The 576,716-nt window shown below is 43.7% G+C and overlaps 2 protein-coding genes across 9 annotated transcripts; both read right to left on the bottom strand.

Annotated features, from left to right (window-relative positions):
* Positions 1-153,715: 153,715 nt before the first annotated feature.
* On the bottom strand, positions 153,716-415,994 carry MYO6 (myosin VI). Of its 5 annotated transcripts, XM_040428669.1 has the most exons (36): positions 415,869-415,994; positions 348,338-348,480; positions 347,474-347,543; positions 338,689-338,762; positions 331,822-331,951; positions 330,673-330,778; positions 330,447-330,502; positions 327,613-327,710; positions 323,619-323,783; positions 320,391-320,471; positions 313,118-313,298; positions 305,714-305,858; positions 279,726-279,883; positions 271,404-271,495; positions 256,691-256,763; positions 255,109-255,236; positions 252,218-252,313; positions 247,348-247,518; positions 245,201-245,239; positions 241,234-241,327; positions 233,073-233,203; positions 232,828-232,905; positions 230,806-230,935; positions 224,254-224,344; positions 221,235-221,385; positions 198,835-199,043; positions 198,211-198,289; positions 187,393-187,553; positions 182,279-182,320; positions 181,831-181,860; positions 177,657-177,695; positions 171,562-171,665; positions 164,580-164,711; positions 160,454-160,480; positions 156,353-156,571; positions 153,716-155,255 (listed from the first exon to the last, which is right to left on the bottom strand). In XM_040428669.1, the coding sequence occupies exons 2-36, from the start codon at positions 348,452-348,454 to the stop codon at positions 155,056-155,058; spliced, it is 3,897 nt and encodes a 1,298-aa protein (XP_040284603.1). In that variant the 5' UTR covers positions 348,455-348,480; positions 415,869-415,994; the 3' UTR covers positions 153,716-155,055. The 5 variants fall into 5 exon arrangements, with proteins under 5 accessions (XP_040284603.1, XP_040284604.1, XP_040284605.1 ...); XM_040428670.1 differs by lacking the exon at positions 160,454-160,480; XM_040428671.1 differs by lacking the exon at positions 177,657-177,695.
* Positions 415,995-467,477: 51,483 nt separating this feature from the next.
* On the bottom strand, positions 467,478-561,519 carry SENP6 (SUMO specific peptidase 6). 4 transcript variants are annotated; one of them, XM_040428665.1, is made up of 24 exons: positions 561,338-561,519; positions 552,107-552,200; positions 547,316-547,379; positions 545,536-545,678; positions 543,515-543,619; positions 539,178-539,198; positions 538,955-539,019; positions 529,335-529,474; positions 526,475-526,859; positions 514,853-515,079; positions 514,532-514,708; positions 513,308-513,341; positions 504,083-504,274; positions 502,554-502,771; positions 500,787-500,893; positions 498,400-498,516; positions 497,195-497,314; positions 494,822-494,914; positions 484,336-484,763; positions 482,505-482,605; positions 481,011-481,099; positions 469,875-469,943; positions 469,630-469,780; positions 467,478-469,020 (listed from the first exon to the last, which is right to left on the bottom strand). In XM_040428665.1, exons 1-24 carry the CDS (start codon positions 561,369-561,371, stop codon positions 468,808-468,810), a joined length of 3,387 nt encoding a protein of 1,128 aa, XP_040284599.1. In that variant the 5' UTR covers positions 561,372-561,519; the 3' UTR covers positions 467,478-468,807. The 4 variants fall into 4 exon arrangements, with proteins under 4 accessions (XP_040284599.1, XP_040284601.1, XP_040284600.1 ...); XM_040428667.1 differs by having other exon boundaries at positions 529,413-529,474; XM_040428666.1 differs by lacking the exon at positions 539,178-539,198.
* Positions 561,520-576,716: the final 15,197 nt, after the last annotated feature.

Here is a 576,716-nt window from a genome sequence, read left to right as displayed (position 1 = left end):
TTGTCGGCCTATCCTGAGAATACGTTATCAACATCAGATCAGCAGGGATCACACTTCCGGCACCCCCACTGAATGGCTGTATGAAAAGACCGCAGCATTCCATGGGTGCTTATGCCTTTTCCTAGGCCATGTGACATCATTTTATTTTATTTTTCTGATATGTAAAATTGAGAGATGGGAGTGATTGGAATTTTTAAAGAGGTTATCCTAGACTAAACTTTTTTAATAGACCTCTTCAGACTGGCTGGACCCGCAGTTGGGTTGTGGGTTCATACTTACCTAGTTACCACTGGATTCCGACTTTATCACTCCATGGCCACCTTGGCAGGTGCAGGATCTCTGGGAATCAACATCCTGTTGATGGGCATCATGTGACTGCTACAGCCAATTACTAGCTGGAGTGGTGACCTGTCACCTGTACAGCACATGACCCAGTGACAGGTTACCACTGCAGCCAATATCAACAGGATGTTGATTTCCAGAGACCCCGGACTTGCCAAGATGACCATGGAGTGATTTAGAGGTAATCCAGAGTCGGGGACCAGGTAGATATGAACAGCACAGTGGGTTCAGCCACTCTAAAGAGTACTGTTAAAAAAAAGTTTTAGTTTAGTTTTGGATAGGCTCTTTAATTACTTGGGTTTTTTAATATTTTTGGAAGCTTTTTTTTTTCCACTTTGTTTTTGAGTCCCCCTAGGGGAATTTTTGCGCAGGGACCCATGAGCCTTTAGCTATGCCTAAAGGGATTTAAAATTTTTGTAGATTATTATTTTATTTCTTGTTTTGTGGTATAAAACAACTTGTGCATAACGCTGTATTTGGTCAGTTAAAAGAATATTGCTGAGGTGGGCTGATTGTTTACGAGTGTACCATGCACTAGCTAGCCTAGGAGAACACAATCGCATTGCTCAATGTTGTTTTAATAAGAATATATGTGTTGTGCATTACATATATGACATACAGACTTGAAACACTTTCTCTGTTGCACAGCTTGCTGCATACCGTTATTATTGATTTCCATATACACACAGTATGGTGTGAGCTCCTATCCTTCTTCTAGGATATTAATCCTTTGATTTAGAGGTCACTAATCTTCTGAGGTCATGAGTCACACTCAAATATGACAGGTTGTATTGAGCCACACTATTTATTAAAAGAGACCTAATGATATCGCCCTTTCTATAGTGTTCACTGCCAGTCATTTGGTAGTGACCCTGGAACCTAGTTCCATGTTGACACTTCCCTGTTGCCACTAGTGCAAAATATTAAAGATATCCATTGAGCTATTCAATAAAATCTATCTTAATTTTTTAATTATATGCAATTACAAAAGTATTTAGATCCAGGAGGTAGGTTGGAAAATGTAGAATATTTTTGTGGGACAACCCCTTTTAAGATAGAATACTCTCAGGGATGAATCTATATCCAATGATACCCTTTTCTGAACAGCAAGTATGACCGAAATTAGCAAAAAATTTTAGTTTTTCTAAAATGTACACAGTATTAATAATCAGAAGTCCCAGCTTTATTCTGGGGAAATACAATCATTACAAGATTCTTGAATACATTTAGTTAGTACTTGCGCTACACACTGCTTTATTCACTTTCTGAATTAAAAAAAGGAGGTGCTGGTCAGGTACTCATGCCACTGTTTGTACAGTGTTGGTGTCTTCAGCAGTAGACTGCTGAGTATAGTGACTGGCTGCAGCAGTCACATGCCATATCCAGACATGATACCACTGCTGTTTGTAGCGCCGCAGAGAATGGTGCTGGAGAAATGGGTGAGTATATGATGTTTTTGTATTTTAAGACATTGTAGCTGTACGAGATTTTTAATTATCTCAGACAACCTTTTAAGGCTATGTTCACATTGAAAAACACGCTGCAAAAAAATCTGTGGCAGATCAGAAGGCAAGTCCACCTCTGAGAACAGGCCATTCACCTGTTCACATTTTTGCCAACATATCCTATTCATCAATGTATTTACCCCTTTCCCATTGACAACAATGGAGAAAGCGGCCTAAAAAAAATAGAGAAAAATGCCACATCTGAAGTGTTTTAAAACAGCGGCGTAAAAATACACGTTCATGTGCATGATGACGTATATTTCATGTTGAAATCAATGGGAATCTGTTTTTGAGAGCATGTATTATGCAACATAAAACGCTCATTTTGCATGTCCTAATGCACAACCTTTTTTGGCGGTGCAAACATAGCCTTAAGATTATGTACAGAATCTCTTTTTTATTAGATGCTTCCCTGTGTCACATTTAATCAGTTTAAAATTACAAACTGTACGGGAACCAGTACTTTGGTCGTGCACTGCAATTCAGCTGCGTGTGTTGCCAGGGGCCTTTTATAACATAATTTTTAGCAAGTTCTGCTAGGAGTGGATAATCTGTAGACAGGCTCATGTCTTCAGCAGAAGCAGTGAATTGGATTCTGACCATGCTGTGATTATTCAACACGATATGAGAGAGTTCACTGCACATCTGGAAGGAACAAATGATGTGTCAGGAAAACGGGCACTCCATCTCATTGTTTGCATGTAAGACAGTAATTTCCATCTCTTCACTTTCTCTTTGCATATATTATCATTTTAGACGATCTGTCTTTCCAAGCTGCAGAAGCTTGGAGGAACTGCATTGATTCCAGAAACCACTGTTACTCAAGACCTTATTATTCGTATAAATGAAGCGATGGATCCAGCATCGAAGTTAGAAAATATTGTGGGTTCCTTTATTCAGTATAGTACAAATCCATACAGTGACAGCATCACCTCAGTGTTCCAAAGTAGCATTCAGTAGTGGGTCACGACTAAGAACATGTTTGTTCGAATTGCGTAGACGTTCATTTGGAACACTGAGGTGATGCTGTGACTGTATGGATTTGTACTATACTGAATAAAGGAACCCACGATATTTTCTAACTTCGATGCTGGATCCATCGCTTCATTTCTACTATTTCACGGTCTTACCAAGGTTTCCGTGCATCCAGGAAGTTGATACAAGGGATAGAGACAGCAGGTGAGCTGGACATTGTTTACAACATTATTATTCGTATATAGAAATATAGAACTGACATCTTGATGGGCTTTTAAATTAAATCATTCTTGTCCAGAATGGTAAACATATGGCGACAGAAGATTCATTGAACGGTCATGACGGGGTTAAACTTTTTAACTTTTTATCCTTTTTTAGCAGATTTTTTTCTTTTTCTTTTTTTCATAATTTGATTTTCATGAATTCAAGAAGTATATAACTTCTTTTATAGTGGTTTATCCTGTGTCAGACTGGCACACCAAAGTAACAGAGGATCCTCTGGTGGGCCCAGGCTCTGATACCATAGTGGGCTCCAAAGGTCCAGGAGAAAAAAATATATACCTATATATATTTCGAGCTGCCTTTGAAGCCAATAACTTATCACTAGGGTTTATTTCTTTGAATCAAAACTTATAAGACTTTATTGATGATATGGGGGTTAAAGCTCTGATAATAATTTCCTTTGGTGGGCCCAAGGAACCCCAGTCAGAGCTAATGTCCGAAATCGGCGGTAATGCAGATTGTGGACATTTAACCACTCAGATGCCGTGGTCAGATGTGACCACAGCACCTCAGAGTGTTAGAAACCGGAAGCGCACCCTGTTCTAATAATGATCCAGAGTCTGTACTAGGCTTCCAGGTTCATTATTAGTATATCCCAGTTCAGGCCACTAGGTGGCAGCACTGAATTTTGATATAGTAATTTCTATACAGAATAATGTAGCAATTTCCATTATTCTCTATAAGCTGCAATTTGATGCAACTTGGGGACCTAACAAAAAGTTAAAAAAAAAAAAAAAAGATTTCGAGAATATAAAAAGAATAAAAATATATAAAAATTCTAATCACCCTCGCAAAAAAACAAGCCCTCATATGTTAACGGAAATTTTTTTAATGTATGGCTCTCGGAAGGCAGGGAGGAAAAAACGAATAAGCAAAAACGGAAAATTGTTACATCAGGAGAGGGTGAATAAAAAAAAATTGAAAAATGAGAGACAATAGAAAGTCCAAGGAGATTTCATACAGTGTCATACACAAGTTTTCAGGAAAATTGGAGCACTTTAGATTTGGGTAGAATTATTTGGGACCCAAATCAAAACAGTTGACCAATTCAGCCAAACGGAATCTGAATCCAATTTTGAGTGATTTGTTTATCTCTAGTTTTCAGTGTTTTATATCTAAAGTGACTTTTCCAAGGAATGTTATGAGAATTTCCAATACTGTGCAGGCGATTTAGTCAAGATCGACCAAAGCAGTAATGGTAAAAGATCCTGCCGGACTACTCGACCAATTCAGTATACTGCTCAGTAGCATTCAGTTCCCTGAAACGTTGTTTCTGGAATGCTGGTGTAATATGTGCATAAGTGTAAGCATTTATCTTTCTCTTGGCATATATACTATAGCTGTCCTACTGAGCCCGAGGAAAAAGTTTGCAGTTTCTATTGTCATTGAGTATCATAGTGTCTTAATAAAAAAACAAAGTAATATACCATAACGCACTTCTGGCACATCTGATGATATGATGATTTTCTGGATTTTATTCTTTTTTCATGGTCCACTTATTTCTTAATCAGCTTACTTTCCTGATTTTACACTACTTTTTCCACATTTTTTAATAACAAACTTTACCCAGAAGGTCAAATTGCCTCATAATATTTCATCTATGATAGTATACAATATATATATATATATATATATATATATATTAGATATATATTATATCTAATATAATAAAATCCCTGTGTAAGTGCGCTGTGTCCATATGTGTGTCACCAGTTTTGCACTAGGCATGCGCGGTGTGGCGTCCAATCAGGACACAGTGCTCCACACGGATACAGCGCTACACACAAGTTTCCCTGCAGCCTGACTGCGCAGCACCCCCCCCCTTACCCCTTTCAAGATGGCAGAGCGGCAGCGGGCACAGTGTTAGCTGTAATGTCCAGCTAACACTCTGCTTAAAACGGCCGACATCGGTGCACAGATGTCTGTCGTTTAACCCCTTCCATGCCGTGGTTCTTAGGGTCCGCTGTATGGAGCGGCTAAGCATCGGGCCGCTCTTCTGATGTGGCAGCTGCCTGATGCTTGAAGGGTAAACTGAGGGAGGGAGCTCCCTCCCTCATCAGGACGCTGAGCGAAGGAGATGCAGAGCACGCAGCAACCCCCCCTACCCCCACCCCCCTTCCCTTTCAGTATGGCAGAGCGACAGCGGATAGAGTGTTAGCTGTAATGTCTAGCTAACACTCTGCTTGAAACATGATGCTTGAAGGGTTAATGCCCCCCGCACTGAACACCCCCGCCCCCCTTTCAAGATGCAGAGCACGCAGCACCCCCCCCCCCCCCCCCTTTCAAGATGGCAGAGCACGCAGCACCCCCCCCCCCCTTCCCCCTTACCCCTTTCAGGATGGCAGAGCGGCAGCAGGCAGAGTGTTAGCTGTAATGTCCAGCTAACACTCTGATTGAAACAGCCGACATCGGTGCTGGCAACGATGTCAGCCGTTTAACCCCTTCTGTGCTGCGGTCCTTAGGGATTGCTGTCTGGAAGGGGCTAACCAGCGCAGCGGCCCAATGTTTGAAGGGTTAATGCCCCCCGCTTACAACACCCCCGCCCCCTCCTTTCAATATGCAGACCGCTCAGCACCCCCCTCACCCCCTTTCAAGACTGCAGAGCGTGCAGCACCCCCCTCCCTTCCCCCTTTCAGGATGGCAGAGCGGCAGTGGGCAGAGTGTTAGCTGTAATGTCCAACTAACACTCTGCTTAAAACGGCCCACATCGATGCTGGCAACGATGTCGGCCGTTTAACCGCTTACATGCCGCAGTAATTAGGGACCGCTGTCTGGTAGGGGCTAACCATCGGGCCACTGCTCTGCCCTGGCAGCAGCCCAATGCTTGAAGGGTTAATGCCCCCTGCACACAACACCCCTGCCCCCTCCTTTCAAGACTGCAGAGCGCGCAGCACCACCCTCCCTTCCCCCTTTCAGGAAGGCAGAGCGGCAGCAGGCAGAGTGTTAGCTGTAATGTCCAGCTAACACTCTGCTTGAAACGGCCAACATCGGTGCTGGCAACAATGTTAGTCATTTAACCCCTTCCATGCCATGGACCTTAGGGACTGCTGTATGGAGGGACTAAGCTGCTCTGCTGTGGCAGCGGCCCGATGCTTGAAGGGTAAACTGAGGGGGGAGCTCCCTCCCCCATCGGGCCGCTGCGCTGTAGCAACATCCTGATGGTTACCATAGCAACTAGATGCCTTCACAGGCAGGAGCCTGATCAGGCATAGTGTGAGTTCAATACACTGCAGTACACTATACAGTATACTGCAGTGTACTGTAAGCCATCAGACCCACTGGATCTTCAAGAACCAAGTGGGTCTGGCTCCAAAAAATGTAAAAAAACAAATAACAAAAAATAAACTTCCTACATCCACACATAATTGGTTAAAAATGTAAAAAATTAAAAACACTAAGCATGTTTGGTATTTCCGCGTCCATAAGGACCTGATCTATAGAAGGATTATGTTACTTTTACCGCATGGTGAGCACCATAAAAACAAATAAGAAAAATTATCATGGGATTGCAATTTTGCCCACCGCACTTCCCAAAAAATGGTATTAAAAGTGATCAAAAAAGTCATTTGTATCCTAAATTAGCACCAATCAAACCGGGACCTCATCCCACAAAAGATGAGCCCCTACATAATCGTACAAAAAAATAAAAAATATGGCCTTCAGAAAATGGAGACAAGAAAAAGTTTTTTTTTTTCAAACATGCTTTTATTGAAAAAAATAAAGTAAACAAAATGCACATATTAGGTATCGTCATGTCCGTAACGACCTGCTCTATAAAAAATAGCATGTGATCCAACCTATCTGGTGAACACCATAAAAAAAAATGTGCCAAAAATCCATTGATCTATTTTTGTCAGGCAGATCACATGTGCTGTCTAGTTTCCTCCTGAAACAGGACAATCCCTTTAATACTTTTTGTGACAGATCCTCTTGGCTCCCACTAAACACTGTTTCCTTGATACACCTCCGTTTATCACTGCAGGCCAGTTACTGAGACGCCCAGCAAAATCAGCTCTATTCTACTTTGCCAGCAGCTGCTTATATCCCGTGCGAGAGTTACTACAAGTGATGTATAGTATTACACGTGGCTGTTGAATGGCTGCCCATGAACAACATGGACAGAGTAGGTCCAGCAGAGTGAGGGCTGCTGCTTATTATTGCTAGCCGATCTAGAGATGCTGAGCAATAGAATGTGTCGTTTTCTTTGACTTTATTCAGCAATTTCATATAATAAAACTATTAAATCCTGCATGAACTCTTTGAAAACGCCTGTGAGTCTTGATCCATAACGAGTGATTGACAGCTTTTCTTGAATAGGTTTTTACATGGGGAAATCAGTCCTACCAGCAGTTAGAACTCTTTTCACATTAAAATTATGAATCAAATCATGAAAATCTATATACAGTATATCCAGAAGTACAGCATTTCCCATTTTTATGCTGGCCTCACATAGCATACTGCAAGAGACCTGACAGATTTGCTTTAAATGCACATATTACCCACAGGAGTTCTACAGGGTGGCCCGCAAAAAAGTATCCCACCTCCAATATCGCCAAATCGAAATGCCTAGTAGTAAATCTGTCTTAGTTGTCCATAGCAACCAATCAGAGCGCAGCTTTAATTTTTTTTTGAGTCCTGTAGGAACTGAAAGCTGAACTCTGATTGGTTGCTATGGACAACTAAGACAGATTTACTTGTCACGGATGTAGTAGGGGAGAACACCAAAAGACAACAAGACGGAAGGGAAAAGACACTAGGCCTCACCGCTAGGGAAGGAAAAGGGTCACCACCTATGAAACCCTGCTCCTTGCCCTAACTCCTATCCGTATGGGCACCTCTCGATGGTAGAGATGCCCATACACAGGAACCTAGAAAACCCTGGTGGCCCTCAGATGCCCTAGACTTAATGACAGGGCAGAGACAACCCGCTCCTTCCCTGATGAAGGAACCAGCGTCTCACTGAGGCCTAGTAAACAACAGAGGGGAGGGGGAGATACAAAACACAACAAACGGAACACTTAACTTCTAAGGATGATGGATGATCAGGACTTCAACTAGAACCACACTCCAGCTCTTCCAACACCAAATGAAGCTATCCAGAGCAAGGAGTGATGAGTGAAGTCAAACTAAATAGGGGGAGGTAAAGGTCACATGATCCACACCTGAACAGGAGGTGTGGACATACAAGCAACACACAGACAAAGTGAAACCAAAAGATGCTGTCAGATCACTAATGAGCAGATAATCTTTCAGACCTTCTCAAACCTGTCACCGGTGTGACAGTACCCCCCCCTTCTACGGGTGACCTCCGGGCACCCAGGACCAACCTTATCAGAATGAGCTCTGTGGAATGCTCTCACCAGACGACTAGCATTAACATCGGTCGCTGGAACCCACATCCTCTCCTCTGGTCCGTACCCTCTCCAATGAACAAGATACTGGAGGGATCTCCAGAGAACTCGGGAGTCCACAATACTGCTGATCTGAAATTCCAAATTGCCATCCACCATGACCGGAGAGGGAGGCAAGGAGGACGACTCAACAGGTTCAACACATTTCTTTAACAACGATTTATAAAATACGTTATGGATTTTTAATGCCTGAGGAAGTTCAAGACGGAAGGCTACAGGGTTAACAATGGCAGTGATCTTATATGGACCAATAAATCTTGGTCCCAACTTCCACGAAGGTACCTTAAGTTTAATGTTTCTTGTAGACAGCCACACAGAATCACCCACTCTCAGGTCCGATCCACTCATACGTATCCTGTCAGCCGCACGCTTATACCTGTTGCCCATCTTTTCCAGGTTATTTTGGATTTTCCGCCAAATAGAAGATAAAGAAGAGGAAAATCGTTCCTCCTCAGGAATGCCGGAATTATGAGCACCAGAAAATGTACCAAACTGTGGATGGAATCCATATGCCCCAAAAAACTACGACTTATCAGTGGATTCCTGTCTACGGTTATTTATAGCAAACTCAGCTAACGACAAAAATGAAGACCACTCTTACTGATTCTCTGAAACAAAACATCTCAAGTAAGTCTCCAGATTCTGATTAGTGCGCTCCGTCTGTCCGTTCGACTGAGGATGAAAAGCCGAAGAGAAGGACAATTGTACACCCAGACGAGTACAGAACGCTCTCCAGAATCTGGAAACAAACTGAGTCCCTCTATCAGACACCACATCAGAGGGAATGCCATGTAGTTTCACGATGTTGTCGACAAACACCTGCGCAAGAGTTTTAGCATTGGGTAGACTAGGTAATGCAATAAAGTGTGCCATTTTACTAAAACGATCGACAACCACCAGAATCACTGGTCTTTCCTGAAGAATTCGGTAAATCTGTGATAAAATCCATGGACAAATGGGTCCAAGGTCTGGACGGGATAAGCAATGGAAGCAGAGATCCGGAAGGCCGAGTATGTGTCACCTTAGCATGTGCACAGGTACCACAGGCTGACACATAGTCCTCAATACACTTTAGCAACCCCAGCCACTAGAATCTGCGAGAGATGAGATTGATAGTCGATCTGCTCCAAGGGTGCCCAGCAAGCACCGTACAGTGATGTTCCTCGAACACCTTGTGACGTAATTCGGGGGGAACAAACAATTTCCCCTGAGGACAAGAGTCCGGAGCATCCTCCTGTGCCTCCAACACCCTGGCCTCGAGATCAGGATAAAGAGCGGAAATAACTACCCCTTCAGATAAAATGGGACTAGGGTCATTAGACTCACCCCCCCCCCCAGGAAAGCTACGTGACAAAGCATCCGCCCTGACGTTCTTAACCCCAGGGCGGTAAGTGACGATGAAGTTAAATCTGGTGAAAAACAATGACCATCTGGCCTGCCTTGGGTTCAGTCGCTTAGCCGACTCCAAGTAGGCCAGATTCTTGTGATCCGTAATTACCGTAATAAATTGCTCCTTCCAACCAATGCCGCCATTCCTCGAACGCCAACTTAATGGCCAGCAATTCCCTATTCCCCACATCACAATTCCTTTCAGCAGTCGAAAGTTTTTTAGAGAAAAATGCACATGCACGCCATTTACTAGGTGAAGGACCCTGCGACAATATTGCTCCTACCCCAACCTCTGACGCGTCAACCTCAACAATAAATGGCTGAGACACGTCCGGTTGCACCAGAATAGGGGCCGAAGCAAAACATCCTTTCACAGCAGAAAAGGCCTGTAATGCCGCATCAGACCAGATAGAAATATCAGCACCCTTCCTAGTCATGTCTGTTAAAGGTTTAACCACCGATGAATAGTTCAAGATAAATTTACGGTAGTAGTTGGTAAACCCCAAAAACCGCATAAGCGCTTTCAGATTTTCAGGTCGATTCTTAGGCCAACACGGCACGGACCTTCTCGGGATCCATACGAAAACCTGAGGATGAGAGCAGGTAACCCAGAAATTGCACTTCCTGTACAGCAAATACACACTTTTCCATCTTAGCATACAACTTATTCTCTCTTAGGATCTGTAACACCTATTTCACATGATCCTGATGAGTCTCCATATTAGGCGAATAAATTAGTATGTCATCACGACAAACCTCTCCACCAGATGATGAAAGATGTCATTGACAAAGTGTTGAAAAACCGCAGGAGCATTGGTTAACCCAAAGGGCATGACCAGGTTTTCAAAATGACCCTCAGGGGTATTAAATGCGGTCTTCCACTCATCCCCCTCCCTGATCCTTACCAGATTATATGCCCCCCTCAGATCCAATTTAGAGAGCACCTTGGCACTAACAATCTGACTAAACAAATCCGGAATCAAAGGAAGGGGGTAAGGATCACGGGCGGTAATACGATTGAGCTCACGGAAGTCCAGACATGGTCTCAGGGTACCATCCTTTTTCTTTACCATGAAAAATCCAGCAGCCACTTGGGGACTTGGATGGTTTAATATGTCCCTTTGCCAAACTCTCGGTGATATACTCTCACATAGCCTTTCTTTCGGGTTCCGAAAGATTATACAACCGAGATTTGGGCAATTTAGCTCCGGGAATAAGATTGACGGGACAGTCCTACTCGCGGTGCGGAGGCAACTCCTGATTACCACTCTCAGAAAACACATCAGAAAATTCAGAAATGAACGAGGGTACAGTTTTAGTGGTCACCATAGAGAACAATGCATTAAGTTGTCCATGCAAAAATCACTCGACTCGAGAATCTGTCTCGCTTGCCAATCGATGTTAGGGTTATGTTTGCTTAACCATGGTAAGCCCAACACCAACAGAGCAGGCAGACCCTCCAACACATAACAGGAGATAGATTCCTGATGCAAATCACCGACTCTTAAATGAATGTCATTCACTACCTGCGACAGGCATTTTTGGGCGAGAGGTGCTGAGTCAATTGCAAAGACAGAAATACTATTCTCTAATGCATTAGTAGTCAACCCGTGAATGCGTACAAACTGTCCATCAATCAAGTTACTTCTGCGCCACTGTCGACAAAAGCTTTGATTTTCACAGTTTTGGACTCTAGCGCCACCTCGGCTGACAGGAGAAAACGGGTACTACCAGTAAAAGACAAAAGTAGGTTTTCTTACTGCCCACCCACACTACCAATAGTAATTTGGGGATTAAACTTTTTTTTCCTTTGGTTTACACCTTGATGCTGCAAGTAAGGACAAATATTCACAAAATGTCCCTTCTTGCCACAACAAAAGCAGACTCCTTTCACATGACCCAAGCTTTTGCCAGTAGTTCCAGGAGTAGCTCCTCCTAACTGCATAGGCTCATCACAAGGCACAACCACCCGAGTCTCTCCACCATAAGTGTCAAAGGAAGTAGTACCCTTATTGGACAGTACGTTCTGAAGGTAAGGACCCCTAAATCTCTCCCTCAGGCATCTATCAAGACGTACAGAAAGGGACATAGCTGCTTCCAATGACTCAGGATGTTCATGAAAAGCCAATGCGTCCTGCAGTCTCTCAGAGAGACCCTGGCAGAATTGGCTACGGAGAGCAGAATCGTTTCACTCTGTATCCGTAGCCCATCTCCTAAATTCTGAGCAAAAGGTCTCCGCAGAACGTTCTCCCTGCCGCGAACCCCGTAACTTGGTCTCGGCCTGAGAGATCCGATCCGGGTCATCATAGATAAGACCCAAGGCTCTAAAAAATTAATCTACCGACCGGAGGGACGGTGATCCGGTTGGCAGAGAAAAAGCCCAAGATTGGGCGTCCTCTTTAAGTAATGAAATAATCATACCCACACGTTGACACTCATTACCAGAAGAGTATGGACGAAGCCTAAAGTATAATTTACATGACTCCCTGAACCGGATGAAATTGTCACTACCCCCGGAAAACCTGTCCGGGAGAGCTTCCTTCGGTTCAGGGCAGGCCTGGAACCCACCACCGGAACCAGCAGCCTGTGGGCTCTGAATCTGCAAAACCATCGCACGGAGGTCTGCTACCTCCAAAGTCAGATTCTGCATCTGTTCGACCAGTGCAGTCATAGCATCCATAGCTGCACAGATCAGAACAAAAAATGGCGGTATGGGCTCTGGATAATGTTACGGATGTAGTAGGGGAAAACACCAAAAGACAACAAGACGGAAGGGAAAAGACACTAGGCCTCACCGCTAGGGAAGGAAAAGGGTCACCACCTATTAAACCCTGCTCCTGGCCCTAACTCCTATCCGTATGGGCACCTCTCGATGGTAGAGATGCCCATACACAGGAACCTAGAAAACCCTGGTGGCCCTCAGATGCCCTAGACTTAATGACAGGGCAGAGACAACCCACTCCTTCCCTGGTGAAGGAACCAGCGTCTCACTGAGGCCTAGTAAACAACAGAGGGGGGGGGGATACAAAACACAACAAGCAGAACACTTAACTTCTAAGGATATTGGATGATCAGGACTTCAACTAGAACCACACTCCAGCTCTTCCAACACCAAATGAAGCTATCCAGAGCAAAGAGTGATGGGTGAAGTCAAACTAAATAGGGGGAGGTAAAGGTCACATGATCCACACCTGAACAGGAGGTGTGGACATACAAGCAACACACAGACAAAGTGAAACCAAAAGATGCTGTCAGATCACTAATGAGCAGATAATCTTTCAGACCTTCTCAAACCTGTCACCGGTATGACATTACTATTAGGCAGTTTGATTTGGAGATATTGGAGGTGGGCAACTTTTTCATGGGCCACCGTGTATAATGATATATATGGATCACTGGAGGAGATCAGGTAGATCTGCTTGCCGTAAATGAACAACCTTGCATAAGAATCTGTGTTTGAACACTTGTACATTTTGCATTTCTTTTTTGTTGTCTATAATATATAATGCTTATGATGTGTAGCAAAACTTAAACGGGCAGATTTACCATAGCCCGACAGCATATTTCATGCTATGATAACCAGGTGCACTGCCGGATGCTGCGCCTGATTTATGGCGAGGCATATATGACATTTGGCAGTACATGCCCCTGGTTAGTGTAGATTTAACTGGCCCCAGCCCCTCTCTGCCCTCATCATACCCCCTTTTTGAGAAAGTGGAGAGGAGAAAACTTTTTGCACAAGTGCTGTTGAAAACGTTGCAGAGTGCAGTTTGAGACTTTTTCACGACACAAAACTTGTGTATTTGTGTATTTTCCAGGACAATATACAGATATTGATGATCTAGATATCCTTGGTATCCTCATAATAGCTCATGAATATCAGATCGGTTGGATTGTAACATCCGGCATCCCCACAGATGAGCTGTTTTAGGCAGCTGCTGGTGCTGGAAACTATACAGTATACAGAGCTGGAAGCAAACTGCTCTGTACATTGTGTAGTAGCCATACAGAAGTATTGCAGCTCAGCTAAGTGAATGGGAACTGAGCTGCAGTTTGTTGGCACAGGAAACAACACAGTGTACAGAGCATACTGCTCTATAGTAATCATCCCCAAGGCTGCCTAAAACAGCTGGGTGTCAGACCCTCACCAATATGATATTGATGACCTATCTTTAGGAGAGGTCATCACTATCTGTAGCCCAGGGAACCCCTTAATTATATTCACATAAAAATATCCAATATATCTAATACTGCACAAAACATATAATAAAAACTATAAACGGAAACAAATACAAATGGGTTAAGGCACAGTACTTTACAAGTGTTTTAACCAATTACTGTTATGTGTAATGCAAACAATACTTCTCCAACTGTTCATTGTTGTTGTAAATCATGCATTCCCTATATACATGAAATAGACTGTTACTTTCACACATCGCTAAGTGTTTGCAGCTTTATGAGCTCAGCAGCTTTCCTTTGTCTTCCTGATTCCCATGAGACAGCTGGTGTTTTGTCTCCAGTGTTTAAACAGTGCATATCAATTACCAGCAACAAAGTATATTTGTCCCATCCTGCAATTTAAGCTTAGGAAATCAAAAATTTCATAAAAATATCTTATTTCTTGGGGATAAAATTGCTAGTTTGTTTCTCTTTAACATTTTTTTTATAACAAAAATTAGGTAAATCCCATTAACTGGTAACAGAATGCTATCTTAAAGGGAACCTGTTGTGTTGTACATACAGACCTATCTGCAAGCATGTTATAGAGCAGAAGAAGCTGAGCAGATTGATATATAAGTTTGTGGACAAAGATTTTGTATTACTTATATTAAATTCACAGAAATCCCTGCTCTTTCTATGCCTAGGAGTCAAGTGAGCGGTTCTATCAGTGATGGACAGCTATCTCTGTATACACAGTTATACAGGGAACACAGAGGGGAATTTATCAAAACCAATTATGAATAGTTTTTGGGACTTTTTTCATGAAAATGAAGACCTTTGTGACTCCAGGGCTGTGTATTGTGATATGGGTATATAGAAAGATTTTATTATGTGGTTTAAAGAAAAACTGCCCCCTCTCTCTTTCCACTGACCCTTGTCAATGCAACAGTTTTCTGGAGTCAAAATTTCACACATTTTGGCAAATGCTACATTTGCAATGTTTGACTTTTTGTGCTTTCTTCGCCACTTTTAAAAAAATGACAAGGGTCAGAAGAAAGAGATAGGGGCGCAGTTTTTCTTTAACCACCTCCGGACCGCCGAACGCAGCGACGCGTCCTGGAGGTGGTTGATTTATTCCTCCTGGACGCATATACGCATCCTCTCGCGAGACGCGAGATTTCCTGTGAACGCGCGCACAAAGGCGCGCGCGTTCACAGGATCGGAAGGTAAGCGAGTGGATCTCCAGCCTGCCAGCGGCGATCGTTCGCTGGCAGGCTGGAGATGCGATTTTTTTTAACCCCTAACAGGTATATTAGATGCTGTTTTGATAACAGCATCTAATATACCTGCTACCTGGTCCTCTGGTGGTCCCTTTTGCTTGGATCGACCACCAGAGGACACAGGTAGCTCAGTAATAAGTAGCACCAAGCACCACACTACACTACACCCCCCCTGTCATTGATCACCCCCCTGTCATTGATCACCCCCCTGTAAGGCTCCATTCAGACGTCCATATGATTTTTACGGATCCACTGATACATGGATCGGATCCGCAAAACACATACGGACATCTGAATGCAGCCTTATAGGGGGGTGATCAATGACAGGGGGGTGATCACCCCATATAGACTCCCTGATCACCCCCCTGTCATTGATCACCCCCTGTCATTGATCACCCCCCTGTAAGGCTCCATTCAGACGTCCGTATGATTTTTACGGATCCACTAAAACATGGATCGGATCCGCAAAACACATACGGACATCTGAATGGAGCCTTACAGGGGGGTGATCAATGATGGGGGTGATCACCCCATATAGACTCCCTGATCACCCCCCTGTCATTGATCACCCCCCTGTAAGGCTCCATTCAAACGTCCGTATGTTTTTTACGGATCCACGGATACATGGATCGGATCCGCAAAACACATACGGACATCTGAATGGAGCCTTATAGGGGGGTGATCAATGACAGGGGGGTGATCACCCCATATAGACTCCCTGATCACCCCCCTGTCATTGATCACCCCCTGTAAGGCTCTATTCAAACGTCCATATGTTTTTTACGGATACATGGATCAGATCCGCAAAACACATACGGACATCTGAATGGAGCCTTATAGGGGGGTGATCAATGACAGGGGGGTGATCACCCCATATAGACTCCCTGATCACCCCCCTGTCATTGATCCCCCCCCCTGTCATTGCTCACCCCCCTGTAAGGCTGCATTCAGATGTCCGTATGTTTTTTACGGATCCACGAATACATGGATTGGATCCGCAAAACACATACGGACATCTGAATGCAGCCTTACAGGGGGGTGATCAATGACAGGGGGGTGATCACCCCATATAGACTCCCTGATCACCCCCCTGTCATTGATCACCCCCCTGTCATTGATCACCCCCCTGTAAGGCTGCATTCAGATGTCCGTATGTTTTTTACGGATCCACGGATACATGGATCGGATCCGCAAAACACATACGGACATCTGAATGCAGTCTTATAGGGGGGTGATCAATGACAGGGGGGTGATCACCCCATATAGACTCCCTGATCACCCCCCTGTCATTGATCACCCCCCTGTCATTGATCACCCCCCTGTAAGGCTCCATTCAGACATTTTTTTGGCCCAAGTTAGCGGAAATATTTTTTTTTTTTCTTACAAAGTCTCATATTCCACTAACTTGTGTCAAAAAATAAAATCTCACATGAACTCACCATACCCCTCATGGAATCCAAATGCGTAAATTTTTTTTGACATTTATATTCCAGACTTCTTCTCACGCTTTAGGGCCCCTAGAATGTCAGGGCAGTATAAATACCCCACATGTGACCCCCTTTCGGAAAGAAGACACCCCAAGGTATTCCGTGAGGGGCATATTGAGTCCATGAAAGATTGACATTTTTGTCCCAAGTTAGCGGAAAGGGAGACTTTGTGAGAAAAAATAAAAATTAATCAATTTCCGCTAACTTGTGCCAAAAAAATTAAAATTCTATGAACTCGCCATGCCCCTCATTGAATACCTTGGGGTGTCTTCTTTCCAAAATGGGGTCACATGTGGGGTATTTATACTGCCCTGGCATTTTAGGGGCCCTAAAGCGTGAGAAGAAGTCTGGGATCCAAATGTCTAAAAATGCCCTCATAAAAGGAATGTGGGCCCCTTTGCACATCTAGGCTGCAAAAAAGTGTCACACATCTGATATCGCCGTACTCAGGAGAAGTTGGGCAATGTGTTTTGGGCTGTCATTTTACATATACCCATGCTGGGTGAGATAAATATCTTGGTCAAATGCCAACTTTGTATAAAAAATGGGAAAAGTTGTCTTTTGCCGAGATATTTCTCTCACCCAGCATGAGTATATGTAAAAAGACACCCCAAAACACATTGCCCAACTTCTCCTGAATACGGCTATACCACATGTGTGACACTTTTTTGCAGCCTAGGTGGGCAAAGGGGCCCACATTCCAAAGAGCACCTTTCGGATTTCACAGGTCATTTACCTACTTACCACACATTAGGGCCCCTAGAATGCCAGGGCAGTATAACTACCCCACAAGTGACCCCATTTTGGAAAGAAGACACCCCAAGGTATTCCGTGAGGGGCATGGCGAGTTCCTAGAATTTTTATTTTTTTTGTCACAAGTTAGCGGAAAATGATGATTTTTTTTTTTTTCTTACAAAGTCTCATATTCCACTAACTTGTGACAAAAAATAAAAACTTCCATGAACTCACTATGCCCATCACGAAATACCTTGGGGTGTCTTCTTTCCAAAATGGGGTCACTTGTGGGGTAGTTATACTGTCCTGGCATTTTAGGGGCCCGAATGCGTGAGAAGTGGTTTGAAATCAAAATCTGTAAAAAATGGCCGGTGAAATCCGAAAGGTGCTCTTTGGAATGTGGGCCCCTTTGCCCACCTAGGCTGCAAAAAAGTGTCACACATCTGGTATCATCGTACTCAGGAGAAGTTGGGCAATGTGTTTTGGGTGTCTTTTTACATATACCCATGCTGGGTGAGAGAAATATCTTGGCAAAAGACAACTTTTCCCATTTTTTTATACAAAGTTGGCATTTGACCGAGATATTTATCTCACCCAGCATGGGTATATGTAAAATAACACCCCAAAACACATTGCCCAACTTCTCCTGAGTACGGTGATACCAGATGTGTGACACTTTTTTGCAGCCTAGGTGGGCAAAGGGGCCCACATTCCAAAGAGCACCTTTCGGATTTCACCGGCCATTTTTTACAGATTTTGATTTCAAACTACTTCTCACGCATTTGGGCCCCTAAAATGCAAGGGCAGTATAACTACCCCACAAGTGACACCATTTTGGAAAGAAGACACCCCCAGGTATTTCGTGATGGGCATAGTGAATTCATGGAAGTTTTTATTTTTTGTCACAAGTTAGTGGAATATGAGACTTTGTAAGAAAAAAATAAATAAAAAATAAATCATCATTTTCCGCTAACTTGTGACAAAAAATAAAAAATTCTAGGAACTCGGCATGCCCCTCACGGAATACCTTGGGGTGTCTTCTTTCCAAAATGGGGTCACTTGTGGGGTAGTTATACTGCCCTGGCATTCTAGGGGCCCTAATGTGTGGTAAGTAGTTTGAAATCAAAATCTGTAAAAAATGACCTGTGAAATCCTAAAGGTGCTCTTTGGAATGTGGGCCCCTTTGCCCACCTAGGCTGCAAAAAAGGGTCACACATGTGGTATCGCCGTACTCAGGAGAAGTTGGGCAATGTGTTTTGGGGTGTCATTTTACATATACCCATGCTGGGTGAGATAAATATCTTGGTCAAATGCCAACTTTGTATAAAAAAATGGGAAAAGTTGTCTTTTGCCAAGATATTTCTCTCACCCAGCATGGGTATATGTAAAATGACACCCCAAAACACATTGCCCAACTTCTCCTGAGTACGGCAATACCAGATGTGTGACACTTTTTTGCAGCCTAGGTGGGCAAAGGGGCCCACATTCCAAAGAGCACCTTTCGGATTTCACCGGCCATTTTTTACAGATTTTGATTTCAAACTACTTCGCACGCATTTGGGCCCCTAAAATGCCAGGGCAGTATAACTACCCCACAAGTGACCCCATTTTGGAAAGAAGACACCCCAAGGTATTTCGTGATGGGCATAGTGAGTTCATGGAAGTTTTTATTTTTTGTCACAAGTTAGTGGAATATAAGACTTTGTAAGGAAAAAAAAAAAATCATCTATTTCCGCTAACTTGTGACAAAAAATAAAAAGTTCTATGAACTCACTATGCCCATCAGCGAATACCTTAGGGTGTCTACTTTCCGAAATGGGGTCATTTGTGGGGTTTTTCTACTGTCTGGGCATTGTAGAACCTCAGGAAACATGACAGGTGCTCAGAAAGTCAGAGCTGCTTCAAAAAGCGGAAATTCACATTTTTGTACCATAGTTTGTAAACGCTATAACTTTTACCCAAACCATTTTTTTTTTTTTACCCAAACATTTTCTTTTATCAAAGACATGTAGAACAATAAATTTAGAGAAAAATTTATATATGGATGTCGTTTTGTTTGCAAAATTTTACAACTGAAAGTGAAAAATGTCATTTTTTCGCAAAAAAATCGTTAAATTTCGATTAATAACAAAAAAAGTTAAAATGTCAGCAGCAATGAAATACCACCAAATGAAAGCTCTATTAGTGAGAAGAAAAGGAGGTAAAATTCATTTGGGTGGTAAGTTGCATGACCGAGCAATAAATGATGAAAGTAGTAAAGGTCAGAAGTGTAAAAAGTGGCCTGGTCATTAAGGGTGTTTAAGCTAGGGGGGCTGAGGTGGTTAAACCACATAAATGAAATTTTTCTATATACCAATATCACGTTAAACAGCCTTGGAGTCACAAAGTTCTTGATTTTCATGAAAAAGGTCCCCAAAAACTATTCACAATTATATTGATGTCCAAAAAAAAATAATAATACAAAATTGCTGTTTATTGCTCATTCCACTCTCAAAAAATGCAATAGGATGTGAACAAAAAATTAAATGTAACCTAAATGGTACAAACAATGTGCAGGTCGTGCCACAAAAACAAGTTCCCATGCAGTTCTGTGAATAGAAAAGCAAAAATGTTATGGGTCTTTAAAGGAGTTGTCCATACCCACATTTTCACCCAGGCAGCCTCCCTAATATTTCAAAAGGCTTTTTTAGGAGATCCGGTGATGTACCGGGCTCCCCAAAGGGACTGCTAGGTGGAGGCTTCTGCCCATCAGTGAGCCGGCACTAATGGGCAGGATTTAGCACTGCCCTAGCCTGTAAAGCGGCTAGGGCAGCTCTAAAGCCTGCCCATCAAAGCTGGTGACGTCACGAATACACTGCTGGGAAGAAGCCTCCATCTAGCAGTGTAAAAACATAAACAAAAAATTCCTCTGGCAAGGGAGAGGTGCTAATATCAGGGGTAGAGTTGAGCGAACACCTGGATGTTCGGGTTCGAGACGTTCGGCCGAACTTCCCGGAAATGTTCGGGTTCGGGATCCGAACCCGACCCGAACTTCGTCCCGAACCCGAACCCCATTGAAGTCAATGGGGACCCAAACTTTTCGGCACTAAAAAGGCTGTAAAACAGCCCAGGAAAGAGCTAGAGGGCTGCAAAAGGCAGCAACATGTAGGTAAATCCTCTGCAAACAAATGTGGATAGGGAAATGAATTAAAATAAAAATAAAATATATAAAAATAAACCAATATCAATTGGAGAGAGGTCCCATAGCAGAGAATCTGGCTTCACGTCACCCACCACTGTAACAGTCCATTGTCATATATTTAGGCCCCGGCACCGAGGCAGAGGAGAGAGGTCCCGTAACAGAGAATCTGGCTTCATGTCAGCACAGAATCAGTCTTCATGTCATAGCAGAGAATCAGGCTTCACGTCACCCACCACTGGAACAGGCCACTGTCACATATTTAGGCCCAGGCACCCAGGCAGAGGAGAGAGGTCCCATAACAGAGATTCAGGCTTCATGTCAGCAGAGAATCAGTCTTCATGTCATAGCAGAGAATCAGGCTTCACGTCACCCACCACTGGAACAGGCCACTGTCACATATTTAGGCCCAGGCACCCAGACAGAGGAGAGAGGTCCCGTAACAGAGAATCTGGCTTCATGTCAGCACAGAATCAGTCTTCATGTCATAGCAGAGAATCAGGCTTCACGTCACCCACCACTGGAACAGGCCACTGTCACATATTTAGGCCCAGGCACCCAGGCAGAGGAGAGAGGTCCCATAACAGAGATTCAGGCTTCATGTCAGCACAGAATCAGTCTTCATGTCATAGCAGAGAATCAGGCTTCACGTCACCCACCACTAGAACAGGCCACTGTCACATATTTAGGCCCAGGCACCCAGACAGAGGAGAGAGGTCCCGTAACAGAGAATCTGGCTTCATGTCAGCACAGAATCAGTCTTCATGTCATAGCAGAGAATCAGGCTTCACGTCACCCACCACTGGAACAGGCCACTGTCACATATTTAGGCCCAGGCACCCAGGCAGAGGAGAGAGGTCCCATAACAGAGATTCAGGCTTCATGTCAGCAGAGAATCAGTCTTCATGTCATAGCAGAGAATCAGGCTTCACGTCACCCACCACTGGAACAGGCCACTGTCACATATTTAGGCCCAGGCACCCAGACAGAGGAGAGAGGTCCCGTAACAGAGAATCTGGCTTCATGTCAGCACAGAATCAGTCTTCATGTCATAGCAGAGAATCAGGCTTCACGTCACCCACCACTGGAACAGGCCACTGTCACATATTTAGGCCCAGGCACCCAGGCAGAGGAGAGAGGTCCCATAACAGAGATTCAGGCTTCATGTCAGCACAGAATCAGTCTTCATGTCATAGCAGAGAATCAGGCTTCACGTCACCCACCACTAGAACAGGCCACTGTCACATATTTAGGCCCAGGCACCCAGACAGAGGAGAGAGGTCCCGTAACAGAGAATCTGGCTTCATGTCAGCACAGAATCAGTCTTCATGTCATAGCAGAGAATCAGGCTTCACGTCACCCACCACTGGAACTGGCCACTGTCACACATTTAGACCCTGGCACCCAGACAGAGGAGAGAGGTCCCGTAACAGAGAATCTGGCTTCATGTCAGCACAGAATCAGTCTTCATGTCATAGCAGAGAATCAGGCTTCACGTCACCCACCACTGGAACTGGCCACTGTCACATATTTAGGCCCGGGCACCCAGGCAGAGGAGAGAGGTCCCATAACAGAGATTCAGGCTTCATGTCAGCAGAGAATCAGTCTTCATGTCATAGCAGAGAATCAGGCTTTACGTCACCCACCACTGGAACAGGCCACTGTCACATATTTAGGCCCAGGCACCCAGGCAGAGGAGAGAGGTCCCATATCAGAGATTCAGGCTTCATGTCAGCACAGAATCAGTCTTCATGTCATAGCAGAGAATCAGGCTTCACGTCACCCACCACTGGAACAGGCCACTGTCACACATTTAGGCCCTGGCACCCAGACAGAGGAGAGAGGTCCCGTAACAGAGAATCTGGCTTCATGTCAGCACAGAATCAGTCTTCATGTCATAGCAGAGAATCAGGCTTCACGTCACCCACCACTGGAACTGGCCACTGTCACATATTTAGGCCCAGGCACCCAGGCAGAGGAGAGAGGTCCCATAACAGAGATTCAGGCTTCATGTCAGCAGAGAATCAGTCTTCATGTCATAGCAGAGAATCAGGCTTTACGTCACCCACCACTGGAACAGGCCACTGTCACATATTTAGGCCCAGGCACCCAGGCAGAGGAGAGAGGTCCCATATCAGAGATTCAGGCTTCATGTCAGCAGAGAATCAGTCTTCATGTCATAGCAGAGAATCAGGCTTCACGTCACCCACCACTGGAACAGGCCACTGTCACATATTTAGGCACAGGCACCCAGGCAGAGGAGAGAGGTCCCATAACAGAGATTCAGGCTTCATGTCAGCAGAGAATCAGGCTTCATGTCATAGCAGAGAATCAGGCTTCACGTCACCCACCACTGGAACAGGCCACTGTCACATATTTAGGCCCAGGCATCCAGGCAGAGGAGAGAGGTCCCATAACAGAGATTCAGGCTTCATGTCAGCAGAGAATCAGTCTTCATGTCATAGCAGAGAATCAGGCTTCACGTCACCCACCACTGGAACAGGCCACTGTCACATATTTAGGCCCAGGCACCCAGGCAGAGGAGAGAGGTCCCGTAACAGAGAATCTGGCTTCATGTCAGCACAGAATCAGTCTTCATGTCAAAGCAGAGAATCAGGCTTCACGTCACCCACCACTGGAACAGGCCACTGTCACACATTTAGGCCCTGGCACCCAGACAGAGGAGAGAGGTCCCATAACAGAGAATCTGGCTTCATGTCAGCACAGAATCAGTCTTCATGTCATAGCAGAGAATCAGGATTCATGTCACCCACCACTGGAACTGGCCACTGTCACATATTTAGGCACAGGCACCCAGGCAGAGGAGAGAGGTCCCATAACAGAGATTCAGGCTTCATGTCAGCAGAGAATCAGGCTTCATGTCATAGCAGAGAATCAGGCTTCACGTCACCCACCACTGGAACAGGCCACTGTCACATATTTAGGCTCAGGCATCCAGGCAGAGGAGAGAGGTCCCATAACAGAGATTCAGGCTTCATGTCAGCAGAGAATCAGTCTTCATGTCATAGCAGAGAATCAGGCTTCACGTCACCCACCACTGGAACAGGCCACTGTCACATATTTAGGCCCAGGCACCCAGGCAGAGGAGAGAGGTCCCATAACAGAGATTCAGGCTTCATGTCAGCAGAGAATCAGTCTTCATGTCATAGCAGAGAATCAGGCTTCACGTCACCCACCATTGGAACAGGCCACTGTCACATATTTAGGCCCAGGCACCCAGAGGAGAGAGGTCCCGTAACAGAGAATCTGGCTTCATGTCAGCACAGAATCAGTCTTCATGTCATAGCAGAGAATCAGGCTTCACGTCACCCACCACTGGAACAGGCCACTGTCACATATTTAGGCCCCGGCACCCAGACAGAGGAGAGAGGTCCCGTAACAGAGAATCTGGCTTCATGTCAGCACAGAATCAGTCTTCATGTCATAGCAGAGAATCAGGCTTCACGTCACCCACCACTGGAACAGGCCACTGTCACATATTTAGGCCCAGGCACCCAGGCAGAGGAGAGAGGTCGCGTAACAGAGAATCTGGCTTCATGTCGGCACAGAATCAGTCTTCATGTCATAGCAGAGAATCAGGCTTCACGTCACCCACCACTGGAACAGGCCACTGTCACACATTTAGGCCCCGGCACCCAGACAGAGGAGAGGTTCATTCAACTTTGGGTTGCCCCGCAATATAATGGTAAAATGAAAATGAAAATAGGATTGAATGAGGAAGTGCCCTGGAGTACAATAATATATTGTTAAGGGGAGGTAGTTAATGTCTAATCTGCACAAGGGATGAACAGGTCCTGTGGGATCCATGCCTGGTTCATTTTTATGAACGTCAGCTTGTCCACATTGGCTGTAGACAGGCGGCTGCGTTTGTCTGTAATGACGCCCCCTGCCGTGCTGAATACACGTTCAGACAAAATGCTGGCCGCCGGGCAGGCCAGCACCTCCAAGGCATAAAAGGCTAGCATAAAAGGCTAGCTCTGGCCACGTGGACAATTTGGAGACCCAGAAGTTGAATGGGGCCGAACCATCAGTCAGTACGTGGAGGGGTGTGCACAGGTACTGTTCCACCATGTTAGTGAAATGATGCCTCCTGCTAACACGTTCCGTATCAGGTGGTGGTACAGTTAGCTGTGGCGTGGTGACAAAACTTTTCCACATCTCTGCCATGCTAACCCTGCCCTCAGAGGAGCTGGCCGTGACACAGCTGCGTTGGCGACCTCTTGGTCCTCCTCTGCCTTGGGCTTCCACTGGTTCCCCTGTGACATTTGGGAATGCTCTCAGTAGCGCGTCTACCAACGTGCGCTTGTACTCGCGCATCTTCCTATCACGCTCCAGTGTAGGAAGTAAGGTGGGCACATTGTCTTTGTACCGGGGATCCAGCAAGGTGGCAACCCAGTAGTCCGCACACGTTAAAATGTGGGCAACTCTGCAGCATGTAGTCGCTCATGTGTGCCAGGCTGCCCAGAGGTAAGGACAAGCTGTCCTCTGTGGGAGGCGTATCGTCATCGTCCTGTGTTTTCCCCCAGCCACGCACCAGTGATGGGCCCGAGCTGCTTTGGGTGCCACCCCGCTGTGAACATGCTTCATCCTCATCCTCCTCCACCTCCTCCTCATCCTCGTCCTCCTCGTCCTCCAGTAGTGGGCCCTGTCTGGCCACATTTGTACCTGGCCTCTGGTGTTGCAAAAAACCTCCCTCTGAGTCACTTCGAAGAGACTGGCCTGAAAGTGCTAAAAATTACCCCTCTTCCTCCTCTTCCTCCTGGGCCACCTCCTCTTCCATCATCGCCCTAAGTGTTTTCTCAAGGAGACATAGAAGTGGTATTGTAACGCTGATAACGGCGTCATCGCCACTGGCCATGTTGGTGGAGTACTCGAAACAGCGCAACAGGGCACACAGGTCTCGCATGGAGGCCCAGTCATTGGTGGTGAAGTGGTGCTGTTCCGCAGTGCGACTGACCCGTGCGTGCTGCAGCTGAAACTCCACTATGGCCTGCTGCTGCTCGCACAGTCTGTCCAGCATGTGCAAGGTGGAGTTCCACCTGGTGGGCACATCGCATATGAGGCGGTGAGCGGGAAGGCCGAAGTTACGCTGTAGCGCAGACAGGCGTGCAGCAGCAGGGTGTGAACGCCGGAAGCGCGAACAGACTTTATGCAGCAGCTCTGACATGTCAGGGTAGTTGCGAATGAACTTCTGCACCACCAAATTCAGCACATGCGCCAGGCAAGGGATGTGCGTCAAACCGGCTAGTCCCAGAGCTGCAACGAGATTTCGCCCATTATCGCACACCACCAGGCCGGGCTTGAGGATCACCGGCAGCAACCACTCGTCGGTCTGTTGTTCTATACCCCGCCACAACTCCTGTGCGGTGTGGGGCCTGTCCCCCAAACATATGAGTTTCAGAACGGCCTGCTGACGTTTACCCCGGGCTGTGCTGAAGTTGGTGGTGAAGGTGTGTGGCTGACTGGATGAGCAGGTGGAAGAAGAGGAGGAGGAAGCTGAGTAGGAGGAGGAGGAGACAGGAGGCAAAGAATGTTGCCCTGCGATCCTTGGCGGCAGAAGGACGTGCGCCAAACAGCTCTCCGCCTGGGGCCCAGCCGCCACTACATTTATCCAGTGTGCAGTTAGGGAGATATAGCGTCCCTGGCCGTGCTTACTGGTCCACGTATCTGTGGTTAGGTGGACCTTGCCACAGATGGCGTTGCGCAGTGCACACTTGATTTTATCGGACACTTGGTTGTGCAGGGAAGGCACGGCTCTCTTGGAGAAGTAGTGCCGGCTGGGAACAACATACTGTGGGACAGCAAGCGACATGAGCTGTTTGAAGCTGTGTGTGTCCACCAGCATTTCATAGGCCAGTAGTTTAGAAATGCTGGCATTCAGGGCCAGGGATCGAGGGTGGCTAGGTGGGAATTTACGCTTTCTCTCAAATGTTTGTGAGATGGAGAGCTGAACGCTGCCATGTGACATAGTTGAGATGCTTGGTGACGCAGGTGGTGGTGTTGGTGGTACATCCCATGTTTGCTGGGCGGCAGGTGCCAACGTTCCTCCAGAGGCTGAGGAAGAGGCCGAGGCTGCAGCAGCAGAAGAGGCCGGGGCGGCAGCAGCAGAAGAGGTAGCAGGGGGAGCCTGAGTGACTTCCTTGTTTTTAAGGTGTTTACTCCACTGCAGTTCATGTTTTGCATGCAGGTGCCTGGTCATGCAGGTTGTGCTAAGGTTCAGAACGTTAATGCCTCGCTTCAGGCTCTGATGGCACAGCGTGCAAACCACTCGGGTCTTGTCGTCAGCACATTTTTTGAAGAAGTGCCATGCCAGGGAACTCCTTGAAGCTGCCTTTGGGGTGCTCGGTCCCAGATGGCGGCGGTCAGTAGCAGGCGGAGTCTCTTGGCGGCGGGTGTTCTGATTTTGCCCACTGCTCCCTCTTTTGCTACGCTGTTGGCTCGGTCTCACCACTGCCTCTTCCTCCGAACTCTGAAAGTCAGTGGCACGACCTTCATTCCATGTGGGGTCTAGGACCTCATCGTCCCCTGCATCGTCTTCCACCCAGTCTTGATCCCTGACCTCCTGTTCAGTCTGCACACTGCAGAAAGACGCAGCAGTTGGCACCTGTGTTTCGTCATCATCAGAGACGTGCTGAGGTGGTATTCCCATGTCCTCATCATCAGGAAACATAAGTGGTTGTGCGTTAGTGCATTCTATCTCTTCCACCCCTGGGGAAGGGCTAGGTGGATGCCCTTGGGAAACCCTGGCAGCAGAGTCTTCAAACAGCATAAGAGACTGCTGCATAACTTGAGGCTCAGACAGTTTCCCTGATATGCAAGGGGGTGGTGTGACAGACTGATGGGCTTGGTTTTCATGCGCCATCTGTGCGCTTTCTGCAGAAGACTGGGTGGGAGATAATGTGAACGTGCTGGATGCACTGTCGGCCACCCAATTGACTAATGCCTGTACCTGCTCAGGCCTTACCATCCTTAGACCGGCATTGGGCCCCACGAAATATTGCTGTAAATTCTGCTGGCTACTGGGACCTGAGGTAGTTGGTTCACTAGGACGTGTGGCTGTGGCAGAACGGCCACGTCCTCTCCCAGCACCAGAGGGTCCACTAACACCACCACGACCATGTCCACGTCCGCGTCCGCGTCCCTTATTAGATGTTTTCCTCATTGTTCCCGTTCACCACAATTTTGAAAATGGCAAATTTGGGAATACTTTTTCAACCCAGAACAACTGTGCTTTTACGGTCACTACAAATAATTTGACCAGCTAAAACAGTACTGATTTGGAGGAATATAAATGTCAGGGCTATTTTTTAGGCGCTGGGTGACAGGCTCAACTTGCCCCTGATGTAGTATATTGCCAAAAAATAACCACACTATTGATGGTTAAATGCACTTGGGTGACACAGGCTCAGCCTGCACCTGATGTAGTATATGGCCAAAAAATAACCACACTGTTGATGGTTAAATGCACTTGGGTGACACAGGCTCAGCCTGCACCTGATGTAGTATATGGCCAAATAATAACCACACTGTTGATGGTTAAATGCACTTGGGTGACACAGGCTCAGCCTGCACCTGATGTAGTATATGGCCAAAAAATAACCACACTGTTGATGGTTAAATGCACTTGGGTGACACAGGCTCAGCCTGCAGCTGATGTAGGATATAGCAAAAAATAACCACACTATTGATGGTTAAATGCACTTGGTGGTAGCTTGTGCCGGCGCACCACAAGCCACAAAATGGCCGCCGATCACCCCAGAAAAAAGTGATATAAAAACGCTCTGGGCAGCCTAAAAAAAGTGAGCAATTCAATATCAGCACTTCAATGATCCACAGCTGGAGATCGATCACTGAATTAAGTCTTTTGGAGGAGTTAATCTGCCTAATCTCACCCTAACGTCGCAGCAGCAACCTCTCCCTACGCTTGTATCAGCAGAGTGACATGCAGCGCTACGTGACCCAAGCTTATATAGAGGCTGGGTCACATGCTGCACTGGCCAATCACAGCCATGCCAATAGTAGGCAAGGCTGTGATGGCCTCTTGGGGCAAGTAGTATGACGCTTGTTGATTGGCTGCTTTGCAGCCTTTCAAAAAGCGCCAAGAAAGCGCCGAACACCGAACCCGAACTTTTACAAAATTCGGTACGAACCCGAACTATACAGTTCTTCTAAAAGGACACAACTAGGTTTGAAGACATTATTCTTAAATGCAATTCCTAAACTTTGAGATAACTTTTTAGTATAATCTGCCATTTGTATACACGAGTGACAGCACTAGATCTGATCATTATATAACTTGTATCTGGCACTTATCATTTATCTTTTTTGGGGGGCTGCTTCTCTAATTCTCAGTTACCTCTGAACTGGTGGTTAAAAACCTGCTGCTCATGATGTCTGCGCAATGTATTTTGTAACATTAATAAATATGGTGGTTGCTCAACCAACCTACGGTATAGGTGCACACTGCAGGAGATAGTCAATAACTCATGTATCATCTGGACCTCTCATACTAAGAGGGTATACCCAATACTGAGTTGCTCTATCATATAACTTTATGAGAGACTTTGAACATTACATAAATTCTATTGGACAACCGAGTTGTGATTTATGCATAATCATATATCAGATTAACAATCACATTGATCTGTTGCCATGTATTTATGAAGAGTATGATGCTCATTTAAAGTGTCTCCTAACTACAGGCAAAAATCTATGAATTGGGAGTCTTCAGATGCAATATAGGGGCAGAAGCTGATCGCAATACTACTACAATACTACGCTGGTGTGTGAATAATTGTTGCAAGCAGATCGACATTCAACACCAGTGCCCCATATATTGCATCAGATCCATTCTGATTTGTTCAACTTTTTTATAGCTTTTAATATTATTTTTATGTGGTAAAAAAGTGATATGTGCTGACTTTTAACTCTATGGGAAATCCAGATATTGATACAATTAGTAGACTATGATTTTTGGTAATTACTAGTTTTGTATGCCTTGATCTATCTGTATATAATTTTATTAATAAACTATTGTCTGTTAACCATAAATTTTGTACTTCTGTGCAACACCGGATAATTGAGTGCCCTCCAACATTTTTACTTTATTATTTTGTAACACCCTTAATATAATGACTTCAGCTTTCAAAGAGCACTGGCGTATAACTTGATTGCAAACTTTCAAACCGATTAATGTGACATGTATTATATTACTCACCAATCTAGAATATAATTGAAATATTCAGCAGCATCCCTAATTTCTCTTACATAATCTAGCATTTCATATTTGCGTGGCTAAGGTCTCACAGATATCAGAATAATGTATTTCTAAAGGGCATTATTGTAATTATGATCATCTCAGTATTCTACTTTTTTTTGTGTTTTACCGCACAAAAATAAAATCTGAAAGACTATGAGTATTAGAAAAGAAAAGCTAAAAACACTGGAAAGCGCAGTCCATTCTGTTATCTGTAAAGCGTTCATAAATATTCTCTTTATCCTAGTCTTTAACATATGGCACATTGCATAAGTAATTCAAACCGATGCTGCAAGTAGAATTAGTTTTCTAAGCCTTCCTGGGTTGAAATGGGATTCGACAGGCACTGGTGTTTTATGTTGTTGAGTGTATTGCAATTTTGTTAGGCTCACTGCTGCTGCAGATATATATTGGATCATTTCTGCCAGAGAGCTGCACTACTTATTTATGGTGTATTACTTTTCATGGCACCAGAATCACAAAGTGATTGTGAGGCAATATGTTTTGCAATGTTGTTAACGGATTGCTGCGATGGTTGTAGAAAGGAAAACATAATGCATGGATATACTTTTGGGTTATATAGTTAGTTTCAAGAGATGAATCTTTAGAAAGAGTACATAGCCTTGGCGTAGAACTAAACATTTCAACAAAGCATGCCTAGCTGTCCTCAAAGGTTATCATCGCCAAAGGCAAAAATGGCTGGGTTCAGTTAATATAAAAATATTTCTTCCACTTCACTAATCCTTTTTTCTGACTGACTCTTTTAAAGAATCACTGGAACTTGAGAAGCGGACACAGAGATGATCTTGCTTTAATCATTGTTGAAATGTAGGCACAGTAGAAGTTGGAGCATTCATTAGAACTGCCTGTGTAATTTTGTTTACAAATGTCATGTTTTTCTTTGCACCTTTAATGGTGCTTTTATATATTTTTGGCCAAAACACTGCAGCCAAATGTTACAATAAAGGGAGTCTGTCAGCAACTTCAGTCATAGCCACATACACAAATAATACATGGTACCTTATTTTGCCATTTCTGTGGCTGCAGTTTTCCAAAATGAAGTTTGAAGGCATATGCAAATTAGATTTCAAGTGCCCAGGGGCAAGCTCTATTGCTCCAAGCCCTCCCCATGCCTCCCCATGTTACTCTACTCAAATTCCTCCCCTGTATAGAAGTTACCCAACCCAGTATCCTCCTGATGTTACTCTCTTCTGTGTCTGAAATCCCGCAGACATCACCGCCAGGCCAGGGCATGCGCGACCTACTGTGGGCAGCGTCTTTGTTTAACATAATACACATCCATCGCTTACCGGTCTGGCAGTGATGTGTGCAGGGCTGAGCTGCTCCTAGGCCATGTGATCAATGAATGTGTCGTAGCTCGGCCTAGGAGCGAGTACTTGTAATAACACTACGCTGCTCGACGGGAGACGATGCGTAATATACTGATGAGCTGATGAGAAAGCGGCGCTCACATGGGCCACCACCTCCTCTTCAAACAGCTGATCGGCAGGGGTCCCGGGTGTCGGAACCCCACCAATCAGATACTGATTTCCTATCCAGAGGATAGGTCATCAGTAAACAAAAAATGGAAAACCCCTTTAAAGAAGGCTGGACAATTGTTCAAAACAAGTACTTTATACCTTTTGTGCTAACCCTACTTCCTCGAGCCGGGCCCTCTCTCCTGTTGATTGAATTGTTGTAGTTTCTCACAACAGTATGTAAATGTCAGATTTTGTTTGTACATTTACCCTCTGATTATAAAGTACTGCAGAATATTCTGGTGTGCTATAAAAGATTATTGTTGTTAGGTTCGTGATCACATCTATTAGTATGAGGTTAATGTACTGTATACAAACCGGATTCCCAAAAAGTTGGGACACTAAACAAATTGTGAATAAAAACTGAATGCAATGATGTGGAGATGGCAAATGTCAATATTTTATTTGTAATAGAACGTAGATGACAGATCAAACGTTTAATCCAAGTAAATGTATCATTTTAAAGGAAAAATACGTTGATTCCAATTTTCACGGTGTCAACAAATCCCAAAAAAGTTGGGACAAGTAGCAATAAGAGGCTGGAAAAAGTAAATTTGAGCATAACGAAGAGCTGGAAGACCAATTAACACTAATTAGGTCAATTGGCAACATGATTGGGTATAAAAAGAGCTTCTCAGAGTGGCAGTGTCTCTCAGAAGCCAAGATGGGTAGAGGATCACCAATTCCCACAATGTTGCGCAGAAAAATAGTGGAGCAATATCAGAAAGGTGTTACCCAGCGAAAAATTGCAAAGACTTTGCATCTATCATCATCAACTGTGCATAACAACATCCGAAGATTCAGAGAATCTGGAACAATCTCTGTGCGTAAGGGTCAAGGCCGTAAAACCATACTACATGCCCGTGATCTCTGGGCCCTTAAACGACACTGCACCACAAACAGGAATGCTACTGTAAAGGAAATCACAGAATGGGCTCAGGAATACTTCCAGAAACCATTGTCAGTGAACACAATCGTGCCATCCGCCGTTGCCAGCTGAAACTCTACAGTGCAAAGAAGAAGACATTTCTAAGCAAGATCCACAAGCTCAGGCGTTTTCACTGGGCCAGGGATCATTTAAAATGGAGTGTGGCAAAATGGAAGACTGTTCTGTGGTCAGACGAGTCACGATTCGAAGTTCTTTTTGGAAATCTGGGACGCCATGTCATCCGGACCAAAGAGGAGAAGGACAACCCAAGTTGTTATCAACGCTCAGTTCAGAAGCCTGCATCTCTGATGGTATGGGGTTGCATGAGTGCGTGTGGCATGGGCAGCTTGCATGTCTGGAAAGGCACCATCAATGCAGAAAAATATATTCAGGTTCCAGAACAACATATGCTCCCATCCAGACATCATCTTTTTCAGGGAAGACCCTGCATTTTTCAACAAGATAATGCCAGACCACATTCTGCATCAATCACAACATCATGGCTGCGTAGGAGAAGGATCCCGGTACTGAAATGGCCAGTCTGCAGTCCAGATCTTTCACCTATAGAGAACATTTGGCGCATCATAAAGAGGAAGGTGCAACAAAGAAGGCCCAAGACGATTGAACAGTTAGAGGCCTGTATTAGACAAGAATGGGAGAGCATTCCTATTTCTAAACTTGAGAAACTGGTCTCCTCGGTCCCCAGACGTCTGTTGAGTGTTGTAAGAAGAAGGGGAGATGCCACACAGTGGTGAAAATGGCCTTGTCCCAACTCTTTGGGGATTTGTTGACACCATGAAATTCTGATTCAACATATTTTTCCCTTAAAATGGTACATTTTCTCAGTTGAAACTTTTGTTCCGTGATTTATGTTCTATTCTGAATAAAATATTAGAAGTTGACACCTCCACATCATTGCATTCAGTTTTTATTCACGATTTGTATAGTGTCCCAACTTTTTTGGAATCCGGTTTGTAGTTTTGCCAGTGTTGAAAAGGGTCCATGCATGTTGTGAGGAAAATTGCTTGATATGCTCAATAAATAACCTTATACATGTCCATCTTAGAATGTCCATCTATATTATTTGGGGCAAAAAATATACTATAAACAGCATACATCCAGCTTGGGCAGACGTACAATACGTGCAGCTGAGCAGGCTCTGTAAGTAAAGGACCCATCACTACTTATAAAGGGGTTTTCCCATGATACATACTTATTACTAGAGATGAGCGAATTTCTAAAAAATTCGATTTGGCCTATTCAAAATATTAAATTTGATCCAAATTTATTTGCAGCGAATCGCGTTAAAAAAGCAGCTATTTCCTGCAGAGAGCCTGTATAGTGGTTTAGAACACTGTGCCTTGCAGTAACATGCATAAGGAGTCTGCTGTGGTAGTTAAACAATACTGTGAGTCAGTATGCGTATCGCACATGACAGGCGTTACTCTTATAATCACTGCACACCTCACTTATTTGGGCAGTCTCTGGGTCATAACTGACCAAATAACTCAAGTGTGAACTCAGCCTTACAGGGCAGTGTTAGAGCCAGGTAAAAAGAACAGTGCAGAGGCCCAAGATCCTACTGTAGCGTGAAAAAGTGCACTCCTTTAACACCGTCGTCAGCTGATTCCACATAGATGAGTTAGGTAGATCATCTTTACTTACCTCATCTATGATCCCCTGATGAACCAGCTTTTACTGACAGGGGAAACGCGTCGGGACGAGGGACCAATATACTGTGGAGGAGTACATCTCTACTTAGTTGCAGGGCTAAACCAGGTGACAGTTGAGGGTTTAGCCACCGAGAAGTGGGGTTGCTCCTTTCGGGGCGGGTGCTCCGCTTGTAGGCAGGGGTATTGTGAGCGTTAATTTAGGGTGAGTGCCCCCCTCCACTACTGCCCTGACCTTACTTCTCTATTATCTGGTGTGCCAATCAGCTGTCTTCAAAACTGTAAGTTACAATATTTGCTTTATGTATTTGGGATCATCATATCCAGTATAAAGTAAGGCTTTATATATGTTGCATATATTTGGCACAAGCCTAATTATTATTATTTTTTTTATATGGGGCTATTTTCTAATCAATACTAGTAAAAGTTATGTTTTAAAAAGAATTCATTAATTATGTGATAGTTATTGTTATGTGATTTTCGTACCTCATCTAATATTTCAGCGATAATAGTGTGGAGGTGGCAGCAGAAGCAGCATGAGGAGGCCACAGATTGGCCCAGTGACAGTGTTTATTTAGCAGCAGCATGAGGAGACCACAGAGTGGCAAGGTGACATAGTGTGGAGGTGACAGCAGCATGAGGAGGCCACAGACTAGCAAGGTGATATAGTGTGGAGGTGGTAGCAGCTGCAGCATGAGGAGGCCACAGAGTGGAAAGGTAACATAGTGCTGTGTTAGCAGCAGCATGAGGAGGCCACAGAGTGGCAAGGTGACATAGTGTGGAGGTGGCAGCATCAGCAGCATGAGGAGGCCACAGATTGGCCCAGTGACATAGTGTTGAGTTAGCGGCAGTATGAGGATGCCACAGAGTGGCCCAGTAACACAGTGTTTATTTATCAGCAGCATGAGGAGACCACAGAGTGGCAAGGTGACATAGTGTGGAGGTGGCAGCAGCAGCAGCAGAATGAGGAGGCCACAGAGTGGCCCAATGACATAGTGTTGAGTTAGCAGCAGTATGAGGATGCCACAGAGTGGCCCAGTAACACAGTGTCGATTTAGTAGCAGCATGAGGAGACCACAGAGTCGCAAGGTGACATAGTGTGGAGGTGGCAGCAGAAGCAGCAGCATGATGAAGCCACAGAGTGGCCCATTTACATACTGTTGAAGTAGCAGCAGCATAAAAAAGGCCACACACTGACAAGGTGACATTGTGTGGAGGTGGTAGCAGCAGCAGCATGAGGAGGCCACATAGTGGAAAGGTGACATTGAGTTGAGTTAGCAGCAGCATGAGAAGGCCACAGAGTGGCCCAGTGACATACTGTTGAGTTAGCAGCAGCATGAAAAGGCCACAGAATGGCAAGGTGACATAGTGTGGAGGTGGTAGCAGCAGCAGCAGCATAAGGAGGTCACAGAGTGGAAAGGAGACATAGTGTTGAAATATCAGCAGCATGAGAAGGCCACAGAGTGGCAAGGTGACAGTGTGAAGGTGGCAGCAGAAGCAGCATGAGGCCATAGAATGGCAAGGTGACATAGTGTTGAGTTAGCAGCAGCATGAGGGGGCCACAGATTGGCCCAGTGACATAGTGTTGAATTAGTAGGAGCATAAGGAGGCCATATAGCAGAAAGGTGACATACTGTAGTGTTGAGTTAGCAGCAGCATGAGGAGGCCACAGATTGGCAAGGTGACATTGTGTGGATGTGGCAGCATCAGCAGCATGAGGAGGCCATAGATTGGCCCAGTGACATAGTGTTGATTTAGCAGCAGCATTAGGAGACCATAGAGTGGAAAAGTGACATAGTGTGGAGGTGGCAGTAGCATGAGTAAGCCACAGAGTGGCCCAGTGACATACTGTTGAGTTAGCTGCAGCATGAAAAGGCCACAGACTGGCAAGGTGACATAGTGTGGATGTGGTAGCAGCTGCAGCATGAGGAGGCCACAGAGTGGAAAGGTGACATAGTGTGGAGGTAGCAGCAGAAGCAGCATGAGGAGGTCATAGATTGGCCCAGTGACATACTATTGATTTAGCAGCAGCATGAGGAGACCACAGAGTAGCAAGGTGACATAGTGTGGAGGTGGCAGCAGCATGAGGAAGCCACATAGTGGCCCAGTGACATACTGTTGAGTTAGCAGCAGCATAAAAAGGCCACAGACTGGCAAGGTGACTGTTAAAGGGGACATTAATTATTGATATTTATTCAAATATCAATAATTAATATTCATAAATAGGCGTGATTTATGCCTAAATTATACCTAATTATGTTAACTAGCTAACTACCTCTGTTACCTGTACACTCCACTGAACTACACTACGTGCGACTTACTACTATACTACGGCGGCGACTACTAAAAACACTATATGCTGTATATAAATAATAAAGTATTTATTATACAATACAATAATACAAGTCTAATTATACGCTATATCTATATATTTATAGATCAATGGTTATAAATATATATACATATAGACGCACACACCATAGTACAGCAATAACACTACAGTAAATACAATACAAACCTAACTACACTAGACAATACACAATTCCCAATTCTACCCCACACACTATCTATACAATACACTTACATACATTCATTAGCAGCAACCAACCCGCCTGGCTACTCACTGTCCCTACGGGGTAGAAAGAGTAAATGGTGGCACTGCAATGGTTAATACTTGCAGGCCAGGGATGTAGCCATGAGTACAGGTTCAGGGAATACAGGGTCAATACAGCCCAGCAATGCAAGGGTTAAAGCGGTGCTGTAAACCACACAATCACTGCAATGTAGGGATAATCACAGTGCAGAGGATGATGGACATAAAGGGGTAAAAAGGGGTAGGAAACCCAGGGTTTGACACCAGGGGTTACCTGGGTCAGGGTTATTGCAGGGGACCAGGATATCAAGGGTTAATACAGCCCAGCAAGGGTATGCTGGGGCTGCACACAGGGAATGCAGGAGTTAAGGATATGGGCAGAGGCAGACAGGGCTGAGGTTGATGCTGCAGGAGGTCAGCAGCAGGGGTAAATACTGACTGCAGGAGTTCAGCAGCCGGGGTTAGGGGATGGTTGGTGGAGCAGGGGTTAATGCAGGGGTTATGCAGCAGGGGTTATCAGTGGTATAAATAGGGGTAAATCAGGGCAGGGGTATTAGGGGTCTGGAGGAAAAGGGTTACGCAGCCATCTCCAGGGGCATGTGGGGCTCTGCCTCTCTTCCTTCAGGGAGCTGTTCCCATGTGTCTCTGTTTGTAGTCCAGTTCCAAGAGACCTCGTGTTCCTGGCTTGGGGCTCATATATCAGCCTCAGAAACAGCTCACCTCGCCCCTCCTCAGGAATGTGACATCATAGTGTGACTGTGACGTATGCCTGCACTCAGGACTGCCAGTTGGCCCCCTGAGGCTAGCAGCACCACAGGCCCAGCCATGTCACAAACACAAGGTGGGGGAGAACATAGTAACTAGGCTGATAAGCTGGGGAAACTCAACAAAAGGCCTCAGATCTATTGATCCCTTAGACTTTGAAGTCACCAGCCACCTGGAGACATATCCACCCCTGCAGGAACTGGCATGCAGGAGGGGGCTGGTTAGGAAATTTGGCCACATTTAAGTATATATATGTATATAGATACTTGGGGCGCATCTATATACACATATATACTCATTATAAACCTGGGGCATACATGGGCAGTTATAGGCCCATATATATACATACACACACATATTTACATATACATATATATATATATATATATATATAGAGAGAAAAATGGCGGCACTGGCTCCAAAGGGAAAAGGCGGGTGCACGTCCCAAAGGGAATGGATTAGTTTCCCTGATAGATAAATTCAGAAAAATGAGCGGCACTCCAAAGGATAAAAGCAGTGAACCCTTTATTCACACCGGTGGTGCAACGTTTCGGCTCTAGTCACGAGCCTTCCTCAAGCAAAGATACAACTCAAATAACAGTGATTATATAGGGAATACAGATCATGTGATCACAAACCAATGGGTGTGTTCAACAAATAATAACAATACATAAAAATAGTTTGCAGTGAATACACATAATACCTTATAGTGTAGATAATTATGCTGGTCATCATTAATAAACAGTGATGTGTACTAAGCAAAAAACATGTGTACAGATCGGGTACATAGACACGATCAAATAATGTGACAACATATGATATATTCATTATACATAAGTGTATGCAGGGGGAGGAGCAACGGGGTAATAACGCAGGACATACCCATCCAGCAAGGAGGCTCATTCAGCGCCGTGGAGTCGGCGTTGTGGATATCATTCTGCGCAGGCGTGGCAGCGCACCAATAGCGAGTACTCAGCAGACCAGGAGTGTCACACGTCATCACAGTGGGCCGACCTCCCTGCGTCACTGCAGACATCCTCCCAGAAGGGCACAGTGTATAATCCTATGCGCATGCTCGGTGGTGAATCGAGCTGGACGCGCCATCTTTGTTACTGGAGAGCTGCCCTTAAGGGGCCACTATGCAAATCGCATCCAACCAAAGACAAAAACGGGCATAGGAGGTTGGAGAAGGGCAAAAGGAAACCCATTTGTTAGGGTGCCTATATGCCCCACCATGGCAGAAAATCCACCGCAGTCACGGGGACCGCAGTGCCTGCAGGGATAACGCCAGGGATACCAACCTCTCATCCTGCCCGAGAGGGATCTCCTCAAGCTGGCCAACAGATGCTGCAAAAGCGTATAAAGTTCAGCTCCCAATAACAAACAACAAAAAAAATGTATAAGACAAAAAAAAGGATTTAATAGACTGTCAATGAAAATACATGTGTGTCATTTCACGGTGCCTGCCATGCCTGTCAACAACAGAACTAAACCAAATGTAATTGTAAATACAATAGAATGAACCCCTTCTGTGGTATGCTGCGAATACTCCAGCCGTATGTTCCATACCCCAAAGTGCAGGATATAAGTGATCTAAAGAAAGAAAAAGAGAAAAACATTAGGATAGGAATAGTGTGAGTTGTATAACTCTCTGAGTATGTACACAATAAGACGAGACAGTATCCAGAAATGCAAAGGGGGCAAACCAACCCTCACAAAACATCCCCAAAATTGTAATCAGCGTTCAAGCCCTTCGGCTTCAAGCTGTCCATCTTGTGGATCCAGCTCAACTCTCTGCGTTTAAGTATCCTGGATCTATCCCCACCTCGACGAGGCTGGGGTATATGATCCAGGATCCAGCACCTCAAATCACTTTCTTTGTGTGTGGCCTCAGTAAAATGTTTTGCTACTGGCAAATCCAGCCGTTTTTTACGTATACTGAGGCGGTGATTATTGAGGCGGGTCTTCAATTCAGTTGTTGTCTCACCCACATAAAGCAAATTACATGGGCAAGACAACACATAGATGACATGGTTAGAATCACAAGTCAGATGGAATAAAATGCTGTAGGACACACCGGTATTGGGGTGTACAAAATACCTTCCCTTGCGGATATATCTGCAGTTAACGCAGTTTAGGCAGGGAAAACAACCTAAGCCAGACTGAGTCAATTTGGTTTGCTTCAAAGATCCCCTGGAGCCAATATCTGCCTTGACCAACTGGTCACGCAGGTTCCGGGATCGGCGATATGATGACAATGGTGGGCATGAGAACTCAGGGATATCTTTGAAGCATGTACCCAACAGACCCCAATGCTTGTTCAGTATCCTATTTATTGAAGGACTGAGTTCAGTGTATACTGAAACAAACGGAATCCTGGCCTTTTTCTGGACAGTGCCCCGTTTCGTCAGTAACTCAGTCCTATCAAGCGTGCGCACTCTGTCCATGTGTTCGTTCAGTAGTGGTTTAGGATAACCCCTATCTTGGAACTTGACAGCCATGGAATTCAGAGTCGCATCAAGTTTGTTCTCATCCGACACAACACGCTTGACGCGGAGAAATTGGGAGAAGGGCAGCGACCGGATCATTCTCCGAGGGTGTGAGCTGTTGTAGCACAAAAACGTGTTGGTATCAGTAGGTTTTGTGTACAACTCAGTTTGCAACACACCCTCGTTGAACACTACTCGTGTATCCAAGAACTGGATCTCAGTTCGAGAATGGATGAGGGTGAACTGTAGATCGGGATCATGGCTATTGAGAAAGCCATGAAAGTCGGCCAAGTCAGTCTCAGAGCCTGTCCATATGAGGAAGATGTCGTCGATATATCGCCACCACCTCAGCACATGGCTGAAGTGGTGGGACAGATAGACGACATCCTCCTCATAGCACCGCATAAAAATATTAGCGTACGTGGGGGCCACGTGAGACCCCATGGCCACACCACGTTCTTGCAAATAGAATACATCCCTGAAAAGAAAGTAATTGTACTGTAACACAATTTTCAGTAAATCAATGATGAATTCAGAGGCATGAGGAGTGTAGGCTGATGTCCTCAGCATTTTCTCCACCGCCCTGAGGCCCCTGTCATGTACAATTGACGTGTATAGCGAAGTCACATCAAATGATGCGAGTAACACTGAAGACACCTGGGTTAAATCAACACTTTGTAATTTGTTCAAAAAATCTGATGTGTCTTGTATGTAGGATGATCCCCCTATGGAAAATTCCCGCAAAACTTTGTCTAGGAATACAGCTATGCCGCTGAAGATGGAGTCGGAACCCGAGACGATAGGTCGTCCCGGAGGATCGATGAGGGTCTTGTGAATCTTGGGCAGCACATAAATCACAGGAGTGACCGGATGTGCTACCTCAAGAAAATCACTAAGACCCCCATCGATAATGCCTGCGGACAAGGCCTCCCTGAGACATCGGCGGATGATGTCCGCTATCATGAATTTAGGGTCAGAATCTAAAATCCTATACACCTGTGGGTCATTCAGTTGTCGCATGATTTCATGTACATATTTGGTGGTATCCATCACCACGACCGCACCCCCCTTGTACTCGCTATTGGTGCGCTGCCACGCCTGCGCAGAATGATATCCACAACGCCGACTCCACGGCGCTGAATGAGCCTCCTTGCTGGATGGGTATGTCCTGCGTTATTACCCCGTTGCTCCTCCCCCTGCATACACTTATGTATAATGAATATATCATATGTTGTCACATTATTTGATCGTGTCTATGTACCCGATCTGTACACATGTTTTTTGCTTAGTACACATCACTGTTTATTAATGATGACCAGCATAATTATCTACACTATAAGGTATTATGTGTATTCACTGCAAACTATTTTTATGTATTGTTATTATTTGTTGAACACACCCATTGGTTTGTGATCACATGATCTGTATTCCCTATATAATCACTGTTATTTGAGTTGTATCTTTGCTTGAGGAAGGCTCGTGACTAGAGCCGAAACGTTGCACCACCGGTGTGAATAAAGGGTTCACTGCTTTTATCCTTTGGAGTGCCGCTCATTTTTCTGAATTTATCTATCAGGGAAACTAATCCATTCCCTTTGGGACGTGCACCCGCCTTTTCCCTTTGGAGCCAGTGCCGCCATTTTTCTCTCTACATTTTGGCTTATTGGCTGAGCACGGCCTATTTCAACATTGTTTTGCATTCATCATCAATATATATTGTTTTTCATGATGTCTTCATCTGAACCCGCTTCCACCAGTGGTTGTGTGTACACAACGGAAGATGCTGAACGTATCCTGCGTGGCATAGGGGGAGATACCACCTTCCTCAACACCCCATCTGCAAAAGAGCTTAAGCGCAAGTATGAAAATCTCTCAAAACGTATTATCTCTCTGCGTCTTCACATGATGACCCTGGGCGAATACCATAGAACACAAAAAATTCCCCGAGGGATGCGGTCTAACATTCGACCTAATTTGTTTTTTGACAATCCTGTGTTTTGCAAAAAGTTTGAATCCTTATCAAATCGCTACTCTTTAGACTTTATTTTGCTCAACATTGAGTATTTGCAACATGAATTGTCTACTCTGCAGTGTGAAAAAGGCGACATTGAAGCTGGTCTGCAGTCTCTTTTATCTTCTGAAGACCTCACTAAATATATGGAGGATATGTCCTCCCATATGAAATGTTTTCAAACTGATTCTGAAGAAAATAAAAGGGTGAAATGGTGCAGGGATACAGATGACTACAGGAAAGGGAACATCTACAATTGGCAGACTGACAGACAACTCAACACGCAACAGCGAGACAACAGGAGACGGAGAAAGACAACCCAGGCCTCCTCTAATGTGGAGCAGTCTTTTTTAGAGAAGGGTTTACAGCCACCGGAGAGACGCGGCGACGCATTAGGAGAGGTGGTCGTGGACACAAGAGAGCCAGGCGGAGTACGCAGCAGCAAGACCAGGTCAATGGCAACAAAGTCAACCTCAGGGAGGAAGAAGTGACTGTGGTCAATTTATCTTCCAAGGAACTGACTGCTACTCAAGTGAGTGTCCTGTCCAAGGGATTTTCATTTTGTCCCAGTGCACCAGTTGATTGGTTCGATATAGAATCTAACCTGTTTTCTTTTTTTCGGCGCATTAAGCTGAAAGTATGGTTCCATAAGAAAAGTGCGGCTGCGAGACCCCAGATGAGTGATTTCACCCTGGGTTCTCTCAACCTATTTTCAAAAAGTAATTTTGTACCGGTTATCAATGAGCCATCTGTCGATGCTTATATCAGCGCTGTCAGACAGGGAATTTCTGAGCTCAGGTTATCCTCTACGGGGAAGCCGGATTTCAGATACCCCAATCTGACTACCGCTGAGATAGAAGCCTTGGAGTCCCTCAGATCCGACCCCACCCTCACTCTTAAACCGGCTGACAAGGGGGGTGCGGTCGTGGTGATGGATACCACCAAATATGTACATGAAATCATGCGACAACTGAATGACCCACAGGTGTATAGGATTTTAGATTCTGACCCTAAATTCATGATAGCGGACATCATCCGCCGATGTCTCAGGGAGGCCTTGTCCGCAGGCATTATCGATGGGGGTCTTAGTGATTTTCTTGAGGTAGCACATCCGGTCACTCCTGTGATTTATGTGCTGCCCAAGATTCACAAGACCCTCATCGATCCTCCGGGACGACCTATCGTCTCGGGTTCCGACTCCATCTTCAGCGGCATAGCTGTATTCCTAGACAAAGTTTTGCGGGAATTTTCCATAGGGGGATCATCCTACATACAAGACACATCAGATTTTTTGAACAAATTACAAAGTGTTGATTTAACCCAGGTGTCTTCAGTGTTACTCGCATCATTTGATGTGACTTCGCTATACACGTCAATTGTACATGACAGGGGCCTCAGGGCGGTGGAGAAAATGCTGAGGACATCAGCCTACACTCCTCATGCCTCTGAATTCATCATTGATTTACTGAAAATTGTGTTACAGTACAATTACTTTCTTTTCAGGGATGTATTCTATTTGCAAGAACGTGGTGTGGCCATGGGGTCTCACGTGGCCCCCACGTACGCTAATATTTTTATGCGGTGCTATGAGGAGGATGTCGTCTATCTGTCCCACCACTTCAGCCATGTGCTGAGGTGGTGGCGATATATCGACGACATCTTCCTCATATGGACAGGCTCTGAGACTGACTTGGCCGACTTTCATGGCTTTCTCAATAGCCATGATCCCGATCTACAGTTCACCCTCATCCATTCTCGAACTGAGATCCAGTTCTTGGATACACGAGTAGTGTTCAACGAGGGTGTGTTGCAAACTGAGTTGTACACAAAACCTACTGATACCAACACGTTTTTGTGCTACAACAGCTCACACCCTCGGAGAATGATCCGGTCGCTGCCCTTCTCCCAATTTCTCCGCGTCAAGCGTGTTGTGTCGGATGAGAACAAACTTGATGCGACTCTGAATTCCATGGCTGTCAAGTTCCAAGATAGGGGTTATCCTAAACCACTACTGAACGAACACATGGACAGAGTGCGCACGCTTGATAGGACTGAGTTACTGACGAAACGGGGCACTGTCCAGAAAAAGGCCAGGATTCCGTTTGTTTCAGTATACACTGAACTCAGTCCTTCAATAAATAGGATACTGAACAAGCATTGGGGTCTGTTGGGTACATGCTTCAAAGATATCCCTGAGTTCTCATGCCCACCATTGTCATCATATCGCCGATCCCGGAACCTGCGTGACCAGTTGGTCAAGGCAGATATTGGCTCCAGGGGATCTTTGAAGCAAACCAAATTGACTCAGTCTGGCTTAGGTTGTTTTCCCTGCCTAAACTGCGTTAACTGCAGATATATCCGCAAGGGAAGGTATTTTGTACACCCCAATACCGGTGTGTCCTACAGCATTTTATTCCATCTGACTTGTGATTCTAACCATGTCATCTATGTGTTGTCTTGCCCATGTAATTTGCTTTATGTGGGTGAGACAACAACTGAATTGAAGACCCGCCTCAATAATCACCGCCTCAGTATACGTAAAAAACGGCTGGATTTGCCAGTAGCAAAACATTTTACTGAGGCCACACACAAAGAAAGTGATTTGAGGTGCTGGATCCTGGATCATATACCCCAGCCTCGTCGAGGTGGGGATAGATCCAGGATACTTAAACGCAGAGAGTTGAGCTGGATCCACAAGATGGACAGCTTGAAGCCGAAGGGCTTGAACGCTGATTACAATTTTGGGGATGTTTTGTGAGGGTTGGTTTGCCCCCTTTGCATTTCTGGATACTGTCTCGTCTTATTGTGTACATACTCAGAGAGTTATACAACTCACACTATTCCTATCCTAATGTTTTTCTCTTTTTCTTTCTTTAGATCACTTATATCCTGCACTTTGGGGTATGGAACATACGGCTGGAGTATTCGCAGCATACCACAGAAGGGGTTCATTCTATTGTATTTACAATTACATTTGGTTTAGTTCTGTTGTTGACAGGCATGGCAGGCACCGTGAAATGACACACATGTATTTTCATTGACAGTCTATTAAATCCTTTTTTTTGTCTTATACATTTTTTTTGTTGTTTGTTATTGGGAGCTGAACTTTATACGCTTTTGCAGCATCTGTTGGCCAGCTTGAGGAGATCCCTCTCGGGCAGGATGAGAGGTTGGTATCCCTGGCGTTATCCCTGCAGGCACTGCGGTCCCCGTGACTGCGGTGGATTTTCTGCCATGGTGGGGCATATAGGCACCCTAACAAATGGGTTTCCTTTTGCCCTTCTCCAACCTCCTATGCCCGTTTTTGTCTTTGGTTGGATGCGATTTGCATAGTGGCCCCTTAAGGGCAGCTCTCCAGTAACAAAGATGGCGCGTCCAGCTCGATTCACCACCGAGCATGCGCATAGGATTATACACTGTGCCCTTCTGGGAGGATGTCTGCAGTGACGCAGGGAGGTCGGCCCACTGTGATGACGTGTGACACTCCTGGTCTGCTGAGTACTCGCTATTGGTGCGCTGCCACGCCTGCGCAGAATGATATCCACAACGCCGACTCCACGGCGCTGAATGAGCCTCCTTGCTGGATGGGTATGTCCTGCGTTATTACCCCGTTGCTCCTCCCCCTGCATACACTTATGTATAATGAATATATCATATGTTGTCACATTATTTGATCGTGTCTATGTACCCGATCTGTACACATGTTTTTTGCTTAGTACACATCACTGTTTATTAATGATGACCAGCATAATTATCTACACTATAAGGTATTATGTGTATTCACTGCAAACTATTTTTATGTATTGTTATTATTTGTTGAACACACCCATTGGTTTGTGATCACATGATCTGTATTCCCTATATAATCACTGTTATTTGAGTTGTATCTTTGCTTGAGGAAGGCTCGTGACTAGAGCCGAAACGTTGCACCACCGGTGTGAATAAAGGGTTCACTGCTTTTATCCTTTGGAGTGCCGCTCATTTTTCTGAATTTATATATATATATATATATATACAGTACAGACCAAAAGTTTGGACACACCTTCTCATTCAAAGAGTTTTCTTTATTTTCATGACTATGAAAATTGTAGATTCACACTGAAGGCATCAAAACTATGAATTAACACATGTGGAATTATATACATAACAAACAAGTGTGAAACAACTGAAAATATGTCATATTCTAGGTTCTTCAAAGTAGCCACCTTTTGCTTTGATTACTGCTTTGCACACTCTTGGCATTCTCTTGATGAGCTTCAAGAGGTAGTCCCCTGAAATGGTTTTCACTTCACAGGTGTGCCCTGTCAGGTTTAATAAGTGGGATTTCTTGCCTTATAAATGGGGTTAGGACCATCAGTTGCGTTGAGGAGAAGTCAGGTGGATACACAGCTGATAGTCCTACTGAATAGACTGTTAGAATTTGTATTATGGCAAGAAAAAAGCAACTAAGTAAAGAAAAACGAGTGGCCATCATTACTTTAAGAAATGAAGGTCAGTCAGTCAGCCGAAAAATTGGGAAAACTTTGAAAGTAAGGGCTATTTGACCATGAAGGAGAGTGATGGGGTGCTGCGCCAGATGACCTGGCCTCCACAGTCACCGGATCTGAACCCAATCGAGATGGTTTGGGGTGAGCTGGACCGCAGAGTGAAGGAAAAAGGGCCAACAAGTGCTAAGCATCTCTGGGAACTCCTTCAAGACTGTGGAAGACCATTTCAGGGGACTACCTCTTGAAGCTCATCAAGAGAATGCCAAGAGTGTGCAAAGCAGTAATCAAAGCAAAAGGTGGCTACTTTGAAGAACCTAGAATATGACATATTTTCAGTTGTTTCACACTTGTTTGTTATGTATATAATTCCACATGTGTTAATTCATAGTTTTGATGCCTTCATAGTCATGAAAATAAAGAAAACTCTTTGAATGAGAAGGTGTGTCCAAACTTTTGGTCTGTACTGTATATTTACCTGGGGGAGAGCCATGGCAGATACACATATACAGATGTATGCACTGCATACACACATCTCCATATATACATGTACATAAGAGGGAATATATACACGGCCATACAGGGAATATATATCCCTATTGGCCATATAAGGGGGCCCATATACATACATACACATATCAATGAAGGGGCAGATACATATATATATATCCATATACATACTGTACGCCCACCTGACTTCCCTCTACAATTCCCCTGTTGTCGAATTACACGACAATAACTTGAGGGAAGGGTTAGGATGTATTTGGCCCCTTAACCCCCTCTTGGAGACAGTTCATGAAGAACTGGAGTACACTTTGGTCCTTAGGTACATAGACATCACCTATCCCGACCTACTTCCTCTGACCTGCTCTTCACCGTAACCAGCCTCCCCAATCCACAGGATATACCGTCGTCTTCTTCTTTTCGCAGGAACTTTCTGGACGTCTTTTGCTTCCATCTTCCGGTATCAGCCCCTCCTACTGTCGTCTTTTCCTGACTTCCGGAGCGGCTTGACCCTCACAGAACAGGCCTTTCTTTCAGGGAACCATCTTCCAGTGTCGGCCACCCCCAATGAGTTTGGAGTGACCACACCCCCACAGTCTCTCGGTATTAATGCCGATCTTCAGGTGTCTTCCATCCCAAGGAACCTGGAGTGGGTTCACCCTCACAGTCTCAATTTTCCATCTGTGCCAACTTTCTTTAAGCAAGACTTTCGTCCGACATCCCTTGTTCCGTCTTGATTGAAGGATGAGTGCATTTCTCCCATGGACAGATGAGTAGGTCTTTACAAGGCTTGTCAGATTTTTCATTAAGTGAGGTGATGTCATGGTATCTAAATTCTACCTGCGGGAAATAACTCCGCCACACTACCCATCCAGTCCTTCCCTTATGAACTTCACCGTTCCTGGGTTCAAGGTGCCAAATGGTGAACAGAGGGGGCCTGTCCCTAGTGTGCACTACTCTTGTCCCCATTCGCACAAAACACATACACAGTTCCCCTCCCCCTCCCCCTCCCCCAACCCACCTAAACCCAAGGACATTTGTAAACAATACTATGAGGTCTCAAGATGGCATATTTACATCCCAAAACCTCATCGGAAAATTTTCCACTCCATGGGGTCTCAGGATAATTTGAGAGTTTTCATCCTGGACCCCCACACGAACTGTCATGTCTCTTGGATTTTTGGCTCCAGGACTTTGGTGAGATTAAGTCCTGAGCCTCCGGCGGTTGAGTTCGTGAAGTTCTGTCTGGTTCTGGTTTGATCGGTCCGCAAGTCTCTTGACCCTCCGGTACATTAGAGACAGTCCCAAGTGGATGATGTTGACCAGAACCAGAAGAAACCGTACTGTAATCACTCTTGCACCCGAACACAATCAAATCTTTCTCCAGTGCAATGAGAATGCTCCCGCTGGATTGTGGCACAGTTCTCTGTCTCCTGTACAAGGGTCGCTAAACTGCCAAAATCCAGTGGGATCCTCTGGAGCCTCACAAGAATGTCAGGGCAGATAGCAGTCATCTGGGTATTTTTCCTCTGCTCGGTAGCAAACACCTGGAATAGAAGAAAATACCAGGTGCTCCTGGGGGATTTCCCCCTCACAGTGCAGTTAATTGTCCTACCCAGCTCCAATACCTTTGATCCATGAGTAGAGAAAGGTATTGGGCTGACCTCCATCTCACAGGATCCCTTGTTATCCCAACACTGGTGTGAGAACACCCTAGCGCGTCTCCCCATCCCTCTGCACCATCTGAGTGCCTCAATTTTCGTTATATATATACTGGCTGTTCGCAGCCCTTGATTGGCACCCGAGACATTTGAATTGAGTGCGGTTCTTCATTCTATTACTCACAGAGTGAGTAATACACGACAATAACTTGAGGGAAGGGTTAGGGTGTATTTGGCCCCTTAACCCCCTCTTGGTGACAGTTCATGAAGAACTGGAGTACGCTTTGGTCCTTAGGTACATAGACATCACCTATCCCGACCTACTTCCTCTGACCTGCTCTTCACCGTAACCAGCCTCCCCAATCCACAGGATATACCATCGTCTTCTTCTTTTCGCAGGAACTTTCTGGACGTCTTTTGCTTCCATCTTCTCCACACTGGTGTGAGAACACCCTACCGTGTCTCCCCATCCCTCTGCACCATCTGAGTGCCTCAATTTTCGTTATATATATACTGGCTGTTCGCAGCCCTTGATTGGCACCCGAGACATTTGAATTGAGTGCGGTTCTTCATTCTATTACTCACAGAGTGGCACAATGACAGAGTGTGGAGGTGGCAGCAGCAGCATGAGATGGCCACAGACTGGCAAGGTGACATAGTGTGGAGGTGGCAGCAGCAGCATGAGGAGACCTGAGTGGTGAGGTGGCAGCAGCATCAGGAGACCACAGAGTGACCCGGTGACAGAGTGGGGATGTGGGTGGCAATAACAGTACCCGCTGACGATGGTGGGTGTAAGAAGGAGCACTTGGCGTCAGATGTGTGGCATCAGGCAGGTGGCAGCATCAGAATAGTAGCTGAGGCAGGTAGCCAGAAGAAACCGGTTTCTTTTGTCAAGGTATGGGTGAGACATTCAGGCTGGTGGGTGGAAATTCTGGCTGATCCATGCCTGATTCATCTTGACAAAAGACAGTCTCTCCACATTTTGGGTGGATGCCACACTACTGGCCAGGCAGGACAGCTTTTCCAGGGCAAAGTCGGCCAGTTGCGGCCACAAATTTATTTTGGCTGCCCAGTAGTCCAGCGGATCTTTAATGTGGGGTGGCAGGGTGCTGTCCAAGTATGTCACCACCTGGTGGTTCAAGTTCTGCTCTATGTATAGCTGCAGCTGCTGGTGAGTAGTTTCTTCACTAGACGGTTAAGAAAGCTGCTCATAATGGACTCTAGACTCAAGCTGCTGCTGATGGAGCTGGTACTGCTCCTACCCCCCTCACCCTGCCACAGCAGCCATAGCAGTGGAACGAGAGCGCAGAGGACCCCCCGGTCAGACCTGCGAGAGGATGTACGATGGTGCAGATAGGGAGGGGGCAACTGACTACATAGGATGTCTCTATAGTAGTTCAGTTTGTCCTCCCTCTCAGCGGGTGTAAAATAGGCCCCCATTTTGGACCGGTAGCGAGAATCCAACAAGGTGGAGAGCCAGAAGTCATTCCTCTGCCGAATGGTGACATTTCGGCTGTCACTACCCAAGCAAGTGAGCATGTAATGGGCTATTTGCACAAGTGACTCGGAGTGACTCCCTGCCTCCATCTCCACTGCATACTGCCACGGTGTGCCTGGGTCATCTGCCTCGTCTTCCTCATCTCCCTCATGCTCCTCCGGCTGCTCCTGCTCTTCTTCTCCTGTCACCGGTGTAGAAAAACCACCCATTTCGCTACACATTGCTTGTGCTCCAGTGTCCTCCTCCTCCAGTTCAGCCCACACAGGGCTCATGTGGCTGTGAGATGTAGGAACCACATCTCCAGTCCCCTGACCAGCCAGATTTACCAGCATCTGTTCCAGGACATGAAGCAGTGGAATGAAGGTGTTCATCCCGTAGTCCTGGTGACTGAAAAGTAACGTGGCATCCTCAAAGGTCCTGAGCAAACGGCACGTGTCACACATAAGCTGCCACTGGCTGCCATCAAAGTTACACAGGGGAGTACTCATGTCCGCTTGGATCATCAAAAAATCGTTTATGGCCTTTCACTGTTTTATTATAGTTAGTCCAACATATGGAGGGTGGAATTCCAACAGTTGGAAACGTTGCATATCACCCTATGTTGGGGGACGCTGTTCTGACGCTGCAGCTCAAGGAGGGTGTGCTTGGCTGTGTACGAGTGGCTGAAGTGCATGCTAAGTGTCCTGGTCATTTTTAATATGTCTTGCAGATGGGTGGAAGACTTCAGGAACTATAATAATAATATAGGCTGGCTCACAGTATTTTCGCATATATATTTATTAATACACTTAATAAAACAAAAACCAACTTAGTGTCGACATATCAGCATAGATACATTAGATAGGTAAATAAAGTGCGGAGCACACGCACAAAACCTAAACAGCTGGAGTACTCCAAAAAGATAAGACCTTATGGCTAAAGTGTAACTGCAAGAGTCATTCAATTATACCACTTAAATATCCGTAAAATTGCATGCCGGTTTACCAGTTTGTTTGAACCGGAGAGGTTCAGAAGGTGTCCTTGCTGCAGTCTCCTGCAGAGCAAACTCTATCCTCAGGTGCCGTTTAGCAATAGTAATTGCACCGCTTCCGATCAATGGCACTCCACTTGGGTTGACAGTAGCTCCACTCCCCTGAAGAAGCCGCGTAGCGGTGAAACATGTTGGGGGAGCTGTGTTTCTAACGTCTTTTTAATAAATATGGAAGGGCTAAAAAGGTCTAGGGATAGGTGACCTGCAGGCTCCGAACCCATTGAGTGTCAGTTAAATAGGATAGTACCGGTAGGACCAAGATAGAGAGATTACTATCAAAGATATATATATATATTATTTAGGGAATTTCTAGGAAAACGATTAGCCAACAAAGGTGCGGCTTTGTCACGGATGGTGTACAGGAAACAAGATGATACAAATAACAAATGATGACTCACTGGATCCACAACTAAGGAACATAAAGGGAGACCCCTGCAATCGACCTGCCGCTCTCCCTTAATGCTCAGCCTATGCGACCACTCTAAAGGTGAATGGGCGCATATCCACGTACCTCGGCTATCTTAACCTGAAGGCCCTACAATAGTGAGGGGACACGACCACCGGCTCCCTACACAGACACGGAGGGAGTCAGGGTCACCTGGATCCAGACAACAGAAAATCATAAATACAAAACAGCACTTATCTGAAGACGACTGTGAACTGAGAGCTGGGAGCTGGGAGCTGGGAGCTGAAGTCAGCATGCACACTCATTCCAGGAAGTAGTATCAGCCACACCCAACTACCTTATGGGGGAGAATATAAAGGGAGGTAATGAGTCTGACTGCATGACAGCTGAGATAGCCTAACGAGGTGAGGAACAGAAACCAAAACAAAGAAACTCAAGGGGGAGGATCTGAACGGCTCCTGTCAGAGCCTCTCAGCTGTCTGCTTGTGACAGTACCCCTCCCTCTAGGAGTGGACTCCGGACACTCAGGGCCCACCTTCTCAGGATGGGACCTATGGAAAGCCCTGATGAGGCGAGAGGCCTTAATGTCCGTCACTGGGAGCCACATCCTCTCCTCAGGACCATAACCCTCCCAATGAACGAGGTACTGGAGGGAACCGCGGACAAGACGAGAATCCACAATCCTAGAGACCTGAAATTCAAGATTCCCATCAACCATAATCGGAGGAGGAGGCAAAGGAGAAGGTACAATAGGTTGAACATAAGGTTTCAATAAGGACTTATGGAAAACATTATGGATCTTCCAAGTCTGAGGAAGATCAAGACGGTAGGCAACAGGATTGATGACAGACAGGATCTTGTAAGGCCCAATAAACCTAGGACCCAACTTCCAGGAGGGAACCTTCAATTTGATATTCTTGGTAGACAGCCACACCAAATCACCAACATTCAGGTCCGGACCAGGCATACGTCTCTTATCCGCCACACGCTTATATCTCTCACTCATATTCTTTAGATTATCCTGAATATTTTGCCAAATAGATGACAAAGACGAGGAGAATCTGTCCTCATCAGGCAAACCAGAAGAGCCCTCTCCAGAGAAAGTCCCAAACTGCGGATGAAACCCATATGCACCAAAAAATGGTGACTTATCAGAGGACTCCTGACGACGGTTATTTAAAGCAAACTCAGCAAGGGACAAAAACGAACACCAATCCTCCTGATTCTCCGCCACAAAACAGCGCAGATATGTCTCCAGATTCTGATTGACACGCTCTGTCTGGCCATTCGACTGCGGATGGAAAGCAGAAGAGAATGACAAGCGAACCCCCAAGCGAGAACAGAAAGCCTTCCAGAATCTGGAAACAAACTGCGTGCCCCTATCAGAGACTATGTCAGAAGGAATCCCATGCAATTTGACAATGTGGTCAACAAATGCCTGCGCCAGCGTCTTAGCATTGGGCAAACCGGGAAAAGGGGTAAAGTGCACCATTTTGCTAAAACGGTCCACCACCACCAGAATCACAGACTTCCCCGAGGAACGAGGCAAGTCCGTTATGAAGTCCATGGACAGATGTGTCCAAGGACGGGAAGGAATGGGCAAAGGAAGGAGAGGACCTGATGGCCGTGAGTGAGGGACCTTGGCACGAGCGCAAGTCTCGCAAGCTGCCACAAAACCCTCAACTGACTTACGAAGCGCAGGCCACCAGAATCTCCGAGCAATGAGATCCAGTGTGGCTCTTGTCCCCGGGTGCCCAGCAAGGACCGTATCATGGTGTTCTTTAAAAATCTTGTGTCTCAAAGCGAGAGGCACAAACAACCTCCCAGGAGGACAAAGATCAGGAGCTTCTGACTGGGCTGCCTGCACCTCTGCCTCCAATTCAGGAAAAAGAGCAGAGACCACCACACCTTCAGCCAAAATGGGACCCGGGTCTTCAAAATTCCCACCTCCCGGGAAACAACGCGACAGGGCATCTGCCTTCACATTCTTAACCCCAGGGCGGAACGTAACAACAAAATTAAACCTTGAAAAGAACAAAGACCATCTGGCCTGTCTCGGGTTCAGACGCTTGGCTGACTCCAAGTAGGCCAGATTTTTATGGTCAGTAAACACGGTAATAGGGTGTCTGGCTCCCTCTAGCCAATGGCGCCATTCCTCAAAAGCCAACTTGATGGCCAACAATTCCCTATCTCCCACATCATAATTTCTCTCTGCGGAGGAGAGCTTCTTTGAGAAAAAGGCACACGGTTGCCATTTGGCAGGAGAGGAACCCTGAGACAAGACCGCCCCCACCCCCACCTCAGAAGCATCAACCTCAACTATGAAGGGTAAGGAAACATCAGGTTGTACTAGGATGGGAGCGGAAGCAAAACTCTCCTTGATATCAGAAAAGGCCTTACGCGCCTCTACCGACCAGGAAGAAAAATCTACCCCCTTTCTGGTCATATCCGTGAGTGGTTTAACAACAGAGGAATAATTCAAAATAAATTTCCTGTAATAATTAGCAAAGCCCAAAAAACGCATCAGCGCCTTCTGATTCTCAGGAAGCTCCCACTCAAGCACAGCGCGGACCTTCTCGGGGTCCATGCGAAAACCAGAAGCGGAGACAAGAAACCCCAGAAATTGGATCTCTGGAACCGCAAACACACATTTTTCCAGTTTCGCGTATAATTTATTCTCCCGCAGGATGAGTAAGACCTGACATAAGTGTTCCTTATGAGTTTTGAAATCAGGAGAAAAAATCAAAATGTCATCCAAATACACTAATACAAATTTTCCCATTAAATGATAAAAATGCTGTTGACGAAATGCTGAAAAACGGCTGGGGCATTCATCAAACCAAAAGGCATAACTAAATTCTCAAAATGGCCCTCAGGGGTATTGAAAGCCGTCTTCCATTCGTCTCCTTCTCTGACCCTAACCAGGTTGTATGCCCCTCTTAGGTCTAATTTGGAAAAGACTTTCGCCCCAACAACCTGGTTAAACAAATCTGGGATTAAAGGAAGCGGATACGGATCACGAATAGTGATACTGTTCAGCTCCCTGAAATCCAGACAAGGTCTTAAAGAACCATCTTTTTTCTTAACAAAGAAAAAACCAGCAGCAACAGGTGACTTTGAGGGTCGTATGTGTCCTTTTCTCAGACTCTCAGAGATATAAGCACGCATCGCGACCCTCTCAGGTTGGGAAAGATTGTATAAACGAGATTTAGGCAGCTTGGCACCTGGGATGAGATCAATAGGGCAATCATACTCCCTGTGCGGAGGCAAATCCTGAACTCTACTCTCAGAGAAAACATCCAAAAATTCAGAGAGGAAAGGTGGTACAGTTTTAGTAGAAACCTCAGAAATAGATGTTATGAGGCAATTCTCTCTGCAAAAGTCACTCCAACCATTTATTTGCCTCGCTGGCCAATCAATGGTGGGGTTATGTTTAGAGAGCCAGGGTAGCCCCAACACTAGAGGAGTAGGCAAACCGCTAAGGACGAAACATGACACATCCTCAACATGAGTATCATTCACAATTAAACGGATATTGTGAACTATGCCCTTTAATGATTTCTGAGAAAGTGGAGCTGAATCAATAGAAAAAACAGGAATATTTTTTCGCAAAGTGCAAACCTGGAAACCATGAGTTATTGCAAATTGGTTATCAATGAGGTTGACAGCTGCTCCACTATCCACAAAAATCTCACAAAAAATGCTCTTGCTCTCTAGCGCCACCCTAGCAGGCAGGACAAAACGGGAACTACAAGCAAAAGACAATTCTTCAATTTCCGCCTCAACCCTGCCAATAGTAACAGACGGAATATTCTTAAAAGATTTCCTCCTTTTTGTCTCTTTATTACTCCCAGAAAACTGCCTGAATCTCCTAGAGGGACAAACATTTGCCAGATGATTTATACCTCCACAACAAAAGCAAACCCTCCCATGCGAGCTGAATCTTCTATTGTCAGAGGCAATCAACCCCAGCTGCATGGGCTCCTGCTCAGAAGGGGCTGACAGCGACTGAGACCCCTGTGCACAGAATGACACCGGTGCACTGTCCCGGGACTGAGCATGACAAGAAGGAGAAATCTCTCCTCTTTCTCTAAGACGCCTGTCAATACGAACAGCCTGAGACATAGCAGAATTCAAGGAGGTAGGTCTTTCATGAAAGGCAAATGCATCTTTCAATCCCTCAGAAAGACCATAGCAAAATTGACTTCGGAGTGCAGCATCATTCCAACCCGTATCTGCTGCCCATCTCCGAAATTCTGAGCAGTATATCTCTGCGGATTGTTTACCCTGGCATAACAGACGTAGTCTAGACTCAGCCAGAGCAATACGATCCGGATCATCATATATCTGACCCAGGGCTAAAAAGAATTCATCCACTGAACGGAGGGGTTGTGCCCCCTCCGGCAGGGAAAAGGCCCAGGACTGAGCATTACCCCTGAGCAGCGATATAATGATCCCCACCCTCCGTTCTTCATCACCGGAAGAATGGGGAAGAAGGCGAAAATGGAGTTTGCAAGCCTCTCTAAAACGTACAAAATTCTCACTACCCCCGGAAAACGTATCCGGGAGCGAAATCTTAGGCTCAGCACAAACTCCATGAACGCAAGCTGAACCGGTCACTTGAAACTGAGAAAAAGTCTTACGGAGATCAGCTACCTCCAATGAAAGACCCTGGAAGCGTTCAGCCAAAAGTGAAACCGGATCCATGCTTGAGACGGTTTTGGTGGCTGATAATGTCACGGATGGTGTACAGGAAACAAGATGATACAAATAACAAATGATGACTCACTGGATCCACAACTAAGGAACATAAAGGGAGACCCCTGCAATCGACCTGCCGCTCTCCCTTAATGCTCAGCCTATGCGACCACTCTAAAGGTGAATGGGCGCATATCCACGTACCTCGGCTATCTTAACCTGAAGGCCCTACAATAGTGAGGGGACACGACCACCGGCTCCCTACACAGACACGGAGGGAGTCAGGGTCACCTGGATCCAGACAACAGAAAATCATAAATACAAAACAGCACTTATCTGAAGACGACTGTGAACTGAGAGCTGGGAGCTGGGAGCTGGGAGCTGAAGTCAGCATGCACACTCATTCCAGGAAGTAGTATCAGCCACACCCAACTACCTTATGGGGGAGAATATAAAGGGAGGTAATGAGTCTGACTGCATGACAGCTGAGATAGCCTAACGAGGTGAGGAACAGAAACCAAAACAAAGAAACTCAAGGGGGAGGATCTGAACGGCTCCTGTCAGAGCCTCTCAGCTGTCTGCTTGTGACAGGCTTAGACGAATAAAGTCCAGTGTCGGCTGACACTAGGAACTAAAGGTGTATTAACACAGGGTAGACACAGGTCTATCAATATAGATGGATACAAATAGCCTGCACTTGGCCTCTAGTGAAACATAGTTTCCCTTTTCCCTAATTAGTAGAACTGCCTCTCAAAGACCAGCCCTCCATATGTATTTTTAATAACACATTTATGTTTTTGTGGTATATTGTTTATTAAAGATAGAAATAAAAGTTATATTTTAATCACAATACCAGAAACAGGAATTATAGTCATCTGACTATTGAAATATTCTATTTGAACTCCTGGGTTAGTGGGTCATTTGAAATCAGTACATCTGTATAACTGCACCGCTGAACGGCAAATAATAAAAAATAAATTGCCACTAATACACAACAAAGAAGGCTTTAAAACATAAAACTGCACCGCTGAATGGCAAATAATACTTTTTTTTGCCACTAATACACGCTAAAAAGGGCTGTAATTTTCTCACTTCACCACACAATGGCTAATAGGCCCTTTTTCCCACTAATACATGCCAAAAAAGGCTTTAGAACATATAACTGCACCGCTGAATGGCAAATAATACATTTTTTTTGCCTCTAATACACGCCAAAAAGGGCTGTAATTTTCTCACTTCACCACACAACAGCTAATAAGCCCTTTTTTCCCCCACTAATACACGCCAAAAAAGGCTTAAGAACATAACCGCACCGCTGAATTGCAAATAATACCTTTTTTTGCCATTAATACATGACAAAAAAGGCTTTAGAACATATAACTGCACCGTTGAATGGCAAATAATACTTTTTTTGCCACTAATAAACACCAAAAAGGCTCTAATTTTCTCACTTCACCACACAACAGCTAATAAGCCTTTTTTCTTCCCACTAATACACGCCAAAAAAGGCTTTAGAACATGTAACGGCACCGCTGAACGACAAATAATACTTTTGTTTTGCCACTAATACACGCCAAAAGAGCTTTAGAAAATATAACTGCACCGCACAATGGCAAAAAATACTTTTTTTTGCCACTAATACACGCCAAAAAGGGCTGTAATTTTCTCACTTCACCACACAACGGCTAATAAGCCTTTTTTTCCCACTTATACACGCTAAAAAAGGCTTTAGAACATATAACTGCACCTGCACCCCAATAAAGAGAAAGGTTTAATGGAATTACAGAGTTATCATCTATTCCAAACCTTAAAGCAGCAGTATAATTGCAATTTGGATCCCCCGTCCATGCAGCAAGGTGTAATAGGATTGTTCCTATTACCCACGCTGTAAACTCCCCTATTAAACCCTGTTCTGCTTCTGTGTAGTACTTCCTCCCTATCCTTTCCCTACACCTCTAATGCTCTTTCCCTGAACTTCTATTCAGCAAAATAAAAGTTTTCAAGTCTTTTCTAGCACTTTCCCTCGCGCCTGCTAAAGTCTCTCCCTGCACTAAGTACACTGGAAAATGGCTGAATCCACGATGGCTGAGGCTATTTATAGGGCTGTGACATCACAGTGCTGGCTGGCTGCTGATTGGCTGCATGCATGGCATTGTGGGTGATCGCTCGTTCGCAGAGTTTTTTGCTCCATGTCCTAACACGTGCAGCAGCAATTTTAGGGAAAATTTTGATTCGTTACCACGAAGCGTGAGGAATCTAATTTTTCCTGAAATTCGGATCGAATTCCACTTTGTCAATATATAATTCTAGCACGAGTTATAAATTTGGGGGGTATTATCTCTCCTTGGGGAGAGTACCTTAATTGCGTGAGGAGACTTATAGGCCAGGCAACGCTCCTCTGGAATTCTGGGAAGAAAGGGATGCAAATGAGCTCTTAGCACGCTCTTTCTCTAATGCCACCAGATGTAAGGCAGCTATCCTATAAGTCAATGTTTGAACCTTTAAATAGGCCTTGAGACATGACTCGGATATTAAATAAGCCAGCACCTCATCGGCAGACAGCTGTTTCAGGGTGATTGTCCCTCATCAGTGCAGAGCAAAGAGTACTGGCTTAACTCGGTGCGAGGCCTAAGTCAGGATTTGGGGGGTACTATCTCTCCTTGGGGAGAGCGCCTTAACTGGGAAGAAGTGTATGCAAATTAGCTCTTAGCTAGCTCTGCCTCCAATACCACCAGATGTAAGGCATGCACAGATTTCATTGCTCATTTAATTTCTGATAATTTTTAGCATTAATATCTTACCTCTTCAAAAAAATCTAATGGTTTACAGCAGTTACATGTATAGCACCCAAATTATCTTGTGCAAATACTTAACATTTTAATACAAGAAAGCTATCTGAAAAATCTGAACACTTAGCTATTTAACTAAAAACTGGAACTGATTATGCCCTTAGCCTGCACACTTGATTAAATAAATATTGTATGATTTCTAAAGATAAACTGTATTAACGGCATGTTAAATATTCATGAGATTGATTTGGTGTTTACATTTTTTTTTTTTTTTGGAAAAAAGAAAACTTTTGGAAGAAATTCTACTGGCAAGAACATCTTTAAAAAATAGCTTTGATGTAGTTGTGCTTAGTGGTTAAGAATGGTAAAGACACAAAAGGAACAACAGTCTTCAATATGAGCAGATGTCTTTTTATTTGCGTAACAAAATATAGTAAAATGGTTAAAAAGCTTTATTTAAAACATTTTTATTACTGAAGCAGCCTACGAAACACTTTTTAAAAATTATAAAAAATGTCAACATACAAACACATAGATACAGTGCACCATATTTACTGCATGCTGTAAAGGAAGATGTTCTGTTGTGCCGACACCTGGAGGTCAATGAGAATAAAAGTGTCACGGCTGAGGATGGGGGAAATCCTCAGCCGTGCGCTGCCATGTGATGTAGTCCCACTCGGCCAGGAGAACAGGATAGGGAGCAGGTCACCTCCTACAGCGTCCCTACCCTGACCCTAACTCCTAACTGCATGGGCCGACCTTAAAATGTAGGAGGACCCATGCGCAGGAACCTCGGATCCCTAACTCACCCTCCGTCCGGTCCCTGCGCTAGGAGTCAGGGTAAGACGACCTACTCCTCCTAGGCACGGAGGAGCAGGAGTCTCAATGGCCAAGCTGTTGGGAAAAGGGGAACTCATACAGCCTTACGGGAATGACAGGCGAACTATTAGTTCCACCAACCTGTCACAGCCTTGCTGACTGGATCCCTGCGCAAACAGGAATCCAGAACCGTAAGCTGCACCAAACACATAGAAAGGTCCCAACAGAACATAACATACAACATCAACACACAGCAGACATAAACATAAGGACAATATCTTTATGACCACAGGGGTGGCTCTCACTGGCAGATAGTAACACAGGAGGCTGCTCCAGCAAGCATGGCTGAAACAACCCACAGAGCCATGCTAACAGTGAGGCTATATAGGCCAGGAAGCCACACCCCACAGTCGGACACACCCAGTGACACACACACACACTGGGAAGGAAGTTAACCCTTCCAACACCCGGGAAGGGAAAACACAAGATTAAAGGGAAAGTGTCCAACAGTAGCAACCCACTGTGGTTGTTGCCGCTGGCCACGACATGGGTGGCAACCGTGTCCTGGGGAATAGCCCAGAGGCCGGGACACTGCCACCACATGTACAGACAGCCAAACGTTGCCACAGGCAACCACAGTGCAGGAGAAGTGTCAGTGCACACAGACAAACAACACAGTGAACACAATACACACACACCTAACATAGGGGTTGCTAGGTGCAACCGCATGCACAGCAGGAAAGCTGCCACAAGCAAGTGTTGTCAGCGGCAACCACAGGTGAGGCAAATACCACTGCCCTCACCTGTGATCGACAACAAAACCAAACCGCTGACAATCGCATGCGGTTGAAGAGTCACGGTCATAGCCATGGCCGTGACACTCCCACCCCTCAAAGCCCCCCCACCGGAAAAAAAACTAAACTGATAAGGAACTTACACAAGGGGATGGGAGAAGGAGACGTCCACTCTCAGGACATGGTTCCCAGGAAGTCGCTGGCAGCTGCATCCTCTCCCAGCACTCACTCAGCCAGTCCAGCGAGGCCTGCAGCCCGACACAGCGACAGGGAATGGAACCACTGAGAGTGGACGAGGGGACTCTCCACTCACGTCCCCACTCCAGTCGCTGCCAGCAGACACTCCTAACCAGCACGCAGCCGGACCACTTACGGAGTGCTGCCAGCAAACGACCAGAGATGGGAACATGGAGAGGGACGAGGGATCACCAACACGGACACGGAAGGTAAGGTGGCGGGGAATAAGCCACCAACCGTGCCGTTAACTGTGATCCCTCCGGAACGCTCTCCCTCCGGAGAACGCGCATGCAGGCCACAAGGGGATGGCACTGCATGCTGCACCCTCTTTCGAAGGTGTGACACTCGCACACCAAACAAACACCACAGTGAGGGGATAAAAATATCAGGGGACGCCAGACGAACACGGTGAGGAAGTGGCGGGGAAAAAGCCACTCACCGCGCCGTCAGCGGCGAAACCCCCATAACGCTCTCCCTCCGAAGAGCGCGCATGTACCCCTTCCGCAGACGGCGGTACATGCTTCACCCTCTTTCGAGGGAAGGGTACTCCCACCCCTCAAAGCCCCTCCCAACAACAAAAGGGGAAGGTTGGTGAGGCACAAAAAACAATGGGAGGGGGGGAGGGGAAAGACAAACAAAAGGGGACACCAACACGGACAACGGTGAGCAAGGAATGGCGGGGAATGCCACTCACCGCGCCGTAAACGGTGAATAACGCTCTCCATAACGCTCTCCCTCCGGAGAACGCGCATGCACCCCATCCGTAGATAGCGGTGCATGCTTTACCCTCTTTCGAGGGAGCGCCACGCGAGAAGCCTCTGTGGTCATACTGTCACGGCTGAGGATGGGGGGAATCCTCAGCCGTGCGATACCATGTGCTGTAGGCCTACTCGGCCAGGAGAACAGGATAGGGAGCAGGTCACCTCCTACAGCGTCCCTACCCTGACCCTAACTCCTAACTGCATGGGCCGACCTTAAAGGTAGGAGGACCCATGCGCAGGAACCTCGGATCCCTAACTCACCCTCCGTCCGGTCCCTGCGCTAGGAGTCAGAGTAAGACGACCTACTCCTCCTAGGCACGGAGGAGCAGGAGTCTCAATGGCCAAGCTGTTGGGAAAAGAGGTACACATACAGCCTTACAGGAATGACAGGCAAACTATTAGTTCCACCAACCTGTCACAGCCTTGCTGACTGGATCCCTGCGCAAACAGGAATCCAGAACCGTAAGCTGCACCAAACACATAGAAAGGTCCCAACAGAACATAACATACAACATCAACACACAGCAGACATAAACATAAGGACAATATCTTTATGACCACAGGGGGTGGCTCTCACTGGCAGATAGTAACACAGGAGGCTGCTCCAGCAAGCATGGCTGAAACAACCCACAGAGCCATGCTAACAGTGAGGCTATATAGGCCAGGAAGCCACACCCCACAGTCGGACACACCCAGTGACACACACACACACTGGGAAGGAAGTTAACCTTTCCAACACCCGGGAAGGGAAAACACAAGATTAAAGGGAAAGTGTCCAACAGTAGCAACCCACTGTGGTTGTTGCCGCTGGCCACGACATGGGTGGCAACCGTGTCCTGGGGAATAGCCCAGAGGCCGGGACACTGCCACCACATGTACAGACAGCCAAACGTTGCCACGGGCAACCACAGTGCAGGAAAAGTGTCAGTGCACACAGACAAACAACACAGTGAACACAATACACACACACCTAACATAGGGGTTGCTAGGTGCAACCGCATGCACAGCAGGAAAGCTGCCACAAGCAAGCGTTGTCAGCGGCAACCACAGGTGAGGCAAATACCACTGCCCTCACCTGTGATTGACAACAAAACCAAACCGCTGACAATCGCATGCGATTGAAGAGTCACGGTCATAGCCATGGCCGTGACATAAAGAATAGTAGCATTCCAAAGTAGAATAAATGGTCCTTCATATACCAGTTGCAGCAAAGTTTCAAATCCAATTAGGGGTTATTAAATTCTTCAGCTGGAATTAAAAAAAATTGCTACAATGGGTTAACACTTATTTTTGTGTGCTGCTGTTCTTCAATTCTTTGAATACTTGGTGGGACTGCATGGTTGAGGTCTTTAGGGCGAGCATCCTTTATTTTGCTCTGTATTACATATTGCTGCTTTTGCTTCTCTTCTCAGTGGTCAATCTGATGCTACACTATCTCATGGATTTTCCATGCATGCTTGTGACTAAATCTAAAATGTTTCTGACTGGCTAGCCTGTAATTTTAGCTGGGTAACCCTTCCAGCCATCACTGTTTTAGTCTCCTTAGGCCTGACACTGAAGGCTAAATATCAATATTTCCTCTCTATTAAAGTTTTGCTGCCAGAAAGCAAATGTTTCCACTTGGAAAGATCATTAATATTTTAATTAGTTTCTATTACAAGTAGAGATGAGCGAATCGAAGCTGACAAAGTCGAATTTGTTCCAAATTTCAGGAAAAATTAGATTCTGAATGAATGCGAATTTCCTTGCGCTTCTTGGTAACGAATCGCAATTTTTCCTAACATGGCTGCTAGACGGCCACAATGGCGGCTAAAATGGAGGCTACACATGTGAGGACATGGGGCAAGGAACTCTGGGAAGGCGGGATGACCCATAATGTCATGCATGCAGCCAATCAGCAGCCAGTCAGCCCGGTGATGTCACAGCCTAATAAATACAGCGGCCATCTTAGAGTCTGCCATTCACTATTGTACTTTGTTCAGGGACAGACGTGTATGCAGGCGCTAGGGAGAATGAAAGAAAAACTAATTGTTAAAAGAAAAAGGAAAGAAGCGATTTACTAGTGTAGGGAAAGGATAGTGAGAGGAATCATTTCACAGGCAGGGAGAGACTTGTGCAGATGCAAGGGAGAATCAGGAAAATCCTCATTGTGAAAAGAAAGCGATTTACAAGTGCAGGGAAACATTACTTGAGGATCCAGATAGTCTCATAATACAGCTCTGTCATTCCAGCAATTAGTTATTGGGGTGCAAGGGCTATGTTGAAAAGCCTTTAGTGGCTTTTATCTGTGGAAAAAGATAAATACACAGGTCACTTTTGCTGTTAACTGCGCTAATATCATTTAGTTGCCTATTTCAATACAATATGAGAAATATTTACGCAGGTCACTTTTGTTGTTATTTGCGCTAAAAGAGTTTATTGCCATATTTCTAGAGAAAAAGAGAAAAATAGACACAGTTCACATTTGATGTTATTTGCGCTGAAAACATTTCTTGTCATATTTCTAGAGAAAAATAGACAGTTCATATTTGCTTTTATTTCCCCTAAAATCGTTTATTATCATATTTCACTACAATACGAGAAAAATAGACGCAGTTCACACTTGGTGTTATTTGCGCTGAAAACGTTTCTTGTCATATTTCACTACAATACGAGAAAAATAGACGCAGTTCACATTTGGTGTTATTCGCGCTAAAAGCATTTATTGTCATATTTCACTACAATACGAGAAAAATAGACGCAGTTCACATTTGGTGTTATTCGCGCTAAAAGCGTTTATTTCCATATTTCTAGAGAAAAAGAGAAAAATAGACTTAGTTCATATTTGCTTTTATTTGCCCTAAAAGCATTTATTGTCATAATTCACTACAATACGAAAAAAATAGCCGCAGTTCAAATTTGGTGTTATTTGTGCTAAAAGCATTTATTGTCATATTTCTAGAGAAAAATATTCGCAGTTCCCTTTTTCTGTTATTTACTTAGAAATCGTTTAGTGGCCTATTTTAGTCCAATACGATAAATATATACGCAGTTCACTTTTGCTGTTATTTACGCTGAAATTGTTTCATTGCCAATTTCAAATCCTTAAGGGTACTTTCACACTAGCGTTTTTCTTTTCCGGCGCTGAGTTCCGTCCTAGGGGCTCAAATCAGTTTTATCCTAATGCATTCTGAATAGAGAGTAATCCGTTCAGGATGCATCAGGATGTCTTCAGTTCAGTCTTTTTGACTGATCAGACTTTTCAGAAAACCGTAGCATGTTGTATTTTTACCTCCGGCCAAAAATCCTGAACACTTTGACTGAACGCCGGATCCGGTCTTTTTCCCATTGACTTGCATTAACGCCGTGTGTTCAGTCAAACCGGATCCGGCTTTTGCATGTTAAACCCCAAAAATTTTAAAAAAAGTTAAAGTCCATAAATGGCGGATCCGTTTTTTCCAATGTATTTTTTCATTGTGATCAAAATCCTTATCAGGATTCAAATGCAATCCGTTTTTACACGTTTTTCTGGATCCGGCGGGCAGTTCCGGTGTCGGAATTGAATGCCGGATTTAAACAACGCTAGTGTGAAAGTAGCCTTAGTTGCCTATCTCAGTAAAAAAAAGATAAATATATATGGCGCTTTTATGGGTGTTTTAATTTGCTTTTAATTTATTTAGTTCAGCTAAAAGTATGTCAGACAGAGAAATGCCAGGCCCTGCACAGGGGAGTGTCAGAGGCGTAAATTATTCTGGCGCAGGCACAGGTCGCAGCAGAGTAAGGGAGCGTATTCGTGATTGGCTGACTGGATCTTCGACTTCGTCGCAAGTGACAGCAGCACCAATAGCCTGAGTCTAGAGTCGCTGATGAGCAGCTTTCTTCACCCGCATAGTGAAGAAACTACTCACCAGCAGCAGAAGGTAGACCTGGAGCAGGACCTGAACCAGCAGGTGGTGGCATACTTTGACAGCACCCTGCCAGCCGTCATAGAAGAGCCGCTGGACTACTGGGCAGCCAAACTGGATTTGTGGCCGCAACTGGCCGAGTTTGCCCTGGAAAAGCTGTCCTGCCTGGCCAGTAGTGTGGCATCAGAGAGGGTGTTTAGTGCGGTGGGGGCATAGTTACCCCAAGAAGAACTCGCCTGTCCACCCAAAATGTGTAGAGACTTACTTTTGTCAAGATGAATCAGGCATGGATCAGCCAGGATTTCCACCCACCAATGCCTGATGCACCAGATTAGATCATCCATCTCCACACTATGTCACAGTGCCACTCTGTGGTATCATGCTGCTGCTGCTGCCATTTCCACACTATGTCACCGTGCCACTTTGTGGCCTCCTGATGCAGTTATGTCCACACTATGTCGCCTGGCCAACTCTGTGGTATCATGCTGCTGTTGCTGCTATCTCCACACTATGTCACCTTGCCACTCTGTGGCCTCCTAATGCTGCCATGTCCACACAATGTCACCTTGCCACTCTGTGTTATCATGCTGCTGCTGTTGCTGCCATCTCCACACTATGTCACCTAGCCACTCTGTGGCCTCCTGATGCTGCCACCTCGCCACTGTGTAGCCTAATCATACTGCTGCTGTCACCTCCACACTTTGTCATTGTGCCACTCTGTGGCCTCCTGACGCTGCCGCCACCTCCAGACCCTGTAATTTATGTCATAGGGCTACTCTGTGGACTTCTCATGCTATTACCACCCTCCCCACTCTATGACGAGGTCGCTATTGTCCTTGTTTGGCCTTATTGAAATCACCATTTATTTGACCCTTCTTCTGATCTTTCAGAAGGAAGGAAAAATGAGACGCACAACGGATCCTGTCTGTGTAGCATCTGTAAGGCCTGTATGGTCGCATCAGAATTGGCTTATGATTTGGTAGTCAGAGGCAGGAGTGGGTACAAAACACAGAAGACATGCAAATATTACCTTTACGTGTCATCTCTGTTTTGGATCCACTCCTGTTTTTCTTTGGCATTACCAATACTGATAGATTACTGACCAAATGCTGACCGAGTGAAGGCAGATGCTCAACAGACAAGATCAGTTTTTTGTGGGTTATTGTTCTGATGGATCAGAGGAAGGGCAAAATAATCAGTGACTTCAACACAAACTTACTGCTGACACCCACTCCACTCTGTCGAGGGTTCTCTACTTGTATAAGCATTTAATAAAACAGGTTCTGTTGTAGACATCTATGTGGAATCAGCTGACGAGGATGTAAAAGGAGTGCGCTTCTTCTTGATGCTAACATCGACCTGTAAGGCTGAGTAAATACTATAGTTATTTGGTCAGTTTTGGCCCCGTGGCTGCCCAAATAAGTGAAGTGTGCAGTGATTCTAAGAGCGACACCTGTCATCTGCATGTCATACTGACTCACAATATTATTTCACTACCCCAGCAGACTCCCTATGTGTGTTACTGCAAGGTACAGTGTTCTACACCCATATAAAGGCCCTATGCAACCCGGAAATAGACGTTTTTTATCAGGATTCGTCGTAAATATATTCGTATCGAAGCTAATTTTTTCTGAAAATTTGGCAAAAAGTCAGAATAGAATTTTTTAGAAATTCACTCATCTCTAATTATAAGCTTTCTGATGTATAGAATGCATTGTAGATGTACAGAATAACATGCGTATGCATAGATGGCACTGTATATTTGTAAGTGACACCAGCCTGTATGTCTATTGTCTTTAACATTCAAAGTTATGACCTTTTATATGAAATATGAAATACAAAATAATTAGAAGAAAGGTCCACTGGTTTACTTGAAAATTTGTGAACTGGAAACCGTCATATATGGTTGAAACTGTACTAATTGTAAATCCTCAGAGCAATAATATCCTGATCTTGCGTTGTGTTTCTTTGCATCCCAATGACCAGCCCCGTCAATGTCCACATGATAGTGAGCATACGTATGTACATTGATAATCGCTGTGGATGGTGATTTGGGTCCACAAAATGTTAAGCTAACAAAGAACAAAAAGTACTAGTGACGTGAGTAGTGAAACTATGGAAACTATTAGAACTGATTAGTCAGCAAAGAAATAAGTTATTATAGAGTAGAATTAAAAATTCAATATACTACTGGTATTTCTTGGAAAATCTTATCATGCTTATGTTTTGTATTTTCTCATTGCAGATGAGTTTCATGTACAAGATTCCCACACTTTGGATACAATCACCTCAGACAACATTAATGTCATTTTGTCAGAAGATAAGACCTCAACAAAAGAGCCAGCTTCCATCACCACTGTTAAAAGATTGCCTGCTTACATAGATTCAAATGCAGTTTTGGTTTCCCCAACTGAAGAACTGCAGCCAGATATTGTGGCTATATCACATTCTGAAGCTCCTCATGTCTATGAGTACAGTAGTCCTGTCTCAAGTATCAAACCACCTGAAGATACCTCTCAAGATGTATTGGGGTTACCCGAAGAAGTAACTAATTCGGTAACACAAGAAACGACTCCAGAATCATTAGAATTGTTTGACAAATCTACTCAAAACTTTGAAACATTCAGAGAAACTACTCTCGGAGAAGTAGGAATGGTGGACAAACCTACTCCTAATGTAGCAGAATTGTTTGAAGAAGCAGGATCAGCCTCTGAACAAACAACGTTGGGATTAGTAGGAGTAACTGAAAGCACATCCCCTCAAATTACTCAAGATATGATTCCAGTGGTTGAAGGAACAACGCCAATGTCAACTGGCTCAGGCACTACTGACAGTATTAGTCAGTATGATTACAACAGTATGATGACAACTTCTAGGACTACTGTCCTAGAATCAAGTTTGACAGCAAGCAGTACACATAGCACTGATAAAGAGAATGAGTATGAAGTTGTAGACAGCACAAATAAAATGGAAGATATAACCTCAAATTTGGACATTGTCACACGCAATTTATTAGATAATTTAACGTCTATCACAGAGTCTCCTGCTGACAAGGGAAAAGAACTTGTTGTGTTCTTTAGCCTACGGGTGACTAATATGCCATTTTCTGATGACCTATTCAATAAAAGTTCCCCAGAATACAGAGCACTTGAACAGCAATTCCTTCACCTGGTGGGTAAACATTTTTTACTGGGAAGAAAAACATATTTACATAGCAGGGTTATGATTCTCTATATCTAGTCTACAATTTAGTGGGGGTTTTTGTTTTTTGGAGGAGGGGTTCAACAAAGAAGGTCAAGATTTTTTGACTTTTATATAGAATTCCTGCCAAGAGGCGATAACAAGTTCTGCTATTGTAGAAAGATCAAAATGAAGTAACATTAAAAGTCATTTACAAAACCACACACAGGAATAATCATAACTCAAGAGTGTCACTTTTGTGAGTTTTTTAATATTTAGATCTGTAGAAGAGAACTGCACTTTTAATGTTTTATTAATTTTTAGAAAATTCCCCTGTGGACCCAAATTAGAGTTACACCCTTGATGTACTGTCTGTATATTGGTCAGAAAATAATCCATAAACTTATGCAGTTGACATGAAAGGATGGCGTACAGGCCCCCTAGAGACCTAGGAGTGGAAAGGAAGCTGCATATAAAGTCTTATTTGTGTATGTAGTGTGTAGTTTTACTGTGCTGTCTTATCTATGCTTTCAGCAGTATAATACAGCTGTCAACTATCATTAACTCCCCTGCCCTGTAATGTTAATGAGATGACTTTTATGACCCAGTCTACACAGCAAAGCTAAAAAGTGAGCTGCAGAAAACAGGAAATGCAGGTGTTTTTTATTTATAGTAAATTGTGTGAAAACCGGAATATTTCAGGATTTGCATTGTCACATAAAAATGCTTCCATCCTATGCTACCTTATAAGAAAAATTTTCTTTAAAAAGTTAAATATGCATAGGAGAATGAATTATTAAACTAAAATGTCTGTAGATTAAAGTATTTCTCAGTGAGGTGCCTTTACAGAAAGCATCACTGCCTTCAATTTCTGGAACCATGAAAGCTGTGCTTTAAATTGCCCCATTTCCATACATTATTTACAAATGACCATTGATTGTACATTTTATATATGGCATGGGTGGAATTTCTCTGTAGGTTTTTCATTATATGTAGCTTCGCTTTACAAAAGCATGAAAGGGGCAAAGGAAGATTATAGTACACTTAGGTACAGGAGCGTAACAAATATTCATAGGACCTCATAGTACAACTTGGAATGGGGCCCCTTTCAACCATGACCACTTTCAGAAGTGAGTTCAGAAAAGTTCAAGATTATTGTCCCTAATGCACACACTAATGTCACAGTACATTGATAATGCACATAGTGATGTAATAATAGTGGAACAATGCACGCAGTGATGGCATAATACTGTAATAATGCACACAGTGATGTCATAGTACAGAGATAATGCACACAGTGATGTCATAGTACAGAGATAATGCACACAGTGATGTCATAGTACAGAGATAATGCACACAGTGATTTCATAGTACAGAGATAAGTATAGGGATAACAAACACTGTACAGGGACAATAAAAACACTGATGTCACGGTAAAACAATAATAAATACAGTGGCATCACAATATTGGGATAATGCACACAGTGATATTACAGTACAGAGATAATTGAATCATGTTACAAGACATGAGTTATACACATAGCCATGCAGGTAAAATGCACAAAGTGATATGAGAACAGTAGGATAATGCCTACAGCAGGGATAACCATGGGAATGGGGACACATTCAGTTTTCTATGCCACCTTAGGGCTCTTTCACACTTGCGTTGTCCGGATCCGTCGTGCACTCCATTTGCCGGAGGTGCCCGCCTGATCCGGAAAAACACAAGTGAACTGAAAGCATTTGAAGACGGATCCGTCTTCAAAATGCGTTCAGTGTTACTATGGCAGCCAGGACGCTATTAAAGTCCTGGCTGCCATTCAGAAAAAGCTAAACGTCGGATCCGGCAACGCGCCGAAACGACTTTTAGCTTAAGGCCGGATCCGGATTAATGCCTTTCAATGGGCATTAATTCCGGATCCGGCCTTGCGGCAAGTGTTCAGGATTTTTGGCCGGAGCAAAAAGCGCATTCAGAATGCATTAGGATAAAACTGATCAGGATTCTTCCGGCATAGAGCCCCGACGACGGAACTCTATGCCGGAAGAAAAGAACGCAAGTGTGAAAGAGCCCTTAAATGCATTTCGCTACTAACTGCACCTTTTGAGCAGAGATGGGCTCCCTTCATTGTTGGGCCCTACAGCAGCTGCTATGCCTGCTATTCTGGTAGTTATGCTCATGTTTAGGTAGCTATAATGCAATGACACGCCACTACAATGGTAACTCAGTGGCATAACTGTAGAGCAAAGTGTCCTGCACACTTTAGGATATCAATTTTAGGAATGTAACAGAAAACTACAGGGAGTATGTGGAACAGAGAGTTATAGCAACAGCACCAAAGCTTCTTAAATATATTTTTCACTTTGACAATTGTCTTGTTCTAACCTCAAAATGAATGCGTGTTACTCCAATAAGAAACATTGTCCATTTAGCTAAATCACACATGGTAAAGCTGAGCACTATGGGCCGTCTTCATAAAACCGCTTTAAAGTGCCTATGTTAAACAATGAAGACCAAATAGGTTGCAGCTTTAAAGGAAACCTGTTACCAGGATTTTGTGCATAGAGCTGAGGACATGGGCTGCTAGATGGCCGCTAGCACATCTGCAATACCCAGTCCCCATAGCTCTGTGTGCTTTTATTGTGTTAAAAAAACGTTTTCATCCATACGCAAATGAACCTGATATGAGTCCTGTGTCCGGAGATGAGTCCAGCGGAAAGGAGCCCAGCACCGCCCCGCGTCCTCTGAATCTCCTCCTTGCTGGCTGACGTCACAGAACTGGAGCGCCGAAATCTCGCGATGCGCGAGCTAGCGCATGCGTAGTTCGTTCCCTGTGCTGATGCCAGCAAGGAGGAGGTTCGGAGGACGCGGGGCGGTGCTGGGCTCCTTTCCGCTGGACTCATCTCCGGACACAGGACACATATCAGGTTAATTTGCGTATGGATCAAAACAGTTTTTTAACACAATAAAAGCACACAGAGCTATGGGGACTGGTTATTGCGGATGTGCTAGCGGCCATCTAGTAACCCATGTCCTCAGCTCTATACACAAAATCCAGGTGACAGGTTCCCTTTAATTTACTGAGAGAAGGAAAACTGAAGTGACTTAACTGTTTGTATCACTAACACTTTTTCTTAGGACATACTCTATAAAGAGGCATTTGTATTGTTAGCACGCTAGGTCTATGTGGGTGGTCATGTGGCTATTCTTACTTCAGTATAGGGTTGTTTTTCCCTTGTGAACACTAGTCTACATAGGCACAAAAGGGACAGGAAGGTGACTTTAGAAAGAAAAGGGCGAGGAGCATGGAGAGAGCATGGAACAACCTTTTAGATTTAGATTTATGCTGTAGGATCATGTGTTCTCCAAAATCAGGCCACTGTGAACGCATGTCCTCAGGTGTAATAGAAACTGCTGTACCATAAAATGTGTCTACTACTATTGCCATACAGTATCTCATGAACAATCTCAGGTCTAAGCAATGAGGTAGCGGAGGGAAGTTTAACATGTCTAAAGCTGGCCATACGCATTAGATAAATGTCAACCAAACCCACCAGTGGGTGCTCCACTCTCCATTCATAGCTATGGAACTTCTATAGCAGAGAACGGAAAGCACACCACCCATGTGCTCCTCTTTATTTTGGGGCCCCCATTCTGGAGATAGGAGTGGGTCTCAAAGGTGGGACCTGGGCCTGTGTAATATAAGTGATCAAAATTTCAGATAGACTCCCAGACATAGCAAATTGCAGGAAATTTACCTTGCTACCTTCACCATTTTCATAATTTTGGTGCAGTTTCTGCCATTTTTTGTCACCTTCTAAGTAATGTATTTTACTAATCATAAATCTCGCTTTACTTTGATAAATCATTTCTCACAACACTTTTTCCCATTTCTATGTTCTTAATGAACATATTTCATAGAACTGCATTTATCTATGTGTACAAGGACTATATTACAGAAAATGGACTGGCATTTCATACAGTACAGACCGTGGAAGTAATGCAAGCGTTTCTTTCTTGCAGCTGCTTCCATATCTTCAAACAAATCTCACAGGATTTAAGCACCTTGAAATTCTTAACTTCAGGAAAGGGAGTGTGATTGTGAACAGCAAGCTGAAATTTGCCAAGCCTGTGCCGTATAATGTCACTGAGGCTGTCCATTGTGTTTTAGAAGATTTTTGCAATGCTGCAGCCGAACTCCTGAATTTACAGATTGACAGTTATTCACTTGACATTGAACCAGGTAAGAATACACAATCACCTAAAGTGTGCTAAATTTTGTGTTGTCTTGTCAATGTTACCTTTAAAATAAGCAAATAAAAGATTTATAAGCTGAAAATAACTTCACTATGAAAGACTGGATTGAGAACCTGCTGTTCTACCCAAGACTCAACAATGGTTTATTTTAACGCTATAATGTCTGACTTTCTGGTCTCTGTGTGTTGCAGATTTGATGGATGTTCCCTTAAGAGTTAGGCTCTCAATTAAAAACATAGTGCAGTCTAGAATATAGTACATGCTGTAATTATCTGTGAGAAGTCAACCTTACGCTTGAAATAGGGGTTTGCCAAAAGTGCCTAAACTACCTCTCATGACATGTCCTGTCAATAGAGAGAGGAAAGTAAGGCTACATTCACACATGCATGAAAGAAATCAGGCGGACTGTTCTGGAACAGAACAGCCTGACAGAATTCTCCAGATCCAGCATAGCCGGATAGTGCTGTGCCCCACCGGACCCCATTGGCTAGAATAGTGCAGGTTCTGTAATCCCAAGATTCACTTAATGGGTTAAAGGCAGTGTTATGTTAATAAAGGCCAGTCACTGTAATTCTGCAACTTTCTAATATACTTTGTGTTTCCATTCCTTATCATCAAGATCTCTGCTTGCTGTCAATAAATAGAATTTTCATTCATTTACATCTGAAGGCTTGCAATGCGTCCTGACCTTATCCTGCTCACACCAGGCACAGCTCATCTATCACTTTCCCTATCACAATGAAAAATAATTCTTTCCTATTGTAAGGCCGCTTTTTTACAGTTGTTTAACCCCTTAAGGACCCTGAGATTTTCCATTTTTGCGTTTTCCCATAGTCCTAACTTTTTTATTTTTCCATTCACATAGCCTTATAAGGGCTTATTTTTTGCAGGACAAGATGTACAGTACAGACCAAAAATTTGGACACACCTTCTCATTCAAAGAGTTTTCTTTATTTTCATGACTATGAAGGCATCAAAACTATGAATTAACACATGTGGAATTATATACATAACAAACAAGTGTGAAACAACTGAAAATATGTCATATTCTAGGTTCTTCAAAGTAGCCACCTTTTGCTTTGATTACTGCTTTGCACACTCTTGGCATTCTCTTGATGAGCTTCAAGAGGTAGTCCCTGAAATGGTCTTCCAACAGTCTTGAAGGAGTTCCCAGAGATGCTTAGCACTTGTTGGCCCTTTTGCCTTCACTCTGCGGTCCAGCTCACCCCAAACCATCTCGATTGGGTTCAGGTCCGGTGACTGTGGAGGCCAGGTCATCTGGCGCAGCACCCCATCACTCTCCTTCATGGTCAAATAGCCCTTACTTTCAAAGTTTTCCCAATTTTTCGGCTGACTGACTGACCTTCATTTCTTAAAGTAATGATGGCCACTCATTTTTCTTTACTTAGCTGCTTTTTTCTTGCCATAATACAAATTCTAACAGTCTATTCAGTAGGACTATCAGCTGTGTATCCACCTGACTTCTCCTCAACGCAACTGATGGTCCCAACCCCATTTATAAGGCAAGAAATCCCACTTATTAAACCTGACAGGGCACACCTGTGAAGTGAAAACCATTTCAGGGGACTACCTCTTGAAGCTCATCAAGAGAATGCCAAGAGTGTGCAAAGCAGTAATCAAAGCAAAAAGTGGCTACTTTGAAGAACCTAGAATATGACATATTTTCAGTTGTTTCACACTTGTGTGTTATGTATATAATTGTGTTAATTCATAGTTTTGATGCCTTCAGTGTGAATCTACAATTTTCATAGTCATGAAAATAAAGAAAACTCTTTGAATGAGAAGGTGTGTCCAAACTTTTGGTCTGTACTGTACTTTCTAATGGCACCATTTACGGTTGCATACCACGTAGAAGGAAGCGGGAAACAAATTCCAAATGGGGTAGAATTTGGAAAAACACAATTCTGATAAAGGTTTTTATAAAAAAAAAAATTTTACACTGTACACTATGCAGTAAAATTGACCTGTTTTCTTCTTTCTCCAGGTCAGTACGGTTACAACGATACCACACGTGTATAATTTTTCTTGCGCTTTAATACTGAAAAAAAAATTTAAACCTTTTGAGGAAAAAAATAATAAATTCTGACCCCTATAACTTTTTTGTAGGTATGTGTACGTGGCTGTGCGAGGGCTCATTTTTTTGCGGGATGATCTGTTCTTTTCAGTGATACCAATTTGAAGTGTGGCGACTTCAGGATCACTTTAAAAAAAAAATTATTGGGTAGTTGAAGTGACAACAAATGGCAAATTGCCTGTTTTTAGTTTTTCCCTGTTATGCCATTTGCCATATGCCATTAATATTGTTATATTTTAATTGTATGGGCATTTTCACATGCGGCGATGCCTATGATGTTTATTTTTTTTTATTGGTTAAGTATTTTTTTTTCAAGGAAAGGGGGGTGATTTGAACTTTTTTTTACATTTTTTAAGTCACTTTGGGTGACAATAACTGGCATTAGATTGCCCATTGTGTTCATTGATGGCTATATAGCCATTATTGAAGAATTCATTTGCACTATACCAATACAATGCTGCCACCTAGTGGCCTGTATTGTTATATTCTTGAAATAAGCTCCAAAGCGTGCTTGAGGCTTCGGACTATTTCAGAGATATAACGGGTTCCCCAATCGGGGAACGCTGTTACCGGAGCGGAAGCGTGTGACTTCCGCTTCCGGACTGATCAAATGTGACCATGGCATCTGAAGGGGAAAATGTATGTGATCAGCCTTATTGCTGATCACATACATGTGCCGCAGGTCTCTGCTATTTAAAATAGCAGAAACCCTGCGGCATTGGTGCCCGCTGCAAATGCGGGTGCCATGTTTGGGGACCGGACTTCCGTCGTACGCATACGGCAGAGGTCCTTAAGGGGTTAATATCCACACCTGTACTGATCGAAGTCCACTTTAGTTGAAGCAAAGGAGGAGCGACAGTCAAAATGCGGCCATGTTTTGGTAGCCAAAGAAAAAAATTGTGTACTGTTTTATAAAAAGTCTACTTTAGCTTAATACCAATATTCAGATAAAGATCTGAAAGAATAATGTACACGTTCTCATAGATGGAGGTTGACGTGATCTAGAATACCAGTCCTTTTTTACAAAATGCCATTTGAACAATGAACCGTTTTCTGTTCTAACATACAACCAGACTAATACAAATGCAATATTCGTCTAGAGAAATAATCATGCCTCCTCATATGCAAATGTGGATTTATTGTGTTGGTTTCTTCTAGAGATTTCAGTACTATAGTATTCATTGGAAAATGGAGTAGGAGGACAGTATTTCTTAGAGATGTCCAAGGCATCAATGTTTGAACATTGAGATAAAGCTTATGATGACCAAGAAAAACTATAGTAGCAGTGCCACATATATTGTATCACTATACAAAATAATAAATAAAGTACAAATTACAGCAGATTTTAATTTCACATGAAATATAAGACCTGGGTAGCTACAGCAGAGGAACATAAATACGGTCGCCAATATAAATGGATACTTCCAACTGCAGTGTTAAAATATGAAAATGGATTCTTTCATGTATATATAGGATTTGTTTGATGATCTTTTCTTTGGAAGCAAAGCTGAACATCACAGTACGATTCATCATTATAATAGTGCTTGTCTATGTACCTTGTTTCTTCCGGCAAATTGGCCGCTTAATAGCATTTTTTTATTATGTTGCTCATAACAATACTATCATTCTAAATATCATTTCAAATTATATTAAATAATCATGCATAAAGTATTAGGCCTTGACTGTGTATGCAGGATTGCATTCCTATGTGCAAATATAAGTGGAGCTAAAATAACTTTTATATTTTGAAAGTGTTCTACATTTATTAAACAGGTTTATACTTTTATTACTTTATATTTTAATCATCTTATGTATAATTTTTAAAGGGCGTTTCCTTGAAAACACTATGGGCCAGATTTATCATTACTTTGACAGCTCACTCCACTTTCACATATGGCTAAAGTCAGTTTTAGCTAAGTCAGATTTATGATCGGCCCTTTAAGACTGTGATAAATGTGGTTTGACGGAAGCAGTTTATCCGTCAGTAAGCAGCTTTACAAAAGTCTCGCATCTTTACGAAAAAGTCGCACGTCTTTACAAAAAAGTTGCACGTCTTTACAAAAAAGTCGCATGTTCTATTAAAAAGTCTCATAAAATAAGCATGGTCCTCACTGGAGTGAAATTGCGCATTTTTTAGCGACTGTTTTGCGACTTTTTAAATAGTCGCAATAGTAAATCTGTCTAGAGATTAATTTACATAAGAAAACATGCCCATTTTCAGAAAACTGGCGACCATAGTGCAGAGCAGAAAAAAGTTGCAAATTTTTGCGCAGTTTAAGCGATTGCGCAAAAATTTGCGACTTTTTCACTCCCTTATCCTTACTTGAACTAATGATAAATCTGGCCCATTGTCTTTCTGAGCATCTATACAAAATCTAAAACAAGACCCAAACCTACCATATCAAATTATTACATTTATGATTTTGGTGTTTCCTTCTGTGGCAATGGTGTCCCCTCAGGGTCTAGGTTCTTGGTGTGACATCTACTGTTCTGGTTCTGATCAATAGTCAGGTAGGTTGATACACTGCTCCAAATTAGATAGATAGATACGTGCATGCACTGCGAGAGAAAAAACACTGACACTCTATATAAGGTCAAAGCATAACTCTAATTTATTAGGTGGGGGCTTCACATTATATACCCTCCATATTAGTGGGAGGAGTGGGCTCACATGATTGGTCCTTTAGCAAGAAGGAATGTAAACAGGAAATAAGTTTAAGGCATATGTATGATAGACTCAGAGGAATTCCTGACAGTTTCAAGTCTTTGCTGCAAAAAGTTTCAATCATAGAATGCATACTGGGGATTGTCTCTCAGACAAGCAAGTGTCCATTATATTCCATAACACTATATCTCTGCTAGGAAAAACGCTTCAGTGTGCAATCATTGTGAATTTGAAACCCCAGACTTCTACCATTCAAAAGGTGCTGAGCCACCATTCAAATGGATGGGGTTGGCTGCAGTACCAGGTGCTAGCTGCTACATAAAGATGAGATGCTACACTTGAATAAAAATATTGGAGCAGTGCAGCCCCCTCTTTCAGACCACCATTGATCAAACATTGATGAACTTTACTCATTCATATGTTTCTCATTTTTTGCCATATATATATATATAATAGTATACCTCCCCTACACATCTAAAGGACCTAGGACGGTGGTTGTCAACCTGTGGCTCTTGCAAAACAAAAACACCCCCCATGAACTAACTGCCAATTGCAAAACCAAAAAGAAAAAATGTTATGAAAATTATAATTAGTAATTGCCTCTCAGAATGTTCTCTTCATGCGTCCAGTGCTGGTGGTCAATAGGAAGGGGAGTGATTCCTGCTATTGTGCAGAGCATTCTAGAAGAGATACATGTACATTCCCATAAAGCCTCTAAAATTATGCCATCCGGTCATTGGCATAAATGTGGAACCAACCAGCATGATAGAGAGAATATACAATGAGAGGGATTTATCATGAGGGGAATTATTAAAGTCAGGTTAGCAGAAGCTTGTGCTGCCAGAATTTTCACCAAATCTATCAAATGTAGGATGTTTGATACATTTGGTGCTTCTTTAAGTCTACTACTTCTATTGTGAAATGTTAGATTACTTTCTATGCTACAACTTTACTAGAGTAAGATTGCCACTATTTTTTTTTTTACTTTTTACATTCTAAACTGCTGACAGCACTAGGTAAGAGTTTGGGATAACAAATACAAGCATACCTGTTGTGGAGCTTTTATCATCAGGAGTAGTGAGAATATGAACTTTAATTCTGCTGGAGGTGAAGCTTCACTGAGAACAGCTTTCTGCATCGAGCTGCTTCATAGTGCCCCCTCTGCCTCTGTTATAAATGACAGCTGTAGTGGATAGATGCTATAGCTGTCACTCAGGGTGTAGGGGAACATAAGGGAGGGGCTGTGAAGCAATTCAATGTGGGGAGCGGAGTGCACTTCACAGTGAAGCTCTTCCCCCAGTGCAATTAAGGAGTAGAATAAAAAAAATCATATTCTCACTACTGATGGAAGAAACTCCACAAAAAGGATGTGTGTGCTTCTCCCCCTAGCCCCCTACCTAATGCTGACAGGAGTTTAGCATGATCAGACTGCTGACAGACTCCATTTAAAAAGTTGCAGTTGATAATTATGGCTTAAAGCATCTGCTAACCACACCATGTACTCTCTGGCTGTCAACAATAAAATTAAAAAAAGTTGTGAATGAAAGGTTGTCAGGCAGTGTGCATTTAACCAAGTCATATATTATCACAGCAATTTGATAGTGTGAAGTAATGTAAATGTTTCATGTGTCTTTCCAGCTGACCAGGCTGACCCATGCAAGTTTATGGCATGCGATGAGTATTCAGAATGCATAACGAACTCCTATACAAAAGAAGCATCCTGTGTATGTAAACCAGGATTCATGAGTATCGATGGCCTGCCATGCCAAAGTATTTGTGAGCTGGAACCCAATTATTGTTCGGAGGGTGAAAAATGTAAAATTGAGGCTGGAAAAGGGGCTGTTTGCAGGTAACACCTAAGCTGGATAGATAAGGAGTAGTGAATATTCCGTGCTCTATGTGTACTACAGTGCATGCTTTGTACAATGTATTTTAAATAATTTATTCTGTATCGTCAGTATAGGATATGAAATTCAAGAGCGTAATTGTCTGTAAATTGATTAGTATGATTACTATGTACAGCAACGTGAATGTCACTACTAGCCAAATGTAGAATACAAAAAATAACATACAACAAACATATGGAAATCAAACATAGGAAAGATGGGAGTCTTCTGTATTAATCATGGCATTTATTGTATGGAAGTAAAGGAAGGGAATTCCCTTTATTAGTCCCCCACCTTGCAATCTCCAGGGCTACCAGTTTTGCAAAGACAACCTGGAGCCTAACCAACGAGAATATACAGTACAGACCAAAAGTTTGGACACACCTTCTCATTCAAAGAGTTTTCTTTATTTTCATGACTATGAAAATTGTAGATTCACACTGAAGGCATCAAAACTATGAATTAACACATGTGGAATTATATACATAACAAACAAGTGTGAAACAACTGAAAATATGTCATATTCTAGGTTCTTCAAAGAAGCCACCTTTTGCTTTGATTACTGCTTTGCACACTCTTGGCATTCTCTTGATGAGCTTCAAGAGGTAGTCCCCTGAAATGGTTTTCACTTCACAGGTGTGCCCTGTCAGGTTTAATAAGTGGGATTTCTTGCCTTATAAATGGGGTTGGAGCCATCAGTTGCGTTGAGGAGAAGTCAGGTGGATACACAGCTGATAGTCCTACTGAATAGACTGTTAGAATTTGTATTATGGCAAGAAAAAAGCAGCTAAGTAAAGAAAAACGAGTGGCCATCATTACTTTAAGAAATGAAGGTCAGTCAGCCAGCCGAAAAATTGGGAAAACTTTGAAAGTAAGGGCTATTTGACCATGAAGGAGAGTGATGGGGTGCAAAGCCAGATGACCTGGCCTCCACAGTCACTGGACCTGAACCCAATCGAGATGGTTTGGGGTGAGCTGGACCGCAGAGTGAAGGCAAAAGGGCCAACAAGTGCTAAGCATCTCTGGGAACTCCTTCAAGACTGTTGGAAGACCATTTCAGGGGACTACCTCTTGAAGCTCATCAAGAGAATGCCAAGAGTGTAAAGCAGTAATCAAAGCAAAAGGTGGCTACTTTTAAGAACCTAGAATATGACATATTTTCAGTTGTTTCACACTTGTTTGTTATGTATATAATTCCACATGTGTTAATTCATAGTTTTGATGCCTTCATAGTCATGAAAATAAAGAAAACTCTTTGAATGAGAAGGTGTGTCCAAACTTTTGGTCTGTACTGTATATTATACCTTACCAGATGGCTGTGCGTTTTCTATGCACATGCAATATTGTATTGATGGTCTATCCTAGGTATAGGTCATCAATGTAAGATCAGCAGGGCTCCGACTCCCAGCACTCCTGCAAATCAGCTGTATTTCACTAATTTATAACCGGAATTACACAGCTCCATTCACTGTGTAGTGGATGGAGCTAAGTAAATCAGCACTGCTTCTATTGACTTATATGGGAACAGTACTGCAGTAGCCAGCTCGGTCCAGTGGTGCTGGGAGTCAGACCCCCCTCTGATATGATATTGATGACTAGGGGTGAGTGAATCACGCTTCATATCCAAGATCCGAAGTCGATTAATTCCTAAACTGACCAGAGTTGTGTTCCTGGGGCCAGATTATAGCTCCTATCATCTGGCCCTATATCAGATGTGCGTTTTGCCCCTATATCAATACGCTGTTAGTCCATTAAGAGGCCGCACACTTTTTCTGTATTGACCCATTTAGGTATTGTCCCCTGATGAACCCTCTGTTGCATTAAGAGAGGGAAACGCGTTGGAACCTGTGAAATTGGGATACATCTTGAAATTTCATCTTGTAATAGGGTCTTTTCAAGGACAGTTCAGTCCTAGGTACGCGGACAGAGTACACCTACCATTAAGGTGTACAGTCATGTGAAAAAATTAGGACACCCTTTGAAAGCATGTGGTTTTTTGTAACATTTTTAATAAATGGTTATTTCATCTCCGTTTCAACAATACAGAGAGATTAAAGTAATCCGACTAAACAAAGAAAACTGAAGAAAAGTCTTTTCAAGATCTTCTGTAAATGTCATTCTACAAAAATGCCTATTCTAACTGAGGAAAAAGATAGGACACCCTTGCCCCTAATAGCGAGTGTTACCTCCTTTGGCTGAAATAACTGCAGTGAGACGGTTCTTGTAGCCATCTACCAGTCTTCGACATCGGTCTGAGGAAATTTTACCCCACTCCTCAATGCAGAACTTTTTCAGCTGTGAGATGTTTGAGGGGTTTCTTGCACGTACAGCCCTTTTCAAGTCACCCCACAGCATCTCAATGGGATTCAAATCTGGACTTTGACTTGGCCATTCCAGGACTCTCCATTTCTTCTTTTTCAGCCAATCTTTGGTTGATTTACTAGTATGTTTTGGGTCATTGTCATGTTGCATGGTCCAGTTCCGCTTCAGCTTTAATTTTCTAACTGATGGTCTCACATGTTCTTCAAGCACCTTCTGATACACAGTAGAATTCATCGTGGATTCTATGATGGTGAGCTGACCAGGTCCTGCTGCAGCAAAGCAGCCCCAAACCATGACACTTCCACCTCCATGCTTCACAGTTGGTATGAGGTTCTTTTCTTGGAATGCTGTGTTTGGTTTACGCCAAACATGTCCTCTGCTGTTGTGTCCAAATAATTCAATTTTGGACTCATCTGTCCAAAGAACATTATTCCAGAAGTCCTGGTCTTTGTCAACTTTATCGCTGGCAAATGTCAGTCTGGCCTCGATGTTTCTCTTGGAAAGCAAAGGTTTCCTCCTTGCACACCTCCCATGCAAGTTAAACTTGTACAGTCTCTTTCTGATTGTAGAGGCATGTACTTCTACATCAACAGTAGCCAGAGCCTGCTGTAGTTCTTGAGATGACACTTTAGGGTTTTTGGATACCTCTTTTAGCATCTTGCGGTCTGCTCTTGGGGTGAACTTGCTGGGGCGACCAGTCCTGGGCATGTTGGCAGTTGTTTTGAAAGCCCTCCACTTGTAGACTATCTTCCGGACAGTGGAATGGCTGATTTCAAAATCTTTTGAGATCTTTTTAAATCCCTTCCCAGACTCATAGGCTGCTACAATCTTTTTTCTGAAGTCCTCTGACAGCTCTTTTGCTCTCACCATGGTGCTCACTCTCACTTCAACAGTCAGGAGCACACCAAACTAAATGTCTGAGGTTTAAATAGGGCAAGCCTCATTCAACATGCAGAGTAACGATCTACTAATTATGTGCACCTGGTGTGATATACCTGTGTGAGATCTGAGCCAATTTAAGAGGGAATACATGTGAGGGTGTCCTATCTTTTTCCTCAGTTAGAATAGGCATTTTTGTAGAATGACATTTACAGAAGATCTTGAAAAGACTTTTCTTCAGTTTTCTTTGTTTAGTTGGATTACTTTAATCTCTCTGTATTGTTGAAACGGAGATGAAATAACCATTTATTAAAAATGTTACAAAAAACCACATGCTTTCAAAGGGTGTCCTAATTTTTTCACATGACTGTATCTCTGGGCTGAGCAGCTGTGGAGGGAAAGTTTAGGGATAGTTATACCCTGTATCCCAGTTTCTCAGCCTTTTACCGCCCCTCATTTACCATTGATAGCTTTCTACGCACCAATTAAGATGCTTTATCCAAGTTCTAATTTTATTTTATTGTGATTATAAATAAAAGTTACGTTTTAGGTCCTTGCCCTCAGTAAGGTCAAAATTGGCTCCATCTCTACAAGAGTTAAATAATAGAGAATACATTTCTAATATACTCAAACTCCTAAATAGGCAGGCGCCCATCAGTGAATTCAGTACTGCATATCAGGCACTATTTCTTCAGCATTTGTAGTTTTGTTGAAGTACAGTATCCTGTAATGATCATACAGTCACATTGGCATCATACTGTTTTTTTGGCTCCATCTTTACATCAACATAATTATTGCGGAATTATGTTGAGCATGCAGAGAGCTCTTGGCAGGCGTTGTAAGTTGCATCTGGGGTGAGTTAATGATTGTGCTTCTTTTAGACTTTGACCCCAACTGATTTGCTTCATTTGTTGCCTCTAACATAAGAATAGCCTTATTTGTATGTATGGGTAATTCGCAACAAAATATTCACATAAATCTCTATAAAAACATAGCTTTTTGTAGCTGGGAACTGTGCCGATAAATCTATAACCTATTCATTGCCTTTTAATCATTCGCTGCCATACCAAGGAATCCTAAAACAAAAGGTCAAACATTTTCATGTTGTAAGTGACCATTATATGCAAAAAAATGGTCATATTATATACTAACCAATTACACAACTTTATCGGTACAGTATTGCTAATGGAGTGAAGTCTAGGTGACATTTACACAGATTCTTGCTGTTTAGTAATATGAAGCTAAACTGTTGCTAAACACATTGCTTCTAGTAGTAAAAAAGTTTTTTACATTCTGGTACCACTTTTCTGAGGGATTTTGATATAGAGAATCTAGTTTACAGAATAAGAAAACAAACCAGTACCTATTTACAGTATCCACAGTAGATCATTCGGGTTCTAATTTAGTATGAAGACAGTGTTCGTGTCATAAAAGGTTAATCCTTATGATTTCTGTCCCTGCCGCTGAACAATTTTTATATGGCCAGTTATACACATTATTGTTCTTCCAACCACAGGCCATTGGCATGGTATTTCACAATAGATGTTTGTTCTTTTTTATCAATATTCTAGAGACATTTGTAGCACATTGAACAAGTTCTCCTTTTGATCTAGAGATCTATCACCTGTTTTTCAGTCTACCTGTCTTTTTGTCTGTCTTTTGCCATTATGCTGTTCCTCAACTTTTGATGTTCTTGTATTACAACTTTGCTCATTGGAATATTACTGCTGTATATACAGTCTTTTTCATGCTATCATTTTTCCTATATTTCCATTTTTGCTATATTGTCTAATAATTAATAATCATTTGAATAACTATAAAGTAATAGAAATTGGCACTTGGTGGTGCTGGTGGCATATATGGTAATGTATCAACATATTTTTTATTATAAATTCCAGATTATAATCTGGAATTATTTTTCATGCGACCGTCCAGTTCAAAAACACTACTAAGCTACTAAGTCTACTAAAGGCACAGTCTGCATTAGATAGTCTAGAAGTGGTATGGCCATCTTGGATGACGGAAGAGAAGCCCAGAAATCCATGAATCTGCAGCTGAAAGGATAAAAGGGAGGTCACCATGTAACTGTTCTGTTTGTTCTGCAGTTTATTTAGTTTTCTTGAACGGGAGGATCGTATTAAAATACCGTTCATTTAGCACCTTCAGACAAAAAATATTTGCTATATATCTGTATATAACTTAAGCCAGACATACAAATGAGATTAATTATGTCTAAATGTTTGTTATCAGCTACTGTATCTCTCCTGATCCCCCCCATACAAATATATGCTCGGCCCAAACATCTCTGGTGAGCGGCTTATCTTCCCAAGAATAATTGGGCATGTTGAAATCCAACTGCCCTACCCTTTTCTTTCCCTGACATTTGCCATCAGGAGAAATTTGGGAGGCCCCTATTTACATTGGATACGCAAGTCATCGATGGGAAATTAAGGTAGGGTCAAAACATATAATACAGCAGCAGAGCAGCAGGTGTAGGTAAAAAAGGACAAGGCGGGACTGTATTCAGGACGTGGCCAATATGTAACAGGGGTCAGGGAGTAGAAGTACACAGAATAGCACTAAGGACAAAAACACGCAAACCTGAAGTTCAGACAAAATTATTTAAGGCAGTACTACTCAATCCATACAATACAGTGTCCACATGCATTCTTTGTATATGTGAAGGCTGCAAGCAAGTTCTGATCACCACTGTTCAAGGATCCAGTACAGCTCCAGTCACATCAAAGATGATGCTGTTCTTATTAACAGATGACAAACATCATACAGTATGGTTAAACAATAATAGTAATGCAATACATAATTTGTAGATGCACTTAGTATAGAGAAACATAACACATTCACCAAGATTTCTGGAAGAAAGGGCACCACGATTTCTAGGATGGGGTAATCCACAATTGAAATTAACCCAGAACTATTACAAACTGAAATTAATAGACTGCATTAGTCCTAGAAAGCACCCTTGTGGTAGTCCGTGGTGGACACAGACAAAAGAGGCTGCAAGAACAGTATACCCCCTTACTATCCAACAAATAATTTGTGCTAGGACTTCAACATAGATCTCTTTTAGGTTTGATATATCACAAACCATTAGTCATTTTTAAAGTGGTATATTGGCGCCTTAATTTGTGCTAGGTCTTCATCATAAATGTTCAGTCTCATGTCTGGTATATTGCAATCCACTAGAAATTTTAATTGATATTATTATAAAAATGGTCTCTTCCATGCAGTATGGCAGAGATTAAGAGGAAATGTTTTTTGCAGTGGACTTTTTTGACTTTAATGCCCCTGTATAGCTTGTACTGGCCATAAAATGCTTGCCTAAACCCTTCTTGTTCCATCCTCCTAAAAATAAGATGGAATTATGCTTTGTGTAAGGCCTCATGCACATGGCCGTGGCCGTATTGCGGCCCGCTACAAAAAATGGCGTGGTATCAAAAGACAGGAAGTTCTCAACCCCATATGCAGTTGTGCATCTATACCCAGGGGAGCAGATCCTGCACTTGTGGCCCGTTGCTTATGGCGATCCCCAGCAAAAATGCATACAGTGGAGGATGCCCACAGCAGACCACAAGTACCACAAAAAGACATCCTACACAAGATAGAAAAATGTGTGGATGTAAATAGCTATAGGAAATAAACATTAAGGAAGGTGCAAACAACAAAGTCTGACTAAACCTTCAAACTGGTGTTAAAATTGAGAATTTAGCCAATATATCCTTATATGAAGGTCATATCTGAGCCCAAGCACCGCGCCAAGGTATTTCAAGTAGCTTGGGACCTAACGCTAACCTACCTGTGCCGTATGGGCAATACCAGGTGCCAGTGGGTGAATTACAGGAGCGTGGTCCGACTCACAGCAAACTCCCAGTTACCTCCAGCATGCAGCCATGCTTGCAATGGGAGGAGGGAGGAGGCTGTGAGTCCCATCCAAGACTGACTGATAAGGCCTAGGCCTCACAGGTGCACCTAAATGTTGCCTGTGGATGAAAATCAGGCACATTTAAATATGGAGTTTATATACCTCCAAACATATCTATATACAAACTACAAAAACTGGCGTGGTGTCAAAAGGCAGGAAGTGCTCAACCCCATATGCAGTTGTGCATCTATACCCAGGGGAGCAGATCCTGCACTTGTGGCCCGTTGCTAATGGCGATCCCCAGCAAAAATGCAAACAGTGGAGGATGCCCGCAGCGGACCACAAGTACCACAAAAAAACATTCTACAGAAGATAAAAAAAAGTGTGGATGTAAATAGCTATATGAAATAAACATTAATAAGGAAGGTGCACTACTGTGGATGTAAACAACCAAGTCTGACTAAACCCTCAAACAGCAGGTCCGCAATATATGTGCACCAGCCGTGTGCTCCCCCACATCACGGATGCGGACCCATTCACTTCCCATTTTTTTATGTTGCGGACGGATCACAAACTCATTCAAGTTGAATGGGTCTCGATCCGTCCAGGCCTCCGCACGGATGTTGCCCGTGCATTGGGGACCGCAAATTGCGGTCCCCAATGCACGGATCGGCTGCATAGTAGCCGTGTGCATGAGGCCTAAAGGATAAAGTCCTAGGTTGAAGAAAAAAGGATTCAGTATCATCCATAAGGATTTTTTTTAAAGTGGTTGTGCCAATTAACTGACCACTTCTGCATAGTTTTTGCAAAAAAGTAACAAAGCAGGTGTCATAGATGAGAAGTATGCTCCTGGTCTCCTATTTTCATTACCAGACTAATTGGCAGTTTGTACGCTCTTCTAGATTACTTCTTTCCCATTAATGCTTTAAAGATTTCATAATAATAAAGCACAATGTAAGAGAGGATGTGCTCATTTCTCAGCTTAACTGCAGCAGGCAGAAAATATCGATAAGCACCTACGGCACAATCATTAGTATGCCACAACCATTTTATTTGATTAAAATAAAATGATTTCTATTGGCTTTCTATGATATAGAAAGAACAAGCAAATCCTCATATCTAGCATTATATCATTTATTTACACAGTGGCTCCTCTCCTGACCTTTCTGCATAGCTGTCCTTTTCATTTCAAAATCTCCAGTAATCTCCGTAATAAAAATACAACAAATGACATATACAGCTCTTTAAATATTAATTGCAATGACTGCCACTAGTAAGCAGGCTTGATTTAGTGTGAACCGTCTATCGAAAATACCAGAACAATAAGTCTCAGAGACTCCTGGTCTTTTATTTCTTTTTCAACTGCTTACGTGAGTTAAGAAAATAAAAATAAATAAAATAAAAACCTTTCATTATTTTAACTCTACGTATATGATTATTGTGACTTAAAGTAGCGCTTTCACGAAAAAATTCTCACCAGTGACTGTATTTTTAAGTTATAACATCCCTTCTGATCCTTAGTGGTGTCATGTGACCAACACTCTTCTTTCCAACTGACACAGGACAGGAAGTCAGTTACTTCTCTATTCATTTCTATGAGACTGACATTCGGGCTCCCATAGAAATACATAGAAAAATTGGCTTCCTGTCAACATATAAGATGTGTTATTTGTAGAGTCAGATTGTTGGTCACATGACACAGCTGAGGATCAGAAAGGAGGTTATAACTCACAAATACAGCCACTGGTAAGAAAATTACCTTCACAATAATTTACAACATGTACCATTCTAATGCTTCTTTAAGAAAATACACCCCCCACCCCCACCCCCATTAATTTTGGACCGTCATTCTAATGGGTATGCTTATTGTTGACAAAGATAAGCAGTTCCCAAAATCATTCAGAATTGCTGCAATCTTGGACAATTGTACATCATTGTTTTTTTTATGATCTCTATTATTTGGTGCTAGTACAGATCTACAAAAGCAAATTATGATTCAAAAACAATGGTGAATTTTGGTGCATGTATTTAAAGGGTTAAAGGGGTAATCCCATCTCAGATATTGGTGGCATATCACTAGGATGTGCCACCCATGTCAGATAGGTGAATTCCACCTCTGTGACCTACTCCTATCTCCGAAACAGGCCCTACACAGTGAAGGAGAGCGCACTGCACAATCGCGAGCACCTTCCATTCACGGCTATGGGAGTTCCGAAAATAGTCAAGCACCAGCTATTTCTGATAGTCCCATAGCAGTGAATGGAGAGGTGGACATGCATACGCAGTGCACTCTGTATTCACTTCTATTGGACTTCCGAAAATAGCTGAGTGCTTTTGCTCGGCTATTTTCGGAACTCCCATAGAAGTGACTGGAGAGCATGTGTGCATGCATGGTGCTCTCTGCTTCACTTTGGGGGCTTTATTATGGAGATAGGAGCAAGACCTAGAGGTGAGACCCGCACCTGATATTGGTGGCATATCCTAGAGATATGCCATCATTGTATGAGATGGGTATAACCCTTCAACTTATGAAGACCATGTACTATTAGGATATATGGACATCATACTGTGGAGTTAACCCCCTCAATCACCCAAAACAGCATGCCCGTGTGTAAAGACAGATCCTATATTGTCAGGCCCAGCCTATCCAAGTATTAAGTGGACAGCCATTCATTTCAGCCAGGGGAAATTTTTGCCCCGGTAAGGCTTCTCCCCAGTGACTGAAAGGGGTGTCCTCATGAGGCAATAAAATGCTACTTTCCCCTGATTTAAAGAGTAACTAAACTTTTGATGAAATGTTTGTTAAAATGTCCGTAATGCCATAATATTACTTTTTTGTAATATACTTTATTAATGCATTTTGAATTTTGAATAGACTTTTCCTCCCTAAAGTGCGCTTAAAATTGACTTCTCAGCTGTGTATGGAGTATGGAGTTGACAGTTTCTCAATTGGGCTGCAGCGCAGGGAGTACGGGCAGGAGCACACATTGCTTCTGCCCGTGCCCTTGGAGGTTTACTAACTCCTGGCATAGTACATAGGTACCCTATAACAATGTGCTATGCCAGGATTAGCTGTGCGGAGCGGGCTCCTACTTCTGCCTGTTTCACTAAGCTAAAGGTCCTGCATGTCAGCTCTTAGCTTAGCGAAACAGGCACAGTCAAGAGCCTGCTCCGCTCAGCTAATTAGTAAACCTCTGGGGGGCAGGAGCAACAATGTGCGCTCCTGCCCGTACTCACTGCGCTGCAGCCCCATTCGTAAAATGTAAAGTAAAGTCAAATGTAAGTCAGCCGCGTACAGAAAAGTCAATTTTAAGTGCACAGGGAAAGGTGCATTTTAGGGAGGGAAAACTCTATTAAAAATAACTTCAGTAAGCGATTTTTAAAGTGGAAAATCACTTTAAAGCTTGAAACCAAATTCGACTTCGTTTCTGAGGTACTAGACCTATGGCGAGCGTGATGATGTCACCGCACGCCCAGCGTGATCACGTGGTGATGTCATCAAGCTCGCCGCAGGTCTTTGGCAGGTTTTCTTCAATCAAGACTGGAGTGGACAGCTTCTCCGCGAGCAAGTGGATGAGGTTTTTTTTCAGCCACCATTTTAGGAAAAATTGACGAAGAACGAGGAAATTTGGCTTTGTGACAAATCAAATTTTTCCTGAAATTCGAATTCCACTTCAAATACTTCGATTCGCTCAACACTATTGATGACATATGCTCAAGATAGGTCACCAATATCAGATTGGCGGGGGTCCGAGGAGGTGGTTGTCCATGCGAGTATGGATAGGTGTAGAGTAATTACAAGTACTCGCTCCCTTCAAGTGTATGGAGCAAGTACCTGTCATTACACTGCACTTCTGAAACAACAAGCAGTACAATAAACAGGAAGCAGCGCCTCCTCTTCAAACAGCACATCAGCGGGGGTGCCGGACCCCCAACGATCTGATATTGATGACCTATTCAGGGGATAGGTCATCAATATAAACTGATGAACAACCCCTTTAAGTTCTAGACTGGACCAAGGTAAGTCGTTGGATGTCATATATCTTAACTTCTCCAAAGCATTTAATACTGTGCCACATAAAAGGTTAGTACATAAAATGAGAATGCTTGGACTGGGGGGAAATGTCTGTATTTAGGTAAGTAACTGCCTCAGTGATAGAAAACATAGGGTGGTTATTAATGGTACACACACAGATTGGGTCACTGTCACTGGTGGGGTACCTCAGGAGTCAGTATATGGCCCTGTTCTCTTTAATATATTTATTAACCCTTTAGTGACCACCAATATGCCTTTTTACAGTGGTCACTAAGGGCCCTTAGGCTGGGCAGCCACTTTTTCATTGTGGCATGTTCTAAGCTCTGCACGGAGAGCAAGGGCTCAGCTCTCATATGAGAGTCACGCTCCTACTCTAACAGCCCGGACTAGTTAGTCCCTTACATGCCGCAGGCAATGGTGCCTGACGCATGTAAGCGGTGATAGAGGTAGCGGACTCCCTCTGTCTCCCATCGGCACCTCGCAAATGCGATCATGGGGTGCTGATGTGTGTATAGGTAGGCTAGGACCTGGTGTAGGCCACAAGCCTGCCTTGAGTTACCCAGCAGGCTGCGCATCTGTGCAGCCTGCTGGTCAAAGTCAGTATAGCACTGACATTGAAATGCATTGCACTAGAGGGATATTGCATTGTATTTTAGAACCAATCAAAAGATTGCCTGTTATAGTCCCCTTGTGGGACTATTAAGTGGTAAAAAAAAAAAAACATTTATAAAAATTCCAATAAAAAATATGCTTTTTCCCCATTAGGGTCCATTCACACGTCCGTTTTTTCTTTCCTGATCTGTTCCGTTTTTTCTGGAACAGATCTGGACCCATTCATTTTCAATGGGTCCTGGAAAAAAACGGACAGCACAATGTGTGCTGTCCGTTTCCGTTGTTCCGTTCCGCATGTCCGTTTAAATATAAAACATGTCCTATTCTTTTCCTGAAAAATCGGATCCTGGTACAATACAAAGTCAATGGATCCGCAAAAAACGGATGACATATGGATGTCATTCCGTATGTCATCCTTTTTTATACGGAATCCGTTCCTGGAAATTACATTTTAATTTTTTTTTAATTTTTTTTTAAAGAAATACAAACAACTTTATTTGCTTATTGAAATTTATACATGTTTCCGTTTTTTGCGGATCCGCAAAAAACGGATGACAATCGGATGACATACGGAAACATTTTCAGGAACAACGGATCCGCAAAAAACGGACAGAAAATCGGATTATAGAAAAATACTGACGTGTGAATGTAGCCTTAAAAATAGGCTTTTCAATGAAAAAAAATTGCAAAAATAAACTCTCCCCGAAGTTTGGTATTGCCATATCCGTAAGACCAATAGTATACAAATATCATATAAACTATCCCATATGATGAACGCTGTAAAAAAAAAATAAAATAATGCCAGAATTGCACATTTATTCTTAGAGGTCACTGAAAAAATGTAATAACAAGTGATCAAAAAGTGTTATTTACCCTAAAATGATACAAATGAAAACTGGGTCTTGGGATGTGGTGATGCAAAAAGATTTTATTTTTATAAAATGGGTTTTATTCCACAAAAGTAGTAAAACATAGAAAAAACTATATGTATTTGGTATCGCTGCAATCGTACTGACCAAGAGAATAAAGATATCATGTTATTTATGCTGAAAAATAAACACTGCAAAATTAATAACATAAAAACTCAGTGGTAGTATTGTTTTTTCTCCCATCTCCCTCCCAGAAAGAGTTAATAAAAGTTAATCAAAAAGCTATGTGTACCACAAAAAGGCACTATTAAAAACTACAAGCCCTTATACAGCTACATAGATGGAAAAATAAAAAAGTTATTGCTTTTGGAAAGCGACGACAAAAAAAGGAAGAATAACACTTAGGCTAAGTTCACACGAACGTGCGTGACCCGTGGCCGTATTGCGGCCCGCAAATCGCGGGCCGCAATACACGGCCACAGTTCCGTGTGAATTCCGCATCACGGATGCGGACCCATTCACTTCAATGGGTCCGCTAATCCGGAATCGCGGAACGGCCGCACGGGACGGGACCCCTCGGAAGCACTACGGAGTGCCTCCTGGGGTTACGTCCCGTTGTTCCGTTCCGCTAAAAGATAGAACAAGTCCTATCTTTTCGCGGAACGGCCGGATCGCGGACCCATTAAAGTGAATGGGTCCGCGATCCGATGCGGCTGACCTACGGCCGGCGAACAAGCATTGCGGCCCGCTATTTGCGGGCCGCTTCACAGGCACGGGTCACACACGTTCGTGTGAACCCGGCGTTAGTAAGGCCCAAAACAGACTGGTCACTAAGGGGTTAATGATCTTATAGAAGGGTTGGACACTAAAATATCAATTTTAGCAGATTTCACAAAAGTGTGTAAAGTAATACAGCTATACTGTAGATGTATCTGGATAGATTGGAGGCTTGGGCAGACAGATGAGGTTTAACACCGATAAATGTAAGATTATGCACATGGGAAGGAATAATACAAGTCACCTGTACATACTAAATGGTAAAACACTGAGTAACACTGACATGGAAAAATTATTTTACTTGACAATAAACTTAATTATAGAAACCAGTGCCAGGCAGCTGCGGGCTGGAGAATGAGCGTAGAACATAGTCCTGTCACTAGTCAGATCACACATGGAGTATTGTGTACAGTTCTGGGCTCCTGTGAACAAGACAGCCATCGAAGAGCTGGAATTGGTGGACTACAGTACCCTGAAAGATTATCAAAATTAGATTTATTTCGTTTAGAAAAAACACAACTGAGGTGAGATCTAATATATTAAGGGTCAGTGCAGAGATCTCTCCCATGATCTATTTATACCCAGGACTGTGACTGTGACTGTGACAAAGGGACATCCATTACGACTAGAGAAAAGAAACTTTCTACATCAATATAGATGAGGATTCTTTACTGTAAGAGTAGTAAGACTATGGAACTCTGCCTGAGGATGTGGTGATGGTGAACTCACTAAAAGAGTTCAGGAGGGATCTGGAGGGATTTCTGGAGTTACTATGCTGGAGTCCTCCCCTGCATAATGGAAATCGGACGGATCCGTTATGCAGGCCATAGACTTCTATTATGACAGAATGAATAACGGAATGCCTCTAAAGGCATTCTGTTATGCATTCAGTCATGGAATTGCGTTATGGTCCATGGTAACGGAATCCATAACGCAATTCAGTAAACACCACAACACGAACCGAAAACGAGTTTAAAAATATGAAATTCGCTCATCCCTAGTACAGAGGTATTCTCCAATACATATAACACCCAGAGGAGCCTCTATAGTAGTGCACAGAGGCTATGAGGGTCCATACTAAGGAGCCGTATGGTCTCCATACCAGTGTGAATAAGCCCTAAATCAGAGCCTAAAAAAAAAAAACAGTTGACCATAAAATCAGAACCAAAACACTAGGGTCTGTTCACGTCTCTCTTAAACACAAGCTTTTTTTTCCAACATATAATATTACGAAACACATAAAAATACACCCTAGACAATGTTGTGTTGTTTTCAAATCACATAAAAGACATAAATAAGAAAAAGCTAAACAATGTTTGCATTCAGTAAAAGAAAACTTAAAATTCAAAGACTATTCTGACACATACAGTAAAACAGGCATTATAGAGAAGATTTGGTGCTGAACAAGCTTTATCAATGACAGCCATTGTCCGTTTCAGTTGTCTTAAAGGTAAATCCTGGTTTCACAGTGGAAGGCATTATACAAAAGCTGCTCTTCAGAATATAGGCCTTTTTATTGTAGCTGTGTCATCCGGTGCCATATTCCTTGCCCTTACTGTCCTCAAACTTGCTGGGACAATGTATGGAGGATCCAACCACAAGACACAGTTGGAGTAAGCCTGCCCGATTGTTTTTCACTTCACATATTAAGTAAGTGTGCCTGGGTTGCATATGCCATACATACTCATCAAGTGTGAACTATTTTGTTGTAGAGTTAATGTGAACCGCTTCAGTCTACACAGTTCTGGAAAAATTAACCCTTACCATGATGTCAGTCAGAACAGTCCTAACAGTCATACTGACCACAGAGGAGGGAACGCACCTCAACACGCACAGCTCAGTGCGCAGAGGTAAAAGCGTCTAGAACTTAGGCCTCTTACCAGAATTTTCTTCTTCTACAGTCATGTGAAAAAATTAGGACACCCTTTGAAAGCATGTGGTTTTTTGTAACATTTTTAATAAATGGTTATTTCATCTCCGTTTCAACAATACAGAGAGATTAAAGTAATCCAACTAAACAAAGAAAACTGAAGAAAAGTCTTTTCAAGATCTTCTGTAAATGTCATTCTACAAAAATGCCTATTCTAACTGAGGAAAAAGATAGGACACCCTCACATGTATTCCCTCTTAAATTGGCTCAGATCTCACACAGGTATATCACACCAGGTGCACATAATTAGTAGATCGTTACTCTGCATGTTGAATGAGGCTTGCCCTATTTAAACCTCAGACATTTAGTTTGGTGTGCTCCTGACTGTTGAAGTGAGAGTGAGCACCATGGTGAGAGCAAAAGAGCTGTCAGAGGACTTCAGAAAAAAGATTGTAGCAGCCTATGAGTCTGGGAAGGGATTTAAAAAGATCTCAAAAGATTTTGAAATCAGCCATTCCACTGTCCGGAAGATAGTCTACAAGTGGAGGGCTTTCAAAACAACTGCCAACATGCCCAGGACTGGTCGCCCCAGCAAGTTCACCCCAAGAGCAGACCGCAAGATGCTAAAAGAGGTATCCAAAAACCCTAAAGTGTCATCTCGAGAACTACAGCAGGCTCTGGCTACTGTTGATGTAGAAGTACATGCCTCTACAATCAGAAAGAGACTGTACAAGTTTAACTTGCATGGGAGGTGTGCAAGGAGGAAACCTTTGCTTTCCAAGAGAAACATCGAGGCCAGACTGACATTTGCCACCGATAAAGTTGACAAAGACCAGGACTTCTGGAATAATGTTCTTTGGACAGATGAGTCCAAAATTGAATTATTTGGACACAACAGCAGAGGACATGTTTGGCGTAAACCAAACACAGCATTCCAAGAAAAGAACCTCATACCAACTGTGAAGCATGGAGGTGGAAGTGTCATGGTTTGAGGCTGCTTTGCTGCAGCAGGACCTGGTCAGCTCACCATCATAGAATCCACGATGAATTCTACTGTGTATCAGAAGGTGCTTGAAGAACATGTGAGACCATCAGTTAGAAAATTAAAGCTGAAGCGGAACTGGACCATGCAACATGACAATGACCCAAAACATACTAGTAAATCAACCAAAGATTGGCTGAAAAAGAAGAAATGGAGAGTCCTGGAATGGCCAAGTCAAAGTCCAGATTTGAATCCCATTGAGATGCTGTGGGGTGACTTGAAAAGGGCTGTACGTGCAAGAAACCCCTCAAACATCTCACAGCTGAAAAAGTTCTGCATTGAGGAGTGGGGTAAAATTTCCTCAGACCGATGTCGAAGACTGGTAGATGGCTACAAGAACCGTCTCACTGCAGTTATTTCAGCCAAAGGAGGTAACACTCGCTATTAGGGGCAAGGGTGTCCTATCTTTTTCCTCAGTTAGAATAGGCATTTTTGTAGAATGACATTTACAGAAGATCTTGAAAAGACTTTTCTTCAGTTTTCTTTGTTTAGTCGGATTACTTTAATCTCTCTGTATTGTTGAAACTGAGATGAAATAACCATTTATTAAAAATGTTACAAAAAACCACATGCTTTCAAAGGGTGTCCTAATTTTTTCACAAGACTGTATATTCTAATAACACAAAGTAGCTTAGCCACCATCGCTGCTATTTTCCCCTCCATTCTAAAATGGATATAGCACAATGATAATTTGCCTGTAATGTATCCTACATGTGTGCTATCAGAAAGGTTTCCTTACAGGAATTCTGCAGCTTTCTATGTTTGACAGATTCTTTTTTTCATAACTGCTTTCTCTGTTTGGAACTGCTGTTACAATTTTCTCTCCTTTTGCTATTTATTATATTTTGCAGATTGCCAGTGGCAACAATGATTTTAATACTGAGAGAAAAACATGTGATTTATACTAAAATGAGCGCACTGATCCCAAATATGAACTCAGAATTTTCCTGACACATCTAGATTTGAACCCCTTAAGGATTTTCCATTTTTGCGTTTTTGTTTTTCACTCTCCACCTTCCCATAGTCCTAACTTTTTTATTTTTCCATTCACATAGTCTTATGAGGGCTTATTTTTTGCGGGACAAAATGTACTTTCTAATGGTACCATTTACAGTTGCATACCATGTAGTAGGAAGCTGGGAAAAAAATTCCAAATGGTGTAGAATTGGTAAAAAGAGCAATTCTGATAAAGGTTTTTATTTTTTATTTTTTACACTGTACACTATGTGGTAAAATTGACCTGTTATCTTCATTCTCCAGGTCAGTATGGTTACAACGATACCACACATATAATTTTTCTTGCATTTTAATACAAAACATTTTTTTTAACCTTTTAGGAAAAAAAATTTTTTATAGCCATATTCTGACTCCTAGAACTTTTTTGTAGTTATGTGTACGGGTCTGGGTGAGGGCTCATGTTACGCCACTTGCTGTATGCCATTAATATTGTTATATTTTAATAGTATGGACATTTCCGCACATGGCGATGCCCATGATATTTATTTTTTTATTGTTTAAGTATTTTTATTTTAAGGAAAGGAAGGTGATTTGAACTTTTAGGTTTTTTTATATTTTTTTATATTTGCAAAAACTTTTATTTTATTTTTTTAACTTTGGGTGACCTTGAGTGATAATAACTGGCAATCATTAGATTGCCTATTGTGTTCATTGATGTCTATATAGACACCATTGAACACTTCATTTGTACTATACCAATACAATGCTGCCACCTAGTGGCCTGTATTGGTATAGTCATCTAATAGGCACCGAAGCCTGCTTGAGGCTTCAGCCTATTAGATCAATGTAACAGGTTCCCCGATCTCCGCCAGAGAACGATCAGGTAATTGTTGTACTAAAACTCGTTCTGTTCAAAATTATTCAATTCTTTCCAAGTGTTTAATTCATTTAGGCATACTTATACATAGCAAAATTTTGTGACGTGTTACAACAATTCTGACTTCGGATTTGTAATCAGCACACTCGATTTAGTATAGGACAAATTTTTGCCCAGTAGCAGACTAAAAGTTTAGTTTTTTTGTTGCGTGGTGTAATTAATCATTTTTACACATTTTGCATGCAGATTATTGCTTGCCTGGTCCTAAGCTTTATGATGATAATATTTTTCGGCTTTCCCTGGATAATACACTAACTGCATTTGTTTTGCAGGTGTACATATTAATGATGAGACTTTTTATGTTAGCAAGTCATTTATATTGTTCATTGACATACTCTTTATGCATGAGTTAGCTAAAATGTGCACATCAATCCCTACATCTAGCTAATAACTATATTATACATAATGAATACATAGCCATCCTGCATTCGGTTTTGATCTCTGATCAAAATAGTAACGAGAAAGATTGATCACACTTTAAACAAAATAATCCAGTCTATCTCCAAGAATACAAGCACAATTAAACCCCAAATAGAGAAGTCCTCAATTTTCTGTCCTTAGTCTGTCTTCTAAAAAGTAGAATTTATATAGACTCTGCTTTCATTGTTAAAACTGTAGATCATCGTCCTCGGATTTATCATGGAACATTGTTAAATCGTCACTGTCGTTTCACTGTATACTGTATAAAAAAACTTTATAATATACAATATCAAAGAAAGATGCCTTGTTCTAGATTAGGTTTCAGCTGGCACTCCATTTGCTGTGAAAGTACAACTCCCAGCATGCACACTTGGCTGGGCGTTGTTGTAACTCCTATAGAAGTGAAAGGAAGATTCTGGGAGTTGTAGTTTCAGAATAGTTGGAGTGCCAGAGGTTGCTGATCCCTGTTTTGTTCCATTCCCCACCTATTCTAAACTAACTTTCTCATCTGACATTTTTGAGAAATCCATCTTGTTAAAACTAAAGTGGGATGCCTGCTCACTGAAAGATCAGATTACATCATCCTATAGAAGTCTACAGGGAGAGAGGGGGGGGGCAAGTAAAGGGCAGTGAGAGATAAACAGAGGCCGACAGGATTGAGGAGCTAATAGTGTTATATGTAATAGCAAGTGCTTTATTCACATCTATACTGCTCAGTAACTATCCATGATGCCCTATATTGTGCTTCTAATTGATTCTGAGTGAGTAAGAGAGAGTTAAGAAGCAGTATCTGATGTCTATATGTACAATTTATGGGCATATATCATTACAGCTAGTCCCTAGTCACCAGCTCAGAAACAATGAAGAATTAGTGATGCAGTATGCAAAGGAGAAAACTGCTAAAATATGTCAGATAAAAGTCATATAATGATCAGATACAGTGCTATCATTTATGCATACACATATGGGCAGTTTATTCAGAAAAGATATACCAACTTATTCACGCCTTTTTCACATATCAGTGTTTCAGTCAGTGATTTGCATCAGTGATTGTGAGCCAAAACTAGGATTGGAGCCTCCAAAGACATAAGGTATAAGGAAAAGACCCTGCACTTGTTCTTAGTTTAGAGCTACATCTAGTTTTGGCTCAAAATCTCTGATGACTAACCGAACACTATGTGAATAAGGCATAAGGCCTCTTTCACACTTCAATGACTTGATCAGTGATTTCCATCAGTGATGGTGATCCAAAAACCAGGTGCTGGTCCAGAACACAGAACAGGTGTAAATCTTTCCATCATACTTTGTGTAGTCTCTAGTGTTGGGCGAGCATGCTAGGCCGAACACCTTTTTCACTCTAGCATCGCGATGCTCGGCACATCGTTGTGTTCAGCCGAACACCGCATGTGCTCGAGCGCAATGCTCGAGTCTCCTCCCCGCACGTTTGTTGGCTGCTACACAGCCAATAAACATGCAGGGAAGTAGTGCCACTCACTGTAATGCCGTAGCCATGTTGGTTACTGGCATTATAGTGATTGGCTGGCCGGAACACGTCATTGGGTGCTATATAGCAACCGAGGACACGTGGTTCAGCTCAGACTTAGCCAGGGTGAGCTGCAGCAGAAGGGACATATAGTGTAGGGAGAGGAATTGTGTTTTTTTTTAGGGTGTTTTGGGTGTTGAAAGGTGACCCAACAGTCCTTTTAAGGGCTATTCTGTTATCTGGCTGCAAAATATATTAGCGCAACGTGCGCTAAATTGCGTACAATTGTTTGGCTGCTGGTGACAGCAGCGAAATTACCTGCACTACATCTTCTGTATAACGTTAGCTGCTGGTGACAGCAGCGCAATTACCTGCTTTACATCTCCTGTATAACGTTAGCCGCTGGTGACAGCAGCGACATTACCTGTGCTACATCTCCTGTATAACATTAGCCGCTGGTGACCGCAGCTACATTACCTTCGCTATATCTTCTGTATAACGTTAGCCGCTGGTGACAGCAGCGACATTACCTGCGCTACATCTCCTGTATAACGTTAGCCGCTGGTGACAGCAGCGAAATTACCTTCGCTATATCTTCTGTATAACGTTAGCCGCTGGTGACAGCAGCGACATTACCTGCGCTACATCTCCTGTATAACGTTAGCCGCTGGTGACAGCAGCGAAATTACCTGCACTACATCTTCTGTATAACGTTAGCCGCTGGTGACAGCAGCGCAATTACCTGCTTTACATCTCCTGTATAACGTTAGCCGCTGGTGACCGCAGTGACATTACCTTCGCTATATCTTCTGTATAACGTTAGCCGCTGGTGACAGCAGCGACATTACCTGTGCTACATCTCCTGTGTAACATTAGCCGCTGGTGACAGCAGCGACATTACCTGCGCTACATCTCCTGTATAACATTAGCCGCTGGTGACCGCAGCGACATTACCTTCGCTATATCTTCTGTATAACGTTAGCCGCTGGTGACAGCGACATTACCTGTGATACATCTCCTGTATAACGTTTGAGCTTCCTAAATATCTGTGACATTCAGTTTAATATATTTGCGCATACACTTACAAAACCTGAGCTACTGTACATGTTACATACTTGCAAGCATATATACCGTTTAATATGCTCAAGGCGAGCAGTAAGGGACAGGGAAGTGGCGGTGCTGCTGATGGCGCACACAGAGGCCGTGGCCCTGAGCGCGGTGAAACTGTGCCTACTGCCAGAGCACAAAAAACACACTCATCCACAATACCTAGCTTAGTAGGACACCACTCTCTAAGGCACAGCAGTGCGCCCAGGTGGTCGGTTGGATTGCAGCAGATAATGCTTCCAGTCGGTTAAGCACCACCCTGTCTTCCACAAAGTCCAGTCTCAGTAGCCAAGAGTCTGGTCAACAGAATCCTCACCCTGATCCTCCTTCCTCCCACCATGGAGATTCTTACCAAACAAGTGATCCCACACTCGGATATTCCGAGGAGCTCTTTTCATCGCCATTCTTTGATTTGGCCCTCTTGCCAAGCCCGCTTAAAGAGGGATATGAGGAGATCTTGTGCACTGATTCCCAAACTCTTGAGCATCTACATTAAGAAAAAGATGATGGTGGGGAACGGCAATTAGTGTTTCATGAGGTGGATGATGATGATGAGACACAGTTGCCAATAAGTCAATCGCAATTAGTGTCTCAAGAGGTTCATGATGAGGATGAGACACAGTTGTCAATCAGTGAGGTTCTTGTTACTTCAACAAGTCAGGAGGATGACCAGAGTGAGGAAGTGGAAGAGGAGGTGGTGGACGATGAAATCACTGACCCAACCTGGGAAGGTGGCAAGGCGAGTGAGGACAGCAGTACAGAGGGGGAGGGATCCGCAGCACCTCAACAGGCTGGAAGAGGCAATGGGGTGGCAAAAGGGAGAAGGCAGGCCACACCAAACAGGCCCGCAACTGTTACCTGGAGCACCCCCTGCGGCAATCTCCCTTGCCAAGGGCTAGGTGTTCCGCAGTCTGGCTCTTTTTTGAGGAAAGTGCGGCCGATAAAAGAATTGTAATTTGCAACTTGTGCCGTACCAAAATGAGCAGTGGTGTGAACACTAGCAACCTCACCACCACCAGCATGATCCACCACATGGCATCAAAGCACCCTAATAGGTGGGCTGAATGCCTGGGTCCACAATCAGTGTCTGCGGGTCACACCACTACCTCCTCTTCCCCTGTGTTATGTGCTGTGGCAGGTTATAAGGGACCAGACTGAGCTGTGGCCCTCGCCACTCAACCTACAACCAGGCATGGTTGTGTCAGATAATGGCTGTAACTTGGTGGCGGATTTGGAGCTCAGAAAGCTCACACACATCCCATGCCTAGCCCAAGTGTTCAACTTAGTGGTTCAGCGGTTTCTCAAAACCTACCCCAATTTTCCTGAGCTACTGGTGAAGGTGCACCGTGTGTGTGCCCATTTCTGAAAGTCATCTACAGCTGCTGCCGGTCTGGCAACGCTGCAGCAGCACTTGCAATTGCCAGCTCACCGACTGTTGTGCGACGTGAGCACGCGCTGGAACTCCACGTTCCACATGTTGGCCACGGTTTGTAAGCAGCAGAGGGCAGTTTTGGAATACCACCTGCAACATGATCGTCACCTTTCTAGTCAGGTTCCGCTCTTCACAAGCGAAGAGTGGGCATGGATGTCTGACCTCTGTGAAGTTTTACGCAACTTTGAGGAAACACCATCCCACTTCTGTGTCTACTGAAACGCTCGCTGCTCACAATGAAGGCGGACGCTTTGCATGTGGAAGAGGTGGAAATGGGGGAAGACAGTACACAGGGTGATAGCCAGACCACCCTCAGTTCGTCTTCTCAGCGTGAATTGGATGATGATGAGGAGGAGGAGCTGGAGACGGTTGCAGGTAGTACCCATAGCAGGTTTATTCCATCTGTTCAGTGTGGATGGGCCTAAGAGGAGGAAGAGGATGAGGAGATTGAGAGTCATCCTCTTGACGAGGACAGCGAAGTCTTGTCTTTTGGGACTCTTGCACACATGGCTGACTTTATGTTATGCTGCCTTTCCCGTGACCCTCGCATTATACGCATTTTGGCCAACACCGTCCTTGTGGAAAAATTGCTCCAAAAATTTCCAGCTGACAGCAGAGTACGTAGTGCCTTGGGCAACCGAGGAGGGGAGACAAGGGGAACACACAGAAGTTCCAACAGAGGCAGGGCAACACTCTCCAAGGCCTGGGACAGTTTCATAACACCCCGCCAGCACCCTCACCCTGATGCGCTGCCTACTGTCACAAGGAGGGAAACGTTTTGGAAGATGGTGAAGGAGTATGTAGCAGACCATGTCAGCGTCCTCAATGATCCCTCTGTGCCTTACAACTATTGGGTGTCCAAGCTGGACACGTCTTCAAAACACAGGCATATCTATATTCCACTCGATAACGAGTGGAATAAAGACAAAAGGAGGGGTAGGGGGCACACAATAGGATAGTACTTCCAACACAAATATAAATTGATTGGAAGATCAAGGTGCTCACCTTTTAGGGTTGTGCTACTGATAGGCACAACACTATTGTATGATTATAGACCCTTTTTCCAGGACTGCAGCCGCAGAAAGAGTTTCTTTGGGATCAGATGCCCAATCCCCCAAAGGATACTTGAAGGAAAGGAAGTTCTGGTCAGGCGCAAAATCACTGGTGGAGAATGTCTTTAGAGATCAAATCTTCTTTATTTCATAGATAGAGTATATACAGTACATACGCTATCTATGAAATAAAGAAGATTTGATCACCAGTGATTTTGCGCCTGACCAGAACTTCCTTTCCTACAAGCTGGACACGTGGCACGAACTGGAGCTCTATGTCTTGGAGGGGCTGGCCTGCCCTGCTGCCAGCATTTTGTCAGAGCAGGTATTTAGTGCTGCTGGGGGCATAATAACTGATAAGCGCATCCGCCTGTCCACTGAAAATGCTGACAGGTTGACTCTTATCAAAATGAACAAGGCCTGGATTGCCCCTGACTTCTCTACTCCACCAGAGGAAAGTGGCTGAACATAAAGGCACTTTAAATGTGGCTTTTATGGTGTATTGAATACACTGTATTCCCATGCACACCTTCAACCACTAAAAAGGGTATATGGTTCAATCTTCCTCTTCTCGTCGTCCTCCTCCTCCTCCATCATATCATCATGCTTATTAGACTGCCCTCCCTCCTAATGTTTTAGAGGGTCAGCTCAGCAGCAGGCCCTCGCTCCTAATGTTTTAGAGGGTCAGCTCAGCAGCAGACCCTCACCCCTAATATTTTAGAGGATCAGCAGCAAGCCCTCGCCCCAAATGTTTTAGATGGTTAGATCAGCAGCAGACTCTGAACCCTAATTTTTTAGATGGTCAGATCATCAGCAGGCCCTCACCCCTAATGTTTTAGAGGATCAGCTCAGCAGCAGACCCTAACCCCTAATTTTTTAAATGGTCAGATCAGCAGCAGGCTCTTGCCCCCAATGTTTTAGAGGGTCACCAGCAGGCCCTTGCTCCAAATGTTTTTGAGGGTCACCAGCAGGCCATCAATCATCATTTTTCAAGGGTGTGTATGATGCCATCCTTTATGTGTAATAAAGGGTGTATTGGAGTGCCGGTTCCTTGTAATTTTTGGCAGCCTTTTCATGTGAATGAGTCCCTTCTTTATGTGATATACAGGTTGTGTCGGAGTTCCTTTTCCTTGAAATTTTTGGCAGCACTGGCACTTTATATACAAGTACATATACAGGAAAGAAAGTTTCCTAACAATTTTTCCTCTAAAATCGATTTTATCTTCAGTTTAGTGCATATGATTGTCAGTCTGTAAAAGTGGCGTACTACTCGGACAACATCATTCCCAGCAGCGACCTGGGAGTCCAAGATGCATCCAGACATCCTCCCCATGCTGTTCCCGAACCATTTCAGTGGTGTTTCCATCAATGTCTGACCTTTTCCTATGAACCAGACACCCTCCCCTCTTCAGAGCAGGGGGTGCCTCCTGGTTTAATGCTCAGGTTCTTCCATTGACTTCCATTGTGCTCGGGTGCTCTGTAGAGCACCCGAGCATCCCAAAGTGTTCTACTCGAGCACCCGAGCACTTTGGTGCTCGATCAACACTTGTAGTCTCTACTTCTGGATTTGGCTCACAATCACGGATAGAAATCACTGTCAAAATCAGTGAAGTGTGAACTAGGCCTAACACTGCTGTTATCAGCACTTCAATATTACGGTCCAAAACGCCTAATTGTGGGACATCTATGTCCTCTGTAACTAATTCACATATACAGTACAGACCAAAAGTTTGGACACACCTTCTCATTCAAAGAGTTTTCTTTATTTTCATGACTATGAAGGCATCAAAACTATTAATTAACACATGTGGAATTATATACATAACAAACAAGTGTGAAACAACTGAAAATATGTCATATTCTAGGTTCTTCAAAGTAGCCACCTTTTGCTTTGATTACTGCTTTGCACACTCTTGGCATTCTCTTGATGAGCTTCAAGAGGTAGTCCCCTGAAATGGTCTTCCAACAGTATTGAAGGAGTTCCCAGAGATGCTTAGCACTTGTTGGCCCTTTTGCCTTCACTCTGCGGTCCAGCTCACCCCAAACCATCTCGATTGGGTTCAGGTCCGGTGACTGTGGAGGCCAGGTCATCTGGCGCAGAACCCCATCACTCTCCTTCATGGTCAAATAGCCCTTACTTTCAAAGTTTTCCCAATTTTTTGGCTGACTGACTGGCCTTCATTTCTTAAAGTAATGATGCCCACTCGTTTTTCTTTACTTAGCTGCTTTTTTCTTGCCATAATACAAATTCTAACAGTCTATTCAGTAGGACTATCAGCTGTGTATTCACCTGACTTCTCCTCAACGCAACTGATGGTCCCAACCCCATTTATAAGGCAAGAAATCCCACTTATTAAACCTGACAGGGCACACCTGTGAAGTGAAAACCATTTCAGGGGACTACCTCTTGAAGCTCATCAAGAGAATGCCAAGAGTGTGCAAAGCAGTAATCAAAGCAAAAGGTGGCTACTTTGAAGAACCTAGAATATTACATATTTTCAGTTGTTTCACACTTGTTTGTTATGTATATAATTCCACATGTGTTAATTCATAGTTTTGATGCCTTCAGTGTGAATCTACAATTTTCATAGTCATGAAAATAAAGAAAACTCTTTGAATGAGAAGGTGTGTCCAAACTTTTGGTCTGTACTGTAGTTATTCTAATACAGATAAAGGTTTACTTTTTTCTCTTTTTCAGGCTTGGCCTGAAAATTATCCAGATTCGCAGAGAGAGCATGTTTAGAGCATAATCAATATTTCTCCTATATTTCTTATCAGTTAACCACATTATCACAACCATAATTGGCTATGATACATGAAAAGGGAACTTTATAAAACCCAAAAGTTATACATTAATTCTACCAATGAGTGTACAAAGCAGAAAGACCTGCCTGTACTAACATCCTTAAAGTATGTTAACTTTTTCTACAACTTTATTTAAAACTATTCTAAATGCTATGTAATTATTTTTTTGCAATATACCTTTTTTTTGACAGTTTTACATGCAAACCAGGCACCTGAACTTTAGGGTGTCTATAGCACTTTGGAGTCTATGCAATTATACACTGCTGACATTTTAGTGATGTACGGATTCCACTGTACTGCAATGATACAGGCTGCAATGAGCGCTGTACTGGCAGAAACATGTATCGATGATTGTGCTTGTGCCCACTCCTCTCAGCTGAAGCCTGCCAAAGCGCATTGGTGCAGGGTCTCCTGCACCGATGTGTCATGCAGAGCTTTTAGCAGAATAGGCACAGGCAGGAGCAGTGATGTGTGTTCCTGCCAGTACAGCACCCATTGCAGCCCCTATTCCTGCAGCACATTGGAATCCGTATACCACTAACATGATAGCAGGGTATGATTGTATAGATTCCAAAATGCTATAGACACCCTGACCTTCACGTGACTATTTGGTATGTAAAACTGTAAATAAATAAAAAATATTACAAAAAATAATATATGGCATTTAGAATAGTTTTAAATAAAGTTGTAGAAAAGGTTAGTTACTATTGAAGTCCCCTATATCATCTTTGTACCTATACAATGCTTGTAAGGTCAAACGGACGTCAAGTTTCTATGCCACACCATACTCTGAGGTAGTTCTACTAATGACAGACACAACATGCTGACTAAGTCCTAACTAGAGATAAGTGAAGTTTTGAAAAATTCGATTTGGCTGATTCATCACACTTGGTGGCCTAATCTCAGTTTGAAGGCTTGGAACTTAAACTGAAGGGAGATTGCAAGGACAGTATATAGCCATGTGCACTGTTATGCATATGCATATGAATGTTCTAGTGCACCCACATTCATAGTTAATTTGTTATGTAGGTACTGTGCTGTCAGGCAGGTGTAATTTACCACCATCTACATCACTGTGCAGTGCACCAAGATTCATAGCTAATCTCATCTGTTAAAAAGAAAAGCATACAGCACCCTTCAGTAAAGCCAAAAACCTGTGTGCGCCGCTGCAGTAGCTGTGTCCAAATGGCTCCTTAGTGGAACATAATAAAGAAATGGAGCTGGTGCTGCTCCTGAACCCCCCTCTCAATTTATGGCAGTAGAGTGTGAGCGCAGAGGGTCCCCCCGGTCAGACCTTCCTGAGGATGGGCGATGGTGCTTGTAGGCAGCAACCAACTGACTACACAGCATGTCTCTATAGTAGTCCATTTTTGCATCCCTCTCAGGTGGTCTAAAAATGCCCCTATTATCATGACAATGCGGCTGTCACTACACAAACACGACAGCATGCATCTGGCCATTTGCGCAAGGGACACAGAGGGCCTCCCTGCCTCCACCTCAACTGCATACTGTCACGGTCTGTTGTGGTCATCTGGATCGTCTTTGTTGTTGTCGTCCTCTAGCTCCTCATGCTTCTCCTGTCACTTGGCGAATCTAAATTCCCCTCGGTCACGAGGGGAATATAGAGACAAAAAGAGAGAGGGGTGGGGGGCGCACAATAGGGTAGTACGTTCAACACAAACTAAATTGTTTGACAAATAGAGGTGCTCACCTTTAGGGGTTGTGCAAGTATAGACACAACTCTATTGTAGATATGTAGGTAGTTTATAGACCTTTAGGATCCGTGAGTGCAGCCGCAGAAGGAATGTCTTTGGGATCGGATGCCCAATCCCCCAAAGGATGCTTGCAGTAGGAGAAAATTCTGATCAGGCGCAAAATCACTGGTTCCAATGAGTCTCTGTTGGTGAATCTTCTTTATTTACATAATAAGTAATTATGCATAGAACAACGCATTTCGGGGCTCAAACTGTCCCCTTCATCAGGTTAGCATATGGTGACCAGTGATTTTGCGCCTGATCAGAATTTTCTTCTCCTGTCACTTGGACAGATAAACCACCTAGTGGCATAAACTTCCTAGGCGTTTATGTCCTCCTCATCTACCCGTTCATCCTCCTCGGGCTCAGGTGGAAATTAAATGGAGGTGCCACATCTTCTATCCCCTTGCCAATCAGATCTGTCAGCATCTCCTCCAGGGCATGAAGGAGTGGAATGACATCATTCATCCCGTAGTTCTGCAGACTAACAAATAAAGTGGCCTCCTCAAAGTGGCCTCCTGAGCAAACGGCCTGTGTGACGCATGAGCTGCCACTAGCTAACATAGCAGCTACACCAGGGAGTAGACCTGTCCGTCTGCAGCATTAAGAAATTATTGACCTTCTTCCTCTGTTCGTACAGGCAGTTTAACATATGGAGCATGGAGTTCCAACGGGTGGAAATATTGCATATCAGGTGATGTTGGGGAAGAGCATTTTGTCTTTGCAGCTCAAGGAGGGCATGTTTGGCATAGCAGCTACACCAGGGAGTAGACCTGTCCGTCTGCAGCATTAAGAAATTATTGACCTTCTTCCTCTGCTCATACAGGCGGTTTAACATATGGAGCATGGAGTTCCAACGGATAGAAACATTGCATATCAGGCGATGTTGGGGAAGAGCATTTGGTCTTTGCAGCTCAAGGAGGGCATGTTTGGCATGGTAAGAGTGGCTGAAGTGCATGCACAGTTTCCTGGACATTTTTAACAGCTCTTGCAGTTCAGTGGAAGACTTCAGGAACCAGGTGACAATGAGATTAAAGACGTGCGGCATGCAGGGCACATGGGCCAGCCTTCCTTGATGCAGCACAGACAAAATGTTCTTCCCATTATCAATAACTATGGTTTCTATCTCAGTTGACAAGGAGACAGCCAGTGTTCGATTTCTTTATCGATGATGCCGAGCAGTTTCTCTGTTCACCAAGGCTGACCAGGTGCAGAACCGTGTGTCAACACCTAGCTTTACATAGGTGATATGCTGGAGGACCACTGTGAACTGTGTCTAGAGGGGAGGGTGAGGAGGCAGAGGAGGACATTGGCGTAGAAATCCCAGCATTACAACACGGATGCGGCATTGCTATCATCTGGCCAAGTTGCTGGTGTGCCTGGTCCAGAACGACATTAACCCAGTGGGCTGTGACCGACATACATTGTCCTTGACCATAATTACAACTCCATACGTCAGCGCTAGCGGGAACTCTACCAGACACCGATAGGCCGAAGGACTGGCCCACTTTCTGCTCAACGTATGTGTGCAGGGCTGGTACAGCTTTTTTGGAAAAGTAATGTCGGCTTGGGATTCTCCACTTTGGCTGGGCACAAGCCATCAGTTCTCTGAAATGTGCAGAGTCAACACATGGAAAGGGAGGGCCTGTAGTACCAGCAACTTGGCCAGGTGCACATTCATCTTCTGCATTGTTGGATTATTGCACACATACTGTTTTCTTTTTTTAATTCATTTATACTGTTAATTGAAACAAGTCGATATCATGATACTACAAAGATATAGCATTCAAGAGAGAGTATGCAATGCAATCTCATAGCAATCACAATGAAGTTGACTCATTTCCATTAATGAAAAAACAATTTCTGCGAGAACATAACAACAATGCAATGTTATAATTTCAATAAACATTTTGGGGGTAGGGAAGGCGGAAGGAAAGGTCGTAATGGGGTAAGCAGAGTTATACTTGAAGAGCACCTATGGTGCCTCTAAGAGAGGAGGTGAGATACCAGGAGGTATATTGAAATGGTTTATCTAACTCAGATATGTCAGCAGGACTAAAATGTGTTAGAAGGAAAGTTTTCCATTTTCTGAAAAATTTGGAGACGGAGCTTTCTTTATGCTTCTCTGCCTCAATCCTATCATATCTCAATAATAGCTTCAGCTCCGAAACCACTGAGCCAGTAGTGAAGTAAAACTCTCTTGGCTACCAGTAATATGAAATGAAGAAAGAGAGGAACCTTTGTCTGGCAAGCAGATTGGTCTGTTGGTAAACAAATATAATGAAATAGCAATGATAGAGGTTCCAAAGCAAGGTCTAATGATCAATGTGTTTTAATGTACAATAGTAAAGTTTCCCAAAAGTTTGATACCTAAGGACATGTCCATATGCCATGCCAGAAATCCGTGGCCAGTGTGCTACATTTGGGACATCGAGTGATGCGATTCGGAAACTTGGGAGAAGCTGGGAACTGGAAACCATAAATAGCGTTGTGCATCATTTTGAAGTATCTTTCATTTATAACACAATGACAGACCTTAGTCCAGCCCTCCAAGATTGTGTCTACAATCTTAGCATACATTGTGATATTTTCCCATTTCTTAAAAAGTGCAGATGACTTCGCTTTTGTGAAATTTCCTGACAGCGCTCTATAAAGACCTAAGAGCATTACCATTCGTGGAGAATGTCCTATTATGTCATCAAAGGAGTTTATAGTTGCTTCCTTTGACAAATCCCGTACCTTATGTTTACAAAATCCCAATACCTGCATAATATGTAAAAAGTGGTAATCTGGTAATTTATATCTTTCCTTCAATTCTCTGGGAGACAGCCAGCGCTTTTCCTCCATGTGCATCAGATGCTCCACCCTAACTATTCCTCTAGATTCCCAATCTCTAGGAAATCTCATTTGCTTCCTTTGGGGAAACTCAGGATGGTTCCACAGACAGCGGCATCCTTTTGGACAACGAGTGAGACAGACCAAAAGTTTTTCTGATCACCTTCCAAGCCACTATCGTGTCTCTTACTAATATTGAGTTCTTAATTTCTGGGGGGAGCCCTGCTAGGTTAGATTTTAGGCAAGACACTAGATCCCAAGGATCCATTAGATTCTGTTACAACCCTCTGTTGGAGAAGTGACCGTGTTGTGTATCAAATCAAAAATGTGCCTCATGACAGGTGAGGTTGTACCCTCTGATGGCTCTAAGGCTAAATCAAACAGCAGCGGGAATAACGGGCACTCCTGCCTGGTGCCCTTTTGGAGAGGGAAAATGGGGGACAGAAAGCCTCCCATGCATATTCTCGTCATTGGATTTGTGTAGAGGCCTTTTAAGAAGATACGTATATCTCCAAAAATCTGAAACTTATCTAGCACCGCCCCCAGCCAGTCACATCTGACAGTATCAAAGGCTTTTTCCGCATCCAAGGCCAGCAAAATGGGGGTCGTTGCTGGCCGAGAGCAGTGCCGGACCCAATCCAAGGTAGCCAGAACCTTCCTAATGTTGGCCACTGCCGATCGACCTTTTATAAATCCCACCTGGGAAGGACCTACCAGTGACGGCATCAACAAACCCAATCTATCAGTCAAAATCTTTGTTAAGATCTTTATGTCCTGGTTGATTAGCGAAATTGGGAGGTAGGAGCTAGGATCCTGAGGATCCTTGTTTGGTTTCAATAGCAATTTTATGTAAGCTACATTTGTGTGGTTGGGGAAGCATCCTGTCTGCAGTAGATGGTTATAGTAATCAACTAGGGTAGGGGTTAGCCGATCCTGTAATAATTTGTAGAACTCCCCCGTAAACCAATCTCGGCCTGGGACCTTGCCATTGTGAAGCGATTTTTCCGTGGTTAAGACCTCTCCCTCTGTGATTTTTGCACTCAAGGTTTCTTGTTGATGTGCGGTTAGAGTTGGTAATTTGAGTGCTGACAGAAACCTAGTGCTCTCCTCGCTATCCCTTTCGGTGTCCTTGTATACATGAGCATAATAATCTCCCAGGATTCTTATTATCAGTTTAGTGTTGGTGTGACCATCCTTCAGCTTTTGCCATTTCCCAATAAGTCAAAACATCTGATGCACAAGGGGGATTATCCCCCTGGAACTCAAACCACCAACCTTGTAGAATATCTTAGAAATTTTCGTCTTTGGCCAGGAATGAAGGAAAGCGCCAGATGAAGTCTGTTCCCCTTGGATAGTTATTCTGTAAACATATAGAGATGGGTGAGTGATCAGAGATAACTAGCTCATGAACCTCAGCAGTGAGAACCCTACCTGATGTACTTGTACATGTAAGTAGGTAGTCAATTTGAGACCATGCCTGATGGGTGTGGAAAAAGTGGGTGTATTCCCTATCATCTGGGTGCAATAAGCAGCAGATATCCTGCAGACCAGTAAAGGTCATAAAAGGTTGCAGAACCTTGTCCAAGATTCTCTGGTCGCCCACTGTCCCATCTGCTCTTCTGCGATCTTCCTGGAAGGAAGCTACCGTGTTAAGATCACCCCCCAAGATCTTATTGGGGGCCCCATCTAAGTCTATTAAATTCTCTAGGAGGGCATAGAATGACTTGTTGTCTCCATTTGGAGCATACACATTATGAATACTGTACTGAGAACCCTCATATTCTAACAGCCTGTGCCATTTGCCATCATCATGATGAGCCTCGGTTAGTTCCTGGGAAATTCTTATGAAGCAATGTAATTACTCCTGCTTTGTGATCTCTGGGTGACGAACCATATACCTGTCCAACCGAGAGCTTCTGCAGTCGGAAGAAATCTTTTTTCTCCAGGTGAGTTTCCTGCAGTAGGAGTATGTCAGGTTTCAGATGTTTTAGGTGTTGAACGTTTCTGTGGAGAGCGCATCCCCTTTACATTCCAAGAAAGTACCTGCATTATGGCTCTGGGTTGTCACCAATCCTCACACAAAGATCACAGATGGGTATACAGGGAAGGGAAAAAAGGGAAGGGTATGAACAGAAACGGGGGAAAACATGTAACCAACAACACCCTAACCGGAGCGAAGCTCAGGTTGTGACTTCTGTTGTGAAGACATGGTATAATATGTCTTCCCTGAGTTTAGTTAAGGACTTCTCTTTTTTTCTACCATGGTGAGCTACCCGGCGCACCACTAAATGATAGGTTACAACGCTAAACATCGTGGCCCGGGTCTAACCAAACTTCTCAACCTTGAAAATTAAACATCACCTTCATCTTGCCTGGCCATGTCCCCGATCGCCCCTACCTACAAGCCAACATGATTTCCCCTGAAATTTTAGAGGAGAGCAGTTCATCTATAAAAGGATCTATCCTGTGAATCCGGATCTCTTCCTCTGACGCTCCTGGATCTTCCAGATCTTCTCAGCGAGCGACCCCTCCGTTGACGGCCAGTGAATTTCCTCTGTGAACTAGGAGGAGACCTCCGTGGAGAAGGGATGGATTCAGGTACTACAAGTTCAGGGGCAGATAGGAGTGCCTCTTCCGCCACAGCAGGGCAGTCATAGGTAGAGGGGCCCCCCTGGACATGATATATCTTGAGTACAGCCGGCAAGAGGAGCTGAAAACGAATATTATTGTGGTATAGTTTGGTGCAGATAAGGCTGAACGCCTTGCATTCCTCACCACCTCCACAGAGAAATCCTCAAATATCATGACTATGTGACCCCTTAGTAGAATTGGGTGTTGTCTCCTGCGGAAGTAGCGTAGCATCGCCACCTTGTCATTAAAGTCCAGTAACTTAAAGATAATTTGACGTGGCTGTCCACAGTGGGTGGGAGAGGCCACCATTGTGGTGAGACCGCTCTGCGTAGTGGGGTCTGGGCCCACTCTATGTGCTCGTTCAATTCTGCAGAAACAATTCTGACCCAAGCCTTACAGCAATTCCCACTCACAGAGATCTAATAACTCTGATTGTTAGAAGGATTCGGGCAGGCCCACCACTCTCAAATTGTTACGGTGGGACCTATTCTATAGGTCCTCTACTTTTCTGCGCAAGTGTTCGAGGACCTGATGTTGGGCTTAGAGAGTAGATTCTATGTCCATAGAGTGGGACCGGAGGGAACATACCTCCTGTTTTAGGTTGCCTACTTGGAGGCTGTTGTGGCTTACCTCCTCTCATAGCGAGTTAAGCGAGGCTAGTATGGTGTTCTCCAAGGTCTTTTGTATATCCGGCATGGTGCGCAGTGCCATCTCGATGGCGAGTTTCTTATAGTCTAATGAATCAGAATCCCCTGGTAATATTGTGAGTTCCTGTGAGCCATCATCCTGGAACAGCAGTGGTTGACTGTCCACCATCTTGGCCGGACCCGACGAAGAGGATGCCTGAGATCCCGTAGATTTGTGTCCACTCCGCAGCAAGTATCGTCCATATGACCATGGTGTGCTATTCTGGAGTCGTTCCCACGTCGCTAAAGAGGGTTTTAGCCATACTGTCGCTCTTTAATAGCGCTTGTTGTGCCGCTGTTACCGCGGAGCTCCACGTACTGCGTCCTCACATGGTAGCGCCGGAATCAGATGTCTACTGTTTTATTTTTGCAATTTCCTCGGTGATTGATTGCTGTCGAAACAAGTGACAAGGAGTAGTAGGAGAAGAAGCATCAAGAGCAATAGACGACACTGAAGTCGATGAGAAGGAATGACAGCTTCCTTTTACTGATGTTGTCAAGCCCAGACTGCTGGAGAGGGGATGTGGGCCGGTGAGAGATGCACCGGTTCCTGCATTAGGCTGTAACATTAAATGAGTGGCACTGTTTTCACACACCACTTTATGGTGATGTTCCATGTGTTAACTCAGGGCCATCGTGCCAACATTATCATCCTAGCTGTGCCTCACCTTCTGCCCACATATCCTGCATACCATCACCCTAACGACCCCCAGCAACTTGGTGAAAAATTCCAACACTGCAGAGTATGGCATTTTCCCTCTACCACTACGTGATGCCTGCCTGCCACTGCTGTTATGAACCCGTGCACTGCTAGTGTGTTACTCACAAGTAGTCTCCAGAGTAGAAGATGGTGGACCCCTCCTGCTTTTGGCTGCAGATCTCCCACCGCTGTCTCACAGGCACACTTCCACCATGCTGTCTCACGGGCATGCTGCCACCCTGATGATGACGATGCCCCCTTTTCACCCAGCTGGTAAAGATTCCTGTTGTCACTTGAGATGATGTTGAAGTCAACCATTCCAGTACAGCTGGATTTTTGGTCAAAACACGACTGCTGGATGACAGTGGCAGCTCTGGTCTGTTGCTGCGGCTGCTGCTACCACCACCCCTTCTTCTGCTGCTACTTGTGCCAGCTATAGCAACAGTTTTGCTACTGCCCATTCCTTTGGAGAGCCCAAGCAACTGTCATTTGCCATAGAGTACAGTAACTGTATCAATAATGTAACGGATTAACTAAGAAAGTGGCAGCAGTTCAACAAGATGTACGCAGTGATATATTAGACTGCCCTTTCATACTCAGCCCACAGTGAAATGGTGGAGACTGGGCAGATTGAGGCTTTTATAGGGTCTTGACATCACAAAGGATGGCTGTCTGCTGATTGGCTGGCTACATGGCATTATGGGTCATATCGCATTCCTCGGTTTCTTTCACTTTGTAACATGTTCAACAGCCATTTTAGAGAAAAAAATATATTCATTACCACAAAGAAATTTACATTCGTGGCGAATTCAATTTTTCCTAAACTTCGAATTCCACTTTAGATGCTTCGATTTGCGCAACGCTAGTCCTAACCTAACAAATGGTTAGTTAATACCAGATTAAGTAGTTAAATGGCAATCTTATAATAAAATATGAACTTACAGTGTCATGCATTTGATGCTGAAATTGCTCCTTCATGAAATCTACTCTGCTTGCACTAGTAACTTTGAGTAGTAAGGTGTGTCGCATGGAAATCAAGTCAACTAAGAAGTATCAGTTTTGCAATAGTCATCCTTTTACATGTAATTCTCAAGCTGTTCTTATTTGTATGTGCGAAAATAATAGAATAGAATGAATACATTTATGAATAACCCCGCTGCGAGTAAATTTCCCATTTAGCAGAAGAGATTGAACACCAAGATAATGAGGGAAAAGAGTAATGCAAGTCCTCCATGTGAATGGCCTAAAATATTGCAGCATTTTGTTGACAACGTGCCATTAATGTTCTATTACTGTTAGAAGAATGTAAACCACTTGTTCACCACTATGAAGAAAGTGTTCCCTAATATAGATCATATCAGTCCATTTGCTGCATTTATTATAGGAATGAAAATATGTTGGTTTATATGATCCAGATAAATATGATGCACTCTTACAAAATGCAGAAATTCAATTTAAGACTGTTGCTACTACGTGGCTTAATATTAAAGGGGATTTTATACTAAAGGGAAAAAAAAAGTTTAATACTGCTTAGAATGTTCTAAACGTAAAAAAAAAAAACAATACTCACAGATTTCCCAGCGCTCCTGGACTAATGCTGCTCACTTCAGCGGCTTTCTCCTTCCTGTTACAAAGATGATGTCCTGACACAGGGGCATACGACCACTGCAGCTAGTGAAACCAGAAAGCAGTGGAGATCAGGCAGCATTGGTGTGGGAATAATGGGGGACCCAAGAGGAGAATATGTTTTTATTTCTTTCGGATAAGTACTCTGATTAGTTTTAAACATATTTTTTGGCAGGCAACTCCTACACATTTTGGATCTACATAGTAACATAGTAACATAGTACATAAGGCAGAAAAAAGACATTTGTCTATCCAGTTCGGCCTGTTATCCTGCAAGTTGATCCAGAGGAAGGCAAAAAAAAAAAAACCCTGTTTAGGGGAATAAAAAATTCCTTCCCGACTCCAATCAGGCAATCAGAATAACTCCCTGGATCAACGACCCCTCTCTAGTAGCTATAGCCTGTAATATTATTACGCTCCAGAAATACATCCAGGCCCCTCTTGAATTCCTTTATTGTACTCACTATCACCACCTCCTCAGGCAGAGAGTTCCATAGTCTCACTGCTCTTACCGTAAAGAATCCTCTTCTATGTTTGTGTACAAACCTTCTTTCCTCCAGACGCAGAGGATGTCCCCTCGTCACAGTCACAGTCCTGGGGATAAATAGATGATGGGAGAGATCTCTGTACTGTCCCCTGATATATTTATACATAGTAATTAGATCTCCCCTCAATTGTCTTTTTTCTAAAGTGAATAACCCTAATTTTGATAATCTTTCAGGGTACTGTAGTTGCCCCATTCCAATTATTACTTTAAGAGAATGAGTATAGATGGGTATGACAGGCACACTCTCATACGTCACTGCATGGAATAAATACAAAGACAATGATGGGGTTTAAAATTGTGTGTTTATTTGAATCTAAATATTAAAAGTTGTTTTATATAAAAACTGTTTTTATAAAAGCAATTTTTGGCAGATTTGCTGTTGGGGATGGGGAGTCTTCTTTCTTGAGTGGCTGTTCAGTTGGGATGTGTAAAGATGTGGTGTTTATTTGTGTTTATTTGTTGTAAAGGTTGGCTGGGGTGTAAGGTGTGTGGGTACTTGTGCCGGATGGTTCTTGGTTAGGTATTAGGTGTGGTATAACTTCAGTGCGGTGTGTGAACTTCAGTGAGGATATGTGCATATAAACACAAAAAAAAGGGGGTTAGGCTTCCAATGTTTCCTCAGGATATTTGTCCTGGTAGAGCAATTCGTATGGCAGTCTTGTAATAATCATAAAAAGTCATGAAAGTGGTTCCATGTGTGGGAAAAAACTTGCAATGTGAAAAGTGAAAATAAAAATAAAAATACAATAAAAATAGAAAAATTTTATTGGGAGTGATGTATACTTTCACTTTGAGTCGGTTAAAAAAAATGTTAAGTAGATCGTACTTTACCAATTTGCCGTGTTTTGTTCCGCTCGTCTGATCACTTTCTTTGCCCGGCAAGGACCTACGAGGCGTCCCACGTGGTCCGTTGCGGGTGTGTTGTGGCGTCTCACGTGACAGGGCGGGGTAACACGTCACTCCTGGCGGTGGTTGCTATTGGTCCCTAAGTTTCGGGTGGGATTTCGCTTTTGGAGTGTAGAATCGCAATTGGTTATCCGCTTTCTGGTTCTTTCTGATTGGTTTTAAGGTTTTCGAAAGATAATTCGAACGATTTCCAAAAAACGGATGTGGAAATTATATAAGAAAAAAAGTTGGAAATAGGAATAAATGTATATGACCCTTGAGTTCCTTTACCAGATGCGTTTCAGAGTTTTTTAATCTGCTCCTTCATCAGTGGCTTGTAGTGATGTACTGGAACTTGTGAGGGTATTTTAAGCACTTTTCCTGAAAGTGGGCATTGCGATTGTCTGATTGGGTGATCTCGAAGATCCGGATTGGATTTAGTCGAATTTGGTATTCGTTTGTGTTGTTGGATAAATCGCAGTGATAATCGCATGAATGGGGGTGTTTGGAAGTGTTGTTCTATTCCAGAACATTTAGGGTTGATCTCTTCGAAAGCAGTATTGTATTTGCCTTGATGTCTCGATTTAGTTTTCTTTAAGTCGTGGGTCTTTGGAATCTTTGAATGGAGATTATTTAGTCATTTGTTCAATATTTGTGTTTGCGATTTTTTTGTGAATTGGTTATCTCATAAGAGACGTGAATTGGTTTCCAGTGCGTTTTTTGGGGGGTTTGTGTGTATTGGTTTCTTAATAGTTTCTTGTTTTGTATTTGGTGGGGTATGTGGTACTTGAATGTTGATCATAAGACGCATATGCGTTTTTACTGCGTTTTGTTTGCGGTTTTTAATATTTTTTGTTCTTTTCTATTGGATATGTGTTGTGTGTGGTTTTGATGTGTTTATTTGTGTTTTTTCGTGTTTTTCGTATTTACGATGTAGATCTATACTCTTGTGGTGATTTTTTGATCTTTTTCTTGATGATGAGATTGTTGATGAGATGTGTAGTGGCTGACTGTTAGTCATAAAAACGCACATGCATTTTATTTGCGTTTTGTTTGCGTTTTTTGTTTTTCTTGTGTTTTTTGTTTGTGTTATTTTTAGGAGGTTATTTTTGTCTTTATGTGTTTGAAATGTTTTTGTTGTCTTGTAGTGGCTTCATGTGTTCCTTCGGTGGTCTGTGTTCTAATATTTAGGATTTGTCTGTAGTGTTGGTAGGTGGGAGGGGAGAAGGAGCCCCCCAGGGAGAGGAGATAGAGGTGCTGGTAACACAGCCGGACCTCATTCTCTTTCAACTCACAGCCTCTGGGTGTGCCGATGACAGAGCACCTCAATCTATATTGCTAAATTGGTGAGCCACTGTACAACATACCAGTTATTACTTTAGTTGCCCTCCTCTGGACCCTCTCCAGCTCTGCTATGTCTGCCTTGTTCACAGGATCCCAGAACTGTACACAGTACTCCATGTGTGGTCTGACTAGCGATTTGTAAAGTGGTAGGACTATGTTCTTATCTTTTGATGCAACCCATTATCTTATTGGCCTTGGCAGCAGCTGCCTGACACTGTTTTTTGCAGCTTAGTTTGCTGTTTATTAAAATTCCTAGATCCTTTTCCATGTCAGTGTTACTGAGTGTTTTACTATTTAGTATGTACGGGTGACTTGCATTATTCCTTCCCATGTGCATAACTTTACATTTGTCAGTGTTAAACCTCATCTGCCACTTTTCTGTCCAAGCCTCCAATGTATCCAGATCCATCTGTAGCAGTATATTGTCCTCTTCAGTGTTAATTACTTTACATAGTTTATTGTCATCTGCAAACATTTATATTTTACTATGCAAGCCTTCTACAAGATCATTAATAAAAATATTGAAGAGAATAGGGCCCAATACTGACCCCTGAGGTACCCCACTAGTGACAGTGACCCAATCTGAGTGTGTACCGTTAATAACCACCCTCTGTTTTCTATCACTGAGCCAGTTACTTACCCACATAAAGACGTTTTCTCCCAGTCCGAGCATTCTCATTTTATATACTAACCTTTTATGTGGTACAGTGTCAAATGCTCGGAGAAGTCCAGATATATGACATCCATTGATTCGCCGCTGTCAAGTCTAGAAATTACCTCCTCATAGAAATTGATTAAATTAGTTTGGCATGATCGATCCCTCTTGAAACCATGCTGATATGGCGTTATTTGCTTATTTCCATTGAGATGCTCTAAGATAGCATCTCTTAGAAAACCTTCAAACAGTTTACCCACAACAGATGTTAAACTTACCGGCCTATAGTTTCCAGGCTCTGTTCTTGGACCCTTTTTAAATATTGGCACCACATTTGCTATGTGCCAATCCTGTGGAACACTCCCTGTCAGTATAGAGTCTGCAAATATCAGAAATAAGGGTCTGGCTATGACATTACTTAATTCCCTTAGGATACGCGGGTGTATGCCATCCGGTCCTGGCGATTTGTCTATTTTAATCTTTTTAAGTCGCTATTGTACTTCTTCCTGGGTCAGACAGGACACTTTTAATGGGGAATTTATTTTTACATTCAGCATTTCATCTGACAGTTTTTTTTCCTCAGTGAATACATTGGAGAGAAAAAATATTTAACAGCTTTGCTTTCTCCTCGTCGCTCCCTGCAACTCCCCCCTCATTACTTTTTAAAGGGCCGACACCTTCAGATTTATACTTTTTAACATTTATATAATTGAAGAACATTTTAGGGTTAGTGTTACTCTCTTTGGTAATTAATCTCTTGGTCTCTAGTTTGTCCGCTTTTATTTGTTTTTTACATGTTCTATTTTTTTCTTATAGTTTTTCAGAGCTTCCGTGCTACCCTCCTGTTTTAGTGATTTATATGCTTTCTTTTTGTCATTTATTGCTTTATTTACAGTTCTATTTATCCACATTGGTTTCTTTTTGTTCCTTAACCTTTTATTCCCATACGGTATGTACCTCTCACAATGAGATTTTAAGATGCTTTTAAAGATATCCCATTTTGTGGCTGTATTTTTATTTTTGAGGACTTTGTCCCAGTTAGTTAGACCTATGGCCTCTCTTAGTTGGCTAAATTTTGCTTTTTTGAAGTTTGGTATTTTTGTTTCTCCCTGTAGAAACACTCTTTTGAATGATAATTGGAAGGTTATTACTTTATGGTCACTATTTCCCAGGTGTCCCCCAACCTGCACGTCTGTTGTTCTGTCAGGCTTATTGGTTAATACTAAGTCCAGCATGGCCGTCCCTCTAGTCGAGTCCTGAACCAGTTGGGAGAGGTAATTGTCTTTGGTTATTGCCAAGAACCTGTTTCCTTTATGAGATATACAAGTTTCAGTTTCCCAGTCTATATCTGGGTAGTTGAAGTCCCCCATAATAACCACCTCATTATGATTTGCCGCTTTGTCTATCTCGTTTAGTAGTAGATTTTCTGTGGACTCTGGTATATTAGGTGGTCTATAGTAAACTCCTATTAGTAATTTATTATTATTTTTAGCTCCATGTATCTCTACCCACAGTGACTCCACATGTTCATGTCCCTTACTTATATCTTCCCGGAGTGTGGGCTTTAGACAGGACTTTACATAAAGGCATCCCCCCTCCGGTTTTGACAATCCTTTCTATTCTTTTGATCTATATAGAAAGATCCCTTCAATACTGTAGCATATGAGTTGCACTCATACAGGTGACAGAGGCCCATAGTTTACAGTGTTGTGTGAAAGTATTCACTACCTTTGTATTTTTTTCCTGTTTTGTTGCCTTACAACCTGGTATTAAAGAGGATCTTCATTGGTTTTTGCTTTGGAAACTGGTATGCTTACCAGATAGGTGGCCCGTGTAGATGCAAACTTCAAATATACCCCTCTGCTCTGCCCCTGCTGTTTTTGGTGCTCTATATGCAAATTCAGACCATCAGTACATGGAGGAGGAGACATCTGGTTTCCCCAGTGGGCTTCTCCTTCTCCCTGGCTGTGACGCCGTCCAATCACAGCAGAGCGCGTCACAGCCAGGGAGAAGGTGAGCTGTTTTTCTCACAAGAATAGCCTATTTAAGCGAGTTCAGTACTTAACAACCAAAAATAAATTAATTGTCTGTTGGACTCAAACCTTGCATACTATGAAATGGTGTTCTTTTCATTAACACATACATTAATACTTTATATAAAATTGGGGGTGCACTTTAAACTTTCATGGCCCTTATTGCAGCAGCTGTCCATTCAGTGCTTTATCTGCACCCAGAACTGACATGGCAGCTGCCCAGTAATGACTGTCATAACTTTGCAATTTGCTCTGCATGCTTGCAAGCAATTATTATTCCTGAATTTATGATGCTCATGTCAGAAGCATCTTTTTCTAAAATAAAACAAAAGAAAAACCACATGGCACAGGATCATGATACCACAAATCAAAATGTAATCTATAAGAAGGAAAGGCATAATAACATCGCTTCTCAGCACAAAGCACCTTACGGATAAGAAAATAAACAGATTAATCAAAAGATGAAGTGATGAGAAAAGCTTATATGTATCCACTTATAGTGCTTCTATCTAACTATCTACAGTGAGGAACAGAAGTATTTGAACTACCTGCGATTTTGCAAGTTCTCCCACTTAGAAATTATGGAGGAGTCTGAAATTTACAGTGTAGGTGCATTCCCACTCTGAGAGACAGAATATAATAAAAAAAATCTGTGTTAATATTTGGTACAGAAGCCTTTGTTTGCAATTACAGAGGTTAAACGTTTCCTGTAGTTCTTGACTAGGTTTGCACACACTGCAACAGGTATTTTGGCCCACTCCTCCACACACATCTCCTCTAGATATGTCAGGTTTCGGAGCTGTCGCTGAGCAACACAGAGTTTTTGCTCCCTCCAAAGATGTTCTATTGGATTTTGGTCTGGAGACTGGCTAGGCCACTCCAGAACCTTGATATGCTTCTTACGGAGCCACTCCTTGGTTATCCTGGCTGTGTGCTTCGGGTCGTTGTCATGTTGGAAGACCCAGCCACGACCTATCTTCAATGCTCTGACTGAGGGAAGGAGGTTGTTGCTCAAAGTCTCACAATAAATGGCCGCATTCATCCTCTCCTTAATACAGTGCAGTCATCCTATCCCCTTTGCAGAAAAGCACTCCCAAAGCATGATGTTACCACCCCCATGCTTTCCAGTAGGGATGGTGTTCTTGGGATGCAACTCATCCTTCTTTTTCCTCCAAACACGACGAGTGAAGTTTAGACCAAAAAGTTCTACTTTGGTCTCATCTGACCACATGACTTTCTCCCATGCCTCCCCTGGATCATCCAGATGGTCATTGGCAAACTTTAGACAGGCCTGGACATGTGATTACTTGAGCAGGACAACCTTCCGTGCAATGCATGATTTAAAACCATGACGGCATAGTGTTCTACCGACAGTGACCTTTGAAACTGTGGTCCGAGCTCTCTTTGTCATTGACCAGCTCCTCCCTTGTAGTTCTGGGCTGATTCCTCACCTTTCTTATCATCAGTGATACCCCACGAGGTGAGATCTTGCATGGAGCCCCAGTCCGAGGGAGACTGACAATCGTCTTTAGCCTCTTCCATTTTCTAACAATTGCTCCAACAGTTTATCAATTTTCACCAAGCTGCTTGGCAATTGTCCCGTAGCCCTTTCCAGCCTTGTGAAGGTCCACAATTTTGTCTCTGGTGTCTTTTGACAGTTCTTTGGTCTTGCCATGGTAGTAGTTGGCATCTGACTGACTGTGGGGTGGACAGGTGTCTTTAAAGAGCTCAGACAGGTGCTACTAAGTTAGATAATGAGTGTAGTAGAGGTGGACTTTTTAAAGGCACAGTAACAGGTCTTTGAGAGCCAGAATTCTTGTTGTTTCTCAGGTGTTCAAATACTTATGTTCAGCAGAGCAAGACAAATAAATTCTTTAAAAATCATACAATGTGATTTCCTGATTTTGAATCTTTTTTTATTCTGTCTCTCAGAGTGGGAATGCACCTACAATGTGAATTTCAGACCCCTCCATGATTTCTAAGTGGGAGAACTTGCAAAATTGCAGGGAGTTCAAATACTTCTGTTCCTCACTGTATCTATCAGATCTAGTTCTCATATAAAGAATAGAAAAATGCTTATGAGGAATATGTTAAATCTATAAGTACACGTTCAGTATTCAGCACTTGATGCGAGCATGTGAAGTATCATAGGGGTATATAGTAATAATTGACTAATTTCAGTTAATTCCGTATCCATCAACAGTAAATTCTCACAGGACATACCAGAAGAAAAGAGAATATAATTACACCTGAAGCATAGCCTACAGCAGAAGTAGCCAACCATTTCTAAAGCCTAACTTTTTTAGATCAATTTAAGCAGAAGTGACAATTCAAAGAGGAAACGTCTATTATAGGTTAAAGTGATCTGTATCTTACTAATAGTGCATAAGGGCAACTGATAACCCCTTTTAATAGCAGTCACCATCAGCTGGGGAGCTACAACCACTAGTAACAGAACACTGGCCTATGGTCTGCTTGGGGTGAATACAATTGTTTTCCCTAACGTGGTTCACATTCTCGGGGCTTGCCAAAGAGATGCGATCACCAAGAATCCCCTATTGATCTCTTGTCACGTGCCACAACCCTTTCACTACAGTGTCCATCACAGCTGAGTCCATGTCTATTGCCTGCATCTAGCATTGCAGCCCAGGCCCAGGCCGTAGTTCTTAATTTTTTTTTTTCATTGTTCATTTTTTTTAAATAAAAAAATAAGAACCTATAATTTTTTTGTCTAGGTAATGTAAAAAAAATAAATGAGTATAGAAAAAGTATGACAGACACACTCTCATTTGGTGTTATGCGGAACAAAAATATACATTTGTATTATTCTTCAAGTCAATTTTAATTACTAGCAAATGATTCTAGAAAATTAAAATTGAAATAAACAGTATATAACACAATGTCGCTGATAGGAGAAAGGTAAAACGATATAAAGAAAGGTAAAAAATATATATAATGCAATGTCGCAGATAGCAGCTCTCTCAATATACACTGTATCACCTATTAATATCTAAATATCCTTAGGGTATTTGCCCATAGTCAGTTGTTCCTTTGTATTATGGAATTGGGAAATTGTTGCGGTCTGGTAGAATTCTTTCTATAACTTAGGCTACATTCACACTAGCGGCACGGACCTCCGGCAGGCTGTTCCGTCAGGAGAACAGCCTGTTGGATCTGTCCTGCCGCTAGTGACCATGTGCCCCCGGACTGCCTCTCCGTCCCCATTGAATATAATGGCGGCGGAGTTTCGGCGGAGGCACGGCAGGATTATAAATACATATATATTTGTATATGATAGGTACTTTACCACTCCGACGGTGTAGATGACTTTATGAGAGCAGTCTGTCAGGCTGATAGGAGTGTCTTATTCAGTATCTCCTGCGGTCGTAGCCTGACAGACTGCTCTCATAAAGTCACCTACACCGTCGGAGTGGTAAAGTACCTATCATATACAAATATATATGTAACCACTAATATCAGTGACTGTACAATACTACCAGCAGTATATTGTCTCACCGATTATATCTAGTCCAATGATGATTGGTGACATCTGCGAGACATCTGCAATATATGTCCTATAATTGTTTTATACATCACCAACAGGACATCATTTTGGATACCAAACAAATAGAACAATTTGCCTCTATATATAAAATCAATAAGATCTGTGCATCAACAACTAATAACAACTATCTTAGGCTACTTTCGTACTAGCGGCACGGGCCTCCGGCAGGCTGTTCCGGCGGGTGAACAGCCTGTCGGATCTGTGCTGCCGCTAGTGACTGTGTGCCCCCGGACTGCCGCTCCGTCCCCATTGACTATAATGCTGCTGTGCCTCCGCCAGAACTCCACCCCTATTATAGTCAATGGGGACGGAGAGGCAGTCCGGGGGCATACGGTCACTAGCGGCAGGACGGATCCGACAGACTGTTCACCCAATGGAACAGCCTGCCGGAGGTCCGTGCCACTAGTGTGAAAGTAGCCTAAGTTATAGAAAGAATTCTACCAGACCACAACAATTTCCCAATTCCATAATACAAAGGAACAACTGACTATGGGCAAATACCCTAAGGATGTTTAGATATTAATAGGTGATACAGTATATATTAGGAGAAAGGTAAAACAATATGTAATGCAATAACGAAAGGTAAAAGATATATATAATGCAATGTCGCAAATAGCAGTTCTCTCATCAGGGACATTGCATTATATACTGTTTATTTAAATTTAAATTTTATAGAATAGTTTGCTTGTAATTAAAATTTACTTGAAGAATGATACAAATGTATATTTTTGTTCCGCATAACACCAAATGAGAGTGTGCCTGTCATACTTTTTCTATACTCCTTTAATTTCATACAGTTTCTGGGTGTACCATTGACAGTGCACCCCTTGCCCACAATATCAAACTGGTGAGCCACTGTAACTATATACTTATTTAAAAAAAAAAAAAAAAATCTTATTCATTGCCGCCAGTACTTAAAGTATATCTCCACTGAAATAATTTATATATCAAATATGTGTTTGCCTGCCTTTAACCGGATTAAGTATTATATCCTTTCATTAAAGGGGTATTCCCATCTTAGACAATGGGATAGGATATTCCCCCATTGTCTGATAGGTGCGGGTCCCACTGCTGGGAGCCGCACCTATATCTAGAACGGAGCAGGGAGCGCTGTGGCTGGAGGACCCCAGATTTCCTGGGGTCCGTCCACCACCAAGCGCTAATCTCCGCCTCTCCCATAGAAGTGAATAGGAGCGTGCCGCACATGCGCAGCCCATGCTCCCATTCATTTCTATGGGGCAAACGGCGGCCCCAAAGAAATGAATGGAGGGCAGCTGCACATCTCCTTCACTTTCGGGGCTCCGTTCTCAATATAGGTGCGGGTCCCAGCGGTGGGACACGCACCTATAAGACAATGGGGGCATATCCTAGCGATATGCCCCCATTGTCTGAGATAAGAAAACCCCTTTAGGTCGCTCCCTTACAGCTTGACAGTTATTTGCAACCCCCCATTACAATATGTATCTACTGTTTTTTATCTTCCAATAAAGTCAGTGCTTTGAACCTAAGTGGTCACTGCAATTTATTTTATTCCCTTTTGTCAACAAAATGATTAATGCACATGAGGCAAGCATAGAAGAATTCTATATATAAAACCATAATCATATTTTTGAAATACAGTAAATGGAAGCACTAAAAGTAGATTTTAAAAAATAGACATAAACCCTCATTCAAACAGCAGTATTTTGGTCAATATGTTGTATCAATATTTGCAAGCCAAAACCAGAAATGTATGCTACAGAGAAAATATATGGAAAGATTTGTAACTTTTCTGTGTTTTAGCCCCACTTCCGGGTATGGCTTACAAATACTGAATGAGGTTTAACTCATACTATGCATAACATATTTCATTCCAGGAAAGATCAGATTGAATATCATTTCATGTTTATTCTCCGAAGTGATACAGCTATTTATGCTTAGTAACTTCAATTATAGAATCAAGTCCACAGTAATTGTAAAGAGCCTTTAGGCTGGTTTCACACGGGCCTTGCGGAAAAAGATGCGGGTGCGTTGCGGTAACATGCACGTTTTTTTTGCGCGAGTGCAAAACATTGTAATGAGTTTTGCACGCGCGTGAGAAAAATCAGCATGTTTGGTACCCAAACCCGAACTTCTTCACAGAAGTTCGGGTTTGGGTTAGGTGTTGTGTAGATGGTATTATTTTCCCTTATAAGATGGTTATAAGGGAAAATAATAGCATTCTTAATACAGAATGCATAGTACAATAGGGCTGGAGGGGTTAAAAAAAATATATATAATTTAACTCACCTTAATCCACTTGTTCGCTCAGCCCGGCTTCTCTTCTGTCTTCTTATTTGAGGAATAGGACCTTTGATGACGTCACTGCGCTCATCACATGGTCCATCACATGATCCATCACCATGGTGATGGATCATGTGATGGACCATGTGATGAGCAGAGTTACGTCATCAAAGGTCCTTTTCCTGTGCACAGCAAAAATGAAGACAGAAGAGAAGCCGGGCTGCACGAACAAGTGGATTAAGGTGAGTTAAAATTATCATTTATTTATTTTTTAACCCCTCCAGCCCTATTGTACTATGCATTCTGTATTAACAATGTTAATATTTTCCCTTATAACCATGTTATAAGGGAAAATAATAATGATCGGGTCTCCATCCCGATCATCTCCTAGCAACCGTGCGTGAAAATCGCACTGCATCCGCACTTGCTTGCGGATGCTTGCGATTTTCACGCAGCCCCATTCACTTCTATGGGGCCTGTGTTGCGTGGAAAACGCACAATATAGAGCATGAAAATCACCGCTCATCTGCACAGCCCCATTGAAGTGAATGGGTCCGGATTCAGTGCGGGTGCAATGCGTTAACGTCACGCATTGCACCCGCGCGGAAATCTCGCCCGTGTGAAAGGGGCCTTAGGGATCCTTCACAGACAGTTTGGTCCTGGTGGGGTTTTATTGGCCCAAAAAAACTGCCAATGATCAACATTTTTGGTAAGTTTTTTATTTTTTATTTTTTAAATTTTTTCCCATATAATGTATTACAGCACACAAGAAATATGCGCTCTTATACAAGAGTAATAGTGGTAATGTAATCAGTAAATTAGCAGCTTTTTAATAAACTATACTATATAGAATATACAATGCATTCAGAAAGTCTTCAGACCCTTTCACTTTTTTCACATTATACATTGCGGCCTTGTGCTAAAATAAAATAAATAAATAAATTACGTGTTCCCCATCAATCTGCACTCAATACCTCAGAATGAGAAAGTGAAAACCGAATTTTAGAAATTTTAGCAAATTTATTAAAAAGGAAAAACTAAGAAAATTTAGATCTGGGGGCTTTCGATTTCTCTTGATCATCCTTGACTGGAGTCCACCTGTGATAAATTCAGTCGACTGGACAAACACCCCACCCCTCCTTGTCTATATAAGGTCTCACAGCTGACAATGCATATCAGAGAAAAATAACGAGCCATGTAGAGGAAAGAACTGCTAGTAGAGCTCAGAGACAGGATTGTGTAGAGGGACAGATCTGGAGAAGGCTACAAAAAGTTTCTGCTGCACTGAAAGCTCCTAAAAGCATGGTGGCCTCCAGAGTTCTTAAATGGCAGAGGTCTGGAACAACTAGGACTCTTCCTAGAGCTAGCCACCCCAACAGACTAAGTAATCAGGGGAGAAGGGCCTTGGTAAGAGATAACCAAGCACCCAATGGGCACTGGCTGAGCTTCAAAGATCCTGTGTGCAGATGGGAGAAACTTTCAGAAGATCAATGCAGCGCTTCACCAATTTGGGCTTTATGGCAGAGTGGCCAGAAAGAAGTCTCTCCTCAGTAAAAGACAGGAAACAGCCCCCCTGGAGTAAAAAAAAAACGCACCTAAAGGACTCTCAGACTGTAAGGAAAAAAGATTAAAATCAAGATTAAACATTTTGGCCTCAGTCCTAAGCCTTATGTCTAGAGGAAACCAGTCCCTGCTCATGGCCTCTCCAATGCCCTTCCTTATACCTCACAGCGCCTTTCTCTGGATCAACTTGCATAACAGGCTGAACTGGATGGACAAATGTCTTTTTTCGGCCTTATATACTATGTTACTATGTATGTTACATTGAAGAATGGTACTGTCAGCATCATGTTGTGGGGGCATTTTTCATCAGCTGGGACAGGAAAACTGGTTAGGATTGAGGAAAAGCTGAATGGAGCACAGTACGGAGATATTCTTAATAAAAACCTGATCCAATGTGCTCTGGAACTCAGGCTGGGCCACAGGTCATCTTTCAAGAAGACAATGACTAAGCACACAATCAAGACAACACAGTAGTGGCTTAGGGACAAGTCTGTAAATGTCCTTCAGTGGTCTACCCAGAGCCCTGACTTGAACCTAATCGAACATACCTGGAGAGACTTGAAAATAGCTGCCCAACGATGGTTCCCATCCAACCTGACAGAGCTTGTAAAGATCTGGAGAGAAGAATGGCAGAAAATCCACAAATGTGTGCAAACCTTGTGGCATCATACCCAAGAAGACTGGAGGCTGTAATCGCTGTCAAAGGTGCTTGAACTAAGCCCTGAGTAAAGAGTCTGAATACTTATGTCAATGCAAGATTTTAGTTTTTCCTTTTCCAGAAATTTAGCAGATATTTCGAACACTCTTTTCACTTTCTCATTATGGGGTATTGAGTGCAGAATGCTGGGGAAAAGCTAGATTTATTTTATTTTTTTAACGCAAAAAGGCATTTATTTTTTATTTATTTTTCAACTCCGCTTCGGTTCTGAGGTACCATTCGGAAACGAATCCGAGTTCAGTTCCAAGTTTTAAACTTCTTTTCCACTTTAAAAATAAAGCACCGAAGTTATTCAACAAAGTCTTGCATGACTTTGCAAATAACTAAATTTGCCTTATCAGAAGCAGTACATTTTAAAGGGATTCTGTCATCAAGAATTTCGATATAGAGCTGTTCATATCATCCTTTCAGTCTCCATTATCTAATTAAAAATATACTAGTTTTACCCCCACCTGTCCTTTCATTTTGGATAAAAATCGGTTTTATTAATATGCTAATTACCTTACTAACATGCCCAAGGGGCTGTCCCTCCGGCCGTTTGTGCCCAGCCACGCCCCTTACCTCGTAGCCCAGTGCCGCCCCACTGCTAATTATGCACTCCTCTCATCGCCGATGGTGCGACATAATCTCGCGCATGCGCCCTAAATCCACTGGTCTGCGCCCGCGGGCGAAGTGCGCAGACAGCTGGTGCATGCGCGCTTCGTTTGCTGAGGCTGCTGCCAGGACACCGCGCGGGCGCTGACCAGTGGATTTAGGGCGCATGTGCGAGATTACGGCGCACCATCGGCGATGAGAGGAGTGCATAATTACCAGTGGGGCAGCGCTGGGCTATGAGATAAGGGGCGCAGCTGGGCACAAACGGCCAGAGGGACAGCCCCTTGGGCACGCTAGTAAGGTAATTAGCATATTAATAAAACCGATTTTTATCCAAAATGAAAGGACAGGTGGGAGTAAAACTAGTATATTTTTAATTAGATAATGGAGACTGAGAGGATGATATGAACAGCTCCATATCAAAATTCTTGATAACAGAATCCCTTTAATGCTTAACGAAGCTATCGTGAAATTACAAGCTCCAGCATGCTGCTTCCACTTTTGTGGGAGTTCAGAGAACAGCCAAGCAAGTGTGCATGATGGGAGATGAAGTTTTACAACACCTGGAGTGCCGGCGGTTGCTGAACCCTGATCTACTGTTTTTATATACTGTGTATGCTCTGAAGAGTTTGACTCATTAAAGGAAACCTGTGAGAATTTAGGCACCAAAACTGCCAAAGGTTTACAATGATGTTCTTCTATATTGTCAGATTAAGCATAATGCAGAAAAAGAATTTTGAACGTTGTATTCAAATCATCTGCAAGGGGTCATGGAGGTGGAGACACAACTTTATCTGCATACTGCACACGCCCTGGATGCTAATGGATGTGATGGTATTCCTGGCTGTGGGATGTCAATTAAGCCAGGATGAGAACAGGCCACACGATTCCTTGGAGGAGCAGCTCCACTACCATGACTCCTTTTCTATGTTATGCCAAATCTTTCAAAATATACAAAAGGAAATTTTTCTGGACCTGTCACGGTCCTGGATAACATAGTATTGACATCATTATGTACTCTAAGTAAGGGTACTTTCACACTAGCATTAAAGTTTTCCAGTATTGAGTTCTGTCATAGGGGCTTAATACCGGAAAAAAACGCTTTAGTTTTGTCCTAATGCATTCTGAATGCAAAGCATTCCGTTCAGTATGCATCAGGATGTCTTCAGTTCAGTCCCTTTTACGGTATTTGGCCAGAGAAAATACTGCAGCATGCTGCAGTATTTTATCCAGCCAAAATTCCGGAACACTTGCCAGAATGCCGGATCCGGCATTAATTTCCATTAGTTTACAAGTTTTCCGGAAAAACTGAATTGGTTTCCCGGTCTGCACATGCGCAGACCTCCTTTAAATCTGTGAAAAAATAAATACCGGATCCGGTATTGCAATGTATTTGTTAGACTGATCGGCATCCGGATCCAGAAACAAATGATATCTGTTTGTATACGGATTTCCAGATCCGGCAGGCATTTCCGGCAACGTAACTGCCTGCCGGATTCTTCGAACGCTAGTGTGAAAGTACCCTAATAGATAGAAAAATATAACAAAATTAAAAGATTTGTCAACAGCAATTGTAAATGTGGTAAATCTAAATTTCTTCCCCAAAAATAGTTATGAGGATAACCAAAATGGTGATGAAGGTACATTACAAGTATGCTAGATTTTACATTTGCTACCGTATATAAAAAAGCCACAGAAGCTACAGTATTATATGTAATAATCTGATATTATAATACAAAGTTAAGAATTATTTTAACTAATTCTGTGATAAATTGAGGTTTTACATAAAAGCCAAGATGATTATGTTCTAAAGCAGAAATGCAGCTGAATAGATTCTTTTTCTGTCATGTATGCCATTACTTTTTATTATCCTCTCATATATAGAAATAATGTGTCAGTGCTTCCTATATAAATTCTAATGAATTTCTAATCCCACTGTCACTCACCCACAAAGCTCAGAAGGTGCCTCCTATTGTTGTCTTAGTCAACAATATTGCATTAAGTGACTTCAGGAAGAAGCATACTGACAATCTCATGGCTTCATTTACTGAGCTCCTATGACAGTAATTGAACAGAGGGATGTCGCTGACTAATTTGTAGCTACAGTACAATCGATTACCGGCCAGACCACTTAACAAGCTGTCAACTAGAAAAGAGAGCATTCTGTATTTCAGAAAGTAATACATTTAGAATATGTCATACCATTAATGTTGTCTTGTAGTCATGTTTTGGAAAAATCAAGTAATAATCTTTATTAAAGAAAAACCTGAATATTTATTTATAATTAAGGATTGCTTCTGCTTAGGTCATTCAGCTGAAATCCACAAAGAGATGAACAATGTGACTATGACAGTGCCAAGTATGCTGTATTATGTCAGTGTCTATCACCATGATTCAAAGCGTTCTCTGCAGCCTGATATCAGGGAATTATAACTGCAGAACATGATTAATTACTCATGCAGTGTATCTACTTGTTCCCTCTGCCTTGAAAAAAATTGCATAAAATTCTATGTCCAGCCTATAAAAAATAGAAGAATCATGTATGAGCCCTTAAAGGGATTGTCCAGAGCCACTAAACCTAATAAAATAAAAAATAATTTATGATGACCAGTCAAACTCCTGCTGTTTCCACTGCCACCAACAGTGATGCAGCCGGATATACCACGTGACTGCTGCAAATCACTGGCCTCGTTGGTCTTGTGCCGTATACTGCTATTGAGGCCATGGACTGGCAGCAGTGGTCTGGTAAGGTACATTCTACAGTACAACTCATAACCGATGCAGCCTTGCAAACAAATACTAGCAGGGAGGACAAGATCTTTGGTGCTGGAAATGTTGGGGGTTACTGGTTAGCATAGCTTAATTTTTTTTTATTAGAAAAAGTGACTTTGGGCAGTTTTTATTTATTTATTTATTTTATTATTTTTTTACTTCATACAAACAAGTTATAACAATATTTTAATTACATATCATTGTATTTACCCTCCCCTCCTACTCCCCCTCCCCCCTATTCGTTGTCTGCTCCCTCTCGACAAGAAGAAAAGGAAAAAAAAACGTCTTCATACCTCTTGCCCCCCTCTCCCGCCTACACCCCGCGGTCCAACTCATACCACCCATCTTCTCCCCGGGGGTCACTATATTAACCATTTCTGCCATGTTCTAACAAATCTATGTTTTTTTCTTAGTGTTTGCCAGGTGGAATTCCTCTCTGGCAAGTGAGGTTCTTGTAAACTTCTTCCACTCCCTAACCGTGGGAACCGAACTACCTCCCCAATGCCCAAAAATGCACTTCCTAGCTTGAAAAAGGAGTTTGGCAGAAATTTCGCGATGTACTGAATTATCCGTTTTATCCATTACCCCCAGAATACATATCTCAAATTGGCTGGGGACTTTAAAGCAATGATATTGCTCTATTCTATCATTGACCTTATCCCAGAACTCTTGAATCTTTATACATGTCCAGAGTATATGAACATCGTCCACCCCTTCCTCCCCACATTTTAAACAGCTAAAAACTTTAGTTTTATAACATTTCATTAATATCTTCGGGGAGTAGTAAAGGCGGTATAGTATATTGAATTGGGTAAGCCTATGGGAAAAGTTTCTAGAAACCCTATTTTTTTTTATTTATGGCCAATTCCCAAAACTCTTCTTGTTGGGGGTTTATAGCATCTCTCCATTTATACATTAAGCTATTGACTGCTTTTTTCTTGGTTTTTTGATGTACCAGACATTCATATATTTTAGAATTTCCCCCCTGCTATTGCCTTGGAGATGTTCATTTATGGCTGCGGGAGGGTATCAATTTGTGTGCCTTTTCCTAACGACGTTCTGAGGGCTTGTTTTAATTGCAAGTAAAAGAGCCTTAGCTCTATATTGCCCAGGCCATACTCCTTTTTTAGATCTGCATATACTACAGTCCTGATCAAAAGTTTAAGACCACTTGAAAAATGGCAAAAAATCATATTTAGCATGGCTGGATCTTAACAATTCAATTTAATGAAAACATGTCGATTTTTGTAAACTTCCCTCGCTATCCATCCCCAAAGGTTCTCAATTGGATTTAGATCAGGGGAACACGCAGGATGGGCCAAAAGAGTGATGTTATTCTCCTGGAAGAGAATTTCTGTATATATCAGTCTTACTCATGATATAAATTTGTCACCAAAGCCCATCTTCTTCAATGTTTTAATCAGGAAGGGCCATTCTATAGTATCAAACGCCTTTGAGGCATCTATGGTAACAATCAATCGTTCGCCGCAATTTGTGGGTTCAAGCTGGGTGTTGACATAATAGCGCATAATATTATCGGTTGTAGTTTTGCCTGCCATAAATCCCGTCTGATCCTCATGAACAAGCGCCGAGACCACGCCTCTAAGTCTAGTTGCCAAGATCTTAGCCAATATTTTGTGATCAGTATTGATTAACGAGATGGGGCGATTCTGGGTAAAAACATGCTAGATGCGGGTCACTGCACAGCAATCCAAGACAACAGCCGTTTTCGCACAAGCCTTGACAAAGCACTGTTTAGTGCGAAACGGCTGTTGCCTTGGATTGCTGTGCAGTGACCCGCATCTAGCATGTTTTTACCCAAAATAAAAGCTACTATCAATACAACAAATGGTGAGTGCCGCTTTTTCTTCATCATCTTATTTTTATGACTGAATTCAATACTTTCAATAGCAGAGCACCACTATAGTATTGCATGAGCAGCCGCGGCAAGTGTGAATCCGGTCAGAAGTTATAAGAAACCGCACGGTGCAGTGCCGACTGTGTTTCTCTTTCTTTGAACACTAATATGTCTGGCTTAATTAGGTTGATCATGCTGAAAAGTGCTTTTTAAGGGACAGGTACCAGTTAAGAGAATGAAGGGTCCACCACACTTGGTGAAGAGCTGTGGCCATTTGGCTTTTAGTAGACACAGTGCTACCCTTGCACAGTATTTCTAATATTGCATTTCATCTCTCTGATCGTATCAGCTTTAGACACTCAGCAATCACATACCAATGGCATATAGCAGTGCATCACCATCCATCACCAGCACAGAACACCATTGGTGGCATATGACTGGGATATGCCATCAATGTCCAACTGGTCATGGTCTGTCTGCTTTGACCATCACTAAGTGATAAAACTAGTTTGTGGCAATAGAAATGGGAAACTAGTAGATTCACACATCTGAATAAATAACAGACTCAAATGAACACTGTCCCTATTTATTCTTACAGCAATCATAATACAACTCCAGCCTGTCATTTTACTCTAATTCCTAACAAACCTGTTTTCTCTGTTTCTAATTGTATTCTCAGATATCAGTTTCTGAAATGAAAAGCCTGAAGAGCATTTCTGTGCCGTGATGAAAAGAAGTTACACAAACAGAAGACCTTCTTATATTTCCAAGTGTAGAATAAATCCTTAGATTTATGTGTCTATTAATTAGATGATAGATGTGTGAAATTTATAATGAAATGTTTATTCCTGCTCAAATGACACCCTGAGCCTGCTTTAATATTTGTTGAAAATGAGAGCTTTATAAATATATATATATATATATATATATATAAAACCAGAGAATGTCATCCCGTCTTTTGCTTGTTTATCTGTTAAAAAGTAGGTCCTTTCGGGTGACTGTGCATCGTGCCACTGAACTGTAGTAACTGCATGCAGTTTAGTGCTCCTTGCCATGCTTTCTCTGCAAGTACAGATGAAGGCGTGTGGTTACCAAAGTTTGCCCATACTGTGTACACCCACCCACATACAGTTCTGCAGCTTTTTTTTATTCCACCAATAGCTGTTAGTACAGTAGAATAAAAATATATATTTAAGATCAGAATTAGAGAAAGTTGTATATGATATATGTTACTTATATATAGTGACGCTGGAAAGGTTGTGAAGCCTTCATAATTTTCTGCATAAATTTGACCTAAAACTACATCAGATTTTCATGCAGTCCTAAAAGTAGACAAAGATAACCAAATCAAACAAATTGGTCAAAAATATTAGACTTGGTAATTTATTTATTGAGGAAAAAGAGCCAATATCACATGACTGAGTGGCAAAAGTATGTGAACCTTTGCTTTCAGTATCTGGTGTGACCCCCCTTGTGCAACAATAACTGCAACTAAATATTTCTGGTAATTGTTGATTAGTCCTGCACATTGGCTTGGAGGAATTTTAGCCCATTCCTAAAACATTCCAGATCTTCAGCTTTGTTATGTTGGTGGTTTTCTTTCCATGAACTGCTTGCTTCAGGTCCTTTGACAACATTTCTATATTGCATTAGTCAGGTCAGTGGCTTGACCATTCCAAAACTTTATTCTCTAACCATTCTTTGGTAGAACGACTTGTATGCTTAAGGTCACTGTCTTGCTTCATGACCAATATTCTCTAGAGAAGGGGTACTCAAGTACTTTTTGTAAAGTTCCACATACCTTAGTCTGCTGTAGGACGAAGCTCCTATTGTCCCTAAGAAATATATAAGAAGGGACAATACCATTGGCCCGTAGCACTGCATATATTTTTTTTTTTACAATAATCCACACCTCCAAGCCCACCTAATATCCTTTCTGCAGACCAAACAGTAAGAATGTTCTTTCAGTGCCCCCTAACAATAATGATGCCACTTTAATGCCCCTCAGACAGTATATCATCCCTTTAGTGCTCCACAGAGTATGATACTCCTAAGTGCACCCTCACAGCAAGGTGATCCCTTGGTGCCCCCACACATTATGATGCTCCTTAGTGCCCCTGACATTGCGATGCCTTCTTAGTTCCTCCCCACAGAGTATGAATACCCTAAGTGCCCCTCACAGTAGTAATGCCCTCTCTGTGCCCCCTTTACAGTAATAATGCCCATTGTACCACCTTCAAAGTAATAATGCCTATTGTGCCCCCTTAATAGTAGTAATGCCCATTGTGCCCCTTCACAGTAATAATGCCCTCTGGGCCCCCTTCATAGTAGTAATGCCCTCTGTGCACTGTGCCCCCTTCAGAGTAGTAATGCTCACTGTGCCCCTTCCAGAGTAGAAATGCCCACTGTGCCCCCTCTGGAGTAGAAATGCCCACTGTGCCCCCTCCAGAGTAGAAATGCCCATTGTGCCCCCTCCAGAGTAGAAATGCCCATTGTGCCACCTCCGTGTTAAAAAACAAACAAAAAACACAGTAACTATTCACCTTGTCCCGTTACTGAAGCTCACAGTCTTCTCTCCCCTGCAGACACAGATCGCTCTGCAGCACTGTGTGGGCAGAGCTTATGAAGATTTCCAGGCTGCATGCTCTGCCAACACATGCCAGCAGCGCAATCTGTGCCTGCAGGCTGACTGGTGAAGCACGGAGAAATCTCCCTGCTTCACCATTTTGTGCGCTGCCGGCCTTAAGGAGAGGAGAAGCGCGGGGAGCCGCTTGAGAGGACTGGGCTCTCTGCGCTCCAGCATGTATTGATGGAAGTGATCATTGCTTCTGAACTCTGGCACCCCCTGAGAGCTGCACCCGGGTGCATGCAGGGGTCTGGACAGCTGTCCGGATTTGGACTGCAGTCTGCCAGTTGAGTACCCCTGCTCTAGAGATTCAACATGGACAGATGTCTTGACATTTTCCTTTAGAATTTGCTGGCATGATTCAGAATTCATTGTTTCATCAATGATGGATAGCTCTCCTGACCTAGATGCAGCAAAACAAGCCCAAACTATGATATTATCACCACCATGTTTAACATTTAAACCAAAAAGTTCTATTTTGGTCTTATCTGTCCACAAAACAGTCTCATCTGTCCACTTGTGGATAGGATGCGGACCCATTCATTTCAATGGGTCCGCAAAAAATGCGGACAGCACACCGTGTGCTGTCCACATCAGTATGTCCTTTCCTTGGCCCCACAAAAAAAAAAAATAGAACATGTCCTATTCTTGTCCGTTTTAGGCATTGGCATAGTTACAATGGATCCGCAAAAAAAAAAAACGGATGGCATACGGATGTCATTTTTTTTGCGGATCTGCAATTTGTGGACCGCAAAACACATACGGTCGTGTGCATGTAGCCTTATACTGCAATACACACCATTGTGGTTCACTGTCCTCCTGATGGTGAGCTCATGAAAATTAACATTAGGTAAGAAAAAACTTTAGTTGTTTAGAGGTTACCTTTGTGACCTCGTGGACTATTACATGCCTTGCTCTTGGTGTGATCTTTGTTCGTTGCCTACTTCTGGTGAGGGTAATAACAGTCTTGAATTTCTTTTATTTCTTTTTTTTAAACTGTAAATTTTTATTAGCACTGAATGTGAAAGTTTTTAATGGTACAGAAAAGAAAAAAAGGAGAACCATAAATGGATACAACATAGCTTGTACAGAGTCATTAAGCGAACCATCAAAATGGGAAAAAGCACAGAAAGTACAATAGTGCCAGACCTAGAGTTGTACCTAAAGATATAACACATAAAACTCAAGACAAGGAAGAGGACAACTGACAAAACATGAAGGGAGAGAGACGGATATGAGAAAATAAGAGCAGGAGGGGCAGGGTAGGGGGAGAGACCCTTAGGGGGATGCGAAGTGTGTATCCCAAGGTAACCATATAGCTTGAAATTGTTCCACTGTGTTATTAAGGGATGCTGTGAGACCGTCCATGGACCTGAATTTACGGACCCTGGCTAGGAGCATGGACTTGGTAGGGGGAGTGGTCATCTTCCAGGATTTAGCGATCATGGATTTGGCTGCAGTACATAGTGAGAGGAACAGCTTGGAGGAGTGCTTGTTCAACCTCGGAGGTGGAAGTTTAAGTAAGTAGACCTTCGGGTCTAGCGGTATGGGAAGTCCAAAGAGGGAGTGAGGCACATCTCTCACCTCCACCTAAAATGGTGTAATATTGGGGCACGTCCAGAAAATATGGTACAAAGATCCCACGTCGTTCAAGCACCGCCAGCAGACAGTTTATACTGCGCTAGCAGTTTATACTGTGTTTCCTTATACGTGGTGCAGATAGATGACTGACCCGCCCTATTCCATACAGTCTGCCAGGCTCCGCAAGAAAGAGGCGATCCCAGGACGGTAGCCCATTTGTCCATATATGCATGATGTGGGGTCTTACCCTCCGCGGATGTGGCCAGAAGGCGATAAATAAGAGAGATCAGACCTCTTGTCTCTGTGCCTAGTCTACACAGATGTTCAAATGGGGTAGAGAGTGACACCATAAGCGAACCAAAAGTAGAGCTCACATAGTGGCGAACCTGGAGGTAGTGAAGCCACTCCTCCGCCGCCGGCAGTTTTGATTGGTCCTGGAGCTGCGCAAAAGACTTCAGCGTTAGAGTTGAAGCATCCACAATGTCAGCCAGGTGGAAGAGACCCAGCGACGACCAAACCCGGACCAAAGGGGTGGTTAAGCTGGAGGGAATAGCTAAATTGTAAAGAAAAGAGATCATAGAGGAGTGCTGAGAGGCTAAAGTAAATCGGCTGTGGCAGGCATCCCATATGTGCTTGGTAAAGGCCATAGGCCCCAGGAGGGGGGTGTGAGGGGCTACTGGGGTCTGCTGCCATAGCAGGGTATTCGGGGGAAATCCAGTTTTTCGATTTCCACCCATTTGGAGTATGGCAATTTGGATGCCCAGAAGGGGACAACACGCAAATGAGAAGCCCAGTAATAGTGCAAGATATTAGGGACCGATAGGCCACCTCTATCTGTGGCCGCGAGCATAACCTTGTGGGGGATCCGGTGACATTTACCTTGCCATATGAAGTTGAAAATGGCTTGTTGGAGGAGGCAGCATTCGGACATGGGGATTTGCACTGGAAGGGTCTCAAAGTAATATAGCAGTTTTGGGAGGAGGGACATTTTCACCACTGCTATGCGACCTAGCAATGATATGTATAGGGGTTTCCATTTTTCGAGGAGGGACTTAAGCTCACGGAACAGGGGCGAGAAATTACTGGAGTACAGTGAAGCATATATGGGGGTAATATAAACCCCCAAGTACTTCAGCATGGTATCCGACCATCAATAAGGGAAATTGCTCTGGAGTAGCGTTAGGTCACGGGCGGGTATAAGGACAGGCAGGGCCTCCGTCTTAGAAGCATTGATCTTGTATCCCGAAAGCGCACCGTAGTGGGATATAGCCGTATGTAAGTTTGGTAGTGTAATGTGGGGGTTGGTCAGGGTGAGGAGGACATCGACTGCGTAAAGGGAGATCTTAAATTCCTTATCGCATACCTTAAGTCCCTGGATATCAGGGTCCAATCATTTGTGAGCCGCAAAGGGTTCTATGGATAATGCAAAAAGAAGCGGTAAGAGTGGGCAGCCTTGACGCGTACCGTTAGAGATGTCAAACGGAGTGGAGGAGCTGAAGGGCAGTTTGATAAGCACTGAAGGGGCAGAGTAGAGGCTGAGAATGGCTTGTAAGAAGGGCCCTGCGATGCCGAAGGTTCAGAGGGTTTTGAAGAGGAAAGACCAGCTGAGCAGGTCAAAGGCCTTTTCTGCGTCAAGGCTCAGGACAACTGTGGGGGTCGAGGGGCGTGTCGCTACATCAATCAGATTGACAGCCCGGCGAGTGTTATCTTCGCCCTGTCGATAGGGGATAAACCCCACTTGGTCCTTATGGACCATGGTGGGGAGCCATACATTCAGGCGGGCAGCAAGGATACGGGTGAAAATCTTAAGGTCCGCGTTGAGAAGGGCGATCAGTCTATAGCAAGAGCAATCCTGAGGGTCTTTACGGGTCTTGTAAATGACTACAATATGAGATGACAGCATAGATTGCGGGATTGGGGAGCCCTGTAGAAATGAGTTGAGTAAGGACAAGAGGTGAGGGGAGAGTTCTGATTGGAACGTTTTGTAGTACAGGTCCGTGAACCCGTCAGGTCCCAGTGATTTGCCTAGGCGGAGAGCTTTAATCACATCCCTGAGTTCTTTGGCCGATATAGGGTTGTTCAGGGAAGCAACTGCTTCTGGGGAGAGCCTGGGCAGTTTACAAGAGGATAAGTAATTCCGTAAGCGGAGTATTGGGGGTGTGTGCGAGGGTTTATCGATCAGGTTATAAAGTTTGGAGTAGTAATCACGAAAGTATCGAGCGATCACCTTGGGGGGGGTATTAGGGGCAGCCGGTTTAATCTTTTACCACCTGTGGGGCACGTTTAGAGGCAGCTCCCGTAACTGACAAGTCAAAATGGTGTGGGCTTTATTTACCTTCTCGTAGTATCTCTGCTTGGAGTAAAGCAGCATGCCCTCCACATTATGCATAGAGGCAGCCTTTAGTTTCGTGTGGGTTTCTACTAGTTCCCGGAGAAGAGAGAAGTTCGGCCTGAGGCTTAGTCAGGATTGTAGCGAAGTAATTTATACTGTGAGCTCTGGAACCCAGAGCGTTCTGTTTTTTTTAAGCCGCGAGGCCAGTGCAATACACTGGCCCCGGACTATAGCCTTATGGGCTTCCCAGAGCACAGCCTGAGACGAGACCGAGCCAGTATTTCCCCCAAAAAACATATGGATGTACCCCGCAATGTCCACGCGGGTAGCCAGTGATTTCATTAGGGAGTTATTTAATTGCCAATGACAAGTGCATTGCGGTACAGGTTGAGAGGAAAGGGTGAGGGTGACGGGGGCCTGATCTGACCAGGAGATAAGTCAGATGGAAACATCGCACATCATCTTCAGAGTCAGAGTGTTGCCAAAAAAGTCATCTATCCTGGTATGTAGTTTATGGGGGGGCAGATAGAAGGTAAACATTCTACACGAAGAGTTGTCCACCCTCCATAGATCATAAAGGGCAGAACGTCTGATCACGCTGCAGAAATTCCTAGCCAGGCGCCACTGGGTCGAGGGTGGAGAAGGGACAACCGATCTGCATTCTCAGAAAAAATTATGTTAAAATCCCCACCTAGGATCCACGCAGCCGATGGTAGGTCCTGGAGTTAGTTGAGGACCTGACGCATGAATAGAAGCTGGGAGGTATTAGGGGCATACACATTACAAAGTACGATGGGGCGACCCTGATAGGACCCTTCTAGAATAACATAGCTGCCAGCGGGATCTATATGGGAGGAAGCTATTTAAATAGGGCAGGAGGCCAATAGTAATATGGCAACACCTGCCTTTCAGCGACTGAGTAGCTAGGAAAGCGTGCGGGTAGTGGTGCTTGGCAAAAGCAAAGGATCCTGTCTGGTCAAAGTGGGTCTCCTGGAGAAAGGCCACATCTGCTCTTAGATTGCGGAGCTCCCAAAGCACCAAACGTCTCTTAGCATTAGAACCCTTGACATTCAAGGTGACACACCTAACCATTGTGGTAGAGTAGGGTAACAAGGTGTCTTATCAGCTATGAAGGCAAAGGCAGTGGAGCGGGAGATGACCTCTCGGAGGGGGGGGGGGGGGGGAGTAAAAAGGAGAGAGCGACAAAAAGGCACAAAGGAGGGGGGAGGATAGGAAACAATGGGGAGCAAGGGGAGACGCTGACACTACAAAGTTACACAAAAAACATACAAACTATATCTGTAGAATGAACAGACTAATCAGGAAGATAAGTCTGAGAAGGGACCAACCCTGCTGGGCCAATAGTCCGCAGGGTGGACTCACTAAACCCCACTGTCTGGGGACCGAACCAGTCACGTCCGAAGATGGGGGGATAACCTAAGCAGAACCGATTGATCAAGAACAATAAAAAGAAAACCAACGTGAGCAACACACGGGAACCACGCCACCATTATATCTTCTTATGCCTTGAGCGGGCTATAATAATGAGGTCCCCAGTATCTAAGGCAAGGCACACAGAGAATTTCCAAGTGCGATGGTAAGTCCATCAGCGATTGGGAGTAGCTCCTCTGGATTCGGGGAACGCAATTCTAGTAGAAGATGCTCCTCCGGAGTCAGCAGACCTCACTTTGGGTGAGGGCAGACGACGCCTCTTGTGTCTTCTCATCTACTGCCAAGCAAGCGGGGCGGGCGGGAATGTGGCGGTAATCTTCCAGTTCGAGAGGTCAGGTACTGGCAGGTACAGGGCGGCACAGAATGGGCAGAGGTCAGCGTAAGTGTGCAAGACCACGGTGCAGCTATTGATCCGGGTGCTTAGAGCAAAGGGGAACCCCCAACCGTACGGAATTTGATGGTCACTCAAGGTGTCTAGGAGGGGGCGAAGATGATGATGTTTCTGCAATGTGAACCATGAAAAATCCTGAAAAAGCTGGACCTGGGCTCCCTAGAAATCGGGAGTCCCTGGTTTTCATCATATTTGCCACTTTCCGGGTAAAATCATAGACGCAGCATATAATGTCCCTGGGTTGGGGGTGGATCCTTTGGGACAGAGAGCTCTATGAGCCCTATCCAGCTTAGTGGTATGAGACGAGGGGTTCCCCATAATTTTGTTGAAGAGCATGTCCAGGGTTCCCTGTATGTCCTCCTCTCCTGGGGGCTCAGGGAGGCCACGGATTTGGATGTTACTCCTCCTCCCACGATTATCTAAGTCCTCTATATGACGCTGCAACTCACGGAGCCCAGCGACCTGTGAGGACACCGAGGTGTGGAGTTGAGTGACACAGGACCGTGTAGTTCCGTGTTCTTTCTTTAGGGTCTCCACCCGGGTGGCGATAGAGTGTAGGTCGTGTCTAACCGCGGAAATTTCAGAACTACATGTTGCAGTAAATTCTGTAACCAGAGCCTGAAAGTCCCCTTTAGTGGGCGGCTGAGCGAAAATGGAAGCCCAGTCCGTGGGTGGGGACTGCTGTAGGTGCTGTGGTCAGAGTATGGGGAGTGTGCGGGGGTAGGGGCAGCATACCGCTGCATGGAAGGGGTAGCCCCTATATCATCCTCAAGAGGGGAGGGGGCAGAGGGCACTGCCCCTGTGGTGTGTAGATCTGGGGGTCCCCTTCTGCAGGGAGAAAGAGCAGGGGGAGAAGAAGACTGTGGGGGATCAGGGTAGTTCGGCTGAACACGGATGTGAGGGGGGTCTCCCCCACCACTGGCAGCTCGGCGCGATCATGGATTCAAGGTGTTCTAGCTGGTCTCAAGTCCAGGGTAGTGATAGAGAGGCTGGAGGCAGACAGGCCTCCGCAGCCACGGCGGGCAGCACTTGGTGTGCTTGATCAGCCGGGGGATCCACTGCTTCACGTTCCCGCATCTCCCTGCAGCGCAGGAGGAGCGCCTCAGCCGGAGCAATCAGGTCTAATGGAGGAGACGCGTCGCGCTCTGTCCTGATTGCAGGACGAAGTCCTGGAGGGTGCCTCGTTGCGGGAGGTCCACAGAAGGTAGGGTCCCCTGGAAAGGCTTTTTAGGCAGCTTTTTGCCCATATGGGGAATCGGTGCTGTGGGATCAGAGCCCCTAGTGTAGTGACTTGGTGGTGGAGCTGGGCACTCACGCGTCCTGCTCCATGCGCTGCTAGGCCACGCCCCCTAAAATTTCCTTTACTTCTACAATATGTCTGACTGTGGATTGGTGCGAACTCTTTAGAGATGGTTTTGTAACCTGTATTTATGAGCATCAAAAACTCTTCTTCTGAGGTCCTCAGGAGTCCCTTTGTTCGTGTCATGATACTCTTCTACAAACATGTAAATGAATCAGGTCATCCTGATGGTCATCCTATTGATTGAAAACACGAGGTTCACATACTATTACCACTCACAGAAATGTGTAATTTTCCTCAATAAATAAAGTCGAATATTTGTGCCTTGTTTGTTTGATTTGGATATCTCTATCTATTTTTTAGGACTTGTGTGAAAATCTGATGTAGTTTGAGGTCACATTTACACAGAAATATAGAGAATTCTGAAGGATACACTAAATTTCAAGCACATTGTGAGTGCATAGGCAAGTCTTGGTCACAAAAATAATTTTTTGAAGAAGTAAACAAAAAGACAAACTGACCATGTATATAAGATATAGAATTGTTTCTTAAATGGAAAAACGATGAGTCATCATCTGTCCTCAGGTGAGAGAGACTCATACAACACTTTTGCTTCACAAAGTGGTATCTTAATGCAGATTTAAGTGGAACATCGGATAGGTTGAAAGTGGTTATTACAACTATAATGTGCTCAATTAAAGAGGGAGAGGCGCTGCCTAGACATCCAGATGGAGGGTTAGGGGTTTTGTTGGGATAATGGGGAAATTTAGGCTACTTTCACACTCGCGTTTTGGCTTTCCGTGTGTGAGATCCGTCATGGGCTCTCACAAGCGGTCCATAACGGATCAGTTTTGCCCTAATGCATTCTGAATGGAAAAGGATCCGCTCAGAATGCATCAGTTTGCCTCCGATCAGTCTCCATTCCGCTCTGGAGGCAGACATCAAAACGCTGCCTGCAGCGTTTTTCTGTCCGCCTGACGAAGCTGAGCCAAACGGATCCGTCCTGGCACACAATGTAAGTCAATGGGGATGGATCAGTTTTCTCTGGCACAATAGAAAACTGATCCGTCTTCCATTGACTTTCAATGGAGTTCATGACTGATCCGTCTTGGCTATTGCACAGATAATATAAACGGATCCGTTCATGACGGATGCATGTGGTTGTATTATTGTAACGGATTCGTTTTTGCAGATCCATGATGGATGTGCCCAAAACGCGAGTGTGAAAGTAGCCTTAATGTTTCTCCTGTTTAATTTGTACTATCTGGAAAATTGTGAAAATGGTCCACTGTATATTTAACAGCATGACGTGTCAATTCTATTTGTATGTTGGTGACCAATAAAAACTGTTAATAAAAAAAAATGAATTGTAGTATGTATATTAAATGTACTAACTGTTAGGGAGATTTATTAAAGCTTCTACACCAGATTTACTGAAGTAGAAAAGTTACTGAATTTGTGCAAAAATGTTGACTTTTTGTTCATTTATGTTGTGCTCGGCAACTCACTAAAATGTGGGCATGGTTTGGGCAAAAGCGGACAAAACGAGATATTAGGCTTTATTTATACCAAAAAACTGGAGTAAATTTCTGCAGAAGTCGGGGTAGGTTTCAGTTTCTGTTGCACTGACATCCCAAGATAGATGCACCAGAATTATTTAGAGCCTTAGCCCATAATCGTGAATTGTGTCAAAAGGCAAGCATTTGGATAATCTACTTCTTAACATGTTCAGCCATTGTCCATTATAGACATATCACAGCCAGAATTACATTAAAAAAATGAATAATGTATGTGTTTTCTGAAGTATTGCTATGCTGCAAGAATAAGGCATAACTAAAGAAATATGTTTTATAGCCTAAATCCCTTCCAAATGTAAGCCGAGTCCAGCCAGTTGTACTTCAGCCAAACGCAAAAGTATCAGCTCATGGGATGCACAAAGAAGTTTTCTTTCTATACAGTACATTTCTCAGTTTTAGCAGCTACTTGCATTAAAAATTCTGGAGCATCTATTCTTATGGCTCTAGACCAGGGCTGGCCAACTCCCACCATGCCCTACTGTAGGCTGATAGCTGTAGGCAGATTAGGCATGTTGGGAGTTGTAGTTTTGCAACAGCTGGAGTACCGCAGGTTGGCTATCCCTGCATCTGTTATTCATCACTCCTAGCAGTGAATGGATAGTGTGAGACTGTGCAGCGATAACCATCCAACTGGTAACATCCAATTGCAAATTCAATCATAAACTTCATGGAGGAATAATGGAGGCACCACTACTGAGTTACACAGTCCTGATCAAAAGTTTAAGACCACTGGAAAAATGGCAAAAAATCATATTTAGCAAGGTTCCAAGTAGAGCTTCAACATGCAACAAGAAGAAATGGGAGCGAGACATAACATTTTTTGAGCATTCAATTTAATGAAAACAACGAATAAACTGAAACAGGCTGTTTATTGTTTATCACTTAAAAAATTCGTTTCGGCATGCTTGATGCAAGCGTTTCCATGAGGTGAGTGGGAACATTTCTCCAAGTGGTGAAGACGGCCACACGAAGGCCATCTACTGTCTGGAACTGTTGTCAATTTTTGTAAACTTTCCTTGCCATCCATCCCCAAAGGTTCTCAATTGGATTTAGATCAGGGGAACACGCAGGATGGGCCAAAAGAGTGATGTTATTCTCCTGGAAGAAGTCCCTTGTCCTGCGGGCATTGTGTACTGTAGCGTTGTCCTGTTGAAAAACCCAGTCGTTACCACACAGACGAGGGCCCTCAGTCATGAGGAATGCTCTCTGCAACATCTGGACATAGCCAGCGGCCGTTTGACGCTCCTGCACTTCCCGAAGCTCCATTGTTCCACTGAAGGAAAAAGCACCCCAGACCATTATGGAGCCCCACAGTGGCGCCCCATTATGGCGCCCCACAGTGGCGCGTAGAAAAAAATCTCAGGTGGGATCTGCTTGTCATGCCAGTAACGTTGGAAACCATCAGGACCATCAAGGTAAAAAAAATTCTCATCAGAGAATAAAACTTTCTTCCACCTTTGAATGTCCCATGTTTGGTGCTCTCTTGCAAAGTCCAAACGAGCAGTTCTGTGGCGTTCAAGGAGACGAGGTCTTTGAAGACGTTTTTTGTTTTTGAAGCCGTTCAGTCTCAGATGCCGTCTGATGGTTATGGGGCTGCAGTCAGCACCAGTAAGGGCCTTAATTTGGATCGAGGATCGTCAAGTGTCTTGACGGACAGCCAATTGGATCCTCCGGCTCAGTGCTGAGTCTTCCACTTGACTTTTTTGTTCCATAACCCTCAGGATCATTTAAGAAATCCCAAATTACTGTCTTACTGCGTCCCACCTCAGCAGCGATGGCGCACTGTGAGAGACCCTGCTTATGCAGTTCAACAACCCGACCATGTTCAAAAAGGGAGAGTTTTTTTGCCTTTGCCATTACAACGTGTGACTACCTGACAGAAAATGACAATGAATCCACATCTTTGCACAGATTTGGCCTTTTAAAGGCATGTGGTCCTAAAATTTGGATCAGCTAAAAAACAGGCTGTTTCAGTTTAATCGTTATTTTCAATTAATTGAATGCTCAAAAAATGTTTTGTCTCACTCTCATTTCTTCTTGTTGCATGTTGAAGCTCCACTTGGAACCTTGCTAAGATCCAACAATGTAAAATATGATTTTTTGCCATTTTTCAAGTGGTCTTAAACTTTTGATCAGGACTGTATGAAAAGACTAGCTGAAGTCCTAATCTATTTCATTTAATGTTTGTGTGTGTCGTTAAAAGATATCAACACTATCCACTGTAACAGTGACATCTACAGCACCCGCCCCCTTAACAGTGACCTCCACAGCCCCCCACCCGTTAACAATGACACCCCCCCACAGTGCCCCATCCCTTAAAACTGGACCTGCACAGCAGCCCACCCCCTTAACTTTGACCTTTACAGCAGCCTTCCCCTTTAACAGTGAGTTTCACAGCACACCACCCCCTTGACAGTGACCTCCACAGGGTCAGCCCCCTTAACAGTGGCCTTTACAACCATCTACCCCTTAACACTGATTTCCATAGTGGATCATCCCCTTAACTGTGACCTCCACAGCAGCCTGCCCCTAGGGTGGCCAGAGGTCCAGTTTTAGGTCGGACAGTCCGGATTTCAGACTCCCTGTCCTCAGTCTGGCGCAGGGCCTGGATGGACACAAGGATGTTTTTTTGAACAGCTCACTCTCAGACAGCAGCACTGTGCTGTCTGAGTGTGAGCTGCAGGGAGAAAGTCACAATCCCTCCCACCTCTGCAGCTGACAGAAGTAGATTTTTACCTTCATTTTTTCAATCCCTGTGGGCTGAGTGGGAGGGAGCGTGGCTTAACCAGATTGGGGCGTGGCTTACCAGGACCTAGAAGTTGATTTTTAACTTCATTTTTTTAATCTCTGTCGGCTGAGGTGGGGGGCGTTGCCTAACCGAATCAGGGGCATGGCTTAGCGGGGCCTGGGTTTTAGATTCAACTTTTGAGGGTGGACACATTGTGGCAGGGGGCGTGTCTGGGCTCCTTCCTGCCGCCCCTCTGGGCACCTTACTGGCTCATTTGCATACCAAATAAACAGGATTTTCACAGGATAAAAGCATCTATTGCTGGAACAAAGGCATATCTAGAAATAAGGTACTAAGTGCTATTAGGCCATGGCTTTACTTCAATAGCAATTATCCTGGTGACAGATTTCCTTTAAAGCTCACCTACAGCAGTGAAGAAAAATGGCTGGGTTATGGAAACCTGGAGTAAAACTGTATGTGGAGGCTAACGCCCTGCGAGCGTCTATTGGCTGATAAGGGTCATGTGACCAAACTTCTATTGGCTAATGCATTTTTTTGGGGGGATATCTCAAGAACGGTAAGTCCTAGAGAGCTGAGACGTGGTCTAAAGCCTTCCCGGACACCTGATGTACACGTGTGCCAAATTTCGTTATTGTAAATGCGATGGTGCGGATTCCTTTAACGGACATACATACACACACACATACACTCAGCTTTATATATTAGATGTTCCTGAATTGTTATTACATGGGGAATACAAGTAGTTACTAAAATGGACATGCCAGGAGAGGTTACAGGTCCTCTTTAATTGCAAGAAACCTGGTTTACCATAATCTATTTCAAGTCATTTAAGTATTTAGAAGGAAAAACTTACCCTCAAGATCTGCTTGAGCGTTTGATTAATGTTTTTACATAATATATTTCTTACATAATTTTTTACATAATATATTTTTCAGGCAAATTGACAAATATATGGGCCTAGTGTCTCCCCACACACCTAGTCTATTCCATTAATCCTTTTCGTTTATACACTGACCAAAAACATAAACGCAACACTTTTGGTTGTTCTCCCATTTTGCATGAGCTGAACTCAAAGATCTGAAACATTTTCTACATGCACAAAAGACCCATTACTCTCAAATATTGTTTACAAATCTGTCTAATTCTGTGTTAGTGAGCACTTCTTTGCAGTAAGGAAAAACTGTGCACATTTCAGAGTGGCTTTTTATTGTGGGAAGTCTAAGGCACACCTGTGCAATATTCATGCTGTCTAATGGATTATCTCAGCAAAGGAGAAGTGCTCACTAACACAGATTTAGACAGATTTGTGAACAATATTTGAGAGTAATGGGTCTTTTGTGTATGTAGAAAATGTTTCAGATCTTTGAGTTCAGCTCATGCAAAATAGGAGCAAAACCGAAAGTGTTGCGTTTATATATTTGGTCAGTGTATTTGTGATTGTAGATAATGCCTATATAATATACTATGGTACATCACCATTTGTCCTCAAATAAACAATGTTAAAAGGAATCCAGACTATTGAACAATTCCAGATTAACATATGTGGGACTATTTGTCAAATAGGGGAGCTTTATCATAGAGTGGTGTTTGAAGCCAGTCTTCGAAATCTTTTGCGCTGCGAGAAGATGAATCTAACAGCCCCATCAAAAATTAGGTGGATCCTCTGGCAGTCCGTGCCAGAATGAAATCTATGGCAGCTATGTCTTCAATTGCGCCAGTTTTCTGATAAATGTGTCGAGCCCGCTGGCCATGTCCCCATCGTTATTTCAGAAAGTAGTGAGTAAACAACATTTAAAAAGTCCCAACGTATGGTTTGCAACTTTTTTTTTAAGCCACTAAACTGGGGCAGTGAGATCTATACTAACTGAATTTTATTTTTAAGAACACAAATCATTTTGGATATTAGCCAATTTACAATGCCTTTATATAGGGAACAATGGATTACAGGCACAGCACATATTTTGGATGAATTCATTGTCATTTCCAAAAATATTTTGCCGGCATTACTATAACCCTCTGTAATAGCATTGTGTTCATTTTCTCCGTACATTTATGACGCTAGCATTTCAATTTAAATACAAAAATACACAAAGGTGATCCGCTTGTGAAGATGTATACTCAAGGTCAGGCTAACATTAGGGGATGAAAGACTCGCTATTTCAATAAGGATGTTTAGATTTATTCCAAAATACAGAGGATAAAACATTCTTAAAAATGATAAGGGTTATAAAAGGTTTTAATATTCCATTCTCCCTTAACGTTAATGGAAATGTCTTTTATGAAGGAGCAATTTAATTAGTGCTTCAACGTCTTGATAACAGTGTTGGTCATCTAAAAAGTCATCTACATTTTTTTCTAAACAGTTTCTAAATGTTCCTGCTTTCACTCATATGACATATAAATGAAAAAGGCCCTTAAAAGAGTACCTGTGAACTACATGCAAGAAGGCAGCCATTTTATGATCTGAAACAACATTTGTGAGAACATTCTGTTCTAAACATTTAAACTCAGTACCCCATGGATACCACTTGCTAGCAGGTTGGGTGCCTTTTTTTTTATTTTTTTTTTAATGTATATTAAAAGAAAGGTAAAGGGGATCTCCTGAATTTACATATTGATGTCCTCTTCTCGGGCCAGATTATTAATAGGAGATCTTTAAAAATATCACGGCACTCCAATAGATTTGATGCAATTAATTCATGAGTTCATTGTGATCAATATGAGATCAGTGGAGGTCCAACTCCCTGCCGATAAGCTGTTTGAGGAAGCTGCGGCACTCATTGGAGCTCCGCAGCCTTCTCGCACAGCGCCGTTCATTTGATAGCGGCTGTGCTTGGTATCTCAGTTCAACCCTATCCACTTGAATTGGGTTGAGCTGCACCTAGGTCATGTTAGCGATGAATGTGACGTCACATGGATTTTACTTACTGAGCTAATAACATCACCACATCAGTCTCCAGGATTTACATTAAAATATACTAGTATTACTGCTCTGTGTCTTTTATTTTGTCTATAAAATCAGTTTTATTAATATGCAAAGTACCTCAATAAGGAGCCCAACGGGACATCCCTCGGGCAGTTGGAGCCCAGCCGCACCCATTACTTCGGAGCCCAGCACCGCCCCACTGCTAATTTATTTACTCCTTCGCCTACGTAATGTTAGTGCAGCGCCCGTAATCCTGCGCATGCGCCCTGATTACATATGTCAGCGCCTGCGCGGTATCCAGGCATCAGCCTCACAGAAGTCATTGCGCATGCGCCAGCTTCGCTCTACCCGGAAAGGAAGAGCGGAGTGGCGCGACTTGCCGGGTGGGCGGAGGAGCAGGAACGGCAAAGCTGGCGCATGCGCAATGACTTCCTGGAGGCTGAGGCCAGGACACCACGAGGGCACTGACATGTGTATCCAGGGCGCATGCGTAGGATTACGGGCGCTGCACAAACATTACGTCGGCGAAGAGGAGTGAATAAATTAGCAGTGGGGCGGTGCTGGGCTCCAACTGCCAGAGGGACGTCCCCTTTGGCTCCTTATTGAGGTACTTTGCATATTAATAACACCGATTTTATAGACAAAATAAAAGACACAGGGCAGTAATACTAGTATATTTTAATGTAAATCGTGGAGACTGATGTGGTGAGGTTATTAGCTCAGTAAGTAAAATCCAGGTGACGATGTCCCTTTAAGCGCTTACAGAGCACCGTGGCCTCTTTGTACAGCTGGGACCCCTGCCAATATCATATTGAGGACCTATCCTGAGGATAAAATTAGACCTTATTGGCAGTCTGCTGTATCAAAAGCTTTACATGCAGTTTCTAAAGATAAAGTATTATTTTACGCTTTTATAAAGTACTGGTGCAGGCGCATGTTGAATATGCAGTCCAGTTTTGGCCATATAGTCCTAAGATATGAGAAAGCTAAAGAAAATACAAGTCCTATTTCGTTTCACTTGGCCAAATTGGTCTATCCTTGGTGTTCTTGCCTTCCATTGGATCTACTGGGAATTTGTAAGTACCATATAAAAACACTGAACTTGACAGACTTAAAGGGGTTGTCTGTGTGTTTAATACCAATGACCTTTCCTCAGGATAGGTCATCAGTATCCGATCGTGGGGGCAACTGCCAGGACTCCTGCCGATAAGCTGTATTTGAAGAGGCTGCCACACCTTATTACGTCAGTGATGTCACAATTATCCATCACAGGGCCTAGGCGCAGCTCATCCCCATAGCACAGCCGTTGTTCATTGGATGGCACCTTACTCGGTAAGCAGCGAGGAAGCTGCGGCGCTCACTGGAGCTCCATAACCTTTTCAAACAGCTAATTGCCAATGGGTGCCAGGTATTGGACCCCCATCACCAATCACATACTGATGATCTATCCTGAGGATAGATCATCAGTATTACACACTCAGACTACCCCTTTAATGTTTTTTTGTAAAACTCACTATGTAGCATAATCTTGTAATATGTTTTGCCAAATGTGAACAGCACATCAGGTACATGAACTCAAGTAAAATAAATAAATACTCTGCAGAGATTGACAACCGTATGAAATAACTATATAATTTATTAGTTGACCAGGTTGTGTTAACATCCTTTCGGAGATGACAGGAAAAAACAGAGGGTTTCAATCCAAAGTATCTTTGTCACAGCACATGGAACACAAAAATGAACTTCAGTGATACATTTCAAGTCACAAGAATATATGGGGTAATTTATCAAACTGGTGTAAAGTAGAACTGGCTTAGTTGCCTATAGCAACCAATCAGATTCCACCTTTCATTTTCCAAAGGATCTGTGAAAAATGAAAGGTGGAATCTGATTGATATGGGCAAGTAGGAAAGTTTTACTTTACACCAGTTTGATAAATGACCCCAACAATTTTTATTCCTTTTATCGGATAGGGCACTAAAACAATGGTATTAAACCTTTATAAATAGACAGTCATATCATGGCCGCTATACGGCAATATCTAGACCTCAGCATAGCAACTGAGAAAATAGAATGTCTATAGGCTGGTAAAGAATGTACAATATTATAGACAAAGATGTCAGACTATATTTTATAAACCTATACGGAGAAGGTTCAATTCAGGACAAGTAAATGTGCATTATAATGATTAATAATAATTGTAATATTTAATCTTAAATATTTAGCGGCCAAACTACCTTTGAATCTCAGTGCAGTAAAACATACACATATGCATTGATGCATATCGCATCAATCCTATATGATCTCCATTCATTGCATTCAAGTCATAAACAGTAAGTCAAATCCAAATGTCTTATTAAAATTATGCTGGAATGTCAAATGTTCCTCTACTTTAAAGGAGAATAAACGGAAGCATAGGCAACAGACTTAAAGGCCATACATTTTCATATAAGAGAAAAAGTGTTTAAAAAAAAAAGTTCAAACAGTTACAGTCCATGGAATAGTATTTCTAAAACCAAAGATGTTCTACAATTACACGTTGACCCTTTTAATTAAATCCCCATTATACTTTGAAGGGTTCTCCAGCATTTAGCAACGTGATGCCATCGAATTGGCTTGCTCAGTGTATTGTGGTTTCTCTTCCATGTTCAAGATGAGACAATAAACAACTATCCAAGGTAAGGCCTCACAAATCAAGATGCATGATAAATAAAACGGAAACATAAAACTACTAGGGCCACAGACCACATAACTATAAAAGATACTAGATCAAAACCTCAAAAAGTATGAATTAATAAAACCCGCAATTAATAAAACGTGTTCACTTTATATTAAGACTTTTCTATTACACGATTATGGAATGCCTAGTTCCTCTCTGTCAGAGGTTGGTTTCCCTTTGCTTTAGCCCATATGTACTAATCTCTTAGTGCAACAGTAAATTCACTGGACAGCTACTTAAGAAGGTTTTGCAGCATTGCCGTAGCATACGTTGGCCGGGCTTGTCTACTTTCAATCGCATTACTCAAGTATTGAATTCCACCACAGCGCTCCCAAATCTCTTCAAACTGTCTGGGCAAAATTTCTGCTCCACGTTTTCTTGTTAAACCGGTTTCTTCTAAACTTAATTCGCACATCTCCATGTCATCTTTGCCTGAAATCAGTACATTTTTAAGATTATTAATACTTTAGTAATTTTTTTTAACAACGTATGCCCACCAAAATTCCAGCAGATTAGCTTTCATGTACTTTAAAACAATTAAGACACATTTTTAGATAGGACAACCTCTTGAATTCATCAAAGCTCACAACATCCTATGGTAGAGATATTCAGTTAAGTCTTACAGTAAAGAAATTCATTGCATGCCCTTTTGAAGTATGGAATGCTCACCTGCGGTAGTACTGAAGTTGTCCTGTCCAATATGCCCAATGTAAGACAAGTGGGCATATAAGAATGAAGAGAAAGATCTTTAGGACTCATGCACACGTTGGTGTTCTGTCGTCCGTGGCTCCCCTGACCATAAATGACTGCAGCATAGTAATTTATAAATCACTATGATACCTTCAGCTTGGGTCAGGGGAGATGCGGCCAACACACAGACCATGTTTACTGGGCCAATCATGGTCATGTGCATGAGCCCTTAGGTTAAGGTTGGCTTTAAGATCTAGCCCTGTGGCACAAAAACTAAGGTATCCAAACCATGTCACTTGGGTATAAAAATACTAAAACATATACGGTACTCACCTCCACCACCTTGCAGCTGACTATGCAGCCTTACTAGCCACAGCAGCATCAAATTAACTAACTTGCTCCACATTGTTTATTTGGTCTTCATTGTTAATGGCCGCATGGTTTTGCAGATTCCCGCCTGGCCGTTAACAATGAAGAATGAATAAACAATGTGATTCTAATTGGTTATGATGATGCTGCCGTGGTAGTTGACGTAAAGGGGCCACAGCACAGCTGATTTGTTTGGCCGCATCCTACAGACTGCAGGTCCCACACTTGACATGCTGAACCAATTTATTTACGAACAACACATAAAGTTCAAAGTATGAGCATTCCCAACATGTGATGTAACTCTATAAAGCAATTAGATGTAAAGAGGTCTTCCTATATATAATTTATAAATGGGATTGGGACATTTCCGGTCATCAATCGACAAAATCAGGGTAGAGAAAAGGGAAAGAAGAATAAAAATACAGAATAGACAATAAATCAAAACGTAGTGCGGTGATTAGAACACATACCAGCTACCAGCATGATTGGTGGCTTATCTGGATGGAGTTCCATTTGACGGGCAATCCATGGTCCATCAAAATGCGCATACCACCATCCTTTCTTCTTGTTCTGAGGCTCCTTGTACTGGTCAGCTGGGCGAATAAATGGAATGCGGAAGTAGCGTTGCTGCCGGTTCACTTCAATTTCCTGTTGTCTGGCAGGCAGCTGCACCACTGGGTTCTGCTGGGCTGTGCACACATAATACATGTCACAATTCACATAAGGAACTGCTCGGTTATGACAAACTCTGCCAACAGTCCAGTGGATATTTACTCTGTAATGAACAGTCTAGAATCCAAGATACATTTATTCAGCACGGCTAATGGCTCTATTTGAAATGACCACCATTATAGTATAGGAAAGGCAGAGAGATAGGATAATAAGCCTGTGCTGCACTATTGGCCTTTCACTGGTATTACTGCCTGAAGCAGGGCAAGTCATATTACAGAGTGCGTGCAATGATACTTTTATTGCAGTGCCAGCCTTTCAAGTCTGAATATGAAAAATGGTGTACTTTAAAAATGGTTGAAATTACATTACATGGCTCAGTACTTCCTCACAATATTGGCTGGAATCATATGAAGCTCAATTAGACCTTTAAGAATTTGTAAAATAGATTTATGCTTCTGCAAAAGAAGTAAAACTGCTAGTGCTTCTTCTTAAAGGTACAGTAAAAGTCTTGTTTTATCTACGTTTGCTGCTTATAAGAAGCTAAGTAAAGGGCGGCTGTAATACTCTTCATGATAGGACACCCAGAAAACACTTCACTGAATTCTGGGAACCAAACATTTACATACATGTACGAATTATATTAGCAGCAGCTGTTAGGGTTAGTGTCCCTTTATGACAAATGTGTGTCTATACAGCAAAACTTGGGTTATATCATGTGAATATTTGTTTCAGCTACATAAAAGGAAACTAAAGTGGTTGTGCAGCCAATACAAATCAGAATAGGTCACCAATATCTGCACCCCTGCCGATCAGCTGTTTGAAGAGGAGGTGGTGCTCATATGGAAGTAGCGCTTGCACAAGTGCCTATTCCTCTTCTTAGGATAGGGCATCAATATTTACTGGCTGCACACACCCTTTAAATATTCATATCATAACTGGTAAAGTATTTTTCAATTATTTGCCTAATTAGGGGATTCCGAATATTTATTAAAAAGTTTACAAAAACTTTGCACGTTTCATGGATGCAGCATGGTGGCTCGGGTGTACAGTTCCCATGCAGCACTGTGGTAGTGGGTTCAAATCCGAACAAGGGCGACATCTACATGGAGTGTGCATGTTTGCGTTGCCTCCGGATGCTCCGGTTTCTTCCCACACCGATACGTTAAGTTGGAATTCAGATTGCAAGCGCCAAGCTGGACAGGGATCAACATGAGAGATGACAGTCTTTGTTCAGCATTGTGGAATATGTTGGTGGGGAGCAGTTGAATTTTTGGATTAAAATGATTCATTTCAATCAAAAAGAACATAAAAACCGCACAGTATGCTTGTTACCTTTAATGTATGTTACATGATGTAACTTTTTTCAGCCTTCTACTCTCAAGGATCTTCCACACTCTAGCGGTCTGCGGCTTGCATGGTACTGTATATGCTTAGACTTGTAGATTTACAGGTTTCAGACCCGCCACCCTTACCCAACTCAAGTAAGAGCAGAGCTCATACATAATAAAATACCGCTTCTTCACCTCCAGTAGAAATTCACAGCAGCTGACGGGATATAGTGTCAGGAATAGAGAACTTTGTTGACAAGAGTTGTAATGAATGCGACTACCGAGTCATTACATTTTCTTTGATGATTCAGCGAGTTCCACTTTCAAAAAACTTCACTTTTCAATCTGCAGATCCAATATAAGCTGACAATCTTCCCATAGCATATGACAAACACACTGTATGTGCATGTCAGCTTCTTTCCAACTTTGAAAACTTATCTTTGTTTCCATAGAGATAAAGTGCACGGCTGCGTGGGTTCCAGCACAATTCAGTAATGTTCATGGAGGCCTGATGCTGGCCATCATGAGTCTTTCCAGGAAGTCCAACTAATGTACCAAGGTCAGCATTCTGCAATAAGCACCTCAATGACAGGGAAGTTAATTCCCCACGACCAACAGGCTTACCAAAATTTCTCCATTGCAATTCTAATGTTAGGAACGGTCTCGTCATTTTTATAATGAGTACATCAGAACAGTGTATTTCGGTTACAGAAAATGTTTCAGTTACTGCAGCCGTCTCTGTCTAGCCTAACAGTGGCGTTAAAAAGGATCTTGTTCATGTGTTCAGTTGGACATAGATTGGCATGAAGAATGTACCCGTCATGATTGTACACCTTTCTAAGCAGTTTCCAAGTATTTCAATTTATTTGCACAATGAAAAGTTTCACCAGAGACATGTGATCGATATGATACATCATGGCAGAGACAAACCATGCCCAAGCTCTGGGAAAGAAAAAAGTATTTGTAGAAAAGAAAGCAACCATCGCCCATAAGCTCTGCTGACCAATCTCCATGACGACTGCAGAGGAGACCCCAAGGAGTCGATGATGTGACCCTTTTATGCTGATTGTTATAGGCGGATATCAGTGCAAATGGCCATGTGATCATGATGTAAGAAAACATTCTGCAGCTGTCCACATCCTGTAGTTATAGGTTTAAATGGCTGGAAATATTTGACTTTTAGTAATGCCCAGACTGTGTGGGTCATTTATCAAGACTGGCATTTCCATGCCGATCTTGATATCCCCCTGCATCGTTGCAATTATTTTATGACGAGAAGCAGGCCTCGTCATAAATTATGCACATCCTCAGACAGTCTTTGCGCCTTAAGTGAAACGAACTCCAGCTTGTGGCGGGAGTAGATTTCAAATCATCATTTAGGCACAATGATGGCATATGTAGTGAAGCCGATGGCCCCGACCACACCACACCTCTTTTTTTTTTTTAAAGGGGCAAGTGTGGCGCAGAAACGTCACTTGTGCCTAGGTGCAATGGCATTTAAAAAATTGCAAACCCACGGTTGGTGACTTTTACTCCAGAAAACTGGCATGGGGCATAGTAGGTGTATATAGGCTTGAGGTAGCCCCAGCAGCAATGTTTTCTATGCATGTCACATGGCAGCTGATATACTGCAGACAAAAACCCACCACACCATCTGAGACCGTTAGCGCCACCTTATGGTTACCTTTATTTTATGAAAGCTGTTTGCTACAGTTATGTCTCTCAACACTTAACCTTTAGCTAGAGATATTACAATGGACTTTTTTTGTAGGCATCAATCTCTAAATCAATGACTAAGGTCTTAACCAAAAAACTTACTTCGGTCTTGTGTTCGTTATGGTTTTATAATTTTACTGGAAATTAATACAACAAGTACATACTGTATGTAAAATGGCACTAGCTAGTTCTTTTTCAAAGATTTATCAGAACCTTACTCGGTACAATATTCTCCTGAATGGAGTCATTAGCATTTTAAAGGATGCTTCAAAATGTCTACTCAGCGTTGTCCCCAGACCTCACATTCTAAATTATAACTGCTGATAAGAATGAGGATACAGTAGTGGATTGGGATATGTATGTACAAACTTTCCTCATGAAAATGACTAATGAGTGCACAAAGCAGAAGTGTAGGCAAAGTGAAACAGTGCTGACGGTGTGAGAAGGCAGATGATCTGCAGTACTACTCATGTATTACTGGAGATAATAGTCCAAGGTCGTGGTGACCGAGTCCCTTTAAAGATCCTGTACAGTGCCACACTTGGGCCCTGGTAACAGTGATGAATTCCCTCAAGTGAGATCACTCCACTGATTGTTATTGTAATATTGTTGCCCCATTTTTCTCATGCCAGGTTATGGTGCCACTGTTCTTATTTGCCTATAGCACCCCCCCCCCCCCGCCCCCCCCCCAAAAAAGATATGATGCCATGGTTATGACTATGAACCTACTAACTAAGTTGTTGAGGCTTCATTGACTTCCACAACTGTAGCAAACAACCCGTTGGTTAGTAGCAGAAAGCATGAACACCTTTCCCTCTGATCTCAGGTTAGTGGTTTTACCATCTGGGCACTTACTTGTGTTGTTCATAAATGGAGCAAAATCTGTAAATAAATATCATTTGGAATTGAAAACATGCAATGTATCCGACATCGATTAATGGGGGAAACATTACTAATTCAAGCATGCAATTTCTTATTCAGACTCAAAGTATGGGAGCTCTGATTATACATTATAATGATGAGCTAATGCAGGGGTGCATAGGTCCAATTGTGGACTTTTGTCCGTACTAGTAAGTAACAGTATTTCTTATGGAGACATTAATCAGAAACTGTTTTTCTCCACCAGTTCTCTACTCACAACCGTTTTTAATTCAAGGTTTTTTCAGTTTTTAAGGAACACTAAATCTAGACATGACGACAAAGTGTAAACCGGAGATACAATGCTTGCTTCAGGAACATTCAGAAAACCCTAAGGCCTCTTTCACTACATGTTTTTAATTTTCCATTAAACATATCCACAGGTTTCTTTAGAAATAACATAAGCCAAAAGAGCTTAGGTTCTCTCTTTTTTTTTGCATTCCTGTCCATTTTTTAACTGGGTAAGCAATAGAAGGATCTGTTAAATGGATTGCATACAATAGGATCCATTTTTTAACACATTTCAAAGCCTCCAATTGACACACCGCTGGTCTAAAAACACAGGTCAAACAATCAGAGCTCCTTTGTTAAGTTTACCAACGGCTAAGCTGCCATAAAAATCAACATCAGTTAGCATCAGTTTTTGGAACGGATCAAGTTTCTCTAAAAAAACGGATTGGCTGCCAGAAATAAAAAAAATGTGGTCTTGTATAAACCTTGCAAGGAGCAGGGGCTAATTTCCAGCTGGCAGACAGCTGATGGGGTAGGGTTCCTTCTGCAGTGGCTGAGAAGGAAGAAGGGGTCGGCTGATCTCCTGGGCATCCAGAGAAGACTCCTTTATATATTCCTTAGGACTCTTGCACACAAACGTGGTTTGGTTCCGCATCCGAGCAGCATTTTTTGCAGCTCGGATGCGGACCTATTCACTGCAATGGGGCCGCAAAAGATGCAGACAGCACTCCGTGTGCTGTCTGCATCCGTTGCTCCGTTCTGTGGCTCCGCAAAAATTATAGATCATGTCCTATTCTTGTCCGTTCCGTGGACAAGAATAGGCCTTTTTATAATGGGCAGTTTGTTCCGTTCCGCAAATTGCAGAAGGCACACGGGCGGCATCCGTGTTTTGGGACTGCAAAACACGGCATGTTCGTGTGCAAGAGGCCTTATAGGAATAGCCTCCTCTACAGTAATCAATCTTTAAAGGGGCTGTTTAACTTAGAAGCTGACCGACGCAATCCTTGAAAACAGTGGGCAATTACAGAAAAAAAAACTAACCAGCAAGCAGTCCTGCCACTCCTATGACTCGGCCCATGGCGGGTTTGAGGACATGTGAGTGGTGTTTTTTAATTGGGCTTTGAGTTGGTTGGCTCCTAGGTCGGACAAGCCCTTCAAGTAAGGGGATTGGTTTTACAATTTATGTGTATTTCTATATGTAGTGCTTATTCTTGAATCACTATCATTCTAACATTCTCTATTATACTCCGTATCAAATCATTATCATTTCCAAGATGTCTGTTGCCGACAGTGACCTGAAACACTCCCTTTTACGTCCAGCAACTGAAATCCCAGAAAGACTTTTCTCAGCTGAAGGTGTGTGGCAGGTCTATGCTCAGTCTGATATATTTTACCTACACTGATATACTGTAGCAAACATGGTACACGAGTGTGCTTTAGATCAAGAGAATTGTCTGGGCCGAGATCTGTGCTGCTGAAAGGTTTAGCTCATAAAGTATTGCTAGACTACAAGAAAACTTCAACTAGTGATAAATATTAGGCCAATAGTGGTTTTGAGACTATATACTTCAAAATTAACCCCCTCCTCCTGTATGGATATTGGGCCTTAGTAACCAAGCATTTTCATTTGATTGTTTCATTCCAAGAGCTATAACTTTATTTTTTTTCTCAACGATGTATCCGTATGAGGGCTTGCTTTTTGAAGGACAATTTGTAATTTTATAATGGCATCGTTTTGGGGTACATAAAATCATTGTTAAACTTTTAACTCTTTCTGGGGAGGAATGGAAAAACAGAGACAGTAATACCGCCATTGTTTTTTTTTACATTGTAAATTTTGTGATATTCACTTTGCAGCATAAATAACATGATGCATCATGCAGGATAAATTACACGATAATTATATCGTTCGGGTCATTATGGATGCAGCAATACCAAATATATGGAGGGGATTTTTTATTTTATTTTTCCATTGGCAAAAGGTGTATTTTTTAACATCAATATATTTTTCAAATCAAAGTATTATTTAAGTCTTGATTTTACACTTATTAGTCCTATAAGGGATCTCTGACAGGTGATCCTTTGATCTCTCACATAGTAGGTTGCACTACTTATGTGGTACCATGTACTATGCAGTCAGTAGAAACTGACAGGCAACATAGTAGGCGCAGCCTAATAGATATACACACAGAGGACAGACCTGGAGGCTTCCTCGGACCCCCGGCTGCCATGTGTAGTCATCGGCACCCTGCAATTTCATTTGCTATGGTGTCAATGGCTGACACAGAGAGCCCCCTTCCTCTAAAACTACTTAAATGCTGTGGTCGCTATTGACTGCAGCATCTAAGGGGTTAAACGGACAGGATCAACCCCCCCTGTCCATCCAGGCCATTAGAGAAGGAGACTCTGTGTCATACGGAAGACTCAATGGTAGAAATTAAACTCCTGTACTCCACTGCATTGCTTGAAGTGTTAAGTTTTTTAAACAAGCGGATATTCAGTTTAAGATTACTTTGCCTTCTTCAGAGAACTGGATGAGCCGCACTAGGTAGGGGAGAGGTGGAGGGCTGGAGCCCAGAAGAAGAAAAGTTTGTGGGTAACACCCTTGGTAGCGCTTTGTGAGTGTGCACTGTGGCCCCAGATAGGCGCAGTATGCAGATGGGCAAATGCCCTAAGGAGATGGCGCCATACGGAAGACTCACACAGTACTTAGACTTGCCTGCCGTAAAAGGGTATCTGCCTAGAGTACAGCATCTTAAACAAGTTCTCTGGGAAAAATGAGATTTTCTCAAGCGTTTCATATTTACTTGTCCCCGCCGTTCCAGTCCTCTTCACTACTTCTAGAGTCTCTATGTTCTAGTCTCCAGAGTGTTGACATCCGGCGCAGCATGGCCACGGCCACAAACTCACTGACTGCGTCAGAGCATGTGACCATGACCATGCTGTACCGGATGTCAACGCTCCGGGGACCGGAAGATGGAGACATAAGAAGGCAGGCTGCTGGCACTTGTGAAAATCTTATTATTCCCAGAGAATCCCTTTAATGACCGTAATGACAGATATTTTTAAAAATTAAAGTGCCATTAAAGAATACATCTCATGAAACAAGCCCTCATACAGCCATGTTGATGGAAGAATAAAATACGTTAGGGTCGTGGGAGGCAAGGAGAAAAAAAAAATTTATGTCATCAACAAAATCAATTTGATCCTCATATTACACAGTGAGAAACCTTCCCCAACATCTATGCCAGGCATCCTCAAACTGCGGCCCTCCAGCTGTTGAAAAACTACAACTCCCAGCATGCCCGAACAGCCAACAGGTATCAGCCTACAGCAGGGCATTGTGGGAGTTGTAGTTTTACAACAGCTGGAGGGCCGCACTTTGAGGATGCCTGATCTATGCTATCACAAGTGTTCAATGCCTTTCTGAACATGGCGCACAGCAATTAATGTGCCCATAAGATGTAAATCACTCTTACATATGGTTATCTATACACATTAACCTGGTCCTTTAAATAAGGATTAAAGTCTTCATTCTGGGAATTTAACCTCGAAAAACCTATCTTCCAGCAGTTGCAGGTACTTCTATGGGAAGCGCAAACTATTTGAAGTAGTGTATAAAGGAAATGAGAAGTATTATCCTCAAGGATTATGTATTTAGAATAAAAATTGACTCAGGCTTTTCATAAGTGGAACAAAACAATTAAGAAAACACTTATTCGAAGCCAAAGCCTAATTCCGTGACCTAGTGAATGTAAATAAAGTAAGAAGAATTGCTGCACTGATATATATTAATATGTACACGGACTATAATTACTAAGCCCAGGCTTACCATAATCTGTAACTGACTTGGGGGCACGCTGGTCAGTTTCTGTATTGCGCTTCTTGTTCTTTGACTTCCAGGCATGATAAACTTTGAGCCGCCTATGAAATTCTTCTCTGCATGCTGCCAGCAACTCGATATCTGTTCAGATTTATGGAGGAAAAAAAAAGATACTCTGGTTACTGCAACCATGTGATATAAGATGTACGTCCAATAAGACTGACTATACCCCTAACCCCTTATAGGTAGCTAATATGTATACGTTTTCAATCATTTGTGCTCTAGGCTAATCTGCCTTCATTTTCTGAGACAAGAAGGAGCTATGCTAGTCGTCATTGCACGTGAAGTTTTTCATTTTTACCAAGGTCCTCTCTTAAATTACCCTGCTGGTCAATTATATAGACAGAACCTACCCTTATCCCTCTTAAGGTAAATAACTAGTTTCAATGTGATAACTTTAAGAAAAGAAATAGGCTTTTTAAAGAGTCCTTCAGACTTTTCCTAATGTCCACTGAGATAGGGATCAGGCATGCTGGATTCCAACTATCCAATCCTTTCCCACGGATATAAGCCACTGCCTGGTGGCTCGTTTCCCTCTTCCTACTAAGAACACATGCATTTTCAGCCCAGTCAAGGATGAATTTGTATGAGAGGATCTGGAGTTCACAACCCTACTTTGTAGCGGATCGAGCTCATCGCTGCTCCAATTGACTTCTGCAGTGAAAAGCACGGTCTACTAGAAATCTGATCTGAAAACTTTTTTCAAGCTGCAGTTTTTGGTAATATTTATAAAGTTGCTCATGCTAAAAAATAGACTTGCATCCTATCAACAGAAGCTAGATCACAGATCAAGACAGAAACCCAAGTGGTCGATCGGTCTCTTTAACTTATGATCTTGGTGCTCTGGTCTCCGCTGGGCTCCATTTCTTGTTCCCGGCTCCTGGAAATACCATGAAAGGCACACTCATTGGGGGAGATTTACCAAACTGATCTAAAGGAAAACTGGCTTAGTTACCCATATCAACCAATCAGATTCCACCTTTCATTTTCCATAGGAGCTCTGAAAAATGAAAGGCGGAATACGATTAATTTCTATGGGCAACTAAGCCAGTTTTCCTTTACACCAGTTTGATAAATTTCCTCCCATATTGAGTGATTGGATGAGCAGTCCTTTCCTGGTGTTTTTGGGGCACCAAGCAGGCAACAGGAAGTGAAGAGCAGAGGGAACCAGACCAGCCTGTGAGGAGCAGCAGTGGGGGATCAGTAAGCGTGAGTACTGCTTATTTTTTTAACCCCTTGTGGCCCTTTTTATTTTAAATTGAAAATAGAAAAAAATATTTCCCAGGAAAAACCCCTTTAAAAGGCTACAGGCACCTTTGGGGTATTTATCATATAATTGCATTCTACTTATTTTGGGCCAAAAATATTTTCCAGTTGGTCTTTATTTTTAAAAAAAATTACAGTTTTTCCTCTACAGCTTTCATTTTCACTGCATATACAGACTGTTGCTTCTCCTTCTCGGTGAAGTTGTCAGAGCTCTGATGGCTTTATCTGTAGATCTTATCTTTCATTTCCTAACAGCTTATAAACATTTCTATAAACTAAAGTCTTATAAGTTTGACAAGAGTTTAGCTTAAAGGTGTTGTTTTCCCATATTTTCACCCAGGCAGCCCCCCTGATGTTAGCATCGAAGCATCTCATGCTCCGATGCGCTCCCTTGCCCTGTGCTATATTGTGCAGGGCACGGGCTCTTTTGTTTACAATAACACACTGCCGGGCGGAAGCTTCTGTCCGGCAGTGTGTTCGGTGACATCACCGGCTCTAATGGGCGTGCTTTAGTGTTGCCCTAGCAGTTTTACTGGCTTGGGCAGCGCTAAAGCCCGCCCATCAGTGCCGGTGACATCATCGGGCTTCCTGGTAGCCCCATGGAGAGCCCGGTTCGTCACTTGAATTCCTGAAAATGCCTTTACCCTGCGCGATTTAGCGCAGGGCAAAGGAGAGCATCGGAGTATGAACTGCTCCGATGCTCAAGTCAGGGGGCTGCCTGGGTGAAAATGGAGGTATGTCCGGGTTCAGCTCTGAACCCAGACAACCCCTTTAAATGAGGGTTCAGGAGTTTTTAGGGAACTAGAGATAAGGGCAACAGATCGAACCGTTAGTGCAGCTCTAGGTAGTATTCATTGAGGAGAAGCAATAGTCTGCAAATGCAGTGAAAATGAAAGCTGTAGAGAAAAAAAACTGTTGGATTTATCTCACAGGGGTCCATGGCCTTTAACTAGTGAAATCATTTACAGAGTCAGTATTCCCTAAATGCAGAAATCAAACTGGAATACCTGTAATAAACCAGCAAAGACTGATATATAATACATACAAGACTCATGTTTTTGCACATGGTAAATCACTGTCAAATATTTGCCCAAAGAAAGAAAAAACAGCAGAAAACTTAGAACAACACTGACTTCAAGGGAAGAGAGACAACTTCCACTAGAGATTGGGAATTCACAATATATTTATATGCATGTCAGTGTTCCCAGCTGTTTAGTACAACTGCATTGTAAATTATTCATTGCATCATGACATACGATTCAAAAGAATTCTCATTAAAAAGGGAAAAAATATATTTACTCATTTAACAAGTTGCGCAACACTGGAGTTTAGGGGGATGAGACCAATATTCTGAGATTTAAGGGAGTGCATGTATTTATGTTAATCTTCTGAGAGTCAAAAAACAACACAGGACAAGCGTGTTTTTTGTAATGGCGCTTTTTGGGTCAATGGCATTGATTTGGAATCACAGCATGCACTGGGTGTGGTGTTTTTTCCCTCATTTCTGGGGGGTTTGTCACAAACAACTTTTTTTGCAATCAGATACCCTTTTTTTTAGCAACTGAAAACCCAGGACAAGAACTATGTATGTCAGCACCCTTAGGCTACTTTCACACTAGCAGCAGCCTTCTCCGGCGGGTCAACAGCCTGCCGGATCCGCTCCGGCCCCATTGACTATAATGGGAGCAGGCCAGAGTTCCGGCGGCAGAACGGCAAACATGCCGAGAGGCCGCCAGAATAAAACTACGAGAAGGTTGCCGCTAGTGTGAAAGTAGCCTTACTCAAGCTTTCTCAGCAGCTATATTTTTAGCACCTACAATATTATTTTCTTGCCAGATAATTCTTTTTTTTTACCTGAACATATTACACCCTCCCTATCATACTTTTTGCAGTCTCCCAGGTCACCACCATCACGTTTGCAGATTTTTTTTTAATTCTATTTCTAACAATCAATTTTAATTTATTTTCTATAAGTGGTCTTTAACAGCATTTAGAGAGATGCTTTACAGCAGCCACCATGGGCCACAGGACAGGAGGGGACCTCACTGACTTCTATGGGAGAGTTCTCTTGGTATGCTGTGCGAGCTGTGCAGACCAAGTAGTGGTGTCTATTATAAGGCTGGGTTCACACTTGAGCGTTTTACAGCGCGTTCAAAAGCGCTGTAAAACGCTCAACACATGAAAACCAATGCTTCCCTATGGCCCTGGTTCTCACTTGAGCGTTTTACAGCGCTGAAAAACGCGCTGTAAAACGCCCTACGCTCAAACAAGTACTTGAGCTTCTTTGGGGCGTTTTGACGCGTGTTTGTGGCCATAGGACATTGCAGTCAATCACACAAACGCGCTTCAAACGCGCGTTTACTATTGCAAAAAACGCTCGTCAAAAACGCGCGTCAAAAACGCGCGTTAAACGCGCATATCAAAGACGCTCAGGTCTGAACCCAGCCTTAAGCTTCGTAGCCAGTGCTGATGGGCAGGGTGCTGGGAGTCAGGTCCTCACCGATCAGGTATTGGTGACCTATCCTCAGCATAGGCCACAATATGAAATCCAGGACAACCAATTTAATGGTCAAGAATTTAAATAAAACATTTGTAAGGCCTACTGCACAAGACTCTAGGTGTCCCGTGCCCGTGCTGCGGACCGCATATGCGTATCCGTAATACACGGGCGCTGTTCCGTGGGAATTTCGCATCACGGATGCGGACCCATTCAGTTTAATGGGTCCGCAAATCCGGAGATGCAGAATGGTGCGGAACGGAAGCATGGAACGGAACCCTACAGAAGCACTACAGAGTGTTTCCGTGGGGTTTCGTCCTGTACTTCCGTTCCGCAAAAAGATAGAACATGTCCTATCTTTTTGCAGAACGGGCGGATCGTGGACCTATTAAAGTGAATGGGTCCGCGATCCGCTACGGCTGCCCCACGGTCGGTGTTCGTGCATTGCAGCCCGCAGCACAGTCACGGAGCGCACATGTTCGTGTGCAGGAGGCCTAATGGCTTCAAAATAAAGAAAGTTCTTCAGACACAAAATCCTTTACCTACATGCAAATCATGTTTCCAGCGAATTAATATCTAATGTATCAGTAGGCATCTAGGCATCAAAGCCACAAAAATAGTAGTTACTAGCCATTTTTTACCTGTGTGCTGTGTAAGGTGTCAATTATTTTTATTTCTCTATTACAGCCCCAGCTGTCTTCTTTGTAGACGTAAGATGCAGTATAAGGGCTCTTTCACACAAGCGGATCCCCTGCGTGGAATCCACTGCGTGAAAGAGAGCCGAGCCCCGTTCCGTGCTTCCGTGATCTTTTTACTACAAAATCATAGTGAGATAAAGTTGTCATTGTGGTTTTGTAGTAAAAAGATCACAGAGAGGCAAAGAGCATTATTAATCATGTTAATGCTCCGTGTCTCTGCTGTCCGGAGCGGGGCTTGGCTGTCATTCACACAGCGGATGACACGCACAGGATCCCCTTGTGTGAAACAGCCATTAATTCTTTATTTTAAATCTATTTTTACCTTTCAAGAACCACAGGGCAGCCATCTTGGCTGAACTGCAGCTCTGCTTTTACAATAGGCGTCAGGACATCACAAACAACTTATTGACTTCTATGGGAAAATGCTGTGCACATGCTCTGTGACATGTGCAGAGATTATTGTTCAGGGAGGTGGGGGGTGAATTGTGATGTCCGCATTATAAAAGATGTGTTAGCTTTCATGGTAATCCTGCCTGTGATAATAATGAGAGGACTGCTGACAAATGATCTCTACAGAGCAGGAAATGCCTATTATACGGCTCAGAGGCCAGAGTGAAATTTAAATGATTTCAATTTTGGTTGGGATAGAGACTTGATTTAAATAATAGGTAATTTTGTGACAATACATTATGTGGACTAGGGATCGACCGATTATCGGTTTTACCGATATTATCGGCCGATATTCAGGATTTTGAACGTTATCGCATCTATTTTGCCGATATTCCGATAACGTATGGGGAACAAGTATCGCGCTGCTGTCAGCGCTCTCCATGTTCGATCAGCAGCACAGGGGAGAAGGAAGCAGTGTCTCCCTCCCCCTGTGCTGCTGCTGCCACCAATGAGAGGAGGGAGGACAAGAGGAGGGGAGGGGCTGTGGCCACTGCACCACCAATGAAGATACCTCTCTCATGAATTCATATACAGGAGGCGGGAGCTGGCTGCAGAATCACATAGCCGGCTCCGGACCTCTATGAGCGGTAGCTGCAATCCGCGGTAGTTAACCCCTCAGGTGCCGCGGATCGCAGCTACCGTTTATAGAGGTCGGGAGCCGGCTATGTGATTCTGCAGCCAGCTCCCGCCTCCTGAATATGAATTCATGAGAGAGGTATCTTCATTGGTGGCGCAGTGCGCGCCTCCCCCCCCCCAACCCCAGTATTAGACATTGGTGGAGCAGTGCACCCCCCCAACCGAGTATTAATCATTGGTGGCACAGTGAGCCCCCGCAACCACTCCCCCCAAAGTAGTATTATAATTGGTGGCAGAGGTCCCCTCCGCTCCTTCTCATTGCATTAGTGGTGCAGTGGCAGTTCCGATCGGAGCCCCAGCAGTGTAAGCCTGGGGCTCTGATCGGTTACCATGGCAGCCAGGACGCTACTGAAGCCCTGGCTGCCATGGTAAGCTCCATGCTGCTGTGTGCACTATGCACAGAGCAGCAGGGACAGTGTGAGGTCCTATTCACCCTGATAGAGATAATAGGAGAAGGGTTCTAGTCCCTAAGGGGGCTAATAGTAAAAACAAACAAAAAAAAAAAGAAAACAACACCAAAATATTAATTATAAATGAAAAAGAAAGATTTACAAAAAAATAACTACACGTTAACAATAAACATTCATTTTCAGCAGATTTGAGTAGGAATACATTTTTTTTTTTTTTTCAAAGATGAAAATTCACAGAATATCGGTATAAATTATCGGCTGGAAAGTTCACAGATTATCGGTATCGGCCCTAAAAAAATCTATATCGGTCGATCCCTAATGTGGACTACCATGTTCAGAAGTACATAAATCACTCATTTGGCATGGTAGAACAACCTAATTAGAGACACTAATCAAGAAGTCAGTGTTATGCTTAGGAGTCTAGCATATTCATGTGGAGTGTGCTCTTCTCACCTATACTAGCTGCCTCTGTACACTGCAAAACATGGCAAACAGCACACTGCTGCAGTCCTCCACCATAACCATGGTCCAGGTCCTCCTTATTCAGTCTTTATTCACAGATTTAGTAGCATCTCAGACATGAATAATTTACAAAATTGTTCGCATGAGTTGTTAAAGGGGTATCAAATATGTGTAATACTCTGTACTAAACTGTAGCTGTTAAATTTAAAAATTGCGTCTATTGTATTTTTGCAACTTTATATTTTATTTAGTGCTTTCATTTTCATTTTATGTTTTAATTAGGTAAATATTGTTATGAAGTGTAAAGTTTACACAATAAATGAAAACAATCTACAGAAGGTAGCAAAGTTGTAAACTTCCAGCAACACAACTGGGTCAGTTGTCTTCTCCTGCAGGATTATAGAAATTAAGAGCTACACTCTCCCCGCAGCAGCCGTCACTTCTGTCTACTTAATGTGCACGCTCTTAATTACACACGTCTTGCTCTTTAATAGCTTGTTTTGTCGACTTACCACACGAAGTATTGATTGCATCTCTGAGCTCTGCATATTTCCACTTGCTTAAGTCATACTTCTTGACACTGGCAGCAGATTTTGTAGCCTGGACTTGCACCCCCCTGTAACAGCACCACACACACAAGTCATTTTATGCAATAAATGACACTAAATACCAACTACAGGCTAAACAATAAAAGGCTTTTTGAAATTGAGGGAGAATAGAAGTCTCCAGGATGGCGGATGCAGCACGTCGACAAATATTTGGTTTCTGCTCCAAAAGGTATATTTTAGATTTCACTTTTGACAAAATAATAAAAAGTGTGAAGCACTAGCGGATTTTTGCGTAGGAATACAGAACAGTAAAGACCTTCAATGATCTACAGCATTAAGGAAAACATTCACAGCAGAAGTACTCTGATGATACATCTATATTACCAGCAGTTAGTCAATTGTTCACTTTTATGGCACAAGGCTTGGGCACAAAGGCCTGCATTGAATTAAGTGTCACAATATATTTAAAGAACTTCTAAATAATATAAGGGACTTGGTAGAAGCATGGAAGCCTTTAAGTGAACATATCTGTGGGTGAAGAACAATGCTGCAGATCTCAGAGCTGTGTTCTAGAGCAATGATCTTTTCATTGGTGATCTTTGACCTGCATTTCCCGAAAGAATAGCTGATGGGTATAGAAAGTAAAGGCTGTTATGTATTATGTGCATACAGAGAAGCCTACACAGTAAATCGACTTCTAGTTTATGGTGACTACCTTCGTGCTCCTTGACCCAATAAAAGGCTCCACTGACTAATGTTTTTTTTCAAACTGAAGGTTACAGAAACCTGAGGACGAGGGGTCCTAAAGTCCCCACTCTGAATGGAGAGGCAATGCGCATGTTGCTTCCTCACTCGATTCACTTTGATGCGACTGACATGGACAGTGCTCTGTCAGTCTCATAGAAGTGAATGGAGCTGTGGCCAACCTACCCCTCCATTCAGGGATAACCAAAACAGCCGCTATAGAACGTACAGCACTGTGTTTGGTAAGCAGGGAGAAGGCCATGGTGCTCACCAAAGCGCCAATGCCTTCTCAAGAAGCTGACCGGCGGGGGTCCCAGGTGTGCGGTTGGACCCCCACGATCAGATACTGATGATCTATCCTGAGGATAGGTCATCAGTTGTAAAGTCTTGGAAAAGATTTTTAAGCTACCCATTAAAAATTAAACTGCATTTCTCGCAAAACTAGGTAATAGAATACCATTGCTCAAGTTCAATGAACCAAAGACTAGACATCAATGAGACTGTGCTTCCAATAAAAGTATAGCAGGTAATGTGGAAGTCTTCTTTATAGGTAGGTATACCCTCTAAACAGATACAAGATTGCACCTTGGTCATCTCTATCATATCTGAAGAAGGGACCAAGCTCAGTTCTAAGTGCTGTTACATTTTTAACTTGATTCATTGCACATACTGGAATCCTGACTGCCTATAGGAGTTACCAATGACGTCTGGACCTGGAGCATCAGTTCGTTTAAAGCATACACAGCCATCAGCTATTGCCTTGCCGTTATCAGAAGTTTTACCACAAACATAACGGCCTATAACTGCTCCTGCTTGCTTCTTTCATAATCCAACATAATCTTTCAAACTGAGGCACCTATTCAAAACATCAAGCAAATCTACTTAAAATTTCTGCTTGTTTTTGGTCTGTAATTCACATTTTGGAGTGTTATTACATAATTTTATGCCTATCACAGCTATCGTATTCCTGGCTAATATCAATGGCTTAGATAAAATATGCTAAAATGATTATCCAGCTATCAGTTTGCCCTCAATCTTTCCTTTTACAACAGATACAATGGAATGCACTCATTAAAATTAAGAATGTCCACGCACAAACTGGTAAATAGTGCTTTGTGAATATAGCTTTGCCATAGGGGTTGCACTTCAAAGGGAATCGGTCACCAGCGACCTACATTTTGTTGATTCGAGTTATGAAACTTTTTCTTAATATGCCAATTTGGCATTCAATGAGGGCGTCATCATTGATCTTGTTGCACCCAAGTTCCAGTCCTTTCCGTGGCCAACCCCTCCCTCGCTGCTTTGCCACTGCCTGGCCCTGTCAATCAAAGCAGCAGGGATGGGGCTGGCCACAGAAATGAGCAATCAGAGAAAATGTGGCGCCCTCATTACACCAAAGGCCTAATTTACATAAAGTATCATAACTCATGAATGAAACCTCAGATCAGAAGAAGAAAAACAGCAGATATTTCATGGCCATGTCATGTCCTTGTGCACAACACAAAAGCTCTACCAAACACTACTTAATGGGCACTGTAAATCCTGCTATACTATTACTAGCCCAAACAACCGCTCCGTTCTGTATGTCACAGTGTGACACTGAAATGGGAATACAGACATAATTAAATTAGCATACATAGCACAATGTCTTTAGGAGGAACTGTATGGCACAACATTTTACTAAATTATACCAATCCACAATAAAGCAAGGGTTTTATAACAACTGCAAACATAAAAAAGATTGCTTAAACATCATACAAACACATTTAATCAGTAGTGCACACAGAGATGTCATAAGCAGTTTAGGAGAGATCTCGCAGACAAAGCACTTAGCCTTTCTCCTAGTTATCCCCCATCTTCGGCTACAGAACGGCTGAGCGAACGTGCCTGACATAACACAGACACTCTGAACAGGAAGTTCAAGAGAGGGGCAGGGCTTAACAAGACACATTGAAATGGCAGCAGATGGATGTGACTGCACCACTATAGGCGTCCCTGACCTTGGTTCCTCACAGCCATTTTCTCTCCCACTCCCCTGGGATCTATCATCTGCCTTTCCCATTTCATTCAATTACATTTGCCCTCATTTACCCACTAAGACACAGCTCAGCAGTGCAGAGAAGTGGTAAAGGACCTGAGTAATGTCCTATGTTGTGTGTCTGTGAGAGGCTAGCATTTCTTTCTAGAAGTTGTCAAATACTAGGAGCTGTAGTCCTTTCCTTATACTCATTCCCTGTAACGTCCACCAATAGCCCATAATTACACTCTAGAAATGCTGAGAGTTGTAGTTATCACCTATTATATACCTCTCCATGTAATGGCCCCTGATGACTCATAGTAAGGGTCTGGACATGCTGGGTATTATAGTTCTCTCCTCAAACCCCTCTCCCTATATTTTCTACTGATGCCCCATAATAACTGTCTGGTCATGCTAGGAATTGTAGTTCTGTCGTCATATCCCTCTCTATGTAAAGGCGCTGGTGTCCCATAACAGTCTGGACATATTTTTTTTTTTTTTTTTTTTTAAGACCATGCATCCGAACTCTACATCTCCAGCAGCATCTGAACAGAGTCCATTTTTGTTACCATCTTCAGTGTATGCCCCTGTATGACATCCGTCTGAAACAGTCATTTAAAGTATGTCATGTGACAAAACGTTGTGATGTGTACATAGCTTTACATGCTTAAGTAATAACGACTATCACTAGAGAGGAAGGTCTGATAGATTTCTGATAGACGGGGAAGGTTTCAGACAGAACAGGTATTTTCTCTCACAGACTGTCGCAACAACCCATTGTCTAGATTATACTTATATATATTTAAGTGGGAAGAGTGATATATCTTGGTAGATTTAGCATTCTGTAGTCTATTACAGCTCTACATGGTGGTAACCCAGCTTTTGCAGGAACCTGAAAGGCAAATCTGCCTAGCTGTGGCACTATTTAGGAGAGAGGAGTGGGATTTATCTTGGTAGATTTAGTATTCTGTAGTGTAATTACGGCTACATCTGGTGGTAATCAAATCTATCTGTACTATTTGTAACTAGGAGATTCCTTCCAACAAAACAGTCACACTCATTGTACAGAGAATGTATCCACACTAAACCCAGCCCCCTCCTCCTAAACTTCCTGCCTTACATGCACCAGCATGAAAGGGGGGACAGAGAGGGGGAGAACAAATGGCTGGAGCCCGAGAGAACAATAGATTGCTTTTCTAGTTTATTTTTCATGGTCTGCAATTGTGATATCTGGTGAAAACAAGAGCAAATAACAAAGACACATAAGGAGATTATGTTGTTGTTGGTTCTCTCTTTCAGTGTTTGCTTTCTGAGTTTAGTTCCCCTTTAATGCTGACAATACACATAAGAGTGTGGCCAGAATGCTGCTCATCAGCCATCCATCAGATCATTCGTGCAAATGGCCACAGCAGCTATGGACCTGAATTAACTGGCAGAGCAAACCGTCATTTAAAAAAATGTTTATCGCAGTGAGCTTGTAAAAAAGGGTGAATGATAGGACAGTATAGACCGATCATGCCATACACATGTCGTTTCAGCAGACCATGGATGAAATTTGCCAAACTGATAGATCACAGTTTGGGCATATGTAAGTCTGCCATGAGGCACTGCAAACATTCACTTAAAGTTATCTAATGATGGTCAGCCGAAATGGCCAAAATCATCCGACGTTCATCTTATGTGTATGTGCAGCTAAAAATACAACTAACTTTTCAAAAAACTATTGATATGTCATACGGATTCCATAGAAGTCTATGGGCCCCTCCCTCAGCAGCTAGGAGAAAGATCATGATCAGCACACACTTCTCTCCCTTCATTCTAGAGATTGGTGGCGATCTCAGCACTCAGACCTCCACAGATCAATACTTTTAATATGTCTCTGACAAATGAAAAGTTTTGGGAGTTAATGGTGCTGTAAGATTTAACAGAAACATTCAGAAATGCGACAATTATCACATATGCAAAAACAAAATTGCAGATATACATTGATTATTTAAAATAAATAAAAAAATTATTATATATATATATATATATATATACACACACACACACACACACACACACATATACACACTATATATAAATATATAAAAAAATATATCTATAATAATAGATAGAGATAGATATATATATCTCTATCATGTTCTCTTAATGATGCTTGATATGAATTCCTTCATTTAAAGGGAATATGTCAGAAATCACTAAATGACCTATTGTTTAAATCATGTTTTTATGTTAAACACATAAAAAATCTTAAAACCATGCAGTTCTCTCACTGGCCACTAGGGATAATGTGGCAAGACTTTCTGTTTAAAGATAACCTGTCACCACAAATTACAGAGCAATCTGTAAGCAACATGTTGAAGAGCAGCAGAAGCTGAGCAGATTGATACTGCGCCTGACCAGTTTTAACATAAAAACACGATAACAGGAAATTCAAGTGCACAGTCCACGTGCAAGATTATGGAGCCAGGCAAGAGCAGTATACAGATACTTGATCCTATCATTCAACTGGGGTAAGGAAGGGCTTACTGTGGAAAGAGATGGAACTTGGCACACTGAGGACCTAGGGCCCACTCGGTGCATTGAACTTTTTGTGTCTATTTGAAATAACGTGTTTCATCCGCTAATTGTGGTAACACATTTTAGAAGGAAATGTAATGATTTAATTAGCTCTGCAAGCCCTATATGCGCCTTTACCTAGTTTGATATCACAAAACAAGATGACAATTTCCCTTTGAAGGAGTAGTCCCAGGGGATAACTATTCGATTGGTTGGGGTCTTACTGCTGGGACCCCCACCAATCATGAGAACCGTGAACCTATAGGTCTCAGAACCGCCTGCAATTAATGGAGCACAGGTTGGGCATGTGCACTGCCGTTTCATAAATCTCTACTGGAGTTCTGGAGACAGCAGATTATCGCACCCAGCTATTTCTGGACCTCCCATAAACATGAATGGAGTGTCAGTGCATAGATGTAACCTGCCGCTCCTTTCGTTTTGTGGGGGGGAGAGAAGGGGGGGGGGGTTCTCCTGTTCGGTGGTGGCCCCAGTGGTAAGATCCCGTGGATGGGGGATAAGTTGTAAAAAACAGAATACCCCTTTAAAATCACAATGTATTATGTGCATGCGATTAATTAAAGCAACAGATCAAAACATATTTACACATAATTTCAATGATAAATACATTTTCCTCATTTAAATCAAGAAACTGTGAATTCAACGACAATTAAGTTGCACTAAAATAATAAATTAATAAATACAAAATTCATATGTCCACACTGATTATCTCACCAACCTAGAAAGAATGTCAGACATTTCTTTGGCCATTTCATCCCTGAACAAAAAGGTTAATAAAAAGTGAACAAAAGATACATGTATCAGAAACACACAAAAAAATATGGCATATATACTCAAGATCATACATCAAAAACAGGGGCAAAACACATCAAACACTACAACGAGCACTTATTTCTAGTTACTTGGGGGTATGAGTTAGGTTCAGTTCAGACAGAGATCATGGGGACTTGCTCCCATTAAAGAAGCACTCCCTCAAAATCCTTTACTGTCTGGCCCATCAGAAATGGATATATTGTAAATTGTAGTGAAGGTAATCTTCTCACCAGTTTCTGAATTTGTGAGTTATAACCTCCCTTCTGAACCTCAGCTGTGTCATGTGGCCAACACTCTGATTTCCAACTGACACAGGACAGGAAGTCAGTTATTGTCTTGTCATTCCTACGAGACTGACATTGAGGATCCCATAGGAATACATAGAGAAACTGACTTCCTGTCCAGACATAAGATGCTGTGTTATTTGGAAAGTCAGAGTGTTGGTCACATGACACGGCTGAGGATCAGGAGGTTATAACTCACAAATACACAGTCATTGCTAAGAAAATTACCTTTGCTACAGTTTACATCATGTACCTTTCTAACAGGTCAGAGAATAAAACTATTTGTGGGAGTGCTTCTTTAAAGGACAATGTGTAATTATTTTCATTCCTAGTGCTTTTATTTAACATCTCACTGCTGAAACTAGTCCTACATAAGTAAGGGGGCAGAGTCCCCCAAAACGACATGTGGCAGGGAGGAGGCCGAAGTGATGTTAGATTCGGCGTCCCTCCTATTTTGTAATACTTCAATGTGAACGTGGAAATGTTCCATTAAATAATAAATGGTAATTCCTCCATAATCTGTGAGTATAAGATTAATTGCTCAATGGAGAAAACTGAAAAACATGAGGTAATTCTTTTATGAGTCTACACATACTGTAGTGGAGTTCTTCTCCACTCACATTTTGCATGTCTCTGTATATAATAATCTTCCTTTTGAAAATTAACATGACCCTAATTTACTAACTTGATCTTGTCACTTTAAAGGCTACAGACATCTTTAAACTTGCATTTAATATAAAAAAAAAAAATAATTGGCCTAACTTTTAGAATGTACTCTTAAAGGGTTTGTGTAGGCAAGATATATAACGGGCCTATCCATACGAGCACTATCTCCTCTTCATGACACTGCCCATCATCTCGGAAGTCTCAGGGGTGCAGTGTAGATACAAGTACTCACTCCATTCACATGAATGGAACGAGTACTTGGAATTACACTTTGCCACTGCTATAAGGGAGACAACGGCAGTATAATGAGGAAACAGCGCTCACATGGAGCGCCGCCTCCTCTTCAAATAGCTGATCAGCAGGGGTGTCGGGTGTCAACCTCCGTCGATCAAAAATCACAACTCACAAAAAGTTAGGGATATTTGGCTTTCAGGTGAAATTAATGGAAAATGCAGCAGTGATATCATATCATGAAAGTAGAGCATTTAAGTAGAAGCCAACAACAGTGGTGGGTATAACCCCACAAAAAATGTCTGTCTCAATAACTTGTCATGTGGCCGTGAGCATCAATTACAGCTTGACAACGACGTCTCATACTGTTCACAGGTCGATTTATTGTCTGCTGAGCCATGGCATCCCACTCTTCTTGAAGGGCGGGCCTCAGGTCATTGAGGTTCTGGGGTGCAGGATTGCTTAGCCTCTACACAGCAACTCAGCTGATCCCATAGGTTTTCAATGGGATTCAGGTCTGGAGAGAGTTCAGGCCACTCTATTTGAGGTACCCCAGTCTCCAGCACCCGTTTCCTAATGATGCGACCTCGATGAGCTGGCGCATTGTTGTCCATGAAGATGAAAATAGGCCTGTGTTGTTCATGCAGAGGCACAATGACTGGATTAATGATGTTATTCAAGTAGTATTGGCTTTTTACTGTACCATTCACAAAGAGTAGGGCAGTTTTGTATTGACTAGACACACCAGCCCACACTAACACCACCACCAAAGGCTAACAGTGGCTGAGGCATAGCGCTCTCCTCAACATCTCCAACATCGTTGGCCTTCATTTCTGCTTAGCGTGAACCGACTTTATCAGTGAACAGCACTGAGGCCCATTGGTCCTTCGTTCAGCGTAGATGCTTCCTGACCCATGCAAGACGATTATGTATGTGGTCAGGTACCCTTGTTGGTGGTCTAGCATGCAGACCACACTGATGTAAACGGTTTCAAATGGTCTGATGTGAGACCTGGGTGCATCTCACCTCCCTTAAATGTGCATGGAGTTGTAAGGCACTCATCATCCGGTCCCGCGGGGCATTGTTCACAATAAAGCGGTCATCAGTGTGGGATGTGGCCAAGGGACGTCCACTTCTTTGCCTTTCTGTGACTCTTTGTCTCTCTGTATCTCTGTTGCAACCTGTTGATTACACTGACACTCTAAGCTCAGTGGCCACTTCCGTCTGAGAACATCCTGCATGAAGGAAGCCTCGCAATGGCAAGGCACTGTTGATCAATTGTTAGATGTCGTCTTGGTCTCATGATGTCAAAATGTGAACAGCATGATGAGGAGGACTGTTTAAATACCAATTCTAATTGAACCAGTACATTTATTGGGTGATTCATGGATCAAACACCTGTTGTTAATTTTTACAACAGGTGTTTTTGTACAGCAAGTTGTGCAAAAAGAACTAAAGCATTTAACAGTTGGACATGTGCATTCAAAAGTTTAGAGAAGGTCACACTAAGTTCAGCTGTAAAAGGTTAGAGCGCATTTTACCCACAAGCCAAATATCCTTAACTTTTTGGGAGTAGTGTATATTGCCTGCACAACCCCTTTAATTTTAATCATTGTCAGATCCTCCTGATAATCAATTTGCAAACTGAAAGTAGTTTTAGACTTTTGTCATGTGGGCATGTAATACATATTGAATGTGAAAGCTAGAGTATGTGCCCAGGATGCTGCCACCCTGACTAGCTGTCATTAACTAGTATGGCCTCATTCCTGCACTTCCTTACTGTTCCACAGCTCTTAAGGGATCTCTTCTCCCTTGTGCTAATAGACACTGATGCTGAGAAGTGCAAAAAGTTCCCACTCCCCCGTGCAGAGGCTGCTGCGGTCTCATTTCTATGTACACTGAAACCCAGCATGTACGCTTCTCTACAGGCTGCCATGTGTTTGCTCTCCTGTCTATATTTACTGTAACACAGTACAGCCTGTGAGAGAATGAGAAGGGATGGGAGGAGCAGGGAGACTCCAAATAGGTCAGATCTATATAGTCAGCAGCAGCAGTTATGCCAAGATGTTGCATCAATTCTACAGGGGTAAAACAGCAGGAGTTTTTATTTTTTATTTTTTTAAGACTACTACTTAGAAGAACTAAAAAGTGTGAAAGAGTCCATAGGCTTTAAATATTTGCATTATCCATGCTTTGTCCATTCACTTATGGTATTAAAAATCTAGGTGATTCCCCTGACTACAAAGCCGGTAGGTAGCCAATTGTAATGATACTGTACACCAGTGGTCTACAACAACAATCTACCTATATATTAAAGTCTTTCTGTCAGCAGATTTGTACCAATGAAAGTGACAGACCTGTTGCATGTGCGCTAGGCAGCTGAAGGCATCTGTGCTGGTCCCATGTTCATATGTGCCTGCATAAAGTTTTAATATATGCAAATGAGCCTCTAGGAGCAACGGGGGCGTTGCCATTGACCTAGAGGCTCTGCTTTCTCTGCAACTGCCAAGCCCTGTCCACTGTGATTGACAGAGCTAGGTGTGATGACATTTACACTGCCTGGCCCTGCTAATGAAAGTGGAAAGGGCGCGGTAGTTGCAGAGAGAGCTGAGCCTCTAGGTGTAACAGCAACGCCCCCATTGCTCCTAGAGACTCATTTGCATATGCTAAATCTTCATTTTTCTCAGCAATGCGGACACATATGAATATGGGACCAACACAGAAGCCTTCAGCTGCCAAGCGCACATGTAACAGGTCAGCCAGTGTCATAGATACAAATCTGCTGACAGATGCCCTTTAAATCTAAATGGATAGACAGACAGAACATATACAGTGTACATACAATATATGAAAAGCTTTCGACCAAAGTAATACATAAGGGTCAAATGAAGAACATACATTGTCATTTTGGTCTTTCCAGCACCAGCCCTGAAAACAGAAGACAAGCTGCATTAAGTTAAACGCTTCATTGACCAGATTTGGCAATCTCATATTTGATAATTCCTTTCATGCGCTGTCTCTACTTTGATTCAATATATAATGATCTCTGCTGGAACCCGGCAAAGGATTATATTTTCCCGTTCGCTTTAATCTTTTCAAGTCTTTTACAGGATAACATGATTAGCAAAAATAAAATTTGCAATAATTAAAAAAACCTTTCTTTAATAATTATTTTCAGAACCCCCCACAAAGCCTTTAATGGGAAAGGAACTTTCTGAATTCTCTAATTGCCTATTCATCTGAATTGATTTTGGATTTCTTTAAAAATTTCCATTATATGTTGAAATCACACATGCAGGTCTCAGACGATTAAAAAAAATGTACGTGCGTATGAGAGATCTCTTACTTGGCGTTGGTCGCACAGGGCGCAGAGACCTCTGGTTTTATGCTGCAGAAATAAAGATAAGGTTGTACAGCTTTCCAACAGACTTACAAAAAATAAAAAAGGCTGATACATAGTTATGGAAATTAATGCCGTAATGCAGATGCCAACATCAGCCTCATGAAGAGGGTCATCGGGGGTACCCATGATGTTTTTACAAAGTACCCACTAAAACTAAACATATGAATATTCAGATATTTTTGCAAGGGTGTAAAGTACATAGCAGACCAGATAGTATAGTTATTAACGTCTGGGATGTAGTCACATGCAGCATATTTGTTGCAGAAATTTGTGTGATTGGATTTCTGAAAGCAAGGTTTGGAGGAGAAAATCTGTATGTAAAATGGTGTGAGAAGGAAAGAATGCAGAGGTATGGCCGATATATATATATTACTGATCCAATCATCAGGGACTCCTAATATGGCCCTTGTTTTACAACAGTACAAGAAAAACGTATAAAATGGCATCTCTATAGTCTCCAACTAATGTATATACAAGAGCGTGTGACAGGCTCGGCTGAGAGTTCTCCTGTTCCCACATTTAATCAAGGACAGCAAGATGGAACAGAAGGAATTAAAGGTGTATTCTAAGTAAAAAAAAAATATATATGTTTACCCCCTTTATGAAAATAACAAGTTTTCAATGGATTATTATAAAAAGTTGCCTACCAGGCCAGCACTGCACTCCCCGGTCAAATGATGCTCCTGTTGCTTTGTGGATCACATGCACATGATCCTAGCCCAGTTACAACCCACAATGAACATGTCGGTCAACACTGACGACACGTTCATGGCCCCCCCCCCCCACCCCCCATCACATGCATGAGAATTAATCTCTCGCTAGCGCTGTCAGGACATAGAATACCATCCCACTCCACAACCGGGCCAGCTGCACCTACAGTCAGGCAGCCTCGGGTGCTGACCTGCAGGATATCAGCAGGTGCAGCTGGCAGGGGGCAGGATAGTATTCTATGCTCTGACTGCATAAAGATACTTTCACACTAGCGTTTTTCTTTTCTGGCACAGAGTTCCGTCCTAGGGGCTCAATACCGAAAAATACCTGATCAGTTTCTTCCCCATGCATTCTGAATGGAGAGAAATCTGTTCAGGATGCATCAGGATGTCTTCAGTTCAGTCACTGAACTGCCTTTTGGACGGAGGAAATACCGCAGCATGCTGCGGAATTCTCTCCGTCCCAAATTCCGGATCAGTTGCCGGAATGCTGGATCCGGCATTAATTTACATTGAAATGTATTAGTGCCGGATATGGCATTAAAAATACCGGAATGCCGGATCCGTCCTTCCGGTCTGCGCATGCGCAGACTGGTAAAAATGTGAAAAAAAAATTGAAACGGATCAGTTTGTCCATATGACAAACGGAGAGACGGTTCCGTTCTTGCAATGCATTTATGAGGCGGATCTGCATCTGGATCTGTCTACAAATGCTGTCCGTTTGCATGCAGATTGCCTGATCCGGCAGGCAGTTCCGGCGATGGAACTGCTTGCCTGATCACTCTGCCGCAAGTGTGAAAGTAGCCTAAGCGAGAGATTCATTTTCACGCATGCGCTGTGGTGATGGAGCACAGGGGGCAGACCATCAACATGAAGTAAATTACCGTGGGTTGTAAGTGGGCTAGTAGCTCATGCACAATATATACAGCACATGAACCAGGAAGTGCCCGGAGCACCATTTGACCGGGGAGCACAGCGCAGGTCCAGTAGGGAACGCTTAAAAATTATCAATGGAAAAGTTATTCTCATCAAGAGGAGGACGGCATTAAATACCCCCTTTAAGTACCTAATGAACATATGGCACAGATGGCTTATTTATAGGTGTAGTGAAACATAGCAGAAAACAATGTATAGAATACACAGACATCTTCTCATTACACAGCTGTATTCTGTATGTTGGCCGGATCTCATCCATGACCTAAGTTCCTGACTTATAATATGGAAAAAATGTGCTAGTTTTACATGATAAAGGCTCTCTTTTTAGAATTTTACACAATCCGTGTGGCAGCAAATCACCGTTAGGAACCGGTTATGTATATGTTGCCATTCTCCAGGAAAAAGCAACAGGAGGTAACTGCTGAAACATGGCTGAACAGAGAAACGGTTAAAATGAATACGGTTTACGTCTTTGGCTTTGCACAGCTCTGTTATCTCTGAAGGGCAGATATTTGCTTTCCAAATGGCTAGTGTTTTAGCTTAAAATATGCATGCCACAAATTAGGATAAGCGCTGAAAATGAGTTTATAGAGGAATAATATTTATAAATGGTCGGAAACTTGTAAAAGGATTCGGACCTTGTTCTCTGCAATTTCAGTGACCTTGTTTTAAGTTAAAGCTGCATCTGCCAACATGTATTTCTTTCAGGTCTTCTATCCTCTGGGAAGAGATTAGCTCTCTCACACATGAAACGCATTTAATAAACCACCATCTCTATAGGAAATGTACGTCACAGTACAGAATGCAGCAGAAGAAGTTTGCAAGCTGCACAGAACACACATCACTCTCACAAAGACGTGATGCACAGCAGATCTGTTAATTCAGAAACATTGCTAATGAGGTGCCGGGAAATTTAGAACTATAAATATTAATGGCTTACTAATCGACTTTCGCCTTGCAGCATTATCAGTGTGCCGTAAACAAGGCAAATTAATATGCACATGGTTCTTCCTGCCACGATCGGTTTTATGGAATTGATTTACAAAACAGATAAGTTGATCTTCGAGAATTGCTCTAAATAATAAGCTTCGGCCTTGTAGACACGGTCAACGTGGGCATTACTGTCTAAAGTATATAGCGCTAAGCCTCCTACCAATAAACTTGGCACCTATTTTGGATTTAATGGACATTCAACAGATGCCTGTAAAGAAGAAGCAGGATAAAGTTTTCAATGATAAACCCTTAAAAAAAAAAAAAAAAAGAAAGTGTATACTTTGGGGAAAAAGTGGCGATACAATCTGTCACACAGTCTTGCTCAGCTCCAGCCTTAATTAAAAAAACTGAGAAATGATAAAGAAAACGCAAAAAACAGCGAGTAATTAAAGGCAACATAACACAACGCAAGAGCAGAACCAGATTACAGTTATCAAATCTCGGCCCAATGAATCCTGAAGTGTTCTCCCTCACCCACCTACAAACAGCGATGACAATCTATTTGTCAGATTGTGCGTGTGCCATCATGAGTTACTGCACCATCACCCCGGCAAAGACCAATGTGGCACAGTAAATTAATCAAACACAAACATACAGGCCTGAAAACACTCATCACAGTTCACTACCCAATCTTAGAGAAATGTATATATTGCAGGGACAACGCCGCAGCCGTAACAGATAAATCACGTCAAAAGTTAACAGGGGGAAAAACATGAATCTTTCTAAACTAGATTCCACTTAAATGAATCCCTTTGGTGCACGGAAGCTTACATATACCTTCTGTGCTTTCATCAAGACTAGCAGGGGGTTAAGGAGTGCAGAGATTAAATCATCTTTGCTTTGTACTGGGAGATCTAGAGTAGATGATGCTATAAGGTTAATATATTCACCAAAAACTGGCTCCAGGCTCTGTATAATGGAAATGAAATGATTTCAAACAGAACTGCTGGAACTTTCAGTGATTGTTAAAGTCACTTTCAAAAGTAAAGAGGCAGACTCCAATTTGTAGGACAATTAGGGATATCATAAAGATGTGGCATGCGTTACTGATATCTACATACCCATCAAAAATATGATGACTGGTGACAGCCTCCCGCTGAACATTAGGGGTGGGATCCTGAAAGATCTACAGCTAGCAACTATACATTTTCCTTGTGTAGAATGCTGGAGGGGAGTAAAGGGGACCATACACAATACGTAAATGTCAGCCAAATCCACTGATTTAGCAGGACTAGCCAACTACCTAATGGCAGATGTCGAGGGAAAGAAGGACTGGGTGTGTTCAATGTGGGGTCTGGAAGCTACATATTCCTCTTTGAAAAAAATCATGCATGACTGATGCCTACATGTTTATGGTGGAGTGAGGAGGGAGAGCTGGTCAATGAAGTGGATATCCACCCTTAGGGTTTACAACACAAGAGATGTGAAATGATATAGGGAAAAGGAAAATATGAGCAAAAACATTGGAGAGTCGGATATTTGAGCAACAAGTGGGTAAGAAAGCTTAGTCAATGGAGTGTTAGGAGTGGGGAAAGTGGAAATATACAAAGACTACTGCAAAGAGGACCTGGAGCAGATGTCCATCATGACCAGTCAATTCTTAAAAAAAAAAAAATAATTACAGCTAGCTTTTCCATTGTTCTGGTTCCAAATGGACACTACTGTCAACATTTTTTTGTTTCACATATTAACAGCCTAAATGTGAATTTGCTATGTGATTTTTATTTTTTTTTACAAAATAAACAACAAATGGTTTTCTGGATCTATTGTGAAGTCACTCCATGTATTTTACTTCCTGCCCTGACTCTTAACTTCCTCCTTTGTTTAGGCTTTCAGCACGGCAAAGGGCCTTGCTTGATTTTTTCACTCAGACCATTCATTAAGACTAGTGAGGAAAGGGGGATTATTGATTCAATTAGATCACCACTCAGAGGCAACAAAGCTGTCATACTATTATCCAAATTATACAATCTATTATTAAGCTAGCAGATTACATTTCCCTCACAGGAGCAGTAAAGCGACAATGGGTTATCTGTATGAGTTTTAACTCTCTGTGCTGACTGCTGTAGAGGGACAATATTGTATATTTCATTTTCAATGGCATTGTACTCCTTAAATGAAAAAGAAAAACTGTAAAAAAAAAAATAATTTCTATGAATACGGAGTTAAAAAAGTACCCAATTTTTATGGAAGTGTCCCTTTAAGAACTTTTTGTGAAGATTCTAAAAAGGACAAAAAGGTGTACAACTTTACACTGCTCGCATGGACAAATAATTAGAAACTTTTTGTTTAACAGAAAGTAGATTTTAGTATAAAACAGCACAAACTGCAGGGTTAAAAAAAAAAAAAAAAAAAAAAAAAAACAACAACATGTCAACATAAAACAGAAGAGAGGCTGTGACAGTTCGAAACGAGTACCTGCGCAGTGCAGAGTCTGGACCAAAATCTTCATTGATGAGCTCAGACTCACTCTGAGCTATCCTCATGGCAAGCTCGCGATCTCTACGCTCTTGTTCAAGAATAGCTTGCTGCTGGGATTCCTCCTCACGTTCTCTGGCTAGCTGCACCTCCACCTCTGCCTGTATGTAAGTTAATGAGACAATTGTAAGGCAACTTTCACTGTAGTGCCAGCCCAAAAAATCATGAAGGGAAAATGACATCACTAATGGAGCACCACAATCCCTGGGAAAACTGGTAATCGGTGCACTCACAGCATGAGAAACGCTGAACAATATGAACACAATCCATATTGCTTATGCCCTTGCAAAGACAAGAACACCACTGCTGTTTTAATCAAGACATACTCTGCAGTAAGGAATGGCTTCTGTCCCATACATGAACAGAAGAGACTTTTTAACTTATGATGGTCCTGATGGACAGAAATGTATAGTGCTCAAACTACTGTGCTCTGATTCTTACCACCATCATTATCAATTTAAATACTTCACCTAGTATAAAATGTTCTAAAATGAATGTTTTATGCTGATGTGTTATCTTTTCAAACAGGTTAAAGGTATTGTTCAGGATTTTTATATTAATGGCCTTTCCTCAGATACGCCATCAATATTGAAGTGGCGGAGGTCAAACACCCCAAAGCCATCAACTCTTCCCGAGTAGCTCAGGTGCCGCAACTACTCCGCTCCATCCACTGGGTAGTAGACGGAGATAGTTACTGCAGTGCTGCTTTCACTTAAGAGAATGGGGGCAGTGCTGCAGAAACCAGCTCCATTGATTACACAGTGAATGGAGCAGAGTAGTTACAGCACCATAGCTACTCAGGAACAGCTGATTGGTGGGTGTACAGGTGTCACGGACGTTCCCGTGGCAGGTACCAGGAGATTGGAGAGACTGGCAATTCGTGGGTTAAATTGACAAGTTCACTGTGGATCATATTGTGGCTGTGTTTTGGTGAATGCCACACCCCTTGCTTTAGGTGTTGCTTGTTGGTAATTTACTTTTCTATCAGGAATATGATTGCCCTGTCAATCTTATTCCCGGGGCTAAATTGCCTAAATCTAGGTTGTATAATCTTTCTGAACCTGAAAGGCAGGCCATGAGAGAATATATTGCCGAGAGTTTGAAGAAAGGGAACATAAAACATTCCAAGTCTCCAGTGGCTGCAGTGTTCTTTTTTGTAAAAAAGAAAAAAGAAAAAGAAAAAAAAGATGGAGGTCTTCGACCATGTCTGGATTTTCGTGAACTCAATCAGATTACTACTCCTTACCCTCTTCCTTTGATTCCCGATTTTTTTTAACCAGATTATTGGTGCCAAGGTGTTCTCCAAGTTAGAATTAAGCTGGGCATATAATCTGGTTAGGATCAAGATAGGGGATGAATGGAAGACTGCTTTTAATACTCCTGAGGGGCACTTTGAGAACCTGGTCATGCCTTTCGGGTTGACCAATGCCCCGGCGGTCTTCCAACAGTTTGTGAATGACATCTTTCATCACCTGGTGGGGAGGTTTGTGATCGTGTATTTGGATGACATTCTTATTTATTCTCCTGACATGGAAACACGTCAGAATCATGTGAGACAGGTGTTACAGATTCTAAGGGATAATAAATTGTTTGCAAAATTAGAGAAATGTGTTTTTGCAGTACACTAGGTGCAGTTCTTAGGCTACCTGCTGTCATCTTCGGGTTTTCATCCACAGTCGAACGGACAGACGGAGCGCACTAATCAGAGTCTGGAGACTTAGGCTCAGTTCACACCTGAGCGTTTTACAGCGCGTTCCTACGCGCTGTAAAACGCTCAACAAGGAGAAACCAATGCTTCCCTATGGGAATGGTTCTCACCTGGGCGTTTTACAGCGCGTACGATCGCGCTGTAAAACGCCCGACGCTCACACAAGTACAGGAGCGTTTTTTTGGGCTTGTCGCGCGTTCCCGTACATAGACTTTCGGGAACGCGCGACACTGTGTGCACACTTGTCTCTGTATGCGCGCTTGTAAACGTCCGTACAATCGCGCATACAATCGCGCATACAGAGCGCTCCTTTCAGAATGCTCAGGTGTGAACTGAGCCTTAGGCCGAATGCACACGGCCGAGAGCGGTCCGTGGTATGCCGGGCTGCATTCCTGTTCCGAGCAGGAGCGCACGGCGTCATTGGTTGCTATGACGCTGTGCGCTTCATGCCGCCGCTGCTGTACAGTAATACACTCGTATAGTGTATTACTGTACAGCAGCGACGGCATGAAGCGCACGGCGTCATAGCAACCAATGACGCCGTACGCTCCTGCTCTGAACAGGAATCCTGCCCGGCATACCACGGACCGCTCTTGGCCGCGGAACACGGCCGTGTGCATTCGGCCTTACTTGAGATGTTTTGTATCTGAGAATCAGGAGGAGTGGTCTTCCTTTTTGTCTTTGGCAGAGTTTTCCATAAACAATCGTAGTCAGGAGTCCACTGGTGAGTCGCAGTTTTTTGGGGCCTATGGATTTCACCCGCAGTTTGGCACATTTTCTGGTTCTAATACTTCTGGTATCCCTGAGGAACGTTTTTCGTCATCATTGTCATCAATATGGCGAAAAATTCAAAATAACTTGAAAAATATAGGCAACAAATATAAGGGATGTGGTTGACAGGAAACGTATGGATGGTCCGGACCTAAGAGTGGGTGATTCTGTGTGGCTGTCCACAAGAAACATTAAGTTGAAGGTACCGTCCTGGAAGTTGGGCCCAAGGTTTATCGGCCCATATAAGATCACGGCCATTATTAATCCTGTAGCTTTTCGTCTTTAACTTCCTCAGGCCCTGAAAATTCATAATGTGTTCGATAGGTCTTTGTTGAAAAAATATGTGGAACCTTTACAGCCATCTTCCTTGCCACCCGCACCGGTCATGGTGGACGGTAATTTTGAATTAGAGATTGCGAAAATAGTTGACTTTCGAGTTCTCTGTGGATCCCTTCAATATCTTGTCCACTGGAAAGGTTATGGACAGGAGTGGAGGATGTGGGTGCCGGCATTTGATGTTAATGCCAATCTTTTAGTGAAAGCCTTTCATAGATCTCACCCGGATAAGGTCGGTCCTGGGTGCCTGGAGGTCACCCGTAGAAAGGGGGGTACTGTCACGGACGTTCCCGTGGCAGGTACCAGGAGATCAGAGAGACTGGCAACTCGTGAGTTAAATTGACAAGTTCACTGTGGACCTTATTGTGTCTGTGTTTTGGTGAATGCCACACCCCTTGCTTCAGGTGTTGCTTGTTGGTAATTTACTATTCCCATAAGTAGCTTCTTCTTACTCTTGGATGTGCGGTTTATAGATTTTCTTCCTGCCTTCTAACTAGCTGGTCGGTCGGTTGTACTCTGTGGTGCTTCTGGAGTTGCCAATATTCTACTTTCAGATAAGCCTGGTCTTTTCTTATTGTTTTGTGTTTGTTATATTCACTTTTGTTTGTATCTGGGCCTGAGACCGAGACTTCCATTCGTCCATCTGGGGAGGAATGGGTTGTCTATGGTCCTAACCTCATTCCAGGGCCTTTTAGGGATATAAGGGCCTAGGTATTCAGCATATGAATATTCCTACCTTCAAAGTCTATTCATACTGAAAGGTAGTTAGGGCCCGTATTAGGGTCGTTTAGGAGGTGACCTGTTCCTTCCCTAGTTTCCAGGCCCAGTTACTATTCCCCTTCCCTCCTGAGTTTAGTGTGGAGTTTTTTCCCCACACTGATCGTGACAACAGGTTGTCAGATCCCTGCTGATCAGATTGAGATGGTCTCTCCCAAGGACAGGTCATCAATATAAAAATCCTTTAATCTGACCATGGGAAAGAAAAGCAGGTAGTGTTATATATAAAAAAAAAAAAAAAAAAAGCTGTAGTGGTGCCCCAGTCTTATGCCAAACACATCAATAAACTCTTATTTACCCAATGGAAGCCAAAAGAGTGTCCTTTGTGCCTCCATCAGGCTGGTCTATATCAGTATAGCCTTCTTTCTGCTGTACAATGGGATATGCTGGAGGAATATGTAGAAAAATCCTTTGTGAACTGACTCTAAGGCAGGGGTGCACAACCTTTTCTGGTTGGGGGCTACATTGTCAGCCTGAACCAATTCCAAGGGCCGAAAATAAAACATAAAGGGGTATTACCAACTGAAATACTATATTTTTGGCATATTGAACATACAGTATATATTATAAATGTCTAGTTACACTTCTAGTACGCCCAATACATGAAAGATACATGTGAGCAGCCACAAGACATAGACATACATGTCTGGTTGGGGGCCGTACAGAATAGTATCGAGGGCCGCATGTGGCCCCCAGGCTGCAGGATATGCACCCCTACTCTAAGGCAACTGCCTGAGCACCAGATGACAGAGGAGGTGTTTTCCAGGCTACCAGAGATAGCCTAAGACTACAATGCAGCTTAGTTGGGGTACCTAATGTTAGCTAAGCCCTAAATGAGCAATACTGAAAATTAACCAAGCAGCTACTATGGAGGAAAATAAGAATCAGCCACAGGAAAGTGGTTTAAATAGCTTTCTGTAGACCTCAACTGGATTTTGGCCTGAAAGTTACTAAGTGATTTCAGGCTTACATTATCGGCTTCTAAACCATATTATGATAGCTGCCGTAAACGTAAATAAAATAAAATAAAAAAACGAGGTTTGCAATTTAGCTTTCAATATCTGTAATAGAATTCTTAAGATAATATCAGATATATTTACTTGGCTTGGTAACGGAATACAAACTCAAAATGTGAAGAATACTGCTCCATTGCTGCAGTTTATAGGAACATTAACCACTGAATCCAACTAAAGTAATTGTGTATCATTCTGCTTAATACAGTAAGACACAGACAGCAAATTGGCCGTTTTACGTACACCATTATCCTTATCAAATGCCTTAAATCTCACATTTCACAAATATTTATTCTACCAAGATTACACTTGAAGAAAAATTATTGTGTCAATTCTAAGCTATATCATTAATGACAAAATTTTATACCCAATGAATCTTTGTCACTGACTGGTGTAAGTAAAGCACCATAGTAAGGCAACTATCAAAGCAAGACGAATGAATTCCTGCATGTTATGAAACACACAGCATTAAATGTGAGTGCCGCTGCTGACTGACAATGCTTGAATTTAGATCACAGTCCTAGCACATTATACGCAGAAAGCGCATGGCAGAGATTATGTGCCTTAATATACAGGATATCTATATATAGCAGTGTCTTATCATGTCTGCCAGTCTATATACAGCAGCGTCTCATCATCATGTCTGTGAGTCTATATACAGCAGCGTCTCATCATCATGTCTGTCAGTCTATAGACAGCAGCATCTCATCATCAGGTCTGTCTATAGAAAGCACCATCTCATCTGTCTGCCAGTCTATATACAGCAGCGTCTCATATGTCTGCCAGTCTATATACAGCAGCGTCTCATCATCATGTCTGTCAATCTATATACAGTCGTGGCCAAAAGTTTTGAGAATTACATAAATATTGGAAATTGGAAAAGTTGCTGCTTAAGTTTTTATAACAGCAATTTGCATATACTCCAGAATGTTATGAAGAGTGATCAGATGAATTGCATAGTCCTTCTTTGCCATGAAAATTAACTTAATCCCCAAAAAAACTTTCCACTGCATTTCATTGCTGTCATTAAAGGACCTGCTGTGATCATTTCAGTAATCGTCTTGCTAACTCAGGTGAGAATGTTGACAAGCACAAGGCTGGAGATCATTATGTCAGGCTGATTTGGTTAAAATGGCAGACTTGACATGTTAAAAGGAGGGTGATGCTTGAAATCATTGTTCTTCCATTGTTAACCATGGTGACCTGCAAAGTTGCATAAAAATGACTTTGTCCAGTTATCGCCCCATATCACTGCTTCCGTATGCCTCAAAGCTACTTGAACAACATGTCCATTCTGAACTGTCCTCTCACCTTTCCTCCTGCTCCCTCTTTGACCGCCTACAATCTGGCTTCCGACCCCACCATTCGACTGAGACTGCCCTCACCAAAGTCATCAATGACCTACTGACAGCCAAAACCAAGAAACAATACTCTGTCCTCCTTCTCCTTGACCTGTCCTCTGCCTTCGACACTGTTGACCACTCCCTTCTGTTGCAAACTCTCTTAACTCTTGGCATCACGGACCTGGCCCTCTCCTGGATCACATCATACCTCACAGACCGGACGTTTAGCGTCTCCAACTCCCGCACCACCTCCTCGTCTCATTCCCTCTCTGTTAGTGTCCCGCAAGGCTCTGTCCTAGGACCCCTGCTCTTCTCCATCTACAGTCGTGGCCAAAAGTTTTGAGAATTACATAAATATTGGAAAAGTTGCTGCTTAAAGTTTTTATAATAGCAATTTGCATATACTCCAGAATGTTATGAAGAGTGATCAGATGAATTGCATAGTCCTTCTTTGCCATGAAAATTAACTTAATCTCAAAAAAAAACTTTCCACTGTATTTCATTGCTGTCATTAAAGGACCTGCTGAGATCATTTCAGTAATCGTCTTGTTAACTTAGGTGAGAATGTTGACTAGCACAAGGCTGGAGATCATTATGTCAGGCTGATTGGGTTAAAATGGCAGACTTGACATGTTAAAAGGAGGGTGATGCTTGAAATCATTGTTCTTCCATTGTTAACCATGGTGACATGCAAAGAAACGCGTGCAGCCATCATTGCGTTGCATAAAAATGGCTTCACAGGCAAGGATATTGTGGCTACTAAGATTGCACCTCAATCAACAATTTATAGGATCATCAAGAACTTCAAGGAAAGAGGTTCAATTCTTGTTAAGAAGGCTTCAGGGCGTACAAGAAAGTCCAGCAAGCGCCAGGATCGTCTCCTAAAGAGGATTCAGCTGCGGGATCGGAGTGCCACCATTGCAGAGCTTGCTCAGGAATGGCAGCAGGCAGGTGTGAGCGCATCTGCACGCACAGTGAGGCGAAGACTTTTGGAAGATGGCCTAGTGTCAAGAAGGCCAGCAAAGAAGCCACTTCTCTCCAAAAAAAACATCAGAGACAGATTGATCTTCTGCAGAAAGTATGGTGAATGGACTGCTGAGGACTGGGGCAAAGTCATATTCTCTGATGAAGCCTTTTTCCGATTGTTTGGGGCATCTGGAAAAAGGCTTGTCCGGAGAAGAAAAGGTGAGCGCTACCATCAGTCCTGTGTCATGCCAACAGTAAAGCATCCTGAGACCATTCATGTGTGGGGTTGCTTCTCATCCAAGGGAGTGGGCTCACTCACAATTTTGCCCAAAAACACAGCCATGAATAAAGAATGGTACCAAAACACCCTCCAACAGCAACTTCTTCCAACAATCCAACAGTAGTTTGGTGAAGAACAATGCATTTTCCAGCACGATGGAGCACCGTGCCATAAGGCAAAAGTGATAACTAAGTGGCTCGGGGACCAAAACATTGACATTTTGGGTCTATGGCCTGGAAACTCCCCAGATCTTAATCCCATTGAGAACTTGTGGTCAATCCTCAAGAGGCGGGTGGACAAACAAAAACACACTAATTCTGACAAACTGACAAAGTGATTATGAAAGAATGGGTTGCTATCATTCAGGAATTGGCCCAGAAGTTGATTGAGAGCATGCCCAATCGAATTGCAGAGGTCCTGAAAAAGAAGACTGCAAATACTGACTCTTGGCATAAATGTCATTTAATTGTCGATAAAAGCCTTTGAAACGTATGAAGTGCGTGTAATTATATTTCACTACATCACAGAAACAACTGAAACAAAAATCTAAAAGCAGTTTAGCAGCAAACTTTGTGAAAACTAATATTTTTGTCATTCTCAAAACTTTTGGCCACGACTGTACAGCAGCGTCTCATCATCATGTCTGTCAATCTATATACAGCAGCGTCTCATCATCATGTCGATCGTACATGATTACATTATACATACATTATAGCTATGGTCACGCTGAGAAAGGACATGTCCCGTCTAAACGTGGCCGCGGCATTAAGCCACCGCTCCGCAATCGCCAGCGCTGCCTCCCATTGATAAAAATGGGAGGCAGAAAGGATGCGGCTGCTCCTTTAATAATCTTTCAATTGGAGGAGAGACTTGATTCAACTACAGAAGGCTTGGCCTCTATAGTCAGGAAATTATTAACACCTATGAATTAGTTTTGGTTAGGAGTAAGTGCAATACATAACTATCTTAGGATGCAACTATGATGAAATAGCATGAAAGGCAGAAAATATAGGCACACAAACATGATAAAAGTATGGCAAACCAATCAACAATTAACCAACAATCTCATCTAGGAGGAGAGTCTGATCCAAGCGAGCAGTTCATGTCAATGTTGGGGGAGGTAGCTGTCGACCAAACAGGTGTTTAAACCAAAAGCTATAGTATGGTCTGTTAAAAGCTAAAAAATGTCATTAGAAAATACTGATTTACACAGGATAAGGTGACAAGTAGTGGTCACTAACACAGTACATGATGAAGGTCAAAACTTTAGTGGGTAAGTGTGATGAGTCTGAAATACAGTAGCAGACATTTTGTCATGAACTTTGGTTAATGTGGCTCTCTTATGACAATGTATTTTACTCTGCCCAGGGTACCCAAACACTGCACATATTTGGTCCACATGCCCGTTATGCATGTCAACACTTCCCTTTCCCTTTCCACTGCATCCTGGCAGGATGTTTACATGCAGAACTTCCTGTTTCCATCAGCCTCCAGCTGGGTTTGCTAACCAAGCCCAGCATACTTTGCTCTTTATTGTTTCTCAGGGCTTCCATTTTCTGCCACACTTTTGCCCCTACAGTAATCATGCCCCCTAAACCTCTCCTCTTCATGTTAGTCAGGCAGAGCAAGCCCTGTGAAAGATTACAGAGAAAAAGCATGCTAGGTTTGGTTAACAAACCCAGCAGGAAGCCGATGGAAACAAGAAGTAAGCCAAGTAAACATTCTGCCAGGATGTATTGATGCTGACATGAAAAAAGGTATATGGCACAAAAATATGGAGCATTTTGGGTACTCTGTTATGGTACCAGAGAACCTCTTTAAACCATCAGGGAAAGTGGCAATTTGCTCCTTCCAGAACAGGATCCATGTCCTATGCTGGAACTTGACAGTAATGACTAAAGACTGAATCATGATGACTGAAAGAGTAAAGAACTCAGTCAGCAAGAGGGCTTGAGATGTCTGGAATGCAGTTAGAGTAGATGATGAAATAATGTATGAGAGAACACAAGGTGAAGGAGATGAATGCGCTTAGAATTTTTTTTTCTGATTTTGCTTTCGGGAAGAAACATGACTGTTTTAACAGTTGTAATGTTGACCTTCTCCAAGTAATTGCAGCATCCGCTATACAGCAAACAGTGGGAGATAAAGTCAGAATTTTTTTGGAGAAAGGATTTCAGAAGATCCAACCAGTTCTCTTGATAAATTGCTAGAAATAAATAATTAAAGCACAGAGTATACCAAACAAGAGGGGGGTTGGTATGGACCACAAAGATCCAATTTGGCTGGTTGATTTAGAAGAGTAAAGGATTGCTTTATACCTGAGGCAATCTACAGAAGACATTGAGGAACACATCATGACAAAGGCTTGGACTGAGGAAAACTACTGAATGACTATAGGCACACTGGAAGTAGGAGGAAGTACAGTCTTCTCTAAAATAAGCTACTGACCAAAAATCTCTCAATAATGTGACCCAAGTTGGATAAAGGAGAGCAGTATGTGGGTTGCAGTGGGGATCTCGGATATATCTAATTACTCAATAACATTACATTACTTGACATACAACATGACAGGGCATGGAACTGGGCATGATACCACACAGTGCACTACTTGACATAACTTGGAAAGAAGAGAACGTGTTACACAACTCAAAATCCATAAATCACATCATGGCGTGATCAAATGAGGCATGACACAATGGGTAAAAGACTAATGCACAAGTTATGTATTTTGGCTAAAGTAATTATGGAGAAGCTTCATAACCCATATGTATATACATCTGACCTGGTCAAACCATGTCAAATCAGATATTTTATCAGACGTATAAGAAGTGTCTGAATACCTACCCAATTTAATCAGTTTCTATCCATTTTTAGACACACGTACTGCTACACAGATATGATCGAGCCTTTGCCCACACTCTTTCAATGCAGGTAAAACAGCAAGAAGCGCCGTCAGTAAGGTTAATGGAGGGGGGCGTTAAAGAAGCAGAGGGAGAGAACAATTGACTTGTGCAAAGCAAAAGAAGAAGGAAAAGGAGAGGAGAATGAATAAAGAACAGACACCTGAATTTGACATAATGATGGGGAATATTTGAAAATCAGAGCTGAATTCAGGCTGTATCTGACAGCTAAAACACCGGTTCTGACTAAGTCTCTCTTCAGCAAGTTGAAACTAGAGATGGGAAAGGGAAGCAATGACTACATAAACAATGTGTTTAAAAGAAAAAGGAAAAAATGTACGTTATAGAACACAAATTGCTGACTCAGGCGTCTCCCTCCATTACAGGACTAATGACCCCTTATAAAAGAAAAATCACAGCAAATAAAGCACTAACACATTAGATGCAAACATTATATACGGACTAAGCCCTCATTCCGATATGATAAAATCTGAGACTCTCAGCCAATATATTTTGACCTAAACACATCGGTGATTATTATTTTATAACTGTAGCCATGCACATCCGCATATTCATTTATCACATTGTGCAGGATGTTTTGTATCTTTTTCTGTGATTTTTGACTAATGACCCCTTCAATTACGATGACTGGTTTTCTACTAACCTGGATTCTCCTTTCTTCCTCTTCCCTCTTTTTCCGGTTTTCTTCATCTTGTTTCCTTTTTGCTTCAATCTCAGATTTTCTACAGACATTTTGACAAATCAACATGAGATGGAGCAATATCAGGACTATATTTAGAGTATACTGTAGAAGTGCAACTTTAAAGGGGTTGTCTCACTTTAGTAAGTTGCATTTATCATGTAGAGAAAGTTAATACAAGGCACTTACTAATGTATTGTTATTATCCATATTGCTTCCTTTACTGTCTGGATTCATTTTTCTATCACATTATACACTGCTCGTTTCCATGGTTACAGACCACCCTGCAATCCATCAGTGGTGACCTTACTTGCACACTATAGGAAAAAGCGCCAGCCTCTCTGGTGGCCAGGACCATGCAAGCACGACCACCACTGATAGATTGCAGGGTGGTCTGTAACCATGGAAACGAGCAGTATATAATGTGATGGAAAAATGAATCCAGCCAGCAAAGGAAGCAATATGGATAATAACAATACATTAGTAAGTGTCTTGTATTAACTTTCTCTACATGATAAATGCCACTTACTGAAGTGAGACAACCCCTTTAACAAGCCAATAATCCATTCCGTCTAATGTATAACTCACTGTCTCCTCTCATTTTCCTCTTTTCTCCGCAGCTCCTCTTCAGCCTCACGCCTTTTCCTCTCCCGTTCCATCTCCTCCTGAATACGACGCAAGCGTTCAGCTTCTTCCTCTTCTTTCTTCCTCTTCTGTAAGGCATCGAGGAGTTGGCCTGAGCTCTTCACAAGAGAGTCATATTCTCTTTCAATCTGGTCACGGGTCATTATGGTGTTCTAAGAAGAAATAAAAAGAAAAAACATTTAGACTGTCAGGATCTGCACTCAGGGAGGGATCGGCAATGACAGACTTAAGCAGAGACAGCAGATTAAAAAGTCCAAACTGTTTATTTTCGGGTATGCAGCATAAGAAAAACAGCTTCCAAGTTATCACTTCACTTGGTGGGGGTGAAGCTGTGGCACCAACATCACATAAACAATAAAATAAACTCCTGCCCATCTGGGAACTACCTAGACAGTTTGTTTCGATCTCCAGGGCCATCTTTAATGTGGGGCAAAAGGGGCAGCTGCCCCGCACCCAGTTGCTCCTGGGGGGCCCAAGGCAGCTCCCTCTTGAGCCCCGCTGGCCACTGCCCACAAATTTAATTACATCGTCCGGAGGACCAGGAAACGGTGCAGGCTTTGTACACACTGCTTCCTGGTCCTCGGCTGTCGGCTGTGCAGGGCTGCGCACAGCGTGAGGCGCTCTGTGAAGTCACGCTGTGCGCAGCCTTCACAGCACAGCCGACAGCAGGAGGATGCACGTCTCGCTGGAGGAGAGGATCGGCGGCGTCCAGGAGCATGAGAGTTAAGTGTTTTATTTTTATTTTATGAGGCTGATGGACACTTCTGGGGGCTGGTGAGAGGCTACTGGGGGCTGATGAGAGGCTTCTGGGGGCTGCTATGAGGCTTCTAGGGGCTGCTATGAGGCTTCTGGGGGCTGCTATGAGGCTTCTGGGGGCTGCTATGAGGCTTCTGGGGGCTGCTATGAGGCTTCTGGGGGCTGCTATGAGGCTTCTGGGGGCTGCTATGAGGCTTCTGGGGGCTGCTATGAGGCTTCTGGAGGCTGCTATGAGGCTTCTGGGGGCTGCTATGAGGCTTCTGGGGGCTGCTATGAGGCTACTGGGGGCTGCTATGAGGCTACTGGGGGCGGATATGAGGCTACTGGGGGCGGATATGAGGCATTGGGCTCCTATTTGAGGTCTGATTGGGGGTCATTCATATTGGGGTCTGAGCTGAGGTCTGATTGGGGGTCTGATCTGAGGTCTTAGTGGGGTCTTATTAACATTGGGGATCTTATTGGGGCTGTTAGCTGAGGTTTGATTAACATTAGGGGTCTGATTGGTGGTCTGACCTGAGGTATAATGAAAAATATTTTTTTTCTTATTGTCCCCCTCTAAAACCTAGCTGCATCTTATTGGCGAAAAATACTGTACTTGCTTGCTCCTCATCCCGACCTCCCTTGCCCTTTTATGTACGCCACGCACTGTGACATCACTCGGAGGCACTGCAACGTTAGGGTGAGCCGAGCCCCGTCTCCTTCCTGCAGAGCGATGCCCACTTCCAGCCCTGAGCCCAGCTGCCCAGAGCACTGATCATGAGCCTGCTGGAGTCTTCAGAACTGTAAGTATTTACAGTAATTCACTGTAAGATATACAGTGCAGACCAAATGTTTGGACACACCTTCTCATTCAAAGAGTTTTCTTTATTTTCATGACTATGAAAATTGGAGATTCACACTGAAGGCATCAAAACTATGAATTAACACATGTGGAATTATATACATAACAAACAAGTGTGAAACAACTGAAAATATGTCATATTCTAGGTTCTTCAAAATAGCCACCTTTTGCTTTGATTACTGCTTTGCACACTCTTGGCATTCTCTTGATGAGCTTCAAGAGGTAATCCCCTGAAATGGTTTTCACTTCACAGGTGTGCCCTGTCAGGTTTAATAAGTGGGATTTCTTGCCTTGTAAATGGGGTTGGGACCATCAGTTGCGTTGAGGAGAAGTCAGGTGGATACACAGCTGATAGTCCTACTGAATAGACTGTTAGAATTTGTATTATGGCAAGAAAAAAGCAGCTAAGTAAAGAAAAACGAGTGGCCAACATTACTTTAAGAAATTAAGGTCAGCCAGTCAGCTGAAAAATTGGGAAAACTGAAAGTAAGGGCTATTTGACCATGAAGGAGAGTGATGGGGTGCTGCGCCAGATGACCTGGCCTCCACAGTCACCGGACCTGAACCCAATCGAGATGGTTTGGGGTGAGCTGGACCGCAGAGTGAAGGCAAAAGGGCCAACAAGTGCTGAGCATCTCTGGGAACTCTTTCAAGACTGTTGGAAGACCATTTCTGGGGACTACCTCTTGAAGCTCATCAAGAGAATGCCAAGAGTGTGCAAGCAGTAATCAAAGCAAAAGGTGGCTACTTTGAAGAACCTAGAATATGACATATTTTCAGTTGTTTCACACTTGTTTGTTATGTATATAATTCCACATGTGTTAATTCATAGTTTTGATGCCTTCATAGTCATGAAAATAAAGAAAACTCTTTGAATGAGAAGGTGTGTCCAAACTTTTGGTCTGTACGGTGTGTGTATGTATATATATATATATATATATATATATATATATATATATATATATATATACATATACATATACACACACACACACACACACACATACACTGCTCAAAAAAATAAAGGGAACACTTAAACAACACAATGTAACTCCAAGTCAATCACACTTCTGTGAAATCAAACTGTCCACTTAGGAAGCAACACTGAGTGACAATCAATTTCACATGCTGTTGTGAAAATGGGATAGACAACAGGTGGAAATTATAAGCAATTAGCAAGACACCCCCAATAAAGGAGTGGTTCTGCAGGTGGTGACTACAGACCACTTCTCAGTTCCTATGCTTCCTGGCTGATGTTTAGGTCACTTTTGAATGCTGGCGGTGCTTTCACTCTAGTGGTAGCATGAGTGAAAGTCTACAACCCACACAAGTGTCTCAGGTAGTGCAGCTTATCCAGGATGGCACATCAATGCTAGCTGTGGCAAGAATGTTTGCTGTGTCTGTCAGCGTAGTGTCCAGAGCATGGAGGCGCTACCAGGAGACAGGCCAGTACATCAGGAGACGTGGAGGAGGCCGTAGGAGGGCAACAACCCAGCAGCAGGACCGCTACCTCCGCCTTTGTGCAAGGAGGAACAGGAGGAGCACTGCCAGAGCCCTGCAAAATGACCTCCAGCAGGCCACAAATGTGCATGTGTCTGCTCAAACGGTCAGAAACAGACTCCATGAGGGTGATATGAGGGCCCGACGTCCACAGGTGGGGGTTGTGCTTACAGCCCAACACCGTGCAGGACGTTTGCCATTTGCCAGAGAACACCAAGATTGCCAAATTCGCCACTGGCGCCCTGTGCTCTTCACAGATCAAAGCAGTTTCACACTGAGCACATGTGACAGACGTGACAGAGTCTGGAGACGCCGTGGAGAACGTTCTGCTGCCTGCAACATCCTCCAGCATGACCGGTTTGGCATTGGGTCAGTAATGGTGTGGGGTGGCATTTCTTTGGAGGGCCGCACAGCCCTCCATGTGCTCGCCAGAGGTAGCCTGACTGCCATTAGGTACCGAGATGAGATCCTCAGACCCCTTGTGAGACCATATGCTGGTGCGGTTGGCCCTGGGTTCCTCCTAATGCAAGACAATGCTAGACCTCATGTGGCTGGAGTGTGTCAGCAGTTCCTGCAAGACGAAGGCATTGATGCTATGGACTGGCCCGCCCGTTCCCCAGACCTGAATCCAATTGAGCACATCTGGGACATCACGTCTCGCTCTATCCACCAACGTCACGTTGCACCACAGACTGTCCAGGAGTTGGCAGATGTTTTAGTCCAGGTCTGGGAGGAGATCCCTCAGGAGACCGTTCGCCACCTCATCAGGAGCATGCACAGGCGTTGTAGGGAGGTCATACAGGCACGTGGAGGCCACACACACTACTGAGCCTCATTTTGACTTGTTTTAAGGACATTACATCAAAGTTGGATCAGCCTGTAGTGTGTTTTTCCACTTTAATTTTGAGTGTGACTCCAAATCCAGACCTCCATGGGTTGAAAAATTTGATTTCCATTTTTTTTATTTTTGTGTGATTTTATTGTCAGCACATTTACCTATGTAAAGAACAAAGTATTTCAGAAGAATATTTAATTAATTCAGATCTAGGATGTGTTATTTTTGTGTTCCCTTTATTTTTTTGAGCAGTGTATATATATACACACTGCTCAAAAAAATAAAGGGAACACAAAAATAACACATCCTAGATCTGAATGAATTAAATATTCTTCTGAAATACTTTGTTCTTTACATAGTTGAATGTGCTGACAACAAAATCAAACAAAAAAAAATGTATCTTGCTAATTGCCTATAATTTCCACCTGTTGTCTATACCATTTGCACAACAGCATGTGAAATTGATTGTCACTCAGTGTTGCTTCCTAAGTGGACAGTTTGATTTCACAGAAGTGTGATTGACTTGGAGTTACATTGTGTTGTTTAAGTGTTCCCTTTATTTTTTTGAGCAGTGTATATATATATTTATTAATTTAGGGGTGGGCGATATGGCCTAAAATCTATGTTGCGATATAATTTTAAGCATGTGCGATATATTCAATAATTGGGGGGGGGGGGGACTTTTTTTTTTTTTACTTTTTATTTAATAACTATTAGCCTCCTTAGGGGCTAGAACCCTTGTCCTATTCACCCTAATGATCTCTATTAGGTTGAATAGGACTTCACACTCTCCCTGTTGCCCTGTGCATAGTGCACACAGCAGCAGGGAGCTGACTATGGCAGCCAGGGCTTGAGTAGCGTCCTGGCTGCCTTGGTAACCGATCGAAGCCCTGCGATTCAACTGCTTGGGCTCCAATCAGAAGCTGCCACCCTGGGGCCACTGCCACCAATGATTTAATAGTGTGGAGGGGGGGCCGCAATTAATATAATACTTAGAAGAGGGGGAGTGGAAGGGAGGGGCTGTGGCCACTGCGCCACCAATGAATATAGTTAATATGCCTGAATACAACTGAGGGGTTAACTGTGGTGGATCACAGCGTGCAGTCATAGAGGCCGGGTATGGGATATGGCCGGCACATGCAGGCTACGTTTGTATTCAGGCATATTAACTATTTTCATTGGTGGCGCAGTGGCCACAGTCCCTCCCCTCCTCCTACTCTCTGTTCTCATTGGTGGCGCAGTGGCCACAGTCCCTCCTCCTCCTACTCTCTGTTCTCATTGGTGGCGGAGTGGCCACAGTCCCTCCCCTCCTCCTCTGTTCTCATTGGTGGTCAGCGGAAGCCGCACACAGTGGGGAGGGACTCCCTCCTTTTCCACTGTGCCGTCTCATGAGAACATGGTGCGTGCCGAGAGCGGCGCATGCCATGTTCTACCGCAATATGGCAATATAAACAAAATCTCTATCGTTGGCCAAATTGATATCGTTTATATTGCATATACTTGTTTTCTGTGCGTAAGGGTGCTGGGTGGTTGAAGAAGGGGGGGTGGAGAAGGGGGAGGGAGGGGTTAGTAGTACAGTACTATCTGCACATTGTAAAAAAAAAAAAAAAAAAAAAGTAATCTGCAAAATACTATGTATTTCTGTTAATTTTTAGAATAATGATAGCCATTTTATTTGATACTTTTGTGCTGATTCTATTTTCTCTATATTAAGGGACACTATAGTCACCAGAACCACAACAGCTAAACATAGTAGTTCTTGTGTCTATAGCATGTCTCTGCAAGCTTTTTAATGTAAACACTGCCTTTTCAGAAAAAAAGGCAGTATTTACATTACTGCCAAGGAACACCTCTAGTGGCCACATGTTAGGGTGTAGGAAGGTGGGATCCAGGGGGCCCAAGTAAATTCTTGAGAAAACGAAAATAGGGGACGGCTCACCTCTGGTTTCAGGATGGCACGGTGCTCCAAACAGATGTTGTACCCAATCACCAGAAAACAATAGTAATGAAAATAGAATGGGCACTCATATACCTGGTACACTAGGTAGGCAATGCGACTCAAACAATATTATATTAATATATTAATTTATTAATTTATTGATGATAGCAGTTGTAAGCAAGTGTATATAAATATACAATTATTACCCTAATAGTTAGACCCTCTAAATAAACCTAAATGGTTAAAATACACATAAAACTAATTGATAAAATATGCATATGTCTCTCCACTGGTATAGCTAATGAAAGTCGGTCCAGCGTTGATAGAAGGCACACACTGGTAGATCTTCCGTTATCTACAACAGTGGCTGACAGCAAATCTGACTTCAGAGATAAATATATATGTGAATAAATGTAAATAAAATTCAGGAGTGAAAATACGTGATATAGCAAAGTGACTTGAAATGTCCAATAGATAAAAAATAGCAAATTTACTGGATCAACATACTAAAGTGCAAATGGATAATAAAATAGTGAATATATAAATATAAATGTGTAAATATCTCTAAAAAATCAATACAATCGCTGTCTCCCACTGGTAGTTCTATTCCTCAAATAGTCCTTCTTAATATTAGAACGTGTAGCCTGGATTACGGCTTCATCCACATAATTCTCCGCAGGTGCTCAGTTTGAGCTGATAGATTGTGTAATAGAGCAGCCGCAACAAGCACGGCAGGGTGCTTGCACAATGGTATTGAAATGTCCAGTAGTGTTACAATGCGGTCAAGCAATAATACCAGTATAACAAACTGTTAAGCAGCCATGAACATAAGTCCAGCAAAATTAGACCGCTTCACATATATCGGAGCTGTAGCTTTTACTTACATGTACTCTCACCGTGGCGTCCCACGTGGTGTAAGTTTCAAGCAAACTTGCCTTTCTGTAGCGCAGCTGAGCTGTCTGCTCCGATGCTGTGTCCTCCCGACTGTGAACTGGAATGCTGGCTGTGTCACGCTGCAGGTGCACGTCCGGTTTCTTTTGGATAATCCACCTGTTTGGGTCAGTACTGATAGTGAAATCTTTAACCCATCAGTCTCTGTATTGTATCCGAGGAGACCCGCAGTTCGATAGTCCTTAGAACCGCAATTTTTGGCGTCCTTTAGAAATCCTTTAGAAAGCGCTTTCTCAATCCAATAGTAGAGAGTTATTGCCGGTATATTGTCAGATCCAATTATTCCTCACCAGACGCGTTTCAAAGGCTACCTGCCTTCTTCCTCAGTGGCTAATTTGGAACTGACTGTGCCGGCTTTTTATCCTCCATAGGGCTCTTAATTAAACCTGAAATGGACCTAAGAAATCTGGATTTCATAGATACAATTGTTTTATATTGCGGTAATATTGCGGTATATTTGCGGTTTTACTATATACCCATGCGTTTTTCTATATTATATATTCCTAGGTCCATCAGAATCCTTATGCGTGTAAAATTTGTTATACCTGATAAAAAATCTGATAAAAAATCCAAACCTATATGGATAATATCATCCTGTCTCATAGATTGTTAAAAACACATTGTTCTTACTAAAATGCTAATAAGACTTTATTATATTAAAAACATATTAAATAGTAGAGAGCTTCTATATTGGGGCTAAAATATATATATAAAAAAAAAATCTAAAAATATAAATATAAAAATAAAATAAAAATATTATTTTGGTAATATATGCATGATAAATATAAATATTCATATTCATTAATACACAGCTGACTGTATCTGATAGGGCTCATCCCCTCAATGGTTCGGGCAAAGTATATATTCATTAATACACAGCAGACTGTATTGACTGTAGTCTATACCCTATACACTCTGCCTGAACCATTGAGGGGATGAGCCCCAATACAGTCTGCTGTGTATTAATGAATATATACTTTGCCCGAACCATTGAGGGGATGAGCCCTATCAGATACAGTCAGCTGTGTATTAATGAATATGAATATTTATATTTATCATGCATATATTACCAAAATAATATTTTTATTTTATTTTTATATTTATATTTTTAGATTTTTTTTTATATATATATTTTAGCCCCAATATAGAAGCTCTCTACTATTTAATATGTTTTTAATATAATAAAGTCTTATTAGCATTTTAGTAAGAACAATGTGTTTTTAACAATCTATGAGACAGGATGATATTATCCATATAGGTTTGGATTTTTTATCAGATTTTTTATCAGGTATAACAAATTTTACACGCATAAGGATTCTGATGGACCTAGGAATATATAATATAGAAAAACGCATGGGTATATAGTAAAACCGCAAATATACCGCAATATTACCGCAATATAAAACAATTGTATCTATGAAATCCAGATTTCTTAGGTCCATTTCAGGTTTAATTAAGAGCCCTATGGAGGATAAAAAGCCGGCACAGTCAGTTCCAAATTAGCCACTGAGGAAGAAGGCAGGTAGCCTTTGAAACGCGTCTGGTGAGGAATAATTGGATCTGACAATATACCGGCAATAACTCTCTACTATTGGATTGAGAAAGCGCTTTCTAAAGGATTTCTAAAGGACGCCAAAAATTGCGGTTCTAAGGACTATCGAACTGCGGGTCTCCTCGGATACAATACAGAGACTGATGGGTTAAAGATTTCACTATCAGTACTGACCCAAACAGGTGGATTATCCAAAAGAAACCGGACGTGCACCTGCAGCGTGACACAGCCAGCATTCCAGTTCACAGTCGGGAGGACACAGCATCGGAGCAGACAGCTCAGCTGCGCTACAGAAAGGCAAGTTTGCTTGAAACTTACACCACGTGGGACGCCACGGTGAGAGTACATGTAAGTAAAAGCTACAGCTCCGATATATGTGAAGCGGTCTAATTTTGCTGGACTTATGTTCATGGCTGCTTAACAGTTTGTTATACTGGTATTATTGCTTGACCGCATTGTAACACTACTGGACATTTCAATACCATTGTGCAAGCACCCTGCCGTGCTTGTTGCGGCTGCTCTATTACACAATCTATCAGCTCAAACTGAGCACCTGCGGAGAATTATGTGGATGAAGCCGTAATCCAGGCTACACGTTCTAATATTAAGAAGGACTATTTGAGGAATAGAACTACCAGTGGGAGACAGCGATTGTATTGATTTTTTAGAGATATTTACACATTTATATTTATATATTCACTATTTTATTATCCATTTGCACTTTAGTATGTTGATCCAGTAAATTTGCTATTTTTTATCTATTGGACATTTCAAGTCACTTTGCTATATCACGTATTTTCACTCCTGAATTTTATTTACATTTATTCACATATATATTTATCTCTGAAGTCAGATTTGCTGTCAGCCACTGTTGTAGATAACGGAAGATCTACCAGTGTGTGCCTTCTATCAACGCTGGACCGACTTTCATTAGCTATACCAGTGGAGAGACATATGCATATTTTATCAATTAGTTTTATGTGTATTTTAACCATTTAGGTTTATTTAGAGGGTCTAACTATTAGGGTAATAATTGTATATTTATATACACTTGCTTACAACTGCTATCATCAATAAATTAATAAATTAATATATTAATATAATATTGTTTGAGTCGCATTGCCTACCTAGTGTACCAGGTATATGAGTGCCCATTCTATTTTCATTACCAAGTAAATTCTTGCCCAGGGTCCAATCAATCAATCAATAGGTCTATCTCACCTATAGAGTGCAATTAACACACAAGGGGAATCAAGCTTCAACAGCTAGCAGGTCAGCTTGCTTCCCAGGTTTTCTGAGGTCTCTCTTTTCCCCAGTACTGATCCCAGCTGTCACACCTGGGATCGCCTCAGGCTAGGGGAAATAGCTGTACTGGAAGGGTCGAGACTGGTAGGTCCCAATGTCAAACCTACCCACCAGTCCAGAGAAATCCAGCCCAGGACAGAATCTAAACAAATCTGTCTCAGCAAACTAGATTTTGCTGAAACCACTGCAGCTTTCTGGATTTCATTTATCTCATCCAGATAAGGATTCTGGGTGAAATATACACGCATTCAAGAACTTTACCGTACACCTAGGGTTGGGCGATATACCACTATTAATGATATACTGCGGTATTAAGAAACTGCGATATGGCTGTTTCTTAATCACTGCTGTATTTTTAGTGACGTCATAGGGGCAGTCGAACTTGAGTGCTGACTGCCTCTAAAAAGTCTGGGGCACATTACAGCTGGCACAGTGGAGAAGGAGAGAGTCCCTCCCTCCCCACTGTGATGCGGCTGCCGCTGCACCACAATTGAGCAGTGAAGAGAGGAGTAGGGGAGGGATTGTGGCCGCTGCGCCACCAATGAGCAGTGAAGAGAGGAGTAGGGGAGGGGCTGTGGCCGCTGCGCCACCAATGAGACGTACCTTCTTAATACAAAAATAGACTGCGGTTGCAGGCCACATAACATACCAATAACAGGAAGCAGCGATCCCACGAACGGTGGAAATTAACTTAATTGGCACGGTTCGGCGGGATCCCGGTCATTGAGGCTGGGTGCCGTTTGGGTGATAAGGCCGGCACCCGCCGTCTATATTTGTATTAAGAGGCTAATTAAATTCATTGGTGGTGCAATGCGCACCCCCCCTACATTGTTATAAATTATAATCATTGGTGGCGCAGTGGCCACCACGGGAGCACTACCCCCCCTCATTGTTATATTTATTGGTGGCCCTGTGACCAGGGTCCCCTCCCCTCCCCTCCTCATTGGTGGTGCAGTGGTAGCTTCTGATCGGAGCCCCAGCAGTGAAATCGCGGGGCTCCGATCAGTTATCATGGCAGCCTTCCATAGCTGCCATGGTAAGCTCCCTGCTGCGGTGTGCACAAAGCCCAGGGCAGTAAGAAAAGAGTAAAGTCCTATTCACTCTAATAGAGCTCTATTACGGTGAATAGGACAAGGGTTCTAGCTCATAAGGGGGCTAATAATTATTAAATAAAAAGTAAAAAAAAAAAAAAAAAAAATTAACATTTTAAATCATCCCCAATTTTACATATAAAAATATATAAACAGTAGAAAAACAACATATTATGTATTCCCACATCCGAAAAAGTACAAACTATTAAAGTATTGAAAAATATCTCTTGCGGGGAACGCTGCAACATAAAAGTTTTTTTTTAAAAACCACGCAGTTCGACATTTTTTTTGTCACTTGTCCCCTCACAAGAAGGATATGACTGTTCTATTATGGGCCGGACGTTCCATGAAATGCGGAATGCACACGGCTTTCTTGGCTTTTATTTTTCTTTTGCGTGGTATCGAGTATTGCAATACTTTTTTATGGGACCGAAATTGAATAAAAATTTTGATAGTGACAACCCTAGTCACACGGGCATAACGTCATCTCAAATCCATTAGGTGACAAAGAAATGATATCTAGCGGATGTAAACCCCTGGAGCCAGGAGACCGCCGCTGGATAACAGTCGCTGCGCTAGTGGCTGCTGCGCGGAGAGGCCGGGGCAGGGGCTGAGATAAAAGGCACTGCGCTCTGGGTTGCGGTAATATGGCTGTAGTGTGTAGGGGCTAAGACCCATGGAGCACTGGTCTTTAGTAAATGGCTCCCAATGTTTTATTTTTTTGAAAGACACGTTTATGATGCATGTGCCCTTTCTGACAATGTGAACCTATGATGGGTGCACTCTGAACAACCCACTTATCAGGGTTTTCTGCTAGCATGTCCCATTGTCTATGAAAGTGCCAGAGATAGCTGATCGTTTTCTCCAGCACTCCGATAGAAAATGAATGGAGCAGCAGGGCGCACGTCCAACCGGCCACTACATCAGATTGGAAGGGGGAACTGTGACCCTGTTGTTGGTGGGGCAACTAACAGATATTACTGTATGGGGGCATCAAGGAGACATACTGTATGAGGGCAATAAGGAAACACCAGTACATGTTTTGAGTGTTTTTTTTTTAATTCCAAATGGGCATTTGTCTCGATATATATCGTTATCGCGATAAATTTCTTAATATCGTTATCGTGGGAATATATTTGATATCGCCCAACTCTACGTGCACCTTAACACAACTGGTTAAAAGATGCATGTGACAATTATGTGACAATTACCACACAACAGTATCACAGCATCTTCAAACTTCTTGAGGCTAAGAGTCACAAGAAAGCCCAGGCTATATTAACATTTTCCCAGGGAGACCCAGTTAGTGCCTCCATTGCAAATTCCATAAAAATTCACAGAATGTGCTGCATGTGCTGTGGAACCAAATTAGGTCTTTAAAGGGGTTGTCTCATCATGGACAATGGGGGCATATCACTAGAATATGCCCCCATTGTCTTATAGGTGTGGGTCCCACAGCTGGGACCCCCACCTATATCAAGAACAGAGCCCCACAAGGTGGTGGCTGGAGGACTCCGGTCCGGCCACCACCAAGCTGGCTCCCCATAGAAGTGAATGGGAGCGTACCGTGCATGCGTGGCCCCCGCTCCCATTCATTTCTATGGGGCCGACGGAAATAGCTGAGCCAGCGCTCTATATAGGTGCTACTCCCAGTGGAGGGACCCGCACCTATCAGACAATGGGGGCATATCCTAGCGATATGCCCCCATTGTCCATGATAAGACAACCCCTTTAAGACATACAGCCAGGTCCATAAATATTGGGACATCGACACAATTCTAACATTTTTGGCTCTATACACCAACACAATGGATTTGAAATGAAACGAACAAGATGTGCTTTAACTGCAGACTGTCAGCTTTAATTTGAGGGCATTTACATCCAAATCAGGTGAACGGTGTAGGAATTACAACAGTTTGCATATGTGCCTCCCACTTGTTAAGGGACCAAAAGTAATGGGACAGAATAATAATCATAAATCAAACTTTCACTTTTTAATACTTGGTTGCAAATCCTTTGCAGTCAATTACAGCCTGAAGTCTGGAACGCATAGACATCACCAGACGCTGGGTTTCATCCCTGGTGATGCTCTGCCAGGCCTCTACTACAACTGTCTTCAGTTCCTGCATGTTCTTGGGACATTTTCCCTTCAGTTTTGTCTTCAGCAAGTGAAATGCATGCTCAATCGGATTCAGGTCAGGTGATTGACTTGGCCATTGCATAACATTCCACTTCTTTCCCTTAAAAAACTCTTTGGTTGCTTTTGCAGTATGCTTTTGGTCATTGTCCATCTGCACTGTGAAGCACCGTCCAATGAGTTCTGAAGCATTTGGCTGAATATGAGCAGATCATATTGCCTGAAACACTTCAGAATTCATCCTGCTGCTTTTGTCAGCAGTCACATCATCAATAAATACAAGAGAACCAGTTCCATTGGCAGCCATACATGCCCACACCATGACAATACCACCACCATGCTTCACTGATGAGGTGGTATGCTTATGATCATGAGCAGTTCCTTTCCTTCTACATAGTATTCTCTTCCCATTACCTCTCATCTGTCCATAGAATGTTGGTCTAGAACTGTGAAGGCTTTTTTAGATGTCGTTTGGCAAACTCAAATTTGGCCTTCCTGTTTTTGAGGCTCACCAATGGTTTACATCTTGTGGTGAACCCTCTGTATTCACTCTGGTGAAGTCTTCTCTTGATTGTTGACTTTGATACACATACACCTACCTCCTGGAGAGTGTTCTTGATCTGGCCAACTTTTTCACCAGGGAACGAATTCTTCGGTCATCCACCACAGTTTTTTTCCATGGTCTTCCGTGTCTTTTGGTGTTGCTGAGCTCACCGGTGCGTTCCTTCTTTTTAAGAATGTTCCAAACAGTCGTTTTGGCCACGCCTAATATTTTTGCTATCTCTATGATGGGTTTGTTTTGTTTTTTCAGCCTAATGATGGCTTGCTTCACTGATAGTGACAGCTCTTTGGATCTCATCTTGAGAGTTGACAGCAACAGGTTCCAAATGCAAATAGCACACTTGAAATGAACTCTGGACCTTTTATCTGCTCATTGTAATTGGGATAATGAGGGAATAACACACACCTGGCCATGGAACAGCTGAGAAGCCAATTGTCCCATTACTTTTGGTCCCTTAACAAGTGGGAGGCACATATGCAAACTGTTGTAATTCCTACACCGTTGACCTGATTTGGATGTAAATACCCTCAAATTAAAGCTGACAGTCTGCAGTTAAAGCACATCGTGTTTGTTTCATTTCAAATCCATTGTGGTAGTGTAAAGAGCCAATAATGTTAGAATTGTGTTGATGTCCCAATATGTATGGACCTGACTGTATAATGTATAAATGACCAAAATTAAATGCCTTAATAAAAAAATTTATGAGAACAAATTAAATGACCACATGATACTTAGGCCTCTTGCACAACCGTTTTAGTGGTCCGTTTTATCCGTCTGGTATCCGTTTTTTGTCGGTCGTAAACAGAAACTGAAGCATGACAGATACAGTATACAGTAATTACATAGAAAAATTGGGCTGGGCATAACATTTTCAATAGATAGTTCCGCAAAAACGGAACGGATACGGAAGACATATGGATGCATTTCATATCCGTTTTTTTTCCACAGCCCCATTGACTTGAATAGAGCCACGGAACGTGATTTGCGGGCAATAATAGGACATGTTCTATCTTTGAACGGAACGGAAAAACAGAAACGGAATGCATACAGAGTACATTCAGTTTTTTGGACGGACCCATTGAAATGGTTCCGTATACGGAACGCAAAAAACGGAAAGAAAAAAAAAGGCCTTATACTGTGCTGAAGCAAGCTCAATTAATCAATTCTGGTTGTGGTGACTAGCACCTGTTATCTGATCACATGACCCAGAATTCACGTAACGGTGTCTTTAAGTCTCCTGTCCTCTGCCAGTGCCTAGTTCTAATACTGGTGATACAATTCTGTAATGACAACCCCAACATCATTGGTTCACAATTCTATCAGCATGTGTTGTAAGAGTATTTTTAAAGTACTCATTGGTTCTATCCCTTTAATTCTGTTCCTTTTTATTATTACCATTCTGTGTAATGATGTGCTGATAAGACCACATTCCTGAGTGATCTCAGAGGTTTATACATTCTCCGCCTAGAACTTCATCCTAGGTAAAATGTAAGTATTGATTTGTCCTATCCCTGGGGTGTTGGCCATGTGTTATAACGTGGTAGACAGCCATGTGTTATAGCATGACCGACAGAGTCTCACCCCATATTGCATATTTAGGCTAGTGATGTATTTACTTTTTATTATTCAATATGTGATTTGTCTGTGTTATCTTATATTTAATCACACTTAGTAAATATATTTATTCACTTAGCCTGCGTAAGTTTAATCACTGTCAAATCTTCTAAATTCACGTTTTTAAATACAGCAAAATAGTAATCCATAAGCAGGGAAGCAGAGGGTCACATGTGGCTCCGGACACACTCTACGGGGAAAAGTTGTAAAATGCAATAATCTCTTTTGTACTGCATTATGGGAGATATTATTTCTCTACAGTTTACTTCATAGATCCAACTGGAAAAACTACAAAACTGAACAGAAATCATCATGGCAAGCCTGGTCCAGAAACTGAACAAAAATGAAGTACTTAGAGATGTGAGCTCAGCGACCTTCTGAAATAGAAGTGTAAAGGTTGACAAGACAGCACTAGAAGCTTTAGCTAAGGTTCAATCAAAGGCAAGTATATATCAAGGAAGAACATAGACCTTAAACTCTTCACTAACTGCCGATTATGTTTTTTTCTTTTGCAAAACTGACAATTTTATGACATTGTGAAGGATTTTTATGATACAGAAAAACAGATTTAAGCAGCCTTTTTTTCTGATAGGAGAAATCTATTTTTAAGCCTCTGACAAGAATGTTGTATTGCCAGCCATGTTCAATCCATAGTAGCTGCAGTGACAGCAATTAGTATAAGGAAAACACATTGCATCAATTATTTTCTTTAATATTGGGTTCTTTCACCAAACATAATGAAAATCACATTAATTCAATTAAATAATATAAGTTAAAGAGGAGCTTTCATTTGTTTGTAGTAAGTATGATAAGGTTTTTTCTCCCTGGCTGTGACGCTCTGCGCTACGATTGGACAGCGCTACAGCCAGAGAGAAGGAGACGGCCACAGAGAAAGACTGCGTCTCATCCCCATTGCTCCGATGCTCAGTGTTAGCATACTGAGCGGGCCATAACGGGGCGCAGGAGCGCTATTTAAAAAAAAACAGGCAGAGTGGCAGCATCAGCAGGGGGTACCTCGAAGGTAGAGATATTTATCTCACTTACTACAAACCAATGAAAGGTCCTCTTTAATGAACAATACAAATCTGGGCTGTGAAAATGACTGATATTAGTATCCCTTCATCAATAACAGACACATTGTGGAAAATATGAGACGCTTAAAGCTCACACACCTAGTAACCTTGGAAATTAAATCTACTAAACAGAGACTAAATGTTGGAGATGGAGATCTTAAACATTTCATCTCTAAGAAGAGTAAACCTTCTGTGTGCTGCAAATTCCTACCAGTGATATTGATCACATCTTGCTATCTGAGCACTAACTAGAATAGATATATAACAATAGTTATTACTGGCAACTTTCTCCTGGATTTGTTGAAAGTTTGGCTAGATGATGTCATGAATGTGGACATCCTGTACATAATATCTAAGTTGGCTTTACTTGGAAGCAAGCTTCATTTTCTAAAAGAAACACACTGAAGGGGTTGAGCCATCAGGACAACCCTCCTCAGAAGACAGACCACTGGTGATTAGCTGATCTCCACATGTCTGGTTGTTGAAACTAGTGGCAATGAACAGATATCACATAGCCAATCATGTCAAACAAATGGTTGCCGTGTAATGTATGGTTGTGCAGAGTCATCGAGAATGACCAGTTGTTGTTACCAGCACTTACTATGACTAATAGATGAAGATGCCATCTACAGCAGTTATCCTGAAGTGAAAAGCCCTTTAGCAAACCTTTACAAACTAAACCCGTCTTTTCCCTGTAACTGATTCCTTAAAGGGATTTCCCCATGAAAAATATTCTGCAGTTTTCAAACCAGCAAATGGATCTGAACGCTTTTGTAATTGCAAGTAATTAAAAATTTAGTATTGCCACTGAGTTATTCAATAAAATTTATCTGTATAGCGCCACCTGCGGTTTGTTCTTTTTGTTATTTCTTTGTCCCCTTTCCTGAGGTGGACGCACATGCTCAGTTCCATCCTTCAACTGCTTTTGAGATGTGACAGGGCGAGAGCTGCAGCAGAAAAGACATGCCCCTGAGCTGCCAGCTTGATAGAAATCTAGCAGAGCAATTGGACCAATGAATGTGAGGTACAGGGCTGGTTCTAGCATTGTTAGAAAGAGTTTGTCATGTTCTATATGAAGACTGATTTTCAATTTTTACATTAATCATAGGATAACCCCTTTAATACAGATGGTTTTTGCCTGTAACCGTATAGTAAACCGTCAATGTGTAAATTACAGTCCAGAGGCGCTCTGCAGGTCTGTGATTACATTATTGTGTGTCACATGCTGAATCCTGTTAATGTGATCAAAGTGCACCTGCGCTGCTAAGGGACCACCTCCAAGGGCAGCCAAAATCACAAGCCAGCCAGCAAGTCAGCCAAATGGATTGGTTTCAAAACGGGAGCAGGAGCATGAAGAATGCCGCTACTAACCTCAGTCTGCTGAACAGAGACAATTTAAAAGCCTTACACCTCGTAAAGGAACTCAAAGTATAGAAAATACAAAAAATAATCAAACTAAATCCAACAAATCCTCCTTTCCTCTTATGTAATTTATGCTCTGAATTCAATCTCATTACACTGAAAACTGTCATCCCGTGTTAGGCAACCAGGTGCAACCAGATGCTCTTCCAAACTGCCATGCAGAGCGAGACCCAACACTTAATAAAGCTCCACCTCAACCGTTCTCAGTTTACTTTCAACAGTTTTGAATTTCTTTTTAAAGGGACACTAACAGGCCCAATAAGCATATTTAGGTATATATATGACAGTACAGGTCTTATAAAGTGTATTAGAATCATCTAAGTATCCCCCCTGTCCACCTTATAAATACAGTAAAATGAAGTTTTATAACCTGCTTGAATCGTCTTCAATCTGCCCAAGGGGCGGCGTTTCATCTCCACTTGCGCCCAGCCAGCCTCGCCCCAACTGCCGTTTTGAAGCACCGCCCAGCTCATCAATATTCACTTCGCTGGGCGGCTACTCGGAAGCGCTGCTCTAAACTGTGACCGGAGCATGCGCATAAAGCAGAGGCTGCATCGGCCTCTAAGATGCAGACTGTGCGATGTGATCCCGGCCAGTGAGGGTACCAGGCGCATGCGCTGAAGATGAGCCGGAGGCCGATGCCCATAGGATTGTATTGGGCATGCGCCGGATCTTGCGTCGGGGACAGTAGTAGCCGGCCCGGCGAAGTGAATATTGATGAGCTGGGCGGTGCTTCAAAACGGCAGTTGGGGGCGGCTGGCTGGGCAGAAGTGGAGATGAAACGCCGCCCCTTGGGCAGAATGAAGACAATTCAACCAGGTTATAAAACTTCAGTTTACTGTATTTATAAGGTGGACAGGGGGGATACTTAGATGATTCTAATACACTTTATAAGACCTGTACTGTCATATATACCTAAATATGCTTATTTGGCCTGTCAGTGTACCTTTAAGGACCACAAACATAACTGAGAATTACCATAAATTAAATTAATGATGGAGAAAATATACTGACATTTGGGAATTTTTTTTTTTCGAGGCGCTATAAAATAGTAAGTGTCATAGACATTAAAGAAAAAAAACAAAAAAGGTTTCGGGCTCCTGGGATCCTGGGATCTGTCGAGCCCTTTCAAAATCAATCAATCAAAAGCAGCTCTACCTCATCAGTAATTCAACACTGGAGGTCATAAAGCTGCGTGATAAATATTAGGGTAATATTAGGCTATAAGACGTTAGGGTAGTAGCCCAATTTTGTCACCAATTTGTTTTACTATGGCAATCTATTTAGTTGCAATAGCCATTAGGAAGGTTTTATATTGGTTGTCACTTCTGAATTAGCTTCTCTGCATTTGATGGTAAATGCACCACTTAACTGAACATCTTGACAAACTAACAGTCAATCATCAGTTTCTGAGAGCTCCAACGTTCATATAACTATTAGGCCCCTTTCACACGGGCGAGTATTCCGCGCAGATGTGATGCGTGAGGTGAACGCATTGCACCCGCACTGAATACTGACCCATTCATTTCTATTGGGCTGTTCAGATGAGCGGTGATTTTCACGCATCACTTATGCGTTGCGTGAAAATAGCAGCATGCTCTATATTCTGCGTTTTTCACGCAACGCAGGCCCCATAGAAGTGAATGGGGTTGCGTGAAAATCGCAAGCATCCGCAAGCAAGTGCGGATGCGGTGCGATTTTCACGCACGGTTGCTAGGAGACGATCGGGATGGAGACCCGATCATTATTATTTTCCCTTATAACATGGTTATAAGGGAAAATAATAGCATTCTGAATACAGAATGCAAAGTAAAATAGGGCTGGAGGGGTTAAAAAAATATAATAATTTAACTCACCTTAGTCCACTTGATCGCGTAGCCGGCATCTCCTTCTGTCTCCTTTGTTGAATAGGACCTGTGGTGAGCATTAAGTACAGTTACAGGACCTTTGATGACGTCACTCCGGTCATCACATGGTACGTCACATGATCTTTTACCATGGTGATGGATCATGTGATGACCGGAGTGACGTCATCAAAGGTCCTGTAACTGTACTTAATGCTCACCATAGGTCCTATTCAACAAAGGAGACAGAAAGAGATGCCGGCTACGCGATCAAGTGGACTAAGGTGCGTTAAATTATTATTTATTTATTTTTAACCCCTCCAGCGCTGTTTTACTTTGCATTCTGTATTCAGAATGCTATTATTTTCCCATATAACCATGTTATAAGGGAAAATAATACAATCTACAGAACACCGATCCCAAGCCCGAACTTCTGTGAAGAAGTTCGAGTTTGGGTACCAAACATGCGCGATTTTTCTCACGCGCGTGCAAAACGCATTACAATGTTTTGCACTTGCGCGGAAAAATCGCGGGTGTTCCCGCAACGCACCCGCACATTTTCCCGCAACGCCCGTGTGATACCAGCCTTAGGGATGATAAATATAATACAGGTGGCTCAACCAGCAAATAGCCAAAGAACTAGGTGCACTCTCCAATGGCGACACCCCCGCCAGTGATGGTAGCAAAAGATAAATTATATAAAAAGGAGGGCACTCTCATATCTGGTATTTTATCTGATAAACGTATTAATTTATTCAAAAACAAAACAAAATAAATTGTTTGTGGGTCAAGAATAAGAATAGGGATAAATATGATATTTGTATAACTTATCGGTTTTTATAAAAGAGTTTTTAAATATCACGTTTATTATAATCTGTTTTTGAATAAATTAATGCGTTTATCAGATAAAACACCAACTATTAGGGATGAGCAAATCAACTTCGGATGAAACATCCAAAGTCAATTCACATAAAACTTAGTTTCAATACTCTGGTTCGGTTCCATGAGCCGAAGTTATTGCTTCGCGAAGTCTCACGAGACTTCGGGTAATAACTTCATACATGAATTTGTACTGTAAAAGACCATTTTCCGAACTCTGGTTCGGTTCCAAGTGGTACCTTGGAACCGAACCAGAGTTCGGGAAATGGTTTTTCACAGTACAAATTAATTTATGAAGTTATTACCCAAAGTCTCGCGAGACTTCGCGAAGCAATAACTTCGGCTCATCGGAGCCAATACATTCTAATACTGTATGGAGCTCCTGCTCCGTACAGTATTCAAACAAAGTTTTATGCTCATCTCTAATAACTATGTTGTGCCATTCACCTATTATTCCTACTAAAAGGTTGTGAATGAATTGCCATCAGTTGGCAATATAGGTCCATGTGGGTGTTACCAGTTGGGAGGGGGGTCCCTGCACAGCCTGTCACTGGCATAACTGACTGTATAATGTATGATTGTGCAGGGACTCATCCCTATCTGGTAACACCCAGATGGAACCTCATTACATCTGCTGGCAATTCATTCACAGCCTTTTAGCCGGAATAATAGAGAAATGGGGACTGCAAATAGTTAGTCAGGAGAGCTGATAATGTATGGCCAAGTTTAGATTTTGGGTGGAAGGCTTCTAACATTTGTATCAAAATCTAAATTCATAGGTGGATTTGAAAAAGGCTTCTATTCTTTTATAAAAGGCAAGATGACTAGGCAAGCAGTGCAGGTGGAGGGAGAAGTAGAAGTCGATCAGCTTCCTTTTACACTGATGATGGTTCACAAATGGGATTAGGCTGATTAGCAATTAGAATCCTGCATTATGTCAAATTACATGTATGCAGTCAGTTTCGGTGTTAACGTTGCCTCATTGAAAACAAGCACAGCTGTTCTCGAGATATGCCAGCAGCTTCACGTTCAGCTGTGTGAGCGATGGCTGTGTCTTATATTCCGTAAATCCTCATCTGGCACACTAGACGCATCTAAGCAATGCATTACCCCAATCCAACAGTATAGAAGTGAAATTATGCCTACTCATCCATCTCGTAACAAAGAAAAAAAAAATAAAAGAACAAACTGATAAATCCCCATCCACTGATTACGAACCTGTATCTCATTATCTGCGATCATAGGCCCGACAGACTAATGATGATCTATGCTTTTCATTTTTTATGGCAAACCCTCATGAGTGTTAGATATTTAAGTCGTGATAGGCTTGAAAGGGAAGAAATGCAATACAACAGTCTAGCACGTACCATGCCTGCTGAATTGTGGCTGGATTAGACACTTTTACGGATCATGGACCCTCGATTAGAAACTATCAACCTTTACTAAATACCAGGAGAGTCAAGACTAATGTAGACATGGTGTCAAGATCTACTAAAGCAAGTGGTGGGAAGACATAGAAAACTAAATAGCTCATGTTGGCCAGCAAAATTGTTCAGGAGATGGAAATACCTTTACTGTGAAACAGTTAAAATCAAAGCAAATCTTTACAATTTCCTCAAAAAATGCATTAAATCATAAGCGTGTAAAACTGAGCTCCCACGTGAAGACCACAAACCAAAGGAACATGTTATACCTATACAAAATAAACTTCTAGAATCCTTGATTAGTCAAAATCTACTTTTTGCAATGGAAAGTGACAGCACGTCAAATTTTTCTAGGCACCCTCGCCAACATGAATCAACCCAGGCAAGGTAGTATTATTATCTGTGATGAGGCTTTTTTACGAGCATCATTGAAATTTACATCTTCTTTACACAATTACAGGCTACAAGTAGACTGCCAAAGAATCTGAGGCAGGAAGTGTGAAAAATACTCATTTATTTCCTTCCTCATGCAAGTCTATTTTGCATAATGACATTTTTAGCATACTGAACGTGATTCTTTGGGAGATGAGAATAGATCGACTAATGCTGTCAGCTCACCTTTATCTTAGACATAAGAGCATCGATGGACGACTCCAGGTCCTTCACCTGCTTGTTCATCTCTGCCTTCCCTTCCTTCAGAGCACTGACAACTTCATTGAATTTGATAAGCCTAGATTTCAGAGTTCGCACCTTTTTCATGCCATCAATTCTTTAAAAGAAAAAGAAAATGATATTTTAAAGGTATAGAGTATGTTACAAGAGCATATATATGCCAAAGCACACACTGTATCTAAGTAAATATTTCCACCTCTCGATATCTATACCTATATGCCATAACATTTTAATTACCTGTAGGACCTTCTCATGGCACCAAAACAGCTCAGACCTTCAAAAGCATGGATCCCACAGGACTTCTGAAGGTGCCCTGTCTGGCACAAACATATTAGAAGCAGATCCTGTAAGTTTTGAGCTGGGGCCTCCATGGAACAGAATTGTTTTCCCAGCACATCACACAGATGATTGATCAGACTGAGATATGAGGAAATTGGAGGCCAAGTCAACAGCTCTTTGTCATGTACCTCAAAACCATTCCTCAACAATTTCTGAAGGAGGCTACTTTTATTAGGGAATACAGTTGTCATGAAAGAGTAACTGGTCTCCAACAATGTTTAGTTAAAGGACATATTTAAATGTAGCATCCCCATGAATGGCAGGATCCAAGGTTCACAGCAGAATATGTAAAGATGATCACACAGCCTTTGTTGGATTGCCCTCTTCCCACATGCACTTATAATTTATAGGATGTAAAAGAGAAGGTGATTCACCAAATCAGGACCGCTTCTTACACAGCTCATTGGTCTAGTCTGATGCTCATGTGCCCGATGCAGGCACTTTCAGAAGTGGAAAGAGGTTAGAATGGGCACTCTGCAGCTACAAAGTTCCATATGCAGCAAGCTGCAATGGCATGTTTAACTAATGTGTCTGTACTAAAAAGCTGTCTAAAAAGTGGTGCAAATTGGTACAATGTTGTGTATCTAGGTTTTCTATACTTTTCTTTCAACATATTCGACAAGGGTACAGGGCTTAGTAGAAAAGGGCAGGGGTTCTTGGGAAAAGGGCAGCGCCTAAGATGCAGCATTTTGCACCAAAATTGCATCCCAATTCTGGCATAAAAATCTGTCTCAAAGTAAGCCAACCAATAGTTGGTATACAGTCAGAGACAAAAATGTCTATCCCTGCACCAGGTTCATCATCATCCACTTTGATAATCCTGGTGCAGGTCTAAACAGCCTAAGTTTATTCCATCTTTAGGATTAGTAAATCTGGGCCTATTCTGAAACATTCCTCTCATGGTATCATTCGGTAGTTTAACAATCTGTGCCAGAATATTTTTTCTGAGGGATCAGACAAAACAGGCTAGCCTTTATTTCCTACAAACATCAATGCAAAATTTAAAATATCCAGCAGGAAATCAGCTCCCATTGATCTGTTTCCCACCCACATCTCCCCTGGCTCACTCTCCGCATTCAACCGAGTCACAGAACAAGTAGTCTCCAGGGTCCTCTCTTATTCTCGTCCTACCACATGCACTAGTGACCCTATTCCTTCACACCTCCTCCAGTCTCTCTCCCAGGCTGTCCCCACTCACCTAACCAAAATCTTCAATCTCTCTCTTCTGCTATCTTCCCCTCTTCTTTAAAACATTGTCATAACCCCATTATTTAAAAAAATAATACATTCTCTTGACCTGTCTCTAATCTGCTCTTCACCTCTAAACTCCTGGAGCGACTGGTCTTCTCTCACTTCATCCACTATCTCTTCGCTAACTTTGTCCTTGATCTGCTACAATCTGGTTTGCACACCCTACATTCTACAGAAACTGCCCTCACCAAAATAACCAATGACCTCCGGACAACTAAATTCAACTGTGACTACCCTTCACTAATTCTCCTTGATCTCTCTGCAGCATTTGACACTGTAGACCACCATCTACTCCTCACCATGCTCCAATCTATCAACCTTATGGACTCCGTTCTCTCTTGGTTTTCTTCTCTCTCTCGCTGCTCTTTCAGTGTGTCATTTGCTAGCTCTACCTCCCCTCCTCTTCTTCTTGGGGTTCCTCAGGGTTCCATTTTAGGTCCTCTCCTCTTTGCTCTCTACACAGCCCCTACTGGACAGACTATCAGCAGGTTTGGACTCCAGTAGCACCTATATGCTGACGACACCCAACTATATAGATCTTCCCGTGATATCACCTCTGCTGTACTACAGAATACCAGAGACGGTCTGTCCGCTGTCTCTAACATCATGTCCTCTCTTTAGAGGCTGGCACCTCTACATTACTTCGATGGATTCACAGCAAGCGCAAGGTGTTATTAACATGGGGATTACTGGCCATTGGCAAATCTACATTTGGATTAAACATGCCAGGATGACTACATTGCTAAGTATCGGTGAGTGCCGTGATTGATCTTATGTTGGGACTTTGTAATAATTACTTTTATTGCACTGAGCACCACTGTGAACGTGTCTGTGGAAGTCTCAGGATGGGGGTTCACAACTGGTAGCAAGGTAGTGGCAGCATTGCTCTGACTTTGGACTATTGGCAGCTTTGAAATAACACGGAAAACAGATTAATATAAAATACTGAAAGGATGACAAATGTCTAGCACTTCCTTATCATGGTTAATTTTAGGAATCACAATAGACGTAATGCAGGCAGAAATGTATCCGGTGGCTGCTCCGCAAAAGGAATGACATCTGTGCCAATAAAAGTAGTTGTTAAAATGTAAAAACAAGATGATGGCAGCGTGGGGTTTATCTTGTTTCCAAAAGGAAACAGATCATTCAATCTGCCAACTGATTGGGATGAATTGCTCAATCTACAAGTCCGTAATGGGCGTCTCATTACACATAGGTATTGAACACCTGTTGAGGATAACAGTTCTACGTGTCTGAAAATCAATCTGTGATTGTGAGTACAGTCTAAGAGTAAAAAGGAAGAACACAAACTAGGAATTGTGTGATCGGTGAAGAAGAAAATGGATTTGATTATGTATGCAGTCTTCATTCTTACCGTGGTTTGTGCTTCTTTCTGCAGAGCCACATCCGAATGGTCTTTTGCATTTTAATGCAGGCAGAGGCCCGATATTTAATTTTATTTTTCACTTCAAAAGAAAAACAGAAAAGTAGTTATTTGCAATAAGTGTATTATAATTGAATTCATAAGTACATGTTATAGTAAAGACTATTTGTAAAGAGGTTATCCCACTGCAAACATATCAACTATCCAGAAAACAGGTGATAAATGTATGACTGGTTGGATTCCGACCACTGGGACCCACCGATCACTAGAACAGGGGACTTGAGTGCTCTACAAAGGCATTGGAATGGAGCAGTCAACGTGCATGCACCCTACTGCTCCATTCAAAGTTGATCAAACTGAGAGACAGCAGATTACAGCATACTACTATCTCTGTCTGTCCCATAGACATTGAGGCTGGGTGGATGTTTGAGGATCAAAAGGGGGCTTGGGATCCCTGTTCTAGTACTCATGGGGATCCCAGTGATCATACATTTATCCTGTGGATAGGTGATCATTTTTTGATGTGAGGTAACACCTTCTACGTAGGTCATACCTATAAACAAACTGATAGAGTATTCCATAAGTATATGTCCGCTTTTAATATATAAATGCATTTTCCATATTAAAGTGACACTAAACATTGAAAAAATACACAAACATTTTTAAAAAATTCTTGCAGTTTCTCCCTTAAAGAGGTTATCCAAGACCATCAGAGGCCGACCCTAGGTGGTCTTACCTGCTCCCGGCTGTCGAGTTTGGTCTCAGTTCTGAAATTAACATCAGCTGACAGTGGTGGTGATGTGTGGGTGGAGCCGTTACGTGACCACTGCAGCCAATCACAGGCTGCAGCAGTGACCTGCTCTCAATGACAACTGGTCACATGACGCAAGGGGAGCAGAGCACCGCTGCGGCCTGTGATTGGCTGTAGTAGTCACGTGCCCCCACATTGATGGATGATGATTCAATTGCTGCAGGGAGAGGATGAGCCGTTCCAGCCGGTAAGTACCATGATCACTGTGGGTCGGCAACTCATGGAAGTCTATATTAGTTTTGGATAACCCTTTTAATCACTTTTTTGTTTCCATCTTGTTTCATATTGCAAATCTAGAATAAATAAATATTTCCACATTGACAAACAATACATAGCTTTTTTTTTATTTAACCCTGAAAAAATGCTGAACACATGTACTGGAGTCCTTGAACTACAGGTGTTTATTCACACAGGGAGATTCATACAGAACACACTAAATATAGTCCACAGATATACGCATTAAGTGCTGCGCTGTATGGGTGTGTGCGCTGGGACAGAAAATAAAATAAATGGAAATTAAAACCATTCAGCACTTTTAAAGCGGAATAAAATAACAGCTTTTATTAGTTCTCAGGAATCCATAATAAATTTTTTTTTTAAAAAAGCTGAGGCGCAGAATTGCCTTTTTCTGTGCAGAACATTTGCGTGGAAATGTTCTTATTTCAGTCATTAGTTTACAAGTTCTCATCTAGTATAACCAAATGATTACTTTAGAATCTTTGAGATCTAAAAATGACTTAATGAGGCAAAAATAACACAAGCACATAGGAAACCATGGCCAGCACAGACAGTCTGGAGAACATAAAGGACAATGCCAGCAGCTCCGTTCTTTTGCAGCTGTAAGGGAAGAGCACCAAGGTGCTTCCAATTCCTGCATATCAATACACCGCAAAGGCCCAAGGCACTCTAATCATATTTAGTGGTTGGCTAAGGTATTAGTGACTGCTGGCTGCAGAAGTACAGGAGGATTTTAGCATGGAAAATGCAGATGACAAGAACATTCCCAATATTAAGTAATATTCAGTTCAGAATAACGAAACTGTATTCTGCTAAATATGTGAGGCACATGTATCATCTTCCAGCCTGGCACCCATCCTACAACTGGGTAACTACAGGGAGTGGAGAGGTTGCAGCTGGGTCCAAAAAGGTCCCTCTTCCCTGTATGTCTTTGTTTTCACCAGCACTATGCCCAATGACTATAATGGGGGGCTTCATAAGCTTTCCTTCAGGCAGTCGGGTATTTTACCAGTGCAGCATGCTGTGCAATTTTATTTGGATTTTTATAGCCTAAAAATGATGCGGGTAAGGCTACTTTCACACCTGCATTAGGTGCGGATCCGTGTGGTATCTGCACAGACGGATCCGCACCTATAATGCAAACGCTTGTATCCGTTCAGAACGGATCCGTTTGCATTACCATGAAAAAAATAAATAAAAAAAATGTTTTTACTTATCCAAGCCATTCAGAGATTGTTTTCTCGTGACACATTGTACTTCATGATAGTCATAAATTTGAGTCAATATATTTCACCTTTATTTATGAAAGAATCCCAAATTCACCAAAAATGTTTAAAAAAAATTGAAATTTTCGAAATTTCTAATTTCTTTGCTTTTAAAACAGATAGTGATACCTCATAAAATATTTATTACTTAACATTCCCCATATGTCTACTTTACGTTGGCATTATTTTGGAAATGTCATTTTATTTTTTTAGGACGTTAGAAGGCTTAGAAGTTTTGAAGGAATTCTTAAAAATTTTAAAGAAAATTGCCAAAAGGACCAGTTTAGGTCTGAAGTCACTTTGTGGGGCTTACATAGTGGATACCCCCATAAATGACCCCATTGTAGAAACTACACCCCTCAAGTTACTTAAAACTGATTTTACAAACTTTGTTAACCCTTTAGGCGTTCCACAAGAATTAAAGGAAAATGGAGATCAACTTTTTAAATTTCCCTTTTTTGGCAGATTTTCCATTTTAATCCATTTTTTTCTTTCACACATCGAGGGTTAACAGCCAAACAAAACTCAATATTTATTACCCTGATTGTGCGATTTACAGAAACACCCCACGTGGTCGTAAACTGATGTAAGGGCGTACGGCAGGGAGCAGAAGAAAAGGAGCGCTGCATGGTTTTTGGGAGGCAGATTTTGCTGAACTGGTTTTTAGATGCCATGTCCCATTTGAAGCCCTCCTGATGCACCCTTAGGCCTCTTTCACACGGGCGAGTATTCCGCGCGGATGCGATGCGTGAGTTGAACGCATTGCACCCGCACTGAATCCTGACCCATTCATTTCTATGGGGCTGTGCACACGAGCAGTGATTTTCACGCATCACTTGTGCGTTACATGAAAAACGCACAAAGAGGAGCATGCTGCAATTTTCACGCAACGCGGGCCCCATAGAAATGAATGGGGTTGCGTGAAAATCGCAAGCATCCGAAGCAAGTGCGGATGCGGTGCGATTTTCACGCACGGTTGCTAGGAGACGATCGGGATGGAGACCCGATCATTATTATTTCCCCTTATAACATGGTTATAATGGAAAATATTAGCATTCTGAATACAGAATGCATAGTAAAATGGCGCTGGAGGGGTTAAAAAAATAAAATAAAAATTTAACTCACCTTAATCCACTTGCTCGCGCAGCCCGGCATCTCCTTCTGTCTTCATCTTAGCTGTGTGGAGCAACAGGACCTGTGGTGACGTCACTCCGGTCATCACATGGTCCATCACCATGGTAAAAGATCATGTGATGGATCATGTGATGACCGGAGTGACGTCACCACAGGTCCTGTTCCTCCACATAGCTAAGATGAAGACAGAAGGAGATGCCGGCTCCGCGATCAAGTGGATTAAGGAGAGTTAAATTTTGTATTAATTTTTTTAACCCCTCCAGCGCTATTTTACTATGCATTCTGTATTCAGAATGCTATTATTTTTCCTTATAACCATGTTATAAGGGGAAATAATACAATCTACAGAACACCGATCCCAAGCATTACAATGTTTTGCACTGGCGCTGAAAAATCGCGCGTGTTCCCGCAACGCACCCGCACATTTTCCCGCAACGCCTATGTGAAAGAGGCCTTAGAGTAGAAACTCCCAAAAAGTGACCCCATTTTGGTAACTAGGGGATAAGGTGCCAGTTTTATTGGTACTATTTTTGGGTACATATGATTTTTTAATCATTCATTATGGGGCAAGGTGACCAAAAAACTGGTTGTTTTAGCACAGTTTTTATTTATTTATTTTTACAGCGTTCACCTGAGGGGTTAGGTCATTTTTATAGAGCAGATCGTTACGAACGTGGCGATAGCTAATATGTATACTTTTACTTATTTATTTAAGTTTTACACAATAATAGCATTTTTGAAACAAAAAAAAATTATGTTTTAATGTGTCCATGTTTTTATTTTTTGAGCGATTTTCTTATGTAGGGGCTTATTTTTTTGCGGGATGAGGTGACAGTTTTATTGGTACCATTTTGTGGGACATACGCCTTTTTGATCACTTGGTGTTGCACTTTTTGTGATGTAAGGTGACAAAAATATCTTTTTTTTTTTACACAGTTTTTTTTTTTTTACGGTGTTCACCCGAGGGGATAGGTCATGTGATATTTTTATCACCCTTACCTGTGCCACGAGCCGGTCTGAAACAAATGCGGTCACCGGGAGCAGGCAGTTCAAAGGCCCCCGGCGGCTTTTCTCGGAGAAGGATTAATAGTGATCCACCATTTTGATGTTTCAAACACACGGTGTGCTGGGCATGTGTGAAGAGAAGGATCAATAGTAATCCACTATTTTGAGGTTTCAAACACACTGTGGGTTGGGCATGTGTGAGAAGAAGGATCAATAGTAACCAACCATTTTGATGGGGGGGGGGGGCGGTCATTGATAAATAGAGGAAAGGGGCCCAAGTTCAGGAAACAGCACCGGGCCTATGATGCACATAATCCACCCCTGCCAACAAGTGATGATGCGGGCACAGGTCTGCATTAGAATGGAAGCTCGCAGGAACTATCTTCCTGCCATGACACACTAATATGGTACAGTGGGGGAAGGAGTTAAAAATACCTACTGTAACCAATACACTATATATCCTACATGAATACTCCTGTCCTCTACATACTGTCATGCAGTATATGCCAGTAGCAGAGTTGGTCATTCAACTGCAAAATCTTTACAGTTGTCTTCTGCATCCAAAATCTGCTATAATTATCAATTATTTTAATTAATCTTTTCAGATGTCCTCCTGATTGCAGTGTAAAAGCCATGGCCATACAGTACTACACTAATCTGACCGAGAGAAAATCACACCCATTAGTGGGAAGAATGGGTTACCTTCTTTTTCACCATTTAAATAGAGAGAGACTGGCTGAGCTGGTATTTCCTGGCATTTCTTGGGGGTCACGAGGGACCAGGAAGTAGAGGCTAGCAGGGAATCGGTGTGTTGGAATGGCAGGGACGGGGGATCTTTGAGTGGAGGATCAATGCTTTTTTTTTTTTTTTATCCCACTCCAAGTCCTTTCCAAACTTTTTCCCGCTAGAGAATCCCTTTAAATAACATGATCTTAAAGAGTAACTACAATTTTTTTTCAATTTTTGATATGTCATAGGGACATATCAGAAGTGTTGATCGGTGGGGGTTCCAGCTCTGAGACCCCCATCGATCGTTAGAACTAGGATCAGAAGCGCTCAGCCGAACGCAGCTTCTCCTCCCTGCTGAGCGCGAGACTGTAGAAAAACTCAATAGATTTTCTGCCGATCAATACTTCTGATATGTCCCTATGACATATCAAAAATTGGAAAAAAGTGTAGGTACTCTTTAAAGAGGTTGAAAAAAGGTAATAGGTCCGCTTAAACTGTGTTTTGCATTGCACTACATGAAATAAAATATTTTCACAGAGGGAGATTTATCATCCCCATAAGCCAAAAAACTGGCGTAAAAAAAAGTCTAGCATAAAAAACTGGGTTTTTACCTTTTAAATGGCATCTGCACTACATTGTGAGGCAAATGCCATCTCCACATTGCCCTCGCCACTTTCTTAATAATGGGAGTGGTGTAGGCAGGGTGATCTATCATCATTTATGCCAGTTTTCTGCCATATATGATGACTGACCCCTACACCAGCTATCAGTTGGCATAGATTTCATCCTAGTCACACGGCATGTATAGACCGGCATAGAAAATGTGTGTCTTAATAAATCTCTGCCATGAACTCCATATGTCATATTTTTTATTTAAACAAATGCAGATTGGATGCAGACTGAAAATACGGTCATGAGCATAGGGCCTAATAGAGGATGGTGTTCAGGACCTTAATCATTTGGCCAGAGGAGATAAAGGATATGATTGCGGCAGAGACAACAGACATCACACATTGTAATTCTAGCCTATTATGCCCCTTTAATAAGGTAAAAAGTTTTCCGTGTGGCTACAAATGTACAAGTCTGTGCATAGTTACTGCATCAAAAATGGGAAACCTTCAACTTTGCTTAACATACAAAACTCAAACATTCATTTCTGCAATAAAAAAAATTAGTGTGCACTTATACATTATGTACTGGCATGAGTATAAGCACAAAGGGCACCGCTCAAGACTTCACACAATCTAGTAAGGATTAGGAAATAAAATACTGTTTCAACATTTCCATGACTCTGAATACAAATGGAAAAAGTTAACCTTATGAATGCACATTTTATGCCTCACCACACAATAATCCACTTACATTTTATGACGGAAAGTGCACACCACTGGACCTTCTTCCAGCGGCTGCAGATAAGCCAGTGATTGACACGCTTTATCAGTTCGGCTAAATGATCTGGATCAGACTTCATGATCTGATCAAATTCGGCAAACTAAAATAAAAATAAAAAGGCACAGAAAACTCTCAGTACAAGGAAAGAATAAAAGAGGAGAGTTAATGAAGATGATAATTTCCCATCATATTTATCGGTTTGTAGTTAGTACAGTATGCATTTTCGGACCCTGTGAATAAGAAAAAAAAAAAAACTGCTCTGGTCATCCCAGATGCCTTTGGCCAGAAGCGGGATGACGTGTTGACACTCTGCACATCACCGCTTCAAGCCAATTAGTACCTCAGCAGTCATGTGCCATGCCATCCCTACCAAAGCCACCAATTGGCCAGCAACAGTGATATATAGGGAGTCAGAATGTTATACTTCCAGCAAAGTGGGGATGGAGATGAACAAGGCCAACCAGAGAACATTAAAGTTTTTTTTTTTGTTTTGTTTTTTAACTGCATACAATGTGACTGGCCATTCCCCTTATTCAGGCCCCTGACAACCCTTTTAATGATGTAATAAGCTGTAATTACCTAAAACAGCAATGTCATATACATACATTTACCATATTCCATTCTGTCCCTTATAAAATGTGGCAGGCTCTAAGTGGCCGAAGTATAGCTAAAACTGCACCAACATACAAATCAGTGCAGTTCCCAAATGTATTGCAAGCACAAGCAGTTAATGGCCAAGCGGTTCACAAGCTAAACAGCAGTTGGTCATGTGTTCATTAAAGAGTCACTATACTTTCACACAATTTTATTGAATGGTTTAACTACATCCATCCGTAGCAAATTTCTAAATCACTTCATTTAAAAAAATCTGCCTGAATCCACCTGAAAAAAAAAAGCTGTAAAGGCATACCCACTAGTGGTCTCACTTCCACCTTAGTTTGAGTCCACTGCCTATTGTCAGACAAGAGTCATCCCTGGAAACAGAGACACAGAAGATGGCTGAGAGGAAGTGGGGGAATGTCAGACCTAGTTGAGATTGCAAGTCTGATAAAACAACTTCTTCTGAACAACACAGGAGCCTCCTGCCTTTCTCCAAGTGTGACTTATCCCCCTTTATCTGTTCTGTGAGCTCCCTAGAAGAAAACTAACATAGTCGGAAGTAAGGGAAAGGACGTCACAGCAGTACAGTGCTGGCATAAGCCCCCTGCTGCTCAGTGAAATGCATCTAGCTGTGCAGCCAAAACAGGGAATAATGGCTGAATAAAACATCAGGAATGCCCAAAAATAACTGTTCCTTCACAGTTATGGTTGTATAAAGAAGCACAGCCATTATGCAAACTTGGTACGCTTTAATAGTCAAAATAATGTTAATTTTGAGACCCAATCCAACCCACATGATGACGGGGTTTCAGCTGCATGTGGGTCCTAATCATACTAAAGCTACGTTCCTTGGCTGCTGGCTAGCTTGCTACCTGCAGATGTTTTTATCTTTGGCCTCATTTGAACAGAGAGGACGCTGATTAGTAATTGAATACCGCCTCACAAATAAACAAGGGTGTAACCCGAACCCACTACTGCAGAATATCCTACTTTTGAATTGCAGTAACCAGAACTTGTAAAATGTCTTCCTTCCTTTCAGCACAAAAACGCTTGCATTTTGCAAGTTACACTATATGTAGAGCTACTGTGCATTTTGCATATTTGTTAGTTGTTATATCTTTCTGATTATAGAACTAAGGTTGGGAAACCTTCACTATAGCAGATTTTTTTTTTTAAATCCACTCTCGCAGGTATGTAAAGTGGCTTGGTGTGTCAATGTATAGAAGATCTCCATGCACCTTCATAAAGAGCGATGATGTTCCACACACATCAACAAGCACACTGATATTCAAGGGTAAAAGGAAAGAAAGGTTAATAATAGGAGCTGAATAATACATCATATGATTGCAAGTCTCACCCTGTTATCATTCTATTCAGACAGTAGACACTTACCTTGCCAGGCCTGAAAAACACCTTAGTTAATCCAAATTTGTAATCATTTTCATTTAAGCCCAAGGCTTTAAACAGAGCCTGTAACATAAAAGAAGCACATTAATAGGCTTGAATTTATAACCCTTAAAATAGTCTTCAAAGCGAACAATACATTATTAAAACATGAGCAGTTTTAGCAGATGATTTTACACAGCATGAAAAGAATTATTCTTACAATTAAAAAGGCTCTGCCATAAGAGATATACCTTGCAGAAAAGTCTGGGGTCTAGACGAGACATCTTCTCTGGCATATACTTCTTGTACATGTTATAGAGTTCATGGAAGGAGGCCCGGGATGGGAAGCCCCCCTGCATTAGGTCCAGGACAGATACCATTCCTGGGGGGGAAAAATACACATATTTATTTCATGGACTTGAGTTTGTATTATGAGCAACCTGCAAAATAGAAAAAAAATAAAAACAAATTTAAAAGCCACTTCCCAGGTAACAGTAATATCCATAAATGTACATTTTGATGGATTCACTTTCAAAACTATGAGAGCACATTGGTGCAATTCCTAACAGATCTGGCGTCCAAACACCTGCTAATATAGGAGGCAGCCACGAGATGTGCTCCAATATGATGCACTGGTAGTAGGTCAAGTATGTGCCGAGCGGTGGCTAGAATGGTTACATCTGGCCACAACCAGAAGGGGGCAGCTCTCAAAAAACAAATAGAAATAAAAGGTTTGGAACAAAATATACTATATTACAAAGTTGGTAGATTCTTCATGACCTGACCACTTATGGGCCCATTGGAGATGTGAGAATCCCTGTGGCTGTACTGACATCATGGGTCTGTACCAAATCCATGCACTCCACAACCAGCCACAGAGTAGCTCTCAAATAAAGGGAACCAAAGGTTTGGGACAAATATATTACAAAGTTGATTTATTTTCTGTGGCGTGACCACTTCTGGCCCCCAGTGGTCCCTGTGACATCATGGGTATGTACTGGATGCAAAGGCTATGTGTTACCTCCTGTATAGTAGGCGGATTGTCTCTATCCTTTCATGAAACGGTAAACAGGCATGCTGCACTTTACCATCTTACAAAGCCAAGTTGCTACGGCCTGGCAGTTATATATACCAGTTGTTGTGTATTGCACCCACTTCGATGAACTATTATTTGCAGAATTTTTATTACTTTGGGCTTATATCACATTTTCATCATAGGTTTTGCTCCAGTCAAACCACATCATATATTGTAGTGACTTCCATCTTTATTATGTACTGTGTGCCCTGATGTTGAACTTGCCACCTTACCACGTGACCCACTTTTCATCCCTTTTGTAATTTTGTTTTATTTTATTGCGTTTAATAAACATTATTACATTGTTTTGCCTTGTTGGCTATACAGACTCAGTTTGTTGATAGAACATGTGTGTTTATGGAGTCTACCCGTCCATTTTGCATGCACAATAAATATGCACCAATAATTCTTACTACTGACATATATTTGTTGTATTACTTTCTAGGTGCATTTACCGGTTTGTCGATATTGGATACTTACGGCCCACAGTAAAAAGAAGATCCTGACCACCCATTTGTGCAGACCTCTACACTAGCATCTAGTAGCAAAGTTATATTTCAGATACGGGATACATTATTGCTTAAAAGGATTCTCCAGGACTGCAAACAGATAGCTCAACAGTATGTTTGCAATGGACTTAAAGGGGTTTTCCAGAACTACAAAAAGATGGCTACTTTCTCCCAAAACAGCACCACACCTGTCCACAGGTTGTGTGTGGTATTGCAGCTCAGCACCATTCACTTCAAAGGAGCAGAGTTGCAATACCACACACAACCTGTGGACGGCTGTGGTGCTGTTTTTGGGGACAAAGCAGCTATCTTTTTGTAGTCCTGGAAAACCCCTTTAAGTCCAACGCAAACATAATCTTCATTGAAGAACAAAGGATATGTTTTTTTCCCACAAAGTCAAGTCAATAAGACTAGAACACAGCACATTCTGCTACAGATAGCCCTAGAGAGCAACGGCATAGGCTGCACAAGTTGCCAATGCTTCAGGTTGTCTCATATTTAATTGCTGGCTGAAAGTGAAGCAAGCTGCTTCCCCATCTGACAGGGTTGGGTTTTGGCAGTCTAACAGGTGCTTAGGTGAACTGCATGACAGGGAACACTCCAACACCGACGTCTAAATGTTCCTGGTGTAAGCTCCTGGTTTGACAAAAAGAATCAGTTTATCATATTAGTTAGCCACAATGATATATACCAGAGAAGCAAAGTGCACTTCCAAAATTCTACTTTACTCAACAAGTTAGGAAAATATCATGTAGAAATTGTTCTGTGCGCACTATCATGTGGCCTACATCTCATAGGAACTGATGCATGATCAATAAGTCAAATGCCCTGCTGACAGCCATGAGTGCAGCCGCAGCAGTTTTCCTTGCCTTGCTTACATATGCTTTTTGAAAAGTTAAGATGTCAAAGATGTCACAGAAATTTCTTTGGTACAAGCAAAAGCCATCCACCCTGAGACATGAAATCTATGTGGATTTTTTTGCTTCGTCACATAAGGACAATTACAGTTAGACTATAAGCAGGTGTCTGCATGTCAGTTTATGGTAGAGGCCTCAAACCTGCGGCTCTCGAACACAAATTATTTATTTTACACATATAGCCAACATATTCTCATATTCTGCAACGTTTACATTATTGTACAAGCAACTACAGACCAGTGTCCAATCTTCCCGTCATCTCTAAACTCCTGGAGTGTCTGGTCTACTCTCCCCTCATCGACTATCTCTCTGTTCACTCTCTCCTTGATCCCTTACAATCTGGTTTCCGCACCCTACATTTTACAGAATCTTCCCTCACCAAAGTGACAAATGACTTCCTGACAGCAAAATGCAATGGTGACTACTCTGCAGCTTTCGACACCGTAGACCACCATCTCCTACTCACCATTCTCCTATCTATCGGCCTAAAGGACACTGCTGTCTCCTGGTTTCTTCATGTCTCTCTGACTGCTCTCTCAGTGTATCATTCGCTGGATCCACTTCTCCTCTCCCTCTTGCTGTTGGGGTTCCTCGGGGTTCAGTCTTGGGTCCTCTCCTCTTCTCTCTCTACACAGCCCCAATTGGACAGACCATCAGCAGATTTGGTTTCCAGTACCATCTCTACGCTGATGACACACAACTATAGCGGCTGGTGACAGGCTCATGCAGCTTTAGATCTACTCCCCTATTTTCCCAAGATGGCCAGACAAGCACTTTTACCTTTTGTGTTACCCCTCTCTCCTCACAGATTGTAAGCTCTTGCGAGCAGGGTCCTCATTCCTCTTGTTGTAATTATTGACTTGTCTGTTGCTATGTTATGTACATGAACCCCTGAATGGTAAAGCGCTGCAGAATATGTTGGTGCTATATAAATAAAGATTATTATTATTGTCGTCACACTCTTTGGGTTGTAACACACCAACAGATTATCTGACCAATTTCTGTCCAATCAGACCAATATTTGGTGTGTATAACAAAAGATGTGTGTGTGTGTGTAGTAGGTCAGAAAATCTGTCAGTATGTCTTTGGAGTTGGGGAAAAAAAAACACATGCAGATGCCCTTGGTCAGATTTGAAGTTGACCAAGGACCAATGCTAACCAATCAGCCCCCATGTTGCTCCAAGCAAGATGGAAGTTGTACTTCTGCAACACCCAATGAGCTGCAGGTTGGAGACCACTGGCCTTCTGCATTGTTCAAAAGATTGGGTGTGACCAGCATCATTTATAGCTCATTGACATGGCAGTTTTTGTGTGTGGGTTCCCATTATGAAAACCATGTGGAAACCACCTAGCATAATTGTCAATGGGATTCGGTAACGCCATCCATACTGCCGAGGGTTATTTTCATGTGGATTATCGGACTGTGTAAACAAGGGACATGTTCCCTCTTGGTGTAGTTTCTGCACAGAGACAACCATTAATCACTATGGGTATCTGAAAGTGGATTAATTGCATTGAGTAGGGCTAAAGCTATTGGTAGGCCTGTGGCCTGCAAAATACATAGCTGTGGTAAAATCCCAAGGGTCAGCCACTGCCATGGGGGATTTTTCCCAGTGGTGAAATCTGTCTTCTGAACATATACTTTTCCTTGCTGCTGCAGCCAACTATAACGAATCAGGGTCAGGGATCAAGGAATTAGCATCTGCTGATTTCAGCCCTCATCTTGGCGGAGCCTGTATGTTCACTAGTTGCAGAACCACCAAGAAGAAGGTACACAGGGGCAGGGTGCGTGACAGTCCATGGAGTGCAGAGGGGAGCTAATTTCATAAAAAGAGACTAGAATCAGTTATAAAGTGCACTCAGATTAATTCAATGCATAGTGATGGATCACCAAAGGCTCTAGTGACTAGATTATAACTGTGTGCATTATAAACGGAGCCAGTGCTTGTGCTTTGCAGGGTATATACCAAGACAAAGAATTTAAAGTGGTTGTCCAGGATTAGAAAACCATGGCTGTTCTCTTCCGAAAACAGGGTAACACCTATCTACACATTTATTTCCAACAGAGACGAGAAGGAAAACCAGACATAACTCATGGTAAGGTAATACTGGCCAGTCAGTCACATAAAAATAGTGTTGAAGATGAGGGAATGGTCCGTTTATAGAGAATAGAATAAATGACACTACAGTGCATTTGCTAGAAGTCTGCCTCCGTTACATTTCATGTGCAATATTCTGCGAAGCACTGTGGTGATCTACTGTGAGGACCCAACAAAACACCCAAAGTCTACAAAGGTTAGATGTACTGCAGTCCCTATGGAGAGAAGGTAGGAAGGGTTGCCACAGAAGAGGACCAAGGCTACTGTCCATGGCTGGCTTATGTGGGCTGCTGCCAGGGGCAGATTGGCCATAGACCTTACAGGGACATTTCCCAGTGGGCCACCTGAGCCCTCCTCATGGCCGGCCAGTGGAAGTTTTTGGGGATGTATTTTGTGCTGCTGGCAGTATTTTGTGATGGGCTGTGGTATTTGGCTCTGTTGGGGTGGTATAATGTGCCACAATATGGTATTTCTGGCCCTGCCTTCCATCAATTTGGACCGACTACAAAACAGGGCCACTTTTAGTATTTTTTCCAGGGCCACTTTAAGTTCCCAGTGCACCCCTAGTTGCTGCAGTGTAGAAGGAGACTCCAAAGCAAATATCAATCTAATAAAAGCAGCTTAATAAAATACTACTACTGTAATTTTCAGTATCACCCTGGAGCTCAGTAACAAGCAAAGAAGACCTTCATAATGTCTCAGATGGTAAAAGGGGCAAGCGAGCGTAATACTGTAATGCAAACAAGTGAATAAAAGAAAATTGGCATTTCAGACACTGATCAATAGAAAGTCTATACCAGGTGATTTCTCTCTTCTGTGACCCCTGAATCTGGCAGTACCAACAGGCTTTTGATTGTCTTCCATCTGAAGCTCTTTACTCTGAGGGCTGTATTATATTGGCCGATAATCGTTAACGAGTGTTCCCATGAACACTCATTAGCGGTCATCTTGCGGTGTAATACTGGCGCCGACTGCCAGATGAATGAGCAAAAGCCCGTTCATCGGATAGTTCTGATTTTTAAAAATCTGTGCTTGTTGGTGGTAGATGGTGCTGTCTAATAGCGATCTGCCGCTGGCAAACCCCTAGACAGTATGGGGACGAGCGATGGCATAATGATCGCTCCTCCCCAGGATGCGAAGGAAATCGCTGCATGTAACAGCAGCAGTCTCCTCCGCTAGCTAGCACCGATTGCAGGGAGGGAACACTTCCCTCTTGACAATCGCTTGCTCAATCGGCCTGTGTAATACAGACATAAATGACTTTTCACACCACTGATTACGAACCATTGTCATAAGACCTAGGCAGCAATGTATTATTATACACGGATACTGCGCCAGGAGAGGCATTTCCTTTTCTCAATCTTGTTCCCAATAATGATTTTTGTGGCCCAATATTCGCAGAGCATCAACGATAAACAGTAGTTTCAAGGTTTATCTCCTTCATTCACACGGGGTCCATTGTTACGATCACCATTGTTCCCGTCATCACTACTTTCCCTTCTTAGACAAGCTTTTAACTAACCTCGTAAACATGTCAAACAAAACCGCGAAGAGAACTTGTACATTTTGTAGCTTTTCCTGGCATGGGCCCAGATACATAAGACTAAAAGCAGCAATAAAAAGGTAAAATACCTATTTGTACCAAGTACAATTCAGACTTCAAATGAAAAGGCACATTACATGCTGACGTTTTGGGATTAGGGGTGGCCCCCTTGATCAAACTAGCAAGAAGAAATCAGAACAACATATCACCGAAAAATTTCATTTTAATTAAAGCGCCTCGGAGAGTCTAATTAGTGAAGGTGATCGGGACACCTAAAGAATACTCCCCGCAAGCCTAAAATTGTGAAAATCAACAGAAATGACTTTGCTATGAAGCTGGAATTCAAATGCAGGTGAGCGGTATGGAAATAAATTGCTTGGTGCCCGAGTATTATTCCTTTTGATGTCATCCCTCATCTGCAGCTTAACTAAAGTGAAACAAATCCTGTAGAGGGAATGCGACAGTGAGGCATGATGCAGCCCACGGACAGTGACTGCAATGCCAAGCAGCTTTCCTCGGGAAAAGGTATTATTTCATTCCGCAGCGCGTAGAAGAGAATGTTAACCATGAATCAATTTACTCAGAGAGGGACGCCCTGAAATTAATCACATTCCGTCCATTGCCAACCTTCACAGCTAAATCTAAGGCATCAAAGGGCTTAAAGTTGCCATTGGAGAAGATAAAAGAAAATCAGAGCTAAAATGATGTAAAATGTACAAATAATATGGAGAGATGAACATAATGTTAACAGTTTAAGGCTACTTTTCACATTCTTCAATTGAGATCTGTCATAGGATGTCAATAGCGGAGGAAAACGCTTCCGTTTGTCCCCATTCATGGTCAATGGGGTCAAAACTGAACTGAAGGGAACGGAGTGCCCCAGAATGCATTCTGTTACGCTTCATTGCGTTCCCATGACGCACACAAAAGCGATGCAAGCAGCGTTTTTCAGTGCGTCCTGGTTTGAGGAGCAAGACAGATCCGTCATGACTCACAATGTAAGTCAATGGTGACGGATCTGTTTTTCAGACACAGAATATATTATGGCAGAAGACTGCCCTGTTTCTCAATGGGCGTCTCCTTCTCCCTGGCTGTAGCTCGGTCCAATCACAGCGGAGAGCGTCACAGCCAGGGAGAAGGTCAGCTTTTTTTTTCTCCCTGGCTGTGACGCACCCCACTGCGATTGGACCGGGAGAAGGAGACGCCCATTGAGAAACAGGGCAGTCTCCTCCTCCCTGTACCGATACTATTCATTAGCATACCAGGCGGGAGAAGTGAACAGGGGCACAGCGGGCGAACGGAGTGGCGCCCAGACAAACTAGTAAGCGCTATTACGATGCCCTACATATCCTGCGTTATTTCATAATGTCTGGACCCATGAAAGGTCCTCTTTAATGATACATATCGATGGGCACTCGATACTGCATTTACATGCAGCAATCATTGTGCTATATGGGAACAAACGATCGGTACTACGATTGTTCTTTCCCCTACCATGTTCATTTGTGAGCAGAAAATCCAGACAAAGATTTTTAGTACTGCATAAAAGATGTGATCATTCATCGAATGAACATTTGCTTGTTTGTCGGGTGATGGGTGGCACATTTACGCGGGGCACTGATTTGGAACAAGTGCTATATATTCCCGTCATTGAGGCTACTTTCACACTAGCGGCACGGACCTCAGGCAGGCTGTTCCATTGGGTGAACAGCCTGTCGGATCCGTCCTGCTGCTAGTGACCGTGTGCCTCTGGACTGCCGTTCCGTCCCCAAGTTCCGGCGAGGCACGGCGAGAGGCTGCCGGAAGAAATGTCGTACATGTCGTAGTTTTATTCCGGCAGCCTCTCGCCGTGCGCTGCTGTGCCTCGCCGGAACTCCGCCCCCATCCCCATTATAGTCAATTGGGACGGAGCGGCAGGACGGATCTGACAGGCTGTTCACCCGATGGAACAGCCTGCCGGAGGTCCGTGCCGCTAGTGTGAAAGTAGCCTGACCCGTGTATAAGGCCCTAAGTCACTGTTATCTCTTTCATCATCTGAATAGATTTACAAAAGCTCGCTTTATGCTCCTCTCTGTTCCCATAGGATAAAATGACTTTGCCTACTGCTATATTATGGTCTTGTATTATGTATGGTACAGCGCGTTCGTAGGCGCCATATGTTTTCTACGCATCTGCATTTATGTATGCATTTTACTTCTGGCTATTGTGCTGTTCTTGTAGGTTCCAAAAATAAAATCTTAAGATAATAATGAATGAAACGAATCATTACCTGAACACTGAAGCTGAGACAGAATTTGCGCTCCTTCAAACTGATGACTTGTCATTTTCAAATTGGGCTTGATACAACGGATGAAGCTGGATCCCTGTGGGAAATCCAGTAGGTAATGTTGTATAACTACACAGTTATTTTATGGCCGCAGCAAGCAATAAACAAAGTAAGAACTGGGTCATCACACTGCAAAATGAACAGTCACCAAAACCAAAAGTGATTACTAAACTGCTTAGCATAGTGCAGTAATGCAAGTCTTCAGCTTTCTTCTCAGCTCCCATTGATAATGATCTTCGGAGCGCCAGTTCAGAGATAGGAAAGATACAAGACCATTGTACTAATGCATACTGGTACCACCAAGAGTGAATGGATGTCCTTCACATGTCTTTATTGATCATCTTACTTGGCAAAGAGTTACCAATGTAAGAAGATGGCACATGTCCTTGGACAGAATACAAGGGGTCACTCACACTTTGAATATTATAGAACTCTAAAACTTTTCTCTGGATGCTTTGGTATGGTAGGAAAAAAGAAAAAGCTATATTTCTTCAAAGCTTGATTCAAGAAAATCCTCTGTAGAGGATGGAAAAAGCATAAAAGCCGGGGTGTTTTTGTATTTAGTAAGTGGGACTGAAATGATCATTGAACTGGATTTATTGAACTGCGATGAAAGTATTTAAGCATCGCTCTTGCTGAAAAGTAATCCCTACTATGCCAGTATCCTGCCGCTTATAGCTTCCCCCATACATTTCAGGACTTCAAGTGTTTGTTTACTACATGGTGTGCCAACACAAGAGCTTTTAAAGGGGTTCTCTGGGCTTTTAATATTGATGACCTAACCTCGGAATAGTTCATCAATATCAGATCGACGGGGATCCGGCACCCCCGACGATCAGCTGTATGAAGGGAAGGCCCGCGCAGTGCGCACATGCCCTCTCCCTTATCTTTTCCTGCTTGCCACAGACATAGCAGCAGCGAGCAGGAAGAGAGACAGGACATGTGCAGGGCGATCATACAGCTGATCGGCTGGGGTGGCGGACCCCCGCTGATCTGATATTGATGACCTATCCTGAGGATAGGTCATCAATATTAAAAGCCCGGAGAACCCCTTTAAGGCTGATATCCCTTCTGAAACCCCCTACATCTCTGTACATGACAATACATCTGTGCTATGTGAAGGGCGTATATGATGTTATTCACTTAAAGAGGACCTTTCACCGATCCTGACATTGTGAACTAAGTATCATGACATATAGAGCGGCGCCCAGGGATCTCACTGCACTTACTATTATCCCTGGGCGTCGCTCCATTCTCCCGTTATGTCCTCTGGTACCTTCGGTCACTGGGTTATAGTAGGCGGAGACTTAGGGGACTTGGTTATAGTAGGCGGAGACTTAGGGGACTTGGTTATAGTAGGCGGAGACTTAGGGGACTTGGTTATAGTAGGCGGTGTATGCCCTTGTTCTGTGGGAGGTTTTTTCTCCCAGGCTGTGAGCTCTGCGCTGCAATTGGCCAGCGCTACAGCCTAGGAGAAGGAGACGCCCAGCAGAACAAGGGCAGTCTCCTCCTACTATAACCAAGTCAAGAACATACCGGAGGACATAACGGGAGAACGGAGCGGCGCCCAGGGATAATAGTAAGTGCAGGGAGATCCCTGGGCACCGCTGTATATGTCATGATACTTAGTTCACAATGTCAGGATCAGTGAAAGGTCCTCTTTAAGCTGACTTTAAAGAGGACCTGTAATGTCTTCTGACATGTCTGATTTAGTGATCACTTCCAATAACAAATCCTGAGAATCTATTCTTATTAGCCTATGATGTGTCTTCCCTTAATTATTCTTTCTAGAAGCTATGAACAAATTGCAAAAAGTTTGCAATGAAGGTCTCGATGGGTGTTACCAGTTGGGCGATGTCCGTGCACAGTCTGACACTGGTGACTCTGATTGGATAATATCACCCCCTACTGGTAACACCCATCTGGACCTTTAATGCAAACGGCTAGCAATACTTTAATAACTTGTAGAAGGAATAATAAAGGAATAGTGGAGCAGAGCCATAAGAATAGATGCTTCAGAATTGCCATTACAAGTAGAATGCAAATAGTTGCTAAAACAGACATATCAGGGGAAGTCACAGGTCCTCTTTAAATAGGCACTGAGGGCAGCATAGTATAGTGACAGGCACGCTGATTTCAGTGGTTTGTCACTTTTGAGCTGGCAGTAAGTAGTTTTATAGTACTGACATGTTGAACCCCGCAGCACTGCAAGGGAGATGAGTCAGATGAGACTCTTTGACTCCCCCCACCTGACCATGACTGGGCCAGTAAGTGTCATCTGACTCATCTCTCTCGCAGAGCTGGCACTCGCTGTGAGGTTCGGCAGGTCAGTACTAAAAGAAAATACTGACTGCCAGCTCAAAAGTGACAGAACGCTGAAACCAGTGGGTCTGTACAGGTGACAGGTTCTCTTTACGCCTTTCATCCATCCATGAACCACTGCACCAGTTTAAATTAAAGCACAAATAACCAAATTATAGGGGAACATAGGTCCTAAAATGTATATTTTAAAGTAGCATTTATTGCTTACATGAAACAAAATGTACATAACTATGTCCCTGAGTTTGTCCTATTCTGTTATTAAAAATCTTAGGCTGTGTTTGGCAGGCTCATCAGATGTGACAGAAAGAATATATTGCAAGCAGTGCTATTCTTCAAGTCAAAGTGAAGAACACCAAGATGGAACTCAATGGGCGTCTATTGAGCACTGCTGGTATTTGTTCTACGTCAGAATGATACTACGTACAGATACAGAGAGTGCTGTAGCTTCCATTATAAACCAAAGCCACAATGTTAGTGCGAACTCAGCCATATTCAGTCATTTCCACCAGTTCTTCCAAACTATAGGCGTGTTTGCTCCTGAAAAATGCAAATCTACCCTCATTCCCATCCCAACACTTTTACAAAACTGGGCAGATTTCCCACTCAATACCTCTAGAAAAGAACTATGGAAATAATAGGATATACATATAAAAGTAGATTTCATATCTTGAGAGACCATTTTCTTCTGGGAGAGAACCGAATTGTGATCTCTTGTAGTGAAATACGTCTCTGACTTTACTACACAAGTTAAAGGGGTTATCCAGGTTAAGATAATGATGACCTATCCTCAGGATAGCTCATCATTATCACATCGGCAGTGGTCCAAGTCCTGCAACCCGCCGATCGGCTGTTTCAGGGAGCTTTGGCGAGCGCAGCCGGCTCTCGCCAGCTTTCCAAGCTAAGCACCGTACATTGTCTAGTGGCTGTGCTTGGTACTGCAGCTCTGCCCCATTCACTGCCATTTAGGCCATGTGACCGATGACATCACATGGCCTAGGACAGGGATCAGCAACCTTCGGCACTCCAATTGCTGTGAAACTACAACTACCAGCATGCACACTTTCTTGGCTGTTCTTGTAACTCCCACAAAAGTGAAAGGAGGATTCTGGGAGTTGTAGTTTTAGAACGGCTGGAGTGCCGGAGGTTGCTGATCCCTGGCCTAGGAAGAGGCTGCAGCGGTCACAGTGCGCTGGTCTTTTATAACACCTGGAGTCCCAAGTGTCAAACACCCGCCGATCTGATCCAGAGGATAGGTCATCAATATACATTATCAGCTAGCCCCTTTAACAAATATATGGAGGAATATGGCTTCAACATTCTGCATAGGCTGATGGTCACACTGTACTGCACAGCACACACTTTAAGCTTATGCGGTGGAGCCGCTTATCAGCGTTACTAGTGTATTCATAGAGACATTGCTGGCAGATTATCAAGCTTCTAAAGACATTATAAAATCATGTTAGCAGGGCACAGTAACACTTGGCAGGCGGAAATGTGGTTGTGAGCAGGAAAAGCGAGAAAATGTATAATTTCACCAGCGCAGAAAATGGTGCTGTTAGAATATACGGAAAAGACGACATTTTCTTACCGTGCTTCGAAGTTTTTCAAGTAACAGATTCAGCTGGGTCTGTAAGAAACAGACAAAACATATTACATACAGCACCGGGGGCTGCAGGGGGGTACACGATACACGCATGCAGCATGGTGACAAAGTGCATGCAATAACAGTCCGCAGTGCATCTTTTTTAGATGGCGTTAAACATACGGGTGAGCAGTCAAAAAACGAGATTACAAAAGCTGGCGATAAAGAAACGGTGACGTAGAATGCAGGTTGTGCTACTCACTATTTAAGGGCTGAATAGCTGAACTTACAACTATCCTCTGGAAAGAAAGCATAGAATCACTACACAGAAGACAGACACAGATAGGGAGAATTGTAACAATGAAACCCAACGCTCCGGAGGAAACAAGGACATAGCAGTGCTCACAATGTGCCAGGGAAATGGGAATGGCTAAGAAGTCATTAGGATTTGTCACACTGGAGAGTAAATAGGGTCTGAACACATCTGCACAGTGTACTGTTACTCTGTAGAGGCTGCTGTAGTACTGGTACACTCGTGGTAAGATCTGATAAAGCAATCCCCATAGATCACCGTTACAGGGGAAGCGCCGTTTCCTGATGATGCCCATTTATCTTACCATTAGTATCTGGCTTGTCACAACACCATATGCTGCAGCGCGCCGCTAAATGTGAGGGACCTATAGTGCTGGCTTCCTGATACATGAATATAATGCCAGGATGACCAATTTGATAGGACAATTATGATCCTTATACAAGAAGAGCCAAAGAAGAACGAGAAAGCGTATATATATATGTGCATACTATGGTAGATTTTTTACAAACTGGTGTAAAGTAGAACGGGCTTAGTTGCCCATAGCACCCAATCGGATTCCTCCTTTCATTTTTGACAGCACCTTTGGAAAATGAAAAGTGGAATCTGATTGGTTGCTATGGGCAACTAGCCAGGTTGATAAATCTTTCCCTTGGTGTCTAACTTATTACAAACACCCATTTAAGGGTATTTTTGGGGAACAATTTAAAATGGTCACCAGCAACCTGTACTGGAATGTGAGGACCACCTCTGCGCAGAAACTCAATGCTCTAGCAGACCTGATTTGTCACGGGCAGGCACTCGTTTGAATGGCCAGCATGTAAATTAACACAAATGTATGGCCAGATTTGGTGTCCCCAGCAATGACCGCTGATCTCCTGGTGTTACCAGGAAGTCAAACCAGAAGCAATCAAGTGATCGCTGGGCAGCTTCTGTTTATAAAGGTGTGCAGTTCTTCTCTTGAAGGACCATTATTAGACTTGCCTTCCATTGTTGGGACAGGAATTATCCATCTAACAGCTACAAGTTCCATCCATACAAGCTATCAATGAAGATGCTTTTTCTGTAACCCCATCACCCAGAGGTTCCTGCTTGCCTACTACATACCTTCCAGTAGAAAAAAAATAAAACCAGGTTACAGGATCTGCTCATTCTTTGAGACGCAGTGATAAAAATCTGCCACCGAGAAAGGCTTGCAAATGAATACAAGGGGATCATCTGTGCAAGCTGCTGCATAGAGTCCTAGCAAAATGGTAGCCTACTGGAGCTCACCGGATCCAGCCTAGACAGATACTGCCGTACACCACTGCATTGCATTTTCTACAATGAGAACTGGCTGGTTAATGGCACAAGTGCCAGGTTTCAACCAGATAAAAATGGGGCAAGCACCAGTTTTTGTTAGGCTGAAACCAGGCACTCATGCCAGAAACTATCCGGATGCCCGCCAGATCCAATTATAGAAAATGGGGTCTGGCAGTAAAGCCGGATCTGGTGAACTCTTACAAGCTGTTGCTCTCCCGGAACAGTTAAACACAGATGTGAAACTAGGCGAACAACTAGCTCTGAGCATTGAGATTGCCCAACCAGAGACAAAGTACGTCAAGTATATCAAACGTTGAGAGGTGAAGAAAAGAGGTGACGTGGTTCCTGCAACAGCTTATTTTTGGTAAAGAAGATATGTACAAGAGATAAAATTATTATTATTTTTTTTTTTCTTAATTCACCTAGAGAACTGAACACAGCTACACTTAGCATCACAGAGCTGCTGGAACCATTTTCATAGGACTTCTGATGCAATAAATACTGGGAGAAGCCCTTAGAAAACACAACAGATATATCATACCTTGAATTTGTTCCCCACACTAATGAAACCGAGTTTTCCCGTCTTCTGCTTTGAATCCTTGTGATTATTGGCAGATTCAAACAGTTCCCGTACAAATTTATCTTTGGACTCGCAAATGAGGGACTCCAGTGACATGTGCAGTGCATCATTATTCTTCTCCACAAATTGTCTCTAAAGGGAAACGAGAACATATTTAAACAAGTGACCTTCAGCCTATAGTTCAATCCAAGATACTACAAGATGCCATAAAAATGTATATACATGATGTATAGCCATAGATAATGCCTCTAGTGCAGTGAAGCGACATATGAGCACGGTCCCACCAATTATGTTATACAAGGAGTATAAGGAACAGCTTTACTACTACCTGGTTCTGACATGGAAATTATTCATTTTATTTGGATTATAGTAAGCAATGGAATGAGAGATAAATATATTTAAACACATATACACCAATTAGCCATAACTTTCAAACCACCTGCCTAATATTGTATAGGTCCCCTTGTGTGTGGCAAACACTCTTCTGACTCGAAGAGGTATGGATTCCAGAAAACCTCTAAAGATGTCCTGTGGTAACTGACCCCAAGATATTAGCAGCAGATCCTTTAAAGGGGTTGTACAGGTTCAGAACTGAACCCGGACATATCCCTATTTTCACCCAGGCAGCCCCCGACTTGAGCATCGGAGCAGTTCATGCTCCGATGCTCTCCTTTGCGCTAAATCGCGCAGGGCAAAGGCATTTTCTGGAATTCTGGTGACAAACTGGGCTCTCCTTAGGGCTGCCAGGCGGAGGCCTATAAAACGGCTAGGGCAGCGCTAAAGCCCGCCCATCAGAGCCGGTGACGTCACTGAACACACTGCTGGGCGGAAGCCTCCGCCCGGCAGTGTGTTATTGTAAATAAAAGATCCCTTGCCCTGCACGATCCAGCGCAGGGCAAAGGAGAGCATCAGAGCATTAAATGCTCCGTTGCCAACATCAGGGGGGCTGCCTGGGTGAAATTATAGGTATGTCCGGGTTCAGCTCTGAACCCGGAAAACCCCTTTAAGTTGTGAGGTGGGGCAATAGCATGGATTGGACTTACTCTTCCAGCACATCGTATAGATGCTCAATCATATTGAGATCTGGAGAACTTGAAGGCCAACACCTTGAACAATTTTTCCACTGTGACAGGGTGCATTATCCTGCTGAGAGAGGCCCAGTGCCAAAAGGTAATAACATTAGCATGGAAGTGTGTACTTGGTATGCAACAATGTTTAGGTAGGTAGTATGTTCATAAGAAATATGAACATGAATTCCAGGACTCAAGGTTTTCCAGCAGAACATTGCCCAAAGTATCACAATGCCTGCATTAACTTGTCTTCTTCCCATACTATATATTGGTAGCATGGAAGCAATGTACACACCCCCTGCAGTCTACATGATGTAAAAGAAAACCAGGCTACTCCCGTCCATTGCTCCACTGTCCAGTTCTGATGCTTACACGCCCATTGTAAGCACTTTTGGAGGGGGATGGGGATCAGTATGGGTTCTCTGATTGGTCTGTTGCTATGAAGTCCCAAACACAAACAGCTGTAATGCACTTTGTGTTTTAACACCTTTCTATAATAGCCAGAATTATTATTTTCAGCAAATATGATACAGTAGCTCTTTTGTGGGATTAGACTAGACTTTGCTACCTGCATGCATCAACGAGCCTTGAGCACCCACAAACCTGTCATGAGATTATAACTTGTCCTTCCTTGGACCACATTTGGAAAGTTCTAACCACAGCAAACTAGGCACACCACACAACATTTGCTGTTTTGGAGATGCTCTGACCCAGCTGCCTAGCCATTACAATTTAGCGCAAAGTTCCTCAGATCCTTACACTTATCTATTTTTCCTCCTTCTAGCACATCAACTTCCAAAACTGACTGTTCACTTGCTTTTACCAAGACATGCTATTTTATTCATTTTGTTTGTTCTTTAATAAGTCAGTCCTTGAGTGAATAGATATGCTTGATCTGTGTATAGTCCTGGCACACCTGCCAATCAGTGGTTTGAAGAGGCTGAAGTCCACTAGTGAGTGCTTCGACTTCTTCATAAGTCAGTGACGTCATGTTAATTGGGGACATGGCCTATTTGCACCTCAGTACCATTCAAGTGAATGGGTCTGGGCAGCAATACCAAGCACAGCCGCTATACAGTGTTCAGTGCCATGCTTGTTTTCTTGTGAGGAGGCCACACTGCTTAATGGTGCGCCATGGCCTCTTCAAACAGCTGATTGCAAGGGGGGCCAGGTAATGGACCCCCACCGATCAGATATTTATAACTTATCCTGAGAATAAGCCATGAATATTGTGCTCCTGGAAACCCCCTTTAAATAAAGAAATAAAAATACAGTGAAGCCTCTGATGTGGTCAAATAAACCTGTTGTGAAATATGGACTTCTAGAAGGGTGGTCCTCTTAAAGAGGGCCAATATACATAGGATATGAGGGCATGAAAAATCTGGTCTAAATCCAATGTGGACTTCTTTGCCGTTGTTTTTAGATCATGGCACACACCCTGTAGATGAAAGTTTCGGATACAGATACTTGAAGCCCCAAACACATATGGGGCGCCACTATTAATATATTTTGAGCTTAGATAAGTCAGTCTTTGAGGGCATGACTATGCCAATTTCCATGCAGAACATTCAGGATGGAGAACATTTTACAATATCAGTCCATTGGAAGAGCCATTAGAAAGCTGGTTATACTATGGGGACAAGAAGGAATAAGAGCACTATGGCAATACTTTGAAAGATATTATCAAGTAGCAATGGAATCATGTTTGCACTAGGCTTTTTGCTATTTAGATTTGAAAATGTGCAATCTGAATGAGGAACACATAATAAACAATTCTTACAATATACTGGTGGTAGATGAAAGGTTCATTAGGTTGCAAAAAACTGAGTTACAATTATGTTCTTTGCTGTCATTCTCTTTGCAGAGTGCGATTCCTTCAACTATGACAATATTTCTTATGACTGCTGTACGTGCTCCTCTGCAAGGCACACAGTTTCTGTCTGGAATCATTCAGGTCTGAGACGTGACAAGCATGCTGCCTGCTTAGGTTCATGTCCCGACCCTATTCTCCAGTAGATTATATCCTGAACCTGGTTCCTATACCAAGCATCACAGTTTTACATCTGCACTTCAAACAGAAGTTCAAAACAGGGGAGGAGGTAAAGGGGGTTGGAGAAGAAAGGCAAGCAAAGACTACCTAATATTCCACTTATATTTGGATTTAGCAGATAAGTGTAGACTTGAAATAAGTAAATGTGACCCATTTGTGACATGCTGTTTTTCAATGAACATGATCACTTTGGTGTTAATCATTATACTACATTCAGAGGGCCCTCAAATTTGATCCATGAAGATAAACATTTACTTTTTACTGAAGCCCTCCATATTATTATGGTCTTTGAATACCTGTGAACGGCATCTAAAAAATAGGGGATCACCAATACACAGTTGTCTAATCTTGAGATAAAAAAAATTCAGGTAATGAAATCAACATTTTGCTAAGGTCATATCATGGAGGATGCTGACAGCAAAGGGTCCTCATGCACGAAGTGTGCCAGACTCATTGCCTTCAAGGGAAAAGCTAGACAAAGGAAAACATACATAGACATACATGGTGCACACATGCTGCATAAACATCATAAACAAGACACTACTCATATATAAAACACATTGTGTGCTCACACATGACCATGGCGCATACACCTCAGTTTCACATAGGACAAATGCCACACACCACTCACATATAGGACACCTGGCACACACACTGCTCACATGTAGGACACATAGTGCGTGCACACACACTCACACATTGAATACACAATGTACACATACCACTCACACATAGGACACATGCCGCACACACTCAACTTGGGGTATATGATCTTGGACATGGAGCTTGCATACATTCTTCAATCATTATAGGGGAAAAAATAAAATCTGGCTGCAGAATAGGAGTAAAAATCTCATAACAAGCGCTAACCTGTTAAATCCAATGTCACCCCAGTATCAATGATCCTGATGATCCCTGTTTACATGGCAGCAGCGATGACATGATTGTTACAACACGTGACCGCTGCAGCCAATCACTGACCACAATGAACACGTCATCCATACTGGTATCACCGCTGTAGCCAGTGATGTCATTGCTTCCGCCATGTAAATACAGACTGGAGGAGGACCACAGGAGCATTGAGGCTGGAGTGCAAGAGGATTTAATAGGTGGGCAATGTCTATTTTGTTAGTTTAATACTTATTCTGCAGCCATTTTGTTGCGCCTGGACAACCTCTTTAAACAATGTCCCTAACACAAGTTCCTGCACATCTATCCTCAATTTGAATGCATAAAAAAATACTTGAATACAGGTTGTGATTTAGTTACTTGCAGTTAAGGTCCACAAACAGCTGAGCCTGCTGAAACTGGCTGGCCCAACCGACTATCTAATGTGTAGGGGGCCCCACAACTCTCTCACAACAGATGCCAAGGGATGGAAGAACTGGTTATGATGAATCTAATTCCCAAACCTTTGTGAGAAGCAAATGGGAGTCTATTAGCCTACAACTTCAGACGTACCTTGGTGGCAAATATTTTGCTTCCACCCCCCTCCCAACAGGACCAAAAGGTTCAATAAAACGTTGAATGTAATAACATGAACGTTCCAGCTGCAGGTCCACACCAGCAAGATTGACCAGCTAAACACCGATCCTCTACATCCATACCATCATGACTACATATTCACTAACTACATACATGATTAATATCCTGAAGAAATAACACACGCAGGTAATAAAAAAAATTATAATAAGCACAAAATACATCTTACTGTTTCATAGCACACAGCTCCTGCAAAATGACGGATGATAAAGCCCTCATCATCTCGGATATTTCGATGGACAGTTAGCTTCGATTTTCTGGGGATCTGCAATAAAAAGGAATAAATTGAATTGGGTCATTTTATTTCATCACATCCATGATGTAGACATTTGTAACTTTATGCTCATGAATTGTATGTGACAGTGTTGCTACCTGCATGCGCAAATCATAAAAAATGAAAGACTGCTGATAGATGGTATCAGCTCAAGCATTCATCTCTGGCAAAACAACAAAGCACTGATGCATATTTATCAGTCTGCTGAGCCAGGCCTAAAACGCATCTTTATGGTCAGGGAAAAATGTGTGCCAGGCAGATATTAACATGACGAGAGTACAATTTCTCACTGTCTGGACTCGGGTTAAAATCACCTGTGCTTTTCCTGAACGTGCTTCCCGAGAAGACTTCATTAGTAAGAGAACAGCGTCTTAGGCTGCAGCCATAAAATGATTCTTTATTGATGCTGAAAATCAAGGATGTCGTGTGTTTTGCATACATAAAATGGTAACACAACAATGTCCGCTCACCATGTTGGCGGATCATACAGTATAGTGCTTAAATCTCTAGATGAGGCTCACGGGAGGCGTAAAAAGAAAATCTATATATAACAGTTTATCATAAACACAGGAACTGGAACATTTTAAGGACAAACCGCTCACAATTAAATTACCAAATAGTCAGAGCCGCTCCGGCTCACCCACGCACAAAACTTTTCAGATTTATGAGCACAGCTTGGCTTTCCTATACAAAGAATGTGAATTTCCGGGAAAATCATTCGTCTGACTGCTCCCTGAAGCTAAGTAGCAACGATTAAATATGGATTGAACAGGTAAGTGCAGGAAAGGTGAATGTAGGTGCATATTTCTTATATACCACCCAAAAAATTACAAAAGAAACTAAAAGCTGTAAACATAAAAATTATTTGAATATTTGTGCAGATCACAGTCTGATCATTTTAATGATATTCACATTTTAACACTGTGTATGGGAAAGTACTGGAGGGGGTGTATATCTTACCAGACTGCTGAGATGGGTGAGGTTTAAAAAATCCAGAAAGGAGGTTTGCTTTAGCAATGGAAGATTGCTGAGGCAGTCTGTCTTTTTCAAAGTTGTGTTTGGACTGGATTTTTTTCAGAATGGTGAGTAGGTTGGTAGGAGGACCGGCCATTCCACCTCACTCCAGTACTACTTTTTTCCTAGCCTAAGGTAATCCCAGGTATAGCTACCAGGATAATTACTGGGGAGAATAAACACCAGCATAAAATGCTCATTCTGGGTCAGAGAGAATGGGAAGCTAGATGACCTGATGGCTGTGCGAGTCTAATCTCCTGTTATCCATTGCTAAGCAAAGTGAGGAGAACCTTGTTTAGTTAGTGCCCAGACGGGCACGGAATTTATTTAGCCTTTTGTGACAGTTTAACTTGTGTTCGAGGAAAAATAAACGTTACTTTGGACTTTTAAACCTGCTGTCTTCAGTGAAGTCTGTCATTGCCGACCCTACCACACATACAGATCCTGAAAACATGTATTGGGTACCCAAAGATTTCCCAGTTGAGGCACCCCTGTTCAAGGTGCCATTACGAAATGTGGATCTAGGGACGACAGGGTCACATTAGGTCCTCTGTCTACCACTGGCTTAGCAAACATAGAGAATGCTTTCCACCATCACCTTCAGCCCCACAAGCCTATTGTGCCCTGACATCTGGGTTACAAATGCAACCTGATAGTCAGAAGCATTCCAAACCTGCTAGATTTTAACATGACCAAATTCACTATTAATGTGTGACTTTGCAAACTTAAAGGGGTTGTGTCACTTCAGCAAATGGCATTTATCATGAAGACAAAGTTAATAAAATCACCTACTAATGTACTGTGATTGTCCATATTGCTTCATTTGTTGGCTTGACTCGTTTTTTCCATCACATTATATACTGCTTGTATCCAGGGGTTACGACCACCCTGCAATAGAGCAGTGGTGGTCGTGCTTATACACTATAGGAAAAAGTGCTGGCCTCTTGGGTGGCTGGGACCGTGGAAAAGCGCGTAGGACGGTGCTTCTTCCTATAGTGTGCAAGCATGGCCACTGCTACTGGATTGCAGGGTGGTCGTACTCGTAACCCCTGGATATTGTAACCCCAGTGTATAATGTGATGGAAAAATGAATCAAGCCAGCAAAGGAAGCAATATGGACAATCACAATACATTAGTAAGTGTCTTGTATTAACTTTATCTACAGAATAAAAGTAATTTGCTGAAGGGAGACAACCCCTTTAATGTCACTTGGACAAAGCCTAAAAGTACAGTATGTAGGCAATACTATTAAGACTAGAGATGAGCAAATTTCATATTTTGAAATTCGTTCACGCTTCGTTTACTGGTAAAAGATGAATTGAGTTATGGATTCCGTTACCACGGACCATAAGGCAATTCTATGACAGAATGCATAACTGAATGTCTATGGGCTGCAAAACGGATCAGTTCCGTTTCAGTTATGCAGGGGAGTCCTCTCCTGCATAACGGAAACGGGACAAATTTCAAAATATTAAATTTTCTCATCTCTAACTGAGACCACATGGTTGTGAATTATGAAATTTTGATGGGTAACTTTCATGCAGCATGTTGGATCTCAAACATCAGATCATACTGCACAGCAAGCCCCTACAGAACAGTAACAAACAAGACTGAGTATTGCAGGTTAAGATGACAGTATCTATGAGTGTCTTATTTTGTGCAATGCTTGTTACAAGAGGATATCAATTACAAGAAACAGGCTTCATCATGTTTACATACTACTTATTTGCACGTCTTAGTAACTGCCACTGAGACACATATGAATGTCTTACCGTAAGGCGGAAGTGGTCCTTATGTTTCTGGTGAACCACAGAGGTAAAGTGTTGGTCGCTTGACTGAGGAAGTCTGTTCTCTTCATCCAGTATATCCAGGACGCCCACTAATTTTGACTCAATTAGATCTGTAGTAGAAAATGCACCAGTTTTGTATTTTACATTTAAAAAAAACACATTCTCCACATAACACTGCGGCAAAGTTCCTGTGCTCCTGGCTTTCACAATGTTAAAAGAACACTTTAAGATTCTAACAATTCTTCCAGCAGATAATTATCTCTGGAAAGAGAATTGCACATCTGTCTCAGGAACCGAGAGAGGAAATTAAAACCAAGGCAGCATTTAACTATTCCCGTCAGTACCCTGACTATACTAGCAATGAGCCTCTGCACAAAATGTGAAACAAGTCGGCCAACTTGATGCTTGAGTCACACCCTAATAGTGCAAACTGAAAAAGTGTAGCCAAAACGGCGTGAAAATGTGTCATGGATAGCGCTACAGGGGTGGGATGCATGTACCTGGGAAGTTCTGTACAATGGGAGCTGTGAGTTCTAGTCCCTGTACACATCTACATGGAGAACATGCTTGAGAGATCATGATACACTATTTGATCCACTGTAGATGGAAACATATTTTTACCTTGTTGCTACACATTTAATTTCTGATGCGTCACAACCAAATCTAAATATGGTCTCCTGATGAACCACTGACACTGGGGAAAAATAATTTGGTAATGTTTACAGGCATCGTCCCTGGATTGAGACTTGTCCCTACCCATATCCACAGGGTTACTTTGGGTATACCAGGAGGAACCAGGACAGGGCCACCCTTATCCGGGCAACCACTCTATCCACACGATGGCTTGGGACTAGGGTGCATTAGAGTCAGTGTCATCAATCACAGTTGGGCAAGGTGGTGATAGGCACATGTGGGGTCATTTATCAAATTGGTGTAAAGTAGAACTGGCTTAGTTCGGCATAGCAACCAATCAGATTCCACCTTTTATTTTTGACAGCTCCTTTGGAAAATGAAAGGAGGAATCTGATTGGTTGCTATGGGCAACTAAGCCAGTTCTACTTTACACCAGTTTGATGAACCCCAATACTGTTTTAAAGATTTTTATGGCCCACGTAAATACAAGTGTGCTTTTATAACCCCAGATTGTACTAACGTATCATCGTTCTCATGACTTAGCTATTGTTAGAAGCTTTGCTGGTAGGCTTTATGTATTAAAATAAAACCTATGTTTTAAAGGGGTTCTTCAGGATTTAACAATTGAAAACCTACCCCCTAGGACAGGCTATCAATATCTGATCAGCAGGGTTTGACATCCCGCACGCCTGCCGATCAGCTGCTTTGCAGTAACTCCAGTGCTAGAAATAGGCGCCAAGACTAGACAATGTAGCGGACAGAGATGGCTACTGCAGTGCTGCTCCCATCACAGTCTATGGTAGCAGTGCTGTAGTAAGAAGCTCCATGCACGACACAATGGATGGTGCAGCGTAAGTCCGGTGATGAAGAGCTGATCTCATATTTTATAATAATTGGTCATAAACTTAGTATAGGGTCTGTATGCACTCACCTATACAATCTTGGTTATCCACATAATGCACTTCGTTCACACCAAGGCCTTCCTTCTGATACAATTCCTGCTCCTAAATCCAGAAGCACATAAAACTGTATTACTCTCTATTCATTAAAGAATAAAGAAGATTCAAAAGTTGAAATATAATGTTAACAGCATCTTTCTCAACTGGTATTCAAGTTTTCTGATTGATAACAATATAATTGAAAACGCAAACCCAAGAGTCTTGATACCTCCACAGAAAGCGAAGGCTGGTAGCAGCTGGAACATCTGTACACTTCAAGAAAAGATTCGCATAGGCTTTTGATCACGGACGTTACAAGAGACCAAGTAGCGCAAAAAGCCTTGAGCCTGTGAGGCACTTTAATCTGATCAAAGCGGATTTTCCCTCAAATAGTGGTGTAAAGATTCATCTACTCTGCCTGACAATAAGGGGAACAAATGCATTACCAGCTCTGCTGCTTTTTGTACCGTAGTTCCCGATACAAATGAACACTCATCAGCAGGAATTCAGCACAAACATCACCACTGGTTTAACTATGTAAAGCGTGCTAATAATACTGGGCACCTGTCAAGTTTGAAGGTAAATGGGGCAATAAGGGTAGCATTTATGGAGCGGGACAACTTAACACAGCGGGAATCAAAATCTACAGACAAGAAAGCAAATGCGTAAGTAGGAGGGCTGGAGCGCTTGTGGTACCAGCACATCAAGTGCCTGTGATCTCAGTAATGAGATAATACTCATGTTTATCAATGACCTAGTCTAGTTGTCTCTGCCATTTAGCTGGTATGGCAGCAGCTGGTATGAACGTTCATGATCCAGACAGTAAGGACGTGCACAGTAGGTTCAAGTAGTGTCATACTTCCCTTACAGGACTGAACATGCCAATATTCTAAGGCCCCTTGCGCACGATCGTATCCATTTTGCAGTTCGCAAAAAAATGGATGTGGTCCATGTGCCAAACCATGTGCAGACCCACTGGTTTTCAATGGGTCCGGAGTTCACATTTTGCAAACATGTGGAATGAACATATATACGGATGCGGAAAGCACACAGATGATAAGCATGCTTTCCGCATCTGTATGTCCGTTCCTCAAAAAAGATAGTACACATCTTATACTTGTCGGCAAAATTCAGACCGCAGACCCATGGAAGTCATTGGGTCTGCAAAAAATACAGATGCAACATGGACAGCATCCATATTTCGTGGATCCACGATTTGCTGACGGCAAAACAGATACGGTTGTGTGCATGCGGTCTAAAATAATGACACCTTTGATAATCTGGCAAATGAGAACAACTGTAGAAATTTAAGAACCACCCTTAAATGGGTTGTCTAGTAAATTCTTTCATTTTGGTAAAGGCAGGGATCTGTTGTACAATATTAAAGGGCTTGTGTCATCTCAGACAATGGAGGTATATCGCTAGGATATGACCCCATTGTCGGATAGGTGCAGGTCTCGCCTCGTAAACGGAGCCAGCAAAGTCCCAGAGGGCGCACCGCGCATGCACAGCTGTCCTCCATTCCTTTCTATGGGGCTGCTGAAAAGAGCTGAGCGCTGGTTCGGCTATTTCGATCAGCCCCATAGAAATGAATGGAAGTAGTGCGCTCCCATTCATTTCTATGGGGATTCCAAAAACAACCGAACACGCCACTATGCCTAGGCAAGACCTGGCACGGCCAGCCACCATTTTGCAGGCCTCGTGTTAGGTTGCCATTTTAGAGATGGGTGGGACCCTAGCAATATGTCCCCATTGTCGGAGATGGGAATACCCCTTTAAATTACCCAAAAATCACCCAGTTAATCCCCCCACTGCTCAATCGTTTACTTCTGGACAGCGGAAACTATGCCATCTAACCATGTGACTGCTCTGCCCAATCGCTGCAAATTTTACTAGAACACCCCATTAAGATTTCAAAGGTTGCAGACTATATTATATAAAACCGTTTTGCTGTTTACGCAGCTTAAGATTTCGGATTTCTTCCATTACCTTCCATAGAGATCAAATCCACAACTGACAAGTGTTACGGATTTGTGTGTGGACTTTATTCACTACATATCAGCGATGTGCGGCATTAACCTTGTAATGCTGTTTATGTTCTGAGAGTCACTAAATGCTTCTATGTTACATTTCTAGCTCTCACTAAGATCCATCAATACCAGCACTGAAATGTTCTAATAGCTACAGGATATCCTGCCACAGGTAGCACTAGAGAAACTGTTTCTCCTCTTCTTGTGGAGAACTATCTTGTACAATTTTAGCCCAAGGTGCATTGTCTGAGAGTCCGTAACAGCTGGGCATCTACGAGGAGAGGCAGAAGCTTCCAAGCTTTATTCTACGGACTAATCCATAAATAATGTACTTTACAGAGACTGTTCTTGTCCACTAGAACTTTTTGATGATATATATTTTTTTTTATTTCCTTTGACAATTCCTATGTCAAATAGCAAAATGCTAACTAGTTCAAAAGCAAATAAACACCAAACATATTACTACTAAAATTTCCTTGTGCTAAATATGAAAATAATATTGGGGTCATTTATCAAACTGGTGTAAAGTAGAACTGGCTTAGTTGCCCATAGCAACCAATCAGATTCCACTTTTCATTTTCCAAAGGTGCTGTCAAAATGAAAGGTGGAATCTGATTGGTTGCTATGGGCAACTAAGCCAGTTCTACTTTACACCAGTTTGATAAATGACCCCATATGTGTTTAATAAATAAAAGGGTAGGACAAAGCCTCTTTATCTCTGTAGAAAAGAAAATAGAGTTCATGGCTGAGAACCCTCAATACATCTTTAATAATCTGTTTTGCACAACAGCTTCTTTCGGCTAAAACACAGTCAATTTCGTACATTTTTAAAATGAAAATACATATTCTATAGTATATGAATCATATAAAAGAAAGTGATAACCATAAGAATAAAGTGACAATACTAAATATAATTTTACATCCCCCACATAGTTCAACTGTTTTCATTTTGTGATACCATGTTATTTTTTAATAAGCACCCATGTTAAGATAGCATAATAGGACAACTTTGAAGTATAACTGTCGTTTTTTTAATTTTTGTAATGCACTTTAATTACTTAAATTGTACATTTCTATTCCAAAAATAGCTACAATGGCCCATTTTATGCCTTAGCAACTCTTCCTGTCTTCTGTTTAGTTAACTGTGGAGACGCACTCCACACTGAGCGCTGCCTTCACTGCCTGTCTGCTATATTTACATAGCTCACAGGCGAGATACTGTTGATTAATTGTTAGATGTTGTGTTGGTCTCATGATGTCAAAATTTGAACAGCATGATGAGAAGGACTGTTTAAATACCAATTCTAATAGAACCAGGAAATAGATTGGGTGATTCATAGATCAAACACCTGCTGTGAATTTTGCCGTTTTGCTTGTCAGAGAACAGCAAGTTGTGCAAAAAGTACTGAAACATTGAACAGTGGGACATGTGCATTCAAAAGTTTAGAGAAGGTCACATTAACTTCACCTATAGAAGTTAGAGTGCATTTTTGGTTCATCCTGAAATTTCACCCTCAAGCCAAATGTCCCTAACTTTTATGAGTAGTGTATATATAGGAGAGAGGCAGCAGCAGTTAGGCCAGTGTGGAGCACGTCTAAGTAAAGTTAACAAGAAGACAGGGAGCATTGTTAAGGCACAAAATGGGCCAGTTTAGAGCTATTTTTCTAATAGAAATGTACAATTTCAGTAATTAAAATATATTACAAAAATAGTCACTATCACTATAAATTATTTAAAAAAAAATTAAAAAAATTATGAAAGTTACACTTTAAAACTCATTTGGCCTGAGATACAGACGAACACTCCACATGAAGAAGCTTATAATATACTATTAAATATTTGCGCTAAAATTTGAGCCACACATCTTTGAAAGATTAGTGAAATGTGGAGCTGTTAGACTAGGATTTAGACACATTTATAGAGGTTTTCCCATGACAAACACTTATACTCAAAGTGTAACTGCCATTCTATTTTTATTTGTGTAATGTATAGGGGCAGTGATACTGACCATTTTTGTAATATACTTTAATTACTGAAATCATACATTTCTATTAGAAAAATAGCTCTAAAGTGGCCCATTTTGAGCTTTAGCAACATCTACCTGTCTTCGGTTTACATAACAGTCAATGTGGAGCAGGTCTCCACTGTTATGTAAACCGAAGACAGGGAGATGTTGCTAAGGCTCAAAATGGGCCACTTTAGAGCTATTTTTGTAATAGAAATGTATGATTTCAGTAATTAAAGTATACTACAAAAATGGTCAGTATCACTGCCCCTATACATTACATAAATAAAAATAGGATGGCAGTTACACTTTAAGATAAGTGTCTGTTTGGCAGGGATACAACCGCTGGGATAACCGCCGCTAATCACAGAGGCCCAAGTTCTCCTGTTTGACTGGTGCAGCAGTCAGTTTTTCAGAATCCCGCCAAGGAGGTAGGAGATAATTCTTTTTAATGGGGTAACCCATTTAAGAAAAAAAAATTTTTTTTTTATTATTTTACAAAAAAAATGTAAAAATAAACCTAGCCCTGGCATCGAAGTGCCATTATTTTAGACTGTGTGAAAGTTAGAGATTTTCCGGAACGTAATGATTAATGTAAAAAAAATGAAAAACAGACATCATATAGCACATGAAAATCTGTTTCTAACAAAGCTAGAACCAGCCCTGTACCTCACATGGATCCAGAGATCTCCCCATTCATTGCTCTGCTAGATTTATATCAAGCTGGCAGCTCAGCGTCTTTTCTCCTGCAGCTCTATCCCTATCACAACTCAGCAGGCAGTTGAACGATGAAACTGAGCATGTGTGGCCTTCTCAGTGAGCAGGTCAAAGAAATAAGAACACCGTAGGGTTTCTGGTTCTTATAAACCAAACTAACAGCATAAGGATCTATGATGCTGTTAATCTGGGAGTATTGGCCCAACCTCTGGTTGGAACAAGACTTGCCTTTGGTGGTAAAATGTGGTCCCATTATGCCCGTTTGAATGAGGCTTTAGTCATTATGTAATGGCTCACATTTATGAAAAGTGGCATTATTTTAGCCATGTTCATTACTCCCTTTAACCTTCTCTGAACCAAAATGATGAGGGAGATTTATCAAAACTGGTGTCAAGGAAAAGTGACTGATCCACAGGAGACTTGATTGCTGGTCGATTCTCTTATCGAACGGAGAAACAAAATGTAATGTCACCTTACTCACATTGCGGGACTAGGCATTCATGTGGTTTAGTTAATATCTTGCCATGGATGGTTGTAAGGAAACCGCAGCACTTACTTGTCTTCTGTTTTGAGAAAGACCATACAGTTCGAAACGTCGCATTACGTTGGTGATAAAATTTTGAAAAACAGAAGACAAGTAAGTGCTGCGGTTTCCTTACAAGTATTACGTGTTGATAGGGGAGCTTCGGACTGGCATCCAACACTGCTGGCACCACCACTAGCAAGGTTTTTTAATTTCCTATTTTTTTCGTTGTGCTGCTACATATTCCTTTTTTCTATTACCATGGATGGTGGTGGCAGTGTCCTGAAAACGTTGCAATGTCTTGCAAATAGCCAATGTAAAGAATGTAAGGTTTTAGATTGTTCTCTTTTCAAAGGGTCATTAGGAAACAAGACCACATTGAACCAAATAATGATAACCAAAATTATCTAAATGGTGAATGGGAAAACAGGGACGAGGTGCACTGAAAGCTGCCCGTCTAGTGGCATCCAATCAAAGCAGAGAGATGTTGGCTACACAAATGGATTGTGGGAGGTAATTCTAATGCTAATTTTTATTTTATCTGATTTAATGGTTTAAAAAAAACGGTATGTGCGGTTCTGCCTTAATTCTGTTCGTCATCCACAGTATTTCATAAACACATACAATTCTATCATTTGCCCTCCTCTCCTCTTTGGAAGACACATTTGAATACCACAGCATTCATATGAAATTTTAATACTGTCATATAATACAAGCTCCTGAAATAAAATCATTTCAAGTCTTCCGTTCTTGAAATGCTGCTCTCCATGTATTGTCATTTTAATAATTTACGTATTATTCTTGCCCTAAGCTGAACGGTCACAGAACAGATTGTTTCGTTCCTACAGCGCAGGAAGGTTCTGTCTAACTACATTTGTGTCTCCATCCAGCTTCCAGGCATTGTGCAGTGGCCAAATGCTTTTCAATAACCAAGCCCCTGCACAATGCATAGAGCGAAAAAGAAGCTGTGCATGCAAGCACAAGGTACAAGGAAGGTAATGGAAGAAGAAAAATGCACCTAATACAGTGGCTCTCTTAAATGGGCCATATTTCAGTATCGGCTTTGTTGCTTCGTTTTTTATTCCTATGGCCATTTAGATTTGACAGAATGGGTTTTGGATGTTTGTAAAATGACTGCCGCACCCCATGATTTCATGCAAATAAAGATCATTTATCACGAGCGGTTACAAATGAAACATCAGCCCGAGACATCATGCTAATTGCACGCATAGCATGAAATGAACAATATTTGCCTTCCTGGTAGATGGATATGCCTTGAAGTGATAAAATTAATGTAGCAGCTATTAAGTATGAATGACACAGAGATAGTGTTAACATTTTATGGTGTACTGGCGTACTGAGCGCATACTAAATCACAAGGAAAATGTTCTTTTATAGCTAAATATAGGACACGTCATTAATAAACATGATACACTGGGTGAAACTGCAATCTCGTCATCTTCACAACTATACTCTGCTGGAGATGCAGTAGGTCAGGGGATGGCAACCCCCCAACACGCAGCCATATTTTCTGGCACACCGCTGCGCTGCACCTTTATTAAGAAAAAAACTTGTGCCTTTAATAAAGGAACTTTAGACACTCCGCATAAGGCCCATCCCTTGCACTTCCCACCGTGCCAGTCTCCAAACTCTGCTACCTCGCTGGCTGGTCGCCTACGTACAGCTGCTCCTCTGTACAGAATAAGAAAGGTAAGTCATGGGCTGGGGGGAGGATGGTGAACTTGTGGGGATAGTGCAAATGAGCACTGTGACAAATTTTAGGTGTAGGGAGGATTATGAGAGTGTATGCGATTGCTGGGGGAGGATGGGGAGCAAGTTTCTACTTTAGGGGTGGGAGAGGATGGTGAACCTACATGTCATTGCTGAAGGAGGATGGAGGGACGATGTAGAGCAAGCTTCTGACTACTTTGGGGGAATGGATGGTGAGGCAGAATGAAATTACTCTGTGTGGGGGATTGAGATATGGATGTGATTGGTGTTTGAGGGGTGAGCTCTGATTGTTATTACTGGGGGGGATGACCAGTGTATAGGCCACCATGATGTAAACTGTAGTGAAGGTAATTGTCTTATAACCTCCTTTCTGATCCTCAGCTGTATCATGTGATCAACACTCTGACTTTCCAAATAAAACAGTATCTTATGTGTGGACATAAAGTCAGTTTCTCTCTATATTCCTATGGGAGCCTTGCTCTTAGTCTCATAGGAATGACTAGAGAAGTCACTGACTGCCTGTCCTGTGTCAGTCAGATGACACAGCTGAGGATCAGAAGGCAGGTTATAACTCACAAATACAGTCACAGGTGAGGACAGGTCAGAGAATAAATATTTTCTTTAGAGTGCTTCTAAAAAGTTCATAAACAGAAAAATGTTTTTTTTTTTTCCTCCAGTAACCCTGCCATGTCTGCCCACAGGATGCATCTGATATTATAGTTCAGCCCCATTTACTTGAACAGGAAGGAGACAAATCCCATGGATAGATATGGCGTGATTTATGGAGAAAACAGTCAAAGCTCTATATAACTTTTGCCAAAATACAATATGGGTTAATAGGAACTTTTCTCTTAAAGGGGTTGCGTCTCAAAACATAGTCTACATTTTTCAAATCAGCACCTGGATCTGAATACTTTTGAAATTGCTTGTAATTAAAAATTTAGCATAGCTATTAGCTACTGAGTTATTCAATAAAATATCTGTATAGCGCCACCTACTGTTTGTTCTTTTCCTTATTTTCGGTCGAGCCATGAATGTGGAAATCTCTGGACCCATGTGTGGTATAGGGCCAGCTCTAGCTTTGGTAGAAAGGCACTAATATATGATGTCTGATTTTAATTTTTTTTACATCAATCATGGCATAACCGTTTTGAGGCTCATTCAAATGAGGAAGCTCTAGAAAGAAATAGTTTTTTTTTTTCTATTTATGACAGCCGCATTTTTTTTATTTTTGCTTACCTCTCCACTAAAATAGGGAAGTCTTCCAGGAAAATTGGATTGAAGTGGTGCGCGCTGCGATTTTCTCCTCACGCACCCATGGCTCATTCCTTGACTATAATGGGTCAGTTTATGATCTGTTCTTATTCATGCTTTTCCCTATGTTTCCTCCATACTTGTATGATATTACTTTAGTTAGCCCCACCTGCTAGCTCCCGTCAGCATCTCTATATTTGTATAATATATATATATATAAATATATATATATACACACTCACTCATATATGTAGCGCTTCCCTCTTTCTGTCTACTTGGGTTTAGTTTGCCCTATGACTCTCATTGCTTTGTTTTCCCTTCTCCCCTACCCCCTTCTTTGTTTTTACTTCGTACTCATGTGTTCTCCTTGCGGCAAAGATGATTAAGGTCCGTGATGACCAAAACGTCCGCCATTTCCTATATATTATGTCTGTTTCTTTAACTGTGGGAATAAAAACAGGTTTTTCACTTTTGCATCAAATTGCTGGAGTGCTGGATTCCTTCTATATAATGGGTCAGTGTTCAGCCCAGATGTTGTCCATTCTACACTAGTAGAGCAAACATGAACACTCGACTGAATTAACCCTAAGGTTTAAAGCCCAAATCCATTCTCTACGTATCTCCCTCGGGACTCCCTTTCAGTCACAGAACTGTGTTGCACAGTACTGTACAGTAGATGTAATTTTTGCATGATTGCTTCAGATATGCTAAAATAGTAGTCACCCAGTCCAGGAAGTTCAGCGGTTGCTAGGCAACGTGAACTGTCAAAGTAATGCTATAATCACTAATTACATTAAGTTACTGCAGTGGAGTTGGGCTCTGCAGCATGAAGAATAAGTAAATGCAGTTAAAATACGGGCAGAATTCTGAATTCATATTTAATTTATACTTCAGTCATCAGCAAGGCTGTCATATTCACTAGAGAGCAGAAGCTTCAGCATCAGACTCCTACCACACCGGCATTTATATCCATCAGCAGTGACTAAGTGAATGAATTCATGAAAGCCTAACATGACATTTGTCTGATTTATCAGTTAAGGCAACTGTATAATGTGTCAGTGCCTCACCGAGGATGTTTACAGCAAGGTATCAAAATCGAAGTCCATTCCCCAAGTTATACAACGCCTTGAAGACAGCTTTTTGATAGACAGTCATGACAGCAGAGATTCTGTTCCTCCAATTCTCAAACCGTCAGGTTCTAGTACAACACTGTCCAGGATGTGAAACTTACAAAGTGCTGAGTAACCCACAGAGTAATAATACTTCTGCCTTATGCATAATAACCATGCTCCATTGTGAGTGATGATTGGCAGGAGGCAGAAGAGGGTGAGATGCTAGGGGAGTGTGTGGGAGGAAAAGACGGCAACTCAATGATGGAGAGAGGCGAGCACGAGCAAGAGGAAATCAGGAACGCTAATGAAGAGTATATCAAAGAGCGAGCAGGAAAAAGAAGGTCCATAAAAAGGAAGGGGGTGAACAAGTGACGAGAAGCAAGAAGGAACAAGCACAGGAGTGGGCCAAAACAAACAGAAGAGGGGGATTTAGTAACTAAGATACACCTGACTTCTCGTGCAAATTGTGCCACAAAACTGAAATACGTTTTAGGCACTTAAAGAGGACCTTTCACCGATTCTTACCCTATGAACTAACTATACAGACATGTGGAGCGGCGCCCGGGGATCTCACTGCACTTACTATTATCCCCGGGCGCCGCTCCATTCTCCTGCTATGCCCTCCGGTATCTCCGCTCACTAAGTTATAGTAGGCGGAGATACCAGTCCCTAAGTTATGGTAGGCGGAGTCTGCCCTAGCGCTGGCCAATCGCAGCGCAGAGCTCACAGCCTGGGAGGTTATTTTCTCCCAGGCTGTGAGCTCTGCAATGCGATTGGCCAGCGCTAGGGCAGACTCCACCTACCATAACTTAGGGAACGGAGATACCGGAGGGCATAGCAGGAGAACGGAGCGGCGCCCGGGGATAATAGTAAGTGCAGAGAGATCCCCGGGCGCCGCTCCACATGTCTGTATACTTAGTTCATAGGGTAAGAATCGGTAAAGGTCCTCTTTAAGTCGCCCTGAGAGTTTTGGAAAATTGAAGAAACAGACCAAGAGGAGTTTATGAGGGTCACCACTGATTGAAAGGCCAATGTGAGCACTATGCAGGAACCTGGCCCTGCCAGTCAGGAAGGAGAGGGAGAGGCTGGCAGAGAAAGGAAGAGGAGCAAGGGTGCACAGAGCGGCTTGGGCCCGTCTTCACTGCCCATTTCCATAGGGAATAAAAGTACTTTTTCTCAAGAATGAAGTTACAGATCACTAAATAAAACGGATCATTACATTTAGCTCAGCTAGCACTACGGAGGCACAGACCGAAAACCCATGGAAGCACTCCATAGTGCTTCAAATCCGTGCCTACGTTCCACACCGCATCTCCCACATTGCGGGCTGCAATACGGCCATGGTCGGCACGCGGTCATGTGCATGAGGCCTTAATGTAACTTTGAATACTCAAGGTAACCACTAACATAAGTGTTTACATGAGAAATGTGTCCATAGTCTTTATGCTGCAATCCCCTTCTGAGAAAATTTAAATAAAATGATAATAAATACTCAAGGTAACCACTAACATAAGTGTTTACATGAGAAATGTGTCCATAGTCTTTATGCTGCAATCCCCTTCTGAGAAAATTTAAATAAAATGATAATAAACGCTGAGCAATGCCAAAATGATCCCAATACTTTAGAATTTGACTTGAATCCCAATGTGAAAGTGTAGGTTCACCTCTTACCCATTTAGAGCAATCGGAATACTCTAAAGCAGGCAAGCTCAACCTGCGGCCCTCCAGCTGTTGTAAAACTACAACTCCCACCATGCCCTGCTGTAGGCTGATAGCTGTAGGCTGTTCGGGCATGCTGGGAGTTGTAGTTTTGCAACAGCTGGAGGGCTGCAGGTTGAGCATGCCTGGTCTAAATGGAGGAAGGAGTGAATCTGCTGCAATATGGCAAGATACAGGCTCTGTAAACTGACAGCTGTGGGAAATCCTAATCTCAAGGCTTCTATTGCTAACTAAAGTATTCCACAGTCTTATACGTAGAAAAAACGTATAGCCTTCATAAATCGCATTAAAGGGGTTGTTTCACTATGGCAAATGGCATTTACCATGTAGACACTTACTAATGTATTGTGATTGTCCATATTGCATTTTTCCATTGCATTATATATTGCTCGTTTCCAGGGGTTATTGCCACCGCTACTGCACAGATACAAGGTGAACAGGATTGGAGCTCCTCCACATGCCTGCTTATGCGCACTCCCAAGGTCCCGGCCACCAGAGAGGCTAGTGCTTTTTTTTCCCTATAGTGTGCAAACACGACCACCACTGCTGGACCGCAGGGTGGCCATAACCCCTTGATATGAGCAGTATATAATATGATGGGGAAAAAAATCAAGCCAGCAAAGGACGCAATATGGAAAATCACATGTTGTGCCTTGTGTTAACTTTGTCTTCATTATAAATGCCATTTGCTGAGACAGCCCCTAGGTATCCCATTTCCGAACCACACTCGCCATAATTTCTAAAGCTCTACCCATTAGTCAATTGTAGCAGCCCATACCTTATCAAACATATTGTGAAAAGTTCCTGTACCATATGCAAAATAACTCTGGGGATATCAAACCATCTAAGTGTATTAGTCATTGTACACAAGTCTACCTCCGATCTGTTAAAGGGAACCTGTCGGCTCCGAAACACCCCACAAACTAGACTAAGCGGTGTATAGTATAAGTGGCGCTGAGTCCGGTTAGGTCGTTTTTATCCTCATAGTCACTTGCATTCTGACGCTGTGCTCCCACAAACCAGCAGTAACCAGTGCACTGAGAGGACTCCTCTCTGAGTCCTCTCCATTATGTGTGTGAGCTCAGGAGTCCTCTCAGTGCACTGGTTACTGCTGGTTTGTGGGAGCACAGCGTCAGAATGCAAGTATGAAGATAAATACTACAACACCGGACTCTACACCACTTATACTATACACCGCTTAGTCTAGTTTGTGGGGTGTTTCAGAGCTGACAGGTGCCCTTTAACTGATGTGGATGATACAGATATCATTCACGGGCTGCATGAAATCTGCCGCTTGTATGGTATGCCTGAACTTTGATGTATGTGCAGAGCATTTATCCTTCTGGGAGCACAGTGATCAATCCTGTTCTGCCCATGAATCTGTCCTGAGCTCACTCCTGGGTAATCACGACCCTTGAATGAACAGCTCTACATTAATCAACGAATCAGGAGTGGAGTTCCTTAAGATTGAAAAGAACCAGCGCCGGATTGGCCATAGACTAGGGCTGCAGTAAACGATTATTTCAGTAATCGAGTATTCTATCGATTAATCGAGTAATCTAATAAGAAAAAATTAATTAATAGACTGTTTTCCTTTATAAAAACTCATCAGACTCCTCCAGTGCCATCAGCCCCTCCATGCCACCCATTGCCATGTCCCCCACTCCCCCAGTGCCATCAGATCAGCCCCTCCATGTCCCCCAGTGCCATCAGATCAGCCCCTCCATGTCCCACGGAGCGGTGAGTAATAGCCCAAAATTTGCATTGAGGAATTTTTTTGTGTCTAATTACTTCAATCGAGTAATTGTTTCAGCCCTACCATAGACCTTACAGGGAAATTTCTTGTGGGTTGATGCTGAGGAGGTCGCCTAAGCCCTCTTCTCTGCCGCTAGCCGGGTACATAATGAGCTCTTGGCGGTAATTAACGCTGTGAGAATCAGATACTTAGGTAATCAGGGTTCAAAATAGAGATCTAGAGGGCTCTGGGTCAGCAATAATAGAAGCCACCTTTCTGCTGACTTCTGTTTAAAATTGGAAAGTTAGGCAAATGCCAATCCTCTGGAAACATTTGCATAATTTAGTCATAAGGCGATAGAGAAATATACTAGCACCATGTTATGCAGACACTGTAGGCCTATCCTTATAAGTAACAGGAAGCGTCTTCACTACAGTATCAGGTGTTTCACAAAATGCTCAAGGGCATTTATAACAAATGAAAAATGTTTTATAAAGGAGTATAAATCATGTGCTTCAAATTTGTGGTGTTCAAATGTATGGTAGTTCTTTAGCCTTGGGCTACAAGAGATGTTTATTGTGCGATTCCTATTCTTGTCTATGCTGGGAGTGATGGAGACATGGGTCATGTTGCAGGAAAAATGCAGTGAACAGAAACTTTTCAGGGATCAATTTTCACAGACACAAATTGTCTATTACTTTTCAGACTACAGACACAATTATAATTTTTTTCTTTAGCAAGAAAACGTATTTCTGCGCTATAATCGGTTGTTATGGTGGGCCTGGTGGCTCCAGACACCCTGACAGGTTCCCTCATAAGTGTTCTGGTCAATCATTAAAAGGGGAGTATGGCTCATCCATGGTCACACAGTCTTCTTGCTGCCTATGGAGGCATTGATATGTTAAATCGGTGCAGGGCAAGAAGCGAAGCAGAACCTGATGACCATATTGCATTCAGCTTCCTGTTGGAGACTTGGGAGGTAATTAAATCACTAGATCTACCTTCTTCTACTCTAGACCACCAGCTGGCCATTTTCTGGTTATTGTGAGATGATTATATGAGACTTACTAATATAGCCTTTGTTGAAATTCTGCACCATTTTCTATATTTCATAAGGTATACTCTTGCATACAGAGTTTTTTATGCTGTCCACACAGAGGTCCTGTCCTTAAGATGGTCACTGATGGACGGTCATGTGACGAGGCAAACCAACTCCATGTGATGCCTCATCCATTCAAATACACCACACCTCCACAAAACTCCAAACAGAACAAGTGCAGATGACAGGTGCAGAGTATTTAAATGGAGGAGACATCACATAGAGGCGATTCGCCTGGTCACATGGCTCTTCATCAGTGGCCATCTTACGGACAGGACCTCTGTGTGGACAGCACAAAAGACTTTGTAAACAAGGGAGAATACCTTATGAAATATGGAAAATGGTGCAGAATTTCAACAAAGACTACATTAGTAAGTGTCATATAATCATCTTATATACACATTGGTCAACAATAACCAGAAAATAGCCAACCCCTTAAATCTCCACTAACTTAGACCAAGCAGGAAGTCTTAATTAGCCTGAAATATTTTTCTTATTTTCTGTTGTCTACACTTGGGTGTGTCTTATAGTCTGAAAAATGTGGTAATAAAAATGTACTAATGCGATTTAAAAAAGCTGTCATACTTCTAATAAACTATCTCCATCAATCAGCTAGGCCAACATTGATGAATTTAATATGCTAATAATCAAATACTAAAGTATCTATCGCTAGAGAAGACAGCTGTCCCAAATCCTAAAAATTTATTTATGCGAAGAATCTGACACAAAGCTTCCTGTTTTTCAGTTTGACAGATAACATTTCAAGCAATATTCACTTACCTCTTTTAGGATTCTTTCATTAAAGAACTGCTGCAGCTTCTCATTACAGTAGTTGATGCAAAACTGTTCAAAACTGTTGTGTTCAAAGTATTCTGAAAACAGGGAACAGCGACCATTAGTTTTATAATTTTTTTCCATTATAAGAAAAAAAACGAGTCAAATAACCGATGATATCACTACGTTAGTTCCATGTTTGCATTTCACTTTTAATTTATGCAACATAAACACCACAGTAGTCAGATGTATGGGAATTGGGTTTGTGTAATCTCATTAATATTTAGTATCCAGAAAAAATAAATAAAAAAAAACGTTGCACCACATTCCGTCATATTCTAGGGTTGAACTGGGTATCAAACTTTCCATTCCCAGACAATTCTTTTGCACCGGGATTGATACGATACCGAGATTTACTATTTTCCGATAGTAGGCTACTGCGTGGCTTAGTATCTTTCAGAGAACATGGCTCCCTCCTCACTGACGGGGCCACCACTGCCACCAATAAAGGATTAAGGGGAGGGGCTGTGAAGCTGCTGCTGGCCACCAATGAATAGTAAATCGGGGGGAGGCTGTTGGCCACTGTGCCACTAATGAATATAATTAACACAAAGATATGTAACAGGGTTGATGTTCCTGGAGGGAAACGCCAAATGGAAAAGGATTTAGGAAAACTAGAAGAATGGTCAGAACTCTGGAAACTGAAATTTAATGTGGATAAGTGCAAGATAATGCACCTGGGGCGTAAAAACCCAAGGGCAGAATATAGAATATTTGACACAGTCCTGACCTCAGTATCTGAGGAAAGGGATTTAGGAGTAATTATTTCAGAAGACTTAAAGGTGGGAAGACAATGTAATAGAGCAGCACGAAATGCCAGCAGAATGCTTGGATGTATAGGGAGAGGTATAAGCAGTAGAAAGAGTGAAGTGCTTATGCCGCTGTACAGAACACTGGTGAGACCTCACTTGGAGTATTGTGCGCAGTACTGGAGGCCATATCTCCAGAAGGATATAGATACTCTAGAGAGAGTTCAGAGAAGAGCTACTAAACTAGTACATGGATTGCAGGATAAAACTTACCAGGAAAGGTTAAAGGAACTGTAATGTAATGTATAGCTTGGAAGAAAGAAGAGACAGAGGGGATATGATAGAAACTTTTAAATACATAAAGGGAATCAACTCGGTAAAGGAAGAGAGCATATTTAAAAGAAGAAAAACTACCACAAGAGGACACAGTTTTAAATTAGAGGGGCAAAGGTTTAAAAGTAATATAAGGAAGTATTACTTTACTGAGAGAGTAGTGGATGCATGGAATAGCCTTCCTGCAGAAGTGGTAGCTGCAAATACAGTGAAGGGGTTTAAGCATGCATGGGATAGGCATAAGGCCATCCTTCATATAAGATAGGGCCGGGGGCTATCCATAGTATTCAGTATATTGGGCAGACTAGATGGGCCAAATGGTTCTTATCTGCCGACACATTCTATGATTCTATGATTCTATGAATACAAATGTACACATCAGGTGTCACACAGCCGGCAACTGGACTCCATGGCAGGGTACGTCAATACTGCTGAACCCAGTTAATGATCCCCTCACGTGCTGCACATACAGCTTTGATGCATTGAGCTCAATATTTGAAAGTAGCATCAATAAGGGCAACGAACAGTTGGTTGAACATTGAAGGAATACTCCAAATAAAACTTATACACTGTGTATCGTTTTCCTTAAACCCCAGTAATTTAATGTACGTTATTAAAGGATTTGATGATGTCACCAAACGTCTCAAAGTCATTATAAAAAGTACTGCGTACAATATTCTACATCTTTTATTTTCTAATACCTCAATGGTATGGGTTGCGTGACAAAAAAAAAAAATATAAATCTGTTAAAATATGTCTGTTACTAAGTATACCCAAAATAGTAATTTTCCCTCAAAATATTAAAAGCTGCAACAATGTTCTGTAAAGTAACGTTCCGTATTTAAAAATCAGTTTTGAAAATTAAATCAAAAAACACTAGACGTGAAATTCTCATGATAAAAGGATGATTTGTTAAACAGGGTAATAGAGGCAAATACAATTCTGGTGGCACTACATGAAATTGAAACTATAAATAAAGATACTGAAAAATGCAACAGAAACCATGACATGAATGGGAAAACAGCAACATAATATTTGAACAGGAATGAGAGCTGGAAGAGAATGCACATGGGGAAATAAAGCATGGACTGCTGAGTGAGCTCCACTCCAGGGAAGCCATCTGAGCAACACTGGTGGAGAAATCAAAAGCCTTCCTGATGAAAGTCATTGGTCTGAAAGGGTGTTTAACCGAGGGTGGTTACTAGACTTCTTTCAAAACTAGCAAATAATACTAAATATACAGTATCTCACAAAAGGGAGTACACCCCCTCACATTTTTGTAAATATTGTATTATATCTTTTCATGGGACAACACTGAAGATATGACCCTTTGATACAATGTAATGTAGTCAGTGTACAGCTTGTATAAACAGTGTACATTTGGTGTGCCCTCAAAATAACTCAACACACAGCCATTAAAGGGGTTGTCTCACTTCAGTAAGTGGCATTTATCATGTAGAGAAAGTAAATACAAGTCACTTACTAATGTATTGTTATTGTCCATATTGCTTCCTTTGTTGGCTGGATTCATCACATTATACACTGCTCGTTTCCATGGTTAAAGACCACCCTGCAATCCATCAGTGGTGGTCGTGCTTGAACAATATAGGAAAAAACACTAGCCTATCTGTGCTCCTATGGTCCCAGCCACCAGAGAGGCGGACACTTTTTCCTATAGTGTTCAAGCACAGCCACCGCTGATGGATTGCAGGGTGGTTGTAACTACGGAAACAAGCAGTGTATAATGTGATAAAAAAATGAATCCAGCCATCAAAGGGAGCAATATGGACAACCACAATACATTAGTAAGTGGCTTGTATTAACTTTATCTACATGATAAATCCCACTCACCGAAGTGAGACAACCCCTTTAAAGTCTAAAACACTGGCAACAAAAGTGAGTACACCCCTAAGTGAAAATGGCCAAATTGTGCCAAATTGTGCCCAATTAGCCATTTTCCCTTCCGGGTGTCATGTGACTCGTTACAAGTTTACTTTACTTTACTGAGAGAGTAGTGGATGCATGGAATAGCCTTCCTGCAGAAGTGGTAGCTGCAAATGCAGTGAAGGAGTTTAAGCATGCATGGGATAGGCATAAGGCCATCCTTCATATAAGATAGGGCCAGGGGCTATCCATAGTATTTAGTATATTGGGCAGATTAGATGGGCCAAATGGTTCTTATCTGCCGACACATTCTATGTTTCTATGTGTTACAACGTCTCAGGTGTGAATGTGGAGCAGATGTGTTAAATTTGGTGTTATCGCTCTCACACTCTCATACTGGTCACTAAAAGTTCAACATGGCAACTCAAGGCAAAGAACTCTGAGGATCTGAAAAAAAGAATTGCTGCTCCACATAAAGATGGCCTAGGCTATAAGAAGATTTCCAACACCCTGAAAACGAGCTGCAGCACGGTGGTCATGACCATACAGCTGTTTAACAAGACAGGTTGCACTCAGAACAAGCCTTGCCATGGTTGACCAAAGAAGTTGAGTGCACATGCTCAGCGTCAGATCCAGAGGCTTTATTTTTAAAATAGATGTACAAGTGATGCCATCATTGCTGCAGAGGTTAAAGGGGTGGGGAGTCACCCTGTCAGTGCTCAGACCATACGACGACACTTTATGTTAAAGTTAAATAAGTTAAACATAAAGCAATTCTATAATGGAATGCCTTTAGAGGCATTCCGTTATTCATTCCATCATAATAGAAGTCTATGGGCTGAAAAACTGATCCGTTCCGTTTCCGTTATGCAGGGAAGGTCTCTCTTGCATAACGTCATAGAATTGCGTTATGGTCCATGGTAACAGAATCCATAACGCAATTCACCTTTTACCAGTAAACAAAGCGTGAATGAATTTCAAAATATGAAATTCGCTCATCTCTACTATTAATGTCTAAACCGCTGGTAGCAAAAGTGAGTACACCCCTAAGTGGAAATGCCCAAAGTGCCAATATTTTGTGTGGCCACCATTATTTTCCAGCACTGCTTTAACTCTCTTGGGCATGGAGCTCACTAGAGCTTTACAGGTTTCCACTGGAATTCTCTTCAACTCTGTTTCTGTTTAATTGGTTTGATGTGTGTCATGCTGTTATTAAGTCAGAGTTATGTATGCTTTTCCTCAATGCGGCCAAGATATTAATACCAAGGAAGTGGCTGCAGAAAGAACCCCCAACGCTAAAGGAATGGTTTCTAGAGGTCAAGAAAATACAGAGCTTTGAAAAAATGAGGTGGACTTTAGCCCATAACAGGCAAAGATTTGAGGACACTTGGGAAAAATGGACTGCATATCTGACACCAGAAAAAACTAATTTGATGTTAGGTGACTGTGTTTAATTGATTATCTATTAGAGTTGAATTAACATACCAAGAGGACTGTACATAGACCATTTTCTAAAAGTTTCACTAAAATGTTATCTTGACTGGTAACCTGTATTTTTCCCTTTATCTGTTCTTTCCTTTCCCCCCTCCCTCCCTCCCTCCTTCCTTTCCATGTTTGTCATATTTTATCTTTTCATGTATCAACGACTTTATTTTCTTGATATGGATATATGTATATTATTTTTCAAATATGTAAAGAAATGTTTACATTTATTCATTTGGAGTGATGCAACTCCACAGTATAAATCTTCGAAATACCTTTAAAATAAAAAAAATTACATATAGAATTGCTTTATGGTCCGTGGTAACGGACTCCATAACGCAATTCACGAAGCGTGAATGAATTTCAAAATATGAAATTCGCTCATCTCTAATTAATAGCTGTGTGTTGAGTTATTCTGAGGACACACCAAATTTATATACTGTTATACAAGCTGTACACTGACTACTTTACATTGTATCAAATCTTTAGTGTTCTCCCATGAAAAGATATAATAAAATATTTACAAAAAAGTGAGGGGTGTACTCATTTTTATGAGATACTGTAAATACTATGATTAAAGATGTTACAGACAGTCGGCGTGGCCAACTAACCAGTCTGACTTAGGGCTAAACCTAAGGGAGTTGTCCTGGCGGTTCCCTGGTTTTCGCGCTTTAACCCATAGACAGGCATTTGGCATTTGCTGCAGGGAACCAACCAGGCTACTACCTTCGCTACGAATTAATGATTTTGATAACGTGCTGTGGCCTATATGTATACAGGGTGGGCCATTTATATGGATACACCTTAATAAAATGGGAATGGTTGGTGATATTAACTTCCTGTTTGTGGCACATTAGTATATGTGAGGGGGGAAACTTTTCAAGATGGGTGGTGACCATGGCGGCTACTTTGAATCCAACTTTTGTTTTTTCAATAGGAAGAGGGTCATGTGACACGTGAAACTTATTGGAATTGTCACAAGAAAAACAATGGTGTGCTTGGTTTTAACGTAACTTTATTCTTTCATGAGTTATTTACAAGTTTCTGACCACTTATAAAATGTGTTCAATGTGCTGCCCATTGTGTTGGATTGTCAGTGCAACCCTCTTCTCCCACTCTTCACACACTGATAGCAACACCGCAGGAGAAATGCTAGCACAGGCTTCCAGTATCCGTAGTTTCAGGTGCTGCACATCTCGTATCTTCACAGCATAGACGATTGCCTTCAGATGATACGAGATGTGCAGCACCTGAAATTACGGATACTGGAAGCCTGTGCTAGCATTTCTCCTGTGGTGTTGCTATCAGTGTGTGAAGAGTGGGAGAAGAGGGTTGCACTGACAATCCAACACAATGGGCAGCACATTGAACACATTTTGTAAGAGGGCAGAAACTTGTAAATGACTCATGAAAAAATAAAGTTACATTAAAACCAAGCACACCATTGTTTTTCTTGTGAAATTCTCAATAAGTTTGATGTGTCACATGACCCTTTTCCTATTGAAAAAACAAAAGTTGGATTCAAAATGGCCGACTTCAAAATGGCCGCCATGGTCACCACCCATCTTGAAAAGTTTCCCCCCTCACATATACTAATGTGCCACAAACAGGAAGTTAATATCACCAACCATTCCCATTTTATTAAGGTGTATCCATATAAATGGCCCACCCTGTACAATCATTAGCGGCAGCGAAGCCTCTGCAGAAGGAAGCGGGCATTGTGCAGGAGGGGGGAGAATACTTAAAAGGGATTCTGTCACCAGATTTAACCCTATTAAGCTAGCGGACATTAGCGATGTGCTAATGTCAGCTAAACCTAACTAGCCTATTCCTACTTTTATCTATGCCCCGTAACGCCAGAAATCTAACTTTTATCATATGTTAATTAGCCTCTAGTAGCATGGGGGCGTTGTTCCTGCTCTTATAGGCTCCGTTCTCCCACCAAGTCCTGATTGACAGGGCCAGGCAACGCTCGCATCTGTCTGCCAGCACTGTGCTCTGGTGAAATCTCACGCTGTTCAGTATTCGGCGCAGGCGCGGTGAGGGAAAGACGCTCGCAGGCTGCCAGCTTCCTCACCGCGCCTGTGCCGAATACTGAACGGCGTGAGATTTCACCAGAGCACGGGGCTGGCAGACAGATGCGAGCGTTGCCTGGCCCTGTCAATCAGGACTTGGTGGGAGAACGGAGCCTCTAGGAGCAGAAACAATGCCCCCCCCCACCCCCCTCCCCCGCTCCTAAAGGCTAATTAGCATATTATACAAGTTAGATTTCTGGCCTAACGGGGGCATAGATAAAAGTAGGAATAGGCTAGTTAGGTTTAGCTGACATTAGCACATCGCTAAGCTTAATGCCAGCTAGCTTAATAGGGTTAAATCTGGTGACAGAAACCCTTTAACTTTCCATCCTGCCAGGAGCTGCGCTCCTCCACTGTCTGAAGCCGCTGAGACTTCCAGGTGGAATGACACACCGATTTAGCGCATTACAACGAAAGATGCAGTCTTTCTTGCAGTTCTCACTGGAACCTATTAAGGGATGTAATTTGCCATGTATTGTGGGTAGTGCTGCGATCTTAAAGAGGACCTTTCACTAGAATAAAAAATCAAAACTAAAGTGGCGCCCAGGATCTCCCTGCACTTACTATTATCCCTGGGCGCCGCTCCGTTCGCCCGGTATAGCCTCCGGTATCTTCACATGTTAGGCTCCACCCAGTGGAACCTGCCGGCGTCTCTTTCTCCCAGGCTGTAGTGCTGGCCAATAGCAGAGCTCAAAAAAAGCCACTCAGGCTATGAGCTGAGTGCTGCGATTGGCCAGCGCTACAGCCTGGGAGAAAGACACCGGCAGGTTCCCCTGGGTGGAGCCTAACTATGAAGATACCGGAGGCTATACCGGGCGAACGGCGCGGCGCCCAGGTATAACAGTAAGTGCAGGGGGATCCCTGGGCGCCGCTCTACATGTCTGTATAGTTAGTTTAAAATTCTAGTGAAAGGTCCTCTTTAAGGCTTAGATTGGCCCAATCACAGCCTAAGATATACTCCTCAGAAGTGGACACCCTTCTGCAGTCACACAGCCGTGAACAGTGTTCATTCAAAACAGTATTGTCTCTTCCTGCTGGAAATAACACATTCAAGATGATCAGCAAGGAATTTAAAGGGCAGACTTGTACCTATGAACCTGGCTGACTTGTTGCATGTGCACTTCAGTTTTAGGTTACTTTCACACTAGCGTTTTTGCTGGATCCAGCAAGGTTCAGCAAAAACGCTTCCGTTAATGATAATACAACCATCTGCATCCGTTATGAACGGATCCGGTTGTATTATCTTTAACATGGCCGAGACGGATCCGTCATGAACTCCATTGAAAGTCAATGGGGGACGGATCCATTTTCTATTGTGTCAGATTGTTTTAAGAGAAAACGGATCCGTCCCCATGGACTTGGATTGTGGGTCATGCTGTCTTGCTCTGCATCCCAGGACAGAAAAAAAAAACGCAGCATGCTGCGGTTTGCTTTCCGATATGGGATTGCAACCAAACGGAACGGAATGCATTTTGGAGCATTCCGTTCTGTTCATTTACGTTTGGTCCCCCATTGACAATGAATGGGGACAGAACGGTAGTGTTTTTTTCTGGTATTGAGACCAGATGATGGATTTCAATACCAGAAAATAAAAACGCTAGTCTGAAAGTAGCCTTACTTGGAGCACACACCGATCTGATACTGATAATCTATCCTTAGGATAGGTCATCAATATCATGATACTGGACAGCCCTTTAATAATGCAATTCATACAAAAATAGATTACAGAACACATGGTCACTTACCAAAGCCAGCAATGTCCAAAACGCCAATAAAGTAGGAGGACCTCTCAAATGGGAAGCACTGGTTCACTCTGTTAACCACATGGTCGAAGAGCCGGCTGTACACTGCCTTTGCCAGGGCATCTCGGGCATTGTTTGCCTGCTCCACTTTTAGTGGCACCCTAAAACGTAAAGAAAAGTTTCACTTGGAATTTCCTTACAAATGGTCATCATAAATCATCATTTGGTTTAAAAAAAATTGGCCTATACAGAAGAAGCGCTATATTTATCCGGGATTTACTGAGAGAACTGGAGATATAAGCTCTTTGACTTTCTGGGAAAATATAGCATATTCCTGCCTGGTCTATTAACAATTAAAGGGACTTTTAATCCCCAATATCCTGACGTAATCACAACAGTTACTGCACATTGCAGAGACACTTAGGGGAAATTACTTAAAAAAGAAAAATCTAACCGCTCACCCTCTTGTGGCTCTGGATATGGTGCTCTTGTCAATGTGACTCACCCCGTCAAAGCAATTCATTTATTGTATGTAACTCGGACAGGCTCTCTTCACTTGAAACCACCCAGAGAGGATATATCCTTAGATGAGCAGTTAATATTTCACAACTACATTCACAATAGATAAAACCAGCGCAAGAACATAACTAGAAACGAATGGCTTGAGTGCATATAACAGCTCATCCCCTTGTCACTTTGGAAATGGTGCTCTGTTAGACTGGCTCACCCTGTCTAGTATAACCGCTATCTGGATGGAGCGAGGACAGGCGCTCTGCATTTGCAACCATCCAAGGAGGATATATATCTTTTATCTAGAGATTGATTGTAACACAATTACATTAACAATTAGCATAAAATCCGTTCAGAGACATAATAAAAAAAACGTAAAAGTAGATCAGCTGAAAGCATAAAATGAAAAAATAAATAAAACAAAATATATCACATTCAGCAGCAATATTACGCTATAGGTTGTATGAGCGATAGGTGCATTGGACACTTACTGAACAGCAGAGAATAGTGCAGTAGCCGTCTGATACGTATATCGTTAGTATCTATTGCGTATACAGCCACGATGAAGTCCCCTAGTGCATATCATCACATTTGCATATTATTATAATAGAATGCAGGTAATAGCTTTGCTTCTTTCAAGTTCCTCCCACAAGTGGTGTGCGGGGATTTTATTTGGTGAATGGATAACCCGCGCTACTCGTGCTTAATAATTCTGTTAGTTTGTTCAGTGCAGCAGAATGGTAAAGCGATACATCAGAATGCTTCTGGTTTTGTATTGTATCCACCTTACACTCAGGCCCCTTTCACACGAGCGAGTTTTCCGTGCGGGTGCAATGAGTGACGTGAATGCATAGCACCCACACTGAATCCTGACCCATTCATTTCAATGGGTCTGTGTACATGAGCGTTTTTTTTCACGGATCAGTTCTGCGTTGCGTGAAAAACGCAGCATGTTCTATATTCTGCGCCTTTTACGCAGCCCTGGCCCCATAGAAGTGAATGGGGCTCCAGTGAAAAAACGCATTGCATCTGGAAGCAGGTGCGGATGCGATGCTTTTTTCACTGATGGTTGCTAAGAGATGTGGTTTGTAAACCTTCAGGTTTTATCACGCATGTGAAAAACGCATCAAAACAGATTGCACTCGTGCGGAAAAAACTGAACAACTAAACGCAATTGCAGACAAAACTGACTGAACTTGTTTGCAAAATGGTGCGAGTTTCACTGAACGCATCCGGACCTAATCCGTCACGCTTGTGTGAAAGAGCCCTTATAGTTTCATTTGATTGCTTTTTCACTCGCCTATATTGGCGCTGAGTGTTTGTATCAATATAATTCCAACAGTGATCAATATTGATAACTCACTTTTAGTAGTTGGTATCCACAGACCGTGGCGTCCCACGTGGTGCTTTGCGGACTCGCCTTGGCCTCCAAATCTATTTATTTAGTGCAGGTAATCTTACCTTTCTCGCGGTAGAGGTCTTACGGGCTCTGTGGCTTGTGCGATGCTTGGCGTCCCACGTGTCTCAACATGCCAACCTCGAACTGCCGGGTTCATTTCAAAGATGGAAAGTCACAAGAAGAAAATTATAGTATCTGTGGAGTTCTCCACACCGCTTTCAATTTCCATAGGTGTTTAGTAAGTGGGTCCCAGATCCTATATGTATGCTTCTTCACGACAGACGCGTTTCGGAGTTTAAACTAACTCCTTCCTCAGTGGCTGCATACACTTGAACAGCCTACCTACTTTTATATCCATCTTTTTAGTGATCATAAAGACCCGAACTGGATTCTTTGTTTTTCTAATTTTTTACCAACTTTGTTTCTTCAAGTTTTCAAAGTGGATCTTATGTGTATTTGCTTCTACCTACTCAGATATTTCGTTTTTCTTCTTATTTATTAACATGTTATTGTATCACCCTCAAAAAACGCACTGCGATTGCTGTATGTTTTCAATGCTTTCTTTGCATACTCATGCGTTTTTTTTTATACAGTTGCCTTTTGTCATCAGTTATGACCATTCCTAATTATTTTTTGATATGAGTTTGCAAAGTCATAAAAAACATAAAAACATATAAACATGAATTTAATTTAATTAACATAACAGTTGCATCAACAGACTGGAGTTGATGTCCAGTTTCATATACATATAGAAGTATTAAGGATGGTATATTATTATTTTACCATCCGAAATTGCTTATTCTCTTTTTGTATTACCGGTAAATACCACCTATATTGCTGTGATACAGTCGCTAATACATAGTTATTTCATTATTTTATAATTTATGTTTTTTAATTATTTTTCTTTCTTTGAAGATTATACTTTTTTGTAGGTCATGTTTTCAGTAGAGTTCTTGTTACAAAATTTTATTTTCTAGATTACTCTTCCTACTGGGCTTTGAGAAGTGTGACGGATGGACGGATGGGATGGGGGCCTTTCGCCAAGGGGAGATCGGAGTGCTGGTAACACAGCCTAACTCCGATTTTCCGTCAGCGAACGGCACCCACCCTTGGTTCTTCAAAAAGCCGAACAATTCCAATTCAGTGTTGAGGCCCCCAAGCGAAAGTGTATTAAAAAAACTAATAAAAAAATGAAGTAACTATAAAATAGCGACTGTATAGAAACATAGAATGTGTCGGCAGATAAGAACCATTTGGCCCATCTAGTCTGCCCAATATATCTGAATACTATGAATAGCCCCTGGCCCTATCTTATATGAAGGATAGCCATATGCCTATCCCATGCACGCTTAAACCCCTTCACTGTATTTGCAGCTACCACTTCTGCAGGAAGGCTATTCCATGCATCCACTACTCTCTCAGTCAGGGCCGGTTCTAGGTGAAATGGGGCCCTGGGGCGGAAAACAATAAGGGCCCCCCCCACATGACACTTTCTGACTTTAACGTCCCGTATTGTAAACAAATGCGGGCTAGTACACTGGCACTGGGACGGGTGAGATGGTGCCTTGGATGGATCCGATTCAGTTTAATCAACCAACCTACCAGTAACTGGCCCCCTCTTCCCCCCCAAATGCACATTTCTCCAGTCCAACTGTCCAAACAGAACCAGGGCGGGCTAGTACACTGGCACAGGTGAGATGGTGCCTGGGATGGACCCCGATCCAGTTTAATCAACCAACCAGTTACTGGTAGGTTGGTTGATTAAACTGGATCGGATCCATCCCAGGCACCATCTCACCCGTGCCAGTGTACTAGCCCGCCCTGGTTCTGTTTGGACAGTTGGACTGGAGAAATGTGCATTTGGGGGGTGTGAGGGGGCCAATTACTGGTAGGTTGGTTGATTAAACTGGGTCGGATCCATCCCAGGCACCATCTCACCCGTCCCAGTGCCAGTATACTAGCCCGCCCTGGTTCTGTTTGGACAGTTGGACTGGAGAAATGTGCATGGGGGGGGGGGGGGGGGCAGTTACTGTTAGTACCAGTAACCGCCCCCCCCCCCCCCCCCGCCCCCCAAAAAGCACATTTCTCCAGTCCAACTGACTCCAAACACAAACAGAACCAGGGCCGCAGCCCGCAGGGCGGGCTAGTAGTACACTGGGACGGCCCGGACGGGTGAGATGGTGCCGGACTAAGTAAGTCATTGAGTGGGAAACACTGGGAATGTTGTGGGCTGGCTGCCTTCTGTCTGTGGGCGGCGGGCCTTCCCTGGCGCTGCTGGCAGAGTCAGACTGGGGACTGGGCTGTGGGCTGTGGCTGTCTGGCTGCCAAATGCCAATGGCGCTTGCTTGCTTAATTGCTGCTTGCTCCTTGCCTCAATGCCTCCTTAAGTTCAATCCAGGGCGGGGGGGGCGGAGCCTGTGACAACGTACGTCAGCCAGACGCTAGACGTGCCTGCCTGTGTCGTGCATGCCGCTGCTCCAGTCTCGAATCTCTTAAAGAGACAAGCAGCGGCAGCGCAGCGCAGGCACAGTCAGGTGAGTCAGCGGCCGCCGGCGCCCGGCGGGGGGGCCCCTCCACTTGACTCCAGTCCAGACTCCGGACCAGCCCAGTTAGTTTTAATTTATTAATTACATTACTGCGGCGGCGCGGTGTCTCTCCAGACACAGGCACACAAATTCACTATAGAATTATTCAATTAGTAGTTGCGGCCGGGCCGGCGCTGGGGGCCCCTAAGGAGTCGGGGGCCCGGGGGCAATTGCCCCCCTTGCCTCTATGGTAGCGCCGGCCCTGCTCTCAGTAAAGTAATACTTCCTTATATTACTTTTAAACCTTTGCCCCTCTAATTTAAAACTGTGTCCTCTTGTGGTTGTTTTTCTTCTTTTAAATATGCTCTCCTCCTTTACCGAGTTGATTCCCTTTATGTATTTAAAAGTTTCTATCATATCCCCTCTGTCTCTTCTTTCTTCCAAGCTATACATATTAAGGTCCTTTAACCTTTCCTGGTAAGTTTTATCCTGCAATCCATGTACTAGTTTAGTAGCTCTTCTCTGAACTCTCTCTAGAGTATCTATATCCTTCTGGAGATATGGCCTCCAGTACTGCGCACAATACTCCAAGTGAGGTCTCACCAGTGTTCTGTACAGCGGCATAAGCACTTCACTCTTTCTACTGCTTATACCTCTCCCTATACATCCAAGCATTCTGCTGGCATTTCGTGCTGCCCTATTACATTGTCTTCCCACCTTTAAGTCTTCTGAAATAATTACTCCTAAATCCCTTTCCTCAGATACTGAGGTCAGGACTGTGTCAAATATTCTATATTCTGCCCTTGGGTTTTTACGCCCCAGGTGCATTATCTTGCACTTATCCACATTAAATTTCAGTTGTATCACATTAATATAGGTGGTATTTAATACAAAAAGAGAATACGCAATTTTGGATGGTAAAATAATAATATACCATCCCTAATACAATGGTCTTCTATATGTATATGAAACTGGACATCAACTCCAGTCTGTTGATGCAACTGTTATGTTCATTTAATTCATGTTTACAGGTGAAACTCGAAAAATTTGAATATCGTGCAAAGTTCAATTATTTCAGTAATGCAAATTAAAAGGTGAAACTAACATATGAGATAGACTCATTACATGCAAAGTGAGATATTTCAAGCCTTTATTTGGTATAATTTGGATGATTATGGCTTATAGCTTATGAAACCCCAAAGTCACAATTTTGAGGTACCCTTTGCTCAGGGGGTATGGATCAATTTGCTGACTAGAGTGTGACACTTTGAGCCTAGAATATTGAACCTTTTCACAAAATTCAAATTTTAAGCTGCATTAATGCAATTCCTTTTCATTTGCATTACGGAAATAAATGGACTTTTGCACGATATTCTAATTTTTCGAGTTTCACCTGTATGTATATGTTTTTTATGACTTTGCAAACTCATATCAAAAAATTGAAAGCGGTGTGGAGAACTCCACAGATAATAAAATTTTCTTCTTGTAACTTTCCATCTTTGAAATGAACCGGGCAGTTTGAGGTTGGCGTGTTGAGACACGTGGGACGCCAAGCATCGCACAAGCCACAGAGCCCGTAAGACCTCTACCGCGAGAAAGGTAAGATTACATGCACTAAATAGATAGATTTGGAGGCAGAGGCGAGTCCGCAAAGCACCACGTGGGACGCCACGGTATGTGGATACCAACTACTAAAAGTGAGTTATCAATATTGATCACTGTTGGAATTATATTGATACAAACACTCAGCGCCAATATAGGCGAGTGAAAAAGCAATCAAATGAAACTATAAGGGCTCTTTCACACAAGCGTGACGGATTAGGTCTGGATGCGTTCAGTGAAACTCGCACCATTTTGCAAGCAAGTTCAGTCAGTTTTGTCTGCAATTGCGTTCAGTTGTTCAGTTTTTTTCAGCGCGAGTGCAATCCACTTTATTGCGTTTTTTCACGCGCGTGATAAAACCTGAAGGTTTACAAACCACATCTCCTGGCAACCATCAGTGAAAAAAGCATCGCATCCGCACCTGCTTCCGAATGCAATGCGTTTTTTCACTGAAGCCCCATTCACTTCTATAGGGCCAGGGCTGTGTGAAAGACGCAAAATATAGAACATGCTGCGTTTTTCACGCAACGCAGAACCGCTCATGTACACAGACCCATTGAAATGAATGGGTCAGGATTCAGTGCGGGTGCTATGCATTCACGTCACTCATTGCACCCGCACGGAAAACTCGCTCGTGTGAAAGGGGCCTGAGTGTAAGGTGGATACAATACAAAACCAGAAGCATTCTGATGTATCGCTTTACCATTCTGCTGCACTGAACAAACTAACAGAATTATTAAGCACAAGTAGCGCGGGTTATCCATTCACCAAATAAAATCCCCGCACACCACTTGTGGGAGGAACTTGAAAGAAGCAAAGCTATTACCTGCATTCTATTATAATAATATGCAAATGTGATATGCACTAGGGGACTTCATCGTGGCTTTATGCGCAATAGATACTAACGATATACGTATCAGACGGCTACTGCACTATTCTCTGCTGTTCAGTAAGTGTCCAATGCACCCATCGCTCATACAACCTATAGCGTAATATTGCTGCTGAATGTGATATATTTTGTTTTATTTATTTTTTCATTTTATGCTTTCAGCTGATCTACTTTTACGTTTTTTTTATTATGTCTCTGAACGGATTTTATGCTAATTGTTAATGTAATTGTGTTACAATCAATCTCTAGATAAAAGATATATATCCTCCTTGGATGGTTGCAAATGCAGAGCGCCTGTCCTCGCTCCATCCAGATAGCGGTTATACTAGACAGGGTGAGCCAGTCTAACAGAGCACCATTTCCAAAGTGACAAGGGGATGAGCTGTTATATGCACTCAAGCCATTTATATCCACTCAAGCCATTTGTTTCTAGTTATGTTCTTGCGCTGGTTTTATCTATCTGAATGTAGTTTTGAAATATTAACTACTCATCTAAGGATATATCCTCTCTGGGTGATTTCAAGTAAAGAGAGCCTGTCCGAATTACATACTTGTGAAAATAGGATGTGGGAGAGGACCTCAGTGACCAGCGGCTGCCAATTTTAAAGGTAAGTATTCAAGAAAAATTGTCCATTAGATGCCAATGTATTCTTATAATACCTTCCATACATAAGGATAGAGGAATAATCTGTGGACCGAGCAGATAGTGGGATGAAAAAAAATCTGCAGCCGCTACAAATTGTCAAACTATCAATCTTTTAAAATCTTTTACTTTTAGTATATTTTTAATTGTGTTAAGCAGCACCAAAAAATTTGCACAATTTGGCACATCTTGGTTTAGAGAAAGTTTCTGCGCCTAGTCTGAAAAAGGGATGAGGTTTAAAGGTGCTATCTGGGAATAGATATTGATGACCTATCCTCAGGATAAGTCATCACCATCAGATTGGTCGGGGTCCGCTACCCGGCACACCCGCCGATCAGCTGTTAGAAGAGGTCAGGTGCTCGATGAGCACCACAGCCTATTCCTAGGCCATATGACATCATCGTACATCGGTCACATGGTCTAGTTGCAGCTCAGCCCCATAGAACTAAATGGGGCTGAGTTGCAATACCAAGCACAGCTGCTGTGCTATGTACAGTGTTGTACTTAGAAAGCTGCTCTCCCCTGAGCTACGGGGAGCATGGTGGCTCCCTGAAACAGCTGATCAGCGGAGGTGCTTTTATTCGGATCTGCACCGATCTGATAGAGGACCTATCCTGAGGATAGGTCATCATTATCATTTACTGGATAACCCCTTTAACAAAAAAGAGGTATGGCTTCACAGAAAAGGGGGTGTGGCCTAAGAAGGGATGTTGAGCCAAACTGCTCCATAATCCTGGCTTAAAATTCTAAATGAAGCCAACCAATAGTTGGCATAACGTTAGACAAAATTTATAATCCAGCGTGAGCCACTGTGATAAATTTGGTGCAGGTCTAGACTGCTGTTCAAGATATCCGATACAGACAATCCATGAAAATATCCACAAATATGAAAAGATGAGAAATCTGTTTGTAAACCTACAGCTGTAATAGGCTGGGTTTCTTCAGAGAGACCAAGGCTATTACATCGAATGAACGGTTTCCCCAATCTCAGCACGGGGAAAAGCAGCCTCAGATGCCATGGTCACAATTGACCACAGCATCTGAAGGGTTAAAAGTCTGCAATTGGCATGATCACCAATCGCAGACATTAACCTTGGCTCTCTGCTGTTTGAAACAGCAGAAACCTAGCAGCTATGGCAAGCAGGCACCATTTTTAAACCTTGCACTTCCGTAGTACATGTATGACAGTGCGGAAGAGGTTAATACTAGGGATGAGAAAATAGACTTAGGATGAAACATCTGAAGTCGATTTGCATAAAACTTTGTTTCAATACTGTACGGAGTGAGCGCTCCGTACAGTATTAGAATGTATTGGCTCAGATGAGCCAAAGTTTTAATTCGCGAAGTCTCGCGAGACTTCGCATAATACTTCAGAAATTGATATATACTGTAAAAAAACATTTCCCAAACCAGAGTTTAGGAAATGGTGTTTTACAGTAGAAATCTATTTCTGAAGTTATTATGCGAAGTCTCGCGAGACTTCACAAAGTAGTAACTTCAGCTCATCGGAGCCAATACATTCTAATACTGTACGGAGCACTCGCACCTTACAGTATTGAAACTAAGTTTTATGCGAATTCATTCTGGATATGAATATCCCCATATTCCGACATCTATAACAAATGGCACAGCTCTGGGTCATGGAGTTCTGTGAATTATTGAGATTAATAGATCCTGTTTCTTTATGATTTGTTTCTTGTCACACAGAATGAAATATTTTTCTTTAACAATTATTTCTATTTGGATGCTCATTAAGTTAGTGATCGATCTGTTTACTTTCTTTCAGAACATTTCATGCATTTCTTTAATAATACATTTGTTCCGTGAATATACAGATACATTTTTGTGCAACATACTTAATATACAAGCTGTATGATGCTCCCCAGGGATATACTGAAGCAATATTGCTTCTACATGCATAAATTTGGGACTACTAACGAGCTCATTTCGAAAAGGAACCCCAATCCATCTAAATTGGGATGTTCTGGAGAGTGAAGTATATGGGGAACATGATACATTGAGGTCAGTCTCAATGTAATACTGTATGCAATTACATGCCATTTCTACTAAATAAGCCCCGTACGGTGTGGGCCTCATGTAGTTAATGTAATACATCCACAAACGTCACAAAGTCACAGGCACAATTTACATGTGGTTTATATTCAACTTTGTGGTGTTTTCTATAGCTGCATTAAAATAGATGCTTTCCGCAGCAACTTCGGTTAACTGTCATGTCACATATATTAGTTTCAATAGATAACAGGTCGGCACTACCTATTTGAAGTTGCGGTGCACGTGTCAATGGATTGGCGCCCGATGAAACAATATAGCAAAAAGACCGGCACTTCGCAGAATTTCAATCAGGAATTCGGTTTATTGGTCACATATTTTTTCATAGTGACGCGTTTCAGCACCAGTGTGCTTTCTTCAGACTATATACAAACATCTCACATGCAATCTTTAAATAGGCAAATGAAATACAGAGGAACCGACATCAGCAAAACTCCTCCCCATCATTGACGATAATGGCCGTATAATGAAAAGTATATAGTAGGATGTTATCCAATTCATTTGGTAATCAATTCCGCTAGGAAAAAAGGAAAGTACATTTATAAACTATAAACAAGCAGGATACATCAAAGGAAGCAAGACGCATTGTATTCACGATTGAGGCCCCTGGGCTCCATCGTTTGTAAATGATGGATCCAGTAGGCCTCTCTCTTTAGTAACAATTTATTTCTGTCACCTCCTCGACGGGGTAACGAAACACCCTCAATAATTTGATACCGTAGTTGTGCAATATTATGCTTTTTTTTGTGAAAATGAAGGGGTATTGGAAGCAATAAATTACCTTTTCTGATAGTAGATTTGTGCTTACTCAGTCTGTCCTTCATTCTCATTGAGGTTTCCCCCGCATATAATAATCTGCATGGACACTTAAGAATGTAAATCACAAATCTGCTATCACATGTAAATGTACCCCTTATCGAAATCCTTTCACCTGAATGTGGATGAGAAAAACATGGACCCTTAATGACACTAGAGCAATTCACACAGTTGAGACAGGGAAACGTACCTTGTCTAGGCGTTGGGTCCATGGGTTGTATTTAACCACTAAAGGGATCCTTGTCTCCTTTTTATTTTTAGCCACCTGTGTAATATCAGCCTTATCTCGCTGTGCCTTCAATACGTTTCAAACGTATTGTTAGTAACACAGACACATGTCAAAAAAAGATTAGATGACATGACTCATAAGTTTGGAGAGAGAGGCTACCCCCTGGAGTTATTGAAGGCACAGCGAGATAAGGCTGATATTACACAGGTGGCTAAAAATAAAAAGGAGACAAGGATCCCTTTAGTGGTTAAATACCACCCATGGACCCAACGCCTGAGGACTATTGTTAATCAACATTGGCACATTTTATGTAAATCCTACCCACAGATAGGAGAGTTTCAGAGACCACCTATGATGTGTTACAAACGTGCCGATAATATCAGAGCTAAAATAGTTCGGGCGGATGTGGGAAGTAATAGAATAGAAAAAAGACAAAGCACCTTGTCTTCCCCTAGACAAGGTACGTTTCCCTGTCTCAACTGTGTGAATTGCTCTAGTGTCATTAAGGGTCCATGTTTTTCTCATCCACATTCAGGTGAAAGGATTTCGATAAGGGGTACATTTACATGTGATAGCAGATTTGTGATTTACATTCTTAAGTGTCCATGCAGATTATTATGTGGGGGAAACCTCAATGAGAATGAAGGACAGACTGAGTAAGCACAAATCTACTATCAGAAAAGGTAATTTATTGCTTCCAATACCCCTTCTTTTTCACGAAAAAAAGCATAATATTGCACAACTACGGTATCAAATTATTGAGGGTGTTTCGTTACTCCGTCGAGGAGGTGACAGAAATAAATTGTTACTAAAGAGAGAGGCCTACTGGATCCATGGTTTACAAACGATGGAGCCCAGGGGCCTCAATCGTGAATACAATGTGTCTTGCTTCCTTTGATGTATCCTGCTTGTTTATAGTTTATAAATGTACTTTCCTTTTTTCCTAGCGGAATTGATTACCAAATGAATTGGATAACATCCTACTATATACTTTTCATTATACGGCCATTATCGTCAATGATGGGGAGGAGTTTTGCTGATGTCGGTTCCTCTGTATTTCATTTGCCTATTTAAAGCTTGCATGTGAGATGTTTGTATATAGTCTGAAGAAAGCACACTGGTGCTGAAACGCGTCACTATGAAAAAATATTTGACCAATAAACCGAATTCCTGATTGAAATTCTGCGAAGTGCCGGTCTTAATTATTCTATACTAAAAAAAGAACCTATTGCTGTCCGGGTATAAAGCGTCAGTCTGTCTGTGTGTTTAATGGATTTGCTCCAAGAGGCCAATGGATTTTGCTCATACCCTTGTAAGCCCTATGGTGACTGATAACAGAAACGTGATGTGATTTGGAAAGACTATTGAATAAAAATATAGAGAGATTTATCAAAACTGGTGTAAAGTAGAACTGCCTTAGTTGCCCATAGCAACCTATCAGGTTCCACCTTTCATTTTTTAGAGTTCCTTTGGAATATAAAAAGGAGCAATCTGATTGGTTGCTTTGGGCAACTAAGCCAGTTTTTCTTTGCAACAGTTTTGATAAATCCCCCTCATAGACTGAGTGGAAGACTACTAATGAGGAATAAATGGTCAGTTCACATGTTGATGAGGCATATGGGTGAGCCAATATGGTTGCCTATGATAAGATACTGGAAGGTAGATGGAGAAGACATTGTAACAATTGCTGGACATAGAGCACTTTTTTCGCTCCTACCAGAGGCGGCAAGGTCGAAACCTTTATAAAAACCTTCCCGGACACCTGATTTACCAATGTGTCAAATTTGGGGTCAAATGGCTCAGACATTTGGATGCCTATAGAGAACAGACAGACATGCACTTTTAAAGTATAGACGGCCCACTGGTATCTGTAAAGTTCTCTCTCGCCATGCAACTGCTGTCACCGTGTAGCCCTAGCCTTGCAATGTAAGAATCAGATAGGTCTCCAGTCAGATGTAGCTTTGGGTTAGATTTGACAGCTAATGCAAATAAGTCCATGCAAAGAAAATCATTACTTTTCATGATCCTCATGACATTCCCCGGGAATATTCTTCAGAAAACAAATAAAACAAGGCTCAAGATTGGCAATGGGATAATTACATAACACTAGACTTTAATATAAAAAAAATAAAAAATCATGAAACCCTTAGGCCTCACGCACATAACCATGGATGCACAAAATACAAATACCTTCCATGTGTGTCCCACATTTTTCTCACTCTTATCAGTAGAGATAACTACAGTATTCTTAAACGCAAAACAGTCCAGGATAGGACACATTCTATATTTTGCGCAACAGCCATACAGATTTGCAAAAAATATAGATGTGTGGATAGCCCGAAAGATATGAATGGGTCATTGCCCTATCCTCAAAATTTTTTGAAATGACCACTGCCATCCATGATTGACCACTGTATTTATGATGGTCATGCATCTTATTTCATCATTGAATTATCTTACTAACTCTTTTCTAGGAAGGCTAAAATTAACCCAAGTGTTTTCTACTTTATTTTTTTAGCCTATTTACAAAAGGGAACTAGAGAGCGATTTAATGCTACTGACCTTTTAAATCCTATAATCCTCTTAGAAAGCTAATTTTCACAAGTGAGGGCCTTTAAAGCATACACAGGTAAGGTATGGCCATATCATTCAACGCACGTTTAAATAAAATTATAGTCTGTTTAGATCAGGGAGTATCTGTCACTACTTTTTAGATCAGCGTTAATTGATATCTGTACAATTCATTCACTCGCCACTTACACACATTTGTCAAGAATTTGAGAAGAAATGGCAAACACACTTGCTAATGTATTTATCTGTTCATCAGATACTACATTACAGGCCCGAGTGATATGGCAGAACTATGGAGAACACATGTTCATATAGTTACATTAAATGGCGCAAACTCATGGAATTAAGGGTAATTTGCCACCTCTCCTTTTTCGGACATGTCTGATTTAGTTAAGCATTTTCCATGTAATAATTCTGGAGCATCTATTCTTACAACTGTATGATGTACCATTCCTTTATTATTTACGTTGGAAGTTATGAATGAATTGCTACTAGTTTACAGTGATGATCAGATGTTACTAGTAAGGGGTGTGCCAGGAAAAATGGTAAAAAAAGAATAAAAAAAATGAACAGTTTTCCATTATAAATATTTGCCCTAAAATAAATGCTCTGATTCGCCTGTGTATAGGGATGTCAAATATGTGTACATTGTGAAATGTATGGTGTCGCTATAGCACCAGAAAACAAAACAATTTCCATTTTTAAATTTCAAGGCATCTTCTATCGGTATTCGCCAGAAAATAAGCAGTGAGAAAGTATGGAGTCCTGTCCGACAGAAGCACTCGCCGTGTGGCAGTAAATCTTCTTTATTCAGCAATTCAGTAAGATGTGAATAAAGACCAATGGCTGTTTAACAGGTCTCCATACTCTCTCGCGGTCTCTTTGCCTCTTTTTTTTTAATACATGCAGAGCTAATTTGGGTCTGCTAAGAGTCAGCAGCTCTGCTATGCACAGAACACTTAGCCATCATGACTCCAATAAAAAAAGCTTTGTAGTGGCTTCCCCTATTCACTGCATTGTGCTCAATAAACCACTTCTGTCTTCTTCTTGGGGACCCTGCATGCCTCTGACAACCAGGGACCTGATCTGCTCCTGCTACAGAGCAGGAGACTTGGGTCTCCTGCACACGACGACCGTATCTGCTTTATGGTCCACAAATCGTGAATCTGCAAAATACTGATGCAGTCTGTGTACATCCCACAATTCTCGAGGGACCCACTGTATAAAAAAAACCTATTCTTTTCCACAAAACAGACAAGAATAGGTCAGGATCTATAATTCCCGGTCCGGCTGAATTGACGCAGACAGCACACACGTTTTATTTTTTTGCAAACCCATAGAAACAAATATGCTCATGTGCCTTAATGTGGGAAATGCCATCAATAAGTAAGGGTACTGTCACAAATTTGTTTTTTATGCAGTCTTTTGAAACCAAAAGTACTGTAGGAGTGGATAAAAAAAGTTATGATCTGGAAAAGATAATAACTTTACGATAGGTCATCATTATCACAGGAGTGATAGCCATTGTGCTCAACAAATCTATGGTGAGCGATGCAGGCTCTAAGCTGCTTTCCAAAGACAGTGCCGTACATGTATAGTGGCAGTGCTTGGTATTGCATTCAGCCCTATTGACTTGAATGGAGCTGAGCTGCAACTAGGCCATGTGACTGATGTACAGTGATCTCGCTGGCCTAGGAAAAGGCTGCGGTGCTCAAAGCATCTAACAGCCCTGCAGATCGGATACTGATGACTCATCCTGAGGATGTCATAAATATCTTTTCCCTTTGATACTTTTGCTCCATTTATGATCCATTGCTAATTTTGACTGCAAAAACTGCATCAAAATACCTGCACATGTGGCCGCACCCTAATACTGGTAGGACTTAATTCATGCTCATCAATGCAATTGGAAGATTATTGTTTTGAAAAATAAAAATCATGTATTTTTCTTATGAGTTTCAGTCCATTTCTCTTCTATCTTCAATCAATCGTATAATAGTGAAAAAGGATAATAAACACAAATTGATCAAGAACGCCAACAGGCTGAGTTCCAGTATAGTATGTTCCGCTTTCTGACATACTTGGCTGTTATCTTGGTAGACTAGGCACTTGTACAGTGTAGACCTTTAAACAAATGTGGGCATGCGACGGCAGACAGATTTCCTTGCACTTTGCAGCATATTATTAGGATTGAGTTTGTGTGTGCTAATTACAAAGCCAATCTAGGAGCCGAGTACAGGATAGGAAAGCTCATCCACACAGCTAATATTTGCCAAGGCAGCTGCTTAAGTCGCTCAATGCATAAACAATATAGAAATGAATCAGAAATGTAACAAGCACACGACGGGTGTACAGTCTGCACAATCCCTGAGGGACGGGCAGCAGTAACTGCTTGCATACTTTTCTGTAACACTTATCAATAGCATACCATAGCTACCTGCTTGACATTGGTAACCTGTATTATGTAAAAGGACAGGCAGTGAATCACCATAAACCTTGGAGATTAGCCATGCTGATCTGTGATTACCAGGAGACGCTGTCAAGGTACACTACCCTCTCTATACTTATAAGGTTGCTGTCACTTCTGCTTGTCACATGATAAATTACAAGAATCTCAGGCAGGCTTTAAGCGCTACTTGAATTGTATGGAAGACAATTTTGTAGCTGGCATTCGTGTAGCTATTTCACTAGAATATTTTATAACCCTGTAGAGACATGTATCTTTGGACTGCATTGCCGCATTTACTTTCCTCTGGCAATTAGTCATGTTCGTGTAATTACAGTGACAGATTGTCTGTGTAATAGCCGCTTTGTGTTGTTTTCTTTTACTCTATTGGAATAGCCCAGGAACACAACATATATGATATGCCAGCCTTTGCACAAAGAGCTAATTCACAACAGGTGTTTGACTCATGAAACACTCAATAAATGTCCTGGATCAATTAGAATTGTTATTTAAACAGTCCTCCTCATCATGCTGTTCACATTTTGACATCATGAGACCAAGACAACACCTAACAAATGACCAACAGTGCCTCGCCATTGCGAGGCCTCAAGCAGGATGTTCTCATATGGAAGTAGCCACCAAGCTTACAAAGTCACTGAGTGTCATCAGCAGGTTGCAACAGAGATACAGAGAGACTGGAAGAGTCACAGAAGTGGACGTCCCTTGGCCGCATCCCACACTGATGACTGCTTCATAGTGAACAATGTCCTGTGGAACCAGATGATGAATGCCACACAACTCCAGGCATATTTAAAAGAGGGGAGAACCACCCAAATGTCACGTCAGACTATTTGAAACTCATTACATCAGCCTGGTCTGCGTGCTAGACGACCTGCAAACGTACCAGACAATACCACCAGACACAGGCGTCATCATCTTACATAGGCCAGGGAGCATCTATGCTGTACAAGGGACCAGTGGGCCTCAGTGCTGTTCACTGATGAAAGTCAATTCACGGTGAGCAGAAATGACAGCCGCCAACGATGTTGGAGACGTCAAGGAGAGAGCTATGCATCAGCCACTGTTGTCACCAGACGAATCTTTGGTGGTGGTGGTGTTATAGTGTTGGCAGGCGTGTCTAGTCAATACAGAACTGCCCTACACTTTGCGAATGGGTACAGTGACAAGCCCATACTACTTGAATAACATCATCATTAATCCAGTCATTGTGCCTCTGCATGAACAACACAGGCTTAATTTCATCTTCATGGACGACAATGCGCCAGCTCATCGAGGTCGCATCATTAGGGAACCGGCTGATGAAGACTGGGGTAACTAAAATGTAGTGGCCTGCACTTTCTCCAGACCTGAATACCATTGAAAACCTATGGGATCCGCAGTGAAGATGCTCGTTACTCTGTACCCCAGAACCTCAATGACCTGAGGGCCACCCTACAAGAAGAGTAGGATGCCATGCCTAAGCAGATAAGTCAACTTGTGAACAGCATGAGACGTCGTTGTCAAGCTATAATTGATGCTCAGGGCCACATGACATTTTTGTGGGGGTATACCCACCACTGTTTGTTTCTGTTTCCATAAATTGTTTGAGATGAGGAAATCACCATTGAATGCTTCTACTTAAATGCCCTACTTTCATTATATAATATTACTGCAGCATGAATTCACCTGAAAGCCAAATATCCCTAACTTTTTGTGAGTAGTAAATATTATATATATATATATATATATATATATATATATATATATATATATATATATATATATACATACATATACACACACACACACACACACACACACATACATACATATATATACACACACACACACACACACACACACACACACACATACATACACACACTACTGAGAAAGAATTTGCCCCCTTAAAGATTTATTTTGTGTTTGCACGTGTTTCAGATTATCAAACAAATTGGAATATCAGACAAAGATAACCTGTGTAAATACAAATATGCAGTTTTTTTATTACGATTTCATGTATAAAAGGCAAAAAAAGCTATCCAAACCAAACTGGCCCCATGTGAAAAAGTAACTGCACACCAAACCTATAACTAGTTGTGCCACCCTTGGCAGCAACAACTGGCAATGAGTCTTTCAAATCTGTCTGCTTAAAGAGAACTTTTCACCTCTCCTGACATGTCTGTTTTCATAGCTTCATGCATTTCCCATGTAATAACAATTCTGGAGCATCTATTCTTATGGCTCCATGTTGTGTCATTCCTTCATTATTTCTACTAGAAGTTATGAATGAATTGCTATTAGCCTTCAGTAAGGGTACAGAGGGGAGGAAACCAGTTGGGGGTGTGTACCTGCAAAGTCTGAAAATGGCTGCACTGATTGGATAGGGTGAGACTGTGCAGGTACACCCCCCCAGCTGGTAACACCCCTCTGTACCCTTACTGAAGGCTAATAGCAATTCATTCATAACTTCTAGCAGGAATTATAAAGGAATGGCACAACATAGAGACATAAGAATAGATGCTACAGAATTGTTATTACATGGGGAAAATGCATGAAGCTATCAAAAAAGGCATGTTAGGAGTGGTGAAAGGTCCTCTTTAAGGTTATGCCACGGCTTCGTAACTGAATTTAAGTCCAGACTCAACTTGACTATATCACTCCAAAACCTTTTTTTTTTCCAGCCATTCAGTGTTGGACTTGCTTGTGTGCTTCGGATCACTGTCCCAAGTACACTTGAGCTTAAGGTTACAAACTGATGGGCGGACATTCTCCTTCTGGATTTTCTAGTAGAGAGCGCAACTCATGGTTCCACCAATTAGAACAAGTCGTCTAGGTCCTGAAGCAGCTGCAGACCGTCACACTACCACCACCATGTTTGACTGTCAGTATGATTATCTTTTTCTGATATGCTGTGCCAGTTTTACACCAGATTTATTGGGATGCACAACTTCCATGAAGTTCCACTTTTGTCTTGTCAGTTCACAGAATATTTTCCCAAAAGGCTTGGGGATTATCAAGCTGTTTTTTGACAAATGTGAGACGGGCCTTTTTTGTGTTCCTTTTGGTCAGCAGTGGTTTTCTCCTTGGAACTCTCACCCGGGTACCATTTTTGGTATCTTATTGTTGAATCATGAACACTGACCTTAACTGAGGCAAGTGAAGCCTGCAGTGCTTTAGATCTTGTTCTGGGTTCTTTTGTGACCTCCTAGATGAGTGGTAGATGAGCTCTTGGAGTAATTATGGTAGGACAGCCACTCCTGGGAAGGTTCACCAATGTTCCATGTTTTCTTCATTTGCGGATAATAGTTCTCACTGTGGTTCCCTGGAGTTCCAAAGTCTTAGAAATGGCTTTTTAATCTTTTCCAGACTGATAGATATCAATTATTTCTTTCTCATTAGTTATTGAATTTCTTCATATCAGGGCATGATGTGTTGCTTTTTGTGATCTTTTAGCCTACTCATGTTGTCAGACAGGTTCTATTTAAGTGATTTTTTTGACTCTACAAGTCTGACAGTAAATCAGGTCTAAGTGTGGCTAATGAAATAGACTTCAGGATTCCAAAAACTGTGATTAATTACAGTTAATTCAAGGAAGGGGGCAATTATTTTTTCATATAAGGCCAGGTAGTTTAGGATTGCTTTTTTCCCTTAATAAATTAAATCCTCCTTTAAAAACTGATGTTTGCATTTACTCAGGTTATCTTTGATATTCAAATTTGTTTGATGATCTGAAACATTTTAGGCTACTTTCACACCTGCGTTAGGTGCGGATCCGTCTGGTATCTGCACAGACGGATCCGCACCTATAAATGCAAACAATGGTATCCGTTCAGTACGGATCCGTCTGCATACACTTAGTCAAAAAAAGTCTAAGTCAAACGGATCCGTCCTGACTTACATTGAAAGTCAATGGGGGACGGATCCGTTTACAATTGCACCAATATTGTGTCAATGTAAACAGATCCGTCCCCATTGACTTACATTGTAAGTCAGGACGGATCCGTTTGGCTCCGCACCGCCAGGCGGACACCAAAACGCTTCAAGTAGCGTTTTGGTGTCCGCCTCCTGAGCGGGATGGAGGTGGAACGGAGCAAAACTGATGCATTCTGAACTGATCCGCATCCATTCAGAATGCATTGGGGCTAAACTGATCCGTTTGGGGCTGTTTGTGAGAGCCTTGAAGCAAGTCTTCAATGGATCAGTTTCATCAGTTTCACAGTGAATGGAAAAATTTAGCCAACTGAGCAACTCTAAGTAAAGCATGATCATCTGTGATAGACTTGCCAGGCCCAGAATTTCAAAAACTGGCAATTTTGTGTGGGTTTTCTCATGCAACAGTGTTGAGAGTACACAGAAAATGGTATGATGTAAGGAAAATATCCAGTCAAAAGGGATCCTGTGGACAAACACAAGTCTTCCACAAAAGCGTTCACAGGAGGATGTCCAGAAACGCTCTGATGAACAGGAGGGTACAGTCAAGCAAATTGCAGCCAAATACAACACTGGTGCTCCAACTAATGTGTCTGAATTCACAACAAATGTCCAGGTCAGATGAATCCGGATCTCTCTTTCACCATGTTGATGAGGAGGTCAGAAATGGCATAAGCAGCATGAATTAACTCTTCCTGACAGATAAAAGTTTAGTATAGGCAGACTAATGGTGTGGTGAAGGTTTTATTGGCACCCCATGGATATCCCGATAGCAATTTATGACATTCGATTTGTTCCTTTTACTGTACGTTTTGCATTCCAAAGGGTATAGCACTGTGAGTACTGGTTCTCACCAAAGAGATCCTGCTGAGGTATGCAGTCTTTGAGTCAAAGCTCTAGGAGGACAATATGCAAATGAGCTCTCATCCAAAAGGAAGAAAGCCATTTCTCTAGTGCCATCTATAGGTAGTTATCCAGTCAAGTCAATGCGAGACTCAAAAAAGCCATGAAACATGACTCAGTGTTTCAAGGTTGTTGTCCCTCATCGGTACAGAGCATGGTACCAATTGACCAAAGGATGCAGCTCTGGGGAGCTGAGATACCTGGCACTAGAGAGACATTTTTTCTTCCTTCTGGGTGACAGCTAATTTGCATACTTAAAATGAAGAATACAAACTATAACTTTATTACTGCAAAAATTTCAATCCTTGTTGCTCTATATCCTATTATTTACTATAAGATGCAATCTCAGACATTTTACCAATTCCATTACTTTAGTTCTTGCATCTTGGAAGAAGCATTACTATTAGACACTCGTGTTCTTCACGCCGTTCTGATACTTTTGGCCTTTGCAGTGTTTTAGCCTAAAGAACAGAACTAAATCTCCTCTGGGGTGGGAACATTAATTTCCGTATGTTTGTCACATAAAAGTGCTGTGATTAAAGAAAATTTGTAAATCCAGTTACATCTGCTCTTCAGATTATAACATAGAGAAATCCAAATGTCTTAGAAGAAGGGCGAAGAACACAAGTTTTATATGGTTCGGTCTTACTTCAAACTGTTCGCATTACAATCTGTAAAGCACGGGATAAAACTATGCAAAATGGTTGATAAAAAGCCAATGAAGCTTTGAAATTCTATGAATTTATTTGGATTTGCAATTCATATTATCAATATTCTCTGGGTAGCAAAGATGAGGGAAACCAGAAGGGAAGAGTAGAACTACTAATTAACTTTCAACTGGAACAACTATTTGTCCCCAAAGACACAAAAGGGAAACCCACTGAAAAGCAAGTTAATTAGTTACACAGTAAGTTCAAATCCAAAAAATTCATATGCATTTGTGGGGATTCATGTTTTCCAAAGTGAGATTAGGCTGCCAGAAAATTATCATTTCAATCATCTCAGGACAATAATATCTTTAAAGGATGTTCTTTTAGTCAAACACCTTGCAAGGAGCTGTTAACGCATGAATGTTTTACAAGTTATTATTACTTTTTATTAATTTTATACAGTTAATTCCCCATACAAGCAATAGGGAAATAACCAATGATTAAACATGCTCCAAATACAAGTTAATTTTGTCTTTTTCATAGTGTCCAATCTGTGGTAGAAAACAGAAATGTTCTTCAACTGATACCTTGCCTAAGGATATGGGATACAGCTAATGGAATCTCTGCACACATGCCATGCCAGAGAGATGGTTTATAGAGCCCAGAAAATTGTTCAAATCCATAGACAATAAACCTTACTATTTCCATGGTTTTAATGCCCTGAGTTCCCAGCACGTAATCTGGAAAATCAAGATGTTAGTTATTTGAACAAACATAACAGGGAGCAGGAGCTCCGATGAGCTGAAGTTATTGCTTCGCGAAGTCCACTTGGAACCTAACCCGAGTTCAGGAAATGTTTTTTTACAGTACAAATTAATTTGACTTCGCAAAGCAATAACTTCAGGTCATCAGAGCCAATATATTATAATACTGTACGGAGAAAAAAAAAAGCATTACTGACTTCACTGAATCCCCACCACTGCTGTTCTGACACTTACTGGGTTTTCGATCTCCTCTTTCTAATCCCGGCTGAACACACAGGAAACGGCAACAGCTGCCTGCTCAGTCACTGGCTAACAGGGGTTACCGCTACAGCTAGTGATTGGCTGAGCATGCCTCTCTGCCACCTCCTGCATGTCGAGCCAGGACCAGGAAGTGAAGATCAACATGGAACGGCAGCAATGAGGAATCAGTGAGGGCAGCAATGCAATTTTACCCCTTATATGACAAAATGTCATCCTGCCAGAAAACCCCCTTAGTACAGTGTTGTGAAAAATTAATTGTCCCTTTTTGATGTTCCCTAGCATTGAGCGTGAGTGCAGTTCTGACATGCATTTAGGATGCAGCTTTCAATGTAGCCAGTTTAGCAACCTCTTTAAAGGGGTTGTCCGGATTCAGAGCTAAACCCGGACATACCCATAATTTCACCCAGGCAGCCCCTCTGATGTTAGCATGAAATGTTCTGAAGCTCTCCCTTGCCCTGAGCAGGATCGTGCAGGGCAAGGGCTCTTTTATTTACTTCCGCCCAGCAGTGTGTTCGTTGAAGTCACCAGCTCTGATGGGCCGGCTTTAGCGATGCACTAGCGTTTTACAAGTTAGGGCAGCGCTGAAGCCCGCCCATCAGTGCCGGTGATGCCACCGGGCTCACTGAAGCCAGCTCTAAGGAGAGCCCGATTTGTCACCGGAACTCCAGAAAATACCTTTGCCTAACGCGATTCAGCGCAGGGCAAAGGAGAGCATCAGAGCATGAACTGCTCCGATGCTCAAGTCAGGGGGGCTGACTGGGTGAAAATGGGGATATAACCCCTTTAAACCCTGATGTTCTTCATAGTGTGAATTATTTAACTAATTTCAGCTAGCTACGATAAAAAACGAAATCCTAAAATGCATTTCGGAACTGCACTGTGTGCCAGCACCCTAAGGTTTCTCTACACAGCAGTCTTCAACCAGGCCCTGTGGAGCACAAGGCCTGCATTAATACTATTTGGTCATGTGGGTTGAAGAAGAAAAACACAACTTTGATTTAGCAGTGCGACAACCCTACACTCTAGAGATCATGTGTGGGATGTCCTAGGGGTCAGTTTCCCGTATGATAACATAATACGTATCATACTCTCATGCATTTCACAGACAAACGGTGGCATGTACAGACCACATCACAGTCACAAACCCATCACAAATGGAAGCCATGACAATAATGTGTACATAGGCTTAAAAGGGGTTATCCCACGAAAAATATTCTACAGTTTTCAAACCAGCACCTGGATCTGAATACTTTTGTAATTGCATGTAATTAAAAATTTTGCATAGCCACTGAGTTATTCAATACAATGTATCTGTATAGCGCCACCTGCTGTTTGTTCTTTTTCATATTTCTTTTACCTACTCCCTGAAAAGCCGCACATGCTCTGTTTCATCCTACTGTCTCCTGAGCTGTGATAGGGAGAGCATGGACACGCCCCCTTGGCTGCAGCAGAAAAAAAAAAGACACTCCCCTTGAGCTGCCAGCTTGATATAAATCTAGCAGAGCAATGAATGGGGAGATCTCTGGATCCATGTGAGGTACAGGGCTGGTTCTAGCTTTGTTAGAAAGAGATTGTCCTGTACTGTATGATGTCTGATTTTTATTTTTTACAGTCATGGGTTAACCCCTTAAATACAATTTTGGCAATCTGCTGCTTAGCAGGATATCATTTTATGAATAATGACTAATCTAGTAGCAGTCTAATGATATTTTAGAACTATAGCCTTAAAGGGGTTTTCAAGGGTTACAATGGTTTTACAGTAGTTACTGACCTTGTGTATATTTTCCCTATGCCTTTCCTTTATCAATTTAGATTCTCCTGATCTGTTTTCATCATGTAAACCAATCACTTTGGTTTCCCGACATCCTGTATATATCACTTCCTGATGTTCTATCCAACCAAACCCATGATGCACTTCTCCATTCTCTCACACAGCTCCAGCACTGCCCCTAACACCCAGCTAGTTTATAGCTCCTCCCACCCAGTTCCATAGACACCCCCCTATCACTGCCCCTAACAACACCCAGCTAGTTACATAGATACCCCCCTGTCACTGTCCCTGTTTTGACACATCAATGGACATAACGTCACAGGAAATAAAGAGCTGCTTAGACAAGGGGGACTGGGAATTTAAAGTGGCCCTGGGGAGAAAAAACTAAAAAAAAAACTAAACGTGGTCTTATTTTGTAGGCAGGTCCAAATTAACAGACAGGACAACACAAGTAGGTGGGGTTGACAATACCATAGTGCAAAATACCATCCCAGCAAAACCAAATAACACAGTGTATCACAATATACTGCCCCATAAGCAAGCCCTCTGTGGTGGCCATCAATAGTTACCATCTTCTGTCCACCTCCAGTTGTCTATGGAGCAGGGGGCTTAGGAGGTGAGGTGCAGGCCACAGAAGTTGAATTCAGGAGGGCATGTGCGGTCACTGTCTGGGTACATGAGTACCTGATTCTCACAGCATTAATTAATTACTGTTGAGAGCTCATTATGTACCCGGTCAGCGTCAGAGAGGAGCACATGGGTGGCCCCCTAGGGCATTGGCCCACCGGGAAATTCCCCTGTGGGGTCTATGGCCAATCTGTCCCTGTGCATGGACACGGTCAGCCCAGAACAGAAGTTAGGAGCAATAAAGGTGAAAGACATACAATACAAAATTACAGCTACCTTCATAAATGATTTTAAAGGATGGTGATGCAAACTAGAAAACCCCTTTAAATACACTCTGCATAGGACATTTTTAATCTAAAACAAAAACTAAGCCTTTCAAATAAAAAAAAGGGGCAATTACCTAAGACACTTTAATGCTAGCAGAAGAAATGTGATAATAGGGTAACAGGGAATATATAATTCTCTGTAGGAAGAATAACTCCTGTTAGAATTGCCTTTTACTTCTAAGAAACCAAAGCATTGGATAAAAAATAAAAGAAAGTCTAATTGACGTCATTGGGGATCAGTGGCCCTCCTGTTCGTAACACTCTGCAAACAGCACACCCTTGAAATCAGTCAGTAATGTAAATGCATCTGGCTATTCAGCATCAACAGAACAGGACTTCTTTAGAAAAATGGGAAACACTGCATACAAATCATGTCCTTCCAGTAAAAACAGGCATTCACAAGTACACTTATGTGTCAATCATGATGCACTTGGCCTTCTATGTAGCTAAAAAGAGCAAAAAGAAAAATATACTGTGAAAACACGTAAATCGATCTTCAGCGACTGCGAATGGCTCATTAAATCAGTTATGGTTCCTGCCTAGCACATGCCAAGCTCTTGTATTATTGAGCATTTCATGAGAGTCAGGCTGCAAACCTTCAAAAGCAGCCTTCGTAGTCCTGTTATTTTCGAGAAGCATAGGTTAATACATAAGAGCAGACGCCACTGGTTTCCTGATTGCAGTGTCAACGGCTAACATTCTCATGTGCCACAAAACGAGAGCCGATCAGACCATCTAGGACGTACTGTGTTACATTGCTAGGTCCTGGGTAGAGAAGAAGAAACTGGAACCTGCGGCTGACATATTATACAGCACAGCTTGGTGCAAGTAAGGGTAGCCCTTCATTTATATCCGATTTGATAATGCCAGTCTCACTTCTCACGTTTCGTCGTCTGTTACAAAGTGAAGCGATAAGGGGGAAAATATAAAAAAAAAGGGTCTCCAGGAGCAAAGCATTTTTATCCAGGAGGAAGATGTCGCCCTGGAGAAATATTGCCTGCCACTTAATTGTTTGCACTGACGGCGTGAAAAGAAATAGCAGGAAAACAATCTTACTTGATAACTGTGCCTTTGGCGCCCCCTGCTGTTGTAAGCATGACACGTGTGGTTAGACTGACGCGCAGATCATCTTCATCCAGTCCAAGGAGTGCAGAGCAGTATTCTAAAGATTTGCTGGATTTGTTCTTTAGTGTGCAGCCACCTGGTGTTTAATGCAAGATAAAAGGTCAGTAAAATACAGCGACATAACTGGTTAACAGCGCTCGGCATCTAGCCTACATCATAGGCATATGTCCAAAAAGATCCATTCTATAAAAATCTACTCTTTTCAACTTTTCTCCCTGTATATGATGAAATCGGCAAGCAGCTGGAAAACAACAACACAGCAAAAGTGTATTGTGCTCTACAGAAGAAAAACTGGGACTGAAAAGGATAGAGCGGTGCGTCTGCATGGAAAAGAACTGCACAGTGCCGCCATAGAAAGCAGACAACGCTTTAAGAGCGAACGACAGAAATGGGTTTCTGATGCGCAAAAATAATCCACTGCGATATACGCAGATAATGCCATCAGTCACACGCATGTCTGCCCGAACGACGCTCACAAAACCCTCTCCACATGGCACACACTAGGCCCAATGTCAGAGGAAGCCTACTAATCTATTAGTTTTCGGAGTGTGGGAAGAAAGCGGACTACCCAGAAGAAAAACATGCAAACACGGGAAGAATATATTTCCCCTAGATTGAAACCCTGGTACTGCAAGGTAACAGTACCAACCACTCTGCCCCCATACTGCTGTAATCAAATCTGATACTTCATTAAAGGGGTTCTCCGGGCTTTTAATATTGATGACTTATCCTCTCAGGATAGGTCATCAACAGGCCTTTTTTTTCTGGCGTTCCGCCACCTATTTTCGCCGACTCGCCCCGCCCCCCTTTAGTTACTGGGCCCAGCCGGCCCGCTGCTAGTGGCGTCGCTAGAGGGGGGCGAGGGGGGGCAATCGCCTCTCCCCCTATGTTGTTCTTTGCACCCCCGGGTGCCCCCCCCCCCCCCGCCGATTCTCCCAGGTGAATACTAATGAATACTAAAGCGCTCATTAGAACCGAAGGACCAGGAAGTGGTGAACGCTCTGTACTCACCACTTCCTGGTCCTCGGCTGTCGGCTGTGCAGGGCTGCGCACAGCGTGAGGGCGCTCTGTGACCTCACGCTGTGCGCGCCAGTTCAGAGCACAGTCGACTGAGGAGAAAGAAAATTGCAGGCGGCGTCCGTCCAGGAGCAGGAGAGGTAAGTGGTTTTTTATTTTATAAAAAATGGCTGCTGGGGGCATAATGGGGGCTAATTGGAGGCCTATGGTGGCTAATTGGAGGCCTATGGTGGCTAATTGGAGGCCTATGGGGGCTAATTGGAGGCCTATGGGGGCTAATTGGAGGCATATGGGGGCTAATTAGAATATTAGAGGCATAATGGGGGCTAATTAGGCATATGGGGGCTAATAAGAGGCATATGGGGGCTAATAAGAGGCATAATGGCGGCTAATGGGGGCTAATAAGAGGCATAATGTGGGCTAATGAGGCATAATTGCTTATAATGGGGGCTAATGAGGCATGAGGGCTGATATGGGGGCTAATGAGAGGCATGGGGGCTGATATGGGAGTGATGAGAGGCATAATGAGGGCTAATGAGAGGCATAATAACAGTGTCATCCACAGATGCCCCCATAACAGTGCGCCTGCGCACTGACGAGAGACAGAGAGAAGGGGAAAGAATCCGCAGAAGCAAGCAGAGGACGGCACAGCAGACGACGGAATAGCTGCTTTTGTAAGTAAATTGTTTTATTATAAATGTATCCCTGCATACCGCAATTCTCTCGTATTTTGTAATCTTATTTATATATACTTATTTTGTTTTTGCCCCCCCCATTTTTGACTTTGGCATCTTTGTGCCCCCCCCCCCTATATATTGTTCCTAGAGTCGCCACTGCCGCGGGCACTGGCAGCCTGGCTGTCACGACCGTCACTGGCAATTTTACTTGCATCCCTGTTCTCTAAAGGGGCGGTTTTAGGGGGCGGTCCTAGGGGGGGTAGGGGCGTGGCCAGGGGAGGGGGGGGGTGAGGTTCACCACCTTTTCTCGGAGAAAAAAAAGCCCTGGCTCATCAATATCAGATCGGCGGGGGTCCAACATCCGGCACACGCGCCAATCAGCTGTTTGAACGGAAGTCACACGCCACGAGTACGTGCCGTCTCCTGTCTCTCTTGCTGCTCGCCGCTGCCATGTCTATGGCGTCAGACAACTGCCAATCTGATATTCATGACCTACCGTTACTGAAGATCCCCTTCAGTAAAATGTACTGTACTATTACATGCCAGCCATTCTGCTTAGGATAACTTAACCCATGCTAAACAAATCATGAAGTTAGTCTACCTACATGCCGCTTAAAGGGCTTCTCCGCATTGGAAAATCCTTACTTGTTAGGCTAAATGCACACGATCAGGATTGCGCGCGGATTTGCGTGCGGAAAATCCGCACTGTAGGTCATGTACATTTTATTCTATGAGAATTTGAAATTCTCAGTGCACACAATGCGGATTTTTTCCGCGCGGATTTTGACCTGCAGTGCGGATTTTAAAATCTGCACCATGTCAATTTATTTTATTTTTCCTGACCGGATTTTCTTCATTCACTTAGTAAAATCCGCATGCAGAAAATCCGCATGCAAATCTGCACCAATTGATGCGGATTGACCGCACAGATTTGCCTGCGAACACCTGCGGATTTCAGTGCGGATGCGCCGCACATGAATCCTGAATGTGTGCATGTACCCTTAGAAGGGTACCTTGATAATAAGCAGATCATGCCATTCCCCACTCTGGTCAAGAGATGAGCAGTGGACTTTCCCTTCTGTTAAATCAGAATCCCCTAATAGGGTATGCCAAATGGGTTTTTAACCCTTTAAATGGATTATCCTATCTCAGCCTTTCATGGCCTAGATGGAAATAACTAGAGATGAGCGAATCGAAGTTGACGAAGTGGAATTCGATCCGAATTTCTGAAAAAAATAAAATTTGCACCAAATCCGAATTTAATCACGCTTCGTGGTAACGAATTGCAATTTTTTCCTAAAATGGCTGCTGCACATATTAGGACATGAAGCAAGGAACTCTGGGAACGAGGGATCACCCACAATGCCATGCATGCAGCCAATAAACAGCCAGCCCTGTGATGTCACAGCCCTATAAATACCCTCAGCCATCTTGGATTCAGCCATTTTCCAGTGTACTTAGCGCAGGGAGAGACGTCAGCAGGCGCTAGGGGCAGTGGTAGAAAATACTTTAAAACTTGTATTTTGCTGTATAGAAGTTCAGGGAAAGGATAGGGAGGAATTATTCCACAGTATTAAATCAGAACAGGGTTCAGTAGGGTAGTTTACAGTCTGGGTAATAGGAACAGTCCTATTACACCTTGCTGCACTGACTGGGGATCCAAATTGCCATTATACAGCTCTGTAATTCCAGCAAACCGTTCTTGTTATTGGGGTGCAAGTGCTGTTTGATATAGCCATTAACAGGGTTTATTACAAGGAAATATTTCTACGTCCTATTTGCCCTTCTGCGGTGCAGTTATATGTTCTAAGGCATTTTTGGCTTGTATTAGTGGACAAAAAAGGGCTTATTAGCCGTTGTGTGGTGAAGTGAGAAAATTACAGCCCTTTTAGGCGTGTATTAGTGGAAAAAAATATATATATTATTTGCTGTTCAGCAGTGCAGTTGTATGTTCTAAAGCTTTTTGTGGCGTGTATAAGTGGAAAAAAGTAAGGGCCTATTTGCCATTCAGCTGTACAGTTATATGTTCTAAAGACCTTTTTGGTGTGCATAAGTGGCAAAAAAATATATATTATTTGCCTTTCAGCGGTGCAGTTGTATGTTGTAAAGCCTTTTGTGGTGTGCGTAAATGGAAAAAAATAAGGGCCTATTTGCCGTTCAGGGGTGCAGTTATATGTTCTAAAGCCCTTTTTGGTGTGTATTAGTGGCACAAAAAATAGGATTTGCTATTGTGTGGTGAAGTGCGAAAATTACAGCCCTTTTTGGCATGTATTAGTGGCAAAAAATATATATTTGCATTTCAACGGTGCAGTAATGTGTTCTAAAGCCCTTTTTGGCGTGTATTAGTGGCAAAATAATATATATTTGCCGTTCTGCAGTGCAGTTATATGTTCTAAAACCTTTTGTGGATCGTATAAGTGGAAAAAAGTAAGTGCCTATTTGCCATTCAGCAGTGCAGTTATATGTTCTAAAGCCTTCTTTGGCATGTATTAGTGGAAAAAAGGGCTTATTAGCCGTTGTGTGGTGAAGTGATAAAATTTGACTTTTTTGGGGTGTTTTAATTTCCTTTTTATTTATTTATTTGATCTAACAGTATGTCAGACAGAGAAGTGCCAGGCCCTGCACAAGAGAGTGGTATAGGCCTAAATGTTTCTCGCGCAGCAAAGTAAGGGGCCGTGGCAGCAGGGGTCACTTCGAGAGGCCTGAGCTCCCAGTGTTAGCTAGCGGTCGTGTCTTGAACCAGCAAACCAGCAGTTCCTGAATGGTTGACTCGATCTTCGACTTCGTTGCAAGTGACATCAGACACCCCCAGCCAAGAGTCAGTGGGTTTATCAGACACAACCCTTAGTTGGCATGAAGTATTGTATGCTGCGAGCTCAGCTCCACTATACAGTAAGCACGAGCTACTAGAAGACAGTCAGCAGCTACTGGCAAGCCAAGATGTGAAGGAGACATCCGCCGCTTCCTCCACTAGGCGGGCAAGTAGTGATGAGGAGAGTGGCGTGGGAGCTGGTGTTGCTAGCAGTCAGGCCCCTGACCCAGAGACCATCAGTGACGTGCAGACAGTACTCAATGATGATGATGTAGCTGATCGCACTTGGGAGCTGGGTGAATTAGGGGATTCATACAACGGATCCTGTCTATGTAACAGCTACAAGGCTTGCATGACATGGTCCCTATTATGCATCAGAATTGGCTTATGATTTGGTAGCCAAAAGCAGGAGTGGGTACAAAACACAGAAAACACAGAAGACATGCAAATATTCCATTCACGTGTAATCTCTGTTTTGGATCCACTCCTGTTTTTTTGGGCTTTAGCAATACTGATGGATTACGGACCAAATACTGACAGAGTGAAGGCGGATGCTCCACAGACAGGATCAGTTTTTTTGGGGTTATTGTTCTGACGGATCAGAGGAAGGGCAAAATAATCAGTGACTTAAACACAAACTTACTGCTGACACCCACTCCACTCTGTGGGGGGGTGGGGGGGGGCTCTACTTGTATAAGCGTTTAACCAGGTTCTGTAGACATCTATGTGGAATCAGCTGACGACGGTGTAAAAGGAGTGCGCTTCTTTACACTAACATCGACCTGTAAGGCTGAGTTCACACTTGAGTTATTTGGTCAGTTTTGGCCCCGTGACTGCCCTAAAGTGTGCACTGATTCTAAGAGCGATGCCTGTCATCTGCATGTCATACGGACTCACAGTATTATTTACTCCCTATGCGTGTTACTACAAGGCACAGTGTTCTAGACCACTAGAAAAGGCTCTCTGCAGCCAGGAAATAGACGTTTTTTAACACGATTTGCCATTAATAAATTCGGATCAAACTTAATTTTTTTAGAAAATTCGGCGAACCTGCTGAATCAAATTTTTTAGAAATTCGATCATCTCTAGAAATAACCACAAAAAGTGCCTGACAGGGGAGGACAGACTTGAGAAATTTTCGGAACTTCCGGGTAATGGAAACAGTGTAGCTTGCTGTGCCACTCTGTTTGTGTAGCTGCCATTGTTTGCTACGGGAGTTACAGAAACGGCAAGTGCTTACTGTGGAGATTCCCATTTCGGCCATGAAGCAATGTTGAATGTCAGTGGACGGAGACTAGATTTCCCCACATAGCTCAATGAATACAAGGTGAAGCCAGGACACAGCGCCATATCTGTTTTAGGACGGACACCGCAGGAGCCTAGCACACTTCACCCCCTTACAATGGGGTCTGTTAAAGTTTTGCCATAATGACATTCTTTTTATGGGAAGAAGAGCAAAGCATGTAGTGCGATTCCTATAGTCAAATCTGATGGCATCCATCGCAAACGTGAACACTGAACTGGACCTGCTTCCTAGAGACGTATGATGGAGGAATGTAAAACAAGTGTCAAGAATAAGCAGCAGTCCTTACAGAAACAGAACCGAAGTACAGCAGCTGGAACAATCTGCTTAGGCCGGTTTCACACCGCCGACAGGCGTCCCGGCAGAGAACAGTCTGTTGGAGCTCTCTGGATCCGGCGTTGCCAGATGGTACAGATTCCGGCTGCTACTAGTTAATTGTGTAGTTAATTCTAGTTTTGATAAATCCGCCCCATAATGTATTTTTCCACAGTCTGTACAATGGAGGTAAACTGATATCAGACAAATGTCTTAAAGGGATCTTTATACAACACATAATCCAGCCAAAAACGGAACTGTGCAAAGTTTACTGAACTAGAGACACTATGTTAGGGCGTCAAGATGCTGATAGTTACACGGTTCAGCACTACATAGATAAAACAGGAGGCACTTGAGCCATCACAAGAGTGGCACTACCACACTTAAGGTGCAGGCTCGGCATCAGCCTTCAGAAGATCTTCCTCTGCACACCGCGCTCTCGCTCACAATTACATATTCTGCTTGTGTATCGCCCTGCCCTTACCTTCTCTTCTTAAAACCATCAAAACCCCGCAGCGAGCTAGCGATAACTTTCACCGAGGTACACAGATCTGACTCCATCTGAAGGCATATAACAGCCTGCGTCCATCAAACACAACTCTATTTCTTAGGAATCCCTGAGGAGAATGATGAAGATTTCCCGTAGCGCTTACAACGGCCGAATAATCTGACTATCCGTTTGCTGCCCACACTCCAGTAAACCAGGGGTAACAGCAACCCTTACACAAGATAAAATGGTGTACTGCCTGTATATGTGTACTTAACCCTTTACTGACAGAGCATATCTCGATCTCTGAGGAAGAACACTGCGAGACAGCTCTTGTAAGGGTGACCATCCGTCACCTTGACCGCAGACCGGTGAAAGGGGCCGCTCTGCAATTCACCTGCATTGCAGCAGTCACACTACACTGCATTTTTATTGTTTCCTAAAGACCTTTACAAATCAAATCGTACAGATGGCGGTTTCATTTACTTGTAATCAAATCACCCTTTCCATTTACTCATACAGGAGAGAGAGTTTTGAAAAATTCATTTTTCTTTCAGACCTTGTCCTTGGTGTACTATCTGAGGGAAGCTTCCGCACATAACTTAAAGAACATTTTATTCCCTTCCTTTTTAAAAGAACTTTGTGCTTTGTGACTCAAATCAAACTTGCTGCCTTTCAGATGACATTTACACTGATAGAATAATAGAATAAAATGTCTTCTAACCAGAGGTGCTCCCAGCTTCTTCGAAATCAATATTTCCAAGGTGGAGGACGCCAGCAACCACTCGAAAAAGATCAAGCTTCTCCTTGTCATCCAAGCCAATCTTCTTCATGGCAATGCACATGCGATTGAAATCTCCATGATCATCTAACAGTGGGTCCTTTAGAGAGCCATGTTTAAGGTACTATAACGTAAAAATGGAGATTAGGATTATTTTATGAATGTGATCTTATTCACATTGTGCTATAGAAAAGGTAAGTGCGCATGCAAAAGTTAAAGGGGTTGTCTGGGATTAGAAAAAAGGGGTCTGCTTATTTTTCAGAAACGGCACCACTTCTGTCCATGGGCTGCGTGTGGTATTGCAGCTCAGCTCTAAATATTTGAATGGACAAGGGCTGCAATATCTCCCACATCCTTTGCAGAAGAATGGTGCTGTTTCTAGCATGGAAAAAAAAGCCGAATTTTTAAAAAATCTTAGACAACTCCTATAAAACAAAATATGTACTCATCACCTACACACCAAAGGCAGCCATTTTGCATGCTCAGTCAATATCTATGATAGTGGAGCATATCAGTTCACAAGAAACTAATGTCATCATTTAAAGCATACCTAACCTTTCAACAAACTTTGCATCAATCAACAGTACAGTGGGTGTACACTAGGAATAAGAATTTTTTGCCATTTTGGCATAGTTTTTCTCTGTGCATGCTGGAAGTCTTGTCTGCAGTTTTCCCAGAGATGGCAGGTGGAGACTTGCTGCCATCCACTGCATATAGAAAGTAGAGGAGAATCTGCTTCCTAACCTGATCTTACTCCCTCAGAAGCAGCGACAGGATCATGGAGGACATTATAGAGAAATATTGACCTGTATATATGCAAATAAAACCGTTCCTATTAAGGCTACTTTCACACTAGCGCTTTTGATGGATCAGCCAGGGATCAGCAAGAATGCTTGCGTTACTGATAATACAACCATCTGCATCCATTATGAACGGATCGGTACTATCTTTAACATAGCAAGGACGGATCCATCATGAACTCCATTGAAAGTCAATTGGGGACGAATCTGTTATCTATTATGTCAGAGTTAAACGGGTCTGTCCCCTCTTGCTCAGCATCCCATGACAGAAAGAAAACCGCAGCTTGCTGTGGTTTGCTCTCCAGTATAGGAACGCAACCAAACAGAATAGAATGCATTTTGGAGCGTTCCGTTCTCTTCAGTTACGTTTTGTCCCCATTGACAATGAATGGGGACAAAATGGAAGCGTTTTTTTCTACAGTATTGAGATCCTATGACAGATCTCAATACCGGAAAATAGAAACGCTAGTGTGAAAGTAGCCTTAGATGAAGCAGTCTCTTCAATGTCTCTTATGAAGGAGTCCTCTCTCACTCAGCTCTTGCTCACTCCGATCCCCTGCATATACCTGTATGAGATTATGTAATCTGATCCTTTAGTGAGGACAGCCATCCTGGTTTAAATGTCATACATTTCAGGGACAAACTTATTTTAGCAGGCATTATATCTCTGATAAGATATATTACAAAGTTTTTTGCATTCACTTGTAATCATTGATTTATGCAAAGTTGTGTGAAAGAATACCTGACCATTTAGAAAGGTTCTCTGGGATTTTCATATTGATGGCCTATCCTCAGGACATGTCACCAATTTGATATCGGTGAGGATCTGACTCCCAGAACCCCCATCAATCAGCTGCTTGAGGAAGCCACGGTGCTCACTAGAGATCTTTCCAGCACTGCAGCCTCCTCACAGCTTACCAAGCACAGCACCGTCCATTGTATAGTGGCTGTGCCAGGTATTGCAGCTCAGGACCATTCACTTGATGTGACCAATGAACATGGCCCAGGAAGATGCCTAAAGGCTCACGGAGTGCCACAGCCTCTTTATACAGATAACCAACAGTGGTGCCACAAGTCAGACCCCCGCTGATTTGATACTGATGACCTATCCTGAAGACAGACCATCAATATCAAAATACCGGAGAACCCATTTAAAATGGTTTGAAGGTAAACGGGCTAAAACCCAGAAAGGTTACGAATGCTGCAAAACAGGGAGTTGCATGGTCAGGTCCTTATAATGTAGCGCTGTTTTATCTCCGTCTGCTTTTGAAATCTACTTGTTTTTAACCCGTTAGAGACACTATACGGTTAGTAAGAGAAGAAAAACCACTAGTGAACTCAAATTCATATGCAGACAAAGGTTATTCTCTACAGGACAAGGACCTCAGGAGATAACTCTCCAAATCTCAGTTTTATTAAACCGCTGTGAGTTTACCATAACAGAGTTAGGTAACTGCATTTCGGGCAATTTCCTAAAATACATACACCAGCAGGCCTACATGTGCACAGATACCTCAAATTCCATGTGGTTAGGCAGTACATTACAGACTGCAGTAAACCTACAGACCGAACCTGCTGCTGGTGAAAGTCTAGTAAGGAACTGCAGGTATCACCACTCCTTATTGCCGTCACCAGTTTCTGGTGAAATGATAAACTGTTTTATCCCAAAAATGGCCGTCTCTGCGTGTGTAAAGCTAGCCAAAGACACGGACGAGCCCAATACTAAAATCTAAGGCCTCAAAGCGAATGTTCACAAGAGAAGCATCCTAGTGAACATGGGAATGCTCTGATATAGTGATCCTAAATTGGGAATTGTCTTTCATGGAGATACTAAAATGTAACGTCATTACTAAGGACGGAAAAAAATATCTGTCTAAGGCCAGCATAAGAGATGAGTGTTCTTTAAGACTGACATCTTAGGCACCACAATAGAAATGAAGCAACTATATAAGATAATAATGAAGTAACACAACATACATAAGAGAAGTAAATAAAGGCACTAAGTCAGCTAATTTTATTTTTATTTTATTTTTTGCTTTATGGGCATATGGAAAGCTCTAGGATTTAACGACATTTTAATTTGCCCTCCACGTATATTTAAGCACTCATCCACCCATAAAACAAATAAGCATGCAGAGCGGCTCATCTCTACTCCTAGGAGATAGCTTAGGCATGCTGTATTAGACAACCGTTTGAGAAAGCACAGAATATTAGAAATTAACAGAGAGAGGTTTGCAAGACGGAAAAAGGCTTCCTTCTATACATCATGCATTTGATAATTCACCCCACGCTTGTCTACACAACATCAACGCTAAGCTAAAAATAATTGTGGGTTACACAACATATACCTCGTCTTCCTGATATTATATGGCAAAGGCAAAAAAAGCAATTTGGAGAGTTAATGGTACAGTTCACTTTCGATGCAGTTTACATGCACAGTGATCAGAGTCTTATAGTAATAGGGTTGGAATTCTGATCCCATGTTACTCTGAAAAGTTTGCTTACTTGAGTTAAGGCATTTTAATCAGAAATGTATTGCATGCATTAATCATAAAATATGCTCCACTTCACAGCGCAAGCTGCAAATGCAAAAGTTATTACGGTTTTTCGGGCCAATGTCTATTGCACCAAACTCGGCTATTACCGCTTTGATGTTTCTTGTCCAAAAATGCACCTTGGAAGCTGAGAATTTTCAAAAAGAGTGGTACCAACCCCCTTGCTCCATTTTAGGACTAGCTGAGCAAGGCGCATAGCCATAGAAAGTAAGGTGCAAGAGATCTGAAAACCTCGAGCGAGAGATTTACCTTTGCGTTACCCTCCAGGAATACTTTGGCATATTACTGCATGGGGGCAACGTATATGTACCTGGAATTCTTATGTGATCCGGAAACAGTGCATAAAATGCTGCTCTTTCCCAGCAATCAAATATCCAGTCACAAAATCTGTGATTTGTAGAGGTCTCATTTACATTGCCAAAAACTATCGACATAAAAATTTGAAAAAAAATGCAAACTGCAAATCTAAACTGTAAAGAAAACAGAAAAGCACCACAGCAAGTACACTCATTGACGGAAAAAAAATTATGCCCAGAATGAAATGTTGGATTGCTGCAAATTTCAGCAACCGTTTATGTCTCACGCCAAGCACACATGACAAACGGGCTCTGGACAGCCCAAAGAGGATAGTTTGATCTGCCAAAAAGCACAAGCAGCTCGCAGAGTTTTGTGGTCCACCGTCTAGACACAGGTGGCACCATCATCTGCTCTGACCATTTCAAGGTGCTTAGCAGAAGCAAATTTGGTGTCATGGCATCAGCCCCCGTCTGCTTCATTTGCAGTGGTGTCGTGAACAAGAAACTTGGACTGCTACGGCCCTATCATCTAGGGCAACTTTCACACTAGTGTTTTTGCTGGATCCTGCAGGATTCAGCAAAAACGCTTCCATTACTGATAATACAACCATCTGCATCCGTTATGAACGGATCCGTTTGTATTATCTTTAACATTGCCAAGACGGATCCGTCATAAACTCCATTGAAAGTCAATGGGGGACGGATCAGTTTTCTATTGTGTCAGAAAACTGATCCGTCCCCATTGACTTGCATTATGGGTCATTAGAGATCCGTCTTGCTCCGCATCTCAGGACGGAAAGCAAACCGCAGCATGCTACGGTTTGCTCTCCGGTATGAGAACGGAACGGAATGCATTTTGGAGCATTGCATTCAGTTATGTTTTGTCCCGATTGACAATGAATTGGGACAAAACGGAAGCGTTTCTTTCTGGTATTGAGACCCTATGACGGATCTTAATACCAGAAAACATTAACGCTAGTGTGAAAGTAGCCTAATCCAGGTTCTGTTGGGATGTGTGGACAGCCGGACTATAGAGGCCTCGTGGTGAGCACGTCAATTCCGCCTTTGCTGTGCGACACACTGCCCCAGTTGCTGATGTTATGATCTGAAGAACTATCACATATGATATTTGGTGACCACTATTAGTGATACAAGAGACATTAACAGATCAGCTATATGTGCAGGACATCCTGCGGCCAAATGTGCTGCCTCTTATGGCAGGACTTCAAAATGCCATTTTTAAGAAGCATAATACTCCCCCAAACACACAAGGGTTTCTCAGGAAGGTCCCTGCCAGACTGCAATACTACTATGTCCTGCCCAGTCCCCAGATTTATTACCAATTGAGCATTTATACCAGCTCAGTCGCCAGCTTTGGTAATCTACAAGTGGGCAGGATCTACAGGCCCAGATGTAACATCTCTTGGCAAATGGGCCACAGGAGACCAAACAGAATCTGTATTCCTCCATGCCTAACCGCATCTCATCTTGTATCCAGGCTAGAGGTGGCCCAACAGGGTACTAGAGACTCCTCTCAATTGTCCAGTTTTCCCCAATAATCTTATCCTTTCCGATTTATATTGTAGCCACTTACATATACCCTCATTACATTCACACACAAAGTCTTATTTGAATCCAACAACTCTTTCTTGGTGCATTATTTTTTTGTCAATGAATTTAATTACTTAAAAGGGTTCTCCCGGCCTGTACCTACCTGCAATAAGTTCCTTTCAGCTAAACTGTGGACATAGTACAGTTTGAGCACTACTTACCCTTCAGTCCCTCCACTGATTCCACGATCCCGGCTGCGGTTACACGACCACCCAAATGGCTGAGTTCTCTGTCGACGACACGACAATGGGACCACATGCGCTCCTTTTTCTTTCTGTTCAACTATATAATGTAGATGTATCCAAACAGGAAGAAAGGGGGGCACATTTGCTCATGTCGTCAGACGAAGAGCCTGTAGCCAGTCATGTCATCCCAGCCGGGGTAAAGAGACAGAAGGGTAAATACTGCTCAAAGTGCCCTCTGTCCACAGGTTATCTGAAAAAGACTATAGGCACAGGTCCGGAGAACCTGCATTAATGATCATTTAATTTAGAAATTAAGTGGATCTCTACAGGTTCAATTAATGTACCAAACTGATAAACACGGATTCACTTCCTATGCAGCCTGCAATGGGATAGAGCACTAGGTGAAAAACAACTGCTACATCCATTTACAAGCTATTTTACCAAGATCAATCTATGAATCTGTGTCACTGAGCTTGAATGTCAGTTTCATTCAGAAGCAAAACATGGGCAACACTCCTGGACCCAAAAGGAAGCCGTGGAGGTCAAGGACATACAAAAGCTCTGTTATGTCTCAAGCCAACAGGGAAGAGATGCATAGGAGCTACATAAAGAGATGACGGACCAGTCTCTTATCTGGGAGAGGATCAGGTGTTAAAAGAAAAGGCAAAACATTAATTATAGGCTGAGCGTGGAACACAACCAACGAAAAACATGTGATGCTGTAAACACTTGTACCAAGGCCCTGCTGCTACAAAGAAATGATGGAGCCAGCTCGAACGGCAGGGTTCCCGGCAGAGCGTACCCTATATACAGCGACAAGTAACTATTTCACTCCTGGAGCTTATCAGATAGAAACCAGCTAGCTAGAGCTACTGCAATAGTTATTTTTCCTCCCTTGTACTGTAAAATAAATTATTATCCATAGACTGGATTATTATATAAATTACTTCACCTTCATAACTTTGTTTTCTGGGACTTTAATATTCTAAAATTTGCATTAAAATACTATACTGCATTTAACTTACCTACCTAATATAGTTATGCAACTATTCAAACTAGAGGATGTAAAACAAAATGATGCAAAAAATTATATTCAGCACATTTACTGTACAATCCTGAGGAAGATTGATAGATCCACATATACATTAGTCATTGTGTGACTACTGTAGAACAGGATTTTTTTTCCATATTTTTTGCAGATCATTTTCCTAAACATGGTTTAAAGGCTATAGACACGTTTAGAGCCATTTTACTTATTGAGACGCATGGTATTTTAAGCTTAAAAAAAAACAACTGTTTTGTGATAGGTTTCTATAAAAATGTTGCACTGTTTTTGTCGCTTCTAGGTTTCCTAGGACGTAGCAGCTGCAGAATGATGTCCAGCAATAAGTCCATCAAACTGGCTGTGTTATGGCCTGGGTGTCCAACCCCACTCTGATCTTTCCTGAACAATATTTTTACACTGTTTTATTGTATGATCAAATCAAAGTTTAACTTAGCTTAGAAGGTCAATCAGAAAATGAGTGACAGGGGCTGGACACCCGAGCACTTAGAAGATCATTCTGCAGCTTCTATGTACTGTGAAACACAGAAGCTACAAAAGTCAAACAGTGCAACATTTTTAACAGAAACCTATTACAAAGTCATTTTTAGCCCAAAGTACACCTAAATCAATATTAAAAAATGGCTGCAAATTTGTCCATAGCATGTAAGACTTGCCACTGACTGATAAATACTTCAGTACACCATATACAGTACTTCGAGAATACCTCTGGACTCTTGCGGTTTTGGAGAATCTGTTTATCAGTGTCCTTGGAAGCAAAGTACCTGGTACAGCCACGATTCAGATACTGTGGAAATAAACATATTAACAGTTTATGTATGTTGGAACTAAAATCTGTCCGGATAAGGAGATCATTTAAAAAAAAGACATTTAGAGAAGACAAATGTACATGGATTAAAGTACCTTAAGTTAAATAGAGAATTCTGTTTATCTGATTAAATATTCCCTTTTTATAATTCTCATAAAAATCAACTTCAAAATGAATATAAAATGGCAGAAAAAGGGGACTATAAATCTTAAAAAGGGATATATAAAAAGGGAGAATAGGCCACTACTTTCTTTTTATATTTTCAAAGGAGTTGTCCACTTTAGGTTGTTAAATTCCCCTTCCCATCCAATATGACCCGTGAGGGGAACTATATGTACCTGCTTCCCGCCACTTAGCTCCGGCCTCATGGGTCTTGGGTTTTCCTCCCTGCACTTTTGTTCTCGGCGTGACAGATGGGGTCACGTGTATTGCTATAGAGGAAGACTGGCCTCAGTGGTGATGTGTCCCAAAACAGCACATCACTATTGGATCACATGCTGTTTGGGAACACATCACCTTTGTGGCCAGTCATTGGCTGCAGCAACACGTGACCTGGTCCGTGCAGGAAGTTTACATGAGGGGACCGGAAGTGCAGAGAAAGCTGTATGGGACCTAGCAGCAATAAGCAGTTAAGTATAGTTCCCTCCAGAAGTCACGCTGGTGGGATAAAAAAATAATAATAATAATTTAAATAATTGTGGAAACCTCTTTAAAAACATAGAAAATAGTGGCCTAAATTCCCTTTTCCTCAGAAAGCGTATCACATTTTTCCACCAGTTATTTTAATTTTGAGAAGTTGATCTAGGTGTTGTTCAGTATTTATCAGTACTCATCATTAAAATACACATTCACAATGGCCAAAAGTGGTGAGATGAATGTGGAATATTAGTTTATATGAAGAAGAGAGAGGTGGCTACATGAAACCTCTGGAGTCATTTTTCTGTCTGAATGACATCTCCATCAAATCCTCCCCTCACCACCAGATTGTTAACAGTCCAGCATGACATGTCAAGTTTCAGTAACCTCAACCTAGAAGAATAGTTTTACAAATGTTCTTATAAAACTGATATCACATTCAAATCTGAAAAATGCAATGTGTTACAGATGCTACAAATACAGATTCATCAGTACCATGAAAAGATTTTTGTAAGAGCTCACAAAGACTGAGCCAGGAAAATTGGTTTAAGGTTTTGCTAATCGTTTAGCAGCTGCTCGAGCTGCTGCTGTCAAAAACAGATCTAATCTTTAAAACCCTGTGAAGAATCTGCAATTAAAAACATATCTCAGGCAGCATCGTTCTGCAGGAATCCAAGTGTTAAAGAACAGTCATAAACAGCAAGGTGGGAACCGGCACATTATTCCTGGTGATACACCTTGCAAGCTCTAATTTGGGACTTTAACTGCACACAGGGAGAATAGATTATTATATATCACCAGAGACATCTACAGCCCTGGAAAGTGAAACATCTCCTTCATAAGCTTGCCTACAATTTGTCTTGAAAAGTAATTGCACTTTCAATAGAGCTGACATTTCTGTTTGCAGTCGCCAGCCCATCGAGACACAACGTCAAAGAGGTTTCATTTCAATTTGAATCATTTCAGAGGTCTTTTTTTAATCTCACCATCAGACACTTCTGTAAGAGTAATGTTCTTGGACTGCTGAAAGCACGCATCAAGCTTTCTAAGCCTAGCTGATCCAACCTGACTTCTCTCCAGATGACTAATCAGCAGTGGTCAGCTCCATCAGCGGGAGGAGAATGTAAGGGTCATTTATTGAACCGTTCACAACTGCCAGCCCAATAAGTGGATCTGAACCTTCTCACTAATGCGGTTACACACTGAAAACAGATGTTCTGGTACATGACACTTGGCTCTCCAAGAGTAATATAACATACAACAGAAGGAAAAAAAGTGCAAAAGATAAAATTAACTATGTAGCACCAATTTCAAGAACATTTGTTTTTGTGCAGACAGCAGAAGTCATTAGGAACAGATAAACTCAATGGACTAGCAACCGATCAATAAAGGTCTCCCGATGACAGTGCTGACCACTAATGATTATTTATCTACAAAGAGGACAAATGGAAAGGAATTTGTTAAAGGGGGTTTCCCAGCTCATAGTGATGGCATACAGCTAGGGTATGCCAACACTTCTGGAACAGTGAGCGTTCAACATCTGGAATCCCCACCAATGATGAAAATTAAGGGGGCTCAGCACTGGTTCACTTGAACGGGGCAACCTTCTGCACAGCTGGGTGACTGGAAGCTCCACTGTGCAGCGAAAACCAGTGAAGAGTCTACAACACTGAATTGTAGGTGAAGCCCTTTCAGTAACCACACAGTGGACAAAGATGGAAGCAGAAACATCCGTCCACTATTGTAGTGGCTGTGCCGCTTACTGTATCTCAGCTCATACTCAAGGGAATTGGAGCTGAGCTTCCTGCGTCAGTGGCTGCCAAAAACAGCTGATCAGCGTGGATGCTAGGTGTCAGATCCTCACAGATCTGATACTGATGACCTATCCTGAGAATAGGTCATCAATATCTAGAAACTAATGAACCGGTTTAAATATGCCAGCTCTCACTTACTTCACTAGCCACCAGTACAGTGAAGAGGGTTAGGTACTGGACACATTTTCAGCTGTGAAGTTCTGCCCTATGGCACCTATGCCTAGACTACAAGCTAGGACTAACAGTCACATATACATACCCTAAACACATAGCGGGGGATCTATCCAAAGGGCAATACTTGAAGTCAGTTTTGAAGTCTGTGCTGGAGTAATTTGCTCCAAATGTATCAAATGTGGCACGTGGTTTGTTAAATTTGGTGCATCTTTAAACCTATCCCTTTTGTCTAGAAATGCTACTCGAGTTTTCTACACCACCCAACTACTGGACTGACTTGTGAGTTTTTAAAAAAAAGTCCCAGTGACAAATGTGGAGTGAAACTCAATAACAAAGCTAGCCACAACCACTTTCCCAGCCACTTTTCAAAACTGGAGTGTTGATGTAAAAATTCGCAAAAGTTTTGTGGAAGTGACCCCAAAAAGTCACAAAAGCCCTTTAGAGGAGTGCAAAAGGTGATAAATATCCCCATAGTTACAGTTATACATATAGTTCTACTTACTCTGAAGTTATCAGGAGAACTCAAAAAAAATTTCTGACGAATCTCCTCCGATGCCCCAGCACACAACCTGTAGAAAATATGGTAATTCCTCTCATCTTGTCCTTGTACACAGATACGCGACTTCTCCAGAAGGTAGTGAGACACAAATCCCCCCACCACTGAATACTACGCAGAGAAAAACATAATAAACGGAATAAAAAGTTAATACATGAATCACAGAATTAACAAAACAAAAGTCAGTTAAAAAGTCACAAGAGCTTAAAATTGGCTAGAATACGATCACTAAGTAGAACGCCGGTTGATGTATCTGCATAGAATATAGATACAAAAGGGATTCATCACCATGGAAGCTACGTTATTGTGCACTGGATATCACATAACACATAAAGAACATGTTTTTCTTCTACATCCTGTCCTTACAATCGAAGCTGAAGAATGGATATAAAGCAGAGTGTAGAACGCTTAGCCCCCTGCACGACGCACATTACGTCGTGGATCTCATCGATGCCGGCCTGGTGTCTCTCCACTGGAAAAGGTTACTCTCATTATCAGAGTTGGCTTCTCCAGAAAAGCTCACTCAGCAGTGGGCTAACCTTTTCTGGGATTACAAACCTCGACATGGGACACTTGGGAACACACACATTGTTTGTTTTCTATTTATTGGGAAAGGGTAGGTCGCAAGATCACTTTTGACAATATTAAAGGTCACCCCCCTCCCCAGACCGTGGAAACAAATTCAGAAGAAAGGTCACAGAAAAGGTGGAAAACAGTTATATCTCAATTTCCTTTGTGTTTTTTCTCAGCTGTATGTGAAACCTACATTTATCACGCTCATGCTTCAAGTAGTGATTTTTAAAATGTGCCAAGGATTATGAAGCAAAAACACAGTATTGATGTAGTAGGGGCAGACGCATGACATAGAGCTCATGTGCAAGGTGAGTATATGGGCCCACCATGGAGACAGAACATGTGACTGCTATGAGGCCCTTGGGGAGGGGGAGGGGCGGGTTTGCGGTGCTGATGAACTACTACTCCCGTTCCCAACATAGATCAGTCACAGTCAAAAATAGAGGGAGGCTCACTACAAAGAAATGATTTACAGCACCCACAGATATGAGTGGCAACTGTTTAAATTCCTTGCACTGAGCTCCCCCTAGTGGTGGCTGCAGGCAGTCAGTTTATATAATACACTGTATGAAGGGGAACAGTATATGTATGCCATTTGTCTGGTGTAAATATACTGAGAAATATGGTGTGCAGAATAAGAGTCATAAGTAAGGCTACTTTCACACTAGCGTTGTTTGAATCCGGTGTTCAATTCCGACACCGGAACTGCCCGCCGGATTCGGAAAAACGTGTGAAAACGGATTACATTTGAATCCTGATCAGGACTTTGATCACAATGAAAAAATGCATTGGAAAAAATGGATCCGCCATTTATGGACTTTAACTTTTTTTTTTTCACATTTTTCGGGTTTAACATGCAAAAGCCGGATCCGGTTTGACTGAACACATGGCGCCGGACACGGTGTTAATGCAAGTCAATGGGAAAAAGACCGGATCCGGCGTTCAGTCAAAGTGTTCAGGATTTTTGGCCGGAGGTAAAAATACAACATGCTACGGTTTTCTGAAAAGCCTGATCAGTCAAAAAGACTGGACTGAAGACATCCTGAAGCATCCTGAAGGACGGACTCTCCATTCAGAATGCATTAGGATAAAACTGATCAGTTCTTTTCCGGATTTGAGCGCCGGAAAATAAAAACGCTAGTGTGAAAGTACCCTAAGAAGAACCTGTTTCACTTTATCCAACATAAGTGGAAGGCAACTTGTTTTTTCAAACAATTATTTTTCAAAACATTCATTTTTTTCTTTAAAAATGTCTTCCACATAATAATAAAAATAAAAAAATATAAGTAAGAAGTCTGGTCAGTTGCACTCGTGTCCCACAATGCCTGTACTTGTTTGCCGCACACAATGAGAAAAAAAGGTGGGGCCACCATGTCTGCAAATTATCTGCTTTAATTGTGCACACAGAATGGTATGAATTACAACTTCCCAATAGTTAGCTTCTTACAATTTATTTTGTGTGTACATTGGAATATATGAAGTGGATATTACATCGAAAGGAACTAAAAAAAATTTAATATGCAAATAACACCAATTTCAAAATGGTTGTGTCAAATCATCTATGCTACCAGAAAACTGCTAGTTTCATCCTTTAACCGCCTCCTGAGCTGTGATTGGGAGAGAGCTGAAGCAGATAGGACACGCCCCCTGAGCTGCAGCAGAAAAGACACGCCCCTGAGCTGCCAGCTTGATATAAATCTAGCAGAGCAATGAATGTGGAGATCTCTTGATCCACGTGAGGTACAGGGCTGGTTCTAGCTTTGTTAGAAAGAAATTGTCATGTCCTGTATGATCTCAAATTTTTTTACATTAGTCATGGGATAACTCCTTTAAATAGGCTGTCTGTTTTGTAATTGCCTTCTCAAAAACCCTATCAAGGAGTTATTGGTTAAATTGGTTCTCTGAGCTTTGTAGGGAAACATGGAGTCTTCTATGTGAAAGATAGTTTCATCAGAATATGCAGCTAAACAGGAAGACTTGGGAACACGTCCATTGGGACTTGATCAGAAGAGCCGGTAGACGGCCCCCACGCTGTAGAGACGGTGGCCCGATGGAAAGGTAAGTACTGACAAAGCCATCTTTCCTCCACAGGATTAGAACACTCCAGATTTTTTTGCAAAGCCTGGAGGCACCTAGAGGCTCTGCTCTCTCTGCAGCTACAGCTCACTCTGCACTTTGACAGAGCCAGGCAGGCATGATGACGTTTCCACTGTTTAGAGGGTGCGGCAGTTGCAGAGAGAGCAGAGGCTCTAGGTGTAACAGCAAACGCCTCTATTGCTCCTAGGCATTAATTTGTATATATTAAAACATCATTTTTCTCAGCAATGCGGACACATATGAACATGGGACCAACACAGATGTCTTCAGCTGCCAAGTGCACATGTAACAAGTCAGCCAGTATCATAGGTACAAATCTGCTGACAGATGCCCTTTAAAAATGGGCATATAATAATATAATGTAACAGCTATGTAGCGTGACACAGTGAAACACGTCTCATGAGAACTTAGGGGCAGAGTATTGAAAACAGTCTATGGATTCCTTGACATGGAGTCTTTTGCTGCCAGAATTTGGCTACAGATTCATCGCCAAAATTCCAGTGGCGGCATACGCAGCGGATTTGGAAAAGGCAAAATCTGCCGTGTCAATATAATGTATGATGAAAATGGTCTTTGTTGCCCATAGCAACCAACCATCGTGCAGCTTCAAATTTTCAAAGGCATAATTTGAAATGCGCTGTGATTGGTTGCTATGGGCAACAAAGACAATTTTGTTTTGTTTTTAGACTTTTTCATAAAAATCTCCCCAAAGTCTTCTGTTGTCCTGTTAAGCCTGGGTCAAACAATGGTCTGAATGGAGCGGTGTCATGATACTCCTGGTATGGTATGAATAAAAAATTCCTCTGCTAGGAATTTACAGGACCCAATAGTATCATAAGATCTCTCCAGGCATGCCATTAGGTTGCTGTAGTCCAGAAGGAGCAAGAAACCCTCAACAAGACCCTAGGCCAGGGATGCTCAACTTGTGGCCTCTCCCAGCATGCCCTAATAGCTGTAGGCTGTCCAGGCATACTGGGAGTTGTAGTTTTGCAACAGCTGGAGGGCTACAGGTTGGGCATCCCTGACCTAGGTAGGTAAGTAAGACTCTAATGGGGCATTAATCAAACTGGTGTAAAGTAGAACTGGCTTAGTCGCCCGTAGCAACCAATCAGATTCCACCTTTCATTTTTGACAGCTTCTTTGGAAAATGAAAGGTGGAATCTAATTAGTTGCTATGGGCAACTAAGCCAGTTTTACTTTATACCAGTTTGATAAATGACCCCATAAGAGTGAAAAAAAAAAACATTTTCAGGAAAAGAAAGGCACCTACCTTTTCATTAAAGTGAATTTCCACAAATTTTCCAAAGCGACTACTGTTGTTATTGCGGACAGTTTTTGCGTTTCCGAAGGCTTCTAATAAAGGATTAGCTATTTGGGTGTAAAGATGAAGTATTAAATTAAAACAAGAAGAAAAATATGATTAAAATACTACAGTATATAATACTACATACCACAAAAAAAAAAAAAACTTTTAGATGATTAGGTTAGAGGTTTGTACAAGCCCGCTAGAAATGACATTTCTGTAACAATGTAAACTGAAATGTGACAAGCCCAACCAGTGCGCTTCAGAGCAATATTTCAGTTTCTTTCTGGGGTCATGTTAGGCAAAGAATAAAAGTCAGTTCATTTGCAAGGACATGGGGAGAGCGATGTTTTCGAGTATCCCCAGCGTAAACCTTTGAGCGAGCAGGAACATAGAGGTGACCTAGCGAGTAATTGTGCAGCTTAGGACTTAACACAAAAAACTAATTTCAAGCCCTGCATCTACAAGCTTGGCCCTTTCATTCCCTCAGGTCCTGCTAACCTGGCAAGGAACGCCACAGGTATTAGAAAACAACAAGCTCTTATTAGAAGAAGCAGCAAATAAAAGCAGCTTGTGATGAAGACAAGCACTTCTCAAACAGTAAAACAGAGGGAGATATGAAAGTTCTCTTAGGGCAGCGGGGAATGGGCCTTTTAATGTTTGTCCTGAAGATGGTGGAAATAAATGATGTCCATGCTCATTACCAGTGAGAAACAGTTCAATGTTTCTGTTCTGGAGCAATGAACCCTAAGGCTGGGTTCACACGGGCGTTACTGGTGCGTTGCGGGAAAAGATGCAGGTACGTTGCGGGAAAATGCACGATTTTTCCGCGTGAGTGCAAAGCGTTTTAATGCGTTTTGCACGTGCGTGAGAAAAAAAAAAATCGGCATGTTTGGTACCCAGACCTGAACCTGGACTTCTTCACAGAAGTTCGGGTTTGGGATCTGTGTTGTGTAGATTTTATTATTTTCCCTTATAACATGGTTATAAAGGGAAAATAATAGCATTCTTAATACAGAATGCTAAGTGATGGACCATGTGATGAGCGCAGTGACGTCACCAAAGGTCCTTTTCCTCCCAGGTCCTCAAAGAAGAAGAAAGAAGGCGAGCCAGTCTGCGCAAACAAGTGGATGAGGTGAGTTTAATTATTTTATTTTTATTTTTTAACCCCTCCATCCCTAATTTACTTAGCATTCTGTATTAAGAATGCTATTATTTTCCCTTATAACCATGTTATAAAGGAAAATAATAAAGATCGGGTCCCCATCCCGATCGTCACCTAGCAACCATGCGTGAAAATCGCACCGCATCTGCACTTGCTTGCGGATGCTCGCGATTTTCACACAGCCCCATTCTCTTCTATGGGGCCTGTGTTGCGTGAAAAACGCACAATATAGAGCATGCTGCGATTTTCATGCAACGCACAAGTGATGCGTGAAAATCGCCGCTCATGTACACAGCCCCATTGAAGTAAATGGGTCCGGATTCAGTGCGGGTGCAATGCGTTCACACCACGCATTGCACCCGCACGGAATTCTCGACCCATGAGAAAGGGGCCTAAGGCTGCTTTCACATTTGTAGACCAGCTCTGTTCAGGCAGCCTGCCAGAGTTCTCTGGATCCAGCATTGCCAGATGTTAACGCATTGCCTGCCAGACCCCATTAAAGGAGTTATCCAACCCCAAAAATGACCCCCCAAATGCCTGGGACCCTCACACAGATTGTATTTACCTCACTCCCCAGCACCCATGCCGCTCCAGATGCCCACCGCTGCAGATCCCCGTCGAACAAGCCTCCCTAGTGTCACATGCGTTGCTATTGGCTGCCCTCCCCCCTTTTGGCAGATGTCTTCATCCGCGGGACAGGGAGATGCAGCGGCGGCCGTGCGGGCATCAGAAGCAATGTGGGTGCCAGGGAGCGAGGTAAGTACAATCTGTGTGAGAGGCCCGGGCATTTGGGAGGCATATTTGGGGTTGGATAACCACTTTAACTATAGTGGGGTCCTGCAGAGATCCGCCTGCTACCCAGCAAATATGCCAGGATTCAGCCAGACAAAAAATGCAGCAGGCAATGGTTTTTGCCTGGCTGATCCCCAATATTGTAGGACAGAACTGCCTGTGCCCTAAAAGTAAAGGTGTAATTGTCTTAAAACAGAAAAAACTTTGGGCCTGACCATCTACAATATGTTCTTCAAGAGGTTAAAGAGAATGTCTGGAGCTGTCTCGACCAAAAATACCAAAGTAAGGCTTTGTTCACATGTATTTAACACTGCTTTTTCCCCCGGTAAAAGCATCGTATGTATTTATAGGACCCAATTCACCTGGTCCTTGTCCTTTTGGCATACGGTATCTCAAAGGAGGCATAGTTCAGGTGTTTTTTTTGGTACATCATACCGTAGCTGACTGCAATATTCACTACAAAGGCGTCAAGTAAAAACCATTTACTGCCACATACAATTTTATACTGCTAATGTATACTTCCGATTGAAAACTCAAATGCAGTGTGAAAGAACCTAAACCTGATTTGTCAGTTATGCCCAGTTCCCAAATTTGCTAGGTACACAACTAATGGCCCCTTCCCACACTTCTGAACCAGGGAGCTGTGTGGTGAGTGCATTCAGTGCCCACTAATTTAAACTTTGACGGGACAGCTTGAATTCAATGAAAAAGGTCTAGTCACTAAAAAAACTTCATACACAGAGAATCTAAAATTAATGTTGGGACATGAGATTTAGTATCCACAAGAATGGAATTCCATTACTTTTAACAACCATACATACTAAAAAATGTAGAGGCCACTTACCTTCTACAATCCTCTCGTCAATATCTTGTCCAGTACCATAGGATTCAGTCAGATACCTGTAAAAGAGAATAATATAGCAATGAACACTACAGCTGGCTATACACATTAATGGTGGAAGAAGCAGCCAACATCTCCGCAGGATCAGCCAACAGTCTCATTTGTACAGGGACAGGTTCACACTCATAAGAACTGCAGAAAATCTAAATGTTATTTACTGTAAACGAACCTTAGAACAAACTTAGTATTTTCTGTCTTGCCAGCTCCCGACTCTCCAGACACGATGATTGATTGGCTCATCTTCAAAACCTTCATGTCTCTGAAGGCCTTATCAGCTGGAACAAAACGTATTGCAATAAACAGCACTTTAATGCTTCAGCAATTCCAACTTTACAGAACTTATTTGCTTCCAGTATGCTGCCGGTTCAACAGGACTGGCGGTTTAGTTTTTTTTCTCCACCCCCTTCAATGACTTGTACATACCCAAAAAGGCTATGATGATCTGGAGTTATCCTAAAGGGACATGCCTTAGAAACCTTTTTAATGGTTATTTACTTTTTATTTTTCTTAGCTTACCAAAAAAAATTTGGGGGATGGACACATATAGAAATGAAGCATATACCATTTTATGTTGGCGATATTCATTCCTCTGAGACTGAGAGTGAGGCTCCAATAGGAATACATAGAGAAACTGACTTCCTGTGTCAGTTGGAGAGTCTGATTGCTGGTCACATGACACAGGTGAGAAGCATAAGGGAGGTATAACTCCAAAATACAGCCAGGGGTAAGAAAGTTACATTCACTACAGATTACATCATGTAGCTTTCTAACAGGTCAGAGAATCCATTTTTGGCGGGAGTTCTTCTTTAAGCTATATTCTTATTAGGAAGATAAAAAGTGAGCTATAAATAAGTGTTTATGAGGTCAGGAGATCAGAGATAAGGAGCCATCAGCTGTGCTGCTTGACTGGAAACACTATAAACACAGAGGCTGGTACTAGAAAATTCTAAGGCTATAAAGAGAAAGGGTCTGAAAATTTTTAAAAGACCAACTGAAAAAAATTATTTTTAAACGCAAAATCACTACAATGCAATCATTTTTAAAAATGACCCCAATGGTGTCCATACCATTTAAATATTTACGAAATGTATCTCATTTTTACCATCATGGCTGGAACTAAAAGGATCAGTGTGTTCCCTGCTAAATGCCAGGTTTCCTGATGGAAACCCAATGGACTCCATGATAGTTAGTGGGTTCCCTTGGGTGCCTTTCATTTTCATATGAAACATATTTGAAGTCATTACTGACACAAGCACCAAATACTTCACAAACATAAAATAACCCCAAAAAAAGTTGATTGGGCAGTCATAATACCTACCTATCGCATATACATGTGGTGGCAAAGTTCCCAGTGATTTACCCTGGTACACCTTAATGTATTCAGAGGTATAAAGTTTCGGAACATCAAAATACGGATTTACTGCAATCAGAATATTGGCCACATAGGTCTATAATAAAAAGGAGAAAAATAGATAGGCTTACATGGACATCTATGTCTTATAAAAGCATAAAAATAAAATCAATCATTGTGACGTAATGAGTTATCCCATGATTAAAGGGACACTGACAGGCCCTATAAACATATTTAGTTATTCCTATGCAGTCATAGGTCTAATAAAGTGTATTCCAATGATATAAGAGTACGCCCTGTCCGCATTTTAAACCATGTAAAAACAACTTTATATTCACCTGTCAATCACGTTCCTTTGTGCCCAAGGGGCTGTTTTTCTCCTACCTTTGTGCCCAGCCGCGCCCCAACTGTCGTTTCCTACCATCGCCCAGCTCATCATTATTCACTGCGCTGGGCGACTTTTACTCTTCTCTCCGCCCTCACTGAGTTTCTTTTCCGGCGCAGGCGCATTAACAAACAGTATTTCTGCTGACATCAGCGTTCTGAAGCGCTGGATAGGAGTGACTGGGAGGAGAGATCTGGCGCAGACGCAGCAGGAGACACAGAGCAGCCACATAGAAGAATAAGGGACGCAGGCGCATAAAATTTCCGGCTTGTGAGGGTGCCGGATACAGGTATCCGGCGCCTGCGCAGAAGGTCCGATTGAGGCCGATGCCCATAAGTTTCTATCGGGCATGCGCGGGATCTAACAGGATCGGGGACTGTAAAAGCTGTCCAGCGCCATGTTGCACCTGGAAGAAAAGAGTAAGAGAAAACTTTTTTTTCTTAAGCAACAGGCGTTTGAGACAGGCAATCAGACAGGGAAACTTCTTGCGCATATAGCACGTGCCAACACTATGGCTCCACCAGTACTTCGACTAAGAGAGGCTGATGGACACATAGTGGAGACGATTCAGGACATATTAAAATGCCTCCACGTTTTTTATGCGGATCTATATAGGTCCGCGGCTAATTACTCAGAGCAGGAATTAGAATCATATCTCAATGAAGTTTCCTATACTAGACTAAATGATCTGGACAGGGGTATCATGGAGGAAGATATCACTTTGGAGGAGGTGGAGAGAGCCATTATGGACTTGCCATCAGGAAAGGCCCCTGGCCCGGACGGCATCCCGGTGGAGGTGTATTCTAGGTATAGGGAGGGTCTGAGCCCACAGTTGCTGAAGCTGTATAGGGCTGCGCACTCCGGCGGATCACTGCCGGACTCGATGTACGATGCTTCCATTGTTGCGATTTTAAAACCCGGCAAGGACCCGCTGGACTGCGGATCTTATCGTCCAATCTCGCTTTTGAACTTGGACTATAAAATCCTGACTAGGATTCTAGCCAACAGATTGAACAAGGTGATAACGTTTGTGATACACTCTGACCAATCCGGTTTTATGCCTGGGAGATCCACCTCGGATAATATTAGGAGAGCGCAAGTGATTGCGCAGGTGGGAGTTGACGAGAAAGCAAAGTGGGCATTAGCCTCTCTGGACACGGCTAAAGCTTTTGACTCTCCAGAATGGCCCTTCTTAACAGCTGTGCTGAGGAGCTTTGGCTTTGGTCCCAATTTTATTAGATGGCTTGGCATACTCTATAATAATCCCTCTGCATGTATCCAGCCTAATGGTTCATACTCTGACAGGATTTCTCTACTTAGGGGTACAAGGCAGGGATGCCCTCTCTCGCCTCTTTTGTTCGCAATAGCGATAGAACACCTGGCAATCAGACTTAGACAGGATTCAATCTACACAGGGGTGTCTGCGGGAGACAGTGAGGATAGAATAGGATTGTATGCGGATGACCTGATCCTGTTTATGTCTGATCCGGAAGTGTCTCTCCCGAGAGCGATTGAAGTCATTGCGTTCTTTGGGCGATACTCTGGGCTACACATAAATTGGGGCAAGTCTGCCATCATGCCTCTATGGGCACACGACTGGCCGGAATGTCACTACAATTTGCCTGTAGTTGATAGGTTTAAGTATCTAGGGGTAATGATCACTAAGGTACCGCAGCTCTCCTATGCTTTGAATATTGAGCCCCTAGAAACCCTGTTTCAAGATAAAATAAAAACGTGGGAATCTCTCCCATTGTCAGCTATGGGAAAATTGAACCTGGTGAAGATGGTTCTGCTACCCAAGGGTTTATACCTGTTGTCTCATGCTTGCACCCCGATTCCCCGAGGATTCTTTAAACGCATTCACGCTCTGATCACGGCCTTTGTCTGGGGCAGGTCCAGAAGAAAGCTTTTGCTCCCAGTGCTTCAGAGGTCAAAGCTGCAGGGGGGTGCTGCCCTTCCTGATTTTTTCCTATACTTTATAGCAAGTCAGTTGAGATTCTTGAGGTACTGGGTCACTGAGGCTCCACGGCCTAATGCGGAATCCTATCTGCATGAACATCTGCAAGTATCTACGTTATGGCCCGTCCTAGAAGGCTCTGGTCATTTACAAAAGTGCACCCTTCCGATTCACAAATTAGCCCATCAGATATGGCAGGCGTCCAAATTGAATACGTATAAAGATTTACCCAGTGAGATTCCCATATGGGACAACTGTATGTTTCCCCATTTATCACGGTTAGAGGGGGTGTCAGAGTGGAGGAGATATGGGATTCGAGTGTTGGGGGATATATATGAGGGAGGTCAGCTGATCACATTCTCGCAGATCCAGGACAGATTTCTGGTGCCACGTACCCTCTTTTACAGGTAACTTCAGTTGCGACATGCACTACAGGCCCAATTTCGAGGTGGAAATAGATGCATATCTAAGTATCCTATCATTGGGGTCTTGAGATCCCAGGGCCCTAGAGGGATAGTATCAGCCCTCTACACACAGCTGCTTGACTGTCGTATGCTAGTGACCCCGTTGGCTGTCGAGGGCAGGTGGAAGATGCTCATACCCTCTTTAACTTCTGAGGAGTGGGAGGAGGCTTTGATAGCCCCAACTAGAGTGTCCCCCTCTATTAACAACAAGATGATTCAGCTCTTTATCCTACACTACAGTTAACTAACTCCCACTAGACTTCAAAAGATGGGTAGGATTGATCACTTCAGGTGTCATAGGTGCAGTGCAGAGGGTGCTAATTTTTGGCATATGATTTGGGATTGCCCATTGGGATTGCATCAGTATTGGGTATCGGTACTGGAGGTTGTCAAGGCTCTGGTCCCTCCGACACTGCAGCTGTGCCCCAAGATGTGTATCTTGGTTGTAGTAGATGAGGAGTCACATTACCACAGAATTTTCTTAGAAGAAACATTGTTCCTGGCTAGGAAAGCGGTTTCCCTGCGATGGACGGGAGATTCCCCCCCCCCCCCCTCAAAGGGACAATGGCTCTCTCTAGTAAATAATGCGGTCTCCATGGAGAATATTGTCTATAAACATAGGGGATGCCCGCAAAAATTTGATAGGGTGTGGGGTGATTGGTGTTCATCTCCACTTACTTTGCATACTTCACATCTGCACTCGACAGTTAGCGACCCTTCTTATCACATGAGGTGTTATCCGATGGATCACGCTGCATCCACTACTGGTTGATCATTTGTGTATGTAATGCGCCCGTATGGTCTTGTTTTATAATTGCATCACCTGAGCCACTGTCATGTAAATCTCACATATATGATTCCAACTACATGTTATTATAGCCTCATATAAGCACTGTATCTGCATTTCTGATTGGCCCCTGCGCGGGTCATTATGATGTCATGTGTGTGCCATACTTGTCTTATTCTCTTTTAATAAAACGAGTTTAAAAAAAAAAAAGCCGTCCAGCGCAGTAAATAATAATGAGCTGGGCGACGGTAGGAAACGACAGTTGGGGCGCGGCTGGGCACAAAGGTAGGAGAAAAACCGCCCCTTGGGCACAAAGGAAGGTGATTGACAGATGAAGATAAAGTTGTTTTTACATGGTTTAAAATGCGGACAGGGCGTACTCATATCATTGGAATACACTTTAATAGACCTATGACTGCATAGGAATAACTAAATATGTTTATAGGGCCTGTCAGTGTCCCTTTAATGTAAAACTGAAAACTAGACATAACATAGTACATGAAAATTTCTTTCTAACAAAGCTAGAACCAGCTCTGTACTTGACATGGATCCAAAGATCTCATTTGTTGCTCCATTTGTTCTGGTAGATTTATTTCAAGCTGGCAGCTCAGGAGGCGATTCTTTCTCAGGGGCATGTCCTTTCTGCTGCAGCTCTCCCTCTATAGCTGCTCAGTGGAGGTGTTCTTTTTGCTGCAGCTCCCTCCTTATTACAGCACAGAGGGTATGTCCTTTTTGCTGCAGCTGTCTTCCTATCACAGTTCAGAGGACGTGTCCTTTCTTCTGCAGCTCTCTTCCTATGACGGCTCAGGGGGAGTGTGCTTTCTGTTGCAGCTCTCTTCCTATCACAGCTCAGGGGATGTGTCCTTTCTGTGGCAGCTCTCTCCCTATAACTGTCACAGCTTCTAACAGAAGCTGGTGGTAGTTAAAGGATGGAACTGAGCATACTTTTCCACCTCAGCAAGGTGAACAAGCACAAGAAAAGAACAAGCATTACATGGTGCTATACGAAATTTAACTGAATAACTCACTGGCTATACTAAAGTTTTAATTACACAAAACTACAAAAGTATTTAGATCCAGGTGCTGCTTTAAAAAATGTAGAATATTTTTTCATGGGACATCCCCTTTAATAAAAAAGGAGGAGGTCATTTACAAACTGGTGTAAAGTATAACTTGCTTAGTTGCCCACAGCAACCAATCACATTCCACCTTTAATTTTCCAAAGGAGCTGTCCTAAATGAAAGGTAGAATCTGATTGGTTGCTATGGGAAACTAAGCCAGTTCTACTTTACACCAGTTTGATAAGGGGGTTATCCTGGAAAAGATATTGATAACCCATCCTCAGGTTTATCCTGACCCCCATCAATGAACTTTTAGAAGAGGCCAGGCGCTCCATAAGAGCTGCAGCCTCTTCCTAGGCCAGTGACATCACTGTGCAACGGTCACGTGAACTAGTTGTAGCTCAGCCCCATTCAAGTCAATGAGACTGAGCTGTAATACCAAGCACTGCCACTATACAATGTATTGCGCTGTGTTTGGTTTGATCTCCGGTGAGCACCGCGGCTCCCAAAAACAGCTCATCGGCGGAATGCCAGGATTCAGACCCCCGCTCATGTGATAATGATGACAATATCTTTTTCAGGATAACTCCGTTAAGAAAGGACTAAAAATTGCAGCTGAAATCAAATTTTACTAGGAATGCAGTTTATATTTCTCATCAATACTATGATATTCCAGTACTGTGATACTAACATGCTTGAGTATTCAACATACAAATTTGCTTGTTATTGTAACGCATGAAGAAGAACCAGATAGATGTAAAGAACAAGGAAACCTGAACGTCAGACAATTTATTAACCCCGTAGTCAAGAGGTGAAGCAGATGAAAAGAGTAGGGAAGGTAAGACTAGGTGTCAATTACACTTATTTCTCTTAGGAAACAGTCAGTGTCAAACCTATATTGCAGCTGCCACTGTTTTGGCAGATGGCAAGATTACTTCTGTAATTTGGTCAGAATTAATTAAGCACAATTAGGCAACTTGATAGTAGTATAAAAGATTAAGTCTGTCATCTGAGCCAGGAGGTGTTAAAGGAGACTTTTGTACGCTTCACTTAAAAACAAGGCAGAAGAGAATGAAGTCCACCCAAGCCAAGTACTACATTGGTAACTATATAATCTGATGGGAAAGTTACCCTACAGAAAGAGTAGGCAATTTGTCATCCACCATGGCTAAGTCACAAATGAAGAGATTTAGGATTTAAATTCTACCTAACCTTTTAAGAAACTGCATTAATCAATAGTATGGTGTGTGTTTATGACGAATAACACTATTTCTGGTCATTATTTGACTTGTATCTGGCATTATTTAGCAGTTTTCTCCTCTGTATACTAGATCTTTAGTTTCCAGTTCATGCAAATCTGGTGGGCGGAGACTAGCTCCCAACCATTGCACCCAGAAAGTAGATAAGAATATGCTTTCTAACCTTCTCTTACTCACTCAGGAGAACCCCAAGATCATGGAGAACATTACAGAGAAGTACTGACTAGTATGGTTGTGAATAAAGCACTTAGGCTGAGACAAATGGATTCTAAGCATTCTCTCTTGCTGTACTCGTCTCAGAGTTCCTGCTCCCTCCTCCTACTCCCCTCTCCCTAGACTTGTATTGACATGCATAATCTGATCCTTCAGTGAGCTGTTCCGTCCTGGGTGGATTCAAGGCAAATTTCAAAGAGAAAAAAGTTTAGCAAGGGGGAGGTAACCGCGGATAAAAGAAGAACTAAACAATTTCTCTGATAAGACATATTACACTGTTTCTTATGGTCGCTTGTACTATTGATTTATGCAAAGTTGTCTGACAGTTAGTGACCATTTAAATAGATGGGGGGGGGGGGGGGGGGGGGGGGGGGGGGGGAGAGAGTTTATTTTGTTCTCTGAGTAGTGACATTGATGCTACCACTGATTGTTCCAAACCAGTTTCTTCCAATGGCGTTCTCAGAGACCAGCACTGAAGAACTCTGTTGGGCAGAGGCAATCTATGATCAACCACCTATCAGAGGACATGTGGCATTTCCATTGAGAATGCCAGTTAGGTAGAGCAAAGAGGCATAAAAACAAGTTCTGCAAGCAACTCCCAAATAACACTGTGTAGTAAGTATTTAAGGTTTTTATCATTTTAATTATTTGTGCCTACCTTTTGTTGACACATGTACTTAGAAACAAATCATTTGTAAATTGACTTACATATATTTTATCTTTATTATATCGAACTTTAATATTGTGAAGAAGGGTAGCTTCATTGAGATACATCAAAGAACCTGCAACAAAAAAGTCAGAAAACGTTTCTGTTAAATGTAGAATTCCCTTTCAAGAACTCAAAACTCAGGATAGTAATGATATTAAAATGAATGTTTAAAGAGGACCTTTCACTTGTAAAAACTATGTGAACTAAGTATGCTGCCATATAGAGCGGCGCCCGGGGATCTCACTGCACTTACTATTATCCCCGGGCGCCGCTCCGTTCTCCCGTTATCCCCTCCGGTACCTTTGCTCCTTAAGTTATAGTAGGCGGTGTCTGCCTTTGTCCTGTGGGAGTCTCCTTCTCCTAGGCTGTAGCGCTGGCCAATCGCAGCGCACAGCTCACAGCCTGGGAGAAAAAAACCTCCCAGGCTGTGAGCTGTGCGCTGCGATTGGCCAGCGCTACAGCCTAGGAGAAGGAGACGCCCAAGGGAAGACCTGCCTACCATAACTTAAGGAGCAAAGGTACCGGAGGGCATAACGGGAGAATGGAGTGGCGCCCGGGGATAATAGTAAGTGCAGTGAGATCCCCGGGCGCCGCTCTACATGGCAGCATACTTAGTTCACATAGTTTTTACAAGTGAAAGGTCCTCTTTAATCTGTAAAACAAAAAGGACCACAAATGATAATAAACAGGGCTTGCTTTGTAATAAATAGAAACTTGTCAAGGTCCAAAGCATGAAAATCCAGCCTTGATCATCATAGCTATGGAGTCAAATAATGGTAAAAAGGGCTTTTGTAAAATAAATGGTTATATTTTTTTTTGCAATAATGCTCTGCGACAGTCTATAATGGTGGCTCTGACACAAATGTGAACATAGCTTAAAGGGAACCTGTCACCTAGAAAATGCATATTAAACCACCAACAGTACCTTATTGCAGCCTGTAGCATGATTAAAAAGGTGTCTGTGTCTTTTCTGTACAATGCACCAAAAGTAAAAAAAAAAGACTTTTATTCAACTTGGCGCGCTATGTAAACGATAGTCTTGAAGTCAGGGGGGCAGCGGCTTTCTCGCCTGAAGTCAAGCGTGTCCCGCCCCCTTGTCCGCCCCTTAGTATTTGATTGATAGGATGTCCAATTCCTTCATTGCTGGGCACTTGAGCGTAGTCTCACGCATGCGCAGGCTCTCATGTGCGAGTGCCTGATCATTGAGCCTACCTCACAGCGGAACAGTGTGCAGGTGCCTGCACTGCAGGGACACAGCGCACGCGCAAGACTATGTTTGAGCGTCCAGTGGTGAAGGAATTGGAATGCCTATTAATCAAACGCTAAGGGGCCGGAAAGGGGGTGGGGCACGCTTGACTTCAGGCGAGAAAGCCGCTGCCCCCCTGACTTCAAGACTATGGTTTACATAGCGTGGGCACTTTCAGACTTTTGGTGCAGAAAAGACACAGACACCTTTATAATCATGCTACAGGGTGCAATAAGGTACGGCTGGTGCTTTAATATGCATTTTCTAGGTGAGTACTGGTAGAGGTATATCCTACAATAGAAGCATTGCTACTAGAGGAGAATACTTCTGTATACATGGAGTCCACTCTGTGATGCAAAGCAGAGCATACATGTGGAAAGGGGAGTTGGGAAGAACAGATGTTGGTTCAATAAGCATTCTGCCAACAGCCATCTAAACTGTATAGGTAGCTTAAAGAGGTTATCTGCTTGTTACTATTGATGACCTAATCTCAGGATAGTTCATCAATAAAGATTGGCGGGGTTCTGACACCCTTGCACCCCGCAGATCAGCTGTTTGAAGAGAAATACGAGCGCTGCCTTCTCTGCTCTGTTTACCTGCTCGCCGAAGCAATTGCAGTGATGAGCAGGTGAAATTGCAAGTATGGAATCCCTAATCACTTCTATGGGACAGCTTCATCCTATTCACTTGAACAAACCGAGCCATCCCACTGAACTGAATGGGGACGCCAAAGTTTTAATTACACTGCAATTATGCAACTGCTGTGGCAAGGAAGTAAACAGAGCAAAGAACAGCTGATCGGCAGGGGTGTTGGGTGTCTGACCCCCACCGATCTGATATCGATTACCTATCCTGAGGATAGGTCATCGATAGTAAAAAGCAGACAACCCCTTTACAGCAAAACAACAGTGTATAAACACATATAAGGCTCATTATGCATCTTCCTTAAAGGGGTTCTCTGGGAATTAAGAAAATGAAAATACTTAAAGATTACTTTAATATAGCCTGACTAATAAAACTGGTGAACTGGAATTAGTGATGTGTGAGGAGGACTATGACATAGTGGGAATAACAGACATGGCTGGATGATAGCTATGACTGGGCGGTTAATGTACAAGGTTACAGTCTCTTTAGAAAAGATCGTCAAAACCGGAGAGGGGGAGGGGTTTGACTTTATGTAAAGTCCTGTCTAAAGCCCACAGTCCGAGAAGATATAAGTGAGGGACATGAACATGTGGAGTCACTGTGGGTAGAGATACATGGAGCTAAAAACAATAATAAATTACGAATAGGAGTGTATTATAAACCACGTAATATATCAGAGTCCACAGAAAATCTGCTACTAAACGAGATAGACGAGGCGGCAAATCATAATGAGGCGGTTATTATGGGGGACTTCAACTACCCAGATATAGACTGGGAAACTGAAACTTGTATATCTCATAAAGGAAACAGGTTCTTGGCAATAACCAAAGACAATTATCTCTCCCAACTGGTTCAGGACCCGACTAGAGGGACGGCCATACTGGACTTCGTATTAACCAATAGACCTGACAGAACAACAGACGTGCAGGTTTGGGGACACCTGGGAACTAGTTACCATAAAGTAATAACCTTCCAATTATCATTCAAAAGAGCGTTTCTACAGGGAGTCACAAAAATACCAAACTTCAAAAAAGCTAAATTTAGCCAACTAAGAGAGGCCATAGGCCTAACTAACTGGGACAAAGTCCTCAAAAATAAAAATACAGCCACAAAATGGGATATCTTTAAAAGCATCCTAAAAGCTCATTGTGAGAGGTACATACCGTATGGGAATAAAAGGTTAAGGAACAAAAAGAAACCAATGTGGATAAATAGAACTGTAAAGAAAGCAATAATTGAGAAAAAGAAAGCATATAAAATCACAAAAACAGGAGTGTAGCACGGAAGCACTATAACTATAAGGAAAAAAACAGAACATGAAAAAAAAAACTAATAAAAGCGGCCAAACTAGAGACCAAGAGATTAATTGCCAAAGAGAGTAAAACTAACCCTAAAATGTTCTTCAATTATATAAATGTTAAAAAGTATAAATCTGAAGGTGTCGACCCTTTAAAGAGTAATGAGGGGGGAGTCGCAGAGAGCGACGAGGAGAAAGCAAAGCTGTTAAATATTTTTTTCTCCAATGTATTCACTGAGGAAAATAAACTGTCAGATGAAATGCTGAATGTAAAAATAAATTCCCCATTAAAAGTGTCCTGTCTGACCCAGGAAGAAGTACAACAGCGACTTAAAAAGATCAAAATAGACAAATCGCTAGGACCGGATGGCATACACACCCGTATCCTAAGGGAATTAAGTAATGTCATAGCCAGACTTTATTTCTGACATTTGCGGACTCCATACTGACAGGGAATGTCCCACAGAATTGGCACATGGCAAATGTGGTGCCAATATTCAAAAAGGGTCCAAGAACAGAGCCTAGAAACTATAGGCCGGTAAGTTTAACATCTGTTGTGGGTAAACTGTTTGAAGGTTTTCTGAGAGATGCTATCTTAGAGCATCTCAACGGAAATAAGCAAATAACGCCATATCAGCATGGCTTCGTGAGGGATCGGTCATGTCAAACTAATTTATTTAGTTTCTATGAGGAGGTAAGTTCTAGACTTGACAGCGGCGAATCAATGGATGTCGTATGTCTGGACTTCTCCAAAGCATTTGACACTGTACCACATAAAAGGTTAGTATATAAAATGAGAATGCTCGGACTCGGAGAAAACGTCTGTATGTGGGTAACTAACTGGCTCAATGATAGAAAACAGAGGGTGGTTATTAACGGTACACACTCAGATTGGGTCACTGTCACTAGTGGAGTACCTCAGGGGTCAGTATTGGGCCCTATCCTCTTCAATATATTTATTAATGATCTTGTAGAAGGCTTGCATAGTAAAGTATCAATTTTCGCAGATGACACTAAACTGTGTAAAGTAATTAACACTGAAGAGGACAGTATACTACTACAGAGGGATCTGGATAGATTGCAGGCTTGGGCAGATAAGTGGCAGATGAGGTTTAACACTGACAAATGTAAAGTTATGCACATGGGAAGGAATAATGCAAGTCACCCGTACATACTGAATGGTAAAACACTCGGTAACACTGACATGGAAAAGGATCTAGGAATTTTAATAAACAGCAAACGAAGCTGCAAAAAACAGTGTCAGGCAGCTGCTGCCAAGGCCAATAAGATAATGGGTTGCATCAAAAGATAAGAACATAGTCCTACCACTTTACAAATCATTAGTCAGACCACACATGGAGTACTGTGTACAGTTCTGGGCTCCTCTAAACAAGGCAGACATAGCAGAGCTGGAGAGGGTCCAGAGGAGGGCAACTAAAGTAATAACTGGAATAGGGCAACTACAGTACCCTGAAAGATTATCAAAATTAGGGTTATTCACTTTAGAAAAAAGACGATTGAGGGGAAATCTAATTAATATGTATAAATATATCAGGGGACAGTACAGAGATCTATCCCATCATCTATTTATCCCCAGGACTGTGACTGTGACGAGGGGACATCCTCTGCGTCTGGAGGAAAGAAGGTTTGTACACAAACATAGAAGAGGATTCTTTACGGTAAAAGCAGTGAGACTATGGAGCTCTCTGCCTGAGGAGGTGGTGATGGTGAGTACAATAAAGGAATTCAAGAGGGGCCTGGATGTATTTCTGGAGCGTAATATTACAGGCTATAGCTACTAGAGAGGGGTCGTTGATCCAGGGAGTTAGTCTGATTGCCTAAAGTGGGGAAAATTGGCTTCTACCTCACAGTTTTTATTTTTTTTGCCTTCCTCTGGATCAACTTGCAGGATAACAGGCCGAACTGGATGGACAAAAGTCTATTTTCGGCCTTATGTACTATGTTACAATATATATATATATATATATATATATATATATATATATATATATATTTATTTTTCCCCTCATATACCTTTCATTATTTATAATAGCTTGTTTTGTCTGGGGAGCATTCATCAGGGGAAACAAAATGGCCGCTGTCACATTAGTTCACAAAAAACTTATCCTGATCACATGAGGAGAAGTTTCTTTACAACACTGAGGTAAAGCGCTGCCTCCTCCTCAGGGATTATGATCCTGAATACAGATGATAAGAACTTAAAGCTGAATCTCCGTGGAATTTAGTTCATGAGGAGACATGAAGTACAGAGAGGACGGACAGGACAGACTGGGGTGATGTGTTGCTGTGGTAATGGAGACTGCATACAAGTGCTGCTGCTCATTAGCCACACCTCACCCTCCTCATGTCTCCTCATCATATCCATTCCCACTGAGATTCACTTGTATTCAGGATCATGATTCCTGACAAGCAGAGCAGAGAGGAGGATGAGGCAGCACTATGGCTCATTGTGGTGAAGTAACTTGTCCTCCTGTTTGATTAGGACAGGTTTTGTGTGTGTACTGATAGCACGGTTGCCATTTTATTTCTCCTAATGATTGCTCCCTAGATAAAACAAACCATTCTAAGTAATGAAAGGTATTTGTGAATATATTTATTATAAAATAATATTTAAGTATTTTCATTTTTTTTTTATTCCTGGAGAAGCCCTTTAAAAACCTTTTCCATGGGCCAATTAGCAGCCAAAAAGAATGTTCATTATCCATCACTTACCTGCCGATCAACCAAGAAATTTGCAATTAGTTCATCTGTCGCCCGACTAAATGTTTTATGCCAACATAAAAAGTATCTCTTTTTCAGCAGCACATCTCCATTTGTAAGGCTACTTTCACACTAGCGTTGTTTGAATCCGGCGTTCAATTCCGACACCGGAACTGCCCGCCGGATCTGGAAAAACGTGTGAAAACGGATTACATTTGAATCCTGATCAGGATTTTGATCACAATGAAAAAATGCATTGGAAAAAACGGATCCGCCATTTATGGACTTTAACTTTTTTTCACATTTTTCAGGTTTAACATGCAAAAGCCGGATCCGGTTTGACGGAACACACGGCGCCGGATCCGGCGTTAATGCAAGTCAATGGGAAAAAGGCCGGATCCGGCGTTCAGTCAAAGTGTTCAGGATTTTTGGCCGGAGGTAAAAATACAGCATGCTACGGTTTTCTGAAAAGCCTGATCAGTCAAAAAGACTGAACTGAAGACATCCTGATGCATCCTGAACGGATTAGGGCTCTTTCACACCTGCGTTATTGTCTTCCGGCATAGAGTTCCGTCGTCGGGGCTCTATGCCGGAAGAATCCTGATCAGGATTATCCTAATGCATTCTGAATGGAGAGAAATCCGTTCAGGATGCATCAGGATGTCTTCAGTTCCGGAACGGAACGTTTTTTGGCCGGAGAAAATACCGCAGCATGCTGCGCTTTTTGCTCCGGCCAAAAATCCGGAACACTTGCCGCAATGCCGGATCCGGAATTAATGCCCATTGAAAGGCATTGATCCGGATCCGGCCTTAAGCTAAACGTCGTTTCGGCGCATTGCCGGACCCGACATTTAGCTTTTTCTAAATGGTTACCATGGCTGCCGGGACGCTAAAGTCCTGGCAGCCATGGTAAGTGTAGCGGGGAGCGGGGGAGCAGTGTACTTACCGTCCGTGCGGCTCCCCGGGCGCTCCAGAGTGACGTCAGGGCGCCCCAAGCGCATGGATCATGTGATCGCATTGGACACGTCATCCATGCGCATGGGGCGCTCTGACGTCACTCTGGAGCGCCCCGGGAGCCGCACGGACTGTAAGTATACCGCTCCCCCGCTCCCCGCTCCTACTATGGCAACCAGGACTTTAATAGCGTCCTGGCTGCCATAGTAACACTGAAAGCATTTGGAAGACTGTTCCGTCTTCAAATGCTTTCAGTACACTTGCGTTTTTCCGGATCCGGCGGGCACCTCCGGCAACGGAAGTGCATGCCGGATCCCAACAAAGCAAGTGTGAAAGAGGCCTTACTCTCCATTCAGAATGCATTAGGATAAAACTGATCAGTTCTTTTCCGGATTTGAGCCCCTAGGACGGAACTCCATTCAGAATGCATTAGGATAAAACGGATCAGTTCTTTTCCGGATTTGAGCCCCTAGGACGGAACTCAGAGCCGGAAAAGAAAAACGCTAGTGTGAAAGTACCCTAAACGTGATATACTGTTAGCAGTGTAAACAAACTGCTGCAAGAATGATCATTCATGTGGCTATTTGGTCAGGCATTACATGCCGTGTCAAAGTTCTTGACCCCTTCCCAACAACCGCCGTAGACGTACGGCAGAGGTCTGGTTTTTAAAGGTGGCACCTGCTCAGGAGAGGAACAAGCACCAAAGCTGCCAAGTGCTTGCTGTTTTACACCGACCACAAGCTTTATACAACTTGGATGGCATGGCATCTGAGCGGTCAATTACTGGGATCGCTGTGCTCCTGGTGACCAAAAGGCTTCCCTGCAACAAGACTGCAGGAGCAGTGCACTAGTTCACATCTATCTACATATGTGTAATTCTAGAAACTAAAATCTGATACATGATACAGTCACTTGATCAGCTGTTTAGCAAGATGCAGGGCAAAAAATAAAGGAGATATAAATGAGAAATAACCTCTCAGTTGGAAAAGTCATATAAAGGAAGATTAATGGTACTGGACTTTGCACAGTAATTGGCTTCTAAGTGAAGGTAAGTAAAAGTTAAGGAGTCACCAGTTATAAAAGACCAATTCCCTGTTAATGGGTAACTTACTCCCGGAAACGCTTCATGATTTCTTCACAGCAATAGCTCTGGGTTAAGAATATAGCAAAAACACTCCTGTAAATGATGGCCTTTCATGGGTTACAACAATTTAAACCTTTTAAGGCTAATCCCGTTAACGGATTTATTTACATACTGTGTTGTCACTACTGAAGGGAACCTGTCAGCACCAAAAAGGCCCCCTAACTGCCTGCAGTACCTCACCGCTGATGCCATCTCATTTCTAATGATGTGCTTGTCATGCCCACTGTCCGATGGGCATGATCGCTGTAAAACAACTTCTATTCCGCTGCATGCTCTATGCAAATGAGGATCTGAAAGTCAAGGGGACAGCGGCCTTCACCCTTGCCGTGCCCCCTTCCCACTCCTTTGCGTTTGATGAGCTTATTTGTTTCCTTCATGTGCAATTCCCTTTCGAGATCTCATGAAGGTGCACCAGGAAACATTGTCATATGGTGCATGTGCGAGATCTCAAGGAGGAATCGTGCATTAAGGAAACAAAAAAGCCCATCAATCAACTGTCTTCAACTGTGAAAGCCACCAACCCCTTGACTTCAAGAGCATTCGCATACAGCCTACGGCGGAATAACGTTGTTTTACAGCTATAATTGGAGCAATTAGACAAGCACATCATTAGAAACCAGATGGCATCAGCTGTAAAGAACTGTGGGAAGTTTAGAGGCTATTTTGATGTTGACAGGTTCCCTTTAAGTCTGATAAGAGTAATTAGAATAAACAGATCAGCATTTGTAAAAAAAAATATATAAAAATCTAGAGGGGTCAAACACAATGGATACGTACAGTTGTCTTCCACATGTTTTGAGATGTCCTCTTCAGCAGGAAAAACCTGGTTTATAGCTGCCAAAAATGTCTATTAAAACATAAGAGAGCGCACAATGTTAGCATCTAGGGTGGAGATCACGGCACAACACAACTTTTGATAAATAAGATCATAGTTCAGAAAGTATCATGTTCATGAATTATTTTTCTTGTTCAAATGTATCTAAAATTATTAATAAAGCAACTTTGGGAATTAATTAAAAACATCCTACAGCTCCTATGCAGACCTCTGTGTAGCTCAATACTGCAGTCATATAGCAACCCAGCTGGCCCTTGCTCCTCTCTAAGCTACCAAATGCCCAATAGTAAGAACTAGGGAACAAATGGAAGAGATCTAACTACACAGGGGTGGCTTGTAGTCTGTTACTATGGAGACACATGGACATGTACAGGAGCTACTCCACTGAATGCTCTATTCACATTGAGGACCATCTTATACCATACTCTACCTTACTGTAGACTTTATGCTGATCTCAGGGCCATTTACACATGCTTTGTAACATTCATTAATATTCTGGAGTCATAAATAATTAGCTCTGATTCTGATCTTCATTACTACTGGGGAACCCCTGAAAATGTTTCCAAGCCTGGTGAATCCCTAATGCAATTCTTCTCCAGTCCTACAATTTGTCTTAGATATTATTACTGCTTTGCAAAGCATATTTGAGCAGGTCGAAATGAATTTGCCTTCTGTATTGTAAAAGTGATAGGTGTTCTGGGGAAGCCCTATCATGACTCAAGGAACACCAGAGTTCCTGGGAAGCATGGTTGGGAACACAGCAATATACTCTGTGTACTCACAATTAGAACCCAATGAAAACGTACCTTTCCCTTTTGATTTAGTGGTTCAATTGTTAAAGAATCTGGTCCAATATCCACAATGTTACCCAACTGAAAGCCATCAGCTGGGTGAGGTGCCCAGACTGGCTTTCCGTCCTCCATGGTGCTTTCACTGCTCCCACCGTTTACTACATAAGAGAAAATAAGGCATTCAGCATAATAATAATAATAATCATCATGCATTTAAAGCTGGATTATGTGGCATCATCACGTACTTGCTATTACGTAATTACAAAGCCAGATAATTTATTTGCCATTCCTATAGGCATTACCTTACATTATAATCCTGTCTGTGATGACAATGAGATGACTGCTGAGAAGTAAATTCTAAAGGACAGAAAATCGCTAGGATGTTATCAGACTTAGTGGCTTCTGCCAAAACTGCAAGATTTTACTATTTTTAAAAAATATATAGATAATGACATGAAAAAATAAATAAAAGTCACAAACATATTCTAAAAACTATGCTTAACATTAAAACTTGTTTTAGTGGGAGTACATCAGCTCCAAAATCACTTCTCCGTTCAGCATATGGCCTTGTAGGGGGCGTGCGCCTTATCTCTCACGCCTGCGCCAATAGGTCTAAGTTGGGCACATGGTGACAGTGAACAGCTACAAAGCCAGGAACAAGGGCTCATCTGCACATGTGCTAAATTCAGACTGATTGGTGCAGGCGCAAGATTTGGAGCTAGCAGTGATGACACTGGCACCATCAATCAACAATGAGAGGGATGCACTGGGCGGCGGTACTGGGGTACACTGGCATCCTAATCTCCATTTAAAAAAGAACAATGTACTGGATTTCAGACATGGATCTTTAAATGAAATAGGTTTCTGATTCAGTGTGAATCCCCTACAAGGTCAGATGTTTACTCCAGAAGTGATTTCGGAACTGACAGACTGCCTTCAGGCAGACTGTACTTCAGGCCATTATGTCACAAAATGCAAATAAACAGAGAATGTCTAAACCTCTACGCTCATTTGTACCTCCAGCAATCAACGATGACATACCCTTAGCATGGAGGCACACCTCATCACACTTCTCTGTGTTATAACAAATGAATAATGACGCTTTTAGAACTAAGGGTCCTTTTACATGGACTGATATTACAGGCAATTATCAGGAACAAAGCGCTTGCTCCCGGTAATTGCCTAATTGTTAGAGAAGGTGAGCGCGGCATTTAGGTGCAGCAATCATCTACTCTGTATGGGGACAAGTGATGACTACTGCTACTGCTCATCCCCATAGCGATTCACTGTTTCTGTGCAGTAAGTAGGTCCATGTTAACCCAGGGAGATGTGCTACACAGAAATTATATTTGATGCCAGGCAAAAGATACGATCACCCAATGAACAAGAATTTTCTCATTCATCCGGTGGCACAGTTACACGGGGCAATTATCGGAAACGAGTGTTTCTACAAATACTCATCCCTGATAATTGGCCTGATTATCAGTCCAAGTAAAATGACTTTTAAGGCCCATTGACACTGGCCGGTAAACAGGACAATTATCCTGTGTAAAGAGTGACCTGCCGCCCAGAAATTATGATTCTCTAAAGGGAAGAGTGATCACAGCTGCGATCGCTCATCCCCATACAGGGGAGATGACTGCTACATGAAAATGCACCTCTCACTCTACGTGCGGCGAAGGCAATTCAGGAACAAACTGTCCATTCCCGATAATTGCCTGTTGAATCGGCCTGTGTAAAGGGGCCTTTACATTTTATGGCTTTATCTATCCTATATCTGGTTGGTGCGGGACTTCATGACACCATTAATATAATATATATAACACACCTCATTCAAAGAGTTTTCTTTATTTTCATGACTATGAAGGCATCAAAACTATGAATTAACACATGTGGAATTATATACATAACAAACAAGTGTGAAACAACTGAAAATATGTCATATTCTAGGTTCTTCAAAGTAGCCACCTTTTGCTTTGATTACTGCTTTGCACACTCTTGGCATTCTCTTGATGAGCTTCAAGAGGTAGTCCCCTGAAATGGTTTTCACTTCACAGGTGTGCCCTGTCAGGTTTAATAAGTGGGATTTCTTGCCTTATAAATGGGGTTGGGACCATCAGTTGCGTTGAGGAGAAGTCAGGTGGATACACAGCTGATAGTCCTACTGAATAGACTGTTAGAATTTGTATTATGGCAAGAAAAAAGCAGCTAAGTAAAGAAAAATGAGTGGCCATCATTACTTTAAGAAATGAAGGTCAGTCAGTCAGCCGAAAAATTGGGAAAACTTTGAAAGTAAGGGCTATTTGACAATGAAGGAGAGTGACGGGGTGCTGCGCCAGATGACCTGGCCTCCACAGTCACCGGACCTGAACCCAATCGAGATGGTTTGGGGTGAGCTGGACCGCAGAGTGAAGGCAAAAGGGCCAACAAGTGCTAAGCATCTCTGGGAACTCCTTCAAGACTGTTGGAAGACCATTTCAGGGGACTACCTCTTGAAGCTCATGAAGAGAATGCCAAGAGTGTGCAAAGCAGTAATCAAAGCAAAAAAGGTGGCTACTTTGAAGAACCTAGAATATGACATATTTTCAGTGGTTTCACACTTGTTTGTTATGTATATAATTCCACGTGTTAATTCATAGTTTTGATGACTTCATAGTCATGAAAATAAAGAAAAAACTCTTTGAATGAGAAGGTGTGTTCAAACTTTTGGTCTACTCTGTATGTATATATATATATATATATATATATATATATATATATATATTTTAGGCTCCATCCACACAACCGTATCTGTAGTGCAGTCCGCAAAGCACGGCCGAGTGCATGCCGCTAATTTCTTTTACCCTTGTAGAAATGTCCTATCCTTGTGTGCAAAATGGACAAAAATAGGACGCTCTCACTTTTTTGCGGGACGGCAGAATGAACAAACGGATGCAGACAGCACACTGTGTTTTCCATTGCAATGAATGGAAAATACAAAAATCTAAAATATGGTCGTTTGCATGGCACCTTAGTCTAAATACTGGAATATATCCTCACAGCCAAATAACACAAACCTGGTTCATTACACTAAAGGAGAACATTTACAGTTTATGGTTAGGAGTTTCCATAGATCAGTATTATTAGCCGTCATTTACTAATTAGCACAGAGCACTGGACCATAAGCAAAGCAAAGTAAGCAGGCAATAAAGCAACCACGAGACATACACAACCAGAAATGAGCCCTGGACTGACAGAAAAGCAGTCAGCAAACACGGAGAACTGTAGTACTGTATACATGTGACGCAATACTATAACGCTGCAAACAACGCATGATAAAAAACCGCTTAATAGGACAGTAGCTGTAAGACATAATAATAGCTGTAAGATATATAATACATATAAAATGCCAGGGACTAGGCAGGCCACATCTCACAAATATACAGTCCTGGACTGCAGGGGGTTGAACAACAAACAAAGGTGCTAAAACATGACCGTGGTCAGAACAATAGGAGAACTGTCAGCAGTCAACAAGATCTCACCCAGCCGCCTCAAATACAGAGAATGATATAAACGAGCCGGAAATGTATGATGAATGAAAATGAGAAGTTGTAAAAAAAATAAAAGAATAAAAGTACAGTAGAGAAAGAATGTTATTGTGAGGAATCCAGTCACGATGCAGACCATGCAAAAACAAGGTGGTTCAGCACATCCTATAAAATGAAATAAATGTGAAATACTAAGGCAAACACACAATGCAGCAGCACTCTGCAAACAATGGACATATGAAGTAATGCTAAATTCATGATATACATAATTATGAGGAATCTAGCAAATATATTTTGATCAAAATAAATGAACCCATTCACCATGACAAAGTGACCTTTTATAGATGGGACTCTACACTAAATGGATTCTACTTTCCGAGAGTTAATTTGAAGGCCCAGACCCAAAGAGAAGGGTAGTCATTTTATTGTAGGGTCCCATCTATAAAGGGTTGGGTTGCTGGGGTGGATGGGCTCATTTATTTTAATCAAAATATTTGCTTAAGGACTAAATGCAGGGACATAGTCCCAACTGGTAACTCCCAGTTGGACCTTCAATGCAAGCGGCCAGCAATTCATTCATAACTTCTAATAGGAATAATAGAACAATAACACATCCTTGAGTCATAAAAATAGATGCTTCAAAATAGTTATTACACGGGGTTAAGAAGTAGTTACTAAAACAGACCTGTCAGGAGAGGTGACAGGTCCTCTATGCGCCCAAGAAAAGGGAGTTACCAAACAGCTATTTTAATTTCATTGGAGAAAACACAATTTTGTTCTAGATTGCCAAGTTTTACAAAATCGAAACATCAATGACCTGCTTCAATTATTCGTCTGTTCCACATCAGACAATATGGTAGCTAAATACGGGTGTAACCATAGCCCTAGCATGCCATTTAACCGCAAACAGCATGAGCCATGCAAAAGAGAACTGTACCTGTACAAGAGAACACAATGCCATTGCAGGCCAGTATGGATGGTTGTAGAACCAAACTAGGGCCTCAAGCAATCGACTGTCTTATCATTTTATAAAACCCCGTACAGGGCAGTAACACAGCACCCTTGGCACTGGCCTGTGTAAAATCCTGTTCTGCCGGCACCAAAAAGGATTGTTCCCACACAGCGGAGGAGATTGCTACATGTAAACAAAACAGGCAATTATCAGGAACATTTGGTGTGCTCACAATAATTGTCTGAATCATCAGTCTGTATAAAAGGACCTTAACCCCTTAGGGACCGGGCTCATTTTCACCTTAAGGACCAGGCCATTTTTTGCAAATCTGACCAGTGTCACTTTATGTGGTGATAACTTTAAAACACTTTGTTTTTTCGTCACATATTGTACTTCATGACACTGGTAAAATGGAGTAAAAAAAAAAATCATTTTTATTTATAAAAAAAAATACCAAATTTGCAGACAATTTTGAAAAATTAGCAAAAAAATTTCCAAGTTTCAATTTCTCTACTTCTATAATACAGAGTAATACCTACAAAAATAGTTATTACTTTACATTCCCCATATGTCTACTATATGTTTGGATCATTTTGGGAATGACATTTTATTTTTTGGGGATGTTATAAGGCTTAGAAGTTTAGAAGAAAATCTTGAAATTTTTCCAAAATTTTCAAAAACCCACTTTTTAAGGACCAGTTCAGGTCTGAAGTCACTTTGAGGCTTACATAATAGAAACCACCCAAAAATGACCCCATTCTAGAAACTACACCCCTCAAGGTATTCAAAACTGATTTTACTAACTTTGTTAACCCTTTAGGTGTTCCACAAGAATCAATGGAAAATAGAGATACAATTTCAAAATTTTTTGCCAGATTTTCCATTTTAATAATTTTTTTCCAGTTACAAAGCAAGGGTTAACAGCCAAACAATACTCAATATTTATGGCCCTGATTCTGTCGTTTACAGAAACACCCCATATGTGGTCGTAAACTGCTGTACGGGCACACGGCAGGGCACAGAAGGAAAGGAATGCCAATACGGTTTTTAGAAGGCAGATTTTGCTGGACTGGTTTTTTGACACCATGTCCCATTTGAAGCCCCCCTGATGCACCCCTAGAGTAGAAACTCCAAAAAAGTGACCCCATTTTAGAAACTACGGGCAGTTTTGTTGGTACTAGTTTAGGGTACATATAATTTTTGGTTGCTCTATATTACACTTTTTGTGAAGCAAAGTAGCAAAGTAACAAAGTAACAAGAAATAGCTGTTTTGGCACAGTTTTTATTTTTTGTTATTTACAACATTCATCTGACAGGTTAGATCATGTGGTACTTTTATAGACCAGGTTGTCACGGACGCGGCGATACCTAATATGTATACAATTTTTTTATTTATGTAAGTTTTACACAATGATTTCATTTTTGAAACAAAAAAAATCATGTTTTAGTGTTTCCATAGTCTGAGAGCCATAGTTTTTTCAGTTTTTGGGCGATTATCTTGGGTAGGGTATGATTTTGCGGTATGAGATGACTGATTGGCACTATTTTGGGGTGCTTAGGACTTTTTGATCGCTTGCTATTACACTTTTTGTGATGTAAGGTGACAAAAAATAGCTTTTTTTAGGGTACTTTCACACTAGCGTTTTTCTTTACCGGCGCTGAGTTCCATCCTAGGGGCTCAAATCCGGAAAAGAACTGATCAGGCTTTTCAGAAAACCATAGCATGTTGTATTTTTACCTCCGGCCAAAAATCCTGAACACTTTGACTGAACGCCGGATCCGGCCTTTTTCGCATTGACTTGCATTAACGCCGGATCCGGCGCCGTGTGTTCCGTCAAACCGGATCCGGCTTTTGCATGTTAATCCGTTTTTTCCAATGCATTTTTTCATTGTGATCAAAATCCTGATCAGGATTCAAATGTAATCCGTTTTTTTCCGGATCCGGCAGGCAGTTCCAGTGTCGGAATTGAACGCCGGATTCAAACAACGCTGGTGTGAAAGTACGGTGTTGACCTGAGGGGTTAGGTCATGTGATATTTTTATAAAGCAGGTTATTACGAATGCGGCGATACCTAATATGCATACGTTTTTTAATTTACTTAAGTTTTACACAATAACAGCTTTTTTAAAACAAAAAAAAATTATGTTTTAGTGTCTCCATATTCTGAGCCATAGTTTTTTTTATTTTTTGGGCGATTGTCTTAGCTAGGGGCTCATTTTTTGCGGGATGAGGCGACGGTTAAATTGGTACTATTTTGGTGGGCATACGCCTGTTTGATCGCTTGCAGTTGTACTTTTTGTGATGCAAGGTGACAAAAAAAATTGTTTATTTAGCAGTTTTATTTTTTACGGTGTTCATCTGAGGGGTTAGGTCATGTGATATGTTTATAGAGCCGGTCGATACGAACGCAGCAATACCTAATATGACTTTTTTTTCCCCAAATTTTTTTTTACTTTATTTGGGGAAAATTAAGTTTTTGTTTATTTTTACTTGAAACTTTAAATTTTTTGGGGGGAAAACTTTATTTTTTTTTTTTCAACATTTTTTTTCAACATTTTTTGTCCCATTTTGGGACTTCAACTTTTGGGGGTCTAATCCTCTTTACAATGCATTCCAATACTTATGTATTGGAATGCATTAGCTGTATGAGTAATACAGTGTGTATTACTCATACAGGGAGTGCAGAATTATTAGGCAAATGAGTATTTTGACCACATCATCCTCTTTATGCATGTTGTCTTACTCCAAGCTGTATAGGCTCAAAAGCCTACTACCAATTAAGCATATTAGGTGATGTGCATCTCTGTAATGAGAAGGGGTGTGGTCTAATGACATCAACACCCTATATTAGGTGTGCATAATTATTAGGCAACTTCCTTTCCTTTGGCAAAATGGGTCAAAAGAAGGACTTGACAGGCTCAGAAAAGTCAAAAATAGTGAGATATCTTGCAGAGGGATGCAGCACTCTTAAAATTGCAAAGCTTCTGAAGCGTGATCATCGAACAATCAAGCGTTTCATTCAAAATAGTCAACAGGGTCGCAAGAAGCGAGTGGAAAAACCAAGGCGCAAAATAACTGCCCATGAACTGAGAAAAGTCAAGCGTGCAGCTGCCAAGATGCCACTTGCCACCAGTTTGGCCATATTTCAGAGCTGCAACATCACTGGAGTGCCCAAAAGCACAAGGTGTGCAATACTCAGAGACATGGCCAAGGTAAGAAAGGCTGAAAGACGACCACCACTGAACAAGACACACAAGCTGAAACGTCAAGACTGGGCCAAGAAATATCTCAAGACTGATTTTTCTAAGGTTTTATGGACTGATGAAATGAGAGTGAGTCTTGATGGGCCAGATGGATGGGCCCGTGGCTGGATTGGTAAAGGGCAGAGAGCTCCAGTCCGACTCAGACGCCAGCAAGGTGGAGGTGGAGTACTGGTTTGGGCTGGTATCATCAAAGATGAGCTTGTGGGGCCTTTTCGGGTTGAGGATGGAGTCAAGCTCAACTCCCAGTCCTACTGCCAGTTTCTGGAAGACACCTTCTTCAAGCAGTGGTACAGGAAGAAGTCTGCATCCTTCAAGAAAAACATGATTTTCATGCAGGACAATGCTCCATCACACGCGTCCAAGTACTCCACAGCGTGGCTGGCAAGAAAGGGTATAAAAGAAGAAAATCTAATGACATGGCCTCCTTGTTCACCTGATCTGAACCCCATTGAGAACCTGTGGTCCATCATCAAATGTGAGATTTACAAGGAGGGAAAACAGTACACCTCTCTGAACAGTGTCTGGGAGGCTGTGGTTGTTGCTGCACGCAATGTTGATGGTGAACAGATCAAAACACTGACAGAATCCATGGATGGCAGGCTTTTGAGTGTCCTTGCAAAGAAAGGTGGCTATATTGGTCACTGATTTGTTTTTGTTTTTGAATGTCAGAAATGTATATTTGTGAATGTTGAGATGTTATATTGGTTTCACTGGTAAAAATAAATAATTGAAATGGGTATATATTTGTTTTTTGTTAAGTTGCCTAATAATTATGCACAGTAATAGTCACCTGCACACACAGATATCCCCCTAAAATAGCTAAAACTAAAAACAAACTAAAGACTACTTCCAAAAATATTCAGCTTTGATATTAATGAGTTTTTTGGGTTCATTGAGAACATGGTTGTTGTTCAATAATAAAATTAATCCTCAAAAATACAACTTGCCTAATAATTCTGCACTCCCTGGACAGGTTCCTGCCTGTGAGATCCAGGGAATAAAAAGATTTGAAACCGCGCTGCTTAAGATCAGTCGAACGCTGCACAGGTGAAAGAAACAGGGTACTAGCCTCCGTCCTCCTCTCTCAAGGAGTTCAATTCTCCTCTGGCACCTCCTCTGTAGGATTAAATGACCGGCATATAGTGAAGTACCCTCTTAGTTGTTATTAAAAAAAGGTTTTATTCTACTCAAACAATGGTAGATATCAGGCATGTCACAATAAAATCAATTCAAACTCCTGCCCGACCCGGGTTTCGCTCTCTGGCTTCCTCAGGGGCGACAACTGCACATGTCCACAGACTGCTGATTGGGCAGTCGGGTCATGTGATAAGAATTTGATGAATGGGAAGGGGTGGGGTTGATTTTTGTGTGGACCTACCTGACTAGTAGTGGGTGGAGAGGAGCTTAGGTGAGTACGGGAGGGAAGGTATAAGATAAGCATAAATAGTTTGGGTCAAGAAGCTCTTGAGAAATGTGGAATAAAAGTTTGGGAAAAGGAAGATATACCTAAAATATATAAACAAGGTCTAGGGAATAGGGATTATTAAATATATTGATGAGGTTATATATACCACAAGGCTGCGGCGACACGATAGGGAAAAACAAAACGGCACTATTGAAAATGGTCTAACTGACTTTTGGATATATTTGAACATGTATTGTACGGTTTATTTTGTATTATGGTGAGATGATTTTTTCACAGTTTTGATACGTCAAATGTATTGTATTTCACTTATGTGTTTTAATACACTCTGATTGGGCTATGGCTCCCACAGCTTGAGAATGGGAGATTGGGCTATTTAAAGGGCCCAGCTGTGGACATGTGCAATTGTCGCCCCTGAGGAAGCCAGAGAGCGAAACCCGGGTCGGGCAGGAGTTTGAATTGATTTTATTGTGACATGCCTGATATCTACCATTGTTTGTGAGTAGAATAAAACCTTTTTTTAATAACAACTAAGAGGGTACTTCACTATATGCCGGTCATTTAATCCTACAGAGGAGGTGCCAGAGGAGGATTGAACCCCTTGAGAGAGGAGGACGGAGGCTAGTACCCCGTTTCTTTCACCTGTGCAGCGTTCGACTGATCTTAAGCAGCGCGGTTTCAAATCTTTTTATTGCATGACTCTCGAGTGTGAACTACCCACCACACCACATCGGAACCAGCAGCGCAAGTAATTGTCCGTGTTCTGGGACACAGGACTGACATTTCTGTTTTAAATTTTTATTGCATACTGTGAGATCCAGGGGGCTGGATCTGACAGGCTTGTCACCGGAAGGCAGCGCCGACGCCTAAGGAAGGCATCACGCTGCCTTCCATGGCATCGGGTCCCCCTTACAGCCGCACGGGGACCCGATGGCACCGCCGACCGCCGCAACCTGTAAAAGCCGCAAACCGCAGGTCCGAATTGACACAGGGGGGGGGGTCACAGGACCCCCCGCGCGCGCATTGTCCCCGGGTGATTTGAGCAGGCACCTTGTTCCGATTACCGGTACGTCATTTGTCCGCAACAGGTTAAAGGACATCCGTCAGCAGATTTGTACCTATGAAACTGGCTGACCTGTTACATGTGCACTTGGCAGCTGAAAACATCTGTGTTGGTCCCAAGTTCATATGTGTCCTCATTGCTGAGAAAAATGATGTTTTGATATATGCAAATGAGCCTCTAGGAGCAATGGGGGTGTTACCATTACACCCAGAGACTCAGCTCTCTCTGCAACTGCAGCGCCCTCTGCACTTTGATTGACAGAGCCAGGCAGTGTAAATGTCATCACACTTGCCTGGTCCTGTCAAAGTGCAGAGGGTGCAGCAGTTACATAGAGAGCAGAATCTCTAGGAGTAACAGCAACGCCCCCATTGCTCCTAGTAGCACATTTGCATATATTAAAACTCATTTTCCTCAGCAATGCGGGCACATATGAACTTGGGACCAACACAGATGTGCACTTGGCAGCTGAAGACATGTAACAGGTCAGCCAGTTTCACAGGTACAAATCTGCTCACAGATTTCCTTTAATAGATTTGCATAGGCAGCCATTCTAGATATCCTTTAATCAAGGCTATTTGATTCATTTTAGATGCATTTGAAAACTACAATAATTTCTTTTGTAGAAATGATACGCATAAAAAATAACTTGCCTTCTCAATGCAGCTTTAACAGATGAGATTATCCAAGTCATATGCAACATTTAAACACCCAAATCCTTTTACACAAAATCTACAATTAGATCTAACTGGCCAGAATCCACAAAGCACTGAGCGCCAAGCATACTACGAGGCACATATCACAGAAGGAGTTTACGACTTATCCTACATGAAGGCATCTTATTTGAGAAGGCCTCAGAAACATAAATGAAGGGCACGTAAATAAACCAGCACTACTTTCAAGCACCCTGACTCCAGTAAATGCCACTAATAGCTAATAACCCTGCTACAAAACTCCCGAATAAACCAATTCCAGGTATGATACATAAAAACACTTTCCCGTCCATTATGTGCCACATCATCAAACAGGTTTACAAGTTTTTTGTCGGGACACACTTAAGGAAAAAAAAGCTCAGTGGAACCTTTGACTTGAAGGCGCCAGAACACAAGGGGACAATTTGGAGGGGGAAAAAGGCAATAGTATCTCCTGGAGCTTAAGGCCCCTTTCACACGGGCGAGTATTCCGCGCGGATGCGATGCGTGAGGTGAACGCATTGCACCCGCACTGAATACCGACCCATTCATTTCTATGGGGCTGTTCACATGCGTGAAAATCACCGCTCATCACTTGTGCGTTGCGTGAAAATCGCAGCATGCTCTATATTCTACGTTTTTCACGCAACGCAGGCCCCATAGAGGTGAATGGGGTTGCGTGAAAATCGCAAGCAAGTGCAGATGCGGTGCGATTTTCACGCATGGTTGCTAGGTGACAGTCTATTCACTGTATTATTTTCCCTTATAACATGGTTATAAGGGAAAATAATAGCATTCTGACTACAGAATGCTTAGTAGGTGATCAATTGAGGGTTAAAAAAAAAAAAAAAAAAATTAACTCACCTTCTCCTCTTGTTCGCGTAGTTCCCGGTCTCTTCTTTACTTCTTAAAAGATGAACTACCGGCTAGGACCTGTGGTGACGTCAGATCACATGCTCCAATCACATGGTCCATCACCACGGTGATTTACCATGTGATTGGAGCATGTGATCTGACGTCACCAAAGGTCCTTTAGCCCATAGCTCATCATTAAAGAAGTAAAGAAGAGACCGGGAACTACGCGAACAAGAGGAGAAGGTGAGTTAATTTTAATTTTTTTTTAACCCTCAATTGATCACCCACTAAGCATTCTGTATTCAGAATGCTATTATTTTCCCTTATAAACCATGTTATAAGGGAAAATAATACAATCTACAGAACACCTAACCCAAGCCCGAACTTCTGTGAAGAAGTTCGGGTTTGGGTACCAAACATGCGTGATTTTTCTCACGCGAGTGCAAAACGCATTACAATGTTTTGCACTCGCGCGGAAAAATCGCGGGTGTTCCCGCAACGCACCCGCACATTTTCCCGCAACGCCCGTGTGAAAGAGGCCTAATAGAGGAGAGAGAAAAAATGATGACGGGTCCTCTTTAACTGATAAATTACTGTTTGCATGAGCAGAATGAGAATTGCTTTGAGTTGTGCCTCAAGTTTTGAGTATACGGCCACGTTTTTGTCTCTGCTTTATTAGAACATTCTTTCAGAATAAAAAGCTTGGTTCTTCTCCCTCTTTTCAATAGGATCTTGTGGGGATCTGAGGTTCACCAAAGCAGGATAACGATGCAACTGACTTTATTCTTTCATCCACAATTATACAGCAGATGCAGCTAGATGGCCTAGACGAGCTGCACCCCTGGACACTCAGGCGGACATCCTCCAAGACCCAGCCCACAATAACCCGAGCTGGTACCTGTAGTTCCACTGCCCTGTACCAAGTTCTACCCACCGTCACCCTATGATTTAGGTTGGCCCACAGCTTTAATATCCGCCTCTGGTATATTTTGCAGGCACAGTAGATGCTTATCCAGACCACAGACATCACGACCTAAGCACATGGATACAACTCCAACCAGCAGCATCCCCATCATCCCCTAGTCCAGTGATGGCTAACCTCCGGCAGTCCAGCTGTGGTGAAACTAAGACTCCCAGCATGCTCCATTAATTTCTATGGAGTTCTGAGAACAGCCAGGCAAGTGTGCATTTTGGGAGTTGTCGTTTTACCACAGCTGGAGCGCTGGAGGTTAGCCATCACAGCCCTAGTCAGTGTCCTTAGTATCTCAATGCCACCCCTGGGTTTGAGCTCAACTCCCCGCGAACACCTCACCCAATGTTAACTGTGCATTGGTGGATGTATTTCCCCGAGGCAGAGTCCCTCACCTGAAACTACACGCGAGACCCAAGGTGGGGACAGCACCACTGGGGGTCTCCCCATCACCCTCCAAATAATGGGAGTAGTATCTGGGAGAACAATGGCTTAATTGAGGCCCCCAAGACACTAACTAGGCTAATGGAATAATTGCTTCAAGGCCCTATTACCCAGCAGATAATTGCTAAGATCATCGCTAATACGCATTCGTATGAACGCTCGTTAGTGATGATCGAGCAGTGTAATACCACTGCCGATTACCTAATCGTTCATCGGGTAATTGGGGTCTTTTAACATGTTTAAAAATAATCGTTTGCCGGCGACAGATTGTGCCGTGTGATCACAATCTGCTGCCAGCAAACAAAGATTCAGTATGGGGACGAGCAATTGCATTAGCGATTGTTCCTCTCCATACTATGGAGGAGATCGCTGCGTGTAACAGCAGTGGTCTCCTACACTGACGAGCAGGCCATTGCCGAAAAGGAAAGCTTCCCTTCCGACAATCGCCTGCAAAATCTGTAGGTGTAATAGGGCCCCTACTCTAATTACCAATATTGTCACCTCATGGCTCCAGGGTCTGGATGACTAGAGCATGTGTATATGTGGACTGTGTCTTCCATGGCGCCCCTCCCAAATTTCCAATTGAAGCCACAGGGTCAGGAGGTAGAAGGAGTCCAGGCGGGAACCTCTCTTGTCCTTTGTTCCCAATGCACTACCTCAATCTAATATCAATATGCATCGTAAAATACCAGAAAAGGAATAAACCTTATAAACCACAACAACAAAACTCAACGTAAATTGCAAAAGATTGCATCACTTAGAGCTGTGAATTCCACTCGAGTCCATTGGTCCAGTAATCTTCAGTCCACAGTCAGCTCTTCATAGATTTGTTCCTGTTTTAAGCCACAAATACATTGTTGAAACACAGACTCAAAATACAGCTGGGAGATAATTTCCTAAACCCAAAATGTGGGGACAAAACCATGCCGACCCACAAATCCCTTGCAGCCTAGATGTACAGTACACTCAAGTCTCAGGTATATAGATGTCATGACCTGTCTGGGAACCTGAATAGGAAAAGACAAACTGCACAGTAAGGCGAGACTCCGGGGATGGAGTGGGCGCCGCCACTGCAAGAAACAGCTGTGTCATGGCTGATAATATACACTATATGGAGAAAAGTATTGGGACATGGCCTCAATCACTGAATTCAGGCATGTCATTCAGTCCCATTGCCACAGGAGTATAAAATCCAGCACCTAGCCATGCAGTCTGCCTTTACAAACATTTGGGAAATAATGGGTCATTCTAAAGAGCTCACAGAATTCAAGTGTGGTCCTGTAATAGGATGTGCCCCTTGTCAGCTTGATAAATGGCTTCCCTCCTAGATATTCCACTATCAGTCAGCTGGGGGTGGTATTATTGTGAAGAAGTGTCCACACAGACAAAGCACAAGGAACGGCTCACCAACTGTAATCCACTTTCCAGACTAATAAGCAGGATGCGCGGAAACTCCCGGGCCAGTAATCGGTCTACGGAAATGTAAACAGGACTAACTCCAGCACTCCAATAAAGGGAAAAAAATAAAAATAAAAACAATGCTATGACTAAAAACACACAAATGCTGTCCAAAGCGAACAAGCGCCTGTTGTAGATGCTTTTATAATGACTAATAAACTGTACCTTTTATAGGAGTGCTGGAGATCTTTTGCTTAGAATAGATTCTTGCAAAGTGGAAGCATTTAGGAGCCACAGAAACCTAGATACAAAGTGGCAGACCACAGCAGGTCATCGAGTGCGGAGACACATAGCGCTTAAAGGATGCCAACGCTCTGCTGATTCAATTACTGCAAAGCTCCAAACCTTCTCTGAAATTATCATCAACATAAAATCTCAGTATCGGGAGTTTCATGGCATGGGTTTCAATGGCTGAGAAGCTGAATTCAAGCCTTACATCACCAAGCACAATGCAAAAAAACGAATGGAGCGCTGTAAAGCATGTTACCACTGGACTCTGGAGCAGTGGAAATGTGTTCTGTGGATTGACGATTCAGACTTCTCTATCTGGCAGTCTGATGCGTCTGGCAAATACCAGGATAACGTTACCTGCCTACCAGATTTGTTCCTACTGTAAAGTTTGGTGGAGGTCGGATAATGCTATGGGGTAATTTTTCAGGGAATGTCTTAGGTTCCTTAATTCCAGTGAAGGTAAATCTTACTGCTTCAACATACCAACACATTTTGGACAATCATATGTTTCCAACTTTGTAGGAACAGTTTGGGGAAGACCCTTTTCTGTTCCAGCATGACTGTGCCCAAGTGTACAAAGCAAGGTTCATAAGGGCATGGTTGGATGAGTTTGGTGTCAAAGAACTTGACTGGCCCACACAAACTTCTGACCTCAACCACTTCGAACAACTTTTGGATGAACTATAACAGAGTTGGTGAGCCAAGCAACTTTCGGCCAGAATCTATGTCTGATCTCGCAGCTGTTCTTCCGGATGAATGGGCAAAAATTCCCACAGAAATACTCCAAAATCTTGTTGAAAGCCTTCCCAGAAGAGTGGAAGCAGTGTTAGCTGCAAATATGGGACCATGCCTATGGATTTAGAGTAGGATGTCAGAAAAGCTACTGTAGGTGTAAAATGTAGGCATCGTCAGACTATAACAGTCCACTCCACAACAGATCTTGACCATCAGCACACAGTGTTAAGATGCCCAGGGGTAGACTGGAAACTCAGCCCTAGCAGAGAAAAATACCATAGTGTAGCACAATATACTGCCCCAGTGTATAACAAAATAATGTCCTAGCAGCATAAAATACCTCCCAAGAATCTGCCCCTCTGTGGTGGTCACTGCCAGCTGCCACATTTCATCCTCACTGCAGTTGCCTCTGGATGGTAATACAGTTGAATTCAGGATGGGACCTGCAGCTGCTGTCCAAGTACATAAGTGCTTGATACCCCCACATTAACTATGGGGAGCTTTAGGACTTTTTCACACAAGCAGATTCTGTGCGAGTAATCCACTGCGTAAAAGACAGCCAAGCCCCGTTCCGGACAGCAGAGACACAGAGCATTACCATGATTGATAATGCTCCGTGCCTCTCTGTGATCTTTTTACTATAAAATCAGTGACAACTTTATCTCACTGTGATTTTGTAGTAAAAAGATCACAGAGAGGCACGGAGCATTATCAATCATGTTAATGCACCGTGTCTCTGCTGTCCGTAATGGGGTTTGACACTCTTTCACGCAGCGGATTACCCGCACGGCATCCGCTCGTGTGAAAGAGCCCTTAGACGAGTGTTCCTTAACTCCAGTCCTCACATGTCAGTCATTATTTAAGAATACCCCACAGAATGAATACCTGTGGCAAGTACTGATGAATGGACACTAAATAAATCCCGAAAACATGACCAGTTGAGGAAAACCATTACTTCTCTAGCTGGAGGCTATGAAGAGGGCTCAGGCAGGCCCCAGGATATCATCCCACTATGAAGTTTCTTTGTAGGCTCTATGGCCAGCCCATCTCTAAAGTGCCCATACACATTTAATAGCTGTCAGACGGCTCTATCTCTTGAATTGATACACATACAGTCAGGTCCATAAATATTGGGACATCGACACAATTGTAACACTTTTGGCTCTATACACCACAATGGATTTGAAATGAAATGAACAAGATGTGCTATAACTGCAGACTGTCAGCTTTAATTGGAGGGTATTTACATCCAAATCAGGTGAACGGTGTAGGAATTACAACAGTTTGCATATGTGCCTCCCACTTGTTAAGGGATCAAAAGTAATGGGACAATTGGCTTCTCAGCTGTTCCATGGCCAGGTGTGTGTTATTCCCTCATTATCCCAATTACAATGAGCAGATAAAAGGTCCAGAGTTCATTTCAAGTGTGCTATTTCCATTTGGAACCTGTTGCTGTCAACTCTCAAGATGACATCCAAAGAGCTGTCACCATCAGTGAAGCAAGCGAGCATTAGGCTGAAAAAACAAAACAACTGTTTGGAACATTCTTAAAAAGAAGGAACGCATCGGTGAGCTCAGCAACACCAAAAGACCCGGAAGACTACGGAAAACAACTGTGGTGGATGCCCGAAGAATTCTTTCCATGGTGAAGAAAACACCCTTCACAACAGTTGGCCAGATCAAGAACACTCTCCAGGAGGTAGGTGTATGTGTGTCAAAGTCAACAATCAAGAGAAGACTTCACCAGAGTGAATACAGAGGGTTCACCACAAGATGTAAACCATGTGTGAGCCTCAAAAACAGGAAGGCCAGATTAGAGTTTGCCAAACGACATCTAAAAAAGCCTTCACAGTTCTGGAACAACATCCTATGGACAGATGAGACCAAGATCAACTTGTACCAGAGTGATGGGAAGAGAAGAGTATGGAGAAGGAAAGGAACTGCTCATGATCCTAAGCATACCACCTCATCAGTGAAGCATGGTGGTGGTAGTGTCATGGCGTGGGCATGTATGGCTGCCAATAGAACTGGTTTTCTTGTATTTATTGATGATGTGACTGCTGACAAAAGCAGCAGGATGAATTCAGAAGTGTTTCGGACAATATTATCTGCTCATATTCAGCCAAATGCTTCAGAACTCTTTGGACGGCGCTTCACAGTGCAGATGGACAATGACCCAAAGCATACTGCAAAATCAACCAAAGAGTTTAAGGGAAAGAAGTGGAATGTTATGCAATGGCCAAGTCAATCACCTGACCTGAATCCGATTGAGCATGCATTTCACTTGCTGAAGACAAAACTGAAGGGAAAATGCCCCAAGAACAAGCAGGAACTGAAGACAGTTGCAGTAGAGGCCTGGCAGAGCATCACCAGGGATGAAACCCAGCGTCTGGTGATGTCTATGCGTTCCAGACTTCAGGCTGTAATTGACTGCAAAGGATTTGCAACCAAGTATTAAAAAGTGAAAGTTTGATTTATGATTATTATTCTGTCCCATTACTTTTGGTTCCTTAACAAGTGGGAGGCACATATGCAAACTGTTGTAATTCATGCACCGTTCACCTGATTTGGATGTAAATACCCTCAAATTAAAGCTGACAGTCTGCAGCTAAAGCAGATCTTGTTCGTTTAATTTCAAATCCATTGTGGTGGTGTATAGAGCCAAAAAATTTAGAATTGTGTCGATGTCCCAATATTTATGGACCTGACTGTATATGGTAGGGTCAGCAGATCATGTATCTGTTATCAATGGGGAGAGGAGAGAAAGCTATACCTCTGGGAGTGGCTTATCTCCCAGAAGAACAAAAGGATCAGGTGCCAAAATTTGATGCACCTGATCCTTTTGTCCCCCAACATCATCTGTCATAGCTGTCATGGAAGAATCGGGAGCCAGTCCTGGAGAAAATGGCAGGTTAGCCCAACAATAGTATAATATGTATGGACGCCTTTCAAATTTTTTTCGATTTTCAATAGAGATGAAAAACAGAAGGAACAGTATGGGCTTACTGTTTATAGGTGCTGTATTATGGATACTCACAGGACCTGCAGAGATCAGTTCTGTCATACAGCTGCACAACTTTAACAAAAACATTTTTGGAGAATCAAAACTGCTGTAAAGGAAAATTGGTTTAGTTGCCCATAGCAAGCAATCAGATTCCATGTTTAAAAGCTCCTTTAGAAAATGATAGGTGAAATCTGGTTGGTCGCTATGGGCAACTAAACCAATTTTCCTTTACATGAGTTTTGATAAATCTACCCCTTTCACTTTGGACAGTTGCCTCCAGACTACACACAAAGAACTATTTGATGCCTCTTCTCAAATGCCAAACTTAAAACTGACATATGTACCTTCTAAAGGTCTCGGCGGATAAAACCGGTGACTGTCTATAAGACTTCTGCTAGTAAGGCCTCATGCACACGACCGTTGTTTTATTCAGTGTCCGTTGCGCCGTTTTTCGTGATTTTCTGCGGACCCATTGATTTTCAATAGGTCCGTTGAAAACTCGGCTAATGCACCGTTTGCCATCCGCGTCCGTGATCCGTGGTTGCAGTCCGTCCAAAAAATATAACCGGTCCTATTATTTTCGCGAAAAACGGTTTGCGGCCCCATTCAAGTCAATGGGACCGCTAAAAAACGCGGAGGCACACAAGATTGTCATCCGCGTCCGTGTCCGTTTTTTTTTTATCATTTGCATGGCAAACCTGTTAGGCCCCTTTCACACGGGCGAGTATTCCGCGCGGATGCGATGCGCGAGTTGAATGCATTGCACCCGCACTGAATACCGACCAATTCATTTCTATGGGGCTGTTCACATGAGCAGTGATTTTCACGCATCACTTGTGCGTTGCGTGAAAATCGCAGCATGCTCTATATTCTGCGTTTTTCACGCAACGCAGGCCCCATAGAAGTGAATGGGGTTGCGTGAAAATCGCAAGCATCCGAAAGCAAGTGCGGATGCGGTGCAATTTTTACGCATGGTTGCTAGGTGACAGTCTATTCACTGTATTTTTTTCCCCTTAGAACATGGTTATAAAGGGAAAATAATAGCATTCTGAATACAGAATGCTTAGTAGGTGATCAATTGAGGGTTAAAAAAAATAAATAAAATTAACTCACCTTCTCCTCTTGTTCGCGTAGTTCCCGGTCTCTTTACTTCTTAAAAGATGAACTACCGGCTAGGACCTGTGGTGACGTCAGATCACATGCTCCAATCACATGGTCCATCACCACGGTGATGTACCATGTGATTGGAGCATGTGAACTGACGTCACCAAAGGTCCTTTAGCCCATAGCTCATCATTAAAGAAGTAAAGAAGAGACCGGGAAGTACGCGAACAATAGGAGAAGGTGAGTTAATTTTTTTATTTTTTTTTAACCCTCAATTGATCACCTACTAAGCATTCTGTATTCAGAATGCTATTATTTTCCCTTATAACCATGTTACAAGGGAAAATAATAACATCTACACAACACCTAACCCAAACCCGAACTTCTGTGAAGAAGTTCGGATTTGGGTACCAAACATGCGCGATTTTTCTCACGCGAGTGCAAAACGCATTACAATGTTTTGCACTCGCGCGGAAAAATCGGGGGTGTTCCCGGAACGCACCCGCACATTTTCCTGCAACGCCCGTGTGAAAGAGGCCTTAGACTTTTTTTTACATTCCTTTATGTCTGGTGGTCCTCCAAAAATAAAGGAAGACACACGGAACCAAAAACGGAAACGGATCACGGAACAACGGAACCCCGTTTTGCGGACCGCTAAAAAATACTGTCGTGTGCATGAGGCCTAAGACCTACAGACCCAAGGATCAGCTTTGTCTATGTAACAGATGAGTCAGGTACAGGTTAAAAATGAAATCTCCAGGATTGACTCCAAAAAAACTGGAGACACAGCCATTAGTGTTGATCGAGCACCATAGTGCTCGGGCCGAGCACAATGGAAGTCAATGGGAGAAACCGAGCATTAATCCAGGCTCCCCCTGCTCTGAAGAGGGGAGGGTGCATGGTTCATAGGAAAAGGTCAGAAATTGATGGAAACACCACTGAAATGGTTCGGGAACAGCATGGGGAGGATGTCTGGATGCATCTTGGACTCCCAGGTCGCTGCTGGGAATGATGTTGTCCGAGTAGTACGCCACTTTTACAGACTGACAATAATACGCACCAAACCGAAGATAAAATCGATTTTAGAGGAAAAATTGTTAGGAAACTTTCTTTCCTGTATATTTACTTGTATATAAAGTGCAAGTGCTGCCAAAAATTACAAGGAAGAGGCACTCCTGTATATCACATAAAGGAGGGCCTCATTCACATTGTGGTACAATTGTTCAGGTAGTGGGACTCCTACACTCAAAGCCTATGCACTAAGGCCCCTTTCACACGGGCGAGTTTTCCGCGCGGGTGCAATGCGTGAGTTGAACGTATTGCACCCGCACTGAATCCGGACCCATTCATTTCTATGGGGCTGTGCACATCAGCGGTGATTTTCACGCATCACTTGTGCGTTGCGTGAAAATCGCAGCATGCTCTATTTTGTGCATTTTTCACGCAACACAGGCCCCATAGAAGTAAATGGGGCTGCGTAAAAATCGCAAGCATCCGCAAGCAAGTGCGGATGCGGTGCGATTTTCACGCACAGTTGCTAGGAGACGATCGGGATGGGGACCCGATCTTTATTATTTTCCCTTGTAACATGGTTATAAGGGAAAATAGCATTCTGAATACAGAATGCATAGTACAATAGGGCTGGAGGGGTTAAAAAATAAATAATAATTTAACTCACCTTAATCCACTTTTTCGCGCAGCCGGCATCTCTTCTGTCTTGTTCTGTGAGGAATAGGACCTTTGATGGCGTCACTACGTTCATCACATGGTCCGTCACATGATCCATCACCATGGTGATGGATCATGTGACGGACCATGTGATGAGCGTAGTGACGTCATTAAAGGTCCTATTCCTCACAGAACAAGACAGAAGAGATGCCGGCTGCGCGAAAAAGTGGATTAAGGTGAGTTAAATTATTTTATTTATTTTTTTACCCCTCCAGCCCTATTGTACTATGCATTCTGTATTCAGAATGCTATTTTCCCTTATAACCATGTTATAAGGGAAAATAATACAATCTACACAACCTTGAACCCAAACCTGAACTTCTGTGAAGAAGTTCGGGTCTGGGTATCACATTCAGTTTATCACGCGCGTGCAAAACGCATTGCACCCGTGCGATAAAAACTGAACAACGGAACGCAATCGAAGTCAAAACTGACTGCAATTGGGTACCTACTCGCGTGGGTTTGCCACAACACATCCGGACCTTATCCGGACACGCTCGTGTGAAAGAGGCCTAAGTGAAAGGGCTGGCAAAAATTACAAGGAACCGGCACTACATAAAGGAGGGCATCATACACTGCCTTGAAAAATTATAATTGACGGCCTGCTGGTGACCCTCAAAAAGATTTGTAGCAAGGGCCTGCTGATCTGACCATCTAAAACATTATGGGCGAGGGCCTGCTGCCGCTTTGGTGACTCTAGATGACCTAAGCCCGATCGCACGTCCCCATGACGGTGACGATCCATTCGGATGTCTGTCCTATGAACTTTCGATGTTATTTTCAGAGCGAACCACGGTGACCATAGGTAACGGGGAATCAGGATTTGATTCCGGAAAGGGAACCTGAGAAACAGCTACCACTTCCAAACAAGGCAGCATGCTCTCAAATTACCTATTAGGTATAATTAGGTGAGGACCCTCTAAAAAATTATGGGAGAGTGCCTGCTGCTTAGCTGACCATTGAAAAAATGTTGAGTGTTCAATGCAGGACGGGGTCGCTTGAATACTTCAGCTGGGAATAATGGAATAGGACTTCGGTTCTATTTTGTAGGTTTTTAGGACTGGGGCCATGATTAAGAGGGATGGCCGGGGGCATCCGTATTGCGCCGCTAGAGGTGAAATTCTTGGACCGGCGCAAACAAGAATGTTTTCATTAATCAAAAACTTAAGTCGGAGGTTCGAAGACTATCAGATACCATCGTAGTTGCGACCATAAACGATGACGACCGGCGATCAGGCAGCGTTATTCCCATGACCCGCGGAGTAGCTTTCGGGAAACCAAAGTCTTTGGGTTCCGGGGGGAGTATGGTTGCAAAGCTGAAACTTAGGAGTGGATATGACTCAAAACGGGAAACCTCACCCAGCCCGGACAAGGAAAAGATTGACAGCTCTTTCTCGATTCTGTGGGTGGTGGTGCATGGACGTTCTTAGCTGGTGGAGCGATTTTTCTGGTTAATTCCGATAACGAACGAAACACCACCGTGATAACTAGTTATGCGACCCCTGGCGGTGAGGATTGTGTTGACCAGACTCTTGGATAGTGAGACTAGACTTGTAGGTGAGGGCCTGCAGGTGAGCTGACCCTGAAAAACATTATATGCGAGGGCCTGCAGGTGAGCTGACCCTGTAAAAGATTGTAGGTGAAGGTGTGCTGATGAGCGAACTCTGTAAAAAATGATATGCGAGTGCCTGCTGGGGATCTGACCCTGTAAAACATTATATGCGAGGGCCTGCAGGTGAGCTGACCCTGTAAAAGATTGTAGGTGAAGGTGTGCTGATGAGCGAACTCTGTAAAAAATGATATGCGAGTGCCTGCTGGGGATCTGACCCTGTAAAACATTATATGCGAGGGCCTGCTGGTGAGCTGACCCTCTAAAAAATTATATGTGAGGGTCTTCACGTGAGCTAACCCTATAAAAACAATATATGCAAGGGCCTGCAGGTGAGCTGACCCTGTAAAAGATTATATGCGAGGGCCTGCTGGGGAGCTGAACCTCTAAAAAATTATATGCGAGAGTGCGAGGGCGTGCTGGTGAGCTGACACTCCGAAAAATTATATACGAGGGCCTGCAGCTGAGCTGACACTGTAAAACATTATATATGTGAAGGGCATATATGTGAGGGCATTATATGCAACGAAAAAGCATGTTGATATGATGGAGGAGGATGAGAAAAGGAAGATTCAAACATACACCCCTGTTTGTGGTGAAAGGGGTGCATGGGAATACAGTGTATTCAGTACATTATAAACAACACATTTAAAGTGCCTTTATGTTCATCAGCTTTCCTCTGGTGGAGTCAAGAAGTCATGGTCAATCCAGGCCTTATCATTTTTATAAGAGTCAACCTGTCAGCATTTTCAGTTGACAGGCGGATACGCTTATCTGTTATAATGCCACCAGCAGCACTAAGTACCCGCTCTGACAAAACGCTGGCGGCAGGGCAGGCCAGCACCTCCAAGACGTAGAGCGCCACTTTGTGCAACGTGTCCAGCTTGGACACCCAGTAGTTGTAAGGCACTGAGGGATCATTGAGGACGCTGACACGGTCTGCTATGTACTCCTTCACCATCTTCCAAAATTTTCCCCCCTTGTGACACTAGGCTGCGCATCAGGGTGAGGGTGCTGGCAGGGTATCATGAAACTGTCCCAGGCTTTGGAGAGTGTTGCCCTACCGCTGTTGGAACTGCTGTGTGTTCCCCTTGTCTCCCCTCCTCGGTTGGCCAAGGAAGTACGGACTCTGCCGCCAGCGTTGACAGATGGACATTTTTGAAGCAATTTTTCAAAAAGGATCTTCTGGTATTGCACCGTTTTGCTCGTCCTCTCCACCAGAGGAATGAGAGATGAGAAGTTCTCTTTGTAGCGGGGGTCGAGATAGGTAAACAACCAGTAATCAGTGTTGTCTAAAATGCGTATAATGCGCGGGTCGCTGGAAAGGCAGCCTAACATGAAGTCAGCCATGTATGCCAGAGTACCAATAGGCAAGACTTCGCTGTCGTCATCAGGAGGATCACTCTCAATCTCCTCAACCTCTTCCTCGCCCTCTTCTGCCCACCCACACTGAACAGATGGAATTAGATTTCCATGGGTACTAACCTCTGTAGCGGAGGCAACCGTCTCCTGCTCCTCCTCCTCTTCATCCAATTCACGCTGAAAAGACGAACTGACGGTGGTCTGGCTATCACCCTGTGTAATGTCTTATTCCCCCATTTCCACCTCTTCCACATGCAAAGCGACGTCTTTAATTGTGAGCAGCGAGCATTTGAGTAGACACAGAAGTGGGATGGTTACGCTGATAATAGCGTTATCGCCGCTTACCATCTGTGTTGATTCCTCAAAGTTTCTTAAAACCTCACAGAGGTCAGACATCATTGCCCACTCCTCGCTTGTGAATAGCAGAAGCTGACTGGAAAGGCAACAACCATGTTGCAGCTGGTATTCCACTACTGCCCTCTGCTGCTCACAAAGCCTGGCCAAAATGTGGAATGTCGAGTTCTAGCACTTGCTCACGTCGCACAACAGCCGGTGAGCTGGCAATTTCAAGCGCTGCTGCAGCGTTGACAGGCCGGCTCAAGCTGTCGATGACTTGCGGAAATGTGCACACACGCGACGCACCTTTACCAGTAGCTCAGGCAAATTGGGGTAGGTTTTGAGAAACCGCTGAACCACTAAGTTTAAGACGTGGGCTAAAGATGGAATGTGTGTTAGCTTGCCAAGCTCCAAAGCCGACACCAAGTTACGGCCATTATCAGACACAACCATGCCTGGTTCTAGGTTGAGTGGCGAGAGCCACAGCTCAGTCTGGTCTCTTATCCCCTGCCACAGCTCTGCGGCGGTGTGCTGTTTGTCCCCTAAGCAAATCAACTTCAGCACGGCCTGTTGCCGCTTCCCCACTGCAGGGCTACACTGCTTCCAGCTACCGACTGATGATTGACTGGTGCTGCACGCGGATAATTCAGAGGTGGAAGTGGAGGAGGAAGCGGAGGAGGAGAAGTGGGGGTTGGAGCCACTAAAGTAGGTGCTGGCGGAAACCCTGATCGACGTAGGGCCCGCAATCCTTGGCGTCGGTAACACCTGTGCCATCCCAGGGTACGACTCGCTCCCGGCCTCCACAACATTCACCCAGTGTGCCGTCGGGGAAATGTAGCGTCCCTGGCCGAATTCACTTGTCCATGTGTCCGTGGTTAAGTGGACCTTCCCAGTAACTGCATTTGTCAGGGCACGTGTGATGTTAAGGGACACATGATGGTGTAAGGCAGGCATGGCACAACCATGAAAAATAGTGGCGGCTGGGGACTGCGTAACGGCCACCGATATGAGGCTGCGGAAGGCCTCAGTGTCCACAAGCCTATATGGCAACATTTCTAGGGCCAGTAATTTGGAAAGCTGCGCATTTAGTGCTATGGCCTGTGGGTGGGTGGCTGGGTATTTGCGCTTGTGTTCAAATGCCTGGGCTAAGGACATTTGTACGCTGCGCTGGGACACGGAAGTGGATTTGGTCGCTGATGGAGCTTGCGAAGCTCCAGGTGCAGGGCGCGAGGCATCCAGGCCGGCGCCTTCGACAGGGGATTGGCAAGCACATAACACAGGGGAAGAGGAGGCAGTGGTTTGACCCGCAGACACAGATTGTGGACACAGGCGTTCGGCCCACATATTACGGTGCTTTGATGCCATGTGGCGGATCATGCTGGTGGTGGTGAGGTTGCTGGTGTTCACGCCCCTGCTCATTTTTGGATGGCACAGGTTGCAAATTACAATTCTTTTGTTGTCCGCACTTTCCTTAAAAAAGCGCCAGACTGCGGAACACCTACCCCTTGGCAATTGAGATTTACGCAAGGGGGTGCTCTGGGGAACAGTTGCGGTCCTCTTTGGTGTGGCCCGCCTTTACCCTTTTGCCACCCCACTGCCTCTTCCAGCCTGTTGCGGTGCAGCGGATCCTTCCCCCCTCTGTACTGCTGTCCTCGCTCGACTTTCCACCTTACCAACTTTCCTTCCTCACTCCGCTCATCCTCCTGACTTGTTGACATAACAACTACCTCAGTGATTGACAACTGTGTCTCCTCCTCTTCCTCAACCTCTTGAGACATTAATTGCCGTTGAGTTATTGGCAACTGTGTCTCATCATCATACACCTCATTAAGCGGTAATTTCCATTCCCCACCGTCATCTGCTTGTGATTGTGATTGTGGATGCACAAGAGTTTGGGAATCAGGGCACAAGATCTGTCCCTCTTCAAGTGTGCTTGGCGAGAGGGCCAAATCAAGGAATGGCGCTAAAAAGAGCTCCTCGGAATATCCGAGTGTGGGATCACTTGTTTGCCCAGACTCTCCATGGTGGGAGGAAGGAGGATCAGGGTGAGGATTGGGTTGAGCAGACTCTTGGCTACTGAGACTGAACTTGGTGGAAGACAGGGTGGTGCTTAACCAACTGAAAGCATTATCTGCTGCAATCCAACCGACCACCTGGTCGCAACTGAGCTGACTTCGAAAGTGGTGTCCTGGCCGCCCTGCAAACTGGAACATGAAGCTAGGTTTCTTGGATGATTGTTTTTCTTGTGCTTTGGCCGCAGGCACAGTTTCACCGCGCCCAGGGCCACAGCCTCTGCGTACACCATCAGCATCACGGCCACTGCCATGTTTCTTACTGATCGCCTTCTTCATATTAAATGTTATATATGATTGAAAGTCTGCCACACGTACAGAAGCGTAGAATTTGGAAGTGTATGCACAAATTTTTTTAAAAAGGTATTTGGGATATGGAAGCGTCACTCAGGAGATATCCCGCAGATAATATCAATGCTGTCACCAGCAGCTATTGAAAAATTACAGGGAAGGTAACAGGTATTTGGGATGAGGAAACGTTATACAGGAGAGGTACCACCTGTAATGTCACTGTACGCAGCGTCTATGCAAAAAAGTACACTGTATGTCACCGAAATTTTTGAAGCGCACACGTTACACTGCAGATGTGGCCCTGGTAATGTCACTGTCAGAAGCGGACACAGTCTATTGACAAAGTACACAGTGTCACAGATACATTTTTTAAGCGCACACTTTACACAGGAGATGTGGTGCAGCGGACACAGTCTACGGAAAAAGGACACTATGTCACAGAAATTTTTGGGCATGCGCACACTTTTCACTGGAGGTGTGGGGCAGCCAATGTCGCTGTCTGCAGCGGCCTAACTATTGTACGCTATTTAGCGAAGGATGCGCTAAAAATAGATATTGCTGCCACACACAATAGCCCTTAGAAGGACTTTTGGGTCTCTAAAAAGTTTTGGTGGTAATAATATTCTTAAATCACTCCGTACACTGTCTGTCTCTTCCTCAGCACAGCTCTCCCCGATTAAGAATGAGCCGAACATGTGTCATCGGGTGCTATATAGCACCCGATGATGCGTTTCGGCCAGCCAATCACTGTAATGCCAGCAGCCAACATGGCTACGGCATTACAGTGAGGGCAGTACTGACCCGCAAGTTTATTGGCTGCGTAGCAGCCAAGAAACATGCGGGGCGGATCCTCGAGCATTGCGTTCGAGCACATGCGGTATTCGGCCGAATACCGCCATGTGCGACATCGAGATGCTCGAGCCAAACTGGTGTTCGGCTGAGCATGCTCAATCACTACCAGCCATCTGAAGAAAATACTTGAAAGCCCTAATCTGTAACATGCTACCCATACAAATCATTTAACAGAATCTTACTGCATAATCCTTTCCTACTAAATCCCATAATATCATGCTGGACCTTATTAACCTGCTTGCCAATAAGGACAATTTTGGAAATAACAGACTAATGAGTGATCTGGATTACAGACAACTTGGAAAAACAGATTATGGGGTAGGTGCAGATATGGTGTACCTGACATCACTTGGACAGTAGAATACCACTGTGCAATATTCAACATGCACAGTCAAATATTTTTTTCTCGTCTCCACTCAGAGAATATTTAATCATCAACGTAGAACTGCCCTTTAACCCTCCTACTGCCAGGGGTGCTTGAACATTTTGCACCTCTGGTAGACAACAGCATGGTATAGAGCAGGAGGCACTCGGCAGACTAATGTACAATTTTATGGGAAATTATTCAGCAAAACTTGTAATTTATTAAATTCCTGCTCGTTCTGGTCTTTAAAATCAAGGGGCGGTCCTATTAGTGATTGACAGCCTTCCCTCTATGACTGTGTATACAGAGATAGCTGTCAGTCACTGACTGAAGACAAGGAGTCCGTCCTATCAGTGATTGGAAGACTTCCCTCTATGACTGTGTATATAGAGATAGATGTCAGTCACTGACTGAAGACAAGGAGTCGGTCCTATCAGTGATTGGAAGCCTTCCCTCTATGACTGTGTATACAGAGATAGCTGTCAGTCACTGACTGAAGACAAGGAGACGGTCCTATCAGTGACTGACAGCCTTCCCTCTCTGACTGTGTATACAGAGATAGCTGTCAGTCACTGACTGAAGACAAGGAGGCGGTCCTATCAGTGACTGACAGCCTTCCCTCTATGACTGTGTATATAGAGATAGATGTCAGTCACTGACTGAAGACAAGGAGTCGGTCCTATCAGTGACTGACAGCCTTCCTTCTATGACTGTGTATACAGAGATAGCTGTCAGTCACTGACTGAAGGAGTCGGTCCTATCAGTGATTGGAAGCCTCCCCTCTATGACTGTGTATAGAGAGATAGATGTCAGTCACTGACTGAAGACAAGGAGACGGTCCTATCAGTGACTGACAGCCTTCCTTCTATGACTGTGTATACAGAGATAGCTATCAGTCACTGACTGAAGACAAGGAGTCGGTCCTATCAGTGACTGACAGCCTTCCCTCTATGACTGTGTATACAGAGATAGCTGTCAGTCACTGACTGAAGACAAGGAGACGGTCCTATCAGTGACTGACAGTCTTCCTTCTATGACTGTGTATACAGAGATAGCTGTCAGTCACTGACTGAAGGAGTCGGTCCTATCAGTGATTGGAAGCCTTCCTTCTATGACTGTGTATACAGAGATAGCTGTCAGTCACTGACTGAAGACAAGGAGTCGGTCCTATCAGTGATTGGAAGCCTTCCTTCTATGACTGTGTATACAGAGATAGCTGTCAGTCACTGACTGAAGGAGTCGGTCCTATCAGTGATTGGAAGCCTTCCCTCTATGACTGTGTATACAGAGATAGCTGTCAGTCACTGACTGAAGACAAGGAGTCGGTCCTATCAGTGACTGACAGCCTTCCTTCTATGACTGTGTATACAGAGATAGCTGTCAGTCACTGACTGAAGGAGTCGGTCCTATCAGTGATTGACAGCCTTCCCTCTATGACTGTGTATACAGAGATAGCTGTCAGTCACTGACTGAAGACAAGGAGTCCGTCCTATCAGTGATTGGAAGACTTCCCTCTATGACTGTGTATATAGAGATAGATGTCAGTCACTGACTGAAGACAAGGAGTCGGTCCTATCAGTGATTGGAAGCCTTCCCTCTATGACTGTGTATACAGAGATAGCTGTCAGTCACTGACTGAAGACAAGGAGACGGTCCTATCAGTGACTGACAGCCTTCCCTCTCTGACTGTGTATACAGAGATAGCTGTCAGTCACTGACTGAAGACAAGGAGGCGGTCCTATCAGTGACTGACAGCCTTCCCTCTATGACTGTGTATATAGAGATAGATGTCAGTCACTGACTGAAGACAAGGAGTCGGTCCTATCAGTGACTGACAGCCTTCCTTCTATGACTGTGTATACAGAGATAGCTGTCAGTCACTGACTGAAGGAGTCGGTCCTATCAGTGATTGGAAGCCTCCCCTCTATGACTGTGTATAGAGAGATAGATGTCAGTCACTGACTGAAGACAAGGAGACGGTCCTATCAGTGACTGACAGCCTTCCTTCTATGACTGTGTATACAGAGATAGCTATCAGTCACTGACTGAAGACAAGGAGTCGGTCCTATCAGTGACTGACAGCCTTCCCTCTATGACTGTGTATACAGAGATAGCTGTCAGTCACTGACTGAAGACAAGGAGACGGTCCTATCAGTGACTGACAGTCTTCCTTCTATGACTGTGTATACAGAGATAGCTGTCAGTCACTGACTGAAGGAGTCGGTCCTATCAGTGATTGGAAGCCTTCCTTCTATGACTGTGTATACAGAGATAGCTGTCAGTCACTGACTGAAGACAAGGAGTCGGTCCTATCAGTGATTGGAAGCCTTCCTTCTATGACTGTGTATACAGAGATAGCTGTCAGTCACTGACTGAAGGAGTCGGTCCTATCAGTGATTGGAAGCCTTCCCTCTATGACTGTGTATACAGAGATAGCTGTCAGTCACTGACTGAAGACAAGGAGTCGGTCCTATCAGTGACTGACAGCCTTCCTTCTATGACTGTGTATACAGAGATAGCTGTCAGTCACTGACTGAAGGAGTCGGTCCTATCAGTGATTGGAAGCCTTCCCTCTATGACTGTGTATACAGAGATAGCTGTCAGTCACTGACTGAAGACAAGGAGTCGGTCCTATCAGTGATTGACAGCCTTCCCTCTATGACTGTGTATACAGAGATAGGTGTCAGTCACTGACTGAAGACAAGGAGTCGGTCCTATCAGTGACTGACAGCCTTCCCTCTATGACTGTGTATACAGAGATAGCTGTCAGTCACTGACTGAAGACAAGGAGTCGGTCCTATCAGTGACTGACAGCCTTCCCTCTATGACTGTGTATACAGAGATAGCTGTCAGTCACTGACTGAAGGAGTCGGTCCTATCAGTGATTGGAAGCCTTCCCTCTATGACTGTGTATACAGAGATAGCGGTCAGTCACTGATAGGACCGCCTGCTTGACTTCAAAGCCCAGAATGAGCAGGAATTTATATGAATAGATTACAAGTTATTCTTAGGGGTAATTTATTAAGCTGAAATACACCTATATTAGGCGTATTTCAGGCAGAGATTGTGGTGGAACGGTTAGTTGCTCTGCAACCTGCGATTTCTCTCCAGTCACGCCAGGTCTAAAATTGTGGGCGTGACTTGGGCAGTGGGAAAGGTCACATGGGCGTAGAAAAAGGTCTAAATGTAAGATAGCTAGGAAGCTGTCTTACATTTAGGGCTCATGCCCACGAACGTATATTCTTTCCGTGTCCGCTCCAAAAAAAAACGGAAGTTACTCCGTGTGCATGCTGTTTCCGTACGTCCGTATTTCCGTTCCGCAAAAATGTCCTATTATTGTCCGCCTTACAGACATGGATAGTACTGTTCTATCAGGGGCCAGATGTTCTGTTGCGCAAAATACGCGGATCCGTTTTTTGCGGACCGCAAAATACATACGGTCGTGTGCATGAGCCCGTAGAACTGGAGGAGGATCTGCTGGCTCCTCTTCATAACTTCGGCAGATCCACCGCCAGCTATGGGCCTTTATTAAGAGGTATTTTTAGCGGTGCATAGGCACGGATCGAAATCCAAAGCAAGCGCTTCCGATCCATGCCTCTGCTCCGTAAAAAGATAGGTGAAGTCCTATGTTCGGTGGTATCTGGCATATGCGGACCCATTCACGTCAATGGGTCCACATCTGTTATACGGAGTACACACGGCCAGTGCCCGTATATTGGGGACCCGCTGTTTACGGTCCGCAATACAGGCACACACGATTGTATGCAGTGAGGCTGACCACATCCACCAGCAACAACCAGCGGCCGCCCGATTTTGTGGTAAAATCACTGGATGCTACGGGTGGGCATGGCTTTGACGCATGCAGCTAGCCACACCGCCGTGCTGTACCCATAGCTTTAAGCTTTTCTGTTCTATAAGTTATCTTTTTTATCATAGGCAATAAGGGAGTGAAGAAATGAGATGAAAGTCAACAATACAAGCGTGGACATGACGCCCAGGGGTAGACATAATCTGGTTTAGGATACATGATCTATGAACGATCAGCTTACTATAACGGAGCTCCATCCACACCACTGAATCAACTAATTGAACAGTTACAAGCTGGAAATGCAGAAAGGATCTCACCGCCACACAAACAGTCACACTTATAGACCATTTTAGAACTCGGACATCACCCAGAACTACTTAAAGGGGCCGTTCAATTACTGCTCCCCTGAAGAATAACACCGGGATAGCACAGCGCAGTTAGGTCACTTTCACCGCCAGTGTTTGGTCAGTTTTTGATCAGTGATTGTGAGCCAAAACCAAGTGGGTCAACAGGTGCAAATCTTTCCACCATTCTGCTTCTGGTTTTGACTCGGAATCACTGATGGAAATCACTGATCAAACACTGAGGCTGGGTTCAGACCTGAGCGTCTTTGATATGCGCGTTTAACGCGCGTTTTTGACGAGCGTTTTTTGCAATAGTAAACGCGCGTTTGACGCGCGTTTGTGTGATTGACTGCAATGTCCTATGGCCACAAACGCGCGTCAAAACGCCCCAAAGAAGCTCAAGTACTTGTTTGAGCGTAGGGCGTTTTACAGCGCGTTTTTCAGCGCTGTAAAACGCTCAAGTGAGAACCAGGGCCATAGGGAAGCATTGGTTTTCATGTGTTGAGCGTTTTACAGCGCGTTTGAACGCGCTGTAAAACGCTCAAGTGTGAACCCAGCCTGACTGTGTGAAAACAGCCATAGGGCTCATGCACACAAGCATATTTTTATTCCGTTTCCATGTGTTTTTTTTTATTTATTTATTTTTTTTTTTATTGTGGCCCCTATGCAGATCCATTCACTTCAATAGGTCCGCATAAAAAAAACGGAAGATACTCCTGGTGCATTATGTTTCCGTATGTTCACATGGCCATTCTGCAAAAAAAAACAGAACAAGTCCTATTACTGTCTGTATTAAGGACAAGGATAGGACAGTTCTATTATGGGCCAGACGTTCTGTCCCACGGACAGTATTTGTTTTGCGGACCGCACAAAAGGCAACGGTCATGTACATGAACCCTTGGGTCAAGCTTGTACTTCAGTGATTTGGTTAGTGATTGTGAGCCAAAACCGGGTGTGGGCCAAAAACACAGAACAGGTACAAATTTTCTATTATACCTTATGTCTGTGGGATGAAAGTATCTAGTAAAAACGACAAGTCATAAATTGCGTCCTCATTAAATACAAACTTACTCTCTTGGATCAGGCAAAACAAGCTTTAATAGCCGTTATGGCGCCCCCTGGTTTTCTTTTGATTCCTTCTCAGAATGTTCCCCTGATGAGGGAGATTTACTAATCAAAATGTGCTAGAATTCTGGCGTAATCTGTATACATGCTTTGCAACACATTTTATTAAAGAGAACCTGTCATCCCCAAACACCCCACAAACTAGACTAAGCGGTGTATAGTATAAGTGGCGCTGAGTCCGGTTAGGTCGTTTTTATCCTCATAGTCACTTGCATTCTGACGCTGTGCTCCCACAAACCAGCAGTAACCAGTGCACTGAGGGGACTCCTCTCTGAGTCCTCTCCATTATGTGTGTGAGCTCAGGAGTCCTCTCAGTGCACTGGTTACTGCTGGTTTATGGGAGCACAGCGTCAGAATGCAAGTATGAAGATAAAAACTACATAACCGGACTCAGCGCCACGCGTGGATTCTTGTACCATTGTATAAGAGAATCCAGACACTTGGACTTAGCATGTCTGACCACTGCCAATGGACACAATACATGAAAGATCTGAAAGGAAATTAAAAAGAGCACCAGGGGGCGTCATAACACGTATGTAACAACTATATGAGGACGTAGAAGCTTTTCATTTTTTAAGTTTGCAATTAAAAACCAGTGTTTCCACATATGTAATGTAGACCCATGTTCCCTTCATTCTCAGGATCAGTGGGGGGGCATACAATGGATGGCATCGATGTTATACTACATTTATGTCCATTGTTAATTCTGACAAATAAGTGATGGAAGGAATGCACTCTCCGTATCAGCAGTGATTACAGATGCGTCGCTCCAATTACGGGTTTTCTCCAGCTGCCCTTTCGCCATTCAGTCATTTGTAGCCAGTATACCCTCTGATCTTTTCACAGACACATGAAATATTGCATGTTTGGAAGAACACTTCAGACGTTTTACAGCAATTATAGACTACGATCCTTGTGTGAGAGCAGATTCACACTGAGGAATAAGTCATCAGTGCTCCCAGTGGGAATTTTTTTTTGAAAATAATATATTTAATTTTTTTTTTTAATGCTGGAAATGTCCTAAAATTTTTTTTGTTATATACTTTATTAAAAAAGCAAAACACATTAATAGAGAAATATCCACCTGAACTTGTCACTACAGTCCCTGCTCCGCTGTAAGGGAGGTGCTGCTATTCAGAGCTTTCAGGTGAGCGGAGCATAGCGCATCGGTAAGCTAAGATCGGGGCACACAATAAAGTATATTAGAAAAATTATTTTTAGGACATTTCCATCATTTTTATATAAAGATTTTTTTAAAGTTTAGTTACTCTTTAACAGGGCTCTCTGGGCTTTTATCCTCAGGATAGGTCATCAATATCAGATCACCTAGACGCCTGGTAGATGGGCCCGACACGTTTGATCAGGAATGTGCTTCTATCTTTTCATGTATAGTAGGTATAATACCACTTTAATTTAGAATAATCCCTATTTCCCAGTTTTATTGTTTGTATGAGTAATGTTGTGCTGCCATACCGGTTTTTGTTTGCTTCCTGCATGCTAGCTTCACAAATGTGCTTGTCTACATTTTCCTGTAGTATCAATATCAGATCGGCGGGGGTCCGACACGTGGCACCCCCGCCGATCAGCTGTATGAAGGGAAGGTGCGCATAGTGCGTGCGCGCCGTCTCCCTTCTTGCTGCTGCTAGGACTATGTAGAGCAAGAAGAGAGAAGGGAGACGGCACACACGCAGCACGCGCACCTTCCCTTCACTTTAACACAATATACTTTTAAAAGGGGTTCTCCAGGCTTTTGATATTGATGTCCTGTCTTCAGGATAGGTCATCAATATCAGATCGGCAGGGTCCAGCACCTGAGGATAGGTCATCAATATTAAAAGCCCGGAGAATCCCTTTAAAAGTAGATTATGTTAAAGTGAACCTGTCATAAGAAATTAGGAGCCCAAATCACTACCAACTTGGCAGTAACAGGTTCCCATTGAAGTCTTTGTACTTTTTGGCTGGGTAGACTTCATGAAGAAAGCAATCACTTAAAGGGCATCTGTCAGCAGATTTGCACCTATGAAACTGGCTGACCTGTTACATGTGCACTTGGCAGCTGAAGGCTTCTGTGTTGGTTCCATGTTCATATGTGTCTGCATTGCTTAGAAAAAGGAAGTATTACTATATGCAAATGAGCATCTAGGAGCAATGGGGGTGTTGCTGTTACACCTAGAGCCTCTGCTCTCTCTGCAACTGCTGCGCTCGCTGCACAGTGAAAGAGGGTGCTCTCATGAAAGTTTCCCTTTCACATAGCTAAACTAACTGAAATGTTCATCTCTGAACAATACATAGAAGCCACAAGTGACAATAAATACAACTTTTTGAGACAAAAATTTGCATACATTTTTGGCGTAAAAATCTGACAAATTAAGCCAACTAAAAGTTGATGTAAACTTTTAGACAGGCAGCCTATACATGTGCCAGATTTATCATATAGCCTAAGCCACTGGGATCATTCTGGTACATTTAAAGACTCCCTAAGGCCTCATTCACACAACTTTATTTTTTGTGGATCACACATGGGCCCATTTATTTCCACGGACAAAATATGGACAGCATACCGACGTCATCCGTGTGCTGTCCGCATCGATGCTGCAAATTAGTAAACATGTCCTATTCTTGTCCATTTTGTGGGCAAGAATAGGCATTTTGACAATGGAGCCTGCAAACAGTGCGGGATGCATGCAGTCTGTAAGTGCATTCTGTGGACCGCAAAACGGATACAGCCATGTGAATGTGTACCCTGTCTAATAGCAAATCGTGGCCAATGAGTTATGCCTATGCAGAAACTGAGGAGGTAGTGCATGCTCAAGGATTAAAAGAACACTAAAGAATAATAAAACGGTCATGTAAATGCTCCTATCAATAACACTTCATAGAAGTAAATGACAACTTCTCACGCTGCCCTATTGCATTTTGTTACACGAAATGTTAGAAGATCTAGTCACAGGCACCCCACGTTTTATATATAAATTACTACTGCCACCCAATTATAACCTTATGCACATGGCCTAATTATTTCTGACACTCAGATCACCTCTTAACATCATAAGACTGGGTCTCCACGGGGTGGTCGCACCCTCACTCCTCTACAGCAGTCAATGGGAACTAAAATTTGGAGGTCAATGGAAGTATTGGCTGCAAATTTGTGCAGCCATTGGTGACTGTGACACTTCCATTAGTATCCCAAATATCAGGATAAGGGCTCATGAACACAAACGCATTTTCTTTCCGTGTCCGTTCAGTTTTTTTTGCGGACCGTATGCGGAACCATTCTTTTCAATGGGTCCGCAAAAAAAAACGGAGGGTACTTTGTGTGCATTCCGTATGTCCGTTTCGCAAAAAAATAGAACATGTCCTATTATTGTCCACATTACGGACAAGGATAGGACTGTTTTATTAGGGGCCAGCTGTTCCGTTCCGCAAAATATGGAATGTACACGGACGTCAGCCGTATTTTTTGCGGACTGCAAAATACATACGGTTGTGTGCATGAGCTCTAAGACTCAGGAGGAATACTGTTAAATGAACACTAAATATAGAAAATGTACAAAAATATACTTCCCGTCTCATCTCCTTTCTTCCTATTTTTCTTTATATTACAAATAAAACTGAGGAACGTGGGGCGAATACTAATGAGCGCTTCCATTAGTACCGGAATGCGTTGAAGGCTCTGTACTCACCGCTTCCTGGTCCTCGGCTGTCGAGTGGCTGCGCACAGCGTGAGGCGCTCTGTGACCGCTCTGTGCGCTCTTCATGCACGATCGTATCTGCAAAAAAACGGATCCACAAAATACAGATACCTTCCATGTGCATTCCACATTTTTCTCTCCCTCATCAATAGAAATGGCTATTCTCATCCGCAATTCAGACCAGAATAGAACACGTTCTATAATTTGCAGAACAGACGTATGGATGCGGACAGCACATGGATGATATCAGGCATGTGCATGAGGCCTAATACTATTCTCTGTAGGTTCCATTCCTGTTTTTGGCTTAGAAATCCTGATGTAAAATACTGACCAAACATTGACTGTGTGAACGTGGCCTGACGTGTCCTGCAAACTGTCATATGCAGAGCAGTGTGGCAGACTTCACATTGTCAGGTCTATGACAGGGAAGTTATACTGCAGTCACCAGTGATATGTTTTCTCTGCTAGTTTCACTTTAGCGGCAGAGAACAATATGCTGGAGTTCTCCGGATCTGGCATTACATAGTAACATAGGTTATAAGGCTGAATAAAAGACATTTGTCCATCCAGTTCAGCCTGTCATCCTGCAAGTTGATCCCAAGGAAGGCGAAAAAAAAACCTGTGAGGTAGAAGCCAATTTTCTCCACTTTAGGGGAATAAAAAATTCCTTCCCGACTCCAATCAGGCAATCAGAATAACTCCCTGGATCAACGACCCCTCTCTAGTAGCTATAGCCTGTAATATTATTACGCTCTAGAAACACATCCAGGCCCCTCTTGAATTCCTTTATTGTACTCACCATCACCACCTCCTCAGGCAGAGAGTTCCATAGTCTCACTGCTCTTACCGTAAAGAATCCTCTTCTATGTTTGTGTACAAACCTTCTTTCCTCCAGACGCAGAGGATGTCCCCTCGTCACAGTCACAGTCCTGAGGATAAATAGATGATGGGATAGATCTCTGTACTGACCCCTGATATATTTATACATAGTAATTAGATCTCCCCTCAGTCGTCTTTTTTCTAAAGTGAATAACCCTAATTTTGATAATCTTTCAGGGTACTGTAGTTGCCCCATTCCAGTTATTACTTTAGTTGCCCTCCTCTGGACCCTCTCCAGCTCTGCTATGTCTTGTTCACAGGAGCCCAGAACTGTACACAGTACTCCATGTGTGGTCTGACTAGTCTGACTAGTGATTTGTAAAGTAGTAGGATTATGTTCTCATCACGGACATCTATGCCCCTTTTGACGCAACCCATTACCTTATTGGCCTTGGCAGCAGCTGTCATTGGCTAGCATTGCCGGATGTTACTTGAATGCCTGCTGGCATCATTAAGTATAATGGGGTCTGGCCACTACTGGGCAAATATGCCGAGATTAGGCAGGGGGGAAAAAAAACGCTGCACATTTATTTGTCCGACCGATTCCTGGCATTTCATGCTGGAAAGCTCTACTGCAAATGTGAAAGAAGCCGAACAGAGAAAAAAACAAAAAAAAACACACATGGTCCTATACAAGGGGCGGAATTTATGCCAATTTAAAGGAAAGGGGGCATTTCTAATTAGCTTTGTGGGGAATTCTTACTAAGAACAGGTGACAGTACTGCCGAGTCCTTCTAGAAACTGCTGGACAACAAGCCCTGCCACACCCAAGGAGAGCACACAATAACATAGAGCATTGCCTAGATAAGAGTTTTCCGAAATGACCTATCCTCAGGAAAGGTCATCAGCTCTGCTGGCATTTATACAAGCGCTGTGGTGTCTTCAAATAGCTGATTGGCGGGGGTGCCAGGCCACGCCGTTCAGATACGGATGACCTATCCTGAGCAATATCGCCAAAGAGGAGAACACCTTTAACTTCAATAACAGACACAATCAAAAGTCAGGTGTAGTGTAGTTCCTGGAGGAAAGCAGCCATATTTTTTTAATGCTGTAAAATCCCTTCATTTTCTACATTGCTATTTATAAAGCACCTGTAAGCAGAATCATCAGAATGGTTCAGTAGGGATGCTCCTGCTGACAGGTGCTCTCGACTCAACTTGTGTGTAGTCTTCTGCTTCTGGCATCATGAAACTCAGATGACTCTGATGGCAATATGACAGTTATCCTTTAATCTAAATATCTTATTACACGGATGGCAGTATGCCAGAAAGGATGCAATAGGCATCCAGATAACTATGGATTATGACATTGTAAACAGATTGCTGTGGAGTATTGCAATTATGTGTGAATCACGCGGCTTTGTATCTGGCTTCTTGCACAAGAACACCGAAACCAGACCGATCTATACAATGAGTAATAGATAATCACTCAGATGTTATAAAAAAGCCAAGTATTCACCAACCGCAGATAGGCCTGCCCCCCAGGAGCTAAAGGTTTTTGTTCTACCTTATTCTTGAGCCCAATGTTCCTCATAACATCCCAAAGAGGTTCTGAGTCAGCCTCAGGTGCTCCAGCCAGAGATGTTCTGCAGAATACCCTACACCAGCCACAACTGATTCCCCAAAGTCTTTCCAGCTTCCATGTCCCAGTCCCTCTTTAAGGTGTTCTCCAGGATTTAATAATTGATGACCTATCCAGGGACCCTAAACCTAAAAGTGGCCCCATGTTGTAGGTGGGTCCAAATTGACAACAAAATACCACCCCAGCAGAACCAAATGCCACCGTGCAGCCCAAAATACTGCCGCCTATACTACAGCATGAAACTGTATCATCATCATCATCCTGAGGATGGCAATACAGTTGAATTTAGGAGGGCACCTGCGACCGCCGCCCTGGTGCATAAGTGACTGATGCTCTTACATTAATGCTTAGAGCATCGGATCTTTATGTACCTGGACGGTGACCAAAAGAAGGGCCTAGGCGACCCTCTGGGCATTGGGCCCCCAAAGGCGTAGATTTTGTTGTGGGTTTTTATGTGCAGATTTCTTTAAGGTTTACATCTCCCATTGAAACTGATGGAGCAATCCTGCTTTAGAAAAGCCGCAACATCATCATTTACACTGCAGAATATTATACCGCAGCAGGACACAAGCCTTTGTCTTGCGTGTTTTCTGGCAGATTTTTCTACCATGTGTGAAGGCACTATTAGGCGACTTTCACACTAGCGTTTTTGCGGATCCGTCATGGATCTGCAAAAACGCTTCCGTTACAATACTACAACTGCATGCATCCGTCATGAACGGATCAGGTTCTATTATGTCTTCTATAGCCATAACGGATCCGCGTTGAACTCCATTGAAAGTCAATGGGGGACGAATCAGTTTTCTATTGTGTCAGAAAAAACGGATCCGTCCCCATTGACTTACATTGTGTGTCAGGATCTGTCTCGTTCTGCATCCCAGGACGGACAGAAAGAAAAACGGAGGCAAACTGATGCATTCTGAGCGGATCCTTTTCCATTCAGAATGCATTAGGGCAAAACGGATCCGTTTTGGACCGCTTGTGAGAGCCCTGAACGGATCTCACATGAATAATAACGGATTCGCTCAGGATCTGTTTAGGAAAAAACTGATGGCTTTGCACACAAGTTCAGACAGTTGTGTCTGTGATTGCAGTCAATGTTTACATTTTTTACCCGCACAGGTGCAATCAGTTAATGATGCGCAAAACTACATCTCTTAGCAACCATCAGTGAAAAACGCATCTGGATGCAATCCTTTATTTAATGCAAGCCCCATTCACATGCTGTAACATACTGATATCACCCTCTCCAGAAGGCTCTGCTGGTAAACATCAGTATCTGATGGGTGGGGGTTAGACACCCAGGACCCTCAGCAATCAGCTGTTTGAGAAGGCACCGCCGCTCGCAGTCTAGCTTTGTCTAGGCCATATGACGACTGCACACGAAATATCACTGCGTCTGTATTTCGGTCCATAAAAAACGGATCCTCAAATATGGATACCTTCCGTGTGCTCTCTGCTCTTTTTCTCTCATTCCTATCAATAAAGAGGACTTCTCATCCTTAAAACAGCCCAGTATAGGACATGTAGAACTGATCCGCCTAAAAAACAACAACATGGGCATGGCCACGTGGAAATGAATGGCTCATTGTGCCATCTGCAAAAAAAGCACACGAAAGAAAACTAGGGTTGTTCCCAGAAAGACGTTTTATAAGTGACCCTAATGAATAGATAACACGTCGTTTTTTCCTCTCTAGTATTCGGGGGCTGACCGTTATCTACTCCATATTGTACGAGCAATATTCTGTAACGCATTTATATATTCCTGGAGACCGTATAATGAACAGATAACATTTTATGGATGGCAGTGGTTTCTCGCTAGTACGCTTAAGGCCAAATGCACACGGCCGTGAGCGGTCCGTGGTATCCCGGCCTGGCATTCTGCTGAGAGCAGGAGCGCACGGCGCCATTGGTTGCTATGACGCCGTGCACTTCATGCCGCCACTGCACTACAGTAATACGCTCGTATAGATCATACCAGTGTATTACTGTAGTGCAGCGGCGGCATGAAGTGCACGGCATCATAGCAACCAATGGTGCCGTGCGCTCCTGCTGTCAGCAGGATGCCAGGCCGGGATACCACGGACCGCTCACGTCCGGGTTCCACGGCCGTGTGCATTCGGCCTAAAATGAAAGGAAGGAATACGAAGCAAACATCTAATTAACAGTGATGACTCATTTATAAAGGTCGCCAGTAACAACTCCCTGACGTAACACATTTCTGTTATTGTAAGCCCATGACTAGAATTAGTCCATGTCTGCACCAAAAATCTCTCTAAAAAGTGATGCAATTTGGAGCATCTAGGGTTTCTACACTATTTCCGACATGCTTGACAAGGGAGCAGGGCCTGAGGTGCACCATTTTGCACCACAATTAATTTGTAAAAATCTGCCTCAAAGTTATTCTACTTTCACACTGCCGTTTTGGCTTTCCATTTGTGAGATCCGTTCAGGGCTCTCACAAGCGGTCCAAAGCGGATCAGTTTTGCCCTAATGCATTCTGAATAGAAAAGGATCTCCTCAGAATGCATCAGTTTCCCTCCGTTCAGTCTCCCTTTTGCTCTGGAGGCAGACACCAAAACACTGCCTGCATTTGTTGTCACATCAGCATGGATGACAACACCCATCATTTCCCTGCATACAGACTGTTAACATGTAGGACACGCTAGTTTACGAGACTGAATAAAAGTTTTTTCAGGTGGTTTTGCTACCATGTGCTGTTTTTCCCAGATTTTCCTTTTTTTTTACAACGTACAAAAAGAAACCTAAATAAAAGACACCAAATATCAGCAAAAATGTGCTTGTTTTTTTTTTAAAAAACTGTAACTCTATGGGAGGTACAAACATGCGTTTTTTTTGTTTTTTGTAGCGGCATTTTTTGAGTCTACAACTCTTTTACAAAATTGCAGCATGCTCTGGGTGTGTCATTTTTTGGGGGGTATTCCCATAGGGTATGACCACAAGGCGCACTTGTAATGTGGTTGATACGCTGCCACGCTGCAGTCGAACACTGCGCAGCCGCACAAGCCGCAGCAGGCTCAAATTAACTAGCTAGAACTGCACTGTCCGTCAGTCTGCGTTGTTAACGGCCGTACAGTATTGTGGGTGACACACAGTCATTAACTATACAGAATGACTAAACCGTGGCCTATACACAGTGGTTGCACCCACGTCTCTATAGGGGGAAAGAAACATGTTAAGGCCTCATTCACACGACCGTATTCTTGGTCCATATCCAATCCTTATTTTTTGCGGATCGGATGCGGACCCATTCATTTCAATGGGGTTGCAAAATATGCGGACAGAACACCCCGCAAAAACAATAGAACATGTCCTACTCTTGCCCGTGTTGCAGAAATGGATAGGCATTTCTAACAGAGGGCAGGACATACCGATATCTGCCATTTGCGGACTGCAAAAACAGATATGGTCATGTGCAGAAGGCCTAAAAATGTGTGAGTGATAAAATGCCATCAAAAACACTTTCTATGAGCACAAAAACACTTGGGTATGAATGTCATATTTCCCTGCCGGGGTACGTTTCTGTTTGCTCGCCCTACGCTATTTACAAGTCAGTGAGTAATAAACCCAAGCACCATCTAATGACCACAATGGCTGGCGTGTCGTCCAGAAGAGCTCGCACCGCTTGTCTTCGCCTTCCCACTAGCTGCACAATGCTCTGCTTGTATACACATGAAAATCCCTCTTATTCACCACTAACAGATGAAGAATGTGACGGCTGCTATGAAACCATGTCCCCATGTTTACTGAACTATCCGTTCATGGCTGGTTCTCAAACTAGCTTCATAAGAGGACATGGAGAGCACATTAAAAGGGGTTGTATCACAAAGCATAGTCTACATTATTCAAACCAGCACCCGGATCTGAATACTTTTGTAATTGCATGTACTTAAAAATTTTGCATAGCCAGTGCGCCATTTAATAAAATGTATCTGTATAGCGCCACCTGCTGTTTGTTCTTTTCCTTATTTTTTGTCCTTCTCACTGAGGTGGTCGAACGTGCGCAGTTTAAAATCTTCAAACTGCCACCAGCCATATCTTTTGTTAGAAGCTGTGGGGGAGAGCTGCAGCAGAAAGGACACATCCCCTAAGCTGCCCGGCTTAAGATAATCTAGCAGAGCAATTGGAGCCATGAATGCAGAGATCTCTGGACCCGTGTACAATGCAGTGCAATTTCTGCACAGAACAAGAAAAGCACAGTGTACCTGAGATTTGTCTAATCCCATACACTGTGGTGTTACTGTATTAGGGCTCATGCACACGAACGTGATCTGACCGTGCCCGCAAACAGTGGGTCCACAATATACGGGCCCCAGCTGTTTATGTACCTTATCACGGATGTGGACCCATTCACTTGAACAGGTTCTATTTTTTTGCGGTGCGGACAGATCACCTTCGACTTGAATGGGTGTGCAGAAACCGCGCAGATGTTGCCTGAAAATTGTGGTCCCCGATGCACGGAACGGCTGGTACACGTTTGTGTGTATGAGCCCTTATGCCGCAGTTTTCCTGCACAGGAATCTACACGGAAAAACCACGTGTAATAAGCTGCATGTGCAGCAGCCTAAACGTGACATGTCAAGCTATGTGGTGATCTTGTCCCGTGACCAAGGATTGCCATGTCACAGTGCAGCCACCGAAATGAATGGGGCAGCAGTGCGACTTGCAATCTGCCGTGACACCAGAATCGCAATAAAATCCAACCTTGCTTAATCTTTCTCTGCGATTCTTGAGAATTGCGCTGCAATCCTATTCATTTCTATGGCTGCACTTCAACACAGCGATCCTTGGTCACGAGACGCGCGTCGTGGCCAAGATGTCCGTGTAGCCCCCTCTTTCAAACCAGACTATGTGCACACTAATCTCATCAGCAAGTCTGAAGATGGGAAGCTGATAAACCACTAAAGATTTTTTAAAGGGGTGTTCCCATTTCGGCTGAGATCGTTTTACCCCTTGTGACTGCCACCCAGGGTTATGGGAACAGCCATAACCCCGACCACGGTTCGGCCACTCTTGTCACTCAGAAGCGAATGCAGAGCGCGCTCAATCACAGCCATCTCAAGCTAGAGGCAGAGGTGGGACCTGCATCTATCAAACTTTCATCGTATACCCTGTGGATTTGCCAAAATCTGAGCTGCAATTAACCATTCAGGACCCTTATCTGTTAGGCCTTGACCACATTTCCGTTTTTCACTGACGTGTGCTGTCCGCATTTTCCACGGACAGCACACGTACCCATTGATTTAAAGGTGTCTGTTCACATTTCAGTATTTGTTTTACTGGCATGCGCTCCTTTGGTCCATGATGCGGACCAAACACGCCCATTGAAGTCTATGGGTCCGTGGAAATCACAGACACAACACGAATGGCATGCGTCGTACGTCCGGTTTTTAACTGAAGACTGATAAGAGATTCTTTGGAAGTTAATTTTCAGCTGAGCCACGTCAGTGAATTACGGTTGACACACGGACCAACTACAGATCCTTTACGGACATTTTCACAGATGAAACAAGTACGCTTTTTTTTTTCACGGATGTGACACTGACATGGATAAGTGGACGAGGCCTTAGCCGAAACAAGGTGCAGCTGCAAAGAACGTTTCGCTCTGGGGGACCCATCATACCTTTAAATTACACAGACAGCCCACCGATTTCAACAGGCTCCATGTAATGCTTAATTTCCCCTGTGCTAAACACTTGCTACCCGGTTCACACATAGATTTTAGCTGATGGCTGAGGTGGGGGAGTGGGTTCCAAGTAGAAGCACACTGATGGCGGTAACTACTGTCACATTTGTAGCAGATCTGCCTGTGAGGACATAATGGTCACGCACGGAGAGGCTGTGACCTCTGTAATAAGCTTGGTCAGGCTTGTGTGTGGGGGGGGAGACAGAGTTAATGCAAAGTGGCAGACAACTAAGAGTGGAGTGGGGGGGTTAGTCTCCGCCTGAAATTCTAAACATTCCTCTCTGGAAAACATGGAACATTTAGGAAAGAAAATGAGGAAGATTAAAATGTGCCAGATTTTGTCATAAAAACAGTCTAATTTCTACACCAGCCCAGGGCTGGCGTACTTTTCGGTCTCTGTTTTGAGTGGCGAGTTGCGCCGCAATTTGCTTACTTTCATGGAGACGTGCGCCAAAATTCAGCTCCCTTGCACCACATTTTCAGGCGCATACAATTTAGACCAGTTTAGTGAATTTGATTCTGTCTTACAAGAAAACGACCACTAGAGGTCAGACTTATACCAAATTTCAGACAAACCAGATTTATGAAAGGATAATAAATGAGGCGCAAATTGAAGACAGACAGAAAAAAAAAAAAAGGCGAGCTTAGTAAATGTGCTCCAAGCTTACAGCATCTACAGGATTAGTAGATCTAGGCAACTAATATTCTGCCTGGTCCATAAATCTAAAGGCCCATTTACAAGGGCCAATTCTGCAAGCGATTGTTGAGAGAAGGAAGCGTCCCTTCCCGGCAAGAGCCTGCTCGTCAATGGAGACTGCTGTATTTACATGCAGCGATCTCCTCCACAGTATGGGGAGGAGCACTCTCTAATTCCATTCATCGCGGAATCGGCGACACCTTTAGACCAGGGGATGATCGATAAAGAGCGCTCGTATGAACACTTGCCAGCAATTATCTGGCACTCCATATGCAATACATCTGACAAAATATGTTACTAGTCTTCCCAGTCCTCTGCTGTAAATTAAAGGGATTGGTAATGAGCGGCAATACCTTACACACCCCACCCAAGAGCGGCACTGTTTCAGGTATGGGGTATGACTTTTAATTAAACCCCAGCAAATCATTAAGTGTCATAATAAAAATCCTATTTAGAGTTATATGAAGCAGTAATTGGGATTACATAAGTATATGGGGCTCTACTGTACCTCAGTAGGCCTCCAATTTCCTAAAAAGCTCTTCCTACACAGTCCAGCAGGTTTAAAAAAAACATTGAATTTCCCCAAATACTTTAATACATTTAGGAACAATTCCACTACTATCATGCAATATATAAAACTGGCCGTATATACACAGGAGATAGCTCCCGACTAATATATCCGATTTCCCATAAATATAAATGCTCAAAAGAGGAGGGGAACGAGTGGTTAGGGCTGCTTACCTCTGTGGGAAACACAAGGCCTGACAGGTAAAAATCCAGTTCACTTACCTACACAGGGCTTCATCAGTCTCATAGAAGTGAATCGGGTAGCGTGCAATACCAAGAACAGCCACTATACAATGTATGGCGCTGTGCCACAGGGCTCACTTCTCAAACAGCTGATCGCCGGGGGTCCCGGGTGTCGGACCCCCACCAGAGACTGATGACCTATCCAGAGTATAGGTCATCAGTGGAAAAATCCCAGAAAACCCCTTTAAAGGGTCGATTCACACGTCCCTGTGTGTTTTGCGGATCCACGGATCTGCAAAACACGGACATCGGCGATGTGCGTTCCGCATTTTGCGGACTGCACATCGCCGGCACTTAATAGAAAATGCCTAATCTTGTCCAAGACTAGGACATGTTATATTTTTTTTCGGGAACGGAATTGCGAACCCAGAAGTGAGTAACCTGAGATTTTCACATAGAAAGCTGATTTTTCTCATCCGGCAGATAACATTTGTGTAGATTTGCTAGCCATGTAGTAAAAACTACTTTTCATTCTAGTTCTTGCCCACAGGGAAGTTTCATCTCTAAAAACTGCCATTAAAGCTGGCAATGAAATAAGTGGAGACTGGGGTCATTTAGTAAGACAGCAGGATCCACTTTACCGTACCTTGAAGGTTGGAGAACAAGGACACGACTGTAGTTCTTGAGATCTGTGAAATATTGTCCGATAAAACTATCATCTGAAGTATTCATAACAGTCTAAGGCCCCTGACAGACTGAACCTTAAAGGGGTTGTCTCACATCAGTAAGGCTACTTTCACACTAGCGTTCGAGCGGGTCCGTCTGATGTTTCATCAGACGGATCCGCTCCTATAATGCAAACGCTTGCATCCGTTCAGAACAGATCCGTTTGCATAACAGTTTATTTCAGATCTGATTTTTCACTTCGGAAAACTCAGATCCGACAGTATATTCTAAACACAGAAGCGTTCCCATGGTGATGGGGACGCTTCAAGTTAGAATATACTGAGAACTGTGTACATGACTGCCCCCTGCTGCCTGGCAGATGCTGCCAGGCAGCAGGGGGCAGACCCCCCCCCCCTCCTGTATTTAACTTATTGGTGGCCAGTGCGGCCCCCCCTCCCTCCCCAGTATTAATTGTAACCAGTGCGGCCCCCCTCCCTCTATATTCATCGGTGGCCAGTGCGGATATTAAATATGAGCAGTGCGGTCTCCCCCTCCCTCCCTCCCCAGTATTAAATATGAGCAGTGCGGTCTCCCCCTCCCTCCCTCCCCAGTATTAAATATGAGCAGTGCGGTCTCCCCCTCCCTCCCTCCCCAGTATTAAATATGAGCAGTGCGGTCTTCCCCCCCCTCCCTCCCCAGTATTAAATATGAGCAGTGCGGTCTTCCCCCCCCTCCCTCCCCAGTATTAAATATGAGCAGTGCGGTCTTCCCCCCCCTCCCTCCCCAGTATTAAATATGAGCAGTGCGGCCTCCCCCTCCCTCTATTCATTGGTGGCCAGTGCGGATTCAAAGTATTGTGATCAGTGCGGCCTCTCCCCCCCCCCCCCCCATCATTGGTGGCAGCGGAGAGTACCGATCGGAGTCCCAGTTTAAATCGCTGGGGCTCCGATCGGTTACCATGGCAGCCAAGACGCTATTGCAGTCTTGGCTGCCATGGTTACTTAGCAACAAATAGAATCATTATACTTACCTGAAGAGCTGCGATCTATGTGACCGGCCGGGAGCTCCTCCTACTGGTAAAGTGACAGGTCTGTGCGGCGCATTGCCTATAGACCTGTCACTTACCAGTAGGAGGAGCTCCCGGCCGGTCACATAGATCGCAGCTCTTCAGGTAAGTATAATGCTGCTATTTGTTGCTAAGTAACCATGGCAGCCAAGACTGCAATAGCGTCTTGGCTGCCATGGTAACCGATCGGAGCCCCAGCGATTTAAACTGGGACTCCGATCGGTACTCTCCGCTGCCACCAATGATGGGGGGGGGGGGGGGGGGGAAAGAGGGGAGGCCGCACTGATCACAATACTTTGAATCCGCACTGGCCACCAATGAATAGAGGGAGGGGGAGGCAGCACTGCTCATATTTAATACTGGGGGGGGAGGGAGGGAGGGGGGAGACCGCACTGCTCATATTTAATACTGGGGAGGGAGGGAGGGGGGAGACCGCACTGCTCATATTTAATACTGGGGAGGGAGGGGGAGACCGCACTGCTCATATTTAATACTGGGGAGGGAGGGAGGGGGAGACCGCACTGCTCATATTTAATACTGGGGAGGGAGGGGGAGGCCGCACTGCTCATATTTAATATTGGGGAGGGAGGGGGAGACCGCACTGCTCATATTTAATATCCGCACTGGCCACCGATGAATATAGAGGGAGGGGGGCCGCACTGGTTACAATTAATACTGGGGAGGGAGGGGGGGCCGCACTGGCCACCAATAAGTTAAATACAGGAGGGGGTGGGGGGTCTGCCCCCTGCTGCCTGGCAGCACCTGCCAGGCAGCAGGGGGCAGTCATGTGCACAGTTCTCAGTATATTCTAACTTAAAGCGTCCCCATCACCATGGGAACGCCTCTGTGTTATAATATACTGTCGGATTTGAGTTTCACGATGTAACTCAAATCCGATGGTATATTCTAACATAGAGGCGTTCCCATGGTGATGGGGACGCTTCAAGTTAAAATATACCATCGGATTGGAGAAAACTCCGATCTGATGGTATAATCCTGACTTTACATTGAAAGTCAATGGGGGACGGATCCGTTTGAAATTGCACCATATTGTGTCAATGTCAAACGGATCTGTCCCCATTGACTTGCATTGTAAGTCTGGACGGATCCGTTTGGCTCCGCACGGCCAGGCGGACACGAAAACGCTGCAAGCAGCGTTCGGGTGTCCGTCTGCTGAGCGGAGCGGAGGACAAACGGTGCCAAACTGATGCATTCTGAGCGGATCCGCATCCACTCAGAATGCATTGGGGCAGTACGGATCCGTTCGGGGCCGCTTGTGAGAGCCTTCAAACGGAACTCACAAGCGGAGCCCCGAACGCAAGTGTGAAAGTAGCCTTAGTTGCATTTATCATGTAGAGAAAGTTAATACAAGGCACTTACTAATGTATTGTGATTGTCCATATTGCTTCCTTTGCTGGCTGGATTCATTTTTCCATCACATTATACATGACCACTCTGCAATCCATCAGTGGTGGTCGTGCTTGCACACTATAGGAAAAAACGTCAGCCTCTCTGGTGGCTGGGACCATGGGAGCGCACATAGGCTAGTGCTATCAACTTTCTCTACACCAGGGGTGGCCAACCTTACAGACACAAAGAGCCAAAAAAAAACAATGTATGACTACCAGGAGCCACAAGTTATACATTTACACCGTATGTTTCGCCCTACAAGATGCACCTACCTTTTAGCAAAGAGAAATAAGAGAAAAAATGATTTTTCATCTGATCTGAGGTCTGATAAAAATATTTTTTTAATTATTTTTCATTAGCAAAGAAAAAATATATTTTTCATCAGACCTCAGATAAGACTCCTAAATCAGATACCCAATCCTCATCTGACCTAAAATAAGATCCCCAAACCTCATCAGACCTCCAAATAAGACTCCCAATGCTCGGATCAGACAACACAAATCAGACTCCCATTGTCAGACCCTCAGTGCTCAGATCTCCCCCACCATGCTCAGATCTCCCCCCTTCTCAGATCTGACCCCCCATGCTCAATTCTTTCCCCCCCCCCCCCCCCCCCCATGCTCAGATCTGCCCCCATGCTCAAATCTGAACCCCCATGCTCAGATCAGAACCCCATTGCCCAGATCAGGACACCCGCCATGCTCAGATCAGAACCTTCCATGCTTAGATCAGACCCCCATGCTCAGTTCTATCATTTAAAACAAAATCTCTTCCCTCTCCTGATCAGGCACTGGGCTCCTGCTCGAGCACCTGCTACTCTGCAGGTCTGACACGCTCTCCACTGTGACCTGATGAGCACAACGTCAGATCGTAGTATTTCACCACGTACTACGTTCTCACACTGTGTGCATCAGGACATTCTGGAGAGTGAGCTGGAGCTGCAAAGTAGCAACAGTGCCTGATCAGAAGAAGAGATCTGAGCATGGGGTGGAGAGTGAGCCGGCCTGACTGCTTCCCGGCTCCACAGCTAGAGCCGCACTTGAAGAAGCAAAGAGCCGCATGTGGCTCAAGAGCCACAGGTTGGCCACCCCTGCTCTACACCTTTAATGCAGTCTACAAGGTGCTGAGTGATTTAAAGGGGAACTGCAGTAAATCCAAAGATACAGTATGTAGTGAAATCATCTTGTACCACTACAACCAGCTGCTTCATGAGAACAATTAAATCATTAAAGTGGCTGTCCGATTTCCCGTGCCCCCACTCCTGTTCTCCCGGCAAGGCTCTGTTCACACAGCTGCAGATGTGACGTCACGTTGACAATACGTGATCGCTGCAGCCAACCACTGGCCTCAGAGGTGCACCAAAGAAGCCAGTGACTGGCTGTAGAAGTCATGTGTTGTCGAAATGACATCACTGCTGCACTTAAGTAAACCGAGCTCAGCCAGGAGAACTGGATCGGCGGCATGGCTACTGTCAGATAAGAAATGATCTACTCTTTACTGCAGGCAAGTCTGTGTTGCCCAGTTTTTTTTTTCCTGAAAATGGACAACCCCTTTAAACATTCCTCTTAGGCCTCTTGTACACGAACGTTGCGCATCCGTGCCGTGTATTGGGGACCGCTATTTGGGTCCCCAAAGCACGGGCAACGTCGAGACCGATTCAACTTGAACGGGTCCGTGATACGTTTGCACCGCAAAAAAATAGAAGCAGTTCACAGACAAACACTACAGAAGCACTGCGTAATGCTTCCATGGGGTTCCGATCAGTGCTTCTGTTCCGCATCTCCGTAATTGCAGACCCATTCAAGTGAATGGTTCCGCATCAGTGATGCGGAGTGCTCACGGGCCGGTGCCTGTGTATTGCGGGCCACAATACGGCCACGGGCACACAATGTTTGTGTGTAAGAGGCCTTATAAAGGGAACACTTCCGACTTCCCCATGTTTGCGTGGGTTTCCTCCGGGTACTCCGGTTTCCTCCCACACTCCAAAGACAGACTGATAGGGAATTTGGATTGGGAGCCCCATTGGGGGAAGTGAGTGATATTCATGTCTTTAAAATGGGTTTTCTGAGATTCATTAAGTAATGATCCCTCCTCTGGATAGGTCATCAGTATCTGATTGGTGGGGGTCCAACACCTGGGACCCCTGCCGGTCAACTGATCAAGAAAGCCGAGGCACTCACAGTAGCTCCGCAGTCTTCTTGTAGCTTTCCCTAGGCCATGTGATATCACGTTCACCGGGCACGTGGCCAAGGCACAGCTCAGCCCCCATTGAAGTGAATAGGGTTGAGCTGTGATATCAGGCACAGCCGCTATATAATGTACGCTGCTGTGCTTTGTGAGCAGAGAAAAGGCAAACAGCTGGCCCAGGGCGTCAGACCCCCATTATACTGATAATTTATGCAGAGGATAGGTCACCGGTTAAAAAATAAAAATAAAAAATGTTCTCTTTTTTATATATCTGTAAATATATCAGTAATAATCTGCTGAATATGGCGCTATATAAATTGGTAGCTGATAAATGTGAGGGCCAAGGAAAGGAAATTGCTATATGTGGCATTTTGTTACAAAGTTCATGACTCCTGCCACAAAGGATTAAGGGGGTCATTTATCAAACTAATGTAAAGTAGAACTGGCTTAGTCGCTCATAGCAACCAATCAGATTCCACCTTTCATTTTTCACAGCTCCTTTGGAAAATGAAAGGTGGAATCTGATTGGCTGCTATCGGCAACTAGGCCAGTTCTACTTTACACCAGTTTGATAAATCTCCCCCCTAAATGGACAAGGGAGCCCACCAGAGATATGCTACATTTCAATTAAGCACTATGAAAATGTATAGATTGAAATCGATCCAAAAACAAGAAAACGACTATTTTACCGGCAAGTGTAAAGCCAGGAGCTGGCCTCTAATAATATAGCTATTGGTCACATGAAGTACTCTCCATAACAATCAGCGTACTACTCCCACACTCTCACTCCCAGCATTTCTCATACGGTGACTGGCGAAGATTACTCACAGTGAAAATGGAAAACAATTCTACAGAACAGAGAAGCACTCTGGTTAACAAGCCATCCATTTCCTGCACTACAGCGAGCCTCGTTCAGATGCCACATAATTACGGCTCTGGCCAGCGCCGCAGTGTTTTACTGCATCTTACATTTACACTGTAATTACTGGAGATGTGGAGAGGAGCAATACACAGTAAAGCTCTTCATAACTTAGGGAAGGGCTAAAATTCCTCCTACTTCATATCTGAAAAAAATAATGGCACCAATGGTGGCAAAATACCCAATAATATAACATTTTAAAGGGTGCAAACAGACGTAAAAATTGCCGGTGCACTTGAGCCGTGTTTAAAGGCGTATTCCCATTTTAGACCTTTATGTGCATATTCAGAACCTACAGTACAGACCAAAAGTTTGGACACACCTTCTCATTCATAGAGTTTTCTTTATTTTCATGACTATGAAAATTGTAGATTCACACTGAAGGCATCAAAACTATGAATTAACACATGTGGAATTATATACATAACAAACAAGTGTGAAACAACTGAAAATATGTCATATTCTAGGTTCTTCAAAGTAGCCTTTGCTTTGATTACTGCTTTGCACACTCTTGGCATTCTCTTGATGAGCTTCAAGAGGTAGTCCCCTGAAATGGTTTTCACTTCACAGGTGTGCCCTGTCAGGTTTAATAAGTGGGATTTCTTGCCTTATAAATGGGGTTGGGACCATCAGTGGCGTTGAGGAGAAGTCAGGTGGATACACAGCTGACAGTCCTACTGAATAGACTGTTAGAATTTGTATTATGGCAAGAAAAAAGCAGCTAAGTAAAGAAAAACGAGTGGCCATCATTACTTTAAGAAATGAAGGTCAGTCAGTCAGCCGAAAAATTGGGAAAACTTTGAAAGTAAGGGCTATTTGACCATGAAGGAGAGTGATGGGGTGCTGCGCCAGATGACCTGGCCTCCACAGTCACCGGACCTGAACCCAATCGAGATGGTTTGGGGTGACCTGGACCGCAGAGTGAAGGCAAAAGGGCCAGCAAGTGCTAAGCATCTCTGGGAACTCCTTCAAGACTGTTGGAAGACCATTTCAGGGGACTACCTCTTGAAGCTCATCAAGAGAATGCCAAGAGTGTGCAAAGCAGTAATCAAAGCAAAAGGTGGCTACTTTGAAGAACCTAGAATATGACATATTTTCAGTTGTTTCACACTTGTTTGTTATGTATATAATTCAACATGTGTTAATTCATAGTTTTGATGCCTTCATAGTCATGAAAATAAAGAAAACTCTTTGAATGAGATGGTGTGTCCAAACTTTTGGTCTGTACTGTATATCCCCTGACCCATGTTCTGGGTGGAGAGGTGGCTACAGAAGCACAGCTCTCTTCATTTCTGTGGCACCATGATACGCACCTGTACACGAGTTCTTAGTATTAATCAATCTGGTCATTAATTCAGCTAATTATCCAGTCAAGTATCCCCCAGTATAACCTGTTTGTCAGAGATGAAGCTCTAATCTTTTTTTAAGTAGGGCTTTGTACACATACAGTCATGGTGTCCAGAATCAGAAACCATGAAGGCACTGCCAGATCTGTCACATGATGGACACCAGGGGCACCTGATGGACCCCATTGACTTGTAATGGTTTCCATCATGGTAGAATGCTGCGGTATTCTTCCTGTTAATGATGGAACGGTCTCTGACAGTAGTGTGAAATAATGCAAGCTTACTTACAGTGTCTATTCAACCAATGCTTAAAAAGGGGTTTCCAGGCTCCTGAAATTGATGACTTAGCAGGATAGGTCATCAATAACTGATCGATGGGCACCACCACCCATCAGTTGCTCCCTGCAGCCTCCGGCACCAGAATTTGCCTGAATCAGAGCGGAGTCAGCAGTAACCTGGCATGGCCACTACACTTTGAACAGTCTTTTGTTTTTGGCCCAGTTGAAAGGTTAGTTCAGGTGCCAGAAGCTGCAGGGATTATTGGGGGTGTAGGTTAGAGGACCCCCACCAATCGGATACCAATGACCTATCCTGAGGACATCTCATCAATATCAGGAGCCTGGAAACCCCTTTAAAGGGGTTGTCTCACTTCAGCAAATGGCATTTATCATGTAGAGAAAGTTACTACAAGACACTTACTAATGTATTGTTATTGTCCATATTACTTCCTTTGTTGGCTGGATTCATTTTTCCATCACATTATATGGTTACGACCATCCTGAAATCCAGCAGCGTGGCTGTGCTTGCACACTATAGGAAAAATCACCAGCCTATGTGAGCTCCCACGGCCCCGGCCAACGCTTTTTAATATAGAGTGCAAGCATGACCTCCACTGATGGATTGTGGGGTGGTCGTAACCATGGAAACAAGCAGTGTATAATTAGTAAGTGCCTTGTTTTAACTTTCTCTACATGATAAATGCTACTTGCTGAAATGAGACAACCCCTTTAAGTCTATACCATAATAACGCCATCACTGTGGCCCTAAGCCTTTTTGTAACATACTAGCTTCAATATGAATGCAGCTTTTGTAATAAGCCTATGGCAATTACATTGAAAAGGGCAGACAGTGAAAAGTCAATAATATTCCACCAAAACACTGAGCCTATAATCTCCCAATTACCACAAATGAGTGAGGTCAGTCCATTCTCACTTCAACCACGCTGTCTTTTCTGAAGAGTCATTTTCTATTCTCACAACGATTATTGTAAAGATCAGACAGAAATGTTATCTGCCTTCAGGGCTGAGAAGCATCCAACCCCCAAAGCACAATGAAGGGTTTGTAGCACTACTGTAGCTGGACGCCTTGGCATGTCTAAGAAGAAAGCTATGTAGTGAATGCCAGCTCCTTCCAAAAGATAACAGACTGTCCACCCGTGTCTTGTAATTCAGCCTCTACAGCCATAACCACACATTCCAGACGATTCCACATGACTACACGTTCTTATGTCCACACAACCCAAATACTACAAAGGGGCAGCAAACTACAGCATCTACACGGTCTTTATTAGGTACGTGCATCTGCAAATACTTATCAGCCAACTGGAATCCACATGGACGACCATCATGTGGCAGCAACTCAATGCATAAACGCATGCGGACATCACCAAACGGTTCAGTTCATCAGGCCTAACACCGCAACTGTACTCTGTGAGACCATGACTGCAATAATTATCCGCACCCAACGGCACTGGTTTGGTCGCCTGCGGCCGACAGCCCAACGGCATTGGTTTGGTCGCCTGCACCTGACAGCCCAACGGCATTGGTTTGGTCGCCTGCACCTGACAGCCCAACGGCATTGGTTTGGTCGCCTGCACCTGACAGCCCAACGGCATTGGTTTGGTCGCCTGCACCTGACAGCCCAACGGCATTGGTTTGGTCGCCTGCACCTGACAGCCCAACGGCATTGGTTTGGTCGCCTGCGCCTGACAGCCCAACGGCATTGGTTTGGTCGCCTGCGCCTGACAGCCCAACGGCATTGGTTTGGTCGCCTGCACCTGACAGCCCAACGGCATTGGTTTGGTCGCCTGCGCCTGACAGCCCAACGGCATTGGTTTGGTCGCCTGCGCCTGACAGCCCAACGGCATTGGTTTGGTCGCCTGCGCCTGACAGCCCAACGGCATTGGTTTGGTCGCCTGTGCCTGACAGCCCAACGGCATTGGTTTGGTCGGCTGCACCCGATAGCCCAACGGCATTTGTTTGGTCGGCTGCGCCTGACAGCCCAACGGCATTGGTTTGGTCGCCTGTGCCTGACAACATTGGGTTGGTGGAATAAAGCTGGCCAAAGACGTGTGGATTTACACAAATACAAATATTCAGTTTAAAAAGAAAATAGTTTGCAGGGTGGAAAATTCATCGGGGAAGAAGAATGGAAATTGAGAGCTTTGATGTGAACGTAGCCTAACCAGTACTGTATTACACTGCAGATTTTCCACACGTAAAGTCTGCATAAAATCTGCACCGTGTGGCACGTGCCCTTGGAGAGGTTTTATATGGTCATTTCTCCTGATTTTCTAAATAATGAAACCAGTGTATATGTGAAACAAACAGCTAAACACAGTCTCTAAATTTCTAAAATTGATCTGCCAATTAGATATATTTGGTTATTGATTATATGATCATCAGTACTTAAAAGAACACTAAGCATAGAAAATGCACAGATAAGAAATCCCAGCCATTGCTCCATTCATCTCCACCTATTGTGTCTTACATTGTGTGTCCAAGGAGGTCAGCCATGTCCCCCCTCCTGGAGCAGGAGCTTTGTCAGTCTCTGTCTACAGTAAGACACAAACATTATAAAGTCCCATGAATTATAAACCCCCCATCCAATTGCGTAAAATTGAAGAAATCAATTGTAAAAGATCCCTTTATACATTGCAGGAGTTCTACAAGTTTCTACATATAATCCTGCATAACTTCTAGTAGTATAAAATAAGAGTTTCCCAATATACGTTATTAACAAAATCTGAATGGTAATGTTTTTAGAATGAGCCCCGCCCCCTCAGCACCGCTCTGCGTGCAGCCAGTTCGTCCATGGCTGCACGCGACATGGAGGAGCTTTAGAGAAATCTCGTCCATGGCTTTATTCTAACTTCACATGCGCTGCTTTTCCTAATAAGAGCAGCGCATGCCCAGTCTGCCACTGGCGCTCTCCCTGCTCCGACTCTGTCTCTACAAGCGGCTTATTCCTGTCAGAGTTCAGAGAGGGAAGAGAAGTAAGAGCGCGCCACTGGCAGGGGCAGACTGGGCATGCGCTGCTCTTATTAGGAAAAGCAGCGCATGTGCCTTTAAAAGTCATTCCATTTGCTTTCCGTCCTAATTGAAGTCTATGGGAATCAAAACGGATCTGTCTGGTTACCGTTATGCAAGATGGAAAACAAATTGTTTTCCGTCTTACATAACGGGACCCAGACAGATCCGTTATGCTTTCCCATAGACTTCTTTTAGGCCGGAAAGCAAACGGAATACCTTTTAAAGGCTTCCGTTTTGCATTCTGTCTGGGCATTCCGTTATTTCCATTATAACCATGTTACATCCGTTGCTTCAGTGGGGCCGCAAAAGACGTGTGCTGTCCGCATCCATTGCTCTGTTCCGAGGCCCCGCAAAAAAAATAAAAAATGGAACGGTCGTGTGTATGTAGCCTAAGTTAGGTGACAAATTCCCCCAGTGTAATCCACCTTAATGAGGCATTCTGGCCAAAACGGCATCCTGATTTGTGGCCGGAATACCATTTAAGGAGTTTGTAGATACTGGGCTTTTTAAAATATTTTTTTTAATTCATGATTAAATATCACAGATTTATTGTAACGATAGTCTATGGTGTCACTCTGCGACAAGTTGCGAATACGAAAGCTGGATTTCTGTGCAACTCTCACGTCGCAGTCACAGCATGTCGCAGTGCAACACATGTCGCCGTGTAGCCTGAGATGGGATAGGATATCGATGAAGTGAAGGGGCATAGCTAAACTTTGGAAATGTGTTTCCCCCTTTTGATCCAGAAAAACCCGTCAGACATGAGCCATCCTATCCTACAGATGTCCCTCCTGACCCCAAGGGGCGATCAGACTGGATCAACGTTCAAAACAAGAATTCGATATATCTACATGAGCATGGAGGTCAATCATTTCCAGAAAATCATCTAAGCTGTGTCTGCTCCTGAGGAAGACACTTCCACGGACTTGACGGCATGTCGCTCCGCTCGTTGTCATTTTGTTACTATGTACCAGTATATAGTCATGCAGACATTGCAACATAGTGTACATAATGGACAAGGTAATGTACTGTACTTCCCTTGTTTTAGTCTATACAGGAAAATATTCTCAATGTGTTCCCTGCAGGAAGCCTAAAGAAACCAGCATTCCAGAGATCCTGGGGATGAGCAAGGGACAGGAAGCCATGAAGACACCGTTCCTTTCCAGGACTCTGTACATCGGTCACATGGCCTTGGTCAGTGATAGCGAACCTATGGCACGGGTGCCAGAGGCGGCACTCGGTGCCCTCTCTGTGGGCACCCGCACCCTGGAAAAAGTCTATGGTGTACCAGTATGCCTTAGACATTTCCTGCCATTTATCAGCGCAGGACGCACTATGAGCGTCACAGAGAGCGCATCGAACGTAGGCAGGGTGTTATAGCTAAGGGTACTTTGACAGTATCGTTATTCTTTTCCGGCATTGAGTTCCGTCCTAGGGGCTCCATACCGGAAAAGAACTGATCAGTTTTAGGCCTCATGCACACAACCGTTGTTGTGTTCCGTTCCGCAAAATGGGGTTCCGTTGTTGCGTGATCCGTTTCCCTTTTTGTTTCCGTGTGTCTTCCTTTATTTTTGGAGGACCACCAGACAGAAAGGAATGTAAAAAAAAAGTCTAAGACAGGTTTGCCATGCAAATGATAGGAATAAAACGGACGCGGATGACAATCTTGTGTGCCTCCGCGTTTTTTAGCGGTCCCATTGACTTGAATGGGTCCGCGAACTGTTTTCCGCGGAAATAATAGGACAGGTTATATTTTTTTGACGGACTGGAACCACGGATCACGGATGCCAAACGATGCACTATCCGCATTTTCGACGGCTCCATAGAAATTAATGAGTCCGCACCTGAAACGCTAAAATCGGCGGAACGGACGCGGAAGCAAACAACGGTCGTGTGCATGAGGCCATATCCCCCCGCATTCTGAATGGAGAGCAATCCGTTCAGGATGCATCAGGATGTCTTCAGTTCAGTCTTTTTGACTGATCAGGACGGAGATAAGGGCTCTTTCACACCTGCGTTATTGTCTTCCGGCATAGAGTTCCGTCGTCGGGGCTCTATGCCGGAAGAATCCTGATCAGGATTATCCTAATGCATTCTGAATGGAGAGAAATCCGTTCAGGATGCATCAGGATGTCTTCAGTTCCGGAACGGAACGTTTTTTGGCCGGAGAAAATACCGCAGCATGCTGCGCTTTTTGCTCCGGCCAAAAATCCGGAACACTTGCCGCAAGGCCGGATCCGGAATTAATGCCCATTGAAAGGCATTGATCCGGATCCGGCCTTAAGCTAAACGTCGTTTCGGCGCATTGCCGCATCCGACATTTAGCTTTTTCAGAGTGGTTACCATGGCTGCCGGGACGCTAAAGTCCTGGCAGCCATGGTAAAGTGTAGTGGGGAGCGGGGGAGCAGTATACTTACCGTCCGTGCGGCTCCCCGGGCGCTCCAGAGTGACGTCAGGGCGCCCCAAGCGCATGGATCATGTGATCACATGGATCACGTCATCCATGCGCATGGGGCGCTCTGACGTCATTCTGGAGCGCCCGGGGAGCCGCACGGACGGTAAGTATACCGCTCCCCCGGTCCCCACTACTACTATGGCAACCAGGACTTTAATAGCGTCCTGGGTGCCATAGTAACACTGAACGCATTTGGAAGACGGTTCCGTCTTCAAATGCTTTCAGTACACTTGCGTTTTTCCGGATCCGGAGTGTAATTCCGGCAAGTGGAGTACACGCCGGATCCGGACAACGCAAGTGTGAAAGAGGCCTAATACCGCAGCATGCTATGGTTTTATCTCTGGCCAAAAAAACGTAATACTTGCCAGAATCGACATATTTCTTTTTACATAAGAATGTATTAGTGCCGGATCCGTCCTTCCGGTCTGCGCAGACCAGTAGAAATTAGAAAAAAAGAAACAGATCCGTTTGTCCGTATGACAAACGGACAGACGGATCCGTTCTTACAATGCATTTGTAAGGTTCGCCATCACTAGCCTAGGTGCATTTCAGCCCCATTCAAGTGAATGGGCCTGAGCTGCAATACCAAACACATCCACTATACAATGTATGGCACTGTGCTTGGTAAGCTCTGAGGGGACTGCAGCGGTCAAGCGGCCTCTTAAAACAGCTAATCAGCAGGAGTGCCGGGTGTTGGACCCCCACCAATCTGATATTGATGATCTATCCTGAGGACAGGTCATCAAATTCCCAGAAAACTCATTTAATACCCAAGTAAGATAAACCACTATAAGCATCAACAAAGAAATCAACACAGAAATAAGGGGGTTTGCATGCTGAATTAAAAAAAAAAACACGTCAAAAAGTAAAACAAAAAAGAGCAGGACTCATCCTCCATCAATCCTACAATCCTACGCCACTACTGGGGGTACACTGAAGCAGCGTCAGAAAAGCAGTGAATCGGTTAAAGGCTCATGCACACGAATGTATTTTCTTTCCATGGCCATTTAGGGTTTTTTTGCAAACCGTATATGGAACCATTCATTTCAAAGGGTCCACCAAAAAAACTAAAGGTAAAGGTGCTCCGTGTGCATTCCGTATGTCCGTATTTTTGTTCCGCAAAAAAATAGAACATGTCCTATTATTGTCCGCATTACGGACAAGGATAGTAATGTTCTATTAGGGGCCAGCTGTTCAGTTCTGCAAAATACGGAATGCACACGGACGTCATTTTGGCAGATCTTTTGCATGAAGCCTAAGGGTGAGTAATGCCTGCTCAGCATTTCATGGTGGCAGGTTCCCTTTAGGCTCCTGCAGCACATTTCTTAGGTTCCCTGGCTATCGCCCCTACGATACCCTTCCATATATCATAGTCGAGACATTTCTAGCGTGAAAGCAGAAACACATAACCCAGTGGCCATGGCTTAACCTTTAAATGCGAATTACTGTCAGTTATAAGCACAAAAAAAGTAATGCTTAACCCAGAAACCTAAAAAAGTACCTACCAGCACTGGGATGAGTGGTAAATAAGTAGTGTTGAGCGAACTTCTGTTTTAAGTTCGGCGTCTAAAGTTCTGCTTCCGGTTAGCGGAGAATCCAGATATGGATTCCGAATTCCGTTGTGGTTCGTGGTAGCGGAATCAATAATCGGCCATTATTGATTCCGCTACCATGGACCACAACGCAATCCATATCGGGATTCTCCGCTAACCGGAAGCAGGACTTTAGACGCCGAACTTAAAACAGAAGTTCGCTCAACACTAATGATAAGCAAGGCAATACCCTGTATAAGAGGGCTGTACGATCCAATGCTTATATACACTGAACGGCCACCTTATCAAAGACACCCTCTAAAAGCATGTTGGCCCCATTTAGCACTTCAGACGCTGACAAGTAATGGCGTATGAAATGCTAAAAGAGCCCATTGCATACCCACATACCCATCAAGCCCCTCTGCCACCCATAGTTGCCATACTATATAAACAGAGTGTTGCACTCCCCTGCCTAATGGAAACGGAAGCCCATAGACTTCTATTATGACGGAATGAATAACGGAAAGCTATGCATTCCGTTATAGAATTGCGTTATGGTCCGTGGTAACGGAATCCATAACGCAATTCACCTTTTACCAACAAAGTGTGAACGAATTTCATAAGCGGAAATTTGCTTATCTCTAGTAGCTGCCACTGACTTTTCTCCCTAACAAAACGGCTTAAAAGATAGATTTTTCCACAATTAACCCTGTAAACTTCAATACAGTTTTACCTCAGTGCTAAACCAGTTCGCCCGTGCACAGATCCTGCAAACAGCAGCTCCAATCTCAGATTCCTGGATCCATGTAAACATGACTTGGGGGGAGCGGTTCTGTGGGACACTGAGCTTTGCTACGGCAAAATCTCACTATCTCAGCTATGGGTGAGGTGTGTGCCCCGTGCTGTGGACCGCAAACTGTAGTCCGCAATGCACGGACCCCGTCCATGTGCATGCTGTTTGCAGATTAAAGTCAATGGGTCAGCGATCAGCAAGAAGCAGGTTTTATTTTTTTCCACAGAAGCGCTTTGTAATGCTTCCGTAGCCATCCGATCCATGCGGACCTGCTGTATGAGGGCCGCAATACAGACACAGAGCACAGCCCTAAAGATGTGCCTTAAAGGGGTTCTCCGTGAATGATTCAAAACGGCCCCAGCAACCTGGCCGCTTACACTGCTCTACAATAGATGGTAATGATGTGATCCTGCCTATGATATGCCATCATGGCTGAGCAGCCTGACAGGAAAACTCACCAATATGTAGCATGTGCCAGTGCCAGAGCGTAGTGTGTAGTGAGGCCCTGCCCCCTCCCTAGGCAGCCAGTCCTGCTCGGATTCTAGGATAGATTGCTGGCGGCCATTTTAAATACTTCCCGGAGAACCCTTTTAATGATATTAGTTGAGTATTAGGGCTCATGCACACGACCGTATGTATTTTGCGGTCCGCAAAGAACGGATCTGCAAAAGATACGAATGAAATCCGTGTGCATTCTGTATTTTGAGCAACAGATGAGCTGGCCCTTCATAGAACTGTATTATCCTTGTCCGTAATGCGGACAATAATAGGACATGTTCTATTTTTTTGCAGAATAGAAATACGGACACATAGAGTAACTTCCTTTTTTTTTGCGGACCCATTGAAGTGAATGGTTCCGCAAAAAAATGGAACGGACACGGAAATAAAACACGTTTGTGTAAATGAGCCCTTAGGCTATATATGGGGTGTCTTGACTCTCTCCTGAAAGCAGTCAGAGGTAAGGGCTCATTCACACAAACGTATTTTGTTTTGTCCGCATCCGATCCGCATTTTATGCAGGTTGGATGCGGACCAATTCACTTCAATGGTGCCGCAAAAAATGAGGACAGCACACCGTGTACCGTCCGCATTCGTTTGTCCGGTCCACTCGCAAAAACATAGAACATGCCCTATTCTGGTCTGCATTAGACAGGAATAGGACAGTTCTATTATGGGCCGGACGTACGTTCCATAAAGTGCAGGCGACACACGGCCAGGATACGCAATTTGCAGACCGGAAAAAACAGCTACGGCTCTGTGCATGAGCCCTAAAAGGGATTGGGTGTGCTGGGTTTCAACATGCCCAATCTTTCTGTTCTGATTGCAAACAAGCTGCCACTGGAGATGCCCGGCACTGAAAACACATGCACACTCGGCTCTGCCAACATGCATGGGTATGGGGAAGTCAGGACATACAGCTGTCAGACCAACCTACATTTATTTGGCTCACAGCCATCTAAGGAGCATGGCCTCCGCCAAATATTCGGAACACAAAAATCTATTAGTCCGCATGGTCACACCTGTACAGGGATGATATGCGGTAAGGGCGAGGTATCTAGGAGTGCACAAACCGGATAGACTATGCCTTCTATTTTTACTGTCATTGCGATCTTTGCATAACCTTGCGGCCTGAAATCCAAAGGACTCACTGCTAGAACCTGGGCTTGGTCATAGTTTGTCAGCACAAGACGTACAGAAGACTTTTTGGTCGCCTCACGAGAAACAATGACATCAGGCATTCTGCTTCCCAAACATACTGTGAAAACGTGTCACCGCCTGGACGGCAGGGTCACCGACTGGTCTGACTCATGAAGGGGAAAGAAAAGAGCTGCAAGAAGCATGATGCTCCACACCTGCCAAACTGAGCAGGTGTATGAAGACACAGAGACATCAGTGGGGGCTGGGCTAGGCGGAGATCACAAAGAATGTGGAAGAACCATATCTTTATCTAGATGCACATTATGCCAATTACTTCCCATTCAGCAAAGAGCATTAGTCACTTAATACAACATTAAAGGGGTTGTCTCACTCCAGCAATGGCATTTATCTTGTAGAGAAAGTTACTACAAGGCACTTACTAATGGATTATGATTGTCCATATTGATTCCTTTGCCGGCTTGATACGGCCACCGCTGCATCGCAAATACAAGGTGGCTGGGACAGGAGCTGCTGCGTATGTATACTGTGCCGTCCCACAGTCCCAGCCACCAGCACTTTTACCTGTATTGTGCAAGCACCACGACCAGTGCTGGATTGCAGGGTGGTCGTAACCATGGAAACAAGCAGTGTATAATGTGATGGAAAAATGAATCCAGCCAGCAAAGGAAGCAATATGGATAATAAAAATACATTAGTAAGTGCCTTGTAGTAACTTCCTCTACATGATAAATGCCACTTACTGAAGTGAGACAACCCCTTTAATAAAAATATTAAAGTTAAATTCTGAAGTCTGGGACAGACACAAGATAGTAGAGCTATAGAGCCGGACAGGAAAATAATTGGTCGTACTAATATCTACACCGTACACACATATAATACCAAATAACTGGTAGCGCAGCAGAGGTCAGCCCGCTAGAACCCCCACCCATCACTACAACCGGGTTTTAAGATCTAGAGGACTGACGGGGACAGCTGAGTACAACTTGCTGTACTTCTGTAAGGTTACATTCACACAGCCATATGCGTTTGGCGGATCCACAAAATACGGATGCAGTCTGTGTGCATACCGCACTTTTTGCAGGCCCCATTATAAAGATGCCTATACGCGGAACAGGAAAGAATAGGACATTGCCGCAAAGATGTGGGCGGCACACAGGTGGCATTTCTTGAGTCCCCATAGAGATGAATATGTCCGCGTGTTATCCGCAAAAACTACATATCGGATGTGGAACGAAAATATGGTTGTGCGAATGGAGCCTAAAAGGGAGGGCGAGAGGATGCCTCTGTTTCAGCAGAAAGCTCTAGAACAGGGATCAGCAATCCAGCTCTTGTGAAACTACAACTCCCAGCATGCACACTTTTCTTGGCTCTTCCTGTGACTCCCATAGAAGTGAAAGGAGGATTCTGGGAGTTGTAGTTTCAGAACAGCCGGAGGTTGCTGATCGCTGCTCCATAACCTACTGTTTAAAGGATTGACCAAAATATTGTCTCCTGAACGACAAGAAAATAGCAATAAATGATGACGTTCTCTACAGGGAGAGAAAAAGACATCAGCTCATGAGACCACCGTGTTCTCCAGGCTCTCATCAGAGAGACCCCAAGGCAGAAACTACAATACATCAAAAATCCTAAATTGTGACAACGCGCAGGCGCTTCGCCAGGTTCTCAGTGACATAAGGAAACCGTCAGCATGACCATTATGCAGAATAGCAGGTGGGGGAGGGGGGGTCTCATGACTAAGATCTGTTAATTAGTATAGAAATGTAGAATAAATGACATCAGCCGTCACCCTTGTACTCTATTCACTTCTAGTCAATCATTGATAGCTCCACAATTCTTCCGATTCAGAAATCGGGGTTCAGCAATAAAAGGCGACCGCTTCTTATTGTGACCACATACTGGATGCCAAGTCCCCTACTAAGTCCCAGAAACAACCGCTTCTTATTGTGACCCACATACTGGATGCCAAGTCCCCTACTAAGTCCCAGACACAACCGCGTCCGCTTCTTATTGTGACCACATACTGGATGCCGAATCCCCTACTAAGTCCCAGACACAACCGCTTCTTATTGTGACCCACATACTGGATGCCAAGTCCCCTACTAAGTCCCAGACACAACCGCTTCTTATTGAGACCCACATACTGGATGCCGAGTCCCCTACTAAGTCCCAGAAACAACCGCGTCCGCTTCTTATTGTGACCACATACTGGATGCCGAATCCCCTACTAAGTCCCAGACACAACCGCTTCTTATTGTGACCACATACTGGATGCCAAGTCCCCTACTAAGTCCCAGACACAACCGCTTCTTATTGAGACCCACATACTGGATGCCGAGTCCCCTACTAAGTCCCAGAAACAACCGCGTCCGCTTCTTATTGTGACCACATACTGGATGCCGAATCCCCTACTAAGTCCCAGACACAACCGCTTCTTATTGTGACCACATACTGGATGCCAAGTCCCCTACTAAGTCCCAGACACAACCGCTTCTTATTGAGACCCACATACTGGATGCCGAGTCCCCTACTAAGTCCCAGACACAACCGCTTCTTATTGAGACCCACATACTGGATGCCGAGTCCCCTACTAAGTCCCAGAAACAACCGCGTCCGCTTCTTATTGTGACCACATACTGGATGCCAAGTCCCCTACTAAGTCCCAGACACAACCGCTTCTTATTGAGACCCACATACTGGATGCCGAGTCCCCTACTAAGTCCCAGACACAACCGCTTCTTATTGTGACCACATACTGGATGCCGAATCCCCTACTAAGTCCCAGACACAACCGCGTCCCAATGCTAATGTCATTCAGAAAGAATAGCTGAATGTAGCAGAGGCGAGACTGTCAGATGATGTAGCTGACCTAAGTTTGTTGGTTGGCACAAGTTATCTGGATGAGGACTGCAGGTAAAGCCCCCCTCTTAAGGGGCTGTCTAAGGGTAGAATGGGTAACGTAGTAGTAGTGATTCAGTAAATGACCCCAACCTGAAATCAGGCAGTAGAAAGTATTCCGCCCCTTTCCCTTTGGAAAGTTCTCCTGATGCACAGAGGTGACAATCCCAGCTCTGCTACATCTACAGTCAATAATACAGTGTGATCATCGCACTCCACAGGTGAGACTTCCTAAGTTCCCCCATAGGCAGAGATGACAGCAGCAGTGTGACAGCTTCCACTAGGAAGTATCCCATTCCATAGGGAAAGCAGGGGATCCAGGCAGGACCGGGGGAGGGGGCTCCGGCAGAACAAACAGTCCACACTACATCCCCGGAGAGCTACTCACCCGCTCCGCCGCACGGACACCAGGCCGGGGACACTGACACTCTGACCCCGGAGCACCGCACAGCCTCAGCGCCCAGCACCGGAGAACTGCCCCGCTGACGTCACCAGGCCGCCCGCCTCCTCCACGGCCGGCCGAGGGGGCGGAGCCTGTGCCGGCTCACCTTGTGTGCGGGATCCTCCCCCTGGATGATGGAGTCTGCTGAAGGCCTGGGACTGACCCCAGCGCCATCATGACACGTTTATAGTGGAGGAGTCACCCAGATTCCTGAATATATCAAATACTGAGGCACTAATACATACAGGGTCACTGTGCCCCCCACCTGGATTAAAGGGGTGTTCCCCTTCCATTATACATGTAAAAGATACAAGCTCTTAGCGCACATAACATCAAGATGGCTTCTGCAGATCGGTCCATAACACTAAGGGCTTGTTCACACAAACGTTTTTTGCGTTCTACATACTGGCCGTTTTTTGCATTCGGTATATGGTCTGTATACGGAACCATTCATTTCAATGGTTCTGCAAAAATAAAACGGAATGTACTCCGTATGCATTCAGTTTCCGTTTTTCTGTTCCATTCAGAGATAGAACATGTCCTATTATTGCCCACAAATCACGTTCCGTGGCTCCATTCAAGTCAATGGGTCCACAAAAAAAACGGAACACATATGGAATGTACTCCGTATGTCTTCCGTATCCGTTCCGTTTTTGCAGAACCATCTATTGAAAATTTTATGCCCTGCCCAATTTTTTCTATGTAATTACTGTATATGTCATACGGAAAAACGGAACCGGAAACACTACTGAAACGTAAAAACGGCCTGCAAAACACTGAAAAGCCATACGGTGGTGTGAACGAGCCCTAACAGAACTGCCTCTCCTGGGCTTGACTGAAGGCTGCAATGTTCAGGGCGGAGTAGGAACCAGCTACATATATACTCAGCTCAGAAGCAGTGATGGCCAGTTCTCAGTGTTCGCTCACTGCCATCTTGACTCACAAGTCTGACGATGCACAGGTAAGCCCTTACCTGTGCCGTGAGCCGGTCTGAAATCAAATGCGGTCACCGGGAGCAGGTGCAATGAGCAGGACACTGGGTCAGTGGGCTGCTATGCAGTGGGTCAGTATATATGTGTATAAGTTCGTGACGCCAGTTGCAGCTTGCGCAGGTACTGTAGCAGGGCCCTTTAAGATGGTATGAGCACACGTACTAGGTAAGGAATGCCAGAGGGGGATATTGTCTCTGTATAGTGTCAACGGTGTCTCCTACCTTGGTACGGCTGGACTCCTGTATCCCGGCTCACATACAACAAATTGAGTGTTGTTAATAGGAGTAATTGAGGAATGATGGAATTCCACACAGAAAAGAGGGTCCAACTTGTCTTTACTTGGTGATATGCTATGCAGCTTTTGATCCATACAAGTTACAGCAATAGTCTAGAGTCCCAGCAGGTATTGGCAATATGTGGCAGGAATTATATATATATTCTGCATCTGATCATATGCCTAGTAGAATCTGGCAGGTATCTATCTTCTGCTCTGTCTTTAGTCTGCTTGAAAGGGGCCTGACTAGCTGTGGAGGTACTTATCTTCTCCTTGTTTTGGAATCTGTACTTACAGGACTGCTCACAGGGAATGGGTGGCTTCCTGGAGATCTGATAGTTCTGTAGATGGCTGCTTCCTTTGTCTACCAGCTGAGCTAAGGGACTCAGGCTGGGAAGGTTGATCTGGGGCCTCAGGAGAGGCTTGGATCCTTGGTTGGGGTCCCTGTTTCTGAGAGCTCCTATCAACACAGCCTACCCCAACAGGGGGTGGCTGGTACACTGCCTAGAACTTTCTGTCCTCCCTCTGAAGTACGATGTGGGAACATTCCACTCCTCCTCAGATAGGGGGAAGCTAGCCTGGAATGGTCTATACCAGCCTAGGTCTATTAACTAGCTATGGTCTACTTACATATTGCTGCCACCTGCTGGTGTACATGGAAATGTCAGATTACACAGGATATTAACACATTTATACTTTAACATCATATAGCAGGGTGACAGAGTTTTAGTGACATACTCTGGGATGTTACACAGGCAGTTCCGAGAACAGCCTGATGAAGGCCCCCGGCAGCTGTTCTCAGAACTGCCTGCTCCCGGTGACCGCATTTGATTTCAGACCGGCTCGCGGCGCAGGCACAGGTAAGGACTTACCTGTGCATCGCTGGACTTGTGAGAAAAGATGGCAGCCCGCATATGTTCGCTGGCGAACACTGCGAACTGGCCATCACTGGTCAGAAGCCCTGGGCAGAAGGGTGAGGAATGCTCAATCTAAAAGAGGCCGCTACCCTAAATATATAGACAAGCACGTTCATAGTCGCAGGTGCACGTCCATAAGGCTAACATGCAGACAGCAAACAATACAGGTATGGCAGCACATTAGTCATACAAACAATAAAACTGGGGATAGGGATTATACTAAAGTGGTATTATACCTTCTATACATGAAAACGTTTGATCGGGCATGTGCGCAAAGAGCTTCTATTTTTCCATGTATGTAGGTATAATACCCCTTTAGTTTAGTATAATCCCTATCCCGTTTTATTGTTTGTATGACTAATGTGCTGCCATACTTGTTTTGTTTGCTGTCTGCATGTTAGCCTTATGGACGTGCACCTGCGACTATGAACGTGCTTGTCTAAATCCTCTTGTAGTATAGTTGTATCTGACACCTCTATAAAGGAGAACTCCACAATAGAAACATAGAAACATAGAATGTGTCGGCAGATAAGAACCATTTGGCCCATCTAGTCTGCCCAATCTACTGAATACTATGGATAGCCCCCGGCCCTATCTTATATGAAGGATGGCCTTATGCCTATCCCATGCATGCTTAAACCCCTTCACTGTATTTGCAGCTACCACTTCTGCAGGAAGGCTATTCCATGCATCCACTACTCTCTCAGTAAAGTAATACTTCCTTATATTACTTTTAAACCTTTGCCCCTCTAATTTAAAACTGTGTCCTCTTGTGGTAGTTTTTCTTCTTTTAAATATGCTCTCTTCCTTTACCGAGTTGATTCCCTTTATGTATTTAAAAGTTTCTATCATATCCCCTCTGTCTCTTCTTTCTTCCAAGCTATACATATTAAGGTCCTTTAACCTTTCCTGGTAAGTTTTATCCTGCAATCCATGTACTAGTTTAGTAGCTCTTCTCTGAACTCTCTCTAGAGTATCTATATCCTTCTGGAGATATGGCCTCCAGTACTGCGCACAATACTCCAAGTGAGGTCTCACCAGTGTTCTGTACAGCGGCATAAGCACTTCACTCTTTCTACTGCTTATACCTCTCCCTATACATCCAAGCATTCTGCTGGCATTTCATGCTGCTCTATTACATTGTCTTCCCACCTTTAAGTCTTCTGAAATAATTACTCCTAAATCCCTTTCCTCAGATACTGAGGTCAGGACTGTGTCAAATATTCTATATTCTGCCCTTGGGTTTTTACGCCCCAGGTGCATTATCTTGCACTTATCCACATTAAATTTCAGTTTCCAGAGTTCTGACCATTCTTCTAGTTTTCCTAAATCCTTTTCCATTTGGCGTTTCCCTCAAGGAACATCAACCCTGTTACATATCTTTGTGTCATCAGCAAAAAGACAAACCTTACCAGCGAGGCCTTTTGCAATATCACTTATGAAGATATTAAACAAAATCGGTCCCAGTACAGATCCCTGTGGAACCCCACTGGTAACATGACCTTGTTTTGAATGTTCTCCATTGACTACCACCCTCTGTTGTCTGTCACTCAGACACTGCCTAATCCACTAAACAATATAGGAGTCCATGCTCAATGACTGCAGTTTATTGATAAGTCTTCTATGTGGGACAGTGTCAAAAGCCTTACTAAAATCTAGATATGCGATGTCTACTGCACCTCCACCGTCTATTATTTTATTCACCCAGTCAAAAAAATCTATAAGATTTGTTTGACATGATCTCCCTGAAGTAAACCCATGTTGTTTTTCATCTTGCAATCCATGGGATTTTAGATGTTCCACAATCCTATCCTTTAATAGGGTTTCCATTAATTTGCCTACTATTGATGTCAGACTCACTGGTCTATAGTTGCTCGATTCCTCCCTACTACCTTTCTTGTGAATGGGCACGACATTTGCCAATTTCCAATCTTCCGGGACGACTCCTGTTACTAATGATTGGTTAAATAAATCTGTTAACGGTTTTGCCAGCTCACCACTAAGCTCTTTTAATAATTTTGGGTGTATCTCATCAGGCCCCTGTGACTTATCTGTCTTCACCTTAGACAGCAAACTTAGAACATCTTCCTCTGTAAAGATACATGCATCAAACGATTTAATAGTCATTCTTTCTAGTGGAGGTCCTTCTCCTTTTTCTTTTGTAAAAACTGAACAGAAGTATTCATTAAGGCAGTCGGCTAGCCCTTTATTCTCTTCTACATACCTTCCGTCCTTTGTTTTTAATTTAGTTATTCCTTGTTTTAATTTCCTTTTTTCATTTATATATCTGAAGAATGCCTTATCCCCTTTTTACAATCTCATATAAGTGACAGCCCCGACCTCTGGAATAATGGATCATGGAGCAGCTTTAGCGTTTTGTTTGGAATTGAGCATTTTATGAATTAAAGGGCTTCTGTCATCAGAAAGATTGCCGTTAGCAACGGATCACATGCGGAGTTATAAACACGCCACAGTGTTTGGGGTTTTTCAGCATTTCCTCCCATTTAGGCCACTTTATTTCAGTTATTTATCGGAAAGATGGACCTAAAACCATTGCACCCGAGACATGAGCTCTGACAACTGAAGGTCACGGTCCAGGTCCCTTCTGCCTCCGTTCCCACATTTCCAATAAATTAGCACTCATGTAATATGCAAATGAGGCTCTAGGAGCAACAAGGGCGGTGCTGTTGCACCTCTCTTCTCCCAGAGGCTCCACTCACTCTTCTTCATGCTGCACCCCATAACTAAGACGGACAGGCAGGGTTGCAAATCCGAATTTTTCTTTTTTCTGGACAACTTATCTCAAAATCACGGACAGCCAACATTTCTTACGGACAAATAGGAAAACTCTAATGAATGATAAATATTATAAGTAATACACGTCATATACTGATAAGAACTCATTGCCAGCATTTACTGGGAGCTGTAAAATGATGAGAATTGCCACCAAAATAATCTAGTCATGTACCATCAGCCTATAAAAATTTACAGACTCGTCTAATTTTTTTTCAGAAAAAAGTTGCCTATTTTTACGGACTGTCCAGCCAAGTGGATGAGATTTAAAGAAATTTTATCCGCATGCTGCAGAAAAATAAATAAATAAAATTTTAAAAAAATCGCCCTGTGGCATGGTTTGTAAATTTACAGCACGTCAATCTATCGGGCGGCGTTCAGACATGAATTACACCCTTTGCAGTAAAATCAGTGACAAATCCATAGCAGGATTTCCGCTACCTTTTGGGTTAGAGCAGAGCGAGGCGCTAACAATATCTGAATACCTGCCACATTTTCCTGGCTGCAGCCTCGGCAGGGGAAATACTCGTATGACGTCAACTGCCCCAGCAAAAAGAGCTGTTTGCTGGGGGTCATTTATTAAAGCTCGTACAGTGTGACAATAGTCGCAAAGGGCATTTTCTGTGACTATTTTAACGCCAGTGTGATAATATTTTATGACATGGGCGTTTTTACGCCAAGTACGACAGATAAGATGGATGGGGGCAGAGCTGATATTGAGATTCTGATATTCAGTTCCTTTCACCTGAATGAGGCTTACAGAAATCCATGTGCTTCCCGCCTAAACAACGCCATTCAGGTGAATGGAACCAATTTTCAGTCACAAATTTCTGCAACAAAATCTGCCATGTGTGAATGCACCTTAAAGGGGTTGTCCAAGATTTATCAATGACCTATCCTCACCATAAGTCCCAGAAAAGAAGATGGAGGCAGCATGTCCGGTAAAAAACCCTTTAAAGGGTTTTTTACCGGACATGCTGCCTCCATCTTCTTTTCTGGGACTTGTTACGCAGGAGCCCTGATGAATCTTGGACTCCAGGTAGGCTGTTGCATTCCGGATGACCTCAAGATCTGGTGAGTGCGATTCCACAATTATTTTTTGTCTCTATCCTCACCATAAGTCATCAATATCTGATTCGGCTGCTTTCACATCTCCGTTTTGGAGATCAGACTGCCTGATCCGGCATAAATGCCAGCTGTCGACCAGAAAAAAACAAAACTTTGCATGCAATGGTTTTTGTCCAGCCAAAACCCAGCATTTATGCCGGAAATCGCCTGGATGACCGCCAGAATTGCAGTGAATGGAGATCCGGTGGTGAAGTAGAGGATCCAAATCCTGTGAGATCCAGTAGGCTGTTCTGTGCCGGAATTGCTAGCCGGATCTCAGAACGGACATGTCAATGAAGCCTTCCACTCCCAGCACCCCCGGCGCTGCAGTGCTTGGGTGACCCCTTTAAATTCTCTGAAATCATCATACTGATGGCATATGGATGACAACTGCAAAATATGTATATATATATTGTGGGGATTCGCTCTGGTAGTTAGGATAAGCGGGCGCAGTACAGAGGCAAAATACAAGTTCGTAATTCAAACTTCAGTGTTTATTCACACATGGTGCCAAAAACAAAACGTCACTTTGCAGTGTTGGTGTTTATTCAGACCCAATGGCAAGTTAATATAACAAAAAGTCACCTTGGTGGCAGTTCTGCCTCAGAAAGTCCAAATACAGGCTTTAGCAGCACAGACCTCAGATTCCAGCACACAGACATGGCTTCTGAGCCCAGCCGCCTATTTAAGGACAGCCAGGTGCTGCCAAAACCCGGACCGGAACTTAAAATCCGGTCCGGTATTTGAACTCACCTGGCTGTAAATCAGCCCAGCAACACATGCTGGGAGAAAAATACCTGTTTTTCTAGACCAAACCTCTCACTGTGTCACATAATATACACTCACCTAAAGAATTATTAGGAACACCATACTAATACGGTGTTGGACCCCCTTTTGCCTTCAGAACTGCCTTAATTCTACGTGGCATTGATTCAACAAGGTGCTGATAGCATTCTTTAGAAATGTTGGCCCATATTGATAGGATAGCATCTTGCAGTTGATTGAGATTTGAGGGATGCACATCCAGGGCACGAAGCTCCCGTTCCACCACATCCCAAAGATGCTCTATTGGGTTGAGATCTGGTGACTGTGGGGGCCATTTTAGTACAGTGAACTCCTTGTCATGTTCAAGAAACCAATTTGAAATGATTCGAGCTTTGTGACATGGTGCATTATCCTGCTGGAAGTAGCCATCAGAGGATGGATACATGTTCTCATTCTGTTTACGCCAAATTCGGACTCTACCATTTGAATGTCTCAACAGAAATCGAGACTCATCAGACCAGGCAACATTTTTCCAGTCTTCAACAGTCCAATTTTGGTGAGCTCCTGCAAATTGTAGCCTCTTTTTCCTATTTGTAGTGGAGATGAGTGGTACCCGGTGGGGTCTTCTGCTGTTGTAGCCCATCCGCATCAAGGTTGTGCGTGTTGTGGCTTCACAAATGCTTTGCTGCATACCTCGGTTGTAACGAGTGGTTATTTCAGTCAACGTTGCTCTTCTATCAGCTTGAATCAGTCGGCCCATTCTCCTCTGACCTCTAGCATCCACAAGGCATTTTTGCCCACAGGACTGCCGCATACTGGATGTTTTTCCCTTTTCACACCATTATTTGTAAACCCTAGAAATGGTTGTGCGTGAAAATCCCAGTAACTGAGCAGATTGTGAAATACTCAGACCGGCCCGTCTGGCACCAACAACCATGCCACGCTCAAAATTGCTTAAATCACCTTTCTTTCCCATTCTGACATTCAGTTTGGAGTTCAGGAGATTGTCTTGACCAGGAGCACACCCCTAAATGCATTGAAGCAACTGCCATGTGATTGGTTGACTAGATAATTGCATTAATGAGAAATAGAACAGGTGTTCCTAATAATTCTTTAGGTGAGTGTACTGTATATATAGAAAAAAAATCTTTATTCACCAAAATATTTCACAGTTCTTACCAAGTATTTCAAATACATACATATTATATATGAGCACATGGAAAACCCCATAGATGCACAGTGGCTCCATACTGATGACCATTAACCTCTTAGGCTACATTCACACGACAGTGAAAAGCAGATGTGTGACAGCTGTTTTTTTTATTTACAGCAGTCACACGTCCATTTTAAGAACAATGGTAGTGTATGGGGTTATTCATATGGCAGATATTTTGAGGGCCAGTGAATAATGGATGCCACAGGAAAGGGGATAACTGCAGTAGGACTCCCACCAATCACAAGAATGGGGCCCTATAACCCATGCAGCCCCCTAAAATCAACGGAGCAGCTGGTTGGCGTGCATGCGGTCACTCCATTCATTTCTATGGCAGTTCTGGAGATAGCCATGTACTATACTCGGCTATCTTCGGAACTCCAATAGAAATGAGTGTAGCGGTTTCCTAATTTAAGTTGTTTTTATATATAATATGAATGTATGTGGTGTTTTTTCTTTTGTAATTTACTATATACAGTTTATTTATTTACTTTCTAAATATGTCCGACCATGTTTACTTGCATGCCCGATTTTATGCCATGTTCGTCAGATGGACGGGATGGGGGCGCGTTGAGAGCCATGCTGGGGACGGGACTCTGGCCCTGGCAAATTTACTAACATTAAGGCTACGTCTACACGACAACATTTGTCGCGCGACATTTTTTTGCACTAATGTCGCACGACAATTTTTATAATGGCAGTCTATGGTGTCGCACTGCAACATGCTGCGACTGCGACCCAACAGTCGCAGAAAATCCATTTGAAATGTTGCAGTGTAGTTGTGCCCTATATGTCGCGCGACTTATTGTCGTCGTGCAGACGTAGCCTTACACCTGAAAAGGGGCATAAACGTTGTTGAAAACCATTTTCTCTTTAGGCACACAGACTGACTTAGGCCCCTTTCACACGGGCGAGAATTTCACGCAGGTGCAATGCGTGAGGTGAACGCATTGCACCCGCACTGAATCCGGACCCATTCACTTCAATGGGGCTGTGTACATGAGCGGTGATTTTCCCACATCACTTGTGCGTTGCGTGAAAATGGCAGCAAGCTCTATATTGTGCGTTTTTCACACAACGCAGGCCCCATTGAAGCGAATATGGCTGCGTGAAAATCGCAAGCATCCGCAAGCAAGTGCGGATGCGGTGCGATTTTCACGCATTGTTGCTAGGAGACGATCGGGGTGGGGACCCGATCTTCATTATTTTCCCTTATAACATGGTTATAAGGGAAAATAATAGCATTCTTAATACAGAATGCTTAGTAAAATGTCTATTGAGGGGTTAAAAATAATAAACAAATTTAACTCACCCCATCCACTTGGTCACGTAGCGGATCTCCTCTACTTTCTTCAGGACCTGGCTAAAGGACCTTTGATTACGTCACTGCGCATATCACATGGTCCATCACCATGGTGATGTCACAGATGTAGTAGGGGAGAACACCAAAAGACAACAAGAAGGAAGGGGAAAGACACTAGGCCTCACCGCTAGGGAGGGACGATGGTCACCACCTATAAAACCCTGCTCCTGGCCCTAACTCCAATCCGTATGGGCACCTCTTGATGGTAGAGATGCCCATACACAGGAACCTAGAAAACCCTCGTGACCCTCAGATGCCCTAAAGATAATGACAGGGCAGAGAACCACCCGTTCCTTCCCTGGTGAAGGAACTAGCGTCTCAATGAGGCCTAGTAAACAACCCGGGGGGGGGGGGGGAAAACAAAACACAAGCAGAATATCACGGTCGGCGTGACTATCACATACGTGACACAGAGGGAGGGACCAAGGAAGGCCCTGACCAAGTGAGAGGGAAGGTGGTGACCCCTGACTCACCTAGCGGCTGGCACCTGGCTGCCCTGACGTCCCTAGACGGGTTCCTCACCCTTACGCCGATCACGTGCCTAAAGCCCTGGCTTTCCCTAAGCTGAGCCCTAGATAGTGAACAGGGCGGTGGGAACACTAGTCCGCACCACTAGCTCTAAAGGAAAACACCAAGGGAAGGACAGACAATACAAACTCAACATATAATGCCAGGTGGGCGACAACAGGAGACAACAAGAAGCCCAACAGGGATCCGGAGGGTAGCACTCTGGAACGACAACCAGGATTCACAACTCCAGTGGGTCAGTATAGATGTCCAGGCAGGAAGCTCTATAACTGGCAACTAGAGAAGTGTGAGGGGAGAATATAAGGAGGTTGGGAGTGGCAGACAAGAAACAGCTGAGGAGGAGAAGCTACGGATCCCTGATTGAGACAAAAAGGATAGCAAGGCAAACACAGAAAACAATCACTAAGAAACAACGTGATCTTTAGATATAGAGCGCGCAGCCACCCGCTGCGACCTCCTGACCCCGGGTATAACGGAGTCAGACGTGGCTCTAGATACCCTCGTGACACAGAACACTTAACTTCAGAGGATAATGGATGAACAGTACTTCAACACGAACCACATTCCAGCTCTTCCAAGACCAAATGAAGCTATCCCAAGCAAGGAGTGATGGGAAAAGTCAGACTAAATAGGGCGAGGTAAAGGTCACATGATCCACACCTGAACAGGAGGTGTGGACATACCAGCAACACACAGAAAAAGTGAAACCGAAAGAGGCTGTCAGATCACTAATGCAAAGATAATCTTTCAGACCTACTGAGACCTGTCACAGATGTGACAGTACCCCCCCTTCTACAGGTGACCCAGGACCGACCTTATCAGGATGAGCTCTGTGGAATGCTCTCACCAGACGACTAGCATTAACATCGGTCGCTGGAACCCACATCCTCTCCTCTGGTCTGTACCCTCTCCAATGAACGAGATACTGGAGGGATCTCCGGAGAACTTGGGAGACAACAATCCTGCTGATCTGAAATTCTAAATTGCCGTCCACCATGACAGGAGTGGGAGGCAAGGAGGACGGCTCAACAGGTTCGACACATTTCTTTAGCAACGATTTATGAAATACGTTATGGATTTTCAATGCAGTCGTGTCGCACCAGACGGAGGGGAAGGGGGACCCTTATCTACGGATGGGAAATAGAATGGCCACCCCTGACTAACCCTAAGCTGGCACCTGTCTGCCCTGATACCCTAGACGGGGTGTGAACCCGTGCGGCGAGCAGGATGCCTAAACCCTCAGTCACCCTAACAAGACTGGACTGGGGAAAGGCCGATGGGAGCGCTAGTCACCATCACTCACGTCTAGGAAAACAACAGGGGAAGACAGCAACAAACAAACAACAGCAGAGATAGACTTATCCAGTCACGAGCAGAGAAGGCGATCCCAAACACGACAGTCCACGCCGGACAAGAGCTCCACAGCAACACCATCAAACGATCTCCTTCCAAGGTCAGAGTAGCACTGGAAGTAAGGACTATATCTGGCAATGACTGCAAGTGAAAGTGAAACTAATATAGTAGCTGGGAGTGGCAGACAGGACTCACCTGAGAAGGATGCCTACAAACTCCCAGTCAGGACAAAAAGGTTCACAAGGCAAAACCCAGATGACATACCCTGAACCACGGAGCAAACTCACAAGCTATCGCGAGTAGCAAGTCGCTGCGACCTTCTCCTCCCAGACCTGTCTGGATCAGTCACAGTCGTGACAGGAAGGCTACAGGGTTAACAATGGCAGTGATCTTATATGGACCAATAAATCTTGGGCCCAACTTCCAAGAAGGTACCTTAAGTTTAATGTTTCTTGTAGACAGCCACACAGAATCACCAACTCTCAGGTCCGGACCACTCATACGTCTCCTGTCAGCCGCACGCTTATACCTGTTGCCCATCTTTTTCAGGTTATTTGGGATTTTCCGCCAAATAGAAGACAAAGAAGAGGAAAATCATTCCTCCTCAGGAATGCCGGAATTTTGAGCACCAGAAAATGTACCAAACTGTGGATGGAACCCATATGCCCCAAAAAACGGCGACTTATCAGTGGATTCCTGTCTACGGTTATTTATAGCAAACTCAGCTAACGACAAAAATGAAGACCACTCTTCCTGATTCTCTGAAACAAAACATCTCAAGTAAGTTTCCAGATTCTGATTAGTGCGCTCCGTCTGTCCGTTCGACTGAGGATGAAAAGCCGAAGAAAAGGACAATTGTACACCCAGACAAGTACAGAACGCTCTCCAGAATCTGGAAACAAACTGAGTCCCTCTTTCGGACACCACATCAGAGGGAATGCCATGTAATTTCATGATGTTGTCGACAAACACCTGTGCAAGAGTTTTAGCATTGGGTAGACTAGGTAATGCAATAAAGTGAACCATTTCACTAAAACGATCTACAACCACTAGAATCACAGTTTTTCCCGAAGAATTCGGTAAATCCGTGATAAAATCCATGGACAAATGGGTCCAAGGTCTGGACGGGATGGGCAATGGAAGCAGAGATCCGGAAGGCCGAGTATGTGTCACCTTAGCACGTGCACAGGTACCACATGCTGACACATAGTCCTTAACACACTTACGCAACCCAGGCCACCAAAATCTGTGAGAGATGAGATCGACAGTCGATCTGCTCCCAGGGTGCCCAGCAAGCACCGTACAGTGATGTTCCTCAAACACCTTGTGACGTAATTCGGAGGGAACAAACAACTTCCCCGGAGGACAAGAGTCCGGAGCCTCCTCCTGTGCCACCAACACCCTGGCCTCGAGATCAGGATAAAGAGCGGATATGACTACCCCTTCAGATAAAATGGGACTAGGGTCATTAGACTCACCCCCCTCCCCCAGGAAAGCTACATGACAAAGTGTCCGCCTTGACGTTCTTAACCCCAGGGCAGTAAGTGACGATGAAGTTAAAGCCTCCTGCACACGACCGTTGTGTGCACCCGTGGCCGTTGTGCCGTTTTCCGTTTTTTTTCGCGGACCCATTGACTTTCAATGGGTCCGTGGAAAAAACTGAAAATGCACCGTTTTGCAGCCGCATCCGTGATCCGTGTTTCATGGCCGTGAAAAAAATATGACCTGTCCTATTTTTTTCACGGCCAACGGTTCACGGACCCATTCAAGTCAATGGGTCCGTGAAAGAACACGAATGCACACAAGATTGGCATCCGTGTCCGTGATCCGTGGCCGTAGGTTAGTTTTTATACAGACGGATCCGAAGATCCGTCTGCATAAAGCTTTTTCAAAGCTGAGTTTTCACTTCGTGAAAACTCAGAACCGACAGTATATTCTAACACAGAAGCGTTCCCATGGTGATGGGGACGCTTCTAGTTAGAATACACTACAAACTGTGTACAAGACTGCCCCCTGCTGCCTGGCAGCACCCGATCTCTTACAGGGGGCCGTGATCAGCACAATTAACCCCTTCAGGTGCGGCACCTGAAAGGGTTAATTGTACTATCATATCCCCCTGTAAGAGATCAGGGCTGCCAGGCAGCAGGGGGCAGACCCCCCCCCTCCCCAGTTTGAATATCATTGATGGCCAGTGCGGCCCCCCCCCCCCCTCTATTGTAATTATTCGTTGGTGGCACAGTGTGCGCCCCCCCCTCCCTCCCTCTATTGTAATAATTCGTTGGTGGCACAGTGTGCGCCCCCCATCGGCCCCCCCTCCCTCTATAGCATTAACAACATTGGTGGCCAGTGTGCGGCCTCCCATCTCCCCCCCCCCCCCATCATCATTGGTGGCAGCGGAGTTCCGATCGGAGTCCCAGTTTAATCGCTGGGGCTCCGATCGGTAACCATGGCAACCAGGACGCTACTACAGTCCTGGTTGCCATGGTTACATAGCAATAGTACAATAGTAGAATATTCATACTTACCGGCTGCTGCGATGTTCGTGTCCGGCCGGGAGCTCCACCTACTGGTAAGTGACAGCCTCAGGTCTGTGCGGCGCATTGCTAAATGAACTGTCACTTACCAGTAGGAGGAGCTCCCGGCCGGACACGAACATCGCAGATCCAAGGTAAGTATGAATCTTTTACTATTGTACTATTGCTAGTAACCCGCTGCCACCAATGATCGGGGGGGGGGGAGATGGGAGGCCGCACACTGGCCACCAATGTTGTTAATGCTATAGAGGGAGGGGGGGGGCCGATGGGGGGCGCACACTGTGCCACCAACGATTTATTACAATAGAGGGGGGGGGGCGGGGGGGCGCACACTGTGCCACCAACGATTTATTACAATAGAGGGAGGAAGGGGGGGCGCACACTGTGCCACCAACGAATTATTACAATAGAGGGAGGAAGGGGGGGGGACGCACACTGTGCCACCAACGATTTATTACAATAGAGGGAGGAAGGGGGGGCGCACACTGTGCCACCAACGAATTATTACAATAGAGGGAGGAAGGGGGGGGGGACGCACACTGTGCCACCAACGATTTATTACAATAGAGGGAGGAAGGGGGGGGGGGCGCACACTGTGCCACCAACGAATTATTACAATAGAGGGAGGAAGGGGGGGGGGGCGCACACTGTGCCACCAACGATTTATTACAATAGAGGGAGGAAGGGGGGGGGGAGGGGCCGCACAGGCCACCAATGATATTCAAACTGGGGAGGGGGGGGTCTGCCCCCTGCTGCCTGGCAGCCCTGATCTCTTACAGGGGGATATGATAGCACAATTAACCCCTTCAGGTGCGGCACCTGAAGGGTTAATTGTGCTGATCACAGCCCCCTGTAAGAGATCGGATGCTGCTAGGCAGCAGGGGGCAGTCATGTACACAGTTTGTAGTATATTCTAACTAGAAGCGTCCCCATCACCATGGGAACGCCTCTGTGTTAGAATATACTGTCGGAAATGAGGTTTCACGATCTAACTCATATCCGACAGTATATTCTAACATAGAGGCGTTCCCATGGTGATGGGGACGCTTCAAGTTAAAATATACCATCGGATTGGAGAAAACTCCGATCCGATGGTATGGGACTCCAGACTTTACATTGAAAGTCAATGGGGACGGATCCGTTTGAAATGGCACCATATTGTGTCAACGTCAAACGGATCCGTCCCCATTGACTTGCATTGTAATTCAGGACGGATCCGTTTGGCTCCGCACGGCCAGGCGGACACCAAAACGACTTTTTTTTCATGTCCGTGGATCCTCCAAAAATCAAGGATGACCCACGGACGAAAAAACGGTCACGGATCACGGAAAAACGGGACCCGTTTTTGCGGACCGCAAAAAAATACGTTCGTGTGCAGGAGGCCTAAATCTGGTGAAAAACAATAACCATCTGGCCTGCCTTGGGTTCAGTCGCTTAGATAACTCCAGGAAGGCCAGATTCTTGTGATCCATAATTATCGTAATAGGGTGAATTGCTCCATTTCAACCAATGCCGCCATTCCTCGAATGCCAACTTAATGGCCAGCAATTCCCTATTCCCCACATCATAATTCCTTTCAGCAGTAGAGAGTTTTTTAGAGAAAAATGCACATGGGCGCCATTTACCAGGTGAAGGACCTTGCGACAAGATTGCTCCTACCCCTACCTCGGACGTGTCAACCTCAACAATAAATGGCTGAGTCACGTCCGGTTGAATCAGAATAGGGGCCGAAGCAAAACATTCTTTCACAGCAGAGAAGGCCTGTAATGCCGCATCAGACCAGATGGAAATATCCACACCCTTCCTAGTCATGTCTGTTAAAGGTTTAACCACCGATGAATAGTTCAAGATAAATTTACGGTAGTAGTTGGTAAACCCCAAAAACCGCATAAGCGCTTTCAGATTTTCGGGTCGATCCCAGTCCAACACGGCACGTACCTTCTCGGGATCCATACGAAAACCTGAGGATGAGAGCAGGTAACCCAGAAATTGCACTTCCTGTACAGCAAACGTATTTTATTTTAATTTGGGACAGACCTGGGTAAGGTTATTTAACTATACTATTTACAGATGCCCAACTGGGCAATAGAACCTGTCTTGACCCAGGTACAAATTAATACTTCACTTTTATTATAATTCGCTAAAAATTTAACTGTACTGAACATGAGTGCAATTATACTCTTTAATTGAAATAGGACAAGACCAAGAAATTATAAATTAAAAGCACAATGCACCTCTGCACTGTAAGTGGCATGCAGTGCACAGTGAAAATGTGAGAGATGTGCACTATCTCCCACCTTGTATAGTTATGCACAATTTGCTACTAGTAACTCCACCGAGAAAATGACACTACCACAGCACCATGTGTGGCTCACTTATAACAAACCTGGAGGTTTAAATAGTGTGTGTGTAGATATTGACACAAAGAACTGCCACACACACTATTTAAACCTCCAGGTGTCTGCGGCCACTCATTGCTGTCCATTGCCCCTGAAGAAGCCAGAAGTCTGGCGAAACATGTCGGGGGACAGCTGTAGATTTTAAATTGCTCTGCGCCTCTCCACTGTATCAGCACCCAGTGGCCAGTTATTGATGGTGTTGTGTCGGTCTCACTGTTAAATCAACAGGGCGACTACTGCTGGCTATTGAGTTGGCTGTAACGGTTCCCAACGTTACTGCTTCCTCCTATCAGCAAAGCCCTGTGTATATAGAGGGATTAATCACTACTCCCCTACTAGTTTATAAAGTTGTCATTACAACCATACTGTTTGTTATAAGTGAGCCACACATGGTGCTGTGGTAGTGTCATTTTCTCGGTGGAGTTACTAGTAGCAAATTGTGCATAACTATACAAGGTGGGAGATAGTGCACATCTCTCACATTTTCACTGTGCACTGCATGCCACTTACAGTGCAGAGGTGCATTGTGCTTTTAATTTATAATTTCTTGGTCTTGTCCTATTTCAATTAAAGAGTATAATTGCACTCATGTTCAGTACAGTTAAATTTTTAGCGAATTATAATAAAAGTGAAGTATTAATTTGTACCTGGGTCAAGACAGGTTCTATTGCCCAGTTGGGCATCTGTAAATAGTATCCTGTACAGCAAATACACACTTTTCCATCTTAGCATACAACTTATTCTCTCTTAGGCCCCTTTCACACGGGCGAGTATTCTGCGCGGATGCGATGCGTGAGTTGAACGCTTTGCGCTCGCACTGAATCCTGACCCATTCATGTCTATGGGGCTGTGCACACGAGCGCTGATTTTCACGCATCACTTGTGCGTTGCGTGAAAATCGCAGCATGCTCCTAGTTTTTCACGTAACGCAGGCCCCATAGAAATGAATGGGGTTGCGTGAAAATCGCAAGCATCCGCAAGCAAGTGCGGATGCGGTGCGATTTTCACGCACGGTTGCTAGGAGACGATCGGGATGGGGACCTGATCATTATTATTTTCCCTTATAACATGGTTATAAGGGAAAATAATAGCATTCTGAATACAGAATGCATAGTAAAATAGGGCTGGAAGGGTTAATAAAAAATAAAAAATAATTTAACTCACCTTAATCCACTTGCTCGCGCAGCCCGGCTTCTCTTCTGTCTTCTTTTTTGCTGTGTGCAGGAAAAGGACCTGTGGTGACGTCACTCCGGTCATCACATGGTCCGTCACATGATCTTTTACCATGGTGATGGATCATGTGATGGACCACCTCGTGAGGGCAAATTTCAATGCTGCCTTACTGCTTCGTACCGAGTCCGTGTGATCCGTTCAATTTGTTACAGGGGTCCGGCTGCAGGTCAGAGGTCTATCTCTGCCTATCCCGTAATCAGTTCACGGTCTAGTCCTCTGTTTGTGGTGGGAGTTTCTCGTATCTCCCGCAGCACTCGTGCAAAAAGTTTGGATGCACCAGCTTCCTGGTGTTCCTCGTAGATTGCCAGACTATGGCCAAAAGGTCTGGAACTCCTTTTACATGAAAGCGCTTTCTCCAAATAACAGAAATGTTGTTATTTTAATTTTGCCGGTTATTGCCAGATCCAGGTCTCTTATTCTATTTTTTTTTAACCCCTCCAGCCCTATTTTACTAAGCATTCTGTATTAAGAATGCTATTATTTCCCCTTATAACCATGTTATAAGGGAAAATAATACAATCTACAGAACACCGATCCCAAGCCCGAACTTCTGTGAAGAAGTTCGGGTTTGGGTACCAAACATGCGCGATCTTTCTCACGCGAGTGCAAAGCGCATTACAATGTTTTGCACTCGCGCGGAAAAATCGCGCATGTTCCCGCAAGGCACCCGCACCTTTTCCTGCAACGCCCATGTGAAAGAGGCCTTAGGATCTGTAACACCTGTCTCACATGATCCTGATGAGTCTCCATATTAGGCGAATAAATGAGTATGTCATCAAGGTATAAAACGACAAGCCTCCCCACCAGATGATGAAAGATGTCATTGACAAAGTGTTGAAAAACCGCAGGAGCATTGGTTAACCAAAAGGGGTATTAAATGTGGTCTTCCACTCATCCCCCTCCTTGATCCTTACCAGATTATATGCCCCCCTCAGATCCAACTTAGAGAACACCTTGGCGCCGACAATCTGACTAAACAAATCCAGAATCATAGAAAGGGGGTAAGGATCACGGACGGTAATACGATTGAGCTCACGGAAGTCCAGGCATGGTCTCAGGGTACCATCTTTTTTTTTTACAAAGAAAAATCCAGCAGCCACTGGGGACTTGGATGGTCTAATATGTCCCTTTGCCAAACTCTCGGTAATATACTCTCGCATGGCCTTTGTGGCGAAACCAACCTCGCCACTGGGTTTTGGAGGGGCCTGGCTACCAGCTTCTTGGCCCAGGATTATGGGCCCTCTCATCAGCCAGACTTCCTTTGTTCACAAAGGACTTGAACTAACTTGAACCCCTGGTCTAATTCATGCCATTTTGGGATGTTAAATGACTATGTGTATTGAAAAGGGTGGGACATTGTATATGTTGAGTAGTGAGGTCTGTTCCATTGTCTCTCTGTGTGTATTGGCGATGTCCTTTGTCCTGAGAGATAATTGAATTACGTCTCGGTTGTCTCCAGGACAGAGGACATTGTGTATTCTCCTGCCTGTGATGATTGCATCAACCCAGAGTGAGGTAATTGTATCGCGGGCAGAGGGGAGGATTTTGTGTGGGAGTGTCTGAGTGTATTGAACGTGGTTATTGGCTGTTTTTACAAAACCCTGTGGGTGGTAACCTTGTTGAAAAATGTGTATAAATCAATGCTTGTGTGTTCAAATAAAGAGTTCCAGTTTGACCCTTCATCATGTTGAGGCTGGTGTTTGGGTAACTGATCGACACTGGGGGATTGCTATACGCTGAAGATTTGCTATACTTCCCTGGCATAACTACTAGCTCTTGTAAGAGTTGTTCCTGCTCTCAGGATTTGGGAGAGGTTCACCCACTGGAGCGTGGAGCCTTGTCGTAGGTCCAGGGTGGGTAGGAGACGGTGAGACCTCAACCAAGCTTCAGCGGTTCGTGGGGTCTGCAGCGCTTACGGTGTCAAGTGGAGTGCTTGGGGACCTCTGGAAGAACTAGGAGCATCTATCAACGGAGGTACCCGGTCGGGGTGCTAGGAGATCCGTTACAGACTTTCTTTCGGGTTCTGAGAGATTATACAACCGAGATTTGGGCAATTTAGCTCCGGGAATAAGATTGATGGAACAGTCATACTCCCAGTGCGGAGGCAACTGATTACCGCTCTCAGAGAAAACATCAGAAAATTCTGAAATGAACCAGGGTACAGTTTTAGTGGTAACCATAGAGAACGATGCATTAAGACAATTGTCTATGCAAAAATCACTCCAATCGAGAATCTGTCTCGCTTTCCAGTCAATGTTAGGGTTATGTTTGCTTAACCATGGTAAGCCCAACACCAACAGAGCAGGCAGACCCTCCAATACATAACAGGAGATAGATTCCTGATGCAAATCACCCACTCTTAAATGAATGCCATTCACTACCTGCGACAGGCATTTTTGGGTGAGAGGTGCTGAGTCAATTGCAAAGACAGAAATACTTTTCTCGAATGCATTAGTAGTCAACCCATGAATGCGTACAAACTGTCCATCAATCAAGTTAACTCCTGCCCCACTGTCGATAAATGCTTCGATTTTCACAGTTTTGGACTCTAGCGCCACCTCGGCAGATAGGAGAAAACAGGTACTACCAGTAAAAGACAAAAGTAGGTTTTCTTGCTCCCCATCCACACCACCAATAGTAATTTGAGGATTACAAGTTTTTTCCTTTTTGTTTACACCTTGATGCTGCAAGTATGGACAAATATTCACAAAATGTCCCTTCTTGCTACAATAAAAGCAGACTCCTTTCACATGACCCAAGCTTTTGCCAGGAGTAGCTCCTCCTAACTGCATAGGCTCATCACAAGGCGCAACTACCAGTGACTCTCCACCATAAGTGTCAAAGGAAGCAGTACCCTTATTGGACAGTACGTCCTGAAGGTGAGGACCCCTACATCTCTCCCTCAGGCGTCTATCTAGACGTACAGCAAGGGACATAGCTGCCTCCAATGACACAGGATTTTCATAAAAAGCCAACGCGTCCTGCAGTCTCTCAGAGAGACCCTGACAGAATTGGCTACGGAGAGCAGGATCGTTTCACTCAGTATCGGTAGCCCATCTCCTAAATTCAGAGCAATAGGTCTCCGCGGAACGTTCTTCCTGCTGCAAACTCCGTAACTTGGTCTAGGCCTGAGAGATCCGATCCGGGTCATCTACCGACCGGAGGGACGGTGATCCGGTCGGTAGAGAAAAAGCCCAAGATTGGGTGTCCTCTTTAAGCAATGAAATAATCATACCCACACGTTGACACTCATCACCAGAAGATTATGGACGCAGCTTAAAGTATAATTTACATGACACCCTGAACTGGATAAAATTGTCACTACCCCCGGAAAACCTGTCCGGGAGAGCCACCTTCGGTTCAGGACAGGCCTGGGACCCACCACCGGAACCAGCAGCCTGTGGACTCTGAATCTGCAAGACAGTTGCGCGGAGATCTGCTACCTCCAAAATCAGATTCTGCAGCTGTTCGACCAGTGCATACATAGTATCCATAGCTGCACAGATCAGAACAAAAATGGCGGTATTGGTTTGGGATAATGTCACGGATGTAGTAGGGGAGAACACCAAAAGACAACAAGAAGGAAGGGGAAAGACACTAGGCCTCATCGCTAGGGAAGGAAAAGGGTCACCACCTATAAAACCCTGCTCCTGGCCCTAACTCCTATTCGTATGGGCACCTCTCGATGGTAGAGATACCCATACACAGGAACCTAGAAAACCCTATTGACCCTCAGATGCCCTAAAGATAATGACAGGGCAGAGACCACCCGTTCCTTCCCTGGTGAAGGAACTAGCGTCTCACTGAGGCCTAGTAAACAACCAGGGAGGGGAATACAAAACACAACAAGCGGAACACTTAACTTCAGAGGATGATGGATGAACAGGACTTCAACACGAACCACACTCCAGCTCTTCCAAGACCAAATGAAACTATCCCAAGCAAGGAGTGATGGGAAAAGTCAGACTAAATAGGGCAAGGTAAAGGTCACATGATCCACACCTGAACAGGAGGTGTGGACATACCAGCAACACAGACAAAGTGAAACCGAAAGAGGCTGTCAGATCACTAATGTGTAGATAATCTTTCAGACCTTCTGAGACCTGTCACAGGTGTGACAGGTGATGGACCATGTGATTTGAGCAGTGATGTCATCAAAGGTCCTTTAGACAGGTCCTGAAGAAAGTAGAAAGAAGAGGAGATCCGCTACGTGACCAAGTGGATGGGGTGAGTTAAATTTGATGGATCTCAATAACGGAAAATAGAAACGCTAGGGTGAAAGTAGTGTGCTGAGTGCTAGGTTAGCTGGAAAAGAGAGGGCAGAAGGAGTCCCTGGCTGTCACCGATTGCAGGAGCTTTAAACCCACCCAATAACTTACAATGGTGCGGGCTTAAAGCCCAGCATCATACATGTGGCCGATATCAGGAGAAGGGTTTGGCTACATGGCAGTCTTGGTCATGTGTAGCGGTGAGAGCTTAGAAATACATGGGGTCACAGTGCAACTCGCACAAGTGCCACGACACCCCAGAATAAAAAAAAACAACATTGCTGGATTTTTGGAGATTCTGGAGTCAATGCAAATGCAAATTATTATTTTAAGATATGTACAGTCCCCTAAATTAATCCGGTCAAAACTCAAGACTGTAAGCCCTAAATAATTTCAAATCTCAGAATGGAGCCCAAAATCCAATCCTAGAAAGAAAACTAAATAGGGTACGGCTCCACAGTGACATGTGCTGCGCAATATTTAATATAATGTATTTCAATAGTGTCGCAATGCGACTTTTTTTTTAGACTGTTATGTCGCAAATGCAGCATGTCGCATTGCGATACCATTGAAATACATTATATGAAATATCGCTATGTAGCCATACCCTTTTGTAACTCACGACTTTTCTGCGACTTGCTGTTGCGCGACACGTGTAGCCGTACCCTGAAAATCTACTATCTTCCATATCACATGGATAAGTGTGCCAGTATAAAAAAACATAATCTACCATAATAAACCATGGGACTGCTAATTCTTCCACTGGTAAAATATTTAGCAGATAAAATACCGTAATGTAACAGCTACTGTGGTACTTGTGTTTGCTTTCTTGCTGTATTGTAGTCATTTCTGTAACGTAGCGTCATGTAATTCACAGAGAAAGCTCCTTGGAAGACAGGTCCACTGGGAGTTGTGGTTGCCTGTGGCAGGAAATGAATACCAGTGCAAAGATTAAAAGATGTATTAAAGAAAACCCAAAATATATTTTAATTAGTTCCAGTTGTCTGAACGTTGAGTTTGGAGCATGTACTTGACTGCTGATATACAAACAGCTCCAAGGATATTTACTGTAGTATTCAAGAAATCTAATTAATGGATTCATCACAAGTCAAATACACATTGTGTCCGCTGTTTTATAAGGCTGTGTTCACATCATGTGTTTGTCCCATGGTTAATGTATACTTTGTAGTAGAAAGTTGTAGTATACAATATTTGTCAGTACCTTTTTAGTACAGTAATGCACACGACAGTTTTGCAGCCCGCACTTCACGGATCCGCAAAATAACAATGTGGTCCATATGCCGTCCGCATTTTAATAGGACCAAATTTTGCAGTCATATTCCATCATTTTGCGGAATGGACATACAGATGCGGAGAGCACACAGATGATCGGTGTAATTTCTGCATCTGTGTGTCTGTTCTGCAAAGTGTTATAACATGTCCTATACGTGTCCACATTGAGGTCAATGGGTTCGCAAAAAATGCAGATGCAATACGGACCACATCTGTATTTTGCGGATCTGCGATTTGCAGAACACAAAACTGATACTGTCGTGTACATGGGGCCTAAGACATATGCTGATCAGTCATTACATTAAAACCAACTGCTTTTTATTGTGTAGGTCCCCCTCATGCCACCAAAACAGCTCTGGCCCATCGAGACATGGACTCCACAATACCCCTGGGGGTGTCCTGTGCATCTGGCACCAAGATTTTAGCAGCAGATCCTTTAAGTCCAGTAAGTTGTGAAGTGGGGCTTCCATGGATTGGACTTTTTTCAGCATGTCCAATAGAAATAGATTTAGATCTGGGGAATTTGGAGGCCAAGGCAATACTCTTTCCCATGTTCCTCAAACAACTGCTGAACAATTTTTGCAGTGTAGCAGGGGAGATTATCCTGCAGAAACAGACCTCTGCCATTAGACAAATCTTTTGCCATAAAGGGGAGTACTTGGCCTGCAACAATGTTTACGTAGGTTGTATATGTCAAAGTGAAATCCACATGATGCTCCCATCAAAAGGTTGCCTAGATCATTGTGTTGCCCTGCCTGCTTCTCATTGCGCACCCTGTGCCATTTCGTCTGTGAAATACAGTAGTGATTATAGGGAGAGACATTTTCCTAGACATCCTGTCGGTAATCCCATTGAATACTGTAGTCACTGTCCATCTCCCCAGTCTGAAATAGATAAAAGCAGAGAACAATTAAGAATGCAGCGAAGGTAGCCTACGGTATTTCCCTGTTTGAATACCATTTTATTTTACAAGTTACAATGTCACTGTATTTGGAAAGAATGTTTTATATGTCATAGCAACATAGCAAAGGTTTTGATTAGTGGGGGTCCCAGTGTTGAGACCCCCACCGATAGCTAGAATGAGGAGAGAGAAGTCCTCACATAGAGTCTCCTTGCCGAGTTGACATAAGCTCGTAGACTTTCTATTGAGCCCATCTACCACGGTGTGGAGACAAAGCTTCTCTCCCCTCATTCTAGCGATGGGCGGGGGTCTCAATGCTTGGACTCCACTGATCAAATCCTTTGATACATAGCAAAAGTTTTTTCTAAGTACATGCACACTTTAAGTAATTGTATATGTTTTACTTATCTTGCACTAGGGTTAATTCACATGGAGTAAATTTGTTGCCAATATTTCTGTGATTGTCCTATACATCTGGGGCTTGCAGAAAACCATAGGGGGGGGGGGGGGGGGATTATCAAACTATTGCAAAAGAAAACTAACTTAGTTGCCTATAGCAACCAATCAGATTCCACCTTTCATTTTCCATTCCACCTTTCATTTTCTAAATGATTGGTAGCTATGGGCAACTGTCCGTTTCCTTTATGGGCAACTGTCCGTTTCCTTTACAACAGTTTGCTAAATCTCCCCCATGTCCTGAAGTAATAGCTGTATTCAATAAATACGTTGCAGAAATGTCAGCAATAAATCTACTGGATGTCTTCGGAAACAGTCAACAAGCTTGGCCACACACTCCAACAGCTTAGGACGCTGAACTTCCAGTGCAAGCCCAATCATCATGCTATATCAGCAATCGTCCCTCGTTTCAGGCAGAAAGTCTTCTCAATGATCCTGCATGTGGCAATTCTGGCCATAAACCGTCATGTTTTTCACTCAAGCAAATGTAAACGTGAAAATACAAGAAGAATAGACACTATTGTATAGTTTGTGTTTGATCAGGGATCCCTACTCGAAGACACTAGTTAGTGGCAACAAACCCACCAAGCACTCCACTGAAGTCAGGATGTGGTCTAAAAGCCTTGACTAGAGAAGAGCAAACTTTGCCTTTTTTACGTATACGTTTTTTGCATACGTTAAACGGATATGAAAAACGCGATGTGAACCCAGCCGTCATGACCTAAAACAATCACCAACAGAAAAAAGTGCATATACTGTAGATGGGATTCCTATGGCTGCGTTACGGAATTGCCACTGATATTTGAGTGAAGTAAACCATTTTTTAATGAATATGAATGGTTTCAGACAGGATGTGACAAGGTGGCAGGTACTAGGCAGCAGTCCATAGAAATCTACATAGTGTGTGACCATTTCATTGGTAAGAGCAGACGGTGAGTTGTGTAGATTCCATTATAGTCTGTGGAAGACAAAACCTTCCTTCAGGCAATGGGAAACAGGTGTTTTCTTGAATGGAAGAGAAATATGCCCTGCAATGCTGCTGGGACGCACATTGTCATGTGAGAAACCGGCTGCTTTCAACCTGAACTATGGTACAGTCCATATTACAGGTACATGTGGAACGTGGCTTTGTGGCTTTATTTGGCTGCTGGATTAGTCATTGATATCAGGGATATGCCCTTTTTTGAGTCAATGGTAAACTTTGTTGTAAAATGAGATGGAAGAAGCAGAAGGATCTACAGTATTTCTCATTTTCATGTTTTTGGTCCTAGCTGTGGACACCTTTGCATCTTTTTTTAATGAAATTTCATCTATTATGTGAATAAACATCATTTTAGAATCGGTTACAATTAGGCTTGAGCAAATTGAGCTTCACATAGGAGATCTGAAGTTGATTCGCTCAAACACTGACCTGTCTCCGTACAACATTAAAATGTATTGCCTCCGTGTAGACAAAATTTGTCTCAGCCAAAGTCGCGCAAGACTTCGGTGAATTCATTCGGTAATCACATCTGCGTCTTTAAAAACAGCAATCCGAAGTCAGGTTTGGTAACTGCGTTTTTTCCGCAGGAAAAATGCATGTAATCCGCATCGTGTGCAGTCACACTTTGTCTTCTGCAGCCTGTATGTGTTCACATACCTTGCAGGCTTCTCAGCCCCATTCAGTGTGAAATCTGTCAAACAAGTTGTCAGATGGCTCACTTTATGTAGTCCTTATCTCTGCTCTCTGAAACGATCTTTTAAGCTGACATCTATTTAACTTGTTTGTAAAGATGTCAGCTTAAAAGATCATTCAGAGAAGCAGAACTTTTAAAATATCACATTATTTAATGGTGCAGTGAATGTTGAAAAAAAATTACCCAAAATGGTACCAATAAAAACTATAGCTCACCCTAAAAAAAAAAAGTCCTTTCATAGCTACATCAACATAAAAATAACAGGTTATTGCTGCCAAAATATGGCAATACAAAGTTTTTAATTATTAAAATGTAGTAAAATATAACAAAAACTAGAAACATTTTGCATTGCTATAATTGTACTGACCCACAGAATATTGTCATTATATCATTTTTACTTTATTTATAGGGAGAAAGCAGACGCTAGACGGTAAGCCAAATATCGATTTAAAGTTTTCTTCAATCCAAAGCTCATATTGAGCTTAAAAGCATATGCTATAAGAGACTTTTCACATTATCAGGATTCCTGTGGACACTTTATGAACATATTGCGCTCCCAGTGAATACACCTACAGCATTTTCAGTGACATTCAGTTTCCCAAATTGGGATAGAGCGCTAGAAGATAATACCCCCTCTTTCCCAAATAACGGCATATACGTGAAGTTTCTTGGTGTGATATATATTATTGAATTTATCGACACTATTGAGTCATATGAATATAGCGTCGATCATATCTACCACAATATATGTGACTGTAATGTTGTATATTATTGCTACATTGTTCTTATAAATTTTATTACTTGTATTTTATGGGGATTTAATAAATATTTTCTGCACATGTCAATTTGGTTGCCAAGTGTATGAGTGCTCGCTCATTACTCTATTACATGATTTATATTATGGTGTCGTAGGATAGATGTGAGCAATCGCTTGTTGGCACTTTATTTGTTTCCACGTTATTATATGTATGTATGCTTTTTAATGAGAATATGATAAATTTTGACATATTTATGGGTATATTGGTACTTTATTCATTGTGTTGAGGAATATATGAAGGAAGTACACCCGTGTACGCACTGGCTATATTGATCCAGTAGAATAATAACTATATGCAGTTTGGAAAATGTTTTAGTTTAAGTAGTCTATAATCACAGGAAAGGAAGCTTTTGTGGAACCACCTTTAATTGCCAACCTTTGCAGATTGCTATAAACAGATCCTACTTTTGGCACCATTAAATTTTGCCAAGATTAGGTTTAATTAGAAAGGAACCAAGCATTGAATTCCTCTCCGGCCTTACACAAAACCATTGTAGGTTCCTCACAAACATGTGACGTAATTGACTTTGTTGTGAAAAATATCTACAGATATACAGTATTTGAACAGTCAAGCATCTCGGGGGAATTCTTAAATGTCACTTCGGTTTCTGAAAGCACTCTGCAAATGTTGACCAGAGGTCCATGCATTTTTTATGTGTTGTAATCTAAAACTTTTTTTTACAAGAATTGCTAACGGTTATACTATCCCACTGTGAAAACCAATACAACAGGAACATCTAATTAGCCAGCTACCTGATAGTCTTGCCTGTGCACAAAGGCATGCATCTTCAAGAAGCTTGAGTCTTAGAGATGGCCACATGGACAAGTGATAGTCTTTCAAAATGAAAAACACACGTATTGCCTCTGTCTTTACTAAATTAAACAGAACATATGCAAAGAAGCAAGCCAGAACGAAAAACACAAGAATAAGTTATCAGAGACCCGCTATACTATTCCGATTTTCAATTTAAGTCACAAATCTGTCTTCAAATGCTTAACCAATGGGTTATTTTTTATTTAATTTTTTTTATTTTTATTAATGATGTATCTTGATTCTGATCAGACTGATGCTACTCCTACTACATAAAAAGTCTATCATATAAGTTAACACACTAGCAAAAGGTTTAATCAGCATGGTAAGATGACCTTACATATTGTAGCACTGCATACCTGCTCCCAGGCCAACTCACGGCAGCTGAACAGGCAAATTAAAGGGAATGTATCATTTCTTCTGCCAGTGTAAACCAGATAGTGACCCATAACCTTTTAACTACGGTAATCTGCTGTAATTTCAGATTTTTATTTTTTTATTTTTTTTATTTTTCCTGAATATGATTATGGGGGCAGCCATCCTGGCTGAGCTGTTGTTAGTAGCATTTATAAAAATGCTTTACAGCACCCACCATGGGCCACATACACAACAGAATGGAGGAGACCTTATTTGCTCTTATGGTAGAGTTTTCTAGGCATCCTATGTGACCTGTGCAGAGGGAGTATATAAGCTGTGATATCACATATTGTAAATGGTGGATCTGGTGTTTTATATCTATATATATTTATATAGAGAGAGAGGTGTTATCTATCATTCTAATCCTGCCTATGATGATAATGATGAATTCTTACCTGTATAGACCACATGGTACCTATTATTAGGCTTAGTGGCCAGTGCAAACATTTTTTTTTAAAGATAGTGACATAAAAAATTAACCCATTTCCCCTGTATGCATTTTACGGCTGAGGGACCAAGCAATTTCTTGATTGTCGCCTTCCAAGAGAAATAACCTTTTTATTTTTCCATGGATATGGCCATATAAAGAGTTGTTTTTTTTGAGGGACAAGCTGTAGTTTTTAACAGCACCAGTTTGGGATACATATAACTTACCAATTAACTTTTATTAACTCTTGCTAGAGGAGGGATGGAAAAACCCGCAATACTGAGTTTTTATGTTATAAAATTTGCTGCTTTCATTTTTTGGGACAAGTAACATTATAACTTTACTCTCTGGGTCAGTATGATTACAGCGATACCAAATACATATAGTTTTTTTTTAAAGTTTTACAACTTTTTACACAATAAAAAAAAGAAAATGTTTTTTGCATGGCCACATTCAGAAAATGTAATATTATATGGTGGCCATTTAGATGATTGGCTGTCTGTGTATTACATGGATAGCTCAAGTCGGGAAGATCTGGAGCCTCTCTTTTAGAGCAGCTTTTCACTATGGCTCTTAGAGGATGGTTTTGAGCATCTTAAGAGGACATATGGACAGGTGGTTGTCTCCATGAGACACTCTCTTTTAACCACAAAGATGCCCCTTGCCTCCATGTTAATGGTTACACCCCTGATGACAACTTAGTGTATGGACAAAGGCTGAACCACTGTCCACCAGAGAGGGGTTAGAGTTATATATTATCCGGCATAGATTTCAATATTTTTTAATCAATTCTACAAATGGTCCCTAAAACTTCCACAACTGGTTCTGCAAAAAAAACAAGACCTCATATGGCTACATAAAACACATGATAAAAAAATGTTATGTGCTAAGTACTGTATATTAAACTAACAGTGTACAATAACAAGTATATACTTTTTTCAGTTTTATGTGACTGCTAGGTGTTGTTACATCTGGACTAAATGCCATCACCTTGAAGGCCACTTTTCTCCTCACTTTCCAAGTTTGCAACGAGAACAGTTGCTAATTTTGCTGCTAACATGTCAAAGTTTATCATTTGCTACATTTTAGTGGTGCAGTTAGTCCAAATCATTTTTTATTTTATTTTTTGTGTAAGCAGTTACAAGATTTGCTCTACTGAGCAAGCTCTGTGATGGGTGGAGGGAAGGGCTGCCAACCGTCCAGAAATTTCTGGACGGTACGTAAAAATAGGCAACATATTTCCTGTGTCTGTGAAAAAAAATAGATGTGTCCTTGATTTCTTTTGAAGCTGGTGGTTCTGGACCATGTAATTTTGATGTTAATTGTCATCATTTTACAGCTCCCAGTCAATGCTGGTCATGAGTTCTTGTGTGCATTGCTTATAATCATGATCATTCAACGTGGTTTTCCAATGTGTCTGTAAAAAATGTTGGCTATCCGTGATTTTGGGTTAAGTTGTCCAGAAAAAAGAAAATTTCTGGTTGGCAACCCTGGTGCAGGCAGGTGGATGAGGTGAGCTGATCATCATCTATTTTCAATGATGTAATACTTTGTTACCTGCCTCCAGTTTTATTATAATCCTGCTTGTGATCATGAAGTGTCTGCCTAGTGTGGAGGAATTTAAAAAATAAATAAAATCACCATAAAATAGAAAGAAAAAGTTCTAGGGTGGTTTTCACACAGTTTTTAAAAAATAAATAAAAAATCTGCAGTTTTGTGACACTTTTTGAACCAAACTCAGGAATGAATTCAAAGGGAATGAAAACTGTAAAGGAAGGAATTACACTTCTCCTTCCAGCTGGATCTACTTCAGGCTTTGTCTCCAAAAAATTGCATCAAAAACTGCCCTGATGTTTGCCCAAGAACGCTGTGTGTTAAAGTACCCTAAGGTTACCTTCACACATTGCGAATTACGCTTGGTTTTGCCAGGCGGATTCTCGTGTAGAAAAATCGCTGCGTTATACAGTCCCAGCAAAGCGTACGAAGTTGGACAAATCTCTTGCACATTCAGCTTTTTCATTCCATGCAGAGATTGACCTGCTGTATGGATTTTGAAATCCACAAGTCAATTCTTAGTTCGGTTATTTTGTGTGGACTTCACCCTTTTCAATACTAGAGTGAGATCACCTGCAAAAACCGCATAAAATCTGTACCAAAAAGTAGCACGTGTGGATTTTGGTGCGGAAACGTCCAGAAATCCACCAAGAAATTTGTGCTCAATTTCTGGAAAACAGCTCGCACCTGTGTGCAGATAACCTTAAAGGGGCGGTCTCACTTCAGCAAATAGCATTTATTATGTAGATAAAGTTAATACAAGGCACTTACTAATGTATTGTTATTAGGGATGAGCGAATCAACTTCGGATGCTTCACCCAAAGTCGATTCGCATAAAACTTTGTTCTAATAATGTACGGAGCGGGAGCTACGTACAGTATTAGAATGTATTGGCTCCGATGAGCCAAAGTTATTACACAAAGTCTCACGAGACTTCGTGTAATAACTTTGTGAATTAAATATTACTGTAAAAAACCTTGATACCGAACTTGGGATCGGTTCCAAATGGTACCTCCCGCTCCATACATTATCACCACAAAGTTTTATGCGAATCGACTTTGGATGAAGCATCCGACGTCGATTCGCTCATCCCTAATTGTTATTATCCATATTACTTCCTTTGCTGGCTGGATTCATTTTTCGATCACATTATACACTGCTCGTTTCCATGGTTACAGACCACCCTGCAATCCATCAGTGGTGGTCGTGCTTACACGATATAGGAAAAAACACTAGCCTATCTGTGCTCCTATGGTCCCAGCCACCAGAGAGGCTGACGTTTTTTCCTATAGTGTACAAGCATGACCACCACTGATGGATTGCAGGGTGGTCTGTAACCATGGAATCAAGCAGTTTATAATGTGATGGAAAAATGAATCCAGCCAGCAAAGGAGGCAAAATGTATAATAACATACATTAGTAAGCGCCTTGTATTAACTTTCTCTACATTATAAATGCCATTGCTGGAGTGAGACAACCCCTTTAAGGGTTGTGCAGAATTAGAAAAGGGCATACCTGTTTCCCCAAAAAACACCACCCTTTTCTATAGGATGTGCATGGTATTGCAGCAGACATATTATTTAAACGGGCATGATATGCAATATCTGACACGGCTCTTGGACAGGTGTGGTGCTGTATCTGAAAAAAAGAACTTCCATAACCACAGACAACCCCATTTTGATGTTAGGCCATTTTCTAATAATGCATTCCCTTTATATAGATTTCAGGAGGCAGTTTATTTTTTTAACTAGTTAGGCAATAAGAAATATGATAAAAATCTATAGAAAAATGCTAAAACCATAGGCACTCGATGTACAGTACAGACCAAAAGTTTGGACACACCTTCTCATTCAAAGAGTTTTCTTTATTTTCTTGACTATGAAGGCATCAAAACTATGAATTAACACATGTGGAATTATATACATAACAAACAAGTGTGAAACAACTGAAAATATGTCATATTCTAGGTTCTTCAAAGTAGCCACCTTTTGCTTTGATTACTGCTTTGCACACTCTTGGCATTCTCTTGATGAGCTTCAAGAGGTAGTCCCCTGAAATGGTTTTCACTTCACAGGTGTGCCCTGTCAGGTTTAATAAGTGGGATTTCTTGCCTTATAAATGGGGTTGGGACCATCAGTGGCGTTGGGGAGAAGTCAGGTGGATACACAGCTGATAGTCCTACTGAATAGACTGTTAGAATTTGTATTATGGCAAGAAAAAAGCAGCTAAGTAAAGAAAAACGAGTGGCCATCATTACTTTAAGAAATGAAGGTCAGTCAGTCAGCCGAAAAATTGGGAAAACTTTGAAAGTAAGGGCTATTTGACCATGAAGGAGAGTGATGGGGTGCTGCGCCAGATGACCTGGCCTCCACAGTCACCGGACCTGAACCCAATCGAGATGGTTTGGGGTGAGCTGGACCGCAGAGTGAAGGCAAAAGGGCCAACAAGTGCTAAGCATCTCAGGGAACTCCTTCAAGACTGTTGGAAAACCATTTCAGGGGACTACCTCTTGAAGCTCATCAAGAGAATGCCAAGAGTGTGCAAAGCAGTAATCAAAGCAAAAGGTGACTACTTTGAAGAACCTAGAATATGACATATTTTCAGTTGTTTCACACTTGTTTGTTATGTATATAATTCCACATGTGTTAATTCATAGTTTTGATGCCTTCATAGTCATGAAAATAAAGAAAACACTTTGAATGAGAAGGTGTGTCCAAACTTTTGGTCTGTACTGTATATGTTTAGGCACCTTGGCTACCCTGGCTATGGATAAGTAGCATTCTCTTTTCATATCTACAAGCTCATGTCCACATTACAGACATGCTACAACCTATTAGAGAACAATACAAAGCTGTTCATTATTTTTTCTGTTCCTGATACATCAATGGTTCCTTGGCAGTAAATCTATAAACATGCACCAACCGTAGCACTTCTTAGCAGGACTGTGCTGCATTTTTTTTGGAACGATACATATTTAACATAGTATGTATCTACTGTATTCTGAAATGTTCTTATTAGCAACCATTACACTTCCATACTATGGCTAGGGTCACACGGTCAAAGATCGCAGTGCAGCAGTAGGAGCATCGCAGCAAATGTAAGTGATAGGGCTCACATTGTGACCTGCAAATCTCTGTGACATGACGGTTGTAAGAAATCGAAACCTCCTTGATTTATTGTGACTAGGGATGAGCGAATCGACTTCAGATGAAACATCCAAAGTCGATTCGCATAAAACTTCGTTCTGATACTGTACAGAGCAGGAGCTCCGTACAGTATTAGAATGTATTGGCTCCGATGAGCTGCAGTTATTGCTTTGCGAAGTCTCGCGAGACTTCGGGTAATAACTTCATAAATTAATTTTTACTGTAAAAAACAATTTCCTGAACTCTCGGGTTCGGTTCCAAGTGGTACCTGCTCCGTACAGTATTAGAACAAAGTTTTATGCGAATCGACTTCGGATGAAACGCTCATCCCTAATTGTGACTGTTGTGTTGAGGGCATGGCAACTTGTGGGTCTTAATGTGACCGCATTCACTTTCATTAGATGCAGCCAGCTTTGCACTGCAATGTTTGACCATGTAGCCCCAGCCTTCACAGAACCAATTTCCTCCTCGTTCAGTAGTCATTTTTCATACAGAGAAACGTGAAGTCGAGTCACATTATTATGACCACTTCCTACTTTTGGCGTTGGCCACTTGTAGCTCATCACGGAAGCCACGTGTGGGGAGCTGGCTTGGTGGGTATATAAGGTGTGCGGTAGACTGTCTGCACACATAACCCTTGTTGCTGTCATAGACGATTTATCAGAGTTGCAAAAAGGATCCAATTCTTGGGGAAGTATCGGGAATGGACTCTGCTAATTGGTAAAGGGTTGCCTTCTCCACTGAGTGATGTTTTCTGCTTCATTGAACAGATGGACTTTGGAATGTCATGTGAGAAACATCAGACAATGGACACCCTTCAAACATTGCTCGAAAAAACACGAGCTGGTGGTGGCAGCATTATGGTCTGGAGAATGTTTTTGTTGCATTCTCTATGCCCAGTCATCTATATGGAAGGCACTCTCAATTTGGGCATGAACCTATCCTTGCAGATCATGTACATCCATATATGCTGATTGTCTTCCCTGGGGTGGATGGGATCTTCCGGCAAGACAATGCAACATGTCACATGGCCAGAAATTTCCAAGTACTACACTGGCTGACTAATTACCCAGACTAGAACCCAATTGAGCATCTGTGGGACCACCTTGATCGTCGTGTTCTGTTACTATATCCAGATACTGTGGATTCCCACACAATATTTTGTGGGAAAACACCACTGCAGTCAGAATTGGCTCCAGCAGGAAGAAAATGTATAAGCCCTTCCTTTATAAAGTATTTCTCATTCCAGTTCAATCCAACTCTGGCCTCTGCTCAAAAACTGTATGTGTGAAACCATGCATAATATTAAGTGTAGAACAGCTTCTCTCTTCCCCAGGCATTCCTTCAAATAGATGCATTTTAAAACAGACACTAAGGGGATATTTATAAAAGAACATGATTACTTTCCAACTCCGTCCAATAATTTCAGATCCTTTTTTTTTTTTTAAAATACATGGCATATTTTGTTGTAAGATTTCTGCAACTGAAAATGAGTTCCATTCATCTGAATTGGGTTATTTTGAGGGAAAACACATGCATTTCTGCAAGCCAATGCAAATGAATGGAATTGATTTTCAGCTGCAGAAAAATTTCTGCAACCAAATCTGCTGTGAAGGCACTCTAATGCTTCAGTCATGAATGAATATTCTATTGCTTTGACTTCCTGATTCATAGCATGTTGTCAGTTTCTCAATAGGTACATCATTTATTTGATTGAAATAGAAGAAGCAGATCAGCACTCACTTGTTGATGCAAAACAATCTTCACTTTATTGCCATAAACAAAACACATGCAGATGTGACGCATTTCGGCTAAACAGCTTTTTTCAAACAAGAATCTTGCGTCACATCTGCATGTGTTTTGTTTATGGCAATAAAGTGAAGATTGTTTTGCATCAACAAGTGAGTGCTGATCTGCTTCTTCTATCTGAATGTATGGGCCTGCACTACCTCCTCCAGACTGCCGAATGATTATATCTACTATTTATTTTATTGAAGTAAAAGATTTTTATATAAGGCTACTTTCACACCTGCATTCGGTGCGGATCCATCTTGTATCTGCACAGATAATGCAAACCGGATCCGTCCTGACTTGCATTGAAAGGATCCTTATCCACTCAGAATGCATTGGTGCTGAACTGATCCGTTTTGGGCCGCTTGTGAGAGCCCTGAAACAGATCTCACAAACGGACCGAGAAACGCCAGTGTGAAAGTAGCCTTACTATTGCTAGATATTTTCTTCTTCTCGGCATCCCTTTTTCTACATTTACTCAGGTTATGTTTCGATTGTGCTCAACCCTCAAATCTTTATTACATAACTTGCAATGGTCTTCCTTAAGGCGGGTTTAGACAGGCTAAGGCTACTTTCACACCTGCGTTAGGTGCGGATCCGTCTGGTATCTGCACAGACGGATCCGCACCTATAATGCAAACGCTTAGATCCGTTCAGAACGGATCCGTTTGCATTATCATGAACAAAAAAAAAAAAATTTTTTTTTTTTTTTTTTTTGTTCATGATAATGCAAACGGATCCGTTTTGACTTTACATTGAAAGTCAATGGGGGACGGATCCGTTTGAAAATTGAGCCATACTGTGTCAACTTCAAACGGATCCGTCCCCATTGACTTACATTGTAAGTCTGGACGGATCTGTTTGCCTCCGCACGGCCAGGCGGACACCCGAACGCTGCAAGCTGCGTTCAGGGGTCCGCCTGCTGAGCGGAGCGGAGGACAAACGGTGCCAGACTGATGCATTCTGAGCGGATCCGCATCCACTGAGAATGCATTAGGGCTGGACGGATCCGTTCGGGGCCGCTTGTGAGAGCCTTCAAACGGAACTCACAAGCGGAGCCCCGAACGCTAGTGTGAAAGTAGCGTAATGGAGCAGCCAATTGTCGGGAAACAAGCAGTTCTTCCCGACAGTCGGCTGCTTGCTCATTGGAGTAGACCACAGCAATCTCCTTCACTGTATGAGGACGTGGGATCACTATCGCAATCTCTTGTCCCCATACAGAATCATTGTTTCTCGGCAGCAGATCGCTGTTTACACGGCACAATCTCCTGTTCAGAAACTATCATTTAGGTGCCTGCATGAACGACAGGATAACCTGAGGAACGAGCATTTTGCTCGTTCATCGGCGGCACATTTAGATGGCCAGATTAACGGAAACAAGCGTTTGGACGATTATTGGTTTGTCTAAATCCACCTTCGCACTGACTTTCATACTAAAATAAGTTGCACATACTTTGCTTATCCTGAGACCTTTATAAAGATCTAGGCATACCCTATTTCGGACAGCACTAATGTTAAGCACATCCATCTCTGGAGAAATGTAACCCCTAGGTGTTGTAACAATTTTAGTTTTTTTCCCCCTTCCCGTTTTCCAAGAGCCATAACTTTTTTTTTAATTTTTTTTCCTTCACATAGCCATATAAAGAATTTTTTTTAATAGCACAAATTAATTCATTGTATCATGTCAAGGAAAACGGGGAAAAATGATGGTCAGTGGGGTGGAATTTCTGCAGAGGATTTCACTCTCTTAATTGCAAAGAGTAAATTCCACTGTAATTATTCGCACTCCACAGCGTAAATTGACAAGCTACATTTAATCCACACTGCAGGTCAATTTACACTTATTTTTTCTTGCAGCATGTGGATTAAATCTTTTTTTAAAAAGGCATTCACTTTGCTGGTACTGTTAAACACAGCTGATGTGTAACAGAAATTAGTAGCAGCAAATCCACAGTGTATACCCCAAGTGTATGGCCATACATAGCGAGTCTGCATGGAAAATCTGCACTAGATCGATCCAAAAACCAGCGCCATTATGTTTTACTTGCATCATCATAAATTGACAACAATAACTTTGTTAAAGATTTGGTACATTTTCTGTCCACAGAGCTCTGTGAGGGCTCATTTTTGGCAGGACACACTGTAGTTTTTACTAGCATTATTTTGGGGCACATACGACTTTTTGACCACTTTGTATTCATGTTTTTATTGGGGGGCAACGTGACTTTTTTTTTTTTTTTTCACTTAGGGTGGTTTCCGCACAATATAAATATTTTTATATTTAATAGTTTGGACATTTTTGGACATGGCGATACCTAATTTGTTTACGTTTTTATTGTTTATTTTTATGTGTAAAACTGGGAAAAGGGGTGGTTTGAAGTTTCAATACTTGTTTTTTATTTTTCTCATTATTTACTTTTTGGTCCACTTAGGAGATTTGTACATGCGAAGGCACATGAGCCTGCTAGATACAACCCCTTAACGCCAATCACATACTTGTAAGTGGCTAAGCGTTAAAGGGTTAATGACGAATAACCTTGTTTAAACCATTTTGACACCAACACTTGACCTGATGTGTGGTTACTCCCTACACACCATGTGAAAATTACAATTCCCGTCATTTATAAGGTGGAAATGTGTTGTGCCTTGAGCAGGGTCTGAGGGGCTGTGCATGACACAGGGACCTTGATTTGTCATTACTTCAATCCCTGTGTCATCTGCTACCCCCTGATGTACAACACTAGGTATAACAGGATCAGCTTTTTTCTGGAATGTCCCTTTACACTGCCAATATACCGTATGACACAATAATATGCCTGCTTTACCAGTGCACGTATGACTGATGTCATTTCATGTTGCACAAGGAAAAGTTGCAACATACATTATGTATAGAAATAGTGTGGCAAAGAGTATGTCCCGCTTAAAATTCTGACCTTTCTGTAAGGATTGCGGTCATCTTATTGTAGGACAACTAGGGTATGATCGAACTGCACGTACGTGGGCTGTTCAGGGCGCTGGCAGCTACGGTCAAGAACTGCGCGGCCAATTGCGCTGCAGCTGTCTATAGTCGGTCCTCTTTGTTAATGACTGCATGGTATTGAAGGTGGCACTTGGCCATTAATGATGTAAGACCGGCTATAAAGTGCGGTCTTCATGAATTAAATAGCAGCTGCTTCCTACTTGGCCACACGGTTCTCAACCACAGCTGGCCACGCCCACAATGGCTCATGACCACCCACGCCGTGTGGTTGTGCCATTGAAGGAAATATTTCCTTCTGCAGAGAATTGCAGCTTTTCCTTGTTTGTTCCAAAACATGCCAATCAAGAGGTATTGCAATTTGTTGCTGTGCAAGACATACGGTAAATTTTTGAATGCCATGAAGGAAATTTTGTGAAAATTAATTTTGCCACTGTGAGCCCTCATGCACACGACCGCTGTTTGGGTCCGCATCCGAGCCGCCGTTTTGGCGGCTTGGATGCGGACCCATTCACTTCAATGGGGCCGCAAAAGATGACTCCGGGTGCTGTCCGCATCCATGGCTTCGTTCCGCGGCCCCGTTAAAAAAATATAACGGGGCAAGAATAAACATTTATATTGCCGGTGCCCGTTCCGCAAATTGCGGAAGGCAACACGGGCGGCTTCCGTTTTTTGTGGACCGCAAAAAACGGCATGGTCGTGTGCATGAGGCCTAAGCATGATTGAATTGTTATTACTATGGCATGAGAAATAACTCTTCATAAATGGATGATGATAGAATAGGCAGGAGTGGTTTAAGGCTGGCACAATGGCTTACTAGTCTATTATCCTAGAGACATGACTTGTCATGGCCACTATTTGGATTTCTATTGCACTTGTTTGTCTGTAATAAAAGAAAGATGTATAGATGACTTATTCGATAATATATCCATCACTGATGTTGATCTACAAAACCATGCATCTCTCTCCAGGAAAACATTGGCTCCTCATTTCCTATGTCGGCAATGAAAGATCTATTACAGAGATTATAAAGGTGAAAGAACACAGCAAAGGCGTGAAAGTAATTAAACATTTTAGCACAACTTCTATTGGGATAATATTGAAGCTTTATATACATCACAGTTTTTTCCACATAATCCCTAAAACAGCCATTCTGGGCAGACTTCAGGGCATTATGGGTGGACATGCTGTACATTACACAAAAGATTCATGGTATCTGTTAGCTGAGCTAAATACCCTGGGTTCCAGGATTATAGATTTTAAGCTGGTCATACTCCACAGACTTTAGATGGCTAAAAAGACAGATTTTCTGCCGACCCTAGTGAGTTCCGGAGATAGTCGAGTACAGCGCGCCAGTCTTTTTAGGGGAGCAGCAAAGGGCCTGCAGGGGACTCCCGTTTTTGTGATTGGTGTGGGTCCCTGCAGTAGGACCCCTAACAATCTGATAGTTATCCCTTATCCTGTGGATAGGGGATAACTTGTACCTACTGGAATACCCCTTTTAGTGCAGGTGAAGCGCTGCATTTACATGCAGAGATCACCTCCACAGTATAAGGACGAGGGATCGCAACTGCGAATTTACTATTCAGGCTCATGAATTCTGTACTGCACCAAAAATTCTGTTCCAGATTTCAGAATCGTGGTATTTCTGCCACTGAGGAGACAGTGGGAAAATAGAATCCAAACACTAACATTAAGACAAACTGCACCAGATTTATCACAGTGGCTGATGCGGACTGATAAATCTGGCACATCATTAGACTCCCTTGTGTAAACTTATACTATCTATAAGGGCCCCTTTATATTGAACATCAATTGGCCAGATAATAACTAACAAGCTTGTTATAGATGATCTTCCGGTTTAAGGTCAGACACACAAGTTCAATAGAGTCGTGCAATCCACTGAATTAGGCGAATGCACACAGCCGTGAGCGGTCCGTGGTATCCCGGCCTGGCATCCTGCTGAGAGTGTATTACTGTAGTGCAGCGGTGGCATGAAGTGCACGGCGTCATAGCAACCAATGACGTCGTGCGCTCCTGCTCTCAGCAGGATGCCAGGCCCGGATACCACGGACCGCTCACGGCCATGTGCATTCGGCCTTACAATGACATAATGCTGTCAGTGTAATACAATAGATGTCAGGACTCAGCACACAGCATTATAAATCAGTATATGGGCACATTCACACGGCCGTTGACCGGCCGTGCCTGTATTGCTGGCCGCAATATGCGGACACCGGTCGTGTGCACCCCACATCACAGATGCGGACCCATTCACTTGAGTGTTTCCGTGGGGTTTGTCTGTGCCTCCGAACCTCAAAAAAAAGAAAAAAATAGAACGTTCTATTTTTTGGTGGAGTGGACGGACGACGGACCAATGCACGGAATGACCATGTGAATGAGCCCTAATGCTGTGCGATCCTGTCAGTGGAGGCCAGAACAGGACCTCTCACCGACACGTTGCGAGTCTATCACATTGAACTCGCTTATGTGTGTCTGGGCTAAAAGTGCTGTCGATTACCCAATGAATGAGCAAAGCTTCTAAACAGCATCTGCTGCCTGCAAACAATGATTCTGTATGGGGGTGAGCGATGGCATTAGTGATCACTCCTCCCCATATTGTGAATGGGATCGATGCATGTAAATGCAGCTGTCTATTTCAGGCTCTTGCTTCCTTCCCGTCTGCTATATCTAGCAGTGTAAAGGGGCCTTAAGATGGCATAGTTTTACTCCCAAAATGCATTAAAATGGTCCACGATTATTTATGGGAAACTCTGCAAGAGACAAAAGAGACAGAGGGTTCTCAGAGACAAAACATCTCAAGTCTCCGGACTCTGATTGGTGCGCTTCGTCTGTCCCTTCGACGAAGGATGAAAAGCCGAAAAGAAAGACAGTTGTACCCCCAGCCGGGTACAAAATGCTTTCCAGAATCTGGACACAAACTAAGTCCTCCGATCCGAGACCACGTCAGAGGGAATGCCATGAAGTTTTACAATGTTATCTACAAACAATTGTGCAAGTGTTTTAGCATTAGGTAGGCCAGGCAATGCTATAAAGTGCACTATTTTACTAAAACAATCAACTACCACCAGAATAAGGCCCCTTTCACACGGGCAAGATTTCTGCGCGGGTGCAATGCGTGAGGTGAACGCATTGCACCCGCACTGAATCCAGACCCGTTAATTTCTATCGGGCTGTGCACATGAGTGGTGATTTTCACGCATCACTTGTGTGTTGAGTGAAAATCGCAGCATGTTCTATTTTGTGCGTTTTTCACGTAACGCAAGCCCCATAGAAGTGAATGGGGCTGCGTGAAAATCGCAAGCATCCACAAGCAAGTGCGGATGCGGTGCGATTTTCACACACGGTTGCTAGGAGACGATCGGGATGGGGACCCAATCATTATTATTTTCCCTTATAACATCGTTATAAGGGAAAATAATAGCATTCTTAATACAGAATGCTTACTACAATCGGACTGGAGGGGTTAAAAAAAAAATATTTAACTCACCTTAATCCACTTGTTCGCGCAGCCTGGCTTCTCTTCTGTCTTCATCTTTGCTGTGCACAGGAAAAGGACCTGTGGTGACGTCACTGCGCTAGTCACATGGTCCGTCACATGATCCCTCACCATGGTAAAAAGATCATGTAATGGACCATGTGATGAGCGCAGTGACATCATCAAAGGTCCTATTCCTCAAAGAAGAAGACAGAAGAGAAGCCGGGCTGCGCAAACAAGTGGATTAAGGTGAGTTCAATTATTTTATTTTATTTTTAACCCCTCCAGCCCTATTGTACTATGCATTCTGTATTAGGAACGCTATTATTTTCCCTTATAACCATGTTAAAAGGGAAAATAATACAATCTACACAACACCTAACCCAAACCCAAACTTCTGTGAAGAAGTTCGGGTTTGGGTACCAAACATGGGTGCCGATTTTTGTAACGAGCGTGCAAAACGCATTACAATGTTTTGCGCTCGCGTGGAAAATTCTTTCCTGACGAATTAGGCAGATCCATAGATAAGTGGGTCCATGATCTGGACGGGATGGGTAACGGAAGTAGAGATCTGAAAGGCTGGAGGTCGGCAGTGGATCTACTCCCAGGGTGTCCCATAAGAACCGTACAGTGATGTTCCTCAAACACCTTGTGCCGCAATTCTGCTGGTACAATTTCCCAGAGGGTCAAGAATCCAGTGTGTCTCCCTGAACCTCTAATACCATCACCTCTAGGTCAGGGTATAGAGTGGATATCACCACTCCTTCCACCAGTATAGGACTCACTCCTCACCTCCAGGAAAACTACGTGACAAGGCATCCGCGCCTTGACTTTCTTAACCCCTGGAAGATAAGTCACAGTGAAATTGAATCTGGTAAAAAACTACGACCCTCTAGCCTGCCTCGGGTTCAGTCGTTTAGCCGACTCCAGGTAGGCCAGATTTTTGTGATCCGTGAACACAGTGATTGGATGAACCAATGACACCAATTCCTTCCAACCAATGACACCAATTCTCAAAAGCCAACTTAATGGCCAGCAGCTCTCTGTTACCCATATCGTAATTTCTCTCTGCGGCAGAGTTTTTTTTTTTTTTGAGAAAAAGGCACATGGATGCCATTAACCTGGTGACGGGCCCTGCGATAAAATTGCCCCTACCCCCACCTCGGATGCTTCCACTTCCACAATGAAAGGTTGTGAAACATCTGGCTGCATCAATATAGGGGCAGAAGCGAGGCACTTCTTAACCGCAGAAAAGGCTCGCAACGACAAATCAGACCACACTGAGACATCTGTCCCTTTCTTAGTCATGTCAGTTAGGGGTTTTACCACTGTCGAATAGTTCTGAATAAATTTTCGGTAATAGTTGGTGAAACCCAAAAACCGCATAAGAGCCTTCAGATTTTCGAGACGATCCCAGTCCAATAACGCTTAGAAAACCCGAAGATGACAGCAGGTAGCCCAAAAGCTGCACATTGTGTACAGCAAGAACACACTTCTCTAATTTTGCGTACAACTTATTATCCCTAAGGATCGGCAAGACCTGTCTAACGTGATCCTGATGTGTCTCCACGTCTGGAGAATAAATTAGTATGTCATCTAAATATACGACTACAAACCTCCCCACCAGGTGATGAAAAATTTTATTCACAAAATGCTGAAAAACCGCAGGAGCATTGGTCAACCCAAAAGGCATGACCAGGTTCTCGAAGTGACCCTCTGCAGTATTAAAAGCCATCTTCCATTCATCCCCTTCCTTGATCCTAACCAGATTATAAGCCCCACTTAAGTCCAACTTAGAGAACACCTTGGCACCAACAAACAAATCAGGAATCAAAGGAAGGGGGTGAGTTCACGGAAATCCAGACATGGCGGAAGACCTCTGTCTTTTTTCTTTTTTTTTTTAAACAAAAAAGAACCCTGCTGCCCCTGGAGACTTGTAAGGTCTTATGTGACCCTTAGTCAAACTCTCAGTAATATATTCTCTCATGGCCAGTCTTTCAGGTCCAGAAAGGTTATACAGCCTAGACTTGGGTAATTTGGCCCTGGGAATAAGGTTGATAGGACAATCATATAGCCGATGCGAAGGTAAATCCTCACATACATTCTCAGAATATACATCGGCAAAATCAAATACAGTCCTGATCAAAAGTTTAAGACCACTTGAAAAATGGCAAAAAATCATATTTTACATTGTTGGATCTTAACAAGGTTCCAAGTGGAGCTTCAACATGCAACAAGAAGAAATGAGAGTGAGACAAAACATTTTTTGAGCATTTGATTAATTGAAAATAACGATTAAATTGAAACAGGCTGTTTTTTCAGCTGATCCAAATTTTAGGACCACATGCCTTTAAAAGGCCAAATCTGTGCAAAGATGTGGATTCATTGTCATTTTCTGTCAAGTAGTCACATGTTGTGATGGCAAAGGCAAAAAAAACCTCTCCCTTTTTGAACGTGGTCGGGTTGTTGAACTGCATAAGCAGGGTCTCTCACAGTGCGCCATCGCTGCTGAGGTGGGACGCAGTAAGACAGTCATTTGGAATTTCTTAAATGCTCCTGAGGGTTATGGAACAAAAAAGTCAAGTGGAAGACCCCAAAGAAATTTCATCAGCACTGAGCCGGAGGATCCAATTGGCTGTCCGTCAAGACACTGGACTATCCTCGACACAAATTAAGGCCCTTACTGGTGCTGACTGCAGCCCCATAACCATCAGACGCCATCTGAGACTGAAGGGCTTTCAAAAACAAAAAAACGTCTTCAAAGACCTCGTCTCCTTGAACGCCACAGAACTGCTCGTTTGGACTTTGCAAGAGAGCACCAAACATGGGACATTCAAAAGGTGGAAGAGAGTTTTATTCTCTGATGTGCAGATGTTGCAAAAAGCATTCCTCATGACTGAGGGCCCTCGTCTGTGTGGTAACAACTGTGTTTTTCAACAGGACAACGCTACAGTACACAATGCCCGCAGGACAAGGGACTTCTTCCAGGAGAATAACATCACTCTTTTGGCCCATCCTTCGTGTTTGGGGATGGATGGCAAGGGAAGTTTACAAAAATGGACAACAGTTTCAGATAGTAGATGGCCTTCGTGCGGCCGTCTTCACCACTTGGAGAAATGTTCCCAGTCACCTCATGGAAACGCTTGCATCAAGCATGCCGAAACTAATTTTTGAAGTGCTAAACAATAACGGCGGAGCTACTCATTACTGAGTTCATGTTTGGAAGTTTGATTTGTTTTGAATGGGGGTTTAGTTATTTTTTGGAGGTGTGGTCCTAGACTTTTGATCAGCTGAAAAACAGCCTATTTCAGTTTATTCATTGTTTTCATTAAATTGAATGCTCAAAAAATGTTTTGTCTCACTCCCATTTCTTCTTGTTGCACGTTGAAGCTCTACTTGGAACCTTGTTAAGATCCAGCCATGCTAAATATGATTTTTTTTGCCATTTTTCAAGTGGTCTTAAACTTTCGATCAGGACTGTATAAAAGAAGGCAGTCTTAGTAGTTAAAACAGAAAAAGATGTATTCAGACAATTGTCTACGCAATAATCACCCCAATCCAGAATCCGTTTAGCCTGTCAATCAATGGTTGGATTGTGGTTGCTTAACCATGGTAAACCCAGAACTATTGGAGCGGGGAGACCCTCCAACATAAAGCACGAGATAAATTTCTGATGAAAGTCACCCACTCTTAACCTGATATCATGCACAACTTGAGACAAAACACTTCTGAGCTAAAGGTGCAGAATCAAAAGCAAAAATGGAAATGTTTTTCTCTAATGCACTCAGTGACAAACTGTGCACACGAACGTACTGAGCATCAATCAGGTTCACCCCTGCCCTGCTGTCGATAAACACCTCAATCCCCACAGTCTCTGACTAGCGCCACCTCGGCAGTCAGGAGAAATCGGGTACTACTAGTCAAAGACATATGTGCGTTCTCTGACCCTCCTCTCATCCTTCCAAGAGTCAGATGGGAATTAGACGTCCCCTTTTTTTTTCTTTTTGACGTTGAATGCATGGACATATATCGATAAAATTTATTTTCTGTCCACAGAAAAAACACATTCCCTTCCTACGACTAATACACTTAAAAGCAAATCCAGGAGTAGCTCCCCCTAATTGCACGAGTTCATCCCCAGACATAAACCCAGAAGTATCTTCACCCAAAGTTTCAGAGGAGGACAATACATCATGTGATAGAATGTCCCGAGTGTGGGGGCCCCTAGATCTCTCTCTCAGGCATCTATCCATGCATATGGCAAGAGACATAGCAGCCTCTAGAGACACAGGAGTTTCATGAAAGGCCAAAGCGTCCTTCAGATTCTCAGATAACCCCTGACAAAACTGGCTACAGAAAGCCGGATCGTTCCACTCAATATCCGTAGCCCACCTCTTAAACTCCGAACAATAAATTTCCGCAGAACAATCTCCCTGACGAAGGCCACGCAGCTTGGTATCGGCCAGGGAGGTCTGATCCGGGTCATCATAGATCAGTCCCAAGGCTTTGAAAAATTCATACACCAACCGGAGAGACTGCGATCAGGACAGCAGAGAAAAAGCCCATGACTGCGCATCCCCCTTAGGGTTCATTCACACGTCCGCAAAGTGGGTCCGCATCCGTTCCGCAATTTTGCAGAACAGGTGCGGACCCATAAACTTTCAATGGGGCTGAAATGTGCTGTCCGCATCCGCAAAATGAGGGTTTGGGGGGTTTATAATGTCACGCCCGTGTGTGGGAGGGAGACACAATACCGGACGAAGGAAGAGAGGGAACAAGGAACAAGGCCTGAAAGCAAGATAAGAAAGGACACCTCCTAGTCAAATCCCTAGTCACAATCCTGACAGGCTATCAGTATGAACAGACCCCAAAGGTAGGTGAGTTCATACACAGGAGTACCTAGAGTCCTAACTCACCCTATAAGACCCTGGCGATAGTGACAGGACTGAGACTACCTGTTCCTCCAGAAAGGAAGGACGACCAGGACTCTCCCTCAGGCCTACAACAAAGGGCAGGGGAAAAACAACACACAGATAAACCAAAACAAAATGCAAAAGGGAAAGGAAACACTTAACTTTCCAATAGCTATGGCAGCAACAGAAACTCAGCCGAGAACCAAACACCAGCAGACCACAGATACCACTGAAGCTATAAACTGCACAGCATTGTGGGAGAAGCAACTTTAAATAAGGAAAGTTAAATTATCACAATAGCAACACCTGTAGGTTAGAGGTGTGGCCAGTATCAGAAACAACATAGACGTCTATTGATCCACAAGGAAACCTGTAAGATCAAAGCACGTGTTGCCAGTCTCACAGATCTTTTGTCACCCACTGTCGCAGGGATGTCTGTAGGTCTCGGTACATTCGTGACACATTTATGCGATGGTGGATAATTTTCCTCAGTAACTAAATTATCTAATTTATGACTCGTGTTTGATTTGGTTATTTTTATCAACTTTTAGGACTTGATATAATTTTAGGTCAAATGTATGCAGAAATATAGAAACTTCTTTATGGTTCACAAACTTTCAAGCATCACTGTACATGTTTGATATTTCAGGAAGATTCTGGGAGTTGTTCAGTGTCCTTCTGAAACCGGACTCCTTTAGACCAGGTTCTTTTCCGCTCTTCTGATCTGTCAGAAGAACAGAAAAATTAACTAAAAATGGATCCTTTATTTTGAACATGCAATTAGCTCATTTTTCATCTGTTTTTGCCAGTTCTGTCTGTAATCTGTCATTTTTGATGGGAGAAAAATTCCAGTGTGGAGAACTTTCTCCCGTCAAAAGTAACAGAGTTGAAAAAAACAGATACAAAATGGGCACAGTGGATGCTTAAAAGAAAGGACCCATTTTAATTTAGTCTTTCTCAGAAGAACAGAAAACAAAATGGTGATGTGAACTTGGCCTTAACAGTGCAGTTGCTCAATTTTTATTTTTAAAGCTGGGTAAAAAATAAAAATAATGAGTTGTAACATGTAAATGAGACCTCCTCTTTTCTTTGGTATCTTATAGTACAAATATAGAGTTAAACGTTATTAAATATGCAGTACAATAAATTAACATTCATATTTTGGAAGCATTTTTATTTCAAAAATAATAAATATGTTATTTATAGAATTAACCTATTACAGAACTAACAACAAAGTAGGCTCAAAAAAGGCTATGCAATGTGAAAAACACTAAGCACTCCAGCATTCTGTATACATTTATATAACAAGTCCAAAAGTAAATTAATATACGAGATATGGAATAATGAGCACTCATAAGTAGGGGCTTCCAAAACAAAAACCCTACTTCATCCAGCAGATGCGGCTGTCTGTGCAAAACCTCTCGTATTGGTAAGATCTCTAAACCTTATAAAGGCTCATCCCTTGACCAAACAATACATACAATACATATTATAGAAGAAATACCTAGATCAAACTAAATTATATATATATATATATATATATATATATATATACATACATATACGGTATATATTTTCAGTCTAAGAAGCATCGAGTACAAGTCGTCCAACAAAACAATGACCAAGAGGATGTGATTTAAAAAATAAAAAAGCAAAGAAACCAATGTGAATGGAACAGAATTTTGAGCATTCTAATGAGAAACTGCTTGTAATATACATATCGGACTACAGTACTTCACGTATTACCAGCTCAAAGTGAACAGTACAGAGATTTACAAAACAGCATGAAATTGCTTCCTTTTCAGCACTTTTGGCATCTCCTCAGGAATGGGGCTGGGATGGCTGAGGTCTACAGCTTGTGAGACGACAAAGCAGATGCAAGGCACTGAAAAACCTTCCACAATGCACCACTAGCATACAGAACAGATACAAGTACACACGGCATATGAAGGATTAGAGGTTTCACTTCTCAATCGGCATTACAGCCAGGAACACATTAGCTTTGGCACACCACACAAACTTTAGCTCATTTTAGCCTTAGGGGCACAGAAGTATAACATGGTGTCCATGTAAATGAATCACCCTTAGGGTCCATTCACACGTCCGTTGTTTCTTTCCTGATCTGTTCCGTTTTTTGCGGAACAAATCTGGACCCATTAATTTTCAATGGGTCCTGAAAAAAATCGGACAGCTCAATGTCTGAATTTTTTTCAGGACCCATTGAAAATTAATGGGTCCAGATCTGGTCCAGATCTGTTCCGCAAAAAACGGAACAGATCAGGAAAGAAACAACGGACGTGTGAATGGACCCTTAGGGTAGGACCATTTTTTTTAAAAGTTCATTGTTTAGAGAGACTTTAAAAAGATCATATAAACATACTTGGAAGAGATAAGGAAAAGTTTGTGAAATATGCTATGAATACACTTAACATTTCCATTAGCCCACTTTGGTGCTTTATAGTGACTGCTCTTCTTTATTCTTAAAGGATATGGGCACCTTTGGGGTCAATTATTTTTATTATTGCATTCTTCTCATTTTGAGCTAAAATAATTTTTCAATTGGCCTTTATTTTAAAAAAAATTGCGGCCCCTTTCTCTGTAAAGCTGATGGCTCATGTAAAGCTCTGATCCGAGAGCTTATAAACACCCACCATAGCCCAGTTCTTACTGATAATATGGCATAAACAAGTGTTTATGAGCTGTTAGTTCAAAGATGAGGGCTATACATAGCTATCAGATGATGGGGCTCAAAGAGAAAGTAAGATACTCACAGCTAGGTTAAAAGCTAACCATTTTTTTGGCAAAAACTGCTGAAAATGTTTATACATAAAAATCTATAAAAAAAAATATTTTAACCCAAAATATGTCCCAGAAGGTGTTCATACTCTCATAACTTGACCATGACCTGTAACCTCTCCTGATATGTCTGTTTTAGCAACTACTTTCATTCCCCTTGGAGAATTATTCTTATGGCTATGTTGTGAAATTCCTGTATTATTCCTGATAGTAGTTTGCAATCAAGGTCCAGATGAGTGTCGCTAGTTGAGGTTTGTTCTCCAATAAAGTATTATGAAAACACAATGAAATTACAGCTACACTTTAAAGGGGTTGTCTGAGATCATTGAAAATATCAGACAACTCCTATAATTGCTTAAAATAAAAACCTCATAAGCTCACCGTTTTTTCCAGTTCTACACTGTCCTCATCAGTCTACAGCTGAGAACAGTGATTGGCTGCAGTGATCACATGCTATCTCCAGGCACATCACCGATGGAGTTTGTGAACAGCAGCAGGATTACAGACTAACGTCACAGAGAACAGTGCTGGAAAAGGGGAAGGGGGGGGGGAAGCATCATTTATTTTCAGCAATTGTAGGGGGCTGTCTCAGATTTTCTTAGACAACACCTTTAAAGTGTAACTGTAATTTAATATTCATTTAATGTGTAGGGACAGCGAGTGTGTTTTATTGCAAAGACTGTATTTAAAGTCTCCTCTTAGCAAGACTCTGAGGGTCGCTAAAAAGATTAGTCTTCAGCATTCCACAGACCGCTGAGGAAGCCAGATAACTGTTATGATACAGAGGCTTCTGAGCCTGCCTCTAGTCTCCCTAAAGACTGTTTCTTTTCAGTTTAACTGCTGAGGGTGCCGATTGTGACAGTCCCCTCTAACTTCCCACCGTGTCTTTGTTTAGCACTGGGAAGATATGGTGAGGAGCAGGGCTGCAGCATTCAGTGCTTACAATACGCATACTATGTTCCTGTATATGTACTGTCAGCACTGAACACTGCAGCCTCGCTCCTCTCCCCATCTGTAATCAGAGATATGCTGGGAAAGGGGGGATGGGGTGGGGTTGCTGTAAGTAACCAGTGTTAGCAGCAGATAACCTGGTTGAAAGTAAGCGGGGCACAGCATTTTTAGCAAGCTCTATTACACATTTAGGGAGGCACGGCTAGGGTAAGGAGGCATTGGCAGGGAGACTAAGGGCAGGCTGAACAGCCTTCTTTTGCATCACACAGTTGTCTGGCGTCTTAAGCTTTAAGTACAATGAGGAGATGGATTTGAGATGGATCAGTTAGAGAGCTGCTAAGCAGAGACTTTACATATAGTAAGTAAAGTATATGACAAAAACACTTATACTCACTATCCCAAACATTAAAAATAAAAAATGCAATCACAGTTACACTTTAAATGAGGCCATATATTTAAAGGGGTTATCTCATGAAAAACATTCCTCTCTCCACAAGATAGTTCATAAATGTCTGAACTACAATGAGGATCCAGAGCTCCCATTCCACAGGAGCTTGAATGGAGTGGTGGTCATCCATGTGAACTGCTGCTTCAAAGTGTATGTGATGTAGATATCCGAGTAAAGTGTTCAGCTATCTCAGTCAGCTCCAAAAAAAAGTGAATAAAAGCAGAATACATGAGCTCTGCACCATTCAAACTCCTTTGAAAATAGGGCATGGGACACAAATTCTAGTGTTCAGTGGGGGTCCCGGACCAGTTGATAAAATCATTCTAGTCTTGCAAGCAGCAGATGAGGACTATACTATCACCTTCTGACCAGATTTGAATCTATGGCAGTTGCTACGCACAGGAGTAAGTTTGGTACGCAGGTCCCATTACAAAGAGTGGCCTCTTTAATTATTCTTTGGCTAATTTCTCAGTGTTCATAATGGCTGCATTTGTGTGTAAGCAGTTTGTGGACCTGGCAATGTATGTCACTTGAGACAAATGTGGAAAGCATGAACTAGGAACAATATACAAATAAATCAATAACGGAAGCAAAATCTCATATAAGACAAAGATGAGAAAATATAGACCCCTTATTGCATAATTTAGAAATCACATTAGAAACAACAACCTCTATATAATTTCATCACCACCTAAACCTAAAAATATATGTTCCTCAGCAACAATAAAAATACAAAAGTTAAAAAATAGTTCAGCAGGAGAATAAATGAAAATGTAGGAAGAAAAACTTTGAAAATGAAATGGCTTAAAAGGGTTGTCCAGAATTTGAAAAGAAAGGTCTGTCTATTGACTGTGTCTGGAATTGCAGCTCATACAGCTGCAGTACCAAACAGCCCTCATGAGCATGCAACGGGTTCTGAACAATTACACCCTTTTTTTTAAAATAATACTGCATAATTGCTTTAAAAATGATTAGCCCCAAAAAATTACATTTATTACTTATCCATAGGATAGGTGCTTAATGTTTGATCACTGGGACCCTGACAATAACTAGAACGGGAGTTCCTCTTTACTGCATGACCCCAGTGAAGAGGTCTTTGAATGAAGTGAGGCATTTAAGAATTTGCCCCATTCATGGCCTACTCTCTGTCAGTCAGTCCTATAGACTCTGAATAGAGTGGCACAGTGCATGCTTGGCCACAATTCTATTCAAACTCCTTTTCACTTAGATCACACAGGAGGAATGGGAGCATGGAACCCCCATGCTAGTGATTAGTAGGGTTTCCATTGCAGTGATCAGACTATTACCACCTATCATTTGTGGAAAACCAGTTTTTTTTTTTTTTTTTTTTGGGGGGGGGGATAGAAGTGGATCCAGCAGGAAGGAGAAGCCCAAGTCCTTCCTTTATATTTCCCATTCAGTTTGAATTCACTCATGGCTGTTGCTCAGAAAATGACATAAAAACTTTCAAGAAAATGTTGGCATTTTTGAAAAAAAAAAAATTAAAACTGACCCCACCCTTAAAGGTAAGAAAATGAAAGAGTTCTCAGCTTCAGCAGTCATGTGCCATTTGTGAACGCATCACTGCTGAGGCCACTGATTGGTCAGCAGCAGTGATGGAAAAGTCATCACTTCCAGTCCAGTGGAGTCAGGAATCAGCAGGTATGGATGTAGCGGCGATGGAATGGAGGGACTATCAGAACTGAGTGTTTTTTTGTTCTTTTAAAAACTGTCCAGGCACTCACTCAATTTCTTTGATGTTGGACAACCCCTTTAAGGTTCGGCGCCACTTTGCGGAGATTTCCTGCAGATTCGGTTTATAGACTCTTAAGGGCCACCAGTTAAACGGTAGGTAAAAATCAGATCATGAAATCTCAGTAGGACTGTTTACACTGAATGTCGATAATAACATACATCTGTCAGACATTGCAAGGAAATTCCATACTAAATAACAATACACATTAAAATGTGAGCCTATAAATAATATCTTTTTATTTGACGTGTAATTTGAGTTTGTAGTTAATGTTAAGAGAATGACAAACACTTCTTAAGAATGGGACAAAAAAAATAAATCATAAATACTGAAAAAATGGCCTTATTACCGTATGTACAGTCCTGGCACTCAGTCAATCTGGCGAGGTTGACGCTCGCTCTCAGATTCACAGACTGAGCAATGAGCAGGTCCGCCACTCAAACATCTAAGCACGATACATTTTAAAACAAAGTCTGCTTTGCTGTCGTGATGGCAGAGTGGCATGCCACACATGAAATATTCATTCACTTTCAAATTCTCTGATCAACTGCTCTGTTTCCTCTGGTGGAGGGGCCTGTGTTATGCCAAGGTCTCTCTGTCCCTTCTTGTCTTTGCTTTGATGTTCCTGCAGACTAAGGATAAGATTCCGGATTTCTTCACGCTTTGTCTTCATTCTTTGTTGAGGAAACCAATCCGTCAAGTTCATAGGTAGATCAAAACTCTGAATGGGATTCTAAAGTGGATTGAAAAGCAATAGAAAGAAAAAAGACAGTTCACAATGTCATCAGATCCCATAGATTTTTATTACAGCTTTCCTCCACACATGTGGATAACGGCAAAGGTAAACAGTCTGTCCCACCAACAGATCCACATGAAGTGTCCAGCACAGTTCCAGAAAAGACATCTGACGAGGATGTCTTTTCTGGAACTATCTCATCGTTATCATTTCCCGAATAACCCCTTCAAAGGAGTTGTACGGGTTCAGGGCTGAACCCAGGTATCACCTCTTCTGTATTCCCTTGCTATGTATGAGAGGAGCATCAGAGCATTTCCTTTACCAGCTCACAACAAACACTTAAGTGAATATAGAAGAGATTATCTGGGTTCAGACAACCCCTTTAAGGTAGAAAGATCTAGATAGAATGTGAACACAAAATGTGTTACTATATTTCTAGGTTTTAATCATAGGTATTATAGGAATCATCATCATCTCCAGGGGATGGCATTACATTCTAAACTGTATTGCAGTTCTGGATGGAAACAAATGCAAGGTTAAAAGAAATAAACTAGAAAAATAAAAGGGCTATTCATCAAACTGAGATTTACCATAAAAGTAGCTCACCTCAAAAAAGCTCTCCACATACTGCAGTACATACACCCCACAATCACTGAAGTTGTTCTGCTGAGGCACTCTGGGGTTGGAACCTTTCATGAACTCTTTGGAAAAGCTCCTCTTGCTTCCTTTCTTAACCTCCCATTCTACCTCCAGGTACCTGAGAAACAAATTTGAGTGAAATACCTGTCAGCATATGAAGGACAAGGATTCATGATCTGAATAAAAGAAGATGGAGCCAAGACTGGACTTACTCTCGTAATGTTTTCACCACGTTGGAGCGAGAAGGACCTCGGAGAGAATCCATCAGCAGTATACATGGTCTGCAGGGAACAAAACAATAAGGAAGATCCCTCAGAAAATGATTTACCTCAAGCGGAAAAATAATAAGTAAGTGGGCCACCCCACTCTTTGTTGCGAAGAGGGAGATGGCTCCTTTGTTCTTGAGTTCAGTCGTAATTCTAAAACTCATCCACCTAGCTACACATAGGAGCACACGTATGTACAAATATATATGTGGTTATAGCACCTCTTATCCAGAAGCCTAACCAAAGCCAGGTATGAAGAAAGGGACATCACGGCTACTGAATGAGCAACTTATTTACAGGAACATTACTATATAATGTTAACCGCAATTTCTTATACTCGGGATAGCTAGTCAAAAAGCTTCACCAACCCCTAATTATTAATAATTGGCAGCAAAGACACAATACTTTACATAGTATGGCAGTTGCCAAGCTGGAGAGACTGGCGGCCTCTCTAAGGACAATGTGACAACACTTCAGGGACTGGATGCAGAATGTTGTCAACAGTGGAAAAAAAAAACACACACACAATTGCTGGTACGTTAAAAACATTTCAATTAGCCTACATGCACATAAACGTGGTTTGGTTTCTCAAAAAACGCGGCTCGGATGCGGACCCATTCACTTCAATGGGGCCGCAAAAAATTCGGACAGCACTCCGTGTGCTGTCCGCATCCGTTGCTCCGTTCCGTAGCCCCACAAAAAAAAAAAAAATGGAACATGTCCTATTATTGTCCGTTTTGCGGACAAGGATAGGCATTGTTACAATGGATCCGCAAAAAAAAGGATGCCATACGGAAGTCACCCGTTTTTTTTTGCGGATCCGCAATTTGCAGACCGCAAAACACAAACGTTCGTGTGCATGTAGGCTTAGACTGCAGGGAGTCAGTCAGTGGTGAGCACACACAAATTGGCACCCTCTTTCCACAAAATATATATGTTTATATATACATTCAAAAAATTCCTAGGAGAGTCTGAGATGTTCTTGCAGAGGGCTGTTTTCCTTGAAGCTGGATAATGACACGTGGGGTTGAGAACTTCACGATCAGGTGCTACTGTACTACATTCTAGGGGTGCCTTTTACACAGGCCGATGATAGAAAACGGAAGTGCTTGTTTCCGATCATTACCGCAAGCAAATATGCCGCCCATCACCTGACATAAGAACTCGTTGTCAGGTGATCACATCTTTCATGTGGCACCAAGAATCTTTGTTTTTCGGCAGTGCATCTCGCCATGGAAACATGGGATGCTCTGCCAATAAATGAAAACTGTATGGGAACAAACAATCGCATTACTGATTATTCATCCCCAAACTCCCAATGACTGCCACATGTAAATGGAACTCAATGGAGCACTGACGCTCATTAAGGGGCAGAATCTGCCCATGTTAAGGGACCGTAAAAAGTATCATGTGGTGCAGTCTGTGAAGCTGCTGACTGGCTGAGAAGGATCATGAGATACTATGTGACTTCATGGAACCAAGAAGTGCGGTTTAGAGGGCATAACGTTGAATTAAATAAGGAGACTTTTGTATTACTTACCAGTAAAGTCTCTTTCTCGCTCTTCCTTGGGGGACACAGGAAACCATGGGTATAGCTCTGCTCCCTAGGAGGCGTGACACTAAGTGAAAGCTGTAAGCCCCTCCTCCATCAGCTATACCCTTCAGCCTGGAGAAGAGACTGCCAGTTGCGTGTCCAAGTAGTGAAAGATAACCACCAACTGGAAAAAGAACTGTCGAGCCCCAACGGGGGCAACCAAGCCGGAACCACAACTGTAACCCAAATGAAGGGCGGGTGCTGTGTCCCCCAAGGAAGAGCGAGAAAGAGACTTTACTGGTAAGTAATACAAAAGTCTCCTTTTCTCGCCCATATTCCTTGGGGGACACAGGAAACCATGGGACGTTCCAGAGCAGTCCCAGAAGGGAGGGACCAGAACAAACTCAACCAACACCAGAGGCATCAATCAACTGCCGCCTGCAACACCAGACGGCCTAAAGCAGCGTCAGCCGACGCATGAGTATGCACCCTGTAGAACTTGGTGAAGGTGTGCAAGGAGGACCAAGTGGCCGCCTTGCAAATCTGCTCCGTAGAAGCCCGATTCCTCTGAGCCCAGGAAGCCCCGACCGCTCTAGTGGAGTAAGCGGTAACACCAAGGGGCGGAACCTTGCCCTTGGCGAGATAAGCCTCAGTAACAGCCATCTTGACAAAACGGGCAATAGCAATTTTGGATGCCGCCATCCCTCTGCGCGACCCCTCCGGGACCACAAAGAGCGAGTCAGTAAGCCTGAAAGAGCTGGTTACTTCCAGGTAAATCTTGAGCGCCCTGACAACGTCCAGGCGATGAAGCTTCCTCTCCCGCGGGTGGGAAGGGGAAGGACACAAAGAGGGGAGAACGATGTCCTCGTTCAGATGAAAGGCGGAGACCACCTTAGGAAGGAAGGGACCGGACGAAGAACCACCTTGTCCTGGTGGAACACTAGGAAAGGTTCCAGACAGGAGAGTGCAGCCAATTCGGACACCCTCCGAAGAGAGGTGACGGCTACAAGGAAAATAACCTTGCAGGACAGAAGTCGCAAGGAAACCGTCCGCAGAGGCTCGAAAGGGGAAGCCTGGAGCGCTGAGAGAACCAGGTTCAGGTCCCAGGGCGGTACCGGAGGACGGTACGGGGGAACCGCGTGAGCCACGCCCTGAAGGAAGGTCTTGACAGGACCAAGGGGGGCCAGTGGGCGCTGAAACAAAATGGACAGCGCAGACACCTGACCCTTCAAAGAACTAAGGCCCAGACCTTGGGCCAGTCCGCTCTGCAGGAAGGACAAAACGGTGGGGAGAGAAAAGCGGAGCGGAGGAATCCCCAGATCGGCACAGAACCCCAAAAAGGTCCTCCAGGTCCTATAATAGATCCTAGAAGAGGACGGCTTACGGGCGCGGATCATGGTGCGGACGACGTCCGCAGAAAAACCCCTACGTGTCAGGACGGTGGTCTCAACAACCACGCCGTCAAACGTAGGGACCCTAAACGCGGGTGGAAGATCGGTCCCTGAGAGAGAAGATCTTCCCTGGCGGGCAGCGGCCAGGGCGCGTCTGCCAGGAGCAGCATAAGGTCGGCATACCAAGACCGGCGGGGCCAGTCCGGAGCGACCAGAATCACCGAGACGCCTTCCGCCGCGATCTTCCGAAGGACCTTGGGCAGGAGAGGGATGGGAGGGAATATGTATGGGCGCGCGAAGCCTCGCCAAGGAAGAACGAGGGCGTCGGCTCCGCAAGCTCCCGGATCCCTGGCCCTGGACAGATAGGCGGGGACCTTGTGATTGAATTTTGAGGCCATGAGGTCCACGTCCGGTATGCCCCAACGAAGGCAAATGGCCTCGAATACCTCCGGGTGAAGAGACCACTCGCCGGGGTCGACGGTGGTGCGACTGAGGAAGTCCGCCGCCCAATTGTCCACCCCTGGAATAAAAATTGCAGATAGGGCCGGGACGTGGGCTTCCGCCCAACGGAGAATGCTGGTGACCTCCCGCATTGCTGCAGCGCTGCGAGTGCCCCCCTGGTGGTTTATGTACGCCACAGCCGTGGCGTTGTCCGATTGTACACGAACAGGATGACCCTTCAGCAGATGAGTCCAGTGTCGTAGAGACAGACGGGCCGCTCTCAGCTCCAGGACATTGATCGAGAGTTTGGACTCCGATGGAGACCAAATGCCCTGGACGGATCGGGGAGGAAACACGCCTCCCCAGCCCAAGAGACTGGCATCGGTTGTAACCACCAACCAGTTGAGTGGCAGAAAGGACCTGCCCAGAAGAGGGGACTGTAACCACCAGCGGAGAGATGACCGCACCGGAGGCGATAGATGGAAGGGATGATCCAGAGACTCGGGCGATTTGTCCCAGGAGGAGATGATCGCCCGTTGGAGAGGGCGGGAGTGAAACTGCGCAAATGGGATCGCCTCGAAGCAGGCAACCATCTGCCCCAAGACCCGCATGCAGAAGCGGAAGGACGGTCGACGGTGGAGAAGGAGACCCCGAACCGCCCCACGGAGGATCAGACGTTTTTCCGAGGGAAGACGTACCTCCGCCGCTCCTGTGTCTAAAAGCATTCCCAGGAAGACTAGTTGTCTGGAAGGGGGAAGGGAGGACTTGGGGAAGTTGATGACCCAACCGAACCTCGCCAGAGATTCTAGAGTGAGATCCACGCTGGCAACCGCTTGAGAAAGGGACGGAGCCTTGATGAGGATATCGTCCAAGTACGGTAGCAGAAAAACACCCCTGGAACGGAGTAAGGCCAAAACCGGGGCCAGGACCTTGGTGAACACCCGGGGGGCTGTTGCCAGCCCAAAGGGAAGGGCGACAAACTGGAAGTGGAGGTCCCCCACGGCGAATCGGAGGAAGCGATGGTGACACTGGGCTACCGGAACATGGAGGTAGGCATCCTGTATATCGATGGAAGACATGAAATCTCCCTGCTCCAGGGAAGCCACCGCGGAACGGAGGGACTCCATCCGAAACCGTCGAAGGAGGAGAAAACGGTTGAGCTTTTTGAGGTCCAAAATGGGCCGCACCGAACCTCCCTTCTTGGGAACTACAAAGAGGTTCGAGTAGAACCCTTGGAACCTTTCCTCTAGAGGAACGGGGGTAATCACCCCCCTGTCCAGTAAGGCTTGAACGGCCGTGGAGAACGCAGCCGCGCTTTTCGGGTCCCGCGGCGGGCGGGAGCGAAAGAACCGATCTGGAGGGAAGGATGCAAATTCGATTTTGTATCCGGAGGACACAATTTCGAGGGCCCAGGCGTCGGAGACGTGGGCCATCCAGACGTCCCTGAAAAGGAGGAGCCGGCCCCCCACCCGGGTGGGTGGGGGCGCGCCTTCAGACAGAGGACTGCTTTGCTGCGGGTGTGCGGGCAGCCTGCGGCTTGCGCCAGGAGGGCTGCGCCCGAAAAAACGGCTTCCTGCGCTTGTCCTGGGGAGGAGCCGAAGCGGCAGCTGTGGTGGGAGCCCCAGAGGCCCTGCGGGAGGACCGAAAACGAGACGCACCAGGGTGTCCGCGGGGGGCGCCCCTGGCTTGGGGTTGAGGAATATGGGTGCTTTTACCACCCGTGGCCTCCGAAATAAGTTCGTCTAGGCGGACCCCGAAAAGGCGGGAACCCGCAAACGGTAGCCCCGCCAAGGAACGTTTGGAGGCAGCGTCCGCTTTCCAAACCTTCAGCCAGAGCTCCCTCCTGACGGAAACTGCCAGGGCGGAGGAGCGTGCAATAAGGGCTCCCGCATCAAGGGAGGCCTCACAAACAAAATTCCCGGCCCGAATAATAAGTTGGGCCAAGGAACGTAGGTCCTGGATGGGGACGTCCGAGTCCAACTCCTGTTCCAGCTGCGCACCCCAAGCAGAGATTGCTTTCCCTGCCCAAGCAGAGGCAAAAACCGGTCTGAGAGCAGAACCGGAGGCAGCAAAAATGCCCTTGGAAAGGGTCTCCATGCGACGGTCCTCCGCTGACTGAAGAGAGGACCCGTCGGGAACAGGGATGGCCGTGTTCTTTGACAGCCGGGCCACAGGGGGGTCCACCTTGGGTGGGGAAGACCATGTGGCCACGACATCGGCTGGAAAAGGATAGCAAATGTCCAGCTTCTTGGGGTTGACAAAACGGGCGTCCGGGCAAGCCCAAGCCTTAGACACCACAGAGGAGAAATCAGAGTGGATTGGAAAGACTTTTGAGGTCTGCCTGGGTCTGATAAAGGAGACGCTAGCTGCGTCAGAGCTAGGGGGATCATCCTGCACCTTAAAGGTGTCACGAATATCAGAGATGAGTTGACCCATCGCTGAGGCTAGCTTGGACGGCAGGGCCGAGTCCATTTCCAAATCTGAAACCGCCAATTCACCTTCAGAGAGCGAATCCTTTGGAGAGGAGAGGCTCGTCTGGGTGCGCACGCGTGGCGGGGAGAGTGAGGCCTCAGAGGAGGAGGCTCGCTCTACTCTAATACGCTTCTGAGAGTGCCTAGCTCGGGAGGGGTCACTAAGAGAGAGTGAACCCGCTGCAGCGGCAGAAGCAGTGGACCCGGAGGGCGCGACAGTCAGAGAGGCGTCCTGCGGGGTAGGTGGCCTGTCTATTAGGCGGCCCACGACATGAGTGAGGCTTTCCACGGCCTGGGACAGGGATCTAGCCCAGTCAGGCGGGTCAGAGGAAGCAGGGAGCGACACAGCGGGCGACTGAGGCTGCGGTGGAGCTCGGCATGCAGTACAGTGCGGATCAGACTGCCCCCGGGGAAAGGGTTCCCTACAAGCAGTACAGGCATGGTACCAAGGCTTGGCGGCTGCAGAAGGGTCTGACATGGTGAAAAAAGATGCTGCACTTAAAGTGGGAGACCCCAAAGAAAAGTGGTGGCACGGAGGGGGTTAACAGTCCTACCAGACCCGGATGATGCAAGCGGCAGCGGTAAGGGGAACAGACTGAGGAGGCTGTGGAGGAGAGGCAGCAGCACGGAGATGACTGGCTTCAGGATCGCACGGCAGAGAGGATTCCACGCAGCACTGAGAAGTGGAGCCCGAAGAAACCGGAAGTAGCGGAGCGCATGTAGGAAGCTCCGCCCCCCCTCTGCCGCGCTGAAGAAGAAGCAGAGCCGCGCGCGCACGGCAAAATGATTTTAACCCCCAAGGTGATGAAGTGCCGGCCAAGATGAAATGGCGCCGTTCACGCCAAGTAAGCGGCCCCCGCCGCGCCTGGATGTGGCAGACGGCTTGCTTTTGCCTGCAGCCGTCCCCTGAAGGCAGCGTCCCTGCCAAGGACTTGCCCAGATAAACTCCCCTGCCCGGTAACGGTCCCGATATGCCCGGGAGGGGGGTCGGGCGGTCGATGTAGCAGTGGCCATGTAGCAGTGGCCATGGGGGATGTAGCAGTGGCCATGGGGGATGTAGCAGCGGCCATGGGGGATGTAGCAGCGGCCATGGGGGATGTAGCAGCGGTGGGAGGGAGGAAGGGGAGGCTGGAGCAGCCACTCTCACCATACGCTGTCTTCGCCCTCAGTCCATCCAGCGGGGGTCGCCCCTTCAGCTCCTGGCACCGCAGTGGCAGGAAGCCGGGGGAGGGACTTGGCGTGCGGGCGACCCTGAGCTGGCGGGACGCAGGGGAGCGAGGCTGCCCTGGTCCACCTTGTCTTCTGTGGGGGAGGCGGCAGTGCGGAATTACCGGCACTGGCGCAACTCAACCCCGGGAGAAACAGAGGGGTCTAATGCGCCTCTGTTGTCCCTGTAGGTAGAAAAAAATCGAATTAAAAACAACAAATAACGCAAAAATAAAAAAAATCATAGGAAAACAACCCTGCATAAGCAGGGGGTGTCTTGCCTCCTTGGACACTAAGCAAAAACTGGCAGTCTCTTCTCCAGGCTGAAGGGTATAGCTGATGGAGGAGGGGCTTACAGCTTTCACTTAGTGTCACGCCTCCTAGGGAGCAGAGCTATACCCATGGTTTCCTGTGTCCCCCAAGGAATATGGGCGAGAAAGATTTTTTGTAGTGACAGAGAAAAAACGGGAGCATGAACCTATCTTAAAGGGGTTATGGCAAGTATGAAATAATTCTCTTAACCACAAGATAGGAGACAACTGACTGATCAGTAGGGGTCCGGCTGATGGAACCCCCAACCATCCCAGGAACATCCTGATGGAGTGGCAGGCCGAGCATGCACCCTGCTGCTCCACTCATTCTCCATGGAATGGCCGGAAATAGCGGAGCGCTGTATTTGGCTCTCTCTGGCAGTCCCTTACAGACAGAATGGAGTGTCAGGGTGTATGTTTGGCCTGCCACACCACCAGGACAAGAACATGGAATCAATTTTCTCAGGAAGGGTGGGGGTCCGAGTAGTCGGATCCCCATTGAGCACTTGGTTATCCTCTATCCTAGATTGCTCACATACTAGGCACAACCCCTTTAAATGCAATGGGTCCTAACATCAATCTTTTAGTGCTGCCCTGAATTTTCGGCAAGCCTCATGGTTACCAACAGAGTATGCGACATTTGTGATCTAAAGGCACATATTCCCCGTCACCTTCTCATTCTGCTGGGCACCAGGATTAATCATTGCAGTTTCTCTAGCTCTACCTTACTCTCAGAATGGTTTGGAAGCACAAAGTGATGCTTGAGTACCGTAATTGTTTGAGAGTGCGGCATCTCTGCACAAGTTTTCAGCCCTCCCCAGTTAAATGAAAGCAGTTAGTCTTCGTGTAGAATGTATTATCGTTGAGCAATGCCAGGAACAGTAAATCTCTACCTTTATTATCTTAGTAAGAAATGCATGGGTGGGGAGCAGCTGGATTCCCCGAGATGCAGATGTACAATGAGTTTTCATTAATACGCTGCACTGATAACAAGATTAAGCGTTCCCCGAGCCACGGGGGCTGGAGACACAGTAAGTGAGAAATGCTGGTTGTATACAATGCTTGTGTATTTCCTCTTGTAGGATTATTGCAGTCTACGATTCAGCTCAACAACACAAAAGGGAATATATGTTTGTTAACAAGCAGAAAACATATGACCACAATTTCTGAAACTCAACTTATAATGTAACTCCTGGCGAGGAATGAAAATTCAACTAAGCCTATGGCTGCTCAGTCTCCTAATCTACGCGTCTCACAATGCAGGGTTCAGCCAGACGTCTTCTGTTTAAGGCTCGCATTTTGGCTTTCCTCACAAGCGGTCCAAAACGGATCAGTTTTGCCCTAATGCATTCTGAATGGAAAAGGATCTGCTCAGAATGCATCAGTTTGCCTCCGATCAGTCTCCATTCCGCTCTGGAGGCGGACACCTGCCTGCAGCACTCTTCTGTCCGTCTGACGAAACTGAGCCAAACAGATCCGTTCTGACACACAATGTAAGTCAATGGGGACGGATCCATTTTCTCTGACACAATCTGGCACAATAGAAAACGGATCCGTCCCCCTTTGACTTTCAATGGAGTTCATGACTGGAGTTCATGACTGATCCGTCTTGGCTATGTTACAGATAATACAAACTGATCCGTTCATGACAGATGCATGCGGTTGCATTATTGTAATGGATACGTTTTTTGCAGATCCATGACGGATCCGCCCAAAACGCGAGTGTGAAAGTAGCCTAAACACTCCTTTCTCAGGGGATGCAGTAAATCAAGACACAGAAGAGCCTGCAAAATCTCTAGAAGACCACAGATACCCAATGGGTGCCCTTCATACAGTATATAGGATATCAACTTGCCAGAGGATCAGCGATCAATCTGACTGTATCTCAGCACAGAGAGCAGTCTGTAAAGAATCCAGGGTTAACTATGAATTGAACACCTCTCTATGTGCAAGGTGGGCTCTCACAAATCTGCTTTGAAAGCCAACATATCTAGCTGTGCCCATGAATAGTGTTGAGCGAACTTCTGTTTTCAAGTTCAGCGTACAAGGTTCGGGTTCAGGATATCTAAGAATTCCATTATGGATTCCGCTACCACGGACCATAACTTATGGTCAGTGGTTGTGGAATCCATAGTGGAATTCTTAGATATCCCGAACCTTGTACGCCGAACTTGAAAACAGAAGTCTGCCTTTTATATGGACTGGTGATCCTGCTGGATCACTGCACTGTGTAATCATGTCCAGCGATGGAACGTAAACGGTCATTTGCTTATTTGTCAACTGATTGCATCTTTTATGAGGAAATCCAAATTATCATTTGATCACACAAAAAGAGGAAGTGCTGCCAACAATAATATTTAATGAACGAGAGGAGGGGGGAAACAAATGATTGCTCGTAAAAGCCCCTCAGCTGAAACATAGAACAAAGTAATTGAGTGGCAATCAACTTGCCATCTCGCCCCTGACGCTCATTACAGGCAGTTTATCTGATCTCTACTGGACAGGCCTCCTTCACTACAGATAATTCTTCTGGAAAACACCTTGGGGCAGATGTACTAATCCTAAAGCTGGTGTAAATGCAGACAGGTTGTCTGGACCTGCACCAGATTTATCACAGGGGCTCAGACTGATGAGCCGAAGTTATTACTTTGCGAAGTCCTGCGAGACTTCGCATAATAACTTCAGAAATTGATTTATACTGTAAAAAAACATTTCCCGAACTCGAGTTTGGTTCCAAGTGGTAGCTTGGAACCAAACCCGAGTTCGGGAATTGGTTTTTTACTGTACAAATCAATTTCTGAAGTTATTATGCGAAGTCTCGCAAAACTTCGTGAAGTAATAACTTCGGCTCATCGGAGCCAATACATTCTAATACTGTACGGAGCACTCGCTCCGTACAGTATTGAAACAAAGTTTTATGCGAATCAACTTCATCCGAAGTAGATTCGCTCATCCCTATCTGTGACCCATTCATTTCAAAGGGTCTGTGCATATGAGCGTTTTCTTTCTGCGTTGCATGAGAATCGCAACAGGTTCTATATTCTGCGTTTTAAGTATACATTTGAGATAATGATTGGGCACATTGCGGCCAAATCAGACATCCATGGGATCATTCATACGAACAATCCCACCAACTAAACTTTCCAACCAGAGAGTCAGTTTAAAAAAAAATAAAAACAGACTCCCTGGTGCTTAAGCACAATGTGTGATCGGCTGAATTCAGTATGGTGAATTGAATTTTCAGCAGACAAGAGTCTGCCGTCGGCGATCGCTCGTTTGCATTAGTTTTTATCAAACGACAGTCGGTTGACTGTAACCTTATGGGTGTAGCCACCTTAAGGCCCCTTGCTATGTAAACCTTACAGTTCTGGAATGTATTAGATGACCCTGACATAATGTTGTGTGTTATCCAATACATTCTAGAACTGTAAGGGTTACATAGCATCATAAATCAATGTAATGCTATGTGACCCCGGCAGCATGACACTCACTATTCTGCAAGGGCCTAAAGCTAGATGTGCCAAAAGTGCACCAAATTTTGGTGCAATTTACAACAGGGTCTAGGTGCACTCAGATTAGTAAATGTAGCCCACTGGACGTCTTGTACACTTTTGAAATATAACAGCAATGATCTAATCTAGTCTGTGGATCTCAAAACACTAATTTGCTAAAGGTAAAAATGCCATTCATTCAGCTTAATCCAACTGTATAGTGTGCCGAACACTTACTGTTTGCAGAGTAGAGGTTTGAGATGCCATTTTCCTGCTTCTGAAGTGAAATTGTCATCAGCCAGGCCGCCATCATCACTGCTTTCATCCTACAGAAAAAGGATAATAGTATGGGACCCATCATAACAAAGACAGGGAAAGGAAGCTTATTATTGTATGGAAAACCCAACACACTATACGGAGTGGCCCACGACTGTAAAAAAAAACATGCTTAAAGGGCATCTGCCAGCAGATTTGTACCTATGAAACTGGCTGACCTGTTACATGTGCACTTGGCAGCTGAAAACATCTGTGTTGGTCCCAGGTTCATATGTGCCCACATTGCTGAGGAAAATGAAGCTTTAATATATGCAAATGAGCCTCTAGGAGCAATGGGGGTGTTGCTGTTACACCTAGAGCCTCTGCTCTCTCTGCAACTGTCCCCCTTCTCCACTTTGATTGACAGGGCTAGGCAGTGTAAAAGTAATTGCTCGTTAAATCCTCTGCCACTCTAGTGGTCCCTGTCGGACCAGCAGCAGCGGCATCAAGTACACCATTCATATGGCCACCATTCACACCAGTCACTGGCCTCAGCAGTGATGCATGCATCTACAACATGTGACCACTGAAACCAGTGACTGCATTTAGTGGTCACATGAATGATATGTCATTGCTGCAAACAGTCAGCAGTGGTGCTGGAGCGGCTGGAGATTTAATGGGTAGGTATTGGTTATTTTTACATTTCTTAAAAAGCCCAGACAACTCTGTTTAATAAATGCTAATGTTCAGTCCTCAAAGTTAGGCCTCATGCACACGGCCGTTGGGGACCACAATTCAGTCCCCAATGCATGGGCAACATCCGTGCAGCGGGCCGGACCCATTCAACTTGAATGGGTCCGTGGTCTGTCCGCACCGCAAAAAAATATGACATGTCATATTTATTTGCGGTGCGGAACAACGGAAAGAAACACCACAGAAGCACTCCATAGTGCTTCCGGTGTTCGGTTCCGTATCTCCGGAATTGCGGACTCATTCATTTGAATGGGTCCGCATCCGTGACGCGGGGTGCACACGGCCGGTGGCCGTGGATTGCCGACCTACAGTTTGCGGGCCGCAATACGGCCACGCCCGCCCAACGGCTGTGTGCAGGAGGCCTTAAATACAAGGAATAAAAGACAGCCTACCCACCCAAAAAACAGCACAAAAACATAAGAAACAAAAAGGACAAATCCACCCAGTACAAACTGAAGTGGAATATAAAGATTACATGAGGTAAAGGCACACTGACATAGCTTTATCTAAAAGCCCATAAGCTCAAGTGTCCAATGACAATGTTCCCAGGAAAGCTATGAAGCAAATTAACACCAATTTAAATAAAAAACCAAAACGGCTGCACAATGTTCTTATAGCGAAAGGTAACATGACAAGTAAATCTGTGCAGGCCTGAGATGTTACTCCTATTTACTGCCAGATGAAGACATAACAGTAAGATGTGCCAGAGAAGGTCATTCCTACCAGATTGTCCTGATCATCAGAAAAATCTATGAATTCCTCTTCACCTTTCTTCTGGTCATCTGGAGAGTCGCTATAGCTCATCTGTATTCTGTACAAGCCATCTAGGTGGGATAAGAGAAAGCAGCACATTTTATTAATGCTTACATCACAATGCCCCCCGAAACCACTGTGATGGCTGGAGAAGTGAAAAGACACTGCTTCCAAAGAGGTCACGCTCATCTCCGTACATTAGTATTCCCTCTCTTATGGGCCCACAATGGTTCTGAGTGTATGGTAATCTATACCGAGACTCCTAATGGCGGCTGATACTCAAATGCATAAGGAGGACTCCCAACTCTTCCCTGATGGCACGTGTCCGGGGAGATAAGGATCAGGCTGATGGATTTCCTTTTGTTCTTGGGGAGTTAAGCAGCCACTAGAGGCTTAACTTGCATGTGTATGGAGGGGTCGGGAGGGACAGCTGTCGGCTGAGTGACTGTTTGATCATCAGCAATCTAATAGGAATGATCAGGTTTAGTCTCCAAACCTATAAATATACATCACGTAATGTAAATGACTATTACAATTGGGGCCTATTGAGATTGAAGTGTGGAAATGTTCTTTAAAAGCGTACTCACAGTAGCCCCCCAAGTGCCAGTGCAGGACATAATGCAGCATGCTACATATCTGGAAAAATGCCGCCTATGGCAGTCAGGTGATGGTACGGTCAGAAGCAAAGCGACTTGGCTCAGTCAAGCCCAAAATCTATTCTTTCAAAAATGTAAGATCCAATAACATGCAGCAAATATTGAACGACCTCTACTGATGACCTCCCTTTCTCTGGTATTTAAAGGACTGGTGAAATGTTCTACAATGACATAGCCTCATCATTGACTAGAACAGGGATCAGCAACATTCCGCACTCCACTTGCTGTGAGACTACAACTCCCAGCATGCATGGCTGTTTGTCTAAGTCCGACAGAAGTAAATGAAACATTCTGGGAGTTGTAGTTTCTGATCCCTGAATTAGAACATGCCCAGTCTGTAGAGGAACAGACCTGGAAATAACTCCCTCTGCTGGTTATCTGATATAGTTACGCTTTATGCCAACACTACCTGGCAGAGGAGTTATTTCCATGACGATTCCAATCTCTAAACTACAGGAGCTCTGTGCCTTGCTGAGCCACTTTGGCTTAGGGCACCATCCAGACCGCCGTATGCTGTCCACAAAAATGCGGATCCGTATTTTTGCGGATAAGATACAGAACTATTTTCTATGGGGTCCTTTTCTTCCATTCTATGGCTCCGCAAAACAAATAAAGCATGTCCTATACTGGTTAGTGAAAATCAGGACGTGGCCCCATTGAAGTCTATGGTCCCGAAACAATATGAAATGCAATGCATTTTTGGGGGGAAATGCTGAACTGTCCGCAAAAAAATGGATCCGCATTTTTGCAGACAGCATACGGCCGTCTGAATGAGCCCTTAATCTGGTGATTTCTGGATTATGCTGAAAGGGTTCCCACTGAAATGCAGGAAAGGCACTGTGCATGCGAAATCAGAGAATAATAAAACTTGGGTTTGGTAAAAGATGGCCTAAAGAGAGTGTCACCAGGTACATCCCTGTGTAACCAAGCCCAGCGCTAAAAGTACTGCTTACCTGACTACAATGGGGCTTTGTTGACCCAAGAAGTGTCTGGATAGATGCCCAAATCTATCACACAGTGTAATATTTAAGCCAGTAATATAATAAATCTCTGCAAATGTTTCGCTGGGTACATGCTCAAAGAGGAAAAAAAAAAAAAAAAAAGCGTATTTATCCAGGAGGTGTTAACCTGCAATAAACACTCACCAACATGCTTTAATGGAGTTTTACATTCGTCTGCTATGCCATTGACGTTTTTAGCACTAGAGTCCGTTTGTGGAAATGGAGATTTCAGAGAGGCATCAGACTCTTTAAGTCCTGGATCATTCTTTCTGAGGCTGTGCCTTGCTACACCATGGCTTCGTCTGCTCCCCGGGCTGTCACTATCGTCCGTCCCAGAGCTTGTGTCACCTGAAGCAGGAGTTGGTTTTTTACTGGCCATTTTCTTAAGTGGTGACTTAGAAGAACCACCTTGTAAACAGGTTTGTGGGTCACCAGAAGGAGCAGAGGTGCGAGTTTCCTCAGTCTGTGCAATGCCTGCAGATGGACTACTAGTCTCTTGGTAGTACCGGTTAGGACAATACACTGGTTCTTCTAGGCCAGGAAAACAAATGACAGCCAAAAACCAATGAGCACTGCAAGAGAAAAAGAAATCATGATATATCGTTTAACCCCCCTAAAATCACTCAGCATATAATCCAGACTACTAGATAAACCAGAGAGGAGAAAGGTAGGAAACCACAGGTAATCAGATCACTTCCACAAGCAAGGATGCAATACTTGTAGTACATTATATAAAAAACAGGGAACCTGTCACCAGGATTTTGTGTATAGAGCTGAGGACATGGGCTGCTAGATGGCCGCTAGCACAGGGCTTGACAAATTTCCTTGGAATCTAGGAGCCAGCTAAAAAAGTTAGGAGCCAGGCGGAGCCGCGTCATAAAGCCCCTAGTAGGTGCCCCCCCCCCCCCCACTTCTCCATAGAGCCCCCCCCCCAATAATGCTGTATACCATGTTACATATACCGCCGCTCCGTCCCCGGACCCTATTGACTATAATGGGGATGGGGGTGGAGCTCCGGCGCAGCATGGCAGTTCGCGGTGAGAGGCCGCCGGACTAAAAAGTTGGACATGCAGTACTTTTAGTCCGGCGGCCTTTCACCATGCACTGCCGTGCTGCGCCGGAGCTCCACCCCCATTATAGTCAATGGGGACGGAGCGGTGGTCCGGCGAAACAGCGGAAGGACGGATCCGACAGGGTGAACAGCCTGCCGGATCCATCCTGCCGCAAGTGTGATAGTACCCTTAGGCCTTATTCACACGTCCGTTGTTTCTTTCCTGATCTGTTCCGTTTTTTGCGGAACAGATCTGAACCAGATCTGGTCCCATTCATTTTCAATGGGTCCTGAAAAAAAATCAGACATTGAGCTGTCTGTTTTTTTTCAGGACCCATTGAAAATGAATGGGTCCAGATCTGTTCCGCAAAAAACAGAACAGATCAGGAAAGAAACGGACGTGTGAATAAGGCCTTAGTTAAATAGCTACTGAATGAGACAGAAGAAGGGATGCCTTTAACATATATATCTCCTTGAGAAGCCAATTTGATCCTAAAGGGTTAATTCAAACTGTAATCTAAACTGTCCTGTCACTTCTCTTATCTCTCTGCTCCTGTCCCTTAATCTTATCACTGCTGCAAAAGCATCAGCCACAGCCTCAGTGTAACCTGTTCTAGAGTCTGACTGACTGTTCTTTTAACTCAAAGAATCGAATGAGTCACTAACTGTAGGATCTTTAGATTCTTTGAACCTGTGACTCATTCGATTCTTTCTTACTTAGGCCTCTTTCACACTTGCGTTGTTGGGATCCGGCATGCACTTCCGTTGCCGGAGGTGCCTGCCGGATCCGTAACAACGCAAGTGTACTGAAAGCATTTGAAGACGGAACCGTCTTCCAAATGCTTTCAGTGTTACTATGGCACCCAGGACGCTATTAAAGTCCTGGTTGCCATAGTAGGAGCGGGGAGCGGGGGAGCAGTATACTTACAGTCCGTGCGGCTCCCCGGGCGCTCCAGAATGACGTCAGAGCGCCCCATGCGCATGGATGACGTGATCCATGTGATCACGTGATCCATGCGCTTGGGGCGCCCTGACGTCACTCTGGAGCGCCCGGGGAGCCGCACGGACGGTAAGTATGCTGCTCCCCTGCTCCCCGCTACACTTACCATGGCTGTCAGGACTTTAGCGTCCCGGTAGCCATGGTAACTATTCAGAAAAAGCTAAACGTCGGGTCCGGCAATGCGCCGAAACGACGTTTAGCTTAAGGCCGGATCCGGATCAATGCCTTTCAATGGGCATTGATCCCGGATCCGGCCTTGCGGCAAGTCTTCAGGATTTTTGGCCGGAGCAAAAAGCGCAGCATGCTGCGGTATTTTCTCCGGCCAAAAAACGTTCCGTACCGGAACTGAAGACATCCTGATGCATCCTGAACGGATTACTCTCCATTCAGAATGCATTAGGATAATCCTGATCAGTATTCTTCCGGCATAGAGTCCCGACGACGGAACTCTATGCCGGAAGACAATAACGCAAGTGTGAAAGAGCCCTTAGACTCCCTGTACTTGTGTCAGTGACTCGGCTCAGAGCTGCTAGTGCTTGCCTTGCCTGAGCTCTGATTGGTTGGTGGGCGGGGAGGGGAGGGGCTGGCAGAAGCAGCTTCCACTCTAGGATCAGATTACACTCCTCCCGAGTCCCTCCCCGCTGCCAGCGTCTCTGCTATTGTGTGCTGTGACCGAGCTGACTCACACAGTGCTGCCTCCGGACAGAACGGCAGCTCCGCACCCATCGCCCGGGCACCTTTGAAAACGGGCTGACAAATACCCAAGCGCCAGGACTAAATTCCTGGTCGCCATGGCGACCTGGCGCCTGGGATTTGTCGAGCCCTGCGCTAGCACATCTGCAATACCTAGTCCCCATAGCTCTGTGTGCTTTTATTGTGTAAAAAAAACGATTTGATCCATATGCAAATTAACCTGAGATGAGTTGTGTCAGAGATGAGTCAGGGACAGGACTCATCTCAGGTTAAAGGGAGTCTGTCACCTCCATATGGCCATATACAGCGCTTACATGGCTCTGTAGCACACCTATACAGGATTGTAACGGTACCTTTGTTCTTTTCTTTAGATTTTCACCAGCAGGAAAAACTAAGTTCAATTCATATGCAAATGAGCACTGGCAAGTGCCCAGGGGCGGCGTTCAGTGTGTAGGTGCCCAGGCTGCTCTGCCTTCTTTTCACTTTACTCCTCCACAGCCTCTGCCTTCTCGCCCTCCAAGTCTCTTGCCTCATCGATAGGTCCGGACTTGGAAGGCGGGCAAAGGCAGAGACTGGGGAGGAGTAAAGTGAAAAGAAGGCAGAGCAGCCTGGGCACCTACACACTGAACGCCGCCCCTGGGCACTTCGTTTTTCCTGCTTGTGCAAGTCTAAAGAAAAGAACAAAGGTACCGTTACAATCCTGTGTAGGTGTGCTACAGAGCCATGTAAGCACTGTATATGGCCATATGGAGGTGACAGACTCCCTTTAATTTGCATATGTATCAAAATGTTTTTGTTTTTTTTACACAATAAAAGCACACAGAGCTATGGGGACTGGATATTGCGGATATGCTAGCGGCCATCTAGTAACCCATGTCCTCAGCTCTATACACAAAATCCACATGACAGGTTCCCTTTAAGCAGTTTAAGGACTGATTCAGACGAGTGAGCTTCCACTGGTCTGTGCCATGGCTGGGGAGATAAAAAACAAAAGGCAATTTTTAACCCCTGGAGGACAAGGCGATTTTCCTTTTTGCACTTTCATTTTTTAATCCCTGCCTTCCAGCGGCTATAACTTTTTTATTTTTCATTTTTGTGTGGGACAAGTTGTACTTTCTAATGGTACCATTTAATATTGCATATGACGTAGTGGGAGGGTGGGAAAAAAATTCAAATAGGGTGAAAGTTGGAAAAAAAAATGCAATTCCATGACAGTTTTATGGGTTTTGTTTTTACAGCGTTCCTTATGCAGTAAACTGATTGGTTACCTTAATTCTCCAGGTCAGTACAATTACAGCAATACATCTGCATTATTTTTTTTTGCATTTTAATACTTAGAAAGAAATAAAAACCTTGAAAATAGCGCCCCCCAATAACATTTTCATTGTTATGTCCATAGAGCTGTGTGATGGCTAGTGTTGAGCGAACCCAAACTGCAAAGTTCGGGTCCGTGCAGCAAAAGTTCGGGTTCAGTGTTCGGGCATTTAATAAAGCTTGTCTAAAGGCTGCAGGGCAGCCAATCAACAAGCTTTTAAGCAGTAGGCACTTAAAAGCCATCACAGCCATGCCTAGTAATGGCTGTGATTGGCCGGTGTATCATGTCACCCAGCCTCTATACAAGCTGGATCACGTGTAGCACCGTCCATCAGCTCTCAGTAGTGCAGGGACAGGAAGCAGGCAGCTGAAGTGAGGGAGAGTGTTAGCAATCTCATCTGGCTATTTATTCTGTGGGTGACCTATAGTGATTTTTTTGTGGGTGCAATGTACCATCTTTGTACCCCTGACACAGAAATATAATAGTTAATATGTCTGTTAGTTCGGTGGGTGACATATACACATTTTTGGTGTGAAGTACACCTGCACTGCATACGTGACAGGGAAATTAATATAGTTAATCCGTCTGCTAGATCGGTGGGTGACATATACCTATTTTTGATGTGAGGTACACCTGCACTGCATATGTGACAGGCATTATCTAAATGCAAAGCACGAGCTGCAGTGGATTACACACCTTAAAAACCATAAAAGATCTCAGGCTCCTCATGCTCCCTCTTGTGTTGTGATCTCGGCCTCTTCCCCCCCCCCCCCCCCCCTTCCTCTGGAGTGACAGTGGCACCTGCCACCCCGCAAACAGAGGATGTTGCAGCAATACCACCACTATCACCAAGCATCCCCACAATGTCCCATGGAAGCGTTCAGATGTCCATCCCCCAAACACTGGAGAGAAAGAGGAAGGACCCCCCTACCCACCTGCGATCCCTGGCCCTGAATTCCAGCATTTCAAAATTCCTGGCCTTTGAAATGCTGTCATTCCAGCTGGTGGAGACGGAGACTTTTAAAAACCTTATGGCAGTGAATGTTCCACAGTACATGGTTCCCAGCCGCCACTACTTTTCCAGGAGCCATTCCTGCCGTGCACAACCAAGTGGCGGACAAAATCTGCCTGCACCACCAATTTCAGCACAGCCAGGGTGAAACGACAGCAGGCTGTTTTGAAACTCATCTGTTTGGGGGAAAAACCCCACACCGCGCAGGAGCTGTGGACGGACATGGAATAACAGATCTACGAGTGGTTGGTGCCACTGAGCCTCAAGCCCGGCCTGGTGGTGTGCGATAACGGGTGAAATCTCGTAGCAGCTCTGGGCCTAGCGGGTTTGATGCACACATCCCTTGCATGGTGCATGTGCTGACTTTGGTGGTGCAGAGGTTCCTGAAAAATTACCCCAATATGTCAGAGCTGCTGCAGAAAGAGGAGGCCGTCTGTGCTCACTTTCGGCGTTCTCACCCTGCTGCTTGCTTGTCTGCGCTGCAGCGTAACTTCGCCCTTCCTGCTCACCGCCTCATATACGACGTACCCACAAGGTGGAACGCCACCTTGCACATGCTGGAGGGACTGTGCGAGCAGCAGCAGGCGATAGTGGCGTTTCAGATGCAGCACGCACGGGTGAGTCGCTCTGCGGAACAACACCACTTTACCACCAACGAGTGGGCCTCCATGCGGGATGTGTGTGCCATTTTGTGCTGTTTCGAGAAGTCCACCAACATAGCCAAAGCCGATGATACAGTCCTTAGCGTTGCTCTCTCACTTCTATGTCTCCTTGAAAAAATGTTTCGGGCGATGATGGAAGAGGATGTGGCATGGGAGGAAGAGGGATCATTTCCACAGTTATCAGGCCAGTCATTCACAAGTGGCTCGGAGGGTGGGTTCCTGCACCAACAGAGGCCAGGTACACAACTGTCCAGCCAGGACACAGTTCTGAAGGATGAGGAGGAGGAGGATGATGAAGAAGAGGAACAGTGTTCACAGCAGGGTGACATCCAAAGCAGCTCATGGGCATCACTGGTGTGTGGCTTGGGGATACAGAGGACACACCTCCCACAGAGGACAGCTTGTCGTTGCCTCTGGGCAGCCTGGCACACATGAGCGACTACATGCTGCAGTGCATGCGCAACCACCACTGAGTTGCCCACATTCTAACCAGTGCTGATTACTGGGTGGCCACCCTGCTGGATCCCCGCTACAAGGACAACGTGCTGTCCTTAATTCTGTCACTGGAGTGTGATCGGAAGATGCGCAAGTACAAGCGAATGCTAGTAGATGCGCTGCCAATGGCATTCCCACCTGACAGCACGGGCTCAGTGGATGCACAAGGCGAAGGCAGAGGAGGAGGAAGAAGTCGCCAACGCAGTTGGGGCACCGCAGAGCACCTCAGAAGGGAGGGTTAGCATGGCCAAAATGTGGTAATGCTTTGTCAGCAAGCCACAACAACAAGCACCACCAGCTAATACAGAACATCTTAGCAGGAGGCAGCATTTCAGCAACATGGTGGAACAGTACCTGTGCACATGCCTACACGTACTGACTGACGGGTCTGCCCCCTTCAACTTCTGGGTCTCCATATTGGGCACATGGCCTGAGCTTGCCCTATACGCCTTGGAGGTGCTGGCCTGCCCTGTGGCCAGTGTATTGTCGGAACGTGTGTTTAGCACAGCAGGAGGGGGTTATCACAGACAAGCCAAACGCAGCCGCCTGTCCACAGCCAACGTGGACAAGCTCACGTTCATTAAAATGAACCAGGCATGGATCCCACAAGACTTGTCCGTATCTTGTGCTGAATAGACAAGTATACCGGCCGCACCCATTGTTATACTCCAGCGCAATTTCTCTTTTCTATTTCCCAATGTTTTGGGGCCTTCCCAAATGTAAAAAAATAAAATAAATGAAAAACATATTTTTTTTCTATTCTATGTTATTTTAAGTAATTTCCCTATCCACATTTGTTTGCAGGCAATTGTCCCGCTCTTACCCCCATTTTGCTTCCTTTTGCAGCCCTCTAGCCCTTACTATGACTATTTTACAGCCATTTTAGTGCACCAAAGTTTGGGTACCCATTGACTTCAATGGGGTTAGGGTTTGAGTTCGGGTCCCGAACCCGAACTTAGACTCGAAGTTTGGCCGAACCCGAACATCCACTGGTCCGCTCATCCCTAGTGATGGCTCATTTTTGGCAGGGCGATCTGTAGTTTTTATTGATACCATTTTAGAGTGTGTGTGTACTGATACCATTTAACACAAAGTGTGTATCACTTATTAATTTTATTAGGGGGGTGAAGTTACGAAAGCAGTGAATCGGCCATTTTTTTCTTACACATATTTTAAGTCCCCTTAGGGGACTTGAACATGCAATTCTTAGATTGCTTGTCTGACAGACTACAATGAATTACTATTGCAACCTATGGGACATTTAATATATTCCTATGGAGCCCTGCCACCACACAGGGCTCCATAGGAACTATTGCTAGAGTACTACTATTGGTAGAATAGGATCCTGCATAGGGACTGAGGCTACCACAAGAGATCATCAGCCACATGGGGGAGCTGTTCAGGCCCTGTAGCGCAGCGCCCCTGGGAAAAGCCGCTTCAGATGCCATTGTCACAAAAGACAACTGCATCTCAGGGGTTAAATGTCTGTGATCGGCATTGGCGCCAAGCACAGACATTAGACCAGAGTGCCTGCTGTTTCAAACATTTTTAAAGAATGGGCTTCCGCTGTACTTGTATCACAGATGTCCTCAAGGAATTAAAAGGAAAATGTCACCATGAAACTGCAAATTAAACTGTACACCATATTAAAGAGCAGGAGGAGCTGAGCAGATTGAGCTATAGTTTTTTGGGGGGAAAGAATCAGTAAAAACTTGTTTTTCATTTATTTAAATTGCTGCTCATTCTGGTCTTTGAAGACAAGGAGTCGGTCCTATCAGTGATTGACAGCCTTCCCTCTATGACTGTGTATAGAGAGATAGCTGTCAGTCACTGACTGAAGGAGTCGGTCCTATCAGTGGTTGGAAGCCTTCCCTCTATGACTGTGTATACAGAGATAGCTGTCGGTCCTATCAGTGATTGACAGCCTTCCCTCTATGACTGTGTATAGAGAGATAGCTGTCAGTCACTGACTGAAGGAGTCGGTCCTATCAGTGACTGACAGCCTTCCCTCTATGACTGTGTATACAGAGATAGCTGTCAGTCACTGACTGAAGACAAGGAGTCGGTCCTATCAGTGACTGACAGCCTTCCCTCTATGACTGTGTATACAGAGATTGCTCTCAGTCACTGACTGAAGACAAGGAGTCGGTCCTATCAGTGATTGGAAGCCTTCCCTCTATGACTGTGTATACAGAGATAGCTGTCAGTCACTGACTGAAGACAAGGGGGGGGTCCTATCAGTGACTGACAGCCTTCCCTCTATGACTGTGTATACAGAGATAGCTGTCAGTCACTGACTGAAGACAAGGAGTCGGTCCTATCAGTGATTGGAAGCCTTCCCTCTATGACTGTATATACAGAGATAGCTGTCAGTCACTGACTGAAGACAAGGAGTCGGTCCTATCAGTGATTGGAAGCCTTCCCTCTATGACTGTGTGTACAGAGATAGCTGTCAGTCACTGACTGAAGACAAGGAGTCGGTCCTATCAGTGATTGGAAGCCTTCCCTCTATGACTGTGTATACAGAGATAGCTGTCAGTCACTGACTGAAGACAAGGGGGGGGTCCTATCAGTGACTGACAGCCTTCCCTCTATGACTGTGTATACAGAGATAGCTGTCAGTCACTGACTGAAGGAGTCGGTCCTATCAGTGGTTGGAAGCCTTCCCTCTATGACTGTGTATACAGAGATAGCTGTCGGTCCTATCAGTGATTGACAGCCTTCCCTCTATGACTGTGTATAGAGAGATAGCTGTCAGTCACTGACTGAAGGAGTCGGTCCTATCAGTGACTGACAGCCTTCCCTCTATGACTGTGTATACAGAGATAGCTGTCAGTCACTGACTGAAGACAAGGAGTCGGTCCTATCAGTGACTGACAGCCTTCCCTCTATGACTGTGTATACAGAGATAGCTGTCAGTCACTGACTGAAGACAAGGAGTCGGTCCTATCAGTGATTGGAAGCCTTCCCTCTATGACTGTGTATACAGAGATAGCTGTCAGTCACTGACTGAAGACAAGGAGTCTGTCCTATCAGTGACTGACAGCCTTCCCTCTATGACTGTGTATACAGAGATTGCTCTCAGTCACTGACTGAAGACAAGGAGTCGGTCCTATCAGTGATTGGAAGCCTTCCCTCTATGACTGTGTATACAGAGATAGCTGTCAGTCACTGACTGAAGACAAGGGGGGGGTCCTATCAGTGACTGACAGCCTTCCCTCTATGACTGTGTATACAGAGATAGCTGTCAGTCACTGACTGAAGACAAGGAGTCGGTCCTATCAGTGATTGGAAGCCTTCCCTCTATGACTGTGTATACAGAGATAGCTGTCAGTCACTGACTGAAGACAAGGAGTCGGTCCTATCAGTAACTGACAGCCTTCCCTCTATGACTGTATATACAGAGATAGAGGTCAGTCACTGACTGAAGACAAGGAGACGGTCCTATCAGTGACTGACAGCCTTCCCTCTATGACTGTGTATAGAGAGATAGCTGTCAGTCACTGACTGAAGACAAGGAGTCGGTCCTATCAGTGACTGACAGCCTTCCCTCTATGACTGTGTATACAGAGATAGCTGTCAGTCACTAACTGAAGACAAGGAGTCGGTCCTATCAGTGACTGACAGCCTTCCCTCTATGACTGTATATACAAAGATAGAGGTCAGTCACTGACTGAAGACAAGGAGTCGGTCCTATCAGTGATTGGAAGCCTTTCCTCTATGACTGTGTATACAGAGATAGCTGTCAGCCACTGACTGAAGGAGTCGGTCCTATCAGTGATTGGAAGCCTTCCCTCTATGACTGTGTATACAGAGATAGCTGTCAGCCACTGACTGAAGGAGTCGGTCCTATCAGTGATTGGAAGCCTTCCCTCTATGACTGTGTATACAGAAATAGCTGTCAGTCACTGATAGGACCGCCTCCTGGACTTCTAAGCTCAGAATAAGCAGGAATTTATATGAATAAAGTTTTAGTTAATCTTTTTCCACAAAACTGTATATCAAACTGCTCAGTTCTTCCGGCTCTATAATATGCTGCCTTCAGCTCAGACACCATGTTCAATGTGACAGGTTCCCTTTAAACAGACCACACACTGCTGATGTCCTGTGCGGTCCATTCTTCTCACTTGTCCATTCATCAAATGGGCAAATTTGCTGGGGAAAAAAAATCTGATCTCAATGGTGCATGCTGTGATATTCTCTGCACAGACGAATGGTTTGTGTGGAAAGTGCCACATGTGACTTGCCCATCGGCTATAATGGGTCAGTGTTCAGCCCGAGCACTGTCTATACAGCATACGGACGTGAACATCAGGTACCTGAATGAACATCATATGGTTTTCAAGTTGAAAATGACCAAAGTTAAAGCAGTAGTGTATAGAGCTTTTCAGAATTTACATACGCTTCATTAAGTGGAACAAATACGAAGTCTTTCTGAAAGATATCCACATGTCTGGTCCATGTTTTTACTCTTCCATGCCTCCTCTGTTGTAACCTAAGAAAGAAGGACATTACTATCAGCACAGTGATTGAAAACTATAATGGACACAAGTCTATGAACAGCTCCACGATTATGTACTAGAACAGTCTAGTCCATATGCTGCATTTGGGAATATTACTTGATATTGATTTACACAGTAAGCAGGGAGATTTTTAGCCACCCCTTCTGGCACCCCATAAGAGGGGGAGGGGGGGGGTGGGTAATCTATCAAGTCCTGCACCCCAGAATTCTGACTAAGTCACAAAAGAGGGCTTTTGCATAAAAAGTTGAGTAACATTTCAAGACATATTTAAAAATGCAACTTATCAAACAACTTGTGATGTTTGAGAAATCTGGTGCAAATAATAGCAATGCAGATTCAAGAAAAATGGACTTAAAGAGGACCTTTCATCGGTCCAAACATTGTGAACTAAGTATCATGACATATACAGCAGCGCCCAGGGATCTCACTGCACTTACTATTATCCCTGGGCGCCGCTCCCTTCTGCTATGCCCTCCGGTATGTTCGGAGACTTGGTTATAGTAGGCAGAGTCTGCTCTTGTTCTGCTGGGCGTCTCCTTCTCCTAGGCTGTAGCGCTGGCCAATCGCATTGCAGAGCTCACAGCCTGGGAGAAAAAAGGAGAAGGAGACGCCCAGCAGAACAAGTGCAGACTCCGCCTACTATAACCAAGTCCCCGAACATACCAGAGGGCATAGCAGAAGGGAGCGGCGCCCAGGGATAATAGTAAGTGCAGGGAGATCCCTGAGCGCCGCTGTATATGTCATGATACTTAGTTCACAATGTTTGGACCGATGAAAGGTCCTCTTTAAAGAATCCCCCCCCCCGATGATAAATTCCCCCTTTATATTTACTGTTCTATGCGGATATAACATCAACATACCCCACAGCGCTGTACAGAGATCGTCACCAATCATGAGACTTTACAGAGGTAGTAGGTCGCTCAAGATACCTCTGGATCAGACAGAATGTAGGGCCACTAAAAAGAGCTCTGGAAGGCTTTACCTGAGCACGTACAGTACAGACCAAAAGTTTGGACACACCTCATTCAAAGAGTTTTCTTTATTTTCATTACTATGAAAATTGTAGATTCACACTGAAGGCATCAAAACTATGAATTAACACATGTGGAATTATATACATAACAAGCAAGTGTGAAACAACTGAAAATATGTCATATTCTAGGTTCTTCAAAGTAGCCACCTTTTGCTTTGATTACTGCTTTGCACACTCTTGGCATTCTCTTGATGAGCATCAAGAGGTAGTCCCCTGAAATGGTTTTCACTTCACAGGTGTGCCCTGTCAGGTTTAATAAGTGGGATTTCTTGCCTTATAAATGGGGTTGGGACCATCAGTTGCGTTGAGGAGAAGTCAGGGGGATACACAGCTGATAGTCCTACTGAATAGACTGTTAGAATTTGTATTATGGCAAGAAAAAAGCAGCTAAGTAAAGAAAAACGAGTGGCCAACATTTACTTTAAGAAATGAAGGTTAGTCAGTCAGCCGAAAAATTGGGAAAACTTTGAAAGTAAGGGCTATTTGACCATGAAGGAGAGTGATGGGGTGCTGCGCCAGATGACCTGGCCTCCACAGTCACAGGACCTGAACCCAATCGAGATGGTTTGGGGTGAGCTGGACCGCAGAGTAAAGGCAAAAGGGCCAACAAGTGCTAAGCATCTCTGGGAACTCCTTCAAGACTGTTGGAAGACCATTTCAGGGGACTACCTCTTGAAGCTCATCAAGAGAATGCCAAGAATGTGCAAAGCAGTAATCAAAGCAAAAGGTGGCTACTTTGAAGAACCTAGAATATGACATATTTTCAGTTGTTTCACACTTGTTTGTTATGTATATAATTCCACATGTGTTAATTCATAGTTTTGATGCCTTCATAGTCATGAAAATAAAGAAAACTCTTTGAATGAGAAGGTGTGTCCAAACTGTTGGTCTGTACTGTAATTAACGGCTGCCCATTCATATGAATATTACAACTCCCCTGTACGGGAACGTTGTGGGCAGCGGCCATTCCAGATATAGATATATACACATACATGTATGTCATAAATAACAATCAGGCCTAGGGTAAATCAGGACAGCAGTCAGAGGATGTCATCATTTAAACATTACTTTATTCACACATGCAATGATTCCACTCCCAATGCAGATTCTATTTACTAGTAGCGGTAAAATACATTGCATGCAATTATTAATTACCCAATGTTAAAAGGAAATATGTACTAGGCTGTAAAATACTGCTAACATATCACTGTCAGCTTACGTTAAGTTTGCAGTATCCTGGAGATTCCTCCTCTCTCTCTGATTGAGACGCTTGTAGAAAAATGAACTAAAAATATGGATTTTGTCAGCCTTTTCTCGAAGTTTCTCAAGGACTAAATACCTAGATGATAAGAAAACAGAAATGTTTAGGAGACCATTTATTCCACCACAGAATCCTGTTAAAGGGAATCTGTCACCCCGAGTTTGGACTACTATCTACAGTAAAACATGCGTACTACAGCATATAAGGAGTCCAGATCACTATTTCTTATGTTCCTACTGTCAGCGCTCAGAGCTGTTGTCGGGGCTGCTGTGCATGCGCACACGAGCCCTCGCCATTATGTTAGAACAGCACAGCAGTCCGGACTGTGTATTTTACTGCAGATTTGAGCACTGACAGCGGGGGAACTGGGGGCAAAAGAAAAATAAAAAATAGAGAGCGGGACTCTATCTGCAGTACGCAGGTATTACTGTAGATAATAATGCAAAATCAGGGCGACAGATTCCCTTTAAATAGGATGCAGACAGCAGGACTTGAATACCTCTATTTCTGTGATACTGGCAAGTGCATAAAATATAGAAGAATGAATACTGCCTCAACTAGACAGGTAAGGGAAATCTATCTCAGGTGTCCGTGCACAATAAAAGGCACATACTAGTGTATGGATCTATAAGTTAGAAATGAAAGGGATTGTCTCACCTCATACATTGGTGCCATATTGCTAGGATATTCCAGCAATGTCAGACAGGTGCAGGTACCACTTCTGTGACCCACAATTATCTCTAGAACTGAGGCCCCAAAGTGAAAGAAGTACACAAGTACAGCTTGTGATATCTGGCTACAGCGACATGTGAATATATAAGGTTATCACTGCAGAACTGGCAAAGACCAGCTAGAGACTGAATACATGAGAATAGGTTATTTCTTCATTTTTCACCATTTCCTACATTTACCAAAATATTAGCAATTTGTAAAATAATATAAAGTGTTTTTTCCCCCACTAAAAGGTAATCGTGTTTGTTCTTGAATGACAAGGTTCCCTCCATTCAATTCTATGGGAGCTACAGTGAAACTCCCATAGTGGTGAATGGACTTGCCATTCAATCTCAATCGGATGAGGCAAGATGGAGTCAGTGGAACACATTTCAGTGTGTCAAACAACAAAAAGCTAAGCCTGCATACATGAAAAACATGACTAAACTTACTTTAAATAGAAATCAATAATAACGTCATTTAAAAATTCTCCTTCATTTAAGCAATGGAGGTCTTCATTAGTGACGGAGATCCCGCCTTTTGCAGGAGGTGGAGGATAAACAATCAATCTAAAAGAAAAGAAATCAGTTAACATTTGTACAAAAACAGGCAAATAAATCATCCAAAAATATATAGGTTAGGACAGGCATAAGAAAGTGTTTATATTACTAGTGCACATGGGCTGGTAACACATGCATGCAGCTAGTAATAATCAGCACTGATGTCCGAAAGTTTCATAAGAAAAACTCATGTCTACACGCAGGTCCTCTGACCTCCGTGCCAGTACTGCGCTGTGAATAGGATGGAGGATCCCGTCAATCAGCGGCCTCCATTCACTCATACTGGCGCATGCGCAGTCTGTCCTCAGTGAATGGAGGTTGCTGATGTTACAAGCGCATGTGCACCTGGTAATATAAACTGGCCAACCAGTTTAAATAGCTATTAACCAAAAAGATATCTCCGCTATACAACATTCACAGACGATCATGTGTTTATCTGAACTGGACATGCTTGAAATAAGGTTCTGACTATGGAAGATTAGGAATATCACATTGGCTGTCATGTCCTAATGAAGGTGCGGGGAATGCAAATCCAAAAGTGATAAAAACAAGCTTCAGAGTCAGAAGAGTCTTGGAACAGCACATGCAGAAAGCACCAATAATAAATGACTCACAAAAGTGAGTACCCGTGCAAAGCCAGCACGTATAGTAGTACACCAAAAAAAGAAAAACAGGGCTCGCACTAAATAGTATTATATATGTATAAACTTTATTAGCGTCTCCATACGAGACCAATCACAGTAAAAACACATAGAAAACAATGGATGGTGGAAAAAAAGAGCACACAAGATGACTTCCACACTTCCCCCTGAAGAAGCTTGCGTGAAACGTACGTTGGGGTTGCTGGAGCATTACACAGGTATTTTGTTCATGGCGTCATAGTGAACTATTCAGCTTTAGTTATTCATGTGCTCTGCGATATTTGCACTTTATATTTATATCCTGGTTACAATGTATGATTTCTCTACTTAGCTTTTATAGTTCTGCCTGATTATATGTATTTTAGACCTCCTGCTTGGCCTATATGCACATATGTGCTATATTTACACATTTATTATTTGTATTCATTTGCCATTTCAAGTTTATACACATATAATACTATTTAGTGCGAGCCCTGTTTTTCTTTTTTTGGTGTAGCACATGCAGAAAGCAGATTTGGGATGATTTTCTCGAATGTCATTTTCAAAATCCAAAATTGATTCCTAAACAGAGGAAATACGTTGAAGGTTGATATCCTTATTCTTGGATCTAACCCCATTTCTGTTAGTCTATCTACCATCAGCAAATTCTACCTCACAGGACAACTCAGTTCAAGAGGCCATGGTCTTTAGTCTTTCAGAGATGGAACAAGGTAAAAACGTACCTAAAGTGGTTCATTAGCAGATGTAACCCAAATTACGGCCTTTTAGCTTGTATGGCTGAAATACAATCTTGGAAATGCGGGTCTCCCTCTTTGCTTCAGCTCAGGGGGTAGATGGCATAACTTAAATAACCTGTTGTATCTACCTTCTTACACAAGTGAATATAATAGAAACATGACTGAAAAACCACAAGGTCACATTTTCAACCCAAGCTCACAGCCTATTGGGCGTTCTGCAGGCACAATTTGTTGTCTTCTAACATATGGTACTGGAGCACCAAGTCACCTGCACTCACTGACCAGATGAAGCACGGACCATCTCTAGGGACAGGTTTCGGACGGGGTCGCCCTTTTAAGGACAAGTGCCCTCTGGTGAGGCTGCTCTGACTATCTAGGCTAGGGCCACCACAGGGGCTCATTTAGGGGCAAATAGGTGTTGTCCAACTACCCCGACAACGAATGGTTATCAAAGCCCACGAAAGAAATGATCCGTCTCTAATTGGACCCGGGCTGCCATATCAAGGGACCTGTCGCCAGAGTGGTAGGACCACGGTTTATTTATATCAGTGCCGCCGTGCACTGTGTGTTCCTATTCACTGTGATTCTTTTTTACCTATATCTTGGTTTATCTAAGGGTAATTTATTTTAGATAATTAATTAAAAGTTACATTTTAATAACTACAATTGATCACTCTTTTAATATTGACCCTTATACATTGGTGATCCATATTTGAGCATTAGATATATATCTACTCTGCTGTTAATTTTTTTGACAAACCATCTCTAGTCAGAATCGTTAGGTCAGCATGATTGCTTTCAAGATAGTCAGGGACACCCCCTTTCTATACCAAATACAATGCTGAAAATGTTCTTCAAAACGTCTTCAACACCGCTAACAAATAATCTTCTTGAAACCTACTTTTCAATAGGGCCCACAAAGACATTGTGCGTGTCACCTTCTTCATCGTCACAGAACTGCAATTGGCCTGTGGTATTCCGCAGCTTCATTCGAGTTTCCGATGTAACCTGCATGAAAAGCAAAAAAAAATTATTCATAAAAATTGGGACTAGAATCTCTTCTGGCCAAAAAGAAGTACACTGACAAAAAAGTGTTCATTTTACAGACTTTTATCCCCCTAATTTAATACACCCGGCTTCTGCTTCAGGTTGGACACCAAGTGAAGTATTCAACTACCAAATGCTCAACATAGGGGTGGGCGATTAATCAGAAAATAATCTAATTCGAAAAGAAGCCTGACTAATTGAAAGTAACCAGGATAATGCAAGATTATGTCAATCTCCCCTCCCCTGCTTTTTAGACGTGTGTGTCAAGCCCCCACTATGTCCGCCTCCCTCCTGATGTAAAACGTTCAATTTATTGTGATTTTTTTTTACCTCTAACGGAGGTAAAATGTTCAATTAATGATTTTTATTTTGGCCATAGCTCAACACATCCCGACTTTAACCTTTCTCACGGATCTAATAAATGCCCTTGTGTGAAGTGCCCATCTCAGAATAGTGACACCTTAGCTTTGTTTGACTTCAGGTCGTGTTTTTCTGGATCCTAAAGGGGTCCTGCCTTCTGGATTTTTTATGACATGTCCAAAGAATATGCCATAAGTGTCCAACAGGTTTAGGTATCAAACTCTGAGACCTGCTCCTGTCTCAAGAACAGGGTCCCATTTCACACCACCAGGAACGGAGAGGCGGCTGCACTGAAAATAGCCAGCACCATAAATGTCCAGATGGGAGTATCACTTTAAAGGACAGACAGGATATTCACCAATGATCTAATGGCTGCATTCTAGTTCGTTCATGGGCAACCTCCGGCACTCCAGCTGTTGTGAAACTACAACTCCCAGGATGCATACCTCCTCTACTCTTCTCAGAACTCTCATAAAAATAAATGGTGAATGATGGGAATTGTAGTTTCACAACACCTGGGGTGCCGATCCTTGGGCTAGACAAATATCTACTGTATCTGCAAACCGTTTTAAAGACAGTCATTTCTCTGTATAAAACATTACAGCTAAAGCAGAGGATAGAAGTTTACAAAAAGCTGTCCCTGAATAAGGGTCCATTCACACGTCCGTGGTGTATTGCAGTTCCGCAATACACCCGGCCGGCACCCCCCATAGAACTGCCTATTCTTGTCCGCAATTGCGAACAAGAATAGAACATGTTCTATTTTTTTTGCGGAGCCGCGTCCTGGAAGTTCGGGGCCGCGTTCTGGAAATGCGGATGCGGAGAGCACATAGTGTGCTCTCTACATACCGTTGTGCCCCATTGAGAATGAATGGGTCCGCACCCGTTCCAGATATTGCGGAACGGATGCGGACCCATTTGAGGACGTGTGAATGGACCCTAAGAGGTGATCGGTTTTCCATTGTTGAGCCGTTTCGGGCTACGTCGTGGGGACACTTTCCACAATTCTACCACTCTTAATAGGTTTTTTTATTCACTCTTCTTTCTTTGGATTTCACTCCAATATTTTTAAATGAGAAATGCCTAACCACAAGAAATCTCTGCTTGCAAAATGTAAATTTGATGCCAAATTTCCTTTTTGAGAGAGATTTTTTGCTTCTTTTTCACTGAAAGGTGCCTGATGACTTGTCAAACATCTACCCCTGAATATTCCAGGCACAAAGACCAGCACTTGTAGATGTGTATAATAGAAAACACTCACGCTTCTAGTTACGTGGTCCTTGGGAGTCGAAGAGGATTCGTGAACATTATTGGTAAAGGCAACTAGTCGTCGATTAGCTTCATCAAACACAATTTTGGATAAAAAGTTTGGAATCGCAAGTTTTTTTCCAACTTCAGATAGAATCTTTTCAAAGCAAGCACTTTCATGTACAAGCAGGGGCCTTTCAAAAATTAACACGATGTGCTGTTCTTCTACATCTAGGACAGAAATGGAAGCACATAATCATGGATGAACCATACGGTTAGGAATATCTTCTGATAACAGAGGTATGGGGTCATTAGTCTTTGCAGGTAAAGGGATTTCACAAACCCCAGACTCTTGTGGATCTGTTAGCTCTCCTGACACGCCAGTTTTATAGATTATTACTGCATCCCCCATAAAATAATTCTAGAGAGTCTTTGCTCATAATTCTGCACTGTGCCAATTCTCTGCTATTCCTCCAGAAAATGTATGCATAAATTGCCAACTGAGCATTACCATTACCCTTGTCAAAGTGGTGCATCCCTATGCATTTTGAAACGGTCAGCACTGATTGGACAGTTTCACTGTGTAGGAACATTCCCTCAACTAACAGCACCCATAAATACATTTCTAGGAGGAATAACAGAGGAATGGCACATCACAGTGCTATGAGAAGAGATTCTCCTGAATGGCCTTTTTATGGGAAACCCAACTTCTTACTACATTAGAAATGTCAGGAGAGCTGATTGATCCTGTTTACGGTGCTACACAAGCTACAGAACGCAAATGTGTTGATGGGCTCCAAGAAAATTTCCCAGCAGCTTACCTGTTCTAAGTGAAGATAAATAACTTATTTTATCACATATAGCGCAACCGCAAGATATACAAGATGGTGTTCCACTTCAAGAATGTACTAATACTCCCCAGCAATGTTATGACCAAGCGAGTCACCATAGGAATCTCTAGATGTAACAGCTGGGACTGCTCAATGTCCATGTAAGTGTGACGTCTATGAGAGCCTATGGACATGGCCCAAGCTCTAGTCCTCCTCCCGGAGTTCTGTGAGCAGCTTGCAGCACAGACGCCGAGCAGTCTGCTACACCTGGAGAAGTAGATTTCACATTTATTACCCATGATGTGTAACGCTTTGTATTTTAAATTAAGCTTGAATAGGAGCCTGCAGATCTCTCATCTATCATGTGCATGTTGCTATACACTTTGACCACTAGGTGGCACCATAATACAAAAGTAAACGTCATCTGGATCCTTCACTAGATCATTTGTAACAGTATGTAAATAGCAAATATACTTAATTTCTTATTATCTATAAAATTAATAACATGTTAAAGTGGGGGACATAGGGGACTAGTTTGGAATCATGTTACCTGACAGTCTATTTTTCCATTCATAATGTAAACTATTACAGAAATGTGCCAGCATGCACTGTAGTCTCAAACATGGAAAAAACAAAGGGGGGTTTCAAGAGCCCCTTCCAGTAAACCCTGCCTCCAAACACGTTCGAAGAAATAACCTATAAAGAGACTTACTTGAAGCCTTGCAGTCATACCATCTGAGTCCACTTTGTCTGCTCATATTAAACTGTAGCCGCAGCTTCTGACAGAAAGATGGCGTACTTTGAAAAAAGACTACAGGAAGCTTTCTTGCACAGCACCACTCACACTTTGTAAGATCAGATGTTTTCAGTATTAATTCTTCAGAGCCACCTTCTACATCTGGTGCTATGGACAAGAAATATACCATGTTCACTAGCTGTATTAGAAATAATTACACAAAAAAAGGCCACACCCACAGACATAGAAAATTCATTAGCAAATACATCTCTCTCTCTATGCTACACACGACAGTTATTAACCCTGTTGCCCTATACTACATGTGCAAGCCTCATTACTTCTGACAGAAATTGGACCATAATATCTGCCATCAATAATCTGTGTGTTGCCATCTTAAAGGGGTTCTCAGGGAATTAAGAAAATGAAAATACTTAAAATAACTTTTATTCTAAATATTTCACAAATAACTTTAGTTATAATGGCTTGTTTTGTCTAGGGAGTAATCATTAGGAGAAATAAAATGGGCGCCTTCCTATTAGTGCACACAAAACCTGTCCTAATCATAATAGCAGGACTGGTTACTTCAGAACACTGAGAGCTGCCACATCCTCCTCTCTGCTCTGCTTGTCAGGGATTATGATCCTGAATACAGTTTAATATGATCTCCAGCTTAAAGGGGTTGTCTCATCATTGACAATGGGGGCATATCGCTAGGATATGCCCCCATTGTTTTAAAGGTGCGGGTCCCACCGCCGGGACCTGCATCTATATCGAGAACGAAGCCCCGCAAGTGAAGGTGGTCACATTGCGAGTGGGCAGCCGCCCTCCATTCATTTTCTATGGGGCCGGCAAAAATATCTGAGCGCTGGCTCAGCTATTTCTGTCAGCCCCATAGAAATTAATGGTAGCGGGGCTTGGTGGTGGCCGGACCGGAGTCCTCCAGACACCACCTTACGGGGCTCCGTTCTCTATATAGGTGCGGGTCCCAGCGGTGGGACCCGCACCTATAAGACAACGGGGGTATATCCTAGCGAATTGCCCCCATTGTCTATGATGAGACAACCCCTTTAATCTTTGTAGGAATGGAGTTCATGAGGAGACATGAAGAACGGAGAGGACGGACAGGACAGACTGTGGTAATGTGGGGCTGTGATAATGGAGACTGCTGCTCCTTAGTCACATCCCCACCTCCTCTCTGTAATTTATGTCTCCTCATGAACACCATTCCTACAGAGAGTCATCTGAAGATCTTATCATCTGTATTCAGCATCATAATCCCTGACAAGTAGCAGAGGAGGATGAGGCAGCTCTTTAGCTCAGTGTTGTGAAGTAACTTGTCCTGTGTGATTAGGACAGGTTTTGTGTGTACTAATAGGAGGGGAGCCATTGTATATCTCCTAATGATTGCTCCCTAGACAAAACAAGCCATTCTAACTAATGAAAGGTCTATGAGAATATATATTTATAATAAAGTAATATTTGAGTATTTTTATTTTCTTAGTTCCTGGAAAACCTCTTTAACTTACCTATTTTAACCGCTTCATTACCAGAGTTTTTAACCCCCTTCCTAACCAGGCCAATTTTTCAGTTTTACCAATGGGCCTATCTAACTGCAAATATCTGAGCCAAACTACATGTACTTGATATTTTTCACAGGAGACATTGGACCTTTCTTCTTTCTTCATTATATGACAGATATAACTCAATAAAATATTGAGGGGAAAAAACGTGAAAATTGTGAAATAAATCTCTACTTTTCCTCTTTTTCTGTTACAAAAGCATTTCTGAAACCATTAACATATGTTTGCACTGTAAAAAAAATAAAATAAAAAAAAATAAAATAAAAAAATAAAAATGTTCCTTAATGATGTAATTTATCTACAGGCTGGGCTCACAGCAAGACTTCAAAGACCTGAGTGCATTTTGGCAGCCGATTTTTCTATTGCTGGTGCTATGGCACCGTACTGCCAGAACAGATGTCTTGAAGTACCAAAACATTAAAAACTCAAAGTGACTTTTTTTTTAAACATTGACTCAGTTATTCATTTTGGGAAAATTGACATTTCAAGCTTGGAGAGCTCTTAAGGAGAGGCTCTGCCCCTATACCACCAGTTAATTGTGAGAACCTGTCCTAAAACACATCTAACACAAACTTTTTTTAATTTATTTTTTTACACATTTTATTTATATTATATATATATATTTTTCATGGAAAAACTATTACCAGTAAGTATAATTCTGAATTTCCCTTATGCTCATGACAGTACCCTTGTGAGAAGACTAGAATAGTAACTAGCTTGGGGGAAGGGGACTACTGCCTGCAAGACCTTCCTGCTGAAAGATAAACGGTCCTTAGAGTCTAAATCTAACCTGTAGTGAGGGAAAAAAAGTACATGGAGACTTCCAGAAATTTGTTCTAGAGATGCATCAGCCCTCTCTGCCCAAGAAGTAAAAATGGATCTGGTTGAGTGAGCACCAAATCCCAAAGGGGGAGTTTCCCCCGCTGAGAAATAGGCTAAAGCGATATCCAGATGGATAGTGGAGGCTACCGTTTTAGAAGAAACTTTATTACCTTTGTTTTTTCCACCAAACTGTACAAAAAGTCTAGAGGATTTCCTCCATTGACCAGTGACTTTCAGATATTCAGACAGGCATCTTAATGTCTAAACAATGGAGCCTCCTCTCTTTCTGGTTCTTTGGGGATTGACACAAGGATGGAAGAACAATGTATTGGGTTCTATAATACAGGGAGACCACTTTAGGTAGAAAAGAAGGATTTGGTTTAATGAGCACTCTGTCCTCCATGATGTTAGTATAAGGAGGAGAGTCTGAAAGGGCAGAAATCTCACCCACACACCTGGCAGAGGTGATAGCCACCAGAAAAGCAGTTTTTAAAGACAAAGTTTTAATAGAAAAATCCTACAGAGGTTCGAAAGGAGGCTCCATCATTCTAGACAAAACTAGATTAAGATCCCACGGCGGAACGGAAGATCTGATCACAGGCTTAATCCTACTAACCGCATTAAAGAACCTCCTAATCCACGTATGATTGGCAATAGGGAAATCAAAGAAAGCACTAAGGGCAGAAACTTGAACTTTAAGGGTTCTAATAGGTGCTTATCAAGACCCTTTTGTAAAAAAATCTAAAATTTGGGACATAGGAGGAGAACTCAAGGGATCTACCGGGACTTTAGAAAAGTTTAAGAAGGTCTTCTATAATCTGAGGTAAATAGTAGAGGTTACTTCTTTCCTACATGATAAAAGGGTAGCTATAACTTCTTTAGATAGACCCATACGCTCTAGGGTTTCCCCTTCAAATACCAGGCTGTTAGAAGAAGGTTTCTCACTTCTGGATGGAAGACAGGACCCTGAAACAACAGATTCTGCCTTTCCGGAAGAATCCAGGGATCTGCAAGAGATAGCTTCCTCAACCAAGTGAACCACGTTCTCCTTAGCCAGAAAGGGGCGATTAGACTGAGCCTCGTCTGTTCCTGCCTCATCTTCTGTAATACCCTCAGAAGAAGTCTTAAAGGAGGAAAGGCATACAGAAGCTGATCCAGCCATGGAAGGGAGAAGGCGTCTATACCTGATGGAAAATCTTTCGGATTTAGAGAAAAGAATAGGTTGCATTTTTTGTTCTGTCTGGTTGCAAAAAGGTCTACTTGAGGTTGGCCCCACAGCTGAACTATCTGACTGAAGACTTCTTGGATTAAACACCATTCTCCCTGATCCAAATGGTTTCTGCTTAGATAATCCGCCACCTTGTTTTCTGTTCCCTTTAAGTGTACTGCCTTGATGAAAGGAACATAAGGAATGATTCGAAAAAAAATGTCTGCGGCTAAGGACATAAGATTTTCTGACCTTGTCCCTCCTTGCCTGTTTAGGTAGGATACCACCGTGGTGCTGTCTGAGAAGATTTTTACTCCCTTTCCTTGTATTTTGGGTAGGAATTCTCTTAACCCCAACAGAACCGCTCTCAACTCCCTTATATTCTGGGAATCCTGACTCTCTCTCTGAACTCCACACCCCGCTGCCGAAAACCCACTGACAATAGGCCCCCCACCCAGTCGGACTGGCATCGGTGGTGATGGTTATTTGCTCCTGTAGATCCCAAGGGAGGCCCTGAGTAAGATTTGAAGGTTCCAGCCACCAGGTTAAGGATTGTTTTACAGGAGGGGTGAGAGGAAGTGGGGCATCCAACGGGGACAAGGATCCCTGCCACTCTTTTAGAATCTGCCATTGAAGCATCCTGGAGTGAAACAGTGCCCAACTGACAGCAGGTAACGTGGAGGTCATTCTGCCTAATACTGCCATCCCTTGCCTGATAGTTCGATTTTATGAGGCTACCAGGGACAGCACACCTTCTCTTATTTGGGATATCTTGCGCTAAGGGAGGATGCAACGCAGCTTCACAGAAATCAGAAACAGTCCTAGAAACACATTTTTGGGAAGGGGTCAGGTTGGACTTTTCCCAGTTTATCTGCCACCCTAGCTTTGCTAGAATTTCTACTACTTCTAGAAGACGAGAGGTTAGAAGGTCTTCGGATTCTGCCACCACTAGAAGATCGTCCAAATAAGGAATAAAAAGAATGTCTCTTTCCCTTATGTGGGCCATAACCTCTGCCATCAGTTTCGTAAAGAGCCTGGGGGCCTGAGATATTCCAAACGGAAGTGCTCTGTATTGTAAATGATGAACTTGTTCTTCAATACACACCGCCACTCAGATATTTTTTAAAATCTGCATGAATTGGAATGTGATAATAGGCATCCTTTAGTTTATGTCTATGGTAGCTATGACACAGTCTTCGGATTCCATTCTGAATTTTTTGTATTTTAGGTACTAATTTAAGTCTCTCAGGTTTATAATCATTCTGAATGATCCGTCTGGCTTGGGTACGAGAAAAAGGGATGAATAAAAACCACTCCCCTTCTCTGAGTCTGGAACAGGAACAAGAACCTTTTTCTTTAAAAGGGAAGAAACTTATGGTTTTAGTGCTAAGTCTCTTACAGAATTTGGAACCAGATTTGTAATTTTTAATCTTTCTGTGGGGGAGAGAAACTCTAGACGAAACCAGTCTTTTATAATACCAATAATCCAAGGGGTTGCCGAGATTTTTTCCCAAGCCCGAGAAAAGAGAGGAAGTCCTCCCCCCACGGGACAGTAACAGTCATTGTTGACCAGCCTTGGGCCCTGAAGTGGACTGGGTATTAAAGAGGAATCCCTTATCCTTCCTACCTCCGTTTTCTTTCCAATTATTCTGCTTTTTGTCTGTTCTATTGAAAATGTTTCTGTGAAAAAACTGTGGTCTTTTAGGGGGTCTGGAAACAGGAAAGCCTTTTTTCTTGTCAGAGGCCTTTTCTAAAAGGTCGTCCAAAACTGACCCAAAAAGGAAATCTCCCTGGCACGGAATAGAGCAAAGCTTATTTTTTGAACCCGTGTCACCAGACCACCCCTTAAGCCAAATGGCCCTCCTAGCAGAATTAGATAGAGCTGCTGACCTGGCATTTAAACTTAATGCATCCGCAGAAGCATCCGAAATGAAGTCCACCGCTTTAAAGATGGTAGGAAACACCCCTAGCAACTGGTCTCTGGAGGTTTTATTCTGGATATGGGATTCTAACTCTTGTAGCCATAACTTTAAAGGCCGGCAGTAGAGGTAGTGGCAATATTTGGTTTAAATGCCTGAGTAGAGGCCTCCCATACTTTAAGGTATACTTCTGCCCGTCTATCCATCAGATCTTTCAAGGCACCGATGTCCGCAAAAGGCAAAGCAGACCTTTTAGAAATCTTGGCGATTGGGGTGTCCAATTTAGGCAGGAGGACTCGCCCTCATCAAAAGGATATTTTCTTTTAACATTTCTAGGGATAAAAAACTTCTTGTCAGGTTTTTTCCACTCTTCCCGATTTAAATATATTATATTTTCGTTTAACTGAAAAACTCGATCTTTTGTGCCCCAGGTCAGCAAACATTATATCTTGAATAGATTTTTGATCCCTAGATTCACCTTCACCTTGGCTCTAATAGCCTTGAGCAGAGAATCCGTATCCTCAGGGGAAAATAAAGGTCTACCCGTGGTTTCTTTATCTGAGGAAGAGTTTGAATCTTCCAGGGTTTCTCCTTAAACAAACAAAAAACATGGAGCTCATAGGATACCCATAAAAATATATCTTTAATAGCGTATCAATAAAATGACAAACATATTACCGTTAAAAAAAAAAAATGAAGGTGACAGAGAAAAGACACCATCCCAGCTTTATACAGACCGCATCAATTAATACAATAACAGCAACTAATCTAAATCGTAGGACAATATCACGATGGGTCAGCAATGTCAGGATCATGGAACAGTAATTACAGTCACCCAGAATCAACCGCAGCCCTGTGCAAATAAGCCCTATCAAAGTAAGAGCATAATCGCATATGCAATAAAACATGAAGCCAACTCCCCTAAACAAGTGAGACTGTGAGAGCCAGGATGGCGCTACCCCGACACGTGTTTCAGCGTGCCTTCGTCCAGGAGTTACCTGTTGGCTAAGATCAAGTGTAGTATCTGTTCTTATAAGTCCGGTGAGCTCGCTCCCGGGCTGTAAACTCCTGTCCATACAGGGCATACCTGAGGAATGGAGGAGAGCAGTGAACCACACAGCATCCCTAGCGTGTACGGCTTGGGTTTAAAAGGTACCCTTGCTGGGTGACGAAGGGCTCTGCTGGATCGAAGCCAGGGGCTGAGTTGTTTGGAGCGGTGACCCTGGGGTGCCTTAACTTACTGGGGGTGGGATCCCACTGAGTGACGGCACATTTGCATGCACTTCACTTTCACACAATTTGAGCACACTCACCTCTCTTTGCTCGGCTTCGGCCTTGAAAAGAGGAGGAATTTTTATAATTCCGGCCGAATGCCCAGGCCGTAATGGCGCACATTCACTTTATTAAATTTTTTATGTTAACTGTGTGTTCACTTTCCAAGTTTGTGTGTATACTAGTATTTCTTGGGTTACAGCGCCCTTATGTGCAGCCACCCCCCCCCCCCCCCCCCCCCCCGAGAGGTTTAGGGTGTGTGTGTGTGTGGCCACCCCGGTTCCGCACACCTCGCAAAACCCCTTGGGCTCTACCTTTGGGGACAGCCCAGCCTTGTTGTTGAAGCTCTGTGCAGACACCTTGGGTGGCAGCCTAGGTGGAAGCCGGAGCATAGACTTTGTGTACCCTCGGCTTCGGGTTGCCTGGGCAAAACTGGCTTCGGCAGGAAGTAGCCCGTTTTTTTCCGGTCCCTTGCAGGAGCCATAGGCCCGGAGGGACTGGGATAGGTTTATGGGGGCCCTTCTCTTATGGAGTGGGCCTGCGATAGACTTTAGCCTAGTGCACGTTTTTTGTGTGCCACGCTTCACGATTTTGTTGCACGGGGGTAGAAAGCACGCTCCTCTGGCTTTAAAAAAAAAAATAAACATCCTGAGGTAGTGCAAGTACTCCACCTATGGAAGGAGGTTAATGCGACAGCATGCAGTGGTAGTGCCAATACTCCGCCTATGGAATGGGGTAATGCTACTGGGTGTACGGTATCCAGCAGCAATTACCCTGCCTATTGAGGGCAGTTAATGCTACGGGACATACGGTATGCAGCAGTAGAGCAATAATTTTGCCTGCAGCAACAGTAGGTACTGAAACCAGTGCCTATGGAAGGGAATGAGACTGCATGTACCGCATGTTGTGGATTTGAAAAAGGGGGAGCGCAGTAGGAGTGACAGCTATTAACACTACAATAGCTGGAAAAAAAAAACACCAGGCGCTAAATGGGCTTTTTTTTGTGTGTGTGCTTACCATATATTTGAAGTTGATCCACCACCATTTGTAATTGCACATGTAATTGTGACCTAATGCGATGCCGAGCCCCAACCACAATTAGGAGAAGGAGGCCAGCGAGGGGTTAATTTATTTATTATTATCCTTTATTTATTTATTTTATGAGTGGAGCGGGGCTTTTGAATGAAGGGAGCGTAGTAGGCTGCAAAGCCGGGACTCGTGTAGGCGCGGGCCGACCGGAAGTACTTCCAGCTGGGACGGAATGCAGTAAGCGTGGCCGCGGAACTGCCTGAATCCTGGGACCGAGGAAGACCAGGAACGGGCATATCCATTGTGAATGAAGCGGCGGCCGCCCCAGGAACAGAATCGACCACTCGGAACAGCACCAGCAGGTTCCAAAGGGAAGGGGGTGGAGGGAACGGTACAAGGCGATGTGAGGTAAAGGGGAGGGGGGCCTCAAGCACCTGGTTAAAAGCAGGAAGGAGAGAACCCAGGCCAAGGTGGAGTGGAGCGAGTGGAGATGTGGTGAGTGGGGATGGTGGTGGAGGAGTGGGTTATACCCACCCTGTGTTCACCATACTCACCCCATCTTCAACCTCTTCTCTTCACCCCCCCTCGGGGTACCAGCAGGGTCACCTCCTCAGCCACTAGCACCGAGATGGTAGTGAGGCTGCAGTAGAGGGAAGGGGGAGGGGGAGTGACGACTGCAGAAATGCAGGTGACCCCATGGCTGGCGGGATGCAGGGGAGCTGGGCTGCCCTACTCCACTTTGCCTTCTTGGTTAGGTCGGGCGGTGAGGTCTGCCTCCTACAGACACTAAGCTAAAACTGATTAACTCAGTGTATAGTTGAGAGGAGCTAACACTTTTTTGCTTCGTGTCGCCTCCTAGTGGCAGCAGCTAAACCCATGGTCCCCAATGATACGAGCGAGAAAAAATGTTTTTACATATGAAAACTCCATTCCTACAGAGATTCAGCTGAAGATCTTATTAGCTGTATTCAGGATCATAATCCCTGACAAGCAGAGCAGAGAGGAGGATGAGGCAGTTCTTTACCTCAGTGTTGTGAAGTAACTTGTCCTGCTGTGTGGACAGGTTTTGTGTGTACTAATAGGACGGCGGACATTTTATTCCTCCTAATGATTGCGCCCTAGACAAAATGAGCCATTATAACTAATGAAAGGTATTTGGGAATATATGTATAATAAAGCAATATTTACGTTTTTTATTTTTCTAATTCCTGGAGAACCCCATTAATGAAAATTCTAATTCAAGTTCTAATTAGAAAGGTATAAAATTCTCACTTACTGTCACCTCCAATAGAAGGTCGCAAATACAATATTTCTAAATTAACAGTTAAACTACATGTGAGAATAAATTAAACAAATGCAGAGGATTACTTACCTTCAAGTTGTATCTTTATGAAGTCTACACAAAACTGCAAAAAAAAAAAAAAAATTAACTTTTTGACAAAATGATCAACTATATACATTTTTTTTATAGGATTACAGGATTCAATAAGAACACTCCTTACATATCAACAGAGAAATAGCAAGTAGCCTAATACCTAGGCACATTTGGGGTGATTTATCAAAACTGGTGTAAAGGAAAACTGGCTTAGTCGCCCATAGCAGCCAATCAGATTCAACTTTTCATTTTCCAAAGGAGCTCTGAAAAACTAAATGGAACGCGATTGGTTGCTATGGGCCCTTTACATCAGTTTTGATAAATCTCCCCCACTGGCTCCTGAGATTTGTCAAGCACCGTTGTAACTAATATTACTTATCTTTGTCTTGGGAGTCTATTAGCTTTTGTAGGTGTAGCAAAGCTATACTTTATAACTGTAACAAGAAAGGCGGCATGCAGAACTGAGAGGAAACTGCGAATGGGTTACAGTTGTCAGACAACCTCCTAGACATTAAAGGGGTATTCTGGTTGTTAAGTTATCCCCTATCTACAGAATAGGGGATAACCTTTAGATTTAGACTGCTGGGACCCCCACCGATCACAAGAATGGATCCCCCTGAAATGAACGTAGTGGCAGGTCGGGCATGTGAACTCCAGGTATCATTTATTTATGGGAGTTCCAGAAATACCTGAGCACTATACTCTGTCTCCAGAACTCCCGTAGAGATGAAAGGAGCGGCAGTACACATGCTCCACCTGCCACTACATTCATTTCGGAGGCTCCAAGGAGTACGGGGTAACCGATCTCATGATCAATGGGGGTCTCAGTGGTAGGACCCCACTGATCTAATAGTTATCCCCAATCCTGTGATAACAACCAGAATACCCATTTAATGCACATCCGGGCAAGTTGAACAAGCATGTAAAAAAAAGGGCTGACCCATGATTAAATACCACATTAGTCTGCCGGACTGTGCTAGCCCTGGACTAGGCACAGCACAAGCTCGGGGTTGTACTGACTTATCTCCTGTGGGTGGCCAGCTTACACAGAGGATATGGTACAATGGTCAGCCCTAACCACTGGAGAAGGTGTTACACAGAAAAACTACATATGAATGCGGAAACAAGACTACTTTACCGCACGGCACATACACAGATTTTAGAATTTATTTATTTTTGGACATAAAAATGACTGACAATGTCTCCTCATCTTACACTCACCACGACAGGCTCGGTTATCGCACGGTAAAGGGTCCCTATACGTATATTCCGACACACGAGGATCATGCTTTCACAAGGTTTTACAGGACACTGCAGCACGCTGGGCGATTCACTAGGCAGCGGCAACTGGGAAACTCGACGCCGCTTTACCGGAGTCACAGCAACAGTATTGCCAAACTGGGAATGAAATGGAGAATTAGAACTGACTAGTACACAACCAAGATTAGCACCTCATTGAAAGCGCTTAGAGAGCATCAATTCTGGACTCATCTGTGGGAGTCAGTCAAACAAGACTACAAAACATGTGAAATGTTACGCTACCTCATCCTTCATTCTTGCTTTCCTTGGGATGGCGACAGGCAGGTCAGGCTCAGCTGCACTACTATATTTGCTATCTACTAAACTATTTTCTCTCAGAGCTGCTTCTACTTTCTCAGAAGATGGAACAGGAGAGGAACAAGCTGAATCTGCAGGCCGAGGAGAGATGCTCTCTACCCTGCTGGTGCTTCCAGTGCTAATATTATCTTCATCGTCACTAGACAGGATAACTGTTGGGGAAAAGTTTACAGTTAAAAAATACAGAATGAGAAAAAATATATATATTTTAAAGTAACAAAATAAATGGGATCCCATCCAAAAATCACCTCAATGAAAACAGTAGGAAAAACAAATTCAAAGCCACTTAGCAGACAGTGTGCTCCAGGAGAACGATTAGAGGAGCTTCAACATAGAAAAAACATCTGCCTTCTTTCAAACAAGGATAAAAGGAACATTGCGAGACCAGATGCAGCATGTGGATTGCGGCAGCCCTCATCTATATTCTCTAACTACTCTTTTAAAAAATGGGAAAACAAACCAAGTCACCCTATAGCCAAGAAAGGAGTTAGGAAGCCACCTTCCAATAGGTGGTGCTGGCGAGATGGTTCTCTTTTTCTCATCCGTTCATTAGGGAATGCAGCTCACGTTCAAGCCTGTGTCCCGCAATGAACGAAAGAGGTTTTACGGCAAGTACAAAAATCTAGTTTTGGCATATTCATTTCCCATGGAGCATTGCCAATAAGTCTTCATACCATGGCTTCATACCATGGAGCGCTCCCAGTACGCCTTCATACAGGACTGGTCTCATTAAAGGGAGTCCTTCACCTAAAATCACCATTATACAACACTAACATCAGGATCTTCATTACATTCCCCGTATTAGAGTGCTACCTTCCCTATTGCGGTCTCTGCCCATAATGGGGAATGAAGTGCGCAGGCGAGGCGAATCTGTTGACCGGCACGGGCGCTGGATTTCTCACTAAGAGGAGGTAATCAGAAGAACCTAGGGTGGGCCAGAGGGGTTTCGTATGAAAAGCGTAGAGGGACCTGGGCAACGGCCGCATAAACGCCACCCCTGGGCACCTTCAGAAGCGAACAAACATATTGAATAAAAGTGTTTTTCTGAGAAAGTCGGCGATGGACAGCAATATGGAAGGTAGCATTCTAATATGGGGAATGTAATGGAGATCCTGATGTCAGTGTTCTATAATGGTGATTTTAGGTGAAAGACTCCCTTTATGAAGAAGTAGCACCCTGCCTTAACCCTGCTCAGAAAATACGAAAGCTGGATATTTTATTATGTGCTAAACAGAGTGGTAGTATAGTCTTTCATGAATGAAAACTATTACTATTTGAGTATTAAAACGAGATTTAGTGAAACTCACCTGTAAAATCTGTTTCTCGCTTGATTCATTGGGGGACACAGACCATGGGTATAGCTGCTTGCTGCCACTAGGAGGCGACACTAGGCTGAAAACTGTTAGCTCCTCCCCCACCAGCTATACCCCCTCCGGCCAGGAGAGAGCCTTCAGTTTGTGCAAAAGCAGTAGGAGAAGCAGAAGGACATAACCACATCAACTAACTCCACAGTCAACGGACCCAAACGGGGGTGGGTGCTGTGTCCCCCAATGAATCAAGCGAGAAACAGATTTTACAGGTGAGTTTCACAAAATCTCGTTTTCTCGCTTATATCATTGGGGGACACAGACCATGGGACGTCCTAAAGCAGTCCCTGGGGAGGGAACACAAAACAGAGTGAAGAAGGTAGAGACCCTCGTGACCGTCATCACACAGCGGCCTGCAAAACCAGGCGGCCCAGAGCGGCATCCGCAGAAGCAAGAGTGTGAACCCTGTAAAACTTAGTAAAAGTGTGGAGGGAAGACCAGGTCGCAGCTTTACACAACTGAGCCGCCGACTCCCGGTGGAAGTGAGCCCAGGAGGACCCAAGTGCCCTGGTAGAATGGGCCGTGATTCCCGGAGGGGGCATCCTGTCCCGAACGCGGTAACATTCCAAAATAGTGGAGCGAATCCACCGGGAGATCGTCACCTTCGAAGCTGCCAATCCCTTCCTAGAGCCCTCCGGAAGGACGAACAAGGCGTCCGTACGCCGAAACGGGGCCACGGCCGAAAGGTAAATCCGCAGAGCCCGCACCACATCCAAACGGTGCAACGACACCTCCCGCGGATGGGAGGGCCCAGGACAAAGGGACGGAAGGACAATGTCCTCATTGAGGTGAAAAGCCGACACTACCTTGAGTAAAAAGGAAGGGACCGGAAGGAGGACCACCTTGTCCAGATGAAAGATCAGGAATGGTTCACGGCATGACAGAGCTGCCAATTCTGAAACCCTTCAAATGGATGTGATGGCCACCAGGAAGGCCACTTTCCAGGACAGCAGGCGGAGGGAAGCCTCCCGCAAGGGTTCGAAAGGGGAAGCCTGCAGAACTCCCAATACCAAGTTGAGATCCCACGGATGAAGCGGAGGACGGAGTGCGCAACGCCCTGAAGGAAGGTACTAACAGGACCCAGTCCCGCCAAGGATCGTTGAAAGAAAATGGAAAGGGCTGACACCTGGCCCTTCAAGGAGCTTAGCGCCATGCCCAATTCCAGTCCGGACTGAAGGAAGGCCAAAACGACCGGCAGGGAGAAGGATCTGGGAGATAGGTCCCTCTCCTCACAGAAACGAAGGAAGGACTTCCAAGTTCTATAATATATCCTGGAAGAAGTAGGTTTCCTGGCCCGAATGAGCGTCCGAACCACTGCATTGGAAAAACCCTGCTGTTTCAAAAGGAAGGTTTCAAGAGCCACGCCGTCAAACGAAGAGTATCTAAACTCGGGTGGAAGACGGGCCCTTGCGACAGAAGATTGGGTCTGAGAGGGAGCGGGTACGGAACGTCCCCTAGCAGGAGGTCAAGATCCAAGTACCATGCCCGGCGCGGCCAGTCCGGAGCGATCAGCAGAGTCTGAACGCCCTCCCACTTGATCCTGCGGAGAATCCGAGGCAGGAGGTACAGCGGGGGAAAGACAGAGGAATGTGAACCCGTCCCACGCGCCACGAGCGCGTCCACTCCACAAGCTGCGGGATCCCTTGCGCGGGCGAAGTAGCACGGAAGCTTGTGATTGAGGCCGGAGGCCATCAGATCCACATCCGGCCGCCCCCAGCAATGACAGAGAGCGTTGAACACTTCCGGATGGAGAGACCATTCCCAGGGGTCTATTGTCGTCCGGCTCAGGAAATCTACCGTCCACTTGACAACGCCGGGAATGTGGACCGCCGACAGGGCCGGAACATGGGCCTCCGCCCACCTGAGAATCCTCGCCGCCTCCGACATGACGTTTGAGCTGCAAGTCCCCCCCTGATGGTTGACATACGCCACCCGCTGTGGCATTGTCCGACTGGACCACGGACATGATTGCCCCGCAGGAGGGGAGACCAATGGCGCAGTGAGAGGAAAATTGCACAAAGCTCCAAAACATTGATGGATATTCTGGACTCAGACGGAGACCATACGCCCTGGGCAGTCCGAGTGCCGAAGACTCCTCCCCAACCCTGAAGACTGGCGTCGGTCATAATGACTGTCCATCTGATCGGAAGGAAAGACTTCCCCCATCTCCAGGTGAGTTGGGGAGAGCCACCAATGGAGGTCAGACCGAACCTGTTGAGGAAGGGAAAACCGACGATCCAAGCACTCCTGGGACTTGTCCCAGGTTGAGAGGATCGCCCGCTGAAAGGACCGGGTGTGAAATTGAGCGAATGGTACCGCCTCGAACGAGGTCACCATGAGGTCCAACACCCGCATACAAGTCCGGATGGAGACTGTGCGCTTCCGAAGCAAACGGAGCACCGCAAAAGGTCCTTCACCTTGTCCGTTGGAAGACGCACCTGAGCTGCCCCGGAGTCCAGCAGCATACCGAGGAACCAAATTCGAGTGGACGGGACCAGGGAGGATTTCCGAAGGTTCACTAGCCACCCAAAACGGGCGAGAGTGTCCATGATCTGCACACTCTCCTCGCACTGCTGGAACGACGACGCTTTGATGAGAATGTCGTCCAGGTACAGAATCAAGGTGATGCCCCTGGAGCGAAGAAGGCCCATAAGCGGAGCGAGCACCTTGGTGAACACCCTCGGCGCAGTCGCCAGACTGAATAGCAGGGCGACGAACTGGTAGTGGTCGGAGTGGACCGCGAAGCGCAAAAAACGTTGGTGGGCGATCGCGATGGGGACATGCAGGTAGGCGTCCTGGATATCCACAGAAGTTAACCATTCCCCTTGCGCCAATGAAGCCATCACGGAGCGAAGAGACTCCATACAAAAACGGCGCACTCGAAGGTAACGGTTAGGCTCTTGAGGTCCAACACCGGGCGGACCGCTCTCTCCTTCTTGGGCACAACGAAGAGGTTGGAGTAAAAACCAGAAAACCGCTCCCTCACCGGAACGGGGGAGATTACTCCCCTGACCAGCAGATCTTGAACCGCTTGAAAGAAGGTTCCCACACGAAACGACTCCCTGGGGGGGGGGGGGGGGACACAGAAAAAAATGGTTTGGAGGCATGGAATTGAACTCCAACTTGTAGCCCGAAGTGACCACCTCGAGCGCCCAAGCGTCTGAGATTTGGGCCTGCCAAACCTCCTGAAAATGAAGGAGCCGACCCCGCACCCAGGAATGTTGGGGCGCACCTTCATGCAGGGGATTGCTTGTCAGAGTTAGAACGCTGAGGCTGCGCTCGGGAACGCCAGGCGGGCTGGGGCTTGAACGAAGGCTTCCGCCGTTGCTCCTGGGTGGGCTGCCTCGCGGTCGAGGGAGCCGCCGGGCGGGTGCCCGTGAAGCGGCGAAAGGACTGGCGAGGCGCGGAAGGACGCGGTCGGGAAGAACGCTTGGGTTTGGGCTGCGGAAGATGGGTGCTTTTGCCACCCGTGGCCTCAGAAATGATTTTGTCAAGTTTGGGCCCAAAAAGACGAGAACCAGCGAAGGGAAGGGAGAGAAGGGAACGCTTGTAGGAAGAATCGGCCTGCCAGGCCTTTAACCAGAGTTCCCGCCAAATGGAGACGGCAAAGGCGGAGGACCGCGCGACCATGGAGACTCGCAAAGGTACTTCCCCGCCTGGGATATCTGGGCCGTCAGAGCCTGGAGTTCTGTGCGGGAAAGGTCAGAGTCTAAATCCTGATGTAAGCGCAGGGCCCATTCAGAAACCGCCTTAGCCACCCACGCAGAAGCGAAAACAGGACGGAGTGCCGAACCGGTGGCAGAAAAAACCGACTACGCCAGCGATTCGACCCGACGGTTCACAGGGTCCTGCAGAGAGGAGCCGTCCGCGACCGGAATAGCGGTATTTTTAACCAGGCGAGCCACCGGTGGGTCCACCTTTGGAGGGGAAGACCACTTACCCACCCAATCCGGGGGGAACGGATAAAGAAGATCCAGCCGCTTGGGGATCAGGAAACGTGAACCTGGCTGTTCCCACGCTTTAGCGGTGAGAACGGAAAAGTCGTCATGTACCGGGAACGATTTGGGAGCCTGCTTGTTACGCAGGAAAGAAACTCCCTGGTGACAGGAGGGGCCCTCCTCTTGAAGTTCAAAAGTGTCCTGGATTGCCGAGACCACTAAGGCGGCCATCTGGGACGAGCGGTCCGGATCCAGATCCCTGTCCAACTCGGCGAGTTCTCCTCCGGACGAAGGGTCCCCAACCAACGAGGACGCCCTGGACAGTGAACCGGGGGGGGAGGAGGAGAAGGCGATGCATCCGAGGAAGAGAGGCCTGGGACACTTGCTGGGGTGTCTGTTCCTGGATGATGCACCCTGGGAGATAGCAGGTAGCGCAGGTGACGACGTCTCCACCAAGCGACCCATTAAGGAAAGGGTGGATTGGGAGATCTTAGATAGGTCAGTCACCACCCGGGACAGGGATTTGGCCCATTCCGGTTCCATACTTGCAGCAGAAGGATGCACGTCAGTGGACTGAGGCGGCACGCTCTGGGTGGCCTGGCATGAGGCACAGAGGGGGTTCGCCTGGCCCCTAGGAAACTTCACGTTGCATGAGGTGCAGGCATAATGGGTAGCCCTGCCAAGGACTTGGAGCGCGGGATCCGCTGGGTCCGACATGACCTGAGCCAGGGGCCAAAGAGGGTACAGAGGAGGGGAGCAGCGCTGGTCCTACCAGAGTGGAGCAATACCCTTGCTGGAATGTGCCCCAGGAGACAGGAGCGGCAGTCTGCGCGAGTGACGTTCCTCACAGGATGGAAACGTGCGCACGAGCGATGTATATCCAGCTGGAGCAGGCAGGAGGGGAAGCGCGGCAGGAAAATTAGGCTCCGCCCCTCCAGCCGCCCGGCGAAAGAATAGAGAAGGCGATCCGGAAGCGAAGGGGTCCCGGCCGGCATGTATCAAGCGCCGGGCCCGCGTTCCTGTGAACGGGAGATGTCTCCCGGCCAGAACAAGAGGGGGGGGGGGTTGGCGGCAAGCGCAGCGCCGCCGCCCACAAGACGCTGGGTGGAAAGAGGAAGCCGCCGCAGTGAAGATTAACCTCCCGTGCCGACGTGCCCTGCAGAGGATCCCCAGGTTCAGATCACCAATAGAGAGTCCAGCCACAGTACACAAAACACAGACAGGCATACTTCCCTGCCTTCATCTGTGTTCTTCGCTTATCTGATATGTACCAGCGGTGCCACCTCTTCAGTCCCTGGCACAAGTGACAGGGACTGGGTTGGAGGGTGGAAAGGGTGGTCCCATGGCTGGGGGAAGCAGGAAGGTCAAGCCCTCCTGGTCCGCTTTGTCTTCTTGTGGGGGGCAGAGCGGTGGAATAAGCGTCACCTGTCGGACCCCCCCCCCCCCTCCGGGATGCAGAGCTCTTAATAGCCCTGGACCCCCAACCTAAAAGAGAAGAAAAAAAAGATATGAAAAAAAAAAAAAAAAAAACCACAACATTCTCCTCCTACGACACTAAGCTAAAAACTGAAGGCTCTCTCCTGGCCAGAGGGGTTATAGCTGGCGGGGGAGGAGCTAACAGTTTTCAGCCTAGTGTCGCCTCCTAGTGGCAGCAAGCAGCTATACCCATGGTCTGTGTCCCCCAATGATATAAGCGAGAAAAGGGCTTGCACAATGGAAATTGATCATCTATTCGCAAAACTACTGAGACTTCACTAAATCATGGGTTCTGGGCCCCTCCATTAGTCCTAAAGCACAACCCCAATGAGCAGGAGAGGAGAAGAGGCGGGTGAGCGTGTGCCCTGCTGATCCTTTCAGTGTCTCTGGGTCTGAAAGAAACAGCCAGGTACAGCACCCTGAAAGGAGGGTGCAAGCTGTGCAGTAAGAAGCAATGGGGAGTGGGGCTTTGAACCCTTGGTTTTGTGATCAGTGGAAGTCCCAGCAATGGGATCTCCTGACATGCCAGTTTTAGTAAATACTTGTACTCCCTAGAAAAACTCTGGAGCATCTTGTTTTCTTTTAAAGAAGTCAGTAACGTACCAATCCTTCATTATTCCTCCTGAAAATGTAAGAATAAATTCACAATGGCTGTAACTCTTCCTGCTGTCATTAGGCTATGTCCTCACACTGTCAGCACTGATTGGGCAGTGTCGGAGGATGTTGTGTGAATAGTACGCTGTGTCACCAGTATACAGTAGATTCTTTCTGCTCTCTAATTCCACTAGACATAGGGCCCATTCAGACGGCCGTAGTGCTTTGCGGATCCGCAATATACGGATCCGCACATGGCCACAACAATAAAAAATGCCTATTCTTGTCCGAATAGGACATGTTCCATCTTTTCTGCAGAGCCACGGTATGGAATAACAGATGCGGACAGCACACGGTGTGCTGTCCGCATCTTTTGAGGGCCCATAGAAATGAATGGATCCGCAGACCTTCCGCAAAATTGCGAAACGGGTGCGGATCCGTTCATACGGCCGTGTGAATGGGCCCTTACTGAAATGGTTTTCCACATTTACAGCAGACACCCACCAGCGGTGATCGGGATTAGTCATTTTTTTTTTTCTGCCGATTTAGCCATATGTGGGTTTGTTTTTTGTGGGGTGAATTGTACTTTTTGGGAGACATCTAACTTATTACCCTTTTTGGGAGGGTAATGGGGAAAAAAAGCAGTTCCGCCCCTGCTTCTTGCACTTTAAATTACGACATTACTAGAGTGTTACTGTAATTCTATGGGTCAGTAGGGTTATGGCGATACCAAATATGTGTAGCTTTATGTGTTTTGTTTCTACTTTTACACAATAATAGCATGTCTTGTTACGTCGGCGCATTCCAAGAGTTAGGAAACATTCATTTTTGAGCAGATGTTACCGTATGAGGATTTGTTTTCTGGTGGTGCGAAATGTAGATTTCATTGGGACAATTTTTGGGGGGATTCATGGGACTTTATTATATTTGGGGTGGCTGGGGTGAATAGGAAAAAACAATTCTGTACTTTTTGTTGATGGGGTGGTTTAAATAATTTTATCTTTATTATACAGGCTCTGGCAAAGAAGTGTGTTTGTGTGTTTTTACCACTCAAAAAAAATAATAATAATAATAATAATAATAATAATAATAAAAATATATATTTTTTTATAAACTTGATTAATCTTTAACTATTTTTAGTCCCTCTAAGAGACATCACTTGTATGATGCAGAGGTATTCTCACATATCCCAAAGAGAAGGCAGCGCAGCACACTGCAGTGATAGAACGCTGTGTAATCTAACATGTTATTGTATGCCATCTATCATGCCCCTTTCTGCATGGCATAAATAGCGGAGGGCTTGCTAGGCTTTGTAGTCACATTCCAGCCCTGCACATGCTCGAGATTTAGAGGGGATGCAGCAACAAACAGGCGGTTGGAGTTAGGGCTGGAATGTGACGTGGTGCGGAGGGGGCGTACATATTGAAGCAGGGGGAGTTATGTTAAAGCTTGGGCTGTACATGAAGGTGGGCTTGGACACTGGTAAGAGGCCTGGCTGGGCTCCTTCCGCAGAGTGTAACTAGGGATCGACCGATATAGATTTTTTAGGGCCGATACCGATACCGGTAATTTGTGAACTTTCAGGCCGATAGCCGATAATTTATACCGATATTCTGGGAATTTTCATTTTTGAGAAAAAAAAAAAATTCCTACACAAATCTGCTGAAAATTAATATGTTTGTTGTTAATGTGTATTTTTTTTGTTTATTGTTAATGTGTATTTTTTTTATAAATCTTTTTCATTTATACTTAATATATATATATTTTTTTTTACTAACTTTTAACCCCCTTAGGGACTAGAACCTTTGTCCTATTCACCCTGATAGATCTCTATCAGGGTGAATAGGAGCTCACACTGTCCCTGCTGCTCTGTGCATAGTGCACACAGCAGCATGGAGCTGAACATGGCAGCCAGGGCTTCAATTGCGTCCTGGCTGCCATGGTAACCGATCGGAGCCCCAGGCTTACACAGCTGGGGCTCCGATCGAAGGAGCAGGGGAGAGGGGATCCTGTGGCCACTGCCACCAATGATTAATACTGGGTGGGGGGGGGGGGCCACTGCGCCACCAATGTTTTTACTATTGGCCGGGATTGGGACTATGCAATTCCTTTACTTAAATAGCAATGACGGAGGTTATTTCCTTTAAGGCTACAGGACGCTTCTTCAACATTAGCTTATTGTATGATGCATACACAAACTGTAACCCAACTCATACAGTAACAACCCTATGACAACAGCCAGGGCCCACAGGGTCATGAACTGCAGGTGGTCACAGTCAAGTAAGTGTGCAGCAAGCCTCACTAACCTGAAAACACTACACTTCCCAGCTGCGCTAAGCCCCGCCCCCAGTTTATTTATAGCCAATCAGCATATGTCTTAGCAGGAACCAATCAGTGTATGGCTGCTCTGACATGAGAGAAGCACTGGGATTGGCTTGGAGCCGCTGCCTGAGGGCTTGTCAATGTACACATACTGGTGTGGAGAGTGCCGACTCCCGCGATGATCCGGAGCTCTATCAGTCCCTGCTGCCTGCACCTGGACTAATGATGCGGGCAGCAGGGACTGAACAAACATGTGGCGATGATACAGCCTTCCAGAATAAAGTCTAATGCGTAGACAATTTTTTTTAGAGCGTAAAATTGCCTATACAGGCGTCTATGACTCTTGTACAGGCGTTATTGCCATCTCTGTTCATAGGTATAAATCTGCTGACAGATTCCCTTTAAAAGTAGTATAATAAAAAATAAAGATTTGTATATATATATATATATATTTCTTTTTTTATTATACTACTTTTAAAGGGAATCTGTCAGCAGATATGTACCTATGAACAGAGGTGGCAATAATGCCTGTACAAGAGTCGTAGACGCCTGTACAGGCAATTTTACGCTCTAGACTTTATTCTGGAAGGCTGTATCATATATTTTTTTTTACAACTTTTAAAGGGAATCTGTCAGCAGATCCGCCATAATTGTAGTGCCCTACAGAATAAGGACATCTTATCATGTTTATTAAATAGTGAACAGAGCACATAGTAGTAAAACCCAACAACTTGTCCTGCAAAAAATAAACCCTCAAATGGCTATATGAATGAAACATGTTTTTTTTTTTTTTTTCTTAGTTTTTTTTTTACAACTGTGGCTTTTGGAAGGTAGAAAAGACCTGTTTAAACAACAATTGGCACATTCCTTAAAAAAGACCTTTCATTACGATAAAAAATCGAAACTAAGTATACAGACATGGAGAGCGGCGCCCAGGGATCTCCCTGCACTTACTATTATCCTTGGGCACCGCTCCGTTCTCCCGGTATCTTCAGATTTTCGGCTCAACCGGGAGGAGCCTGCTCTTGTTTTCCTGGGCGTCTCCTTCTCCCAGGCTGGAGTGCTGGCCAATCGCAGCGCTCAGCTCATACATAGCCTGAGAGTTTTTTTTTCTCCCAGGCTATGAGCTGAGTGCTGCGATTGGCCAGCACTCCAGCCTGGGAGAAGGAGACGCCCAGGAAAACAAGAGCAGGCTCCTCCTGGTTGAGCCGAAAATCTGAAGATACCTGAGTCTATACCGGGAGAACGGAGCGGTGCCCAGGTATAATAGTAAGTGCAGGGAGATCCCCGGGCGCCGCTCTCCATGTCAGCATACTTAGTTTAGATTTTTTTATTGTAATGAAAGGTTAAAGGGAACATGTCATCAACTTTATGCTGCATACTAAAGGCAGCATGAAGTAGAGACCGGTGAGTTGATTTCAGCGGTCTGTTGAAAGTAAGTGGTGGCCGAGAACCAACATCACAATCATTGCAGACTGGGCCTGGAAAAGAGTCCCGGCCACCTGAGAAGAGTCCTGGTTATTTATGAATTCCTGCTCTCCCGCCCACCTGCTGATGATTGTCTTCTACCTAGTTTTCTCCCTTTCTCTCTAGGAGAGAACTGCCAATCATCAGCAGATGGGCGGCGAGTGCAGGAGATTATGAATAACCAGGACTCTTCTCAGGAAGATTTGACTCTTTTCAAGGCCTGGGCTGCAATAATTATGATGCTGGTTCTCAACAAACACTTACTTTTAGCTCATGAGTGACACACCGCTGACATCAGCATTTCTGTCACTACTTTATGCTGCACTTAGTGAGGGCAGAATAAAGTTGATGACAGGTTCCCTTTAAAAATAAAATACACTTACTTGTGTCATTGGTTTCGGACAATCTACTTCTCAGTCTGGCATTTTTAGTAATCTTGGATAAATTAGCTTCTGCGGATAGTCCAATTTTCCCATTTGCAGGATACTGCTTCCACTTGGGAGAGTCATTTTTTAACATCGAGTCCATTGCAATTTTGCTGTAGGAAGAGCCATAGAAGTTCTTAGCATTTAACCCTTTGCTGACAGACTTGTCAGCTGCGGGACTGTGATGGATTGATGGCCTAGCCAGGGAAGCAGGTGATTCTGAAGATGAAGTGCTTTGTCTAGAAAGTCTCTGCGCATCTCCACAACTTTGGCATCTTGTCTTACTTTTATTTTCTTTTACACAAGATGTACAATGTTGGAAAGGTTCGATCTGCTCTGTGCTCTGTCAAGAAAAAGAAAAGGGTAAGCAAGTCCAAGAGTCAATTAGCGGAAATCCTGCAAGGCTACATTTCTGAAGGTACAACTATATACAACGAGGGTTTACGCTAAGCTACTTCTTCATATAGATGGGATGAGCACTAAATTGTGGAGGAACCAAGCATGTAAACCTGCCACAGGGAAATGGGTCGAACAGGTAATACACCGAAGGCAGGGTGAGCTCCAGGGCATAAGGGTCTCATCATCGGTGGTCTGACTGCTGGGTCCTCAACCAGTCACAAAAACAGGGGGCCCATCTCTGCAACTTCACTCTGCTCTATGGGACTGCCAGAGATAGCCGAATACAAGTACTCAGCGGTCTCTGGCAGTTACACAGAGTTGAATCGAGAGGCGGCGAGAATGACTGTCTGCCGCTACCAGCTGGGGCCCAGTGGCCAGACCCTACACCTATTAGTCACTTACCCCCTTTCATTTGCATAGGGGATAAGATACTGTAATGAGACCCCTTTAAATGTATTTCATTGATGGAGGTCTTTCATGTTTTGCATATTTTGATTATTAGAAATAAAAAATAAATAAAAAATAAGTGTATTTGAAAATACCCAGACAACCCCTTTATTAAGGGCGATTCCTATGTTGGCCTGCATTGTCTTGAAGGGATTAGTCACTCCTGGGGAACTTTTCTACAGACCCTCACAGCGTGGCTGGACTTGAGGTGGGACTCACACTTACCTCCTCCCCGCCACTGGGTTCTAGCTCCTTTCTTACCCTGGCTCTGCCTCAACTCATGGGTCTTCCAGTGACCTGATCTATGGGCGACATCTCACTGTTGCGGTTAGTCATTGGCTGCAGCGTCTAACCGGATGCTGACACGGGGAGACCAAGGAGCGGCAGAGAGCAGGTAAGCATGGAGTCATAGAAGCCAGAACCCCGCAGCAGAAAGCAGTATGATTCCCACGGTGGGTCCAGCCATGCTGGAGTGTCTTGAGAAAATGTCCCCAGGGGTGAACAAGAAGTGTACCTCCAATAATAAATACAACTGTGATCCATCTACTTTCTCATGCGCACCGTCCAATATAATTGACATCTTTTACAAAGAAAAAATTCAATTTCTTAAATAGTATGGTATTAGCACCATAAGCCTGCCACTGACTTTTACTACATAAAAATGTTTACATACAGCAAAGTAAAAAAAAAAAAAAAAAAAAAAAAAAAAAGAAAGAAGGATCTAAATGTTTACCTGTCAAGAACATGAGGTGGTGTTCAATTCTGCTCCGTTATAGGACCAGAACAATGAAAATAATGTAAATTCCAATTACTGACATGAACAGAGCCAAACAGATCCTATTGACTATAATGGGAACTGGTTGGTTTCCAGTGATGGCCAGTTCGCAGTGTTCACCAGCGAACACATGCGGGCTGCCATCTTTAGTAAGGTTGACTCACCCGTCCAGCGATGCACAGGTAAGCCCTTACCTGTGTCGGGAGCCGGTCTGAAATCAAACGCAGTTCCGAGAACAGCCGCCGGGGGCCGAGTCAACCTTACTAAAGATGGCAGCCCGCATGTGTTCGCTGGGGAACACTGCGAACTGGCCATCACTGTTGGTTTCCATCTGGCAAAATGCTTAAAAAAAAAAAAAAATATTTGAAAAAGGACTATTCTGTCTGCTGGTTTTGACCAAATTTGTGAAGGAGGCCCCAAACGCAGATATGAACATAAGCTTAGAAAGCTAAACCGCATAGGGGCATACCGGAGGTTTAGTGGCCTTGGAGACCTGGTGACAGGTTCCCTTTAAGAATTTGGCATTTGTCTGAAATCTGTACGTGAACACGGCCCAGTACATTTTTAACATTTTAATCTTATAAAGAAATACGGTGAAACCTCGTGCATTGGAACATGGTCTTCTACAGGGGTGGTTCTCTCACAGAAAATGGCCTATACCCACAATACAATTTGTATTACTTGGCACTCAATTTATACTACAAATTGTTGAAATTTCAGCAACATGTCAACCTCAGGCTGAGCTTTATGGATTGAGTTTTGTTTGGCGCCTATACTTGTTAGGGGCCATTTACTATGACCACCTAAGCGTTAATGGGGTATGAAAGACCAACCGTTTGAGACTTTAAGCATCACTGCGCCTAAAGTTAGGTGCAACTGGTGTTTCTATGGTGCATTTGCCATCAACCCCAACACATTTGTGACATCTGATATCTACTCCACCTACCAGCTGGACTAGATTTCAATCTAGGTGTAAGGACTGCTGGAGGCCTGTGCCTCGTCATATTATAAGCATCCTCTGGCGGCGCAGGGGATATCAAAGACCGGAGCAAACGGTTGGTCTTTGCGAAATGACCCCCATTGTCTAGTATATGATGAAACTAGACATCTGTCAGTCCAGGTTTTGAAGAGGTTTCAATGTATCTTTTTTAGTCAAATGTATAAGAAATGATGCAATAATGAATACCTATAACACACCTCTGTTACACACAATTGAGCAGTACGATGCAAGGGCAAATCACACGTATGAAAACTGCTGCGCCGAGGCTGCTGTACCTTTCTCCTTATTGTAGGCCCGGGCTCCACCTGGGAATCCTCCCCTGTTCCCTGCATGTCTTCTACAAAAGAAGGAAACTTAGTTACCTTACATGTTATAGCTAGATGGAGCACTATAACCACCAAGCCTGGCAGAAGAAGCCAATGGTGGTAAGAGCTTATTCACGACAGCACTTTTCTTCTGTCTGCCATCTGTTTGAGAAAGGACAGCACAAAGACCCATATAAGTCAATGCTATTCACGCATCTGTTGTTTTTAATGGCTCCATGTGCCCAGTCGGAGAATATCACTGCAGGTCCTACTCTGGACCATTTTTGGAGAATTGAATAGCCCTTTCAATTAATGGGAGTGAGGAGAAAACAGAATGCACACAGAAGCTGTCCATTTTTCACAAAAAGTCATAGGCATTTGTGGTAATAAGCTCTAAATCACCGCTCAGTCAATGTATGAATTTGCATTTAAAAAATTAAGGGGGAGATTTAGCAAACTGGTGTAAAGTAGAACTGGCTTAGCTGCCATAGCAACCAATCAGATTGCACCTTTCATTTTCCAAAGGAGCTGTGAGAAATGAAAGGTGGAATCTGATTGGTTGCTATGGGCAACTAAGCCAGTTTTACTTTACACCAGTTTGATAAATCTCCCCCAAAATGTTTACTAGTAACTACTTCACATATTATATAGCAGCGACCCAAGATTCATATTCCCACAACTCACATACATCATTATACAGGTCACAACAGCAGAAAGAGAGCGTGCTCCAGACTCTTAGGTTAATTCCCCTAGAAAAATGCTTGGAGTTTTGGTAATACATAACATACTAGCCTTTTCCAGGTCCACTATTAGCCTGAATCTAATTTACAATGGTCCTTACCATCTGCCGACCACTCTTTGACTATATACATCAGGATAACATATATTCTCTGCAAGGGAGTTTTAAAGTGATTGGCACGCAACCCCTGGAGTCAGTGACAGCAGGGCTCCTCATAAAGGCGGCAACGTCCCTGCCTTCCCCATTGCACCAACAAGTGCTGCCAAAACCCAGCAGCTCGTGCAGGCCCCCCTGCGATCACATGACCTCTGGGACCAGAGCAGGAAGTGGCATGAGCAGTGGCAATGCCACTTCCTGCTCTGGTCCCAGAGGTCATGTGATTGCAGGGGGGCCTGATCAGCTCTGAAGTGTGGTTGTACAGCCCTGTACGACCTTTCTGGGGGCTGTATTCCCCATCTAACTAAATCCCTATCTAAAGCAAAAAAAATAAAAAATAAACGAGATTTTTGTATAACTTACCAGTAAAATCTCTTCCTTGGGGGACACAGGAGACCTTGGGTATAGCTCAGCTCCTTAAGAGGCGTGACACTAAGTGAAAGCTGTTAAGCCCCTCCTCCACAGCTATACCCTCAGCCTGGAGAGAGACTGACAGTTGCGTGTCCAAGTAGTGAGAAAAGGCAAAGCCCAACAAGTGGAACCAACAAGCCAACTACCCAACGGGGTAAACCAAACCTGGAAACCGTGGAGAATAAAACAATGAATGGGTATGTGCTGTGTCCCCCAAGGAAGAGCGAAATAGAGATTTTACTGGTAAGTTATACAAAAATCTCGTTTTCTCGCCCATTTTCCTTGGGGGACACAGGAGACCTTGGGACATTCAAAAGCAGTCCAAGAGGGGAGGAACCACAGCACCAAGGCGAAGCACCCGAAGGCATCCAGGAACCGCCACCTGCAAAAACCAGGCGGCCCAAGGCAGCATCCGCCGAAGCCAGAGTATGCACCCTGTAGAACTTGGTAAGGCGTGCAAGGAAGACCGGTGGCCGACCTGCACAATTGCATGGCCGAAGGCCAATGCCTCCGGCAGCAGGAGGCACCGACCGCTCTGGTGAAACGAACGGTGACACCAAGGCAGAACCCTGCCCTTAGTGAGATAATCTCAGTAATAGCCATTCTGATGAAAAACCACCCTGGAGGCAGTCAAACCGTTGCACGGACCTCCTGGCAACACAAGAGACCGAGCGTCGAGCAGAGTCGGAGACCTCCAAGTAAAACTGCGAGGCCCAAACAACGTCCAATCAGTGAAGCGTCCGTTCCCGGAGTTGGGGAGGGGAGGATGACAGCCTCGTTGAGATGAAGGCAGATACCACCTTCAGAAGGAAGGAAGCGACGGGATGGAGAACAGCCCTGCCCTGGGGAAGGACAGAAGGCTCGGAACAAGAAGGGCCGCCATTCAGACACCCGTCAGAGACACGATGGCAACAGAAAACACCACTGTACAGGACAGAAGGAGTAGGGAGAACCTATGGAACGGCTCCAAGGGAAAGATTGGAGCGCCGAGAGCACAGAATGTAGTTCCCAGGGCGGTACGGGGAACGCTACAGAGGAACCAAAGAGCCACTCCATGTAAGAAGGTCTTGACAGGCCCAAGAGGCCCAGGGAACGCTGGAAGAGGAAAGACAGCACCGACACTTGACACTTCAAGTAACAGAGTCCCAGTCCCAGGTCCAGGCCGGACTGGAGAAAGACAGAACCATGGGGAGAGAAAAGCAGAGTGGGGGAATGCCCAGCTTCCCACAGAACCCCAGGTAAGAACCCCAAGCCCGAAAACAGATCCTGGACAAGGCACGGCCAGGAGCGAACACTAGCGTGCCCGCTGGAATCGCCTGGGCAGCGGGAGAAAACCTAATGTGATCAGGCGCAGACCAGTAACACGGGCAGAAGGGTCGGCAAAACTGGATCGGTCGGCCCCCAAGTAACGTCGTCCCGTATCCACCCGGAGTGGGGGAGCAGAAGGACAGACGGAGGAACCGAAAAGGGCCGCCCAGCATCCGACAGATGCCAGGACAGGACAGGCTAAAGTCTATTTCTATGTAGCCACCACAAGAAGGTGTTCTACAGTCCCGGTGTGGGAGATCTAAGGACAATCATGACCGAAGGGTAGTCCTTCCAAGTTACCGAGAAGGTAAGTCCACAGCAGGACCATTGCCTAGAATGGAAAACGCAATCAGCACCCAGCGGGATACAGAACGCGGTAGACCGGGTAAATAGGCACACAGCTAGTACAGCCAGTGTGAACGAGTGAGACGGTACGAGGCCACAAGGAACACCGGAACCATCCAAGTGAACAACCATGCTCTCCCCAGAGAGGAGGGCAGTGAAGGAACAGCCTCTGAAGCCTGGCCGGGGCAGAAGCCACATCGGAGTGATATGCCCCGAGCGGGAGCCAAACCAAAGCCGGCGAGAAAAAGCAGTCGAGACAGAGGCCGGCATAGAACCCTCCAACCGAACGGAGGAGCAGGCAACAGGGAAGTCATAGGACAGCTCAAAAGCAGAACCCCGCTACTCTGAGAGACACCTGGCTCACCGCCTCGTAGCAGGCGAATGTCCTGAAGAACCCAAAGTGGAGGTTCCCCGAACCTGGATAACCGAGCACCCAAGAGAAATTGGGTGAACTTCCCGAGAAGAGCGGTCCAAACCTAGTAGCAGATCAAACTGAAGCGCAGAGGGCGCCAATAGGAAGGACTCGTACACACTGCATCCGAAGAAGAGGAAATGGTAGTAGGCGAGGGAACCGTAGTCCCGCCAGAGCCGTCGTAGAATTTGAGGGGCGCTGCAGACAGCACTCTCGACCATGTGACCGCTTGTGCAGGGAAGCAAAGCCGCAGGAGGACAAACGGGTACGCATCTGGGAACCACGAACACTCCCCAGGTGGAAGGGCCAACGAACATGGTGGATACCGTCACAACGGGACCGCAATCTACAATCCCAACCAGAGAATGCGTACCACCCAGCTCGGTGCAGTAGAGAGCAAGTAGAGCCCGTCCGGGTCAGGTGGACAGAATGATCTCTTCAGAGAAGAGTGCAAGGCTTGCGGCAAGAATCGTATTTCAAGAGAAAAAAAGTATGTCGCAGAAGGAAAGGAGGCATACGTACGAGCAGCCCCGTAAGCAGTGAGAAGGCCAACCCACCTACGGGAGGAGAAGGCATACACAGCCCAAACAACGCACACAGCGCACAAGAACGTCCGCTCACTGCAAAATAGCCACTCAGCGAAGAGGGCCAGCCACAGAGCCCCACAGTATCTACGGAAGTGCAAAGTGCAACCTGAAAGGGAGCTATACACAAGACTAGTACAGCATGCGATGGAATGCAAGCAGTCCACCCAGAAAGGGGGGAAATGTAACGGTCAAACACTGCAGTCATCAAGAGTGCAAAGGCCCGCCCCAAAAGGGGGGATGCCCAAGGCCAGTACCTACTTCAGAGAAGTAGGACATACCATATTCCGCCCAGCAGGGGGCCATGCACATGGCCGCACAGTATCCAGCAGGAACGCAGGAGGTCCACCTAGTGAAAGGGGAACATGCACAGGGTTATCTTAGCATTAAGTGATTGTTCAATAATCCACCCAACACCGAATTTCATGAGAGTGCAACTAGAGGACGATAGCCCCGCTCCGCTAATAAAGTGGGACATGTACCAGTCCAGTACAGCATATACCAGGACAGCCGTGAATCTCGTGAGAGTGCAAAATTCCGCCCAAGGAATGAGGGGTGGTCATGCACAAGGCCAGCACCGTATCCCTATGTTAGAGGGCCATGCTCATGGCCAGCGACGTATCCGGTGAGAGCGCAATATGCCGCCCAGAAAACGGGAGCCATGCACACGGTTAGCATCGCTTCCAGGGAGAGTGCGAGCATCCAGTCATGGATGGGAGTCATGCACATGGCCAGCAACGTACTGGCGGGAGAACAAACACAGTCAGTGAGAGTGTATGTATGCCACCTGAGGGAAGGAGGCATGCCCAAGGACGGCAGCGCATCCAATGAGAGTGCAGCATACTGCCTATGAAAGGGGGTCCTGCACATGGCCGGCACCGTATCCAGTGAGAGTGTAGAATTCCGCCGACGGAAGGGAGTCATGCCTGTGGCCAGCAGCGAATCCAGTGAGAGTGCAGTATTCTGCCTATAGAAGGGGGTCCCGCACCTGGTCGGCAGCGAATCCAGTGGGAGTGCAGCGTTCCGCCTATGGAAGTGGGTCGTGCACATGGCCAGCACCGTATCCAGTGAGAGTGCAGTATTACGCCTATGGAAGTGGGTTATGCACATGGCCGGCAGCGAATCCAGTGAGAGTGCAGCGTTCCGCCTATGGAAGGGGGTCGTGCACATGGCCAGCACCGTATCCAGTGAGAGTGCAGTATTCCGCCTATGGAATGGGGTCATGCACATGGCCGGCAGCGAATCCAGTGAAAGTGCAGCGTTCCGCCTAGAGAAGGGGGTCACGCACATGGCCGGCAGCGAATCCAGTGAGAGTGCAGCGTTCCGCCTATGGAAGGTGGTCGTGCACATGGCCAGCACCGTATCCGGTGAGAGTGCCGTATTCCGCCTATAGAAGGGGGGGGGTCATGCACATGGCCAGCCTGCAGTCAGGGAGAGAGCAGTATTCCGGAGAGGATGACGAATCCTGCCTATAGAAAGGGTTGAAGATGGCGCATGCACTTGGTCAGCGCCGTATCCCGGGAGAGGGCAAGGTCCGCCTGGAAGGGGAACATGTACCTTGTCGGCACCGCAGCCGGGGAGCGCGACATGCCGCCTATGGAAGGGGGGCATGCATACTGCCAGCACTACTAAGATCAGACTGCAGCGTCCTGCGCAGCCAATTCGTTATTTATTTACCCCGACATGTAAGCCTGTCTTTTTTTTTTTTTTTTAACACAGCCTCAGTGAGGCAAGAAAAGGGGGCCACCATACAGGGGCACAGCCTCGCTGAGAGGCAGGAAAGGGGCCAGCCATACAGGCCCATGAGGAAGCCCAGATCATAGAGGGTCTCCTCTAGATGGGAGCTGGCACCTGGAGATGGCCGGTACCCAAAGGGTTAACAAAGATTCGGCCTGGGGGAAGGAGGGGGGCGGCGCTGCGATCCCCTGGAGGCGGGGGGACCTCCAGGCGGGAAGAATTCGCGCCTGGAGAAGTTCCCGCCCCCTCCAACCGAGGCCGGAATTTTGCGGCATTGTAGGCCGCGAAGCCGGGGCCTAAATGTTTGAGGCGCCCGGCCGACCGGGAGGTACCGGCGGTCGGCCGGGACCTGGAGGGAGCTGGGGTGACGCATGTACAGACCGGCCGCGGGTGCCCACCCTGCGGGCCGGCAGAGACAGGGGGCCGGGGAAGGAGGGCCGGATAACGGCCCAGCAGGCCGAAGCCTGGGTCAAAATTTTGCGGCGCCCGGCTGACCGGAAGCATCGACGGTCGGCCGGGACCTGTTGGAGCATCGCGCTCAATACATGCAGGCCCTGCACCCGGCAGCGTCAGGAGCAGGCCCCTGGCCCTGAGCAGCGCACCTGTAAGGATGGGGGGACCTTGAAGTCCAGCACGGCAAACCCTGCCCTTGATGGACCGGGTGCTCATAGAGGAGGGTCAGGGGCAACTATGCGCGGGCCCCCTGGCCCTGAATCTGCGACCGGTAAGAGGAGGTGAGGGTAGAGTAGGGACGCCGGCATGACCCCATGGGGCAGCTAGGTGCGGGTCTCCGGGTTGTATTGCAGTATTCCTCTCACAGCAATCTGCAGCTGCCTTCAGGAGTCTACAGTCCTATGGAGGGGAGGAGAGGGAGCAGGTTGTCGCCCTGCGGTACCCCAGGGGCCAGCCTAGGTCCACCAGTATGGGGTTCAGGCATGCAGGAGACCGGGAAGGGGGGGGGGGGGGGAAGAGATATAGGGCTGGAGAAGACAATCTCTCACCATCAGCCGTCTTCACCCTCGGTCCGTTCCAGCAGGGTCGCCCCTTCAGCTACTGGCACCATAGTGGCAGGATGCTGGAAGAGGAACTTGGCGTGCGGGCGTCCCTTGGCTGGCGGGATGCAGGGGAGCTAGGCTGCCCTGGTCCACCTTGCCTTCTGTGGGGGAGGCAGCAGTGCGGGTGACCGGCACTGGCGCAGCTCAACCCCGGGAGAAACAGAGAGGTCTAGTGCGTCTCTGCTGTCCCTGATGGTCTGAAAGAAAAAGAAAAAGTAAAAATCAAAAAACTAAAACAAGGAGAAAACAGTGTCTTGCCTCCTTGGACACTAAGCAAAAAACTGGTAGTCTCTCTCTCCAGGCTGAGGGTATAGCTGTGGAGGAGGGGCTTAACAGCTTTCACTTAGTGTCACGCCTACTAAGGAGCTGAGCTATACCCAAGGTCTCCTGTGTCCCCCAAGGAAAATGGGCGAGAAAATGTCACACTACAGCTTCTAGCCCTGCCCCCAGTGACCAAAACTCATACATCTCATATATAAAAATGATAACATAATAAAATATACACTCACCTAAAGAATTACTAGGAACACCATACTAATACGGTGTTGGACCCCCTTTTGCCTTCAGAACTGCCTTAATTCTACGTGGCATTTATTCAACAAGGTGCCGATAGCATTCTTTAGAAATGTCGGCCCATATTGATAGGATAGCATCTTGCAGTTGATGGAGATTTGAGGGATGCACATCCAGGGCACGAAGCTCCCGTTCCACCACATCCCAAAGATGCTCTATTGGGTTGAGATCTGGTGACTGTGGGGGCCATTTTAGTACAGTGAACTCATTGTCATGTTCAAGAAACCAATTTGAAATGATTCGAGCTTTGTGACATGGTGCATTATCCTGCTGGAAGTAGCCATCAGAGGATGGGTACATGGTGGTCATGAAGGGATGGACATGGTCAGAAACAATGGTCAGGTAGCCCGTGGCATTTAAACGATGCCCAATTGGCACTAAGGGGCCTAAAGTGTGCCCAGAAAACATCCCACACACCATTACACCACCACCACCAGCCTGCACAGTGGTAACAAGGCATGATGAATACATGTTCTCATTCTGTTTACGCCAAATTCGGACTCTACCATTTGAATGTCTCAACAGAAATCGAGACTCATCAGACCAGGCAACATTTTTCCAGTCTTCAACAGTCCAATTTTGGTGAGCTCGTGCAAATTGTAGCCTCTTTTTCCTATTTGTAGTGGAGATGAGTGGTACCCGGTGGGGTCTTCTGCTGTTGTAGCCCATCCGCCTCAAGGTTGTGCGTGTTGTGGCTTCACAAATGCTTTGCTGCATACCTCGGTTGTAACGAGTGGTTATTTCAGTCAACGTTGCTCTTCTATCAGCTTGAATTAGTCGGCCCATTCTCCTCTGACCTCTAGCATCAACAAGGCATTTTCGCCCACAGGACTGCCGCATACTGGATGTTTTTCCCTTTTCACACCATTCTTTGTAAACCCTAGAAATGGTTGTGCATGAAAATCCCAGTAACTGAGCAGATTGTGAAATACTCAGACCGGCCCGTCTGGCACCAACAACCATGCCATGCTCAAAATTGCTTAAATCACCTTTCTGTCCCATTCTGACATTCAGTTTGGAGTTCAGGAGATTGTCTTGACCAGGACCACCCCCCTAAATGCATTGAAGCAACTGCCATGTGATTGGTTGACTAGATAATTGCATTAATGAGAAATAGAACAGGTGTTCCTAATAATTCTTTAGGTGTGTGTGTGTGTGTGTGTGTGTGTGTGTGTGTGTGTGTGTGTATATATATATATATATATATATATATATATATATATATATATATATTTATTAGATGCATGCTGTGCTATTAACAAATTTAAAAAAAATATTAAAGTGAAAAACAGGCTATTTTTCCCTTTTTACCATTTTCCTATTTAAAAATAAAAACAAAAAATACAAAAATAAAAATGACTAAAGCCCCATGTATATAAAAAAAAAAGGTGCAAACATTATTTACATAAGTGAATGGAAATAAAAGTGTTGGCTTTCAAAGAAAAAAAAAAAAAAGAAAAATGTGCTTGGTCAGGAAGGGGAATAAATGGCCTGGTCTTGAACTGGTTAAACATGTTGTACAGGATCTGAAAAAAATGCCCACTTTCTTCCAAAAACAGTGCCACACCTGTGCCTGGTATTACAGCTCAGTTCCACTGAAGTGAATGAAGCGGAGCTGCAAAAGACACGACAAACTATGGACACGTATGACACAGTTATTTTTTCATAAAGCCATTTTTGTAATTCTGAATAAGCCTTCTAAGGTGCAATATTAATTGCTTCCTGGACAAACGTTGCAAGATGAAAACATTATAACTATGGAAAACTAGTTATTGGTTCTGGGCCCCAAAATGACATCCCAAAAAATAAAACGATTAATACAGATACAGCAAGTCCTTACATATAACAGTACGATGTAAATGAGGACACATTGTACCAGGAAATAACAAGGCGCACAAGACAGAACATGCCGTACTAGACTGTCCTGTAGAGAGGTAATCAGTACATGTGCCGTAATAAGGGTGTCGTGCCGGTGAAAGGCCCATGCTGACTGTGTATACTGCCCTAGATATGTTGAAAATATTGCAGTCTGAGGCCATTGTAACCTGAGGAACCACTATGAAATCACAAGGAAGACACATGGAAGGACCCCTTCAGTTTTCCATCCTCACTCTTTCATCATGAATACCTCAAAGCTGCATGAGAAAAAAATGTCAGTTTTTCTATATGTAAGTATCTATGAATAAACTTACCTAATCTTTGTAGCAACCCAACAGGATCGACTTCTACCTTCTGAATATGTGGGGGGTATTCTTTCCTTTTCAAAAACAAAATTAAAAAAATACATGGCTGAATAACATGGAAACCAAAGACCCCAGTTTGTGTGTGTGGGGCGTCACTTTTTACACAACACACAGACACAAATACTTACAGGGAAAGAGTATTTCATGCCTTATTTTATGGAACACTACTTACCTTTCCCGTCTTTCCAGACTGCTTAAAATGTGAAAAAGAAAAGAAGTGTAAGACAGACATCCCTGCTATCAGGACACTGCAGTCTAGAACTAAACTACACTACTCCAAAGGGGTCTAGAAAACCCATCTCACACACTGCAAAAAAAAATAACTGGTAAGACTACTGGCGTGGGTTTCACTTTTGCGTTCAAAGTGCTGAATTTCGTGGCAAATCTGCATGTAACATGTGAAAAATGTTTAATGTTGATGGGATGACCTGTCCTCGGGATAGGTTGTCAGTATCTGATCAGTAAAGGTCCTGCTCTCGACACGCTTGCCGCGAGGCAAATCGGTGATCGCCGTGGTCCCTACCTAGGCCAGTGATGTCATGTTCATCGATCACGTGGCCCAGGAGCAGCTCTCTCCAGCTGCGATACCAATGGACGCACTGTGATTAGAGCACCATGGCCTCTTCCAACAGCTGACTGGCAGGGGGTGCTAGGAGTTGGAGCCCCACCAATCTCATACTGAGGATAGGTCATCAGTATAAAACTCTCAGAAAACCGCTAGAAGGTCTCAAAGGGCATGTGGTTTATAAAATATGTATGTAGCTTGTAGAAGAGACAGACCCACTCACTCGCACACAGTGGTATAACAGTACGTGGAAAATCATACACGGATATGTTTAAATGGGGCAGATCTCAAATGCATAACTAGGAATTGCATGTGTATGACAAATATGTTCTAGAAATTAAATTGCATTTTGATATAACTAACAAATATAACCCATAACTTAAAGGGCATCTGTCAGCAGATTTGTATCTATGACACTGGCTGACCTGTTACATGTGCGCTTGGCAGCTGAAGGCTTCTGTGTTGGTCCCATGTTCATATGTGTCCGCATTGCTTAGAAAAAGGAAGTATTACTATATGCAAATGAGCCTCTAGGAGCAATGGGGGTGTTGCCATTACTCTTAGAGACTCCGCTCTCTCTGAAACTGCTGCGTTCTCTGCACTGTGACTGACAGGACCAGGCTGTAAGAATGTGATCATACCTGGCCCAGACTTCTCGTAAAGTCTCTCGCCGCACCTTGCTCTTCAGTATCCGGCAAAGACACAGTACAGGAATAAGGTTTTAGAGAGAGAGCCGAGTCTCTGGGTGTAATGGCAACACCTCCGTTGCTCCTAGAGGCTCATCTGCATATATTAAAACTTCATTTTTCTTAGAAATGCGGACACATGGGACCAACACACATGTCTTCAGCTGCCAAGTGCACTTTATTGCTGGTTATCTCACACCATAGTGATGTTGTACAGTTGACTGATGTCTGACTGCTGGAGACTCCATCACTGGGCCACTAGTCAAACTACCATAGTGAGGGGCAGTTTGAATGGAGCAGCTGTCGGGGATGCCTCCTGCAGCTGTATTTAGTGTCTATAGGTCTGCACGTGTCCTTTACCATCTGCCCCACAGACAGAGAATGGAGCAGCTGTCGGGGATGCCTCCTGCAGCTGTATTTAGTGTCTATAGGTCTGCACATGTCCTTTACCATCTGCCCCACAGACAGAGAATGGAGCAGCTGTCGGGGATGCCTCCTGCAGCTGTATTTAGTGTCTATAGGTCTGCACATGTCCTTTACCATCTGCCCCACAGACACTGAATGGAGCAGCTGTCGGGGATGCCTCCTGCAGCTGTATTTAGTGTCTATAGGTCTGCACATGTCCTTTACCATCTGCCCCACAGACAGAGAATGGAGCAGCTGTCGGGGATGCCTCCTGCAGCTGTATTTAGTGTCTATAGGTCTGCACATGTCCTTTACCATCTGCCCCACAGACAGAGAATGGAGCAGCTGTCGGGGATGCCTCCTGCAGCTGTATTTAGTGTCTATAGGTCTGCACATGTCCTTTACCATCTGCCCCACAGACACTGAATGGAGCAGCTGTCGGGGATGCCTCCTGCAGCTGTATTTAGTGTCTATAGGTCTGCACATGTCCTTTACCATCTGCCCCACAGACACTGAATGGAGCAGCTGTCGGGGATGCCTCCTGCAGCTGTATTTAGTGTCTATAGGTCTGCACATGTCCTTTGCCATCTGCCCCACAGACAGAGAATGGAGCAGCTGTCGGGGATGCCTCCTGCAGCTGTATTTAGTGTCTATAGGTCTGCACATGTCCTTTACCATCTGCCCCACAGACAGAGAATGGAGCAGCTGTCGGGGATGCCTCCTGCAGCTGTATTTAGTGTCTATAGGTCTGCACATGTCCTTTACCATCTGCCCCACAGACACTGAATGGAGCAGCTGTCGGGGATGCCTCCTGCAGCTGTATTTAGTGTCTATAGGTCTGCACATGTCCTTTACCATCTGCCCCACAGACACTGAATGGAGCAGCTGTCGGGGATGCCTCCTGCAGCTGTATTTAGTGTCTATAGGTCTGCACATGTCCTTTGCCATCTGCCCCACAGACACTGAATGGAGCAGCTGTCGGGGATGCCTCCTGCAGCTGTATTTAGTGTCTATAGGTCTGCACATGTCCTTTACCATCTGCCCCACAGACACTGAATGGAGCAGCTGTCGGGGATGCCTCCTGCAGCTGTATTTAGTGTCTATAGGTCTGCACATGTCCTTTACCATCTGCCCCACAGACACTCAATGGAGCAGCTGTCGGGGATGCCTCCTGCAGCTGTATTTAGTGTCTATAGGTCTGCACATGTCCTTTACCATCTGCCCCACAGACACTGAATGGAGCAGCTGTCGGGGATGCCTCCTGCAGCTGTATTTAGTGTCTATAGGTCTGCACGTGTCCTTTACCATCTGCCCCACAGACACTGAATGGTGCAGCTGTCGGGGATGCCTCCTGCAGCTGTATTTAGTGTCTATAGGTCTGCACATGTCCTTTACCATCTGCCCCACAGACAGAGAATGGAGCAGCTGTCGGGGATGCCTCCTGCAGCTGTATTTAGTGTCTATAGGTCTGCACATGTCCTTTACCATCTGCCCCACAGACACTGAATGGAGCAGCTGTCGGGGATGCCTCCTGCAGCTGTATTTAGTGTCTATAGGTCTGCACATGTCCTTTACCATCTGCCCCACAGACACTGAATGGAGCAGCTGTCGGGGATGCCTCCTGCAGCTGTATTTAGTGTCTATAGGTCTGCACATGTCCTTTACCATCTGCCCCACAGACACTGAATGGAGCAGCTGTCGGGGATGCCTCCTGCAGCTGTATTTAGTGTCTATAGGTCTGCACATGTCCTTTACCATCTGCCCCACAGACACTAAATGGAGCAGCTGTCGGGGATGCCTCCTGCAGCTGTATTTAGTGTCTATAGGTCTGCACATGTCCTTTACCATCTGCCCCACAGACACTGAATGGAGCAGCTGTCGGGGATGCCTCCTGCAGCTGTATTTAGTGTCTATAGGTCTGCACATGTCCTTTACCATCTGCCCCACAGACACTGAATGGAGCAGCTGTCGGGGATGCCTCCTGCAGCTGTATTTAGTGTCTATAGGTCTGCACATGTCCTTTACCATCTGCCCCACAGACACTAAATGGAGCAGCTGTCGGGGATGCCTCCTGCAGCTGTATTTAGTGTCTATAGGTCTGCACATGTCCTTTACCATCTGCCCCACAGACACTGAATGGAGCAGCTGTCGGGGATGCCTCCTGCAGCTGTATTTAGTGTCTATAGGTCTGCACATGTCCTTTACCATCTGCCCCACAGACAGAGAATGGAGCAGCTGTCGGGGATGCCTCCTGCAGCTGTATTTAGTGTCTATAGGTCTGCACATGTCCTTTGCCATCTGCCCCACAGACACTGAATGGAGCAGCAGTGCATTGGATTGAGCACACTTCTATTCAAACTGTCCCTCACTGCAGTTGGGAAGTGAGGAGGTACCGGAGGTTCGGGACCACCATTCTAGTCATCGTGGGGTTCCAGCAATCAAGACATTTGTCACCTACCATGTAGATAAATAAAACAGATCATATAACAAAAGGGTTTCACCAGCATACCATATACCTGCTGTATTGAAAACTTAAAGGGGTTGTCCTTTCGGCAGATTTATGGCATTCCCTCAGGATAGCCCATAAATGTCTGATAGGTGCAAGTCCCACCTTCCAAAAATAGCCATACTGAAGCAAATTGAGAGAGCAGCACACATTCAGTTACCTCTCCACTACCAATGGGGCCCTGTACTTGACATAGGATCAGGTCCCAAAAGGTAGGATCCCCACCTGTCAGACATATATGGCATAGATGTGCCACACATTTCTTGATGGGAATAACCCTCTAAAAGGTGCATAATGTATTCATCTTTCACTGTTGGACACATGAGCAATCAAAGTTCACAACTTACTTCTGTGCTGCTGTTTTCACGCCGGACCGCGAGGTACTTGTATGATGACAAATTCTTCTCTGCAACATAGTTCCTGGGGGGAGTACAATGTTCTGGGCATTTTCTCTGTGGTTGACAGATAGAAAGGTATTACTTATGTTTCATGTGTGATGTGAGACATTGTTACACGTAGGTACTGAACGTAGCCTCCAAAGAGGTCTGCAGTACACACTACCATTTTACCTTTTCCTTCCTCTCATTTCTTCAATGCTAAAATATTATATATTGGACAATAAATATCCAGTGTGTGGCTGTGCAGTATATCTTTCTCTCTCAAGAAACACAGTTTTGGCTCATTTATCTTAATAAAGATCTGCAAGGAAAAAAAATATATCTGATATCCTGAAATCAGGCCCGTCAAAATCTGTGGATTGGCCTTGATAAACTGGTTGCCTCGTGCACACAATTGTATTTGAATCTGGCCATAATGCATTTCAATGGGACCACGCTTAGGTGGTGAGAACTTAAGGCTCCTTCACACTTGCCAATGATCGGAGCAATTATCAGGAAGGAATGTTCTTGGGAAAGCTCATTCCTGATAACTGCCATGTGCCACTGACCACCTGATCAAATAAAGGCATCTTTGGCACTTTCACCTAAATCACTGTTTCTGGGCCTAGACCACGCTGTCTAAACAGTTATCTACTGCCCGGAAACAATGAATGCATATGGGGATGAGCAATAACTCTAGCGATTGCTCATAACCATACAGCAGATGTTACTGCTGCATATAAACGCAGCTGTCACATACTCTGGCAAGTAAGCAATTATCGGGAACAAACAGTTTGTTTCTGATAATTGCTTGCTGTGTTGCCCATGTAAAGAGGTCTTTACACTATATGGTCTACAGGTGCTCCAGATGTTTCAACCAGCATTGTCCACTGTGCTATCTGGCACATTTTTCAAATGTCTGTTCCAGCTTTGTACATAAGGCCTCTTCATGCAAACCAACCGTGCAGGCAATTATCTGATAATCGCATGTTTGTCAGATGCAGCAATCATCTCTTTTGTATGGGGACAAACGTTCGCTACTGCGGTGGCAACTTTAGGGCCCTTTCACACGAGCGAGTTTTCCACGTCACGTGAACGCATAGCACCTGCACTGAATCCTGACCAATTCATTTCAATGGGTCTGTGAACATGAGCGTTTTTTTTCACGCACCACTTCTGCGTTGCGCGAATAACGCAGCATGTTCTATATTCTGCGTTTTTCACGCAGCCCTGGTCCCATAGACGTGAATGGGTCTTTAGTGAAAAACGAATTGTATCCGCAAGCAGGTGTAGATGAGATGCATTTTTTACTGATGGTTGCTAAGACAAAAATGTTGTTTGTAAACCTTCAGTTTTTTTATCACGCGTGTGAAAAACGCATCAAAATGCATTGCAACCGCGAGGAAAAAACTGAATGCAATCGCAGACAAAACTGACTGACCTTGCTTGCAAAATGGTGCGAGTTTCACTGAACGCACCCTGAACGCATCCGGAGCCAATCCGTCACGCTCGTGTGAAAGAGGCCTTACACATGGATAATGACTAATAAAGTAAAACTATTCCCATGGGCTGTGGAGTCTCAGCCTAGTAGAGGTGTGCTTGGGCTCGGATACTGGATAAGGGCGTTCCTGGGAACTATTGAAAGAAAATAACGCCCCTCTGGGCACCTTAATGCCTAATTTGCATATCGTACAAAGAGGGTTTTCACAAGATAGAAAACAAGAAACGCCAAATGAAAGGTACATCAGGGAAGGAGGTGTTATGTTCTACATGGGAATAGTTTTACTTTATTAGTGATCATCCATGTGACAGTAAATGCTTTACTATAGAGTTTGGGAATTATTTCATGCCGTTTTCACATATATACTGGCTTACAAATTACTGCTCATTGGAAATATGCTCTTTTACAAAACTTTCCAAATTGGTCAAAAAGAGGAGAACTTGTTTCACATGGAGAGCCCCGAGAGCAGTCCACATCATAAAACGCTTACACCAGATTCTTGCTTGCTCCTATCATGTTCAGTCCAATTGCGTTGCCTTTAATAGGTCTTAAGTGAAGTGTTTTCCCTCTTCTCTCATTTGTCTTAAGTGAGTCCCCTGGACCTTGAACAGTTCCAGGCCGCAGATGTCTGGACTGTAATAACAACAAAAGCATTAAACAGTTTATTAGGAAAAACCCATACAATTTTAGGGCCCATACACAAGCATTCTGTATAAGTCCATGAGAAAAAAAATAAAAAATCTCGGTGTGCCTCACTATAAAACTGGAAACACATGGAAGTATTGTACAGGACCATAGAAGTTATTATGGATCCATATAACACAGACCGGTGTCAATTATAATAAGGGTATGTGCAGGTTACAATCTGTCAAGTATGCATATAAAAAAAATTATATACATATACACATTTTTATTAAAAAAAATAATAATTATATAATATATATATATATATATACATATATACACACACACACACACATATACATACACATACACACACACACACACAGTACAGACCAAAATGGACACACCTTCTCATTCAAAGAGTTTTCTTTATTTTCATGACTATGAAGGCATCAAAACTATGAATTAACACATGTGGAATTATATACATAACAAACAAGTGTGAAACAACTGAAAATATGTCATATTCTAGGTTCTTCAAAGTAGCCACCTTTTGCTTTGATTACTGCTTTGCACACTCTTGGCATTCTCTTGATGAGCTTCAAGAGGTAGTCCCCTGAAATGGTTTTCACTTCACAGGTGTGCCCTGTCAGGTTTAATAAGTGGGATTTCTTGCCTTATAAATGGGGTTGGGACCATCAGTTGCGTTGAGGAGAAGTCAGGTGGATACACAGCTGATAGTCCTACTGAATAGACTGTTAGAATTTGTATTATGGCAAGAAAAAAGCAGCTAAGTAAAGAAAAACGAGTGGTCATCATTACTTTAAGAAATGAAGGTCAGTCAGTCAGCCGAAAAATTGGGAAAACTTTGAAAGTAAAGGCTATTTGACCATGAAGGAGAGTGATGGGGTGCTGCGCCAGATGACCTGTCCTCCACAGTCACCGGACCTGAACCCAATCGAGATGGTTTGGGGTGAGCTGGACCGCAGAGTGAAGGCAAAAGGGCCAACAAGTGCTAAGCATCTCTGGGAACTCCTTCAAGACTGTTGGAAGACCATTTCAGGGGACTACCTCTTGAAGCTCATCAAGAGAATACCAAGAGTGTGCAAAGCAGTAATCAAAGCAAAAGGTGGCTACTTTGAAGAACTTAGAATATGACATATTTTCAGTTGTTTCACACTTGTTTGTTATGTATATAATTCCACATGTGTTAATTCATAGTTTTGATGCCTTCAGTGTGAATCTACAATTTTCATAGTCATGAAAATAAAGAAAACTCTTTGAATGAGAAGGTGTGTCCAATATATATATATATATATATATATATATATATATTTATTACACATATACACACACACACATTATATTATATATTTTATATATTAAAACTACCATCTCTGAAATTCCCCAACTAGTGTTTAGCAAACTTGTTGTTTTAAGTTCGGCGTACAAGGTTCGGGTTTGGGGTCATCTAAGAATTCTGTTATGGATTAACCATAACTTACGGTCCGTGGTAGCATAATCCATAACAGAATTTTTAGATAACCTGAACCTTGTATTTCGAACTTGAAACCACAAGTTCACTCAACACTATCCACAACCTTACAAAATGTGTATGTTGGAATACAGAAACATTGCCTACTTGCCTTTTGTTCATCAGCTTTTGGGCTGTCTCCATCACTTTCTTCTACATTGAGCAAGTTAACCTCACTATAACAAAAAAAAAGAAAAAATATGTAATACACATACAGCAAGACACCAAGTCTAAAGTCACAGTGCCTTCTGTACAAGACACCTGGAGGCAAGTAAGAGAGTGGTCTTTAATGAGCTGTAACTGGTTAACTGTCCCCCTGCTTGGCAATTAGACATGAGTGACCTCAGTCTTACTACGCCAACAGAAGAACGCAGGCTGGTGATAGGTGGTGAAAACAGAGGTGCCATTCATGATGCAGTATGCCCCCCGAATAAGGCATTCAGAAGCGGTGAGTATCTCATAGCAGAGTCTTTACCAGTAATACAACTGTACTAAAGGAACGTCACAACACCAAAAAATCACTATCCCAAATTCTCTAAAATGGACCCAGCAGCTATATTATGTAATATGGATTCCTAACACCCTTAAGGAAGATGGTAAGTACCACTCCAGGACCTTAGCTCAGCTGTGCATGTGTGGCCTCTATGGGACTACCAAAAATAGCTGTCTCTGCTATCTCTGAGAGTCTAAATGAAGTGAGTGTAGTGGTGGTCAGGCTTGCGTGGTACGCTCTTTGTTCATTTGTATGTGACCTCCAAAAATATCCAGGCCGACTTGCTTGGCTAATTTTGGAACTCCCATAGAAATGAACAGATAGCAGGCTGTGCATGTGCAGAGCGCTCTCCTTCACCTTCAGGGGCCCGTTCTGAAGATAGGTGTGGTATGCCACCAATGTCTAAGGTGGGACAACCCCTTTAAGGAGGAGGTTACGGTATAGCTTTGGTATAAACCTCAGTTAAAAAAAAAAAAAAAAAAGCACAGCTATACACGGTTTCGATTCATTGAAAGAAAGATAATCACCCAATTTTCAGTCACTCTCGTTTTGAGGAACTTCCCCCAATATACAGAGCTAAGGGCTCATACACACGACCTCTTTGTGGCCATTTTTTTTTACTTCTTCCCAAATGTCCTGTCCTTGTCCTCAGAACAGACAAGAATAGGACATTGCGGGGCGCGCAAACGGATGTGGACAGCACACTTTGCTGTCTGCTTCTTTTGAGGCCCCATTAAAATGAATGGGTCGACATTCCATCCGCAAAAAGCATCGAGCATCTGATATGGACCAAAACCATGGTCGAGTCCATGAGCCCTAAAAGTGGGTCCTGGATGGGGTCACATTGTTTAGCTCCTTAAAACTCAACCTGGTTTGGCAATGGTTTGTTTAGCTTTTCACATTTAAAAAGCCATGACTTTTTATTTTTCGGTCGACATAGCCATATGAGGTCTTGCTTTTGGTGGGTCAAGTTGTATTATTTAATGCCATTATTTTGTGGTGCATGTATTGAATTGCACAAATTTTAAAATTGTTTTTGGGATGCAATTCCGCCAATATTTCTAGTCGCTATATTCTGATCAACCATGTTTTTCACCAGCTGAGCAGATATCATTTTGAGATACATGCCACCTTTTGATAACTATTTTTGACCAAACATCCCCCCCCCAATCAATTCAGGCATTGTTTTCTTTTTCTTTATATTATTCACCGCTTGAGAGTGTGGTTAATCATTTACATGACACGTTGACAAAAAATATATAATAATAATATTTATTCAGCTTTTTTTAAATTAATTCTATTTAGTCCTCTTCGGGGACTTGAACCTGTGATCAATTGAGCACCTGTACTATACACTGTAATATTCCTGTATTACAGCAGAAAGGGATATTTGCTGAAAGTAGATAACATCCTGCTAGAAGCTAATAAGTGCTGTAACACTGCAGGTCTGCGGGCTTTCAGAAGACCCACGGTTGTCATGGTAACCCTTGAGATTTCTTTCGTGGGGGTGCCAATACGAAAATAGAGGGAGCCCCCTCCCTCTAACTTTTCTGATCTCTTAGTTGCTATTGACTGCTGAATCTGAGCGGTTAAATTGCAGGAATTGGAGTTCTCTCAAGGTGCCAGCTATATAATACCACTATAATACTGTGATGGTCCTGATACTGTGACATTACAATGCTGCACTATATCGATTTGTGTCAACTACCTATTGAACTGAAGGAATATTATGGCACACAGCGGGAAGGTTTTAAGGAATTTTCCCATCTGATAAATTTATGGCATATATCAAGGATTGGTGGGGATCGCATACGTATGTCCGTTTGGTGACATCTGCAAAAATATATAACATGTCCTGCATTACATACAGGGATAGGACAGTTGTATTATGCGCCGGACATTCCATTCCGCAAAATGCAGAATGCACACGGCCAGTATCCATGTTTTGCAGATCCGCAATTAGCAGGAGTCTCAGAGATTGGATCCTCAAGGATCAGAAAGTTTTATGCCAGCACTTTATACCATGGGAATAGCTAGTTAAAGGGAACCGGTCAGCTCCAAAACACTCCACAAACTAGAGTAAGCGGTGTATAGTATAAGTGGCGCTGAGTCCGGTTATGTCGTACAAACCAGGACTCCTCTCTGAGTCCTCTCAGTGCATCTTACTGCTGGTTTGTGGGAGCACAGCGTCAGATTGCAGGTATGAAGATAAAAATTACATAACCGGACTCAGCGCCACTCACACCATACACCGCTAAGGCCCCTTTAACACAGGAGAGAATTCCGCACGGGTGCAATGCGCGAGGTGAACGCATTGCACCCGCACTGAATCCGGACCCATTCACTTCAACGGGGCTGTGCAGACGAGCTGTGATTTTCATGCATCACTTGTACTTTGCGTGAAAATCGCAGAATGTTCTATATTGATGCAACGCAGGCCAGCGAGAAATTTGCAAGCATCCGCGAGCAAGTGCGGATGTGGTGCGATTTTCACGCATGGCTGCTATGAGATGACAGTGATGAGCAACCCCGGACTCCATTAAAGTAAATTCATTGTATTATTTTCCCTTATAACATGGTTATAAGGGAAAATAGGAACATTCTTAATACAGAATGCTTACTTAAATGTCGATTGAGGGGTTAAAAAAGGAAAAAAAAAAATTAACTCACCTCATCCACTTGTTTGCGCAGCCGGCATCCTCTTCTTTCAGGACCTGCAAAAGGACCTTTGATGACGTAATCGCGCTCACCACGTGGTGACGTCAGCGCAGGTCCTGCTGAATGAAGATAGAAGATCCTTTCCATCTTCATTCAGCAGGACCTGCGCTGACGTCACCACGTGGTGAGCGCGATTACGTCATCAAAGGTCCTTTTGCAGGTCCTGAAAGAAGAAGAAAGAAGAGGATGCCGGCTGCGCGAACAAGTGGATTATGTTTTTATTTCATTTTTTAACCCTCAATTGACATTTTACTAAGCATTCTGTATGAAAGAATGCTATTATTTTCCATTATAACCATGTTATAATGGAAAATAATAAAATGAACATAACACCTAACCCAAACCTGCACTTCAGTGAAGAAGTCCGGGTTCGGGTCTGGGTACCACATTCAGTTTTTCTCCCGCGCGTGCAAAAAAAAAAAAATTCCTGCAATGCACCCTGAACGCATCCGGCCCTCACCCGCGACGCCCGTGTGAAGCGGGCCTTACTCTAGTTTGTGGGGTATTTCGGAGCTGAGAGATTTGCTTTAAGGCCTCATTCAGACAGATAATTGTGCCAGTGTTTGACTTCCCATATCCCAGATGTGCCCTGCGGAACCAAAGATAAAGTACAAAACAGATAGTTGCGATCTGGCATTACAACTGGCATCTGAGAGATGGAAAGTTATGAGGCCCAAGACAAGCTCATTATTAGTATATATCCACTTTAAAGGCACATTCACACATGGCAGATTTGTTGCAGGAAACTGAGTGTTCCATTAAAGGGACCGCGTCACCAGTTTTCTGCTGCCCTCACTTTCAAATCCTAACAGCTCCAGCGCGTGCCAATGAGTCCTCGTATTCATGAGCTCACAGCTCTCCCCGCCCACTTGACTCTGACAGGTTTTTCTAACTGAATCAGCAGGTGGGCGGGGACAGCCACAAGCTCAGAAATATTGAGGACTCATCGACATGCACTGGAGCTGTTCAATGCAAGATTTTAGTAAAATGCCTGGGTCAGCACTGTGTCACTAGTTTATGCTGCCCTTAGGTAGGACACCATAAAGATTCCCTTTAAAGGGAACCTGTCACCAGTTTTATGGTGTCCTAACTAAGGGCAACATAAATAAGTGACTGATTCTCTTAGCAAAATGCTGGGTCACTTTCTTTAATTGACCCAGTCAATCTGCCAACATCTTGTATTGAAAAGCTCCAGCTGATAATGATGAGTCATGAATATTCATGAGCTCCTGACACTCCCCGCCCACCTGCTGCTGAATGACAGTTTGTTTCCATATGAACCAGCAGCAGGTGGGCAGGGGAGTGGCTATAGCTCTGAATTAAATATACGCTGGACTCAATGACATCACGCTGGACTCAAATCAGCTCATTAGCATGCAGCATCTTTGTGTGTATATTATGAGGTAACCATCTGTCACACCAGTAAGTGAATACATCTAAGGTACTTTTTAGTAGTTACTGATTGTATATAATTAGTTAGATTATAATCAAATATCCACATGACAGGTTCCCTTTAAGGCTACTTTCACACTTGCGTTTTCAATTCCGCTATTGAGGATACGCAAAAACCGCTAATGTAAAAGTAGCCTAAGAAAAATCCATGTACTAAACAATATGAGATACTAGAGGAAACAGCAATAAGGACTGGAAATGCTATCTTATCCCTTCAGACATCCACAGAACTGTACTTACTCTTTTTCAACATCACCTTCACTTTCTTCCAGGTTTTCAAAACTCCAGTTATTTCTAAAACCTGCATCTTTCTTGGACTGTGTTCTATCCAAAGCTAAAACAAAGCAGAGCCAATCCATGTCAGAAACAGCATGGATAGATCTAATCGCTAAGAGTGAAATAACACAAATCAGTGCCGTAACCCCAGATGCAAGTCATACATCCCAGACCTCCACGTAATTGTTCACTGTCCCCGTAAAGAACATTCATCATCTATCCACAGGATGATTGCTGGAGGTCTGACCGCTGGAACCCCACTGTGGGAATTAAGCAGATGTGTGGGTGCATGACACGTCTATGACTGCTGGAGAGAGTGGAGTCCTGTACTTGGCAGTCCTATAGAGAGGGAACAGGAGGGTGGTCACACATGTGCACCACTGCTCCATTCACAGAGGACCAACCACTGGGACCCTCAGCAATTCTAAGAATGGGGGTCCCTGAGTAATGCGGATAAATGTTCTTTATGGGAAGGTTCCTTTAATCAGAACTCCCATACAAAGTGAAGTTTTGCTCATGTAGCAGTAGACATGGACTCGGCCGATAGTGATATACAACAAGCATGGACTATCAGCTCTACTCCCTCCCTGTTCATCCCCTCAGGCAGATACTGGTGGACCTCAAAACCCTCTGTAGGCCTGCTCCACAGGAGACCAAGCAGACATCTCAGGGGTCAGCACAGTCAGTGGTTTCAGACTACTTCCCCATCATTCCACTGAGGAAAGTTATAGTACTCTATACTACTATAATGGCTGTTGTCCACTTACAGACCTGCTCGTGACAAACTGTCGCCAGCTCTGACTGACAGACCCTCCTCTTGTCTCGCTGAACGCGCTCCATCTTGTCTGATAGCTGCCTGGTTCATGAGCAAGTCCAGTTTCCACAACAACCAATTACACACCAGCTTTCATTTTGTCTTCTGCTCTTGAAAAACAAAAGCAGAGCTGCGATTGGTTGCTATGGACACCCTTGAGGGTCCTTTACCATGGGGCCATGGCTGCCCTGAACGAGCGCTGATAAGACAATATGAGTCGATCGGCGCTTACTTAGGGTGCTGCTACATATATACGTTTTCTCGGCTTGTAATAAACACTATGAAAGTCGTGCATTTTTTGGAGTGGCTTTTTTCCTACGGAATAGTCTATCTTTCTCTCCCGATCCTCCCATACGAATGCATGCTCGGCTGGGCTGTTCATGCACATCAGGGGTGAGATGGCCGAATATGCCGAAAATGGCCATTTCCCGACATAGAGCCAGTGTATGGCCAGCTTTAGTATCAGATTTGCGCCGACATTACCGTTTTCATTTCACAACTGTAATAGTGACAGACCCACAGTGCTAACATTTTTAAAATTGGGGAACGAATGCGGCCCCGTACAAACGGCCGTCTGAACGAGCCCTAATAGAGGCCCCAGTGATCTACCCATTATTAACTGTCCTGTGGGAACATTTACTTCACCTTGTATCCCGGTCTAAACCTATATTCACAATGCTGCAGACTTCAGAGCTGAAATCTCCCAGTTCAGGCCCAATGAGAGGTGTCGTCTTTACACCAGGATTCTGATGAAGGAAATGCTAAACATGTCAACAATCATGATGGTGTGCCCGATGGCAGATGTAAAGATTGGGCATGCTGCACTTCAGCATGCCTGACCCTTTGTTATCCTGGGAGATAAGGCACTACACGATCACCTCCTTTGGCCTAACTGACAGTGAACGTTCATGGAGAGGCTCCGTTAACATCTAATATGTGGACAGCGCCATACCCCAAACATTGTCAGGGTCCGCCATTCACCTGTCAGAGGCCACAGTGTCTTTTTGGGTTATGTTGGGGTTGCATACCCATGATAGATCCATTTTACCAAGGATCTGCAGACTGCGCTTTACTCTACACAGGGGCACCGCAAAAAACAACACACATACCACCTGGTATATGGTTTCAACATTGTGGCCAATTACAAATAAAATGACAGCGGTATAGGAGCAGGTACACAGCGGGGACTACTCCCAAAGTAGGTCTCGGACAAATGTGAACACAGCCCCATGTGTCTGGCCAGCCGGCGGTATGTGATCAGCACGGCTGTTACAGACATGTCTCAGGAGGAGCCTGTCGACCCGTTTCTGCACCCGATAGGGAATTCTGTATATGCAGATAGCAGAGGACACAGCAGCAGAGCCTATATACTAGATAATATATTCTGAGCAGGGCAATACCACCTATATATATTCTGAGCTAGCTAGAGATCTGATATGTAATATACTACAGACTAGCTGCAGAGCCTGCTTAAGAGATACATAGAGAGTTTACACATGCCATGAGCAGAGGGTATATATGGTATACAGCTGCAGAGCCTACATATAATATACAGAAGATACAGCTGCAGAGCCTACATATAATATATAGAGGATACAGCTGCAGAGCCTACATATAATATACAGAAGATACAGCTGCAGAGCCTACATATAATATATAGAGGATACAGCTGCAGAGCCTACATATAATATATAGAAGATACAGCTGCAGAGCCTACATATAATATATAGAGGATACAGCTGCAGAGCCTACATATAATATATAGAAGATACAGCTGCAGAGCCTACATATAATATATAGAGGATACAGCTGCAGAGCCTACATATAATATATAGAGGATACAGCTGCAGAGCCTACATATAATATATAGAGGATATAGCTGCAGAGCCTACATATAATATATAGAGGATACAGCTGCAGAGCCTACATATAATATATAGAGGATACAGCTGCAGAGCCTACATATAATATATAGAGGATACAGCTGCAGAGCCTACATATAATATATAGAGGATACAGCTGCAGAGCCTACATATAATATATAGAGGATACAGCTGCAGAGCCTACATATAATATATAGAGGATACAGCTGCAGAGCCTACATATAATATATAGAAGAAGATACAGCTGCAGAGCCTACATATAATATATAGAGGATATAGCTGCAGAGCCTACATATAATATATAGAGGATATAGCTGCAGAGCCTACATATAATATATAGAGGATATAGCTGCAGAGCCTACATCTCATATATATATAAAAATGAGTTTCTGGCCATCTGTCTGTTCTTTATGCATGACCAAATTTGGCGCACAGGTATATTAGGAAGGTTTTAGACCGGGTCTCGGGTATCTAGGACGTACCGTTCCTGAGATATTCCCCAAAAATTACCTGTATTAGGCTACTTTCACACTTGCGGCAGAGTGATCCAGCAAGCAGTTCCGTCGCCAAAACTGCCTGCCAGACCCGGCAAAACGTATGCAAACTGATGGCATTTGTAAGACTGATCAGGATCCTCAACAGTTTTAAAAATGCCTGATCAGAAAAATGCATTGAAATGCCAGATCCGTCTTTCCGGTGTTATCCGGCAAAACGGATCTGGCATTTATTTTTTTTCACCTTTTTCGGTCTGGATCCGGTATTAATACATTCCTATGGTCTTCAGATTTTTGGGCCGGAGATAAAAACTGTAGAATGCTGCGGTTTTATCTTTTGCCTGATCAGTCAAAAAGACTGAAGACATCCTGATGCATCCTGGATTGCTCTCCATTCAGAATGCATGGGGATATACCTGATCAGTTCTTTTCCAGCAATGAGCCTTTTTGACGGAACTCAGTGCCGGAAAATAAAAACGCAAGTGTGAAAGTACCCTTAGCCAATAGAAGCCTGCAAGTCTTTCTCTTCATATCCCAACTGCCATACACATGGTCACATGACCCTTATCAGCCAAAAGAAGCTTGCAGGCCCTTAGTCTTCACATACACAGTTTTACTCCAGGTTTCCATAACAACCCAACCATTTTTCATCACTGCTGTAGGTCAACTTTAGGCTAGGGCTACATGACGACAATAGGTCGCACGACACATAGGGGACAACTACACTGCTACATGAATCCATCTTGGATGGATTTTTTGCGACTGACGTGTCGCAGTATGTCGCAGTGATAAACCATAGCCTATCATTATAAACATTGTTGCGCAACATTGGTACGACAAAATGTTGCGCGACACGTAGTCATGTAGCCCTAGCTTTAAAGGTGCAGGGTGCTGTGGAGGTCATTGTTAAAGAGGACCTTTCATTGGTTTGTAGTAAGTAAGATAAATATCTGTAATAGCGCTCCTGCTCCCCGTTATGGCCCCCGCAAATTTTAACACTGAGCATCGGAGCAATGGGGATGAGACGCAGTCTTTCTCTGTGGCCGTCTCCTTCTCTCTGGCTGTAGCGCTGTCCAATCGTAGCGCACAGCGTCACAGCCAGGGAGAAAAAAAAATGCCTGGCTGTGACGCTCTGCGTTGCGATTGGACAGCGCTACAGCCAGAGAGAAGGAGACGGCCACAGAGAAAGACTGCGTCTCATCCCCATTGCTCCGATGCTCAGTGTTAGCATACTGAGCGGGCCATAACGGGGCGCAGGAGCGCTATTTTAAAAAAAACAGGCAGGGTGGCAGCACCAACCCCGTTGGTGCTGCCACCCTGCCTGTTTTTTTAAAATACCCAGCAGGTACAGATATTTATCTCACTTACTACAAACCCATCAAAGGTCCTCTTTTAGGGGGCAGGGGCCACTATTAAAGGGGCAGCTGCTGTGGAGGTCACTGTTAAGTCAGCAGGGTACTGTGAGGTTACTTAAGGGAACGGGGTACTGTGGCAGTCACTGTTAAAGGGACGGGTGCTGTGGAGGTCTCTATTAATGGGGCAGGGAACAGTGCAGGTCACATATAATGGGACGGTCCCCTATGGAGGTCAGTGTTAAGGGGCGGGGGTGCTGTATCAGTCACTGTTAAAGGGACGGGTGCTGTGGAGGTCTCTATTAATGGGGCTAGGAACAGTGCAGGTCACATATAATGGGACGGTCCCCTATGGAGGTCAGTGTTAAGGGGCGGGGGTGCTGTATCAGTCACTGTTAAAGGGACGGGTGCTGTGGAGGTCTCTATTAATGGGGCTAGGAACAGTGCAGGTCACATATAATGGGACGGTCCCCTATGGAGGTCAGTGTTAAGGGGCGGGGGTGCTGTATCAGTCACTGTTAAGGGGGAGGGCCCCTGAGGAGGTCAATTTTAAGGGAGTGGGGTGCTATAAAACTCACTGTTAGGCCCCTTTCACACGGGCGAGTAATCCGCGCGGATGCGATGTGTGAGTTGAACGCATTGCACCCGCACTGAATCCCGACCCATTCATTTCTATGGGGCTGTTCACATGAGCGGTGATTTTCACGCATCACTTGTGCGTTGCGTGAAAATCGCAGCATGCTCCTCTTTGTGCGTTTTTCACGTAACGCAGGCCCCATAGAAATGAATGGGGTTGCGTGAAAATCGCAAGCATCTGCAAGCAAGTGCGGATGCGGTGCGATTTTCACGCACGGTTGCTAGGAGACGATCGGGATGGAGACCCGATCATTATTATTTTCCCTTATAACATGGTTATAAGGGAAAATAATAGCATTCTGAATACAGAATGCATACTAAAATAGTACTGGAGGGGTTAAAAAAATTATAATAATTTAACTCACCTTAGTCCAGTTGATCGCGAAGCCCGGCTTCTCGTCTGTCTCCTTTGCTGAACAGGACCTGTGGTGAGCATTCATTGCAGGAACAGGACCTGTGGTGAGCATTCATTGCAGGAACAGGACCTGTGGTGACGTCAATCCGGTCATCACATGATCCATCACCATGGTAAAAGATCATGTGATGGACCATGTGATGACCGAAGTGACGTCACCACAGGTCCTGTTCCTGCAATGAATGCTCACCACAGGTCCTGTTCAGCAAAGGAGACAGACGAGAAGCCGGGCTTCGCGATCAACTGGACTAAGGCGAGTTAAATTATTATTATTATTTTTTTAACTCCTCCAGCCCTATTTTACTATGCATTCTGTATTCAGAATGCTATTATTTCCCCTTATAACCATGTTATAAGGGAAAATAATACAATCTACAGAACACCGATCCCAAGCCCGAACTTCTGTGAAGAAGTTCGGGTTTGGGGACCAAACACGCGCGATTTTTCTCACGCGAGTGCAAAACGCATTACAATGTTTTGAAATCGCGCGTGTTCCCGCAACGCACCTGCACATTTTCCCGCAACGCCCTTGTGAAAGAGGCCTTAAAGGGAGTCTTTCACGCAGATTCACTAATAACAGTGTTATGTCCACGACATCCCCCCTATTAAAACTGTGCTTACCGTTAGTTCCTTGCTGGCATTGTTGTGCAGAAAAACACTTTTAATCCGTATGCAAATGAGGCTGTGAAGGTGCCCAGGGGCGGCGTTACAACGGCCGATGCCCAGGCCCCTAGGTCATTTTCATATGAAGCCACTCCCCCTCCGCCGCATCTGCCCGCCCTTAGTCTCTGCTCTAACCTCTCTCCTCCTGTCCGTAATCTCGCGCATGCGCCGATGATCGCGATAACGCACGGTAAACTGCGATGCCCCGGCCCGACTGTGCTCGTTCATCAGCGCATGCGCGGGATTATGGACAGGAGGAGGGAGGTTAGAGCAGAGACTAAGGGCGGGCAGATGCGGCGGAGGGGGAGTGGCTTCATATGAAAATGACCCAGGGGCCTAGGCACTGGCCGTTGTAACGCCGCCCCTGGGCACCTTCACAGCCTCATTTGCATACGAATTAAAAGTGTTTTTCTGCACATCGATGCCAGCAAGGAACTAACGGTAAGCACAGTTTTAATAGGGGGGATGCCGTGGACATAACACTGTTATTAGGTTAATAGGGTGAATCTGCGTGAAAGACTCCCTTTAAAGGGGCAGGCTGCTGTGAAGGTCAAAGTTAAGGGGATGGGCTGCTGTGGGGGTCCCATTCTAAAGAGGCGGGCACTGTGGGGGGGTGTCAGTTTTAAGGGGGGGAAGGGTGGTGGAGTTCACTGTTAAGAGGCGGGGTACTGTAGAGGTCACTGTTAGGGCTCGAACGTGTTTTGCGTTCCGTATTCGGGCCGTTTTCTGCGTTCCGCATACGGTCCGTATACAGGACAATTCATTTCAATGGGTCCGCAAAAGATGCGGACAGCATTCTGTGTGCTGTACGCATCATGCCGTTGCTCCGTTCCTTGGCCTCGCAAAAATTATGAGTCCTGTCCTATTCTTGTCCGTTTTGCGGACAAGAATAGGCATTTCTATAATAGGCCTTCTGTTCTGTTCCGCAAATTGCGGAAGGCACACGGGCGCCAGCCGTGTTTTGCGGATCCGCAATTTGCGGACCACAAAAAACAGCACCGTCGTGTTAATGGGGGATACCGTCAATATCTTTTAACGACACACAAACATTAAATGAAATAGATAAAATTCTGCAGAAAAGCTGCAGAGCCTACATATAATATATAGAGGATACAGCTGCAGAGCCACCATATAATATACAGAGGATACAGCTGCAGAGCCTACATATAATAAATAGAGGATACAGCTGCAGAGCCTACATATAATAAATAGAGGATACAGCTGCAGAGCCTACATATAATATATAGAGGATACAGCTGCAGAGCCACCATATAATATACAGAGGATACAGCTGCAGAGCCTACATATAATAAATAGAGGATACAGCTGCAGAGCCTACATATAATAAATAGAGGATACAGCTGCAGAGCCTACATATAATATATAGAGGATACAGCTGCAGAGCCACCATATAATATACAGAGGATACAGCTGCAGAGCCTACATATAATAAATAGAGGATACAGCTGCAGAGCCTACATATAATAAATAGAGGATACAGCTGCAGAGCCTACATATAATATATAGAGGATACAGCTGCAGAGCCACCATATAATATACAGAGGATACAGCTGCAGAGCCTACATATAATATATAGAGGATACAGCTGCAGAGCCACCATATAATATACAGAGGATACAGCTGCAGAGCCTACATATAATATATAGAGGATACAGCTGCAGAGCCTACATATAATATATAGAGGATATAGCTGCAGAGCCTACATATAATATATAGAGGATATAGCTGCAGAGCCTACATATAATATATAGAAGACACAGCTGCCGAGCCTACATATAATACGCAGTGCATTCAACTGCAGACAGTATATATAGTATACAGCGGGCATAGCTGCAGAGCCTGTATACAGTACACAGCAGGCATAGCTGCAGAGCCTGCACACAGCATACAGCGGGCATAGCTGCAGAGCCTGTATACAGCGGCCATAGCTGCAGAGCCTGCATACAGCGGGCATAGCTGCAGAGCCTGCATACAGCGGGCATAGCTGCAGAGCTGTATACTGCGGGCATAGCTGCAGAGCCTGTATACAGCGGGCATAGCTGCAGAGCCTGTATACAGCGGGCATAGCTGCAGAGCCTGCATACAGCGGGCATAGCTGCAGAGCCTGCATACAGCGGGCATAGCTGCAGAGCCTGCATACAGCGGGCATAGCTGCAGAGCCTGCATACAGCGGGCATAGCTGCAGAGCCTGTATACAGCGGGCATAGCTGCAGAGCCTGTATACAGCGGGCATAGCTGCAGAGCCTGTATACAGCGGGCATAGCTGCAGAGCCTGCATACAGCGGGCATAGCTGCAGAGCCTGTATACAGCGGGCATAGCTGCAGAGCCTGTATACAGCGGGCATAGCTGCAGAGCCTGTATACAGCGGGCATAGCTGCAGAGCCTGTATACAGCGGGCATAGCTGCAGAGCCTGTATACAGCGGGCATAGCTGCAGAGCCTGTACACAGCGGGCATAGCTGCAGAGCCTGTACACAGCGGGCATAGCTGCAGAGCCTGTATACAGCGGGCATAGCTGCAGAGCCTGTATACAGTACACAGCAGGCATACAGCGGGCATAGCTGCAGAGCCTGTACACAGCGGGCATAGCTGCAGAGCCTGTACACAGCGGGCATAGCTGCAGAGCCTGTACACAGCGGGCATAGCTGCAGAGCCTGTACACAGCGGGCATAGCTGCAGAGCCTGTATACAGCGGGCATAGCTGCAGAGCCTGTATACAGCGGGCATAGCTGCAGGGCCTGTATACAGCGGGCATAGCTGCAGAGCCTGTATACAGCGGGCATAGCTGCAGAGCCTGTATACAGCGGGCATAGCTGCAGAGCCTGTATACAGCGGGCATAGCTGCAGAGCCTGTATACAGCGGGCATAGCTGCAGGGCAGGCAGCCGCACAACGATCAGGACAGGCCCGACTCTCACCTTTCAGAAAGCGGCTCTCTCCGCCGCCCGCCATCTTCCACCTTACTCCATGACCAGCGCCAAGGCAAGGCAGCGGGAAAGAGCGGGGCTGGAGCCGCGACGGGGCCCGGAGACAGAGGGAGCAGGGCGAGCACACAAGCACTGAGAGGCCGAGGTGTCAGGCAGGCCTCGGCAGGGAGAGGATGCAGGAGGCCGCAGTTGGAGTGGTGGGAGGAGCCTGACACACACACATCCACAGAGCCGGGGACGACTGCGGGCAGGGAAATGGCTCCAGAGCCTGATAGCTCCGCACTGAGCGCGCAGCGCAGCGCCACCTGCCCCCGGAGGCTCCTCAGCCACTCAGAAGGCCTCATTCACACTTGCGTATTTAGGCCGGTATTTGCCGTCTGTAAGTCAATCAGGACTGCTAATCCTCCCATTAATGAATGTCCCGCTCCTGGTTTGGGCTTACAAATACTGATGTGTGAATGTGGTCTGATTGTCCTGAGCGTTTCCTCCTTATGGTCATTTAAACGTATCGGTGGGGGTCGTCTTCTACTGAGACCTTTACTGATCATGAGAATGGAGGCCCTGTACCTCACAGGACCCCCCAAAAGAGAACTGAGGGCAAGCATGGGCCCTGCCTCCCCCTTATGTCTAGGAGACTGCTAGAGATAGCAAACAAAGTGCTCTCGGTTATCCCCTAGCCACACTTCAGATTATTGGAATACCCCTGGGGCATTGGTGGCAGATCACTAGGATGGCAGACCTCCCAAGTGTCCCTCTTTTGGAAGGAAAGTCTCTCTTTTTGACCTGGGGAATTAATGCATAAATTTGTATTAAAAGGAACCTGTCACTGGGATTTTGTGTATAGAGCTGAGGACATGGGCTGCTAGATGGCCGCTAGCACATCCGCAATACCCAGTCCCCATAGCTCTGTGTGCTTTTAGGGCTCTTTCACACCTGCGTTGTTCTTTTCCGGCATAGAGTTCCGTCGTCGGGGCTCTATGCCGGAAGAATCCTGATCAGGATTATCCCAATGCATTCTGAATGGAGAGAAATCCGTTCAGGATGCATCAGGATGTCTTCAGTTCCGGAACGGAAAGTTTTTTGGCCGGAGAAAATACTGCAGCATGCTGCGCTTTTTGCTCCGGTCAAAAATCCTGAACACTTGCCGCAAGGCCGGATCCGGAATTAATGCCCATTGAAAGGCATTAATCCGGATCCGGCCTTAAGCTAAACGTCGTTTCGGCGCATTGCCGGATCCGACGTTTAGCTTTTTCTGAATGGTTACCATGGCTGCCAGGACGCTAAGGTCCTGTTTGCCATGGTAAAGTGTAGTGGGGAGCGGGGGAGCAGTATACTTACCGTCCGTGCGGCTCCCGGGGCGCTTCAGAGTGACGTCAGGGCGCCCCACGCGCATGGGTGACGTGTCGCATGGATCACGTCATCCATGCGCATGGGGCGCCCTGACATCATTCTGGAGCGCCCCGGGAGCCGCACGGACTGTAAGTATACTGCTCCCCCGCACCCCACTACTACTATGGCAGCCAGGACTTTAATAGCGTCCTGGCTGCCATAGTAACACTGAACGCATTTTGAAGACGGATCCGTCTTCAAATGCTTTCAGTTCACTTGCGGTGTTACGGATCCGGCGGGCACTTCCGGCAAATGGAGTACACAACGGATCCGGACAACGCAAGTGTGAAGGAGGCCTTATTGTGTAAAAAAAAAGATTTGATACATATGCAAATTAACCAGAGATGAGTCCTGTATGTGAGATGAGTCAGGGACAGGACTTATCTCGGGTTAATTTGCATATGGATCAAATCGGGTTTTTTACACAATAAAAGCACAGAGAGCTATGGGGACTGGATATTGCAGATGTGCTAGCGGCCATCTAGCAGCCCATGTCCTCAGCTCTATACACAAAATCCAGGCGACAGGTTCCCTTTAATGCACATTTACTAAAGTGTCTGTATGGTTTCTACCTGTATATTAGACCATAACTTCATTATTTTGTGCACTTTCTACCTTAAAATATGTATAATCTGATTATTTATTTGCTAATATTTAAATGGATTAAAGCGCAAGAGAAAAATTGTCCCAGGGGCTCCACATGCTGTAAACCAGTCACCTAACCGATCCCCAGCGGCTGCAGTTGTGACGGGGGTCAGTAATTAGGCTGTGGGTGGAGTTAGAGGCGTGGCCCGCGATGCATGCTGGCATATATTGTCCGTTGGGCGGTATGGGATAGGTCATCAGTGTCAGATAGCTGCGGGCCCCCTGGAGGGTGTACAGCTCTATCCACTTCTGTGGCTTCCTGCACATGGACGACGCACAAATTTCCCTCTGGAGTTCTGTTCTTTTTCAAACCAAATCTGCATATGGAGGGGGGTGAATATGACATTAGCAGGCTCGGACTGGCCCACGGGGGTACAGGGGAATCACCCAGTGGGCCCCTAGTATCCCATCCCCTGCACAAGTGGCACATGACACAGTAGACACTGCACTTCATACATATATTCAATGTACAGCACCTTAACCAGCCTATGTTCATATAAATAACTTGATAGATATTTATTATGTTTGAATGTATCCGTATGGTGGGCCCCAAAATAAATTTTACTGGCGGGCCCTAGGTACCCCAGTCCAACACTGGACATTAGGCTACATGCACACGAACCATTCGAGTCTATGGAGCTATTTACATGGCCGTTTTATTTTCAGGTAGTGAATAGTGGCCGTGAAAAAGTAGGACGTCCTATTTTTAGCCATTTTCACTGCCAGATTGACCCTAGTGAAAGCAATGGGCCTGTTTCTAAAGGCTATGTACACCTTCGGAGGCAATTTTTTTTATGATTGCATTCTACTCATTTTTGGCTAAAAATAAATTTTTCAATTGGCCTTTATTAAAAATAGGGAGCCTTTCTGTCTTAAAGGGTTAACCGTTTTTCTAGCTGTGTGACTGGTACTTTCACTTTCACTTTGTGCCAGTCATCTAATAGACCTCATCTCTAAACTACTAAGGGAAGGGGTTATCCCATGACTAATGTAAAAAATAAAAATCAGTCTTCATATAGAACATAACAAACTCTTTCTAACAAAGCTAGAACCAGCCCTGTACCTCACATGGATCCAGAGATCTCCCCATTCATTGCTCTGCTAGATTTATATCAAGCTGGCAGCTCAAGGGGAGTGTCTTTTCTGCTGCAGCTCAGGGGGCGTGTCCATGCTCTCCCTATCACAGATCAGGAGGCAGTAGGGTGAAACTGAGCATGTGCGGCCTTCTCAGTGAGCAGGTCAAAGAAATAAGAAACAGCAGGTGGCGCTATTCAGATAAATTTTATTGAATAACTCAGTGGCTATGCTTAACTTTTAATTACATGCAATTACAAAAGTATTCAGATCCAGGTGCTGGTTTGAAAACTGTAGAATATTTTTCGTGGGACAACCCCACATTCCTATCAATAAGAACTGAGCTATAATGAGTGTTTATAATGTCAGAAAGCAGAGATAAGGCGTCCGTCAGCTCCTGGTCTGACAGAAAATCCAAAGGGTGCTAGTAGAGCATGTCAGCTCTGTACAGAAAAAGGGACTCCATATTTTTAATAAAGACCAACTGGAAAAATGATTTTAAGCTCAAAATGAGTACAATGCAATAATAATAAAAAAATAAAATAATTGCCCCCAGTTGTACATAGCCTTTACACGGGCATCGCGTGTGAGGGCCGGACAAGTCGCGGGTGCGTTGCGGGAAAATGGGCGATTTTTCCGGACGAGTGCAAAGCGGTTTAATGCGTTTTGCACGCGCGTGAGAAAAATCTGCATGTTTTGTACCCGGACCCGAACCCGGACTTCTTCACAGAAGTTCGGGTTTGGGATCGGTGTTGTGTAGATTTTATTATTTTCCCTTATAACATGGTTATAAGGGAAAATAATAGCATTTTTAATACAGAATGCTTAGTAAAATGTCCATTGAGGGGTTAAAAAAAATAAACAAATTTAACTCACCCCATCCACTTGATCGCGTAGCGGATCTCCTCTTCTTTCTACTTTCTTCAGCACCTGGCTAAAGGACCTTTTATGACGTCACTGTGCTCATCACATGGTCCATCACGATGGTGATGGACCATGTGATTATCGCAGTGACGTCACCACAGGTCCTTTTCATCAAAAAAGAAAGAAGACATGCCAGGCTGCGCGTTCAAGTGGATTAAGGTGAGTTTATTAATAGTTTTTTATTTTTTAACCCCCATCACTATTTTACTAAGCATTCTATATTAAGAATGCTATTATTTTCTCTTATAACCACTATGGGGGACATTGTTACTGCTGGGGGTCACTATGGGGGACGTTATTACTGCTGGGGGTCATCATGACGGATATTATTACTGCTGAAGGTCACTATGGAGGACATTATTACTGCTGGGTCCACTATGGGGGACATTATTATTGCTGGGGCCACTATGGGGGATAATATTACTGCTGGGGGCCACTATGCGGGGCATTGTTACTGCCGGGGGTTACTATGGGGGACATTATTACGGCTGGGGGCTATCATGATGGATATTATTACTGCTAAGGGTCACTATGAGGGACATTATTACTGCTGGGGGCCACTATGGGGGACAGTACTACTGTTAGGGCCACTATGGAGGACATTATTACTGCTGGGGGATAGTATTACTGCTGGGGCCACTATGGGGACATTATTACTGCTGGGGGACAGTATTACTGCTGGGGCCACTATGTAGGGTAATTTTACTGTTGGGGGCCACTATGGGGGACATCATGACGGATATTATTACTGCTGAGGGTCACTATGAGGGACATTGTTACTGCTGGGGGACAGTATTACTGCTGGGGCAACTATGGGGACATTGTTACTGCTGGGGGTCACTATGGGGGACGTTATTACTGCCGGGGGCCATCATGACGGATATTATTACTGCTGAGGGTCACTATGAGGGACATTATTACTGCTGGGGGCCACTATGGAGGATAGTATTACTGCTGGTGCCACTATGGGGACATTGTTACTGCTGGGGGTCACTATGGGGGACGTTATTACTGCTGGGGGCCATCATGACGGATATTATTACTCCTGAAGGTCACTATGAGTGACATTATTACTGCTGGGGCCACTATGGAGGACATTATTACTGCTGGGTCCACTATGGGGGACATTATTATTGCTGGGGCCACTATGGGGGATACTATTACTGCTGGGGGCCACTATGGGGGGCATTGTTACTGCCGGGGGTTACTATGGGGGACATTATTACTGCTGGGGGCTATCATGATGGATATTATTACTGCTGGGGCCACTATGGAGGACATTATTACTGCTGGGGGATAGTATTACTGCTGGGGCCACTATGGGGACATTATTACTGCTGGGGGTCACTATGGAGGACATTATTACTGCTGGGGCCACTATGGAGGATATTATTACTGCTGGGGGATAGTATTACTGCTGGGGCCACTATGGGGACATTATTACTGCTGGGGGTCACTATTGAGGACATTATTACTGCTGGGGCCACTATGGAGGACATTATTACTGCTGGGGGTCACTATGGAGGACATTATTACTGCTGGGGCCACTATGGAGGATATTATTACTGCTGGGGGATAGTATTACTGCTGGGGCCACTATGGGGACATTATTACTGCTGGGGGTCACTATGGAGGACATTATTACTGCTGGGGCCACTATGGAGGACATTATTACTGCTGGGGGATAGTATTACTGCTGGGGCCACTATGGGGACATTATTACTGCTGGGGGTCACTATGGAGGACATTATTACTGCTGGGGCCACTATGGAGGACATTATTACTGCTGGGGTCACTATGGAGGACATTATTACTGCGGGGGGATAGTATTACTGCTGGGGCCACTATGGGGACATTGTTACTGCTGAGGGCCACTATTGGGACATTGCTACTGCTGGGGGCCATTATGACAGATATTATTACTGCTGGGGGCCACTATGGGGACATTGTTACTGCTGGGGGCCATTTTGATTGACATTATTACTGCTGGCGGCCACTATGGGGACATTATTACTGCTGGGGGTCACTATGGAGGACATTATTACTGCTGGGGCCACTATGGAGGATATTATTACTGCTGGGGGATAGTATTACTGCTGGGGCCACTATGGGGACATTATTACTGCTGGGGGTCACTATGGAGGACATTATTACTGCTGGGGCCACTATGGAGGACATTATTACTGCTGGGGGATAGTATTACTGCTGGGGCCACTATGGGGACATTATTACTGCTGGGGGTCACTATGGAGGACATTATTACTGCTGGGGCCACTATGGAGGACATTATTACTGCTGGGGTCACTATGGAGGACATTATTACTGCGGGGGGATAGTATTACTGCTGGGGCCACTATGGGGACATTGTTACTGCTGAGGGCCACTATTGGGACATTGCTACTGCTGGGGGCCATTATGACAGATATTATTACTGCTGGGGGCCACTATGGGGACATTGTTACTGCTGGGGGCCATTTTGATTGACATTATTACTGCTGGCGGCCACTATGGGGACATTATTACTGCTGGGGGTCACTATGGAGGACATTATTACTGCTGGGGCCACTATGGAGGATATTATTACTGCTGGGGGATAGTATTACTGCTGGGGCCACTATGGGGACATTATTACTGCTGGGGGTCACTATGGAGGACATTATTACTGCTGGGGCCACTATGGAGGACATTATTACTGCTGGGGGATAGTATTACTGCTGGGGCCACTATGGGGACATTATTACTGCTGGGGGTCACTATGGAGGACATTATTACTGCTGGGGCCACTATGGAGGACATTATTACTGCTGGGGTCACTATGGAGGACATTATTACTGCGGGGGGATAGTATTACTGCTGGGGCCACTATGGGGACATTGTTACTGCTGAGGGCCACTATTGGGACATTGCTACTGCTGGGGGCCATTATGACAGATATTATTACTGCTGGGGGCCACTATGGGGACATTGTTACTGCTGGGGGCCATTTTGATTGACATTATTACTGCTGGCGGCCACTATGGGGACATTATTTACTCATGGGTTGGCATTTTCTTAAAAAAAAGGCAATTCAATTTATCCATTAAGGCCCCTTTCACACGAGCATGACGGATGCGTTCATGGTGCGTTCAGTGAAACTCGCACTATTTTGCACTTCAGTCAGTTTTGTCTGCGATTGCGTTCAGTTGTTCAGTTTTTTCCGCGCGGGTGCAATGCGTTTTGATGCGTTTTTCATGCGCGTGATAAAAAACTGAAGGTTTAAAAACCACATCTCTTAGCAACCATCAGTGAAAAACGCATCGCACCCGCACTTGCTTGCGGATGTAATACGTTTTTCACTGAAGCCCCATTCGCTTCTATGGGGCCAGGGCTGTGTGAAAAACGCAGAATATAGAACATGCTGCGATTTTCACGCAACGCAGAACTGACCTGAATACCAGTATAGTACATTCGATGCGCTCCCTGTGCCGCTCATAGCGCGCCCTGCGCTGATGAATGGCAGGAAAAGTCTAAGGCATATTGGTACACCATAGACTTTTTCCAGGGTGTGGGTGCCCACAGAGAGGGCTTTGAGTGCCGCCTCTGGCACCCGTGCCATAGGTTCGCCACCACTGGATTAGGGCATCGTTCACACTCAGACCCAGCATTATCACCATACCTGCCTCACAAGGTGTGAGAAGGTGAGGCAGAGCTGCAGGCAACACAGTATATTTTAGTATAACTTGGCTATTTCATGATATACTGTACATGTGCAGTAGATTGTGAGCTCCTCGGCAATTAGATAGTTGCTATGTTTCATTTGTAACATTTTTCTTTTGGAAATTGTATAGTATATGTCCATTTGAGACTGTGTCCCTGGGTTTTGTGTACCTGAGGACCTGTCACCACTCCTAACATGCCTGTTTTCATAGCTCCATGCATTCCCCATGTAATAACAATTCTGGAGCATCTATTCTTATGGCTCTATGTTGTGCCATTCCTTTATTATTTCTACTAGAAGTTATGAATAATTGCTAGAAGTCTGCAGTAAGGGTACAGAGGGGTGGTAACCAGTTGGGGGGGGGGTGTACCTGTACAGTCTGACAATGGCAGCACTGATTGGATAGAGTCAGTCTGTGCAGGTACACACCCCCAGCTGGTAACACCCCTCTGTACCCTTACTGCAGACTGCTAGCAATTTATTCATAATTCTAGTAGAAATAATGAAGGAATGGCACAACATGGAGCCATAAGAATAGATGCTCCAGAATTGTTATTACATGGGGAATACATGAAGCTGTTTTGCCAAAATCTGAGTGGAGATGGTTTATAACGGCACATACTCCCACATTTCAACACTGTTCTACGCTGCGGTTTTCCACACGAGAATCCATGCTGAAAAACCACGTGTAATCCACAACGTGTGCAGTTAGCCTATGGGTGTTTCGAAAATAGCCAAGCAAGTGCGTAAATGTGCCCACCTCTCCATTCACTGCTATGGGACTGCCAGCACGAACTCCCATAGCAGTGAATGGAGGGTGGCTGCGCAGGCGCTCTCTGTTCGCTTGGGGGGCACACATCTGGAACCAGCTCCTATCTGACATTGAAGGCATATCCTGGATGGTAAATATCAGCTTCCAGGCCACGTTAGACCAAGACCACGTGTACCAGAATCTTGGCATGTCAATACTGTAGCAAAGCATCGTCTTTCAGGTCCTCCCTGCACAGCAGAACTCTCCCCGTATTACAAATTGGTTGTCCTGTAGCGTCTCTACAGTACGGTGAGATGTTACATGTTATGTATCATAGTTGACAACAGTCCCGAATTACAGGGACTGTCCCTAATTTTCAGAGAGAGGGCAAATTCTGGCTGAAATGAGTCAAGGCTTGTGTAAGCCCTGCCCATAAGCAGACAGTCCTTAGGCGGCCTAAGTCCCTGTGCCTGGATAAAAAATATTGTCACACGGCCATTAAAAAAAAGTCACGAACAACAGGATCACCCAATGAATGAGCGTTTTGCTTGTTCATCGGGTGATCGGCGGCATATTTAGACGGGCAGATTGTTGGGAACAAGCGTTCGCAGGAATGTTCGTTCCCTATAATCTGCCCAAATATCAGGCCATGTAAATTCACTTTTACTGTAGTTGTTGATGACCTATTTTCAGCCATCACAGATCATCAATATCAAATTGGTTGGGGTTTGTTACCTGGAACCCCAACTGATCAGCTGTATTGGACAACAACTGACCCGGAAAATATACAGTTGTTCTTAAGGAGACATCATCAATATCAAGGTCCCCAAAAAACTATTTAAAGGGAGTCTGTCATCACAGTTTCACCTTTTTAACCCTTCCCATAGCTTTCTAGCAGCGTAATGCTGTAATAGTTGATAAAAACGTTACCTTTATAAGCAATCGTGGACTTATAAAACTGGCAAAAATCATCTTAGTAGGATATGCAAATGAGGGCTCGCAAGTGCCCAGGGCCGCGTCAACCTCATAGGTGCCCAGGCAGCTCGGCCTTATCGTCGCTTCTGCCCGCCCATCCTTTCCCTCTGCCCGCCCATCTTCTTACTTCTCTCGCCGAGATCCCACGCCTGCGTGCTGAGTCCGTTGGCCGGCGCATGCGCACTGCGATGTCCATTCCTGGTACGGCATCACAGTAATGCATGCGCCGGCCGACAGACTCAGCGCGCAGGCGCGGGATCTCGACGAGAGAAGAAGTAAGAAGATTGGCGGGCAGAGGGAAAGACTGGGCGGGGGGAAGCGACGATAAGGCAGAGCTGCCTGGGCACCTACGAGGTTGACGCCGCCCCTGGGCACTTGCGAGCCTTCATTTGCATATCCTACTAAGATGATTTTTGACAGTTTAATTAGTCCAGGATTGCTTATAAGGGTAACGTTTTTATCAACTGCAATGCTGCTAGAAAGCTATGGGAAGGGTTAAAAAGGTGAAACTGTGATGACAGACTCCCTTTAAGAAAAGGTATTCAGTGCACGCAGAGGGTTTGCAAGACTCCATTCACATGAAAAATTCCAAATTTCACCCTTGTAGTGTATAGAAGAAATGCACAGTTAATCCGGGCAAAGTGGGGCATAATACACTGTGCAGAAAGGAACACTTGGAGAAATGAATGCGATTGAGCAGACAAAGTATGAGCTGCTTCTGGTGGTCAGTCAATTCATTGATCACACAACCAAGGTGGTGCGCCCTTTATTTTGGGTTCTGCAGCAGGGTATATGTTGAGGCTGCATCAGAGTTCACAGGAGGGCTGGAGAGCTCCCACTGCCAACGTGTATAGTGCCAAGACACATAGCACCAGCTGTCATGTTTTGGGGCACCATTAGCTACCATGACCATTCCTGTCTATTCATGGAACATTGACTGGCCTTCGGTATGTCCAGGACATTGTGGAACCAGTCCTACTGTCTTGTTTTTTACCTCAGGAGATGTGGTGTTCCAACAAGACAACTCCTGCCTACACACTGCCAGTGCCAAACAATATGCTCTTAAGGGTATCCAGCAGTATTCCCAGCCAGCTGGATGGCCAGATCTTTACCCCATTAAGAATGTCTGGTGACTGGATGGTCCTATGCACAGCAGCCAACAACCACCTTGGCTGAACTACAGGTCTACCTTGAAAGAGCTTTGAATGACATACGACAGGATGGTATCCAGCATCTGTATGACTGTATCGACTAAGGGGAGATGCCGCCCAGTATTGATGTGATCCTGCCTCAACATCTACCCTGCTGCAGAACCCCAAATAAAGGGTGTGCCACCTTGGGGTGATCATTGACCAAGCACCACTAGCAGTTTATACTTTGTCAATCTCAGCTCAATCGCATTAAGTTCCCAGGTCCATTTTCCACAAGTGTATTTTTAGGTTTAACTAGTGGGGGGGGGGGGGGGGCAGTTTGCTCTGGACCATGGACACCCATTTTAATAGGTCACTGTGAATTCATCAAACGTCTGACGAAGTTTTGATTGGTGTACATTTCTTCTCCTCACTCGCAAAAACCTTCAAAAAGTTAAATGAAAAACCAGGAGCTAAAAAGCTGAGAATTAAAAAAAAACTCAATTTTCCGTTGTCTTAAATTCGTCAGACCCTCAGTGTTATGTTGGGAGAAGGGCAGTGCCATCCTTCTGGAGAAGACTTACAATGTTTTCGCCCCCTGAGCTGTTAGTATTGTGAGTCCTCTTTGCAGTAGTTGAAGTGTATGACTTATTTGTCCCCTTTTAAAAGCAATGGCGGAATTACTGTACAATAAGAATGTGGTTTTCAGCCAAAAATGTGTACAATGCAGCCTTTCCACCCACCAATACAACTGATGCTTATCTGTCCCATTCACATGGCACTTCTGTGCTACCAGGATACAAAGTCCCAGACACTCAGTTACACAGAGTCCTCTTTCAGAACATGTATACACGTCGTCTCGCTGTGCTCAATACAGCATATCATCATTTTCTTTGAACATATCTGTCCAAGGAAGGGTTTGGACGTCAAGAGATCGATTAAGATGCCAGGAAAATTTTGGAAGACGGTGGCTATTGCGGTGGTAAGCAATCTTAATATATACAACAATATGTAGCCAATTTGACTGAATGGTCTATGCAAAGTGCTGCAGACAATGCGTTATCCAGTAATATTTCATATAACTATAATGTATACATATGTGTGCTGTAATGGTCATGCAAGGGCTGTTTTTTAAAAACTTATGCCACTTTTAAATTCTTCTAACATAATTATTAGACGAATCCCTTTAATATGATTCCATTGGATTTCTTTATGGTGGTCTTTTCGCTGTAATAATAGGGGAATATCCTGATAGAAAACCCTAATACACCAGTGAAGTCATGATCCACCGTAAAACCAATTCCAAGAAACTGATCATAGAGCCTGAAATTCTAGAAGAGAAGAAGTCTAATTCTTACTTTGTCAGAGAAGAAGTCTAATTCCCACCTGCGCTGTATACAAATGTGTTTGCAGTCAAGGAGGTGAGGACTATAAGAGCATAAGTCAGCCTGTTCTCTTCCAAAAACCATCCCTTCTGTCTTGACTGACGGCCCTGAGGACAGGAAAAGACAACAGCAACATTGCCGAAATCCGACATGTGTGCCATCGTGCTTTACTTCTGGCACATGCGCAGGGTTTTTTCTTGTCCTTGCTTCAATGGCACTCTGCTCATGTGTCGAAGACTAGGAGTTCTTAAGTATTCCCAATAGATTACAGTAGCACATGCGCAGGATTTCGGCAGGGTTGCTAGGCGTAGGTTGTGTTCACACATAATGGTAGTGTACCACACAGCCAATTACCACCTATGGTTTTTACAGGTAAAACATTTTAAAAGATTCTGCTTAAAGGCTATGGACACCTTTGGTTGAATTTTTTTGTTACTGCATTCTACTCATTTTGGGCCCCAAAATATTTTTTTAAATTAAAAATATTCCAGGACTCCATCAGAAAGCAGCTACAGGGAGTGCAGAATTATTAGGTAAGTTGTATTTTTGAGGATTAATTTTATTATTGAACAACAACCATGTTCTCAATGAACCCAAAAAACTCATTAATATCAAAGCTGAATATTTTTGGAAGTAGTTTTTAGTTTGTTTTTAGTTTTAGCTATTTTAGGGGGATATCTGTGTGTGCAGGTGACTATTACTGTGCATAATTATTAGGCAACTTAACAAAAAACAAATATATACCCATTTCAATTATTTATTTTTACCAGTGAAACCAATACAACATCTCAACATTCACAAATATACATTTCTGACATTCAAAAACAAAACAAAAACAAATCAGTGACCAATATAGCCACCTTTCTTTGCAAGGACACTCAAAAGCCTGCCATCCATGGATTCTGTCAGTGTTTTGATCTGTTCACCATCAACATTGCGTGCAGCAGCAACCACAGCCTCCCAGACACTGTTCAGAGAGGTGTACTGTTTTCCCTCCTTGTAAATCTCACATTTGATGATGGCCCACAGGTTCTCAATGGGGTTCAGATCAGGTGAACAAGGAGGCCATGTCATTAGATTTTCTTCTTTTATACCCTTTCTTGCCAGCCACGCCGTGGAGTACTTGGACGCGTGTGATGGAGCATTGTCCTGCATGAAAATCATGTTTTTCTTGAAGGATGCAGACTTCTTCCTGTACCACTGTTTGAAGAAGGTGTCTTCCAGAAACTGGCAGTAGGACTGGGAGTTGAGCTTGACTCCATCCTCAACCCGAAAAGGCCCCACAAGCTCATCTTTGATGATACCAGCCCAAACCAGTACTCCACCTCCACCTTGCTGGCGTCTGAGTCGGACTGGAGCTCTCTGCCCTTTACCAATCCAGCCACGGGCCCATCCATCTGGCCCATCAAGACTCACTCTCATTTCATCAGTCCATAAAACCTTAGAAAAATCAGTCTTGAGATATTTCTAGGCCCAGTCTTGACGTTTCAGCTTGTGTGTCTTGTTCAGTGGTGGTCGTCTTTCAGCCTTTCTTACCTTGGCCATGTCTCTGAGTATTGCACACCTTGTGCTTTTGGGCACTCCAGTGATGTTGCAGCTCTGAAATATGGCCAAACTGGTGGCATCTTGGCAGCTGCACGCTTGACTTTTCTCAGTTCATGGGCAGTTATTTTGCGCCTTGGTTTTTCCACACGCTTCTTGCGACCCTGTTGACTATTTTAAATGAAACGCTTGATTGTTCGATGATCACGCTTCAGAAGCTTTGCAATTTTAAGAGTGCTGCATCCCTCTGCAAGATATCTCACTATTTTTGACTTTTCTGAGCCTGTCAAGTCCTTCTTTTGACCCATTTTGCCAAAGGAAAGGAAGTTGCCTAATAATTATGCACACCTAATATAGGGTGTTGATGTCATTAGACCACACCCCTTCTCATTACAGAGATGCACATCACCTAATATGCTTAATTGGTAGTAGGCTTTCGAGCCTATACAGCTTGGAGTAAGACAACATGCATAAAGAGGATGATGTGGTCAAAATACTCATTTGCCTAATAATTCTGCACGCAGTGTATGTTGACTCGGTCTGTAGCCCTTATTTGTACTTTCCTAATGCAGTGCCCCAGTGGAGCACTGCAAAGGGTTAATTATTGCTAAAATAGTTAATTTAACGCCACTGTGTTAAATATTGTAACTTACTGTTATAGCAGTTATTTCTTTCTGCATTATGTATACCTGCACCCCTCAGGCCAGGAATTGTAGAAGGACTTTACCGGTACGGAATAGCACGCCTGTGGTTTTAGAGAGAGACTCAGGGACTACTATATCATCATTGCCACTGTCTATACCCAGCCATTAGAGAAAAGTAAGCTCTGTGATATCCCTTAGGACTGTACAAATTGCTGCTATATGCACTACTATGCTCATCATCAATTCAGAAAGAAGATAGATTTTAGTTATTGCCACCAACGGGCCTGGTTATTGCCTCCACCATCTGCTGGCCCCCACATCTAACCCTCCTGCCTTGCACCCTGCCAAATGTCCACAGTCAAGGACACCCCAGCTACCACCAGGCAGGAGCCCCGGGGGTCAGGCCCATCCCAGGGAGAGCCAGGGTGAAGATTGTCACTGTGAGTACGCCTACCATCATAGCCACTACCACTCATCCCATCCTCACGTTCCTCCACCCCCAGGTCCCTTCCCTAATAGTTCATAAACACTCATTATAGCTAAATGGTTATCAGTTTGATAAGATTTTAGCTATCATGAGTGTTTATGAGCTGTTAGGCGTTCAGACATAAGGACTATGGGTTGAGCTGTCAGAGCAGCTTTCTGACATTCATTGAAAAGGAGGAAGGGAAAGCTGTAGAGGGAAAACTCTTGAACATTTTTTAAAGAAAGACCCATTGAAAAAAGGATTTTTAGCCCAAAATGAGTGCAATTCAATGATAAAAAAAATTGCTCCCAAAGGTGCTTATAGCCTTCAAAGTGTAAAGATGTGTATCCAATAACCGCCTCCCAAAAGCCTCAGCAATTCAATAAATGCACGCAGTTTTACAAAGCCCACTAACCACGTGTGAACTCATCAGAAGGATAATGGGATGGGTGACCCATGAGAATCTAGCCTTATGATGCCAATGTGTTTATACCACCATCACAGGTTGGTTTATAAGGATTCAAGTTGGCATAGTAAACCAACCTAAAGGTTTACTCACACATAGGCGAGGTAATAGAGAAGGATCTGAAAAAATATTTTCATACTACAGAACTCTATATGGTCAGTGTCATCCAACAATGCAATAAGTGCATGGACACCTTTGGGAGCCTTTTTCTATTATTATTGCTTGCATTCTACTTATCTCGGACTACAAATCATTTTTTAATTGATCTTTATTTTTTTTTAA

The sequence above is a fragment of the Bufo bufo genome, chromosome 4 (genome assembly GCF_905171765.1).
Source record: "Bufo bufo chromosome 4, aBufBuf1.1, whole genome shotgun sequence".
NCBI lineage: Eukaryota > Metazoa > Chordata > Amphibia > Anura > Bufonidae > Bufo > Bufo bufo.
The sequence above is the reverse complement of the archived record's forward strand: the minus strand, read 5'-3'. Positions and strand labels throughout refer to the sequence as shown.

Coding starts and splice junctions, on each gene's coding strand:
- SENP6 (XM_040428665.1), bottom strand. CDS start 561,371: ATGGCGGGCGGCGGAGAGAGCCGCTTTCTGAAAG. Junction 539,020..539,177: donor AGTCTGGAAAGACGGGAAAG/GTAAGTAGTGTT, acceptor GTTTTTGAAAAG/GAAAGAATACCCCCCACATA. Junction 514,709..514,852: donor AAGCAAGAATGAAGGATGAG/GTAGCGTAACAT, acceptor TTTCATTCCCAG/TTTGGCAATACTGTTGCTGT.
- MYO6 (XM_040428669.1), bottom strand. CDS start 348,454: ATGGAGGACGGAAAGCCAGTCTGGGCACCTCACCCAGCTGATGGCTTT. Junction 245,240..247,347: donor GTGTGGGGAACAAATTCAAG/GTATGATATATC, acceptor TGTTTCTTACAG/ACCCAGCTGAATCTGTTACT. Junction 221,386..224,253: donor AGAAAGAAGCACAAACCACG/GTAAGAATGAAG, acceptor TTTCTTTTAAAG/AATTGATGGCATGAAAAAGG.